This window comes from Chiloscyllium punctatum, chromosome 17, assembly GCF_047496795.1.
Source record: "Chiloscyllium punctatum isolate Juve2018m chromosome 17, sChiPun1.3, whole genome shotgun sequence".
Taxonomy (NCBI): domain Eukaryota; kingdom Metazoa; phylum Chordata; class Chondrichthyes; order Orectolobiformes; family Hemiscylliidae; genus Chiloscyllium; species Chiloscyllium punctatum.
This window is the reverse complement of record NC_092755.1, coordinates 102,006,277-102,529,249: the sequence shown is the minus strand read 5'-3', so window position 1 is coordinate 102,529,249 and position 522,973 is coordinate 102,006,277. Positions and strand designations below refer to the sequence as shown.

At 41.2% G+C, this 522,973-nt stretch overlaps 1 protein-coding gene across 2 annotated transcripts; it reads right to left on the bottom strand.

Moving 5' to 3' along the window:
- Nucleotides 1-178,579: 178,579 nt before the first annotated feature.
- On the bottom strand, nucleotides 178,580-432,743 carry LOC140488189 (E3 ubiquitin-protein ligase DTX1-like). 2 transcript variants are annotated; one of them, XM_072588075.1, is made up of 9 exons: nucleotides 431,834-432,733; nucleotides 312,396-313,074; nucleotides 215,176-215,237; nucleotides 210,124-210,285; nucleotides 202,147-202,208; nucleotides 195,161-195,319; nucleotides 186,945-187,106; nucleotides 185,607-185,696; nucleotides 178,580-184,489 (listed from the first exon to the last, which is right to left on the bottom strand). In XM_072588075.1, exons 1-9 carry the CDS (start codon nucleotides 432,105-432,107, stop codon nucleotides 184,265-184,267), a joined length of 1,875 nt encoding a protein of 624 aa, XP_072444176.1. In that variant the 5' UTR covers nucleotides 432,108-432,733; the 3' UTR covers nucleotides 178,580-184,264. The 2 variants fall into 2 exon arrangements, with proteins under 2 accessions (XP_072444176.1, XP_072444177.1); XM_072588076.1 differs by lacking the exon at nucleotides 178,580-184,489 and having other exon boundaries at nucleotides 185,621-185,696; nucleotides 186,902-187,106; nucleotides 431,834-432,743.
- Nucleotides 432,744-522,973: the final 90,230 nt, after the last annotated feature.

The window sequence follows — 522,973 nt, the reverse complement described above, 5'->3', positions numbered from 1 at the left end:
AGACAAAACTTGAAAGGGCTGTGCTTGTCACTGGCCACTCGGGTATTTTTCGGAAAAAAAAAATAGACAGAACTTGAACTCAGGCCTTCTGGCCTAGAGGTAGGGAACTTACCATTGTGTCACAAGACTCCCAAGACTTAGCTTTATATGATTTTACATCCACCAACGCATTGTGCAGTCAATTAAGTCCTTTGATACGCAATCACTATCACTATAGCAGAAATACAGGAGCCGATTTGCAAACAAGTTCCCATGATTCACGGTGTTACATTGACCAGATAATCTATTTTTGTGATGTTTATTGAGGATAAATATTGGCCAAGATAGCAGGGAGAGCTCCTCTGCTCTTCCTCAAAATATGTCCATCAGATCTAGTATAGTCACCTGCAAGAATGGACAAACATTGCTTCAGTTTAAAATCTCATCCAGAAGATGGCACCTGTAAGAATGCAGCATTCCCTCAGTACCACACTGGAATGTCAGCTTTGATTTTATGCTCAGGTTCTGGGTTAGGACTTGTACTTTAAATATTCTGATTTTAGGGTGAGAATACTGCTAACTAAGCCCTAATAGTGCACTTAGTCATGGGATGATACTGAAACAGTGGAATTGTCGAGTTATCCCAGCAATTAATCTCTACAATTATTCTACAAAAGTGCAAACTTGAGGTGATAAAAAAAAACCCAGGAACTGTAGGCAGAAAATCACCTTTGAAGATTACACTTACCACATCTCATTGAGGTCTATGGCACAGAAAAAGGCCCTTTGGCCCATCGAGTCTGCACCAGTCAGAAACAAGCACCTAACTATTCTAATCTCAGTTTCCAGTACTTGGCCCATAGCCTTGTATTCCTTGGCATTGCAAGTGCACATCATACCTCTAAATATATATATTTGTCCCAAAATGTTACTTCCTGAAAGAAATCTACAGTATTAATATGAATTGCCTAGGAGTGAATGCTTGATAACTGCTCAATGCAGTAACTGTAGTGCATAATGAATATTTCCATATCATTGGATCTAAATGTGACATATTGACCAGATTTGTTCAAAGACCTATAAAATCTTAATATTTCAAACACAATGGGCCGTATCTCGCCATATTTTGATGAAGTGTCATTACCATTGAGTTGCATTGAGGGTTTGTCTCTAAGAGATCCAGCAGTTTTCCCACACTGTTGTTCCCAAAGGTGCCTCATTGATTACCCTTTCCCTTCCCATCCTTTATGGCGTGCTGCTTATCCGAAACTGGCATGTTTCTACCCCTCACAGTAGCTGGCAGTAATCACCATTGTCGGGACCACAGTCTGGGATCCCAGCTGCTGTCACCATCTTTAAAAGGCACTTGTGTGTCTGGATTAGTGGTGCTGGAAGAGCACAGCAGTTCAGGCAGCATCCAACGAGCAGCGAAATCGACGTTTCGGGCAAAAGCCCTTCATCAGGAATAAAGGCAGTGAGCCTGAAGCATGGAGAGATAAGCTAGAGGAGGGTGGGGGTGGGGAGAGAGTAACATAGAGTACAATGGGTGAGTGGGGGAGGGGATGAAGGTGATAGGTCAGGGAGGAGAGGGTGGAGTGGATAGGTGGAAAAGAAGATTGGCAGGTCGGACAAGTCTGGACAAGTCATGGGGACAGTGCTGAGCTGGAAGTTTAGAACTAGGGTGAGGTGGGGGAAGTTGAAATGAGGAAACTGTTGAAGTCCACATTGATGCCCTGGGGTTGAAGTGTTCCGAGGCAGAAGATGAGGCGTTCTTCCTCCAGGCATCTGGTGGTGAGGGAGCAGCAGTGAAGGAGGCCCAGGACCTCCATGTCCTCAGCAGAGTGGGAGGGGGAGTTGAAATGTTGGGCCACGGGGCAGTTTGGTTGATTGGTGCGGGTGTCCTGGAGATGTTCCCTAAAGCGCTCTGCTAGGGGGCACCCAGTCTCCCCAATGTAGAGGAGACCGCATCGGGAGCGACGGATACAATAAATGATATTAGTGGATGTGCAAGTAAAACTTTGATGGATGTGGAAGGCTCCTTTAGGGCCTTGGATAGAGGTGAGGGAGGAGGTGTGGGCGCAGGTTTTACAGTTACTGCGGTGGCAGGGGAAAGTGCCAGGATGGGAGGGTGGGTTGTAGAGGGGTGTGGACGTGACCAGGTAGTCACGGAGGGAATGGTCTTTGCGGAAGGTGGAAATGGGTGGGGAGGGAAATATATTCCTGGTGGTGGAGTCTGTTTGGAGGTGGTGGAAATGTCGGCGGATGATTTGGTTTATGCAAAGGTTGGTAGGGTGGAAGGTGAGCACCAGGGCGTTCTGTCCTTGTTACGGTTGGAGGGGTGGGGTCTGAGGGCGGAGGTGCGGGATGTAGACGAGATGCATTGGAGGGCATCTTTAACCACATGGGAAGGGAAATTGCGGTCTCTAAAGAAGGAGGCCATCTGGTGTGTTCTGTGGTGGAACTGGTCCTCCTGTGAGCAGATCCGGCGGAGGCAGAGGAATTGGGAATATGGGATGGCATTTTTGCAAGAGGTAGGGTGGGAAGAGGTGTAATCCAGGTAGCTATGGGAGTCGGTGGGTTTGTAAAAAAATGTCAGTGTCAAGTCGGTCATCATTAATGGAGATGGAGAGGTCCAGGAAGGGGAGGGAGGTGTCAGAGATGGTCCAGGTAAATTTAAGGTCAGGGTGGAACGTGTTGGGGAAGTTGATGAATTGCTCAACCTCCTCGTGGGAGCACGAGGTGGCGCCAATGCAGTCATCAATGTAGCGGAGGAAGAGGTGGGGAGTGGTGCCGGTGTAATTAAGGAAGATCGACTGCTCTACATAGCCAATAAAGATTCAGGCATAGCTGGGGCCCATATGTGTGCCCATGGCTATCCCTTTGGTCTGGAGGAAGTGGGAGGATTCAAAGTAGAAATTGTTAAGGGTGAGGACCAGTTCGGCCAAACGAATAAGAGTGTCGGTGGAAGGGTACTGTTGGGGACGTCTAGAGAGGAAAAAACGGAGGGCTTGGAGGCCCTGGTCATGGCGGATGGAGGTGAAGAGGGATTGGATATCCATGGTGAAGATGAGGCATTGGGGGCCGGGGAAACGGAAGTCTTGGAGGAGGTGGAGGGCGTGGGTGGTGTCTCGAACGTATGTGGGGAGTTCCTGGACTAGGGGAGATAGGACAGTGTCGAGGTAGGTAGAGATGAGTTCAGTGGGGCAGGAGCATGCTGAGACAATGGGTCGGCCAGGGTGGTCAGGCTTGTGGATCTTGGGGAGGTAGAACCGGGCAGTGCGGGGTTCCCGGACTATGAGGTTGGAAGCTGTGGGTGGGAGATCTCCTGAGGTGATGAGGTTCTGTATGGTCTGGGAGATGATGGTTTGGTGATGGGGGGGTGGGGTTATGGTCGAGGGGGCAGTAGGAAGAGGTGTCCTCGAGTTGACGTTTGGCTTCAGCGGTGTGGAGGTCAGTGCGCCAGACCACCACTGCGCCCCCTTTATCCGCTGGCTTGATGGTGAGGTTGGGATTGGAGCAGAGGGATTGGAGGGCTGCGCGTTGTGAGGTTGAGAGGTTGGAGTGGGGGAGAGAGGTAGACAGGTTGAGGCGGTTAATGTCCCGGCGACAGTTGGAAATGAAGAGGTCGAGGGCAGGTAATAGGCCAGCGCGGAGTGTCCAATTGGATGCAGTGTGTTGGAGGTGGGCGAAGGGGTCCTCGGAAGGTGGGCGGGAGTCCTGATTGTGAAAATAAGCTCGGAGGCGGAGGCGACGGAAGAAATGTTCGACGTCACTGCGTATATTAAATTCATTAGTGCATGGACGGAGGGGGATGAAGGTGAGTCCTTTGCTGAGGACTGATCGTTCGTCCTCAGTGAGGGGGAGGTCTGGGGGGATGGTGAAAACTTGGTAGGGCTGGGAGCTGGGATCTGGTGTGGGTGTGGAGCTGGGAGTGGGGTCGGAGCCAGTACCTGGAGTGGGTGTGATGGTGGGGGGAATGGGGGTGGAGGCATGAGCAGGGGTAATGTTCCCCTCGGGGTTCTGGGGGGTGGGGATAGTGACAGTGGGGTCTATGAGGGGCATGTCAGCGGAATGCAGGTGAGTGGCACTGGTGGAGGCGGAAGTGGTGGTGACCATGGCAGTAGGGGTGGCGGAAGTCACTGAGCATGTGGCATCAGCGATGATGTGAAGGGCGGAAGTGATGTCACGTGTGATGCATGAGGAATTGTGAGAGGTGGAAGTGGTTGTGGGAGTGGCCATTTTGGGGGCGGAAGTGACATCATCAATCAGCGTGGGGGACAGCTGCATCAGCCACATGGCTAATGGCGGAATAGATTCCGAGGCCAGGGGAATCTTCTGGAATGTTTGAGGAGCGCTGGTTAGATAAAAGTTTGCTGTACTTACAGTTTTTTATGTTTGAGATGGAATTGAAATACTGTTTGTTGAGAGTATGAATTCTCCTGAGGATGTAGTACAGAGTGGGTCCTTTGCAATTCTGAGAGAGTGTGGCCCTCAGCTGAGGCAGGGCTGACTGTAGAGAGGTTAGGTGCCGGCGCATTGCTGCAAGCGTGGAGCGGAGGATCCTGAAGGAGAACTGTTGCTGGTGTTTTTGAATCTGTAGTCTGTACTGTTTGTCCTGTTCGGGTCCAAACTCTGCTGGTTTAAAGGTGGTCTGGAGTCCGTGTGGGATGAGTTGGTTACGGAGACAGGCACTGAGGAAGCAAATGTGCTGTGGTAGCGAGTTTGTTTCATGACATGGTTGAAGAGCTTCAGGGCAGAGGAAATGACCTGGGAGTTGCAGTGGGAGAGGGACTCCCTGAGATTCTTATAGAGAGAGGAGGAAAACTTCTTCGTCTGGTTCAGCACCGGCTGTCCGGAATTGTCCTGCACGGTTCATGATAATTTCCCTGCACATTGTTGACCCACTTTGCAGACAGAAACCTCAGGACTAAGAGGTGGCTGCTCCGATTTTCACATTGGGAATTCTCAGTGCCCAGCTTCGATCCAGTGTATGGTGGGATGGGAGCCTGCATATTGACGAGGTGAGATTCGGCTGTATGAGGGATATCAAGAGTGATCATCCACATTCATAGGCCTCTCACTGTTAAAATACTATAACCTCACAAATAAGAAATGTCTGGAACACCATTGGAAAGTGCAATTTGTTGCTCCCAATACCAAAAAAGGTCTTGCATGATTTCTTACGCGTTTCTCCCACATTTCACACTACAGCCCATCTCCTTCAGGGCCCCTTAGGCAAAATAATACATCATACACATTTCAAAAGTCAAGGGATTGGTCATGCAATGTGAGGATATGACAAGCATTAACCTTCACTATGGCCCGGGGAAATTCCAAATTCCTTACGAATCATTGCTTTTAGTCTGGCTAAAAAAAATGCTATAATATGTTGGTTTCATTGCTGGTTTGTTACCAGCTAATTGAAAAACATGTCACTCACAGATTTTATAACCTTCGAATGAACTCTGAATTACAACAACAAGTACAACCTGTAACCAAATCATTATTCATGGTGGCAATTGCTGGAATTTTGCAAATAATCATAACTGGTATAAATAAAACTCTTCACCTTTGACTCTGGTTACATTGTTAGATCCTCCAAAGATAAATTTGGTATAAATTAAGCATAGCATTGAGCTATTTAGTTTCAGATGCATTGCCTTAGTTTACACGAAGCAAAGAAACAGAGATTAGGAGCAGCATGAGGCTATTTGGCCCTTTGAACGTGCTCTGCTATTCAATATTATCATGATTGATTTTCCAACTCAGTACACCGTTCCCATTTTCTCTTCACATCCTTGGATCTCTTTAGCCCTAAGAACTATATCTAACTTCTTCATGAAAACATTCGGTGTTTTTGTCTCAACTGCTTTCTTTAACAGAAAATTCCACTCTCTGTATCTCCAGTAATTTCTGTTATTCAATGCTGTCAGATTAAAAGATTTTTTTGTGTAGAGGTTTTTACTCACCAATAATTTAACTATCGAATAAGAAACATTTCCCTATTTAGTCTCTGGATATATTAGCCTTTATGGGTTTTCTGAATTATGACATGGTACCACTTAGTGACATAATCAATGTTCAATATTCCCTGGATGCCATTGAATGTTTCTTTGCCAGGCCAATATCCAGACAAAGTGTTGTGAGCCTCAGGACAGACAATCTTGCTCCTGCATTCCAGTTTACTGGAATATATTGCACTGTTATATAGTCATCTTGATTTTTGAAGGCGGAACATTCATTCTTTTGAAAGAAAACTCGCATGTATACAGCAATACTCACCAGATGCCACCAAAACCTTTTACAGTCAATTAAGGAAGATCAAGACTGTCAGGAAGTTGTCAAGGCAGAGAATGGAGGATTAGATTCTTTAGGTCTATGACAGGGACATTGGAATGTGTCCAGTCGGGTGTTTGGATCATGTCAGTTTTATAGCTACACAGCAGGTAGAGAAGTTTTAATCTCTTTAACTATTCAGGTCACCCTCCAAGCTCTGCAACTCTCACTCAGAGTTGGGGACTTTCCTCGATGTTTCCAGTCACAAGGTAAATGCCTATCGAAACTTCTCGGGCGATACCTGGGTAGTCCGTGCATTAGGACATCCTTTAGGTCCAGTGGCACACCTTTCAGAATCTGTTGTTACAAAGAATATCTTTCCATCTGGACCAGTGTCATCTTGTTTGTCACACAGAGAAGACATATTGAATTAACTGTAATTAAAAAGCAAAACAACTTCATAATGGAGTCATAGAGTTGTAAAGCACGGAAAAAAAAATCTAACAACTGCACCAATGCCATCCTTGATTTACAGAGCTATCCTACAACCTTTACCCAGCTTACTTTTCTTTTTGAGTGTCATACCTCTCTCAAAACTCCATCTTTGTCATCCTGTAGCCACATAGAGTCATAGAGATGTACAGCACAGAAACAGACCCTTCTGCACAACTTGTCCATGTCAACCAGATATCCTAAATTAATCTAGTCCTACTTATCAACACTTGGTCCATATCCCTCTCAACCCTTCCTATTCAAATGCCCATCTGGATACCTTTTAGGTGTTGTAATTGTACCAGCCTCCGCCACTTCCTCTGACAGCTTGTTCCATACATACACCACACTCTGTGTGAAAGAGTTGTCCCTTAGGTCCTTTTTAAATCTTTCCCCTCTCACCTTAAACTCATGCTGTCTAGTTTTCAACTCCCCTATCTTGGGAAAAAGACCTTGTCTATTTACCCTATCCATTCCCCTCATGATTTTACGAACCTCTTTATGGTCACCCCTTAGCGTCCAATGCTCCAGGGAAAATAGCCCCAGCCCAGAGATGAGGGGTTTGTTGTATAAAGAGAGATTGAACAGTTTTGGCCTATACTCTCTGGAATTTAGAAGATAGAGGGGAGATCAAATTGAGGCATTCAAGATGATAAAAGGTGTGGATTAAATAGACATGGAGTAGATACTTCCTGTTGTGGACCATTCCAGGATGAGAGGTCATAGTCTTAGAATAAGGGATAGCAAATTTAAAACAGAGTTGAGGAGAAACTAACTCTCCAAAAAGGTGGTGGAATTTGCTATCTCAAAGTGTGGTGGATGCTGGGATGGTGAGCAAATTTAAGGAGGAGTTAGATAGATTTTTAATTAGTAATGATTTGAAGGGTCATAGGGGGAGGTCAGGAAAGAGGGTGTGAGGAGCATGTCAGCCATGATCAAATGGCAGAATAAACTCAATGGGCTGAATGGCCTAATTCTGCTCCTATATCTTATGAACTGATGAACTAAGCCTATTCAGCCCCTCTCCCTGTAGCTCAAACCATCCAACCCTGACAACATGCTTGGAAAGTTTGCTAAACCCTTTCAAGTTTAACAATATCTTTCCTATAGCATGGAGATTAGAATTGAATGCAGTGCTCTAAAAATTGCTAAACCAATGTCCTGTAGAGCCACAACATGACCTCCCAACTCCTATACTCAATGCTCTGACCAATAAAGGAAAGCATACCATACACCACCTTCACTGTCCTATCTACTTGTGACTCCTCATTCAAGGAATTTGTTCAGCAACACTCCCCGGGACCTTACCATTAAGTGTATAAGTCCTACCCTGATTTGCCTTTCCAAAATGCAGCACCTCACATTTATCTAAAACTCCTACTTTTTGGAATAATGAGAGTCTCTTCTCCATGAGACAATTTAAACCTTCATCTGTCTGCTTTAGGCAAATGGAGAAACTGCTGAAGTAAACTTTGTGAAGCTTTTCGAATACAGACCCTGGGCGCGTAGTGTCGCCCAGCATATATTTGAAATGTGTCGTTGATCAGCTTAAGCCAATGATGAATTGGCTGCCTACTGGGAAAATGTGAAACCAATATGGAGCCACAAGGTCACACAGTCTGATCTTTCAGAATTTGTTGGAATCAAGATGCCAAAAGGGATAATGAGGCATTCCATCACTAAGCTCTTGTTAAAATGCAGAGATCGGGCTTGAAGAAATTGTCCTCAACTTCATTATTGAATAACACTTTAATTCATCATTGGGAACAGTAAAAAAAAGAGCTAGAACGTAAAATATTTCATTGAATTTCAGTTTAAGATGATTGTAATATGATTTAGATTGAGTAAATTACCTAGTCTCATACGTGCAAAAGTGTCAGCAAGGAAATGTTTTCGAAGCAATACAAGATGTTAAAGGCTTTCCAACCAATCCCATTTACAGGAAGTTAAGTTGGAAAATGCAATTTTGAACAAAGTAAGAAACAATATTTTATCAAGCATCATCCTATTAGGGGATTTCTTTACTCAATGCTGAAGTCAATAGAATATGATTGCATAGTGCTTATTGTTGTATTTTGTCACATAATCAGTACATTAGTGTGCCTTTAAGAAACATGCTCATAATATCAATACAGCATCATAGTATGTGACTGAAGGTGAAAAGATCTCATATTCCATCTTACCCTGCAGACCACTTGAAGCATGACATACTGCTGGAATCATACTGTTCAGTTTCAAACAATGTTTATCAATTGTAAAACCCATATCATAATATCCATTCCTAGTATCTTATGTTAGAAGGGATAATATAAGGATTGCTACTTCAGGTGTTTACCTTGTCACACATAGGGGCATCCTTCTTCAGCAAATCTCTCAGCGTATATACCTTGTCTGTGAATTTGGAAATAAATGGCAAGAGGAAATTAAAATTTTCAAGGCAATGTTGCAGATTCTTTTCATCCTGCATGTTTGGGGTTTTCTTTAGCATCTTTGACCTTCCCAGATTGAGAAGGACTCCCGTTTGGAGTTATCAGACTTGAAGAAGAAGGAGTTTATCAGACTGACGTTAATTTGGCTCTTTTAATGTTAAACGATAATCCTCGTCACCACACCAGTAGATTCTTTGACTCTCTCAAGTATATTCAATCAGCAAAACATCATAAAATCATAGAATCCCTTATCTTAGCAAATCATACAAAATACAATCTACAATCCCAGGACAGAAATGATTCTCAAAATGAATGCATTGTAAACAGGCTTTGACATGTTCCTATTGCAGGATATTGTCCTGTCAAATACTGCACAAGCCAACTACTCCAATACACTGCACCAGATTTGCTCTGCCATTTGACTTCATGCAGTTTCACACATGCTTATTTGACAACAAGTTAGCTGTTGAAATAGATCATGCATCATTAGAAATGACGACAAACCACTGAGAGTGCACTGCCACACCTGCTGCATCTCCTTGTCAAAGGCAAGAGTATGGCTTTTAAATGAGCCAAACACCAGGATGAAAACATCGAATACACGAAGCGAGTTACCCAGCCCACACAAAGACCAAGATATTCCTCTTGATCTACATATTGATGCTCTTGACCATGAACCTGAAGACTTTCTCAAGGTCGATCTGTTCCCATCTGGTCAGCTCCAGTGTGAACAGTCACAGTTGGTACCTGCCAAAGATGGGCACTGACAAGATTTGTAGAAGGGACAATATTAAAAAAGTACATGGGATGATTTGTTCATTTTGGCCATACAAAGATGAGCTTCTGTCATGAAAAATCTGTTTTGAGGTCAAACAAGCTAGACAGTCACAGAGTCACAGAGCTGTACAGCATGGAAACTGACCCTTTGGAGTAACTCGTCCATGCTGACCAGATATCCTCAATTAATCTAGTTGCATTTATCAGCATTTGGCAAGTGCTTAAAAAATAAAATTATACTAAGGTATCATGTCCTTGTTACAGCAGGGACACAGGGGCACTGAATGCTCAAGACTGTTAGTACACGAATGAAACAAAGAAATGCAGGTTTTGGAAATCTGAAACAAAACTGTGACTCAGTATACTCGCCAGCAGCGAATTCAAGATAGTCAATGGCTTGTGAATGTATTTGAGGCTTTCCTCCTGTGTTAAATTCAACAGCAGGGGGACCCACGACATCTGAACAAAATTTCATTTATTCCTAAGATGCATGTAACAACAGACCTACTCACACCATATTGAAACGTTAACCTCCTTGTGATGCATTACTTCTCTGAATTTCCAGTTGGTTGATGACTTCACAAACAATCATCACTGACCTGATGAGCACCATTTTACTACATTCAATATCCTGGGATGGGTCGTGTCTGATAACAGAGAACAATTCACGGGCAAACCATTTCAAGACATGTTCTAATTGGGGGAATGGAATGGAATTGAATTGAATTGAATTGAATTTATTGTCACATGTACCGAGGCACAGTGAAAAGGTTTGGTTTGTGAGCAATACAAGCAGATCATATAGTTAAGTAGCATAGATAGTAAATAATAGGTAAACAGTGGCAAAAACAAAAACACAGGTACAGGCAAATGTTAAGAGTTTGTGAGTCCATTCAGTATTCTAACAACAGTAGGGTAGAAACTGTTTCGAAACCAGATGGTGTGTGTGTTCATGCTTCTGTACCTTCTCCCCGATGGTTGAAGTTGTAGAAAAACATTGCCAGGGTGGGATGGATCTTTGAGAATGCTGGCTGCATTTCCTTGACAGCGGGCCTGGTAGATGGAATCTATACATGGGAGGTTGGCTTTTATGATTGTTCAGGCCAAGTTCACCACTCTCTGTAACTGTCTCCGATCTTGAATGGTACATAGCAGGTAGTGATACATCCAGACAGAATGCTCTTGATGGCGCACCTATAAAAGTTGGCAAGGGTATTCGCCATCATGCCAAATTTCCTCAGCTGCCTGAGGAAGAAGAGATGTTGTTGGGCCTTTGTAACCAGTGCATCCACATGAAGAGTCCAAGAAAGCTTGTTGTGGATGACCCCTCCCAGGAGCTTGACACTCTCCACTTGTTCCACCTCTGTGCTGTTAGTGTGTAGGGGGGCATGAGTAACATCCCGCCAAAAGTCAATAACGAGTTCCTTGGTTTTGCCGGCATTGAGAGCTAGGTTGTTCTCAATGCACCATTTTTCCAGGTCTTCCACCTCCCATCTGTAGCCAAACCAAGTCATCACACTGTCCGTGCTCAAACAGCCTGGCAGAATGTGTGATAACGTCTATCTAATCAATGATCATCAACTGTCAAGCAAGATTTTCACATTACATTGCTGCATTTTTGTGTATCAAAAATAGAGGAGGGCTTACCATTCCCTGAACAATTCGTGCTAGGAAGACAAATGCAAATGACCTTGCACAGTAACCTTCGGAGACAGATTCTTCTTCAAAATCAGAAGAGAGTGAAAGAGATGCACATGGATTTAGCAGATCGAGAATGATCAAAAATATGTATTGGGGAGACAGATGGAATTATAAATGTAAATATAAATACTTGATCACCAGCAAAGATTACTAAAATATGTAGCTGGCCCAGGTCATTTCTGATCATGGTGCTACATCACAAAGGGACAGAAACAAGATCAGATCAAGTATAGCACACTGAGCATCAATCAACCATGCAGACAGTGACAAAGAATACACCAATAATGATGATTGTGCAGTGTGGCTGAGTGACAGCAACCAGGAACAATCAACCAAATTGTCAAAAAGTGCAACAGAGAAGAGTCTAGATTAGAGTGATGCTGGAAAAGCACAGCAGGTCAGGCAGCATCCGAGGAGTAGGAAATACCTGACCTGCTGAGCTTTTCCAGCACCACTCTAATCGAGACTCTGATTTTCAGCATCTGCAGTCCTCACTTTTGCCGCAACAGAGAACAGTACAAACCTATCCAAATGTGTACAATCACCAGATCAGAATATGTTGTCTATTTTCCAAAGGCTTATATGGAAGTTTTCTGTTTTATATCTTTTAAACTCTGTTTTATATGTCTGTGTATTTGTTTGTGTAATTACCGAATTGATAACATATGCCTATGTACAAAGATGGTCCTTTGGCATGTGTTTACCTTTGGAAAAAGTTGGATGTTAGTTCTCATTGTCAGCTTGTCAGTATAATCTAAGAAATTTGCTCAGGATATCATCACTGTATCATAGCATGTGACCCAAGGATATAAAGATCTCATACACCATCTTACCCCAGGCATCACCTGAAACATGACATGTAATTGGAAGCATGCTACTCAATTGTAATCCAATGGACTCTTGAATACCATGATAGCCAAAATCAATTGCTTATGTGAAGGGTGATAATATAAGCATTTCTGCATTTCTCCAACAGTAAAATATACTGTTGGAGGCAAAATTCATACTTATGTGAGTGGACAAAATACTCCAAAGGGAATAGTTCACAGGGAATGAGATCACCATGATTGTGTGAGAATTGGAATCCAGTTGCTTAAATATGTTTTCAGGCCCAATTCTATATTTGGGCTAATAGGTGAGTTTTGAATGAATGAAAATCCCACCCCTCCCCTTTTTGTCTGAATGTGACTCCAATCTGATACTGATGTGTTGCCAAGTAAACCAATCATCCATTTATCCCTCAAAGTACAGAGTGTTCTGCTATAACATACGTTTCGTTAATGCGAATTCGCTGTATTGCGATTGACAGATTGGGGATACTGTTTCTAAAGTGCAACCTTTTAAAGTGTGGGAATGCTAACCTCCCTGTGATGGATTACTTCTCTGAACTTCCCATTGGTTAATGACTTCACAAAGAATCATCACTGACCTGGTGAACACTATTTTACTACATTCAGCATCCTGGAATAGGTAGTGTCTGTCAACAGAGCACAATTCATGGGCAAACCATTTCAAGATTGACATAGCAAAGTGGGAAATTGATGGCCTTCTTTGACAAAGCATGAAGTTGAATTTCCTTTTACATTTGTATCTGGAGAAATGTGGTCAAAGCATTAACAAATACCCAGGATATTTCCTGACACAATATGTAGACAGGCCAACAAGAGGTGAGGCCATACTGGATTTGGTTCTGGGTAACGAACCAGGCCAGGTGTTAGAATTGGAGGTAGGTGAGCACTTTGGGGACAGTGACCACAATTCAGTGACTTTTACTCTAGTGATGGAGAGGGATAAGTGTGCACTGCAGGGCAAGAGTTATAGCTGGGGGCAGGGAAATTATGATGCAGTGAGGCACGACTTAGGATGCGTGGCTTGGAAAAGTAGGCTTCAAGGGAAGGGTGCAATTGATATGTGGAGCTTGTTCAAGGAGCAACAATTGAGTGTCCTTGATAAGTATGTACCTGTCAGGCATGGAGGAAAGGGTCATGTGAGGGAGCCCGTGGTTTAATAAGGAATCAGAATCCCTTGTTAAAGGGAAGAGGGCGGCCTATGTAAAGATGAGGCGTGAAGGTTCAATTGGAGCGATTGAGAGTTATAAGGTAGCCAGGAAGGATTTGAAGAGAGAGCTAAGAGCAGCAAGGAGGGGACATGAAAAGTCCTTAGTTGGTAGGATTAGGGAAAACCCAAAGGCTTTCTATAGGTATGTCAGGAATAAAAGAATGACTAGGGTAGGAATAGTTCCAGCGCAGCAGGTCAGGCAGCATCCGAGGAACAGGAGAATCGATGTTTCGGGCATCAGCCCTTCTTCAGGAATGAGGAAAGTGTGTCCAACAGGCTAAGATAAAAGGTAGGGAGGAGGGACCTGGGGGAGGGGCGTTGGGAATGCGATAGGTGGAGGGAGGTCAAGGTGAGGGTGATAGGCTGGAGTGGAGTGGGGGCGGAGAGGTCAGGAAGAAGATTGCAGGTTAGGAAGGCGTTGCTAAGTTCGAGGGATTTGACTGAGACAAGGTGGGGGGGGGTGGGGAAATGAGGAAACTGGAGAAATCTGAGTTCATCCCTTGTGGTTGGAGGGTTCCCAGGCGGAAGATGAGGTGCTCTTCCTCCAACCGTCATAACTTCATAGCCAACTGTTGCCGCGACAGTAAAATGACGACCCTTTCTCCCGCCTCCAACACACCCCATCCACCTGGACACCCCATGCTGGCCTCTTACCCACCCTCGATCTCTTCATAGCCAACTGTCGCCACGACATTAAGGAAACACGACGGTTGGAGGAAGAGCGCCTCATCTTCCGCCTGGGAACCTTCTAACCACAAGGGATGAACTCAGATTTCTCCAGTTTCCTCATTTCCCCTCCCCCCCCCCCCCCCCCCCCCACCCTGTCTCAGTCAAATCCCTCGAACTCAGCACTGCCTTCCTAACCTGCAATCTTCTTCCTGATCTCTCCGCCCCCACCCCACTCCAGGCTATCACCCTCACCTTGACCTCCCTCCACGTATCGCATTCCCAACTCCCCTCCTCCCTACCTTTTATCTTAGCCGCTGGACACACTTTCCTCATTCTTGAAGAAGGGCTGATGCCCGAAACGTCGATTCTCCTGTTCCTTGGATGCTGCCTGACCTGCTGCGCTTTTCCAGCAACACATTTTCAACTCTGATCTCCAGCATCTACAGTCCTCACTTTATCCCCTAGGAATAGATCCAGTCAAGGATAGTAGTGGGAAGTTGCGTGTGGAGGCTGAAGAGATTGGGGAGACACTGAATGAATACTTTTCGTCAGTATTCACTCAGGAACAGGACATTGTTGCCGATGTGAATACTGAGTCACAATTAATTAGAATGGACGGCTTTGAGGTATGTAGGGAAGAGGTGTTGGAAATTCTGGAAAGGGTGAAAATAGATAAGTCCCCTAGGCCTGATGGCATTTATCCTAGGATTCTCTGGGAAGCAAGGGAGGAGATTGCAGAGCCACTGGCCTTGATTTTTATGTCCTTGTTGTCTACAGGAATAGTGCCAGAAGACTGGAGGATAGCAAATGTGGTTCCCTTGTTCAAGAAGGGAAGTAGGGATAACCCTAGTAACTATAGGCCGGTGAGTCTCACTTCTGTTGTGGGCAAAGTCTTAGAGAGAATTGTAAGGGATAGGATTTATGAACATCTGGATAGGAATAATGTGATCAAGGATAGTCAGCATGGTTTTGTGAAGGGCAGCTCGTGCCTTACAAACCTTATTGAATTCTTTGAGGAGGTGGACGAGGGGAAAGCGGTAGATGTGGTGTATATGGATTTTAGTAAGGCATTTGATAAGGTTCCCCATGGTAGGCTACTGCAAAAAATACGGAGGTATGGCATTGAGGGTGAGTTGGAGGTTTGGATTAGGAATTGGCTGGCTGGAAGAAGACAGAGGGTAGTAGTTGATGGTAAAGGTTCATCTTGGAATGCAGTTACTAGCGGTGTTCCGCAAGGATCTGTTTTGGGACCATTGCTGTTTGTCATTTTTATAAGTGACCTGGAGGAGGGGCTAGAAGGTTGGGTGAGCAAGTTTGCGGATGATACGAAAGTCGTGGAGTTGTTGACTGTGAGGAAGGATGTGTCAGGTTACAGCGGGATATAGATAAGCTGCAGAGCTGGGCTGAAAGGTGCAAAAGGAGTTCAATGTGGGTAAGTGTGAGGTGATTCACTTTGGTATGAGTAACAAAAAGATGGGGTACTGGGCTAATGGTCGGATACTTGGTAGTGTCGATGAGCAGAGGGATCTTGGTGTCCATGTACACAGATCTCTGAAAGTTGCCACCCAGGTAAATAGTGTGGTGAAGAAGGCATATGGCGTACTGGCTTTTGTTGGTAGAGGAATTGAGTTCCGGAGTCCTGATGTCATGTTGCAGTTGTATAAGATTCTGGTGCGGCCGCATCTGGAGTATTGTGTGCAGTTTTGGTCGCCATACTATAGGAAGGATGTGGAGACACTGGAACGGGTGCAGAGGAGGTTTACCAGGATGTTGCCTGGTATGGTAGGTAGATCATATGAGGAAAGGCTGAGGCACTTGGGGCTGTTTTCATTGGAGAAAAGAAGGTTTAGGGGTGACTTGATAGAGATGTACAAGATGATTAGGGGTTTTGATAGGGGTTGACCATGAGAACCTTTTTCCACGTATGGAGTCAGCTATTACAAGGGGGCATAGCTTTAAATTAAGGGTGGTAGGTATAGGACAGATGTTAGGGGTAGATTCTTTACTCAGCGAGTCGTGAATTCATGGAATGCCCTGCCAGTAGCAGTGGTGGACTCTCCCTCTTTATGGGCATTTAAACGGGCATTGGATAGGCATATGGAGGATAGTGGGCTAGTGTAGGTTAGGTGGGCCTGGATCGGCGCAACATCGAGGGCCAAAGGGCCTGTACTGCGCTGTATTCTTCTATGTTCTATAAAAGATTGAGGAAAGTCAGGCTCAGTGTGTTATGGTCATAATTATACTACTCCTAAGTTTCATTGATCAATCTGTATTGACACAAATTTCTGTTCATCAGATTGGCTGTGCACACCCTGAAATAAAACCTATGTCCAAATTTTCTGTAATTATACTGACTCAAAATCCATGTAAACTGTAAACCACAATTTTGGGCACAGTAGGAAACAAAGTCTTTCAACTGAATCTCATTTGATTTTTTGGCAACTCTTTGTTTTAAGGGGTAGGTTTGCTCGCTGAGCTGTAGGTTTGATATCCAGACGTTTCATTACCTGGCTAGGTAACATCATCAGTGGCGACCTCCAAGTGAAGTAAAGCTGTTGTCTCCTGCTTTCTATTTATATGTTTGTCCTGGATGGGGTTCCTGGGGTTTGTGGTAATGTCATTTCCTGTTCATTTCCAGAGGGATTGATAGATGGTATCTAGATCTGTGTGTTTGTTTATGGCGTTGTGGTTGGAGTGCCAGGCCTCTAGGAATTCTCTGGCATGTCTTTGCTTAGCCTGTCCCAGGATAGATTCACAAACCTTGCATCTTTGTTTTAAATTATCTTTGCTGAGATCTGCACTGCATTTTTCTTTGAATACAGTTTTATGATGTATCAGTATAAATTGTATTAATAATTCAAAATCCTGCTGGATTTCAACTTTTCATTTATGTGTGCCTAATGTATGTGAATAATAATTAGATGGCTTGATCTAAAGTTTTAATTTTGGTATTCAGACAGGAATATATATTGTGAATTTGGTGCTTTCCTAAGGCCCCAATTTTTGATGCTAATTTCTACTTTTTCATCACCAATTTTTCATAGGATGTATGTTGATGAATTTGACAAGAAATTTGAATGTAAAGAGTTGGCAAAATAATTATAGGAAAGGGTGAAAATTGGAGTGTAACCTCCTAATTTTGATTCCTGGGATAATCCTATCCCCATGCAAGACCAACTTCCATCCATTCAACATAGGAACATGGGAATAGTGTACGCCATTCAACTATTGAGCCAGTCTCATCATGGCTGATCAAACAATTCAATGTCTTTTACCTACTCCATCCTCATGACCATGTATGCAAAAGGTGAACAGAAATCTATGAATTGATTGATTTGTTGATTTATTTTTGTCTCATGTACCAAGGTACAGTGAAAAGTGTTGTTTTTCATGCTAAAGAGGCAGATTGCATCATACAAAGTACATCAGAGTAGCAGAACAGAATGCACAGTACAGTGTTAAAGCCGCAGAGAAAGTACAAAGAGAGCAATCAGAATTAACATTTGGGAGGTCAGTTCAAAAATCCGATAACAACCAAGAAGGAGGTGTTCCTGAATCTAATCGTACATGTGTTCAAACTGTTATATCTTTCACCTAGTGGAAGAGAGTGGAAAAAGAGTATAACCAGCAGAAGAGAGTATAACCGGGGTGGGAGGGGTCATTTGATGATGTTGGTTGCTTTCCTGAGGCAGCGGGAAGTATAGATGGAGTCAATGGATGGAAGGCTGGTTTGTGTGATGGACTGGGCTCTGTGCACAAATCTCTGTCATTTCTTGTGATGTTGGGAGGACCAATTGCCATGCCATGCTGAGATGCATAAAACCTTTCCCTGAAACATACACTGGGACTGAGCTTCCTAGTCCTCTATTGGAGAGAATTTCAAAAGGTTCACAATGCTGCAAGTATAAAAACAAATTCTCCTCATCTTAGATCTAAGTGGCAACCCCTTATTTTTAAGTTGCACCCCTAATCCTAGACTCCTTAAGCCAGGGACACCTCTTCCCTGCATCTACCTTGTTTAACCCTAAAAGTAACTTGTACTTTTTTATGAGATCACCTCTCATTTTGTAAAACTTTAGGCAGTGCTGTCCCAGTTTGCGCAATATATCTTCATAGGACAGTCCTGTCATCCCACGAACAAGTCTGGTTAGTCTTTGTTGCACTCCCCCTACAGCAATAATATCCTTCCTGCGATAAGGAGAGTGAAACTGCACACAATCCTCCAAGTGCAGTCTAACCAAGTTCCTATGCAACTGAAGTAAGACTTCACTACTCTAATACTCAATCCTTTTGTAATAAAGGCTAACATTTCATTTGACTTCCTAACAGCTTGCTGCACTTGCATGTTAGCCTCCAGCTCACCAAGGATACCTTGGTCCCTTTGCACATCTGCACTTTTCAACTTCCTACTATCTAAGAAATACTATTTGCATTGGTTTCTCCTACTAAAGTGGATAACCTCACTTCTTTCCATTTGTTATGTTTTAGCCCATTCAATAAACCTGGTCAAATCTTCCTGAAGTTACTTTCCATCTTCCTCACAACATTCATTCCTTTGTATCCTTGTATTACTTGAAAGCTTAAAAATATTATATTTGGTTTCTGTCTCCAAATCATTGATACACAACTGTGATCTAAATACTGGGTCTTGTGATACTCCACTAGTCATCGCCTGCCAACGTGAGACATGACCATTTATCCCTTCCTACTCTCTGTTTTCTGTCTGTGAGCCAATCATTAACCCATGCAAGTATGTTACCTTCTAGCAGGGACTTTATTGAAAGCACTCTGAAAATCTAAACATACTCCGTCAATAGGGTTCAGAAAAGATTTACAAGGATGTTGCCAGGGTTGGAGGATTTGAGCTATAGGGAGAGGCTGAACAGACTGGGGCTGTTTTCCCTGGAGCATCGGAGGCTGAGGGGTGACTTTATGGAGGTTTACAAAATTATGAGGGGCAAGGATAGGATAAATAGATAAAGTCTTTTCCCTGGGGTGGGGGAGTCCAGAACTAAAGATATAAAAGAGACCTAAGGGACAACTTTTTCATGCAGAAGTTGGTACGTGTATGGAATGAGCTGCCAGAGGATGTGGTGGAGGCTGGTACAATTGCAACATTTAAGAGGCATTTGGATGTGTATATGAATAGGAAGGGTTTGGAGGGATATGGGCCAGGTGCTGGCAGATGGGACTAAATTGGGTTAGGTCAGCATGGACGGGTTGGACCGAAGAGTCTGTTTCCATGCTGTACATTTCTATGACTCTATGACTCTATAATTGACTGCACTTGATTAATGCTGTCAGTAACATCCTCAAAAAACTCCAACTAGGTCGTCAAACCTGAGTTAATGCATAGGGCTAGCCAGTGCCCCTGATCTACAATACCAAAAGCTGTGAATTATAGAGTGTCTTTGCCATCACAAAAACTCCCAAAGTACTTCACAGAAGCATTATAAAGCAAAATATAACAGAGTTACAAAAGAATATATCAAGGCAACTGGTCCAAAGCTTGGTCAAGCTTTACGGAGTATCTTAAAGAAAGAAAAAGAGATGGACATATTACTGGAGAGAATTTCAGCTGTTAGGTTCGATACACCAGCTAATGGTAAAGAAATTAAAATCTGCTAATTACCATAAACTAGAGTAAGATGAATGCAGATATCTCAGAGGTGCCTAGGACTGGAAAGGGTGACAATAGGAAGGGATGTGGCCACAGAGATTTGAAAACAAGCATGAGAATTTTAAAATCAAATGGCTCTTCAATGGGAGCCAATGTAAGTCAGTGAACATGGGATGATAGGGAAATGGGACTTGGTGATAACAAGAACACAGGCAACAGAGTGTGAATGATCTCAAGTTTAGGGGGTATGTACAGAGTGGGGAAGTTGGCCAGGAATCCATTGGCCAACAGGCATGAGTGATGGCTAAGGTGCATTAGGCTGGTCTGAGTGATAGTGCAAATATGATGGTCTCATCCCAGGCTCAAATGTGACATCAAACTTGCAAACTGGATCAGTCTCATGGGGAACAGACACTAGGAGGGATGGGGTTTGTAACTAAGAAACTGATTTGGACAAAATGACAGAGATAAGCATTACAATCACAGTGCTGGACATAAGCAGGTTGGGGTCATTATGAAAGCACTTTTGATTAGTTAGAATGCACTGAGCAAATGAAACTGGAATTAAACACATGCACTAATATTACCGTATATACTCATGTATAGGTTGAATTTTGAAGATGTTTTTTTAAAATTTGAAATTAGGGGTTTGACTTATACACAAGGTATTGTTTTCAAGGGGATGAATATTTGTCTACAAAATAGATAAAATGGGAAATTTAACTTCCCAGCAGCTCCCTGGTCACTGGTTTTGGAATGTTCCCTGTAATATGTTCGGGCCGCGGTAAACCGTAGGTAACTGAAACTGACTCCACAGATACAGCGGTCACCCTGTACTATCATACCATTACAGTAATTCCAAAAACCTGGTGGTGGGCTGGAAGACCCAGAACGGATCGATACAGCCAGCAGACTGGAAAGCCGAAGTGGAGCGCAACGGGCAGGCACACTGACTCATAAATGTTAATCTGTAACTGTGATAACTGTGATATACACAAGATATACAAAAAATACAAGATTTATGGCCAAAAATAAGAGGTCAACTTATACATGAGATTGACTTAGACATGAGCATATATGGTAATATTATTCAATGCCTTTACCTAAACTGAACTTCTGCAGCAATTCAATTTGCCTTCTCTTGTGAACTGTATTTCAGTATTTTCCCTATATTGTTTCGCATTAATTATCCTTCACCCGATGGGAATATTTTCCAACTCCCTGACAGACTACTGGGAGTACACATTAAAAAGGTAGTTTTGCACAATTTTCTGATCATTAATTTTAAGTATTGTGAAAATTCTGCAGAGAATGCAGCTGAATTGTTAATATGTTGTCCGAATGGAAAGGTTCCTCATTAGCAGAAAGAAGTCAGAATATTACTCATTGTATTATACCAGCCAGAATAAATTTAAATATATTTCTATCCTTTTTTAGTGTTGTAATGTAAGGGGCTGAATTTTGAGTTATTGTTATAAAATACTCATGGTGTCTGTCCACTACACCTCAGAATGATTTTCTCATATAATCGTCTGCTCTTCACCTCAATATTCATGTAACTGGGCTCTTCAGGTGTACTTGTTGTGAACATGCAGAGCCTGAGAGGAGGAAGTACTGGGAATTCCTGGTTGGACCAGGAGCTGCCCCTCACATTGTCACACATGCCCCTCGGCCATTCTCACTGGGGTCGTGTTCCAGAAAATGAAACTTGCTCACCAACAAGGACCTGAAGGTGCTGCTGGTCAGGACAGTGGAGTGCTTTGTGGTCAGATGCTGATGGCCACTAAAGGAGGCGATGCCATCAGGCTCAACCCAACCAGGATGGATGAGATAGCAGCCTCACTAAGTGATGTGCCCAAGGTCCAGCTGTGCAGGAAGAGGGTAAGTGATCTGCAGCACTACAAGCTTAAATGACACCATCTTCTCTCTGGTCCTTCACACTCATTGGGTCCCACTGACTCTTGGCCTGCCATTGAACATGCCTCATGCCAAGGCACATGAACCACAATTCTCACTGTGGTGTGCGCCAAGTCCACTCATTGGTTTGCACCTCCTACCTCAACCTCACAAACTGCTACTAACCCTCCTCCTCTCTCATTGGAGCCATGGCACCATCTCTGCTAAAGGAGAATAGGACTGCTCATGTGGGGTTGGGGAAACATCAATAGGCAGCCAAACCAGTACGATTCATTGTGCTGTGCTGTGTGCTCACCCTTTACCAACAACAGAAACACATGCTTCACTTGCGTTAGCCATTATATCTCTTCTCTTCCACAGTTACTAGCAACAACCTGTGACCCTCTGAGTCAAAGAAGCCAGTATCTGAGACCCTCAGCTCCACCTCCATCTTTAAGGATGACATTATCTCCTGCACCCTGCACCATCTCAGAAACTTTCAGCTCAATGGGCTCTTTGTCTAGACCAGACTTGGGAGCACAAGTTGGTGAGCACATCACTTGAGACATTTTCACAGCCAGTTAAGGAAGAGATATCTCAGGTCTCTAATACTCAGAGGATTGCCAGAGACCAATCCAAGAAAGAACGGTGGGCGGCACGGTGGCACACTGCCTCACAGTGCCGGAGACCCAGGTTCAATTCCCGCCTCAGGCGACTGACTGTGTGGAGTTTGCACGTTCTCCCCGTGTCTGCATGGGTTTCCTCCAGGTGCTCCGGTTTCCTCCCACAGTCCAAAGATGTGCAGGTTAGGTGAATTGCCCATGCTAAATTGCCCATAGTGTTAGGTAAGGGGTAAATGTAGGGGTATGAGTGGGTTGCGCTTTGGCGGGTCGATGTGGACTTGTTGGGCCGAAGGGCCTGTTTCCACACTGTAATGTAATCTAATCTAGAAGGAAACTACTCCACAGTCTCAATCATTAATAACTTCATGCAAATGCACAGCCAGGGTCAGGAACCCCAGGCAGGTTTGTCAGCCATCAGTAAACTGGATAGAAGGATGGAGGACTCCATCAATATTATCAATCCCACCTTGGCTCTGGCATGTGTTTAATGGACAGGTTGGTGACCACCATGGAGACGTGCATGGACCTGTGTTCCAATTTTTTTGTCAATGGCAGGGTGAGAGAGACTGAGGGACCTTGTCCTCACTCCAGGTGCCCTTTCCTCTCAGAGAGACAGGGTGGTCCCAGCAGGCAGTATAGGGGGGTGCAGTAACATGTATGATCTTCTGAGGGTTCCTCTCAGGACACTGCAGAGGTACCCGGCCTCTCCATCGCCTCCCTGCTAGTGACATCTAACTCTGTATGTTCCCATTGAAAGGGACACACCTGTATCTGGGTAGGACATTGTCATCCAGCCTGGTCCTCTGGGACCAAATGGAGATGGGTCTACCAGGCCAACAGGGCCAATGACAGAGCAGGACCCTCCATCCAAACTGCAGAAATCACTCAGTCTTACCGTGAGGGAGAGGAAGGAAAACACTGAATGAGGCTGCATATGTAGTATATGATTGTAAATAATCTTACACTTCTTGTAAAGATATGTTCACTCACATTGTTAAAATATCTGCTCCACAGTCATTGTTGTTATTGTAGTTGACTACATTGCACCCCTGTAAGAGATGAGCAACTTCTTGAAGGATGTGTTAATGACCAGCATTGCTCAGCTCACAAAAGCAACTAACTCCCCGACCGTAGATAAATTCTGACGTTGGGCATCCGTGAACCATGCGTTGATGAATGCAATCAAGGTGCTGCTCTTTCATATGGATAACACTGAAGGGAAATGCTCCCTGCCGTGATTGTGCCTGTCAGTAGGTGACACAGACAGAGCTGGATGTGGGCATGGACCAGCTGCAGATGCCATGCATCCACTCTGACTTTCACGTCAGAAACTTGTGCCATTTCGTTTCCCAGGGAGGGTGAGGAGAATTGGAAATGACATAGAAATGGTGAGCTCAGTGAATAATGAGACACAAATAAAGTACATGGAAATAAAGCAGCCATCACACATAGCAAGTGTCTGAAGTTGCTGTTTAAAGCTTAAGGAGAAAACAGGGAAATTGCTTCCACAAGAAGATTGGGATATTTCTTCTCACCATCTTTACCCAACTTCCTTACATTTTCCCCGCCTCCATGTTCCAGGTGGGAGAAGGTTTCTCTCAATGTTATCATGAACTGGTTGCAATGTTTTCTTTCTGCAATCTCATTTCCACACTAAATTCCATTTGTTGGTAGTGAACAAAGATGCAGCAAAAATGAAGTGAGCTTGTGCCAAACAGTGCAAGATTTACTGCACAGGGTTTTTTGGTCTGTACTTTATATTTTCTAGCTTAATAAACATTGTCTTCAAAATAATTTACACATTCATGTAAAGCCAGAATGTTGGTTTTAGAGCTAAGAGGATCAGTTTTGACATCAGACTTCCAACAGGAAATGTCTCCAGCTGAGAGCACACATGGAACACTAAAGCACATAAGGTCTGACCATTTATTTAAAAAGTTGGAAAATATGCAAATTGTGTACCCCATGCCCCTACATGTGCTGTCAGTGTGCAAAGTGCCCTGGTGGGATGATGAATTCAGATAATTGCACATCAACTATCAATAGAAATTGTATTGGGAGCACAGCGTCCTTAATATGCAATGACTTTGTTTGCAAACTCATTAACTTGAACGCATCACTGGAAACATTCACTAATCTAATCAGGATAGCTGCTTGCTTTCATCCAGGTCTCATCAGATTACATCAATACACCAAAACACAGATGCTGCACATTTACATTTCAATTTAAACCCCACATGTTGCCAGTGCCTGGTCATTTAATCCATCAGCAGCATGGTATTTTCTGGCCAAGGGGCATAGGAAAGAAGGTTATGATCTGTTACATTGACATGAAATAAGACCATTCCTTCTCTTGCAAAATGGTTGTTTTATTCCAAGAGCTGTAAGGAACTTTTCTGTGGAAATCATCTGATTGCTTTCACTGTTTAACCCCTAATGAACTAACTTCAAATTTCATCTTTGGAATTAATTTCAATGCTGTGCTTTCATTACATGTTGTTTAGGAAAGGCATTGAAGTGAAACGTTTGACTGCAGGTTTGGTTGCAGATAAAATATCCGTTAATAGCAAGGTATTCCCCTGTACCATAACTATCATTTCACCTTGAAATGACTAATTTTGCATTTGCATTATTTGTTTTGTGTGTGTGACCTTGACATTTGCAAGCTAATTGTCATTTGGATTCATAACAACAAAATTTCCAAAACATGATTCATCATATACAAAGCACTTTGGGATTTGCAGAGAAGATGATTCTTTGATTGGTTGATACCAAAATTGCAAATATTAGTCCCTTGTTTAAAGAAAGAAAATCCTGAAATCAGTGGTCAAGGAATCTTTTAGAAACAATGGCCTGGATTTTCCAGAAGTTAGATGGTTAGTTACTCCAGCGTAGATGAGAGTTGCACGTGGAAATTCTGTGGAAACCTCATTGTAACACAATCAGAAGGAATCACCTTCAAAACTGAATTTTTCACTGGGCAATTCCATTGCACCTGAAATCCTCCAAAAGTCTCCATTTAAATCAGAAAAATCAGAGGGTTCCAACAAAATTAAGTAATAGTTACTCAGGAAGAGTTTATTAAATACACAGTCTAACTCCTGAGTAACTGTTCAACAGATCCATGTCTTACGCACGCCCAAATTACATCTCACCTCCTTCCTCAACTTACCCCACCAGACCGGACTTGCCGCCCCACACCACCACAATGTGCTATTGCCCTGCTATTGGACCTGGCCTAACACAACTTGCCTGATGAGCTGTCTCCTTCCCTACACCAACACCCAGCCATTTCCAAACCTCACCATCTCACCCAACATCCACTCTCTTCTGACCCAATTCCTCCCATCCATCCAAAGCTACCCTAAACACTACCTCACCCATCTCATCACCATTGCCACATACACCTGACCCACTTGGCATCCTATCCCCTTCCCATTTAGTATTCTGCCCTGGCACCATCCCACCTGGTACCCGAGGCAAATGTGAGGACTGCAGATGCTGGAAACCAGAGTCTAGGTTAGTGTGGTGCTGGAAAAGCACAGCAGGTCAGACAGCATCCGAGGAGCAGGAAAATCAATGTTTCAGGCAAAAGCCCCTTCATCAGGTACCCTGCTTACCCAGCACCCTATCGATCTTCTATCCCATCCCTGGCATGCTACCCACCCCCATACCTAGGTGGGACCAAACATACCTGGTACCCTGCCAGTCTGGCACCTTATCCTCCCAGCACCATATCATGTTAAGTTCCTGTGAAGTGTTGCTGAACAAGACAGACTTTGGGGTGCAGGTTCATAGTTCCTTCAAAGTGGAGTCGCAGGTAGATAGGATAGTGAAGGCGGTGTTTAGTATGTTTTCCTTTATTGGTCAGAGCATTGACTATAGGAGTTGAGAAGTCATGTTGTGGCTGTATAGGTCATTGGTTAGGCCACTTTGGAATATTGTGTTGGATGACTTAGACCAAAAGGTCTGTTTCCATGCTGTACATCTCGATGACTCTATTTACAGCTATCAAAGTGGCTGTCAGGACCTTTAGCTTCTAGAATACAGCAGCTGACTGCGTTGAAAGGGGGTATGGCTTACCTTCCCTGACAGCTATGCACTACAAAAGAACTGTTAGAATGGAAGTACAGCTCAACAATTTCGGAGCGGTCCTCCCAGAAATGCAGCGCTCCCTTGTTTTGTACAGAGTCGGGAATCTGTGTGAGATTGTAATTCCCTGTAAAATCTGGACTCAACAGGTGAGGAGAAATTTGACAGCTGGTGTGAACAAATACAAGACAGCCAACACACAGATTTCATGTTTGGCTTGATTTGATTGAAAGGTGGCCAATGATAGTGCACTTGACATGGTGTAAGCATTTTGAATCACCCTGTTTAGACATTTTCAGACTTACCTCTGGGGCACTTGAACCAGGGCCTTCTGGCTCAGTGTGAGTTACACTATCAGTATGCCCAAGAACTCCAAACCAACTTCCATTCAGTTTTAACAACTGATAGGAGAAACGCACCTTGCCTTTCCACAGTGACATTGAGGTTTTCCAGATGTTTAGGTCTGATATTTAACAGGGGACTTTTCGCCTATTATGGCAACAAGGAAACCTCTACATTATAGAAACACACCATTAATGTGGTGTATATAGACTTCAGAAAGAGACTTAGTATGAAAAATGAGGCTTGTTAGCAAAATCAAAGCCCTTGTGATAAATGGAGCAATGGCAGAATGGATACAAAATTGGTTCAGGGTTATATACAATGAGAGGTATGGGGGTGTCTGCTTGTTAGATTACAGGATGGGATATAGTGAACTGGCCCAATCTTCAATAAGAGGGTCACTGCCATTTTTGATCTCATTGGTGAATTGGACATGGGACTTTGAAATTTATATATAACTTGAAACCTGGAAAGTCAGGAAGATAGTAACAGAGAGGCTGGTGAAATGAGTGGTAAGACAGTGGCAAAACTAACTTAGAAAAAAATATGGCAGGAAGAGTAAAGAGTAACAATACATTGCAATTGGTGCAGTTTGAAAGGGAGTTAGAGGAACCTGAGGGAGCTCTTGTACAAGTTTTTGAAAATGACAGAACAGGTTAACAACACAGTTAATAAGATGTTTTCTAGGGTTTACACATGGAGACATAGAATACAGGGAGTCCCACGGTTACAAATAGGTTCTGTTCTGGAGTCCGTTTGCAACTTGATTTATATGCAAGTTGGAATACAATGCAGGACAATGTAAAGCAGTCGGTCTCAGGTAAAAGAAAATGTTCAGTCTTTGACAATTACACCACTGTATGGATCGTGTAATCGGGAACCTCCTGTACAAACAAAAATAAGATGTTGCGCTGAAGCTGCACAAAAGAGGAGTTCAGATCCATCCGGCGTACCATATTTTAGAAGGACACAATGCCTTGTAGTTGATACAGAAACAATTTCAGATATTTCCAGGAATGAAGGATTTGGATAGATTGGAGATGTTGAGTTCATTTGCCATAGAGTGGAGAAGGTTAAGAAGAGATTTGATCGAGCTGCCTAAAATTATTAAGGGTTTAGATTTAAAAAAAGAGGAGCTGTTTCCAAGGACTGGGAGGTTGATATTCAAAGGGCACAGATTTAGGATGACTAGCAAAACAATCAGAGGCAACATGAGGTAAACCCTTCATAAGCAATTCAGATTTGGAATACACTTCCTAATTGGGTGGTGGATACACATTTACTAGTAACTTTCTAAAGGGAACTGGAAAAATACTTAAAGGCAAAAGAATGACAGGAATGCAGAGAGAGTGTGACAGACTGAGGCAATCTAGATTTCTTTTCCAAAAAGCCAAAAAGTTCCCGATTACACGATCCATACAGGGGTGTAATTGTCATTAGCTGGAACCTAATAGTAAAGTGGCTTTCTATGTTAGTTACAATATTTTTATGATATTATGCTTGAATGTAAACTTTTTCTTGGTACTGTATATTTTGATTACGGTTTAAATTGTTATCTTTGTAAATTATTTCTTCTTGCTAATTTGGGCCCTCTTAACTTTGCCTGGTTGTTCGCAGTCATTGACCACCCAAAGGGAATGTATAATAGCAGTGCAGACTGAATGACCATTTAGTTTTTGCCTTCTCTCAGAGGATTGTCTGTGCTTGGAGCAGTCCCTAGATAATTTAGCTTTCAACATTAAATGGAATAAAAAGAGAAACTGCTGATGCTGAAAGTGAGCAGCAAAAGTGCCAGATTCTGAAAGAAAAAGACAGGCTACTATTTCAGTTGAACTGTGATAAAAGACCTGATCCAAATGATAATATCTCATTTCCTCATTCAGAAAGATCTGCCTTGTATTTCCAATAGTTTCTGTTTGCACATGAGCTATGTCAATGACCATTTTTTGCTGTGTTGAACTGACGATGTAATTTGAATCTCTGTCAATTGTATAAAGCAGGCAGCTGTCACCTATTATACACATCTCCTGATGTTCCTTTCCATTGAAGTCAATGAAGTGTAGAATTGCAGCCAGTATAATATTGCTTCTCTGACATATACTTGTAGCTAAAATCCTGGTCCTGGTGAGTCTCCTCTGCTCCCTCACTTGAAGTAATAGAGTGATAGAGTTACACAGCATGGAAACAGACCCTTCAGTCCAACTCGTCCATGCCAACCAGATATCCTAAATTAATTTAGTTCCATTTGCCAGCATTGGGCCCATTTCCCTCTAAACCCTTCCTATTCATATACCCATCCAGATGCCTTTTAAATATTGTAATTGTACCAGCCTCCATCACTTCCTCTAGCAGCTCATTCTATATACGTGCCACCCTCTGCGTGAAAATGTTGCCCCTTAGGTCCCTTTTAAATCTTTCCCCTCTCACCCTAAACCTATGCCATCTAGTTTTGGACTCCCCTATACCAGGAAAAAGATATTGGCTATTCACCCTGTGCCCCTCGTAATTTTATAAACCTCTATAGGGGATGCCCCTCAGTCTCTGGTGTTGCAGGGAATAAAGTCCTAGCCTATTTGATCCTTATAGATCAAACCCTCTCTTTATAGATCAAATCCTGGTAACATCCTTGTAAATTGTTTCTGCACTGTTTTTAAATTTAACAACATCTTTCCTCCTGATTCTTGTTTCCAAAACCGTACCCACCCCTGATGTTAAAATGAACTGGTTTATAATTCTCCTTATACCCTTTCCTGAATAAAGGGGCCACATTTGTCACTGCCCACTCCTTTGGCATCTCACTCAAATCATGTTGGAAGATTAAGGCGAACTCTTGTGTAATCTTCACCTTCATTTCCTTTAGCAGTGTGGGTCAGGAGCCATCAGGAAACGATGACTTATCCACTCTAAGCAGTGGCTGTTTGTTTATTTAACTCAATGGCTACTGAAAGGATTAACCTTATTCTTTTGGACAACAGTCTTTTTTTGCAACACTGATGCTAGATTTTTGAATGAAAGTGTAATTGTATTGCTACCGTTCAATGTTTATACACCAGTATTTATGAATTCCCATTGAGTGGGAACATCCCTCTGAGTGGGAATCTAATCAGTTTGGACAGTGGATACGGCTACAAGGATCATCCCCAAGTGAGTGAGTACAACATGAAGTGACTTTCACTGAATTGGCTTCTTCTCACAAAAATAAAGAAACTGGTTCCTCTCGGGGTAGTATAGGATTCAAAATTTGCTTCTGTCTGCTTTCTGACACACATCCTGTAAATGTTATTCTCTATCTAAAAAAAAACACTCTGTGCACTTCTATTCCCCTGGCCTCTCTTACAATGTCATGGATGTCCTGATCCAGCAGAATATACAGCTCACTGAGGACAGTAGTCCGATTTACAGCTTAATATTTTTCCCTTTCCTTCTAGGTTTAAGTGGCAATATGCCATTGAACAGAACAACTGAACATAGTGTAAAATTTATTGAAGGAAGCCTCTGTTTGCTTCCAAGATTCCTGATTACCTTTCATCACCTTTTTTTCTTGATTTAACTGTAAATTGGTATAGATTAATTTTAGAATTAAAGGTATTTTTCGATTTTTCAAGCTTTGTAACTAGAAGTTATTTTTGTGGCATCAGGACAGAGAGTACTTATTAAAGCCATTGCTGCCATCAATCTAACAGCTCTATTTTACAATGTTTAGGATTATGTGACAGTTCAGCAAAAAGCCCTTCCCTTTAAAAAGTTGTTAGGCCCTGACTTCTGACATAACGTCTTCATTTGAATAGTTAACCTTTCCTTTTTCTTTCCAAATGTCAACTGTTTATTTCCAGTACTTCATTTAATTTCAAACCAGATTTCCAGCATTTTCAGTAAATTTCTCTGTTGGGTATCCCCTTTTCCATCACTTTACCATTGTCAATGGTGCCTTAAGCCACCAAGATCTCATACTTCCTTCTTAAACCCATCCATCTCCTTCTCACTCCAAGTCAACCTCATTGATCAAGTTTTTGGTCACCCCCCCCACCCAATATTTCCTTTATTGGTTTGGTGCCCATATTTAAAGATATGACTTTGGAATATTTTAGGAAAAAGTGAGGACTGCAGATGCTGGGGATCTGAGCTTAAAAATGTGTTGCTGGAAAAGCGCAGCAGGTCAGGCAGCATCCAAGGAGAAGGAGAATCCCCGAAACGTCGATTCTCCTTTGATGCTGCCTGACCTGCTGCGCTTTTCCAGCAACACATTTTTAAGCTTTGGAATATTTTGCCATGGTAAAGGTGCCGTATAAATACATTGCTATTATTTTAACTATATTTCACATTTATTTTGCCTCTACTAATACAGAAAATACCTGAATTCATCATAATTTTCAAGATTGCTCAGAGTATCAGTAAGTCATCTGCTGGAGAATTCAATTGGGTAATGTTGGAATTCAGGTACAGGAAACAAAACTAAAATGGACTTCCTTGGGTGAGATGTAAAAAAAATCACACAACACCAGGTTATAGTCCAACAGGTTTAATTGGAAGCACAGTAGCTTTCGGAGCAACGCTCCTTCATCCACCTGATAAAGGAGCAGCGCTCCAAAGGCTAGTGCTTCCAAATAAACCTGTTGGACTATAACCTGGTGTTGTGTGATCTTTAACTTTGTACACCGGCATCTCCAAATCTTAAGTGAGATGAAACTCGAAACTGCAAATATCTAGAGCTTTTGTGCGCCAACACCTTAATTTCCTCTTCTAATTATTTTAGTGATTTTTAGAAATAATTAATTTACGGAATGATTAATAACACCACAACATGAGTGCATTAGACAAACAAAGTATCCATTGAGGTCCATCTCTGACAATGACTTTAAATTGAAAAAGATGCATGGATTTATACATTAGTAGAATAATTATGTACTGAATTGCTGAAAATATTCCTTAATACACTGAAAGCATGTTGTTATGTTCTGCAGGATGAGATAGCTTGGTGGTCAGGATCTGGACTAGTGATTAGACTGAAGTAGTATGGTTTTTATTGTTCCTGGTCAGAGAGCATTTTCTGATCTTCGTTTCGATTGCCCTTATGTCTCATAAATGTATGTTGCTGTCAGCTGCTATCCTTTGAACTCTGTCCAAAGAAACATTTCATCGTCTTCTTGACCCTTTCTCCTTTAAAGCTTCTTATGAACCTAGTGTTTTTAGCCTATTCTTTGCCCCAGTGTTGGACATCTCTGCCTTCTGTGTTCTGCTGTACATCATTCAGAAATTTGATCAATGGAAGGTTATCGGAATGCTGTTGTGGTGGTGGCATCTGTAAGTACATGTTATGCAGGCCTCAAGAATGGGAATCCATACTACAACATATTGATCTAAGGAAGATGATACACTCAAGATTCTCCTCCAGTGGTGTGGAACAGCAGTGGCATCGGATGATCACCTCTCCTCATATCCATTATTGAGGTTTGAGGGTCATTGCATATCCTCAGTGGATATTCCCATTGCCAAAAGAAAGCCTCCATTGGCCAACTGCAAACTCATGGCACTACGGATGCCACGGTAGCTCAATGTTTAAAAACACAATATATTCTTAGAATAGATGGAGAAATAATCCTGCAGGTCTCAGCAGATGCCAAAATGTAGTTGCGCAAGAAATTAGGAGAATGGGGATACAAAGTTCATTCCCTGACCTGGGGTTGCTATTTCACATCTCCTGTTTCCTTCTGCCGGACAGTTACTAGGATACAATTTGACAGTACAGACTTGGTGGATCAAAGGACAACTTCTGTACTGGTGATTGCATGATTCTACATGTGGGTGTGGAGGGAGAAATTGAAGGCACGGGCAGTGAGATGGCAGTCAACCCTACTGTCTGACCTTAGTTGGTGTTTTTGCTACTAGTTCTTCCCATTTCAGTCTGGCTGTGGAGGTGAATCCTGCATGGTCTCTGCTGCTTCAGTTGCTCTCATATACTTGTACAGCTCCTTGACCGGTCTGGTCTCAGCAATCTCAATTTATTCTCTGCCAGGCAAGCACATAATGCATAAAGATACATAAACATTTCTACCAACAGTTGCTCTTTGATTGGACTCTAAAGCGGCAGTCAGCTCTTCATATAAAGGAGTATGACCTCTCTTGATTATTTTCTGCAAAAGGTTATTGGCAGCGTATGGAAATTAAACCAGAAATCAAAAAGTACATGTTCCACCTGATGGATTTCACTGTAGTATTCTTCAGAACGAAAACTCTACACCAGGCACATTCCCACTGGAAGGTCTTGAATATAAACTGAACTTTAAAGTTGATGCTGCAGGGCTTCATCACATCCTTCAGTTGCTTCCTCACTGACGTCAATAGCGAGAAGCAACATTTATAGAGAAGATTTATTAGCTTCCACATCCGCATTTGGAAAAATCTCATCACCGTTTAATAAGTCGGGATTTATGATTTCAGATGTTTGACAGCACCATCCAAATCTGAAATTTCTATTCCTAAAAAGGCAAGAGCAGCAGATGCATGGGGACAGCAATGCTTTGCAAATTCCCCTCCAAAACTCATAACCCTCTGGACTATTGTTCCTGCTGTTCCTTCACTGTCACTGGGTCAAAAAACCCTGATGTTCCCTCCACAGTGGCTATATCAGCAGCACATGGACTGCAGCAGTTTAAGGAGGTGACCCTTCACCACTTTTGAAAGGATGTAGAACAAAGGGTAATAATTACTAGCCTAGCCACATCACATGAAAGAATAATTTATCAAAAAAGTGCAACTGTAATGCTTCGAAAAAATAGATGAGGAAGAGCCATGTTCGGGTGAAAGTAGTTGGTCTCTGGTGAGGTAATAATATGGAAGTACAGTATCCCTAAGCTAGGGAAGAGGCTAGAGAGTCAGCCGGGGTTCCTGCTGTAAATGCAGCTAGTTTAATCCACCTGTCCATCCCTGTGACAGCTAAGACTTGAATCCAGAACCTCTCGTTCACTACCCCTCTAAGACTCGAATCCTGCTGTAAGTGTATCTATTTCCTAATCACCCGATGGAAGGATGTCACAACACACCACTGGAGCAGATGGGACTTAAACCTGGGTCTTTTGCTCCTGAGGTAGATCCAGTACTAGCACTGATACCACAGTGCTTCCTTTAGGCATGATCATTGCAATTTTCAATATTCCAGCCAATTGAAAACAAAGGAGCCAACACAGGTGAAAAAGGTAGACCAATGGGCAGCCTAATAGCACTCTGAGATTGGCAGCCCCAGGAGTGGGAGCTGTCTGTGTGAACACCGAGAATGTGAGGCTTCACCATCGTCCTGATGGGGTAACTTCAGCGGACAATTAGTATGACAGCTGTACTGTCTCTGCAGTTGTGCAGTGAGGTAAAGTCTAAATGGAAACAGGGCATCACTAGGTTCCTTAATTAACAAAAATTGACCTTAATTGATTGTCCATTTCTTTCCAGTTATTGTTGCCTGTTTTGAAATGAGATGACACAAAATATCATTATGTTTAATAAGAAATCAGTATTTCACATTTCCTGTAGACAGGACATTTCCTTTTATATTTGTCGTCATGGCTATTTTAAGCACTACACATGCGATTAAATTTGCAATGGATATTGGATTTGTAACAATCTTCTCTAAGGGTAGAAGACTGCATTTTTCTTTAGAATTATGACACAATATTTCTGTCTCAAATGCTTAAACATAGCCTTCATCATCCGCAAGTTGTTTTTCTCGTGTGATTCTGAGTTTCAATAGTTATTTATAGCTTTTATCCATCATCACAGGAAAGCATAAATGATAGACATCTGCTTCCACTTATCCTAGATGTTTGTTATCTACAGTGAAGTGTATCCTCTACCAACACTAACTGTCCTGATTAATTACACCATGTTTGGGAGCATACTGAAACACTGACTTAGGATCCCGTATGAGTCAAGGTAATAAAGGAAAGGTATAATGTTAGAGTTGAGATCAATGGCTGTCAAAGAGTTTAATGGGTGCTCTACGTATAATATATAATCCTGATGCTGCCAGGATAAACTTAATAGTTAGTTTGCGATTGTAACTTGACAATGATTGCTGAAGGGTGGCAAATGTTTCAAACAGAATTTTACATAAGCAGTGCAATCTTAATAATCATATAAAACTGACCATTTTGAATTGCCTCCACATTATATACCATGCATCTTTTGTTCCTCTGGAGTTTGACAGAATTTAAAATTGGCGAGATGTGTCATGGACTGAGTATCTTATATCACCCATTTCACATGATCTTCCAAAGTCAAAATTACTGCGAAGAAATGGGTACTTTAATTCCCTAGGATATGAAAATTAGTCTGCCCTGGCAACATATATCCCCTCTGAAACAGGCAAAAGTGAGTCCAATGCCCTCATTACACCATTCCTGAAGTTTATTCACACTGACATCAATGACATACTGAAAAGGAATTACATAAAAACTGTATAAGAGTGGGTATTTCAAAGTTTCTGCAAATACAACAGTTTGTATTTGACACACCAACACACAAAGGAACATACAAGTACATCTGATATTGGTGTAATCTGAAGTATGTTCCCTTTTCTTTCATTAGAGGACTCTATATCCCTGTCTGAGGAGTTTAAAGTGACATAATCATATATAAATAATTGTTACTGTTTGGAGAAACAGTTTCCTGAAGAAGGGCTTATGCCCGAAACGCCGATTCTCCTGCTCCTTGGATGCTGCCTGACCTGCTGCACTTTTCCAGCAACACATTTTCAACTCTGATCTCCAGCATCTGCAGTCCTCACTTTCTCCTCACTGTTTGGAGAAATACAAGTGTCAGGAGGGGAGATGGATATGAAGGATTAGGCATCTACAGTATTAACGCAATTTGAATTTGCAGCAGCAGAATTATCCAAGATATTAACATGAACTAAGAAATCCAAAGCCTATTCAATTAAAAAAGGGGCCCAGTAAGAAAAATTTGGCAGAGAAACTGTGAACAAAGCAAGGACAGAAAGAAAACTTTTCAGTTCAGAGTACAAGGATCTTATTAGCTATGATATTGGCCTGTCATTTTTGAACAGGGTAGGGCAACTTAAACCTTTCACATATTTTCTAACTCTGAATGTAATCACTTGGAGACAATAATTATAAATATTCATTTGATAGTACATAGCTTAAGAAGAACAAAAAAAAACACGTTTTGTCTTGCACTCATCAGGACATTTCACAAGAATACCAGGACAAGGGGAAAAAGTCAAATGGGTGACCTAATTTAAATTGGGTGAGAACAGAGTGCTGATTGGTTGGAAAGTAGGTACAGATTTTACATAACCAACCTCTGTTTGCAAAACAGTTTTGAGCATTGGTTGTGATTTTGCAATTGGACAATGTTTTCTATATAATCATGAGTGTGCAAGGAAGCTCACAGTATAGCACATTTAAATTGAGTGAAAGCTACATATATTAATACACAGGGCCCTGTTCTTTACAATCAGAAAGGACACACACACACCATTCCTGTTTCAACTCAACAAAATGGGTGACATACATTTGTTACTTAATTTATCAACTAGACTCAATCTGCCAGTTTAAAATGTAAACAAACCTTAGCAGTTAAATGTCAACCAGCATTTGAGTGTTTTCTATGGTATTGCCTTCCTTCAATAATAATTAATAAGATTGTAATCAGCAACAAAGTCTTTGGAGCTTGAGCAGTGGCACTGTTGTCAGCCTGAAGCATAGACAAGACTTAACCAACATTCAGGCTGTAGGGACTCACCATCTCCAACAAAAGAGAATGTAACCATCTCTCCTTACTATTGCTAAATTCACCACTATCAATAACTTAGGAGTTATCATTGACCAGAAACTGAAATGGACAAGTGATATGTTGCTACCAGAGGTCAGAGGCTGGGGATTCAATGGCAAGACCCCCCATATCCTGACTGCTATCTAGAAGGCAGAAGAAAGGGGAATGATGGAATACTCTTCTCTTGCCTTGATCTGTGCAGCTTCAACAACACTCAAGAAGCTCAAAGACAGCCAAGACCAAGCAACCCCGGATTAACAGGCACTCCATCTATCATTTTGAAGATTTCTTAGAAAACTCTCCAATTGCATTCCCGTGCCCAGACACTTGTGAAACTGTGGGTCAGTGCATCACTTTCAGAATTTAGAAGTGATTTTAGTTCTTCCCTTTTGAAGGAATAGCTTAAGAAACTGTTCTGCTGTAGATTGCCTCAAATCACATTCTGATAGTTCATTCGCCTCATTGGGATAATACTCATTTGATACTGGGAACTGCACTCCAGCTCCTACTCACAGCCACAATTTTCGGTTTTCATTGATATCTAGCTTCACCGAGCTGTCACTTCACGTGGATTTCTTACAGTTCGAATCTTGCTCAGCTGCACAGGAAAATAATGCTCCTCGGACTTTCCTTCACCCTCCCTCTCCAATGTACAAAATAACTAATTAATTGTTTTCAAGCTCAACAACTCCCAGGGCCTTTGCGAAGGCCTAACCCGATAATACGGTTGCACCTCCAGGTTCCTGGGTTTCATCGGAGTCTTAAAGGCTTGTAGCCTGGTGCAGCAGTATGGTTATGGGATGAGGCTTCTGTTCCCCTGCTCCTAAGTGCCTTGCTGACTATCAGCCCAAAAGTAACAATCTGCTCCAATCTAACTATTTAATGTTGACTCTTCAGTAACCCTTTAATTTTCCTGAGTGAAATACTGAAAATCTCAACGCACCCATGTTCTATGATAATATTGAACGCAACTAATATTTGGAACAGTCAAATTTCTGAACCCCTTGGAACTCTCCGTTTACTGAATGTTACAGTTCACAGATTGCTGGCTCACATTGTCTAGGTTCCGAAACCTTCTCATAGTTATAAAGTCATAGAGATGCACAGCACTGAAACTGACCCTTTGGTCCAACCCGTCCATGCTGACCAGATATCCCAACCCAATCTAGTCCCACCTGCCAACACCCGGCCTATATCCTTCCAAACCTTTCCTATTCATATACCCATCCAGATGCCTTTTAAATGTTGCAATTGTACCAGCCTCCACTACTTCCTCTGGCAGCTCATTCCATACACATAACCACACTATGTGTGAGAAAGTTGCCCCTTAGGTCTCTTTTATATCTTTCCCCTCTCACCCTAACCTTATGCCCACTAGTTCTGAATTCGCCAACCCCAGGAAAGGACTTTATCTATTTATCCCATCCTCATGATTTTATAAACCTCTATAATGTCACCCCTCAGCCTCCTACACCAGGGAAAACAGCCCTAGTCAATTCAACCTCTCCCTATAGCACAAATCCTCCAACCCTGGCAACATCCTTGTAAATCTTTCCTGAACCCTTTCAAGTTTCACAACATCTTTCCAATAGGAAGGAGACCAGAATTGCATGCAATATTCCAACAGTGGCCTAACCAATGTCCTGTACAGCCGCACCATGACCTCCCAACTCCTGTACTCAACACTCTGACCAATAAAGGAAAGCATACCAAACGCCTTCTTCACTATCTTGTCTATCTGAGACTCCATTTTCAAGGAGCTATGAACCTGCACTCCAAGGTCTCTTTATTCAGCAACACTCCATAGGACCTTACCATTAAGTGGTAAGATTTGCTTTCCCAAATGCAACACCTCACATTTATCTAAATTAAAATCTGCCACTCGCAGCCCATTGGCCCATTTGATCAAGATCCCATTATAATCTAAAGTAATCTTCTTCACTGACCATGACAACTCCAATTTTGGTTTCATCTGCAAAATTACTAACTGTACCTCTTATGCTCGCATCCAAATCATTTATGTAAATGACAAAAAGTAGAGGGCCCAGCACCGATCCTTGTGGCACTCCACTGGTCACAGGCCTCCAGTCTGAAAAACAACCCTCTACCATCACCCTCTGTCTTCTACCTTTGAGCCAGTTCTGTATCCAAATGGCTAGTTCTCCCTGTATTCCATGAGATCTAACCTTGCTAATCAGTCTCCCATGGGGAACCTTGTCAAACGCCTTACTGAAGTCCACATAGATCACATCTACTGCTCAGCCCTCATCAATCCTCTTTGTTACTTCCTCAAAAAACTCAATCAAGTTTGTGAGACATGATTTCCCATGCACAAAGCCATGTTGACTATCCCTAATCAGTCCTTGCCTTTCCAAATACATGTACATCCTGTCCCTCAGGATTCCCTCCAACAACTTGCCCACCACCGAGGTCAGGCTCACTGGTCTATAGTTCCCTGGCTTGTCTTTACCGCCCTTCTTAAACATTGGCACCACGTTAGCCAACTTCCAGCCTTCTAGCACCTCATCTGTGCCTATCGATGACACCAATATCTCAGCAAGAGGCCCAGCAATCACTTCTCTAGCTTCCCACAGAGTTCTAGTGTACATCTGATCAGGTCCTGGGATTTATCCACCTTTATACGTTTCAAGACATCCAGCATTTCCTCCTCTGTATTTTGGATATTTTGCAAGGTGTTCCATCTATTTTCCCACAGTCTATATCTTACATATCCTTTTCCACAGTAAATACTGATGCAAAATACTCGTTTAGTATCTCCCCCATTTTCTGCGGCTCCACACAAATCCACCTTGCTGATCTTTGAGAGGCCCTATTTTCTTTCCATAGTTACCCTTTTGTCCTTAATGTATTTGTATATACCCTTTGGATTCTCCTTAATTTTATTTACCAAAGCTATCTCATGTCCCCATTTTGTCCTCCTGATTTCCTCTTAAGTATACTCCTACTGCCTTTGTACTCTAAGGATTCACTCGATCTATCCTGTCTATACCTGACATATGCTTCCTTCTTTTTCTTAACCAAACCCTCAATTTCTTTAGTCATCCAGCATTCCCTATACCTACCTGCCTTCCCTTTCACCCTAAATGTCTCTGGATTCTCATTATCTCATTTCTGAAGGCTTCCCATTTTCCAGCTGTCCCTTGACCTGTGAACATCTGCCCCAAATCAGCTTTTGAAAGTTTTTGCCTAACACTGTCAAAATTGGCCTTTTTCCACTCTAGAACTTCAACTTTTAGATCCAGTCTATCCTTTTTCCATCACTATTTTAAAACGACTAGAATTATGGTTGCTGGCCCCAAAGTGCTCTCCCACTGACACTTCAGTCACCTGCCCTGCTTTATTTCCCAAGTTTTGCACCTTCTCTAGTAGGTACATCCACATACTGAATCAGAAACTTTTCTTGGACACACTTAAATTCCTCTCCATCTAAACCCTTAACACTGTCCAAGAGAAAGGCTGCAGTAGTGAGTATAGTGGATTCTTTCTTGATTATATGTTTTTGGAGATAAGTCTCTTGATTAAACTTAAAATATAAGCCATAGCTATTAATTTAACCTGGGAGAGTGTTTGTAGAGGAATAAGACAGGGTTATTTTCTGGGCCTGTAGATTGTGAAGGAGCAAAAATGGCCTTTGCAGTGATAGGTACTTCTTGTCAGATATGGGAGTTTAAAGAGAGTTTAAGGGTTACTGCAGATTATATCTGCCATAAATGCTGTTGGATGCGAATCTTATCAGATCGAGTGGATCGGTTGGAGAGACAGATAGAAGCGATGAGGAATTTGCAACAGCAACAGTATGTGATGGATGGCAGATATAGGAAGGGGGGAAAGTTTCAGATACAGTCACATAGACGGGTTAACTCCAGGAAGGGTAAGAGAGGCATAGATAGGATAAATGACAAAGTCTTTTCCCTGGGGTTGGGGAGTCCAGAATTAGGGGGCATAGGTTTAGGGTGAGAGGGGAAAGATAGAAAAGAGACCTAAGGGGCAACATTTTCAAGGAGAGGGTGATAAGTGTATGGAATGAGCTGCCAGAGGATGTGGTGGAGGCTGGTACAATTGCAACATTTAAGAGGCATTTGGATGTATATATGAATAGGAAGGGTTTGGAGGGATATGGGCTGTGTGCTGGCAGGTGGGCCTAAATTGGGTTGGGATATCTGGTCGGCATGGACAGGTTGGACCGAAAGGACTGTTCCCAGGCTGTACATCTCTATGACTCTATGACTATGGCAGTCCAAGTCTATGTTTGGAAAGTTAAAATCTCTTACCATAAGCACCCTTTTATTCTGACAGATAACTGAGATCTCCTTACAAATTTGTTTCTCGATTTCCTTCTGATTATTAGGAGGTCTATAATACAATCCAAATAAGGTGACCATCCCTTTCTTATTTCTCAGTTCCACCTGAGTAACCCCTCTTCATGTATTTCCGGGAATATCTTCCCTAAGAACAGCTGTAATGCTATCCCTTATCAAATATGTCACTCCCCCTCCTCTCTTGCCTCCCTTTCTGTCCTTCCTGTAGGATTTGTATCCTGGAACATTAAGCTGCCAGTCCTGTCCATCCCTGAGCCATGTTTCTGTAATTGCTATGATATCCCAGTCCCATGTTCCTAACCATGCCCTGGAGTTCACCTGCTTTCCCTGTTAGATCCCTTGCATTGAAATAAATGCAGTTTAATTTATCAGTCCTGCCTTGTTCTCTGCCTTGTCACTGCCTGCCCTGACTGTATGACTCGCTTCTGTTCTCAACTGTACCTGTCACAGATTGATCTCTTTCCTGACTGCCTCCCTGGGTCCCACCCTCCCACCTTACTGGTATAAATCCTCCCGAGCAGCTCTAGCAAATCTCCCTACCAGTGTGTTCATTCCCTTCCAAACTAGGTGCAATCTGTCATTCTTGTACAGGTCACTTCTACCCCAAAAGAGATTCCAATGATCCAAAAATGTGAATCCTTCTCCCATACACCAGCTCCTCAGCCATGCATTCATCTGCTCTATCCTCCTGAGATAAATGTGGTGCAGACTGTTGTCTATTTTAACACTGCTATAAATGGTATCATATTTTAACTAGATGTAAAGCAAAATGTTATATTAAAAGTGATTGTGAATATGTTTTCCATTGCAGGTGGTGTTTGCATTCTTTTGTGTTAGCTCTTGATGTGTCATCAGCTTGTCTTGGTTTGTGGTTACACATTTCAAGGACGAAGTTTTGGTTTTATTTCAGGTTTAGCATGAATGGGTGGCTGCATTGTCATCCAGCCAATTGCAGCAACTACTCAAAATCTCGGTACTTTTATTGGATGCGTCTGTTATAGAGTCATAGTCATAGCATCGCATGCACGGAAACAGATGCTTCGGTCTAACCAATCCATGCCAACCATAATCCCAAATGGAACACCTGCCTGAGCTTGGCCCATATCCCTCCAAACATTTCTTATTTATGTACTTATCTAAATATTTTTAAATGTTGTAATTATACCCTCATCTGGCACTGCCTGTGGAAGTTTCTTCCACACATGAATCACTCTCTGCGTAAAGGTTTTTTAAAATTAAACTTTCTCCTCTCACCTTAAAAGTCCCCCACCCGAGGGAAAAGACACTTGCCATTCACCTTATCAATATCCCTCATGATTTTAAAAATTTCTATAAGATCAACTCTCAACCTCCTCCCGGAAAAATGTCCCAGCCTATACAGACTCTTTCCATAATTTCCACCTTTCACTTTAGTGGTAAGTCTCTTCTGAATCCTCTCCAGTACACTGGCTGTGGCCAGCCAGCTCGGAGTCAATCCCTGAAGTGAGGATATTCCAAATCCCATTTATCTTTTTTTCAAATCCCCACATGATCACTGCAGAGCAGTAGTGCTAATATTTTCCTCTCCAGCTTAAGAATATCTTTCCTGTAACAAGTTGAACAGATCCCAACTCCTATACTTAAAGGTGTGTGTGTGTCTGTGTGTGTGGGTGGAGGGTGAGGGTGACATGCAAGAAAATTGCCTGTGGAATTAATATGCTGGACCCCTTTATTCCCAACAATACCACCCCCGCCTTTTTAAGGTGGCATTGCGGATCTGTCAACGTCAGGTGCCTCACCAGATTTTATGCTCTCACTCCCATCCATGGAACTGTGAGTAACTTAGACAGAACACAGATTTTTCTGGCCACTTCATTTAATCCAAATGATTCAGGCACCATTTTAACTCCAGAAGGCAGTCAGAAATCAAACCCTGCTCACCATTCACCTGGGCAATGAACGCTATAAAAAAAGGAGCCTCATAAAAATGGTGGCAAAATCTTTACACAAGGAAAACAACAATAATTCATATTTGTGCAGTGCCTTCAATGTATTAAAATAACCAAAGGCACTTTACAAGATTTATTATAGAGTCATAGAGATGTACAGCATGGAAACAGATCCTTTGGTCCAACCCGTCCATGCCGACCAGATATCCCAACGCAATCTAATCCCACCTGCCAGCACCCGGCCCATATCCCTCCAAACCCTTCCTATTCATTAACCCATCCAAATGCCTCTGAAATGTTGCAATTGTACCAGCCTCCACCACATCCTCTGGCAAATCATTCCATACACGTACCACCCTCTGCGTAAAAACGTTGCCCCTTAGGTCTCTTTTATATCTTTCCCCTCTCACCCTAAACCTATGCCCTCTAATTCTGGACTCCCCCACCCCAGGGAAAAGACTTTGTCTATTTATCCTATCCATGCCCCTCAATTTTGTAAACCTCTATAAGGTCACCCCTCAGCCTCCGATGCTCCAGGGAAAACAGCCCCAGCCTGTTCAGCCTCTCCCTGTAGCTCAGATCCTCCAACCCTGGCAACATCCTTGTAAATCTTTCCTGAACCCTTTCAAGTTTCACAACATCTTTCCAATAGGAAGAAGACCAGAATTGCATGCAATATTCCAACAGTGGCCTAACCAATGTCTTATACAGCCACAACATGACATCCCAACTCCTGTACTCAATACTCTGATCAATAAAGGAAAGCATACCAAACGCCGCCTTCACTATCCTATCTACCTGCGACTCCACTTTTAAGGAGCTATGAACCTGCACTCCATGATCTCTTTGTTCACCAACACTCCCTCGGACCTTACCATTAAGTGTATAAATCCTGCTAAGATTTGCTTTCCCAAAATGCAATACCTCGCATTTTACTGAATTAAACTCCATCTGCCACTTCTCAGCCCATTGGCCCATCTGGTCCAGATCCTGTTATAATCTGAGGTAACCCTCTTCGCTGTCCACTACACCTCCAATTTTGGTTTCATCTGCAAAATTACTAACTGTACCTCTTATGCTCGCATCCAAATCATTTATGTAAATGACAAAAAGTAGAGGACCCAGCACCGATCCTTGTGGCACTCCACTGGTCACAGGCCTCCAGTCTGAAAAACAACCCTCCACCACCACCCTCTGTCTTCTACCTTTGAGCCAGTTTTGTATCCAAATGGCTAGTTCTCCCTGTATTCCATGAGATCTAACCTTGCTAATCAGTCTCCCATGGGGAACCTTGTCGAACGCCTTAATGAAGTCCACATACATCACATCTACTGCTCTGCCCTCATCAATCTTCTTTGTTACTTCTTCAAAAAACTCAATCAAGTTTGTGAGACATGATTTCCCACGCACAAAGCCATGTTGACTATCCCTAATCAGTCCTTGCCTTTCCAAATACATGTATATCCTGTCCCTCAGGATTCCCTCCAAAAACTTGCCCACCACCGAGGTCAGGCTCACCGGTCTATAATTCCCTGGCTTGTCTTTACTGCCCTTCCTAAACAGTGGCACCACGTTTGCCAACCTCCAGTCTTCCTGCACCTCACCTGTGACTATTGGTGATACAAATATCTCAGCAAGAGGCCCAGCAATCACTTCTCTAGCTTCCCACAGAGTTCTCGGGTACACCTGATCAGGTCCTGGGGATTTATCCACCTTTAACCATTTCCAGACATCCAGCACTTCCTCCTCTGTAATCTGGACATTTTGCAAGATGTCACAATCTATTTCCCTACAGTCTATATCTTACATATCCTTTTCCACAGTAAATACTGATGCAAAATATTAATTTAGTATCTCCCCCATTTTCTGTGGCTCCACACAAAGGCCGCCTTGCTGATCTTTGAGGGGCCCTATTCTCTCCCTAGTTACCCTTTTGTCCTTAATATATTTGTATATACCCTTTGGATTCTCCTTAATTCTATTTGCCAAAGCTATCTCATGTCCCCATTTTGCCCTCCTGATTTCCCTCTTAAGTATACTCCTACTGCCTTTATACTCTTCTAAGGATTCACTCGATCTATCCTGTCTATACCTGATATATGCTTCCTTCCTTTTCTTGACCAAACCCTCAATTTCTTTAGTCATCCAGTATTCCCTATACCTACCAGCCTTCCCTTTCACCCTGACAGGAATATGCTTTCTCTGGATTCTTGTTATCTCATTTCTGAAGGCTTCCCATTTTCCAGCCGTCCCTTTACCTGTGAACATCTGCCTCCAATCAGCTTTCGAAAGTTTTTGCCTAATACCGTCAAAATTGGCCTTTCTCCAATTTAGAACTTCAACTCTTAGATCTGGTCTATCATTTTCCATCATTATTTTAAAACTAATAGAATTATGGTCACTGGCCCCAAAGTGCCCCCCCCCACTGACACCTCAGTCACCTGCCCTGCCTTATTTTCCAAGAGTAGGTCAAGTTTTGCACCTTCTCGAGTAGGTACATCCACATACTGAATCAGAAAATTGTCTTGTACACACTTAAGAAATTCCTCTCCATCTAAACCTTTAACACTATGGCAGTCCCAGTTGGTGTTTGGAAAGTTAAAATCCCCTACCATAACTACCCTATTATTCTTACAGATAGCTGAGATCTCCTTACAAGTTTGTTTCTCAATTTCCCTCTGACTATTAGGGGGTCTATAATACAATCCCAATAAGGTGATCATCCTTTTCTTATTTCTCAGTTCCACCCAAATAACTTCCCTGGATGTATTTCTGGGAATTTATTATTGAACAAAATTTTTCACTGTGCCACATGAGGGTCATTATGACAGATGACCAAAAGATTGGTCACATGGTTAGGGTTATAAGGAGCTCCTTAAGGAGAATGGAAAAATGAAGTGTCAGAAATGGTTAGGGAAGAAATATTAGAGCTTAGGACACAACTGATGTTGGAGCAATTAAATTTGGGGATGCATTGAAGATCAGAATTGACAGAGGCTTGTAGGGATGGAAGAGGTTATGAAGATAGTGAGGGACAACACTGTGGAATGATTGAGAAACATATGAAAATGTTAAAATGGGGGCATTGCCAGACTGGGAGCCAACATAGTTCAGACAATAAACATGTGAAAACATATGCTATGAAAAAAGTTTGTCATTTTACAAAATGCTTGAGAAAGTGAGTCAATGAAACAATCACAGGAATGGAAACTTCCAAGAGAGTTTAGCAAGTTTAGGCTTAGCTACAATTGTAGGTTTACATAAAATAATGGGTAAATAGTCCTTTAAAAGGATTTGTTTAATCATTTCTGGATTCTTCATTACATATTTTATTCACAAGGAATCTTTGGCAGTTTTGAAATTCCGGGCCAAACTATATGAAGATTTCTGCGTTGTGACAACAGTCCTCTGGTTTTGAATGCAAAGCAATTTTGGGCACCGTGCCTCAGAATGCAGCATCATTGTGTTGCAATTCAGTTAAATTGAGATTTTCACAAGGAATGCAATGCCATTCAATGATGGAGAGGCGGTCAGCAGTTTCCGATTTTACCATCAATTCCACACATTGTTATCAGTGATCCCTCTCTGTGCAAAGATTGATCTTTACCAATTGAATCATTGTGTAGGCATACAAAATATGTTTACTTTTCTGACTCCAAAGCTAAATAGAAATATTAGAGTTTACAAAAACAAGTGCAACTGAGTGAGATCTGACTGACAATGCTCATGAAGCACCACTCTGGTTCTGAAAATTTAATTGTACAAGTTTGGAGGCTCACTTCTTCAGAAAAAGATGTAATATTGCAGATTTCATTCAAAACAATTAAAGTTGTAATAAATTTATAAAGGTTATTTTTCTACCTTCTCTTAATTGTGCACCCACCAGTCTTCATTTTATTTCCAGGATGTTATGTAAGTGTAAGATATATTTCCTGCTATATATCCCTAATGCCTCAGTGAGGACTCTGCAATTTGATTATTTGAATAGTTTTATTATCTTGCTTATCACTTCTTATCCCCTTCACAGACTGGGTTCTGAATGTAAGCACATGCAGGAAAAGTAGAAATCTATGCTGACAATTCCACTGAAATTCTGAGGGTGAGTGTGCATGAGGCGAGCAGCAAAAGCTGTTATTTCACCCATTACACAAAATCCAGGCCAGCATTTCAACAATGACTAAATTCAGCAGATTCCACTGCATGAATTGAAGCCACTTTTAACACACATAGGGGTACAGTCACAAAATAAAGGCAACTAATACTACATGAGTTGTTGTCATTGTTTAGGAATCTCCGATTATTGCATTTTACCTCAAAGGACCATTCAAGTTGAATTACAATCTCGCAGAAACTGAATTTAAGATAGTATTTGGACTGAGGTAGCTGATGGTTTCAATAATTGAAAACCATTGCAACAAATTGGACAGCTAACAGCTATCCCCCAGAAAATAGATATCTAGGAACAAAGCTACAAACATCAATCAAAACTTGAAACAGTGATATAACACCAAATGTGGCTGCTCAGAGATAAAAAATCAGAATGCAGCTTTAGAAATCATAGATATAGTTACAGTTTTGCCAAAATTCTCAGAGTTCTGGTCCCTTTCACTGCTGCCCAATCCCATTTTCAAACAATTCCGTTTCACTGTCAGGTATTCAGACAGGGAGAGAAGTGCAATAGATGCCAGTGGCAATGTTCCATTGCAATCCTCAAAAATATCTGTTCTCATTAAAATTTATGACTCCTGGGAATTCGACTTCACTAATGGTACAATTACTAGAAAGTAAAAACAGTGATCACAACGCAAACAGGTGGTGTCAAATCTTTATTACTCCTTCAGCAGCTAATGAACACTCAGCCATCGAAGACACTTCAGGGCCATTTTCAGCTAACCTGTCAATTTAAAAACAAGTGACTGCTAACAAGATGACATGTAATAAGCTAATTCACAAAAAAAGCTGAAGAGATAGGGATCATTTCACATTTGTGATGGGGCCTTAATAGATGATCCATTGCAACCAAATCCTCCCACACTACACTGCATCCATTGGGCACTGTGATCCCACACACACTGTGTCCCTCTCCAACTGTGACCCCTGCTATAACCACACCCACTGTGACCCTCTCCAATTGTGACTGCCACCTGAGACTCCACCCATCAACCCACTATAACCACACCCTCTGTGAGCCTCTCCAAGTGTGACCCATACTGTAACCATACCCACTGTGACCCCACTCACTGTAATCATACCCACTGTGACCTGACCCCTTGCCTGGCTTGCTGCGACACCCCATTTTCCACCTCTTTCAGTAAGAAGGAATATTGGATACAGCTGTATATTTTTAGTATCTATTCTGCTATCACATTTACACGATTTGTGATCGTTAATATGGCCCACCCACCCTTACTGTATGAGAATATATTGATTCAAATTCTCATTATGCTCAGCTTTAAAAGCTCTTAAAACTTTGTACAAAAAGAAAGTTACAGAGAAAATCTCATTTGTAAAGTTGGCATTCATTATAATTTGATTGATCATCTCTCCACACTGCTTGAGCAGATGATGCTTCAAGTACAACAAAAAACAATCAGTATTTCATAGAATGTTCCAGACTCAAAGTGTAGAGGGAGCTGTCGTCATGCTATATTGTTGATGGTGCTGTCTGCTGAAAAGCTGAATGCTATCAGCATAGTAATTGTGAACCACAACAGTACTAGGGAAAGAAAACTGCATTCAAGAGAAAAGTATTTTGATGCTGGAACAATTACCATTGTAGTGATTCAGTGGTGACTACAGATCTTCTTCCAGACTCTGATAGATTTTGCTTGTCAGGGAGATGTTACAGTATGGGCTCCCTTGCTACATGAAGTGGTTGGGTCAAAGACCATTTTAAGTACATAAAAATGAAGAAACAGTGAAAAATAAAGGACTACGAAAAGACATAAGGATTAGCTTTGAATTGCCTTGACTAAGAAAGGACAGAGACACAAATTGGCTAAATGGGTCCCTCTGTGCTCTGATCATCAATAGTTGTGTCGTGCATTAGCTGCCAGCACCATGCTGTTAGCTGTCCATCAGAGTTGAACAACACTGGCTGGCCACAACTGAATCAGGATAAGAAATTCTAAAGGGTAACAATTTCCACTCATCCAAATGGTCCTGAGGAACAGTTGCAATTTTACTATCTTTAAAATAAGAAATTCCACCTGATCATTTGGAAGAAATTGCTTGACTTGTATTATTGTAACTTTACAAGGTTTTCCTTGCAAACCAAACTAATCAACATAAGATCAGTTTCTGCTGCTATTCACAGAAACATTTCCTGTAAATGACAATTTGTGTTTCAGAATCATCACAGCGGCTGAAACCATTTTGTGTTTGAAAATGTAGTGACTTTTTGATTGTTGTTAATTCCTCATCCTTAATGTAATTAACACCATTCTGCATTTTGTCAGAGAGTAAAACAGTTATAACATATAAGTGTGCAAGACTAAACTACTGATCGATGTATGATGTTGGCATTAAATCCTGCCTGCAATTTTAACTGACGGCCTCTGTAGGGAGATTGTTGTGATACTGTTGTGTGAACAGAGTGAGAAAAAAATCTGATGCTGGATTAACTTTACAAAACATTTTTTTACAAATTTCTTTTGTGATCAGTGGGAGCAGAAATCCTTCCAGATCACTGTTCCCATCACTTCTGTTATTGTGATCAATATTCGCACCGCTAACACACAGGTAGTGGACTGATGACATATAGATGAAAATAATGAATCATAATCACTCAGATGAAGTCAGGGGTGCTGGGACCAGGGATTATTTTTTAGATTACTTACAGTGTGGAAACAGGCCCAACAAGTTCACACCGACCCGCCGAAGCGCAACCCACCCATTCCCCTACATTTACCCCTTCACCTAACACTACAGGCAATTTAGCATGGCCAATTCACCTAACCTGCACATTTTATTTGGACTGTGGGAGGAAACCGGAGCACCCGGAGGAAACCCACGCAGACACGGGGAGAATGTGCAAACTCCACACAGTCAGTCGCCTGAGGCAGGAATAGAACCCAGGTCTCTGGCTCTGTGAGGCAGCAGTGCTAACCACTGTGCCACTGTGCTGCCCACACGCCACCGTGTCGCTCACTTTCATTCCCTCCCTATTCAATTCCTGCTTTTGATTATTGTTGGGGCTGTTGGAATTGTTGTGATTTGCAGATTAATTTTATGAATGAATCAATATATTGATTTCAGTGCAATGGTACTGTACACTTGCATAATCACTAGGTCACAGGCTGAATGAAACAATTACACAAGGAATGAGAATGTATACTTCACTGATTAGCTTTTTCTTGTGGCTGAATGGGTAGACACATTACTGCTGCGGCCCTGAGCTACATAAACCAGTGATAGGTGACCATGGTGAAGTTAATTCTGTTCTCCTGCAAGGGCAGACATGTTGGTCAGCATGGGATTAGACTTGATGCCACTTTCCGACGTCATCTTTAGCAATATTGCTACCCCATACTCCAAAATTTAACTTGTTTCAAGAGTTAATTAGAGTGGCTTATCAAATGACCTAACTTTATATTATCCAGATAAAACAAGAAAAATTACATTTCTACTTTTGCACTTCACGACCTCAGGATGAATCAAGGGCTTCACAACCAATAATGTATTACTGAAGTGTTGTAACTTGGAAATGGAAATGAAGGGTGGATCCTGGGCAAGGAGCACATTGTTCCTTTAAAACTATGGAATTCTTTCCTGGAACGTATTTTTTGTGAATCTCAATTGTTCTATTAATCAAATCATTTACATATGTGGAAAACTTGTGACTCCCTGAGCACACATTTAATATGGAAAAAATGTTTCAGGGAATTGTAGCTCTATTTTCTTCAATAATTGGTTTAATTGCTGGTTTAGCCATGACGATGAGGCATTGGATCTTTAACCAATGAGTGTGAAAACACAAATTTGTCTTAAATCACACAAGAAAAGTAATCACTGCCAATGGAGCTGACTAGTTGTTGTCAGCAGAGCGGTTTCACACTTTGACATTCACACCAATGCTGTCGCTGATCACTTCCAAAGATCGAAACTTGATGAGTTTCCAGAACAAGGAGTTGACCCTGATTGGGTGTTGCAGACTAGCACACTCCAAGGTCCAGGACTACGTGCGGAGCTTGGGGCAGCTGCCACCAAGTGCAGTGGAAAAAGACCACAGTCTGAGGTCTGAAGGTAAATGTGGCTCCACCCAGTTCAGACCCTCCCTGTGCCTCAGATAAATGTAAATATAATCCTGTACAAGTAAGAGATACCTTTGGCTTGTTTGGATAGTGTCAAACTCCAAGGTTTGTCTCTTTCCTAGTTATGCAACTGTACAGAACCAAACTGCGTTTGTGACAATGTATATATGAAAAGATTTATGAATAAAGTATATTTTTGAAATTAAAAGAAAGACTGTTTCCAAAGATCATCAAAGTTAACCAGAAGAGTGGTGCTAGATATTGGTACGTGCATCTTTTCTTCCAGCCCAAGTTTATATCTAAATGTTGCTGACTCCATATAAATCCATTAGCAGTGATCACCATTAGATATAAATGCTGGTAGAAAATACCTTTTACAGTATGTAAAAGTTAATGCTTCTATTTTCCCTTTGGGAACATAAAACAGAATGGGTTGCAAGTCCTTGCATGCTATTGCTCCTTTCACGTCAATGGGCTGTATGTTAATTATTTTTCTGTGCTTTAAATCATTGCCAATGTAGACACAGCTAGAGTCCAATATTGAGGTAAGCATATAGTGGAAAAATCAATGCAACAATGTCTGCAATACTTGCTAATACTACTGGATTTGTGTTGGTTCCCTGTCTTTTTCCAGCTGGTATAGAACATAGAACATAGAACATAGAAGAATACAGCGCAGTACAGGCCCTTCGGCCCTCGATGTTGCGCCGATCAAAGCCCACCTAACCTACACTAACCCACTATCCTCCATATACCTATCCAATGCCCGCTTAAATACCCATAAAGAGGGAGAGTCCACCACTGCTACTGGCAGGGCATTCCATGAACTTACGACTCGCTGAGTGAAGAACCTACCCCTAACATCAGTCCTATATCTACCCCCCCTTAATTTAAAGCTATGCCCCCTTGTAATAGCTGACTCCATACGTGGAAAAAGGTTCTCACTGTCAATCCTATCTAACCCCCTAATCATCTTGTACACCTCTATCAAGTCACCCCTAAACCTTCTTTTCTCCAATGAAAACAACCCCAAGTGCCTCAGCCTTTCCTCATAGGATCTTCCTACCATACCAGGCAACATCCTGGTAAACTTCCTCTTCACCCGTTCCAGTGCCTCCACATCCTTCCTATAGTATGGCGACCAAAATTGCACACAATATTCCAGATGCGGCCGCACCAGAGTCTTATACAACTGCAGCATGACCTCAGGACTCCGGAACTCAATTCCTCTACCAATAAAAGCCAGTACGCCAAATGCCTTCTTCACTGCACTATTTACCTGGGTGGCAACTTTCAGAGATCTGTGTACATGGACACCAAGATCCCTCTGCTCTTCCACACTACCAAGTATCCGACCATTAGCCCAGTACCCCATCTTTTTGTTACTCTTACCAAAGTGAATCACCTCACACTTAGCTACATTGAACTCCATTTGCCACCTTTCTGCCCAGCTCTGCAGCTTCTCTATATCCCGCTGTAACCTGCCACATCTTTCCTCACTGTCTACAACTCCTCCGACTTTCGTATCATCCGCAAACTTGCTCACCCAACCTTCTAACCCTTCCTCCAGGTCATTTATAAAAATGACAAACAGCAATGGTCCCAAAACAGATCCTTGCGGAACACCGCTAGTGACGGCACTCCAAGATGAACCTTTGCTATCAACTACTACCCTCTGTCTTCTTCCAGCCAGCCAATTCCTAATCCAAACCTCCAACTCACCCTCAATGCCATATCTCTGTATTTTCTGCAGTAGCCGACCATGGGGTCCTTATCAAACGCCTTACTAAAATCCATATATACCACATCTACTGCTTTCCCCTCATCTACCTCCTTAGTCACCTTCTCAAAGAATTCAATATGGTTTGTGAGGCACGACCTGCCCTTCACAAAACCATGCTGACTATCCTTGATCACATTATTCTTATCCAGATGTGCATAAATCCTATCCCTTACAATTCTCTCTAAGACTTTGCCCACAACAGAAGTGAGACTCACTGGCCTATAGTTACTAGGATTATCCCTACTCTCCTTCTTGAACAAGGGAACCACGTTTGCTAGCCTCCAGTCCTCTGGCACTACTCCTGTAGACAAAGAGGACACAAAAATCAAGGCCAATGGCTCTGCAATCTCCTCCCTTGCTTCCCAGAGAATCCTAGGATAAATGCCATCAGGCCCAGGGGACTTATCTATTTTCACCCTTGCCAGAATTTCCAACACCTCTTCTCTACATATCTCAAAGCCATCCATTCTACTTATTCGTGCCTCAGTATTCATATCGACAACAATGTCCTGTTCCTGAGTGAATACTGACGAAAAGTATTCATTCAGTGCCTCCCCAATCTCTTCAGCCTCCACACACAACTTCCCATTACTATCCTTGATTGGACCTATTCCTACCCTAGTCATTCTTTTATTCCTAACATACCGAAAGAAAGCCTTAGGGTTTTCCCTAATCCTACCAACTAAGGACCTTTCATGTCCCCTTCTTGCTGCTCTTAGCTCTCTCTTCAGGTCCTTCCGGGCTACCTTATAACTCTCAATCGCCCCTATTGAACCTTCACGCCTCATCTTTACAAAGGCCACCCTCTTCCATTTAACAAGGGATTCCAATTCCTTATAAAACCACGGCTCCCTCACACAACCCTTTCCCACTGCCTGATAGGTACGTACTTATCAAGGACACTCAATAGTTGCTCCTTGAACAAGTTCCACATATCAATTACGCTCTTGCCTTGGAATCTACTTTTCCAATCCACACATCCTAAGTCATGCCTCAACGCATCATAATTTCCCTGCCCCCAGCTATAACTCTTGCCCTGTAGTACACACTTATCCCTCTCCATCACTAGAGTAAAAATCACCGAATTGTGGTCACTGTCCCCAAAGTGCTCACCTACCTCTAGTTCTAATACCTGGCCTGGTTCGTTACCCAGAACCAAATCCAGTATGGCCTCACCTCTTGTTGGCTTATCTACATATTGTGTCAGGAAACTCTCCTGAACACATTGCACAAACACTGACCCATCTAACGAACTTGAGCTGTAGCTTTCCCAATCAATATCAGGAAAATTAAAGCCCCCATAACAACCACCCTATTACTGTCACTCTTCTCCTGAATCATCTTCGCAATCCTTTCTTCAACGATTCTAGGACTATTAGGAGGCCTGTAAAAGACTCCTAACAGGGTGACCTCACCTCTCCTATTCCTAACCTCAACCCAAACTACCTCAGATGGCAAATCTTCGTCCATCTTCCTTTCCACCGCTGTAATACTATCTTTGACAAGCAAAGCCACACCCCCCCCCCTCTTTTACCCCCACCTCTGACCCTACTAAAACATTTAAACCCTGGAACCTGCAACAGCCAATCCTGTCCCTGATCTAGCCATGTCTCCGTAATAGCCACAACATCGAAGTCCCAGGTACCAACCCACGCTGCGAGTTCACCTACCTTATTTCATATACTTCTGGCATTAAAGTATACACACTTCAAGCCACTCTTCTGTTTACAGGCACCCTCCTTTAAGATTGATGCCATATTCCTAACCTCCCTACACTCCAGGTCCTGCACCCTAAAGCTACAGTCTGGGTTGCCATGCCCCTGCAGAGTTAGTTTAAACCCCCCCCAAGAGCACTAGCAAACCTCCCCCCAAGGATACTGGTGCCCCTCAGGTTCAGGTGCAGACCATCCTGTTTATAGAGGTCCCACCTTCCCCAGAAAGAACCCCAGTTATCCAAGTACCGAAATCCCTCCCTCCTGCACCATCCCTGTAGCCACGCATTTAACTGTTCTCTCTCCCTATTCCTCGACTCTCTATCACGTGGCACGGGTAACAAACCAGAGACAACAACTCTGTTCGTTCTAACTCTGAGCTTCCAACCTAGCTCCCTAAAAGCCTGTCTAACATCCTCAGCCCTCCTCCTACCTATGTCATTGGTGCCAATATGGACCACGACTTCAGGCTGCTCCCCCTCCCCCTTAAGGACCCGGAAAACACGATCAGAGACATCACGTACCCTTGCACCTGGGAGGCAACATACCAAACGTGAGTCTCTCTCGTTCCCACAAAACCGCCTATCTGTGCCCCGAACTATCGAGTCCCCAATTATTATTGCTCTGCTCTTCTCCACCCTTCCCTTCTGAGTAGCGGGGACAGGCTCCGTGCCAGAGGCCTGAGCCCCGTCACTTACCCCTGGTAAGTCGTCCTCCCCACAAGTATCCAAAACGGTATACTTGTTCTTGAGGGGAACGGCCGCAGGGGGTCCCTGCACTGGCTGCTTCCTCCCAGTCCCCCTCACTGTCACCCATCTATCTGCCATCTTTGGAGTTACTACTTCCCTATAGCTCCGATCTATGACCCCCTCTGCCTCCCGAATGATCCGAAGTTCATCCAACTCCAGCTCCAGTTCCCTAACACGGTCTTGGAGGAGCTGGAGATGGGTGCACTTCCTGCAAGTGTAATCAGCAGGGATGACCATGGCATCCCTCACCTCATACATGTTGCAGGAGGAACATTGCACTGCCTTCACTGCCATCCCTCTAAAGCTAACCTTGATTTTAAAACAAAACTGGGTCTAAAGAATACAACAAGCAAAATTCAGCACTTACCTGCTTACCACAACGGATCTTATTAGCTGAAGTATAACTGAAATATACCCCAGAGACATACAAGGCTCAAAACCTGAGGATTATTCTATTTGTAGCCAGTCATCTCTTGGATTATGGCGAGCCTATACTGCAGCTTAATGATGATTATCACTTTGTATTGGTTGGTAGTAATGCCATCTCTATGCCAGAAAGTGGTGAGCTCAAATCTTCTTCCAGACTGAACACAAAAATCAAAGCCAATATTCCAGTGTATTGAATGTAAAATGAAGTACTGCATTTTCAGAAGTGATGTATTTCAGATGAGCAGATGAACCCAAATCCCAGCTGCCTTCTCATGTTGATGCAAAAAAATTCACAACTTGGTTTTGAAGAAGCATTATCCCACCTCTTGACCAATATTTATCCCTCAATCAACATGTAGAAAAACAAATACCTGGCTGTTATCACACGTTGCTGCTTCTGGGAGTATACCGAGTACAAATTAGCTGCCATACTTCCTACATTACAACAGTGACCACATTTCAAAAAAGGTTATTCCCTGCCAAAAAGCACTTTGCATTATCCTGATGGTGCAGGTGCTATATAAATGTAAGTCTTCCTTTCTTTCTCAGATCAGATTTTGGACTTAGCATGGGATAACAAACTAACAAAATAGAATTATGTCACATATAGCTTTGGCAAATATTATCAGTATTAGCTTGATATATATCCAGTGAAAGAAAGTTACAAGATTGAAGATCACAGTCAAAGTTGGTTATGCATATGCCTCACTGTGCCTTCTACATGCCTAAGGCTTTGAAATACAAACAAAATGTTTGCATAGCCTACATCAGCACAATAGCTTTGAAGGAAAACATATAGAGGTAGTCTGCTATTCCATTAGCAAAGCATCCTGAAAAACCAATTGGAGTAAATCAACTGGGTGGAGACAAACTATTAGACTCTCAGACAATGGGACTATGGTTATGAATGGAATGTGCTTAGCTACAATACTACGCTATAAGCTAGGTAACCAACATACACCCAACATGGCCATATTTGGGTCATTGAGCAGTAGGAGAGAGTAATGTGACAAACAAACCCTTTGTGTGCTTTGCATCTTTCTCTGCAGAACAGGATAATTAAGTGGGTTCCTAGTACCTCTCTCTCTTTCTCCACCCCCCCCACCCCTGACTTCATCCATCCTGTCCGTTGAACCCTGTCTGCTGATTTTGACGAACCAAGTACAGCAGACAGATTTTAATAATAATTTAACCCTGCACTGTTGTCTCCAGAGAACATATAATTCACCCATCTAAACGTTGAAAATGCCTCAATACTGAGAAGTTGCAGGATCTCTTGTGAAAGCTGCTGAACCACAGCCTGAAGCCAGCTGCCGAGTCAACAAACTTCATGTCATAGACTTCTTTAATTTTACTGGAATCTAACCCACTTAATATCTTTCCAATTCTTTAATTTATTTGCAGAAGCCAGTACTTTTTTTTAAAAACTTAGCTGGGTTAAGTATGCATTAAGTACCTATTCTCTTTTTTAAAATCTTATGAAATCTTTCACAATCACAATATGTAAACAAACAAACCTTGAATTGGCAAGTTTATCCTTTTCGAAAATCCTGTTGCGGTCAGACAAGGAGTGGGAAAAGAAATGAACCATTCAAGTCCGCTTCACCTGATTGCAACATGAGCATAACATTGAATAATGAAATGGAATGAATACTATTGCTGAAATTATTTTTCAGCAATAATGTAAAGTCATAAATAGCCAATTGGCAGCTCATGTTACATCTCACTTAATTCTTTAAAGGAAAGGGAACAAACAAATTTCAAATAAGAAATCATTTACCTCATGACAAATGCCATAGCATTGAATTTTAATGGTAAACATTTTAAATGCTGGCGGTCACCGAAGCAGTTTTTTGAGTAGACGCTGTAATATTAGAGAAGGTAAGTGTTCTTTGAGGAACAAGATCAGGTTAACTTGTACTCTTATTCAACAGCTATGAATTGCGTGCTGGTTACCCACTAAGTCTGACTTTCCTCCTGTTTGAAATGACTGGTGAGGAAAATCAGCTGAGTATGAAATAGGCAGACAACGCAGCATTTATCAGGTTTACACACCGGGAGAAAGTGACTATCAGCCCCAACACGTCCCAATATGTTGGCTATAAATCAGAACTGCTGCTTTATTTCAGTAAAATTAACCAGTTCATCAATCGCGTCTTGAGCAATGGAAGGTAAATATCTGGAGAAAGCATTAGCCCTGTGGTGTTTAAATTTCATTCGCCCATGGAGGTCTGCAAGGAAGAGGAATCAAGTTTCAGGCAGTTGCTAAGGTCTGACAGATCCACGAGTATTAGTCCTTTGGTGCGGGGTTTACTATAAATGTCCTTCTCCTGGTTATTTGCCAGATAGATGGTCCAGGCTTGTAGCATATTGATGGGCATGACCAATCAGGATATGTTCGTTGCTGACCATCCTGGCAACTTCTTTTTTTAATGTGGTGCCACTGGAAGTATGACTGTGATGGGAACGTTTCTGAAATACTCGCATGTCTCAGTAGCTATCACTGCTCCTTTTGATGACCTCAGTCTGCAGATCCGGGTGTACTGGTGCTGCAGTGACTGGGAATGTGCAACTGTTGTGCATCAGGACCCATCAGGCATTACTCCACCAGTCCCTTTGTTATTCTGAACAGCCTCATTCCAAATGAGAACTAGGATCTTTGCCTAGAAGTAGACTAACTAACAGAAAATGAACAGTAAAAAACATTTACATGAGGTGACATGAGAGCCAGTGTGTCAGACAGAATGAAACGCATGTTAGAAAATAGATTTCAAATTGTAGAGCTAACTTACCGAATATTACAATTATTTATGAGACAGGATGACAATTTTCATCTTTGCCTGTCTCTGCTGGTGCTTATGCTGCACATTAGTCTCCTTACATCCTTATCCAACTCCTTCAGCATTTCCTCCCATTTCTTTCTCTGCCATATACTTACTGCAATAAATATATATTGTGTAATCACTTGAGATTAGAATTTTAAAGCAGAAGCAAATGGATTTTAAGTTCATTTTATGAACACAATTTTTGTTTGAAAGGATCAGAAAACCTTTTGGAACACTGACCTCAATGCATCATTTCCAAAAACACCATTCAATTGCCTAGAAGGACTCCTGCAATGTTAAAGGATGCAATGTTTATTCTGCTGAATTTACAAACAGACCAGAGGTCACTAAATAAGGCTTTTGATTTAAATTTTGTTCAGAAGAATTAGGATTTCAGTTCAGAGAGCAGAACAACTTTATCATAGTAATTCAGAAAAATCAGGAGCTTAGTTTAGAAGGGTGAACTGCTTTTTGTCCTTTGGAAAATCAATTTTAGTTCAGCGAAACCAATCATTCTTGTCAAGGCGATGTGAAACTTCTAAGCAGCAGAAGTTGTATAGAAGTCTTCAAGTTGTTAGAGCTGAGAAATTTTAGGCCATCAGATTTGTGAAATGTTCATACCAGCAGACTCAAAAGAATTGTAAAATGATCACATAATTCAAATAAAATTAGAAACTGGAAGAGAAAGTGAAGTGAAATTTAAAGAGTTTAGATAGGAGTGATATTTATCTAGAATTGAATATCTCTAAAAAGGATACTGTTGGGAAATAGGTTGGAATTTTACTTACTGTAACAATTAAAATCTAGATAGATAAGATCGACAGATTAGATCAGTAGATGTTTTTTTCTTGAATTAAACTTATGTTCTGTCATTAAAGAACATCTTCCGTCTCATAAATTCAGTGACTAACAAACATGGTAACCAACTGAAAAAGTTAAACAAATGATCTGTCAAGCCAGGTTTCATTTTGGGAGTTGATTTGTCCCATAGTACTATTAATTGGGATCATAATGTTATCTAATTCATTCGTATATACATTCACATGGTGGTGAGATTTCACATTCTAAATACTCACAGACCATTCACATCAAATTCTGAATATAGCTCTTGCCTCAGAAACCCATAGCAACAATCAGAAATTGCTGGAAAAATTCAGCAACGTCTACTCTGTAGAAGCATCAGTGGACCTGAGATGTTAACTCTGATTTCTCTCCATAGATACTGCCAGACCTGCTGAGTTTCCCAAGCAATTTCTGTTTTAGTTTCTGATTTACAGCATTGGCAGTTCTTGTCTTTTTTCCTTAGAAACCCATCCCTTGGATCCAAAATCCTGCACACCAGGAGATTAATGAAGAACCTCACTCCCTTACTGCATATTTTTAAACAAGGCTTTCACTGCCAGGACTGTCTGATAATGAGTCATTGTCTGCAAGGTTAAGTGAACTAATATGGTAAGATTCAGCTCAGTTACCTGGCTTTAGTGTGTTAATTAAATGAGAAAGTGTAGGCACTCTTTCTACAGGTGATGTATTGAACTAAGCATTGCAGGGCCTTGTAACTTTTTTAAAAAGCTGACCATCATACATCAAATAATGCTATTTGAAAAACATATGTTTCATACAAAAAGTTAGAAAATGTACCCAAGTTATTAATTATTCTTCCGGAAATCTGAAAAACTCAAAGGGTTTAAAACATTCATCCAAATAAAATAATAAAGCAGGTTGATGCATGTCTTGGGACTGTTGTTTATCTATCCATTACTGATAGGAATCTTGCTCACATTTATTTGGAAGGATTGCTACTGATATTTATGAGACTCCTGCCTATTATTTTGCCTGAAACATTTTGAGTGAAATTTTAGAGAGAAGGAAAAATCTTTGAGATTTTGCTGTTACAATTTTTTTTGGTGTTGTTGTTGTTGTTGTAGTAATTCTAAACCACTATAATTGGCTAGCTGTCTCTCAATTTGTAGGTGACACCCTCTACAACTGGGATTCAACCCGCAAATCTTAGGGGTTTCTGTGGCTTTACTTCCAAGGTCAGCTTAGTGACAATGTCTAATGAGCAAATGTAGCTTTGAACCTATTGCTGTTACGCAATAAATTACATCTTGTTGTTAAGACATATGCCTCTTCAGGTTAAGATACATGAGTGATGCAACCCTGACCATGTTAATCAAATAGGCCTTATGACCCAAAATATAACAGATGAATAACGACAGCATTCTACCACAAGCTGACAGTGGTTGGTTCCATAGACAATGGAGAAACCCCAACCTGAAGTGAATTTTCTCTTCCCTCCTGTAGGGTGAGATGCAGTTAACAGTTTACCTTACCAGATTTATCTGCTATTGTTCTGTCCTCTTATAGATTTTGCCCAATGTGTTTCACAGTTCTTGGGTTGCCTCTTCGTAATCCAAAGTAGCCAAGCAGGAGGCTGGAAGAACACAGCAAGTCACGCAGCATCAAGGGGTGGAGAATGCCTTAAGGGGGAATTAGTGATAGCATTCTACTACAAGCTGTCATTGGTTGGTTCCACAGACTTAGAACAAACCCCAGCCTGAAGTGAATTTTCTCTTCCCCTCTGTAGGGTGAGATCTAGTCCTGAAGAAGGAATATACCCGAAACATTGGCTTCTCCACCTCCTGATGTTGCCTGGCTTGCTGTATTTTTCAAGCCTCCTGTTTGTCTACTTTGGATTCCAACATCTGCAGTTCTTTTATTATCTCCTCAGAACCAATTGTCATCTCTAACTGACATTATATTCAGGTTTATTCAATTTGTATTGAATTTCTGACTCAATCATATAATTTGTGATGGTGATGGGTGCTGTATGCAACAATAGCCCTGGTAATGTTCATGCTACATTGAGCTCCACCCATTCTGGGTGTATGTAGATGGAGACAGGGAATTCCAGTTTGGCCTTCATAAGGCACAGATGTTTTCTGGACAGCTCCCTAGAGTCCCAGTAATTGTACCTGACAAGTATGTAGCTGAACATTGTCTAAATGACTCTATGCTGATGTGTCCTCAGCCACTGACCATTAGGTAGGCCCTGGACAAAATTTAGAGAAAGAAGGGTTTATGGCAGTGAACTGTCTTAAACAACCCTTACTCTGAATAGAACATAGAACATAGAACATAGAACTGGATTAGTGGTGCTGGAAGAGCATAGAACTGTACAGCACAGAACAGGCCCTTTAGCCCACGATGTTGTGCCAACCATTGATCCTAATATAAGGTAAGGAACCCTCAAATTTCTGTGACCATATGCATGTCCAGCAGGCTCTTAAATATCCCCAATGACCTCGCTTCCACAACTGCTGCTGGCAATGCATTCCATGCTCTCACAACTCTCGGCATAAAGAACCTGCCTCTGACATCCCCTCTATACTTTCTGCCAAACAGCTTAAAACTATGACCCCTCGTGTTAACAATTTCTGCCCTGGGAAAAGGTCTCTGGCTATCGACTGTATCTATGCCTCTCATTATCTTGTACACCTCAATTAGGTCCCCTCTCTTCCTTTTTTTTTCCCAATGAAAGAAGTCCGAGCTCAGTCAACCTCTCTTCGTAAGATAAGCCCTACATTCCAGGCAGCATCCTGGTAAACCTCCTCTGAACCCTCTCCAAAGCATCCACATCTTTCCTATAATAGGGCGACCAGAACTGGACACAGTATTCCAAGTGCGGTCTAACCAAAGTTTTATTGAGCTGCAACAAGATCTCACGGCTCTTAAACTCAATCCCTCTGTTAATGAAAGCCAAAACACCATATGCTCTCTTAACAACCCTATGGCAATTTTAAGGGATCTATGTACCTGCACACCAAGATCTTGCTGTTCCTCCACACTGTCAAGAATCCTGTACTCTCAGCCCATCTCTGCATCCTGTCAATGTCACACTGCAATCTACAACAGCCCTCTATACGGTCAACGACACTTCCAACCTTAGTGTCATCTGCAAACTTGCTAACCCATCCTTCAATCTCCTCATCCAAGTCATTAATAAAAATTACAAAGAGTAGAGGCCCAAGAACAGAGCTCTGTAGAACACCACTCACCACTGACTTCCAGGCAGAATACTTTCTTTCCATTACTACTGTCTTCTATCGACCAGCCAATTCTGTATCCAAACAGCTAAATTTCCCTGTATCCCATTCCTCCTAACCTTCTGAACAGGCCTACCATGGGGAATCTTAGCAAATGCCTTGCTGAAGTCCACATACACCACATCCACTGCTCGACCCTCATCAACTTGTCTAGTAACATTCTCAAAGAACTCAATAAGATTTGTGAGGCATGACCTGCCCCTCACAAAGCTGTGCTGACTGCATTTAATCAAGTCATGCTCTTTCAGATGGTCATAAATCCTATCCCTCAGAATCATTTCTAATACCTTGCAGATGACAGACGTGAGACTTACTGGTCTGTAATTGCCGGGGATTTCCCTATTTTCTTTCTTGAAGAGAGGAATTACTTTTGCCTCCCTCCAGTCCTCAGGTACGACTCTGGTGGAGAGTGAGGATGCATATTGGCAGAGGTATTAGATAGATGAGATGCCAGTGAAACTATCACTGTATTCTAACAGATGAAAGGCTTAACAGACAATCAATTCTTCAATGTATAATTTCAGTTACAACACACTGCAAATTTTTGCTATAAATTCTGTGTTACGATTGAACCCTCCACTATCACCTGATGAAGGAGCATCGCTCCGAAAGCTAGTGTCTGCTTCCAATTAAACCTGTTGGACTATAACCTGGTGTTGTGTGATTTTTAACTTTGTACACCCCAGTCCAACACCGGCATCTCCAAATCATGAGATGGCAATAGTGGCAATCAGAGAAATAAATACTATGGTGTTTGCAATACCAATCACTACAGCCATTCAGCATTTCCTTGCTGCTCTGACAGCATTCAACCTGTAGAACAACTATCGCTTAAAAATAAAACTTGCATTTTATTAAGTGTGGCTCTTTTAAAATTAAATACTTTTCTTTCTTAGAAGCCAGATAATCTGGAATACTATGACTTTCATTTCTCATGTTGTGGGCCAAATGATATAAATATGAAGTTTATAAGATGCTGTGTTTTAGGACTGTCTCTCTAACCTTTAGTAAAATGAAATGGGGCTCAGGAAGACTGATGTGACCTGTTCTGAATTCTGCCCACCAGCCAACATGGATGGCCTGGTTAACAAAGTTAAAGGTTACCTAGGTTGCTCCACTGGGAAGAAGGTGTAAGATGTTCACATCTGCAGACAGCAGCAGCCCCAAGAGCACTTGTGATAGCTCAATGGTGTTCATCTCCGAGTCCCAGAGGGAGGTGTTAGGAATATTGGGTTTTGTAAGGAGTCGTGCTTTAAATTGTGTTTTTTTCAAGATGGAGTGGAGTTGAGGTTTGCAAGATAGCTAATTAGCATTTTTAGGCTGGTTGCAATGCCTATCCAATTCACATTGTCGTGGAAATGGGCTTTGAGAAGAGTAGAATCCTTTGGTGAGTATTGCTGTATCAATTTAAAGGATCTTCACATGTACTCCCAGAAACTTACACAAACAGATCAGTGACAGAGTACATGGGACAACAACTGAACACATAAGAGAGAAAGCAAGAGCAATAGAAAGAGGTTGAACATGTGTGAATGGACAAAGGCACACAAGTAAAATGAGAGAATCAGAGTGGGTGAGAGTGCCAGTACTTAATGCACACCACGTGTGTTCACACTTGGATTTAAGAGATCAGGTTCATGATGATTTATAAAGGGACTGGAAGATTCACCTAGCTTGACCCTGAATGATTCTGTCATGTATTATGTTCTTTACCTCAGACTCCAAACAACTAGTACATTCCTTAATATTATTGATCGATTGAATAGTCTCATTAATATAAATACTCTATTCCCACATATATGCCTTACAGGTTCAGAAAACAAAACATTGGTCTAATGGCCAATATAGTCTTAGCCACAACTTTAGCCTTCTCACATTAAAGAGTTCATCGCATACCTTTTGACGTCCATAGGATCAACTTTACTGAAGGCTTGGAACTACACCAGCTCTATTCCTGCCCACACTGGCTTTTCTTAACTCTCTATACAGATTTACATATCAAGTATCCATTACATCCTCTGGGATTTGGGATGTTTTGGATATTTCCATCAGATCACACTACCACCACAACTCTTTCCAATCTTCTTTCAAATGCTTTTAGCATTCGATACATTTCATTATAGATTTGCCTCCTTTCGTTGTCTCCAGGTCTGATCCTTTCTGTGTAAATTTAATGTAAGAGATGGTATAGAGAAAGTAAATTTTACATGGAAAGAAAGAAAGAATTACATTTTTAAAGCACTTCCCACAAAAACTCTATTTTATTGCCAATGAGCTATGTGAGGTGGAGATGCTATGGAATAATACACTTTTGTAGTTCATGATTGAAGCACAGACCATACTGGAATCTTCAGTTCTTCTTCTTGCAGAAGTAAGGTTTAGGTCAAGAAGATAGCTCTCAGCATCTAAGCTCTTGCCCCATATTCAGTTCCTCAATTGTGTACAACTAATGCAGTTTGGAGAACCCTTTCGCCAGCTGGGAAGTAGCCTGCACTGGTTTACCTGGTGGATAGGAAAATTCTTTGTCATCCAGCCCAGAGCTATGATAGTTGCTGCCTAGGTGGGAATAAGTCCACAACTGGCCACTAGGTGGTCACTAATTGACTAGTTATGGCCTCATTTGGCAGGAAGGAGGGTATAGGCTGGGGTATTTCTACTCAGAATATAATTCAGTAGAGGTGGGAAGGTGGCAGTGTTCTGGGATGCCACTATCCCATTTAATTACGTCTAGCTAGTACTGGGTCATTCAGCCTTTAACATTTAAGAAAGGACTAAATAAGTCAAACAGAAGACTGATAGTGAGGTATGGAAACAGAAGACTCCAGTGGGAGATAAACAATAATTCTGCATGGCTGGGGTCATATTGAATGGCAGAGCACACTCAGATTCAGATTACTTACAGTGTGGAAGTAGGCCCTTCGGTCCAACAAGTCCACACCGACCCTCCGAAGAGGTACCCACCCAGACCCATTCTTCACCGAACACTACGGGCAATTTAGCATTGCCAATTCACCAATTCATTTTTGGACCATGGGAGGAAACCGGAGCATCTAGAGGAAACCTCAAAAGGGCTGAATAGCCTGGTCCTGCTCCTATTTTCCATATTTTTATTTAAAGGGAAAGGCATAGCATGTCATTCTGATAGGATGAGTTGAAAGAGTATAGGGAGTCTGTGTGAAGTATGATTATTAACATTGATTATTGGGGCTGAATGGCCTGTTTTTGTAGACTTTACAAAATCTTAGTAACCATGACTTTGCTTCCCTTGCAGTTGAAGTTTACTCCTTTATCTATTACAGGGTCCCTTACTGTAGCCATTAATACATTTTTCCAAACTTTCCTCATTACATAACATTCTACTTTCTGGAGGGCAATTTTGTAGCACATAGGTACCTGAATAAAACCAATCCAATGACCACAATCTCTCTGTGCCTTACAGTTTAGATATTTTGTCAGAGATATTATTACACACCTCTGGAGGAGGTGGGGCTTGAACCTAGGCCTCCTGGTAGACACACTGGCCCCAGCTCAGACCTTCTGGTTTCCGAAGTGCCTCTCTGTCTGATATCTGGCCTCCTTCTTAATTAAATGCTGTTAAATATCTGTTTATTAATATAAATTTCTGACTAATTCAATTTGTCACCCTTCTTGCTACTTTTTTTCCCCATCTATTCTGGGGAAATATCCTTGGTTTCCCTGGGGACATTCTGCTTTTGCATAGTAACCCTACAGCTGCTTGCACCAGTCTCCAATCTGGTGCTAACCTGTTTATTGCAGTATTTTGATACGAGGCACTTAAACAGGGCCAATACTTAACTTGAAGCAGAACTGCTCCACATAGATCCCATAGCTAACAAGAAAACTGGACACTTCTGAAGCCCAAATGAGTTTGAGCCATTTAAAATCTACATTCCTATGATTAAAAACATTAACGAACCTCCTCTTCCCCATCCCTGTAACTCCCTTCAGTCCAAAAGCTGTTCTATCCCAAATTCCCTTGCCAACTGCTGAATTCTCTGGGCTTTTGTCTTATCTCTCCTCCCTTCATTCCCACAGAGGTCATTGTGATTTTAGCCAATCAGGTTTAACATCCTCCTGAAACCCAGGCTGGAAAAGGAGTGGCTTAGTATCTAAAGGCCTGCTTCATTGGCTAAGTTGTCAATGAACTCTGTTAGGGTTTGCTTTTAAATCAAGTGTTGTTTAAGGGTTTCAGGGTATTCTTACAATGATGCCACATATACATATCATTGAACACAAGTCGTACAATATAAGCAGCATTAGGACACCATTGAATGAGACAGACTCTTGAGAGTACATGGATATGCAGACACTAAGATAGATTAGTTTATACCTAATATATTCATAAGTCAGAGCTTAGTATATCTATGATTACCATGTACAGCAGTAGTACTATAAATTAGCATAACTTTTAGGAGGAAGAGTAGGCCATTTCTGTCCTTCAAACCTGCTTTGCTATTTGATATGATCATGGCTGATCATCCAACTTATTACCCTATTCCCACTTTAGTGTATAATAAATAGTGCTTTTTTGACATCTAAGCCTGGAGATAGTTCTTGACTTTGTCATCATTGAGACTAGTCTGTCTTAACCCAAAATCAGAGTATGACATCAAACCATATGATAAAGAAATAGCTTATCAGGCAGTGATAACAATTGATTCAGTCAATGTCAGAGGTTGGCCTTTTTGAAGTCTGGTGACTTCCTGATTAATAGGTTTGGATAGCAAGCCAAAACCAGACAGCAGTACATCATTACTGGAAACTTTTAAGGCCAAGTCCAGGTGCTATGTAAATGCTGCAGCTGTGGAAATTCCTAATTGGGGGTGATTTTGTGGAGTAATGGAGGTCCTAGGTTTCCTTATGGAGCCTGCAGGAGTATTCAGTTCCATCTGGCCTGGAAACAAAGCAAAGATGATAAAGCCTAACTTGTTAGGCCTTGTCTGGCCCTGACTACTACCTGAGTGATTTGAACAGGGGGGAGGGCTATGATCACCTGCCCAAATTTGGCATGGAATTCCGATTTCAGATCAGGTCATGATGGTATCATATGGAAGAGCTGGTTGTCTTGAGATGCATCAATTCAGGGTGGAAAAGGAATGGGTCCATTTTACCCACACACTCAGGTTTGTACCTGGTCTTCTGTTGGTTGGGGTCGGCCAAAGTTGAGCCCTATTAACTTTCTCTTTCGACCGTTGCCATTTTTTCACTTCTATCTCAGAGACCTTTTGCTGCAGCACAAAGTGATATCTAAATGTTAAATGTTATTGTTGCAGAAACTTAGTATTCTGTGGCAGTGAGGCGAAGAAAGTAATTTTCCTGATATTGGGCCAACACAGAATGCCCCACCCTCCTATCCTTACTACCGGACACAATACAAGTGAATTCCTCCAAAGTTGAAGACTGTTTTTATCTGGCTGCCGCAGTCAAGATGTGATTTGTTTTCCATTCAGTGACCTGTACAGACCTTACGCAGTCATCAAGCAGCATCCAGTAACTAGAATTGTGAGCATTGACTTTAAACCAACCATGCTTGTACAGACTTGTGGGTGCTTCTCTTATTTTTCCAGTGCAGCGGCAATCTATCTGACAATATAAACTGGATAAGTTTTATAACAGTTGGAGCTTCAGGCAATATTGAAGAGCCATTACTGAAGCAGATCTGAAACATAAATGGGACAAAATTGCAGGGCACCACACCCCTATCTGGGAACTCTGCTCACTGTAGACCAGCATTATTTAATATAATATGACAGTCGCTAGGCAAGTGTTTAGATAACAAGCAACATATGTCTAGATTTTATTTTAGACAAAGAAATTTTGCAACACATAACTAGTCTGCTTTAACTGTTGCTGTTGTATCTTTATTCTTTACTGCTGAACTGAAAAGGGTCAGTGGTTAGCACTGCTGCCTCACAAGGACCCAGCTTCGACTCCAGCCTCTGACAAGTGTCTGTGTGGCTTTCCTCTGGGTGCTCCGGTTTCCTCTCACAATCCTAAGATGTGCAGGTTAGGTGAATTGGCCATGCTAAAATTGCCCCTAGTGCTCAGGGATGTGTAGGTTATGGTCATTAGTCAGGGGTAATTGGAGAGTAATAAGGTAGGGGAATGGGTGTGTTGCTCTTCGGCGAGTCGGTGTGGACTTGCAAGGCTGAAGGGCCTGTTTCCACATTGTAGGAATTCTATTCTATGAATAAAGGTTTGCCATTGATAGAAGCAGATAGTTCCTTTATTTAGCTGCTATCTGCAAACGCTGCAGTAGCTTGGCCAATATTAATCTGGTTAAAAATCACGCAACACCAGGTTATAGTCCAACAGGTTTATTTGGAAGTATAAGTTTTCACAGCACTGCTCCTTCATCAGGTAGCTACCTGACGAAGGAACATCGCTCCAAAAGCTATACTTCCAAATAAACCTATTGGACTATAACCTGGTGTTGTGAGTTTTATCTGTGTCCAACCCAGTCCAACGCTGGCACCTCCTTATCATTACTAACCTGTGCAATTGAATGCTTCTTCAGGCAGGCTGTTGTGAAAGTGTGGGACACAACTGCACCCAAGAGCTACTGAAGCTAAGACAACTCATTCTTTTACATTTAGGCCAGAGTATTAAATGTTTGGAATAAAACCAAATATCAAGCTTTAACATAAGATCAGAAGTTGAATTTGGAATGAGAGTAGGTGTTTGAATGGCCCAGTCCTATTCCTATGTTCTTCCCACTCTCACAGTCTACTACTGTCAATCAAGGTGTTTCATCAATGATGAGAGAGGCATAGGGCAACAACTAGTCATAGAGTCCTAGAGATGTACAGCACGGAAACAGACCCTTCGGTCCAATTCGTCCATGCTGACCCAATATCCTAACCTAATCTAGTCCCATTTGTCAACACTTGGGCCATATTTCCCTAAACCCTTCCTATTCATATACCCATCCAGATGCCTTTTAATTGTACCAGTATCCATCAGTTCCTCTGGCAGTTCATTCCATACACGCACCAACTCTGTATGAAAAAGCTGCCTCATAGGTCCCTTTCTTTAACTGGTTAATAATTTTTACACAAGTTTGCTTGTGGAATTATTAACAATGATGTAAATGAGTTATAAACCTGTTTGCTGAAGAGTCATATGAAAAGGGGGATACTGTTTTAAATTATTCCCTTTCATATTTTTGATCTGTGAAGTAATTTATGGAATGCTGTATTATTAAGTATATCATTAATCTGATGGAACAGGGAAAAATAAAACCCAACATAGACTGGGAAAAGCTTGAGCAGTTCCTCCTAAATGCCTCCAATTTATGCAAGAAAGCACAAATATTTCAAATTTCAGTTGAGGCTTAAAAGAAGCTAAATACCAGCTTGATTGAACAATGGATTGAGTTAACTGGCACTAGCTCTTTATGTTTTCTGTCCCAAGGGAAACATCAAATTTCTGCATAGCCCCAGTTAAAGCATTGTTACACTGAAGAGCTTTTGTAGCAGAGGGTTTATTTTGGCCAAAGGGTGCTAACAGGTGTTAAATGTGTACTGTGTTAATAAGACCAGTGCATTTGAAAGTCTGGATTTAGCATGAAATTTTGATTCTAGTTGCTGATTACCATAATTTGCATTTGCTCTGGGGGGCTAATTCAGAAAACGCATAAGTGCTGATTACTAACAATTTTCAATGAGGTGTTACACTTTTGGGTGAAACATTTAAACAGACGTCTTGTTTGTGTATTCATGTCAGTGTAAAAGGTGCTAAGGCACATTGATGTACAGGATCAGCTCTCCCGGTGTCCTGTTTAACCACAATAAATGGATTAATTGGTCATTCCTCCATTGCTGTTAGAGGGACCTTCCTGTTTGTATTGTAGCAACCATAGCAAAAGTAACAGCTCACCAAAAGATAAAATGATTGGCGACAAAGTGCTTTGCAGCATCTTGAGGACATGAAAAGTGCTCTATAAATGCAACTTTTCCTCTTTAAAACTCACGAACACCAACTCTGATTAGCAAATAAAGACTTTTCAGGATACCATTAAATTTGTTTTGCTGCCATTGGCTTCTTGTCACACTGTGATTACTAAAAAGCCAGTAGGAAGAAAGGCAAAGCTCAAGCTCTGGAACATTGGAAACAAATTCATTAGCACCTTTACTTGTCCTCTATATATTGTGTTAAGCCTTTGAGGTTAATGTCTGGTTTAAAATATATAAATGTCACTTGAATGTGTCAGCTAAACAAAACTTATTTGAAGAAGGGTCTTTTAACATGTGCAGAGGAATTCACTCACATCCATTTCATATTGTGTTCAAGCAGCAGCAGATAATATCATGGGACAACAGCAATGTAACCTGCACAGATCTCTTCAATGATGCCAACAAGGAAATCCATGTGAGTTGGACTGATAGTGAGCCATGCTGCTGTTTGCCCCTAGGGGATCAACACAAATCAGCATTAAGCCACTTGAAGCATGGCTAGACAAACAAGCCAGTCTCCAAAGGATTTATTTTGGTCAAAGTCTGATAACTGATGTTAAATGGATGCAGTGTTAATAAAATGAACAAATTCAAATTCAACTTTAGCAAGGCTTTATCCTTAATTGCTAGCACAGTTTGAACCTGCCCAGAGGGGTTAAAGTAGAAACATTCAGCTTGAGTACCCTAGTGCTGATAGGTTACCATTAGCGTGGGACAGTGTATGTTGTCTTCTCACACCCTTTTCTGTTGAACATATGAAATAGGCAGGTTGGTGTACAGTGGTACACTACAGGATGGTTGCGGCAGAGCAGAAGATCTTCTTGCTTTGTAGCCTGGTTATCCTTGTGCAGCAGGGCCAGAGGGGGAATATCCTAGATCTGAAGGGGATGAGAGACATAGAGTCATAGAGATGTACAGCATGGAAAAAGACCCTTCGGTCCAACCCGTCCATGCCGACCAGATATCCCAACCTAATCTAGTCCCACCTGCCAGCACCCGGAACCTATCCCTCCAAACCCTTCCTATTCATATACCCATCCAAATGCCTCTTAAATGTTGCAATTGTATCCGCCTCCACCACTTCCTCTGGCAGCTCATTCCATACCCGTACCACCCTCTGTCTGAAAAAGTTGCCCCTTAAGTCTCTTTTATATCTTTCCCCTCTTACCCTAAACCTATGCCCTCTAGTTCTGGACTCCCTGACCCCAGGGAAAAGACTTTGTCTATTTATCCTATCCATGCCTCTCATAATTTTGTAAACCTCTATAAGGTCAACCCTCAGCCTTCAGCCCCAGTCTGTTTAGCCTCTTCCTATAGCTCAAATCCTCCAAGCCTGGGAACATCCTTGTAAATCTTTCCTGAACCCTTTCAAGTTTCACAACATCTTTCCCATAGGAAGGAGACCAGAATTGCATGCAATATTCCAACAGTGGCCTAACCAATGTGCTGTACAGCCACAACATAACCTCTCAACTCCTGTACTCAATACTCTGACCAATAAAGGAAAGCATACCAAACACCTTCTTCACTATCCTATCTACCTGCGACTCCACTTTCAAGGAGCTATGAACCTGCACTCCAAGGTCTCTATTCAGCAACACACCCTAGGACCTTACCATTAAGTGTATAAGTCCTGCTAAGATTTGCTTTCCCAAAATGCAACACCTCGCATTTACCTGAATTAAACTCCATCTACCACTTCTCAACCCATTGGCCCATTTGGTCAAGATTCTGTTGTAATCTGAGGTAACCCACCTTCACTCTCCTCCCTCCTGTACCTCTCTCCTGCAGCAATAGATGATGCACTCCTTGGCTTCATGTCCTCTGCCTCATGCAGATCAAAGCTGAACCCTAACAAAATGCCTATGATTAGACAGCCCCTTTTTCTTGGCGATTCTATAAGGTACAGTGATAAAGCAGTAAGGCATTTCAGGTGAAGTTCTCAAAACATTTCCAGATTAGGAATTGTGATAAAGTGTCTCAGAAATATTTTTAGAAATGCTTTCAATTGATGCCGATACAATGTTTATTCACAAACAGTTAGTTGCGGTTGGGAGAGGGCATTAGTGAAAGCACTGGCTCTTAAAATGCATTAATCCTTCTTATTGAGAATAAGCAAGCAGCTTTAACAGCAATCAGCTCTTTAACAAGCTGCCAGGCTACTATTCCAGGCACTGGCATCTCATAATAAACACAAGCTAAGCTGGACTTACAGAATGATAGCCCATTTTAGCAATCTTGGAGGCTTTCTAGTATTGACTGTATTTTTATGGAAATTGCTGCCAGTTTTGTCTCTGCATATATTCTAAGTAGGTTTGAGTGTAATTATTTTTATTATGGCTTGCATACACAGCTCTAGGCAGTGGGACTTGAACCTATACTTTCTAGCTCAGAGGTAGGGACACACCCCTGCACCACAAGACCCTTCAGTATATAAATCTCAATACTGTATATCTATGTTTGTTATCCATGCATCTTTGCATGTCAGTTTTTGATCAGTGAGTACACCTGCCTCTGACTCATGTCCTCCAGCAGATAGCTGTTCATAAAATCCAGGCCTACTGAAGGAGTGTGGTACTGTCGGAGATTACAGCAGTTCCAAAGTACTACTTTGACTGTAAAGGACAGTGGAAGATGCTGCATAAATGCAAGTTCCTTCTTTCTTTAAAGTTCTTAGGTTTACTTTTCCATCCAGACAGCAGCTTTTTAACAGCGATGGTCGACTCAGAAAGTTTACACTTAGGGAAGTATCAACAGAGGAATGAATTTGAAAGAGCCTATTGTTATTGACATTTAAAGTTAGCCTAGTAAGACTCGACACATCTGTCACCAGTAAAATGAAACCACTTCCAGCAGTGCACCAAGCTCCCTGCTCCCTTTATTGTGTATAACAGAAACAACTTCCAGAACAAACCAGCCCATTGCTGCAACTTAATGATATTTAGAAGCTGAAATAAATCACCTCAGTCTAACTCTTGGAAAAGGAAGCTCATCCAGAAGTTAAGAATTAATAGTGCGATTACAGCTCTCAAAATCTCACAAGAGTGAAAAACCAAAATTCCAAGAGTCACACTTAAGTCACAAATAAAATGCCTTCACCACGTGGATGGCAATAGTTCAAGAGGAATGTCCATAAACTTTGTCAAGGGCAATAGAGAAAAGCAACAAATATCATACATGCCAGAGAGACCCACATCCTGTCAATGAATAAATACTTGGGTGCAGCATAGAATCCAAAAATGTGGCAACTCACAATGAACGAGCACACAATCAATTTGAATTCATCATCGATCCAGCAATTATCTCATTCACTCCTGTGAGTCAAAGAAGTCTCAAGGTGTATTTAATTTATTAGTTTCTGACGTCATTTGACTAAATTGGATGTGTACGATTATAAAGACTTTGTCCCAGGAATTCAGGCACTAAATAGTCCACTAAGACATCAATATGTCAGAATGCAAACAGAAATGCCAGGACTTCCCAAAGACGGGTCATGATCCCAAATGGGGTCGTGAACTTACATTTTGAGGTTGTGAGCTCCAAGACAATGATGGCAGCTGTGGAGTTCTGGAAGAGTTATAACAGCTGTCTGTGTTCTCACTCTGACAGAGACTGTAGCACCAACCCCCACCGCCACATCCACATGAGCTCCCTCACTCTCGTGAATTTCCCCTCCCCCACCACCCTTCCACACACAGGTTTCACCAAAGGATCACGCCAATCTTCAAGCCCCTGAGAAGTCACACAGGGAAAAGGTTTGGCAAATGTAGCACTGATTTGAAATTCACCGTCCACCATATTGGTACAGGAGGTCATTTGTGCAGCAGGGGCTGCACTTTGACAGAATTTGTGATTGGAAAAAAAAGCTTTTATGGGGAGGTAGGGAGAGTATGAGGGTGCCAGTCACTGCTGAAGAAACCAATAACAAAGCAGGCAGTTGTAACCCTTGCTGAAGCTAACTGTAGAACATTTCCTATTCAGCAGCCAAAGGCAGAGTTACAGCCTGTCTATGTTCAAGGCAGGAACACCAGAAGGTAGGAGGTCCTAGCTTGGAAATTGCATTCAGCAACCAGGCTAGCATGCAACCCTGAGACTGGGGGTAGGGATGTCAGGCATTGTTAGGGCTTGTTGAGAGAGGTTTTTTGGGCTGCAGGGAAAGCGAAGGGGAGAGAGTGAGAGTGCGATTCGTGCTGTGTCTGTGGCTTCTTTGAGGTGCCGTGGTGAGTGTTTCTGCTTCCACTTGTCTACAAGGAGTAGTCTTAAAGGTGCTTATTTTAGCGAAATCGTAGCATCTGCGTCTGTTTTGTGACCTTGACAATGTGGCCCAGCGGCGGTAACATTTAAATCATGCTCCCATTTGTACTGTGGAAGCTGGATTTAAACACGTAAATGAAGAGTCCACCTCTACATGAATGGACACTTAGATGCCTTGAGACAGCCTCCTATACAATTGCCCAGTGACGAAGGACAGGGACACCTTTCCCCCTTGTTCATTGTTGAACCAAACCCTTGAGTCTCTTTCACTCTCATGGGGGTGTTACTGCCATACTCTTGTAGGGCTTATTTTCTACTTTGTATCAACTCATTGTCATAGTGGACTCTGTGGGGTTGGGATATAGTGCGGCCATCAATGATCCTTTCTAAGTTAAGTCATTGGGCTGAGCCTTCCCGTTTTTAATTGAAGTATTTTGTCGAGTGAGATTCATGATGACTAGTCCACTATTTCCTATAACAACTTTTCTCACAGACTCTTCCACACTTCACCTCTTCGAAGCCATTGGGAAAGAGATCGATCTGAGACATAGAACATAGAACATAGAAGAATACAGCGCAGTACAAGCCCTTCGGCCCTCGATGTTGCGCCGATCAAAGCCCACCTAACCTACACTAACCCACTATCCTCCATATACCTATCCAATGCCCGCTTAAATACCCATAAAGAGGGAGAGTCCACTACTGCTACTGGCAGGGCGGAGAGACGGGTACAGCTGAGAACAGAAGCGAGTCAAACAGTCAGGGCAGGCAGGAACAAGGTAGGACTAATAAATTAAACTGCATTTATTTCAATGCAAGGGGCCTAACAAGGAAGACAGATGAACTCAGGGCATGGTTAGGAACATGGGACTGGAATACCAAAGCAATTACAGAAACATGGCTCAGGGATGGGCAGGACTGGCAGCTTAATGTTCCAGGATACAAATGCCACAGGAAGGATAGAAAGGGAGGCAAGAGAGGAGGGGGAGTGGCATGTTTGATAAGGGATAGCATTACAGCTGTGCTGAGGGAGGATATTTCTGGAAATACATCCAGGGAAGTTATTTGGGTGGAACTGAGAAATAAGGAAGGGATGATCACCTTATTGGGATTGTATTATAGACCCCCTAATAGTCAGAGGGAAATTGAGAAACAAACTTGTAAGGAGATCTCAGCTATCTGTAAGAATAATAGGGTAGTTATGGTAGGGGATTTTAACTTTCCAAACATAGACTAGGACTGTCATAGTGTTAAAGGTTTAGACGGAGAGGTATTTGTTAAGTGCGTACAAGACAATTTTCTGATTCAGTATGTGGATGTACCTACTAGAGAAGGTGCAAAACTTGACCTAATCTTGGGAAATAAAGCAGGGCAGACGACTTAGGGGTCAGTGGGGGAGCACTTTGGGGCCAGTGACCACAATTCTATTAGATTTAAAATAGTGATGGAAAAGGATTGAAAAGTTGAAGTTCTAAATTGGAGAAAGGCCAATTTTGATGGTATTAGGCAAGAACTTTCAAAAGCTGATTGGGGGCAGATGTTCACAGGTAAAGGGACGGCTGGAAAATGGGAAGCCTTCAGAAATGAGATAATGAGAATCCGGAGAAAGTATATTCCTGTCAGGGTGAAAGGGAAGGCTGGTAACTATAGGGAATGCTGGATGACTAAATAAATTGAGGGTTTGGTTAAGAAAAAGAAGGAAGCATATGTAAGGGAGAGACAGGATAGATCGAGTGAATCCTTAGAGTATAAAGAAAGTAGGAGTATACTTAAGAGGGAAATCAAGAGGGCAAAACGTGGACATGAGATAGCTTTGGCAAATAGAATTAAGGAGAATCCAAAGGGTTTTTACAAATACATTAAGGACAAAAGGGTAACTAGGGAGAGAATAGGGTCTCTCAAAGATCAGCAAGGTGGCCTTTGTGTGGAGCCGCAGAAAATGGGTGAGATACTAAATGAATATTTTGCATCAATATTTACTGTGGAAAAGGATATGTAAGATATAGACTTTCGGGAAATAGATGGTGACATCTTGCAAAATGTCCAGATTACAGGGGAGGAAGCGCTGGATGTCTTGAAACGGGTAAAGGTGGATAAATCCCCAGGACTTGATCAGGTATTCCTGAGAACTCTGTGGAAAGCTAGAGAGGTGATTGCTGGGCCTCTTGCTGAGATATTTGTATCATTGATAGTCACAGGTGAGGTGCTAGAAGACTGGAGGTTGGCTAATGTGGTGCCACTGTTTAAGAAAGGTGGTAAGAAAAAGCCAGGGATCTACAGACCGGTGAGCCTGATGTTGGTAGTGGGCAAGTTGTTGGAGGGAATCCTGAGGGACAGGATGTACATGTATTTGGAGAGTGTAAATATATGGCTTACTTGTAAAATAGAAGGCTGGCTGCGAGTGTAAATATACTCGGCATTCAGAAGCCTTTGGGGATGCTCCGTTATGCGCGCGCGCAGATCAAGGTCACATGGTGCTCCGCTCCGTTGCAGAGCGAGGTCACGTAATACTCTGTTTCGCGGCCCGGAAGAGTGTGGAGAGGTCACGTGACGTTCCGTTTCGCAGGCCGAGGAGGTCACGTGATGCTCTGTTTCACGGGCAAAAGAAGGTCACGTGGAGTCAGACATTCGGGAATGCGAGGAGGCGGGGAATGGAGTCAGATCAACAGCCAATGAGAAGATAATTCTACCTCACTGTTTGTATGACGTTTTTTATTGTATGAAAGACTGGGTCAGGGACAGAACGGGGTCTTACTTTTTGAACTGGCACACTTGGTAGTTTGTCAGGAAAAAAGGTTGAGACCCAGAGCTCTGAATGCTTTGTCCACTTACTGTTTAAAATAAATTAAGAGTGTGAGACTGAATATCTTCTCCTATTGCTTCATTTAAAAGAACACGCAGGACTCGGCTCACACATAGAAGAAAATAAGTTGGTAGATTGAGCCAAAAGTCTTACAAAAGGCAAGGACTGATTAGGGATAGTCAACATGGCTTTGTGCATGGGAAATCAAGTCTTACAAACTTGATTACTACTTCTTCAAAAAACTCAAAGAAGATTGATGAGGGCAGAGCGGTAGATGTGATCTATGTGGACTTCAGTAAGGCGTTCGACAAGGTTCCCCATGGGAGACTGATTAGCAAGGTTAGATCTCATGGAATACAGGGAGAACTAGCCATTGGGATACAGACCTGGCTCAAAGGTAGAAGACAGAGGGTAGTGATGGAGGGTTGTTTTACAGACTGGAGGCCTGTGACCAGTGGAGTGCCACAAGGATTGGTGCTTTTTGTCATTTACGTAAATGATTTGGATGCGAGGTACAGTTCGTAATTTTGCAGATGACACCAAAATTGGAGGTGTAGTGGACAGCGAAGAGGGTTACCTCAGATTACAACAGGATCTGGACCAGATGGGCCAGTGGGCTGAGAAGTGGCAGATGGAGTTTAATTCTGTAAAATACGAGGTGCTGCATTTTGAGAAAGCAAATCTTAGCAGGACTTATACACTTAATGGTAAGGTTCGAGGGAGTGTTGCTGAACAAAGAGACCTTGGAGTGCAGGTTCATAGCTCCTTGAAAGTGGAGTCGTAGGTAGATAGGATAGTGAAGAAGGCATTTGTTATGCTTTCTTTTATTGGTCAGAGTATTGAGTACAGGAGTTGGGACGTCATGTTGCGGCTGTACAGGACATTGGTTAGGCCACTGTTGGAATATTGTGTGCAATTCTGGTCTCCTTCCTATGGGAAAGATGTTGTGAAACTTGAAAGGGTTCAGGAAAGATTTACAAGGATGTTGCCAGGGTTGGAGGATCTGAGCTACAGGGAGAGGCTGAACAGGCTGGGGCTTTTTTCCCTGGAGCATCGGAGGCTGAGGGGTGACCTTATAGAGGTCTACAAAATTGTGAGAGGCATGGATAGGATAAATAGACAAAGTATTTTCCCTGGGGTCAGGGAGTCCAGAACTAGAGGGCATAGGTTTAGGGTGAGAGGGGAAAGATATAAAAGAGACCTAAGGGGCAACTATTTCAGACAGAGGGTGGTACATGTATGGAATGAGCTGACAGAGGATGTGGTGGAGGCTGGTACAATTGCAACATTTAAGAGGCATTTAAATGGGTATATGAATAGGCAGGGTTTGGAGGGATATGGTCCGGGTGCTGGCAGGCGGGACTAGATTGGGTTGGGATATCTGGTCGGCATGGACGGGTTGGACCGAAGGGTCTGTTTTCATGCTGTACATCTCTTTGACTCTATGTGCCTTCGCATAAGTTCACCACCTTTTGTGTAAACTATTTACATCAAAACTCTGCTCCATCCTTCCTCATATGAGTTTGAACTTCCCTGGCTTTAAAATGCTAGCCAGGAGACACAGCAATTTGTAGCTTTTAACTTTTTCTTTAAAAGTTTTCACTTAAATCAATGTATTTCCCTGATAACCTCTGCTTCCTGTGTTCAAGGGAGTCACTTTCACAAACGCTTGAAGCTTTGAGGTTTGTAAGATCAGTAAAACCATACCAGAGAAGAAGAAACTGAGAATGTTACCAGCCTCCAATAAACTGCTAGGTTTGATGAGGTTTATTTATGCTACAAATGCCCCAGGGATTTTAAGGATCCAGAATTTTTCTCTTCAAAAAATACACTTCCTCACTTAAGGGAGGGTATAAGAGATGAGGGTTCACTTTAGTTCAAACAAGAAAAAAAACTTAAATGAGAAGATTTAATGATTTTACAATTTCATTTGCAGAAATTAAAAGTAATACACTTCAATGTATAGATGTACTGCTGTGTCAAAAATGACCAATGCCAAAACTAACGGAATCTTATTTGATGTTAAGTATAGCTGTTAAGCATGTCTGTGAAGGACATCGAGAAATATCCAAGAAAAGCTAAGAATAAAATATTGAACAATATCTAAGAACAGAATGTCCATCAATATCTAGAGTTTCACCTTAAAGCTTTGAGTATATTAAAATACCACCTCCTGGAGGGAGAAACATCTTTTGTGAAGTATATAAAGGTCCCTAATACTTCTGAAAGTTCAGTGAAAGGTTTTGTTTTTATATTGATTTAACTCCACCTGCTTTACAAGTGCAGGTGCCAGCTCTCTCAGTAGGTTCCTCCTGCTTTCATGTGAGGCTGTTTTATTCTTAATTATTCAGTGAGGATTTCTTTATAATGTTGTGAGCTTTGAAGTAGTCAGATTTTATATTTCTTTAATCTCTTCCTTCTTCTTTCAATCTTAAACAAATCCTTTGTGAAATATTGATCAGTGAAGATATTTAATTTCTCTGCCTTTATAAGTGTTTGTTTCATGCTCCTCTCTAATGTTGTGCATTACTAGTTGAATGGTTTCTGTATTTCTTCTGAAATTAACATTTTACTTGCACGCCTAAGTGTGATGTGGTTGGCTTTCCAAGCCTCTTTTTGTAATGATTAAACTATTGTTTATACATTTTTTAAATTGAATATGCTGAGTATTAATGTAATTAATTACATATGTGTACCATCTCCATGTGTCCTTTTTCTGGTAGCAATGATGGAAATATTCATGGTTAATTTCCACTTAAACCTTTTATCTTCAAATGCTTTTAATATGTATGTGTTGTGCTTATTTCTCTATCAAACCTATATTGCTGTCAAATATCCTTACAATATTACAAGGGTCAATCACATAAACCACTCAGAAGTTCAGATATTGTCACACCAGAGAAAACAATTCAGTTACTTTCATTAGAAATCGGACTTTTCCTTAAATCTTTTTGTGTCTTGTACTACACCTATTACGCTCTGCTTTGCAGTATATGGAGAATAGATTCCTTTCCTTGCTAAATGTTTCACCCGAACTGTCATCCACTGCACAAGGTGGCAGACTGGTCCACATATTAGTCACTCCAATTATGAAGCAGTTAAGTCCTTAACTTGATTTCAGCTTGTGGCCTCTTCGGTTTGTAATGAGCATTATTATGCTATGTTGCTACTTCTGCGAACACATTAATGATCTGGATTGTGCAGTGGTAAAGACAACAAGATCATCAACAATCAGTGTCACACTCTTCAAAACGAATACTAATTTCAGAAAGCCCACACATGTGGAACAAGTTGAAAATCCAAACCTAGCTGTCAATGATCCAGTGTGTGCAATGTTGGGGTCCCTTATCCCAGACAGCAATCAACAGCATGTCTACGAATTGATAAGAACTTCAATTTTTACACTCTTAGTCTTACAGACAAAATCCATTCAACAGTCACATCTCAATGAATGAGGTGTTGCAGGCTATTTAATGGTGCACAACTTCAGAATGACTATTTTTTAAAAACCCTCACTGGCCCTGGAAAATTCATTTAATTTTGAGAATGTCAAATTGCTCCATTGTAAAATAAATCTTCATAACTTTAGTATAATTATTTTTAAAGTGCATTTATCTTTATTTTGCTTCATTCCTAATTAAGTGAAATGAATTTACTTTGCGATCTGAAATTTCAAAAATATCAGTTAAGTAATTAAGTGTGTTTAATTTCCTGATTTGCAATCTGTGAGAGTACTCCAGTATGATTGGCTACTTACCGTCACTCTACTTGATTACATCACTGATACTGCACACCAAGAGATCCTCCAGATTTAAATCATGATGTGGAGATGCTGGTGTTGGACTGGGGTGTATAAAGTTAAAAATCACACAACACCAGGTTATAGTCCAACAGGTTGATTTGGAGCGTCGCTCCTTCACCAGATGGTTGACTGGGACTGCCATAGTGTTAAGGATTTAGATGGAGAGGAGTTTCTTAAGTGTGTACAAGACAATTTTCTGATTCAGTATGTGGATGTACCTACTAGAGAAGGTGCAAAACTTGACCTACTCTGGGGAATAAGGCTGGGCAGGTGACTGAGCTGTCAGTGGGGGAGCACTTTGGGGCCAGTGACCATAATGCTATTAGTTTTAAAATCGCGATGGAGAAGGATAGACCAGATCCAAAAGTTGAAGTTCTAAATTGGAGAAAGGCCAATTTTGACAGTATTGGGCAAGAACTTTCGAAAGCTGACTGGAGGCAGATGTTCGCAGCTAAAGGGACGGCTGGAAAATGGGAAGCCTTCAGAAATGAGATAATGAGAATCCAGAGAAAGTATATTCCTGTCGGGGTGAAAGGGAAAGCTGATAGGTAGAGGGAATGCTGGATGACTAAAGAAATTGAGGGTTTGGTTAAGAAAAAGAAGGAAGCATATGTCAGGTATTGACAGGATAGATCGAGTGAATCCTTAGATTATAAAGGAAGTAGAAGTATACGGGGACATGAGATAGCTTTGGCAAATAGAATTAAGCGCTCCGAAATCTCGGGCTTCCAAATAAACCTGTTGGACTATAATCTTGTTATTTTTAACTCCCAGATTTAAGCTGTCATTGGAAACGGGGAAACTGTCACAGAGATTGCCAAATCTTTGTGGATAGGTTCATACTTAGTATTGTTGCTTTGCTACTAATTCATAAAATCTGGATCACAATGAAAGTTCTTCATTCTATTTAAAAGTTGCACATTTTCCCGGCATTTCTTTTCTCCCCCAGTGAAAGTACATTTAGATGATGTGGCTTAAATCCTTCTCCAGGAGTTGAAAACTCCACCCAATGGTGGTAGTAGTCTGCTGGCAGTTGCTAAGGGAGTGCCCCAATTCGTTTGAAATAATGTGTCTCTGCTCAGTTGGATTTTAATATCCTAAGTGGTTCTGTGTCCTGATCTACATTCACTATAAAACTAAATGAGCATTCACAGATTAACTGTCTGTAACACATAGACATTAATGGGATCTTACTGTGTGAAAATTGGCTGCCAACATAAAATTAGTTATTACATTTCAGAGTAATCCAATTTACACAAAGTACTGAAGCAAGCTGCTATTATTTCATTCTGAGATCTATGATCAAATACTTCAGTTGTTTTATACAGATAAATACAAGTGACAATAAATTGTTATTCTATTCTATAAATTAGTACTATACATGTTTCTCTTGCTCTCTGTAGTGTTCTTCAAAATATATTCAAAATTTAATACTGTTTGCTTACAGTTATAGAGGGATAGAGAAAATATTGTTGTAATAATCATCCATTACAATAATCATGCAAATTCAGGATAAATTTTGAATTAATTCCTTCAATTTTGCTGAGTATCTTTGATTTGTTGCTTAATTTATGTTAATATTGTAGACCGTTTTAGTCTCATTATCTACAATTCTGTGTATGAAGATATTTTCTTCTGAGGAGAGGTTGAAGAGGTTGGGCTTGTACTCAATGGAGTTTAGAAGAATAGGAGGAGAACCTTATTGAAAAATATAAGATTCTTAGGGGCTTTACGTGCCAATGTTCTATCCCCTTGTGGGAGAGTCTTCGAGTAGAAGGTGTAACCTCAGAGTAAGGAATCCGCCATTTAAAGCAGAGATGAGAAAGAATTTCTTCACTTAGTGGGTAATGAACCTGTGGAATTCTTGATCACAGAGGCTCAATAAGACTGGTCATTAAAATGTTCAAGGTTGTGATGGAGAAATTTTTAATTAGTAAGAGAACGAAGGGTTATGGGGTAAAGTCAGGAAAATGGTGTCAAAGATTATCAGGTCAGCCATGATCTCATTGAATGGTGGAAGGATTTGATGGGCTGAATGGTCTATTATTGTTCTTATCTCTTAAGGTCTTATGATCTAAAACAATAAAAAAAATTGAAGGTAGCATTTTTACTCTAAAGGTTAGGATAGTATGGTTATAACTGATCAAGTACAGTTATATGATAACCCTTATTGCATACTTACAGTGAATAAACAACAACCTTTCTGGCATGCTGTGTATCTACATCCCCTTCCTCTCTAGTTTGGCAGTAGGGAAACCTTAAATCCTTGTGAATTCAATTGAATTGAACAGATCAATCCAGCTATAAACAAATTGATGGAAAATCAAAAATTTCACACTATGGGTCTACAGCAGAAAACCACTCCCCTTGTAGTTTCATTCAATCAGGTATTTTAAGGGGTGTTGTTGGATGAAGTTGAAAATGCCACACTGCACAATAGTGACATTGAATGGGTTTTGGAAGAGGTTAGATGGCAGCCTGTGCTCAATGATTACACTCTTACCTTTGAGTCAGATATGTTTAGTTTCTCTCACCACTCTAGACAGTTGACCACATTATTTAGTTGACACTGCAACACAGTGTTGAGAATTTACTGCATTGTTGGAAATGTCATCTTTCAGATGATATCTTAAATCGAAGTACCATCCATCCATTCTGCTGAGAATGAAAGATTCTACCACAATTTATGAAGAAAGCAGCAGACGACTTCCAGCATTGTGGCTAACATTTATCACTTGATCAACATCGGCAAGACACATTCTCTAATCTTGTAACCCTTATTTTTGGTGGAAGCTTGCCATGTGAAAATTAATTATTGTGCTTCCTTACATCACAACAGTAGCTACACTTCTGAGATACATCTTTGCCTGTGCAATGTGTTGGTGAGTATGGAGATCATGACTCTACCTTGGAACATATTGGATTCAAAACATCAATTCTGTTTTTCTCTTCACAGCTGCAGCTAGATCTGCTGAGCTTTTCCACTGCTTTCTGTTTTTATTTCTGATCTCCATCATTTGCAGTATTTCACTTCCTTTACAGAAAAGGAAGACTTTAACTTTACATGGCACCATCCACGATCTCCACGCACACCAACATATTTCACAGGCAAGGACGTACTTCCAAAGTGTTGTCACTCGCCCTGTTATAGGAAGGATATTAATTAAATGGACAGGGTTCAGAAAGGACTTACTACCATGTTGCCAGGAATGGAAGGTTTGAGATGTAAAAATAGTTTAGAAAGGTGAGGACTTTTTTCACTGGAATGTAGCAACTTGAGGGGTGACCTTGTTGAGGTTCATAAAATCATGAGGGATATAAATAAGATGAATTGCAAGGGTCTTTTCCCTCGCATGGGGGAGTTCAAAACTAGGGGCATATTTTTAAAAAGATTGCAGAAAGATTTAAAAAGGACACGAGGGGCAACTGTTTTACAGAGTGGTTTGTGTGTAGAATGAGCTGCCAGAGAAAATGGTGGATGCAGGTGCAGTTACAATGTTTAAAAGACATTTGGTTAAGATCATGAATAGGAAAGGTTTGGAGGGATATGGACCAAGTGCAGGCAGGTGGGATTGGTTGGTTTGGCAACCTGGTTGGTGTGGGCTAGTTGGACCAATGGGTCTGTTTCCGTGCTGTATGGCAGTATGACTCTATGATTCATTGACTCTTCAGAGATGTTGGGACAAAATGAGGATCGCTGCCTCCACCTCCACTCTTACTTTTTCCATCAGGATTCTCATCCACCATCTGAGGGCCCCTTCTCCTGCCTCCAACATACTCCATCCACTTGGACACCCTGTGCTGATCTGTTACCCACCCTCAACCACTTTATCTCCAACTGCCACCATAACATTAATTGCCTCAACCTGTCCAACCCCCTCACCCATCCAATCTCTCACCCTCGCACTGTGAAGCTCTCCACTCCCTCTGCTCCAACCCAAACTTCACCATTAAATCAGCAGACAAGGTTGGGGAGGAGGTGGGGGCGCACAGTGCTAGTCTGGTGCACCGGCCTCTACACTGCTGAAGCCTGACACCAACCCGCGGACATTTCTTCCTACTGCCCCCTTGACCACGACCTCATCTCCCATCACCAAACCATCAACTCCCAGACCATCCACAACCTCATCACCTCTGGGGATTTCCCATGCACAGACTACTAACTCATAGTCCCAGAAACCCACACCGCCCGGTTCTACCTCTTACCCAAAATTCACAATCCTGACTGCCATGGTCAACCTATCATCTCAGCCTGCTCCTACCCCACTGAACTTATCTCCTCATATCTTGACACTATCCAGTCCCCGTTGGTCTAAGAACACTTCACATACATTCGGGATACCACCCATGTCCTGCACCTCCTCCATGACTTTCAGTTCCCCAGCCACCAATGCCTCAACTTTACCATGGACATCCAGTCCCTATACACATCCATTCACCATGACAAAAGCCTCCAAGGCCTCTGTTTCTTCCCCTCCTGCCGACCCAACCAGTCTCCCTTCACCAACGCACTCTTTTGATTGGCAGAACTGGTCCTCACCCTCAACAACTTCTCCTTTGAATCCTCCCACTTCCTTCAGACCAAAGCGGTAGCTATGGGCACCTGCATGTGCTCCAGCTATGCCTACCTCTTTGTTGGATCTTCCATCTTCCACAGTTACAAGAACACTATTCCCTACCTTTTCCTCCTCTACGTTGATGACGGCATCGGCACCACCTCGTGCTCCCACAAGGAGATTGAACGGTTCATCAACTTCACCAACACCTTCCACTCTGATCCCAAGTTCACCTGGACCATCTAGGACACCTCCCTTCTTTTCCTGGACCTCTCCACCTCCATTTCCAGCAACCGACTCAACATGGACATCTAATTCAAACCCACCAACTCCCACAGCTACCTGGACTACACCCCTACTCACACCCCAACCGCCCCCACCCCCCACCCCTATAGAAATGCTATCCCTTACTCTCAATATAATGCAGATAATTCTTCAAGGCAGAAATTTCAAAAACGTGTTCGGACAGTAAAATGAGAAATTAAGCAATTATGAGAAAGCAATCAATAGTTTTATAAGGTAGATTGACTGATCTCTGCACTGATTAGTAGTTGGCAAGCTGTCAACTAATTAATGTGAAACAGAATTCATCAAATGATGTACTGCTAGAAAGTAATCTAATTGTAAACTGAATTATTTGTATTTGAATTGATTAATTTTGTTTATGGAAATCTGAAGATATTCACATGAATTATTTAACCTGCACATGATTTCACATGTGTAATACAGTTGTTTGTGAATAATCTGTGCTTAGTCAGAAACCTGTCATCACTAGACATCAGGAAGCATCAAATTTCCGTGATCACTCAACCTTTAATTTGTTTATTACTTACTGTACTGAGGCTACAAAGCAACCAGGTCAGGGGTAGAAAGGGGTCGGGGTAGAGAGACCAATCCACATCCATTAGGTTTCAGGTCTTTGTGGCTGCTGTCCAAAATCTCAGTTGTATGCATGAGGGATTGCAGTTTGAGTTGTGACTGGGTAAATCCTAGGAGCAACCAGGAATTCTGCTTGGCTTGCTCTTCTTTGGTCCAATGAATACCATATTGACATCAAGCCTTTCTGTACTCAAAGGATGCCCCAGGATATAAAGTGAGTAATGATTGGTGTAAACCTCGGTGATATAATTTATCACATGACATTAAAGTCAGTAAGAGAGAAGACACCAGTCTACAGAGAAGTCTTAGACACTACACTAGATAGCTGTATTTGACAATCTACTGTGTTCAGGTGGAAATAGAGGAATGTTACAGCACGGAAGGAGTTGACAAACCTTAGTTAGAGATAAGGAGTAAGCAGGCTCAGGAACAATATATGACCAGACATTCATTGCCCAGAGATGCACCAGGCTGATATCTCAAAGTGCAGCTAACCTGTTGACATTTAACACTCAATAAACATTAAGAAAACAAAATGAATGTTGCCAGGGTGATTTGAACTTAGCTTCTCTCACCAGCCTTTCCAACTATGGTTTTGTTGTCTTGAATGTCCATAAATGGGTCATTGTCTGATTGGATGTGACAATTGAGCTGCTGCAGGCAATTGCACTGGATCCTCAACTCTTTCCAACTTACATCAACATCGTAGTTGAGGGGAGTGAAGGCAGGGTCGCTAAATTGAGCACAATACCAAGACAGGTAGGAAAGTATGTTGTGAAGAAGACATGAGGAAGTTGCAGACGCATATAGATAAGTTGAGTAAGTGGGCAAACAATCTGGCAGATGGAGTAAAATATGGGAAAGTGCAAAATTGTTTACTTTGGCAGGAAGAATCAAAGAGGTGATTCCCACTTAAATGGAGAATGACCGCAGAATTCTGGGATGCAGAAGGATTTAGGTATTCTGGTGCAGCACAAGAAAGTTAATGGGACACTACCCCCTTATTGCGAGAGGAATTGAACATAAAAATAAGAATGTAATGCTTCAGTTACACAAGACATTGGTGAGACCACTGGTATGCAGTTTTGGTCTCCTTATTTGAGGAAGGGTGTAAATGCATTGAAGGTGGTACAGAAAGGGGTTTACTGAATTGATACCTGAAATTAGGGTTATTTTTTAAAATGAGGATGGGTTGGCCAGGATGGGTTTTATGTTCATTCAGGCTCAGAAGAGTGAGGAGTGATTTGATTGAAGTATATAAGATTAAGAAAGATCTTGACAAAATGGCCATGGAAAGCATGTTTTCTCTTGTGGATGAGTCCAGAACTAATGGGAATTGTGTTAAAAGTATGGGTCGCTATTTCAGATCAGAAATTAAGAGGATTTCTTTCTCAGAGTATTGTGTGACTTTGTAACTCTTGGCTTCAGAATGCAGTGGAGAGTGGGGTCATTGAACATTTTTAAGATGGGGTGGAAAGATTCTTGTTAGCGAGAAAATGAAGGGTCATAAGGAGTAAATGGGAATGTGGCTTTGAAGCAAGAATTGGTCAGCCATGATCTTATTGAAAGGTGGATTCGGCCCATAGGGCTGAATGAGCTACTTCTACTTCCATTTAGCATATTTTGTATGTAACTGCAGGAAAATAATGTTCAGTTCTCCCTCTTTGCTTTTGCCTTTTGTGAGCCTTGTGTTTCTTTCCTCAGCATAACAGAAGTGTTTTGCTTTTCAGGCCTCTCATAGGGTGGCACTCACTGGAGTGTTCACAAGTTACTGACCAGATTAAATATCCCGACCAGAATAATTGTCTAAAGTTCTGCAATTTAGGACAGATGTAGGCCTAGGCAGGGCAGTCGGATAAGGTCCTGCCATATGGTGATACCATCGCTGTCCAGAGCCATACCTCAAACGTTGCCTACAAAATAAACAAATTAACTGAAGTTGTATAACGCTTTATATTTGTCAAAGATTTTAGGATTATAGCTAAGAGCATGGACATCTTAAACGACCACCAAATGGCCTCACTTCCATGCAATAGTTCTTTTAGATATTTTCAAATCAATCTGGTCAGAGATGTTATTACAACATCAGGAGCATTTGGGACTTATTCCCAGACCTCCTGACCCAGATGTAGGGACATTACTACTGCACCCAAGAGCCTAACTATAATGACACTTTTCAATATAACACATCATAACTCAAAGCTGGAAGTTTAGGACTTTTTGTAGCTGCTCAATGAACAGTATTTTCTGTAAATGTGATTAATGCAGTTCTGTGTTTGTTGGTTGGCATAGATGTGGTTAGCCAAAGGGCCTGATTCTGTGCTGCATGATTCTATGTCTCTACCCCATGGGTGATTAGTTTCTCAGTGCCCAATATGATCAAGCCAAATAATGGGATGAGGCTTCCCATTTTCAAGATGAGAAATTGAAAATGATCCCTTGAGCTCAGAGTTATGCTTCTTTTGCTGAGTTTCGTTTCAGATTTGGATATCTATTTGGGATGAAATGCTGTTACAAATAAATTTGATTAGATTCCCTACAGTGTGGAAACAGGCCCTTCAGCACAACAAGTCCTCACCGACCCTCTGAAGAGTAACCCACCCAGACCCATTTCCATCTGACTAATGCACCTAACACTATGGGCAATTTACCAAGGCCACATCTTTGGACTGTGGGAGGAAACTGAAGCACCCGGAGGAAACCCATGCAGACACAGAGAGAATGTGCAAACTCCACACAGACAGTCGCCCGATGCCAGAATCAAACCTGGGTCCCTGGTGCTGTGAGGCTGCAGAGCTAACCACTGAGCCACAGTACCGCCCCTTTCTTTTAGGAAAGGGTATATATGTAAAGTGGGATTTCTTTTTGTAAAACTGTAAGCTTATGTTTTTACTTTGAGCCAAGTGATTCTGTCCATCTCTACCAAGCCCAAGGGTTTATAGAGATGAGCAAATTGAGATCATGACTCACAGGAAATCATTTGATTAGGATTGGTATTTTCAAAACTTGAGACAAATATGTAAATTTCCAAACCTCACTGACACCAATTGACATCTGTAATCACATTACTATCTCCTGTCATGTGGGTATATTGATCCAAGTGTAACTCTTTTAGAGGTGAAGTAAAGTCATTGGGGAAATTCACCTTTGAGGGAGATGTGCTCCAGAATAGATCACAGAGCAGCTTGCTATTAGCAGTGACAAGAATAGTGTTGTTGCTGATGGTACAGTTTGTGATGTCGGGCCAAGACAATGGATTCAGTTTTTTCAATGTTTAAAAAAGGAAACTAAGGCACCTCCACAAGTGGCTATCAAGCACATAGTCTATCAAGCACATAGTCTGACTACACAGGAAAGTGAGGGGTCTAAGGACCTGAAGTTAGCACAAGCCTGTGGATGATGGCACCAAGGGACGTTATGAGGAAGAGAACAGAGGAAAGAGCTCAGGATCGATCTTTGGGGGATATTAAAGGTGACCATGTAGGGGTTGGAATAGATCAAAGAGAAACTAGAGAAAGGCGTATGTTTAAGTTTAGGTCTCCCAGGACTTCCTCTCTTCAATTCTGTCCCAAGTTAAAATAGCCCCTTAGGCTCCAGCTGAGGTTTCACACAGTCAGTTCAGGAAGAAGAAAGCCTTTTACCACATTGACCTAAATTTACAAGTTCTTGCTGTCTGTGCATTTGTGGGTGGTATCATGCCTCATTAGGGATACTAGCTCCACTTTCCAGTCATTACTGAAGTTAGAGGTTTTATTAAAGTATGCAAAATTTCTCCAATTTACCTGTCTGTTTATACCAAGAACAGGAATTTGCAGTCAACAAGAATCACAAACTAATAGATTCTAGCTCTAGGTAAATAAAGTTAAACTGTTGACACATAACTCTGTTAATTATAACTCTAATCCTCTTCTAAAAGACTGCTTTTCACACACACACACACTCACACACACACACACTCACTCTGGATGGCCCCTGTCCACATAAAATGATCCTTTTGTTTCCTGGGACTTGCTACTCTTCAAACTTGCTTCTCTGTGAATTTTTCACTTCCTTGCATGAGGCACAGAGTAACTGTTTCACAACTTATAAAATCTCTAACCTGTTGGTTCAAAGCAACAGCTTACAGCAACTGAAGAAACATTCGATGTTCTGAAAGGATATGCTTGAGAGAAGGGTCACTGGACTTATAACATTAACTCTGCTTTCTCTTCACAGATTCTGCCAGAACTGCAGAGTTTCCTGTAGCAATTTCTGATTTTGTTTCTGCTCATAGTAACTGGCAGAGAAGATAATTGGCTTTTTTCAAACTTCAGGTATTTTCTACTGCATGAGATGAAACCATATCCCTTTCTGGGGATTCAAAGTTTTCTGGCAACATCATTCACAACCACAAGCTCTTCAACAAACCAGGAGCCAATCATAGATATTGGCAGGCATGTGGTCTTTGTCATCCACAATTGAACACCATGTCACAAACCAAGCGACAGTATGGAAACAGGCCATTTGGCCCATCAAGTCCAAACTGACTCTCTAAAGAATATCTCACCCAGCACCATGACCCTACTCTGTTACTTTACATTTTCCCTGACTAATGGGCCTAACCTACACTATGGACAGTTTAGCATGGCCATGGCCAATTCACCTAACCTGCACATCTTTGGATTGTGGGAGGAAACCGGAGCACCTAGAGGAAACCCATGCTGACACAAATGGTCGCCTGAGACTGGATTCGAAACTGGGTCTCTGGCACTGTAAGGCAGCAGTGCTAACCACTGAGCCAGCATGCCACCCACAGTTTTTGTTGTTTAAACCTCATTTTGTACATACTTCCTAGAGCCAGCCTGTCTGCAACTAGCCTTCCCCCACTGGTTGAGCAAAGCAGCAGCATAAACAACACTTACAATGTGTAATGGTAATTTGCTTTTAAAATGTGTAGCAGTCCCTTCCATACTCTTTTTGTTTTAAATAGTCAATTTTTTAATGCAGTCCATAATTAAAAATACTTAAAAATGATATGGTCTTCACAGACAACCCTCTGCTCTGTCAGTACTTGTAGGATAGCCAGGAGAGTAGAAGTATATTTATAGAGTTTCAGGAAAGTGTTGGTATTTGCAATGGTTGACCACATGAAAAAAAGGTAACCTATCACCTTAATAACTTGCATTCATATATGCCTTCACCCTAATAAATTGACACGCGCTACTTGACCAGAGGGTTTATAAATAAAACTTGACTTTAAACCACAAGTGTTATCAAATGGGAGGTATGTTTTAAGGAGCATTGAAAAACGGAAATAACAGTATTGAACTGAAGAAATCTAGGGAGGGAATTCCAGATTCCAAGGCCTTGCCAGTTGAGGACATGGTCACCAACACACACGTCACAGTGTTACAATGTGAAATGAAGCAACTGGTACATGTGGAAAATGGACAGAGATGTCACTGTCACCAAACTGAACAGTAAAACCCTCTCAAACAAAAGTGCCGGTGACACCTTCGGTGAGGAAGTTCTACAGGGAAAATAACTCCAGTGTTTGAATTTTAAATCATGAAACACTAGTTCAGATGAAAGACTGTGATACATTGATAAGAGCACAGGTTAGTTATTAACATGAAGAGATTGTCAAAGCAGTACACGCAGGTAATCTGTTATCTGAAGCATAATTGTAATGCATGAGTGCCAACTGGTTGTGAACACAACTTAATATTGAGAAAGCTGAGCTGACGGATTTTGGAAGAAAATGTTAGGCATGGGAATTCAATGGCAAGGTGCTGAAGGGTATGGATGAATAAAGATCAATGGGTTCAAATACGAAACTCCCTGAGTGGTCAGGTGGACACAGTCATTAAAAAGGTCAATGGTATTCATGGATTTTATTAATAAAGTCATAAAGTGCAGAGTACATTTGTGACAATTAAGCCCCACAGTCCTATGTATAAGGCTGTGACCCCAGATAAAATTAAGATTAAAATTGCAAAGTGCTTAATGCCAATTCACTTGAATTGAGTTTGAGTTTGCATTTGAGTTTGATTTATTACTGTCACATTTACTGAGATTTGGTGAAAAGTGTCATTTTGTGTGCTACACAGGCAGATCATACCACACAAAGTGCATTAGGGCAGCAGAACAGAGCATTAACTCTGACGATAGACTTGAGATACTGGGACAGTTTCCACTGGAAATAGAGAAGTCTAAGAGTAGATTTTCAACAGGTTTAGTCAAGGATATAATAGGATGAAGATGCAAAGGTGATCTTTCTGGTTGCAAATTCAAAGGCCATGGGGGTCATTAACTCAAAACGATCACTCATAGAGTGAGGACAGAAGTTAGAAGATGTATTTTTACATTGAGTGATGTGAGAGCATGGACTTACGTGTCTCAAGAACTGCTTGAAATAGAGGCAGTAACAATGCTTGCAGGAAAACTGAATAGATATTTGAGGAAGAAGAAATTAGAGATATGGGAAGAAAATGGAGAATTGGATTAGTTTTGGATTGTTCTAGCAAAGGGCCAAAGAGCGATGATGGGAACATGGTCTCCTGTACTAACTATTTATACTGTTTGAATGTTTGTTAAGTGGGTCTAAAGTTTTGCCTTTAATGATCTTCTTAGAACAATCTGTTTCAGCTCTCACCTCTGAGTAAAATACCTAATAATAATAATAATCACAATAATAAAGGCCTCTGTTTGAAACTGTCTTACCTTGTGTATGGGTATTTCTCAACTTGCCAATGACCTTTCAATATTAGCCAGTGACTATTTAGCCTCATTAATAACACAAAAATGGCATGAGAAATACATGGAAATGTTTTCCAAAGCCACAGGCTTTTATAATCTCTAACAAAAGAAAGATGCTGATAACATTGAATATCAAAAATATCAGTAGGTAGGCTATCTTGTGTCCCAATCTGTATGTGAAGACAATAATACACCTATCACATCAGATAAGTTACTTTCTGTCTGAGTTCCTGAAACACTGAATGAGGAGGAGGTAACATCTGAGTGCCTGCCAACTGCTAACGGTCATCGGCTTGTATTATAGACAGAATGTGGAATAATCAGGTTATTTCCATGCAAGTGGCTTCATGTCTCATTTCATCTAATCTCAGTTGAATTTGCAGCAGTCTTGTGCCTCTAGCACTGGATCATTGTTATATTCAGCTTTAGTTGGATAAGGTCAGATATGATGTGACACATGTGGGACAATCTTGTTGCTCAGCACTGTGTAGCTATTTGGTGGCTTACTTGTATCAATGTGATATAAACAGTTAAGGAAGCCTTTAAAATACAGTGTCCTCAAGTAAAATGTGTTGTCAAGAAATGGAAAAAGACAAATTATATGGGGATGCACATACAATTATCATTTTAATTCAAGGTGCGCAGAACATGTCAGGTTAAATGTTTTGTTATGCCAGTTAGGTGATACTATATTGAATTCTTAAGTTATTCTCAAGAACTCACCAAGATGTAGCAATCAGAAATTAATCTATTATTCAAACAAAAATGTGGTTCAAATAAATGTGCAGGCTGGAATACTAAAATGTATTACAATGAAAGATACAATAGGAGGTTTGTTCAGTCTATGTCATTAATGATTCCTACATTGTTAACCTAGAAGGGTTTTTACTCCTTGATTAAGGTAAGTGATCATTGGAGCTCTGGAAAATGATCAAAAATAACAAACTTTCAAACTCAATAGGCTCCCACTTGTTTATTTGTAATGCTTTCTCTTGAGTTACAAGTTCTCCCTAATAGACAAATTGAATGCAAATTTGAAAACAAAATAATTGCATTTAAATGAAAAAAAATCACAATCTTTAGAACAATCAGAAGTGCTTAATGAACTGCTTTTGAAGTGGTTTATTGATAGAAACAGAACAACCAATTTGCATTCAGCAAGTGCACAATTAAATAGAGATGAGTTTTGGGTGTTTGTTGAGGAAGAAATAATGGCCAGAACAATGAGTGTCCATGAACTTCTTCAAATAGTGCCATGTGATCATTCACAACCCAGGGAGATCAGAGTTGCCTCAGTATAAGGTCTCATCCAGAAGATAATCCATCCAACAGTGTATCACTTACTGAATACAATACTGGAATATCAGCTCAGGTTTTGTGCTCAAGCATCTAGAATGGAACTTAAACCTACAAATGTTTGGCCTAGAGATGACATTGTTACTGAGTCATGGCCTATTCAAGTATTTTACATTCATTGCTGAATAACTAGTATGGATTTGAAAAGTTATCATGTGTAATGATTCTGTTTTTTTTACATCCTGTCACACCTTTGTAATATTCAGGGAAAATTTTCCATTGCTCATGACTCATGGAATTTCACACAAGCAAACAACAAATGCATGTCAGAGAGACAAGATAGTGCCAGGAGTCAATTACTATATATTCCAGCAATTGTGTATCCACAGATAAAGTACATCTCTCACTCCAGCCCTAACTCATTTACAGGCATTGGTTCAGCAGAGAGACAGTTACCTTAATTGTCACATTACAATAGGAAGGATTAGAGGAAATCAGCAATCAGGCCAGTACTGCTAATGGCATTCTAAACTTTTGTAGCCCTCAACTTTAACATATTTTGCATCTTTTGGGGGACATTTGAAGTTTCATGTTCACTAATGTATTTTCAGGAGCTGACATATAGTTCATCAGTCTCAATGCTTGCATTTTGTATCCCATTAATCAGCAACATGGCGTGTTACCTAATTTCACAGGATTGTGTTTAGTCGGCCACTGACTGATATATTTTTGGACCAGGAATGAGGAGAGGTAATATAACTAAATGGTGCAATCTTAGAGGGAGTCCAGAAACCTAAGGACATATTCAACTGCTTAACACGTTAAGTTAGATGCTTGCTGTTGGAAATATAGGGTATAAATACGTGAAGTACTATTCAAACTTTGTAAAGTACTGTTAAATCTCAGAAATCTTATTGTATCAAATTCTGGGCAACATTTGCAATAAGGATGTCAAGACCTTTCAGAGAAAATAAACTGAATGTAAGTATTGAGCAAAATTACATGGTGTTTTGATAGAATGAATTAGGAGGAAATGTTTCAACTGGAAGTTGAGTTGGTAAACAAGGCTGCTGATTTAAGATAATTGGCAAAAGAGCCAGAGGAAGATTTTTTTAAATGAAATGAGCTGTTGTGTTTTGGAAATAATTACATTTAAATCACAAATTTCCACCTCAGAACAATTAAAAAGGCTTTAAAGTGAATGAGGCTCTTTTGATGTGTTATATTGTCGGAAACATAGCAGTCAATTTGCATACAGCAAGCAAGCAATAAAATAGGTGATCAAATAATCTGTTTTCACTGTGTTATTGAGAGATAAACACTGCCTTGAATAGTGAGAGAACTTCACTGCTCTCCTTCAAATGTCTAATACTAGAGGGCATGCGTTGAAGAAAGTAAGGGGGGAAATTTCAGAGGAGATTTGAGGGACAAGTTCTTTACTCAGAGTGGTAGGTGCCTGGAACATTTTGCCAGGGGTTGTGGTATAAAAGGTATGATAGGGATATTTAAGGGGCTTTTAGATAACCATATGAATAAACAAGGAATGGAGGGATATGAATCATTGGCAGGCATAAAGGATTAGTTTAATTTTGACATCACGTTCAGCACAACATTGTGGGCTGAAGGGCCTGTTGCTGTGCTGTCCTGTTCTATGTTCAATGTTAAATAGTGTCTTGGGACCATTTACATCCGACTGAGAGAATAGATGAGGTCTCAGTTTAATGTCTCATTCAAAAGACACTCAATCTGACAGTGTGTCACTCTGTCAGCACTGTACTGTAGTATCAGCCTAGACTTTATCAGTTAGATGCTCAAGCTTCTGGAATGGACCTTAGCTCACAGCTTCTGACTGAGAGCTAACTGTGTTGAAAAGGATAGTAGGAGAAGATTCAACAGTCATTTTCAAAAATAATAGATAAATTCTGGAAAACAGAAGAAGAATAGAGCAGGGAAGTTGGACTATTAGTGCATCTTTTTCACTAAAAAGTTTAGATATGATGGGCTGAATGGTCTTTTGTACCTTAAGGTTCTATGACTCTATGGTCAGTTCTCCTATGAAAGGAAAGCTATAATTGGTAAATAGGATTATACTATTATACAATTTGGGGAGGTGATGGCTTAGTGGTATTTTTGTTTCTTTTTAATAAGTGTGTAAATCTTTATTTATACTCTGCCACCAGGAAGAAAGGAAAAACCCAAGTGTCCAGGGACAATCAGTGCCCTTCTCGACAAAGGTCAATGGGCCTAGTGGTATTATCACTGGCCAGTTAATCCAGAGACCCAGATAATATTCTGGGGATCTGGGTTCAAATACCATCATGGCAGATGGTGGAATTTGAATCCAATAAAAGATATGGAATTAAGAATCTAATGACTGGCAATGGAATTATAGTAATCATTGGAAAAACCCAACTGATTCACTAAAACTCTTTACGGAAGGAAACTATCATTCTTATCTGGTCTGGCCTATATGTGACTCCAGACCCACAACAAAATGGTTGACTCTGAACTGCCCTCTGGGCAATTAGGGAGGGGCAAAAAATGCTGGTCTAGCCAGTGACACCCTCATCCTGTCAAAGAATAAAGCAAAACCATTTACAGTTTACATACTACAGTTGGCAATAATTTGAAATAAAAATCATTGAAAATATTTTTTCAGAATATATTGATGCTAAATAAAAATTATTGATAAATATTCATTCACTTCCTAAATTGCCAGTTGACTTGTGGCAAGCATTCACCTGATAAATCTTTAAATTAAATCCTAATATAAATTACACGATTTCATCAAACATCAGAACAGTGCACATATCTTTTCTAAACCACAGATGTGCAACAATTAGAATCACTGCACTGGCGTCCCTGGCTATAGAGGACAAAGTCTTTAAGGTGAATATGCTGATTTCTTCTTCCCCTCAATCCATCTTCCTTCAAAACAATGTGCCACAGGCTCTTCATGGCTAATATGAGTGACCAATAGAAACAAAACTTGAGAATTAATTTTTTTTAGACTAGTCATTCATAACTACTTGTACTGAATCATTGCACCAACAATTGCATTTATATAACTCCCTTAACATTATAAACATCACAAGCTGCTTCACAGGTCAGTTAGCAGACAAATCTTTAGACAGAACAGTTTATACAGTGTTCGTATTTCATTTCCACATGGAATCTTACAGCTAGAATAGATACTTTCACCGTTTTGCATCTTGGAATTCCAAAAAAATCACACTGTATAATTTATCCCTGAGCCTTATCCACTTATATAGATATCAATGCAATGCAACCTTCTTAAAGTATATCATGAAGTAAATATCTAAAGCAGGTTTGTTGTAAATTGGAGGCAGAATGTTGGTGCTGATATGCGGTGGGTACAGAAGCAGGCCAGTGTGGAATTCCTCTGCATTGGACAGTAAGTCAGTCCACTGCCATTGTCTCGACCAACATTTTCTAAGAGGCTAATCTGGGAATCAAATGACAAATTGTTGTAATACAATAGTTTGTTAAGGTAGTTGGGAGCTTTTTTAAGATCAACGATTAGAGGGTGATTGGAACTTCCCAGTCAACCTGAAAGGCCCCTGAAGGGGTTGGGGCTCGGCAGAGGAAAGGAATGAGTGGAAATCCAGTGCTCCAGAATCAGTGAGTCCCCTAACCCAGAAAGGAAAACCAGGAAAACTTGCAAATGGTAATCACCACTCCGACCAATCTTGTATATCTCAAACTGGAGCCTGTATATTCATTTCCAAACCTGAGTGCGTTTTTAAATGTTATTTTTAGATTACCTACAGTATGGACTCAGGCCCTTCAGCCCAACAGGTCCATACCGACCCTCTGAAGAGTAACCCACCCAGATCCATTCCTTACATTTACCTTGAACGCTATGGACAATTTAACACAGCCAGTTCACCTGACCTGCACATCTTTGTGATTGTGGGAGGAAACCGGAGTACCCAGAGGAAATCCCTACACACACGGGGAGAATGTGCAAACTCCACACAGACAATCACCCGAGGTGGGAATCGAACCTGGATCCCCTTGGTGTGAGGCAACAGTGCTAACCACTGAACCACCATGCCACCCCTACCATATCTGCCATATCTTCCTGGTCACTGCAGTAACTGCAGGCCACCCACCGAGAGGTTTCCCCCTCACAATGGTGGACCCAGTAGCTGCGGCCATTTCTTTTACAGAAGCTTGTATTAATCACTGAGAGGGTCCCTCAAAGTAAAGATGTCCTTTCTCTCTCTCCCTTCCCCGACAACAGCAGGCTGGGGCATCTCCAGTGCTGCAGGGCCACCCATTGGCAAGCACATCCTCTGGACATTACTTGAGCAATCCTTCCAAAATCAGTGGACTGTTACCATCACAGTCAGGATCAGGTCCCAGGTTTGACCACAATGTCGAGGTCCTTAATCAGAAGGAAAATCCTTCCTATGAAACTGATACTGCAGAAGATTTCATTGTGCATTTTATTCAGCAAGTTTAATTCTAGACTGGTTGACATTGCTTAAATATGGCTTTCCTCCAGCTCTTTCCAAAAGATGCTTGTGTTTTTGCCAAATTTGGTAAAATGTTGGTCTGCAAGAATTTATTAGTGCAGATTCTGACTCAAACCACGCTACTAAATAAAGCATGAAGAGAGTTCATGTACCTTCTCTGTACAGCAGACAAAACATCAGTATTCGGAAGCATTTGATCTGGATGAGCCCTAAGCCACTCAACTGAAGAAGGTCACCATGCTTTCTGCAGTTCCTTCTGATCTAACATTCTCTGTGCTTCTTACACATGCACTGTCAATGGATTCTGATGTTGATCAACGACAGAAATGCTGAGTATGATGGATCCAATTGATGATCCTAGCTGGCCACGAGGGTGGGTGAGGGCCAAGGCAGACTGTTTAGGACACATGCCTTGGTTCTCTGTGACATTATCCTAATTGTACTAAAAGCAGTTAGACCATCTAACCTACACTCCTTACACCCTCTCACCTCCCCACCCACTGCCCATGACCACTCCATGCCAGCTCAATGCCAATTCCATAGCATCGTGGACAGTCCTCAAAAGCCACGTGAAGATGAAACAAAATAAGCTTTGAAAACTCTTAAGAGCACCGAGACCACACATTTGTCTGTGAAAAATCACCCTGTCATAAAGTCTTTACAAACCTTTTAAATCACGTGATTAATCTCTTAGAAAAAAACATAAACTTATATTAATAGTCTGCATGTCCTTTCATGCATTTTAAGCTAACAATCCAACTGTGAACTTAGAATTGCCTATTGAGGTAATTGTGGATTTTGAAACTCAGCCAAGCATGCATAAGACATGACAATTGGAATACACAGGTGTTTGTGCAGCCACAGACATGACTCCAGCAGGGCATGTGTTTCTCCCTGATCCCACAGTTAAGGATGTCATCAAGAAGCTACAGGATATTTTTATAGGGGGGTGAACAATCAGAGGATGTGTGGTCCACATCAGTACCAACGTCCCAGGTAGAAAGAGGGATGAGTTTCTGAAAGCAGATTTTAAAATGTTAGGGAAGAGTTTTAAAAAGCAGGACTTTGACCTGGATCAGGTAATGTCTCTTAGTGCTATGTACTAGTGAGTTTAGAAACTGGAGGATAGAGCAAATGCAAGTGTAGATGAAGAGGTGGTGCAGGAGGTGGGGGCTTTTACTTCGTAAGACATTGGGACTGTTTTTGGGGCTGGCAAAACATGTACAAGGAGAATAGTGACACCTATGATCAATATTCTTGCAGTGAGATTTGCTGTGGGTGTTTTGCAGGGTTTTCATTAGTTTGGCATACAGATGTGAACCTTAGAGGGAATTCAGATAGTTGAGAATCAAAGCTGCTACTGGTAGGAAGAAAATGGTAAGGGATAGTAGCAGCAATGGAAAAAAAATGCCAGCATTGAACAGGTTCAAAATGCAGATAACTGTTAAAATAAAAGCATGTTATCTACATGCATGCAGCATTCACAACAAAGTAAATGAATTGGTATGATTTAATTGCCATTACAGAGAAGTGGCTGCTGAGTGCCAAAGGCTTGTGACTGAATATTCAAATAAATTCAACATTTAGAAAGAATGGGCGAGAAAAGGAAGGAGACAGAGTAGCACTATTGGTAAGGGACGAGATCAGGATGTTAGTGAGGCAAAATCTTACACTGGAAATTCAAGATGTATAGCCAGTATGTATGGAGATCAGAAACAGCAAGGGGCAGCAAACATTGATGGGAAATATTCATAAGTCACTGAGCAGTAGTAGGGCATGGTACAAGAAAAAATTGGCCTAATACTTTCTTAGACATTAAAGACATGAAGATATATGGAGATAATGTGTGAATATGGCATTAATGTAGAAGATCAGACATAATATAGTAGAATGGTGCAGAAAACTCATTGTTAACAATTACTGCTTAAACTGATGCTACACTGATTGGCCTGTCAATCAAAGTAACCCAGTTGAGATTTATTTCAAATTTCACTGATAGCACTGTCAGTTTTAATCTACAGTTTAAAGAGAAGGACATTGGTTAAAAAAACCTCTTCAAGCAAACACACAGTGGCCTTGATTGCACACAGTTTTGGGCACAGGAAAAGAGATGCCTTGCAGTTGTATAGAGCCCCGAAGTAATAGCATCAGGAATCATTTTGCACTACTTACCTAAGGGAGAATATACCAACCATAGTGAAAGTACAATGCATGTTCACCAGATTGACTCATGGGGTAGCAGAATTGTCCCACTTACCTCAATAATTCCCCAAATCCGCCAAAAGATCTCTGATTTTAAGAGTTGAGAAATTTAAGATAACGTCATTTTAGCTAAATATTGTAGACTATAAAATACTGATGTCATTGTAGTCATTGAATTAAACAAAGTCAAGATTGTTCTGTGAATTGACCTTGGCAATTCTATTTTGTTAATTGCCTCTTTCACTATATTAAGCAATATACACAACACATTTGAACTAACAGCTGTAGAAACAGCATGCTTATCACCAATGACTTTTGCAGTAATTCTCATGTTCCTCGTAATTATAATAAAGGGACCAGTGTTCTTGAATTACCTTCAAAAATAATTGCTATACAATAACTTGAACGACTTGAGGGATCTTGGTTATAGATTACAGAATTATTCCCCTTAGAATCCATGAACAATTTTCCCTTTGTCTGCATAAAGTGGCTTTCATTTTAATTAGAAATAACTCATGTGGAGCCTTATCAAAACTTTCTGAAAGTCCAAGTACCCCATGTCATAGAGGAATTTATCAGTCATGTCCAAAGAGAAGTCAAGCAAGTTTAATAATATATCTCTTTTACAACCACACTGGCTGTTCTTTAAAAGGTCATTTCAATACTGTTACACATAAAGCAACCTTACAATGGATTCCGTGACACTGTCAATATTGAAATTAAACTAATAAGTCTGCAGTTATGGACATGAATACTTGCAACTTTAGAGTGCGTGAAAAAGGGATAATATTGAACCAGTAATTTATTATACATCCAGGATTAAGCTCATGACTGGCAAATGATATTTAATTTGGACAATTATAATGTAATGCACATCAACCCAGGATAGGAACTCAACATTCATACAGTCTTTTAGGGAAAGAAAGAAATTTGAGCCATTGCGCAGATTTTTAAATGTACGTGAGGAACATCATGAAGCATTCAATAGAGCAAATACAGTATTGGGGATGTTCATAGGACTATTTACTATAAGACAAACCATATGAATTTGTCCTTGTACAAGTACTTTGTCAGGTTTCAGTTGTGAAACTGTGTCCAATTTGGTATCATCATATGATGAATGATATTGAGAGGTTCAAAAGGGCACAGAGAAGCCCATTTGATTTTTTTCCCCCAAATGGTCTGGGTTTTTAATCTGTTTTCCCATTTGTCCTTCCAAAAGGTTTCAGATGAGGTAGAGAATATATACATACAGACATATATATAGATATAGTGTGGAACAACTTGGACACGCCAGAGGGTTTTCACTCATTCATCATTGTTTGTATGCCTCAATTTAAATACAGTTTTCACATATTCCAGTTTCTATTCCTCTGGTAATTCACCTATTTCCTAAATCTCTTTCATGAAGATAACCAGTGCTTTTTAAGACCCCTTCATCTTCTCACATGTATGTTGTCATGTCTTGGGGCATTGTTTGATTTTGGCCTCCTTATCTTCTTCTTTAACATATTTGCCACATTGCCCTTACAAATCCCTGAGCTAGTTTATATATTACAATAGGCCACTCCATATTTGTGTTATACATTTTAATGAGTACATCTAGAAAAGAGTTAATTAGTATTTTAATTACCTTCTTCACTATTATCTTACAGAGTACTAATTTTCATTCCAATTAATCTTTTTCTTCTTACGGTATTGAAAGATGTTTACTATTGTTCTTACCTTTTTGATTATTAACTCCTCCACGGCCTATTTTCCACTTCTGATTTATTTTCTGAGTTGTTTTCACCTGTCCTTGTATTCCTCCCAAGTCCTCCTTTCTTTTTACATTCTGTGTTGCAATTTTAATTTGCTAATTCATTCTTTTTAAGTGTTTCCTGTTTTAATTAATATTTGTTTTTCTATTTATCTTTCATATTCAATAACATTGTTTTTTAATAAATATTTTTATTTTAAAAAAGAGTTTACGTTTTTTACGAAATTACAAAACCAGTACAAAATAGTGTGACAACTTTATAATATAATAACAACAATAGAAAACAAACTACTACTCTACTTCACAAACACGAGAAAAAAGCAAAACACTTCTACAAAAACTACAATTCAATAAATAACCAAGGAGAAAGAGGAAGTAAAAATAAACAAACAAAATAAAATTTAAACCAAGTCATAGCAAGATAAATTATATTCAATTAAATTACTACACTCCGCTCACTCTCACCAAAGCTCCCCACCACTGGGAGCATTAGTAAGCAAACCCGTATTTGTTTAGGATTCTTTCCCCCAGGGGCCCTTGGACTCACAAACACAACCCTCATGGCTAGACAAAGGCCTTGAACAATATAGCCAGTAAGTCTGCATCAATATAATTCAGAAAGGGTCGCCAACTTCTGAAAAACAATTCCGTTTTCTGGTGCACTATACTCGCAAGGGGGTCTGGGGGATGTGTTCCATGACTGATCTACATCAGCTTGAGAATCCCAGGGGATTCTCCGACACCCAGCTCATTAGAATGTTCTTACTCGCACAGAATGAAAGAATATTAATCAATTTCTTCCCATGCGCATCCAAAGAGGTGAGTTTTGGAAGACCCAAGAGGAGGATCACCAGATCCAACTTAATCTCAGTTCCCAAAACCTTTACCAAATCACTCGCTATGGCATCCCAACACTTGCAAAGCTTGTGGCATGACCACAACCAATGAGTAAGAGTACCAACTTCCATTTTACACTTGGGGTACTTTGGGGACTCTCTTGTCTTAAATTTTGCAAGCCGTTCCAGTGCCAAGTGAGCCCTATGGAGTACCTTCAGTTGAATAGCTTGGGTCCTATTACAAGTCAAGATCTTCCTAACATTTTCCCAGATATCCTCCCACATCTCTGACGAGATTTCCACCCCTAATTCCTGAGTCCACGTTCTACATAGCCACTCAATGTCCTTCAAGACATTGCTACCTAACAAGTGATAGAGAATGCTAACCAAGAGGGCGCCCATAGACCAGAGCACTCTCCTCTTCATGTCCGACTTGTAGGGACTAACCATCAATGTAGTCTTTTTTTTGTATGAAGTCTGTAACCTGGAAGCCACGAAAGAGATCTCTCCTAGGTAGCTCGATCTTCTGACTCAGCTGCTTGAAGGACATCATGATCTCCTTGTCAAATAGATCTCCCAAACAGGAGATTCCTCTGGACTCCCAGAACTTAAAGCCACAATCCATCAACCTCACCTAGAATCCCAACATCCCCACTATGGGAGTAAAAGGGGAAGTTTTTTCTAAATTGCTCTCTCCCTGCTGCATCATTCTCCATGCTTTAGCTGTGTTTAGGACAATTGGGTTTTACAATGGTCCATAATAGTTCTCATCTTGTCCATAAACAACAAATTAATGAGAAGACATTTTTTCTGGGAGGCTTCAATGTCCAACCAGATTGATTGTGAATCCTGACAGGCCCATTCAGCCACATAGGATAGTAAAGAACTCAATTGGTATTTCTTAAAGTCTGGAAAATCTAGAAACCCCCAACTCACCTGCGGAAGCTGCAATTTATCCAGCTTAATAAGAGGCCACCTATGATGCCAAATAGAAGATCTAAGCCAACTATAAAGCCTGCGCAGTGCTTACCTTGGGAGCATCAAAGGGAACATTCTCATGGAATATAATAAACGTGGAAGAACATTCATTTTGACCAGAGCTATTCCAACCAAGATATCAGAAGATCTTCACAGCACCGAAGGTCCTGTCTTATCTTCTCTAGCAACTGCCCATAATTGGCTTTATATAATTGATCAAAAACCAGGATAATAAAAATACTTAAATACAGTAAACCTCCCTGTGACCACCAGAAAGAGAAATGGGTTCCATCCCGAAAGTCAGATATACCAGTAAGGCCCCCCCACAGGCTTGGCCTCCAATTTGATTAAATTAATTTTATACCCTGAAAACAAACCAAATAGATTAATCACTTGTATTAAGCGAGATGTCATTGGATCAGTTAAAAAAAGAAAGGCGTCATCCATGTAGGGGGTGGTCTTATGCCTGCCTGACTCTACCTCCGGGGCATTTATATTGGGGTCCAGATGGCTTCCGCCAGTGGCTCGATCACCATTGTAAATAATAGTGGTGAGAGAGGGCACTCTTGACAGCAGCCTTTGCTGACACTAAAACTATCTGACCTTATACCATTAGTGAGAGCCGCTGCTTTCGGATCACCATACAGTACTGCCACCCATTTGGCCAAACTTCTCCAAGACTGAACCGTTCCATGACATAAAAGAGGTATCTGCGCTTAAAAATGTGTTGCTGGAAAAGCACAGCAGGTCAGGCAGCATCCAAGGAGAAGGAGAATCGACGTTTTGGGCATAAGCCCTCCTTCAGGAATGATTCTTGAAGAAGGGCTTATGCCCGAAATGTCGATTCTCCTGCTCCTTTGATGGTCCCTGACCTGCTGCGCTTTTCCAGCAACACATTTTTAAGCTCTGATCTCCAGCATCTGCAGTCCTCACTTTCTCCTCATAAAAGAGGTATGGCTACTCCACCTGATCAAATGCTTCCTTTGCATCCAAGGAGACTACCAAACCCAGGATCGATCTTCGCTGGCATATTTGGACCATATTTAATACTCTTCTAATATTGTTGGTAGACCAACGGCCCTTAATAAAACCTGTCTGGTCCTCTTTTACAATAAAAAGCAATACCCTCTCCAGCTTTAACTCTAGCATTTTCCACAGGATTTTAAAATCCATGTTCAATATCAATATGGGCCTGTGCAAAGTGCAATCCTCTGGGGCTTTTCTTTTCTTAAGAATAAGAGAAATATTTGCTTCTCTCAAAGAAGGTGGGAGGCAGCCCTGACTGAAAGAGTAGCCCAGCCAGTTCGTCTATAAACTCCTGACACAACTCACTTTAAAATCCATCTGGTCTGGGCGCTCTACCACTCTGGAGCAGCCTCACGGCCTCCTGTAAATCCTGAATTGTCAGGGGGGCATTCAGAAAGGACACCTGCTCTGAGGTTCCACCCAGAAGGTTCAGGGTCTTGAAAAAGGATTCCATCTTCAACATTCTGTCCTCACAGCCCTCTGACCGATACAGCTCAAAATAAAATTTCCTAAATATTGCATTGCAAGTATCTCTGATAGATGTTATAGGTTGAGGGGTATTCTTTTTTTTGACCAGGTATGCTAGATATCTTCTCGGTTTATCACCATACTCAAATAATCTCTGTTTCACAAAAGGGATTTCCCTCTTTGCTGTCAGGGTGAGTGCAGCATTCAAATTAGCCCTAAAGGCTGTAACCTGCTGCAATTTGGTTACAGATGGTCCTTCAAAGAATGCTACCTCAGCTGCCTTCAAGCGAGCCTCGAGCAAACGCTGCTGCACTCCCTTCTGCCGCTTCCAGGTCGCAGAGTAAGAAATAATCAAACTATGTGCATTGGCCTTGGCAGTCTCCCAGAGCACCAGTGGATTACTGGCTGTACCCAAATTAATATCCCAAAAGATTTTAAACTCCCACAAAAACTACTCTACAAACTTGCTATCTTTCAGGAGGAAAGGGTCCATGTGTCAGTGCCGGGAGTCCATCCCACCACCACCGGTCTTAACCTCCATGTACACTGCCGCATGATCAGAGAACGGCTATATTCTGTATTCTGCAGGACAGTACCGAAGTCAAAAAGGCCGATGTGACAAAAGACAGGTCAATTCTAGTATAGCAATTATGTGGATTAGAAAAAATGGTGAAATCCCTACCTTCGGGGTAAAGACATCTCCACACATCCACCAACCCCAGCTCCCTGTTCAGGTCCACAACTGCCTGGATTGTGGGAACATACCCGCAAGGCCCCTAGGCATCCTGTCCACTTCGAGATTGAAGTCTCCCCCCAGTAATTGTATGACGCGCCCCAAAGGCCATCAACCTGGAAAGCGCATCTGTTAAGAATTTAAGGGGATGTGCCAGGGGGCAATATACATTCAGAATCCTATATTCCTCTCCATGTATTAAAGCTTTAAGAATTATGAATCGCCTGCACTCATCCTTAATTTGGCCTAGCATTTGAAACGGGAGGTTCTTCCGGATGAGAATAGCAACTCCTCTACTTTTTGAATTAAAGGATGAGAAAAATTCCTGTCCAAACCCTCCCTGCTGCAACTTCAAATGCTCCTTATCGGTTAAATGTGTTTCTTGTAACAAGGCTACATTGACCGTCTCTTTTTTAAGGCTTGACAGTATCTTTTTCTCTTAATTGGTGAATGACTCCCTTAACATTCCAGGTGCACCATTTAAATGAATGGTTAGCTATTGTCTTCCGAAACAGTCCATGACCACCAGGGAGGAAGAACCCCACTCATTGCGTGCCGAATGAAAACCATAAACAGTTTGTATAAATTTAAAAATACAACTTCTAAAACTACTAAATCAAAACTGCCAACAGCTACTTCTACAACATACCAACATACAACATTTAGTGCGGCACGGTGGCTCAGTGGTTAGCACTGCTGCCTCACAACACCAGGGACCCAGGTTAGATTCCCACCTTGGGTGACTGTCTGTGTGAAGTTTGCACATTCTTCACATGTCTGTGTGGCTTTCCTCCGGGTGCTCCGGTTTCGTCCCACAATCCAAAAGATGTGCATGTCAGGTGAACTGGCCATGCTAAATTGACATGTCAGGGTAAATATTAGGTAGGGGAATGGGTCTGGATGGTTTACTCTTCGGAGGGTGGATGTGGACTTGTTGGGCCTGTTTCTATACTGTGGGAAATCTAATCTAATCTAAATTAAAGGTGACTTTCCCCCTTGTCCACAGGGGGCGCTCATAGCACCCATTAGCCCCATCATGACTCCTTCTAGCTGAAGCCATACACCCACCCCAGACAACACAAAGTAAGAAAAAAAACCAACATCTTCTAACCAGAAAGTTAAAAGTGGGCACTCAACCCATCCCCTCCATACTGTAATCCCAGGCACTCCTGGTCAAACAAAAAAAAATGACCTCTTCCTGCTTCTGCCCACTGCCCCTCCCCCCATCCCAAACCAGAAAAGAGGGACAAAAGGAAATAATAAAAAAGAAAACCCAGGAAAACAAAGGATGACGGGAAGGGAGAGAGAAGGAAGAGGAAACAAAAAAAAGGGAAATAATTATGACCCTGACATGTATTAAAAAAAACTCAAGACCATCCCCCAACAACCAGGAAAAGCAAGCAAATTACAGAGAAAAAACAAAATAAAATAATTGTCCATATAATTCAAGCCAGTCAGTCTATTTTAAAGCATCCAAGAGGTCCTTTACCTTTTCCGGTGAATCAAAGTTGAATATGGACCCTCTGTAGCTGAAACGCAGTATTGCTGGATATCTAACAGAGTACTGGATACTCAAGTCCCTCAGCCACCTTTTTACCCCATCAAAGGCCTTCCTCTTATGAATCATGACTAGAAAGAAGTCCTGAAAAAGCATAATTCATGATCCTTTATGTATCATAGCCTGAGGATCTTTTCCCAGTGTTCTAGAGGCTTCCAGCAGCATTTGCTTATCTCTGTAGTACTGGACTTGCACTACGACTGGGCAGGGCCGCTTGTTCGATCTGGGACTGCACACTGCAACCCGGTGGGCACTCACGACCTGCACCCGGCCTACCTCAACCTCCAGCTTCAAAAACTGTGGGAACCATTGCTCCAAGAAGCTGACAAACTGACCTTCTTCCTCCCATTCAGGAAGTCCCACCAGACGGATTGTTTTTCCGATGACTTCGATTTTCAAGGTCGTTGACCTGCTCCACCAAGGCAGGCATGATTGAGATCGAATCAAGCCTGGTCCAGGTCTCCTCCATCGATGAATCGATCTTCTCTCGGAGTTTCACGAACTCTGCTCCATAGGTGAGTCCCCTGGGGCGGTCACAGAGGCTGATACTGCAGCCACAGTTGTGTCCGTTGTTGCGGGGAGGGTTCCTGCCTGATGTGATCCCCGTGCTCCCTTCCCCTTAGTAATTTTCTTAACTGTTCCAAACTAGTGTGAACTTCAGTAAGGTGTTCGACAAGGTTCCCCATGGGAGACTGATTAGCAAGGTTAGATCTCATGGAATACACAGGGAGAACTAGCCATTTGGATAAAGAACTGGCTCAAAGGTAGAAGACAGAGGGTGGTGGTGGAGGGTTGTTTTTCAGACTGGAGGCCTGTGACCAGTGGAGTGCCACAAGGATCGGGGCTGGGCCCTATACTTTTTGTCATTTACATAAATGATTTGGATGCGAGCATAAGAGGTACAGTTAGTAATTTTGCAGATGGCATCAAAATTGGAGTTGTCGTGGTCAGTGAAGAAGATTGCTTTAGATTGTAACGGGATCTTGATCAGATGGGCCAATGGGCGAGAGTGGCAGATTTTAATTTAGATAAATGTGAGGTGTTGCATTTGGGAAAGCAAATCTTACCACTTAATGGTAAGGTCCTATGGAGTGTTGCTGAACAAAGTGACCTTGGAGTGCGAGTTCATAGCTCCTTGAAAGTGAAGTCGCAGGTAGATAGGATAGTGAAGAAGGCGTTTGGTATGCTTTCCTTTATTGGTCAGAGAATTGAGTACAGGAGTTGGGAGGCCATGTTGCGGATGTACAGGACATTGGTCAGGCCACTGTTGGAATATTGCGTGCAATTCTGGTCTCCTTCCTATCGGAAAGATATTGTGAAACTTGAAAGTGTTCAGGAAAGATTTACAAGGATGTTGCCAGGGTTGGAGGATCTGTGCTACAGGGAGCGGCTGAACAGGCTGGGGCTGCTTTCCCTGGAGCGTCAGAGGCTGAGGGGTGACCTTATAGATGTTTACAAAATTATGAGGGACATGAATAGGATAAATAGGCAAAGTCTTTTCCCTGGGTTTGGGGAGTCCAGAACTAGAGGGCATAAGTTTAGGGTGAGAGGGGAAAGGTATAAAAGAGACCTAAGGGGCAACCTTTTCATGCAGAGGGTGGTACGTGCATGGAATGAGCTGCCAGAGGATGTGGTGGAGGCTGGTACAATTGCAACATTTAAGAGGCATTTGGATGGGTATATGAATAGGAAGGGTTTGGAGGGATATGGGCCGGGCACTGGCAGGTGGGACTAGATTGAGCTGGGATATCTGGTCAGCCTGGACGGGTTGGACCAAAGGGTCTGTTTCCATGCTGTACATCTCTATGACACTATGACTCTATGACTCCAGTACTAAATAGTTCTAAGGATCAGGAAATGGTTATTTTCAACATATTAAGTAGTAAAGGGAGAGAGATTAGATTAGATTAGATTAGATTACTTACAGTGTGGAAACAGGCCCTTCGGCCCAACAAGTCCACACCGCCCCGCCGAAGCGTAACCCACCCATACCCCTACATCTACATTTACCCCTTACCTAACACTATGGGCAATTTAGCATGGCCAATTCACCTGGCCTGCACATCTTTGGACTGTGGGAGGAAACCGGAGCACCCGGAGGAAACCCACGCAGACACGGGGAGAACGTGCAAACTCCACACAGTCAGTCGCCTGAGGCAGGAATTGAACCCGGGTCTCAGGCGCTGTGAGGCAGCAGTGCTAACCACTGTGCCACCGTGCCGCCCACTTTGTCTGGGTTGCCCCAGACAAAGAGGTTGCCCCACTTTGTCTGGGTTCTGATGTAGAGCTCAGGAAAGCAGACTACTGGGTTGCTGCCATCTTGAATCCCCCCAATAACATAGTTTTAAACATGTTACATTATAGATTAACTGATATATCCTTCAATAGTTACTTCTCTGTAAATTTCTTTCAATTTATTCTCTCATTCGTTGTCACTTCTCCTTTTCACAATCTATCACAAATCTAACGCTACCTTGATAAATTCAATGACCCAGCCTCCACTGCTTTCTAGCGAGAATAATTCCCCTACAAACAAAAAAACTCTTCATCTCCATCTTGAAAGCAAGACTTCCTGTACTTAAACTCTATTCCCTAGTTCTATTCTCTTGTACAATGAGAAATATCCTCCCACCGTCCACCGAGTTAAATTACCTCAGAATATTAGATATTATGTGTTTCAATGAGATCAGCTCTCACTCATCTCAACTCCAATGAGCCAAAGCTCCAAACTGTTCAACCTTTCTTCATTAGGTAAGCCCTTCATCCCACGAATGATTAAATGAACCTTCTGTGAACGATTTTCAAAACAGTTGTATCTTTTTTCAATTAATACAACCAAATCTTTACAAATACTTCAATGTGGTCTCACCAACCTCCTGAACAACTTCACTAAAATGTAATATCCCAATAGTAACAGGAAATGCAGAGGTCATAGAAAGGAAGGAACTTAGAAAAATCGTCACTGTTAGGGGACAACGTACTGAGCAAACTATTCGGATTGAAGGCAGACAAGTGCCTGCGCCTGATCAGCTACATTCTAAGGTCTTAAAAGAACTGGCAGCAAAGATAGTGGATCCATTAGTTATAATATTCCAAAATTCTCTTGATTCTAGATTGGAAAAATGATCATGTTAGAAAACTATAGATCAGTTAATTTAACATCTATTGTTGGGAAATTGTTAGAATCCATTATTAATGAATTAATAACAGGATATTTGGAAAATCAAAATGCAAGCCATCCAAGTCAGCATGGTTTAATATCTTAAAATCATTGAATCATAGAAGCTCTCAGGTGTGGAAGCAGGCCATTCAGCCTATCGAGTGCACACTGACCCTCCGAACAAAATCCCACCTCGACCCACCTTCCTGACCCAATCCCTGTAGTCCTGCATTTCCCATGGCTAATCCACCTAGCCTGTAATCCCTGGACCTACAGGGCAATTTAACATGCCCAGTCTACCTAACCATCTTTGGACTGTGGGAGGAAACTGGAGCACACGAAGGGAATCCACGCAGTCACCTGTGGGTGGAATCAAACTGGGTCCCTGTATCTGTAAGGCAAACAGTATTAACCACAAAGTTGACATTTGGAATATAGTAGATATAGTATATGTAAATTTGTAGAAGACATTGGATAAAGTACTTCACAAAAGGTTAACACACAAGATAAGGCCCCATAGGATTGGGTGTAATTTATTAGAATAGAGGATTGGCTAACTAAAAGAAAGCAGGGAATCAGTAAAATTGGATTCTTTTCTATTTGGCAATTCGGTGCGATTCGGTCATTGGGCCCTCCCAATTTACAATCCAAATTATTGGTTGGGATGCAGGGGTAGAAGGTACAATCGCAAATTTGCAGATGACACTAAAATAGGTGGGAAAGTAAGTTGCAATAAAGAAAAAAGGAATTTTACAAATGAATATGGATAAGTTATGTGAATGGGCTACAGTTAGGCAGATAGCATTTAATAATGTTGAATGTGAGGTTATCGATTTTGGTTATTAGAATAGAAAGACAACTTATTTTGCAGATGAATTGTACATGAATTGCAGAAAACTAATTCATAGGTACAGCAGATAATAGGAAAGCAAATGAAATTTGTTGAAGGAAGTGTGCATCAAAGTGAGGAATTATTGCTGCAAATGTACAAGGCATTAATGAGACCACACCTGGAGCATTGCGTACAATTTTGGTCTCCTTACTTGAGGAAGGATGTAGTTGCATTGGAGGTGAGAACAGAAACTAACTAAAGAAGAAATATTTGCAGAACACAATGTTGTGATATGCTGTTCCTGGAACCAGTGATCTCTGCATGTGCTTACACAGAACACGATGGTGTGGTTTGCTGTTCCCAGAACCAGTGATCTCTGTGCGCATGTGCAGAACACAAGAAACCGTCTTTCATGGGCTTTTTGTTGTACACATTATTCAGGCCATAACAAACTGCTGTACCTTCGGAGAGAGATGGCTTGGTCAAGTCCCACGATTAGGGTCAGAATCATGCTGTCCCTCCCAAAAGCTTTTGATTTAATAAATTTGATTGACTTGCATCTAAATTTGAGTTTTATTAATTTTACTACAACAAATTAGCGCTGCGAGCAGTGCCCTGCTCACAGTCTCAGGTAGGGTGGTCACCAAAAGAAAGATAAGACTAAGAAAATAGGCATCCTTTTGGTTCATCAATTGGCTGGCTTCAGAGGTCAGACTTTGGAATCCACAAAGAAATGGACCGAGGAAAAATAAATGCTTCAATCCTGAATAAGGGAACTGGAAAAGAAAAACCAGTTCCTGGAAGATAGTCAGTGGAGATCATTGCCACCTTATAGTACTCGGGAGGGCCTGGTCACACCCCCTGACCTGTCAGATGACCCTTTTGAGGAAATTAACTCGGCCCCTGTAACTTGCAATGGGGAAGAAGCTAATGCGAATGCAAAGTACAAGTCGTTTACACCAGGTGAACTGTAGCAGATCTTACCTTCCCTGGGTCGCTTACAGCCCTGCAGTAATAATGCAAAGCTTTGGGCTGAATTAGATACCATTTGGGTGGGCCACTGACTACATTTAATGGATATCCACCAACTGGTCCAGGCTGCATGCCATCAGGACATGTGGCGTCTCATACCTGATGGGTCTGACATAGCCGATGCCACACAACAATGAAGTCAAAATTATTGGTGAGGCAGACGAGCCCAGGACACCCCTATTAAAGCAGATATTGAGGATCAGCAGGAGCCCTTCAACAGATTTAAGGTCGAAATCCAGCATGTTCTGGGGAAACCGCCCACCGATTGGGCAAAAATAACAAACACCAAACAACAGAATGGGGAGGGCACCTCCGAATATGGGGAACGACATTTTAGGGTCTACCAAGAATGCCCAGGGATTCCCTAGATAGACCGCTCTGACAGACCATACATTCAGACAAGCTGTCTCCCGCTCATCAGGCAGCCCTAAAAATGGGGGTGGTCGTTCTCCAAGACTATGACACCCTGGTAGAATGGGCAACAGGTGTTAAGGAGGACACAGGAGGAAAACCCCCCCCGCCCTCACATAAAGCAAGAAAACCTAGGTGCCGTCACAAAGACAAAATCCAGACCCACGCGTCACAATTGTGGCAAGATGGGCCACTTTGTCTGGGATTGTAGGGAGACAAAACAGAACAATGGGAAGCCCACTTGTGTCTGTCAGTACTGTGGCAAAAGGAGTCACTCTGAAGACACATTTTTGGAAAAGCACAGCAAAGCAAAAGACACCAAGAATACATTGGACTGACATCTGGCAGCCCCCCCATGGGCACGGGTGATAAGGATTTACGTGTCTGCCCTGGTAGGGGGCAGACAGTGTGAGATGCCAATGGGCACGGGAGCCTCCATATCTATTATTGACCTAGCTCTGCTCACAACTAACAAATGATTTATGGGAAGGGGATTAATGGACAATGAACCCCTGCGTACTTGAGTGACACCACTCTGGTAGAAAACAATAATCTGTAAATACTGCTGCGATTTTATGTATGTAAATATAATGAAGGAACTACAATGGGAATTGATTTAATGAAGGAGAACACAGTCCTTATAGACTGTTTGAAGGGTGAATTAATCTGGCCCCGTCCAGACGGGAGAAAGGAAAATATGGGGACTTATGCGACCCACTTGAACAATGTCCAAGTCACCGCCTCAATGGGATGGGATTGGCAGCTAGAGGATAATGGCTTTGGTGCCATTTGTGTCTCCGTCCCAGGGGTATGGGTGGAGACTAAATGAGATACAGGCTTGATTACAATTAACCCGGTAGTCGTGGAGGGTCTGGAACATATGTCGCATCACCAATACCCCATAAAACCCAAAGCCAGAAGGGTGGTTGTGGAAATTATGAATGGTTAAGTGGAGAGGGGAATTCTCCAAGACACCATGAGCACTACTAATTCCCCCATGTGGCCGGTCAGTAAACCTGATGGAAGTTACCATCTCACAATTGATTATACAGCCCTAAAACAGGGTCACTTCTAAATTACATCCTATAGTCACCAGCCATCCACAATCTTAAATGGGCTCTCCCCAACCCACAAAATCTTTACTGTATTGGATATCGTGAATGGATTGTGGTCTATCCCCCTCCATTGTGACTCCCAAGATAAGTTTGCATTTACTGTCAGGGATAAGCATTATAGTTGGACCAGACTTCCCCAGGGATTCCATAATAATCCAGCCATTTTTGACCGTGTACTGAGTGAGATACTCAGGGAGATCGACCTGCCCCACGGCAGTATGATACTCCAATATGTCAGTGACATCCTCCTGACTTCAGGAGGTGTTATATTTAGTCCTGAAGCACTTGCAGGACAGAGGGTTAAAAGCCAGCCTGAAGAAAGCTCTGATTGGGGAAACTAGAGTTCTTTACTTGGGACATTTAATTTCCCAAGGCACGAAAGAAATGCTTACAGACAGGAGGACAGCTATACAACAGATGCCACGGCCTGTGACAGTCTGTGGTATTAGAAAGGTCTTGGGCTTGTTTGATATTATGTGCAATTTTAACCCTGAGTTTGCCGGATTTGTTGAGCCCATACAGTGATTGATAAAAGGCAGTAAACCTGCAAAAGACCCAGTTGATTGGGCACCGGAGCGAGACGACTCCTTTACAAAACTGAAAGCAGTGTTAATGTCAGCACTGGGACTGGGATTACCAGATGCTAGTAAAGACTTCCACATTTACGGCAAGGAAGAAGGAGGTTTTTACTTGGCAGTAGTAACCCAGCTCCATGGCGATAAACAGCGACTATAGGGTATTACTCTACTGCTGAGGGTCCCATAGTGAACAGCTTGCCCAGATGTTTAGCTGCTTTAGACTGTGCTGTGTGGGCAACGAGGGTCAGTGAGCCTATTGTGATGACAGGGAACATAGTGTTGCATACCAAACACACCCTTGTAGAAATGTTAAATATGGGAAAATTACACACAGTCTCTAACATGAGCAGGGCAAAATGGGAGGCTGTTCTTTTGCCACCAACCAAAGCCACGACCATTGTATGAGATACCTGGGAAGACCCAGCAGAAGGAATGTTAGGTGATGGTGAACCACGTATGTGTGGAAATGTAGACAATGAAGTAGGAGAAAGTGGGATAAAGGATGGACCCATGGAGGAAACCAGATGAGACCCTGTTTGTGGATGGCTTGCAGAAATATGTAGGTGGTTTGCCATGAACAGGATGGGCAGTAGTGAATGCAGAATTATGAGTTGTCCAAGTGGGGAGAATAGAAGGAGATCTGTCAGACCAGGTGGCGGAGCTAGTGGCCCTCACCCAGGCCTTCATGGTGGTGGCGGGAAAGAGGGATAACATTTAAACTGATAGTAGATATGTGCTCGGGACTGTCCACGATTACATGATTTCTTTGAGAAAGACAGGGGTTTGTCACCACAGGAGGCACCCATGTCAAGCATGGGCAGATAACAAAGACCCTACTGGAGGCCAGCAAGCTCCCATTGGAGGCTGCAGTGCTGAAGGTCAAGGCCCACCAGAGGGAACCAGATAAACAAAATCTCGAGTGGCACATTTTTAAGGGAAACCAGGCCACTGACAAAGCTGCTCAGTCAGCCCTAGAGACAGAAGGTATCCATCCTTTGCCATCTTTGCTGAGTATGGCCCCACCATAAGCATTACCCAACTACATGCTGATACCCCTGAGGGTGAATGCACCAGGTGGAAGGCACAGGAGGCCATGCCAGATGAGAAAGGTGTCTAGAGATTGAATGAAAAGGTCCTGGCCTCTGCGTGTATCCAACATGCTCTTATACAACTACACCACGGCATTTTCCATGTGGGACATGATGCTATAATAACCAGCATTGGGAAGGAATGGGGGTGGAAGGGCATGGGCAGAGATACAGGTTGTAGTGAAGCTGGAACTAACCTTTATAGTCTTGCATGTTATAACCCGCGGTCTCCCGGTGACCGTATCATTGGCAGCATTAATGGTCTGGTTAGGACGTCGCATGAATGACTTGTGAGATTCTCTGTCAGAACTCTTCCCAGCACCTCACGCCAAGGATAATTGTGAGGATCCGTCACAGCTGTGTGACATGTACCCAGCACAACCCAGGCAAGCCCATTAAAATTAGAATAGGGCACCAGCCATGCCCAAAGGGAACCTGGGAGCATGGACAGATAGATTTTACAGGACCTCTTCCCCAATCCCATGGGAAGATGTATTGCTTTGTGATAATTGACCAATTCACCAGGTGGGTCAATCACCATTCTACCGTTTCTGGTTTACTAAATGGAACAGGTCTCAGGGGATCCCCCCACTAGAGTGTGCAGGATTTTGAATAGTAAGGTTATGGTTATTCGTTTTAAATGTAATCACATGTCAGGATGGAATGCTGGAACCAGCGAATGTTCCCATTCCCTGCTTCTTCCCCCGTCTGGTCGCCAATTGTTTCTTTCTGGAAGTATTCTGAGCCTTGAGCTTGTCAACACGACTACAGGCAAAACTTTCAAAACCATTTGGACTGCAACTCAGACCCGAGGACTTACAATGGTACTTACTTTGTCTGTGGTCACAAGGCCTAACCTTGGCACCCTCCAAACTGGTCCAGATCTTGCTACCTTGGCTATGTGGTCCCTTTTGTTTGCCATTACAGTTCCATCAGCCTTGATTCCAAAATGGATGTACTTTGATCCAAGCAGTCCATCACTGAGACTGAGCGATTCTTTATGATCACCTTCCCCATCTATCGGAGTGCTAAGGCTGCTAGGGAACTAATCAATATGGCCTGGACCTTGGAAAGGCTGGCTAATGAGACTGACGATGGCTTTGCAGCTGTTAGCATGGCCATCTCCGAGGTGTTGGCCGAGGTCATTGCCACCCGTACTGTTGCATTGCAGAACCGTTTGGCCCTTGACTATTTGCTAGTGGCATAAGGTGATACCTGTGCTGTTACTGGCCCCGAGTGTGGCACATACAGTCCGAACGCCTCAGACAATATAACTAACCTAGTAATTCACATCCGTCTGGAGGCTGATAAGATCTGGCAGGAAGGGAAACAGTTTCATGATTATAATCCCCTGAGATGGCTAGGATAGCTGCAAGGTGGATCTTGGCACTTGTACCTTTTGTATGTCTTCATCATGTTCATTGTTATTATTTGGAGATGCCAATGTTGGACTGGGATGTACAAAGTTAAAAATCACACAAAACCAGGCCTGTTGGACTATAACCTGGTGTTGTGTGATTTTTAACTTCATTGTTATTGTCATCGCTTATTGCGTTGTTATGGCTGTCCTGAACTCATGTTGTAACGTTTTGACAGTGAGAATTATGCCGGGTGCTAGTGTCCACATTGAGTCGCCTGGGAGTCACCCCCTTCTGGCCCCACTGATGATTACTGGATGCAGGTGGTCTGATCGTCATGCTCCCATATGTGTCAGACCACAGGGGGGAACTGAAAACAGAAACTAACTAAAGAAGAAATACTTGTAGAACACAACATTGTGGTATGTCATTTCCTGAAACAGCGACCTCTGCGCAATTGCGCAGAACACAAGAAACTGTCTTTCGTGGGCTTTTTGTTGTACACATCATCCAGACTATAAAAACTGCTGTACCTGTTGTTCCGATAGAGACGGCTTGGTCAAGCCCCACGGTTAGGGTCAGAATCACACTGCCCCTCCCAAAAGCTTTTTTTAATTTCATAAATTGATTGACTTGCTTCTAAATTTGACTTTTATTGATTTTACTATAACAGAAATAATTCAGAAGAGATTCAATAGATTGATTCTAGAGGTGAAGGGTTTGTCTTATGAAGAGAGGTTGATCAGTTTATGCCTATATTGTAATGTTTAGAAGAATGGGAAGCAATCTAATTGAGATGTATAAGACACTAACGGTGATTGACATATAGACATAGAAAGGATGTTTCCTCATGTTGGGCAATTTAAAACGAGATGTTATAATTTTAGGATAATAAATAACAGGTTTAAACCAGAGATGTGGAGAAATTACTTATCACCAAGGATTGTGAATCTGTTGAATTCACTACCCCAGAGTTTGGGGACATTGAGTAAATTTAAAGAGGAGATAAAACAGGTTTTTACTTAGTCATAGGTTGAAAGGATACGGAGAGCAGGCAGGAAAGTGGAGTTGAGGCCAAGGTGAGATCAGCCATGATCATATTAAATGGCAGAGTAGGTTTGAGGGGCTGAATTGCCTACTCCTGCTTTGAGTTCTTATGATCTTTATGTTTTATTCCCTGCCTTGCTAATCACTTGCTGTGCTTATAAACTAAAAATATCTGATTAATGTACCAAGGAAAAACCAATATAACATTGAGAAAAGATTGACACTGGTACAGTTCCATTTTCAGGTATAAAAGTCCAATTCAGACCAGTACCTATCATTTCCAGGTGTTATTATATTTTTTCCTCTGATCCTCTGAACAAAGTTCTACAGTCTTTCTCCATTTAAATGGTATACTGCTTTTCTAATTTACCTGCCAAAGTGGACAAATTCCCATTTTCTCATATTAAACTCCATTTGCCATGGTTTCAGCCACTCATTTGATCTATCTATATCCCTTTGCAGACTCTTTGCTTCCTCTTGACAAATTACTATCCTGCTTTTTTTTATGTATTTGGCAAATTATTGACCATACATTTGGTCCCTTGATACAAGTCATTGGTATAGGTTGTAAATAGTTGAGTCTGAAGTGCTGATCTCTATAACACTCCACTAGCTATAGCTGTCAATTGGAGAAATGACCCATTTGTTACTATTGTTTGCTTCCTGTTTGTCAATATATCCTTTCAATTCATGCCCATTCTCATGCTGGGTTTGCTGTCAAAGACATTATATAATCAGGCAGGAGGATGAAGGTAGGGAGCACACCAGCTTCTTGCCTTTGCTCCAGTTAGGTCCGTGCTAGGACAGCCTAGGTGGTACTTGATGGAGGCAACAGCAGCTTGGAGAGCATAAGCTGTTTTAGGAGAGGCTCACTGAATTAGTTGCTGCTTAGTCAAAGGGCAGGCCAGCAATAGGTCTTCCCCAGGATCATGAGCCCCAGAACCCCCACGCATTGAGAGCTCCTAGAAAAGTAAAGGCTGACAACTCAATTGAATGGCTGCATCAACAGTGAGGTGGTGGCTGTTGTCAGTATGACTCCCAGCTAAGGTCCAGGATCATGGATGGAGCCAGGCTGGAGATGGGTAATGGTGGGAGAGGGTTTGTGATGGTCATTATCTAGGGTGGGGGTAGGGGGAGGGATTTGGAAGCATGGAAAGTGGGATGGTTCTCAGTAAGCTCACCCTATCCTATTGCTCTCTCTCTCTCTCAATCAGGTACTGAAAACCTTTGAGTGAGGGTCCCTCACAGAAGCAGGGCAGCAAGCATGAATGGGCTTGCTTGCATTGTTCCTGTACAGCGAATCCTGCCCCCTGTGGTTCACTGGGTTAATACCATCAGTGATAGAATGAAGCCATTATGTTGGCATTAATTGTCAACCTAACAACAACAAGGTCTTCCTGTCACAGATTGAACTATGGTGGAGACAGGACTATAACAGGGATCCTTGCCTACCTCACTCTGCCTGATGAAGCACTCTCCCCTCAGCTCAACTCGCCCAGGAGAGGGCACAAGATTTCGCCCACAGTGTTTGGAAAACTGTTCAGGAAGATTTATTATATTACAATGCCATCTTCCACATGCATTTTGGTGTGACACTTATAACAAACAAAAGATCAGATTAATTTTTTTCTGTCTGCTGCCCTTAATAGATATCATCAGATTCATAATTTGATCACAGGAAGATTGTGGGGATTGTTTACTATTGTAGGGACAATGTTTGTCATGCACCATAGCTGCTACAGAGTCTTGCTAAGGTCGAACACAAGAAGAGAATTGCTCATGAGCTGCTGAAATTAAGAGTCATGAATTTACTCTTATGCTAATATTTCACATTATGAAAAATCTAATATTAAATAATACCAACAGTGGCACAACTATTAGCAAAAGTTTTCCTCAGAAAACAATTTTTATAGAACAGTCTTGACATAGATATCTTCACTCGGATTGCAAATGTGCTTCAGGAGATTAGCATCCCATCAACAGCGAAGGCTCCCATTTTAATGGTTCTGTTAAAAAATGCTTAGAATGCCCTTAATTGCAAGTTTATGGTGTTATATCAAAGCTTAATTGCGATTTTAAGATTCAGCCTGTCATCTGATATTTTAAATGCAATTTATTTCTCCCAAGTAATTTAGTGACAATGAAAAAGGATTTATTAAACACAGCAAATAATGTTATGTGACTTTTAAAACCCTCGCTTTGAATTTCTCCTGGCCCAGTGCCATAATTGCAGATATTGTCCATTTACAGTACTTCATTTCTCCAGGAATTCTGCCAAATTCTAAGCAACATTATGGCAGGGGTTCAGGAGATTCTCCATAGAAATTCAGGGCCCATGTGTCCAACAGTGTAGCCCAGCAATAGCGCTGGGAAGACCAAAAGAAAAGTGTGGAGAAAGACAGCAATGGTCTTCCCATGATTCAACGTCAGAATAAGACACTTCTACAATTTCAACCATGATGGATAGAGAAAACGTGTCTACCACATTCTGTTTCTTTTCAAATCTAACAAAGTAGCCAAATTTCTCTTTCTTTATACTGTAACTAAGCTCCACAGTGAAGGTTTAATTGACTTACTAGCTATAAACACCAGATTAAAAATTCTGCCTCATGGGAATGAGCTTGCTAGTGTTAATGCAGAGAGCAGGAACTGGAAAACTGCTTGGTTGGCAAGTCGTTACCCTGAGTATGTATTGGGTTATTACTTCTGGACCTGGAAGTCTGCTTTCAAATTCTCCCTGCTTCAGCAATGTGTAATAACATCTCTGAACAGGTTGATTCACAAATATCCACCCAGTGTCATTTTCCCACCTGCTTCCCTGCCCTTTTCCCATTCCTGTCTAGTTTGTCCCTCAAAAATTGCTAGAAGCTGGAAAAAATGGGGTCTTTCCCTACTGTTTCTCTCATTTCTTGTGAGTCAGTTTGTTGTCTGAGTATTGTTGACATGTTAGAATCAATATGGACATCTAGTACCCATGTGAGCATATGAGCACACATCATGCAGTTACATTAGAGTGATTTCATTAATTTATACAAAGCCCTTTTGTGATCAGCACACCTTTCCAGTCAACTTATAGGCCTGGATTTTCCTCAAGAAGACTTATGGCAGCAACGAATCAAAAGAATTGGGATACCTTTTAAAACTTTCTAGGAATTTACCAGTAACTTGGCCGTAAGTCCATACTACAGCAAGTCAATGTTGAGGGTGGGAACAGTTTCATAAACTCTATTGTTTTCCTAGTTCTGATCCTGTGCCTCTCCAAGAAAATAGTGCCATCATAGATGTGTGAAGATAATGTCCCACAGGCAGAAACACAGAGATAAAGTTTGAGAAGTACTTTCAGATTTTTTCACAGTCTAAGAAAGTATCGCAATATTGTTTGTTTTCTGTACTTCAAAGCTTGATAATGCTGGAATTTCAAATGAGTATTTGTGGAAATGATGGGTTTACTTATGGAAATAACATCCACGTGTTCTGAACAGGAGCATGTTCAGGATTTGGAAGAGGCAAGGGCAGAACATAGTTGAATGGGATTTCTACTTTTCCTCTATAGATATCCTCTCAGAGGGCTTTTTGACCATTACGTTTCATACCAACAATATATTAGTCAGCCATGCCCTCCATCTACCAGGCAGTTAATTTGGCTGGACTCTTGCAGTCCATGCCAACTAGTGACATAATCTTACTAGTGGATGTAAAACTGACCACTGCAACAAATATTTGTGCAGATCTACTCTCCCTGACTGCCTTGGGTGAACTCAGTCAATCAGCTGTCCATCACCGTATAAAGATGGTGATGTATGTTTGATCAGACAGGCTGTCGATTCATTGCATTGTCAATGAACCTTGAAAAGCAGAATGAGTGCTCAACATTTATATCCAGCAAGATTGCCTCAGGTACATAGGCAAGTTTAAGCATCTCCTGAGTTGCACAAAACAAAAGGAGTTCCATTCCATTGTAGTGAAGCTGCTGTGTGAGATGCTAGGTGCACAATCTTATGAGTCAATCTCTATGCAAGAAGCTGTTTCACTGGTTTATACTTTGTCAATCAAGGGGCTCATTGTTAAGACAAAACAATGCGTTGGGGTAGCTAGATTGAGTCAAAGAATGATAAATCCAGAGACACGGTTGGTGAAGGATACAAGTCATTGCTTCTCTATTTCTGTATGGAGTTACATCTTACAATCACAACGGCAGTTTCAACCTGTGCTTATTTCCAACTTTCAACTAAATACCAAATACTTGTGTAGAATTAAACACAATTGATATACAATTAATAAGGGTCATCCTTGCACTTTTAGCAATGGTATCTTGAGGGCATCTACATTCTCAGAACATGTTCAGTGAAACCTTAGATTAAACATGGAAAAATAGATTATCTGCAATATGGCCCATTGGGATATCTGTGTCCTGCTGCTTGCTATTGGAAGGATGTTATTAAACTGGAAAAAGTGCAGAAGAAATTTACAAGGATGTTGGCAGGACTCAAGGGTCGAATTATAGAGAGAGGTTGGACAAGCTAGGACTCTTTTACTTTAGAGAATAGGAGACTGAGAGGGGATCTTACAGAAGTGTATACAATCATGAAGAGCATAGATAGGTTGAATGCACTCAGTCTTTTCCCCAGAGTTTGGGGATCGAGGACTTGGAGGGTAAGGTTAAGGTTAGAGTGGAAAGAATAATAGGGAACCTGAGAGGCAACCTTTTTACAGAGAGGGCAGAATGCATATGGAATGAGCTGCCGACAGAAGTGGCTAAAGTGAGTATGTTAACAACATTTAAAAGGCATTTGGTCAAAGACATGGATAGGAAACGTTTAGAAGGATATGGGCCAAGTGCGGGGAAATGGGGTTAGCGGAGATGGACATTTTGGACCAGTTTGGGCCGAAGAACCTGTCTTCGTGCTGTAGGACTCTATGGCTCTATTCAATTCAAAAAGGCTAACTACTTCCAGGTGTGATTAAGGACAATAACGCAGAAGGCCCATCACAAGATAATGTAATGGTTGCCTAAATAAGAGATCAGATAGTTGGCAAAAAGAGCTTTGACTGCAGCTCAACAGAGATGCCAGGAAATGATTGCAAGTCACTTTCACTGAAGGTTATTTGTGTAATTTGGTCTGTGATGAAGGACCTTCCCCAGGGTTTCTGTCTTTTCAGAAAGAAATAATTTCACCAACTCCCACCCAGAGTACAGCCATGAGCAACTGAATAAAGAAAATTCACACACTCTTGACTTTCAAGTGTGACTGTTACTTCATCCAGAATATCACTGCTGATTAGTACTACTGCTTATCCGAGTGCCATCTCTAACCTTGTTAACTGGTATGCGCTAGCAGTTATTTTCTGGTGGTACCTTTCAAGTTACAAGAGGTTGAGAGGCAGATAGTTGAGACTGGAGATTTCAAAGATCGAGGTTTCAATATCTCAGTGAAGATTCTGATCTTGGAGAACACGTTTCTCATCACACTCCACTTGACCTCAGTAGGTCCTGGCATAACGCTCCAGTCTGAGCTGGTAAATGAAGAACCAGAAGGATAAAATATTATTGTTACCTTCCAAAATACTATTATATCTGCGACCACCCTGGAGGCATAGCCTCTTCTGTGGTAGATAGATTTTTAATGTAATTAAATGCAAACTCATCCATTTGAAAATAAAATAAGATAGGTCTGTGTAGTCTTAAATGGGAAAATGCAAAAACAATGGCCATAGAAGTATATTCAGGAGTCTGTCTATACATCACTAGAATGTTGTGGCTGAGTAAAATATTATTGGAATGTTAGCCTTCATAACCAAGGTAAGAATATAATGAGGAAGAGGTTTTGCTTAGTTATGTCACCCAGTATCTCAGTCTGCATGCCCACAACAAACTCCTATACATTGCCATTGAGATCCTCATCTGAGCAGATCCCATCACCAACCTCCCTAGTGGGTAAGCTGTTACAGAAACCATCCTTTCCCTTTAACTGATTGACTCACCATCTGCAGATCCCAACTTCCAAAGTATTCACAACCCCAGTATCTGCAGTGATTGAGAAGCAGACACAGTGATGGAGTCTCTTCATCAGCTAGCGCTATTCCTCTTTGGGCTGGTATGCCTGGCCAGGGGCAGTTCCTAGGATGTCTGAAAGTCGGGAAGCTATGGGGAAGTTTGTTGTGAGGGAAAGGTAGGTGGTGTGGGATGCATGGAGTTCATGGCTACACCATCAACCATGGAATGCTTCTGAATGAATGAGGAGGGTAATGAATTAAACAGTGGGAAAGTTTAGTGGCATTGGTGGTAGGAAATTAATGTGATATGAAATTGCAGTTATTTACTTTGACAACTCACATAAGATCATAATATTACATGTGGCACTGCAATCAGCCTCGGACCCAGACTTTCCTCACCATCTCCGTATGCCGTTGAAGTGAGACTTGAGCCCAGAACCTTGTGATTTAGAGGTACGTATGCAACAAACATTGTCATGAAAGATCAGAACTCATTGTGATGAATGTAGACTTGGCAGGTCCCAATTTTGAACCTATGATGGCCTTGTAGTGACTGAACTTCCATATGCACCAATGTAACCACTGATATGGTCACTGAACCTCCATATGACCCAAAATGGCCACTGATCTAAACAGTGGTACCAGCAGCAGGAAATCTTCACTCTGGTATTATTTCTTTTCTGACTTCAGTCAGGACTTCGGATCATAATGGTACACCTGATCTCTAAAAGCTTGGAAATCAATCCTACCTGGGATTGATCCTACCTAGGGCCAAAGGCTAACTCCTGGAGTGGGGAAAGAGCCACAAATAATGGCAGACGGGAGTTGAAGGGAGTATGAGCCATCATCTACAGCTTTCTTAAGTTGTCCTTCCTCTCAGACTGGCATGTTCTCCTGATCAAATTCAGGAATTAGGCTGGTTCTATATGGCACTTAACACATGGGAGAAGGTGGCATACTGATAATAGACTGGTAATCCCGAGGATATCAGTTCAAATTCCACCGTAGCAACTGGTCAAATTTAAATACAATTATTAGCATCTGGAATTAACAACTAGTCACTGCAAAATTGACCATGAGAACATCATTGATTGTCATGAAATAAACTCATCTGGTTCCTTATTGTCCTTTAGGGAAGAAAATTCCATGTCCATACCTAGTCTGGTCGAATGTGACTTCAGATCCACAGAAGTATGTTTGACTCGGAATTACACTCTGGAATGGCCTGGCAAGTTATTCATTTCAAGGTCAATCAGTGATGGGCACCCCAAATACTGGCCTTACCAGCAACATCCACATTTCATGAAAGAAAATGCAAGCCCAATCAAACATCATTCCAGTACCACCTCCATTAGCTTTCTGTCATTCTTGTGCCATTAATCATTCCTGTTTTCCATCCTGTAACAGACCCATCCCACTATTCTCCCTCCGTCTCATCACCACCATCTGTATCTGCTTATGTTCTGTTGAATCTGTAACATTTTCTAATTCTGACAAAAGGTCTCTTCCTCTATCCACAGAAGCCATCTGCTTGTTTCAGAATTTTCTGGATAGATGTCAGATTTCCAGGGACCACAGTCTCTTTACATTAGAAGCTTTAAATGTTTTACCACATTTTCTGGTCCCTTTTGCTCAAGTGCCAATATCAAAATTCCAGATGTTTCATGTTGGTTTGTGGCTTCATCCAACTGTTTGCTGTTTTTTCACATTGACCTTTGTGCTCTCATTTTAATCAGAGTGAACACATCTCTCTCACTTATGTGACTTTGAACTTTGAAATCTTTTTCCTAAAAAATCAACTTGCACTATCTGCAGTCAGCTTTTTATATTTCCTTAAATCATGTCCAACAGCTTTTGTGCCTGGTATTATCTCATGTCTTAGTATTTCAAATATTCCCTGAGTCTAACTGTAAATTGCAGCTCATTCCTTTAACTCCAGTCTGATATTGGTATGCTCTGATTGTTCCGACAATAACATTTTTATTGCAACAATAACATTTTTATTGCGACTGAGTTGTCATATGCGATTTTCGTACCTCTAGGGATAATCCTGATTTTGGGTAATAGTCTAAAACAAGCAACATTTACTAGCCACCCAATCTCTCGCTAGTTATACAACACTTTCAACTTGGGATCAAAAAGATGAAATCTCCTGTTTTATTTTCCCAAAGAGGATGATACTGGCCTGCTTAGTGGAGTGTGGGCACCTCCTTTTTACATCGAATCCAGACCTTGCTTCTTTCTGCAGTTTTTTTGCTAACAAGGCAAATTCAACCCCCCCCCCTTTTTGCTGACAAGGCAAATTCAACCCCCCCCCCCCGCCGCCCCCCCAGAAACGTCAAATGTATTTTCAGAAAGGAATTTGCTCCAGTTGTCAACCAACGCCATGTCAGGAGAAGCCCATCCCAGCAAGTTAACGCAGAGACACTTTAACTCTGGTTGGGATAGATTCCAAACAGGGGCCTGATCAAATGGATAGGGTTTTTGAAGGACTGTACAGGGAGGAACAGAGCTGGATGGTCTTGCTGACTGCCCCTGCCGAACACTCTTCTGGCCAAACGGCATGTTCCAACTCCCTGGATGTTTTGAAACTGGCTGGGACTGTGGAGTGGAGAGAGGCCAAAGGTTGTGTATGCCTGGAAAAAGTGAGGCCCAATGATGACAATTAAAGGGTCTACTAATGCCATATTACCCAGTCAGCAGGCAAGTGCCCCTCCTGCTGGTAGCTGGAGAGGGGGATAGAATCACAGAATTGTTACAAAATGGAAGAAGGCCATTCAGTCCATCATGTCTGCAATGGTTCTATTACCTAGCACCATTCTTCTGCCTTTTCTTAATATTTCCTGAACTTGGGATATTTTTTAATCATTTATGTATTTCACTTCCATAGAGTCATCAAGTCACACAGCACAGAAGGCAGACCTTTCAATTCAACTTGTCCATGCCAACCAGGTTTCCCAAACTAAACTACACCCATATCACTCTAAACCTTTCCAATGCACGTACCTGTCCAAATGTCTTTTAAATGTTGTAATTGTACTTACCTCTACCACTTCCTCTGGCAACTTGTTCCACATATGCACCACCCTCTGCATGAAAAAGTTATCCTTCCAGTCCCTTTTAAATCTTTCCCCTCTCACCTTAACCTGATGCTGTAATTTCAGAGAAATTCCCCGCAATTAATATTAAGCTTGAATATTCCTGATTTCACAGACAGATTTTACCATCCCAATTCTAATGCTGAGCATATTTACAACAATTTCTATCAAAATGATCTTCCAATGTCCTCTTGAATGTGTGAGTTGCACCAGTCTCCATCACATGTCCTCTTGCAATTATCACTTCCCATCGCCTTGATTGACAGAGGGACACAATTGTAACTGTTGGACATCCAATGAAGGAGCTACACTGCTATAATGTCAACTTGGATCCTTTTCAAAATTTTTAAGATGCCTTTCCAGATAATGCATCCAGCTTAAGGTGTCCTCTCTTTCTGTTGCATGCAATTAGTAGCTGCAACCTCTAACAGTGCTACTGCTGATCTTTTAGTGCTGGAATATCTTCTACTGGCTCTCCCATCTCAGCACCTTGCCTGCCCTCTTTTGTTGAATCAGAAAATTGGTATCTAATTGGCCTCCAGGATACTGCCACCAGCAGGTCTAAGTTGAACTCAGTCTAGTGTTGGAGTCAGTGTTGTACTCCAGTGCACAAAATCAGAATAGCCCCATGTCTCTTTCTAATGGGATCTTTTTCACATCAACAGATTCTGCCGCTTCTGTGCTAACTGCGCTCAGTTTTGTTCTAGCTCTGGTTTGATCATTTTGTCTTTGACTGTTTCATTTTCAAACTCACTGCCTAAATATTTAATTTGAAACTAGAGGAAGGAAATGCAACAGAATTGGAAAGGAGCAAATTATATTGCCTTGATAATTCTTCAAATATAACTGGTTGCACAAACAACCATTTCTGATCATCATTATATAGATTTTTGGAAGCACCAAATCACACTTTCAGAGAAGTCTGCTCACTTGCAAATTCAAGGCTTCCTTGAATTATATTAACGGAAAGGATAATCCAGAAACCAAAAGGTCCATTGCTCTTTCTGGAGAAAGGAAGGTCCTGTTAATGTTTCAGGTCGAGAACCTTTTGTTAGAAGTCAAGATGAACAGCTTATAAGGAGGAAGTGAGTCAGGACAGTGAAGGCTGGAGAGTGAAATTTATGGTCTGAAAATAAGTGGAGGAAACAGATTTTTAAAAAAATATTCTAAAAATTATGTACCTGCTACAAGGGCCTTGATGGATGGGCCGAATGGCCTGCTTCTGCACTGTATGGATTCGATGATTCTGTGATTCAACATTGTTTAATAGAACCGTGTCTGTTAAATATTAACCACAAATGACAATGATTTGAAGCAGAGAAAATGGGCAGTCAGAATCACAGAAATCCTTATACTTTGCATCTGAGACTTTCCCACTTCATCAGAAAAATGGAATAGGATTTATATTTGTGTTTATCATTTCAAATATAGTGGCCCAGCAAATTTGCTTTGAATAGCCCTACATTATCTAATGCAAAGAATCCTGGTTCTTGTTACATTGTATTTGCAGCACATAAATAGGTAATTCAGCCTGGCACATCCATACCGATACTTATGCTTCACATGAGCCACCTCTCACCTAACCCCTTTAATATATCCTTCTATTCATTCCTCCTTCATGTATTTATCTAGTTTCTCATTAAGTGCATCTGTGCTAATCATGGGTGGCATGGTGGCTCAGTGGTTAGCACCGCTGCCTCACAGCACTAGGGTCCCAGGTTTGATTCCAGCCCCGGGTCACTGTCTGTGTGGAGTTTGCATGTTCTCCCCATGTCTGCGTAGGTTTCCTCCCACAGTCCAAAGATGTGCAGGTCAGGTGAATTAGCCATGCTAAATTGCCCATAGTGTTAGGTGCATTAGTCAGAGGGAAATGGGTCTGGGTGGATTTCTCTTTGGAGGGTCAGTGTGGACTGTTTCCACACTGTAGGGAATCTAATCTCAACTCTTTCCTTTGGTTGCGAGTTTCACATTTGAACAGCTGTCTGAGAAAAAAGGCATTTGCTAAATTCCCTGATGAATTTATCAGTGACTTGGCTCATGTTGAGGGCCCCCAATTAACCTTGGTTCACTAATATCAGACATACAACTGAATGTAGGGCAAATGAATCCTTACCCACCTGAAAATTCTAAAACTGAGTCTTATTTGAACACCAAATGACTACGTCTGTGGTAATGCAATTATCACCATCACAACATTAGTATTGTGAAATTTCTAATTAAATACTTAATTAAATTCTTAACTTGAAACCTGTCAGTTGACACTCTCATAGATACTGCTGGAAATTGGCAGCAAAGGTTTAATTGTATCGTCAAATCTGTTTCATTTCAGTCACATAACTTCCAGGAAAAAGCAAAAAGAGAAGAAAATGTGAGACTCATTTCAGGAAAGTATTCTGGAAAAATGTTTCCCTCTTCCTTAAATAGATGTCACCAGTCTGATTTCTGTTGCTGCTCTATTGGTGACTGTACCTTGTCCCAAAGCTCTGATTTCCTCTCTACTTTCCTCTCCATCTTTAAGAAGCCTCTTAAAAGTTATGTCCTTGAACAAGCATTTGATCACCAGCCTTCACCTCCCCTGATGTGTTTGATGTCCAATCCTTTATGACGATGATCCTGTGAAGCATTGTGGGACATTAAAGGTATTATATCACTGCAAATACTTAATATTGTTAATCAACGCACCTTCTATGTCTTGATGTATGTTCACTTCCAGAACCCATTCGGTCACCTTTTGAAGACTTCTGTTTTTTTTTCCAAATAATCATGCAATGCACATTTAAAAGTCTCTCCTAGAAATTTGCTTGGAACTGAGATTAAATTAAACAAACCTATGGTTTTCAATTTCCGACTTACTGGTATTTTTGTGTATGGACAGTACAAGGGCTCTTTCCAGTATCGGGTACATTCTTAGATCACAATGAGCTAATGAATAAGTGAGGCAGTAGCTTGTGAAATGCATCATGGGAGATGTGATAAACTTAATTAAAGTGAATTAAATCTTTTCACCTAGAGGATAACAAAGACCTTGTCCAAGATTATGGCACTATGTTATCAAGGTTAGAATCAGTCTATTCAATATATCACTTGTACTCTTCAGTATAAATGTGTCCCTTGAGTGATTTGAATTCTTATAATCTCTTTCCTCAGGGAGCAGAATGTCAGCTACACTGGGTAGTTACTTTATCCCTGTAATGTTTTGACTTCATCAGTAAAATGTATCTACAGCAAGCACTCAATCCTAGCCTTGTTTTTTTTTGGTCACATGCTTCAGTTTTTAACTTCCTTTAACTTCAAATATACACTATTTTCTTTGTGGAGAGAGTTTGTTAGCTCATTTGGCTGGATAGCTGATTTGTGAGGAGATTCAATGGCCAATGGTGCTTCACAGGATCACTATTTTAAAAAACATTGACACTAAAGATACATCACAGAATGTGAGACTGTGATCAAATATCTGGTCAAGGAGGGGAAACAAAGATACGTAGAGGGACAGGTAGTGTTGAGGAAGCAGGAAGCCTGCAGAAAGACCCAGGCAGGCTAGGACAGTGGGCAATAAGTGGCAGAGGAGATACAATGCAGGAAAGTGTGAGGTTATGCATTTTGGTAGGAAGACTAGAGGCAAAGACTATTTTCTAAATGGTGAAAGGCTTTGGAAATCTGAAGCACAGAGCGATTTAGGAGTCCTAGTTCAGGATTCTATTAAGGTTAACATGCAGGTGCACTTGACATCATTTATGTAAATGATTTGGATGTAAGCATAAGTGGTATTGTTAGTAAGTTTGCAGATGACACCAAAATTGGAGGTGTAGTGGACAGCGAAGAGGGTTACCTCAGATTATAACAGGATCTGGACTAGATGGGCCAATGGGCTGAGAAGTGGCAAATGGAGTTTAATTTAGATAAATGTGAGGTGCTGCATTTTGGGAAAGCAAATCTTAGCAGGACTTATACACTTAATGGGTAAAGTCCTAGGGACTGTTGCTGAACAAAGAGACCTTGGAGTGCAGGTTCATAACTCCTTGAAAGTGGAGTCGCAGGTAGGTAGGATAGTGAAGAAGGCGTTTGGTATGCTTTCTTTTAATGGTCAGAGTACTGAGTACAGGAGTTGGGAGGTCATGTTGTGGCTGTACAGGACATTGGTTAGGCTACTGTTGGAATATTGCGTGCAATTCTGGTCTCCTTCCTATCAGAAAGATGTTGTGAAACTTGAAAGGGTTCAAAAAAGATTTACAAGGATGTTGCCAGGGTTAGAGGATTTTGAGCTATGGAGAGGGGTTGAACAGGCTGGGGCTGTTTTCCCTGGAGCATTGGAGGCTGAGGGGTGACCTTATAGAGGTTTACAAAATTATGAGGGGCATGGGTAGGATAAATAGGCAAAGTCTTTTCCCTGGGTTTGGGGAGTCCAGAACTAGAGGGCATAGGTTTAGGGTGAGAGGGGAAGGATATAGAAGAGACCTAAGGGGCAACCTTTTCACACAGAGGGTGGTACGTGTATGGGATGAGATGCCAGAGGAAGTGGTGGAGGCTGGTACAATTGCAACAATTAAAAGGCATCTGGATAGGTATATGAATAGGAAGGGTTTGGAGGGATATGGGCCGGGTGCTGGCAGGTGGGACTAGATTGGGTTGGGATATCTGGTCAGCATGAACGAGTTGGACTGAAGGATCTGTTTCCATGCTGTACATCTCTATGGCTCTATGAATCTAAGTCTATACTCGATGGAGTTTAGAAGGCTGTAGGGGCAGGATGTCACTGAAACTTAAAGAATACTGAGTGGCCTGGATAGAGTAGACATGGAGAAGATGTGTCTCGGATCTGAGGGCACAGCCTAGGGTGAAGGGATGACTCTTTAGAACTGAGAAGAGGAGGAATTTCTTCAGCTGGGAGTGGTTAATCTGTGGAACCCAATGCTGCAAACCGATGTGGAGGCCAAGTCATTGAGTGTATTTAAGACAGAGATAGATAGATTCCTTAATAGTCAGAGAATTAAGGGAGAAGGCAGGAGAATGGGGCTGAGAAACTTATAGGCCATGATCGAATGGTAGAGCTGAAATGTACGGCCGAATGGCCTAATTTTGCTCTTATATCTTATGATGTTATGGTCAATTTCCATGGTGGCGAAGGTTACGATGAAGACTGTCCTTCTCAAACTCTTTCCTTGCCTAAGGAGTGGTAACCCTCAAGTTAAACCATCTCTCACTAATGAGAGAGTAGCCCAATGGTCCTTTCGGACGATGGCAGCTTTATCTTCCTTTCTTGTAATTTTGTACTTTATTTCACTGCTTAAAAAAATTAAACGATTGAATTCAAAATCAAACAGACTTTATGATTTCTCAACTTTAATTTAAAATGAAGTATCATCTTGAACCATCTAAATTTATATTCTTAAACCTTTAATCAATTTTTGAAAAGTTCTTCATGAGCTTTCACCAACTCCTCCTCCCCCATACCTGCCACTGCCTTTAAAATCTCACAATTCATGACCATAAGACCATATGGTATAGGAGCAGAATTAAATCCTTCGGCCCATTGAGTCTACTCCACATTTCAATCATGGCTGATATGTTACTCGATGCCAATTCTCCTGCCTTCTCCCTGTAACCCTTGGTCCTCTAACCAATCAAGAACCTATCTAATTCTTTCTTCAATATTCACAATGACTTGGTCTCCACAGCCCTCTGTGGCAGTGTGTTCCACAGTTTAACCATATTCTGGTTGAAGAGTTTCCTCCTCATCTCAGTTCGAGTGGAACATCCCTTCACAAATTCTGGGTAATCCAAGATGGAGGATGGGAAAAATTTCTGGCTGTAAAAGCTGCTCCTTTTTTTGAGGTATTTTAGGTGTTGGAGGTGATTTCCTTGAATTCCAGCAGCAGCAATTACTGTTTTATATGCTGTTGCATTGTTTTGGAACTTTGGAAAAAAAAATCAAAACAACGAAGTTTAAAAGGGAGGAGAACAGACAAAGGAAGCATATGGTGAGGACAGTGCAGGAGAGAGAGAGAGAGAGAACCTGCACAGTTACTGCTTTTGCTGTTTGAATTCGTGTATCGCGGGACATCGGAGTGCATCTGGGAAAATTAACAAACAGTGGAATTCACAACTAATCTTGGAGGAACTGTTGGGTGAAGTTCACAGCACAGAATCAGATAAGTTAATTGTTGTTTTAAGTCTGTTCAAGAGAGAGGCTGCAGTAGTGGGTACAGTGGATTCTTCTTGATTATATGTTTTTGGAGATAAGTCTGTTGATAAAACTTAAAATATAAGCCATAGCTATTAATTTAACCTGGGGCAGTGTTAATAGAGCAATAAGGCGGTGTTATTTTCTGGGTCTGCAGATTGTGAAGGAGCAAAAATGGCCTCTGCAGTGATATGTACTTCTTGTCAGATGTGGGCGTTTAAAGAGAGTTTAAGGGTTACTATGGATTATATCTGCCATAAATGCTGTTGGATGCGAATCTTATCAGATCGAGTGGATTGGTTGGAGAGACAGAGAGAAGCGATGAGGAATTTGCAACAGCAACAGTATGTGATGGATGGCAGTTATAGGAAGGGGGAAAGTCTCAGATACAGTAACATAGATGGGTTAACTCCAGGAAGGGTAAGAGAGGTAGGCAGCTAGAGCAGGAGTCTTTTGTGGATATGCTCATTTCAAACAGGTATGTTGTTTTGGAAAACGTAGGGGGTGATGGATTCTCAGGGGAACGTATCACGAAAAACCAAGTTTCTGGTATTGAGACTGGCTCTAATGCAACGAGGGGTATGCCGGCTTCCAAGAGATCAATTGTGTTAGGGGATTCTGTAGTCAGAAGTACAGCAGACGTTTCTGTGGCCAGCAGAGAAAAAGCAGAATGGTGTGTTGTTTCCCTGGTGCCAGGATCAAGGATGTCTCAGAGAGGGTGCAGAATGTTCTCATGGGGGAGCGGTGCCAGCAGGAGGTCATTGTCCACATTGGAGCCAATAACATTGGAAGGGAAAAGGTTGAGACTCTGAAGGGAGATTACAGAGAGTTAGTCAGAAATTTAAAATGGAGGTCCTCAAGGGTAGTAATATCTGGATTACTCCCTGTGCTACGAGGTAGTGAGGGCAGGAATAGGAGGATAGAGCAGATGAATGCATGGTTGAGGAGCTGGTGTATGGGAGAAGGATTCACATTTTTGGATCATTGGAATCTCTTTTGGGGTAGAAGTGACCTGTACAAGAAGGACGGATTGCACCTAAATTGGAAGGGGACTAATATACTGGCAGGGAAATTTGCTAGAACTGTTTGGTAGGATTTCAACTAGTAAGGTGGGGAGGTGGGACCTAGGGAGATAGTGAGGAAAGAGTACAACATCTGAGACAGATACAGCTGAGAACAGAAGTGAGTCAAACAGTAAGGGCAGGCAGGGACAAGGTAGGGCTAATATATTAAAGTGCATTTATTTCAATGCAATGGGCCGAACAGGGAAGGCAGATGAACTCAGGGCATGGTTAGCAACATGGGACTGGGATATCATAGCAATTACGGAAACATGGCTCAGGGATGGGCAGGACTGGCAGCTTCATGTTCCAGGATACAAATGCTACAGGAAGGATAGAAAGGGAGGCAAAAGAGGAGGGGGAGTGGCATTTTTGATAAGGGATAGCATTGCAGCTGTGCTGAGGAAGTATATTCCCGGAAATACATCCAGGGATGTTATTTGGGTGGAATTGAGAAATAAGAAAGGGATGATCACCTTTTTGGAATTGTATTATCGACCCCCCAGTAGTCAGAGGGAAATTGAGAAACAAACTTGTAAGGAGATCTCAGCTATCTGTAAGAATAATAGGGTAGTTATGGCAGGGGATTTTAAATTTCCAAACATAGACTGATACTGCCATAGTGTTAAAGGTTTAGATGGAGAGGAATTTCTTAAGTGTGTACAAGACAATTTTCTGATTCAGTATGTGGATGTACCTACTCGAGAAGGTGCAAAACTTGACCTACTCTTGGGAAATAAGGCAGGGCAGGTGACTGAGGTGTCAGTGGGGGAGCACTTTGGGGCCAGTGACCATAATTCTATTAGTTTTAAAATAGTGATGGAAAAGGATAGACCAGATCTAAAAGTTGAAGTTCTAAATTGAAGAAAGGCCAATTTTGACAGTATTAGGCAAGAACTTTCCAAAGCTGATTGGAGGCAGATGTTCGCAGGTAAAGGGACGGCTGGAAAATGGGAAGCCTTCAGAAATGAGATAACGAGAGTCCAGAGAAAGTATATTCCTGTCAGGGTGAAAGGGAAGGCTGGTAGGTATAGGGAATGCTGGATGACTAAAGATATTAAGGGTTTGGTTAAGAAAAAGAAGGAAGCATATGTCAGGTACAGACAGGATAGATCGAGTGAATCCTTAGAAGAGTATAAAGAAAGTAGGAGTATACTTAAGAGGGAAATCAGGAGGGCAAAACGCGGACATGAGATAGCTTTGGCAAATAGAATTAAGGAGAATCCAAAGGGTTTTTACAAATATATTAAGGATAAAAGGGTAACTAGGGAGAGAATAGGGCCCATCAAAGATCAGCAAGACGGTCTTTGTGTGGAGCCGCTGAAAATGGGTGAGATACTAAATGAGTATTTTGCATCAGTATTTACTGTGGAAAAGGATATGGAAGATATAGACTGTAGGGAAATAGATGGAGACATGTTGCATGTCCAGATTCCAGAGGAGGAAGTGCTGGATGTCTTGAAATTGTTAAGAGTGGATAAATCCCCAGGACCTGATCACGTGTACCCGAGAACTTTGTGGGAAGCTAGAGAAGTGATTGCTGGGCCTCTTGCTGAGATATTTGTATCATCGATAGTCACAGGTGAGGTGCCGGAAGACTGGAGGTTGGCAAACGTGGTGCCACTGTTTAAGAAGGGCGGTAAGCCAACCCAGGGAACTATAGACCGGTGAGCCTGACCTCGGTGGTGGGCAAGTTGTTAGAGGGAATCCTGAGGGACAGGATGTACATATATTTGGAAAGGCAAGGACTGATTAGGGATAGTCAACATGGCTTTGTGCATGGGAAATCATGTCTCACAAACTTGATTGAGCTTTTTGAAGAAGTAACAAAGAAGATTGATGAGGGCAGAGCAGTAGATGTGATCTATTTGGACTTCAGTAAGGCGTTCGACAAGGTTCCCCATGGGAGACTGATTAGCAAGGTTAGATCTCAGGGAATACAGGGAGAACTAGCCATTTGGATACAGAACTGGCTCAAAGGTAGAAGACAGAGGGTGGTGGTGGAGGGTTGTTTTTCAGACTAGAGGCCTGTGACCAGTGGAGTGCCACAAGGATCGCTGCTGGGCCCACTACTTTTTGTCATTTACATAAATGATTTGGATGCAAGCATAAGAGGTTTCAGTTAGTAATTTTGCAGATGACACCAAAATTGGAGGTGTAGTGGACAGCAAAGAGGGTTACCTCAGATTATAACAGGATCTGGACCAGATGGGCCAATGGGCTGAGAAGTGGCAGATGGAGTTTAATTTAGATAAATGCGAGGTGCTGCATTTTGGGAAAGCAAATCTCAGCAGGACTATCAGAAAGATGTTGTGAAACTTGAAATGGTTCAGAAAAGATTTACAAGGATGTTGCCAGGGATGGAGGATCTGAGCTACAGGGAGAGGCTGAACAGGCTGGGGCTGTTTTCCCTGGAGCGTCGGAGGCTGAGGGGTGACCTTATAGAGGTTTACAAAATTATGAGGGGTCTGGATAGGATAAATAGACAAAGCCTTTTCCCTGGGGTGGGGGAGTCCAGAACTAGAGGGCATAGGTTTAGGGTGAGAGGGGAAAGATTTAAAAGAGACCTAAGGGGCAACTTTTTCATGCAGAGGGTGGTACGTGTATGGAATGAGCTGCCAGAGGATGTGGTGGAGGCTGGTACAATTGCAATATTTAAGAGGCATTTGGATGGCTATATGAATAGGAAAGATTTGAAGGGATATTGGCAGGTGGGTCTAGATTGGGTTGGGATATCTGGTTGTCATGGACAGGTTGGACCGAAGGGTCTGTTTCCATGCTGTACATCTCTATGACTCGATGACTCTGATGCTGTGCCCTCAAGTCCGAGTCTTTCCTACTAATTGAAACATCTTCTTCACATCCGTTCTATCAAGGCCTCTCTGTATTCAGTAAGATTCAACCAGATCCCGCCTTCTAAACTCACAGTACAGACCCAGAGTCCTCAATCCCTCTTCAAACGACAAGCCCTTTTTCCCAGGGTCATTCTTGTAAACTCCTCTCGACCTCCCCTACAATGCTAGGACCTCTTTCTTTCCACAGAGTCGGAAGTACATTTCTGTTCTTGTATTCTAGCTCTCTTGAAATAACTGCCAACATTGCATTTGCCTTCCTGACTGCTGACTGAACCTGCATGTTAAACTTAAAAGAATCCTGAACTCGGACTTCTAAGTCTCCCTGTGCTTCAGATTTCTGAAGCCTTTCCCCATTTAGAAAAATAATCTGTATTCTTCCAACCAAAATGCATAACTTTACACTTTTCCACATTGTAATCTTTTGCCACTTATTTGCCCCCCTCTCCTAGCCTATCCAGATCTTTCTCCAGGCTTTCTGCTTCCTCAATACTACCTGTCCCTCTACCTATTTTTGTGCCATCTGCAAACTTGGCAACAATTCCTTTCAATTCCTTCGTCCAGATCGTTACTGTAAAATGCGAAAGGTTGTAGTCCCGATACAGACCCCTGTGGAACTCCACTAGTCACTGTCTGCCTTACTCTCTGCTACCTTCTGCTTTCTGTCAGTCAGCCAAGCCTCTATCCATGCCAGTACCTTGCTCCAGTACCATACAATAATGCACTAACACTAAACAGGACTGATGTGTCTCCCAAGTAATGGTAATAAGAAGTGTGAAATGATAAGAGCTTATTATCTATTAGTGTTTATTAGCATCTCAGCTCAGAATCTTACCCAGAGATCAGATTGGAAATGTTTAACAAACAGAAAGAGAAAGACATTTGGGGTGTTGTGACAGTGCCAAGTGCACTATTAAAAGTTCCTTCAGAGTTATCCTCCACTAAATCCGGAATGTGTGTACTACAGGAGATTTGTGATGGGAGAAAACAAGAGGAAATGCATTTTGTTTGGCATTGTTAATATAAGCACTCAACAGTACACAAGCATCTTTCGAGTCTCGAGCAGTCTATTTTCCACAAACAGATTATATCAATCTCTACTGAATCTGATTAGAAAAATAAGGCATGACCTGATAAATAGAAAGAACCAATTCTATTCCAGTAACCCTTTCTGTAATAATATTCTATCAACAGACACTTAGAAATGAGTTTGTGTTTATACCTTCACAATACCATGCACTCAGTTCATTGGAAAACTCATTTGAAAAAAATGGTATTTTGATCTCAAGATATTTCTTGGTTGTAAGGTCCTGTTTATCTACATGACAGCGTGTTTATCATCAGACTCAGCAAATGAGGAAAAACATTCAAGTATTTTCTAAATTAGAATCAGGCCTTTATAGAAGTCAAAGTAAGTTTACTTTGCTCATGACATTTGATATCTATTGTACATTTATTGTTGTCAGTAATTTTCCTAATCAGCTGAATGGTAGATCTGATCAATGTCATAATAAAATGAATTAATCAACACAAAACTGTAGCAAACAAAATCAAAATTCTTTCAAGATGGCAGCCGGATAGGGGGCTGAGTCTGGGGCTTATCTGCTCCCGTCAACTTTCTTTTCCTTTTCTTCTTCTTTTTACTTTTGCTCTTTTTATTATTTTTTAATTTTCTTTTAAGCCTGGAGAGTGGTGGGTGAAGGAGGAGGCCTCTAGTGACAATGGCAGCAACGCAGGAGGAGCCAAACATTGCTCCACCCCAGCCTGGGGTCTCCTGCAGAATTCCCGGCAGGGCTGAGACCTCTGATCTGGACTTGCAAGCTAGGCTGAGGCTGCACGTTCTCAGCTAGGTCCGGCGCTTGAAGGAGCAGAAGTGTGGTCTCAGCCCGGCGTGGTGGTCTTGGCCTGGAGTGGTAATCTTGGCCCGGCATGGTGGTCTCTGCCTGGTGTGGTGATCTCGGTCTGGCGTGGTGGTCTCTGCCTGGTGTGGTGATCTCTGCCTGGTGTGGTGATCTCTGCCTGGTGTGGTGATCTCAGCCCGGTATGGTGGTCTCTGCCTGGTGTGGTGATCTCTGCCTGGTGTGGTGATCTCAGCCCGGTATGGTGGTCTCTGCCTGGTGTGGTGATCTCTGCCTGGTGTGGTGATCTCTGCCTGGTGTGGTGATCTCAGCCCGGTATGGTGGTCTCTGCCTGGTGTGGTGATCTTGGCCCTGCATGGCGGTCTCTGCCTGGTGTGGTGATCTCTGCCTGGTGTAGTGATCTCTGCCTGGTGTGGTGATCTCAGCCCGGCATGGTGGTCTCTGCCTGGTGTGGTGATCTTGGCCCTGCATGGCGGTCTCTGCCTGGTGTGGTGATCTCTGCCTGGTGTAGTGATCTCTGCCTGGTGTGGTGATCTCAGCCCGGCATGGTGGTCTCTGCCTGGTGTGGTGATCTCAGCCTGGCATAGCGGTCTCTGCCTGGTGTGGTGATCTCAGCCCAGCATGGCAGTCTCAGCCTGGTGTGGTGATCTCTGCCTGGTGTGGTGATCTCTGCCTGGTGTGGTGATCTCAGCCTGGCATGGCGGTCTTCTTCAGCAGAGGCTTCCAGGCCCAATATTCCAGTGGCCTAATGTGGCGGTCTCCTCCTGGCTGCATCTTCAGGATTTTCCATCATTCCATAACCAGCTTTCCCCAAGCTCAGGAGCCGTTAAGTGAACTGTGATGAAATTTGTTGCTGTTTTACTTTTTATTAATTATATATGACTTCCACCATTGTTGTAGCTGCCACGGTGGGGTGACTTTTAAAACTTTTCACTGTATTTTACATGTAAAAGTATGCATGACAATAAATTTCTATTCGATTCTAAAATAATGTAAAGGTAAGCATACACTGATGCTAAACTTTGAGCTTTGGGAGAAATCAGTACTATTCAGCTTGTACATAGGAGTAATCCACTCAGCCTTCTGGTTTGGGACTGTTTCAAACTGTCAGTCACTTCTGTTACCTCAGGCTACCTGAAGGCCACACAACATTTCTGAAAAGTGACACATTTAATTATCCTTCCTTCCTCCATTCCCAATGCAGTGTAGAATTGATATTTACAAATGAATTACAGTTTCTCTCAGCAGTTAAGTCACTGGATTATTTTCTTCAGCTTTTAAAAGCACTGTTTTCATTCAAATAGTGGGAAAAAAAACCCTCAGTGTTATACCTCAAACCTAAGGACAGTGTTAGGGCATTCCAAGCAGATGGGCTCAATGGAGCTTGACTCTCTTCAATCAAACTTGCATGTCCAGGAAACAGTTAAACAAAGGCACCATTTGTTTCATGCCTTTAAAATGCTGACATTTCTTTTTGTACTCTTCAATGTAAAAAACACTAATGGTTCCAAGTACCAGCATCAAGAACACCAAAGGTCCTGTATATGGCAAGTCACATATAATTTAAGATTTTCTCTGCATGACCTAATAGAGACTTTGGGTAAAAAAATTGTCTTTTTTTTAAACCCATGACCAGCGATGAAAATGTGCAACCCAACTCATAGGTCCAAGGCTCCTGGTACCTCAAACCATCACAGGCTATATTTCACTGGGATGAGTGTGAAACTATCAGCTGTCCAAAGCTAATTCCCAACAGATGTACTGGGGGGAGGATTTTTAGAGTGTCAATGACTGGGTGGAGCCAACCACAATGACTGTAGAGTCAGGAAAACATCTCTGCTCCACTCATGGCTCAGCCAGACTGTGTTTTAATTACATGTCATGCTGTTACAATGTCAATGTGAATTCACTGTAATGCGATTGATGATTTGGGGACATTGTTTCTAAAGCGCAAACTGTAACATGGCTGTAACATGATTACATCGCCAACACTTTAAGCGTGGTTTTAAAGTGCGATTTTTCTATAATGCGGGGTTGCACAAGAATACAACCATTGCTTTACAGAAGAACTGACTGTATTTTAAAATTTTGAACTGTCTGTTGGAGATCACAATTGCCTGATCTGGACTTCAGCAACTGCTGGGGAATCCTGAGTGAATCCCAAAATCCTTGGTCATTGCAAATATTTTTCTCTGAAACAAAAACAGGTAATTAGATTAGATTAGATTCTCTACAGTGTGGAAACAGGCCCTTCGGCCCAACCAGTCCACACCGATCCTCCGAACAGTAACCCATCCAGACCCATTTCCCTCTGACTAATGGACCTAACACTATGGGCAATTTAGCATAGCCAATTCACCTGACGTGCACATCTTTGGATTGTGATAGATCTTTTTCTATAACCTAAACCAGGTACATATGATAAATGTTTTAGATGGTCATCCAAGCTGCTTAAATAATGTGCATGATGATTTAGCCCATTGGTATAATCCAGTAAATTTGACACTCAAAAACAGACACAAAGCATGCCAATATCTATTCTTAGATATCTGTCCACAATAGCATGTGAGATTTCCATTTCCCACACCTATCATCTATGTAACCATACAGAGAAAAGTTGTCTATTTGTTGCTGGTTAATATCAAATTATGTGACCATTCATGTTGTGAACGTACTTAGAAACAACTCACATAAGATCGATCCTTTCCACGTGGAAACAATCTTTCTCAGTGAACAGAAAGTAGAGATATGCAAGGCAGCCACGCAGACTAAACTGACTGAATTGTACCAATAAAAAATGCACGTATCCTTTCAAAATATTCCAAGCTAAGTAGTTTACCTAGAAGTATGAGGTCAGCACTCTGACCATTCTGATAGAAGTGCAGAGGTCTTCATTAAAGATAGGCTGCGTTAACAAATCTCTTTTAGAAAAGAAATCGGAACTGTTTATATTTTTAGGTATTCCTGGTGATTTGAAGGAGTGATTGTGAATTGCTACACCATTGTTTCCTCACTGAATTTGTATTCCCATTAAGAGGTTACATGAAGCTATATGCAGGTCATGTGCCCAGTGGTCAGTCCCTGCTTGAGAACAATCCTCTGACATGGAAAAATCTGTGGTTTACCGTTAAATGAAAACCCGACTGTAAAACTGAATCAATTCTCAGGGGACCTGAATGATTCATTCCACATCCTTGATGCTTCATGCCATCATTTTGTGCCAGCTTTGCTTGTGATTTATGACTTATTTATAGCTTTCAAAGAATGAAAAAATCATTTTGTGTAGCTCAGTGTCTTGGTTCAGTTTGAGAAGATGCCACATCTCATATTGGTGATACAGACATTTCAGAAGGCACTTATTTGTTTCAGTAGACAATGACTAGAGCACAAATAAAGGTTTCTTCAGAATCAACAGATTGTCAACAATTATTTCTTTGAAAATTTCTTTCTCTGATTTACCTTAAATAACATTTGTACTTACAGCATTTCATTATCACAATATTGAGGTCATTATGTGAAACCTTTTTATTACAAGAACGAAATATCATCAAGTACTAATTGAGGAAAATAGTATACAGAAGATGAATGGACAATATATTTCTAGAGTGATTAAGGTATAAAGTGAGAAGATGAGATGTTAGGATTAAGATCAGGCTATAAAAAATCAACTTATTGGTGTGTTTATCTTCTTCTTGAAACTGACACCTTCCTCCCTTTGCTATCTCTAACCACTTATTACAGCCCAACACACACATTGTCCCAACATTTTCCAATTCCAATTCCTTTTGCAAATATACCTGTAAAAAAAATTTCCCCCAAGTCACTTTCTGCCCCAAGTGTGTGCCAGAAGCAACTCCTTAGTTACATATTGATCCAGATACTTCTGCACCTGGGGATTAGCTCACCCATAGAAGCACAGAACGTCACAGCACAGAGTTCACTAATTGAGAGCATGAACATTGAAGGTTGTTGAAGCAATTCAACGATAATCACTGTTTCTTAAAGGAAGGTGCATTTTAGCTGCAGTCCACTGGAAGTCAATGCTTTCATGTTGCAGACAAGAAGATACTTTGAGGGCTCTTAGCTTCTAGTCTGAAGTAATGGAGCAGAGCATGCCAGAACCAAGAATCCTGGGGACGAAGCCTCTGACCTGTATATCTATGGAGCATTGCCAACACCAACTATGTCTCCACAGGCACCTCATTCCATTCCAGAGGGAAATGGGGTGGGTTGGCTATCACCAGGACTGTTGAATTCGGAGAAGCAGACCTGATCTGCCTGCTCTCAGGTAAATGATATAGTCAGCACCATGGAGGCATGTGGTAAATCTGAAGCAGGCTGCCCTGGACCTCCATCTGGCCTTCCCTCCAACCCATTCCATTCATGTTGTCTGGTGCCAAACATGATGCTCTGCCATCCCTGCCATTTCATCTCACTCACCACCATTAAGACCATCTTTAAAAAATCTACCTTGCCTTTTCTCACCTCACACCCTGAATCTTCTTGCTTGACTTGGGAATTGCATTTCTTCACATCTCGGTGAAGTTTCAAGGAACGCGTTTTGACATTAAAGGCGTTATTTAAATGTAAGTAGATGTCATTTTGACAGGTGAATGCACTACCATTATCAATGGTTCATATCACTACAGCTCCTCAGTTCATTTCACTGCAGTTTCTGCTGAATCAGAGGAATCTTTCATCATAATGAAGTTCCAGTCTCCAAATTCATTAACCATTTTGACAGACCAATTAGGTTCTTTGGTGAAGTTATGCTTCAGCGATAAAGACAAATGTCGCCAACCTTCAGTAAATGTACCATGCTCAGCTTTGCTTTAATTTTTAAAGAATAAGATCTGTGCAGAAAATTATCATGCTAATACTCCAAGTCTCGTGAAATCCTATTAGATTGGGGGAAAAAATGAATTTTGCTTTCTTAGTGTTATCCTAATTTATTTGCTGTCAGTTAAATGTCTGATTTGTCAGTAAAATGACCTTGTCTCAGTGAAGCAGCCTGTGAAAAACTGCCTGGTAAATGGAGCAGTGAGCAATTCACTCTCTCTTTCTTTCCTTCATCAACACTCATCTCAGCACTCCCACTTTCAGCTGACTGAGCAGACCGCAGTCTCATACTGCAAACAGTGCCTGTAATCAGTCTTACTTTAACCCCAGCAAGGGGCAACTTATTGCACACACTGTCAGGCTTGTTGTAAAATTGCCTTCTGTTGCATCAAAGCTAGCTAAAAATGAATCAATAACTTGTTCACTCAAATAAACGCTTCAGTCTTTTCATAAAAGCAGAATAAATTTTGCTTTGATGAAACCTTGCTAAGAAGTGGGATCAGTGGTGCATCTGACTTGGAGATATTCCAAAATAGTGTACGACGATACATTTCACTCTGCACATCCTTGGACTTCTGCAGTGAGTTAGCCTACTGTTGTATTAACTATTAATCCTTTAGCTTCATGGCAGAAAAAAAATCCCTGTGGCCTTATCCATCATAGAGAAAAATGTTGCAACTCTTTCACAAGTGGGCTGTTGTCGAGTAGCCCTCCCACCCATTTATTTTATGGTCTGTGTAATAGGAAGCTTTAAGTGCACAAATTGCTTCTGACCCACATTTTGCTCACTCAGCTGTTAGATTTTATCCTTCCACCACCACCCACGTCTCCACCTCTGCAGAGCTGCTTGGCTTTTCAGTTCCTTACTGAATGCTGTATTTGAGTTTTGTGTACATCTCTTGGTCATGTGGTGATTTGTCTTAAATCCCCTTCACATGACAAATCTATTCCTACCATTCAGCTCCCCATCGACTGGGAGAGCAATGTCAAGGCTGAAGTTATTCAGCTCACTTGTCTCGATTAAAATAGAGACAAGCGTCTGCCATCTGTATATTTCCGGCAGCTTGCAAGAAAAGGGATGTCATTCCAAATCACACACAATTCTTGTAACACACGATGATTCTAAAATAACCAGAGACATAGATGTTAAGGCCAAGCCTGGTGCTATGCAGTCACTGAGAAATAGTGATGTAAGTCTGCCTCTCGCAGAGTCTTTTACATAATGCTTATGTCCTCTGCCATAACATTAAAAAAACTGATGAGGATGTTGTGGTATTGAAGAACCCAACAAACATTTATCACTCTGACTATAATACATTAGCATTATATTCCTTAGACACATAAGTACCTGAGCTAATTTTAAGCCATAGTGTTTCAGTAGTGATCAGAATGTGCTTCTGATAGAGTGTCATGCTTCAAGTGTTTTGCGAAAAGATGGAGTATGAGATCTTTATCTCCACAGTTCACATGCTATGCTACAGCGATGATATCATGAGAATGGCTCTGAAAGGCATAGCTAAAGTTGCCACTGGCTCACGAGAGAGAGACGACTGGTGGTGAGCTTAACCTGAGGATCACTACACCTCAGGTGAGGGATGAGGTTGAGAAACCAGGACCTTCATGGTGACCTCAGCCGATGTGGGAATCAAACCCATGCAATTGGCATCACTGTACTTTACAAACAGCCCATCTAGCCAATTGAATTAACCGATTCCTCTCTAAAAGGTATCCTGATGCTGAGACATAACATAACATTTGGGATTTCATGATTTTTACTCACATTTAACAAGTCTGATCCGTCTTCAGTGAAAAACAGGGATTGCTTATTAAGTAAAATACTTATACTTACAGTGAACAAAGGTTGAGTTGGTGGTCATTTCCAGTGAGTGAACTCAAAGTTAACATCATTTGTACAATAGACTGAAATCAAATGGTCTTCTTCCTGCAGACAGATCTGAAAAAATGTAAAAGTGGTTATGAATACGAAAGGTAAAAGGATCATTTCCTCGGAAATCTGAGTATATCCTTTCTAAGAAGCTTTAGGATCTTGAAATGTTTTTGTACATTGTCCAGTAATTTCTGTGTGACTTAGCCTTTGAAGTAAAAAGTAATTTACTCTGGAAAGGCTAAAAATAGGTTATATGTGAAAATGCTTCAAGTCACAATTGACTTTTGATCAAAAAATACACAGTCGGCACAAACTGCAGCCTACATGATATGTATACCAGAGTTGAATGAGTAAATTATGTCCTAGATTTTGCTGTTTTAATGATGGTAGAACTGTCAATGTTCAGTATCATTATTTTGTAAATCCAGTAGCAATACCTGGCATCTGTATGTGCACAGTTCAGTGCAGAATCCAGAGGTTACAAAGGTTACTTGGTTGCATAAGGTGAGCAATTGAATGTCCATTTCTCAGGATATTAATAGGGATATAAAAACAATTGAAAACTGGACACATTGCTGAATCAGTTTTAAATGGTGGAGTAAGTCTGAAGCATTTTTGAGCAATCTGTCTGGCCCAGAAAAGCTATCTTTTTTAGTGGAATGCCAATATTACATGGCAAAACTTCTGTCGGCGTTTAAATTATGTGTTTGATACTCTGGCTTCTTTTTAAATTGATTCATGCAATGTGGATGTTGTTGGTTGGGCCAGCATTTATTACCCATCCCTAGATGTTCTTGAGAAAGTGTTGGTTTTTTTTAAGCATGATATTGGATTTTACATGTCCCTACCAAGTGTGTCTTTAGCTGGGGTGAAACATTTAAATGGCAAGTCCAACTCCTTCCTGCCACCCCAAACTCATCTGTAGGTAGGTGGGTGCCAAAATTGGCAACCCACTTACCATAATTAAATAAATAAGTAAAGATTAATCAGGCCTGTTGAATTGGGTAATATGCTGCTTATGTATTAAAATGATTGGCATCTGGATAGTCTTTTTTTGTTTGGCAGAAATAAATTAGAAAGAATGGGACAAACTCCCAAAGTGTTATTCCCCCCATTTCATTCCACACAACCTGCCCTCCCAAATGCAACCTTCTTGTGATTTGGCTGTGGCTGTATTTGTAATTATGTCAGTTTCTGACGGACTTTCCCTCCTTTGTTATCCCTCTTAATAAAATGAAATTTTTTGTTTTGCCATCTTTAAGATGAGAACAATAAAATCTATTTGCTATTTACAAGTTTTCTGTCTGTGAGAATACTTCAATGTAATTGGTTGTTACGCCAACTTCATGACAACAGTGTTGTTGAATGACAGTGATCCATACAGCTGATATTAGAACAACATTAACATTATCAAAAGGGGAACTTTTCCCAACACACAGCTCTCCTGGATATTTTGGACTCTTGTTCCTGAAGTTAGCATCAAGCATCATCACATGATTGCAAAATCCTGGCTGATATGTAAATCAGACAGGCTGCTGATATTATTGAATTAAGAAATAATAAATAATGCAATATTTCTTACTGTACTATTCAACATTGAAATAATATAAAAACTTTTCAAACCTTCTATTCTACCAATGATATAAAAGTAGCTTGTACAATGCTCTTCATTTTTTGCTAAAACCAAGCCAAATGTAACAACTCATGAAACCAAGTCAACTCTGCAGAACTAGAGTAAAAAAAATTGAAGGAATTGATTTCCTTGAATTTCCATACACTCCTGCATTAATTTTTCTCAGGAGCTAAGAGAACATTCACACGTCTTCAAATCAAGAGTGAAATACAGATGGTGTTTCAGTTCACTTTCTAGAGTATTTGAAAGAAGTCATTTAAACTTGCTGCTAAATGCTGAACCTGTAAAAATCTTAAATTCATAGGATGAGACAATGCCAATGGAATCCACTTGGTTATCATGCGTCTATTGGCTCTTTGGTAAATTTATCCATTTATCTTCCCACCCAACATAGCCCTATAGTTTTCTTTTCTCCCAAATGCAGGTATTTATTCAGTTCTCTTCTGATTGTTACTCTTGACTCTGTTCCATCACTCTTTCAAATGGTGCATTCTAAATTAGAACAACTCAATGAGTAAAAATATGCCTCCCTATATCACACCTGGATATTTTGCAATAAATGTAATTCAGTGTTCTTCACTTGCAGATGATTCTATTACTAGAAACAGTTTCTTCTACTAAAACCGTTTGTGAATTGAAACACCTCTGTCAAATGCCCTGCTACATTTTCATCTGAGTTTCCCCAGTTATCTCCAGTACTGAGGATGGGTGGAGGTGACTTTTTTTCCCCTGACTCTACACTTAGGGCTGAATCACAATGAACATCAATGATGAACAGACTCATATGATCAAACAGTGCAAACAAACACAAAATCATCCTCTGGTACCATGTCCCATAGGAGCCTCCACAATTTCTACTCTGACTTCACTGAATAGCTTCCCTCATCCTATCCTGACCCAATGACAGTTCTAAATTGCAGACTGCTTTTTGAGCACGCCCTTTTTGTTTTTATTCTATCCAAGATGACACCTTCCCATTATTTATACATCTTTCATCAATAATCACAATCATAGGGTCATGGAATCATGGAGTTGTAAAGAAAGTCATGGAGACTACAGCTAAGGTAAGACAGTTTGTTTTAAAACTACTTACCTGGAGCGGGCAGTGGTGTTTTTTTCTCTCTCTCTTCACAGAAAGAGCGGGAGCAGCAGAGGAAGTGACGACAAACAGAGGGGCAGCCGGGAAGGAGAACAGTGAGTATAAATACTCACCCTTTAACACCAACGGTCATTTGAGTGGGAGCAGCGGCCGAGTAAAAGCGAACCCGGGAGACTTTTCACCGCAGAGAGCGGTGCGAGCTGGGCGGAAGTGAGGTTGGAGCGCAGAGCTGGGCGGGAAGGTAAGTGATTAGTATTTGAGTGGGTGTGTTCTAGACCCCAGGCCCTACTTCGTAAGGCTTGGGGTCTAGAACACACCCACTCAAATACTTCGTAGGGCCTCCCTCCCACCCTCCTCCTCTAACCTAACTTTAAAGTCCACAGGTAAGTGACTCAGTGTTATTGACTCAGGGTTCTTGTTTTGGAGACAAAGTGTACAGTCATGGCAGCGCAGGCGGTGGAATGTTCCTCCTGTAGGATGTTTGAGGTAGGGGTGACCACCGATACTCCTGCCGACTTCGTCTGCAGGAAATGCAGTCAGATCCTGATCCTCACCGAACGAGTTAGGGAACTGGAACTGGAGTTGGATGAGCTGAGGATTATTCGAGAGGCTGAGAGGGTGATTGATAGAAGCTACAGGGACATAGTTACGCCGGAGAACAGAGGTAGCTGGGTAACAGTTAGAGGTGGGAAGGGGAGGAAACAGGCAGTGCAGGGTTCCCCTGTGGTCGTTCCCCTAAATAATAAGTATACAGCTTTGGAAACTGTTGGAGGGGACAGCCTTGCAGGTGTAAGCTGCAGTGAAGGGGTCTGTGGCATGAGGTCTGGCTCTGAGACTCAGAAGGGAAAGGGGGAAGGGAGGAGAGCACTAGTTATAGGAGACTCTCTAGTTAGAGGGACAGACAGGTGGTTCTGTGGACATGGGCGAGACTCTCGGATGGTTTGTTGCCTCCCGGGTGCTAGGGTCCGAGACGTCTCGGACCGTGTCTTCAGAATCCTTAAGGGGAGGGTGTGCAGCCAGAAGTCGTGGTACACATTGGCATCAACGACATAGGTAGGAAAAGGGGTGGGGAGCTAAGGGAGTTAGGCTGGAAGCTAAAAGCTGGGACGGTCAGAGTCGTTCTCTCTGGGTTGTTGCTGGTGCCACGTGACAGTGAGGCAAGGAATAGGGAGAGAGTGCAGTTGAACACGTGGCTGCAAGGATGGTGTAGGAGGGAAGGCTTCAGGTATTTGGACAATTGGACTGCATTCTGGGGAAGGTGGGACCTGTATAAACAGGACGGGTTGCACCTGTTTACGGCGGCACGGTTGCACAGTAGTTAGCACTGCTGCCTCACAGCGCCAGAGACCCGGGTTCAATTCCTGCCTCGGGCAAGTGACTGTGTGGAGTTTGCACATTCTCCCCGTGTCTGCGTGGGTTTCCTCCAGGTGCTCCGGTTTCCTCCCACAGTCCAAAGATGTGCAGGTCAGGTGAATTGGCCATGCTAAATTGCCCGTAGTGTTAGGTAAGGGGTAGATGTAGATGTAGGAGTATGGGTGGGTTGCGCTTTGGCGGGGCGGTGCGGACTTGTTGGGCCGAAGGGCCTGTTTCCACACTGTAAGTAATCTAATCTAATCTAATCTAATCTAATGAACCAGAAGGGCACCAATATCCTGGGGGGTAGGTTTGCTAGCACTCTTCGGGGGGGTTTAAACTAATTTGGCAGGGGGATGGGATCCGGACTTGTAGTCCAGCAAGTAAGCTAGCTGTGTGTCAGGATGTCCAAGACTGTAGGGAGGCTGTGGAGAAGATAGCACTGACAGGGACTACTTGCGGACACAGAGATGGGCTCAAGTGCGTATACTTCAACGCAAGGAGTATCAGAAATAAGGTGGGTGAACTTAAGGCGTGGATCGGTACCTGGGACTACGATGTTGTGGCCATCACGGAAACATGGATAGATGACGGACAGGAATGGCTGTTGGAGGTTCCTGGTTACAGATGTTTCAGTAAGATTAGGGAGGGTGGTAAAAAAGGAGGGGGGGGGGTGGCATTGCTAATTAGAAATGGTATAACGGCTGCAGAAAGGAAGTTTGAGGGGGATCTGCCTCTGGAGGTAGTATGGGCTGAAGTCAGAAATAGGAAAGGTGCAGTCACCTTGTTGGGTGTTTACTATAGGCCCCCCAATAGCAGCAGAGATGTGGAGAAACAGATTGGGAAACAGATTTTGGAAAGGTGCAGAAGCCACAGGGTCATAGTCATGGGCGACTTCAACTTCCCAAATATTGATTGGAAGCTCTTTAGATCAGGTAGATTGGATGGGGCGGTGTTTGTGCAATGTGTCCAGGAAGCTTTTCTAACTCAGTATGTAGATTGTCCAACCAGAGGGGAGGCCATATTGGATTTGGTACTCGGTAATGAACCAGGACAAGTGGTGGGCTTGTTAGTGGGTGAACATTTTGGTGATGGTGACCACAATTCTGTGACTTTCACCTTGGTTATGGAGAGAGATAGGTGCGCACAACAAGGTAGATTTTACAATTGGGGGAAGGGAAATTACGATGCTGTAAGACAGGATTTGAGGAGCATAAGTTGGGAGCATAGGCTGTCAGGGAAGGATGTGGTGGAAATGTGGAACTTTTTCAAGGAGCAGATACGACGTGTCCTTGATATGTTACCGATCAGGCAGGAAAGAAATCGTCGTGTGAGGGAGCCTTGGTTGACAAGGGAGGTTGAATGTCTAGTAAAGAGGAAGAAGGAGGCTTACATAAGGTTGAGGAAACAGGGTTCAGACAGAGCAGTGGAGGGATACAGGATAGCCAGAAGGGACCTGAAGAAAGGGATTAGGAGAGCTAAGAGAGGGCATGAAAAATCCTTGGCGGATAGGATCAAGGATAACCCCAAGGCATTTTATGCGTATGTGAGAAACCTGAGAATGACGAGAACGAGGGTAGGTCCGATCAAGGACAGTAGTGGGAGACTGTGTATTGAGTCGGAAGAGATAGGAGAGGTCTTGAACAAGTTGTTCTCTTCAGTATTTACGAACGAGAGGGACCGTATTGTTGAAGAGGAGAGTGTGAAACGGACTGGTAAGCTAGAAGATATACTTGTTAGGAAGGAAGATGTGTTGGACATTTTGAACAACTTGAGGATAGACAAGTCCCCCGGGCCTGACGGGATATATCCCAGGATTATGTGGGAAGCAAGAGAGGAAATTGCAGTACCGTTGGCAATGATCTTCTCGTCTTCACTGTCAACGGGGGTGGTACCAGGGGACTGGAGAGTAGCGAATATTGTGCCCCTGTTCAAAAAAGGGAATAGGGATTACCCCGGGAATTACAGGCCAGTTAGTCTTACTTCTGTGGTAGGCAAAGTAATGGAAAGGGTACTGAGGGATAGGATTTATGAGTATCTGGAGAGACACTGCTTGATTAGGGACAGCCAGCACGGATTTGTGAAGGGTAGGTCTTGCCTTACAAGTCTTATTGAATTCTTCGAGGAGGTGACCAAGTATGTGGATGAGGGTAGAGCAGTGGATGTAGTGTACATGGATTTTAGTAAGGCATTTGATAAGGTTCCCCATGGTAAGCTTATGCGGAAAGTCAGGAGGGATAGAGGGAAATTTGGCCAATTGGATAGAAAACTGGCTAACCGGTCAAAGTCAGAGAGTGGTTGTAGATGGTAAATATTCAGCCTGGAGCCCAGTTACAAGTGGAGTTCCACAGGGATCAGTTCTGGGTCCTCTGCTGTTTGTAATTTTTATTAATGACTTGGATGAGGGAGTCGAAGGGTGGGTCAGTAAATTTGCAGATGATACGAAGATAGGTGGAGTTGTGGACAGTGAGGAGAGCATTTGTCATTTGCAAAGGGACTTAGATATGATGCAGAGCTGGGCTGAGGTGTGGCAGATGGAAGAACAGAGGAATCTTGGGGTCTATGTACATAGATCTTTGAAAGTTGCCACTCAGGTGGATAGAGTTTGTAAGAAGCCCTATGGTGTATTATCGTTCATTAGCAGAGGGATTGAATTCAAGAGTCGTGAAGTGATGTTGCAGCTGTACAGGACTTTGGGTAGGCCACATTTGGAGTACTGTGTGCAGTTCTGGTCGCCTCACTTTAGGAAAGATGTGGAAGCTTTGGAGAGGGTGCAGAGAAGATTTACCAGGATGTTGCCTGGAATGGAGAACAGGTCGTACGAGGATAGGTTGAGAGTTCTAGGCCTTTTCTCGTTGGAACAGCGAAGGATGAGGGGTGACTTGATAGAGGTTTATAAGATGATCAGGGGAATAGATAGAGTAGACAGTCAGAAACTTTTTCCCGGGTACAACAGAGTGTTACAAGGGGACATAAATTTAAGGTGAAGGGTGGAAGGTATAGGGGAGATGTCAGGGGTGGGTTCTTTACCCAGAGAGTGGTGGGGGCATGGAATGCGCTGCCCGTGGGAGTGATAGAGTCAGAATCATTGGCGACCTTTAAGCGGCATTTGGATAGGTATATGGATGGGTGCTTAATCTAGGATAGAAGTTCGGCACAACATCGTGGGCCGAAGGGCCTGTTCTGTGCTGTATTGTTCTATGTTCTATGTTCTATGTTCTATAATGGAAACAGATTCTTCAATCCAATTCATCCATGCTGGCCAAATATCCTAACTAATCCCGTTTTCCAGCAATAGTCCTGTATCCCTCTAAGCCCTTCCATGTACCCAGCCACATGCCTTTCCAAAGTTATAATTGTACCCGGCTCCACCACTTGATGCGCTCTTCAGAGGCTGGAGAACATTTCCCCAATTCCTATTATCTGTAACCTTTTAACTGTGTTCTTTGATTCTTGCTCTCAGTCAAGTGCTGCCGTGATGTCGAAGGCCAGACATTTGCATGTCTTTGGCAGAAACTATACAGATGTGCACACATTTCTGAACAGCTTGTGATCATTATCACCAAGAATTCTCAAACTTGTTTTTATATCCTATCATGGCCTTGTTGTATTTATCTATGTAACCACCTTCAGCCTAACAACACTCCAAGATCCCTGTGTGCATCCACACCCGGCCTTCTGAGATTTTTCACTCCACTACCAGTGACTGCTTTCAGCTGCCTGGGACTTCAGTTTGTAACTTTCTTCCCAACATCTCCCTGCCTCACTATCTCTCTCTTTTTATATGTTGCTTAGTGTACTGTGGCTCAGCTCTTGACCACTTATGCTAATATTTCCTTCACTAAAACCAAAATTGATGGAGAAACTCAGCAGATTTGGCAGCATCCATGGAGGGAAAGCAGAATTAATGTTTTGGATTTGGTGACCCTTCTTCAGAATGGCTTAAAATAGTTGAACTGCAGGATTCCATCAGTAAATACAACGTCTTCTTAGCATTAATTACTCTTATTTGATATATATACATGTGTAATCAGCATTGTCATAATATTAATTGATTTTGAAATGTATACATTGGCTCAAAGCCAGAAACATTAAATCTTTTCTTAAGGAGAGATATCTGGATTCAGTTCTGAAGAAGGGTCACTGAATCGGAAATGTTAACTCTGCTTTTTCTCCATAGATGCTGCCAGATCTGCTGAGTTTCTCCATCAATTTCTGTTTTAGTGGAGGAAATATTAGCATAAGTGATTAAGAGCTGAACCACAGTTATGTTAAGGAGCATATAAAAAGAGTGGCTTGGTGTCAAATGTGTTTAATAATCACCCTTGCCAAAAGACTTGGGCTGTTTTTCTAGATTAAATGTACTCTATGACTGCAAGTTATTGAGAATGGTAGTTGAACTGCAGGATTCCATCAGTAAATATGATGCATTGTCACCATGACTGACTGATATTTGATATGTATGCATATACTCTCAGCATCATTACAATATTAATTGATTTTGCAAAATGTATGGTGGTTGAAAACTGTAATCATGGAATTCTTTCTAAGGATAGACATCTGGATCCAGGGCAGGGGTTAATGGTGAAGGCAAAATCAGACTGGTTCATGCAATTTTTGTCACAGTATGTACAGCTGTTTTTGTATAGCTTGTGAGTTGCTTTTATTTCTAGATAAGAAGCATGATTATATCAGACCGCTGGTCTCCCCCTTAATTACTCATGATGTACACACTGTCAACACCTATTTCCATCTGCTTGCTGAAGGCTTCATGCTGCTCATGTTATTACAAGCAACTTTGAATGTGGGTATGGTCAAAATATGGGCCAGTCCACCAGTTGTCTTGACAATATCCTCAGCCATTTAATGCACTTGGAGCAAGAAACCAATTCCCAGGTCAGTGATTGTTGGAGGTAAATGGGAAAGGGGAATTGGGGCCACAATTAGAACGATCATGATGTTATTAAATGATGATGTAGAGGTACCGGTGTTGGACTGGGGTGGACAAAATTAAAAATCACACAACATCAGGTTATAGTCCAACAGGTTTAATTGGAATCACTAGTTTTTAAAGCATTATTTCTACAACCACCTGATGAAGAAGCAGCGCTTCCACAGCTAGTGCTTCCAAATAAACCTGTTGGATTATAACCTGGTGTTGTATGATTTTTAACTTTGTTAAGTGATGAAACAGACCTGTATGGCTGATTGACCTACTCCTGCTATTAAGGTAAATATTCACATATGAAGTAAACTCCAGCAGCACTGTGCAGGGTCCATACTGCTTCTCCCTTGACAGGCTGAGACATAGATCACCATTAATGTGGTATACTTGATATCCAACACTGATATGGGCAAATCGTGCTGCTGTCCCAATTGTGCCCAACATGTTGAACTGGAGCAATCCTGACAGCACAAACTCTAAAAGACTGGCATGATGTCAGGATTCAAACTTCAAACATTACAGGGCCAGCCAACACTGCAATTTACATAGCGGGGGAAAGATGTGACCGGCAGGCAATGAGCCCTGCAGTAGCTTTATTGAAATGGCCAAGCACTTTGACAATAGGTGAGTAATACTAACTGAAACTTCTTTGCTTGTGAAATATGTGAAAGCACTTTGAATTGTGTTTGAGTTGTTTGAATGCATTTTCATTGAGAGTTTCGCATCCGCATATTTATAGCAAATACCTTGGAGATTGTAAGGCTACAGCAGGTTATAGGGGGAGTTGGAGGTGGGGAAGAGTTTGCACAGTAACAGAGGCTACAGCAGAATGACAGGGAGATGGAGCACAGGCTGCAGGGAAGGCAAGCTGTACACAATGGCCTCTGCCAACCTGTAGAATGAATTCTCCATGTCCTTCACAGTGACATGAAGTTTGCCCACAATCTCGGTATGCTGCTTATTCAAACAATTTCTGACATGCTTGCCCCCTCAAGGTGCTCAGCTGCATCTTCCACGGTGGTACTTGGCTGCCACTTTACCCTCCTCTGATCTGGCAACAACAACTATCCTTTCTCCCGGTGACTCAGCAAGTGCTGATTCCAACTCCATACTAACCTCCAAGGTGCTTGCAGTGCCAACTTCTGAGCTGGTGGCTGTGGTCATGAGCTCAAATTACAGGGCTTCTTCCATTATGCTACTGCTGTGGTCTCAGTTCCTCCTTGAGCTATTGTGGCTGAACTGTACCTGCTCCTGGCTGTCTAAAAGCAGAAATTCAGGTTGTGAGGGAGCTGAGCAAGTGGGTAGGAAGCAGAGGTCTATGATCATGTCACCAGTTTGTTCCTCATTCAAGGTAGCCAGATGAAGGTGATCTGGGAGTTTTGAAAGGCCGTAAAGCAGGATGGTGCCATCATCTCCAGTTGTCACAGAAATGCCAGATGCTGTGGCTATGCTGCAGCCTCCCTGATAACATAAAGGACTATCTCCTTTATTAGGGCTCAGGAGATGCAGTAGACCCTGGTCTGCTCCTTTCTGTGCTGTGGTTCTGCAAGACAGATGCCAGAGTATCCAGTACTGTTTAGCACAATGTCTCAGCACTGCTTCTGCCACAGCTGAATAGCTGGAGGGATGTGAGGGTATTGAAGGATGGCTGTGAAGTTGGCAGTACTGAGAGATGTGTGTGGGGTGTGGTGGAGTATTTGGATGTTTGCTTTGAGTCTCTGAGTCCCAGGAATTGTTGGTGGGTGAGCGACAGGAATGTAGTCCATTGGTAAGATGGAGAGCTTGGTTATATGCTGCGGAGGAGATACCATGTGAAGATGTGCTCACTTTGAGATATACTCTGGAACATCCTGAGGATGTGACAGGTGCTATATAGGTGCAGCTTTTTTTCTTATATCATACTGGTGCAAACTTACGTTTTACAAATTTATAAGTTCCTTTTGAAACTAATGTTCTAGAATAACTTGCTTCCGCATGTGTTTACTTATCTCTTTAAATCTCCAGTTTTTCCCTCGTGTTTCAGCTCCCTGACATGAAGGGATTAGCCAGGTGCCTTTTCTTTGCATTCCCCTGAAAGTGATTTGAAGGCCTCCCTTGAGGCTTACTACGCAGTGTGTGGTCTGTTCAGGTTATCATACAGTTTGATTATGACTCGAGAGGCTATTTCCCCAGAAGTGTCAGATGCTGAAGGGTGACCTTGTAGAAGTTTATAAAATCATAAGGGGCATGGGTAGGGTGAATACTTAAGGTCTTTTCCCCAGGATAGGGGGCGGTCCAAAATAGAGGGCATAGGTTTAAGGTGAGAGGGGAAAGATTTGAAAGGAATTTAGGGGGCAACTATTTCACACAGAGGGTGGTGCATGTATGGAATGAGCTGCCAAAGGAAGTGGTGGAGGCTAGTACAATTACAGCATTTAAAAGGCATTTGGATGGGTATATGAATAGGAAAGGTTTAGAGGGATATGGGTCAAGTGCTGGCAAATGGGACTAGATTAGGTTAGGATATCTGGTTGGAATGGACAAATTGGACCGAAGGGTTTGTTTCCATGTTGTACATCTCTACAATTCTACGTTGCAGATCTGAGTTCTGCTATCCGGACCAACATTCCATTGGCTTTGTTGACTGCTCCAGTTAGTGATATTTGGGGAAATTTCCAACTTGCTGCAACGTGATGAAAGGTTTTAATTAATTCATGGATGCAATCATTGTGGCAAGGCCAGCACACATTGATTGAAACTAATGCGCCTTGAGAAGAGCTTTCTCTGGAAACGCTGCAGTCTCTCTGGTGAAGGTACAGCCACAGTGCTATTTGGAAGGTGTTGTATATTTACAAAGTATTCTGGACAGTCACTTTAAGAGTCTGATCTTGTGATATCATGATGTCAGCGGCCGTTAGGCTGAAGACAGTTTAGTCTAACTTTGTTGCCTGAAGAGTGAATACCTTATTGTTAAAGCTGCTGTCAGTTAACTCTTCTGTCTCCTGGCCCTTGGAAGGGAGTTCCAAGATTTTAACCCAATGATAGTGAAGGATCAGTGTTATGGCTCCAAGACATGTTGGAATGTGGCTTGGAGGAGGACTTGCAAATGGTGGTTATTCCCTTCTGTCTACTGCCTTTATCCTAGGTGGTAGAGTTCACATAATTTTTGGTGGGATATGGGCCGTGTGCTGGCAGGTGGGACTAGATTGGGTTTGGATATCTGGTCAGCATGGACGAATTGGTCCGAAGAGTCTGTTTCCATGTTGTACATCTCTATGACTCTAAAAGTGCACATTAGTCCATCACACCCCTGACTTGGAGATGGTGGACAATCATTGAGGAGCCAGAAGGTGAGTTACTATCTGCAGAATTGCCAGCCTCTGACCCATTAGGATCTGTTGGGGATTCACCGGACCTGAAGTGTTAACTCTGCACAGAGGCTGCCAGACCTGCTGAGTTCCAGCAACAATTTCAGACGTCCAGCATCCACCGTTCTCTATTGTATTTTTCATATGGCCGGTCCAGTTAGGTTTTCCTATCAATGGTAACTAGGACCCATCCCCCAATCACCCCAGATGTTAATGCTCCAAATTTAACAATGGTATTGTAGTTGAATGTCAAAATTAAACTAGCCTTGCAGAAATAAATAGAAATAAACATTGGGTTATTTCTAAAGCAGACATCAGATTGCTAGCACCAACATTAGATCCATGAGTGGAGTTGAAAATATACTTGCTGTACTGACTGTCCAGGTTATTTCAACTTTATTTTCAGATAATTCTGTCCGGAAATACACCATTTTTCCTCTTTTGTCTGTACTATTGTAGAGTTCAGTACGGAGAAAGGGAGGACTGCAGATGCTGGAGATCAGAGTTGAAAAATGTGGTGCTGGAAAAACACAGCAGGCCAGGCAGCATCCGAGGAGCAGGAGAATCGACGTTTCAGGCATAAGCCCTTCTTCAGGAATGAGGCTGGTGTGCCAATACACCTATGCTAACTTTTCTGACAACAATCACAGCATGTGTATTTCTTTCAAGATTTCACCTTGCCCCACTCTTCTCAGGATTTCTGAAAGCTCCTTGACTCTGCAAGTTGTTATTATAAATTGTTTGACTCTAGAAAAATTGCACAATCCACACAACGCAATCATACCTTTCCACTTCAGATATTTTAGTCAAAATAAGCGGAGTCATTTGGTTTGTGGTCGATAAATCCCAGATAACAGCACAAAGTGGGAATTGTACAGAGTAACTATTAACAACTGTAGCTAATGTAAATCTCAGCAGATGTAAGGTCGTCCAAAGAGCTAATATCACATTTCAGTTTGTTTTACACCCTGAAGCTGCTTCATTTAACTCTCCATTATATTTGTTCCTGTTTGTTCTATTCTCAAACATCACAGCGGGACTGTTTCTCTGGGAATGCAATGCTCCATTCACCAGTTCTTCTCCAGTTAAAGGCACATCCAGGTTATTTTTCAGGCTGTTTCAGCTACATGTTGAATATTGTGGTCAGACAACATACAGATTAATAATACAAAACAGACATATCCAGTGGGGTGAAATAAGAGGAGCTAGAGAAGATCAGAGTTCACATCATTTGGAAAATGTTAGAATCAGCCTAAGTATTGATATGATCTGAATGCATTGTAAGTGGGTCAAGTGAAACATTGATTTAAATTCTGCTTCAGATGGAGAAACGATTTATGCCACCTTACTTTCAGATGATTGATAGCATGCACCAGCACATATTTTCCACATGAACCTACAAAGTCATTAAGATACCAAGTTAATAAGTTGGATTTTTGTTTTGGAGGCAGGAAATAGGAGACTGCTTCTGAATTCCAAACCTGTCTTCAGGGGAAGCCACTATTCTTTGGGAACTTTGCTGGTGTGGAGGTAATGAGGGGAGTCATCTTTATCAGCACAGAGACAGTTTTTTGGGTCGAATTGAAAGTGGTCAGTGAGCTCTTAAAGCTGGAGGATCAGTCAGAGGCTGAGAGAAGCAAGGAGAAAGTTTTAAAAAGGATATGAGGGGCAATGTTTTTACACAGAGAGTGGTTCGTGTGTGGATTGAACTGCCAGAGGAAGTGGTGGATGCGTTGCAGTTACAAAGTTCAAGCCATTTGGATAAGTACATGATTAGAAAAGGTTTAGAGGGATATGGGCCAAATGCAAGCAGGTAGGAATAATTTAGTTTGGGAACATGGATGGTGTGGACAAGTTGGACCAAAGGATCTATTTCCATGCTGTATGACTCTATGGTTAAAAAAAGTAACTGTCTTTAACATGGAAGCATCCCCTCACTGCTGTTTTTAAAATCCATTTTAAAACAACAGAGAAAGCAATTGCTTCACAATTGGGTTTGAGAGAGAGTTAAGGGGAGAGGTCTTTGACAGGGTAGGCATGCCTGCTGCACAGATATCTTGGCCAGTTACTGGGTGCCAACCTCCAGGCAGTTGAATGCACCTTTATATTGGGAGACTGAAAAATCCCAGTTGGCCTTTTTATTTAATTAAATCGCCACCAGACCATCTGTGTTCCCAATGTAACAATTAACATGCTCTGCCCACGTGGGGCAGCTAGTTGGCCTTCACTAACAGTTTCCAATCAGCCTTCAAATGAGAATAATTAGCTGCCTTTGAAGTAGGAATCCAGACCAGCACCAAAACCATCTCATCGAAAACCGGCAGACTACAGGAATAGGTTGGCAAACCAACAAGTAGGCTGGCACTGACATTTCTCAGCATCATCTCCCTCTGCCTTGAATTTAGGAATGTTTAAGATGCAGTCAGAATGAGTGACCTCAGAATGCTAAAGCTTCACATAAACTCCCTTCTTATAGCTCCATAGTGAGATGTAGTTTGCATGACCCCAAAACACACCTTTAGCTACAACTGAATGAAATTCACACTGAAAACTCAATATTTTGTACAATGTCGTATCAATCTTTATAACAAAACTTAGCAATGGGCTAGTGTTCTCAGGAAAATTAAAATGAATTAAGCTCTCATTTCTGATCTATACCCAGCCATCTCTATTGGAAAGTTTAGGATATGGGCTTAACAGGCATTTATCATGCTTTCTTAGTTACCCTTGAGAAGATAGATGAACCTTCTCCTTAACTTGCTGCATGTTGTATCATGAAAGTGCACATGCCTTGTCAGCTAGGGAGTCCCAGGTGATGATGAAGGATTGGTGCTGATGTCAGATAGGTGTGTGACGCGGAAGGGAACACAAAGGTGCAAGTCTTTCATCGCACAAGTCACGTTAGGGTGGGGAGGTTATGGATTTGCAAGCGGCTGTTGAGGAAGACTGGCGATCTTGCTGAAACGCATGCTGTAGACCCTACACAATGCAACCACAATGTGCTGCTGATGGTGGAAATAGTGGGTGCTCATATTTGTGGATGGGATTTGGATCAACTGAGCTGCACTGTCTGTAATGGTGGCAAGATTCTCAAGTATATTTGCAGCCATTCACAGAAGCGGGAAATATTCCATGAATTGTGAAGTATAGGTTTTGGGTAAGCCTTAGGGCATCAAGAGATGCATCACCAGGTGTAGAATGCCCTGCCTAGGACCTGCAATGCTATAACCATGGTATTTAGGTACCTGTGCATATTTACTTATGACTGTGCCTTCATGAAACTTGAAAGGGTTCAGAGAAGATTTACAAGGATGTTGCCAGGATTGAAGGGTTTGAGCTACAGGGAGAGGCTGAATAGGCTGAGGCTGAGGGGTGACCTTAAAAGTCATGAGCAAAGATAACATGAACAGTCCTTTCTCCAGAGTAAGGGAGTCCAACACAAGAGGGCATAGGTTTAAGGTGAGAGGGGAAACGTTAAAAGGGACCTAAGGGGCAATATTTTCATGCAGAGGGTGGTACTTGTATGGAATAAAAATTGCCACAGGAAGCGGTGGAGGCAGGTACAATGACAACATTTGAAAGGCATCTGGATGGGTACATGAATAGGAAAGGTTTAGAGGGACTATGGGCCAAATACTGGCAAGTGGATCTAGGTCAGATTGGGATGTCTGGTCAGTGGGGATGAGTTATACGGAAGGGTTTGTTTATGTGCTGTATAACTCTATGACTCACTGAGTGTCTTTAAATATAAGATGCGAAAGGGAGGCCAATCAGGAGAGGTTCGCCCTCCTCCAAGGTCAAATGCAATCCAACTCCCACTGCCTGAGCACTCTCCGGAGTAATGGGAAAGATGCCAAAGGCATCAATGGCAGATGAGCTGCCCCCAACATCAGCCTGCTCACTCCAGAGAGAAAAAAAGATGAAGCATGGGGAGGGCTTGTTTCATATAACCATGAGAGAAGAATGTTGTAAAGCAGATCGCTAGGAGCAACACATGAGCAGTCTTTGATTTGCCCTCTCATCATCCCTCTGGGAAACTTTATCCATCTCTCCTTCACACTTACAAGGCATTTAACCACGTGACAGCTCTACTCTCATGAAACCTTTGAAGATTTTCAGGATAAAAATAATTTTCTGCTACTGCAGCGAACATTTTGGTAACCATGGTAACAGAGATGAAAGCTCAGCTTGTTCCAAACAAGAAAATCCAATATAAAGGCCATCACAAGGAGCAATGGATGAAAGAACTTGGTTATTAAGTGCATAGGGGGTTCAATTAGTACTCCAATTAATATATAAACGTGGCAATAATTAGTTATAGGACTTCAGATGAAGACAATATTTTGTACTTTGATCGATGTTCCATTGTATGTCAGACCAGAGAAACACAAATATGTAAGTCTGGTGGTAGGGCTTTTATGGCATATTGCTCTGAACCAGGAGATGTGAGTTCAAGTCCCACCTGCTTCAAAGGTGTGTGGTAACATCTCCGAACAAGCTGATTACAAACTATCTATAAATCTTGTCAAAGCATAAAATTCCAATACTTTTTGTAAAATCTCACTTTCCAAAATACCTACAGCGAATAGGAAATGTTCCTGATTATTCAAGTTTTAATCCTCATATGTGTAAACTAACATGCATTTGAAATATATTCTTTATGAATCAAAAAAATATTTTCTTCATAATTGTCTGAAATTGTTTAGATTGAACTGCTGGATAAATGATTAAAAACGGCATTAAGACATTAAAAATTTGCCAATTTTCTTGTTTCTGAGCTTTAGAAAGCTTGATTTGAACATTAAAATATATTCATCTTTTAAAGTGGTTCTGTCTTCCTTTAAATTTAAACAGAAAATGTTGAAAATATTCAGTATGTACTCCACATCTGCAAAGAGAGACAAAGCTAATGAGCATAAACTTCCTAGCTCCTGAACAATGCGGGCATTGTTGAGAAATTTGGGAGAATTGTATGTGTGGTTCTCAGGAAGGAGCTTCTCAATGCCAATATCAAAAAGTCCCATTTTCCAAACGAATGGTGAGACGAGATTCTCGGTAGTGAGCAGTATATAATAACACCTCACTATTAACCAATCTGGCCGTGTTTGCATGCTATTTCCTGTTTCCCAACCACCAGATTCCCAACAGAAAGTCAGAGCTAGTACCTGGTGACTCCAGCCCATTGCTTGGCTCCTTTGACCCTCCATCTTGGACACTAGGCATCAATATCTCAGGCGAAAGTGAGGACTGCAGATGCTGGAGTTTAGAATTGAGAGTGTGGTGCTGGAAAAGCACAGCCGGTCAGGCAACATCCGAGGAGCAGGGGAATCGACGTTTTGGGCTAAAGCCATCCATCAGGAATGAAGCTTGTGAGCTGAGGGGATGTTGAGATAAATGGGAGGGGGACGGGGCTGGGGGGAAGGTAGTTGGAGTGCAATAGGTGGATGGAGGTGGGGGTAAATTTAGATTAGATTACTTACAGTGTGGAAACAGGCCCTTCGGCCCAACAAGTCCACACTGACCGTCCGAAGAACAACCCACCCAGATCCATTCCCCTACACTTACCCCTTCGCCTAACACTGCGGGCAATTTAGCATGGCCAATTCACCTGACCTGCACATCTTTGGACTGTGGAAGGAAACCAGAGCACCCAAAGGAAACCCACGCAGACACGGGGAGAACGTGCAAACTTCACACAGACAGTTGCCCAAGGGGGGAATTGAACCTGGGTCTCTGGTGCTGTGAGGCAGCAGAGCTAACCACTGTGCCACTGTGCTGCCCTAAAGATGATAGGTTAGAGGGGAGGGTGCAGTGGATAGGTGGGAAGGAAGATGGACTGGTGGGACAGGTCATGAGGGCGGTGCTGAGTTGGAAGGTTGGAGCTGGGATAAGGTGGAGGGAGGAGAAATGAGGAAACTGGTGAAATCCATATTGATGCTCTGGGGTTGGAGGGTCCTGAGGTGGAAGAAGAGGTGTTCTTCCTCCAGGCGTCTGGTGGATAGGGTGGGTGGTTAGGGTTTGACAATGGAGGCAGCCCAGGAGCTGCGTGTCCTTGGTGGAGTGGGAAGGGGAGTTGAAGTGTTTGGCCGCGGGGCGTTGGGTTTGATTGGTGTGGATGTCCTGGAGATGTTCTCTGAAGCTCTGTGCATGTAGGCATCCAGTCTCCCCAGTGTAGAGTAGACTGCATCAGGAGCAACAGAAACAGCAAATGACATGTGCCGTTGCTCCCGATGCAGCCTCCTCTACTTTGGGGAGACAGGATACCTACTTGCAAAGTGCTTCAGAGAACATCTCTGGGACACCCGCACAAAGCAACCTCACTGCTCTGTGGCCAAACACTTCAACTCCCCCTCCCACTCCACCAAGGACCTGCAAGTTCTGGGCCTCCTCCACCATCACTCCCTATCCACCAGACGCCTGGAGGAAGAACACCTCATCTTCCGCATTGGGACCCTCCAACCCCACAGCATCAATGTGAATTTTACCAGTTTCCTCATTTCCCCTCCTCCCACCTTACCACTATTCCAAACTTCCAGCTTGGCACCACTGTCATGACATGTCCCACCTGTCCATCTTCCTTCCACCTATCCGCTCCGCCTTCCCCTCTGAGCTATCATCATTACCCCCCACCTCCATCCACCTATTGCACTCCAACTACCTTCCCCCCAGCCCCATTCCCCTCCCATTTATCTCACCATCCCTTTAGCTCACAATGTGGAGATGCAGGTGTTGGACTGGGGTGTACAAAGTTAAAAATCACACAACACCAGTTTATAGTCCAACAGGTTTAATTAGAAGCACTAGCTTTCAGAGCACTGCTCCTTCATCAGGTGGTTGTGGAGTACACAATTGTAAGACACAGAATTTATAGCAAAAGTTTACAGTGTAATGTAACTGAAATTATACATTGAAAAATACCTTGATTGTTTGTTAAGTCTCTCATCTGTTAGAATGACCATGATAGTTTCACTTCTTTCATATGTAAATTGCAAAACCTTTTTAAAAAGTTACATTCTCAAGTGAACTTTAACAATTGGTAAAAACAATGACTGCAGATGCTGGAAACCAGATTCTGGATTAGTGGTGCTGGAAGAGCACAGCAGTTCAGGCAGCATCCAAGTAGCTTCGTGTCAGCCCAGATAATGTATTGGGTATTAGCATCCCTCTGTGCTGCTGTCTGTGCCATAATGTTTAGACTGATTCTAATTTAAAAAATGAATTAACAGAATCTTACATGGATTCATGCAGTTTTTGAGCGAAGTACAATGTAACTCTGCATATACAAATTCACCCCACAAAACGTGTATGTGTATGTGTGTGTGTGTGTGTATGTGTGTGTGGGGAGGGGGCGGGGGGGTGGGGGGGTGGTTGTCAGTGTCTGTGTGAGAGAGAGAGAGAGAGAGAGAGTGACAGAGATTGTGTGTGTGTGTGTGATATGCAAAAAGGTCATCCCCATGTGTACTGAACTTAGTTATCAGTCTCTGCTCGGCCACGTTTTGCTGCTGCCTGCCCCAATGTCCGCCTTGGAGGACAGTCACCCGAAGGTCCGAGGTTGAATGTCCCAGACCACTGAAGTATTCCCCAACTGGGAGGGAACCCTCCTGTCTGTTGATTGTTGTGCGGTACCCATTCATCCGTTGCTGTAGCCTCTGCTCGGTTTCCCCAATGTACCATGTCTCCGGGCATCCTTGCCTGCAGTATATAAGATAGACAACGTTGGCTGAGCCGCATGAGTACCTGCCATGTACAAGGTGGGTGGTGTTCCCACGTGTAATGGTACTATCCATGTCCACACTCTGACAAGGCGGACTTCGGGACAGACAGCAGTGAAGAGTGGCCAAGCAGAGACTAATAGCTAAGTTCTGAAACCATAGGGAGGGCCTCAACTGGGACCTTTGCTCAAAAACTGCATGGATCCATGTAAGATTCTGTTAATTCATTTCTTTTTAGATTAGAATCAACCTAAACATTATGGCACAGACGGAAGCGCAGAGGGGTGCTAATACCCAATACATTGGCTGGGCTGACACCAGTTGCTAAAGTTGAGTTGAGAATGTAACTTTAAAAAAAAAGCTTTGCGATTTACATATGAAAGAAGTGAAACTAACATGGTCATCCTAACAGATGAGAGACTTAAACAATTAAGGTATTTTTCAATGTATAATTTCAGTTACATCACGCTGTAAACTTTTGCTATTAATTCTGTGTTATATAATTGTGTACTCCACAACCATCTGATGAAGGAGCAGTGCTCTGAAAGCTAGTGCTTCCAATTAAACTTGTTGGACTATAACCTGGTGTTGTGTGATTTTTAACCTTTGGCTCACAGCCACATTTCTGATGAAGTACTTTTGCCTGAAAGATCGATTCTCCTGCTCCTTAGATGCTGCCTGACCTTCTGTGCTTTTCCAGCACCACATTCTCAACATCAATACCTCAGAGCAGACTCCATGGACATTGACCACACGCACACCCATCTATCAGACATGTACCAGCCTCACAGCGCCCTCATGTCACTTCCTTCTGACCAATTTACAATGTTACTGTGAAGCAGTGGGGAAAAGATGGTGGCACTTACCCAGATGAAACAGAGAAGGTCTTTGATTTTCTTCCTACACGGCTGTACAGTTTTCTGGATGGTTGAGTCTGCACTGATCCAGGTGGCAACCTCAGACTAGGTTGATACAGTCTGGTGGAGTGGCTTACTCTGCCAGTCCTGAGGGAACAGGATGGTGCCCCCCTCTCCCAGCACCCATCCCATCCACCATCCCCACCAGCTCCCTGCCCACTCAAAGCAGCGCCATTTTTCTTTTATCTGATAATTGCACGGCAATTCACAGGAACTGTGCAGGGTGCTTCTGGACTGATTACCATTGACTACATGCACAGTGACCTTTTAAAGATGCCACTGGCACCAGGAATCCTGGGAAATCTCAGAAGTGGTGAGTTTTTCCACAAAGGACAGTTGTAGAAGTGAGCGAGTGGTTTGCCATCAAGCATTGGCGCATAGTTAATGAGGTGGATTTTGGATAATAAGTGTGAGAAAACCCGCTAGGCCTCATGGGGAGAACCCAAACACAAAACTTGCCAAAATAACACACAACCAATTTCTGTTAAGAGTCAGACCTGTTACTTTCTCCACAAACGCTGCCGGATCAGATGAGGATTTCGAGGAGAAAGTGAGGACTGCAGATGCTGGAGATCAGAGCTGAAAATGTGTTGCTGGAAAAGCGCAGCAGGTCAGGCAGCATCCAAGGAACAGGAGAATCGACATTTTCCTGAAGAAGGGCTTATGCCCGAAACGTCGATTCTCCTGTTTCTTGGATGCTGCCTGACCTGCTGCGCTTTTCCAGCAACACATTTTCAGCTCAGAAGAGGATTTCCACCATTTTCTCTTTTGATTTCAAATTTCTAACACCCGTGGTATTTTGATTTTATATTTGTGTCTTCCCTGCTCTCAGAAATTGCCAACAGTAAGATGGTGTAAAAATGCAAACAGAACTTAAGAGCAACAGAAGCAACCTGTGCTTTTTTTTAGATCTAATGCTATTGTGGAGACAATCGCTGATTTCTTTTAATAATCAGTTTAAAACCTGTTGCTTTATGGAATGAAGAATTCTTAAATAATGATGTACAATGTGAGTAGTCCCACAGTTGAACAATGCACTCCATGGTGTAATGCACAATGTGTATTTCCAGTGAAGATAATTCATATAAATTAGTCTTTTTTCTTTGTCCTCACTGGCATGAGTAAAGGATGAGTTTTAATAGAATACAATCTTCAATATTTTCCAAGTTCCCTGCTATGTGTTCCTGCTGAGTTTGTGTGAAGACTGGAATAGGTGCTGACGTTCTGATAATTTTACTTCAGATAACAATAAAAGAGATGAGATCAGCTTCTTAAAGAGAAAGCTCCATTAATCCAGCTTGTCATCCACTACAGATAATCTTGGAAATTTAATTTGTAAATAAATGATGAAAAATATACAGTTTGCAGATGAAAAGCAATCACTGCATTAAAGCCTGAGTGATGGTTGTCCTTGGCAATGGCTTAGATTATTACTTATTTTGTACTAAGCATTTAAAAATCTGAGAGTCCACATATTAGCAGTTTATAAATAGACTGATATTGTGTCACTATAGGGTGCTTCAAGTTTGCTTCAGGCTTAGGAAAAGTGGAATTCATCCAATCATTAACTAGAAAAACAATTCATGTTTACTGTAAACACAGTATAGTCATTAGCTTAGAAACTATTTCCATTAAATTCTCATAGTTTCCAGAGCTATAAACTGCAGGGTTTTTTTAAATTCTCATTTTCACTAATGCATTTTGCACCAATGTGAAATGGCTTACACCTAAAGTCTAACCTCCAATCAAGTTAAATGTTTTCTGACAGTTAAAGGTAGTGTTCAATGTGAGCCTTTAGGAACGAATAAGGTGAAGTTGGGTGTCACTGATACACAATGGTACCTTGTGTAGGACAAATCTAATTCTCACTTCCTGTAACTGTTTGTAACCGTGGTGAATTTAGTGAGCCTGACCCAACTGCTCAGTCAGTTTGTGGATGGAACCATTCCATTGTGCTTTTGTATACATTGTGCTGTGCCAATTGTCAGAGGTACCACAAAGCAAATGACTTCCAGCCTGCAACACAAAAGTGTTCACTATCAATTGCTTATCATTTAAAGATTTTTCTAAAGCTTGAGTTGCCCAAGAATGTCAGTAATAGCTGGAGTGCAGTAAACTTGCATCTCACTCTGAGCTCTGACCAGTTTTCTGAAAACACTTTATTTTGAGGATTTGGGATAAATAGTTCGTAACGTTTTTCAAATGTGACTGTTGAGTTCGCTGGGGAATGGCTGACTTTCTAGCTTCCCCTCCCGGCATCAGTATTAGAGACGATTCAAATTGAATGTCGTATTTTACCCCAAAAATGTGCCTCAGCCCTGGCCTCAAGAGGCTGGACTTGGCTTTATAGACGTCCTGATAGTTGTATGGACATAGCAGTTCACTCTATTGTACAAGTAGCTGCTTTTGATGAAGGCCCTTGGCACCATCTTCTTTAATTGTCAGAAACTAAAGGGGCTGTTTGATCCAGTGGGGTAGAGAAAAACCTGGTCTAACAAAAGAGTCTTTGAAGTTAAGATAAAGTTTGTTTGATGTTAGCAACAGGTAACCAGTTGGATGCTGTTATGGAGACTTTGAAGAGAACCAGATATTCAGTCTCTCTTGGAGTTGCAGCATGTGCTGCCCACAAGTCCATTGTGCATATTGTATAAATGTGTACAGGTCTAAAAGGCTTTCTCCTGAGGAGTGCCTTATGACAAAGATAATGACATCCAATACGATGATGACAAATGTACTTGAGGGAAAAGCAACTGGTGAGGAAGGGATTTCTTTAAAAAGCAGAAAGTGAAAATGTAAGCAAAACATAGATTGAGAACCAAAGGAGGGGAGCACTGTGGGGCATGGAAAGTGAAGATCCACAAAAATTATTTAACTCAAGGTCTTTGACATGGACATTGTTAAACCAGGAATAAAGTGACAAAGGGACAGATTAGAAGCATGAGCAGCCATTGTCTAATGGAAGAAGAACCTTAGGAGATGCAGAAAGGCTGGGATATCCTTCATACAGTCACAGAGATGTACACCACAAAAACAGAAACAGAAAATGGTCCAACTTGTCCGTGCCAACCAGATATCCTAAACTAATCTAGTCCCATTTGCCAGCACTTGGCCCATATCCCTCTATACCCATCCAGATGTATTTTAAATGTTGTAATTGTACCAGCCTCTGGCAGCTCCTTCCATACATGCACCCACCCTCTATGTGATTCGAAGTGTTAAAGGTGTGAATCGTTATTTCAAAGTGTGGGGAACAGGAATATTCCAGAAAAAAAGTAAAACAAACAGGAATCGTTACTGCAGTCACAGAGTAAGGATTATCCAGAAGAAATCATTAAACAAGTAGGACTCATTTCTTTATGTTCCAAAAAAACAAGTCATTTTGTAAAACCATGATTAAAGCAAGTATTATTTATTAAAATGGATTCATCTGGTATAGCCATTAAGAAAAGGGAATTATTTAATAACTCCAGGGATTCATCCAGTGAAACCACAAAAAAAGAAATCTTCCATTTTATCCGTGAAAAAGGATGGAACCTTCTACTTTGGCTACAAAATATAACTAAATCCTCCAATATAGCCACACAAAGTGGCAGCACTATTATTGCTGCAAAAGAAAAGCAAGGAGAATATCTGATCACATTAGGATGACATGGCATCAGACATAACATTGCCAGAAAGATTTAGTTGCAGAGATGGCCAAATAGAACATAGAATTGGACATTTAAGAGAAAGCATTTCTTAAAATACAGAATAACAAACAAATTAGAATTAAATCTGAAGCTGAACAACTAAATATACGAGAATGTAGTTGGGCGTAAATCTGATACTGTTTTCGCTCTCTAAAGTATAAAAGAGTCAACAGATATTTCTGGAGAAGTACTAAAAGTCTTTGACAATTATGTTAATCTCAGTACAGTAAAACTTTTGGAAGATTACATTTTCAAAGAAGAATTCAGCATCCGTAGACATCCATAAATTATTTCATTTCTGATCTCTACAGATAAGTGGAGAAAATCAGCCAAGGTGATTTAAAATCAAAATTCATGAAAGATAGAATTGTTATTAGAATTGCTGATGAGTTGTGGGGACTTTGGGGAGGAAATGGATGTTCGGTCTCATTGCTTTGAGATCCTGAGATGTTTTGCCCATAAGTCTATATGAATAATCAAAGTAAGTTGTGTATATAGCACTCCTCTTTCAGACCCACATAAAACATTGTATAAATGCATATTAGATCTAAAGTAGTCAGAGACTAATATCAGAGAAAATTTGTTGACACAAACATTTGAATTTATTTAACAGATATTTAGGTTAACATGAAGTCACAAGAGCATCTCTTTTGGTCACTGCATGGTCCCACAAGCCCAGACTTAAATCAAAAGCTAGTATCCATCCCTTCCTGCTTCACTCCCTGCCCATCGCATTCTCAATCTCATTGCTGCTGTTGTCACTACAACGTTATTATTTCCCAAAATGCCTTCTATTTCTTCCTCTCAGCACACAGATGTTGCTAAGCTGCCTCACTTTTCACTGTAACCTTTCAAAAAGCATATTGTAAAATAGTTTCTCAGACGTGTTAGTGTTAGGTGGATAAAGATGTGTCAGAAAATGGTGCATATGCCCATTTCATTTCAGCTTTCTCATACATCGGTGTAATGCATTATACATTTATAGTTGCTCAGACCTAGATCACGGGGTGAGACTCTCCTTCATGGCTTATCTATGAAAACCATGTTTATTTCCTGTTCCTTCCTTATTTTTCCTAAAACATTGATATCCCATGTTTACCCCATACTTTATGCAAACAAGGTCACACTCTGGTTTCCTAAATAAAATGGTGAATTCAAATCGCTCTCCAGCTCTTCTGAATTGCAGCCCTGAGCTTTTACAAATGCTTCAACATACCTGTTTTATTGTTTACATGATTTTCAATTAACCAATGTACATTTAATCACCTCATTATGAGCACCTGTTTTCCTCGGTGTGAGGAGCCCAGAGGATCCCAAGGCAAATTATGCTTTTAATTGCTATTCCTAATGAGCTTCATGGGCCTGTTCTCTTGATACAACTGACCAGTACCTTCTCTGAACACAACAGAAAGGAATGATGCAGCAATTAGAGCACATTTTATCAAGAATGCTTTGCTTTGCTTTGCTTTATTTTGCTTGAGTGCAGAGTACAGATTTAGGATATCATTTGTCAGACAAAGAACAGACTCAAAAGGCAGTTCCCATTAAATGTCTCCCTTGCTTTCATCAGAAAGACTCAATGTTATTCCATTTAAAATGCAATTTTTAGCAATCGGAATCCCAGCAGTGTTACACAATATATCGGGATAGTTCCATGGGATGCAGTTTGGGGTAGCTGCCAAATCAAGGTAAAAGGATATAAAGTAAGACTGGCATTGGGATTTTTTTCTTGGGCAGGGGAGAGAGGCTAACCATACATGCCCCAAGCAATGGAGAATGCTTCACCCCAGGTAAAAAGGCTACAGGGGCAGGTTTTTATTGCAGCCTCTTTCGTTTTTCCTGGAAAGCCAGGCTGGAGTGTCTCAACTGATGGCTCCTCAATATGGTGAGGGTACGAACTCCATCACCAATAGGCCAGGAAAATGGCCATCTAAGATCGGCCAGCAACCAAGGGACTGGGCTGGTGGCTTGATTCTTTTGTGTCCTGCTTGGGATCTTAACCTAAGGGCCTCAGTTGACAGCAGGGCAGGAAGGTCCAGCTTTAGCCTTCCCACCTACAACTTAGTTCGAGTGGAGCAGGCAAATGACAGGGTTCTGCTGTGGTACTACCTGACTGAATGAGATTCCCCTTGCCCCTCCCGGCCACACTGCCTCTACGACTGGAAGGCTCTGCCCACATTCTGATCAGTGTTGATGACAACTATTCTCAAACTGAATGTCACGATGCAACAGCAAGCCAATTTAATCTGAGGAAATGTCTAATCTGTAAATTATTGCAATATTGGGCATCTTTAAAAAGTGTTCTGAATTTCCTAAGTTGATACAAAATAAGGGAGCAAGGATTAACTTCTAATATCATAAAATGCTATACTTAACAGAAAACAAAAAATGCTGGAGATCACAGCGGGTCAGACAGCATCCATGGAGAGAAAGCAAGCTAACGTTATGAGTCAAGATGAATCTTGATGATGTTCCGGTGAGTCACCAATACTCAATGTTAGCGTGCTCTCTCTCCATGGGTGCTGTCTGACTTGCTGTGATCGTCAACATTTTTTGGTTTTGTATGGATTCCAGCATCTGCAGTACTTCCATATACTTTACAGAACTATCATTTGACCCATCTGTTCCTCCAGTATATTGCACAATAGCAGACTCCCCTCAACTTGTGTAACTTGAAGATATTTAAACAGTACATTTGTATGATCAATTTGTGTAATGTCCTTTGACATCTATTATCCTTACATAATCCTGTATCAATCTCTACAATCCGCATTAATCAACCATACATATCTCCACATCAATTTATAACCTTGAATCCAGTTCATAATATTATTAAATACTTTTGTTTAATGGAATAGTCCAAGGTAGCAGCAAATATAAAAAAAAAGCCATTATTTTCTGAAACAAATTTGTAACACCTTTTACTTTGCTTGAGGTTTGCTAATTATTTCATGGTGGTCATTTATTTTGGAAACAGATCCAAACAGTCCCATCTTTTATCATATGGTTATTAATGGAGCTCGGTCCACATGGCTCATATCAACTCCTCTCACATGATTGTCAACTCCTTATTTCATTAATTATGTGACAGGCCTTTTTGATGCCCATCTCAGGAAATTATGCAGCAGGTGAGTTTGGCAGTGCCTACTTCTGCCAGCTCTGTGATATTCACACTGTTGGCACTATATTGTTTTAAAGCCCAAGTTGCACACTGCTCTCAGATGTTGCAATGCCTTCCTTCTATTGCTCCACTATTATTTGGGGCTGGATGGCATGCTCTTTGGAAGATCAGTGCAGGCCAAATGGCCTCTATCTACATTGTTGGGAATTCGATGATTACCCAGGACAGGGCCCAGAAAATGGGAAGCTAACATCATGCCTTGCTGATCGGGGCTTGGGGGTGCTGATGGACACGGTAGTGGTTAAGAAGACCTTGAGTTTTCCCGATGATCAGCAAAAAGAGGCCAGGCCAGCAAACACACCCAGCCTGGACCAAGACAATAGCCCAGCTATTATCACGATGGACAGTAACACAGGAGAAAGGCTAGTGATTTTCTGCTCTCCACAAAGGTAACTGCAAATATTTCCTCTATGCTCTCTCACACTCATACAAGCACCACACACTCTAACTCTGCCACCGCACACCACTGTTACCAAAGCTCAGACTCTAGCTTCCATTATTGTATGCATCAGGTCCAATCTGTCTCACACCCAACTCATCCTCTGAAACTATGAGCCCTTCCTACACTCTGCATTGCCTATTCTTTTCTTATTTCTCCTGCTCATACATCATTACTTTCATCATACTCAGTCCCTCCCTTAGTTTCATTACAGTAAACATTAGCCCAACTAACTTAGCTGCAATCCCTGAATGATTACACCTGACCTGCAAGATGGACTGTAGCTAACCCTCTGGACTGGAATGGTTTGAGTCCTTTGTTAGTATCATTAACTGAAATAAAGCTCTCATTAACAGTGTGAATTTTATAGAATCCCTCGAGTATGGAAATAGGCCATTCAGCCCACACTGACCTCCGAACAACATCCCACTCAGATTCACCCCCTACCCAATCCCTGTGACCCTGTATTTTCCCATGGCTAACCCACCTAACCTGCACATTCTGAAACACTATGGGCAACTTACATAGACAACCCACCTAACCTGCACATCTTTGGACTGTGGGAGGAAACCCGTACAGACATGAGGAGAATGTGCAAACTTCACACAGTCGTCCGGGGGTGGAATTGAACCCAGGTTCCTGACATTGTGATGCAGCAGTGCTAACCCACAGCCATTGTGCTACTTTCTAGACTCTTGTATTTAATAATGGCTATCTTGTATTTTATAATAGCTAATGTTTACACTGGCAGTACCCCTTAAAAGACCACGGGGACTTGTCTCCTTTCACTTCTACACACAGCCATTTGTTTGAAGGACACACAATGTTTTTGCCAATGTAAATTGCTGGCATGGGCTGCAAGTGTGACAGTGGCATAGCAGAGTGACATACAGCAAGATGTCCACTTACTCGCCTGTACAGTGCTCTGAAACATGATAAGCTGCTACCTTTCCCCTTTGAAAAGCAATACAAGCCATGAAGGCTGGCAGCCTCCAAGTTAGCACAAGTGAATGAACTCTAAGAAAGCAAGCCAAGAGTCATAAGACACATCTGGTGGAGAGGCATGAGGTTGGCGTGTGTGCAACACGACTTTGCAGAAGTGAGCTCCAAAGTGAAGTGCTTCAGTGTTTGTGTGAATTGGTCCAAAAGCAGCTATGTTTTGAGGCTGGTGGTTTGCCAATGCTGACTTGCTTGGGTAAAGGATGGAAGAGGACACTGTGGTGAAGATGGATTTGGATGAATGCCTGGAGAAGTGATCAGCAAGCGGCTGCCAACAGCTAACCACTCTGACCTTCACCTCAAGGATTGGCACCAACTTGTTTCTCAGGAGAGGGGGAGAATTGGAAGATGTGTAGAAATGATTGTGAGCTAATAGTGAAATACAAATGCATGGTAATAAGGTAGTTTACCACTCACTAGTGAAATTTTGAACTCACCATGCAAGCCTTGAGTGGAAAATTAGACTTTTTTTTAAAGACATTGAGTGGCTAATTTTATTTCTTTTATGCTGTATTTCCCCAACTTGTTGTTGGCCACACGGCTCAAGTGAAAAGTTTCCACCTGTAATTTACATTTAATAACCTGCTTATTTCTACATTATGCTTCCCTTTCAGCTATGTCTGACATCATTATACCAATGGTTTTTTTTCTCTCCAAAAATTCATTTTGGCAACTTTTTTTTTCTAATTTAGATTCTCAACCTCTTGATAATCTATCCATGTTCTCCCACGAATACACTAGATGCATTCCTCTTTCTGAAGGTTGGAATTCTCTTAAGAATTTAAATGCAGCCTTAACAGTGACTTGTACTGATCACTAAAGCTTAACACCAAATACCTGAGGGAAACAGGTTAACAACTGATTAGCTCTGTTGAAAAAAAATCACTTGAATATTCAGTACATATTTATGAAATATACCATTTCCCTTTCTGCCTTTTTCCAGTGGACACTTATTGTTTATGTCTCATGTTCAAGTACAGAATTCATTCTTGCATTTATCATATTACAATCATATAACCTTTCTCAGTGGCATCATTTAAATAATCAATTTGACTGCTATTGATCCCTCTGTGTCACCTGACTCAAGTCATCAGCAGATGAGATACCTGCAAGTGAAAATAGAAAAGTGAACCATACCTATACAGTATATTGTGGCAAGCATCTCATCGCTGACACTAATTTGGAATGGTTGCCACTATCAGAACTAGTATAGTGCTAATTTGCTATCTTCTCTAACTTGGTTGCTTCTCAAATTGCAGAAAGACAAAATCTACACATCTGGAACTCCACTTTGAAATTAAGTTAAAAGTGACAGCAGAATCTGCTTAAATAATTTTCCATCCCATTTCAAGAAAAATACAACTTGTCAACTCTAAGAGATCCCTTGAAATTTCAAACATCAGCATCAGGTTAATGCAGCAAGAGGGACATCATTCTGATAGTTACACAGTAATTCACGCTATCATTATTCTGGCTTTTGTCTTCAGAAAATAAATTCAAATGACTCAAACACTGTGAAAAGGATCAATTCATCACAATGTTCTCCTGGGGGATCCAATTATATCATTTCTAGAATAAGAATTTCTTCAGCAAAGAAACTGTGGTGGAAAAGCCTTTTTTTAAAAAACCTGGCAACTGTAAAATCTTATCCTCCAAATAAAGTTTATTCATTATTTATAACTAACAGTTACAAGCAAATCCAATACTATCCAATAGTTTATACATATTGTATGAGTTCATTACATAAATTCAAGATGAGCTGGTGAGTAAATAACAACACAAGACATAGTCATGGAAGAAAGAATCCGTGATCCATATCGCATTTTGCAGTATCAAAATCTACATCAATATTGTGCAGATTGCATGAAATATAACACAACACATCACATTTCCCCCAAGGCAATCTCTCCTCAAAACTAGAACAGGACACAAATATTTACATGTCTCATTCTTTTCAAATGTGAAGCACTTTACATAATCTGAAGTTATATATGAATCAGATAGGGTTTATCTCCACAAAATCCGAAGTGGCTGAGTTTAAAGTTAATCTAGATGTTCGGCATTCAAATTCAGTGAAAGTTTTAATGTACCTCACAGCAATATGCTTAGGGCACCCATTATTCTTCAAGGAACACTTTCATTTTAACATAATTTAAAAATATATTGCATGGATATATTGACTAGTTATTTGAACCCACTTCAATAAACTTGTCTTTTTGTAATGGTACTCATATTTGATATCTTATTTAGGACCTAGGATGCATTGTTTCCTTAAAAGTGTGAAATATATCATTAATGTCTCAATGGCATCAAAACAAATGTGATATTTAACATTGTTGTTCACATATTGAGTAAAAAGTTCAATTTATTAAAGTAACAGTAAAAACATTTACATTTGGCTCAAGGGCTCCAACCAGATTTCTCTGGATGAATAAATCATATAAGCTGTGATTCATTGAATCCACATCGAGTGGCTTTGTAAGTTTATGTTGAATTAAAGTCTTTATTTTATGCTATTCATTCCCATTTTAAATTTTGACATACTTTTCTTCATTTCTAGAGAATATTTTTGTACTCTTGATTAAAAAGTAGCCATGTCACATAACCTATAATCATCGCAGTAATTTCTGCCTGGATCTTTAAAGTGAAGCTCCCTTTCTTATAAGGGTTGTGCAGCAAACAGATTTGTAGGAAACACTTGCCTGGTTATTGAAATAGCCTAGAACTCCCAATGCCATTTACAATAGCTATGCCAAGTAAGGCAAATATATGCAGGCAATAAATGTGACAGTATCTATGCTTAGCTACAATGGCACTATATCAGACTGTTAAGAGTCCTGTTGGTTTTCTTGTTTGCTCGCAAGAAAACAAAAAATGTGGGAGTTGTAAAGAAGGCTGAAGATCTAAGACCTTCTCCAGAAACTAGGCCCCATTTAAAAATCTGGAACTTCTGACAAAATGTGTTCCAAAGGCAAAAGCTTCCAAGTTTGTGTTTATTGTCTTTCACTTTAATGTGACAAATGTAAAGATTGAAGTGAATGGCTACATTTCAATCCTGATTTTCTGTTTCTTTTCTTCCAGCTACCTTTGATTTATCATTTTCCCTTCGACATAATTAACTTTTATTTCACAACATTTTTCCTAAAATGAAACATTTGAGACTAAAGTTGAACTCAATGTTAGATCCATGACCATTATCCTACACAGTCACATAGCGGCAATTTTAAATCCATCTATCCTTTAGTTAACTGACAATGTCCGATTCAACACATTTCACACCTTGGTTGACTTTATATTGAAGTCAACATTGATTTAGCAACAATGTTCCACCATATCCCGTGGCTTTTCTGCACAGTGCATTGGTTTAAGATTAGGCCAATGGATGCTAGTATTGGAATAGGAAGAAGCCATTGAGCTCCCCATGACATTCAATATGATCATGGCTGATTGAATACTGCAGACTGATGCTATGTCTGAAATTTTATGAATTGCTGATTGGTTGTTTATCGCAGGGTTACTTAAGTTCATTTTTCATGTTCTGAGGAAGGGTCACTGGACCTGAAACATTAACTCTAATTTCTCTCCACTGATGCTGCCTGACCTGCTGAGCTGTTGCAAGTTTTTGTTTCTGATTTCTAGCATCTGCAATTCTTTCGTTTTTTTGTTTTAGTAACTCATCTTGATTTTGAACACAAACGTATGGGGATGGTAGGGAATTAAGGAATCTACACTGCAAAGTTTCAAGGTGGCAACAAGTTGTGTCAAACAACACTGACTAAAATGGTAGAGAAAATGGCAAATAAAATGTAACACTAGAAAATTAATGAGTTTTACAAAATGCACTAATGGAAAATCAACTACAATTTCCTACCATCTTACTGCTCTGTCTGTTTTACTGCTAAGTTATTCCTGGCAAATTGTGAGCAGCTTCCAGGCAAAAGGTTCAGTGGAATATTGATGACACTATACTAATTGGGAAGGTAACAACAAGAATAATTCATCACTCAAGAGCAAATTACGTCTTTCCCCAATTTCTTAATTAGTGTTATGTGTCAACGACCAGTACAACTTGCTTTCCCAGGGAAAAACAACATTAACTAGCCAAAGACAACAAAGCAGGAATCTGCGCTTTACAAAAACCAAGAGCAAAGCACTAACGATGCTGAAAACCTAAGAAACAGAAAATGCTGAAACTACTCAGCAAATCAAGCAGTCTCTGTGCAGAGAGAAACAAATTTTACCTTCCGGACCAATGATCTTCATCAGTCTCCACAGAAACTGGCACACATTGGATGATTTCCAGCATTTTCCCTTTTTCTCTGCATTCTTACAAAGTTGCTCTTTTAATATACCAAACAGATTAATTCTCATCAGTGTCAATGTATATTTGAAGCATTTGTGAGAGAGCCATACAGTAATGTTAATATTTTAGGATGTTATTAAATCCTCTGCAAATAATGGGACCTTTATGCATGCTTTTTGTCTTGTGGAACTTATTTAGGCTTACAAAGTGCTGACAATTATAAGACCCCTCTTCACAAATGTATTACTTCTTATCATCAGAAATAAAATTCACTAAATTGCTTGGCAAATATGCAAATATACGTATAATTTGTTTGAATCTAAAAAAAGCATGGGCGACTTATATTTTTATGCTTTTTATTTTAAAGGCTAATTTTAATTAATTTAATCCTTTAATAAATATCTTCTCTATTTAGCCTAATCATTGGCTGTTTCTCACAAAAGTAGAAAGGAGAATTTAAATTCATGGCCCATTGGTCACTTGAGTAGAAGAGATATTGCCAACTTTGTAGTAGGCCTCATCACTGACTCAATTTCAACTTGTTATGTAAATATAATAACAAAATAAATCATTTGTCATACTTTCTAACTTAACATCTTCACTCTTAAGGTTCTAAAATAACTGTGATTTATATTTAACCTTCAAAATGAGAGTTAACCAAAATACCTTGTACTTTCCAATACAACTGGGATTGCTTTGATTATACATGCTCAATTTAATACCTTTTAAATTGAACCTGCCTAGGTCTATATAATGAATGGGTATTGCCCTTCTACTTTGTAAAATACACTGGATTCAATATGCTATTTACACTTGCTTTGTTAATGTCTTTGTTTCCATATAAAAGTGAATGTTTCAAAATCTGTTATATGCAATATTGCTTGTAGTTCCATTGGCACCAACCACTGCTGATTCCAATGCTGCCAGATTGATTTCTCTGGTAAATTTAGCATACGTGCAGTTAACAGTTTTTATGGTTTAAGACATGTGTGCAGAATCAAATGCAGTGAATTTGCTGGTCTTTTAGTGCATTTCTACGGCAATTCTTGGGTGTGACAAAGATTATAATGGTGTCATCAGAATAGAACATGAGGACATCATTCTCTGGCAGACAGGGGTTTGCTGGGAGAACAGATTGAGCAGCTCCACTTTTGCCTACAGATGAAAATTATTGAGCAACTATTTAAATTAATAAAAAACTCTTGTCATTTAGTTTCAAGATTAGTGTGCTTACTAGAAACTCTCCAATATCGCTTTTCACTTTAGGAATTAAATGTTTCTTTGTTTTGCTTGCACATTTTTAACAACAAAGCAATTGCCATTTTTTTTCAAAAATTGTCTTAATTCAGGAGAGATTGCCATTTTACCCAGCATCCTTCAAAACACCTAGGCTATTGAGTACATGTTACTCACCTTTGAGCTACTGTGACTCTTAACCTCAATGGAAATGTCAATAACCTCTACTAAGATCATTTACTTTCCCTTCAATTTTTTTTTGGGCAATAGATTTCATATTTGAATGTCAAACAAGCCAGCAACGAGAATGTATTTGCAGAAACAGCATTTGGTGTACATTACGTTCACCAGCAATGACTGTGAACACAATGGATTTGACAGCAGTATCAGAATAATATTGAACACTTCCATAGCTATTGCCATTTGTAAACTGTTCATAGCTCTGTAACATTCCACTCTACACTACCTCGGTCTGACAGAAGAATCCATCCCAAATGTCAGTACGTATCCATTTTCCGATCAAGTGACTGGATTTGGCACCAGTACTACCCAATGTCTGCCATTGGGCTGGATTGTATAGCTGTTGTGTCTTTTGAGATCCTTTTAAAAGCAACATCCCAGGACTCCCTGCTGCCCCCACACCACCATCACCCCTACTGTGAAGTAATCTTTTCACATAATCTGACAGCTAAGTACATACATTGAGTTGCATGTGGAACTTGAGTCATTGTTTAAAATTAAAAACAGAAAAATCCACATTAATGAAAAGGAAATGTCTCGGCCTCTCGTACATTCACTGCCAATTTCATTGACATAATAGTCTACAAAACACAGTAGACGTAATTGATGCAGTTAAGACTGTGACATACTTGGCTACGAAGTATAGCAACATCTAAAGTTACAAAAGTTAACTTTAAATAAACAACCTCGACTGAGGACATATGTATTAATTGTTACTGACATGCAACGTGGGCTACCAGGACACTAATAGTTAGCTGGACTAATGGTGTAACGAGACAGATTTTAACACAGAACAAGCCCTTATTTATTTCTGAACAACGGTTGATAAGCAGTGTCTTTAAATTTAAACCACCTTAGTCAAAATGGTTTTAAAATGCTCTATGATTTTGCTGTCCGTATGGTAAAATAAGATAAAATGGGCACTTTTTAAGCCATACAGTTTTCACGTGCAAAGCTACTTTCCGCTTTCTTCTGTCCACTGTACATTATTTACAGAGACACACTCAAGCAAAAAGACTGACATCCCTGAGAGATGTACACAGGTTATTTACGAAAATGCTGCATGTTTCACGTACGGCTTTATGATTTCTAGAAAGCGACATGTTGACTGATGCCAGCATTCCGACAACTAAACAGACGCTTTTTTTTTGCCTCTGTGCACAGTTAGCTACGTTATAGCAGAAGGTGCACTGTGTATGATTCAATCAAATGGAAAACATTTCTGTTCTTATTTAAAGGAATGACCAGTGCAATTAACTGTCGGCGCAACAGCCCTCGCTTTCTCTTGTTTTAATGTCTCTAATTATTAATATTGTGGAGGTCTTTCCATAAGGAATAACAGACACAAACTTGCACAGTATATCACTGTAATTTGCCACCAGTAAACTGAATCAGGCCAACACAGTCTGGTTTTAACTAGCCTGAACTGGCATTAACAAAGTAGTGGTCAAGGCAGTAAAGCAAAGCATATTTAAACCCTAGTAATGTACTTTGCAGGGTAAGATACACTGTGTCCAAAAATCTTATTGATTAGTTCTTCAAGTCCTCTTCTCAGTCCTTTATGCAGTCTTCCACGACTCCTTGGGCAGACAGCTCTGCAAGGACATTTTCCAAATAGTTAGGATCCGGGTAGCCATGTCCAGTTAAATTTGATCCAAACTCTGTTTTATGATGGATTTCATTCCATACTACAGTATCCGTTTCTCCAGTGGTGTTGGATGTTCCAATGGTGAAAATCAACCTGCGATCCCATGCCACAATCAAGAGCTTCAGAATCTAGTAAGTGAAAATTAAAGATTAGAAAGGAAGCAGACTTCTTCCCCTAAAGGGCACTGGTGAACCAGATAAGTATTTGTGACATTTCACATTGGTTATATGGTCACCATGAGACTTAATTTTAAATACCAAATTTTTAATGGTTTCAAATTTCACTATAGGATTTGAATCTATGTTCCCAAAACCATTGCATGCACTATTTCTGTCGCTCTGCGGTTCAAGAGAGAAATAATTTCCTTTGTTATTCAATAGACCCGAGGTGCCTTGAAAGTGCCCTTAATAGCATGCACTTCTAAAGACAAAAACAGAAATCGCTGGAAAAGCTCAGTACATCTGGCAGCATCTGTAGAGAGAAATCAGAGTTAGTGTTTCAGGTCCAGTAACCCTTTCTCAGAAGTGATGGTAGCTTGGAGAAAGTTTTTTTTGTGCAGAAGATAGGGTAAGGGAGAGGGTAAGGACGTAAATGATAGATGGAAGTGGAGCCCAAAGAGAGAGAAACACAGTTTTATGGACAGACAAAGGAGTGGATAATAACCAGCCTAGGGCAAGGGCTCTTACGGTGCAATGGTAGTGTGCCACCTCTAAGTCAGGAGAACAGGACGCAAGTCCCACTCTGCTCCAATGGTGTGTCAAAACATGCCTGAACTGACTGACTGAAATATCTGCATGTCCAGAGCAAATTTTAAGGGTGCAAAAAATATGGAACAGCCAGCAGAATTTGGATAATTCCATTTGGTATCCTCAACTAAGATTGATCTACGATCTGAACTGAGAACTAATATCTGATCTGAGGCTCTTCTTAAGGTTTTAAATGAGGTTTTTGCACATCATTGTCTTTAATTCATGTAACCTCCAGTTAGACAAATCTTCTACTCAGGGACCTATTGTACCTTTGAGGAAAAATTATCTACTTCCATTACAAACGTAAAATGTCCAAATTCAGGAGTCCAAAGGAATTTAAAACTTGCTGTCAGAACGTTTGTGAAGTGTACAGCTGGTCAAGATTTTAACTCAACCGTCTTTTCAATAATATAAATGACTAGCTCTTATACTAGATTCCAAGTTGGGGTTTTGTTTTGGGGGTGTACGTACAGATGTGTGTAAATATAAACCTTACCTTCCGGCCTTTCTCATTATCAGGCAGATAGCAGTGTCGTGGAAAGCCTCTGGCTGTGAACTTCTTTCCTTGATTGGGATGTTCAACACCCTACACACAATTTTAAACAAAAATTGAGAGAAATGTGATAGGTGGATTGACTAATGAATCATAGTTTCACACAAGTACTAAGACAGTTAAAATACGTTTAAATACCCACTGGGGAGCTTTACCCTCTAACACTGTGCATTGAAAGTTAGCTCCATGCTGCCCATTGTTTACAAAACAGGGTAGAGCAAAATGACTTGGATTGTGTTGCTTCAAATGTGAGCAGTTTGTTTCCAAACCCAAGCCATCTGCAATTATTTCTATACCACGTCTTGCCTACTTAATCTGAACTTTTGATTCTCCCTTCATCCAAAACTATCAGCTTTGTCCACCCTCATCCCTACACTGCTTCCCTCCTTCACCAAGCACATCCTGACCATTTCCCTGACCTCTGAGAATTTCCCCTACCTCCTTCAAAGCAGACATCAGACACTAACTGTAAACAAAAGCTTCCTTACAATCCTTCATCCTCCTTTTTAATGTCCCATTGTTATTCATCTCCAAAACTTTAGAACAGATTGCCTCACAATATTCTCTCTCTTTACTGTCAACTCTAAATTTACAACAGCTTAATACCTCTGAAATTTAGTTCTTTTTATAAGTACCACCTCTTTGTTGTGTTTCTCATCTTGCACAATTAAAACTACTAAACAGTAAATATATTTTCATGCAACATTTTTTCTTTTTCGTGGAACATATTCCCTATTGCGATCTGGTTTCTGCATTCCAATTTATTTGAGGGTGAAATGATGGAATTTTCCCTGTCGAATATGTCATATTCCACAGGCTGTTTTCGTTATCTGATTAACTTTGTTTGATATGCATCACATGTCTACTGAACTGCTAAAGACATTAGACTGTAAAAATGATTGTTTCTCTTCAAAGAAATACAAGTAATTTCTCCTTTGTGCATAAACAAAGTAATTGATATTCAAAATACACATGGTTTTAAAATATTATATATTAATTTCAATACCAATACATTGTCCCCATAGGCTTTTACTGGTTCTGAATTCTAGCTTTAAAAGACTAAGTGTTCTAATTTTCACCACCAGATAGGGATTATAGTTGCACAAAAGCCATTTGTGCCAGTGCTGTGGTGATAGTGTGCAATCTGTGCAAAATCCACATTTTTTTTGCTTTTTCAACAGAAATGAGTAATTTAAATTCTCTCTGAACTATATTTGCAGTAAAAAGATAATAGTTACTCAAGTGATCCTAAAAAGATATGAAATTGTTAGAAGCATTCACTTGTAGTCCTGCTGGGATGTCATAGACAATGCGAATAGTTTTGAATTCTGGGTATCCAGGCAGTGAGTGTGGGATCACATGATACTCCATCTTCCCGGGTGGCTGTGTTCCAGTTTTCTCCCCATAAATGGCCTTGCAAGTTGGGCACTGCAGGCTGCCATCCTAAAGAAGAGAAATTACAATAACTTAATGATCTTCAATATTCTTGCAACTCCAAGGTTTTATGTAAGTTAATACTATATTGTATTATAAAGGTCTGTAAGATTTTGGAATAAATTTCCTTGATATTTTCATCTAACATTCTTAACATTCAGTTTTACCACTTTCAGTCTCTTTCCCACGATGTAGGGTGGCACAGTGGCTCAGCAGTTAGCACTGCTGTCTCACAGCATCAGGGACCTGGGTTCGATCCCTGCCTTGGGTGACTCTGCCTTGTAATTCCATCTTTGGAATTACAATTGCAAAACAGCCTTCTGCCCTGAAATCTGCTTTGGTGATTACTTCAAACTCACTATTCAATGACATCCACTATTCCACTGTGCTGTGTGAAGCTCAACTCCGGGTGAAATGTGCCACAGTTTCCAGCTGTCTGCTGTGCTAATGGCAATGGTACTTGAGTTTACACTCGTAGTTCTACTTATGAGAAGCTGCAATAACAGTCTGACCATCATGAAAAGTCTCCATAGGGAGTGAGCAGTCTTTAGCCACATCATTAGGGTGTCCCTCCCACAGCTCAACACTATTAACACCACATCTGAAGAATGGATTGTGAGCACCATGTGTGACCAAATGTGACTGTTTCTCAAATCATGACTATCTAAGATGACTTAGACAAGGTGGCAAAATGTGACAAGTATACAGTGATGATTAATGCATTTTGAGGCTGCTTTAACAGTCCAATATTTTAACATGTTACAAGTAACCACAATTGAAATAACATCACAGAATATGGGAAAGAATATCTTTGTTTTGGATATTAATCTTAAAACTACCTGAAATTTATTAACCTTGTTTCAACGTCATCTTCTCAATACTTGTGCTGAAATAGCCTACAGTAATACAGAACAACCTCAATTATCCAAATGAGGCAGGTGGGGAGTATTTTGTTGGGGTAACTGATCTGATCATAAACATAGGAAGCCATACCGAACATGCAAACTGAACTTTCTGTCCACTCAGGAACATCCTGTGTTTGTGCCAAGTCCTGAGCAGCAACTGTCATCAGATTTCTTTCAACCCTCAACATTTTGGATCAGGACAAGAGCGAACTAAAGGTTCATTAATTCATTCATGCAGTTGTGTGTGTGTGTGCGTGTGTGCAGAGGTAGAGGTCAAAGCAAGTCGGTTCCACTAGCGACGATAAAGCAAATGCCTGTTCAGTTGCAACAGGCGAATTTCAGCCAAGGCTCCACATTCCCGGTGAATGTTACCAGCAGAGAGAGAGAGACACACACAGAGAGGGCGAGGAGAGCACAAGCAACTGGCGGGGGTTGGGGGGGGAGGGGCTTGGCGGGGGTTGGGGGGGAGGGGCTTGGTGGGGGTTGGGGGGGGAGGGGGTTGGGGGGGAGGGGCTTGGCGGGGGTTGGGGGGGGAGGGGCTTGGTGGGGGTTGGGGGGGGAGGGGCTTGGTGGGGGTTGGGGGGGAGGGGCTTGGCGGGGGTTGGGGGGGGAGGGGCTTGGTGGGGGTTGGGGGGGAGGGGCTTGGCGGGGGTTGGGGGGGGAGGGGCTTGGTGGGGGTTGGGGGGGAGGGGCTTGGTGGGGAGGAAACCCAACATTAGTTCCTGTGGCATTGCAGATCAGGACAGATACTTAAGATTCTGGAAGAACTGGAAATTCAGGCTGAGGCTCAGTTTTGTTGTGTGTGTTGTTTGCTGTTGTTGTTAATGTGCAATTACAAAAGAGTAGTTTTGTCCTGGTGGATGTCCTGTGTGTGATTGTGGGTAAGCATCTCTTTCATATTGTGTGCTTTTATATAGAGTTCAGAACGATTGTCGAGACCTTGTGATCTTATTCGGATAATCTGAAACTCAGATAATTGATGTTCGGATAGCCGAGGTTGTTATACTTTGCCATGTTCCAAACTACACTGAACACATGTTTATTAATTAAAATGAGCGCTTTCACAGGGGTGTAAAATACAAGTAGAAATTTACAATTATCGAACAAATATTGTTCTAACACCACATACACTGGCTCAGAAGTTACTTCCTTTTCAGTAGTTCAGGCTTCGTTACAAACCCTCCAACTCATACATCCCCTCCAGAACATTGAATCCTAGATGTGAGACAGTTTGAAAACTCTTGACTGGGCTGAAGGGAAGCTCAATGTCACTGATGCTGCATGCAGCAGGGAACCAGCTCTGCAGGGAACGTCCCAAAGAGAGCGTCAACTGGGCTTCCCATTGCCTTACAGTTTGGAACAGATAGGGGAGCAGAGTAACAGCAGTCTCTCAGTGGATACTGGTGACCAACTGTTCATCACAAAGTACCTGACTTCCTCCACTGAAGAGCCAGTAACTTCAGCACCTTGGTTTCAATGACCCTTTTTTTCAGCAACTTAACTCATCAGAAGTATCTCATTATGGCTCATTTCAGTGTTCCCAATTGTTGTTTGCTCTTCACACTCACCATTTTGAGTGGTGGCCCTCCCCAGGTTATTAAAAAGCTGTTCAATCATCAGATAACTGGAGGTGAAGCTAGTATTTTCCCAGATGACCATCCGTGCACCTGGTGGTATTTGCCACCTTGACCAGTATATGGAAAGAATTGTTGGAGGGAATTCGCTGCTACCAATTATTCTTTGTCATGGACCTGCCTGGTTAGTGATAGAGTATCTACAGAAAAGACACTGTTTATAGATAACAAGAAGATTCATTGCATGAAAGCAATAATTACAATTATGTTCGGTCAGGCACAATTAGCAGGACTTTGGGGATCTTGTACAGATTCACTCGCTCTCTCTGAAGCAACAACAGAACACCTCGTCTGCACTCAGTGTGAGAGTCATCAATAGAGTGGGCGGAGCCTATGTAAATGTGACCATTAACCTCTTTGGAACAATTACTTCATGTAACAGTGAACAAGTTGCTGGTTCTACCCCACCCAGCGTGACTATGAAAATAGCAACACATTGTGGAAACATTAGAAAGAGATACACTGTCCAAGAGTCTTATTTTCAAAATCACTCATGCCTGATGTCTACCACATCCAAGCCCTTGATGGCCAAATGAGAATATGGCCCTTTGTCTCTATCCTTCGCTCTGAAAATAGACAGCACATTGACTGGTTATTTAGTGATGGGTAGTAGGACAGGTTCGGAAGATGCTCAGTTGTCATGTATATTCATAGATTTTAGGATGTTAAGTAAATTACAGGATATGAGGAAAATGCACAAATGTTGGAGTTAAAACAAGAGATCAGCTGGTGGGGGGAGGAGGAAGCAGATTCAAAGGGGCAGATAGTTTCCCAATTCCAGTTCCTGTTTCTTATTTTCTCTGCTGCACCACTCAGAGCTTCAGTTCCCAAATCTGGTCCGTGTCTACACAAGATGGACTAGCTGTGCAAACTTCACATTTTTTTAACTTCCATTAAAAACTGGGTGAAACAGGCCTGGTTCATATAAACTTGTTAAAAATTTTATTCACTCACTGGTCATAGGCATTGCTAGTTGTGCCAGCATTTACTGCATGTCTCTCGTTATCATCAAGAAGGTGGTGGTGAGCTGTCTTCCTGAACTGCTGTAGTCCTTGTGCTAAACTTTTAACAATGAAAGTCAGCAAAGGGAGAAGTTGCCATTTGTCAGTCTGCAGGGAATTCCTGTGCAGGTCTTAGATATGTAAAGTTATAAATCACTGCCCCACTCCATTCAAAAAAAAATTCCTTTTCTTTTAATGTAACTTGGCCAAAGGTTTGAAAATAAAAACCATCGCTTGTAATTGATATAAAAATGCTCCTTCAGCCACAATCTGGCCAATTAACAAATGTGATGTTGATACTGCTGTGCTGTCAGCTCCTGGTGGGTGAAACTCCACAGCCTAAAAACAAGCTCTTTATCTGGTTCTATTTTAATATGTTCTCTCAAATAAAGTTTACCTGGGGGTAAAATCAGAAAATGCTGAAAACTTTTACAGGTTTTGCAGCATCTGGAGAGGGACAAGAAAGCTAATTCTTCAAGTTGACAACTGTATATCTTAGCAAATCTTAGCAAGACTTAATCACTTAATGTAAAGTCCGATGGAATGTTGCTGAACTGAGACCTTGGAGTGCAGGTTCATAGCTCCTTGAAAGTGGAGTTGCAGATAGATAGGATAGTGAAGAAGGCATTTGGTATGCTTTCCTTTATTGGTCAGAGTATTAAGTATAAGAGTTGGCAGGTCATGTTGCAGCTGAACAGGACATTGGTTAGGCCACTGATAGAATATTGCGTGCAATTCTGGTCTCCTTCCAGAAAAGATTTACAAGGATGTTGCCAAGCTTGGAGGACTTGAGCCAAAGGGAGAGGCTGAACAGGCTGGGGCTGTTTTGCCTGGAGCGTTGGAAGCTGAGGGGTGACCTTATAGAGGTTTATAAAATCAGAGGGGCATGGATAGGGTAAATAGACAAAGTCTCTTCCCTGGGGTGGAGTAGTCCAGAACTAGAGGGCATAGGTTTAGGATGAGAGGGGAAAGATATAAAAGAGACCTAAGGGGCAACTTTTTCACGCAGAGGGTCATACATGTATAGAATGAGCTGCCAGAGGAAATGGAGGAGGCTGGTACAATTGCAACATTTTAACAGGCATTTGGATGGGTATATGAATAGGAAGGGTTTGGAGGGATATGGGCAGGGTGCTAGCAGGTGGGACTAGATTGGGTTGGGATATCTGGTCGGCATGGACGGTTGGACCGAAGGGTCTGTTTCCATGCTGAACATCTCTATGACTCGATATCAATCATACCATTAATTTGGATAAAAGGTCTAGCTCATTCAGTTGCCTGAGGCAGGAATTGAACCCGGGTCTCTGGTACTGTGAGGCAGCAGTGGTAACCACTGAGCCACCAATACTGTCTGATCTGCTGAGTGTTTTCCAGCATCTTCCATTTCAAATCATAGAATCCCTACAGTATAGAAAGAGGCCATCCGGCCCATCAAGTCTATACCAACCCTCCTAACAGCATCCCACCTAGACTCAGCCCCCTCACCCTATCCCCATAACCCCACGTTTTACCATGGTTAACCCACCTCATGTGCACACCCCTGGACACTATGGAGCTATTCAGCATGGGCAATCTACCTAACCTGTACATTTTTGGACAATGGGAAGGAACTGGAGCACATGGAGGAAACCCACGTTGACACGGGAGAATGTGCAAACTCCCCAAGGACAATCACCCGATGCTGAATCGAATTCGGGTCCCTAACACTGTGAGGCAGCAATGCTAACCGCTGAGCCCCAGTGTCCAGTATCCACAGTGTTTTGCATTCCTTTTTCATTTGCTCTGTTGATGATGAACTTGGTTGCATGAAAATGGTTTGGGGCACCATATACCTGAGCACAAGCCCTGCATTCAAACCTGCTACCCTACCAAACTCTCTCTACCACTAACTCATCGAGCACATACTCACTGGATCCCTGAGACTCTGGTTAGCACACACAGGAATCGAGGCCTGCTCACTGCGACACAACAGCAGAAAGGCATCTGCATACTGCTATATGCTTTACAATTAGCCTTTTCCAATAATGGAAAGCTATATTCAGCTTTCAAGAAAATAATGCTTCTTCTGTGTTTGTTTTGGAGGAGTATTCCAAATCTTTGTAATGATGGAACACAAAATGGATATAGCTTAAGAAACATATTAATATACTAGTACAGAAACAAGAATAAATTAGTTAAGCTAAAATTTTATGACTAAAAGCTGAGTACACAAATACAATATCCTAGTCAGCCAACAGTATTAGCCCAGTGGTGTGATAAAGAGGAATTGCTAAAGCCAATACTAGAGTCTTATCCTCATGTTATTTCTGAATGTGCAAGTCTATTTCCCATTAGTTTAGAATCTTGAACGAGAGAACATCATCTCCTATGATCTTCAATGGGACCAACATTGCAAAGTCAGTCTCCCACCAGCATCACTGGAGGATCATCACTGTCGAGCCACTGAACTGAAGCAGTCACACCTTAAGCAGCTGGGTAGTCACTGGATACTCTGTGACACGTGGCTGATCTCAGATTCTTCTACCAGATACATGGCTCAAGTCATGGCTGTGATAGACTATTTACCACTTTCCTGAATGAACACAGACACATCTCCCTGCTCTGTCAGCAGGCTGCATTCTATAGTGTACAGAATGAACTGCAATAAATTACTTCAAGTGTATCTCTACAAAGCCAACCACCAAAACAGCAATGTCTTGTGTACTTCTCCAAACCACACATCATCCTGACTTGAATCTCTCCCAATGTTGCTTCCTGATTGCTGAATCATTATCCTAGAATTTCCCACTTGGCATCACTGTGGCACACTCTCACCAAAAGGCCTGGGGCAATTTAAGGAAAAGTTTTGTCACTGTCTTTTCAGCCAACTAGGCATCAGCAACAAATGCCAGCATCATTTACACCCTGAGAACAAATTCAAAAGCATGATATCTCATTATCTGGCTTCAGTTCCCTGCACCCTTCATGTTTGCAATTGTTGCATAATACAATGAACAGCAGAGACTCCACAAATGTCTGCAAACATTTTTAATTAACATTATTTAACAAGATCTGACCTCAGAAGATTGGAGGAGAAGTCAAATGAATCCATGCCACTCTTAGCCACCAGCTCAGGGCTAGCTCAGGAACAGCAAGCCTTGGAGCTCACAAGAGATCACTTATGAATTAACCAATAGTGTGTGACATGAGTGAACCAATACAGGAAGGATAATAACATAGGAACTAAAATTTCTGAAAAAAGACTACCTGTATATTTTGTAGTGAGAGTTGTGGTGGTTATATCACATATAGGGACTGTTCAAGGTAAAGGGCCAATTGCATGGTCACTGTGTGGGGTTTCCTGGTCATTGGTGGGACCCACTCCCCCCAGCCCACAACCATTCACACCTCCAATGAGATTCCTAATTTTCACAAAAAGAAAGGAGCTAAATACCATAGCAACTAGTTACATTTCTTCAAAATAAAAACTGCAGGTCAGCAATCCAACCACACACTGTGGTCATGTTTGTGTTTTGTTTAAATTCTGGTCTTGTAATTTATCCTACCCTCTGATTAACTTATTCCAGTTGATCATTTCCATCCATTTGTTCTTCTCTATATCATTCAGTGAATTTGTGCTAACTTGCTTTTACTCGGTGGCTCAGTAATATCTCCCACATCACATGCCACTGCTTGACTCTTAGCCAATTGGGTACCCATGATTGTAACAGAACAGTTTGAATGTGTTTACTGGCTTTTCTACATGACTATTTATTTCACATTTTTTCATCTATTAATTAATTGAAATTGATAATAGTTTAAAGAATATTATAACTGTGACATGTGATCAAACTGTCTGCTTAAATTTTATAAAAATTCCTTGAATTCACATATTTTCATTGGTAATGTTTGGTACATTATAGCAAATTAAATTTTATTTTCATCTTCAAAAGTTAGAATGCGTTTTTATATCAGTGCTTCCTGACAGACCACACCATCCTGACCTGGAACGGGATCACTGTTCTTCCACTGGGTCAAAATTATGAAACTCACTTCCTCACAACACTGTGAGTAATCCTGATTACATTCCTAAGGACTGCAACAGCTCAAGAAAAAAAGCTTATCACCTCCTTCTCCAGAGCAATGAGGGCTGGGCAATAAACGTTGCCTATGAGGTAAAAACAATGACTGCAGATGCTGGAAAGCAAATACTGGATTAGTGGTGCTGGAAGAGCACAGCAGTTCGGGTAGCATCCAAAGAGCAGCGAAATCGACGTTTCGGGCAAAAGCCCTTCATCAGGCTTTCGCTGCTCCTTGGATGCTGCCTGAACTGCTGTGCTCTTCCAGCACCACTAATCCAATAAATGTTGCCTGTCCAGCATCCACACATCCCATGATCAACTTTTTAAAAAAATTCTCGATTGAAACAAAACTAAAACAAGTTTTTTAGATATTACAACTTCAGGAAGAAAAAGAATTACAAAATTGCAATCACTATTACCAGATCTTCACAGTTATGATTTTGAGTTACTGATGGATCTCACCTTATTGCCATTGTTGTACATGGCCACAAGACACAGGAGATGGTACATGTGACTGCATTTACTGAGCTTTCCAACCAATTCCGGTTTCACTCCTTTCAGACTCATGACACCTTCGTAGCCCGACGAGCTGACCAGCCTTTCCATACAGATGGTGCAATCCTAGAAATAGGAAAACAACACAATTACAAGCAAGAAGGGTTCCGATTTGGCCAATCCAGTCTCCAAAATTCATTTACTAAGGATATTATCTATTGTAAGCAGAGGCTTCCAAGAACCTACTTCACTAATGACTCAGAATACACTGCAAGATCAGCTCTGACTGCAGCATGTCAAATGACTGATGTCTTGATTTTAACTGTGTTACCTACAGAAATAGTTAAAGTCACTGGCCATAATAGACAATGTTTAAAGCTGAAATTATTTCAATTCAAGTTGTGACAATAAATTTCACCTGACGTCAGCTACCAGGTTTCCAAAAAAGCAAATCTTGTTTATTATTCCACACTTTAGTCAAATCTTAAGTGGAATTATTGGATTATGGAACAGTGCAGATGACTATTGAATGATGTCTCCTTAAATTTCTGCATGTGAAACATCCATCCTATAGGACACAAAATCCCAAAGATGCAGAGCATTGAAGGTACCCAATTAACTTCCACATGGGGAATGCAATGTTAATGTCACTGGTCTAGCAATCCAGCATCAAGCAAATTTCTGGGAGCATTGGTTTGAATCCCACCATGGCAGATGTTTAAAATGGTAAACACTTCATTTATTGAAGGTAAAGACACAATACTGAGACATATTCTGTAGAAGCTTGCCAGCTCTGATGTCCCATTTAAACAGATATTCTTTACTAGGTATCAAAGCTAAACACTGTTCAGTTTTCACTCAATACCCATGCAAAGAAACATTTAAACAAATTCAATGGATAAATATTCTAAACTAGTTCATGAAGAATGAAAAGGTAAGAATACAAAGGATTGCTGCCAGACCAGCTGGAAGAGTAAGGAGAGGTGATGGGAAATTTGATTAATGGACGGATATTGAGAAAGTTTCAAAGATATGGAGAGTGTAACTGCAAAGTGGTTCAGGGCGGGAATTCTGGAGGTGTGATTGTAGCGATGGAAAGATCGATGGACAGTGGTGCAAAAGCCAGAACTATCAAAATAGGAGAAAGTAGTGTCAAGGCCAGAGGTACAAGACTAGAAAAGGTTTCAGAGATAGGGTGGGACAAGGCTTTGAAGGGTTTTGGAAACAAGGACAAAGATTTTAAATACAATGCCATGGGAGACAAGGTCTGGGAGAAAGCGGACAATGGATAAACAGGAATTACTGTTGGAAAGATTGCAGTTGGCTGTATCAGTGGTATCCAGACCAACAAACTGAGGCCAACTATAACATTCCTCCTGCTCCTCTGGCTAAAATTGGTGAACTCAACTCAGACTAACCCCAGACCTTGATGATCTGCATAACTTAGTGTCATATCCATCTGTATTCAGTTGTTACATCATGGAGGGAATCATTAATCACCATTTAAGGCCCCAACGAATGACAAATAAAATCAAAACACAACCACAAGTCAGTTCTAAAACAAAACTCAGCTCATCAGTTTTCTTCTAATGTCAGTAAACAAGCTTCTCAGTAGTTAAAACTTCACACATATTTAACTGCTCTAGATAAGTGATTTATTTCCACAAAATGTAACACATTTTGAATAATTCAGTGAAGGCATACATTTCTTCTGAGAATATTCTGAAAGGATTGTCAGCATTTGTTCATTTACAAAGCAGCCGCCTCTTGGCCCACTGCTGGTGTTAGATAACCGAGGGGCGACCTTGGCCATCAGAACTGTTCATTAGGCATTTAGTTCCACTTTCAGAAAGACTCCCTCAAATAATTCAGATCTACAGTAGTAAGTTGTTGCAAACACAAGATACATGTTGCCTGCAACTTGCTGGCAGCAGCTACTGAGAAACGATGTTCGTTGTTGTAAAAGCTTATCTGGTTCACTGATGTGAAAAAGAAATACGACCCACTTTTGACTTCAACCTCACTGCAATGTGGTTGATGCTTTCCCTGCCCACTGAAATGGCCTAGTAGGCCATTAAATCATTGACAGGCAAAAAATGCTGGCCTTATCAAATTTTCACATTGAGGTCAAAGAGATAACTTTGGACGTATGATCTTAGTTCTTCACCTCATTGTTAACGTAGAAGCATACCATATTGATGTAAGGAATGGGGACAAATGTTGACTGGGATACCTCAGCTGGAAAGGTTAATGTACTGAGATGTGGTCTGTGTGTCATGCCTCACTGTCTGTTGGGGACTAAAAATTCAGAAGGAAGTCCTAATGCTGGAGAGGCTATGGACTCCATGAAAACACCAGGCACAACCTTCAGAATAGAAAACCAGAACAAAAACACCAGGGATCAGGACTGATCATGTGCAGGAATGGGGCAAGAGGGTTTAGAAAGAGATCTACAAACAGTAAACATGGATTTTCTTTTCAATGTGCCTGAATGCTGTCCATGGAATGAGTAAGGTGTGGGTTTGGTGGAGGGGGGAGGGGCAATGTAGTTGCATTTAAGAGATTTTACTGTTCCAACATCACACATTGGATCATTGGCAGGACTGAAGTTTCTGTTGCATCATGCAGCATTCCCCTCTTGTTTATAGCATACTCTCAATGTTAACATTCTTAAAAAGACAAGCAATGGTCTCCTTTTTAGTTAAAAAGGTATTTACAAAGAGCTGGCTATGCCTGCTACTGGTTAAAGTGTGTTTAGAATCAAAGGTTATAACAGAATTACTGAATAATTGGGATGCTATTGGTAAAGGAGCACCAATTTAAGATAATCACAAGTCCGATTACACGACAAATGAGGAAAATTAATTGTTGTTGAAGCAGAATGACTGAATTCTTTTAAAAATAAATCTGTTGTTTGATAAAGAGTTCAACTTACAAAAAAACAAGTAGGAGTATTGCATTAGACTAAATAGTTCACAGAGAGAATACCAACCCAGATTTAATAGGCCAAATCAAATCAGTTTCTGTGCTCTATCATTTTCTGATTTCATGATCTAATCTTTCCTCTTCTGGTAAGATTAAAAGATTAAATGTTAAGCTATTTGAGGTCTAACTTGTTTCTTATTTTTGAGAGGATAAACCCAGTACCTGTTAAACAAATAATTTACCTTAATGAAGCTATTATGAATATTGATTATCCCTTGTTAACAGACAATACACTGATTTTAACTGACCAGCCTTTGTTTTAGAGTTAATTGAAATCTTTCAAAATCTGTCCACCCTGCAGAAGTCAATAGCTAATTAAACTTAAGTGCATTATCAATGCATTACTGTTTGTAGGATATCATAGGCATGCTAATTTGAAATTGACAAGTGTTTCAAATTGTTATGATTTTTGAAAAGGAAATGACAGTCAGTGTTCAGTCAAGATGAGAGTTTTCTTTAAAAAGCATTTCTTCTTGGTGTGTAGGCACCAGCAACACTACATGTGCTGCTGTCCCTTGTTGCAATGAAGAAATTTGAAGCCAATCTCCAAGTGTACTGGAGTCTCAATATGGCCAAATTAGTTATTTCAATAACCTAAATTCGTTACTGTAATAACCAAGCATTTTATACTCCATGGTCAAACAGCCAGTCATTGAATTGATCTTGCAAAGTGCTCTGCTGCAATGTGAAGTCAGTCTATCTACATGAGTAGTCCAGTACTATAAGTAGTTAGTGGCTATGGCTATTAAAATTGTTCTTCTTTAAAATGTAGAGGGATTATGTTTCCAAATGTTGCAAGAGTTCTATTTTCCTTATGACTCGATGTTAACTGTGCTCCTTATTATACTGCATTAATATAAAGATCACATCCGGTATTCATGTGAAATCAATTGAGCAGGCTAATTAAACATTACAATCAGATTGTTTTCATGAACTTTGGATTTCACCACACCCCCACCTCGGCCACATCCTGCAGGAGTCACTGTAACCTTCGCCAGTACTCAACCACTCCCTCACTGGTGACAGGAAATATATTCATGACAGAATGGGACCCATTTCCCACCTTAGTGATTTACTATTGAAGTGCAACCATTGAGCCAGTTTCTGTCACAATGGTGCCAAGGTGGCAGCACTGCGTACCCAAATCAGGCAGCCCCTTATTTGAGCAGGCGCCGGGTCTCAGGCTGGGAGGTTCTGGAACAAATTTAAGACCTCCTTCCTCACTGGCAGTGATTCCAGGTTCGAGTGGGTGGAGCAGGGAATAGGTCACATAAGTTGGTGAGGAAACCTGGGGTTTAGGGCAAAGCCCTTTCTCAGAGGACTCCTAATACATGAGCTTGACTGCTTGCACACACTAACAATGGGCGTGATTTGCTGTTTTGGAATGCTGTCCAGATGTCTGAAAATCAATGGACCTGGTATCAAGTGTCGCACTGGACAATGGTTCCTGAAATGGCACAGCATTGTACTGACTATTCACCTATAAAGCTGCCACCTATAAAGGGCTTAATTGCTATGCTGATGATGTTAATCGTCTGTGACATGCTCCTTAGATGTCTGAGGTCCCACTACAAGATCAATCTTCACCAAACCAGCTTCATTTCTTTTCAGTCCAGCTTTTCCACTGAGTGTACAGGTGTCCTTCTTTAATTGAAGAATTTTGTTGTTGTCAGCATCATTTCCATAAGAAGGCATTGAACTGGTAGAAGAGCTTCTGCCTACTGTTGTCAGCCAAGTGCTAAGTCATGAATAGATAAAACTGTAAACCTTCCAATAAAATGCCCAACTGTACTGCATCCATGGTTTAAATGATTCAATTGTACTCTTTATTGTTTCTGTGAAATTTCAAATGTTTTAGTCCTGGCTTTTCACTGCACTGCCCAAATTCCTATTTCGTACTAGCCTGGCCAATCATAACAAAGACAGTATAAAGGTTAGACAGGGATTAAGAGAAACAAAATCATAAATTCAAACAAGTGAGAAATTTGCAAATTAAATGATATTGTGCATGAGGTTTATGACAGCAATATACAGCTTTGAAGTACAGTAATTAGGTCAGTGTGTTCCAGCAGAATAAAGCTAGATCTCTGATGTGCTCAAGATATTAAATGGTTATTTTACCCACATAAATTTGAACAAATTGCGACAGACTGATGGGCTGCAACAAAGCCCAGATTAATGCACACAACAAACTACTGCGATATCAAGAGGCAGAAATTAATTGCAAGCAGTGGTATACAACGGGCAATATTAAATCAACTAACTGTTACATCCAGTGCTAGACATTCAGTTCCATTGATAGCTACAATAGTGTGATTGATGCAATAAGACCCTGAACTGACTACAAAGAGTTCCTCTCCCCAAATGAAACAAGAATTATGTTGAAGACTGCATCCTCCATAACCCAAGACCATCTGAACGTTTGCTGCCTTCTATTCTACAATCTACATGAAGAATGACCTATTAACCCTTCATCTCATTCCTGATGATTGTTCCTTCAGCCATCTAGACCCCAAGCCATGGTATTCATTTCCTAAACCTCATCACCCTCTACATTTGCAATAAAACCCTTTCTCAAAACCAACATTTTTCTCTGCTCCAAACATCTTTTATCAGGCCAGAGTTTGTCTGATATTGCACCTGTGAAGCGTATGAGGTATATTTTCATACTACACAAACGTAAGTGGTTGTTGAAAGGAGTAGGAAGCAATTCAATATTTTGGAATGGCGTGTTACTAAACTGTTTGAGATACAAAACAATAAAATCATTTGGAGCCTGACTGCATCCTGCAAGGTTCAAACAACATGACAAAAACCCTTCCAGAAGGGGGGCTAGGTATTAAAGATTGAACTAGCTTCCATGCTGTCTTGATGAGGTTGTGAAGTCAAACCGTAGTCCCCAGTGGTTTCGAACATGACAATTAATTATACAGTAGTGGGCGGCACGGTGGCACAGTGGTTAGCACTGCTGCCTCACAGCGCCAGAGACCTGGGTTCAATTCCCGCCTCAAGCGACTGACTGTGTGGAGTTTGCATGTTCTCCCCGTGTCTGCGTGGGTTTCCTCCGGGTGCTCCGGTTTCCTCCCACAGTCCAAAGATGTGCAGGTTAGGTGAATTGGCCATAGTAAATTGCCTGTAGTGTTAGGTAAGGGGTAAATGTAAATGTAGGGGTAAGGGTATGGGTGGGTTGCGCTTCGGCGGGTCGGTGTGGACTTGTTGGGCCGAAGGGCCTGTTTCCACACTGTAATGTAAAAAAAATCTAAAAATGCTGTGATCTTTATCAAGCCATCGGCTCAAAAGAAACTCTTGCCAATATGCTCCCCTAAAATAGTGGACTACACTTCAAAATGACTTAATTGCTTATAAAATATTTTAGGAAACCCTGAGGCGTGAAAGGTGCAACATAATTGCAAATCTTTCTCTCATATGGCATGAAGGTCCAGTCGGATGGCAAGGTTGGGATCATACAGTTTCATCACCAAAAAAAAGTCTTTATTATTAGTTTGTGAGAAAGCACATTTTAAAAATACAATCTATTCCAGTAATTTACAGAGACAAATTGGAGTAGGATCACAGACAAAGACAATATATAATCAGGGACAGTGACAGTTGAGAAGCTATGACACAAAGTAAGTTTCTGAATTGATAGAAAACAAGAGAAAAGCAGACATACAAAGTCACTTCTTGGCCTAAAAACACACTCTCATTTTCCTTTCTTATGTTAAAAAATAAAATCTCTCCATCCATCAGCATAAAACAGAAACACTATTTTTTAACATTGTTTGAAGTAAGGACAGAATAAATTCACAGTGGCAAGTTCAAGTATTGCAGCTGTCAGGAGAATAGTTTGTATTTCTGATGTCCAGGTGGAATAATGACATGCAGTAGGTGAACTGAATTGTCACAGCCACTTATCACCTCCTGGTCTTTCGCTGTGACTGAGGGATAGTTTGATAGGTAACCCTCACCTCATCTGGCGGATTCTTGACCTTCTGCATATACCTTCGCACCACGTCCTCTGGGGATTTTCCTGTCAGGAAGAAAGAGATCACACATTCTTTACTATCTGACACCAACAAGGGGAAAAGAAATCCTACATTCCTGCAGCTCAGCAGCTTGTATGTAGGTCAGCCTACTTTTATGAGTTGAAATCTGCAAAGGCAGCATCTCACACACAAGAATGATGATAAAAGGTTGGGGATCCTTAACTATTTTGCACAGGAGTGCCACAGCCTTGTAAACATTGCAGGAGTGTCTTTGCACACAGTGACCTGGTTTGTGGTTGGTAATGACCACAGAATCCAATAAATATAAGCTCATACTTCAAAGGGTTTGACAGCTCTTTTTTACTGTTAAAAATCCTCTAGCAGAACCTGTTCACCCAATTGTGAGAATGCATTTTACAAAATAAAGTCTTTTCTTTTGGTCTCAATTCTGTAGTTTATTCCAATCCATGGCCAATGAGGAAGTTTCAGTTCTATTGCCCTCCAGTCTTTAGACTGCAGATGGGAATTAATGAAGGAAGACTTTAACCAAAAGAAAAAAACAGCTTTCAAGGAATAAACAGAAATGCACCATTGAACATTACTTGCAGATTGTAGAAGCATCACTTTAGAGACTATTTGTTTCTGAAAGTGTGCTGCAAAGAAACGTGGGTCTTTTCTCCCCAACTCTTCTTTTTGTGCCCTCATCTATGCTACAGGGAGCATTAGGCTTTAAGTAATTGTTATAATAAAATCAAGGGGGTCCTGTGACACAGAAGTAGTGTCCCTGCCTCCAACTGGGAAGCCTGGGTTCAAGTCCCACTGCTTCAATATTGTATCAAAACAATCCTGGACAGGTTAATTTTGTCTTAGACTTAATGTCCTTGCTTTCAAAGTCCCTGGGGGAAAGAATTCCATAGAGTCTGAGTTCTTTTTATTTTCTCATGGGATGGCCAGTATTTACTGCCCCTCCCTTGCCCTTGAGAAGGCGGTGGTGAGTTGCCTTCCTGAACCACTGCAGCCCACAACGCCCTTAGGGAGGGAATTTACAGATTTTGACCCAGCAACAGTGAAGGAACAGTAATATATTTCCAAGTCAGGGTGGTGAGTCGAGTGGAGGGGAAGTTATAGGTGGTGGTACTTCCATGTATCTACTGCCCTTCTCCTTCTTGAAAGAAATGGTGGTGAGTTTGGGCGGTGCTGTCTGAGGATCTTTGGTGAATTTCTGCAGTGCATCTTGTAGTATACACTGCTGCTACTGAACGTCGGTGGTGGAGGAAGTGGATGCTTGTGGATGTGGTGCCAATCAAGCTGGCTGTTTTATTCTAAACTGTGTCAAGCTTCTTAAGTGTTGTTGGAGCTGCACTCATCCAGGCAAGTGGGCGCATTCTGACTTGTGCCTTGTAGATGATGGGTAGGCTTTGGGGAATCTGGAGGTGAGTTACTCACCACAGTATTCCTAGCCTCTGATCTGCTCTTGTAGCCATTATTGTTATGTGGCAAGTCCAGTTGTGTTCCTGGTCAATGGTAATCCCAAGAGCGTTGTTAGTGGAGGATTCAGTGATGGTAACACTGTTGACTGTCATGGGACAGTGATTAGACCATCTTTTATTGGAAATGGTCAATGTCTGGCATTGTGTGGTGTGAACGTGACTTGAGGTCGTGAAGATGTTCCTCCTCATCTGTCTGAAATGGCTTGCCTTTTATTTGTGTACCCTGGTTCTAAACTCTCAGCTTGGGAAGATATCCTTTCTCCAGCTACTCTGTCTAGCCCTTTAAACATGTTTTAAATTTTTTAAGTTGGCAGCTTTGCTCAGTACCATAATCCTTGGTTTTGCAATTAACTCACGTTCCTCCTATCCATCTATATCCTGATTTATAGCTACTTCTGGGATGTTAATTGATTCTCCAAAGAACAATGGAATACTCCCCAGTTGCCTGAATAGAACAATCGCAGCAAAATGACAGCATCCAGGATAAAGCAGATTGATGGCCCTGCCAATGAATTCAATAGCCACCCAAACAATGGGTGACTACAGCAGCTTATATTCTTTAGGGTACACTACCCTATCTCATCGAGCTTGTAGTGAAAGTAGCTCTCAGTCTGTGACCTCTATCATGGAGGAGGACAAGTGCTTCCATTATGGGATCAATCCATCACTTTCATGTTCCGCTCCACTTCACATTGCATTTTTACTTGGCCCACATCACATCATCATTGCTGGGTCAGAATCCTGGAATTCCCACTCTAATAACACATGGGAGCATGAGAGAACAGAGAGACAGCAGCAGTTAAAGGCGGCTCAGGCATCACTACAAGGCAACTGAAAATGAGCAATTAATGTGACCTGGCAGCAATGCCTGAAGCGCAAACACAAATGTGGAAAATCTTTACAATGTTACAAAGGGGAGTGTAACGTAATTTAACAAGTCGTAGCTCATAATTTGGCAGGGATTCTAGCAGATCTGCTGCAGTACCGTGTGGTGTCTGTCAGTAACTAGATATGTCCTTGCCCATTTTAGATTTTTAAACGTTTCATCTGAAAAGTTGCTGAAAGAGCAAGCTGGTACTGTTGCAGCGAGAGCTTTGTCTATCTGAGTGAGCAGGTAAATCAAATACATATCGATTTAACTAATGAGGCAGAGGAGTGATGGAAGTAAAAGGCTTAGAACAGAAAAAGAAATGCAAGTTAGAATGTGAGGTGAATTGGTGAGGGGAGACTGGGTTAACTGAATGAATGAATGATGATTTATTGTCATTTGTGCTCTACAATGAACAACTCAGTAAAATTAGTAAAAAATCTTCAACTGTCATCACAATCAGGCACCATTTTGAATAGATGAAGAATAAAAAAAGGATAAAAACTGGATCTGTCTTCACAGACTTAGAAGAACCAGAGGGAATCTTATTGAAACACACTACATTCTCCAGGGCAGGATAGAACTGGTTAAAGGGATGATGCCTTCCCTGGTCAAGGGTCCATGATCTCAGTGTACAGGATAGGTGATTGCAGATTGAGACGTGGAAATATTTCTTCACTCAGAGGGTGATAAACCTGTCGAATTCTCTCCCACAGAAGGCCAAGTCACTGAATACTTTTAAAATTTCTAGAGACTAAATGTATCAAAGGGCATGGAGAGTGCTCAGAAATATAGCACTGTGATAAAAGATTAGCTATGTTCAGATTGAATCACATAACAAACGCAATGGGCTACCACTCCTCCTCTTATTTTCTACATTTCTATCAATTTAACATTAAATCAGGTACAGGAAGAAAAATAAATGGAGGGAAGAAAGTTTGAATATGTAAAAAAAAAGGACAGAAATGAAAAGTGAAAAACATAAAAATTTGGATTTTTAAAATTCCAGCAATTAAATCCTTAATGAATGAAACTCCATCCTTATGGTAGTTAATCTTCAATGCCACAGAGATTAATTGTAAGTAATTAACATTTATCACAGTTAAAAGGGTACTTAGACCCGAATGGACAAGACTTGACTTTTAGTGGGGAGCTTAATTTGTATTTAACATGTAAATACAACTATGTCATGACATCCAATGCATTTCAATAGTGAGGCAGGCAATGAAATGTTTTCACAGAACTAATTGCAAAGCATAATGCTAAACGCAACTTTCGGATATTTGTATTCAACCTCATTTCTGCCCTTCCTATAAACTCACTGTGCCACTTAAGTGCATGTGATGGTGTGCACCATTAGCCTCATTGTTATTTTTATCATCAATTGTGGCTCACATCTCACTGCTGACATTAATAAACCGGAAACAAAAGAGGCAGCAGACAAATAGTTACACCCCTTTAGAAATAATGAATGAGGAGCTGGTGTGTAATTAACATTCATTAATAATACTGAACTGAAAGTAATTATTGTTTATTTAAAAGTCAAGGACAGAAGATTCTTGATGAGAAGCCAAATTGTCTATTAATCCCTAAAAGCTAAAGCTTTTCCATGAAGAGCACGTATGCCAGATGATTCGTCAGTTAGTAATTATCTAACACAGCAATGAAATGTGAAAACCCCAGGCTTTTACAAATTTTAGCTAAATTTTAAATACGGGAACAGAAATCGAGTATAAGAGAACCTGAGTTAGGTTCCCTATATATACTATTGCTGCTATCAAAGACTGGCTCAAGTTTGCCAGGAACATATAGTATGAAAGAGTTCCTGTTCCAAGGAAAGGTCACTGGTCCTGAAACGTTAAGTCTGATTTTTCTGTACAGATGCAGTCAGACTCGCTGGGCTTTTCCAGCAATTTCTGTTTTTATACTCTAAAAGGAGGAATGCTGCTATTTCCAAAGGAAGCAGGAAGATCTCTGATTTGGGTTTTTCCAAAGTAAGCGTCCTTACAACAAATGATGATCAATGTGTCAATGAACATTACCAGTTGCCATATTTCTGAGTAAAGCAGAGTATTCTCTACAGGTTAACAGCGTGATGTTTGCACTTCTTGAGCAAGGCGGTTTTAATCATGTTCAAGGTTATTCATTTCCTTCTTGTGCTGATGTTTGAAAATTCAAACAGGGTTTCTACGGACAATAAATTTAAAATGGGGCACAGCTCACACACAATAGAATTCCCTGCAGTGCAGAGAGAGGTCATTTGGCCCATTGAGTCTATAACAACCCTCTGAAGAGCATCCCACCCAGCTAATCCACCTGGCCTGTATATCCCTGGACACTCTGGGGAAATTTAATACGGTCAATCCACCTAACCTGCATATTTTTGGACTGTTTGAAGAAATCGGAGCAAACTCACACAGATTATGAATGTGCAAACTCAACACAGACAATTGCCTGAGACTGGAATCGAACCCAGATCGTTGGCGTTGTGAGGCAGCAGTGCTAACCACTGGGCCACCTTACCACTCCAAAGTGGTTGAAGTACTTAAAGTAGAAATAGCTAAGCAACATAAAAAGGGCAAGACAGTAATAGTACCTTTCCAGTCCAACTATACCCTGTTATGGTTAAAACAGTAAGAAGGCTAGGTCAGCAATGTGTTAATAACACACAGGTTAACAGCACAGGGAGGAAAATCATAAAACTGATCAACTGATCAATGAACAACATGAGGGGGGAGATGCAGGAGGTGAAATATCAGCTCACACATTGCTGTCCACAATGACTGTACTGCTAACTGTCGAAAATGCAAAAATAATGTATTATTGAAGGCCCAGGCATTTTCCAACACACCCTCAGGGAGCCATTACTATAATGAACAAGGCACAGATTTAATTTTACACATTGCTCAAACCCATTTGGTTCTTACTAAATGGACCTTAGATTTCTCCGATGTCAGCCTCCTGGGTACATGGCTATTGCTCACTGTTTCAAAGCATTTGCCAGTCAAACACAACACCAGTGTTATGAATGGCTGTAAAAATGGTGCAGAGGCTGCTAGCCTCTGTTTTCGTATTCATTGCCCCAGTTACTTGCCTGTTGAGGATACTTATAGAATCTGTTAGTTTATGCCAGCTGTATTTTTAAAGTAATCCTCATGTATCATGTGGCAGGAACAGATACTTTTCTACAATTCATTCACAGGATATGGGTGTCACTAGCTAGGCTAGCAATCATTGCTCATCCCTAATTGCCCAGAGGGCAGCTCAGAGTCAACCACATTGCTGTGGGTCTGGAGTCACATATAGGCCAGACCAGGTAAGGATGGCAGTTTCTTTCCCTAAAGAGACATTAGTGATAAATTTTTCAAATAATAGACAATGTTTTCATGGTTATCATTAGATTTTTAATTCCAGATTTTTATTGAATTTAAATTCCACCATCTGCCATGGTGGGATTTGAACCCAGGACCCCTGAACATAAACCAAGTCTCTGGATTAATAGTCTAGCAATATTACAACTAGGCCATCACCCTCTCTCTATGGAACCTTCCCTTAAGTTAGAGATGGTAAGTGAGGAGCGGTAGTAGCGATATGGAAGGCGCAATGGTAGGGATTTGGGGAGAGTGGTAGGAACATTGGGAGAGGTGATGGTGGTGGTATTGATATAGATGAGGTTAATGTGTAGATTTGGGGGGGGGGGGGCAGTTGAGAAATGGGAGGACCAGTGGTCAGGATATGAGAGAAGCGGCAATATGAGTTGTGCAGTGGGAATATAGGACGAGTGGTGGGGATATAGGAGCAACAGTGGTAATAGGAGTAATAAACAGTATAGGAGCAATGGAAGTAATGGTAGACAGTAGGGAAAGAGTGGCAGTCTGTCAATCTCCCATTCACAAATTATAATTGAGTGAAATAGTTAAGCTCCCACTGTTCTATATTAAAATTTCTAGTGTTCATATACAAAGTTTTTATTATTTGTACACAAGAGTCAGGTTAGGTACAACAGCATCTCTGCAGCACAACCACAATCTACATGCACAACACTGGTGGCACCCAAGACAGTGACATCTCCAGCAGGTCTAGTTCATAATGATGTTGATGTGGAAACATATTTCAAAACAGTTTACACGTAACAGCAAATGATGGACAGATTTTGAGATAAACCCAAGTGTCATTTTGCACCTTAAATTAGATCATAAAACAATCAGAAGTAGGAGCAGAGTTAGGCCAATCAGCCCATCGAGTCTGCTTCACCCCTACATAACATCATTGCTGATGTTATGATCCCCAACTCCATTTTCCTAACTTGCCCCAATAACTCTGGATTCCTTTACTCATTAGAAATCTGTCTATAACTGGATAACTAGAAGAGATGGATCATTGATTGGCACAGCTCAGCACTATGCAAATTAATGGCAATGAGCACATGGACATTGGATACATAATATTAAGCACATTGAAAAAGATTTCATGACCATTTTATTCTTTAATTTAATTAAAGACAGTTGAAGTGGTCAAGAGCAACAGATTCTGTTGCAGCAAGCTGACAAAGCAAAGCTTTTTAATTCTTTTCAGACCCCAGGGGAGGCTTTATATTCACTTTGTACTCATTAACACTAAGCTAATACATTTTCAAAATTCAGGCTTTAATAACACTAAGAGAACAGGGAATTGCACAGAGTAACTAAATAATCACTCCAGATTCCTGTAAGGCCACATCCAAGGGACAGATAATGTGTCTGTTTAAAGTGCTGCTGTGTTACTTTAAATTTGGGGAAACTAACTCAAACCAAATTTCATATGCTGATATAAGAATTTATAGCATATTGTATTTACACATAACATAGATGCCTGATTGCTAATTTCCCAAGAATGGTGCACACTTTGCAACAGGTTGAACAGTTATGCTGCAAGTCCTGAAGTTGGAAATTAAAGGCATATCAAGTGAACTTAAAAGCATGTGGTACACCAGGAGAGCTGAAAACACAAGCCAAGAGCCAAGGTGTAAATGCAGAATATCAAGGCGAGGTGAAGGTACACAGTATTGTCTAACTTCTCACCATTTACTATCACCCTATGCCCCTCAATGTATTCAATCAGTTGCACAATTTACTTTGGGAAGAATTCCATTCCTGATAAACTTAATAAAATGGAATAAAGTGAGATGCCCTCTAAGCTTCTAAAGGTAATTTTTCATTGTAAGATTACTCAAAGTATCCAGGTACAAAATATAATATTCAATTCCTTTGGAAAAATTCTTTCTATTTCAGCTAGTAGTCTCGAATAAATTGCAGAGCTGAAATTGCCAGGGGTCTGAGACTAGAGGATGTGCTAAACCTGAGTGTGTGAAGGAGTTAACAAAAGCAAAACACAGTCATTAATCAGCTGCATTGGCTGGTCATGTCTTTTCCAGCCATGTCCTTTAATTTAGTTTCCGGGCACTCTGCGAGATATAAACAGGTCCTCACAATGACATTATCAGTAATGAACCAGAAATATCCAAAATACTGATGGGAGGAGGTGAACTTTCACCTCAGAGTACGCTGCAATGAATCTCTTCTTTGTCTGCCATGGTTAAGGGGGGCAGTTTGGCATACCTACCTTTTTTCAGATGCTTCTTCTTAGTTTTTCTGCAGATACCAGATATTCCCGGCACTGGCTTTATTTCACTCTTGTTAACAGGTGGTGGATGGAGTATTGGCTTGGGAGCCCGAGTCAGACACACTGGAAGACCAGCTGCACACATTAGAATCCCAGTCATACCTGTGCAGATTGTAAATGCAGATCATCTCTAGAGTTTAAACCAGCCACATTGTAAATCATAAATATCACCATCATCTGAAACCGCTTTAATGATGAGAGGTGTTGAATTGCACAGATATTATAATCTAAGATTTTCTCCTGAGTTCTGCTAACTTATCACTCTAAAGGCAATTATTTTACCATATTGATTTTGGTCAGGCATTCCACTTGTGCCCATTTCTATTCATTCCTGGCTTCAGATCCGACAATTAAAATCCTTTCTTAATATTGAAGGTAAACCCCAGATTGTCAAATGACTTATTTTTTGTAGATGATAAATAGGTTCTGCTTAAATCTGCCTTTCAGTCAGACATACTGACTAAATCTTGATGTAGGAGAAAGTGAGGAGTGCAGATGCTTGAGATCAGAGTCAATGGGTGTGGTGCTGGAAAAACACAGCCAGTCAGGCAGCATCTGAGGAGCAGGCAAGTCAACATTTTGAGCGTAAGCTCATCAGGATTTCTTTCCTGATGAAGAGCTTATACTCGAAACATCGACCTCCTGCTCCTTGGATGTTGCCTGACCAGCTGTGCTTTTCCAGCACCACACTCTTCGACTCTAAACGTTGATGTCACTTTGTGTCAACAGATTTGAGTGGCTAGGGCAGTGCTTTCTACCTCTTCCTCAATAAGACACCCATTTTGAAAATTGTTGTTACCCCTCGTGGAAAGGGGCTGGAGGGATGGGAGGTGAGAGAGCCAGGATCTGTTAGGAAGGGAGCACGTTATAACTCAGAGGTCCAAAGCAAACAATTCTGCCTCAGAGCTCACGATTCCAAAAACGTCAGCTGGAAACCAACTACAGTTTTGGGGATCCCTGATCTAAAATAGTTTAGTAATCCTGTTCCTGTACTAACATGTGGTTGCTGTTTCCTCTCTGACTCAATGTCTTAAAAGGAGCTTGCTGTACGACACTCAGTTGTAAAGAGGGGGGAAGCTCATTTGCTCTGCAATCTGTGTTGAGTTATTTGACCTCAGCCAAGGCTGTGACAATGACGGAAATTGATTAAAGCTAGGGTGGGTAAAAAGAAAATCAGACAGCATTCCTGCTGCTAGCTAACATCTAGTGACTCTTTCTGAAAGCATGCATTTCCAGATGACAAATGGTGTCCCCTGCCCCACACTAAACATCCTGTAATAATCGCAGGGACTGCAGGAGGTTTGAGCAAAGTGACAACAGAACTGTAGTTCATAGAACATAGAACATAGAACATAGAACATGGAAGAATACAGCGCAGTACAGGCCCTTTGGCCCTTGATGTTGCGCCGATCAAAGCCCACCTAACCTACACTACCCCACTATCCTCCATATACCTATCCAATGCCCGTTTAAATGCCCATAAAGAGGGAGAGTCCACTACTGCTACTGGCAGGGCATTCCATGAACTTACGACTCGCTGAGTGAAGAACCTACCCCTAACATCAGTCCTATATCTACCCCCCCTTAATTTAAAGCTATGCCCCCTTGTAATAGCTGACTCCATACGTGGAAAAAGGTTCTCACTGTCAACCCTATCTAACCCCCTAATCATCTTGTACACCTCTATCAAGTCATCCCTAAACCTTCTTTTCTCCAATGAAAACAACCCCAAGTGCCTCAGCTTTTCCTCATAGGATCTTCCTACCATACCAGGCAACATCCTGGTAAACTTCCTCTGCACCCGTTCCAGTGCCTCCACATCCTTCCTATAGTATGGCGACCAAAACTGCACACAATATTCCAGATGCGGCCGCACCAGAGTCTTAAACAACTGCAGCATGACCTCAGGACTCCGGAACTCAATTCCTCTACCAATAAAAGCCAGTACGCCATATGCCTTCTTCACTGCACTATTTACCTGGGTGGCAACTTTCAGAGATCTGTGTACATGGACACCAAGATCCCTCTGCTCTTCCACACTACCAAGTATCCGACCATTAGCCCAGTACCCCATCTTTTTATTACTCTTACCAAAGTGAATCACCTCACACTTAGCTACATTGAACTCCATTTGCCACCTTTCTGCCCAGCTCTGCAGCTTCTCTATATCCCGCTGTAACCTGCCATATCCTTCCTCACTGTCTACAACTCCTCCGACTTTCGTATCATCTGCAAACTTGCTCACCCAACCTTCTAACCCTTCCTCCAGGTCATTTATAAAAATGACAAACAGCAATGGTCCCAAAACAGATCCTTGCGGAACACCGCTAGTGACGGCACTCCAAGATGAACCTTTGCCATCAACTACTACCCTCTGTCTTCTTCCAGCCAGCCAATTCCTAATCCAAACCTCCAACTCACCCTCAATGCCATATCTCTGTATTTTCTGCAGTAGCCTACCATGGGCTAGTTCAAAGAGTCATTGAAGTGCAGGGAGTAAATAGGAAAACTGAGACTGCCAGAGAAGAGGAGTTAGGAAACGAGCAATGGATAACTAAAGTAAGTGGAGAGATTGAGAGATAACTAGCAAAAATTCTAAAAATAGGCAGTAAAACCTCCTACAGATATATAAAGTGACATAAAAGCCAATTGCAAGAGTAATTGAAAAGCACGAGACAAAAGATTTCAATTTCTAGAGAGGAAAGCTAATAAGACTGAAAGCTGACCTGATGACCTGCATCCGAGGGCCTTAAAGAAAGTGCATCCAGAGAATACTGGATATATTGGATGTAATCTTCCAAAATTCTCCAGATTCTGGAAAGGCCTCAGCAGTTTACAAAATATACCACTATTCAAGAAAGATGAAGACAGAAATCAAGACGCTGTGCACAATGCGTCTATTGGGGAAGTATTAATGTCCATTAGTAAAGTGTTAGAAAATCATATCACAATCAAGCAAAGCCAACATGATTTTATGAAAAGGAAGTAGTGTCAAAAATATTGATTCGTTATTTGCTAACTTAGTAAGAAGGATGGATAAAGAGAACCCAGATGTAACATATTTGGATTTTCAAAAACATTCACTAAAGTGGCACATAAAAGGTTAAGGTGAGAAATCATAATCTTGGAGGTGATATGGATACTGGGGCTTGGACAGAGGATTGGCTGACTGACAGGAGATATATAACCGGGAAAGCAAAAGGGTAATTTTCAGGTAATTAGTAACTAGTGAAGGGTTACACAGATCGGTACTGGGGCCTCAACAATGTATGATCTATATGAATCACTTAGATAAAAGCACAAACTGTATTGTAGCCAAACTTGCTAATGACTCAAAGCAAAGTAGAAAAGCAAATTGTGCAAAGGATATCATCAGTCTGCAATGGGATACAGAAACATGAAACGAGTTGGTGAAAAAAATGGCAAATGTAGTAGAATATGGAAAATTAAGAGGTTGTCCACTTTGACAGTAAGTATAGTAGAGCAGGGTGTTTTTCAAATGGAGAGAGGTCATAGAATGCTGTGGTAGAAAGGGGTTCAGCTGTCCGAGTACAAGGATCATTAAATGTTAGCACACAAGTATAATCAGTAATTAGGAAGGAAGTTGAATGTTGGTCTTTATTGCAAGCAAGAGACAGCGTAAAGTAAGAAGTCTTGCTATATCAAGACATTGATGGGATTGTACTTACAGCACAGTGTACAGCTTTGGTCTCCTTACTTAAGGGGAGACGGATTTGCATTGGAAACGCAGCAGGGTATATTCATCAGGCTGAAACCTAAAAAGGTTATTTTATGAGGAGTGGTTGAGTGGGTTTGGCCTATTCGAGTGTAGAAGAATGGGTGGTGATCTTACTGAAACATTCTGAGGGAGTATGACAGGGGACACACACAAAGCATGTTTCCTCTCATTGGGGAATCAAGAACTAGGGGACTCAATTTACAGTGGAGATGAGGAGGACTTTCTTCTCTGGGGTGCTGTTAATCACAGAAAGCAGTGGAAACTAGGTCATTCCATTTAGTCAAGACAGAGTTCATGAAATTTTTGTTCAATAAGGGGATCAAGGATTATGGGAACAAACAAGCTAGTGGAGTTAAGGCCACAATCAATCAGCTCCAACCTTTTTGAGTAGCTGGAAAGGATCGAAAGGCCAAATGCTTAACTCTTGCTTCGATTTCTCAATCTCATTATCTTATGATCTCATTATAATGCAAACATCTCAACAGAACTCCACATCACAAATAAGATACTTAAACATAATATTCTAGGCCTGAAACTCTTCAGCTTTTGTTTTCTGGTAATATAGTGTCAAAATAACTACAAAAGATTAAGGAACAGAGTGAAAGAACTAAGAAAGAAACTAACATAGAAAGAACTAAGTTGCAATCCTATGGTTTTATGATCCGCTGAAATTTCTGTGATTGTGTGTAAAGTATTTTATTGGAATGCCACAGGTTATCTTCAACCATTGATGAACTGCCTACAGCCCCTTACTATGAGCAGAAATCCTGTAGTTAGGTTATCTTAACTGAATCATAGAATCCCTACAACGTGGAAGCAAGCCATTCAGCCCATCAAGTCCACACTGACCCTCTGAACTGCATCCCGCCCAGATCCACCCTCCTTACCCTATCCCTGTAACCCCGCATTTCCCATGGCTAACAGAAGGTGAACGCAATGTAAAAAGCTACATACCATAACATTTCTGTTCTGATTCATTGGAAAGGGATTGGAAAGAGTGTTGCTGCTCTTGTTTTAGTCCCGAGATTAGGAAGTGATACACATGATGCTAAGTTACAAGACTGGTATCTACAATTGAATCCCTGCACTAACAATAGGAGATTCAGTACAGTAAAAGACTGAACAGTGTGTGTACAAAAGGTGGATTGCTACCTTTATCCCCTGCTTGGATATTAGGGTCAGACATGACAATGAATTAGTTTTACAGTTCTTTAACCACCTGCTCAGTGTGAAGGCACTGCTTTGCTTCATACCTGCAAGTGCTGGGTGGACAGGACCAGATCCATTTAGATTTTTCACTGGGAGAGCAGGAACACTGGAAGAAATCAAAAGAAAAGTATTAGGTTTCTTAATGCTGAGATCACAAATCCACAGACTATAACCAAGATATTTCCATACACCCTGTGTTCATTTTGTTGCTAATCTGAATCCCAAAGATAATAACATTGCTACTGTGCATTGGATATTTGATACCTCAAAATTACCTAGTGTTTCAAAGTCTTCAAAATATTTGAAGCTCCATCATTCTGATTGGTTTAATGCAGTATATCAAAGCTTAATGACAACAGTCAGGCTCAATTTAGTGTCCATCAAAAGATATTTGCAGCAAATAAATATGAACTAGTTGCTCTCATTAATATGATTCGGCCGATGGGAAGTGATGCGCTGTTATTGGAGCCTGATGAGCAGACTTAAAAAGTTCACAAAGGGTTATAACATGAAGAGGCTGAAACTGTGGCTTATTTGTAATAATGAGCTAACTGTGAACAAGGAGGACAACAGATCAATACTAAGTCACGGCTGCAGTCTTTAGATTCCTTTAGATCACCATGACAACATAACCCATTCACATATACACTACTTGCCACTGTGCTTAAGGAATACCCTGAAATTCCACTCAAAAAAGTTACTGTCTGAGCCAATACTTCAAGGTATCAACACAAGTTTATGAAGAGGTTGCAGTTTGTAAAAGAAACTTGCAAGTTTGGACAGCATACCACTTCAAATTAGTGTCATTAAAGTAGGAGAATAAATTATTGTTACTGGAGAACACATCAACTTTTGAGAGATATGCTTTCAAAGACTGGCATATCTAAATGCTACTTGGGGAGAGATCACGAAGAACAGGATTTTCCTGATGGATTTTGCACCCAGCAATTCCCAGCTGGGAGAAATAGAAAATTTTAGTTGCCTTATGTTTTTATAAAAAGGCTTAACAATCTGATCTACAGGCCAGCAGCGCAAAATTCTGCACCCTCCTCCCTCTATTTGTGCCCTCAACAGGGCCTAAACATCCAGCACTTTCTTTCAATTCAAAGTTTGCAGAAATGTTCACTGATAAGATTACAGGAACAACTCAAATATAAAAACATCAAAAGATCCCAAGAATAAAGAGAACAGCCAAATCGCAAGCTCATCACACAACTAAATGAGAAACTATACAATAAAGATCCCATGGTTTTTTTCAAGAAGAACAGAGTTTTTAGGCTGCTCACTATACACACACTAAGATTTACAGTGAAGCTGTTAATCCCTAGCAGTTTTAAATGGGTACTTTTAGCTATTGAGCATAAAGGCATATGTCTCAAAAGTTTATGAAAAATGGTTCTGTTTTACATTGTCCAACATGGACTTTTCGCAAATGGTGTCCCTTAGGAACCCGGGGCATGGCTTCTTATATCAAGCCTCCTCTCTCACTGTGCTATTGTTCATGGCCTGATAATAATCCATAAGCTACTGATCACAAGTTATTGTATTTTGTCATTTGGTGATGCACTTTGGAATTAAATTTTTAAAACTCATGAAATAAAAGCAGTAAAGGGTTCTTTAAAGTCCAGTTGTGTCCAAATGTTAGTCTCCAAACGTTAATGCAATCAATAAATATCTGAGCCAGAAGGAGATCTGAAAAAAAATTCCAAAGATGGCTTCAAGCAAGTTCCAAGATGCCTCACTCACACTGAGTAAACATTTAATAAATGATGCATTTATAGGCCTGGGAATTGTTCCCTCCAGCCTGCTAGCTTGAACTGAATAACAATTTTTTATGAGAGAGTCTTTCTGCAGTACCTTTCAGGAGCATCAGTTTGAATCACATGATGACTATACTTTCTTGAACACAGGTTGCCTAGCAGAGTTTGCCTTCAATGCGGTCTGGTTTGCAAAATGGCCTCATAATGACCTTAGGCCTTCTCTTTGCTAACAGCCTAGCACTTGTATTAGGTGTTGCCCCAGTCATGTCTCCTTCTGTACATAACAGGACAGAAGGTGGTTCACTTCCAATCCATAATGACGGATGCTTAGGGCATGCCTTTGCACCTGAAAAATGGGCATAGCACCACTGAATTTCTAGATTATAGTCTACAAGGTCTCATTTAACAAACATCAAGTAAAAGAACCCTTAACCTGAACTTTACATTATAAAAGAGTTTTTACTATCATTTACAAATGTAGGAAAACACAGAGAGGCAATCATCAAGAAAATCTCATTTGGGAAATCTTAAGTTTCATGAGGGATATATGCCCCAACAGTTGCCATATCCATGCCACATACAAGAGTTGGACAAATGTGTTAACAATTTTTTAAATTATTCATTCACAGGATGTGGGCATCAGTGATTAGGCAAGCATTTTTGCCCATCTCAAGTAGTCATGAACAGACTTCTTGGACTGCTGCTGCCCTTTGATGTTAGAACACTCAGTCATGTAAGGGAGGGAGTTCCAGAATTTTGACCCAGTGACAGTGAAGGAACACTGATATAGTTCCACGTCAGGCAGATGGGTGTCTTAGAATGGAACTTGCAGATGATGGTGTTGTCCCATACACCTGCTGTCCTTCTCCTTCTAGATGAAAGAGGTCATTGGATTGGACAGTGCTGTTGGAGGACCTTGAGTTATTTTACTACATTTTGGCAACAGTATATACTGCTGCCACTGCATGTTGGTGATGAAGGAACAGAACATTGACTGTGGTGTATAAGAGTCCTGAGGAAGGGCTTATGCTTGAAACATCGATTCTCCTGCTCCTCAGATGCTGCTTGACTGGCTGTGCTTTTCCAGCACCACTCTCTCAACTCTGATCTCCAGCATCTGCAGTCCTCACTTTCTCCCTGTATAAGGTGCAAATCAAGCTGTCAGTTTTGTCCTGGATGGTCTCAAGATTCCTGAATGTTTTTGGAGAGTATCCTATCATCTTCCTAACTTGCAGATAGTGGACCGGCTTTGGGATGTCATGGGTGAGTTACTTACTTCAGAATTCCCAGCCTCTAACTTACTGTTGTAGCCACAGCATTTACATGGCTGGTCCAGTTCAGTTTCTGGTCAATGGTAACTCCCAGAAAGTTGATGGTGGGGCATAAGGGGCGATGGTTAGACTGTCCCTTGTTGGTGATGGCCATTGCCTGGCACTTGTGTGGCACAAATGTGACTAACTCTCGAATCAGTTGCCATTTCACACATTTATTTTTATGCATACTTTCAGTGATGCTTTCAGCAGTCATAAAGTTGTCAATTCATTTGTGTTCATCAAGGCATATGTGGCGAAATCATTAAAAATGTTTATTGAGAAGCTGCAGAATGTTCCAAATTTTTGTTTTAATGAAGAGGTGTTGATTTGCTTGTTTCTGTTGTTTGAGTGTTTTCTGTTGTTTCTGTGTGGATTAAATTGCTGAATGAAGAATTAAGTGGATGAGCTTGAGCACTTTACAAAATGCCTATTTTTATCTCCAGCGTAAAGAAATCCTGATCCACACATAATCCTGATTCATTCAGAACATTTCTCAGCAAAGGATTTACTAATGCTTAATCCACCAGCCTGACAGACCCAGGCAACATAAGCATTCTCTTAAGGATGGGAAAAACACTGCTCAGCAATCACACTCCACTGCTCCCTTGCTTGATTGCACTTCAGTGGTTTTCACTGTAACTGAGCCAGAGCAAGTTGTTCATATTTGTTCACAACGAAGATCAATAATCTATCCTGGCCATGTGCCATCCCAAAGTCTATTTAATCAAGGTCTGAAGCTCCTTATTAAATACCCACATTTCTGAATAATCAATCAGCAATCTCAAGGTTTTTGTGGCTTGAAGCAATGCCACTTATGACTATTAGAGCCTCTCCAAACGCCTGATTCACATTTTAAGACTGTCCCAGTAGTGATCGCACTTACCCAGTAGTGAGGGCACTTACCCAGTAAACAAAGAAATCTTCATTTCGCCTAATGCAAGAGTCAGGAACTCTGGTTACCTTCCCCTTTAACACTCCTCGAGTACCAAATGTGGATGCAGAGATGAACACAGTCTCACGATTTGTTTTATAAACTAGCTTAATCCTATCCGACCCTGTAACATCAATGACATCACTTGTGCGTAATGTGTCACCTGCTAGGATTAACAGGGAATCAGCAACCTGCTCCTGCAGACACGTAGACACATATTGAGCTGGGAATCAAGCAAATTCTAGGAGCACCAGCCAGTAGTGAGGGCTTTCCACTGTTTCATATGAGATTGCCATCACTCTAACAAGAACCAAGCTTCCCTATTGAAGGAGATCTAACAAATGCTAACTTGATTGGATAATGTAGCAGTTGGAAAATATAGTGCCTATTATTACCAGAAATAACTTTTTAAGAAATATATCACTGCAAGAATTGCAACATCTCCCCAACTAGCTGCTCCCTTAACATTAGGCAGGCTCCTATTCTGCCTCTAAGAGTCATGTGCACATCCCACAGTGGACTCCCTGCCCAAATACAGCTTAGCTGACTGATACTTCCAAGTACTTCCTTCTGTCCCCACCACCTCATGCAGTCCTCCACTTCAATTTTTCTGACCACTTAGTTCTTAGTCTCATACAACGTTCCAAAGAATTGATGGAGGAAGTCTTCATTCCTGCTTTGTCATGTCATATTTCAAACCAAATATTCTGGGGATGCTGGTGGGAATTGGGGTGGTTGTGACATTGTGGAGGTGAATAAAAGGTTGTGATGCTTAGAAAGGTAAAAACACTTCAAGCCTGTTATTTCATACAGAAAGTCCTCTTTAAGGGGTCAGGTTAAAAGATCTAACTTCTGTTTTCCAAATCTGCATCTTGGCCATTGAAATACATCAGCCCAATTCCAAGCAGCAAACACAAAGAAGATGATTTCCACTGCCTTGGATTCACATTCCAGCTATTCAGAGATAGTATTAAGCACCTCTGGAGCAGGTGGGACTTGAACCAGGCTTCCTGGCTCAGAGGTGGGACACTACCAATGTGCCACAGGGACCCTTGCCTTGGATTCAGAAGAAAATCCCAATCCATTGAATACAGGTGCAGCCTTTATTTGGGGCGAGGGTGTCTGAATTATCTATGCAAATTTAGAAAATGCAAGTTTATTTATGGAGTCAAGGGTTTAGAAATAAGATGAGTTCATTCTGTTTATTTATAGACATTACACACCATTTGCAAACACTGTTCCATTTACTGCCACTTACTTAAATATCAGGTTTAAGCAAAAGTTGATGACATGAGAATAACGGTTTGTCTCTTCTTTCAAAGCAGCATTTTAGATGAGAAGCGATAATGTCAGTCCAGGTTCTACAGACACATATTTTAGAAAGTTATTTGAATTGTTTGTGACAAGTAGTAAATTGAAGGTCTATAATATTGAAAGATGCCATTTGACTCTTTACTCAGCACTTGAGCAAATCATTTGAATAACATTTGTGCGTCCTTTGTCTTTATCTACATATCCAATCACACTTAAATTTCTGAAACAACTGAGACAGTTTCTGACCCAACAACAAACAACCCTAAATATGTGTTCCATATTCTCAACTCTCTGCATAATGACGTTTCTCCTGCTCCCAAGCAGGAGAGCTACATATGTGAGCGACATATGTTTCCAGGATAATCTGAGCTGGATAGGGCACTTTTCAGGATCACAATAAATGACCTGCCTGTGAGTTTGCGCAATGTACAAAACCTCCAGCACTCTAAACTTCCAGCATTGAATCTTCAACCCCTCATTCTTGACGTCTTCACGATTGAAAAGGTTTGCTACCTACATCTTTGTCATCCTTTCATAAGTTTGTAATTTTCAACACTTTCATCACATCTCTCCACATTCTTCATTTTCCTAATAATAAAATGCATTTTTAAGAAATGCTTTCCCTTAGCACCACATGCTATTGGCCTTATTAGCAAAGGTCTAACAGGGTCTGAGTCATTTGTTTGATGCTGAAATGTGGTGCATCACAGCCACCTCAGGTTAATGGCTGCCTCTGAACAAATAATTTCTCGCTGTACATTGCACAAACTCACAGGCAGGTCATTTATTGTGGTCCGGAAGAGTGCCCTATCTAGCTCAGAAAATCCTGGAAGCATATGCAGGTCACAAAACAGCTAGAACTAGCTGTTTAATGCTGCTGCTAAGCAGTACCAACACGAGTCGTATAGGCCACTAAAAGGTTGCTTCTGTCGAGCCAAAAAAGATGTTCAGCCTATCACACAAATGAGCAGTGCGGTAAGTGAACATCCTTCCTCATTATGCTGTTGTGATGCTCAGTCTGTAGTCTGTATGTCCTAAATACTTGAATTAAACAGCATGTCTCTTCAGCTGTTTACAACAGGTAAGGCACTGACTGCATCAAACGGCATATGGTTGCAAAACTCAAGATTCAGTGTCCAATATTAGCTGTGATTTAGAAGTTGGAGAAACTTGTTAAATAATCAAGTATGCTAACTCTTGGGTCACAATTTGTACAACCTCGGACTGAGGCAGGCTCTCAGTGTGGCTTATGTGTTTACTGGAAGTTATAGATATTAATACAAAGACCAGTTCTTTACTGATAGAAAACAACTTGTATACTCACTGCGCCTGATCCAATTCAACAAAACATGCGACAATCATTTTCTGGTTCATTTCTCAAGACAATGCATTGACCAGAGCCAAGCTGGCTGGCTTAAATTTAAGTATAACCGTTAACTATCAGTTATCATCTAACTGGGGCATTCTCAATGGCAATGCATCTGTCAATCAAGAGGCTACTTGCCAACCAACCACCACTGTCTTCTCATAGAGTCATAGAAATGTACACCATGGAAACAGACCCTTTGGTCCAACTGGTAAATGCCGACCAGATATCCCAACCCAATCTCGTCCCACCTGCTAGCACCCAGCCCATATCCCTCCAAACCCTTCCTATTCATAAACCCGTTCAAATGCCTTTTAAATATTGCAACTGTACCAGTCTCCACCACTTCCTATGGCAGTTCATTCCATACACACCACCCTCTGTGTGAAAAAGTTTCCCCTTAGGTCTCTTTCATATCTTTCCCCTCACACCCTAAACCTATGCCCTCTATTTCTGGACTCCGCCACCCCAGGGAAAAGACTTTGTCTATTTATCCTATCCATGCCCCTCATGATTTTATAAACTTCTATAAGGTCACCCCTCAGCCTCCGACGGTCCAGGGAAAACAGCCCAAGCCTATTCAACCTCTCCTTATAGGTAAAATCCCTCAACCCTGGCAGCATCCTTGTAAATCTTTTCTGAACCCTTTTGAGTTTCACAACATCTTTCTGATAGGAGGGAGACCAGAATTGCACGCAATATTCCAACAGTGGCCTGACCAATATCCTGTACATACAGAATAAACGCTGTTTTCCCTTTACAGTGATATTTCTTGAATCCAAGACAAAAAAAGCTTTGTGTCTTTCCCCCCACAATACGGATGCTAAAGGTGCTATACAAATGCATATTGTAGTAGTTCTTGCAGTAGTGTAATTCAACACCTTCCTCTGAATAGAACAAAGCACTGAGACAATATCTTGTTGCTGCTACGTACGATATATTCCCAAGAAATTTCACCGGATGAGGGTACAGATTGGACCCCAGTTCTATCCCATGACAGTGGAAGGCAACTTTCGGATCCTGTTACTCTGGATGAACTTCATTTACCTTTCAGTGACCAGTTTCAGACAGATCCCCTAACTGTACTTTCCCTACCCTTTGATTGTGGAGCAGGAGACAGAGTGCAACATAACAAAACAAGCAGGAGGAAGGAAAACACACTTACAAGAACAACCACCAAAGGATTTATTAAACTTACAGCCACAGTCAGGACTTGTATGTATACAAGTATAATTCCCATCAAATTTCTTTTCAGTTTCCTGGAGAAAAAACAAAGAAAATCCAAAGAAAAAAAAAGACTATAGTTGTCCTCTCAGAATTATAGAATAACGTATTGAACATGGAGTGTGAAAAAATCAGAAAGTCTTTGATAGATGTTATTTTACTTACAGTGTGGAAACAGGCCCTTCGGCCCAACAAGTCCACACCGACCCAGACCCATTCCCCTACACCTAACACTATGGGCAATTTAGCACAGCCAATTCACCTAACCTGTACATTTTTGGACAGTGGAGCACCTGGAGGAAACCCCACACAGACACAGGGAGAGTGTGCAAATTCCACACAGACAGTCGCGCGAGGCAGGAATTGAACCCGGGTCTCTGGCGCTGTGAGGCAGCAGTGCTAACCACTGTGCCGCCCATGTCTCTGTTGTAGAAACTAGTTTGGCAACTTATCAAAAATAAGAATGGAATAGAAACTTTCCCATCAAAATACAATCACAGGTTATTAGATATCTGACCTACAGACCTACTTAGGCTGTTCTCCTACTTCTAATGTTTTGAGAACACACTTCGTCTTCTCATTTTAGTCCATGTTATTATGAGGTATTCAATGCATTTTTGACAAAAACTGTCACAAAATGAGTAAAACCTGCACAACAAGCTTGATGCTCCCAACAGGAATGTAACCAACCAACAGTGTGGTGAGGATGGGAGTTATAGGAGCAATGAATGACACTGAGCAAACAAAATGTGGTCCACTCGTTCTCTCTACAAGTGCATATCAAATATGTAGCATTGTCAGTAACATTTCTGTTGATGTTCAAATATCATACTATGCTTTGAATGGACAGGAAAATATTGTACAGGCTTTGTAGGTTAATTGTGGCAATAAATCCAAAAACAGCATAAATTGAGGGATTGACAGAAATTAGATAATTGGATTGCCTGTTTTGGTTAAAGTACAAACATTGATCAGAATAGCAGGTGAAATTCCTTCTCTTTTAATATTGTGATGGGATCATTCATATTCACTTTATGCAGCAATATGGTTTATTGGTTCAATCTGAAAGGCAACATCCCTGACAACATCACAATCCCTCAGCACTGCAGTGACTTGCAAACCCAGATTACGTGGCTAAATGATGATCGATGTCAGAAACGTTTGACTCAAAAGTAACAGTACCTTCAACTGAATCTGACCAACACACAACACTGTGGACAACTTATTTTCTTCTCTGAAATTGGATTGCTGTAATATAATTTAACTATTTCATCTTTCATCTCACTGGTCATTGAAAAACGTGCCTCAGTTTTACTCCAGGCCCTGTTGGTAATGTAATTCAGTTGTAACATCTGTGCTGTCAGCTGTGGTATAGTCGGTAGCATTCTGGTCTGAGTCAGCAGGTTGTCTTTTCAAATTTCACTCTCGAACCTGAACCCAAAAATCACGGTGATCGTCTAGTCAGGGTGCAATGTTCCTTGGGCACACGAGGGTGCTGCTGCAGCGCTTCCAATCAAAAGCAAAGGAAGCTTGTCATTGTGACAGTTTGAACTTTAAAATACATTGGCACCTCAACTTTGGCACTACATCCTTCTATTCCAGTTCTATACTGCAGTGCTGCACTGTCAGAGGTACCAACTTTTGGATAAAATGTTAGCCCAAGGCCAATTTACCCTTTTGAGTGGAGTTAGAAAATCCTATGACACTTCTTCAAAGAGCGAGCACTGGAAATGGTTGGGACAATATGGCAAGCATTGCAAAAACAGATTATCTGCTCATACTGCATTGCTATGACAACGCAATTAGTATGATTTTGCAGGGTGTCAAGTGATGCACTTCCTGCATTAGAACAGTGACTCCATTTCATTGGCCACAAACTGTTTGGGATGTAAAAAGCCCTATCTAAATGCAAGTCTAGCATTCTTTCATACTATACTGGCTTGCCTCATTATTTCTCTGTAGCCAGGCTAATTTCTGTTGAAGTCTGCGAATAGATATTAATGTGCGAATCACAGTACATTTTAAATTAGCAAGGAGCTATCCGGCCTTCAGTTGGGTACCAACTGCAATGATTTAAATTCCTGTCAAGTTAAAGTCAATGTGAAGGTGAAGAATATGAGGCCATCTCCTAAAAATGGTCTCACACAATATTACTACATTCAGGATAACTCCAAATTCTAACTAATGGCTCAGTTTGCCTGAAAAACAAACAAACCAAGGTTCAAAATTTGGTATTTTACTTCATTCATTTTACTTTTACTTCATACCAGACAAGAAACAAGAGGTACAAATGTTATACAAGAGAAACTTGTATAACATTTAGAAAACTACAGTCAATATTCTCGAAGCAGTCAAGAATAATATAACAGCTGTTATTTGCCCCAAGTACAACAGAAAACAATACTTTGGGAATAAGACTGATTATTTCCAAAACTATGACAAAGTAATTCTAAATGCTCAGAGCAGCATTAAATCTGTTCTTACAAAACTGACCTTGTGTTATATGAAAAGCTTAGGAAACCTTCTAGTTCTGTGAGGTCAGCTGGAGTTGGCTGATGATTGTTGCTGTGCTTTTGCTTCATACTATTGTAGTGACAGGCATAGCAATGCTCAAAACAGGCCCATAAGCAGATATGTTCTGAGCTTATTGTGGGGATTTGTTTATACTTGATATCTTGAAGTCTACTTGACCTAAAATGTCAAATTCAGAGACCAATCTGGACATTGGAACAGATGCAAACTCTTGGCTTGTTCAAACTAATATTGATGACTGGAAAAGTACAAAGCTGCCTTTGTACGTTTTTGTTTGCAGGATGTTTTTGACCTACTTAAGATTAAAAGTCCAATTTTCTTTTTGGTGAACAATTCAATCACCAGACTGTTATATATGGCTTATCAGTTAGTGACCTACTGTGGGGAACTCTACTTGTTCTAACCCATCTTTTTATTATAACACTAAACTCACGAACCATTGCTTATATAGTAGTACTATAGTGATGGATTCAATGGCTTTCTAGGATTCTTTAACGGGGTGCCTACAGGCAAAGTCATGTGATATGAAGAGATGTTGACTAGTTATTGATTAATGACTAATTGAATGTTGGTTCTATTTCAGAACTGGATTGTGGAAAAGGTTGCAAATTCATTTGGTTGCCTATAGGCATGTTTCAACCTACAACAGTTGGAGACAACTATAGGCTCTTTCTAGATGCATAATCTGGGATGAAACAAAATGGCCTCCCTCATCTGCATGATCTTGTGAGAAGATGTAATAAATAATCAATGGTTGAATTGGTCCTCTGAGCAAAATAAGTGTTTTGTGAGGTTGAACTAACATAATAAGCAACACTGAGTGCTGCGGTGTCCACCATATTCATCCATAACTGTGCAAGCTGAGATAGCTCAGCTATTTGGGGTGGGAGAAAAACAAACATATGCTTTAAGCAACAGTGCTTAACCTGCTTGGATTACTACCTCAGGCATGACATTGAGTGATGTAGTGACACAGGTTTTAGTTAAACTTCACCTAACAAATTAGGAGACAGTTTGTAAAACTCAATGCCAACTAGGGCACAGAAGATAGACATTCTGACACAAGGTTCCCACATAATGATGATAGAATACCTTTATATGAGTGTTGCAGTTGTAACTGCATACTAGATTGCACACAGAAACACATTTGATAAATGGCATATTCCTTGATGTTCTTAAGACTTATGAGGGGCAGCTCATGTGCTATTGCTCGGTTTTTCAGTTGCATTATAAATCTAACAAATAGCAGTGATGTACTGAAGATACAGACTAATCTGGGAATTTTTAAAAAATGCATAATGCAGGACAGGAACATATTAGCCCCACATCCTCAATATGCAAGTGAAGTTGCATGAAATGTAATTATTTTCTTTATTTGAGTAAACTTGCTATACTACGTTAATCACCTCGAAGTAGCATTTACTTTGTAGCTCTTACACTCACTCATCTTTTAGAAAGTACAAGGCATAGCTAAATGGATATCTCCATGACTGATTTTTCCAGACGGGATGTGGCACAGGATACTGAGAAAATATTTGCATGTACCAATGAGCAGAAGATAAACACATTACTTATGTCATTAATCTGTGTGTGTCAACAAATTAGTAGAAAATAATTACCCTGATTTTACAAAGGGTATTTTCACCTGTCTGAGACTTGCAGCAAGGGAAAGTGGTTGGGATTCTGCATAATCTGCTCCTCAGTGTTCAGACATTCAACTACAAACAGGAAATGGCTTTCCTTCAGCTTTCTGCTCTACAAGTAGAGAAGGATTGTCTCACTCCACAACAGCAATGACATGGAAAAATTCAAATGTGTTTCCATAAGATAGAATCATTGACTCCAATGCACTCATGCTGGCATCCCATGCACTACCCGCTGGAACTTCAGCTCATCCAAAATGTGTCTTAACTAATACCAATTCCTGTTCACTTATTACCTCTTTGCTCACTGACCTCTACTGGCATGGTCATGCAACCTCTTTATTTTAATTATAAATCCCTCTAAAACTTCTCCCATCGTTATCTCTGTAATCTCTGCCAGCTCTGAGGTACCTATGCTCAACTAATTTGAGCCTCTTCAGCATCCCTGATTTCAACTGCTTCACCATTGCTTGGCCTGCATCTTCAGTTGCCTATGCCTTTAGCTCTGAAATTCCCTCCTTATACTTTTCTAACTTGAGGTATTCCTTTTGGACATTCCTTAAAACCTACCCTTTGACCACATTTTAGGTTGTCTTGACATAATATCCTTTGATGTGGCTCGGTTGTTCACATTTGATTTTAATAATGTTCTTGTGAAGTTAGCACTTTGAATATAATGAAATGACCTATACAAACCTATGCTCTCACTGTTGTGAAACAGAACATTGGCCGTTGATGCACACATTAGTTGTGTAATCATCATATTGCAAATACAAATTCAATGACAAAAGGGATTTTAAATCGACACAACCAGCTTTTGGAGCAAGAAATTCAAAACCAGTGGCAGGCAAAATAAACTGAAAATATGAAAACATTATCAGAGTCCAGTCAACCAGGTGCTTTATTTAATGAAACCTCCTTAAAAGTACTGGATTTTAGTTTGATTTAATGTTGTTTGTAATGTCATAGTCTGCCTGGCTTACTTGTAACTGAGGGACAGGAAGCATTTACAGTTCTGTTCATTGATATAAAATGGGGCTTGGGAGAAAACAGATGCAGTTTAGTCTCTGATTATGCCTGGAATTTATCAGGAATCCAAAAACAAGACTCATTGGGAGAAACGGTTATAGAATTACTGTTTCTTTTTTAAAAAATCGTCTCTGTAAAATATTAGTATCCCACAAATCTCACAGCAAGTAAAGAATTCTAAAAATGAAGCAGGGATCAATTTTGTTAAAGCACCTCCAGCCCTTGCAGCAACTGAATGTTCCAAGCTCTTGTGGTTTTACAGATTTTGTTTTCTCACATCAAACATTTGTGCACGGAAGTTGAATAAACTTGTAGTTCCAAGTACAAATCAGCAAGTTCTATTTTGTGAGCTCAATTCCAAGTGGCTCCTCTTACTGAGGAGGGAATTCTTCCATTGCGTATACTGGAGCTACAGGCAAGAATAAAGGGGAACACTTTATAGTGGTTAGTTTGGATGGATGCTTTTTATAATAGTGAGCTTTTACCATTTTCGCTTCCAATGGTTGTGGCATTTAATGGAAAATGGTGTAAATGATCCCATGATGGGACTGATCATATCCATGTATATTGAGAACACACTGAGGATTGGAAAATATCAGGCCAAGAAGATTTTTAGTGAAGATCATATTTTCTTTCTGTTTGACCACATCGATAACACTTTCAAAGCAACCATCTTTTTTCTTCCTATTGTTTGTGTTCAGGACAAAAGAGCACTGGGGATGTGTAAAAACTGAGAAATCAGTTAGAGCACTGAGATCTGTCATGGCATATCACCCCAATTCTGAAAGCTTTAAAAGATTTTTAAGAAACAAGGTAAATCAGCAAATAATGATTGCAAATAAGAGTGAACTGATGACTGTACATTGATTTTTTAAGAAAAATTGAAAATGACCTATAAACCAATGAATAAGTTGCACAAGATGTGTACAGTGTGACCCCTTTTGAAAGCAGGTCAATGAGTACCGTTTTTGTTGGTCAAATTGAAAGAACAGCTTTAAAATTAGATCAAAACCCTGCATTTCAAAGGGATTCAATCAGAGAAAACATGCCATTCACTGGACTCAACTGCGCCTGTAACAAAATGCATCATTTTAATGTTGTTGCTCATGATTTTCCACAAGGTAGTTACCACAAGTTGTTTCCAACAACCTTCTGGTTACAGCTAGAAACCACACAATGTGAGCCTGTGCCTACGGTGTTTTTGTGACACTGACTTGTTGTGTTGCCACAAGCTCAGATGATCACAGTCTATCTGCCCCTTTCACCAACAGTTCACATTTTCGCAACACTGCACACTCAATAAATAACCCAATCTTGTGCAGCACTTTCGAGTGTTCACACATATCTGATATGGTTCACCTTCTTTCTTCTCAAGACTGGAGATTTCCAACATCAGACAGACAAACTGAGCTACAGTCTCTTTATTGAGTGAGGTCTTGTCAGAGAGAGAAACAAAATTAAAGTTGTCTACTTACATGATGCTTTCCATCTGTCAGTGAGTGGGCTGCCTGGTGCACCACTAGGTCACAGTAACAACTCAAACTGCACTTGTTCAAATTCAAATGACGTGCACTTCACTTGTGGTGTAAATGTTTCCTTAGTATAAAGACGTGGAAACATATGAAATTGAACTTCCTCTAAGTGACCAAATGCCGGTTCAGTGATAGTAAATCATGTTTTCTTGATTTTTTTTTAGAAGTCCTTGCACAAAACTGCATAATGCCCTAGCAATTATTTGTTGTTTTCCCTTCAGTGGCTAGGTGTTTTGTTTTGCAATGTGTTTATGTTTATTTTTGCAAGTCATTAGTTTTGAATGATGCAGGATGACCGTTGTGGGTTGTACCATTTAAAAGGAAGTGAAAACGGGAAGAAGTTTAATACTGAGAACCAAATGCTGTGATTATTTGAAGTTTTAACTTCAACTCGAGGACGTTGCAATCATCAGATGCTGTCGAAAGTCAAATTTCGATGCAACTTTTCTCATGCTTGACCACATTTTCTGTGGGGGAGGGAAGGCTAAGTTCAAATTACTGACACCCACATTGGTTTGCTAACGTAAGGAAAGCAAAAAAAAAAGCTGGGGTAACTGGAAGGTGTGAGAGTATATGAGAAAGCGGATGTGAATTGGTTTCTGAGTTATTTACAAAATACAAGAGGAGTGAATCCAATCACGTAAATCGACTTGTGAGTGGGAACCTTGCAACCACCTGTATATATCTGAAAGCACATACTGCTGGCTGCAGCAACGGGCTGGGGGCTGCTGTTGTTCGCAATTCATTTCCAGCCAGTGGTTAAGATCTTCAGGTCACAGACCAACTTCAGGTTTCAGATGTTGCTTGCTAAGAAACCTTATCAGTAATTCTTTAGAATTCTGTACCAGCTGTGATTCTTCTCCACTCTCATTCTCAGATTAGGGCTGCCTGCAGTTTAGGCTCAGCATTAACTATACGACATTGCTGACCCAGGAAAAACATGTTCATCTCTGCAAAAGATGGCAGGAAATTTTCTGTGTGTAAACCAGTGGCAAGCACTGAAAACTGAAAATCTCCTCCAAGATCATCACTTTTATGAGTGGACCAATAGACTAGTACAATGTATTGTACCTCCAGCAGACTGTACACACAGGCTGACTTTGTGATTCAGAAGTGCTCACTGCTAGCTCAAGACCAGAACATTTGAGAAGTACAAATGCTTGCCTGCTCATTCTTTATCCTTGTACACGTAGGAACACTTTCTCCCCATCTACACTGTCCAGTCCATTCAGGATTTTGAAAACCCCTATTAAATCTCCCATCAACCCTTTTCCCTTCACGGAGAATAATCCCAATTTCCTTAATCTACTCTCCTAACTGAAGTTTCCCATTCCTGGGAATCACTTCTGTCAATCACTTTTGCACTCTCTCCAGTGAATTTACATCTTTCCTATAATGTGGTGCCCATAACTGTATGTCAAAGTCTACCAAGTACCTTCTACAAATTCAACATTATCACCTTGCTCTTGTAGTCTATACCCTTATTCATAAAGCCAAGGACACTGTGTGCTTTATTAACTGCATTCTCTACCTGTCCTGCCAGCTTCAATGATCTGTGTACACATATCCCCAGGTCCCTCTGCTCCTGAACCTGTTTTTTAAAAGGTGCAGGGATACTTTTCAATTATATGTTTTAAAGGCTTTTGATATACTGTTAGTTTGCCATAAAGCTGACTACTGTAATATAACTGAAAGTCATTCTTAATTTTTTGTGATAAGTCCACTTTTTGCTGCACGAAATAAACAACATCAAGTTACCATTCTTAAGTAAACCAGTGAAGGTATGTTAATGAAGCAGCCTTTTTAAAACGTGCTAAAATGTTGCTATATTGTACAGATGCTTGGGAAATCTTGTGTTTAGTAATATATAACTGTGACTGTGTAAGAAGTTGAGGGGTTTAAAAAAAAGAACGAGGTAGTTCAATTTGCACGTTTTATCCAAAGCAAAAACTGGTTGCCCTTTGGTTCATCTCTGCCCATACAGCCAGCCAAACCCTTTGTCATATCTCATTCATCAATCCCACCCATCCATTGTAGTGGTAACAAATATGCAGTTTTAAAATAAATAAATTAAACATTAAATCTGCAAGGGAACCAGAACATGCTGGAAAATTCTGATGAAGGGGCACCGAGCTGAAATGTTACTTCTGTTTCTTCTCATCTCAGATGCTGCTTCACGTACTGAGCATCATAGAATGTTTTGTTTATATTTCAGAATTTTATGCATTTGTGCTATATTGCTTTTGGGCTGGAGGATTCTTATCCCCTGCATAAGGGTTAAAACAAATGGTTGGATATGTAACTGATTTATCAATATTGAGTTCTCACTTGTCTGTCATGGAATCTTTTGAAAGGTTTGGTGTGAGCAAGGAACTATCTCTGAAATTTAACATGTTGCAGAAAGGCTAGACTATCATTGTACCATAATTTGTTTTCACTGGTACCCAACGTTGAAGCTGTGCACTCAATCACAGTATCTGAACTATTAGAATGCACCATTATTGGAATATTGCAGGGAACCTATTTCTGGCAGCCGTCCTGGAATGCAAAAGTTTACAATGCATCCTTAGCAAGTCAATAAAGGAGGTAATAAGAAACTTGAAATTGAGTGAATTAGACTGGAACTGATACTTCAGCTTACACTAGGTTCTATGGCTGTGATCAATGCAGGTTACAACGTGTACTTCATGAGAAAGAAATGAGATTCAGCTCAGACATCGATTCAATTAGGAAAAAGTCGCTTAGAGAGAAAGCAATTAAAAACAGAATGAAATAAACTCAAGGTGATTCGGTAGTTTGCCCATTTATTCTGATGCGGAGGATAGCTTAATTCAAACTCCCCTGTTGCTTTCATATTGGGTTCATGGACTGATTTAACTATCGGGGGAATTAATCAAATTCTTCAATGCATAAACTCTGGGTTATGAGCTACTTTTACTAGCTAAGATGTAACTGGGAGAAGCATTTATCTAATAATCTGCCTCCAGTGCAAACAGGTAGAAGCTGGCTCCAATAATGAACTGAATGTCAGTTGGGCTTCCTCTTGGTGAGTCCTATATTAATAAAGCAAGCTGTTCCCTCAGGACAAGTCATGTCATTACAAGAACAATCTCTTAGCACACAAGCAACGAGCTCCTAACACCTGGGAGAGAAATTACCTGGGTTAGCCCTTATTTACAAGAGAAAAAGAAACAAACTATATTAGATAGTTGAAGTAAATTCAGAGATTTGCCCAAAGACACAAGAATATGAATTGGTCTGTATGGAGCCTGGTTTACTTCTAACAGTGAGATGGCTAGCAAACCAACTGTATTGGGCAATGGTTTTGCTACTAATTTAGTAATCTCATTTTGCAAACTTCACAGGCAGCGACGGAACCTCTAATTACTTTGTTTGTACAATGTATATTGGTCCTCGTGTTGCTGCACGCAGGCAGTAAGATAAAAGGGCTGACCTATGCACAGCCCTGAATGGGAACTTTGGGCTGTGTTGTTAGGCAGGTATTTTAAAAGCCGTCAAACCTCGTGACCTTGTAAACATAAGGCCTAATGCTAAACAATGAAATTCCTTTACCAAAATGGTTACCAAAGCATTTTTTTTGTGGTTCCTGTACCATCAATATGTAGATGGTAACTTAACTTTAATAAAGATCCTATTGCTCTGAAATAAAGCTCCTTCTGCACTTGCTTTTGGGTAAGGAACATGAGTTCAAATCCCACCAAGAAAGCTGGAGGAATTAAACTTCTATTAGCTAATACATTTGGAATAAAAAGCTAGCATCAGTGATATAACTACTCTTGAATATGAAAAATCCACCTGAATTGCTAAATGTCCTTAGAGAAGGAAATCTGCTATCACTAGCCTATTTGCCCGATATGACTCCAGATCCAACACAATGTGGTTGACTCCTAGCTGCCTTCTGATATGCAATTGGATGAAACTGCTGCAGAAATGTCAAAATTGGGAGAAGTTTCTCACAAAGCAGTCAAACATGGCATTGCCATATTCTCCAAATCATACCACATAGCCAATATCCCAATTCTCCAACACTGTGCCTGAATATGTTTTGCCCCACCAACAGGACAGTTATAGCAGGGATGCTGGGACAGTGTTGGGCAGGCAGTAGGGAGCGGCCTTGCTTAAGGATTGGTAAGGAGTCCACAACAAACATTCCAGAGCCCATGGTGTCTCACAACAACAGGTCAAACAGGGCATGTGGAAATTTCCTTACCTTCTACAATCTTCCTTCAACTGATGAATTAGTGCTCCTCCATATTAAACACTACTTAGAAGAAGCACTAAGATTAGCAAGGGCCACAGAATGAGAGAATTCAATGTCCATCATCAAGAATGGCTTTGCATCAACACTATCAACAGAGCTGTTTGATTTCTAAAGGACATAACTGACAGACTGGGTTAGGGACAGGTGGTGAGAGAAAAAACCAGAGAGGAAAAACTGGCTTGATTTTCTCCTCACCAATCCACCGATCACAGATACGTCTGACCATGACAGTATTGTTAGGAGAGTTCACATGACACATTTTTTGGAAAAAAAAATTGATTTTCATCATGACTGCACTGTTCATTATCCTATGTGACACTGTCTCTATGCAAAATGACAAGCATGCAGAATAGATCCAGCAGCATAAACCCCTGGATCTACGAGGTGCTGTGGGACTTCGTTAGCAGCTGCAGAATTCTAATCAACCAAAATGTTTAACTTCATGGTCCAGTATATCCTTCACTCTTTCACAATCATCAAACCAGGGAACAAACTCTGGTTGAAAGAAGAGTGCAGAATGACATGCCAGAAGCAGCAGCAGGTAAATCTAAGACTATGGGTCGAACCTGGTAAAGCTACAATACAGTTCTACATGCATGCTAAAAAAAGAAGCAACATGTTATGAACAATGCTCAATGATTCCACCACCAATAGTACAGATAAAAGCTTTGCAACCTTATGGTGGTAGACAATTAAGGATGAAACTCAACAAACACTTCCCATTCTCAATGATGGAGGAGTCCAGTGTATCAGTGCAAAAGGCAAGGCTGAAATACTTGCAATCAACATCAGCCAGAATTGATGAGCACATGATCCATCTTGTTCCCAGGTAATTCAATTCATTCAGCCAATTCAGTTCATTCCATCCTGCTGTCGTACTTGGGTCTTGTGCTTCAGATCAAATTGTGCCCTTCACCAAGCTGATCAACATTTGCAAGTTATTGACAATTTTGAGATAAAACCCAGGTATGTCCCCTCCACAAGAACAACAACAAATCCACGCAAGTGGCAGGCAAAGACCATTTCCAGCAAGAAGGAATCTAACCATCCCCCCTTGATGTATAACAGTATTCCCATTGCTGAATCCTCCATCATCAATATCCTGGGAGTTATGCAGACTAGAAACTGAACTGGGCCAGCATACAAATATGGAATCCCAGATCCAACCCTTCAAGTTAGCACTGCCTTGTTGACCTGTTCATCTTCTTTCCCACTTATCTGCTCCACCCTCCACTCTGACCTATTACCATCATCCCTCACCTGCATCTGCCTATCGCCTTCCACTCTACCATCCCCCAGCAATTCCTGATGAAGGGCTTATGTCCAAAACATCAATTCTCCTACTCCTCGGATGCTTCCTGGCCTGCTGTGCTTTTTCAGTGCCACACCTTTTGACAGCATACAAATATTATGACTACAACAGTTGGTCAGGCAGAGGCTGGGAACTATGGCAAGTCAAACTTATCTCCTCATTCCCCAATGCCTGTCCAGCATCTATAACACCTCCAAGCTCTTGAGTGTGATGGAGTACTCTACACTTGCCTGGATGAGTGCAGGTTTAACAACACCATGTTTATGCAAGATGTCTTTGACAATAGAAATGTGCTTCAGTCTCTCCATTAACATGCTCATCAGAAATGATATTAGAGAAAGTCCCCATTGGGCCAGTCAAACCTGTGCTGCTGTTATTTGGAGCTATTTGCGTGAATGTGGTTTGACACCATCCAGGATGATGCAGCCCGATTGAATGGCATCTCGCTGCATGCACAACCTTCAACATTCATTCCCTCCAACACTGACATTCAATAACAAATGGGTGTACTATCCAAATGATGCACTGCAGCAAATCAGCAGGCCTCCTTAGGTAGCATCTTCCAAACCTGTAATTTCCACTGTGTAGAAGGAGCACGGCAGCAGATGATGGGAACACCTAGCGTCTTGACTTTATATTGGTATTCCTTCACTGTTGCAGTATTAAAATCCTGCATCTCCTCTCAGAGCAGTTCTGTAAGTTACCTCAGTACATGATTGCAGCATTTCAAGAATCAGTATCAGCTTCTCAAAGGCAATTAGGGTTGAGAAACAACTGACTTTATTGGGGATACTTAATTCTCAAGGACAAGAAAAATGCCCTATTGCTCACCCAAACCTTGCCCATCCTTTTCCAAGGGTCATGGTAAATGAGGAGACTGGAATTCCTGTTCCCATGGCGCTGTGAGCACAATAGAACGATGTCAAAGACAAGCCTTAGGCCATCTCAGATCTCTGTGAGCACCATGTTCTTATAGATCTGACTGCATACACAATGATGGCCCATTAAAGACACCCAACTGAGTCAGTGGACTCAAAAATGAAAGTTAAAAAGTTCTAGAAGGATGAAATAAAGTTGGATCTTGAATCTAGGAATACTAGTCTGAATTTGTGTCTGCGACAACTCTTCGAAGGAGGGCAAGTTGTCACAAATGCAAGCAGTGGTAAGAAAAAGCAAGAGAGGTGAATTTTGAGTGATCAATCCAACATTATCCCATCTGCACTTTTGCCAAAGGTTAAAATGCTCTCTATAATCTCAATCTTCGGTCAGCTGCACTGCTTAAACTAACCAAACTATGGTTGTTTAATAGCAGAACAGTTCATCAACAGCACTAAAACTTGGCAACAAGACAATTAAAGGTTTTCTTTCCTTCTTAACATTATTACATAAGTTCAGCTGACCATAGCAATGGATTTCAAAGACTTGTTGAAGCTATCATAATTATGTGTATTAAACTAGCACCAGGAGAAATAAAGGCAGAAAGAAAATGAGACTGAAGGTTTGGAAGGACTGTTAATTAGCTGAACTCATTAAAGGCCTGTTGGTTGAATATCTCTTCTCGCTCGCCAGTGATATTGAAGTGTGCCGCATTGCTGAATATCTAACCTTTTCACAAATATACCTAGATGCGGCTCCCTTACCTGTCAGAGGTAGCACAACCTAAAGGAGCCCTACAGCTGCCAGTACCAACCTGTGATACCGTTTCCTCAACTGCAGGTCTCCACAGACCTTTCAATGCCCTGGTAGTGAGTTTGTGCTGTGGAATCCATCTCCTGGTGTAAATAGTGTAGATTCCTGCACTGTGCCTAATCACTTAAGGTGGGAACAATTCTGGTGATAAATTTTACATTCATTACAAGAAATAGCTGGGGGTGATGAGAATGATTCAGCAGAAAAAGGTCTAAGAAGCAAGGACAAAATTAAGACTAAAGGCAAGTGATTTAACTGGGATTTGAGGATTTTTTTTTCAACCAGAGGGTAATGGGGATCTGGAATGCACTAACTGGGAGGACATTTGAGGCAGGAGAAAGTACATTGAAATGTCACAACATTCAAGGCTATGGACCAAGTACTGGAAAGTGAGATCAGTGTAGATAGGCAGGCACAGACTCAATGGGCGTCTTTGGAACTGTGTGACTGCATGAACTAAGATAGATTGGCTCAGAAAAATGCAATTGTTCCTCCAGTAACAAAAGTGCCTCAGTTTTGAGATGAAGGCTGTGTACATGCAGTTTCCCATTGCTGGTATTTTCCTTTTTGAATGATGTTTCAGAATGTCATTCACTGCCCAGTCACATGCGTTTTAAAATACGTTAACATTTTTACTGTCAAACTCAAACCATGTTGGACATTTCTGCAGAAACCACTGCAGCCAGTTTTGAAGATGAAGAATGTAAAACTAAATGGAGAACTAAGATGAGACAACCAGCATTATGTAAATCCAGCTCACAAGAACCAATAAAGGAGCTGAGTGAGGGAGAAACCTGGAACAGAGCTTGCACCTTTGCTCAAGTTGAGGCACAGGATTTAAGGAGGGTGCGTGTTGCTGGGCTGCTTTGTAGATACCATTTGAGTCAAGTAGTCAGCATCTCGTGGTGAGAAGTTACACAAGCAAACTTCTGAGAATTTCTAATCTTCGTACCATTCATGTATGTGCTTCACTCACTCTTTCCCATTAGGACTTGCCCATGTTTGACTGTCCTACATTAAGTCATGCAGATGATGTGATGAGCTGCATTGATCTGATTCAGACTGATTTTACCCACTTCCGTCTTTCAAATAACAGAGACACAATCAGGCTTTGTTCTCATTAAACTTTTTTTTTTAAATGGAAAGCATAGCTGTGTTTTGATAAACAAAGCAGCTTTAATAAAACTCAATTGATTTTCATGAGGTTACTTATTAAGAATTTCTCCAAAACAAAAAAGGCTGTCCCAGAAATAATGGCTTGGGGGCTCAACTTAGTTCACTTCAACTGAGCCATAATAGTAATCCCCTCAATGTAATATTGTGATGGAGTGGTATCTCTGTCAAATTGGGGTGTATGATAAGTCAACGCAAGAGAGAAAACAGAGACCCACAGAACAACTCGGATTCTGTTGTCAATCTCTGAATTTCTTCGAGAAGAGATTGTGAAGCAAGTGAGATCTTAACCTTTTTTCTCTAAACTGAGTGAAAAGGATTAATTGTCGGCACCAAGTGCCAAAATTATTATTTAACAGAAGAGCCAAAAATGAAACAGCATCTGTGTTTGTATCCAGTAACCAGTCAGCAACAAGTTTTACAGTCATGAAAAGAAGCAAGCAATGGAATCCACAGTAAATTTCCAACAAGCTTTATTACCCAGCTATCACTATAGGGAATAAACTGATTTTACAGTAAAATGAAATGATCCAGCCTGACATTTGTCAGCTCATTAAAAAAAACAACAAGTGCATTTTGGATCTGTTTACAAAGTCACTGACTGTCAGAGATGTAAACTTGTGAACAATTGAAAAAAGCAGCCAATCACAATGAAACCAAAATAATGAACATTTCATGTTTTCTGAAGCAGATAAGGAATTCCTTGAGACCCTACACATTTCCAAAAGTCTGAGAAGCTAACTGTGCAGAACTCAACTGACTCTCAGCACTGAAGTAACCTTGCACAAGAGGTCAGAGAAACACTGGCAAAAAGGCATGAAAACCCCATTCAAGCAAATAGCTCCAAATAACAGCAGCACAGGTGTGACTGGCCAAATGAGGACTTTCTCTTCTATCATTTCTGATGAACATATTAATGGAGAGACTGAAGCACATTTCTATTATCAAAGACATCTTGCATAAACATGGCACTATGTCACTGACAAGGTCCAAACAGTCTTTGTCACTCGGGAGGATGCAACGGGAATTCTAGAATACTGAACACATTTCAAAGAGAAGCAAAAATAAGGAAAATGTTGTAAGAAGTCAATTTTTAAAAATTCGCTCTATTCAAAGATGAGATTCAAGGATTGATTCTAAACTTGGATCATCCTTTGAAATGCACATCTTGAGTAAAAACATTGGACTGGATCCTTTCTAGCTAAGTCTGAGTTGACTCAGGTTTCTTTGAGGAATTTACACAGGAGGCTCATTTTCTTGTCATATTTTACCAAACTTGTATTAACCACACTCGCTCCGTCCACCACGGTGTCACATTTAACTATGGCCCCTCATTACTGGGGTGACATGGTGGTTAGCACTGCTGCCCCACAGCGCCAGAGACCCGGGTTCGATTCCAGCCTCAGGCGACTGTTTGTGTGAAGTTTGCACATTCTCCCACTGTCTACGTGGGTTTCCTCCGGATGCTCCAGCTTCCTCCCACACTCCAAAGATGTTCAGGATAGGTGGACTGTCCATGCTAGATTTCCCTATAGTGCCCACAGATGTGCAGGCTAGGTGGATCAGCCATGGAAAATGCGGGGTTATAGGGTATTGGAGTGGGTCTATGCGGATGCTCTTTGGAGGGTCAGTGTGAACTCGATGGGCCAGATGGCCTGCTTCTACATTGTTGGGATTCTTTGATTATCATGGCTCCTTCCAGAACTGGCCACCCAGCATTTATTCTGGAATTTACTGGCATCTTTTACGCCCACAATGTCTTTAAAAGCACTGTCTGTCCAGAGCTACACTACACAGTTCCTGACATTTACCCCATTGTAGCTGATAGGGGGAAAATTAGTGCCGCCATGTGGGCAGGAACAGCAATGGAGGGCACAATGCAATCAGCCTGGTCCAAGGTTGCCACCCTGGTTAAAGCTCTGGAGGAATATCCAGCACTGTAAGAAGGTGAACATTCTTTTCTCCATGGTGCCAGAGTAAGTGCTACCACCATCGATCCACTATCTCATACTCATTCTATCTCTGCTGCTGTACTCAGCTCTCACTAGGGGCTCATTGCATTACCGCTATCACCTGCAACTTGCTCTCACTCACCCTAGCCCCAGATCACTGTACTCTTGCAAGCCCTGTGCAATTCCTGGTCAGTCACTCAGGAAACTGACCCACCTGCCAGCGGTGCCACCCACTTTCATTTTCCTCAGTACCCACCTCACTCTCATCCCCTGAGGGAACCGGCCCTGTGTAGGGCAGAAGAACTGAAGCTGGATGGGTTGGCTGTCTCTCACCTGCTATGTGAACAGCATCCTTTCTCTGACTGCTCCGTGTGGCTAACTGCCTCTGTCCAAGTGCGCAGACTGCTATCAAAAGCTGCCCTCGAATTAGTGTACTGGGAACTCCAAAGGCCATCCCTAACATGACTGAGGCCCGCTAACAACCATGACAAGCTTCCTGCCTTTGTGGCTGCATGAAACTGCAAGAGAAGGTTGAAGTAACAGAAGCCTGGTATCTGTGGCTGAGGGGCCAAGGTGCAAAAGGGCAAGGGAAGGCAGGGATACTGTGAGCAGTCAGAGAAGCTCAGAGTGAGTGCCTGCTCCAACAGAGCCTGGGGATATGGGCTGGTGCAGTCTCAGCGCTGCGTGGATGTCCCTGAGCACACAGTGTCCTTGATACAGCATTACCATGAGAGTTCACCCTGAGGTCCATCACTGACATGTAGAATTGTCCAACAGGTCATTCTGCTATAACATGCCTTTTGTGAACACAACTTTGCTATAACACAATTGACGAATTGGAGAGACTGTTTCCAAAGCTCAAACTTTTAAAGCATGTATGGGTTATAGCGCGATTCCGGTGCCATTAGTTTAAATGGTGCTGCTATTACACGATTTTCTTGTAACACATGATTGAATGAGAAAGGTACTGCTGCTTTACAGCAGAACTGACTGGATAAGTTGATTGGAGATGTGCCATGGAGCCAGGCACCCTGAGATATTGGTGTATAACATTGTGGTAATTTAGGGCAGGTGGTAAACCGAATCCACCAGATACTCATGGGACTTGGATAGGGGAGGAGTGTAGGCAAAGAAATAGTAGAAGGTTTCAACATGGGAAACTGTGAGGTAATGCACTTTAATAGGAAGAATAGAGGCATTGACCTTTTTCCTAAAATCTGAAGCACAAAAGGACTTCGGAGTCTTAGTTCAGTATTCTCGCCAAAGATTAACGTGTAAGTTCAGTTGGCAGTTAGGAAGGCAAAAACAATGTTAGCATTCATTTCAAAAGGGATGGAACATAAGAGTGACGATGTACCGTTAAGGATGTTAAGGCTCTGGTCAGACCACATTTGGAACATTCTCAACAGTTGTGGGTCCCATATCTAAGAACAAATGTGCTGGTGTTGGAGGGGTGCAAAAATGATGAGGTTTACAAAAATGATTCCAGAAATGAAGGGTTTGTCATATGAAGAGCAGTTGAGATCCCTGGCTCTGTATTTGATGCAGTTGACAAGGAGAAGATGTTTCCACTAGCAGAAGAAACTAGGACCTAAGGGCACAGACTCAGAGTGAAAAGATGACTCTTTAGAACTGAGATGAGAAGGAATTTCGTCAGCCAGAGGGTGGTGAATCCATAGAACTTATTGCTGCAGAAGGCTGTGGAGGGCAAATCATTGAGTGTAATTAAGACAGGGATAGATAGGTTCTTGATTAGCATGGGGATCAAGGGTTAAAGGGAGAAGGCAGGAGAATGAGGCCTAGAAACATATCAGCGATAATTGAATGGCAGAGCAGACTTGCTGGACTGACTGGCCTAATTCCCCTTCTATATCTTAGGGACTATGGCTCCCATGTTGAGTTTTCTTGAAGTCTAGCTTATTTGACTGCTTGGTAAGATATAAAACTTGACTATTAATAAGGTGTGGTTAAGATGGCGTACAGTATGCCTTTATTAAACGAGACATTGGGTTTAAGGGCAAGGGATTTATGCTGGAACTTTATGAAATAATGGTAAGCAATAGCTACAGTCCACATTCTAATTCACATTAAAGGAGGAATGTGAAAGCACTGGACAGGGTGGGAAGGGAATCGACCAGGATGGTGCATGGGCTGGACAATTTCAGTTATGGAGAGAGGTTGGACTGCCTCGGGTTATTTTCCTTAGAGCAGAGGGGACACGATTGAGATATATAAAATTATGAGGGGCATAGATAGCGGAGAGAGGAAAAGCATTTCCTCTTGCTGGAGGGATCCATGACCAGGGGTATAGATGTAAGGATGGGGAAGATGATTTAGTGAAGATGTGGGGAAAACCTTTTTCACCCAGAGGGTGGTGGGAATCTGGAACTCTCTGTCTATAAGAGTTGTAGAAACACTCACAACTAGTACGGTGGTGATGGTGGTGGTGGGGGGTGGTGGTGGAGGGGGGGGGGGGGGGGGGGGGGGGGGGGGGTTGGGCGGGGGAGGTGAGACCCAGAGAGATGGTGAGGAAAGAGACCAATCTGAGACTGGTACAGCTGGGAAGTGAGTCAAACAATCAGGGTAGGCAGAGACAAAGCAGACAACAAGGTAGGACTGATAAATTAAACTACATTCATTTCAATGCAACAGGCCAAATAGGAAAGGCAGATGAGCTCAGGGCATGGTTAGGAACATGGGACTGGGATATCATAGCACTTACAGAAACATAGCTCAGGGATGGGTAGGACTGGCAGCTTAATGTTCCAGGATAGAAATGCTACAAGAAGGACAGAAAGGGAGACGAGAGGAGGGGGAGTGGCATTTTTAATAAAGGATAGCATTACAGCTGTACTGAGGGAGGATATTCCCAGAAATACATCCAGAGAAGTTATTTGGGTTGAACTGAGAAATAAGAAAGGGATGATCATCTTATTGGGATTATATTATAGACCCCCCCCCCCCCCCCCCTCCCCAATAGTCAGTGGGAAATTGAGAAACAAATTTGTCAGGAGATTTCAGTTATCAGTGAGATTTCAGTGATTTAGATGTGAGCGTAAGAGATATAGTTAGTAAGTTTGCAAATGACACCAAAATTGGAGGTGTAGTGAACAGCAAAGAAAGTTACCTCAGATTACAACGGGATCTTGATCAGATGGGTCAATGGGCTGAGAAGTAGTAGATGGAGTTTAATTTAGATAAATGTGAGGTACTCCATTTTAGGGAAGCAAATGTTTGCAGGACTTACACACTTAAGGTCCGAGGGACTGTTGCTAAACAAAGAATCCTTGGAGTGCAGGTTCATAGCTCCTTGAAAGTGGAGTCGCAGGTAGATAGGATAGTGAAGAAGGCATTTGGTATGCTTTCCTTTATTGGTCAGAGTATGGAGTACAGGAGCTGGGAGATCATGTTGTGACTATACAGGACATTGGTTAGGCCACTGTTGGAATACTGTGTGCAATTCTGGTCTCCTTCTATCGGAAAGATGTTGTGAAACTTGAAAGGGTTCAGAAAAGACTTACAAGGATGTCGCCAGGGTTGGAGGATTTGAGCTACAGGGAGAGGTTGAATAGGCTAGGGCTGTTTTCCCTGGAGCGTTGAAGGCTGAGGGGTGACCTTATAGAGGTTTTTAAAATCAGATGGGCATGGATAGGATAAATAGACAAAGTCTCTTCCCAGGGGTGGGGGAGTCCAGAACTAGAGGGCATAGGTTTAGGGTGAGAGGGGAAAGATATAAAAGAGACCTAAGGGGAAACTTTTCCATGCAGAGGGTGGTGCGTGTATGAAATGAGCTGCCAGAGGAAATGGTGGAGGCTGGTACAATTGCAACATTTAAAAGGCATCTGGATGGGCTGGGTGCTGGCAGGTGGGACTAGATTGGGTTGGGATATCTGATCGGCATGGATGGGTTGGACTGAAGGGTCTGTTTCCGCGCTGTACATTTCTATGACTCTAGGTAGTATTTAGATGTGCATTTACAATGTCAAGGCATATAAAGCTATGCCCAAATGCTGGAAAGTGAGATTAGAACAGTCAAGTGGGTGTTTTTGACTGGCACCACGCAATGGGCAGGTCGTTTATTTGTGCTATAAATCGCCATGACTCAGAGTAGAAACAAATGACTGCAGATGCTGGAATCTGTGCTGAAAACAATAAATGCTGGAGATCACAGCAGATCAGACAACATCTATGGAGAGAGTGAGCAAGCTAACGTTTTGAGTCTAGGTGATTCTTCATCAGAACTTCACAGATGCTATCTGACCCGCTGTGATCTCCAGCATGTGTTGCTTTCCTTCGATGACTCTGAGAGTTGGGACATTAACAAGATGTTCAAATAATAATCTCTCAGTTGTTAAATCACGCTGCTTGGTGAAACATTTGCTATGCTGCTTATGAAAAGCATCCAAAAAGGGACAGGATGTTCCTAACATTGAGATAGGGCTGGCTGAACTTCTCACCAAAGACCATGTCACTCAGACTTCTATAAGATTCCACTCATTAGTTTCAATGGACAGAAAATCACAAGTCTTCATGCTAACAATTTTCTTGAAGTAATGGGGAATTCTTTTCATCACAAGAATCCTTCCTCACAACTTTCTCCACGCCTACAATAGACCTTTCTAATGTTTATTCAGGTTTTCATATATGTCCTACCTCTCATCCCAACATTTACATGTCTCTCTTCAGGTTTCTAGTGCAAACAGTCTGGAATTCACTTCCCTAATTCCTCTGCCTCTCCAGTTCCCTTTCTCTATTAAGAACCTCTTGATAACCTAACACTTTAACCAAGCTTTACATCACTCTGACTAACTACTCCTCTTTCAGCTTTGTATTCATTTTCCTCATTCCTCTGAGAAACCTCTGGAACATGTTTCCACACTGTAGGCTATGTACAAATACAAGTGGTTTTAATTTGTGTAACACTCTGTTATGTCCAGTAAACAGATTACTGTAAATGGGGCAATTCTTAATCCATCGGCTATGCAACACTGTGAATGGAAGATTAGAGAGAGGATCTGGCTTCCAGATCAACAGTGTCAAGGTATACTTGTGCACCTTTGAAAACACAAAACACTGGACATCACTGTCTGAGGGAAGATTGTAGTTGGAAAGAAAATGCAATGCTAATCAACAGAAATGTTAGCAAGGTGTAGTGAGGAACAGAGTAAAGCTGAAAAGAGCAGACTGCACAAATTGCATTATCAAAATCATGAAGGAATTTACAAAAACCAAAACTGCCATTACTGCATTCTTAAATGTTTCATATTTCAAGCCAAACTCCTCATGCAAAAGGACATGGTTTGCAATAGATAGAGGTTTCCAGATCTCATTGTGTATGTGCTCTCTCAGTACAGAATAGTTTGTTGTTTAGAAACCAAGAGTCTGGAAGGAATGAGTCTCTGGTAGTTGCTGTAAAGCAAAGAACTCATGGCATAAACCACACAGAGAACGATATTGTACAACAGGTCACTTAGTCACGTTGATAGACGTCAATACATGTGTTAATGCATTACCCAATAGTCAAGGGCTCTGTTTGTCAGGGGAGCAGCAGCATAATGGTAATGACACTGGCTTAGTACTCCTGAACTCAAGACTAAGTTCTATTGACATGGATTCAAATCCCACCTTGCCAGATGGAGAAATATGAAAACTCATCTGGTTCACTCATATCATTTAGGGAAGGAAATCTGCCATCTTTACCTGGTCTGGTCTGGTCTACATGTGACTTCAGACTCTCAGCAATGTGGTTGACCATTAACTGTCCAAGCAAACCACTATTCAGGGCAATTAAAGATGACAATAAATGTTGGTCTCACCAGCAATGCCTACAGTCCACGAAGAAGAAATCCAACCTCTTATCAAATGGAAACAGATACCTGCAAAGATGCGTGCATGAAAACAGGTACTCTTAAGCATGAGCATAAGGAAACCAAGGTTTGGTCACTGACAATGGGGCATGAGCAGTGGTGGCCAGTAAGGGCATTAGTGGAAGGTGGCGAGAATACAAAGCATAGGCCCAGGTGCTGTATGCTTGTACTGACTAAGGTGCAGTGATCCTAACAGCCCAATTTTGAATTAGGTCTTGTCACAAGAGCACAAATATGTTGATGGACTTCATGCCTCTTTGTATATGATATTAGAAAACCATTCTGATACCCACCACCAACTTACACACAATTGATATAAAGTAATGGTTCTCTGCATTTGAGTACTTGATAGCACCTTCAGACTATGAACCTTCAGAGATTGACGATTTAGTGATCGATACAGAAAGGCAGATGTTGATAAATGCCAAGCTATCAGTTGCATCAGGCATGACAGTCCTTTGCTACAATGCTACTCCCTCAGTCACATAGGTCTGCACCTACATGACAGTCCATCAGCTCTGTTTGAAAGTGTACAGAGATAAGTATACAGGGAAGGCCAGGCAGCGTTCATTCTGTTATGTCACAGTCAAGTAATTCAGTCAAACTTTCTAAAATCACCACTTCAGGAAGGTCCCAATGCATTGGCAGCTCTCTGGAATCAAATTCCAGCAATGAGTCTCTACTTTCATATAAGATGGGAGAAAACCAGAATAAATATGTGTCCTGCCTCCAATTCTTTCAAAATGATTTAATGTACCCGACAACAAGTTATTGACCTAAAACATTTATATTGCTCCTCTGTCTGACTGACACACTGAATATTTCCAACATTCAACTCCACACAATGATTGACAAAGACGGCATCGAGTATTATCCCTGTGACGTTCCTTCAGCTTCAAAGGATTTAGATTTTAATCTCGTCACATTTGCTTCCTGAATCTAATGTGGTTATAGGACTACTTCATACAGACTCACTGTTCGTTGTAAACAGCCTAATCCCTGTAAACCTGGGTGTAATCAGACCAAAACTGGAGGGGCTCCTCTTGTGCAGTCTTAGCATTTCTATCTGTGAGCCAGGAGATCTAGGTTCAAATCCCACCTACTCCAGACATCTGTAGCAACATCCCTGGACAGGTAAATTAGAAAATATCAAGGAGTAAACCTGGGTGCCTGGCATAGGGGCCAAGGAAGGGATCCAGGATGATCCTGAGAAAACATGCTTTAACACTGAAGACAGGAAGCTCAGACTTTGAAAGCACTGACAGATGAAGGTAAGTTAGTGCAACTTGTTAATGCTGAAAAGGTGAAACAGACACAGGATCAATTAGATCTCCAGATCTGCTCAATATTGGTCCTCAGTCTCATTTTTAAGGTCTGGTGACTTGCACGTGCCAACCTCACATCACACAGAGCACTCCAGTCAAGTGAGCACAATGATGGGCAGTCCCAGCTTTGATATACCATGAGAACACACCAGCAGGCAGGCAACACACTGAAGAGAGGTAACAACTCCATATTAACAAACAACCAAGAAAAACAAACGCAGACATACTTAGATGTTTCCAGCCAGGGAAAGATAGCTTTACAGGCAGCAGGATGATTTAAGAAAGGAAAATGCAGACAAAGTGTCTCAGGTCAGCTCCTGGATGCCTTCTGCCCTCCAGGTAAATTCCCAGTTCGAGGCAGGTAAAGCTCGGCAGTCCTTGCCACACAGGACAGCAACCAATTAGGACAATGTTGGCCCCACCTCGAAGGAATGTTCCAGAGGCAGTGGCAGTTCCCACTCTCCCAGTGACTTCCCACTAAGTGCAGAGCCCAACTGCTCCTTGAATACAGTTTCCAATGGGAAATCCCATTTATTCTTCAATAGGACATGGATGTTGAGGCAGCCAAGTAGAAAGGGAATTGCACCGTCAACTATCCTGCTGATACACCTCGCTGCAGGACAACACAAAAGCACAGTGGGGATGGCACAGTGGCTCAATGGTTCACACTGCTGCTTCACAGTGCCAGGGACCCAGGTTCAATTCCACTCTCACACGATTGTGTGAAATTTGCACTTTCTCCCTGTCTGTGCGGGTGTGCTCTGGTTTCCACCCGCAATCCAAAGATGTGCAGGCCTCGAGAATTGGCCATGCTAAATTACTCATAGTGTTATGTGCATTAGTCAGAGGGAAATGGTTCTGGGTGGGTTACTCTTTGGAGGGTCAGTGTGGACTTGTGGGGCTAAATGGCCTGTTTCCACACTGTAGGGAATCTAATCTAAGCTAATCTTATCATATGAGCCCAACATTGGGTTCTGATGTCTGCCAGAAAACTCAGCACAGTAAGTCACAATGCTTATTTGTACAGTTGAATGGCCTCTTTCTGTGCTATAACCAGTCTGTGGCTCCAGGAACATGCCATTGACTTAGTAACATCTTGCAATGACATTTCCAACAATCAGAAATCCTGTGCAGTACCTTGCGAAGTAGATAGGCTGTCATTCTACGCACGCCAACACGGTAAGCCCGAAGTTATTTCCTCAAACCACCTTTCACCCTCAAACCACATTGCCAGGATGTTAAATGTCTTCAAGGCAGAGATTGATAAATTCTTAATCACGCAAAGAATTAAGGGATACAGGGACAGTGCGGATAAGTGGCGGTGAAGTGCCCATCAGCCATGATTGAATGGTGCAGTGGACTCGATGGGTCAAATGGCCTTACTTCCACTCGTATTTCTTATGGTCTTACATCCTGTTCTCGTTTAACTATTTTCATTATCCTTTGTGTTTCTACTGAACTAGATAATAAGGTTTGTTTTCTAAAACCAACACTTCATGTTTAAACTAGTCGAACCTTCAAGCCTTTGTAATTGTGTGCACCTTTTCCTCTGACTGAATGCTTTCACCAAGCAGTACATTTTTATTTATTTTACAATTTAATGTCCTCCTCAGAAAATGCTGAAACATTAATGTAAATTTAAACCTAAAAGCCATTTCTTTTCTGCAAAATATCAACAAAAAATATTTAATTCTATTTTGCAATCTCTAAACAAGAATGAAAAGGTGTAGTTTTTTTTTCAAAATATTTGGTCCCACTGATGTCACACTTGTTTAACACACTGCAGCTAAACCCAGCCAGAAGCAAGCCCTTAAATAGTCAATGGGGGCAATTTTAACCACATTTGATTGGCAGAATAGTTAAACAATTGGCAATCAATTTGGCTGCAACAGAGAAAAATATCACCAAATCAAGACTTGCCTTTATGTAGCACCTTTCACAACCAAACGCTCAAAGTGCTTTACAGCTAATAGAGTATTTTTGAAGTGTAAGAGGTAAAGTCGCTATAATTTCACCAGATCATAGGCCTGCTTTCTTATTAGAAAGAGAGAGAGAGAGAGCTATTCGTAGTTTAACCTGAGGACTGCCACACCTCAGGCAACAGGAATGGTTGACAAGGGGAATCCTTCATGGTAGCCTCAGCTGGTGCGAGAATTAACTGAGCTAAACTAACCCCCTTGGAAGTGCAATCACTAATGTAATGGAGGAAATGTAACTAAATGTAGCCCCTGAACTCAGGAAAAAAATAATGAAAGCAAACTACTGTGGATGCTGAAACTTTGAAATCCACACAGAGAAGGCTGTAGAAACTCAACAGGTCTGGCAGGAGAAACTCAACAGGTCTGGCAGGAGAAACTCAACAGGTCTGGCAGCCAGGATTCCGTGTACTCTTCTTACCAACTGCCATTTGTGGAAATTTGGAGCAGCCCCACTCTGAAGAGGCTGTGCATCTTAAGAGTGAATATTGCTGGCAGCATCCGTGGAGAGCAAATCAGAATTAATGTTTCAAGTCTGGTGTGACTCCTCTTCAGAATTTAAAAGGTCAGCTTCTTTCCATACAAAAATTTGTCAGACCTGTTGAGTTCCTCCTCTGTGCTTATTTCAGGAAAACCAGCACTGCATAGGATTTCAGAGGGTAGTGATCGACAGAGTTAGGTAAGATTTCTCTCAATATCTCACTGTGGCCAACCCACACTTACACTATTCCTTTCCCGCTGAAGCTTCTCTGAACTGCAGTGGCAGTATATCTGTGATGTGGAGGAGCTGGTGTGGACTGAGGTGGACAAAGGTAAGAGTCCAACAGGGTTATTTAGAAGTACAAGTTTTCAGAGCACTGCTCCTTTGTCAGGTAGCTGGTACTTCCAAATAAACCTGTTGGACTATAACCTGGTGTTGTGTAATTATATCTTTGGATAAGGCGGCCAAAGCGATCACAATAGTCTAGGTGTGCTTCAACTAGCGCTGTGTACGACTACAGCAAGACTTCCTCATACTTTTACGCCATTCCCTTTGAAATAAAGGCAATGTTCCATTACCACCTAAACTTGGATGTTAGCTTTTTGTGATTCATGCGAGGACTCTCAAACTCCTCTGTCTCTCAGTTTCCCATATTATATTCCATCGCCAAATTTCTGACCACTCGCTTAACCTGTCTATAATTCCTCTTTATTCCTGATGAAGGGCTTTTGCCCGAAACGTCGATTTCGCTGCTCCTTGGATGCTGCCTGAACTGCTGTGCTCTTCCAGCACCACTAATCCAGAATATAATTCCTCTTGCCTTCCCACTTATTTTTGTATCATTGACAAACTTTTCGATCCTACACTGACTTCTCTAATCCCAAATCATTAATATACATTGTAAATAACTGTGGGCTAATAATTGTGATTCCTGTAGCACTCCATTAGTTATAGGTTGCCAACATGAAAATTTTCCCCTCGTCCCAGCTCTGCTATCAGTTAGCCAATCCTTATCCATGCTAACAAACTACTCCAACACCAAGGAATCCAATCTTCCTTAAATAACCTAATGTGTGGCTCCTTATTAAACACATTCTGGAAATCCAAATATATCACTGCACTGCAATAAATGTGTGGATTAGTCAAGTTCTTTACAAGAAGCCAGTAATTTTATTTAATCCTTTTGTTAGACCCAAATTAGTAGACATATTGAATTCAATGTTGCACTTTGCTGGGGTAGGATTTGAAGTAACAAACTGAGTTAGCAGTATAGTACCAAAATAAATCCAATGGTACAAATGAGATAAAAGGACTAGAATGACTGGGACAGTGCTCCAAAAGAAAACAACATTAGTTCAGCTCAAAAAATACAAAAGGAAACAATTAGATGGGCCAATAGGCTGAGAGGCAGATGGAGTTTAATTTAGATAAATGCCAGGTGCTGCATTTTGGGAAAACAAATCTTATCAGGATTTATACACTTAACGGTAAGGTCTGAGGGAGTGTTGCTGAACAAAGAGACCTTCATAACTCCTTGGATGGGTTGGACCGAAGGGTCTGTTTCTGTGCTGTACATCTCTATGACTCTATCCTTCCGATAGGAAGGAGACCAGAATTGCACGCAGTATTCCAATAGTGGCCTAACCAATGTCCTGTACAGCCGCAACATGACCTCCCAACTCCTGTATTCAATACTCTGACCAATAAAGGAAAGCATACCAAACACCTTCTTCACTATCCTATCTACCTCAAGGATGTTGCCAGAGTTGGAGGATTTGAGCTATAGGGAGAGGTTGAACAGGGTGGGCCTGTTTTCCCTGGAGCATCAGAGGCTGAGGAGTGACCTCATAGAGGTTTATAAAATCATAAGGGGCATGCATAGGATAACTAGACAAAGTTGTTTCCCTGGGGTGGGGGAGTCCAGAACTAGAGGGCATAGGTTTAGGGTGAGAGGGGAAAGATATAAAAAGGACCTAAGGGGCAAATGTTTCACACAGAGGGTGGTACGTGTAAGGAATGAGCTGTCAGAGGATGTGGTGGAGGCTGGTACAATTGCAACATTTAATAGGCATCTGGAAGTGTTTATGAATGGGAAGAGTTTGGAGGGATATGGGGCGGATGCTGGCAGGTGGGACTAGATTGGGTTGGGATATCTGGTCGGCATGGATGAGTTGGACCGAAGGGTCTGTTTCTGTGCTATACACCTCTATGACTCTTATTAGATGTATTTAAAATACAGTTTCCTATTTGAATGCGTCCTTCATAATTTAGAGTTAAGGCAGGAGTGGATACTTCTTTCTTCCTGACAGATCTAAACATTCCAGAAATACAGTGACCTCGGTATTGCATCATTGCACTAGGAAAACCTACAAATTGGACTGGAATATTCTCTTGAGCAGGTGGAGCAAAAATGCTGATAATCTGGATTGCACAGTTGTTATCCTCTTATAACTAATGGGAGAAATTTGGATCCTAAGCAGGAATAAATGCTGACATGGAAATTACTATTGGTCATATCAGTGGATGAACAGTTAACGTATTCATTCACTTGATGTTCATAGATCCCTTGATTCAGCAGAGGTGTTGTCCTATTTAAAGTAAATGGGTTAATCCCTCGAGAGCAATGTACAGACACAATAAACATTTGTCTACTGACGTCACTCCTCGTAACTCTCCTTGCAATATAGCCTTGTTATTTTGCAAATATAGACAGAGAACATTCAAAGACCACAATGTATATTTGCTTATTTTTGTTGAAAATTTTATTCAGGTTGCAGATGTGCAGGACTGCAGTCAGTGATTACACTCCAAAATTACTTAACTGACTGCAAAGCACTTTGTAAAATCCTGAGGCACCATCTATTCTTTATTCTTTAATCTGGATAAAGCAAAAATGTTACACCTCAATATTAATAGTTAGGCAGATGATATGGAGTGTATTTGTCCAGCCTAACCAAATCCTGACGAATTTAAGGATCAAGTTTCCGTTTGATTTGAAATCTGTGATTTGTATAAAATGCCTTGCCCAAAATTGCATCCATTTTGACAAAGATTTTTTGACGAATTTCTGTTCAAACCAATTTGCATATCACCAGACTCAAAATTTGCCAGGAACAAGTGTAATGTTTTAAAAGCATTATTTTAATTGAATTTAAAGCCAATATTTTGAATAACAGTGTGATGCAATTTGATTAATACACCTGATAATGGACTGATCACAAAAAAATAAGGATTTTTAAATTTGTGTCTCTTGATACGTAATTCAATTTCACATGACAGAAACGTTAAAAATATACAGAATCAATTTCCAGTTATTGTCAACATAGTATGATCTAACTTTAGAAGCCAGTTGGTGAGGTCCAGAACTGGTGCTAAGCTTTAGGCAGTTTTATTTTTATTTACAGATTTACACATTACAAAGCGTCCACCTCCTAATTCAGAAACAAAATTTTAGTCTGTCCCTAACAATGGTGGTCTCAAGTGAATGTAAAATTAATGCCACCACTTGCATACAATTAAGCATGATTAATATACAACTAATATAGTTAGTCTGGAATTTTAAAAAAATTAATAGACATTTCGCTTGCGATCCAAAGTTGGATTTTTACAGCCTCCTGCAAACATGTGCAGTACGTGGAAACACTTGATGCAAGTCCTGGATTTGTGGCCAATTCTGTGTACGAGTCCTATATCTGATATGATTGTTTTAACTTGGTTCAAAAGATCAAAAAAGCCGATTTGTGTTGGACTGAAATAATGCTTAAAATTCTGCATACTTTTGGATGGACTCTGCCGGTTTTAAATAAATTGTACCATAACAACAATACAACTGAATAAAACTCAATCCTTCAGGTAGATAAATGCTAAAGGTTGGGGCTTATTTGGGGCTATGAACTGATGTCAGATATCATGCACAGGGCTGAGCACCAGAGTAGGAGCAGAATCAGGAGGGGCTCCAGTGCGGTCTACAATTCAGTGTTTGTTACTGGTTTGTCAAAGAATGGATAGGTGGGGGCCTATGGAGATACCCACACAGCTACAAAGCTGTCTTTAAGCACTTTAGGATATTCTACTACAATAAAGATTCAAGACAAATGTGAGTTGCTGTTTCAGAGTTAGGGGGTATTCAAAGCAGAATGCTACAGGGAAATGAAACAATGTACAAGGATTAACAATTCAATCATAGAAGCAGAATGCATTTGGTACCAAGCCGATGAATGTAACCTAAAGCTGAATTTTTACAATCTTAATTTAAGAACAAGGATTACTTCTGTTCTCTCCCGTTCTGGGAACATTTTTTTTAGAAAATAGAATTGAAGACATTACGTAGTCTATTGGGTTTTCCAAAAATACTCTTGGATTAATTTTGCTTTCTAGAAGCATAGATAATAAATAATAAATGATTGCAGCAACAGAATATATATAAACTCCACTGATTAAATCCAAATGTTAATTCACTGTTAAGATAGACTGAACTGAGGAGACTGTGTTTTCATGGGGTAATTCTGAGAACACATGAAAGAACACTCCACACACTGGAATTGTAAATTACATTCTGTATGGAAAAAAATGACAACCACAATTTTTTTTGCCTATAATCTATTGTTTAGATACTACACAGGGGTGTTCATACCAGCAATGTTTTGTAAGTAACAGCTTCGATCACATCATTTCCATCAAATCCATTTGCTAGTTATTATATTTAGATTTTATAAATGAGAAGCGTTTTTTTTCATTTTCTTTCACACAAGAAATAGTCTATATTCAGAGAGCATGTCAATCAATAAAAATCACAAAAGGGGCTAATTTTTGCAGTATTTGAGTGAAATTCAGGGCCCCACAGCCCAGGACTTTTCTCATGCAATCATCTACTCTTCATTGCATTAAGTACACAACTTGTTTCCATGGCGTCCATCTCATGGAATCATGCAGCAGAAGAGATGAAACTTTGTGACATTTATGCTGCTGGCATAGCAGAGCACTACTTCAGACAATGCACACCAGGAATCGTCCTTCACACCGTTGCCCTGGACTAAATTCTCCAAGGAAGCATCCAAGAAAGACAAGTTAGCTCTTTGGTTTGCCAACAGAGACATGGAGGTGCTGATGGATGGGCTGGTGGAGAAAGCAGCAGTACTATATCCTGCAAAAGGAGCTACAGAATCAGAGTTGTCCATTCTGAGCTTACATAATGGCTGGGTTCAGTACAGTGTCCCAGCGGGACAATACACTGTGAAACAGTAAATGATCTTCAGTGCTCCATTCGAGAAAGAGCCGCCATCTTCACTCTGCTCCCTCACACTCACTCACGTGGGCCACTGCTCACTCTAAAAGGTTGAGGAGTGACCTTCTAGAGGTTTATAAAATCATGAGGGCATGAATCAGGTGAATAGCAAATGTCTTTTCTTTAGGGTAGGGGAGTTCAAAACTGAAGGCATAAATCTAAGGTGACAGGAGAAAAATTTAAAAGGGCTGTAAGGGCAACCTTTTTTATTCAGAGGTGATTTGTATGTGGACCGAACTGCCAGAGAAACGGTGGATGCAGGTACAGTTACATGTTTAGACGTCATTTGGACATGTAAATGAATAGGAAAGGTTTAGAGGGAAATGGACCATAGAGTCATAGAGATGTACAACATGGAAACAGACCCTTCGGTCCAACCTGTCCATGCCAACCAGATATCCCAACCCAATCTAGTCCCGCCTGCCAGCACCTGGCCCATATCCCTCCAAACCCTTCCTATTCATATACCCATCCAAATGCCTCTTAAATATTGCAATTATACCAGGCTCCACCACATCTTCTGTCAGCTCATTCCATACACGTACCACCATCTGTGTGAAAAAGTTGCCCCTTAGGTCTCTTTTATATCTTTCTACCCTAAACCTATGCCCTCTAGTTCTGGACTCCCTGACCCCAAGGAAAAGACTTTGTCTATTTATCCGATCCATGCCCCTCATAATTTTGTAAACCTCTATAAGGTCACCCCCTCAGCTTCCGGCACTCCAAGGAAAACAGCCCCAGCCTGTTCAGCCTCTCCCTATAGCTCAAATCTTCCATCCCTGGCAACATCCTTGTAAATCTTTTCTGAACCATTTCAAGTTTCACAACATCTTTCTGATAGGAAGGAGACCAGAATTGCACGCAGTATTCCAACAGCAGCCTAACCAATGTCCTGTACAGCTGCAACATGACCTCCCAACTCCTGTACTCAATACTCTGACCAATAAAGGAAATCATACCAAACGCCGTCTTCACTATCCTATCTACCTGCGACTCCACTTTCAAGGAGCTATGAACCTGCACTCCGAGGTCTCTTTGCTCAGCAACACTCCTTAGGACCTGACCATTAAGTGTATAAGTCCTGCTAAGATTTGCTAAGATCTGAATTAATCTCCATCTGCCACTTCTCAGCCCATTGGCCCATCTGGTCCAGATCCTGTTGTAATCTGAGGTAACCCTCTTCGCTGTCCACTACACCTCCAATTTTGGTGTCATCTGCAAAATTACTAACTGTACTTCTTATTCTCGCATCCAAATCATTTATGTAAATGACAAAAAAGTGGAGGCCCCAGCACCGATCCTTGTGGCACTCCACTGGTCACAGGCCTCTAGTCTGAAAAACAACCCTCCACCACCACCCTCTGTCTTCTACCTTTGAGTCAGTTCTGTATCCAAATGGCTAATTCTCCCTGTATTCAGTGAGATCTAACCTTGCTAATCAGTCTCCCATGGGGAACCTTGTCAAATGCCTTACTGAAGTCCATATAGATCAAATCTACAACTCTTCCCCCATCAACCTTCTTTGTTACTTCTTCAAAAAACTCAATCAAGTTTGTGAGGCGTGATTTCCCATGCACAAAGCCACAGCAAATGAGATGATTTTAGCTTGGGAAACTTGATTGGTATGAATGAGTTGGGTGAAAGGATCTGTTTCTGTGTGTATGACTCTGACCAAGGCTCACAGACTACAGGTCTCTTTATTGCCTGTTTCTTGTTCACTCAACATTGTCCCCACCTCATTCTCCCCAACTACTTCGCATCCTTCCTAAAGGAGAGTTCTGAAAAAGGGTCAATGGACCCATATTGTTAACTCTACTTTCACTCCACAGATGCTGCCAGACCAACTGAGATTTTCCAGAATTCCAGCACCTGCAGTTTTTAAAAAATATTTTACTTCCTCTTCCTGGCCTCTGCATTTGTTACTCACTCACTGGGGACACCTCACCATCCTGCATCCACCATCCACATCCATTCTCCTCAGTCCCTCTCTTTGCCTCATTGAGAGAGAAGCTGGCCCACCCTCCTAGAGTAGAATCAGGTGATATCTTTGACTGACTGTGGTCATAACCCCGAACTGACCACAGTTTCCCTTGACCCCCACTATGGACTGCTCCCCTTTGACCTTTCGACAAAGCCATTTGGCTGAATCAGATGCAGTGTGTACTCTATGTACTGGCACAAGCTGTAGGTATGACATTGGCATAGCATGGTGCCATACAGCAACATGACCACTGCCTTGATTGCTCAGTGCTCTGAACCACAGCAAGCTGCCTGTCACTTCCTCCGTCCTAATAAGTAGCTCAAGCCACAGAGGCCAACATCAACTTGCTTGGTGGAGGAGGATGGTGGCCATGGAGCATGCAGGAACATTGTGGTGAGAACAGAGGGAAACCACTCTGAGTTACATGTTGAGAATTAGCAATGTGTAGCTTCTTACAGAAGGAAGGGAGAATTGGAAGCTGTGTAGAAATGAGGTCTGTTCACTATTTACGAGATGTGTGCATAAAATAAAGACAGTCATTGTTCGTTACCAAGATTCTGAACTTGCTGGTTAAACCTTATGGGGGAGATTTGGAATTCTCTCTTCCAACACAGAGATTCTGATTTTTTTCATTTTTGCCATTTCTTGTGGTTGCCCACATGAGTCAAGGGAGTGGAAAATTCTGCTTAATGTTTTAATATCATGATTCTTAGAATAAACTTAATTCTTCCAAGTTATAGCTGCTCAACGCCTTGGAACCATTTCGCCTGCATCCTAGTTTAAAATGAAGTGACAATCTTATCTGCCAAGTTGAAGATTAAAGAAAACAATGAGAAGTCTTCTGCAAAAAAAAAGCGAGCTTGACATTTAACACTCTCGCAACATGGCTCACAGAAAAGGTTATTGTGGTCTGAACAAAGGAAATCAGGGACAGTAAACCCCACAAACAGGTGTAACATTGCACCACCTCCATCAAGTGAATTAAACTGTTGAAGCATTACAATGAGCAGTGCTCTGTTTCCCACAATGGGTCTCGGCTGTCTGACACCTTCACCATAGTGTCACTTTGAGCAAACATCCAGATGTCATTGTATCAGATGTCTCTGCACAAAATATCAACCTTCCTATCTCCACTTTGTTCAACCCAATCTGCACAAGTCCTCAAGTCAACAGAGTAGTTTTGCAACCAAGACTCTAATCTTATAGAAGAGAAATTTGCACACCCCTACTCTGTAAAGATTAAGGCCATGTTTATTTGCATTAAGATTGACAGAATACAAAATTCTACAGTTGAACAGTAGTATGGTTCAGTCTATTTAAAACCTAGATCTACAAGTGACCAGACATTAACTTGGGTTAAATTGAGTTTCTGGAATAATTAGAAACTACATTAAATTTTGTCAACTACCACCTGGAAAATATTGCATGGTACAGCAGTTTATAAACGATGCTGTTGTTTGGTGGGAGAGAACGTGAATATTACTGGAAAAGACACATTCTGTTGAATTGTCATCATTCACTGATCAGGACAGTGCAGAAGTACGCTCAGCTAAGAGGAAAGCAACATGTATAATGTATGAGAGGAGAGTGCTAATTGATTGGCAAGTGGACTCTGATTGGAAGACGCACTGACACAGAGACTGGGCCTAGTTAGTCAACAATCTCCTCGCATACAGTATAAATGTTGGGTTTCCACATCACTTGCTATTCTTTTGAATTAAAACATAGAACATTATAGCGCAGTACAAGCCCTTCGGCCCTCAAATTAGCCTGATCAGTACAAGACGCAAAGCTTCTACAAAATGTTTTTTTTCAGCAATTCTCAAGTTTATAAATTCTTTCCTAATCCATTTGCATTTATTTCACACAAAAAGTTACAAATTACTGCAGTGGATGCATGAGATTGGTAAATCAATAGTAACCATGAATAATATATTGATAAATGCAGACTTGTGCCTAGCAATATTTCTATCCAATAGCACAATTTGTCAGTATTAATGGATACCAACAACTTATTATAAAAGCATTTCAACACTGAAAATGCTTAATAAAGAATAATCAACCTATAGAGGAGGGCAAGAGTTGTTCACACACTCTCACAATTGAAATAAACTTTAAATGGGCAGCACGGTGGCTCAATGGTTAGCACCATTGCCTCACAGCGCTAGGAATTGGAGTTCAATTCCAGCCTCAGGTGACTGTGTAGAGTTTTCACATTCTCCGTGTCTGCGTGGGTTTCCTCCCACAGTCCAAAGATGTGCAGGTCAGATGGATTGGCTATGCTAGATTGCCCATAGCGTTAGGTGCATTAGTCAGAGGGAAATGGGTCTGGGTGGGTTACTCTTTGGAGGGTCAGTGTGAACTTGTTGGGCCAAATGGCCTGTTTCCACACTGTAGGGAATCGAATCATATCACAATTCATCATGGAACCCTTAAAGATTTGGTGCCACTTTGTCAAACATCAGCTGTTGCTATTGACAATCCTGGATGTCCATCTGCAATTTGCTTCCTGTCAAAAAATGATAAATTTTATTTTTACCACAGAGATCAGACAAAGATTGGGAACGGTCTTTCAAGATCCTGCTATTAGGGTCAATCATTTGAGTTTTGACCCGTTTATTGAATCACAATTGTGTTCTATCATTACAAGCCTCCCATCTTTATATTATCACATTACATAGCCGTATAGAGTTGTATACCATTGAATTAAACTTTCAATTCAGTTTTGGTAATTTCAATCTAGTTGTGGTAATTTCAACCATTTATTCAGGATAAACAGCTGAGATTAATTTCCTTCTACCTCACTGAATCTCCCCATTGTCTCAACTACTGCTCCAAGACAATAGGTTTTATTTCTATGTTTTTTCCCTCAGGCTGATTTGTAATGTTATCCCCCATGAGTCACTGACATGAAGGATGTACAGATTCTTTCACCGTTATCTTCTGAGGCAGATCTCTATTAGTTGTGACAGTCCTCTGCTAAGTCACTGAAATGATTAATTTTTATGACAGACTCAATATCAGCAAGCTATTATCCATGAAAGGTCAAAGGTCAGCCAAATCGAATCCACGTCTAATATTCAACACAGGGCTGACTGAGTAATTATTTGAACAATAGTTGACTTTTCCCCTTCCAAGCTTGAGGATATTGATGCCAATTGCAGTACACTGACTGACTTCGGCGAATTTAGCACAGATTGAAAGTGGGATTTTGCATGGCTGTGTGTTCTTGTGGGCTACCCGCACAGCTATTATAAGACTTGGTATAAATAGATTTAAAGACATTAATCCAAGAAAAAAAAGTAGAATGGAGACCTTAAACAGCAATGGCCTCAACGTTACATGATGGCAAAATAATATTAATCATAGAATCATAGAGATGTACAGCGTAGAAACAGACCCTTCGGTCCAACCTGTCCATGCCGACCAGATATCCCAACCCAATCTAGTCCCGCCTGCCAGCACCCGGCCCATATCCCTCCAAACCCTTCCTATTCATATACCCATCCAAATGCCTCTTAAATGTTACAATTGTACCAGCCTCCACCACATACTCTGTCAGCTCATTCCATACATGCACCACCCTCTGTGTGAAAAAGTTGCCCCTTAGGTCTCTTTTATATCTTTCCCCTCTCACTCTAAACCTATGCCCTCTAGTTCTGGACTCCCTGACCCCAGGGAAAAGACTTTGTCTATTTATCCGATCCATGCCCCTCATAATTTTGTAAGCTTCTAGAAGGTCACCACTCAGCCTCCGTTGCTCAAAGGAAAACAGCCCCAGCCTGGATAGCCGCCCCGAGCTCAAATATTCCAACCCTGGCAACATCCTTGTAAATCGTTTCTGAACCATTTCAAGTCTCACAACATCTCTCCAATAGGAAGGAGACCAGAATTGTACGCAGTATTCCAACAGTGGCCTAACCAATGTCCTGTACAGCCGCAATATGACCTCCCAACTCCTGTACTCAATACTCTGACCAATAAAGGAAAGCATACCAAACGCCTTCTTCACTATCCTATCTACCTGCGACTCCACTTTCAAGGAGCTATGACCCTGCACTCCGAGGTCTCTTTGTTCAGCAACACACCCAAAGGACCTTACCATTAAATGTAGATGTCCTGCTAAGATTTGCTTTCCCAAAATGTAGCACCTCACATTTATCTGAATTAAACTCCATCTGCCACTTTTCAGCCCATTGGCCCATGTGGTCCATATCCTGTTGTAATCTGAGGTAACCCTTTTCGCTGTCCACTACACCTCCAATTTTGGTGTCATCTGCAAACTTACTAACTGTACCGCTTATGCTCGCATCCAAATCATTTATGTAAATGACAAAAAGTAGAGGGCCCAGCACCGATCCTTGTGGCACTCCACTGGTCACAGGCCTCTAGTCTGAAAAACAACCCTCCACCACCACCCTCTGTCTTCTACCTTTGAGCCAGTTCTGTATCCAAATGGCTAGTTCTCCCTGTATTCCATGAGATCTAACATTGCTAATCAGTCTCCCATGGGGAACCTTGTCGAACGCCTTACTGAAGTCCATACAGATCACATCTACTGCTCTGCCCTCATCAATCTTCTTTGTTACTTTTTCAAAAAACACAATCAAGTTTGTGAGGCGTGATTTTCCAAGCACAAAGCCATGTTGACTATCCTGAATCAGTCCTTGCCTTTCCAAATACATGTACATCTTGTCCCTCAGGATTCCCTCCAATAACCTGTCCACCACCGAGGTCAGGCTCACCGGTCTATAGTTCCCTGGCTTGTCTTTACCGCCCTTCTTAAAGGGTGGCACCACGTTTGCCAATCTCCAGACTTCTGGCACCTCACCTGTGACTATCAATGATACAAATATCTCAGCAAGAGGCCCAGCATCACTTCTCTAGCTTCCCACAGAGTTCTCGGGTACACCTGATCAGGTCCTGGGGATTTATCCACCTTTAACTGTTTCAAGACATCCAGCACTTCCTCCTCTGTATATCTGGACATTTTGCAAGATGTCACCATCTCTTTCCCTACAGTCTATATCTTCCATATCCTTTTCCACAGTAAATACTGATGCAAAATATTCATTTGACATCTCCCCCATTTTCAGTGGCTCCACACAAAGGCCGCCTTGCTGATCTTTGAGGGGCCCTATCCTCTCCCTTTTGTCCTTCATATATTTGTAAAAACACTTTGGATACTCCTTAATTCTATTTGCCAAAGCTATCTCATGTCTGCGTTTTGCTCTCCTGATTTCCCTCTTAAGAATACTCCTACCTCCTTTATACTCTTCTAAGGATTCACTCAATCTATCCTGTCTATACCTGACATATGCTTCCTTCTTTTTCTGAACCAAACCCTCAATTTCTTTAGTCAGCCAGCATTCCCTATAACTACCAGCCTTCCCTTTCATCCTGACAAGAAGTTACAGCCTGCAATCTAATCACGGGTTTCAGGGTGGTTTATACACAGAATAACAGATAGCCCGGACTGAGTTACAGCCTGGAATCTAATCGAGGGGTTTAGGGTGGTTTATATACAGAAAAACAGTTGCCCTAGAGTGAGTTACAGCCTGGAATCTAATCGAGGTGTTCAGGGTGGGTTATATATAGAATAACGGAGAGCCCAGAGTGAGTTACAGCCTGGAATCTAATCAAGTGGTTCAGGGAGGTTAGTATACAGAATAACAGATAGCCCGGGGTGTGTTACAGCCTGGAATCTAATCGAGGGGTTCAGGGTGGTTTATATACAGAATAGCAGATAGCCCAGAGTGAGTTACAGCCTGGAATCTAATCGAGGGGTTCAGGGTGGTTCAGATACAGAATAACAGTCTTTAGTCATTGAACAATTCAAGGACTAAGAATGAAGAAGTTATAGGATAGCCTATTATAGTTTTTTTGTAATGTGCTCATAGTTGAATCTACCTTAGGTTTTTATTGTAATTAATATGATGGGAATTTGAAGATGAATGACAAACTTTACGATGCAAAATGAAATTCACTTAATTTGAAGGGGCTCATACAATTATTTGAGAGACCAGTTACCCTTTGTTTCTGGCACCAGGGTTTCAAACTGGCACTGACTTAACAGGCTGAATACTGGATTAGTGGTGCTGGAAGAGCACAGCAGTTCAGGCAGCATCCAACGAGCAGCGAAATCGACGTTTCGGGCAAAAGCCCTTCATCAGGAATAAAGGCAGTGAGCCTGAAGCGTGGAGAGATAAGCTATAGGAGGGTGGGGGTGGGGAGAGAGTAGCACAGAGTACAATGGGTAAGTGGGGGAGGAGATGAAGGTGATAGGTCAAGGAGGAGAGGGTGGAGTGGATAGGTGGAAAAGGAGATAGGCAGGTTCGACAAGTCCGGACAAGTCAAGGAGACAGTGCTGAGCTAGAAGTTTGAAACTAGGATGAGGTGGGGGAAGGGGAAATGAGGAAGCTGTTGAAGTCCACATTGATGCCCTGGGGTTGAAGTGTTCCGAGGCGGAAGATGAGGCGTTCTTCCTCCAGGCGTCTGGTGGTGAGGGAGCGGCGGTGAAGGAGGCCCAGGACCTCCATGTCCTCGGCAGAGTGGGAGGGGGAGTTGAAATGTTGGGCCATGGGGTGGTTTGGTTGATTGGTGCGGGTGTCTCGGAGATGTTCCCTAAAGCGCTCTGCTAAGAGGCGCCCAGTCTCCCCAATGTAGAGGAGACCACATCGGGAGCAACGGATACAATAAATGATATTAGTGGATGTGCAGGTAAAACTTTGATGGATGTGGAAGGCTCCTTTAGGGCCTTGGATAGAGGTGAGGGAGGAGGTGTGGGCACAGGTTTTACAGTTCCTGCGGTGACAGGGGAAAGTGCCAGAATGGGAGGGTGGGTCGTAGGGGGGTGTGGACCTGACCAGGTAGTCGCAGAGGGAACGGTCTTTGCTGGCTGAATATCACCTATAATGGGTTTTTGTAAGATTAGCTCACCTAATCTTGCCTTATTCTTCATAGATATGCAAAAAAACTGCTTCTACTGTTTGGCACTAGTCCCAGTATTTGGAGCTACATGATAAGGAACTGAGAAGTCACAAGAGTGCAGGACCCAAGAGCACTCTGATGACTTTGGAAATTACACAATGTGTTACTAAAAGCACATTGTTCGACCAGAGTAAGAGGAGCTTTATCTTCATGGTGCCTAAATCATAACATAATGTGCAAGTCCTTAAATGTGAAAGGTGTGATTCTCATGCAGAAGCCCACTGACCTTGGAAATTATCAGAAGACAACAAACAAATGAATGTGGTATCCATCTCTGTAATGCCCTCTTGAATGCTTCAACTGAACCTTCAGGCACTGCAATCCATACCTTAACCACTTACTGAGTGACAAAGTTTTCCTCAATTTGCTTTTGCTTCTCTTGCAGAACTTTAAATCTATACTGTTTTGTTCATGTTGCCTTTTTGAGTGGAAATAGTTTCTCGCTAATAGGGTGTAAGTATAGCAAGTTGATTCTTAATTTTGAAGAGTTGAGAAGTGGGGATTTGGTCAGGGGAGGTGATGGTCTAGTGGTATTATCCCTGGACTGTTAATCCAGAGACCCACAATGTTCTGGGTTCAAATCTTACCACAGCAGATGGTGGAACTTGAATTCAATGTACATCTGGAATTAAGAGTCTAATGATGACCACAAATCCATTGTTGACTGTCAGAAAAACCCACCTGCCCCTTAGGGAAGGAAACTACCCAGTGTGGCCTGCATGTGACTCCAAACCCAGAGTAATGTGGTTGACTCTTAACTGGCCTCTGGGCAAATTACGGATGAGCAATAAATGATATTCTAGCCAGTGATGTCCTCATCCTGTGAATAAATAAAAAAAACTTAAGTTACTGGGAAATCTGAATCACTGCTGTTAGATGAGCCACTGTACTTCTAAGTAAGACCATTTAAGAACCTAGCTTGTTTTTTGTTGAAATAGGAGGCAACAGGAGCTCAGTTTTACTAGCAAACCTTCGCTCCTGCTTTTTCTCTTTATTCCATGGTTGAACAATAAACTTATTAAATCATTGGTACAACCAGGAAGATCAGTTTGATTTGAGTTATATGGGTGAAACATAACTTTAACGTTTCACTTCTGCTTTGATTGATCATTAGGGGATTATTACTGCATTTGACTAAACACCAACAAGTCACACATTAAATATGAGGCACTTGGATGCCTTTCTGAGAAATGTGACAAGACACAATATAAATGAATGTATTTTGTTTTACGTTGTTTATTAATCAGAGCTTTGAGTTTATTTTTTAACCCAAATGTTATTTTTCCTTACTGTATACTTAATACTTAATTAATTTCCTCATGGGAAGGCATGTCTGTGCCATAGAATGGGATCCTTCCCATTTCAGGCAATGTCCCAGTGATAGTATTAAATGACACAAGAAAATGTGCTTCGATCTGCTGAAGCAAATATCAACTAAACTGGCAGCTGCAGAGTCTAATTCCCTCTGCTGTGCATGAGTGTTGAGCCTGGATCCCATCGTGAAGGCATTCCTAAAGGTACTAGGAGGAATTCTTATGTTTCCCACCCCCCAAGCCCTTCAGGCCTCTGGATATGTTGGAGAATGTAGGACTCATTGTCTTTTAAATGATGCTTACTTCTGTGCAACAATCCAGGAACAAAACAGCAGGAGCCTGTGTTTTTAAAAAGTGAGTGTCACTGGCAAGAACACCATTTGTTGCCCATTCCTCAATGCCCTGCAATGCCATTTTAGAGTCAACCAACCGTACCGCTGTTAATTTGGAGCCACACATAGGTCAGTCTGGGAAAAGAACAGAATATGCTTCCATGAAGGACAATAGCAAGTGAAGCAGATGGGTTTTTACAACATTTGATTACAACTTCAAGGCCATGTCACTGAGCCAATCTTTCAATTCCTAATAAATTAATTAAACATAAGTTGTATCAAATGCCAGATGCTGGGATTCGAACCAATGCTTCCAGAGTAGGTTGAGCTGTGACTTAATTGAGTCATATAAGATAATCAGAGGGTTAGACAGGTTAGATAGTGAGAGCCCTTTTCCTTGGTTGGCAATGGCTAGCATGACAGGACATAGCTTTAAATTGAGGGGTAATAGATATAGGACAGATGTCAGAGGTAGTTTCTTTACTCAGAGTAGTAGGGGCGTGGAACACACTGCCTGCAACAGTAGCAGACTCGCCAACTTTAAGGGCATTTAAATGGTCATTGGGTAAGCATATGGACGAGAATGGAATAGTGTAGGTTAGACAGACTTCAGATTGGTTCCACAGGTTGGCGCAACATCAAGGACTGAAGGGCCTGTACTGCGCTGTTATGTCCTATGTTCTGGTGTTAGTATCGAGGTTATGTCCAGTGACAGTCTCACTCTGCCACAGCCTCCCCATGAGTATCAGCTGTGAGATTTTATTCATTTACTGGTCATTTTTATCAGGATGGTAAAGCTTATAATCACTAAATCCCACTATTTCCATTTGGAAATTACGATATCTCATGAATAAATGTTTTTGGAGACAAGTCCAGAAATATTAATTGCCCTTTGGAAAGCAACACCAGTTTTTGCAAATTCTCAGCTTAATGTGAAGATCTGACACAAGGGTAGGCCATGAGTCCAGGAAATGTACTCCAAAATGCAAATGTTCATACCTTAACAAAAATATGAATGATGTATTTTGTCATCAGTCTGGTCCTACAGTGACGGTACAAACTGCCAATGCTGATGCTTCTGAACTGTATTTGATATGAATTTAGTACAAATTACTGTTGACTGTATCTTCTCTCAAGATAACTCCAATTTTTTATTGGAATGGTTATTTAATACAGCATTGGAGCTTTCCAGCCTCTTAAACCAGCTCCAACATTTAATAAGATCAGCCTCAACTCCACTTCCCACCTGCCTCCAGTGACCTTTGACCTTCTTGTGGCTCCCACTCACTTGGGCAGAGAGATGCACCAAATGCTGGTGTGCTGCTGCAGGCCCAAATGGGAGAAGAATGCAGCGCTGTGATAGGCCGGCGTCCTCTGAAAAATATAGGTGGAGGGTTTAAACTTACTACAGCTGCCAAACCAAGACAGCAGTATCTTACAGAAGCCTAGAAAATTTTGCATTCTCCCCCGATAAAAATAGGTCCATGTTTATTAGCATTAAGATTGGCAAGATGCACAATTCTTCTGTAGAACAGTAGTATGGTTCAGTCTATTTAAAACCTAGATCTACAAGTGACCAGACATTATCTTGGGTTAAATTCAGTTCCTGGAATAATCAGGAACTACATTAAATTTTGTCAACCACCACCTGGAAAATATTGTGTGGTACAGCAGTTTATAAACAATGCTGTTGTTTGGCAGGAGACAATGTGAATATTGCTGGAAAAAGACACATTCTGTTGAATTGTCATCATGCACTGATCAGGACAGTGCAGAAGTACGCTCAGCTAAGAGGAAAGCAACATGTATAAACTATGAGAGGAGAGTGCTAATTGATTGGCAAGTGGACTCTGGTAGAGGCACTGGCACAAAGAATGGAACCAGTTAGTCAACACTCTCATACAGTATAAATGTTGGGTTTCCACTTCACTTGTCATTGTTCTGAATTGTCCCCATGAGCGCAAGATACAAAGCTTCAGCAAAATGTTAAAAATCACACAACACCGGGTTATAGTCCTTGGACTACAAGCTGGTGTTGTGTGATTTTTAACTTTGTACATCGCAGTCCAACACCGGCATCTCCAAATCAGCAAAATGTGTTTTTCTTTTGAACAATTCTCAAGTTTTAATTTGTTTCCGAATCCATTTGAATTTATTTCATATGAAAAGTTACAAATTACTGCAGCAGACGTAGGAGAGTGGCAGATCAATAATAACCATGAATAATAGATTGATAAAGGAGGCTCCCATCCAGGATGATGGATTATAGATGGGTGCTCCCTATGAAGGATGGCTGGTGCTTCTAGCTGCAAGAGCAGCTCTCTGCTTTGCAAAAATAGGTTCATGCGAGAACACTTTGTCGAGCCAGTTCAATATGCACATTTCAAAAAGTTCTCCCCCCTCCACCCCACCGTAACTCTCCCTTATCCCCTCCCAGAAACCACCATCACGGTCTAATAAGATTCTGCCTAAAGAAATGAATATGTATTTTGATTTTCTTGGGTGACGTGCCGTGAGAGAAAAAAAACAACTGCTGAAGAAATCCAAACACAAAATTGCACTGAATGACTCCCCCTTCTCTGGAAAGCTACAGTGAGCCTGCCTGCTCCCAGTGCATGAGCTGCTGTGAATCTCCATTTGATTGAGACAGCTTCAATCTTGAATCAGACTGTGCAGTCAGAAGGCTTTCAAAGTCGACTGGGTATCTTCAAGTTTCAACATATTGTAAATTGAATTGCTCAAAAATGAGATTTAAGAAGATAGCCCATTCCAGGCTGAATAAAATTAAGGTTTGGTAGTATTTCATTTATCCCTGAAATAAAAAGCATCATTAGAAACTTTGAAATATCTTCGACTCTATTTTATTCAGAAAGGGTCTTATTGTAGCAAAGCAAATTGCTTAAAATTAATAAAGTCCGTGTTCTCATTTTAGACTTTATCATTCCCAGCTCCTAAAGCCTGTCCACCATCCACAAGGAGATGTCAAAAGTACAAGGGAATATTTTCTGTTGCTTGGATGAGTACTGTTCCAAAGACACTCAAAAAAGTGAAAACCATCCAAGAAGAATTCTGATCTTCACCCTTCACCACCACTGGAACATTGTGACAGCAACAAATACCACCTACTAGCTGCATTGCAATAAGCCAAGGCTCCTTCGACAGTCCTTTCTAAACCCACAATTTCAACCATCTCCAAGGGCAAGGGCTGCAGATGTATGCTACCACATCATCTTCATTTTCTCCTTTAAGCCACACATCATTCTGACTGAAAAAAAATTTACAGTTCCTTCACTGTTGCTGAATGAGAAGATCAGTCTGAAATCCACACTATAAGAGTGAGGTGATTGCATCAGAGTGGATGGGACTTAGGTACAAGTAGGAGCTGCTGGTTGGCTGACTAACTTATGTTCAAACACCAACACTGATTCCCAACTTTAAGTGGGATGGGTAATTCCAAACATTCACAGCCTGTACAGCAAAGTAATCTCTTCATACCTTATGATTTGGAGATGCCAGTGTTCTAAAGACTGATCTCTTATCCTGAAATTATACCTGAACTTGAGATTTCCTCACCAGTGGAAGTATACTCTCAGCCTCTACCTTAACAAGGTAAAAACAATGACTGCAGATGCTGAAAATCAAATACTGAATTAGTGGTGCTGGAAGAGCACAGCAGTTCAGGCAGCATCCAACGAGCAGCGAAATCAACGTTTCGGGCAAAAGCCCTTCATCAGGAATAAAGGCAGTGAGCCTGAAGCATGGAGAGATGCTTCAGGCTCACTGCCTTTATTCCTGATGAAGGGCTTTTGCCCGAAACGTTGATTTCGCCACTCTACCTTAACAAGTCCCTTTCAATTATGTGTCAATGAGATTTTTTAAAATATAAAAAATTGTTGGAAGCCACACATTTTAAAACACATCACAAACAAGTTAAAAGCAGAAAGCTCAACCGAGCTCCCCTGAATAGCTATTTGTTACAGCATTTTCAAGTATTGAAATAGTCAATTCTTCTCAGTAGCAACCTGATGAATTATTTCTTTCCAAATTATTGATGGGATATGGGTATCTCCAACTGGCAAGCATTTATTACCCAAAGGGTCAGGTTAAGAGCTAATCATATAATTGAGTGTCTGGAGTCACACGTAAATCAGTCCTAGTAAAGATTGCAGATTTCCTTCTTTACAGGGGATCCAGGTGGATTTTCTTTTACAACAATCAATAATGGTTACATAGATGCCACTAGGCTTGTTGGCCTTTATTCCAGATTTTACTTGTTGGATGTGAACACATGTCTCCAGAACATGAACCTGGGATTTGATATTGTTTCACCAGGGACATTACAACAACATCACTACCTTCCCCTCGATACTGAACATAGTCACATTCACAATATTGTAGATGTTCCAAATAATGTTCATATCTCACTCGTGTGTCAACATATGATATCATCAACATTGCACCTAACTGGATATTAGAAGTGCTTAAAAGTTAGATTCTGTATGTTTGTTTTGAACCATTGAGAGATCACTATATTTGACCAATACAATTGTGAGGCAGGTAGATCAATAAACAAAGAAAGGTTTCTTGAACACCACCTTGTGTTCTGGGCCAAGGTGGTCCTGAATAGATCCTTACAAAAATGAATTGGCTTGTTATATTTGCCAATTTGGAAGTTGCTGTTCTTCAGGAACAAAATCAGCCAATCAGGTTCCCTAGGACTACATGCTTTTTCTTTGAGATGAACAGTAGATTTCAGTGATTGTAAGAGTTTCCTAACTGATGCTGGGATGGTTTGTATATGGTCTGTCTCATAAACCCTGAAAGTCAATAAACATAATGCAGAAAACTGGAGTAAAATGATGGCTAAAACATTATTATGTGCAGAAACCCTTACGGGATCCTCAGCTCCACACCCATACAGCTCATACTCATGTTTTAATATGCTTTCCAGAGTCAGTTTTGTCCTGAGCACTGAATCCCTCTCTTACTCTTTGCCCTTAGGCTAGGGGCCTATGAGTTAAGGAACGTGTCCAGGTTCGTATCCAGCTCTGAATGACAGAGTCATAGAGTTATCTCGAACAGAATAGACTCTTCAGCTCATTGGGTCTGTGCTGACCTATCTGTATTAATCCTACTTTCCAGTACCTGGTCCATAGTCTTGTACATTATGACCTTTTAAGCACTCATCCATGTACTCATTAAAGGTTTATGGTTTCCTACCTCAGCTACACTTCTCAGCATTTTATCTCTGATTTCCATCACCTTCAGGGTGAGAAAATGTTTCCTCAAGTCCTCCCTAAACCTCCTGCCTTTCACCTTAAGGTGACGTCCTTGTTGTTGACCCTTCAACTAAAGGATCAGCTACTTCTTATGTACTGGATTAGTGGTGCTGGAAGAGGACAGCAGTTCAGGCAGCATCCAACGAGCAGCGAAATCGTCGTTTCGGGCAAAAGCCTTTCATCAGGAATCCCTGATGTACCCTGTCCATGCTTCCTATAACCTTACATGTCACAATCAGGTCCCCTGTCATACTTCTGTGCTCTAAAGAAAACAACCCCAGCTTATCCAGCTCTCTTCATTGCTAAATTGCTCCAACCAGGCAACATTAAGGATAGTGGAATCAAGGGTTATGAGGATAAGGCAGGAACAGGATACTGATTGATGAAGATCAGCCATGATCATAATGAATGGTGGTGCTGACTTGAAGGGCAGAATGTCCTACTCCTGCACCTATTGTCTATTGTCTAACATTCTGGTGAATCCCCTCTGCACCCGCTTCAGTGGGAATCACAACCTGCCTAATGTATAGTAACAGGAACTACACACTGTGGCCTAACCAAAGTCTTGTACAACTTCCTGCTCTTATAATCTATACTGTGACCAATAAAGGGTCCCTTAATCTTGTTAACCACACAATAACCTATTCTCTTACCTTCAGGAATCTGTGGATAAGCACCCCAAGAACTATCTGAGCTTCCTAGTGTCCTGCCATTTATAGAGTACTCTCTGGTCTTGTTACTTCTTCCAAGGTGCACCACCTCACATTTTTTAAGGCTAAATTCCATCTGATCTGTCAATCAGAGCAAGCTACCCATATCTTCCTGTCTTACATTCTTCCTCACTGTCCACAACCCAGACAATCTTCGTGTCATCCACAAACTTACTTACCATCACCCCCATTCTTGTCTACACTATTTGGATATAATCATGAACAATAAGGAACCCAACACTGATCCCTGTGGTGTGCCACCGGACACTGGCCTCCAGGCACACAAACAGCTCTCCACCACCACCCTGTAGTCTCCTACCACTAAGCCAATTTAGATCATCTTGCCTAGTTACCCTGGATTCCATGTGCTTTTACCATCTCTGTATGTGGGACCTTGTTAAAGGCTTTACTGAAATCCACAAACTACACCAACTGTACTAACCTCATCTGCACACCACGATTACATCCTCAAAAGATTAAATCAAATTTGGTAGGCATGACCTCCCTCTATCAAAGCCATACTGACTATCCCTGATCTAACCTTGCCTCTCCAAGTGGAGATTAATTCTCTATATGGACTTCAGTAAGGCGTTCGACAAGGTTCCCCATGGGAGACTGATGAGCAAGGTTAGATCTCATGGAATACAGGGAGAACTAGCCATTTGGATACAGAACTAGCTCAAAGGTAGAAGACAGAGGGTGGTGGTGGAGGGTTGTTTTTCAGACTGGAGGCCTGTGACCAGTGGAGTGCCACAAGGATCGGTGCTGGGCCCTCTACTTTTTGTCATTTACATAAATGATTTGGATGCGAGCATAAGAGGTACAGTTAGTCAGTTTACAAATGACACCAAAATTGGAGGTGTAGTGGTCAGCGAAGAGGGTTACCTCAGATTACAACAGGATATGGACCACATGGGCCAATGGGCTGAAAAGTGGCAGATGGAGTTTAATTCAGATAAATGCGAGGTGCTACATTTTGGGAAAGCAAATCTTAGCAGGACATCTACATTTAATGGTGTGTGTTGCTGAACAAAGAGACCTCGGAATGCAGGGTCATAGCTCCTTGAAAGTGGAGTCGCAGGTAGATAGGATAGTGAAGAAGGCATTTGGTATGCTTTCCTTTATTGGTCAGAGTACTGAGTACAGGAGTTGGGACGTCATGTTGCGGCTGTACAGGACATTGGTTAGGCCACTGTTGGAATACTGCGTGCAATTCTGGTCTCCTTCCTATCAGAAAGATGAGAGATTTGAAAGGGTTTAGAAAAGATTTACAAGGATGTTGCCAGGGTTGGAGGATTTGAGCTACAGGGAGAGGCTGAACAGGCTGGGGCTGTTTTCCCTGGAGCGTTGGAGGCTGAGGGGTGACCTTCTAGAGGTTTACAAAATTATGAGTGTATGGATAGGATAAATAGGCAAAGTCTTTTCCCTGGGGTTGGGGAGTCCAGGACTAGAGGGCATAGGTTTAGGGTGAGAGGGGAAAGATATGAAAGAGACCTAAGGGGCAGTTTTTTCACACAGAGGGTGGTACGTGTATGGAATGAGCTGCCAGAGGATGTGGTGGAGGCTGGTACAATTGTGACATTTAAGAGGCATTTGGATGGGTATATGAATTGGAAGGGTTTGGAGGGATATGGGCTGGGTGCTGGCAGGTGGGACGAGATTGGGTTGGGATATCTGGTTGGCATGGACGGGTTGAACGAAAGGGTCTGTTTCCATGCTATACATCTCTATGACTCTACTGTTAATGTGAGCCTCAGTGTTCTCCAAGTTCCTAGTTTGTCCCTACCACTCCTCTAGAAAAGTAAGACCATGATAGCTGTCCTCCAGTCCTCTGGTACCTCCCCTATAGCCAGACAGGCATTAAATATTTGGGTCAGAGCCCTCGCAATTTCTTCCCTCATCTCCCACAGCAGTGTGGGATATAACTCATTCTGACCTGGAAATTTGTCCACTATCAATGCAGCAAAAACCTTCAATACCTCCTCACTCCCTTTGCCAATTTGCTCAAGAACCTCACAAACCCTCTCTCCAAAGTTTACCAACATCCTCCTCTTCCTGAGCAAAGACAGAATACACCCTACCAACATCCTCTGGTTCCACATACAGTACACCCTCCTGATCCCTAACCAATCCTGCTCTTCCTCTGGCTATCCCCTTCCGCTTAATGTACTTATGGAATTTTAGATTAGATTAGATTACTTACAGTGTGGAAACAGGCCCTTCGGCCCAACAAGTCCACACCGCACCCGCCGAAGCGCAACCCACCCATACCCCTACATCTACCCCTTACCTAACACTACGGGCAATTTAGTATGGCCAATTCACCTGACCTGCACATCTTTGGAGTGTGGGAGGAAACCGGAGCACCCGGAGGAAACCCACGCAGACACGGGGAGAACGTGCAAACTCCACACAGAGAGTCGCCTGAGGCGGGAATTGAACCCAGATCTCTGGCGCTGTGAGGCAGCAGTGCTAACCACTGTGCCACCGTGCCGCCCACGAATTTCTTGGGATTCTCCCAAAATTTACCCAGCAAATTGGTTTTTATGTCTTTTTTTTCATGGCCCTCTTTGTTCTCCTAATTGCTTGCTTACATTTCCCTGCACTTTCTGCACTTTGCTGCACTTTCTGTATTCCATGAGGACATCAGTTGGTTTGCACCCTTTTACACCTGCTGAAAGCCTCTCTTTTCCATCTTATCCAGTCCTGAATATTCCAAAACATCTGGGTTCTCTGGACTTGTTGCTCCTAGCTTTCATTGCCAAATGAGATATGTTGGGTCTGTACTCTCCACACTTCCTTTCTGAAAGCACACCCCCTCTGCCACTCTGTTCTGCTATAAATTTCCCCACAGTAGTTCTTTCCAGTCCACTTTGACTAGACCCCATCTTTCTGTAGTAAAACCTGCCTTCCTTCAATCAGGGCACATGTCCGAAGTATCTTCCCGAAGGTGAACAATTAAAAGACTGCCTCTGGCTCTTGTGCCTAAAAGAGCAGAGTGATCTGGCCCCTGGGGCTCAATCAGAGCACCCACAGAATGCCAGCAGCCGTACTGGCAGGGGGACATTCAGCCAGAGGGGGATCATAAAGGCGCACCATTCTGAGACAGCCACTAAAACGTAGGAATGTGTTTCATCTCCACTGCTCATTCTCCTATGGATTAGACCATCAGGTACAGAAGCAGAATTAGGCCATTTGGCCCATCCAGTCTACTTTGCCCATTCATTCATGGCAGAAATGTTTCTCAACTCTATTCTCCAGCCTTCACCATGTAATCAATTATCCCTTTACTAATCGAAAACCTATCCACCTCTGTGTTTAGTACACTCAATAGCTTGGCCTCCACAGATTGACCACCCTCTGGCTGAAGAAGTTCTTCCTTATTTCAATTCTAAAAGGACGTCCCTTCACTCTAAGGCTGTGCCCTTGGGTCCTAGTCTCTCCTGCTCAGGAAAACATCATCTCCGCATTCACTCTATTCAGGCGTTTCTGTGTGCTCTAAGTTTCAATTAGATACCCCCTCATACTTCTAAACTCCATTATGTACAGACCCAGAGTCCTCAACTGCTCCTCAAAACAACAAGGACCATTGCCAGGACCATTCTTGTAAAACTCCTCAGGAATCCCTCCAACAAAGCCATTTTGGCCCATCTCCAATGGATTGGATGGTCCCTCTGAAGCATGGAGTCTTATCCTATCGCTGCCTTCAGATAATGTGCATTTTCAATAAAGCTTGCAAATATTGGGTTTACAGTTATTCATTGAACTGAAGGATGAAGGCAACATCTAATGTAGCATGAAGCCACAGAGACCAGACACTGTGGGCTGCATTCCCAAGCTGTGATTAGTTGGCAGATTGATGTGTTTCACTAGCCAAACATGGGGGGGAAAAATCTGACAGGAATTTTGGTCCCATTAATCATTGTCTAGTGATTCCTTTTGGGAAGTGCCTATAATGAGATGCCAAATCAGCACTTAACTGCCACCTAGGCTGAGATCAGTCACTTACTTGGAAATTTATGAAAACTGTCCAAGTGGAGGAACTACTGAGCAACAACAGAACGTTTAAAAAAATGCTGTATGGAACTTATGTAACATGAAGAACTCACTGATGCTAGATTTCAATATAACTTGCCTATTTATCTTGATAACTCAAATTAGATGCACCAAAGATTCTCATGTCTATGGAAGTAGAGTCATTAATTTCCTTAGATATAGCTTACCCATAAAAGGAATTGATATAATTATTCTTGTTGTAGCGTCTAACTGTTTGCTTGTTATCTTTATTTAGATTAAATAGACAATGGTTCTCTGATGCAACCCATTACCTAATGCATCAACATTAAAGCGATGGGATGAAACAAGAATCAGTGAGTTTATGATGAAAAAAAAAGTGCAAGAGGCTGAATCCATCTGCTTCACAATGTTGTCAATGCTTTCTCTGCTCTGACAGGCGCCACAAATCCCTTGCACACAGACAGCTGCAGAATAATCTGTGAACATTGCCAGCATGTCACTGACATCGCTGGAATTGGTCAAATAATGACTGTTTACAGAATATTTCTGGCACAAGTCAAAAGCAGAAAAACACTTCTCCAAACAGCCGGAAAACAGCTTTCTGGAACATCACATTTTTTTTGGAAGGATACAGTTAAATGGCTGAGAGGGATTTTCAAGAGCACTGTGAAAACATGCTATTTATTTGTGGACCTTACAGAGCTTTAAGTTCCACCAGTTGCTTCACTGGAAAATATATTTAAAATAAGATAAACAACTTGCTATTAGTAAAATGATTAATGATTTGAAGCCTATTTCCTGTTCTGCCAGCAAGCTCTGGAACAGCTTATGGTGCTCAGCAAATCAGTGGGTCTTGACATGGGATTTGACTATCACCACATGACAAATAGTTAGTTGTATAATTCACTGAAGTAAAATTCAACTGTCTTGCCACTGTTTATGCTGATGGGATCTGCCTGAGCATTTTTAAAAATACTTGCCACACTCATCACTTTGGCCTTATTCTGGGCCCTGACACAATTACTGAGCTTAAATTTCCACCCATGTATCTTAACAGTGCTGCTAATATCGTTCAAAAATCTTTCCTTGAGCCTTTCTTTTCGCACATCATTTGTTGGTTAGGTCATTGTGCGGTTGAAGGAAAAATGTCATCTGGTAAATAAGTTTCCTTTCATTTTGAAAGAATAGGAATATAAAGCAACCACTGGTACCCACCCTTTGTCTTTTTTGCTGCACAAAGATAGATGAGGAATAGGTTCCAGTAATATTCAGCTTCAACCTGTTCTACTGAGGGTCGGAGTACAAAGGTCGTAATTACCACAGCATGAAGCCAGCAGTTCGCAATTGTACACAAGCTACGCTTTTCACAAACTGAATCTTTTACAAACAGCATGCAATATGTTTCAAGTTGGCATGAATCAGAGTGTTCTGAGGTACCTTGCCCTGTAATGCCGGCCACACTCTGTGCTGATTTCGTGTTCTAGGTGCCAGTGTGCACATTAATTTTCTAAACATCATACAATAAAGGTGGAGTTGATTGATTCAATTCGAAATGGAACCCTTTTATTTTCATCTTACTCTCCCAGCCTTTTCAGTGTCAGAAAGTAACCCTGACTAACTGTTCTCCTCGTTATTCGCTGGCGTTTCTCCCAAGTAGCCATTATTTCCTGAGTGAGCAAAAATAGACTGTGTCAGCTGCTTAGTCAATCACGGGATATGTGTAAGCCATTATCGATCCTATTCATGTACTGAGCACATATGTGCGCATCGGTAAAGCTCAGTATAAAATGATCATGAGGTGGGAGCTCTGGACAATCCTTCAGCACACGGTTTCAGTCTCCCTGTCTGAGAGTAGATATTCTGGAGGGAGTGCAATGAAGGTTTACCAGGCTGATTCCTGGATTGGCAGGGCTGGTATATGAAGACAGACTGAATCAGTTCGGAAGACAGTCATTGGAGTTTAGAAGGATAAGGGAGGGGATCTCGTATAAATCTGTAAAATACGAACAAGATTCGACAGGATTGACAGAGGAAGGATATTCCTGATGACTGAGGAATCCAGAATCAATGATCACAGTCCAAGGGTGAACAGTAGGATTGAGACGAGTAGAAATTTCTTCACCCAGAGAGTGGTGAGCCTTAGAATTCTCTGCTACAGAAAGAGGTTGAGATCAAAACATTGGAGGTTTTCAAGAAAGAGAGAGGCATAATTCTTAGAACTAAAGAGATCAAAGATATCAAAGGCACCAAAGGTTATGCAGGAACTGAGTACTGTATTGGGTAATCAGTCATGATCAGATTGAATGGTGGAGCAGGTTTGAATGAATGGGTGGCCTGACCTTGCTCCTAATTTCTATGTTTCTCCCAAACAAACAACACTCAAAAGTCCTATGCTATGCAACTGAGATCAGCTAATTCTGTCTAAACTGACACCCACTGTTCATACCTTTCAAAATAACATGAAATGAAGGTACATTATCTCAGTTAAGCTGTACTCAAATGTTGTTTTGACATAACCTTTTGCTGTGAACACAGGGTAGAGGTAATACAATGGACTGATGACACACAGAAATTGAAGGGGCAAGTCCATTCTGCTGCCTCATGATGCTGGTGAAAGTAAACAATCAATTTCCAACTTCTTTCATTTGATTTTAAAACCTGGATCTATCACTGACTAAAATTGTTTTAAAAAAGAAAAACACTGATTCAAGATAATGACAGTGATCATCTGACCAGAGACTCAGTAAGTTCATGAAACGATCAATAAATAAGACCCAGTCTGAATTGAAATTAACATGTCAACAAAATGAATGAAATGAGAATTCAGATTTCTACATCCTGTTGGAGTTACACACTTCTGGAAATTTCACATTTTGAGATGAATACCACCTGCAAATCACCCAACTTGGGGGAAAAAATAACAATGAAGCCAGACATGGAGATACACACACAAACTCTATTTTAGGCAACTGCTTTTGGGAACATAAAAATAAAAATTATGGATTTGGAACAGCAGAACTATCTTGGCCTGGCAAAGACAGGGGTATCCACAAGATTATGCTGCCACTATTACTGCACCAGCTCATTGCTGATATTCTTTCATCAGAACACCCACTGAGTTATGTGTAAGTGTCATCTCTGTGTGTGAGGAAGTCAGATAATTCAAAACACATGTGGCAGGAACATAGATACAGGACTAGACCATCGAGCTGCTGACGCCTGTTCACTATTCAAAAGGATCATCGCCTGTCTGAGACTCAACTCCATGTGCCGGTCTTTTCCCTCATATCTCTTCGCACATTCATAGATTTTTGTTACCCAATCTCAGATTAAAATTGACTTAATAATATTTGCTTAACAGCATTCCAAATTTGTGCCACATTGTACAGAAGCTATTCCTAATTTTATTCCTAAAATGTCTGGCTCTAACTTTTACACTAGACTCCCAGGTTCCAGACTCTCCATGACCATGTGTGGGTCTTATAACAGTTTAGAAATTTTGATCTAACCACCCCTTACCTTACCCAGAATGCATATTGGTATCTTGTACCTGTAAATCTTTGCAGTAATCCTTCAGAGATTGATACCAGACTGATTCCTGGGATGATGGAAAATCAAAAGAATTGCGGATACTGGAAATCAAGAACACAAACAGAAATGGCTGGAAAAACTCAGCATGTCTGGCAGCCTCTGTGGAGAGAAAGCCAAGTTAATGTTTTGAGTCCAGTCACCCTAAGTTCTGATAAAGGGTCACTGGGCCTGAAACGTTAACTTGGATTTCTCTCAATAGATGCTGTCAGATCTGCTGAGTTTTTCCAGCTATTTCTGTTTGTGTTCCTGGGATTACAGGACTGACATACAAGGGGAAATTGATTATACTCACTGGAATTCAGGGCAACGAGGGGGATTACATAGAAACTATAATATTCCAACAGAACTAGACAGGGTAGATGCGGGAAGGATTTTCCCAATGGCGGGAAGTCCTCAGGCAGGAGTCACCGGAGTGAAACATTTAGGACTGAGGTGAGCAGAAATTTTTTCACCACAGAATTCGTTATCACAGAAACTGATCAAGTCCTAAACATGAATAACAGAAATTGCTGGAGAAACTCTACCTGGAGAGAAAGCAGAGTCAATGAAGGATCAATGGACCTGAAATATTGAGTCTACTTTCTGTTTGCACATGCTGCCAGACCTGTTGAGTTTCTCCAGCAATCTCTGTTTTTGTTTCAGATTTCTAACATCCACAGTTCTTGGTTTTATTTTAGAGGCAAGACATTGTATGATTTTAGAAGGCTTTATATGTAGTGCTTGGTGCTAAAGGAATCAACAGATATGGGGGAGGACCAGAAACAGGGTACAGAGAAGGATGATCAGCCATTTTCATACTGAATGGCGTAGTAGACTCAAAGAGCCAATTGGCCTACTCGTGCTCCTATTTTCTATTTTCCTATGTTACTATATCCTTCCTAAGGCAAGGTACCACAAGTTGTTCCAGATGGCAGCAGGTATTGAAACATGTCTTTTATTCTCTTGTGTTTTCATAAACACAGTCCAAACTCTGTTAAAAACCATTCATACATGTCTCAGCACATTTAGTGGTAAAATTATGGTGACAACGTTTTCCATTTAAAAAAAATAAATTTCACATCCTCAGGCCATCCCAACCATGTGATAACTCCTTCCAAAGAATCCCTGTTATCATTGCTTTGCAGTCTGTCATTACTGTACACTTGACCAATGCATTCAATGAAATGCAAAACTGAATTGCCTAAGAATTAAATAATATACTGAACAGATTGGATAAAGCTGTATGCCATTAAGACGTTTTGTGGGTTCTTCTCTGTGCAACTGTCATATAAACGGGTGTTATTTAGCACTAAGATGTTCTGTTTGTTATTTTGTGAGAAGCTGTGCCTTTACTCAACAGTAAAACCTCATGATATAATTATATTAGGAAAAAATAACTAAATGGTGATAATATTCACCAAGTAATATGGAAAATAGAGCTGAAATTCTTGTCATTTACTGTAACCTATCATCTTGATATTATTTGATTCAAGTCAACAGGAAAAATAATTAGTAGAAAATCATGCAGAAATCCCAATGAGTACCAAAAATATCCAAATAATTATCTAGTTGCACAACTATGAAATCACAAATGAGCAAAGTCGATGAGTCAGAGTAATTGAACCCTCCAACACAGAGGAATCTAATTTGGCTCATCAAGAAAGCCCCTTTTTTTAAAAATAAGAACTATCCTAATTAATTGCTGTCTCATCCCAGATTTCCTCATAACTGTGTACAATAGACCTCAGAGTAAGTGAAAAATTAATCAATGTAGTAGTAAAGGAAATTGACAGGTAAGGTCTTAATGTCAACTTGCAAGGAAATGTATATCATGGTAATAACAACGGAAAAGAACAGTCCAGTATGCAACATCACAGTAAGTGGAACCAAGTTAGAAAATATCAGTCAATGCAACTATCTAGGAAGTGCAATAATAACCAACGTCAAAAGTAGTATTGAAATCTAAGATTCGACAAGCTAAACGGGTTTTTACAAAATTAAAGCCACATTCTAAGAAGCATCAGCTTGAGTCTTGAAACAAGAATACTGGATTAGTGGTGCTGGAAGAGCACAGCAGTTCAGGCAGCATCCAACGAGCAAAGCTGTGTACGATAGATCATGTCTGGTGAGTAAAGAATTTTAGATGTGAAACTTGGATCATTGGGAAACCAGAAGAAAAGCTTCAAGGATATGGTGCTTAAGAAGGATTTGGAGGGTAGGCTGATGGGGAAAAGGAGTAACAAGCAAAAACTGAATAAGGTGGAGGAATCAGAGAACTCAAACAATTGCAAAAGATGTCAAATGGAGTTCTTCAGACATGTTATCTATGCAAAAGGTTTGCAGGACCTAATCACAACTGGATGGATTAAAAGAGAAAAGCAAAACACTGACAGCGAAGAAAGCTGCGAAGCAACATTAAAGACCAACTCAACCAGAACGCCAACAAATAGGTAATCTTGTCTTGCTATATCAGAAGGTTGGAAGACCATGATTGCCATCTCGATTAAATGGTATGACATTTGAATAGCAACTAGTACATTTTCAACTGCCCTCTGATACTTATCATGGAATAAGCTTCCACGACACCTTCAGATAGTGCATTTCTGATCTTGATAGCCTTGGATTAGAGTATTTTTTCCTGTGATCCTTGTGATAATTATGTTAAATATACAAACCAAAGGAAATAGTTTCTTCGAACTTGTTGTGATGATACTACAGCTTTAAGTCATATATTTTGTCTATTTTTCTAAATGAACAAAGAATAAGACAGAGGTACTGAGTAGTTTGTTCCAAGCCAATGAAGTCAGCAGCTTGTGAGGCCTTTTTTTGATGTTGAAACAATAGAAGCATCCTGAATGGGTGGAGTCAGGCTCCCACAGGACCAGGGTTTTAGTTTAGCATTCAGCATTTGCAGCTGTCTTGAAGCTGGATGTGGAAGCTCTTATTCCTCTCTCTGTTACAGTTAAAACTAGAGTTCTCTCTGCTGCAGGAATTGCATGTGAAATATTATTTTACTGAATTTGCCTTTGCCAAGGGAGCATTTATAGGTTATTACTATATGGAAACAGCTGCTACTTAGTAGGTACATAATCTATTATTCGGTTAAGTTTTCCAATAGAGTTAAGTCATTCTAGTTCTTCTTGTTTCTATTTTAATGATAGGGTAAGAATAATATGCATGTTTGCTTAAAGCTGAGTAGTATAACCAACTGAATTATATTTGGAACACTGCACCTTACACTAGCCTTTAAATAAACGTTAAGGTGTAGGCCATTTCCTTGACATACTTGAACGGAGTTTGGTCTGGTTCATAACACTATCAAACTCTTCATTTTGAATACTTTTTTTTAATAACCTCCCCCCCACCCCCACATCTTCTCTCATCCACAGTGATACCCATGCAAACCTCCTCTCTACCTTCTGCAAGGCTTTGACATCCTCAAATCTAGTGCCCAGAATTATATGCAATGATCCACCAGAAGCCTAACTCGTGGTTTTCAGAGTTTAGTTTGCTTGGGGAGTACAGCCTTGATCAATCTGACACTATATTCAGGAGAGAAGTGGGATTGGGTTCAACATTCACAGAATCCCTACAGTGTAGACCTGCCAGAGACCCCTGTTGCCAATATTCAATGGTGTCAATCTTGTGTTAGTTATCAAGAGGTACATACTTGCACTTTGATGGCATATGGGAAACCGCCCTTAAATTTGGGCCAAAGTCAGATAGAAAAACAGTGAACATCAGCTCAATCCAGGAAGAATTGATCAACCTAGCGCCAAATTTTCTATTTATTCATGGGATGTAACATTGCTGGCAAGTTCATTGACCAGTTAAAGGTCACATTGCTGTGCGTCTGAATCAGAGAAGGATTGTCAACTTCCCTTCGAAGACAGCATTATTGAACCAGGTGGATCTTTGCAACAATTACATTGTCATTAGGTTAGTTTTTAATACGTGATTCTACTTAATTCAAATGTCAAAGGTCATGATAGGATGTGAACCCTTGTTCCAGAACATTAGCCTGGAAATGTGAATTACTAGCCCGGGATATTACCACTATGCCACCACCTGCCCCGATTACTCCCCAAGCTACATACCTTTGCAGTGTTTCTTTGCTACTTTAAGGTGTCATGCTTTTGGTCATATCTCAACATTGACATCCTATACCTCCAGATCAAAATGATAAGTTTCCAATTGCACTGGTTCAAGATGACTCTTCAAATTGAATTGATTTGCTTCAGTGAACTATACGTACCAAACTAGTGTGAAGTACTGAAACAATGTAATGGTTCAAAATCTTTTAAGTTAGTTTCAGTCAATTTAAATCATATTATTCACAAGACTGAGCACTCTCATTAAAACTGCTTATTCGTTTGCTGATAAGCCCATTTCCAGCTGCATTTATAAAACTGTCCCTGGTTACCACGCTTAAATACAGCAGTTTATTACAATAAAGAATAAATGATTATGCTCTGTTGTGCTGCCCAAACGCAGCAAATTATGGAAAATTGGGCATTTTATGATAATGCAAATGTGTTTTAGCACGAACTTGAACTGCAACACAAATAGCACAATCTGGGATGCATTTTTACCGTGACATACAGCTCAAGGAGAGACAATGATGGAACAGCCATAATAAACAGAATCAAAATCAAAACACAAAGATCTCTTTGTAACCTGGTGATATATTTGATGTGATTTATATCACCGCATTTTCAGTGTTCAAAAAACTGTTTGCTGAATACTTCTTAACAAGGACAATAAGCAGCACGGCTCACTAAAAATCACAGCTGCAGCACATTCAGTGTTGAAGACAGCATCAATTCTCCCTGTGGATCAGTGTCATTTCAAAGACGTGCAGAGATTGCTAAACTGTACTAAAACAGGGCCAAGGCCCTTTTGCTGCCTCCATTCACATAGCTGGTGCTGCAAACAATTCCTGCCTGCACAATTTGCAGCTACAGCACGTGTTCCCAAACACTGACAGCTAGACTAAACGGTTGAACTTTCCAGAAAGATTACACAGCTACTTGGTCGTGAATTTTAAATGAAAAGCAACTACATTGAGCAAAACCAGCGAAAAAAAACCAGCAGCAAGGGAAAAGCTTTGTATGACTGAAGCCCTACGTTTCCTCTCGGTGCTATGAACTGAAAAGTTGTTTCCGTGCGTATGGATTCTGGAGTCACTGCTCCAACCTGCCAGGTACAAAGCTTCAAGTAATAATACACAAGGGCCAGCTAAAAGAGAGATGGGGAGAAAAAAAATAACCCTGCACCACCAGATTTCATGACACAACCTATTTTAAAATAATAGCATTCCAGTCAGTGCTACAGCTCTGAGTGCTCTCTCCTGCAGAATGGGAATACTTCCAATTGCTCAAGAATTTCAAACCCGCTGAACAGGCAAAACAAAGTGATTCCTCTGAGACACCAGCTGAGAGAACATTTAACTGGAGTCCTTTTTTATATAAAGCTTGTTTAGTCATGAGTATAACTATATAAATCCTTCTCGAATACCATCAGGGGCAGCTATGACTGACTGACTTGCAGTTGTGCCTCGACTGTTCTGCTGTAGGTTTACAACCTGAGGGGTTCCAATGATATCGAAAGCTGTATAAGACAAAAACCAAGCACTCTTGTAAAAATAACCCACACAACTTGGAGATTAGATGACAGTTTTGAAGTCACTCCCAGGTACCCGTTATGTGGTATATAAATAGTTCATTTGTGAATGTGGCACCTTTCCACCAATTTCCAATCATGATCTTTTGACCGCTGCTCAGCCCTGTCTCCAGATTTCTACAATGTTAAGTCTTCATTAAAATACCTTTTCAAAATTAATGAGTCTGCTTATTTCAATTGCCCAGGCAGAGCTTCAAAGCACAACAACTTGCTGTGCAAACACATTCTCCTCAATTTGCCTGTGGCTCTTGTGTCAATGATATTAAATCCATGCTCTTCAGTTACAGAGCCTGAACACTACATCTCTGTTAAATCTCCCCAAGACCTTCTCCACTGGGAGAAGGATAAGGCCAATTTCTCTAATCTCTTCACATAACAATCTAGAACAACTCACATTCCTATTAAATTTTAAAAAACTTATTTCTACATTGCCTCCACATTTTGAGACAGACCAATCAGTTATTTTTGAAATACAATCAATTGGAATTACGTACGTAAACTGTGTTCCTCAGACAGAAAAGGAAATTGCAGAGCTTCAAAAGGATTTCTATGCAGTTTCATCCTTATTCTTATTTGTTAACTTATTATTACTGCTCTGTACATCAGTTGTCCTGCAGGTGCTTGATTGAGGAAACAGACAGTGACCTTTTTTAAGAATTTGGTCTCGCTAAATAGTACTGAGCATCTTCTCAACCTGGTGAAGTGATCTTCAAAACAGAGCCATAACACAGAGCCAGAACTCCCATATCACAATAGGAATTTTCTGTACATCATATTTATCATATATTCTCTGATTAACTTTCCTGTGTAAACACATAGATGAAGAAATACCATGACAAATCAAAAACAATGCAACCACTTCCACATTTCCTTATACTCATGTATACAGGAAATATTTTGCTGTGATAATCTGCTTTTGCTTCAATCTCTATTTTTCTCTTGCCTCGTTTTCTACTATCCTTGATTCTGTATTTCTGGTTTTATCTCTAGATTTTAATGTTTCTCTCACTCTTCCATTTCTGGAATTGTCCTTTCCAATTCTTAAATGTTTAGAAGGATATCGAATGACACCCAGACATGAGCAATACAGTGGAAGGCCAAGGGCAAAATTGAGGCGTTTTGGTATATTCAGTGCTCGACACACTGAAGCTTTGCATGGCAACAGTCAACAGACCAAATGCTGCATTATGCTGTTCAGCTAGCACAGTGCAATCTGGAGGATGTTGTGTTAAAATTATACAATAACCATATCACGCGACAGCTTGCATACAGCAACAATATTCATATAATGCTGGTCACATGACAATTTAAGGCACTCCACAGGAATATTATAGAAGAAAATGTGATGCCGTGTCAGAAAATAAATTTTCTCAGTAGTATTTTATGGAGGAATGAGAGTAAAGAAATTCCAGAGCTTAGAGTCCAGACAGCTGAAGGTACAGCCAGAATGATGGAACAGTTAAAATCAGGCTAGCGCCTAATTTGATCACTTTAGTAACATGTTCAAGCTTGGAAAACAATGTAGAAAGAACCTGATCTCTAATGTGGTGGGTAAATGGGTGACATGAAATAGTTTGGGTTAAAAATCTGTTGTTGTTCCATGAGTTTATATTCAAATGTTCCCCTAGCTTTCAGGCGTTCATCCCTTGTAAACTTCAGCTCATCTAAATGCCTACAGCCTATAGTGGGTGGAGCATCTGCAAGCTTGGCTGAAGGGTGCCATGGAGGGTCTTTAATGAAGTGGGAAAAAAGAAAAGTTTCACGTGGGAATTCTAGAGTGTGGGATGTAAATGTGCAAAGTTTTGGACATCCAACATGGTGCTAAACGGTGGGAAAGTGTACAATTGATCAGTGTTGGAGGAATTGGAATTTAGTTCAGAAATGGCGTGGAGCTATCGAAGGTCACAGAGATGGAGGGTGAGAAGTCTATCAAGCAAATAAATCACAAGGAAAAGAAATTAAATCTGCAGGTGTTGGAGAATCAGATGGTAACTTAGTCCAGCAGAGATAGGTGAGCGGAGCTTGATGCAGGTTGAAGTCACTGCAACTTCTTACATTTAATTTTTAAAAATCCCTATATTGTACTTCTTTGTGTTGCTTTAAAAAGGACTAACACAGGATCCTCTGCACCTCATGAGACTGCAGTTGCTGTGTGTTTTCTTTAAATCATAAACCTGCGTAACAAAGAGGAACAAAGAGAAACGAGGCTACAATATCTTTATTGGAAAAAAGCAGCCACAAAAAAGCCTGGCATTGCTTCAAGACATCTTGGACCTGGTCCCAGGACAGCCAGACTCATCACAGCTCAGAGGCTGCAGAATATTAAATTAACACATCAATTAATTTTCAGTAAATCTGAGGAAAAGAGGTCAACATAGGTACAGGGCATCATTTGGTTGGATGGGTGAGACCGTCAAGATGAAGAGTGATACTGAAGTTGTTCAATGGCAGGACACTCAGCCAAAGAAATAAAAGGCCTGATTCACAATCACTTCAGGATCCTCACCCAGCATTTCAGCCCCAGATGTCTTGGTTTTGTGGAACGTAGTCCCAAAATAAACCGAAAGTTTAAAATGCAATCTGAATACTGTTTGCTGTAAATTGCCAGCCCTCTCTTTAAGACATTCTTGTTGAGGTTATCAGTTGTTACAGTTCTTACACTTCAAGTGAATGCATCCAGGACTCGGGGTGAGCTAAGGGGTGGCAGATTTAACACTGAGACAAACAGGAATCACTTCTCTCAAAGGACTGCGGATCTGTGAAATTCACTATCCCTGCAGCGGATGCCAGGACACAGAATAAATTCAAGGACGAGATAAACCAATTTTTAATTCATAATGGGTTGAAGGGTTATTGGAAGCAGGCAGCAAAATGGAGTCGAGGCCGAGATGAGATCAGCCAGGATTGTATCAAATGGCGAGCAGGCTTGAGGGGCTGAATTGCCTATTCCTGCTCTTATGTTATCATCCAGGCAGAAACTTACTGACACTGTGTGCCCTTGGCACTGTCAGTAACATTCCCCTTGGGTACAGATGGGAGCAGAGTTCTCTCCCAAAATCTGGGGACTTTCCTACTCTTCTCCATTTAGCAAACCTGGGCTTGCAAATGACCTCAGACTATCAGTGAAGCCATTGAGCACTCTAAATCAGGTTTGACACTGTATTGGCTTACACTCAGATGTACAACACAGGAACAGACCCTTCGGTCCAACTCATCCCAGCCCACCAGGTATCCTAAATAAATCTAGTCCCATTTGCCAGCATTTGGCCCATATCACTCTAAACCCTTCGTATTTATATACCCATCCAAATGCCTATGTAATACTGTCATTGCACCAGACTCCTCCTCTTCCTCTGGCAGCTCATTCCATACACACACCAACCTCAGCATGGAAATGTTGTTTTTTAGATCCCTTTTAAATCTCTCACCTCTCATCTTAAACTTATGCCCTCTAGTTTTAGACTCCCTTACCCTGGGGAAAAGACCTTGACTATTCACCGGATCCATCCCCCTCATGATTTTATAAACTTCTACGACATCACCCCTCAGTCTCCAATGCTCCATGGGAAACAGCCCCAGCCTATTCAGCCTCTCCCTGTATCTCAAACACTCTAAACCTGGCAAAATCCTTGTAAATCTTTTCTGAACACTTTCAAGTTCACGAGGTGTTGCATGGAATTGGATTGAGATGGAGTCCCCCAGAGAAGACAGTCCACTAAATAAGCTTCCACTTTGGTGCAATCTTTGGGGCTCTTTAGTTTCCACTTTTCCCATCTTGTAATCGACTGAACAATCAAGATATTTTTATTGGTTCCCATCATTAAAAGCCAGATAGTCCTGTACAAAAGTAGGAGTGTGTGTGCGCGCGCACAATGTGTGTGTATGTGCGTGGAACACAAGGAGGTCTTGCGTTCCCTTTTAAGGGGAAAATAATCTTCCAGCCTTGCCCTGCCCTTTGGCAATATAGGAAATTGCACTTTGGAAGACTTTCTGTTGAGCTTTGGGGCATCCAGGCCCTACTTTCTCTCTTCAGCTCAGACCATGACCTTGTCAATTGTATTCCAGCCCTACTTGAGGACATATGAGAGCAGCAACTCCTATCCTAGTGAGAACTTGACCAGACAACAAGTATTGAAGTAACAAAACCACATGACAACAAAAAATATAAAGGAATTGCCACATGATTTTGGAACTGAAAAGCTGTGAATTATTATCGTGGTCATTATATTGATACTTTGGTCCCAAAGAGTTCAGGGGCATCGCTTCTCATGTCAATCTGTGATCAAGTGCCACATCAGGAGGATCCTTAGCATTCATCTTACCTATAGCTCCATCACACAATTCCAAGATTTTGATCATATCCCTAAACTCTTTACCTATCAACAAATCTTTTGAAATTTTCCTAGCTTCAACTCGCACATGTGGCATCCATACTCATCCTTGTCAATGATGGCAGAGTGCAGCTGAGTTCAAAGAAAAACCGAAAGAACTACAGATGCTGTAAATCAGAAACAAAAATAGAAGTTGCTGGAACAGCTCAGCAAGTTTGGCAGCATTTGTGGAGAGCTAACATTTCTGGTTTGGTGACCCAAAATACCTGACCCAAAGCTAACTCTGATTTCTCTTCACAAATGCTGCCAGACCTACTAAGTTTTTCGAGCAACCTCTGTTTTTGTTGCCGAGATCAAAGGAGTTGGTCTACACCTCTAGTTCTATCTCCTGGCTGCTAGTATCAAATAGAGTACTCTCATTTTAGGGACCAACTAGCCCATTTCCCTAATATCCTGACTGGTGACCACCAGACTCCTTGGGAACCACTAACATCAACATGAATGTTCATCAGCAGCTGCTTGATGACCAGGTCCTTGGCTCAGTGTGCGCTGACCTGGCTTTCCTTGGTAGGATGTGCCTCTCTCTTTTATTCACAGGGCATGGAGTGGAAGTAAGTCCTGTGTCTACCTCAGCCAGAATGGGAACTGAACCCACCCTGTTATCATTATTCTGAACCTAGCCACTGAGCTAACCAGCTCCACTTATGGACATGCTGCTGTATAACATTTATCTCAAAATCAGTTCCCTTCTTTGCCCCCTTTATGTGTAGACGCCTCTATGCTTTTTTCATTTTTTTTTTACTTTTGTTTGCAAAGTATTCCTTCTCAGACTTTCCAGATCCTCTACCTATTTGTTTGTTTGTTTGCCATTCATAGCAACGACTGATGATAAAACACTGGGATGTCTTGAAGGTTTTCCCTTTATTATTACCCATTACCAGAGCAAGAGAAAAAGACTTGAATTTCTACAGTGTTTCTCATCATCACAGGACAGCCCATTTAATTTTATAGTCAATCACTGCTGTAAGGTCAAAAATGTGGCAGCTAATTTGTGCACAGGTGCTCCCACAAGCATAGCTTTGTGATACTGACTGAACGATAATAGGATATGAGGCATAACACTCCTATTAGATTACATACAGTGTGGAAACAGGCCCTTCGGCCCAACAAGTACACACCGACCCGCCAAAGCACAACCCACCCAGACCCATTCCCCTACATTTACCCCTTCACCTAACACTACGGGCGATTTAGCATGGCCAATTCACCTAACCTGCACATTTTTGGACTGTGGGAGGAAACCTACGCAGACACTGGGAGAATGTGCAATCACCACACAGTCAGTCGCCTGAGGCAAAAATTGAACGTGGATCTCTGGCGCTGTGAGGCAGCAGTGCTAACCACTGTGCTACCCAAATGCAATTGCCAACCCTGACACAGCACTGCAAACTTGGCTGGCTGGCCAACCTCAGCCCTTCTCATGGTCAGTGCGGGGATTGAACCCATGACCTTGGCGTTATTAGCACCATGCTCTAACCAGCTGGGCTAACCAACCAACTTCTTCTTCATGCCATGGGATCTTTATTTCCCTACCGAGATCAAGGTTAAAGTCTTGCTTTAACATTTCACCCAAAAGTAGGCACCTCCAACAGCGCAACCTCTCATGCACCAGGGTTTCAAGCTTTGACTTTTGCTCTTTGTCTTCAAGAAGGATTTGAACCCACAACCAACTCAGTCAGAGTGCAGTGTGCTACAGCTCAGTTGTGGTTGACATAAATTCAGTGAGACACCCACCAAAGAGAAACACCTACCAACTTTCAGAAATATTTAATTCTTAGTTTGATTTCTTGGTGTGATCCACTGTTGACCTTTTACCACCTTTATTTTTAGTTTTTGTTGCAACGAAGGAAACAAGTCTGTCCTTCCCTTATCACTGAGGTGCAGAAGACATCATTTCTTACCACAGCGTTTTTACTGGTAGCTGATTGATCTTTCTGCTCCCTGATTAGCATTTACAAACATCAGATAATGGCTTGCAGCTGCCTGCAGCATGTGAAAGGCCAACAAAAGTAAGCAAGCAGTAAAATAATCTTACAAGCGAATAGATGCCTTTAATCACTTGTTTCTAACGCTTATCAGTCAAATACATTCAAGGTCTTCAAATCTTCTGACTCAATAGTAAAACAGGATTCTTGTGTTGATCTATAAATTTGTATTCATGGAACTTCAAAGACAATGCTACCACATTACTAATTACAGTCACTTGTATCTAAAACCTGCACAGCACCAAAAGCCATAAAGTTATTTATTAGCATTCTAAATTGCCTTCAATCCAAGTGACAGGGACTTACAGTATCGTCCTCAAGTTGATCTCTTCCTAAATACAGCAATAAAGCCCTTTGCTACCTCTCCAGCTGTCACAACATATTGGAGTCATCTGCACTGATGTGTTTTTGTGGCATTGTGGTTCCTTGAGTCTAACATGCAGTGGAACAGGAGTATTTATAAATCATATTTCTGATGAGTTCCCAATGTGTTGCTGTTAATAGCTAAAGCTCAAGAGTTAAATTGTGAAGCCATTGGGTGAAATGATGAAATATAATACACAAAATTTATTATATTAGTTAAGTTAAATCATTCTGCTTGAAGAGTGAGCTTATCATTGTGGGGCTAGACTAATCAACAATTCATTGGCAATTTGAGCTCTCATGTTGTCTGAGTGATGCAATGCAGAATTTTTGGATTAAGCTTTGGAGGAATCAATGCTTCCTGTTTCTTTTGGCAAATCACTTTTATGCAACTGTCAAACAAGCCTTGCATTAAAACTTAAGATAATTACTACTTGGCGATTTGGTTAATTGCTTTCAAATTAGTGATGACTTGGTCTGATAACTGACAAGTAACAGTCATAGTACACAAGCACCAGAGAATGGGCAGCTCTGACACAAGAGAATCTGCCCATCACTTCTTGATAGTCAATGGCATTACCATTGTTGGATCCTGACGGTCACCATGGACCAGAAACTGACCTGGACTAGCCATATACACACGGTGACTACAAAAGCAAGTCAGAGACTAGAATACTGTAGCAACTAACCCACTTTCTGAGTCTCCAATCCCTGTCCACCATCGACAAGGCACAAGCCAGGTGTGTGGTAGAATACTCCCCACTTGCCTGAACGACTGCAACTCCAATAACACTCAAGAAACTTGACACCATGCAGGACAAAAAAGCCCACTCAATTGGCACGCCATCCGTGACTTTCAATTTTTACTTTCATTACAACTGAAGCAAAAAAGAAGGTACCATATGCAACTTACAAGATTCACTGCAGTGACTCACTCTTTGACAGCACATTATAAGTTTGCGACCTTTAGCTTTACCAGGACAAGTCACAGATTGATGGGAACACCACTACCTGCAAATTTCCCTCCAAATTACTCACCACCCTGACTTTGACATATATTGCTGGTCATTTGTTGTCAACTCTGTCAAAATCTTGGAACTCCCTCCTAACAACTGTGGGTGTCCTTACATCAAAAGACTGAAGTAATTCAAAAAGACATCATCTTTTCTGGGGCAGTTAGAAATGGGCAATATATTCCAGTCTAGCCAGTTATCTCCATCCCAGGAACAAATAAAAATATGCAAATTAAGGGCAGCACTAGGCCACTTAACTTCTCAGGCCTACTGTACCATTCAAAAAGATCAAGGCTGATCTCATTGTCACCTTAACTCTGCATTCGTGCCTACCGCCAATAATCTTTCAATCTCTCACTTAACAAGACCTAATCTACTCGTGCCTTAAAAATATAGGGGAGGCAATGGCCTAGTGATATTATTGCTGGATTATTAATGCAGAGACCCAAATAATGTTTTGGGGACCCAGGTGTGAATCCTGACATGGCAGATGGTGGAATTTGGATTCAATGTATATAAAAAAACTGGAATCTGCAGTCTGATGATGACCATTGTCAATTGTCAGGAAAAACCCCTCTGGTTCACTAATGTACTTTAGGGGAAGGAAACTGTTGTCCTTACCGAGTCTGGCCTACATGTGATTCCAGGCCCACAGCAATATGGTTGACTCTTAACTGCCCTCTGGGAATTTAGGGGTGGACAAGTAAATGCTGCCTAGCTAATTCCACCCTCATCCATGAAGGCTTCTAAAAAAAATCAATGATTCTACTTCCACTGTCTTTTGTGGAACAGAGGTCTATATCACACCCTCAGAATGACACATGTTCATTTATATAGCATCTTTCACAATCTCAGGATGTCCCAAAGTGCTTTACAAACACTTAAATACTTTGGAAGGTTATTCAGGGTGACAAGGTTCCATGAATAATGAAATATAGGACCACTTTTGGACGCTGGTTGAAGGAAGCATATTGGCCTGGCAACTGAGAGAACACTGCTTGTTCTTCCTGAAATTGTGCCACAGGAGTTTTTTTTAAAAAATTCATTTTTGTGGGATGGGGGCATTGCTGTTTGGCAAACATTTTTGCCCATCCCTAGTTACCCTTGAGAAGATGGTGGTGAGCTGCCTTCTTGAACCGCTGTGTCCACCTCCTTTGGGTTGACCCACAATGCCCTAAGGGAGGAAATTCCAAGATCTTCGCCCAGCAACAGTGAAGGAAGGGTAATTTATTTCTGAGTCATGATGGTGAGTGGTTTGGAGGGAAACTTGATATTCCCATATATCTGCTGCCCTTGTTCTTTTAGTTGGAAGTGGTCATGATTTTGGAAGGTGCTTTCTGAGGTTCTTTGGTGAATTTCTGCAGTGCATCTTGTAGATAATACACACTGCTGCCAATGAGCATCAGAGGTGGAAGGGGTGAATGCTTGTGGATGCAGTGCTAATCAAGTGGGTGGTTTTGTCCTGGATGGTGTCAAGCTTCTTGAGTTTTGTTGGGGCTGCACTCATTCGGGCAAGTGGGGAATATTCCATCACATTCCTGACTTGTGCCTTGCAGATAGTGTACAGGCTTTTGGGAGTCAGGAAGTGAGTTACTCGCTGCAGTATTCGAAGCTTCTGACCTGTCTTGGAGCCACTGCATTTCTATGGTGAGTCCCATTGAGTTTCTGGTCAATGATAACTCCCATGATGTTGACAGTGGGGGATTCGGTGATGGTAACACCATTGCATGTCAAGGGGCGGTGGTTAGATTGTCTCTTGTTGGTGACAGTCATAGCCTTGTGTGGCGCGAATGTGACTTGCCACTTGTCAGCCCAAGGATCTTCTACATTCAGTTGTTCAGGCAGACTAGACTTAATCTTACTTTTCATTTGGAATACATCACAACACTCTCGGTACTGAATAAAAGTACAATAAATTATATCTTCATACCCCTGGAACGAGATTTGAACCGATAGCCTTCAGAGTCTCAAGTGACTGTGATATGTTAATCAGGACTAACACTTCTGGTTTATTGATACGACAGTGCAATTGATCTTCCACTTTTGTACAAAAGATTCCATGTCATGTTACTGGTACTGTACTCAGAGCCCAAATTTAAAATGGATTGAATTCAACATGTGACCAACACGCGTGTAAGCTCATTGCCTCAAATGTATCACTGAGAGGTACTGCGTTCACTCTGTCATTTAACAAAAGCAATTAATCAATGCCTAGACTGGACAGAAATATAGTTTGCAAGAAATTAATAACATTCCCTAAGGTTGCCTTAACAGTCGGCAGGAATACCTTTCATAAAATTCCAGTGCGTGCCTAGATTTCATACACTGCAATTGACTTTGTGATGATATAGACAGTGTTGGTGAACTATGCTTTATTTATATTTTCACGCCTATTAAATGTGTCCAGAATTTGAGCAATTTCATCAGAATGTTTGGTGAGGACTCAGATTATCTTCATGCATATAAAACACAGCAGGACTCAAAGAACTGACTGATTAAAAAAAACTCTTCACAAGCTCATGGACTTAGTCTGAATCTGATCCTTGGCATTTAATGAAAAAAATACAGTGACAAATAATATGTTCCATTACTTCTGGACATTCTTTTTCTTTAAGTGACACCTCACCTAGCTGTGACTGTAAAAACCATGAAGCACATAACATCTTGCGGCCAATACACTGGATTTACACTTGCATCTAGTAGGACATCAGACTGATTAGGGAACTCAACAGTAAAATTGTGAAAACAGTTATTGTACCTCAAGCCATATGAAAGATGATAATTCCTGGGCATTGTGTAATTCTTGCAAAATTCTGTGATCACCTACAAATTACCCCATTTTTATATTCAACCCAAACCCTGTTTAAAGTTTGAGAGAGAAACAAGCAGGTGCTAACTGACTCAAATATCATTAAAGGGCAATTCTTAGTCATTTAGTTCATGATACACGTGTAATTAACACCAAGATAAGAGTCAGAGAACTCTAGCCGTGTGCAATCTACCCCTGTAGTGATCTTCCTCTCCTTTGCACCTTGCATTTTTAGTTAAAAATCGCCAGGAGGCCAAATTGCTCACAACACAAACCAGAGTCCGATAAATTATTTTATTCTTACAAAATCCAGTTTCTCAAGCATTTTACTGAATGTCTGTCTGGCCAATAGAATCAAGAGCAATTCAGCAGCAAAGAGGGACAATATTCTCAAAATGGTGAAGTACTGTCTTACGAGAAACTGGATTTCTCCAAAGGCTCAGGGAATTCAGTGGCATCACAGCTACTGGGTCACCCACTGAAGTGTTTCCAACACAGCCCAGTGAAACTTCAGTGAAAATGCAGCAGGTCAGGGGGAATTAGAATGGGACACAAACATGCAGCATCATAATTCCTAATGAGAGTGTCCATAGGGATTTGTAATGGTTGGAATCTGCAGCCATTTGAAGCAGATGGTTTTCCTGTTAAAGACTTACTTCAAGCTCAAAAGCAGGCTGAAAGCAGTTTCCACACCCAGAAAATCATCTTACTTCATGGCTGAAACTTCATGATTTACGATGTTTTGTAAATTTATTAGAGTTTAATTTATATTTCTGAAATAACTGCAGAGAGGGTGGTATTCTGTCACCAAGTCACCCTTTATTTACATGTACGTAGTACATTAGCTCTGACCAGCCAGCTCAGAGCCAGTCCCGAGATTGTGACAACCATCTGAATCTCCTGTTTTTTTTTTCTTTTTTCTTTTTTTCTCTTTCCCTCTCCAAAAAAAAAGGTCAGAAACCAACAGTAACATACTGACTGTAGCACCAGCCAGCACAGAGTCAGTCCCCTAAACTGAAGAGACTCTGAATCTCCTGTTTATTTTTTTTTTCTCCTGGGTGTCGGTGGACACCGCGTGCTCCTTCTCCAAGGACACCCGGGAAAATCTCCTGTTTATTTTTTTTTTTTTTTAACGTAAATCTCCTGTTAATTTTTTTTTTAACAGTCCTTGCACAGTCACAGAATGATCCAGTCTCCAAAGGGAAGGAAACACTCAAGTGGCCAGTCACAACTGCAGGGTGTCGGTGGACACCGCGTGCTCCTTCTCCAAGGACACCCGGGAAAATCTCCTGTTTATTTTTTCTTTTTTTTTTAAGGGAAGGAAACACTCAAGTGGCCAGTCACAACTGCAGGGTGTCGGTGGACACCGCGTGCTCCTTCTCCAAGGACACCCGGGAAAATCTCCTGTTTATATCTGTCAGCCAGGGCTCCCTGATTGGTCCAGCTTAACAACCCCAAACAGTGATCTCCTGGTCAAAGTTTGCTCCAATCAGTACAATTTCAATCATGGGGTGGAATGCAATTATTCCCTTGGGGAGTCCACGTTGCTATAACAACAAGCACTTTGCCATTCATAGTGCAGCCTAGGCTACAAATAGTCATTGTAAACATCCCAGTTCTTTCCATCACATAGCTGACCATGTTGGTTTTCGTGTTGGTCAGCTGCATATCCAGCATGGTGTTAAGAACTCCAGCAGATGGATCTCCCTGATTGTGCTGGGACTGATGCACTGCCAGCTGCTCAGCTGATAAAGATAGATAAACAGGAGGTTGGAAAAACACAGCAAGCCAGGCAGCATCAGAAGTCAACGTTTCGGATATAACGCTTCTTCAGAACTGGCTTGCTATATTCTTCCAGCCTCTTGCTTGTCTACCTTGGATTCCAGTATCTGCAGTTTTTTTTATCTCTAACCAAACTGATAAAGATGGCACTTTCATCACTGGCTCTACGAACCTGACCTTCAGCATCCTGGAGACACAGTGAAGGCAAAATGCCAGAACAAGATGGTTTGGGAATAGCTCTCACAGCCTGCTAAGTTTGTAAGTCTTGAGGATTTCAGACTGAGGAAACAGCTTGACCTTTAGGCTCTGGATTTGTCAGGAAGAAAAATGTTGACTTGCTTTGTATCTGCCCACACAGTATTTACTGTAACTTCTGACAAATTATTTTTGAAACACTATCCAAGAGATAGTGGGGTAAAGAAATTGCTCTATTTCCTATGCATATTTTATTATGTTCACATTGAACCCATTCAGCAAATTCCCCAACCAATTTTTTTTCTCAATATTAACTGATGGAATATTGAGCAAGAGTACACTGAGAAAGCCATGCTCCAGTTCATCCCAATTAAAACTGATAAACCTCCAACTAACCCAATGCCACTGAACAACGACATGAAGCAAGTCCATAGCTCAATATCAATTAACAGCATTTATCAACTATCTTCAAGCCCTTTTCTGGCTGATTTTGATCAGGATGCCCAAGGTTAAAATTATTCGGTGGAGGAATAAACAAATGTTGCAAACACATTAAAGCAGAACATTACAAATACATTATCAGCCACACACTGACGAACTGAAGGTTCTCTGCACACTTGGCTGACTTCAATCATGAATCACCTTCAAAATTACTGCAGGATGTTGATTGTATTTTGAACAATGGCCCTGTCATTTTTCTCAAGAAGCTCACCTTGAGTTTACACCATACCTATTAGTGTACAATGTCATTGAAAATGATACCACTTCCACAATAGATTCATGGTTTAATTTTTCATGGTTTATTCAGTAGAAAGTGACCCCACTTTTCAGCAATGCCACCAGCAACATGTCCAATGTCCAATTCTGGAGAAAGGCCAGTAGTGACTCTGTTTCTCTGTCCATATTTGCTGCCAGACTTGCTGAGTGTTTCCAGCACTTTCTGTTTTTTGTTCAGATTTTGGATTGTTGCTAAACTTTCTGACAGGTGATTCAGGTCCACAACAAAAAAAAACCCAAAAGAAATGCAGATGTTGGAAATCAGAAACAAAAACAAACAGAATTTGCAGGAAAAACTCAGGAGGACCAGCAGCATCTGTGGAGAGAAATCAGAGTTAACGTACAGCGTCCAGTGACCCTTCCTCAGACCCACGACATGCAGCCGTGCTACAAAGGGGCATTTTTCATTCTGCGAGTGATGCAAATCAGGTCCCACGCTGAATCTCTCAACCAAGAAGGTGACTCCACACACAACACACATTAGAAATGATCAGAGTCCTTCTGGGCTTCTTAAAACCACAGATTCCTCTGGGGGTTCTGACGATGAAACCTGATTTAACAAGATGAAGAGTTCACAAAGAACTAACAAATACATAGACAATGATCTGGAAAAGGTATACTCGGGCAAACAACCTCTTAGTATCTGTACAGTGTGGAAATTGGCCATTCGGTTCAACAAGTCCACCAACCCTCCAAACAGCATCCACCCAGACCCATCCCTCTACCTTTACTCTGCATTTCCCATGGCTAACACACTTAGCCTACATGTTGCTAAACACTATGGATAATTTAGCACAGGCAATCCACCTGACCTGCTCATCTTTGGACTGTGGGAGGAAACCAGAGCAACTGGAGGAAACCCACGCAGACACGGGAGAACATGCAAACTCAACACAGACAGTCGCCCGAGGATGGAATTGAATCTGCCTCCCTAGCGCAGTGAGACAGCAGTGCTAACTGTTGAACCAGTATACTGCCTCGCTCTGAGCTGTACAATTTGTAGCACTTGAAACAATTGGGGTACAGTTAGGTTAGGATTATATAACTGGATGAGTGATCCAAATGCCCAGATTAATAATGCAGATTAACAGGATATAAATTCTGTTTCACGAAAATCTAGAAAGAAAAGACACTGATGTCAGTAAAAGTGACAGTGACAGTCTCCCTGGCTCAGCAGAAAAAGAAACTTGCCACCCCGCCCTGCTCTGACATTTGTGTTATTGCAATCCATTGTGATGGCCTCTCAGGTGACTTGTGAAGTAGGTTAGCAAACCACTCTGTTGCATGCAGGGAATAAATTCTGTTCCTGCCAGTGATTCCTACAGAGCAGTAAAGAAAATCCTGTGTTTAAAGACTGCTGCGTACCTATCTCAGAGAACACACACAATCAAACATTTGTTAGTCTATAGGTCCTAGAGGTTAGACCATGCAACTTGTATGTGTGCTTCTGAGAGAAATGAAGTGATCCAATGTCATGCTGCTTGAATCACTGAGAAAAGATACATGAGGGTCATAGACTTGGTTAAAGATAGGGCTGGAAATGACTACAACAATGGTTAGCAAACAAGAGACTGAGCACCACCCACTCACCACAGATTGGATAAAACCTAGACTGGACTGGGCCAGACTAGTGGGAATTGACAGAAACAAGTAGCTGGTGCCCTTTGGTAATGACGAAACATGAGGTAGGCCTCCGCAAAACTACAAAGACCAACTGTTTCCAAGATGTTGTCATCAACAAGCTTTTTTTGCAAGGACAATGCTGTGTGCAACAAACTGCCAAAGCAAATAGTCACAGCGCCATCACTTGAAATCTTCAAAATGTATCACTAGATTATTTCCATTTGATTATCAGGACAATCATATCAGGACAATCATTTTGGCCTGGTTTCTCCAGTGCTGCCCTTAAAAAAGCTAATGAATATAACTGGAACATAGGGACAGGAATAGGCCATTCAGCCCATTGAGCCTGCCCCGCCATTGGAGATTGCTGATTGTACACTTCAATGCATTTTGCCTACCCAGTCATTATAAACTTGCAAACGAATATTAGTCTCTGATGTCGAAACAACTGAACACAGATGAGAGGAAGATCTCCTACCACTTTTACACTAAATATTTTCAAGTATTTTCACTTCCCACGCTGGTGTGCCCTCACTTCCTACAGCTTGAAGAGCATCATGACACAGCGCTGCATATAATGAACCGAAAACCTTTATTTCAATTGTGGTTCATATATTGGAGTTACCCTGTAGAAAACAGTGTCTTCCTCACACATCTCCAAGCAGCAGAATTTATCTAACACAGGCCATTTGAAGCCATGAACTGCAAAATTAATTGAATGAACAACACATGAAAAGTTGAATAATTAACAGTAATAGACTACACAAATGGACTACAGCGGTTCAAGAATGCAGTTCACCACCATTTTCTCCAGGACAACAAGAGATGGGCAATAAATGCTGGCCCAGCCAATGACACCTACACCCCATGAATGAATTAGAAATGATGATTTTAGGTTATGCTAACGAGGCAAATCAGAACAATGTTTTTCGGCAAGGTTGTGATTTCAAGCCACAATCCAGGACTGTAGCAAATACTTTCAGCAGATAAATGAGTGCAACTTTGAGAAAGTGGGGCATAGTCTTAAGCATAGTGTCTATCTGATGAAACATTCAACTCAGACTCCATTGGCCACCTGATATTAACATAAAGCAGCCCTTGGCATGATTCATAAAAGGGAAGAGGACTTGCCATTAACTTCTACACATTTGCTTTCTTCTCTCTCCTGCTCTCCCTTACATTCTGCCTTGTGACAGTTTTTTGGTACAACCTCATCTTCTTTGGGCCTTCCAAACAACTCCAGCTGTGGAAGCTGAGTAAATACTCCCACTCCCCCAGCTGCTGGGAATAACCATCAACTCCAAACAACAAGGAGCTGTCAGTTATACATATAACGAGACTAATCACACCCGTATTTGCTTTTGAACTGTTTGACTTGGTCCAGTCTTCAAGTTACCTGTCTGGATACTAAACTGATTAAATGGACGTTGTGGCATTACGTTGAGTTGGATTTGATAAAAAAAGGAAAGACCAATTGTTAAATCTTTGATCAAGTGATAAATATTAGCCAGGATACCAGGAATATCTCCCCTAATCTACTTCAGAATAATATTATGGGGTCTGTTACATCCACGAGAGAGGGCAACACCTCACATACTGCACAGCCTACATTGGTGGGCTCTGGTCTCTAGTGTAGGATGAGACCCTAGGGTCTTCTGACACAGAGCTACTTCTGAGATACAGCTAAGCGGATTGAGCACAGTCTTTTAAAATTCCTCCCGGACAAAATAACTCCATTATTAGTGCAAGGCTTTGAGGATTTGCAAAATACTGATTCCACTTGACTGCAGGTTAGATGCTCTCTGAAGGAATGGCAACTGTCAACATCTAGTTCTTGTGAGTCTAGTAGGAGATTAGGCTGTACGGTACAGTTAACTCCCAAATCCCTGTGATATGAAGATGCTTCTGTCCCATTTACAAACAGGTATGAGAACTCTTGCTGACAGCATTAACTGTCTCCTTCCAAACAATTTCTAACTTGGCTTTCACAAGAAGGTACCCTCACCTCCAAATACAGTCACCTGGTTAGATGTAACGCCTAATCCACAACATCGAAAGTAGCGTAACCAACCCAAAGTCTCTGTTTTATTGTTGTTAACAAACACTTTCTCTGTTACCACAATTCTGAGCTACTCTCAGAGGGAGTTATACCAGTACCAGCATACCATTCAAATCAGTCAGAAAAACCCATATCAGACCACTGAGTAAAGCCCACCTCACCTTCTCTGACAAGAGGCAAATTTGAACTATGGTGCAACTCTTACTTGCTTTACTTTTAGAGAATTAGAATACTAGCACTGCAAAAGGAGGACTATCAATACAACCATGAAATATTGCATTCAAAAAAGGGCAGGTGGTCAGTTTTCGGGGTTTGATGCAGTAGGTATTGTTCTTGCAATATTACCATCTACATCAAACGTAGTTTTACTAGGATTGAAATAGATGTCTGCAGGAATGTGATAAGTATCATCGTTTAAGAAATTCAACATGTGCTGGTTTATGGCAGAATAAATCACTGAAAGTTGAAAGGCCATTGTCTTCTGGCCTCCAAGATAAAGATTTCCATACATCATCAAGGACTAAGTAGAGGTGAAAACCAAAGGTGCAGCCTCACCACTTACTCTAAGTAACAATGGCAGGTACAGTTTGAAGGATATGCCACTTGCATGGCCTATACATAGCAAAACATATTGAACTACTAAAATATTGAGTTACTGCAAAGAATGAAACAAGTTACAATTGATGACTGAACCAATTCTCTTGATTTTCCTCTGGTTATTCTCATGAAAACTGTTGTATAGTTGGGAAAATGCGTAGCAGAGGAAGAATCACCTCTAAGCCACACTTGTTAATGTTTTTAGGAGCTAGTTACATAATACCTTTGGCAGAGTTATCATAACAGAGTCAATGATGTAGCATTCCAGGGAGGATTGTGAGAAAATGAAATATTTGGTTCTTCTGGCTTCAGAAGCAGCCTCCCGGCTTCAGAGTTGAGCTAGGGACACAATCAGCTTTCATTTTTTGATGAGTTTCACGCATTCATAGCAATACAGTAGAGTGCTCCATCTCTGTAATTACAGGCTGTTTTGATACAGAAAATCATACTAAGGAGGTTGCTGCAAATTCCCTTGGCAACAAAACATTCCTGTTCAGTATTGGGTGGATTCCTGGGCAGACTGCTACAGCGTTGCAGCAATGAGCTTCCCAGTTCACTGAAATGTCGATTTCTTAATTAAAGCATTTAACAATAATATTAATTACAAATCTGCACTTAGGTTCTTACCTGGTAATTAACGGAGCAGCCATTTTTAGTCATTTCTTTTAATATTCATTTTAACAGTATCCTGTTGCATAAAGCTTTGAATAAATCTTCTTCCTGATGCAATAGATTTGCAACAACACTGAAGTTTTTAAAAGGTTATCAGGATCTTAATTCTCTGCAGTTTCTGCTCTTTTACTTCCACTCAGATTGAACTGGCATGCCAGTTTTGTCACTTAGTTGGCATCATTCATTACTTGGGCAACAGTTGGCACCATTATGTGTTCAGAAAGGTCACTTTCTAGGCAGCAGAGGTGTTGGCAGGGGGTGACTACAATTTACCTTAAAAATTATTATCTTGGGACAAGGGGACCTGCACATTTGGAGTGATTTTGAGAGTTTAAAATACTTACCATATCTTCCTCCCTTTCCAGACTCTGAAAATAAATGCAGTTACTTCACCTTTCGAGTATTCTGATCCATTTCAAATCTATCAGAATCAGTAGCTTCTTCCAAACAGTGATGCCAAATCACTTGTTTTTTAGTGCTTGAGTCCGAACTGCATGCATTCAGCATCAAACAGAACGGTCATGACGAGGGGTGTAACTTAATAATATTCATGTGGTTAAAAAAAGAATACAAAGTTCCCGTTCTATTATGTTAACATACACAAACATGTATGTACCTACAGTCCTCCATTCCTCCCAGCACATCCACATGGTGATTTTGGCACAGCTGGGGTGCTCAGAACCCACTCTGTCACTGACATAGAGTCATAGAGATGTACAGCATGGAAACAGACCCTTCGGTCCAACTTGTCCATGCCGACCAGATATCCCAACCCAATCTAGTCCCACCTGCCAACACCCGGCCCATATCCCTCCAAACCCTTCCTATTCATATACCCATTTAAATGCCTCTTAAATGTTGCAATTGTACCAGCCTCCACCACATCCTCTGGCAGCTCATTCCATCCTCCACGTACCACCCTCTGTGTGAAAAGGTTGCCCCTTAGGTCTCTTTTATATCTTTCCCCTCTCACCCTAAACCTATGCCCTCTAGTTCTGGACTCCCTGACCCCAGGGAAAAGACTTTGTCTATTTATCCTATCCATGCCCTCATAATTTTGTAAACCTCTATAAGGTCACCCCTCAGCCTCCGACATCCCAAGGAAAATAACCCCAGCCTGTTCAGCCTCTCCCTGTAGCTCAGATCCTCCAACCTTGGCAACATCCTTGTAAATCTTTTCTGAATCCTTTCAAGCTTCATAACATTGTGGGCGGCACGGTGGCACAGTGGTTAGCACTGCTGCCTCACAGCGCCGGAGACCTGGGTTCAATTCCCGCCTCAGGCGACTGACTGTGTGGAGTTTGCACGTTCTCCCCGTGTCTGCGTGGATTTCCTCCGGGTGCTCCGGTTTCCTCCCACAGTCCAAAGATGTGCAGGTCAGGTGAATTGGCTGTAATGTTAGGTAAGGGGTAGATGTAGATGTAGGGGTATGGGTGGGTTACGCTTCGGCGGGGCGGTGTGGACTTGTTGGGCCAAAGGGCCTGTTTCCACACTGTTAGTAATTTAATCTAATCTAATCTAATCTAATCTAATCTTTCCGATAGGAAAGAGATCAGAATTGCACGCAATATTCCAACAGTGGCCTAACCAATGTCCTGTACAGCCGCAACATGACCTCCCAACTCCTGTACTCAATACTCTGACCAATAAAGGAAAGCATACCAAACGCCTTCTTCACTATCCTATCTACCTGCAACTCCACTTTCAAGGAGCTATGAACCTGCACTCCAAGGTCTCTTTGTTCAGCAACACTGCATAGGACCTTACTATTAAAAGTCCTGCTAAGATTTGCTTTCCCAAAATGCAGCACCTCGCATTTATCTAAATTAAACTCCATCTGCCACTTCTCAGCCCATTGGCCCAGCTGGTCCAGATCCTGTTGTAATCTGAGGTAACCCTCTTCGCTGTCCACTACACCTCCAATTTTGGTGTCATCTGCAAACTTACTAACTGTACCTCTTATGCTCGACATGCTCTTGGACGATGTGTATTTGGGAACCCATGAGGGATCTGTGCGAGAGGGCCCAGCTAGCACCCTGCGTAGGGCGGAAGTGTTTACTGCATCAGTAGGGTGAATGTGACTCACCGACATGGAGCACAAACGGAGGGGAAGGTTGGACGAGCTGCAGATAGCAGGAGTGGAGTCACAGAGCTCAGCTCCCATTTCCTCTTTCACCATTACCTCCCTCACGATCTGTTTGCATGCCCTGCTAGCAGTAAGCTACTGTTCACTAGGATGATAACTGGCCGAGGTGGAGTTTTCAGAGAGAGAGAGAGAGAGAGAGCGCGAGAGAGAGAGAGAGAGAGAAGAAAGTGAGGACTGCAGATGCTGGAGATCAGAGCTGAAAATGTGTTGTTGGAAAAGCACAGCAGGTCAGGCAGCATCTAAGAAGCAGGAGAATCGACGTTTCAGGCATGATGATTCCTGAAGAAGGGCTCATGCCCAAAACGTCGATTCTCCTGCTCCTTGGATGCTGCCTGACCTGCTGCGCTTTTCCAGCAACACATTTTCAGCTCAGAGAGAGAGAGAGAGAGATCAAGATAAAAAATGTTTCAAGTGAGGGTCATGGTTACATCACCACAAATGCTGCTAGATATCGAGTGTTTCTGGTATGTTCCATTTGATTTTAAGTGTCAATCAATCCCATTCAAGATTGCATTCACGGTGTCCCGTTTATGAGAGCATGCACACATTTGTTAGATTGGTATGTTTGGAGCTTTCTTTGCTTAACTAGAGAAGTGTTCAAAGGTCTGTGCTACTTTCACCTGAGTTGTCATCTACCAACCTCTCTGTAATTGTACTCTGTGCAGCTGGAATGACAACCAGTACATCTTTCATTTTACTGGGCCACTCCAGGACTACAGTGTTTAAAGTTGAGGGTCAGTTCAGATGATGGATGGAAGAATGAAGATCTGTGGAAATGTTCAGACAGAACAGGATGGGCGTAGCAACAAGCCAAGTTGGTATGAGGAGTGATGTGCTGAAGTAGGCTCAAGAGTGATGAGGTTAGTATGATGCACACATCATGGTGAATGTGCCACTCGATTCACCTCTATTGCTCCACTTCTCCCTGGAAACTGCTTTTAGCAATTACTCCAGAAATGTGGTGCCACAAGCCTGCTGCTGACCTCCTCCATCGGCTCTATACACAAAGGCTCTTGGCTTCCCTCCTGTTGTGGGCCTTACAATCTCAACATCACATTCACTGAACTGTCACTACACTGGGGCCCAGCTGTCAAGCACGCGAACTTCACTCGGTCACTTCCTCTCCCTTCTCCTAGCTCCATAATCATTTCATTGCATATTTGCGATGACCCTTATGTAATGGAGTTGAAATCAATTCCTGTCGATCGGCAACTTGCTCACACATCCTAAGTGGTTGGGACACTCAGGAATAATATGTTAAAACATATTTGCAACACTTGGCTGAATTAACGATCACATTCCTAATTAATATGTTTTAGAATGTAATTCATAGCTTTGGCAATTAAAAGTTTTAACTGCAGAAAATAGGGGCATATGCTGACAAAACCGATAAGCAGCCTCAAAGCAAACGCAATTTAAACAAGCTTGGAGGTAATTACTTAACTACATTTTCAAAATTGAGGCCAGATTAATTTAAGAGGTTAAAATTAGCAATTTTGGGAAACAATAAAATTTGATTACAGTTAGAAATTGTTTATATGGTGTCCCAGGATTAAGGAAAACATGAGCATTTAAATTCAGCGCACCTAACTGCGAACAAGTCATGCCTGACATTATGCTGTAGAGATTGTGATCAAGGGTGAACCCTGGTTTGATTTTTTTTTAAACAAACATCTAAGTGAGTTTGCTGAAAAAAGAAGGTGGCAGTTCACTTGATGAGAAACAGAACTGATAGTTTGCTTTCTGAAAGACTGCATCTTACTGAATTCAGGGAGGCAACAGGAGTGACAGTCAAATTAAACCAGAATACTGTGAATGCTGGCCATCTGAAACAAATGCAGAGAAATGGCTGGAGAAACTCAGCAGGTCTGGCAGCATCTGTGGACATAGAAACAGAGTTAACATTTTGAATCCAGTACAATGCTTCTTCAGAACGGAAAGGTGTTGGAAAATAATTTTTATAAACTTTAGACAAGAAGCAGAGGAGGAGCAAGGGGCAGATGGTGTAGAAGCCCAGTACAAAAGGCAAAGAGGCTATTAATGGTGACAAAAGAGGTGTAAGATGGATGTGAATTAAGATGTGAAAGAGAGAGAACGAGTCCCTCCCATAGAGCACGGGATTGAGAAACTGATCAGTCAATCAGATCATGGGTAAATGCAATTCAATTGCCTTCCCAGTGTTCCAGTAGAGGATTCTCTCCCTTTCACATTTTAACTTCTGTAGTTGTTTTGGAGGCAATAGTCAATTCGGCCTGCTTTTCAAGCTGAGCAACCACTAACTTGAATGTTCAGGAAATGGAGTGTGCCTAGAACAAGGTCGCATTTCACAAGGGAAAAGCAGCTAGAAAATATGCTGCAACTTGTAACTTATGGAAGAAATCTACAGTGGTCTTTGCAGAGCTTTATAGCAGAAAGCAGTTGGCAGGGTTAGCTTGGAACGTTGTCGGAAGGCAATTGGACCTGTTGATAACCTCAAGTAGGGCCAAGGCACCCACAGCCCTTAGACCTGCTATGAAAACCTGGAGGGTCGCACTAAAAAGCAAATGGAGGTCCCGCATTGAATCCTATCTCCAAGGATAGCTGGAGAATTAAAGTAACCTCTGGAAGGCTGTAGCTTACCTTATGAGTTGATCCTAGGGAAAGAAAAATCAAGCAATTAACATTTCATAAGATGAGGGGACGGGTGAAGCAGAAAGAGTAAAACTGAGATTCTGGTGGAAATCCTTATAAGCTACACATGTTAACTTAATGATGTTTGCTTTGTTTAATTTCTGTACACAATGTATATACACAATATTGTGCTACAAAATGGGAAACCGTTGGGTGTAATACTGCAGGTTAATTGCTGGGTGCTGGGATTTCCTTAAACTCTAACCATCCCCATTAGGACCATAACACAAGGCTGCACTTGCTTCTGGTTTCCCATCCAGCTCCATAATCCGATCCACAGCACACGACAAAGTCCAAATCTAGCCCAAGATGTTGAGCATATCTCTATTAGAACAAATGCAGACACATGTATTAGGTGGATAATTAAGCACTGAGCATGGGCTGGTTCTCAGTGACTTGTGAATTGCAGAGAGAGAAATTACAAATTCTTGAGGAAGTTAAGACTAGCACTGGTGCTACTGGGGACACGGCAGAAAAACTGAAATTATTTATTTTTGTCTGAAAATATAAACAGGCAGACACTGCCTAGACTGGCTATATAAAACACTTATAACCACAACTTCAAAGTACTGCTGGCTGTGCCCTTTACTAAATAAGCAGTCACAACTCAAGGTTGTAGTTAAATCGATAATTAAATGATGGGTCATCCACAAAACAATTTAGGAATTACACTTGGGCTCGTGTAAGGTTGTTTCATCCAATAGCAGTTTGTTTTATTGTAATAATGACAAGCAAGATGTAATTAATTAAATATTTATCATAGTTTTTTTCTCTACCAGTGGTATCAAAAGAGTCCATACATGCTCTGTAGAAATAGAAGTACTATTGTTTTTAACAAATTGGTTTCCTGTCGACTTACACACATTCTTGGCGAGTAAGCAATTTTGATGACACTCACTTCCAAGATTTGTGAGAAACCTAATATCATTTATAATATTGAAGAATTTTCTTATTCAAAATTAAGACAACTGCAACAAATTACACGAAGATCACCCGGATATGAATGTTTCTTTTGAGAAAGGCTCTCACGATTTAGGCTCACAAAGCTTCAGTTTTAATTCCCCAAGAAGCCACTACCATATATTAGGATTTCTACAACTGTAAACTAAAACTTTGAAAATGAAATTACATGGAACCCACCTTTATTGCAAGTGAGGGAAATTAGCTCATCTAGAACTGTCAATGTTACTGACAATAATTTCTAGCTTTATAAGTGATTGGTTTTTCACTTCTTCACTCATTGGTCACTCTATCAAAGCAACTACTGTAGTATACAGGGCAACTAATCAATTTGCATTGCAAAGTGGAAAGGTCAATTCAGATTTGGATGAAATGTTTTTGGAGTTTCATCAAGTGAAACAAAGCTGCTATTTCTCTTTCAGGTACTGAGCATCCCCCTGTGCAGTTCCAGTCTTTTCCATTGCTGTGAATCTTTGATTCCTAGTTACATTATGCTTCGCTTTGCAAGCATTAAGCAAGAAATTATCTCCACCAAAGTGAGAGGGAGGTAAATTATTATGAGCGTGTACTTTGTTGAAGAGGTGCAAGTGGAATAGGAACTCATGCCTTTGTGACCCAATGTTAGAGCCAATAGATGATGTCAGAATCATTGGCGACCTTTAAGCGGCATTTGGATGGGTACATGGATGGGTGCTTAATCTAGGTTAGAAGTTCGGCACAACATCATGGGCCGAAGGGCCTGTTCTGTGCTGTATTGTTCTATGTTCTATGTTCTATGTTCTATGATGACGTTTCTCTTTTGGGATCTGGTTGGCCTGTCATCCCATGCAAGCATTTCTGCTTAAATTTCAAACTGGATCCACAGATTTTCCACCTCCCCATATTTTCCACTTTCCCCCAAAGTCTACCCACTATCACCAAGTTAACAGTATGCCCTCCATTCATCTCCACAAATGAAGTTCCACCAATACCCAAGGTGTTTGACACAGCTTGACTGGCAACCAACTGACACCTTGAACATGTGTTGCCACCACCAACACTGTGTACCATTAACTAGATGCACTGTCGCAACTTCCTGAAAATGTTCCAACAGCATTTTCTAAATCTGCAGCATCTATCATCCTAGAAGGGCAAGCCAAGTAGGCTGATGGCAATACCATCATCTCCTCCAACTCACTGATCATCCTGAATTGAACTATATTATCATTGTTCCCCTGTCGCTAAGTCAAAAACCTTAGATTTCCCTCCCAAACAGCACTTTGGGTGCTCCTAACCACATGGACTGCAGTACTTCAAGAATGTGATCACCTTAACCCTCTCAAGGGCAATTAAATTGGGAAATAAATCCTGGCTTTGCCAGTGGCATGCCAGTCGCAGTAAGAAATAATCCAGTTTTCCATCTCCAGCTCGTCCGACTTCTTGTGTTTCTTGAACTTCTTTCATGTTCCTTTTATCACAGAGAGATCCTTCATTGCTATCTTTCCCTCCTCTTTAATTGTCTGATCTTATTGACACTTTTCATCTCCAAAAATATCACTGATCACACAGTGTATCCATGTCATATGACACACTGTGTTTAATGTGCCAAGGATCCAAATAAGTCACAATCAGGTGACAGCAATCCTTCCTCTCCATCAACTTACATTAAGTGATGGGTTGGGGGGGGGGGGGGGGGGGGGGGGGGGGGGGGGGGAGGAGGGTTCATAAATGCATTTATGTAGCCCCTTAATGCAATAAAACACATATACAGGTAGTCACAGAAGGGAAGGGCAGAGGGGAGATGGAGCTAAGTGAAAAGGAAAATAACTTCTGGGTCTTCAGTGAAAAACAAGCCAACGGTCACAGAAGAAATCCACATGACATAAGCACGGCCAAGGTTAGAAGAGACATGCTGTTTCTAAACAGAGAATATACCCGGTAATTGCCCCTTCTTCCCCCAGCCCAGCCACCAACCCTTTGATTCCAGTTGTATTGTAGTGCCTTGCCATAATGCTTCTCATGACACAATGATACTGCACCCAAAACCTCAGCTAACGTTAAAGGAATTGCCTAAGCGAGGCTCACATCAGCAACGGAATCTTCTTGTTTTTACAAAGTGAATTCTCCTCTTCCACCTGCACTGACTGAAAAAACACAGACCCTGGTCCGTCCTGATGTCCCTCACGTTATCTCTGTAAAGGCACAGATCCCTGAGCTCTGCCAAGTTCTGATGGTTCAGGGTCCAAGTATGAGGTATACAAAGAATCTTTCATTCTTTCCTGATGTGGTTTCTTTTTGTTCAGATTCGTAATGTGAAGGACCTACAAGATTCAGGATTGGTCTTGTTCAGTTGCTAGTCCAACATCTCTCATGGAAGTGTTGCTGTGCCCTCTCTAGAGCTGGTGCACAAGTAAACAAAGCAATCAGTAAATCTGACAAACCAATCTCACAGCAGGTCTCACCGAAACACCAAAACTGGAACCCACAGGCTTAAGGTGCTATTGACATTGGCCAGAAAGCCGGAAGAACTCCAAAAATAAAACAGCAGATAGCACAACTCACACAACGATCACTCAGCTGCAAACCCTAGACTTTGGGGATTAGCACACTGAGTCACTCTGATCATTTACCACTCTATTCCACAGCTTTTAAGATCAGGACAACTCACTGAAAATAATTGAAGTTGCAGCTATGTTCAGGAAAATATTAATGTCACAACTTCTGGAGCAATTTTGAACATGAGTCAGGGATTGTTCAAGTTACAGATAGAAGAACCAGCAGAAGGTGAAAAGGATTTCTGTTTAACTGGGGGCTCTCAATAACATTGCTCTGAACCTGTAATTCACTGTTATCAATGCAGGTATTCACTGAATGGTGCCAAATAAGTTGTAGGAGCACACGTAGGCCAGTCAGCCCATCGATTCTCTTCCAACATTCAATGAGATCTTGGCTGATGTGATAATCCTCAACTTTACTTTCCTGGTTTTTCCTCTAACCCTCAATTCCTTTACTGACTGAAAATCTGTCTATGTCAGACTTGAATATACTGAATGATCCAACCTCTGTGGTGAAGAATTCCACAGAGTCACTGCCCTCACAGAAGAGATTCCTCCTCATCTGTTTTAAATGTGCAACCCCTTATTTTGAAATTATGGTCTCTGGTTCCACACTCTCCCACAAGGGGAAACAATCCAAATGTCTCTGATGTATTGTGAGCTCACTACATCACCTATCATCTACAAAGGCAGAGTGACAGGATTTTCTATTTTCATTTCAATCTAAATCAATAGCTCCATTGAGAACAAATCTTGCTGATGGATAAGTAGGGCTGCTTCAAAATGGCTGACTGAGAGTATCACGGATTGGTCTTATATTTGGACTCACCCTGGAGGAATCGAAGCCCTTGTGCTGACCACTGCTGACCTCTGGGTGCCCGGTCTATTCAGGTTGTTCTGGCCTGGTATTGGTGTCGCTGTGGTGGTGCTTTGGCTTTGGGAGATTGGGGACAGTTGAGTTGTCGTGGGAGAACGGGTCTGCTCCGACTTTGGAGGTGTGCTCCCGGTTGTGCTGGCCGTCGACCACAAGGCGGCGCCGCTGTAGGAGCTGCTCTGGCGCACAGTAAGAGTCCCGTTGTTGGCAGAATAAACTTTCCGCCGCTGGGATGCCAGGATGGCATTGGAGGCTGCCCTGGTGCTGTTCACCAGGACGCACTGCTGGCAGCTGCAAGGCTGACCTGACTGGGCACCGACGGGCCAGGATTGGGATTTAGGGATCGAACCCATCGTCAGAGGATAGGCCAGGTCCATACGCCGGCGCAGTCGGCGCTTCCTCTGGGTCTGTCTGTTCATCTGACACATACTGTTGAAGTCAATAATGTAACAGAATCCTAGAGAAGTCAGGTCTAACCAAGGATGCTGTTTCTCATACGCATTCTGAATGGTTATACAAATGTCCATGTCATACGGAGTCCAGGAGCAGCTGTCATTTTCCCATTCCCACACTATCCCTTTTCCTGGAGCAGAGGAGGGATCGTAAAAGTTTCTTCGTACTGGACGCATGGTTCCTGGAAAGTGAAAAAGAGAAGAGACTTATTCAGATTAAACAATGAAAGCTCATACCTCACTGCATTCTTACCCATCATTGTCATGACATAGATACAAGCCACACCAGTCAGCAGCAGCAAGTCACCACACACACACCATTACAGGCAATGATTACCAAGTCCAATTGAATGGAGTCGTTTGTCGCTGGAGGAGGGTGGGGGACCAAGTCTTGATGTGGCCAGGTAGTTTAGAAGTGCTGTGTGGAACACCTTTGAAGAGTGTCATTGCCCTACACAGAAGCAGGAGTAGGCCATTCAGCCCCAATCAAGCCAGTCATGATTCAATGAGATCATGGCAGATCTATGGCCTGACTTTATCTATCTGCCTTTGACCCAGACCCCTTAATACATCAATTGTCATTTGTAGAATTCCAAACCTTTCTTTGTAGAAGTGCTTCCTAACATCTCTCTTGAATAGTCTGTCCCTAATTTTTTTTACACTGTGCCCACTCGTTCAAAAAATTCCAATTAGTGGAAAGAGTTTACTTTTATCTATCCTTTCTTCTCCAATTAATATCTTTAAGACTCCCAGACTTCAACACTTCCATTAGGTCACCCATACTTTCTACATTCCATAGAAAACAAGCATAATTGTATAATCTCTGCTCATAACTTAACCCTTTAAGTCCAAGTATCATTGCACCAAACACAAATCATTTGATGGAGCAAAAATTTTGAAAACTATTTGTAAACCTGCATTTAACACACAAAGAAAAATCACAAACAAAAATGGTGTCAGAAAATAAAATTGATGTTCAGCAGATCCTTTATTTAACCTCTGCAATATCTCAGGCAAAGCTGGAAGCATTGTTAAAAATACCACCAAAGCATTAAAATGAGACCCAGACCTGCAGTTTGTGCAGTGATAGATTTCTTTGCATCTCAATGGACATCTGCAGGAATATTCATCAGGATACACTGACGGAAAATATCTCATCCAGAAACCTTTGATCATAACAAAGGCTCTATTCAAGTCTTCACTGTGACAGCTGACATCAGACATTTGGCAGCAGTAATGAAAAATATTGAGTAAATCAAAGTGAGCCAGCTACAGAACCCTTATATTAAACAACATCTATCTCCAGATATTGAGATAAAAGAACCTTTGTTTTAAGAAAAAAGAAGACTTTTAAGATGTGAATCTTGAAACCTCCACTTTTTTTGAGCAAACATGGTGGCGGGCCACATGGTGGAAAATGGGAATAAGATAGATAGATGCTTGACAAGAACTTAATGGGCCTTGAAGTTTTCTAAAGATTCTGTGCCCCTCCAAGAGTCTGTACTGCTTGTTGACATCACGGGGTGAACCTTCCTGGTGAACACCACACTTTTAAAGTGGAATGACGAATAATGCAGTGCAATCTTTGGTCTGTGTGTGTTTGGGACTATCTACAACAATGATAATATCGGCTAGGTAAAAACAATGACTGCAGATGCTGGAAACCAGAGTCTAGATTAGAATGGTGCTGGAAAAGCACAGCAGTTCAGGCAGCATCCGAGGAGCAGTAAAATTGACGTTTCAGGAATGATGAAGGGCTTTTGCCTGAAACATCGATTTTACTGCTCCTCAGATGCTGCCTGAACTGTTGCGCTTTACCAGCACCACTCTAATCTAAACAATGACAATATCAACAACTTTACATGAAACACCAAATACAGCAACGTTTCTCAAATCCAGTCACAATCCAGGGACGAAGGGGACACCGAGATTGAAGGTGGCGGGGCCCAGGCAAGAGATTCAAGAGGAACCAAAGGAAGAAATTTTTTGCATAGCAACTGCTGGGCTAGCTTATCTCTCCATGCTTCAGGCTCACTGCCTTTATTCCTGATGAAGGGCTTTTGCCAGAAACTTCGATTTCGCTGCTCGTTGGATGCTGCCTGAACTGCTGTGCTTTCCAGCATCTGCAGTCATTGTTTTTACCTCATTGATTTTAACCCGACTGCGAATCCTCTTGCAAGGATGCCTGCCTTGAAGAAGTTTTCCTCCTCTCTCTACAAGAATCTCAGGGAGTCCCTCTCCCACTGCAACTCCAGGTCATTTCCTCTGCTCTGAAGCTCTTCAACTATGTCGTGAAACAAATGTCTTAAGCTAGCTTATCTCTCCATGCTTCAGGCTCACTGCCTTTATTCCTGATGAAGGGCTTTTGCCCGAAACGTCGATTTCGCTGCTCGTTGGATGCTGCCTGAACTGCTGTGCTCTTCGAGCACCACTAATCCAGTATTTGCTTTCCAGCATCTGCAGTCATTGTTTTTACCTCAAACCCACTGCCTAGTCAGGTCATAGGAGCAGAGGAAACCATTAAAGGCAGATCTAAGGGAAACTGGATGGGCCTGGGGCACAGTTGGGATGGCTGGTAGGCCCAGAGCGAAGATGGCTCCTGGTTGGGAACTGGTGGAGCCTGGTCAGACTGCGTGGAAGCCCCTATAGAAAGACTGTAATGTCAATCTTTTTGCCTTAATATCATAATTTTCTAAATTATATTATGTATATATGTAATGGGGTGTAACTTTTTTTATTTTCTCTACTTTTTGTACCTAAGAGTCATACCTAGGTTACTTTGTACCGAAGACGGTGCTGTATGTTGGTGAAATTGTACACTTTCCACTCCTGTTCTATTGTAACTTGAGTACATGTGACAATAGACCTAAGTGTAATTCTAATGGAAATAAAGCAGGGGAATGGGACTGACTCCATTGCGTTGCACACAGCAACATGGACCCAATGGGTTGAATGGTCTCCTTTCGAGCTCTAATTACAATATAACATAACAACCAACAATCCTCTTGCTCCAGCCTGTTTATAGAAAATGTTGCTCTCCTCTATTAGCAAGATGATCTCACAGGTCATACAAATTGCACACTGACCATGTTACCAGTAAATCAGTCCTCACCTCCCAGATGTACTTTCTGAAAACATTTCCCCAAGTTTAACAGGAACTCAAATAAAAGAACTCAGTTGGAACATTTCCTCATCACGTTAAATCTGTGTGCATTGGAATGGGGGAGTTGAGGGCGGGTAGTGGGGATACCAATCTTTTAACCAAAACTAATCCGAACACACTACTGAACAAAACAACTCACTTCCCATCTTACTCTAAATGCAAATGATACTTCCTGAAAATTGCAGATGAACATTACAAATTTTCTACACCATTTTAAAACTATTTCCTCAACAGAAACAGCATAAGGTTGACAGTCTTTTCTTCAGTAATAGCAATAAAGCACTGTTTAAACACAACAACCACAGTCTTAGTGACCAACATGTTCTCGTTGGCTCTGTATTATGTCAGAGAAAACTAGAACACAAAATCAGGCCATTCAGCTCATCAAGACTGCCTTATGACTACTCTGCGAACAGGTTATCTGGTGTGATTCTATATCCATGCTCTTAAAGTTTCTTTTTCAAGCAATTATCTGATTCAATCTGCCCTGAGTTTTAAGGTTCCACTTAAAGAAAGATTTGTGACAGAGAATTCCAAGTTTTCCCTGTTTTTTTGAAGATTTTTATTTGAATAGACTGAGGTGCGAGTGGGAAACCAGTCTACAATTGCAGTTTACACTGGGGCTCATGCTCATTGGTCTGGATGTTGTTGTTGCTGATCTCAATCATGTTCCTGTACAGAAACAAGAGGAGAGATGCCACTCTCCATCCCAACACATTACTGTGACTTCTGGGTCTTGCTGTCAGGTTCAAATGGGGGTCATAAAGACCACAATATGTGACAAACATTAAGTGTCCAGAGAACAGGCTCACTGTTTGTTGAATCCCTCCAGATCCTTCCACTGCAGAAGCAGGCCCTATGGCCCATCTATTTTGCACCAACCCTCTGAACAGCAACCACCCAGACCCATCCATCTCTAATCTTATTCCCTGTAATCCTGGATTTCCCATGGCTAATCCACATAACCTACACATTACTGGACACTACGGGCAATTTAGCATAGCCAATCCACCTAACCTGCACATCTTGGGACGAGGGGAGGCAACCAGAGCATCCAGAGGAGACACACAGAGAGACACACACAGAGAGAATGTGCAAACTCCACACAGACAATTACTCGAGGGTGGAATCAAACCCAGGTCCCTGGCACTGTGAGGCAGCAATGCTAACCACTGTGTGCCCATTAAGTGGGGTCTTTGAAGCTGGAGACCCTCCAGTTCCTATGTTCTCTTACTGTCCTAATTCACTAATAACTTGTCACAAGCACAGAACAGTAGGTGTCTGGTCAGGCTTGGAATTGGATTGGAGGAACTTAAATATACACACCAATACGATATGGAAGTATCACCTGACTGCTTACATTCTTTTTCAGCTGAGGGGCTGAGATGACATAGAAAAATAGTCAATAAGCTCAGAAGAAGTTGTAATAGTCTACAGACAACAAATCATGCTTAACCACAATGAGTACAACACCCGCCATGACTTGAGTAGTGATTTTGATCAAAGCAACTAGTGGAGAGCAGACAATCTAACTGAAAAGGAAAAGAATCTGCACAAGTAAGGAACTGAAAGTAAACTGAAAAAAAAAGAACCTGATGAAGATGTGCAGCAAGCTAATTAGCATCTGCAGAAGGAAATTGGATTCATATTATAGATGGAATCATGTTTTGAATTAGTCCTAGTAAGGAGCTCTCCAGCCTGATGATCCAATTCTCACTGCTAGAGGTGGATCTGCCGTGAATATAATTTCTCAAAGGTAGTTAGAGTAAAAGCTGGCTTAATTGGTGTCACACACATCCAGGAACAAGCAAACAATCCATTCATTCACTATTGTTGCTAAAGAAAGGGAATTAGTCAAGATCTTGACAGCAAATAGGATTCAGGGGAATTAGAAACATTTAAACATTGGACTAGATAGGATAATGGTCTAGTCCTACTCCCAAACATGATCAATGGGACCTTTCCTCCTCTCAAAAGCAAGTTGCAAGGTAATTATTCCAATAAGGACCATAAAAGACTCTCCCCTTTCAGCCATGAAAGTCTCCAGGCCTCAATTGGTTTTCTTTCCCAAGCCTTGAATTTCCACTCACGGTCAAGAATCACAATTGCAAAGGATGCTAGCTCAAGCTTGAAAGATGGACAGTGAATGAGTAAGGAATGTGGATTTAATGACTGATCGCAAAGATCTCAGTGAATTTGTGCTTATGGCACACCAGTGAACTCGGATAGCACCAATGTATTCCAAAAGGAACCAAACAGTTCTTAAGCAGCAGTGAGTTAGGAGAAGAACATGGGGTAGATGATATGTAAAGTGTCTGGCTGCTTTCCATTCTCTCTGAAGGGGAAGAACACTGTGCGAGTTGCTGGTTCTAATTCGTTAACACACATTTCACACCATCAGACAAAGTCAAAATACACAACAGCTTGTAGATTTGAATTTTATTTTTGAATGTAGGCATTGGGCAGATGCAGTGTGATTGGCTTTTCTGTTGTTGTGCCTCCCCACATTCCAATTTTTACAAATTCAAGGATCAGCCTTTTCCGAAGACAATGCAGTCTAATAATTTTTCTTTACGTTTATTCAACAAGAGTAATATAACACTGGCCTGTAACAGAAAGGTGTGCACTTTGGTACTGAGTGAACTTTGACACCTGTTCTTTTTCCTTGTTTATATCTTCACTCTGTTTCTTGTTCTTCTTTTTCTAGGCCTGCTCTCTTCTGTCTGGTTTATCTCACCAATGTCATAACCTACAACATACACACACAGTCACAGATACACAGCCTGTCTGTAAACTGTCAAAACAGGATCCTTGAGCCCATTTCCCAGTGACTCTCAAGCACGAAAAGACACATCCTGTTGCCTTCAAACTGACACTAGGAACACTGCACTTTACAGCTGTACAGAATATTCTCCCTCATTGAGCAGCCAAAATAAACAAGATTTGGATGATGGCAGAAATGGAAAGTGCCGGCAACTGTGTGCTCCGGACACAAGGAAACAAACTGCTTCCTGTACAGAAACCCATGTGAAGAAGAGACTCTCATGATCTGAGAGAAACAATAAAGAGTTTAGATCATCAGCAACATAAAGCTATGGAGACAACAGGAAAAATGAGTTAGGGACAACCAGTCCTTATAACAATGTATACTATTACTTTACCCACAAGGGAGACTGTCCTCATTTTATTCCTTTAATCATTCTCACAATTTATCTGAGACTGTCTGGACAGCAGTTTTCCAATGAGTACTATGATGCCAAGCTATCAAAACAGCAGGGCAGTGGTAATGTTGGTGCAAGTTATTTATTACACAGGGACTCAGAACTCTAATAGTAATGTGCTCTGTCACGTGCACTCTGTAGGGTGGAGCTACAGATTGTGATGATCAAGGCTTCAAGTTTCCTTCCAGCACGTGACTGGCCAGGAATCTCTCCTGCTGTTACTACCTGCTGCTGGCAGGTGTTGGAAGCTGCTGGGCAAAGTTATGAGCACATCTTGCTTGGTTATCAAATCCTGGAATGGGACACAAACCCAAAGTTTCTAGCTCAGAGGCAAGGCTAACCATTGCAACCAAGACCTTCTACAGTCATAATCTTATCAGAATTGTAAGTGAGACACTAATGGTCTGGAGAGAAAAGTTTCAATTCTTCTGCCGAATTGAAATTCAATTCATTATTAAAAATTAAAGTTTAGTCCCAGTAAAGCTGATCATTAAACTACTAGACTGCTAAAACAAAAACACATCTGGGTCATAAATGTTCTTTAGGGAAAGAAATCTGCCATCCCTTCCTGGCTTGGCCTATGTATGTAGCTCCAACGTGGTTTACTCTGAACTGCCCTTTGAAATGCTGCCTGAACTGCTGTGCTCTTCCAGCACCACTAATCCTGTATTTGATTTTCAGCATCTGCAGTCATTGTTTTTACCTTTGAAATGGCATGGCAAGCCTTCTCAAGGACAATTAAGAAACAAATGCTGGTACAATGCTGGTGAACACCAATATCCCAGGGATGAATTTTTTTTTTAAAAACCCAAAATGTCTCCAACGTTGACGTCTTGAGCCCTGCTGCTGTTGGATTTTCTCCTGGTGGGTTTCTCATGAATTCCTATCCCCCCACCTTTCCTGGAAATTCCAGCCTATTATTTTAAAGGCAGCTAGAACTTGAATTTAAATACTCCCTTTCATATCCTCAGGAACCCAAAGTTTGAAATGTAGTCAAGTGTAATCTGGGCAACTTGGCAAACAACTATAAGATCATGACCAGTTATTCAACATTTCATGGATGTCGGTCTAAGGATAAAATCAACTAATGACACCAGTGGGAAGTCCCCTGCTGTGTATTGGTGGATAAATGAAGTTTGGTCAGGGCTAAATGCTGTTTAAATGTAACCATTTTCTTTGAGGTATATCAATGGTCTCATCCTTCCACTTGAGGCGGCAGACCGGGCCTCAGTTTGACCTCTTCAATCTGCACAGTCGGAGCAGTAGCCTTCAGATGAACCCGCCCAGATTGTTGGGCTAACATCTCTGTAGAAGGACTGGAACTCACAGATGGGAACTAACAGTCAGACTCAAACTTATGATCTGCCCACACTGTGAGGCTGAGTGCTGGGGCAGGATTAATAGACATACAAAGAAACTAAAACTTTAAAGATGCAGAAGCCTCAAAATGACGCACACATTTGTTTTAAGAGAGATGCGACAATTCATCGAGTACCTGAGGAGATTGCTACCTTCCGAAATTAACTGGTCAATCAAACACCCAGCTGACAGCCAGTGAAACTGGCAATGGCTTCCACTGAAAAAATAAATGTTACTCGACCCTTAGCAATGCAACAGACTGAGATTTGATCATTATTTTCAGCTTTGGAAAACAGCAATAGCAAGTAATGAGATTGCATGTCCAACATATTACTTCATTGCTTCAGAAGTAAGGTTAAGACTACACTGTGACTCTCACCACCCTGCCTTTAGTACATCTTCCCTCCCTTATCCCACAGGTGGCAATCTGCTGTCAGAATTCAGCACCATGGAATTCATTTCCAAAATTCCCTTGGCCTTTCAAATGGCTCATCAATGGGTGAACTCCTCATCCACTCTTACAGCCAGTAATTTCAGAGCTATCCAATAATCCAGGCAAAACTCTAATCTCACCTGTCATCAAAACTAGAAGTCAAAGGGCCAGATATATTGAACAATAAGAATTTCCTCAAAAGGTTCCAACACAATAGTGGGAGTACCTGTACTTTGAGGCATTAGGAGGGAAAGTACATATCAGTAATGTTTAGGGATGGAGTTGGTAATCTTTTACACCTGAAAAATTCTTTTAGAAAAACAAAATGCCTGAAGTAAAAATGACTGCATTAGAAACGACCGGAAAAATAAATATTTGATGAATTGTCGCATCTCTCTTAAAACAAATGCGTGCGTCATTTTGAGGCTTCTGCATCTTTAAAGTTTTAGTTTCTTTGTATGTCTATTAATCCTTCCAGTGTTTAGAATAGCTTTTTATCCCAGGAATAGGAACCAGAATTTTACTTTCAACAACATTTCCAATATGATTTTTTTTTAAAAAAGTGTTAATACAATCCACTTGGAGAAGACTGGGAACTACAAATGAGAGGTTAAAACTTCACTCTAAAACCACAAGTTTCCAACCCCTGGGATAGGAGGCAACTGCTAATGGACCCACTTGTTGCTCCAAATGCATGTAAATACAGTCTTGTTCAAGTAAGAGATGCCTTTGGTTTGTTTGTTCAATACAGTCAAACTCCAATGCTCGCTTGTTTTCATCAGTTAAATCCACGATAACACATCTGTGATTACATTCTTCCAACCCGGAACATACATGATTTTTAAATTAAAAACCTGTAACATAAGACTCCAATAAAATAGTCTCATATTCTTATCTTTAAAACATTCTAAGACTGTAAGCGGATTGTGGTCAGTGTACACAACCGTCTCCGACACATTGTTCATGACATACATGTTAAAATGCTGCAAAGCCAGTACCAAACTCATTAGTTCCTTTTCGATTGTGGAATATTTCCTTTGGTGGATGTTGATCTTCTTCGAAAAGTATCCAACTGGGAGTACAAAGCCATCCTCATCTTCCTGGAAGAGTACTGCTCCAACTCCAATGTCACAAGCATTGATGGCGACTTTAAAAGGTTTTGAAACGTTTGGTGTAGCTAAATCTGGTTTGGTGGTTAATATCAATCTCAAATAGTCGAATGCTTCCTGGCATGGTTCTGTCCACCAAAATGTTGTGTTCTTCTTCAGCAAATCAGTTAACGATGCTGCTACACTGCTGAAGTTTGGAACAAACCTCTGATAGAATCTGAGTCCTAAGAATCAAAGCACCTCTTTTTTAGAGGTTGGTTGTGGAAATTTCTCGATGGCCTTTGGCTTTGCATTCTGTGGGGTCAACCTTCCATGACTGATGTTATGTCCCAAGAACATCACCTTTGTTTTCGTGAATTCCATTTTATTTAAGTTTATCAGCAGTTTTGCTTCTCGTAGTCATTCAAAGAGCTCTGCTAGCTGTACCATATGATATTTCCAGGACTTACTAAAGATCACTACATTGTCCAAGTAGACTGCACAATTTGTTAACACAGCCACAACTTTGTTCATGAGTCTTTGGAATGTGGCGGGTACATTCTTCATTCCAAAGGGCATCGCTTTAAACTGATATGGTCCATTTGGGGTTACAAACACAGAAATCTCTTTCTCAGACTCTGATAAAGGTACCTGCCAGTAACTATGCATGAAAACCATCTTGGCTCGTCTGACTTTCTTGATAGAGTCCCCCAATCTAGGAATTGCATGCCAGTCCCATTTTGCAATGGCATTGACTTTCCGATAATGCACACAGTATCATTGAGACCCATCCGGTTTGGGAACTAAGACGATTTGGCGAACTCGACTCGTTCTGGCTTGGTTCAATGATATCCTCATCAAGCACGGCCTCCACCCCCTTCTGGACCTGTCTGGCTTTGAAAGGATCTCGTATCAGTGGCAACAGTACTAACTACTCATGTACTCAAATAGCTTTTGTATTTCACATCTTTCAGAACCTCAAAGCATTTCAGGAGGTGCAACCACTGTGGTCATGCAGAAAATGAGAGAGCCAGCACAGGAGGTTCCCACAAACAGCAAAGCGGAAAGGGCAAGATAATCTATTTCAGAGATGCTGGTTGAGGGATAAACACTGGTCAGAAAACTGCCTAAGGTAATGACCCTCAAAGGGTTAATGTCAAAGACTGGATTTGATCATGGCATAAAGATCGCGGGTGGAGAATTGACAAGCCTGGCTTCAGATCCTGATGAGGTCTTTTGCGTGATCCCTAGCCCTGATTGGCTTGTTTGACATAATTATTAAGAATACGTAACATGCACCTATCGCTATCATGCAATAAACTACAACTTGCACTTCAGACAAGTACCTCTTTCTTTTTAAAACTCACTAGTGGCTGATCTTCCATTTTTAACCAATAAGGTCTGCAGAAGGAGGACTGGTGGCTGCCTTTTACTTCAATCATTAGTTAGTCGTGGTTGATTCCACAAGACAATAAAACTGGGGAGAACTTGCTCAGTATTCTTTGAAATTATATCACGGAGACTTTCACACCCACTTGAGGTGTCAGCCAGGTTTAACATCTCACCTGAAAGCAGCATCTCTCTTTCCACTCCTCTGGAGTATCAGCCTAAATTTTGACTTCAAGTCTCAGGAATGAGTCTTCAATCCATTACCTACTGCCTCAGAAGCAAGAATGCTACCAACTGCACTCCACAGATCACAGAGATACCATGAGTCTGTCTGTCATTTCTCCAACTGCTCATAGGTCTTCATTGAGAGAGGATTTGGGCACAGGAGCAGGAATGCCTTGGGGCAAATGAACAGGACCTTGGTGCAACCACACCTGAAGTACTCCATGCAGATTTGGTCTCCTATCTAAGGACGATATTCTGCCTATGACAGAGTGCAACCAAGATTTACCAGGTCGATTCCTGGGTTGCAGGACTGATGTGTGAGGACAGATTGGGTTGGTTAGGACTAATTCACTAGAGTTTATAAGTTTATATGGGTTGGGTGCGGGAGGAGATATCCTAGCAATTTATAAAATTCTAACAGAACTAGACAGGATAAATGCAGGAAAGACGTTTCTGATGCCTGAGCAATCCAGATCAAGGAGTCACGTTTTAAAGATACGGGATGGGGTGGGGAGGTGCATTTAAGTCAGATGAGGAGAGAAGTGAGCCTATGGAATTCTCTGTTACAAAAAGAGGTTGAAGCCAAAATATCAAAAGTTTTCAAGAAAGAAATAGATACAGTGCTTAGTGCAAAAGGAATCAAAGGGTATGGAGCAAAAGCAGGAATGGTGTATTACGTTGGACGATCCCCCGCGATCCTATCAAATAGCAGAGAAGAATCGAAGAGTCTACACTTGCTCCTACTTTCTTTGTTTTTACGTATGAGCTTAGCCCTGGTGGGGGAAACCAGAGATTCCCACAGCCTAATTACACCCACAGTGCATTAATGCACTAATTGCTTGGGCCAACAGATAGACCTGAGCTGTTTTAACACCCCTTTGAGTGGTTAATTTGTTATATTCAGAAGTGCTCTTACACACAACAGAAGAATTAATTTTCCCCATCACCAAATCACCCATGGTGCTTCTTTCTTCTATTAACTCAGACTTATAAATCATCCATGTTTTGTTCAGGCCAATGCAGACCATCAAAGGTGAGGGAGGCACATTGAGTTTCTATTCAGAGGGCTTACTCTCATTTCAGCAGCTATCAATCACTCATCCAGCAAGTTGATAACTGACTATCCTTGCTACCAAATCACACTTGCATTCTTACACATGAGAACATATCTTTGCTTTCAATTTGAAATGAGCCAGACAAATGGAATTTGAAGAATAACTTAGTTATGGTTATAATAACCTCTCAGAACCATGTGATTTTTAAAAAAAAATCTATTGCAGATGCTAACAATGTTTTAGGAACAGGAGTAGTCACGTTAATTCTGTTTGCTGTCCAATTAGATCAGGACTGATCTGCTCCCCAATTCCACTCACTCATGCTCTATATCTCTGGATGCCTGTTCCTACTAAAATCTATCGGTCAGTCATAGTCTTGGAAGCTCCATTGCCCCAGTACCACAGTTTTGGGAAAGTCATTCAAATAAAGAGTTCAGAGGGTACCCTTAACATTTCTATGTATTTTTAATATGCACTAGGATTTTTTTAAACACTATCATGAGCACTGTGAGTGCTTGGGCGGTTTGCAGTACAAGAGTGACTGAAATTATTATTACAAACTATTCTATAAATTGGCCTGAAGCAAAACTGTTACATAACTGTACAAAATGTGTAAACATAAGCATTTACTCTTGTAATCAAGTACACATTCATTGCCCTCCTTGGTCTGCATCCCCAGACACCAATCGACTTTAGAACATGCACATTTTGTGTTTCCACAAAATGTTCCTGAGGAAGGAGCAACATATTATTGTCCTAAATTATTAAACTGCTTTATAAAGCTGAACAGGTGTCTGTGGCAGATACTCTCGCTATACAAGTGCCGTGTATGGTATTCCTTGTAAATTAGTCTTTGCTGTGCATCAGCAAAATAATCAGCTAAAAGGATTGTCAACGGACAGACTTCAGGTAGAGCACTGGCTGGCAAACAGATTAAGATACTCGTGTCAGTCCCTGAGCTTTACCTCCAGAGACAGATCTGGAAACCAGCCCAGAACAAAGAAGACAGGCTGATGACCTCGATGAGTCAGCGTCAGGGAGCATGAGCATACGCTGAGGGACCAGCAGACATTCAAATGTTGGTTTCAATTTTCTGAGGGACTGAATTCAAAAGAAAAAAAATTAATCATTCTTTTGTCAATCTAAACCAGACTGCCCTCTCGTAATTAAATTATTTCAAGGTGCCCTGAAATAAACAGCATAATGCTTTTACTCTCATGTTTTCATAAATACAGGGGCATTGCCACTGTACAGGGCAGTAACCAGGCACGTGATATTCTTAGCAAGAGATAGGTACAGTGTTCTCTGCAGCCTTTGCTACATTTCCAGGGTTTTCTTTGTCACACATTCTGCAACTGCTGCACTGAGACATTTTACAATATGCCTTTAAAGTAACTCCTAAATGAGTCCTCAACATTGGTCTGGTGTAAACAAGACATTCTAGCAGAGAAGAAAATCCTGGGATAACCCATTCATAGGACAGAATCCACTGCAGAAATTGTCTGAGGGAGAAAGGAACGCCAGGGTATACTGGTAGGGTAAAATGAAGAGTGGTTGAAACATACACTGACTTGAAGGGACTCGATAGGATGGATATCCAAAAGATGTCTCTTCTTGTGGGGGAGATTTAAACCAGGCGACATAGTTTAAGAATAAAAGAAGATTACCTTTTAAGAGTGGGATGAGATTTTGTCTCCTCGCCACGTCAGACGGTGGTTAGATAGTGGAATTCTCTTCCTCATAATGTAGTGGGACTTCAAGTCTAAAAGGTTGAGTTGGGTAAATTTTTGACCGACAAAGGAATCAATGCAGACAGAAAAATCAAGGTGAGATCACAACAAGGTCAGCCACAATTTTACCGAATTGTGCAGAAGGCTCAAAGGAACACATCTCTATCCTGCTCCCATGTTCTTATCTGAGATGTGCAGCATAAACACAGGAATGGCCAGCCTCTGTATGGATGGGTAAGCTGGAGAACCTGACATCAGAATACTGTTTCTCTTGCCACAGGCGCTGCCTGATCTGAGTACTCCCTTCTGTCTTTATTTCCGATCTCCACAATCTGCATTTCACACTTGGCCCATTTCTGATTTGTATGTTCTGTGTCATTAGATTTCCGGCAAACTTACTGCTGTAACACAAGCTAATTCAGCCACAGTGAGAACAGCAAGGGGAGCCATGACTTTTGAAATTGCTACCGATACACTTTTCTCAGTCAGTTCTGAGGTGACCAGACCTCCTCTGCAAGGATACTGACAAGCTAATGATGATGGTGATGACAAACACTACCACAGAACGCTGGGAGCTAGGCTTTGATATCCGTAATGTCTGGAGGACTGACTGCTTGGAAGGGCACTGAAGAGGAGAGCAAAAGCAAAGAACCAAGTTGGCCAAGAAGAAGCCAAAGGTTATAAAGGAAATGGACTGAGGCTGGATTAATGGAGTTGAGGTAGAGATCAACAACGATCTCAGTGAATGGCAGAACAGCTGTGAGAGTGTCTTTTTTTCCATTCGTTCACAAGATGTCGGCATTGCTGCCTGGGCCTGCATTTATTGTCCATCCCTAGTTACACTTGAGAAGGTGATGGTGAGCTTCCTTCTTGAACCGTTGCATTCCCTTGTATCTGCCATCTGTGTTCGTCTTGATGGTAGTGACCACAGGTTTGGGAGATGCTTTTTAAGGAGGTTGGTGAATTTCTGCAGGGCATCTTTGTAGTTAGAACACCGTGGCTACTGAGTGTCAGTGGTGGAGGGACTGGATGTTTGTGGATGTGGTGCCAATCAAGCAGGCTGAATGATATCAAGCTTGTTGAGTGTTGTTGGAGCTTCAGTCATCCAGTCAAGTGGAGCATTCCATCACAGGTCTGACTTATGCCTTGTAGATGATGGCCAGGCTTTGGGGAGCCAGGAGGGGAGTTCCTCGCTGCAGGATTTCTAGCATCTATCAGCAATGGTTAGACTCTCTCATGTTGCAAATGGTCATTTCCTGGCACTTTGTGATGGTGGTGTATGGGACCTTGCCTAGAAGGTGTGATTGCCTCAAAATGACTATGTCAGGCAGTTGCTTGACTGGTCAGTGAGACAGCTCTCCCAATTTTGGCACTAGGCTGTATCGGTTTGGGAAGGAGAACTTTGGAAATTAACAAGGCTGTTTTGGTTGTTGTCATTCCTGATGCCTAGGTCAATGTCAGATGGTCTTTTTGTTTCCATTCTATTTTTGAGACTTTTGAACTGGTGAAACAACTGAATGTTTTGCTCCGCCATTTTAGGGAATAGTTTAGAGTCAACCCACTGTGAGTCTACAGTCACAGGCCAGAAAGGACAACAGAAGTCTTTCATAAAACGTACCAGGGACTCCGATGGGTTTTTTCCAACAATGGTCTCCTGGTCATCATTACACATTTCATTCCAGATTTTGTAGCAGGATTCAAACCTAAATCCTCAGAATATTACCTTGATCTCAGGATTTGCAATCCACTGGGCCTCCCCTACCTACATGCCCAATACTTATTTGTATGTTGGTTCAGGGTAAGCCAAGAGCTTTTTCTTTTTAGCAAGTTACCAAAGCAAGGTAAATTAACAAATAAGAAAAGTATGTAGCAACTGCGCTGCTATGATCCTTGCCCAGAGTTTCTTTTACCTGACTTTTTAATGTGATCTCATTCCTTGGCTCGCAGAGCCTTGTCCTGTTGTGATGATCTGGAATACAGCTGATCTAAATGGACTATGAATCAGTTTTATGCCAAAAGAACCACTTGTGCTATAGATTCCAAGTATGATATCTCCAAGACTTCCCCAACAGGATATCCCATTGGGAGAGTCATTATAGAAAACGCTCTGCTTCTTTCTCATTGTGCCTAAGGGACTTAATCAAACAAATTTTGTCAAGTGCCTGTCTGCAAACAATGGTTATCGCAGGGTGGTCCGACTGTTGAAGACACTACCTGGATGATCGTGCCACTGTATTTGCTTTCTTGCCATTCTACTGACACAGAGTCTCTTTTCCAAACTTCTGCACAAGCTGGTTACACAAATCACATTTAAACTTGTCACTAACATGTCATGCCGCCAGGTGGAAATGAATATTCATTTTCCTTGTCGGTTCTCAAACTAAAAAGACAAACAATTTTCACAGAATCAGACATAATTTCCATTTTTAAAATATCAGTGTTCAGGCTTCAGGTGAAATAACTTGGAAGACAGTCAATGACTTTTTCTCTAACAGTTACTGCCCAGTCTTGCTACTTGTCATTTGTAGTGAAATATGTCAGCATCACTTGTAGTCCTGAATCATACCATAGTGTTTATACTAAAAGTTCTGAAGAAGTGTCAGTAAAACATTAAGTCTGATCTCTCTCCACAGATGCTTCCAGACCTGCTAGGTTTTCCCAACAATTTCTGTTTTGGTTTCTGACTTCATAGTTTTTTTAAAATTTTGATTATAATATGCTGCTTTCAGCCACCATCAAAACAATTCACTTAGAGTGGGGCAAGTGAAGAGAAAGAATATGAAAGTCAAGTTCCATGACTTTATCTCCAAAGTCCAATTTCTGGTTCAGCTCTTCCATTTTCATAAGCAGAGAGTTGCCATCTTGTACACTTCATAGTGCACAGTTTGAATGTTTCACTCTTGCTTCCTTTCTCGACACGAACAGGATTTAAACCTTCCTGTTCACAAAATTATATTTCTTCATGAACCAGCACAGTGAACAGAAGTATGTATTATAATCAGAACACTGATTTGTATTTCTACAGTCTGACAATCAGTTTTGTCAGTTCACTAAGCTTCATAATGTATGTTTAGGGCACCAAATAAGTAGTTTGGGAAGGTGAAAATTAATGACACTACCCATAGCGACTGCAAGGGCAGCCAGGTGGATCTTATTTACTGTGAAATGTTGGATTTGGGCTTTTACCCTGGGCCATAAGACCATAAGACATAGGAGCGGAAGTAAGGCCATTTGGCCCATCGAGTCCACTCCGCCATTCAATCATGGCTGATGGGCATTTCAACTCCACTTACCCGCATTCTCCCTGTAAGCCAATCAGGGAGCCCTGGCTTATACTGATATAAACTGAGGTCTCAGGGATTCTCCTCACTCTAGGGACTGGCTCTGAATTGGCTGGTCAGAACCCATACTGTGCACATGTAAATAAAGGGTAACTTGGTGACAGGATACTGGCTTCTGCACTGTTATTTCACTACCTATAAATTTTATTTTCTTGTCAGTGAATGTGAAGAATTAGTGACTTTCTTCGTAAATTGGATAAAAATCTCCAGCTTATAACTATGGCATTGACTCGAGCTGCAAAGCTGTCATATTTCCACGTTGGTATGAGTTTCTCTTTCTGTAGAGAAAAAAAAATGAAACTGGACAATCATCTCTATTCACCCAAGGCAGCAGTATTCAGCTCCTGTCATCCTGAATTGAACTCAATGTTATCTCCATGAATCGAGGAAGCATTGCTACAAATGAAAAGCTACAGATATGTTCAGTGATCTGAAATTCCATTTAATTGGACATCAGCTATGCACTGATTTAATAACCGAGTCTCTTTCCAGTGTTTGTAACTGTCATCTGGCCAGGCTTTGTGTTTACACACAAGTAAGGACTCCCACGTCCCCCACAACCCTCTACATACAGCCCCAACAAAAAAGTAACGTACTTGATCTCAATTGAGATTGACTGTTTCACAAGCTTGTCATATTCCATTTAAAATGCAGCAGCTGTGTGGTATGAGTAACTGAGTGACAAGTTCAGACTGTCTGTGGAAGGAAAGAATCAACTGTAGTTCAAGGTCTTGTTTACTTTCACATATTATAACTGGAAAGGCATGTTAAATCATAAAGAAAAATCAACTGGTGATTTGAATTCATATGCTTTCTTTTCACAGGATATTTTATAGTGAATCTTAGCCCTTGTTTTAAAATCAGATTAAAACTACATTTGCATGTTTTCTTAATTGGTTATTAAAATGCTTTCGTTTGCATTCTTGGCAGCCACTGTCATGAATCTCAATGTCTTCAAACTCTGAATTTTGTGGGTACTGTGTGGCAAGGGCAAAAAATAACTTCGGGAATTGGATGGAGTAACTGCTCCCAGCAATGGGAACAGTTTCACTTGTCACAAGTGAACCACATTGTAAGTATAGTGGAAAGACTGCTTACGTTTGCTATTTCTAATATAGTCAGTTCTGCTATAACATGTGTTTCTTCAATGTGAAATGGCTATAACGCGGTTAAAGAATTTAGACCATTATTTGTAGATCACAAACTTTCCTTACATTGATTGGCCTAATACGATTCTGGCCCCGCTAGTTTAAATGGTGCTGCTATTATGCAATTTTCTCACAATGTGGGATCGCACAGGAACAGAATTATTGCATTACGCCAGAACAGACTGTCAGGTGAAGCACCACATTAGTGATAGAGAGCAATGAATGGACAGCCGTCTCTATTGTGCAGCAGCAAACTGAACAATGGCAGGTACAGACATAAAAAACTCCTGAAGAATTCTTGCTTAAACTCTGTGTTTATTTAGCTTTCTCTTATCAGACCCACATCTCTTCCCATGCAGCCACTTTCTTCCTTACTGTCATTTAGCACTCACCACTTAAACAAAACATTTTTGCATTTACAGAAATAAATGGTGTCACAGCCTTAGCATCTTTCCTTATGTGTCTACATTGGATCTTTGATGATAAGTTAATAATAGTCCAGTTACTGTCAGCCTGTATTTTTAGCTATTTTTGCATATTAAATTATAATCGAAAATCTAATTTTCCAAAATGTTGTCTATTAAGCTGTTTATCAGCTTGAATATAATGGACCACATTTCATGTTGAAGAATGCAGATCTAAAGCAGGAATATGAAAATTGCAGAGAAAAGGAGTTTCACATGGAAAATATCCAGAAAGCAACAATGAATGAATTTCTAGAATCTGGAATCGTTTTTGCTTTGGAGTGCACACCATGAACTCCAGCCAAGGGTTCTCAGCGTATCTATGGGCAGCCGCTCATTAAGATTAAACAGAATGTTAAACACAGAGTGCAGAGGGCAGCTTTTAGTTCAGGCTGTCTGGAAGTTAACAAGAGTCTGGAAGTTAACAAGAGCAACTCCCATCAGGCAATAATGTGCAAAGGTTTGGTACATCGCCAATCACACAATTGTTATATCAGAATGATATGATATAATTACTCGTCTTTCCAGTAGAAAATGCCAGGGCAAGGTGGTGATTTAAAAGAACAAAAGTATTTTTCAGAGGAGTGATCAAAATGTGCAAAGAAGCAAAGAGGATGGGTTTTAAGGAGGGTGTTAAAAGGAAAATTAAAAATCACACAACACCAGGTTATAGTCCAACAGGTATAATTGGAAGCACACTAGCCTTTGGAGCGATGCTCCTTCATCAGGTGTGATTTTTAAACTTTGTACACCCCAGTCCAACACGGGCATCTCCAAATCATGTTAAAAGGAAGAGAGCTGGAGGAGCTCAGTTAGAGAGTTCTGCAGAATAGAGCCTACGAAGGTGATGACACAGCTTCCTGATGACATTTAAACAGGAGGCCCTGGCCTACACTGATGACTGAATCCTTACTCTATATTTGCTGACGCTCAAGTGGCCTTGATGTAGCTTCCTCCATTAGATCACTTCTCTGAGTCATTTGGAAAACTATACCTCGTCAATCGGAATGATAGCTTTCCATGTTGAAAGTACATTTTCATGACTATATCACAAGGTTATTGTTCTGGTCAGCGCTCTGTGCAAAACTGACAAACTTTGTTGCATCCTTGGTCCTGCATGTGTTCCTGACAAATTTGTTTGAGTCTATTCTGACCGTCTAGCATGTGCTGCAATAGGCTGGGTGTATAGAGTCATAGAGATGTACAGCATGGAAACAGACCTTTCGATCCAACTCGTCCATGCCAACCAGATATCCCAAGCTACTCTAGTCCCACTTGCCAGCACCCAGCCCATATCCCTCTAAACCCTTCCTTTTCATATACCCATCCAGATGCCTTTTAAATGTTGCAATTGTACCAGCCTCCACCACTTCCTCAGGCAGCTCATTCCATACACGCACCAGTCTCTGTGTGAAAAAGTCGCCCCTTAGGTCTCTTTCCCCTCCCACCCTAAACCAATGCCCTCTAATTCTGGACTTCCCCACCCCAGGGAAAAGACTGTATCTATTTACCCTATCCATGCCCCTCACGGTTTTATAAACCTCTATGTGGTCACTCCTCAGCTTCCAATGCTCCTGGGAAAACAGCCCCAGCCTAATCAACCTCTCCCTGTAGTTCAAATTCTCCAACCCTGGCAACATCCTTGTAAATGTTTTCTGAACCTTTTCAAGTTTCACAACATCCTTCCAATAGGAAGGAGACCAGAATTGCACACAATATTCCAAAAGTGGCCTAACAACTTTTTAAAATAAAGTTGTCTTCTGAGCATGCAAGACCATCAGCAGTTCATCTAGGGGGTGCATCTGCTGTTGTTTGCTGTTTACTTTGTGTACAAAGAGTTTCATAGGCAAACCTCATCAACTTTGAATCAAAGGCTTTATATTCTTGAGATGTTCTTGCAAGTTCATTCTCGTCAAGAATGAGGAAAATGGGCTTGTCGTCCATTTCAATAACCACTTTCAGACCAATGACATTGTTTGATAATTTCTCACATGTCCTTGTAACAGAGAGTGTTTATTTTTCCTATAACCATGTATCCCATCTCTATCTGACAGTGCTCAGGATATTTGTAAACTGATCTTGGAAAACCCATTTTAGGAAGTACGCTGCCTAATCCTACAGTTAAATTGTCTCCTGGTATTATAGTTGATAATGAAAGATTGCAATGTGTTGTCTGCGAAAATGTGCACTTTCACAACTATTTTTTCCACAGAATCCTTAGTGTGGGAGCGGGCCTACTGGTCCATCGAGTCCTCACTGGCCCAGTGAAGAACATCCCACCTGATCCCTGAAACCCTGCATATCTAACCAGTGCACACCTGGACACTGTGGGCAATTTATCACAGCCAATCCACCTAACTTGCACATCTTTAGACTGTGAGGAAACCCACGCAGACCCGTAGAGAATGTGCAAACTCCACACAGACAGTTGCCAGAGGTAGAATCAAACCCTGGTCCCTGGCACTGTGAGGCAGCAGTGCTTATTGTGCCACCATACTGCCAAATGTAACACATGAAAGCAGTTAACAGAATAAAATTTTCTGTTAAAATATGACAAGGCTAAAGGTTTCACAGTTATTTACATGTGACCAATAGAGCAAAATCAGATAAAGAAAGTGAAGAAATCCAAAATGTTGCTTCTAAAGTTGCATCGCTCAACTAAAATGGTATCTTGTTTTTTGCTGTCATTTATTTGAATGTCATAATGTTTACTCCACTGAGAGATATAAACTTTCTGCAGTCTGTTTAGATAAGTCATAGTCAAAGAGGCAGAGTATGACATGGGTGATTATTCGGCTGATCAGCCTAAATTGACTCGCTGTAGAGCGATCCAAACTAATCCTACTCCCCTAGCTCCAACCTTTTAGCCCTGCAAGTTAATTTCAAATCACCATCCAATTTTCTTTTTGAAATTATTCAGTCTTGGCTTCCACCATCCATGAACGTCATGACCATTTATAGAACATAGAATTGTACAGCGCAGGAATGGGCATGAGGGCCCCCACACTTTGTGCCAAACATGATGCTAAAATAAACTAATCCATTCTGCCTCCCCTTGGCCCATATCCTTCCATTCCTCACATATTTATGTGCTTATCTAAAGGTCCCTTAAATGCCCCTATCATACCTGCCTCCACCACGACCCCTGGCAGCACGTTCCACACTCCTCTCACTTTGTAAAAAAGACTTACCCCTCACATCTTCTTTGAACTTTACCCTTTTCATCTAAAAGCATTCCCCCACCCCCTTCCCCCTAGTTTTAGATCTTTCAACTCTGGGGAAAAGATTCGGACTTTCAACCCTATCTATGCATCTCATACTTTTATAAACTTCAATCAAGTCTCCCCTCAGCCCCTGCTGCCCAGAGAAAACATCCCCAGTTTTTCTAGATCTCCTATTAGCTCATACCATTTAATCCATGCAGCCTCCTGATATACCTCTTCTGCATCCTCTCCAAAGCCTCCATATTCTTCCTGTAAAGTAGCAACCAGAATTGAACGCAATATCAAAATGTGGCCTAACCAAAGTTTTATAAAGCCGCAACATAACATCCAGACTCTTGCACTCAATTCCCCGACCAATAAATGCAAACATACCTTAGTCCTTCTTTACCACCCTATCAACATACATGACCACTTTCAAGGGTCTATAGACTTGAACCTCAAGATCCCTCTGAACATCAATGCTGTTCAGGATCCTGCCATTAACTTTATACTTTTCCTTTAACATTTGATCTCCGAAAGTGCAGCAACTCACATTTATGCAGATTAAACTCCATCAGCCATTTCTCTGCCCATATCTGCAACTGATCTATATCCCACTGTATCCTTTGAAAATCTTCTACACTATCCATAGCATCATCAATCTATGTATTGTCTGCAAAGCCAATGGAACACCACTATTCACAGATCTTCCACCATTACCTTCTATGGGCAAGCCAATTCTGAATCCACACAGTCAAGTCACCATGGATCCCATGCATCTTAATCTACTGGATGAGCTAACCATGAGGGACTTGTCAAAACTCTTACTAAAATCCATGTAGACAACATCCACTGCTCGACCCTCATTATCACCTCTGTCACCTCATCGAAAAATTCAATCAAGTTTGTAAGGCATTACCTGCCCTGCACAGATCTTCTGAAATTGTCTGTTCTTGATGAGGAATCTAGCACCAATATATTAAGAGTTTCGATTAGATTCCCTACTGTGTGGAAACAGGCCCTTCGGCCCATCCAGTCCACACCGACCCTCTGAATAGTAACCCAACCAGACCCACTTCCCTCTGACTAATGCACCTAACACTATGGGCAATTTAGCATGGCCAATTCACCTGACCTGCATTGACTCAAAGGGTCATTGACAGTTGTGAAATTGAGTAAAAATCTTGCCAACAAATTGACCAATCTCTGAAATCACAGAAGATCCTGAATTGACTCTGGAATTGGAAATTCTGTAATTTTTTTCCTTTTGTGAATTTGGCATTGTACCCTCGTGATTGATAATGTGTCCCAAAAAATGAGTGCATGTCATGGAGTATTCAAACTTGCTTTTAAGTGTGAGGTCTTCTTCCTGTAAATGACTGAGAAAAGTTCTTATTCTGAGATTGTGGCCTTCAGCTGATTCCCCATGAATTGAAATGACATTCTTGTGGCATTCCACTAAGTCTTTTCGACATTGCCCTTTAGAAGGTTTCAGGTGATAAAATGGTCAGCAACCAGAGCTTTGAAATGGGGTTCTGAAAGTTGTCAGCAGCCTTGATTGTTGATCTAATAAACCTATTGAAAGTCACAATTTGCATTCAGTTTAGTGAATAAAGGGGTCCCCAATTTAGAAACATCTGACTTACAAATGCTCATATTTATGAATGCGGTTCCATACAGGGGTGTAATTGTAAAGATCCAACATATGAATATTTCATGCACTTATGAATGGCTTCTTTATATTGATCTGGCTTGCATGCAAATCGACCTGTGGATGGACTCAGGAACAGAACCCATTCTTAACTTGGGCACTGTCTGTACTTTGTTTTTGGCCAGTTTTGCTAAACTTTCATTTACTGTGGACATAATGTGGATTTCACCTATCCCTGCTTTATTGAGTTATATCAAACCAACGCAAATACAAATGGGACTATTGGGTTTGGGTACTGGAACCAGGCAAGAATGCCACTCTGCTGACTCCGAGACTGGGAAACAGCCCTTTTTTGGTTATTAAATCCCTTCCAGCCCAAATCTCCACTTGCTTCATTAATGAATGTGGTACTTAAAGAGATTATAAAAAGTCATATACTTTTAGTAAATTGTTTCAAGGAGACAATGTATTCAGCTTTCAATCTTCCTAGACTTTGAACAGTTTTGTATACTTCTGTTTTTAGTGACTCGTCCTTGTGTTAATTAACTTCTTTGACTTTCTGAATAAGATTCAAGTAAGTATAAGCTCTCTGATCAAAAATGAAATTCTTGGTCAAGAAAGACATATAAATTCTCTGTTCTGAGATTTCCTCTAGGTTCAGCAGTTGCTTATACCATAGTTAATTTAATTCCTCTTGGACCATGTAACTGAATTTTTTGTTGGCTAGCAGTAATGTTTTACTATCTACCAGTTCTTTGCCAACAAGACTGTTACAATCACTACAGTGTCCAACATGATGTTTCCCAGATGTTCATTGATGTCACATGCCAAAATGTCTAATCAGGATCATTGATCTCTTAAATGAAGACCTCCTGTTTTGTTCATGGTTCCATGTGTGAATACTTTATTTTTAAGAGATGTCTTACGAGTCAGTGCTCTGCCTTTACACATTGAAAGAAAACAGGTCATTTTCAAAAAAATGAAAACATTTTGTTTTTAATGGTTGGACATTCATCACGTCTGAGGGGTTTTGGGCATCACAGATTTTCCAGAGATTTCTGACCTCTTGTGGTTATCCTCCCTGCTGTCTCCTTTTCTTGGGAATCTTTTACTGTACTGTTCTTAAGATATTTGACAGACTCGGCAAACTGTGCCAAGTTTCTTTCTGTTGAGAATTGATCTGTTCTGCTTCTGGATTCCTGCTTCTCTTACCAAGTCTTGCATTTCCTCAAGTGTGGGGTCTTCTTTTGTCTATAAAAAATCTGACAAAGATGCATCAACAATACCTACAACTGTATAGTTACTGATCAATTATGTCTTCAAACCTTCACATTCTACACTAATCTCTGGGAATTATTATCTATTGCTTCACTAAGATTCCGGAATCTTTGACAGATTTCCTTTGTCTTTCCAGAATTTTATCAGTGATATGATTAAAACAATTATCAAAAGCATTTAAGGCATCACCAAAGTTGTCTGACGCTGCTTCATGGATCTCTTGTCAGAAAAGTGTATTATCTGCTATCTTTCCAGGCATCTTTCTTATAACAAAGTGTGTTAATTTGTTCTGAATCTGTCTTGCTATCCAGCTATGAAGCATGCTGATCGTAAAAACTGTCTTTTCCACAATGGCCATTTTTATACCTGCTTTGGTCCATTGCTGCAATTAATTCTTTCTAGCAATGAGATTTTGGATGCCATGTGCTTAATAGGTGCCCTTATTCTTTGTTTTAAATTATCTTGCAGAAATGAAATTTGTCCACTTCTTTTGTGGTATTGGAAGTTTCTTACCCCATTTTTCTGAAACTTCTGCTGCTGTATTTTTTTCTCCTTGGAACATCTTGCTACTAGATCATAGTTCATTAAAAATGATGAAAGTTGTTTAGAACAGCTCAAACTTCTGAACAATTAATTTTTTTTAAACCAAACCTCTTCATAGTTCTTAAATGCTGTCACTTTCCCAATTCTGCCTTGTGGCTCCTGTGTGCAATAACATTTCTTCAAACTGGAGCTGAAGAATATTTCATTTTAGAGATTTTTCCTTGTAGCCTGAGTATTTCTGCTCCATTTCCCAAGTCTGTCAGAAGGTTCTCTTCCCCCAATCTTTCACCTTTGCTGAGATAACCAGGAATGGGAACCAACACCAGCCTGCATTGTAATCTGGATGTCTTGGCTATCAATTTTCTTAGTTCAATGACTCCAGCATTTCTATGCATCTGCTCCAGAATTTACACCTTTCCAGCGTCTTTCCCTTCAGATTGAAGTTACATCCTTCAGAAAATAGATTTTCTTTCCTTTTTCGGGTCTTTGCTGTTGTTTGCAAAAGCTGCCACTGCCACCAGTTTTCCACCACTACTGCCTGCCTGCAGAGATTTGAGGTGGATCGGCATCACCCATCTCTTTGGCGCCGCTTGTTGAGAAATCAACAGGCAGGTAACGTTGACAAAAACATTTTCAATTTTTGAGTGCACTGTATGCAATTTACAAAAGAACTTCCAAGTATCATTTTTTTTTGGCTTCCCCCAACCCCCCCTCTCTCTCTCTGACTGGCCATGTCGATGTGCTTATTACAATGGCTGGTGGTTATCAACCTCTTCCAAATATTAACCTTTTCAGACCGATGTAGAACACTTGGCCATGCTAAATTGCCCATAGTATTAGGTAAGGGGTAAATGTAGGGATAATGGGTGGGTTGCGCTTCGGCGGGTCGGTGTGGACTTGTTGGGCCGAAGGGCCTGTTTCCACACTGTAATGTAATCTAATCTAACTGGGGACTTGAACAGTCCTGATTGCTGACCATTTGCAGTCTACATGCAGCAAATTTCTGCTCACACTGCCAATGCTGTAAATGATGGGCAGTATCATGGCTCAGTGGTTAGCACTGTTGCCTCATAGTGCCAGGGATCCGTGTTCAATTCCAGCCTTGGGCAATTGTTGTGTGGAGTTTGCATGTTCAGCATGGGTGTGCTCTGGTTTCCTCCCACTACCAAAGATGTGCAGTTTAGGTGGATTGGCCATCATGTCCAGGTATGTGTAGGCTAGGTGTATTAGCCATGGGAAATGCAGGGTTACAGGGATGAGGTGGTATGGCTGGGATGCTCTTTGGAGGTTTGGTGTGGGCTTGATGGGCTGAATGGCCTGATTCCAAGCAGCATGGATTCTATGACCAGGATCAAAGATATGGTGCTTTAAACTTCAATATTTGTGTGTACATGTTTCAGTTTAACACTTTCCTACAGCCAAAACAAAACCAAAATGTTGGAAGTGCACAATAAATCAAGCCAGCATCTGAATGGTGAACAGAAATTGCTTGAAACATTCAGCAGCATCTGTGCAGAGAGAAACCAAGCTCATGGTTTTCAGTGTTTGGAGGGTCATTGGACTTGAAAAGCTAACACATTTTTTCCTCAGATGCTGCCAGACCAGCTGAGTTCCTCCAGCAATTACTGCTCTTGTTTGCTTCAAATCTCCAACATCCACAGTTCTTTGCTTTATTTATTTGGAAAACATAAAAATAGCTTCAGCTTCCAAAGTGGCTGCACAACTAAGTCACCTGACATTTTGCAACAAAATGGTACCAGCCTCAAGTAAGAGGTGGGCCAGCAACTGGCTGGGGGACAGACCACCTTAGACAGAAGGTAAATATTAAGCAGGATTATAGAGGCCTGATTGATCTCTTGAACACCTGCTTTGATCACCAGGAGTGAGCAAGAGTGAAGGAGGCAAATTCCAAAGGAACTTGGGATGTCAAGCCATTTTCCACCTCTCTGTGATGAGGTAGAAAGTTTGCACCACTATATATAACAGATCACAGCTGTGTGCATGAGCCTTTTCATGGCTGTCATCAGACATACTGAATTGATAACTTGTAGTTTCAGCCCAAATCCTGCAAGACAACCAATGGTTCTAAAAGAAAGGAGATTCATAATGGATTTGTCCAAAAATCACTGTTACGCATTTGGACACATTGACCTTCGTGGCACAGATGTTAAGCAATAGCAGATGTTTATGTGCTGAGGGTATCTCATTGATTGTATAATTTGGTCCTTGCTTTAGCATCTCCAATCTTGTAAATGTTGGAAGCTGCCAGAAAGGGTGGCGGTGGGGGTGTGGGCTGCAATGGTAATTGCTAAGGGTGCTTGTTGCTACTCCATCAGGACAAAGCATAATTTTGTTTAGAAGTGTCATCGTAAAGTTGATCAGGATCATTATTTCAAGACATTTGATGGTAATCAGTAGCAGGGAAAAGATCAAGGAACTAATACAGCTGACAGACTACAGATTAGTGTCTAGATTAGAGTGGTGCTGGAAAAGCAAAGCTGGTCATGCAGCATCCGAGGAGCAAGAAAATCGACATTTCGGGCAAACGCCTTTCATTCCTGATGAAGGACTTCTGCCCGAAATGTTGATTTTCCTGCTGTTCAGATGCTGCCTGACCTGCTGTGCTTTTCCAGCACCACTCTAACCTAGACTCTGATTTCCAGCATCTGCAGTCCTCATTTTATCTAGACTATTGATTAGTGCAAGCCTCAACTAATTATCAATTGTCATACCCCACAGCTGAGATCAAACCTATGGTGAGGCAATGGGTGCTTCTATATTTGTTAACTTTGGTCATTGAAGCAAAAAAAACTATAATACTCACCTCATAACTAGCTCTATCATCTTGCTGAAATTCATGATGGCAAAGAATTTCACTCCTAATATTTTCATGGTGGTTTAAGAATGTTACAATTTTATAACCACTTAACAGTAGTACTGATTCCACATTGCCCTTTTACAGTGTGGTTTTATGTCATTCTGTTGAATTAATTTGTTCAATTTTACATTATGAAGCTATAATAGCCATGGAGGCCAGTGTAGAAAAAGGTGGTATTTCCCAAACAACTCTTGCAAATATCTGGAAAAATATTCAGTAAGTAGTTTGGAATTTATTTCCTTGTTAGTGCTAAAGGTTCTATTTTGATTAATGTTAAACCAGCCTTTGAAAAATCTCAATGTTCTTCATCATCCAGGATCAAAAGATTTGATTCCAACTGGGAAGATGTGTCTGAACCAAAACCTCAAGAAGCATTTCAGAATAAAGTTACTGTTAAACAGATCATCATTAATGTTTGGAATGAGTAATCACAGTGACAAAAGATCCACAGATGTGTTTTAAAATGTTTCCCACGAGAAACTCCAGTGAGATTATTTCCATCTTAAAATCAGTTTTATGGTCCTGTCTGCGTATGATTTTCACCAAAATTGATCCCCAAGTAAAACTTCGGGTCAGCCCTTCAGCAGAAGTGGTCAGAAGCAGACTTCAGTTTCTCGATCTTGGCTCTCTTTTCTTGTAAATGTTGTATAATGAGAAGTCGTGCATTCTATTAAATCCTGAACTTTTCTATCCAACTAACAGGCTACGTTATGCACTGAACAAGCTGGCCCGACCTCCTCCCTTTTACCCATTGATACCATAAATGACCGGTTTCTTGAGCTGAATAGTGATCTAATGTGGTGACAGTGTCACAATGTGCTATTCTGAAAGGGAACCATAGCAAGGAGATCAAGTGCTGGAGCGGGGGGAGGAATTTGCACTTGGGACTTCTAAGAAAAGATATCAAAAATTACAAATCGGTGCAAACAAATTGGTTCAACTGAAAACTTGGGCCAAAAATAATGCAAGCAGCTTTACTGCAGCTGTAATCAAAACCTCTGGAGATTCCTCACAGTCCAGGTTTGCAAAGTAATTGAAGGAAACTGTCAGCATGGTTGCCTCCAGCCAATAAACAAGAATGGATTTCTTGTTTTTCTTTGTTGAGCTTAATTATAAACCCAGCTGATCGAAAGAAGTGTAGAATATCCAGAGGTATAGTAGATTTGTAGATATGCTTGCCTACTTACCAGCAGTTACAGCTCTCCAAAATGTACTTCTAGCACAAACACTCAAGACAGCAGACCGACATGACGAGACGCTATATAATTGCAAGTATTCTTACATTGTACTGGAACCCATTTCCACAAGGTGCTGCAAAAGGCTCATCTGACCAGCAATGCTTAGCACAAAAAGCAGCTGCATTTAGCCTGATTCACTCCTTTAAGGAAACTGACCTCCTAAATGCAATTGAAAATGTAATTATTTATTCTAACTGTAAATAGCTCTGCAATTACTGAATCATGTTTTCAAGTTGGGCCAATGTTGCAGAGGTATTTGAAGAAAACTGGTTTAACCTTTTCTCATGTTTACATATTCTTGGCTGCAAACTAAGTGTTGGAGTAATCTGTCTTGGCGTATATTGCAGTACATTATGTCGTGCAGATAAATTGTGGTTGCTGCTCTTGGAGACAGATAGATTAGCTGGGTCACAATGTTCTTTTGACTGATACAAATGTGACCACTCTATCAATATATTAACAGATCGACATGGCGTCCTCACACCATGTCACAGGTGTTGTCTGTGCAGAAAGCAAGTTAGATGTACAGAGATGGATCTCAATGATTCAGAAGTTGATGTCAAAGGAATGTCAATCCAGTGTCTATAAACAGCATATGATCTACCCGATTAAATGACTGCTCCTGTGATGCTGATAAATATCTCCTGTACCATTTTTACAGTATTGTAAAGAAAGGCCAGCAATTAAACAATACAAGGTTTGCATTTGAACTCAGATGAAGAAAATTCTTTCACTAACATCTATGCCACTTGTCATCTTTCTTGAACAGATAATATTCTCTGACAGCCCTAACAAAACTTTTTTATAGATGTAGTGACAGAAAAGACCTATTACAAATGTGACTTCATGTTGTATTTACATATATAAACAAACAGTTTATAATCGCTGAAATCTTCCTTACCTTACAGGTGATTTTAAAGATGTAGACATTTTGTTGGGTAAGGCAGGAAATACACATACTGTTATTGGTATGTACATCAAATATAGATTTCCCTTGTGCACAGAAGAGGTTCCGAGGATTCAGAAAATTTGCTTTTAGTGTTGATCATTGTGACTAGTTTGGGTCAGTTAACACAACAGACCTTCATCAATTGGCACAATATGGTCCTATTTGACCATTTACTTTGGACCTTATTACATTGATTAGGGTGGAAATTGGCAGGTTCATTTGGATGTTAACATTGGACAAAAACAGAAAAGCTTTTAAATGAATTGGATACACAGGCTTGATTTCTTGGGAAATTTCCAGAAATTATCTGGAAAGAAGTGGATTTTCCTACTCAGTTACTGTTTTTAAACTGGATTTTTGGGACGCAAAAAAGACCACATATCTTTCAGACTTGTTCTATTCCTTTCAAAGCATCTCCCCTCTCATATGGTCAGAGATGTTATGATCCACCGCAGGAATAGATGGGACTTGAACCCGACTCTCCTGACTCAGACACACAGGCACAACCATTGCACTACAAGAACCTTGGGACTCACAGGTAAACAACTGCCCTGTTTCAGCCTGCTGCTTTTCATCAAGTGCTAACAACAGCTATTAATTTGAATATGTTGGATCAACAAGATGACAGGTAGTTCATAAACCATCTCCAATGTGTTCTCTAACTTGCGACAAAGGTGCTGAAAAGCTAGTTATATTGCCCTATCCAAGTTACCCCTCTCTTGGTTACTATGAGTAACCAGCTGGATGTCACTTACCCGTAATAATTTGGTCAAGGTAGGTACAAGGGTTTCACACAAAGCTACAATGTTCAAAATGAAAACAATTACTCATCAAGATGAACCATAACTCAGGTCCAAATAACTGTGGCATGCTACAAATAAATGTGATCTCCATTTAAAGTCAACAACAGACACAAATCTTTTATGGAATAATACTTCTAGAAAATTCACCCTCCAAATCAAAGTCACCGCCTCCTCCAGGACTTTAGTCACAGCGATTCTAGTCTCTCCCTGTTGAGGGGCTGGGGGGGTGGTTAGTTCAGTTGGTTGGATGCCTGGTTTGCAATGCAGAATGATGCTAATAGCATGGGTTCAATTCCAGTACTGGCTGAGGTTACCATAAAGGATTCTTCATCTCAACCTATCACCTCACCTGAGGCATGGTGAGCCTCAGGTTAAACCACCACTAGTCATCTCTCTAATGAGAGAGCAGCCCTATGATCTGGTAATACTATGGCAACTTTACTTTTACTCCCTCCCTGTCAATCACCCCATATTCACAAACTTCCCTTCTGCCCTCTCCTCATTTGAAAATGGCACAGTTCACTTTTAGTTTATAGACAAATTCCCTCCTCTGATCTCACCACTTCACAAACATAATAGTCCTGAATCAGAGACCTTCTCCACTTCTAACCAGCGCAGGTGTGAGACATGCAAGCTCATTGACAATTTGTCCTTCTTTCAGTGTTAAGTCCCTAGTTCTCACTCTCTTTCACTGCTAGTCCTCATCACCTGATGCTGCTCTTTCTCCAGGAAATGGATTGTGTGTTGTCAGGTGAAAAATACCTGATCGACAAAAATCAGCATGAGTTGCTCCTACAATGATCAGCAACATCAGGGTGTACTCTCCTGTGGGATTCAGCAGTGAGGAAACTTACAAGGAGCAGAACGCGAGTGATTTCACCCAGAGGCCCTCATAGCAGCAACTCGGAAGCCTCCTGTCACAAGCTCACTGACCTGCAGTCTCAGAGGGCAAAATCCAAAGTATGCAAACTTCATTATTTATCAAGAGCAATGAAATTACATAATAATAAATAAGGACTTACTCAAATGATATAAAACTTACTACTTTCAAAAATAACTGTCAGAAGGCAATATCGTTTTTCCCCGAATTCTACAAAGTGACATAGTTATGCAATAGAAAAGATTACAGAACAAAATTTGAGACAATACAGGTAGTTTCACATGAATCAGTTAAGGAATCACTAATACAGTGTTATTGGAATGATAGACTTTTGAATATTGAAGTGTTTACTGCATTACTAATAGATAAAGCTTTATACAGCAGTTCAACCATCCAACTGGTTAATGTTCCATCTGAACATGAGCTTGTCTAAAAATATCAGTGCTTTTTCCATCAAGTGAAACTTCTTTCCAATTGTTCATTCCGTACATGGGATGTCTCTACACTGGTCAATGTCTTCTGTTTGACAATGCTCTTCATTGTAAATAAAGAAGTTGAAAATGAAGGGAGCAGACACATACATCCCATCATCAAACACCTCTCCCCCCTCCTCCAGCAATGCGTGCACACTGATGTACTATAATGGGTCTTTAAGCGCCATGTAAGTCAATGGAATGCAATTGAAAATGGAATCAAGAATGTAAATGGAGAGGCTGAATAACCAAATACAATTCCTTCTTTCCCCACTAAGTGGTCATTTTATTCATGGAATATTAAGAACAAAGCAACACTATTTCTAAGAAAATAATATATTGTTCGATCACCCCAGAATGAAACCAATAATACAAATATTTTGTATGACAAACTGCAATTGGGTTGTTAAAATATCACTTTTTGCAATATTTATTTGTCATACCACTAGATGACACTATAACAGAAATTACAATATTAATTTTGTTGATTCACCCTGATAATTGTAATTATATTTTCCTCACAAGTTACTCATAATTATTTCACCAGGATTTTTAAAGGCCAAAATAAAACAATTCCGCAATGGACATATTTTACAACAACACAAATAGTACCATGACATGCCTAAGTGTTCCGTTAGCATTTCCCATTATTCATATTCACATGCAATGCCTTATATACTTTTGAAGCTCCTGGGAATGCCAATTAGAAGAGGTAAACAGGCCAGCCTACACTGCACTGATAGACTCATCAACTTTTCCTGAGCTAAGGGGTCTCTGTGTTTTAACTAGTTTCAGTCTCCTCAGAGGTTTCAGGTTCCCAAGTCAGTTTTCTTAGAAACTGCGAAAGTCAGTTTCATTTCTTTGTTTCCCATTTCCATTAAGTGAATTATAGTCTATCTTTAAAAAAAAGACAAGCTGTGGAATTATGGATTTCATCATATAAGCACCTCCTGCACAAAACCTTGATTTCAATCAGAGTGGCAAAGTTCAGGTTTCGAATAAGTTTAAAAATGACACAACGCCAGGTTATACACCAACAGGTTTATTTGTAAGCACTAGCTTTCGGAGCACTGCTCCTTCATCAGGTAGCTGTGGAGCAGGATCATAAGGCACAGAATTTATAGCAAGAAGATTACAATATCATGTAACTGAAATGATATATTGAAACAAACCTAGATTGCTATTAAGTCTTTCATCTTTTAGAATGGGTTGCAGGTTTTGGTTCATTAATATGTAAATCCCAGAACTTCTTTTAAGTCACATTCTCGAGATAACTTAAGATTTTATATAAAAAAAGGTGACATCTCAGCTCAGACAATGTATTAAAGGTGGGAGGTCAGAGTTTGTTTGAGTCCCAATCTTGAATCAGACTGGATCAATCAAACCCACTCTTTCATTCAATATTCACTGTACCTTCAATTTCCCCTGTTACTACTTATGTCTCTTGCCTATGTAGGCATAGTGAGGGTGGCTAATTGTTTGAGATGCCTTTTCCAGTTTTCCAATGACGAGCTGAAAAGTCTTCCCTATACTTTATCCTATTAGTCTCCTATCTATTTCATTCAACACATATTCTTTTCCTCTCCCACCATTCTTGTGCTTTGTAGACTTTTCAGGTCTTTCAATGTCAGGTGTGAACCATACAGTTATAGAGTTATACGCATGCACACACCCTTTAATCCAACTAGTCCATGCTGACCATTTTCCCAAACTAAACGAGTCTCACCTGCCTGCGCGTATCCCATATCCCTCCAAACTTTTCCTCTTTATGAATTTATCCAAGCATCTTTTAAACACTGCAACTGTACATACATCCACCACTTTCTCGGGCAGTACATTCCACACATGAACCACCCTTTGTCTTAAAAAAAAAGTTGTCCCTTGTGTCATTTGTGAATCTCTCTTCTCAACATAAAAATACACCACCTAGTTTTGAACTCCCCTCCCCTAGGGAAAAGACCCTTGCTATTCACCTTGTCCATGCCCCTCATGACTTTATAACCCTAAATAAGGTAACTCCACAACTTCCTGTACTCCAGTGAAATAAATCCCAGCCTATTCAGCCTCGCCCCATAAGCAAATACTCTAGGCCCAGCAACATCCTAGTAATTTTTTCTAAAGCCTCTCCAGTTTACTAATATCCTTCCTAGGGGCAAGTTCCTTACAGTAATGGTACTGTACAAACTTTTTCATATCATAAAAGATTTCATGCTTGAATAGCGTGAATGCAATGATAATCATCAGTGATTTCAGCAATACTGGTGATGATTAGAGTGGTGCTTTGAGTCCATTTGAATGATCACTCAAAGTCTGCTAATACTGACTTTATCATCTCAGAATCAGATTCCTCAGTGTGCACCTGGGTTGTGAGGAGTTATTCAAATGAGCTTAAATCAGGAAACTTATTGCCATTCCCCAGTGACCTTTCAGGCAGGAGTAAACTGGATTTAACAATTTGGAACAGATACTGTGGATGCAAATTGATGAGTTAGTATTCACAGGGAGATTTCTCAGGGGAACATAGCACAAACAGCCAAGTTTCTGGTATTGAGACTGGCTCTAATGCAACAAGGGGTACGTCGGCTTCCAAGAGATCAATTGTGTTAGGGGATTCTACAGTCCGAGGTACAGACAGACGTTTCTGTGGCCAGCAGAGAAAAAGCAGAATAGTGTGTTGTTTCCCTGGTGCCGGGATCAAGGATGTCTCAGAGAGGGTGCAGAATGTTCTCATGGGGGAGAGGGGCCAGCAGGAGGTCATTGTCCACATTGGAACCAACGACATTGGAAGGGAAAAGGTTGAGACTCTGAAGGGAGTCAGGTAGAGAGACTTAGGTAGAATTTTAAAAAGGAGGTCCTGAAGGGTAGTAATATCTGGATTACTCCCAGTGCTACGAGCTAGTGAGGGCAGGAATAGGAGGATAGAGCAGATGAATGCATGGCTGAGGAGCTGGTGTATGGGAGAAGGATTCACATTATTGGATCATTGGAATCTCTTTTGGGGTAGACGTGACCTGTACAAGAAGGACGGATTGCACCTAAATTGGAAGGGGACTAATATACTGGCAGGGAAATTTGCTAGAGCTGCTTGGGAGGATTTAAACTAGTAAGGGGTGGGGGGGGACCTAGGGAGATAGTGAGGAAAGAGATCAATCTGAGACAGGTACAGCTGAGAACAGAAGTGAGTCAAACAGTCAGGGCAGGCAGGGACAAGGTAGGACTAATAAATTAAACTGAATTTATTTCAATGCAAGAGGCCTAACAGGGAAGGCAGATGAACTCAGGGCATGGTTAGCAACATGGGACTGGGATATCATAGCAATTAAGGAAACATGGCTCAGGGATGGGCAGGACTGGCAGCTTAATGTTCCAGGATACAAATGCTACAGGAAGGATAGAAAGGGAGGCAAAAGAGGAGGGGGAGTGGCATTTTTGATAAGGGATAGCATTACACCTGTGCTTAGGGAGGATATTCCTGGAAATACATCCGAGGAAGTTATTTGGGTGGAACTAAGAAATAAGAAAGGGATGATCACCATATTGGGATTATATTATAGACCCCCCAGTAGTCAGAGGGAAATTGAGAAACAAACTTGTAAGGAGGTCTCAGCTACCTGTAAGAATAATAGGGTAGTTATGGCAGGGGATTTTAACTTTCCAAACATTGACTGGGACTGCCATAGTGTTAAAGGTTTAGATGGAGAGGAATTTCTTAAGTGTGTACAAGACAATTTTCTGATTCACGATGTGGATGTACCTACTAGAGAAGGTGCAAAACTTGACCCACTCTTGGGAAATAAGGCAGGGCAGGTGACTGAGGTGTCAGTGGGGGAGCACTTTGGGGCCAGCGACCATAATTCTATTCGTTTTAAAATAGTGATGGAAAAGGATAGATCAGATCTAAAGGTTGAAGTTCTAAATTGGAGAAAGGCTAATTTTGATGGTATCAGGTAAGAACTTTCCAAAGCTGATTGGAGGCAGATGTTCGCAGGTAAAGGGATGGCTGGAAAATGGGAAGCCTTCAGAAATGAGATAACAAGAATCCAGAGAAAGTATATTCCTGTCAGGGTGAAAGGGAAGGCTGGTAACTATAGGGAATGCTGGATGACTAAAGAAATTAAGGGTTTGGTTAAGAAAAAGAAGGAAGCATATGTAAGGAAGAGACAGGATAGATTGAGTGAATCCTTAGAAGAGTATAAAGGAAGTAGGAGTATACTTAAGAGGGAAATCAGGAGGGCAAAATGGGGACATGAGATAGCAAATAGAATTAAGGAGAATCCAATGGGGTTTTACAAATATATTAAGGACAAAAGGGTAACTAGGGAGAGAATAGGGCCCCTCAAAGATCAGCAAGGCGGCCTTTGTGTGGAGCCACAGAAAATGGGGGAGATATTAAATTAATATTTTGCATCAGTATTTACTGTGGAAAAGGATATGGAAGATATAGACTGTAGGGAAATAGATGGTGACATCTTGCAAAATGTCCAGATTACAGAGTAGGAAGTGCTGGATGTCTTGAAATGGTTAAGGGTGGATAAATCCCCAGGACCTGATCAGGTGTACCCGAGAACTCTGTGGGAAGCTGGAGAAGTGATTGCTGGGCCTCTTGCTGAGATATTTGTATCATTGATAGTCACAGGTGAGGTGCCGGAAGACTGGAGGTTGGCAAACGTGATGCCACTGTTTAAGAAGGGTGGTAAGGACAAGCCAGGGAACTATAGACCAGTGAGCCTGACCTCGGTGGTGGGCAAGTTGTTGGGAGGGAATCCTGAGGGACAGGATGTACATATATTTGGAAAGGTAAGGACTGATTCAGGATAGTCAACATGGCTTTGCGCATGAGAAACCATGTCTCACAAACTTGATTAAATTTTTTGATGAAGTAACAAAGATGATTGATGAGGGCAGAGCAGTAGATGTATTCTATGTGGTCTTCAGTAAGGTGTTCAACAAGGTTCCCCATGGGAGATTGATTAGCAAGGTTAGATCTCATGGAATACATGGAGAACTAGCCATTTGAATACAGAACTGGCTCAAAGGTAGAAGACAGAGGGTGGTGGTGGAGGGTTGTTTTTCAGACTGGAGGCCTGTGACCAGTGGAGTGCAACAAGGATCGGTGCTGGGCCCTCTACTTTTTGTCATTTACATAAATGATTTGGATCTGAGCATAAGAGGTACAGTTATTAAGCTTGCAGATGACACCAAAATTGGAGGTGTAGTGGACAGCGAAGAGGGTTACCTCAGATTACAACAGGATCTGGACCAGCTGGGCCAATGGGCTGAGAAGTGGCAGATGGAGTTTAATTCAGATAATTGTGAGGTGCTGCATTTTGGGAAAGCAAATCTTAGCAGGACATCTACATTTAATAGTAAGGTCCTTTGGGTGTGTTGCTGAACAAAGCGACCTTGGAGTGCAGATTCATAGCTCCTTGAAAGTGGAGTCGCAGGTAGATAGGATAGTGAAGAAGGCATTTGGTATGCTTTCCTTTATTGGTCAGAGTATTGAGTACAGGAGTTGGGAGGACATGTTGCGGCTGTACAGGACATTGGTTAGGCCACTGTTGGAATATTGCGTGCAATTCTGGTCTCCTTCCTATGGGAAGGATGTTGTGAAACTTGAAAGGGTTCAGAAAAGACTTACAAGGATGTTGCCAGGGTTGGAGGATCTGAGCTACAGGGAGAGGCTGAACAGGCTGGGGCTGTTTTCCCTGGAGTGTCGGAGGCTGAGGGGTGACCTTATAGAGGTTTACAAAATTATGAGGAGCACGAATAGGATAAATAGGAAAAGTCTTTTCCCTGGGGTCGGGGAGTCCAGAACTAGAGGGCATAGGTTTCGGGTGAGAGGGGAAAGATATAAAAGAGACCTAAGGGGCAACCTTTTCATGTAGAGAGTGGTACGTGATGGAATGATCTGCCAGAGGATGTGGTGGAGGCTGGTACAATTGCAACATTTAAGAGGCATATGAATAGGAAGGGTTTGGAGGGCTATGGGCCAGGTGCTGGCAGGTGGGACTAGATTGGGTTGGGATATCTGGTCGGCATGGACAGGTTGGACTGAAGGGTCTGTTTCCATGCTGTACATCTCTATGACTCTATGACTCTAATGCATACATTGCTTTTAAAATCAGCTGCACACATTTAAATTTCCTCTTAGCAGAAGGGGAATAGAAGCAGAAAAAAAAATTAGCAGTAGTTACTGGACTTTAGTACGACTGAACAATAATGGAAAAATGCTAAGATCTGATGGATCCATAGGATCCCCCCATTCCGCGCCCCCCAACCCCAGGAAACACTATGCTGCTTATACTTATGAGGCTACAGCAGCCATTTTAACACAATTGTTCTCCCAACAATGTAGAATACCAGAAATAATATTGATGAGACTGTAAACTAGTGGATAATGACAAGTTGTGTCCAAGTACGTTCCAATACAACCTGGCACTTAATTAACAGGTGATTAATGGCCCGAAACATGCCTTGACGCACCAACTGGAACCTGCATTGTGCACATGAACTGCCTTTCTGCTACTTAGAGGTGGAGGTTGTTTTAAACAAGCAACAGCATATTATATTATATATATATATATAAATACATACACATACACACACACACACACACGTTGCAAGAAAGAACAAAGTGGATCCTCAGTAAAATAAATTTTGTAGAGATAAACTGTTTTAAAAAAAACAATTGTGCAGCTGAACTAACTCACCTCATGTGTATGACAGTTTACAAATCAATTACAGGGGCCATTACACTGCTGACAAAACATTCCAATAGCCAATAGCCTTTCCTTTAGGAAACATGGCCTCATAAGCAGTGACTGGAATTTTCCAAACATTAATCAGTACATCTTTACGCAATTATAAAGATTTAAATTTTAGAAATAGGAATGCATCCTAACCCACAAATGTCACTGCAATCTACTGTCTCTTCCCAAGAGTTTTACTCACTTGTTTTTAAAAAAAGTAATGAATGAAATTCAAGAGGTGCTCTTTGGCATTTGTGAAGTTATTGTGAAAACATCACCCCGTCTTCTTGCTCATCATTCTACAAAGCCACACTATCTTCGTTCAGGAAAGAAGTAAGCTCAGAACAAATATCTTGGGCTTTGACAAGTATAAAAAGTACGGGAGTGATGAGAAAAAGAAAATTAGGAAAGCGAAGGGTGGATAAGAAAAAATATTGGCTGATAACCTTGTTTGGATTTTCCCTAATTTTATATGTACATTAAGGGCAAGAGGATAACTAAGGAATGAGTTGGGCCCGTCATCCATGCACAAAGTGCATGCAGAAGATGTGGGCAGGGTTCTTCATAAATACTTTCTGTTTTCACAAAGGTGAAGGACAATGCAGACATTTTAGTTAAAGAGGAAGAGTGGAAAATATTAGGTCAAATGAGCACAATTAATTAATCAACAGTGGAGGGAGTGACCTCCTTGAAGACTGATAAACCACCAGGGCTGGATGAAGTGTTTCTGAGACAGCTTCTTTTTAAGGAAACCAAGAAAGAAATAGCAGATGCTCTGAGAATTGTTCTCCAATCCTCACTAGATACCAGCAAAATATTAGAGAATTAGTGGTTGTCGAACAGTGTACTACCATCATAAAAAGGGTGCAAGGGATAAGCCAAAGAAGTATAAGCCGATCAACCTAATCTTAGCGGGCAAATTCCTGGAATCAATCCTGAGACAGTATTACCTGTTACCTGGAAGGACACAAAATGATCAAAACTAGTCAGCATGTCTTTGCTAAGGGAATGTCATTTCTAAGTTAATTCAAATTTTTCAGAAAGTAACAAGGATGACTAATAAAGGCAGAGCAGCGGATAGTGTCTGCATAGAGCTTCAGTACAACATTTGACAATGACCAACATGGCTGACTGGTCAGAAAATGCATGGCTTATGGAATACAAGGGATTGTGAATTCGATCGAATGGCTTCAACTTAAATGTGGGACAGATGATTGGGAAATTTTGCCATAACATTGATGGTGAAGCTGACAGTTAACAGGATGACGCCAGCAGGTTGAGTAGACGGAAAAGTGACAAATGGAATTCAAATTGGAAAAGTGTGTGGGTAAGTTTTTGGGGAGGGAAAACAAAGCAAGGACATACACAATCAACAGGAGGGTATTCAGAGGGGTAGAGGAAGAGAGAGAGAGACCTTGGATTGCATCTCCACTTGTCCCTGAAAATTGTAAGGTGGTAAAGGCAGCATGTGGGATGCTTTCCTTCATTGGCAAGGTATTGAATACAAAAGCAGGAATGTGCTGCTGGAACTAGATGAGACACTGGTTAGACCACAGCTGGAGTTGTGCGTACTGCTTGGGTCAGCATATTACAGAGAATAAAAAACAATTACTTTAGAGCAAGTACAAAAGACATTTTAAAAAATGTTGCCAGTGCTTAAAAATTAGAAGAACGATAAAAGATTAGATACGTACCACAATGTAACCTTGAACAAAGGATTCTCCATCGCCACACCCTAACCACCCAATGCCTGGAGGGAGAACACCTCATCTTCTACCTTGGGAACCTCCAACCACACAGCATCAATGTGAACTTCACTAGTTCCCACTCCCCCCACCTTATCCCAGTTCCAACCTTCCAAATTGGCACTGCCTTAAGGCCTGTCCATCTTCCTTCCCATCTATCCGCTCCACCCTCCTCTCCAACTTATCACCATTACCCCCATCTCCATCTACCAATTGCACTCTCAGTGACCTTCCACCCTCAGCCCAAAATCCCTCCCCCCCTCCCATTTAACTCTCCACCATGAGGCTCACAAGCTTCCCATAAGCTTCATTCCTGATGAAGGGCTCTTCCCTGAAGCATCATTTCTCCTGCTCCTCAGATGCTGCCTGACCTGTTGTGCTTTTCCAGTACCACACTCTCGACTAGGCCAAAGGATGCCTAAGAGCGATTTAATTGAGGTACATCAAATAACGAGGGGGACATGCTTTCCCTAGCAAAGAGGTCAGTTACAAGAGGACACAGCTTTATGGTGATCTGCAGAAGGGTTAGAAGGGGAGTGAGCAGAAACCGTTTTTTGCACGGAGGGTGGTAGGCATCTGGAATCCGCTGCCCAGTCGATGGTAGATGTGGAAACTCTTAACCCATTTAAAGGTTATCTGGATCAGCACCTGAAACAATGAAAAGAATCTTCCTGTTTTGCAAGTTGTCTGTGGTTCTCTGATCGCTTATGGATTAAGATATATTTCTTAATCATAAAAGACCAAGCCCAATCAGAATATATTCTACCATTCCAGTAATCACATGATATCGCTACACTGGAGTTGTTGATGCTTTGCAGAAATTCATATCTATCAATTTTTTCTCCAACAGACCCAACAATGACATGGCAGGTGCATAGTTACCTTTTCCTTGTCAAGTATATCTCACACAGAAAATGCCATGTCTCAAATTACTGACATACTATATCCCAAAATGCTACTTTCTTGAAATAAATCCATCGAATTTGGATTGGAACAAATCAAGCAGGTTCCACCGTGACCCCAGTGACTCTGCTCCACAGACTGACCAGATGATAAGTGACTCTTCAACATCCAAAAGCAAATCAACAAGCTCTGAAAGGAAATAAGGAGATGACACAATGCTGCAGTATCAGACCGATCTGCTGCACATAGGGATCTTGGTAATTTTTTTTACCATTTGCCCAGCTTCCTTCTGAATTGTTTGTTGCTGATGTCTCCATTGGCAAACTGGAAGAAAAGATTGTGAACTTGATAATCACAAGCAGTGCTTGGCTGGACCTCATCTGAAGGTATGCAACCAACGTCCCAGTCTTCCAGGTGACTTGGTCTTCATTTGTTTTGCTCCTTAAATCAAGACGACATAACTATACTATGGCCAATCAGTTCAGTTTGCAGGACAATGAGAGCAGAGACTCTTGTAATTAAGAAACCTCACTTCTTTGGCACCAACATGGTCCTCGTCATCCTAATCTTCAGGAGTAACACATATAATGAAGGATTATCACTGGGACACTCTTTCATTGGAGAATGAAAGGAATACTTCAAAATAGCCTTGTTACTGATCTCTACCTTTTTACAAGTCTTGTATGACACTTGAAGCAATATCACTGGCGAACCAGATAACTTAAGTCTTCCCGTTGTTTGTAGCAAATTCAGAAATAACATTATTTCTGCATAATTAGCAATGCAGATTGTCCAGCAATCCCAACAGCAGAAATTTCCTATTTCACAACTTCAGTTTAAATGTAGCAGCAAGTCCAGGGATGCTGCAACAGTGATTCTCGGAACCATTTAGGCCACAAAAAAACAATGAGGTATTCACACATAGCAAGCTGGTAAGTTTAAAAAAAATTTAAAAGTCCTTTATTCTAATTTATATCGTCAGATAGCAATAAAAAAGATTAACTGATTAAGTCAGAAGCTGAAATAAAGACAAATAAACAGTGATTTTTTTTGTTTTATACATGTAAAAATTAAGCTTTTTCAAGGCCAGTGAGGGTGTTCTTATGTAATTATACCTTATAAAGATTGTGGAAAACCATGTTACACCTTACTCCAATAACTTATTCCAAAGGTTTTGAGACAAAACTAAAAGCATAAGAGTGAAACTTGTTATCAGTCCAATTGATTTCCATTGATTGCAGTCTGGGGCGGGGGTGGGGGAGGTGGGGGTTGAAGGGGTGGGAACTTCAGCAACATACCTTTTGAAAAGGTACAGATATTCACAATATTCTGCTCGTATGCAGGCTTCAGAATTTGCTGTCAGCTCCAGTAGAGAAATAACAGTAATGCAGACAATTTTACCACCATTGCAACCATAATATCTGAGGTAATATTTCATTATTATGATTGCACAAACAGAATCTCCTGCCCAAGCAGCTCTGTCTGTTTGGATTTCCTGTAGCAACCTCCAAATGTGGTTAGAACCACAAATGCTTTGCTGATTATGGCTATTTGACAGGAATGTTTTACAAAATTGGACAAAATACAGGGAATGTTCTACAAATCGTACAAGCTCTGAAATAGAGGATTAATGACCGCAAGTTCCATTGAGTTTTCATTAGCTATCCTGTGTTGTGGAAAGGGAAATCTATTGTACATGCTCCCTCTCAGTGACAAGAGGACCATTTCCATATTTATATTGACAATTTCCAGTTCCCTGACCTGCCACTTCTCTGCACTCGTTGTCCAATTATTTCTACATATCCAGTCACACGTGTCCCACTGCTTCCTACATGTGGAAAACTAAAACCATTAGTTCTGGCTGTTTCTAAGAAAATCCTTTGTCTTTTCTTTCAATTCCAGCTTTCTCCTAGCCAATGTGTCTCAATTTAACAACAAGTTGATAATCCAGGCAACCTGTTCATTTTTATATCCCTTAGTTCATCCCTATCTTCTTCTCTTTTTATGTCACTTTCTGGCTCAACTATTTTAATAATATCACACCAATCTTCTACCCCTCTTAAATCACTACCGATCCTAAACTCTCTCCTTTCCTACAAAGTCCTGTTTCCCATTAGCCCATCATCACAGATTTGGATAGGTTTCTTGACCCTCATCAAATATCAAAGTAAAATTAGTCTCTCCATGTTTAACTGTATTCATGACTGAACTACTTACCTCTGTAAACTCTTCCTTCCCGATAACCCATGATGCACAATACAGTGGTTAAAGGAGTCAAGGTCTAGGGCATAAGTTCACTTCTTTCTCAGCTCATTTAAAGTGACAAAAGGTCAAGAGTGCCACTTATAAAGACTTACAACTGGATTAACCCCAACTCCCCCATGATTTCTCCTGAAACCATGTCCTTTGTGTTGACTGGAATTTTAGTCTTGTGTCAGAGATAACTGAACAATTCTGCAGTGTTTTGTGACTGAGTAAATTCTCAAATATTAACATGGTTGAATGATTTTCAAAAAGTACTCAAGGTACAGATCATTCCTGTTGAAAGTCAATGTGGCATACTGAACATTACGCAAACATAATTTTCTTAGATAAATAGACTTTCAGATGAATAACGTTTTTGCAAGGATTTCCAAGGAACAGGTTTATATTTCTGAGATTTAAGACTATTAACCTTTTCCGGTGATGAATGTTCTATTCACTTGTCCCAAATACATGCATCTCAGAATAAGTTAGATTTGATTGTTTCTGAATGCAAGTTTTCTGATTTGAAACAGAGATATTATCAAGACTAACAACTGAACCGTATTGTCTAAAATTTTTATTAACACATTTACCAACATTTTGTCCAGGAGGTATCTTGTGGCACCTACATCTAGGCCAGAAGGTCTGGAGGGGCATCATAACACATCCAAAGAGATTGTTAATAGAAATTATTTCTTAGATTCATAGATGTACAGCATGGAAACAGACCCTTTAGTCCGACTTGACCATGCCGACCAGATATCCTAACCTAATCTTGTCACATCTGCCCATATCCTTCCAAACCCTCCTTATTCATATACCCATCCAGATGCCTTTTATATGTTGTAATTGTACCAGCCTCAACCACCTCCTCTGGCAGCTCATTCCATTCACGCACCACCCTCTGCGTGAAAAAGTTGCCCCTTAGATCCACATTAAATTTTGCCCTCTCTCACCCTAAACCTATGCCCTCTAGTTCTGGATTACCTCCCCTCACCCCGTGGGAAAACACCTTGTCTATTTACCCTATCCATGACCCTCATGGACAGCGGTGGGTAAATCTTGGGTCCTGTTCTTTTCTCAACTTAAGTAAAATGAACTGATGACAAGTCACATAATTGTTGTGGTTTCTGAATTAAAATTGGAGTTTTGTTTTATTGTACTTTGATGTCAAAATTGTATTTCGCAAACACCAAACCTCCAACACTTGGAAATTGAATTAATTGATGATTATTGACTTCGGTATATTTTCACAAAAGCTCTGCTTTGGTCTCAGCAGCATGCAGACTTCAGTACTGCAATCATTCAAATATTGCCCAGATTTGTTTTGAAGGTTATGTAGATTTTTCCAGATTGGCACCATTTGTGTATTACTGGGAATGACAAACCTGCAATTCAAACAGCAATTCAAAAATGAAAGGTCCCAGCAGACAACTGAACAAATCAGATTTTATTTACTGCAGCAGAACTTTCCAGACTCTTGACACTTGTGTGCAAATAAAGAGTGCAGGGCGGCTATCATGTGAACAAAATCAATCCCAGTTAATTACAAAGGTGAAAGCTCTTTTGCTGAGTTACAAATGCATGATGTAAGTTTTCTAATGCAGATGTTTCCTAAAGACTTGCCATATCCCTATCCTCATTCGACTGCAACAAGGGAGGGTACCCCCATCTGATCTCTGTGGGTGACAAACAAAGTGCACTGCAGTGCTCCAGCTCATTAGTCTGAGCAGCAATTACTCTTTTGACACCTCCACTGAATGGTGTAGCCCTACACTAATTGGAGAGAGTACTGGCGTCTTGAGCCTATCCTTGATGTGTGAGCAACTTAAAACTTTCCAAGACAGCTTAGACTTCAAAGAATAAATTAAGCAGCAACCTTCACACGTAACAATGCAGAAGGAGTCTGTTTGGCCCATCATGCCAGTGCCAGTTTTGTGGAATGCACAATTAATGCCCAGAGGAGGCCTTGTGGAGCTGCCAAAGGCACAATGGGAGAACTGGCATCCTTTTGCGCTAGATCATTATGTGAATCTTTGATATACTCCCTCCTCTTTCCCAACAGACCTGAAATTTTGCTTTTCAAGTTTATATTCAATGCCATTCAAACAATTTTTAAAAATGTTAACTGCAACCAAATTAGAGCTGAAATTACCAGGCAGCACCAGCCCCACTGTGACTGTCTTGAATTATTCAGAGTTTGGCACATAACATTTAGGGTATGCCACCTCATTACCACAATGTGCAACGTACAGTGTGATATCCTCTGTCACTGTAACAAAAGTACCATAGTGTTAGGTGCATTAGTTGGAGGGAAATGGGTATGGGTGGGTTACTCTTCGGAGGATTGGTGCGGACTTGTTGGGCTGAAGGGCCTGTCTCCTCACTGTATGTAATCTAATCTAAAAAAGTAAACTTTCCCTCCAAGTCCCGAACAGTCTGCCTGCAGCCTTTGACGTGGTTGACTATAACATCCTCCTCCAACACTTGCCCACTGTGAGTGACTGCTCTCACCTGGTTCAGTTCTTGCAAGAGGAGAGGCAGAGTGTGCTGTCATATAATTAGACCAGAAGTCCAGCACCCCACTTGCATTGTTTGAAATCTACCACAGTACATGGTGAAATCTGAATTCAATAAAATCTGGAAGTCAAAATGTTACTCTTAAGGTGATCATACAACCATTGTTGATTGTCACAAAAACTTATCTAGTTCACTAATGGGCTTTTGGGAAAGAGATCTGCTGTCCTTATCTGGTCTGGTCTACATGCGACTTCAAATTCATTCTGAACTGCCCTCTGCCGAGAGAGCCATTAGGCTAGAGGGCAACTGGGATATGCCACATTCCACGCAAAAAGAAAATAACGGCTTTTCTTCCTGCTCAAGCACCATTACCTCTGGGTATTCCCTGAGGATCAATCACTCTCATTTCTCATCTATTCCTCAGTGATACCATGCAAAGGCAAAACATTAGTCTTCACACTATCAACTCCTAGCTCTCCCTCACCTTCAACAAGGAGTCCCATTCCCCTAGCAGTCCTACACTGGCTTCTGGTCAAGCCATGTTTTGATTTTAATGTTCTCATTTATAGTCAAGTCCCTTTAAGGTCTTGCCCCTCCCTACCATAGAGATTTCCTCCGGTCCCTCAACATTCCGAGATGTCTGTGCTCCTCTAATTTTTATCTCGTGTATCGCAATTTTAATTTCCCTGCTGTGGTTGACTTCAGTTGCCATGGATACAAGCTCTGCAATTCCACAACCCCCATCCCCCACACCTCTCTACTTTGATTTCCTTCCTTCAAATCCACCTTTTGATCAAGCTGTTAGCCACCAAGATTCCAAGGTCATGTGATGGTCTGACTAAGCACCTTTTTGTTTGAAAAAGGTAAACAATGTTTGGGATCCAAGGTACTTATTAACAACATAAAGCGACAAGATTTCACAGTTTTGAGACTAGCAAAAATACATTTTATTGTACAATGTTGGAACAATAATGCAGTATGTGTGTGTATATATATATATTATATATATATATATATATTCTACCCAAGTATCTAAAAGTAGTGAAGTAAATATGGGTAAGAAATAAACTGCAGTCAAATGCTCCACAGGGAGAGAGAGGGAGAGAGACTGGCTTCTTCCAAACCCTCACAGGACCTAGGCCTTTTTCAGAGTTGTAACTCCTACATTCATTGCACCTACCAACTCCCGGGACTTGATTACTAACTGTCCAGAGCCTGCTACCACAGTATCACTTCTTTAAGATAGCACCTCTTTGCTATTTGTTTATCACTTGACTGACTAGCAGCCCAAAGGTAGCAACCTTTTGTTTCTACTGCCTCTGACTGACTAAAACTTTCCTGATGAAGGGCTTTTGCCCGAAACGTCAATTTCGCTGCTCGTTGGATGCTGCCTGAACTGCTGTGCTCTTCCAGCACCACTAATCCAGTATAAAACTGACTGTTCATTAACCCCAAACTATTCCAAGTGATTGAGTGAAAACCTCACAACAAGCCCCACTGTATTTCCTAGGTAAGAATTAATGAAGCTATGGTTGTAATAGTATATTCACTGAAAGTTACATTCTCCAGCCAACTTCCTCTCTACAGCTGCTAGTTTTGAAGACATGCAGCTCAAGTGATCCAAAACAAAAATGGATTTTTGTCATTCCCAGAATTTCCTGATGAAGCTCGGAGTCATACTTAATTTCACAATCCCCCTGCTGAAGTGTTTTGGGATGTTACAGATGTAATAAAAACAGTTTTTGTTGCAATTGAGTTTCATAAACACATGTTTTAAATAAATGTATTTTGAAGTTTCAAAAATTTCACAAATAACCATTATTTTACCAATTTGCTTTTTTATTTAGTTTGTTCTCTGATTCTAACTTTTCTCCTGTGTTCTAATACCAATGAATCGCCAATAGGCTGAATCAAAGGGACTTGGATTGATAGTCCTGCTGATTGCAAAGATTCATACCAAAGCCTTCGGCAGAAAGTAGAAGGCATTTGCTCTGAGCAAGAGCACCATGAAAGGTCAGGGATTAAAAAATATCTTTCCAGATCGCTGTAACTGAAGACTGCTTCAAATACAAAACAATGTGCTGGTTCATTAGTTCTCTGCTTTACTCAATGCTCCTTCAGTTGCCACACAGCCCCTCTTCTCCGTAAAACCCTCTTTCAACTAGAAAGCAGATAAGCAAAGTTAAAGCCCCTGTGTAGCTTCCAGCGTCAGAGCTTCTTTTTGTGTTGACTAATAGAAAGCACATCTGGCACATCTTTCTGACAGTAACCAGGGCAACCGATGTGATTAACTATGTATTAAAGCTCACTGTGGGATACCCACCATCACTGGCACAGCGCCAAACACCACTGTCTGTGCTCAGTAAGTATCAATGACGTTTTTGACCCATCCATTTTACACTCAGCAGTGACTTGCATCCAAATTGGAGGCAGTGTTTTTCTCCATTAAATTAAGCATTTTCATTTTGGGTACAGTTCGGGCAGAAGTATAATTAGGCTTCCTGGTTGCAGCTTTTAACACTTCTAGCTAGTGAAATGTTTTCCTCCTCACTGACATATTTACAGTATGAGCTACAGAAATGACCTAAAGGCCTAATGAGTAAAAGAAGAGCAATCATTCTAAGCAATAGATTCAAAGCTCAAGCACAGCAATGAAATGAAACACTCTGCAGATACAGAAGTGGAAAGTTATGCCTGACAATCCTCCTCAACATGATATGAACTATGTAAGCAGAGGAATTCTTCATGATTTAGCTTTTAGAATTTAAGTCAACGTTTATACGATATGTTGAGATGATGATCAAGATACTGATATTGATCTTCCTTCTCCAAATGCTTTCACTCGTTTGCAGGAGGCACAGGGCAACTAGTTCTTGCTTGCAAAAATTCACTGATTTATGAATTAAAAGTCCCAGTTTACTGCAATTGAAGGAAAAATAAACAGGTCTGCTTCAGGCAGAAAATAGATCTTACTGCAGATAACAGAAACAGCTCCGGAGCCTATGCCCTATGGCTCCTCACTACCTGGTTCACAGACCTGGCTGTTCCACCAATTGAGAACTAAACTTGCTGGCAGACAGAAGGTTGTTGTTATGGATAACTGGTCATTAGTCCATAGACCTATCAGTAACCTCTTACCAACTCAATATCTACTTGTATACAGCTCTTGGCTCTAGCTCTTTTGCAAACTACACTTGTAAACAACACTTAGAATGAGTGTCAGATTACTTGCTTTCAAGAAGGTCATCAATTCCCCCAACAATCCTTGGTTTCTATAATAGTTCATATCCCATTTCAGACTAAAACCAAAAATACAAAGACATCTTTAAAAAGTATTTGCACCACTAATTTTTTCAGCCTCCTGTGCTTAGATCCATAAATCTTAGTGAGTTTTAAGAAGATTTGTAGCTCAGGTTGAGGTTTTGGATGTAGGGTTTGCTTGCTGAGCTGGAAGGTTCATTTCCAGATGGTTCATCACCCTACTAGGTAACATCTTCAGTAGGCCTCAGGCGAAACAGTGCTGATAATTCCTGCTTTCTATTTATGTGTTTGGGTTTCTTTGGGTTGGTGATGTCATTTCCTGTGCTGAAGTCATTTCCTGTTCCTACAGGCAAACAAAACCTACAGACAAATCAACGCAATATCCATGGGATCTCCGATATCAGGGTTCTCAGCAGAGGTAGGAATGCAGAGACTTGAACAAACAGCTCTGCCAACCAGCCAATCCAAACTTTGGGTCCGCTACATGGATGATACCTTTGTCACCATTAAACGAAACAAATTAGAGGAAATCTTCAAGACCATCAATAATATCCTTAGTGGCATAAAATCCACTAAAGAGGAGAAAAACAACAACAAACTACCATTCCTAGATGTTGCTGTAGAGCAAACAGCCAATGGGGAACTTCAAACCAGCATCTACAGGAAAACAACACACATGGACTAAATATTGAACTGCAGAAGCAATCATCCCAACACCCAAAAAACAAAGCTGCATCAGAACATTATTTCAATGAGCCAACACACACTGCAGCACAGAGGAACTACGCAGAGCAGAGGAAAATCACCTATACTTGTATTCAAAAACACATTCCACCGATTTCTCAGTAACAAATACAAACAAGCAGACAAAATATGTCCAGAAACCCTAGCTACTCTCCCCTACATCAAAGACATCTCGGAAATCACTGCTGGACTACTCAGACCCCTTGGCATCATGGTAGCCCACAAACCCACCAATACACTAAAACAGCAGCTAATGAACTTGAAAGCTAATGAACAGAAAACAAGCAAAACTAATGTTATTTACAGAATACCATGCAAGGACTGTAACAAACACTACATTGGACAAACAGGCAGAAAACTAGCTACCAGGATACATGAACACCAACTAGCCACAAAACGACATGATCCTCTCTCACTAGTATCCTCACATACGAATGAAGAAGGACACCACTTTGACTGGGACAACACATCCATCCTAGGATGAGCTAAATAAAGTCACGCACGAAAATTCCTAGAAGCATGGCATTCCAACCAGAACTCTGTCAACAAACACATCTAGTTAGACCCCATCTATCAGCCCCTGAGAAAAAGAATAGGAAGTGACTTCACCACAGGAAATGGCATTACCAACCCAAAGAAACCCAAATATATAAATAGAAAGCAGGAATCATCAGCAGTGCTTCGCTTGCAGCCCCTGAAGATGTTACCTAAAAGGGTGAAGAAACGTCTGGAAATGAGCCTTCCAGCTCAGCGAGCAAACCTACATCCAACAGATCCATAAATGTCTCCATTCGCCCATATTTCTTGTGAATTTTCACTATTTAGACATATCTTTCTTCAGTCCAGAGTAGATGATGTCACATATGCTCATACTGTACTCCATCTGCTACAGCTTTGCACATGTACAATCCATCACCATCTATTTGCAACGTTCAGCTGTGATCACCTCAATATACTGTGTCACCAAACACAGAAATACTGCTGATCTACTTCCTCATCAAGATAATAAGATCCTAATACCGTGTCAGACACTAGACCCAAAATGTTAACTCTTTCTCTCCACAGATGCTGCTAGACCTGTTGAGTTTTTCCCAGCAATTTCTGATTTGGTTTCCAAATTTCAGCATCCTCAGTTCTTAGGGTTCTTCCCCCTCCCCCCCCCTTTCCCCCACCCCCCATATAGATTACTGAAAAGCACCTTGTATGGCGTCCTGCAAACCTTGATCTACCACGGGTTTACTTACCTCCCCAAATAACTCAACACAATTTGCTGGACATAACTTGTCCTTTAATCACCTATCTGGCTTTCTCTGATCAGCTCATACATGTTCAGTCATTTTGTCCTAGTAACAGATTTTACAAACCTCCTCACACCTGACAATAAACAAACTGGGAAATTGTAGGCCCAATTATCCCTACTTTCCTTTTTAAATAATGGAGTGAAATTTTATTAACTTAGATGTAATCAGAATCAAAGATGGAACATGTGGCTCGATGAAAAATGAGAAAAAAAAGCAGAGTACTTATGAGAAAGGGTACTGCTGGAGACAGAGTACTTGCAATGGATCATACATGGATCAGTGACATGATTCCTGTTGGTTTTGATCTACCGAAGTGATCTAAGTGCTAAAGTTAATTTAAAGATTATTATGTTTGGAGTTGACATAATGTAACATCAAAGCATGCAGTTAACAACACACCAGGACACTGGTCAATCCATCAATTGGATAGAGAAATAACAAGTGAAGTTTAGCACTGACAGCTACAAAATACTGAAAGTTGTATACTTAGATTAAGTGTGTTATTAACCAATGATTAGAAAATGAGCTCTTGTGATGCAATGGTAGTGTCCATACCTCTGGCCCAGAAGTTTAGACTCAAGTCCGACCTGCTTGAGAGGTGTATTGTAACAATAAGAATGGGTTTTCTGAAGAATGGTATATTAGGAATTGACAGTAAATGCTGGCCAGTGAAGACCACATCCCAAGAACGAATAAAAATAAGAACCTACAAAGATCACAAAGAATTACCACGGGGAGACTTAGAATGCAAAAAAAAGTGCACATATACATTCAAGAGGATAGAGAGAAAAACTATAAGTATGATTCAACTGTAAAAGGTATAAAGCTTTTATGCAACATTAAGGTATCTAAAGTTCCATCAGCAGGGAAGCTTTATTGAGTCATCCGAGCAATGGAAAAGGCCATTCAGCCCATTGACTTCATGTGACTCTTTGTAGAGTAGTGCATGACATCTCTACAGTCGTAGAATCTTATAGTACAGATGAGGCCTTTTGGCCCATTAAGTCAGCACTACCAAAAAGTAGACTACGACTAACACTTGTTCCATTTTCCCACACTGCCCTTCAATGTTATGACATACCAAGTGTTCATCCAAGTAGTTTTTAAAGTTTGAGAGGTTTCCCACCTCAGCTACCCTCCCTGGCAGTGCATTCCAGATCCCCAACACCATCTAGGTGAAAAACCTTTTCCTTAAATCTATTCTAAACCTCCTGCCTTTCACTTTAAAAGTGTTCCCCTTATTCTTGATCTTTCAACAAGTCACTTTCAATTCACCATGTCCATGCCCCTCATAATCTGATACACCTTAATTAGGTGCATGCTCCCCCCCCCCACAAAACACCAACATTCTCTGCTCCAAGGAAAACAACTCAAGCTTATCCAGTCTTTCTTCATAGCTGTAATGCTCCAGTCTTGCAAGTTTACAACCCTCAGGCGCCTATACAATTTCCTTTCAAAAACATCGATCATATCTGCTTCTAAATCACTGGGAAAAAACAAGTTCCAAGTTAATAGTACTTGCTGCGTAAAAAAGTTCATTATCATTTTCCCCTTAGATGTTTTGTCCAAAATCATTCACCTGTGTTGCCTAGACCTTGGACCATCAGTTAATAGGAACACCTGGTACAGTTCAATCAGATTTCCCCTGAATCTTCTTAACTCCAAGAATAATCTCAACTTGGAAAAGAAATGAAGAAACTTCAATGAAGTATACAATACACTAAACAGAATAAATAAGATAAATTAGGAATAGGACTTCAAAGTGATTCTAAACCATGAGAACAGAACAGTACATAAATTTAAGTTTTGCAGTTAAATAGATTGTGACAGAGTGAATTATTTTTGTCTAATACTTAGATTTACATTGTCCTCTTTTATTTATCATTGCACATAATGTTAAAAGCTAGCTTCAGTCATAAAGCTCAACTTCATGCAATTCCTACAGAACTGAGTATTTATGTAAGATTGGTTTTGAAGGGAGAAGCGCCACATTATTCAATTCAGTTATGAACATGTAAAATTGTTAAAATGTGACATTTGTTAGCAGATTCATTTTTAGAAATAACTAGCAGTTGTTCATAGGACATATGAGAAGTATCTGAAATAGGGACACCAAAACATACTTAGAATTAAAAAAAATAAAGAAAAGACAAATTAAGACAGAAAAAATACAAAAGCCTTTTGTTTTTTAAAACCTAAGGAATGATAAACATTTAAGTTAAAATCACACAACACTAGGTTATAGTCCAACAGGTTTAATTGGAAGCACTAGCTTTCTGGGCACTGCTCCTTCATCAGGTGATTGTGGAGAATAAGATTGTAAGACACAGAATTTATAGCAAAAGTTCACAGTGTGATGCAACTGAAATTATGTGTTGAAAAAGACATGGATTGTTTGTTACGTGTCTCATCTTTTGGAATGACCATATTGGTTTCAGTTCTTTCAGATGTAAACCCTAGAACCTTTTTTAAAGTTACATTCTCAAGGGAATTTTAACAGTAGATGCCATGTCAGCTCAGATAATGCATTGAAGGTGTGAGGTGCCCTGTGTGAGGCTGTCTGTGCCCCAACGTTCAGACTGATTGTAGTTCTAAAAAAAAAGAATTTACAGAATCTTACATGGATACAATACCATTACACGTGGGGACACCACCCACCATGTACATGGTAGGTATTCACGTGATTCAGCCAACATTGTCTATCTCATACACTGCAGGCAAGGATGCTCTGAGGCATGGTACATTGGCAAGACTGAGCAGAGGCTACGCCAATGGATGAATGGACACTGCACAACAATCATCAGACAGGAGTGTTCCCTTCCAGTCAGAGAACAGTTCCACGGTCCGGGACATTTGATCTCGGACCTTCTGGTGACCATCCTCCAAGGTGGACTTAGCGACAGGCAACAACACAAAGTGGCTGAACACAGGCCGACGGCCAAGTTTGGCTCCCATGGGGATGGCCTCAACCGGGACCTTGGATTAATGTCACACTACAGGTAACCCCACTGCATATCTATCTCCCTCTCCCTCCCTCTCTCTCTCTCTCTCTCTCTCTCTCTCTCTCTCTCTCTCTCTCTCTCTCTCTCTCTCTCTCATATATACACACACACTCACACAAACCCTCTTTCATACACAAGCTCTCTGAGCTGACATGGCATCTATTGTTAAAGTTAACCTGAGAATGTAACTTTAAGATTCTATGGTTTACATCTGAAAGAACTGAAAAACACGTGGTCATTCTAAAAGATGAGACACGTAACAAACAATTCAGGTCTTTTTCAACATATAATTTCAGTTACATCACACTGTAAACTTTTGCTATAAATTCTGTGTCTTACAATCTTATTCTCCACAATCACCTGATGAAGGAGCAGCGCTCCGAAAGCTAGTGCTTCCAAATAAACCTGTTGGACTATAACTTGGTGTTGTGTGATTTTTAAACTTATATACCCCAGTCCAACATTGGCACCTCCAAATCATTTAAGCAAGTCTTGTAGGTTCAGGGGTCTCTCGTCAGAGGCTCTGGGTTTGAATCCAATGCCTGTACTTATTGGTCAGAGATGATGAGATGGTAATTTTTTCCATTCTGTCTGATAGTGAGTGGTAACAGCAGGGGAGTTTTCAGTGAGATTTCCTGCAGGTGACAATGGCAAACCACTGCAGCACTTCTCCCGCAAGAGTGGGGTCAATCTAATGGATGTCTACGGCCCAACCATTGGAAATGGGGACAAGATAAAAGACAAGCATTTGGAATAACCTGTCAAGAAATGTTGCAGAGAAAAACAGAGATATTCAGAGTGCAAGTGGTTGCTAAACTGGGGGAGTCAGAGTCAGGGAACTGTCAAATTAACATGGTGCACCAAATGGGTTTTTCTCGTCTTTAAATATCCTCTCCGTAAACTGTGGTCAGAGTGGTTTTTGCACCACTGAGAACAAGATAAGATTGCTTGAGCTCATGTAATATCCTGAAAGTGGTGGAGAGCGATCTGCAGTCAAGTGCAAACTGGAGTCTAGCCCAGGTTTGGGGGGTGAAAGAACAATGCTTTAATTGATTGCAGCGTCCCTTTCATTTTGGCACCATTCGTATAATGTCAGTGGGAGAAACTTAATTTGTTTTCAAAAGTGGTTCAATGACACTGAATCATAGTAACTAGAGTCAAACAAAGGGCAACAGATTTAGTCATGGTCCTCATTACAGTAATCAGTATCATTTACCAGCAGTGTTACGAGACTGAGCTGTAATTATGGTGAATTTTACCCTGTCTAACCCCCCACTCCCACACACCCTCCCCCTAAAATGAAATAATACAAGATGTGTAATTTTGGTAATGAGAAAGATGGAAGATGCTATCAAATATTGACTGCCAAATTTTACAATTACATCTATTAAACATAAAAAATTGAATATTTTACACATTTCCTGTACACAAAAGCTTACTTCACATTTGCACATTTTGGAGCATTTTTGCATCAACATTTCACATGATAAATTCCTGCACACATCAACAATGGAAACAGTCTGGGTGAATTTTAAGCTCAGTAATTTCATACTCCAAACAACACTAGTGCTGTGATGTTTCTGTTTTGTCCCCCTTCAGCCTATACTGCAGAGAAATCCTTAATGCTATATTGCTGCTTCCTGAACTGATATAGACTGTGCTGTTAACTAAAAGTATTATCAAGTTAATTCATAACAACCTAGCACATGACTTAAAAATGAAAACTAAATTATATCTATGCATCCTAATTATTTTCCCTCTGTTACATTTGCAATCTCCACATGGTCTTCTCAACTCCCTCACATGCACCTCTCTTAGCATCACCACAGATATTTGATCTCAGATTTAGCATCTGTCAAACACCTTCCTGTCTCCCAGAATCAGCAGCAGCTTGTGGACTTTGTTTCAGTTCCATTTAACTGCTTCATGATGAATGCTGTTGACAATGAATGGCACTCATCCAGAAAAGTGGACAGTACTCTATCACATTCTTCTAGATGGTGAAAAGGCATTGAGATGATAGAATCTACTGAGTGCAGAATACTCATACTCTAACCTGCTCTTGTAGCACAGTATTTATGTGGCTGGTGAAATTAAGTCCCAGTTTGTGTATCATAGGAAATTCAATGATGACAATCCCATTAAGTGTCAAGTAGGGTTGGTTAGATTCTTTGTTGGAGATGGTCACTTCCTGGCACTTGTGGGCATAAATATGATTTGCCATTTAATAGTACAAAGCTGAATGTTGTTCAAGTCTTGCTTAAATCGCAAACTCCTGACCTTTTATCAGGAGTCCACAGGTAGTAACCTGATATATAGTTAAGTCCCATCTTTCCCTACAATTGCAAACCTACCTACTTCAGAGTTAAACCAAGATTAAATATCAGTAACTTTCTGTACACTGTTACAGATTAAATTAGATTCTTTACAGTGTGGAAATAGGCCCTTCAGCCCAAGTCCACACCATCCCTCTGAACAGTAACCCATCCAGACTCATTTCCATCTGACTAATGCACCTAACACTTTGGGCAATTTAGCATGGCCAATTCACCTGACCTGCACATCTTTGGACTGTGGGAGGAAACCGGAGCACCCGGAGGAAACCCACGCAGGCACAGGGAGAATGTGCAAACTCCACACAGACAGTTGCCCAAGGCTGAAATCAAACCCAGGTCCCTGGTGCTGTGAGGCTGCAGTGTTAACCACTGAGCCACCGGATAGATAATGCTTCTTTCTCATGAGTGTGTCTCTATTTCAATTTCATTTCACTGCAGCACTTACGGTAATTGATCATTTTACTGATGATATCTGGATCGATTAAGTCTAAAAGATTTAATTAAAGCATGTTGCTCCAGTAAAAGTTGCTCCAGGACTTCAATGTGCATCTGTGTTTACCATCTAGCACTAGTTATAAGCAACTTGTTTCAATAAAGCATACAATTGCAGCTTAAGCGACTCAGAGTTTACTGAGCAGCCTTTGAAACATTCTTCTTGCTTCTTAATCTTGTACACTTTGAAGTCAGTCAGCACAGACATCAGACACACAATTAGTAGTCTGCACAAGATGCATGTTTACATAGTGAATGCTTATGCCACCTTAACACAGTGGCAATTCATTTTTTTAGATTGCATTGATTTCAATAGGTTTAAGAAGCTTACTGTAATCCTTCGAGCTTCTAAACTCACATCTATAATCATGCTTTGAGTGAGATTGCACATATCAATCATTGACAATGATGTGATGAGTGTGCAGCCTTTTTGCCTGTGCTGCTGCAATGATGATAATATAATTCTCTACCTGACAGTAACAAACATTCATTTTCTCCACTGCCCGAGCATTAGAGTAGAAGCCAGACTCAGTGAAGAGTATCCAGCACCCAGTTATCTTGCATTATAACCAACCCGATTCACTGTCATTCAGTTAATTAAATTCTGATAACAACTTGCATTTGAGCAGTGCTTCTGACACAGAAAACCATTCCAAACTACTTCACAGAGATATAATGAAAACAATAAGTATGCCAAAACAAAGATTAGGGTAATAAAACAGTAGGCCTAACACTTGATCAATGAGATGGGTTTTAAAGGACAGAGGAGGGGCACGGTGATTTCGGTCAGATCAGGAGCCTGGGCCTAGGCAACAGAAGGCACTAACTCCAATATTGCAATAACCACAAGGTGTTCAAGAGGCCAGAGAGCAGAACTTGAGTGTGAGTTGAATAATCAGTCAAGATAACAGATTGGGAAACTGTAAGGCCATCAGGAGGGATGTTAGAAAGGACTTCTACACATAAAGGGTGATAGGTGTTTAGAATCCTCGTTCACAAATAGCAGTGGATGCTGGATCAGTTGTTAGTTTTAAGTCTGGGATGGATTTTTTTTGTTAAGCAAAGGTATTAAGGGATATGGGTTAAAGGCAGGTATATGGAGTACGGCCACAGATCAGCCATGATCTCACTGAATTGCAGAGTAAGTTGGAGGAGCTGAATGGCCTACTCCTGTTCTGATGTTCCTAAAATATTAATGTTGGTCAGCAAATCAATGCCAGTATTTTCCAAGCCACAATGTTTTATGGACAAACTCCAAAGGATGACTGTTGATTCACCTTGGAATAAGAGCTGGACTGATATTGGTTAAAATGCAGGATTAAGAGTTATGGAGATAGTCAACTACTCTGCTTTTGTCCTTGTATTCAGGGCAGGTATAGAAGGGGTACAGTATTTCCTGCATTAAAGGATCAACAGGCAGCCTGGAGGAACATAGAACATAGAACATAGAACATAGAACATAGAAGAATACAGCGCAGTACAGGCCCTTCGGCCCTCGATGTTGCGCCGATCAAAGCCCACCTAGCCTACACTAACCCACTATCCTCCATATACCTATCCAATGCCTGCTTAAATACCCATAAAGAGGGAGAGTCCACCACTGCTACTGGCAGGGCATTCCATGAACTTATGACTCGCTGAGTGAAGAACCTACCCCTAACATCAGTCCTATATCTACCCCCCCTTAATTTAAAGCTATGCCCCCTTGTAATAGCTGACTCCATACGTGGAAAAAGGTTCTCACTGTCAACCCTATCTAACCCCCTAATCATCTTGTACATCTATTTTAGAATAATAACACACAGGCAAGCTTGAGCAGCCAGATGGCTTTTTTACTAGGAGTCACAGAGTCATTGAGATGTACAGCACAGAAGCAGACCCTTCAGTCCAACATGTCCGTGCCGACCAGATATCCTAAATTAATCTAGTCCCATTTGCCAGCATTTAGCCTATTTCCCTATAAACCTTCCCTAGTCATATACCCATCAAGATGCCTTTTAAATGTTGGGGTTTTCTTACATTTCCACTGAGAGATTGGAAATGGAACTGTAAAGCCAAGAAGAAATCTTCGGGTTTACAAGTATTTGACTGGCCAACTATTTGGAACAATTTCCAAAGATGTTGGATGAATGCTAATTCTGACCAGGTTCAGCTTCATTGTGTGACTGTTCTATATCGTAATGCAGATGGAATCCTAGCCAACGTTTCCAGCTGGGTCACTTTGCAGATGAAAGCAGGCTTCGGCAAAATGGCAAAACAGGCAGAGACAACCAGGGTGGGGGTGTAAAACAGGCAGCAAATTCTTCATCAGCCATACTGTATTACTGCCCAGGAGCACAGGCAGAACTCAATCTTCCTGATACAGGGCCCGCCCATAGGTTAGACTACTGATGGGAAACCACATGTTGGGAGGTGCAAATAAGGGCCTCAAGCACTTAAGGTGACCAGCAGTATGGCTTCCTCACAATGCAGCAGACAACCTGCCTACTCAGCACAGCTGACCAAAGACCATCAACTCCCCATTGCTACAGTGGCATTGGGAACTGGTGGCTGCTGGTGCTTCAGGGACTTTTCCCAAAGATACATCCAGTATTGTCACTGGGGCTGGAGGAGGCTGGCCAAGGGGCTTTCAGCCACCCCTTCTTCCCAATGTGCTGGGTCACTTGATCATACACAAAATGCCTGACAGCAAGTGACTCTCACCCCCATCCCCTCAGTAGGCCACTGCAACTCCCTACATAGCTTGCATTGGGGACGCACATGAAAGAGTGCAAGTTCCACACATTATCCTTGAACCCCCACTAAACACCGGTGTCTTCCACAATAGATGGCATGATATGAAGTTGACACCCCATCACAAATTGTCAGGTTCCCTGCATTGCATCTTTCCCACCTCCAACATAACCACAAGCAAAGGTTTCCCTGCCTCTGGGAGACTGGCGCATAGATCACCCTGTAGTTATAGGAACCCAGTTGCCATGTCTGTCACCACAATGGGCTGGGTGAAATTCCACCCCACAGTCCTCCCTGTGACTCCAAAATATTCTTGTCATTGGATGGTATTTACAATGGAAAATCATGCTCCAGATTAATCAAACATTACTGTAAATATATACGTTATGAAAATAACTGAGAAAACACAAGCTCCACTTTATTGTCGTTCAACGGCACCTCATTGCAGGTTTCTCAGGTTATTGTAAAGATGTTTCTGAACTGAGATTAGCCTTGGGGTGCTGGCTTACACCCTGGAAAAACAGGGGTCGGGGGTCCTTCTGATTTATTTGGTTTTTGCATGAGGCCTGGAAGCAATGTCAAGTTTAACAATCCATTCAGTGACTTGAGCCAACACAGTGTGAATGGTTGCTATATCACCAAAAGTAGATGCCCCAGGGATGAAGTCCAGTTTGTGGCTGATAGGTCTGAATGGGATGGCCACAGTAATAACTTCAGCTGTTCTTTGTGTTCCATTTGTAGAGCAGGTCACCACGTGTTCTCTGGTCCAACCTCCAGACGGTTGTTCTAGTTATCTCTGGAGTTTGAAACCTGGGAATGTGTGTGCAATGTAGGTAGTTATTACCCAGTTACCACAAATATTCTTGTGACACTGACTTTTCCTGCCACATGGCAAGATCCATCTGACCTTTTCATAGAAAATATTATTCTATTTCCTTGTTCCAACAAAGCAACCACTCCTTTGTACAAAGGCTTTCTCCTCATAGTTGGCAATTGTTTATGTAGTCAAAACATATCTTGAAACAGAAGCAAAAATGGAAATATGATATCAGTTGGTAAAGAAAATAGATCATTCATAAGTGAACACAAGGGAGATTGATCCATCCGGGAGCTTAAGACGACAATCCAAATTCAAGATTCGTAGGATGATCATTAGCCTTTCATCAGATTTACTGTTACAATTTAGGACACTGTGATTTTCAACTGAATCATTCTCTTGTAACTTATCAGAAAATGTCAAACATCATGTTTGGTACAGGAATGCTGTTCACAGTAACATGTAGTCAAGTTAAAAACTGAATATTATTGCAATACTAATCACATGCCAGAATAACATTTCAATTCTAACCACACAGTTGGATTGAGATGATCTGCCAAGCATTATGAGAGGTGCCATTAAAGCCAATATCTTCATCAAATGAAGAACTGCATTCACTGATTCATCATGTTGCTCAAATATTTGTTAAGTATATTTCAAATATTGTCTAGTCTATTATTTGATAGTTAAGGTAAAGTTGTCATCATCTTACCAGACCAATAAGGGAGAGATGATTAGCAGTGGTTAACTTAAGGGTCAACATACCTCAAGCAAAGGGAAAGGCCTTCACAGTAACCTCAGCTGGTGTGGGAATTTAACCCATACTGTTGGTATCATTCTACATCACAGACCAGCCATCCAGCCAACTAAGCTAACCATGTCACCAGCCAGCTTAAATGCACATCATGCAACTGAAGATCAATGATTGAGAATTATAGCTGTATGTATCCTGTGATTATTTTATTCACTTATTTCCATATAAAATTACATAAAATATAAAAATTTTCAAAAATAAAGATTCTTGTATTGCCACAATTACTAGTCGGAGAGAATGATTCCATCAATGTGTGACATTTAAAACATTTAAAACAACCAAGGGGCAGTTTTCCAAGTTACCGTCCAGCGAGAAGACTGACATTGTGGATTGATCACCTACTTTATAAACCGCCCGATTTGCATTTCAATTGATTTTAACATTACAAGGCTGAGGGGCCTCTATTTTTCAGGTTGAAGGATGAGGATGAGGAGAATAAACTTTCCCTACCTTTCCACCCAACATCCAACTGTCTGCTCATGTTCTGACACTGCCCCACGAATGTCCCTTCATCCCAAAATAACATTCTTCTGGAATAACGTGAATATTTCTTTCTCCAGTATCAGGCCTCCCAATGCCAGCTGATTGGGCCTGCCTAATTCCAAATCAAATTAGGGAATTTGTATTAAGCCTTCAAGAACTGGTGCATGACTCCCCAGGTTCACCTCCCTGGTAACTCTACGGTGAGCAATCATCCCATTACTCTGGACTGTTTCAGTGAGAAAGTGCTTACACTTATCAAACAGCTTCACAACCACCAGACATTGATAATACTTCACAGGCAATGAAGTAGTTTTCAAACATAGTCACCGTTGTAATGTAGGAAACGTGACAGCCAATTTGTACACAGAAAGCTCCCAGAAAACAGCAAGATCATAAAGTCCAGGTCATCTGTTTATGTGATTTTGCATAAGGGCTACATTTTGGTCAGGGCTTTAAGATCGAGTTAATTATGTTTGTTCTTTATTTAACGTTGAGAAGAAACAGGTGGTGGCTATCAACTGTCTGAGCATGGAGACAAGGAGCAGGAATTTAGCTCCTTCCTGCTCTGCCTCCACCCCCTCCTTCACTGTAGGCTTTGCTTGTCAATATTTGATTAGTTACACAGGTGGTAGTTAACTAGTGGTAGTTAAAAGGAAAAGTAACATACACATGGAGCAGGGCACTTGTGGTGCAGTGATAGTGTCCATATCTCTGAGCGTGGAGGCCTGGATTCAAGTTCCACCTATTCCAGAGGCATGTCATAATGTCTCTGAAAAGTTGACTGAAAGCAAAATATATGGAGCCTCATGTGACTCTTGTGGTGCAGGGGTAGTGCCCCTACCTCTGAGCCCAGTGACCCAGGTTCACATTTATGATGGACTAGCCCAGACCACTCAAAACATTCTTAAGCAGGCAGCCCAGACCATAACTTTGCAATTTGTTTCACTAAGTGTACAGTGAAAATTACCTGGAGTAAGTTAGCGAGGTTACCAAGTTTAAAACAGACAAAACATTTATTCACAAAATTACCCACTGAAACATAAAGAACAGAATTAACAACCCCTACAGAACTCAGCCTATCCAAACTAGACTTAAATATGCTGTTCTGAATCTAGACAGCAGTCCAAATAAGCAAACCCTTTTAAATTCCAGGACAATAAAAGGGTCAGATGCTTACAGGTTGAAGTTAGAAGGGCAGAAGAGAGAGTTTCCACACAGCTCACTGTTGAACTCCCAACCACATCTGGACTGAACTAAACTGCTCAGCTAGAGAGCTGACCACACCCCTTTCATTCTCCCGGTCACTTCTAAAACATGGTAAAAACAATGACTGCAGATGCTGAAAACCAAATACTGGATTAGTGGTGCTGGAAGAGCACAGCAGTTCAGGCAGCATCCAAGGAGCAACGAAATCGACGTTTCGGGCAAAAGCCCACTTCTAAAACATGACCACTTTGGCCTGAAATCTCATCTGTTTACATATAAACAAAAGGCCTCTCAAGATCCTTTTCACCTTTGTACCAAACCAGACTGATCGGAGCCCGGCCTGATTTTTTACCTCTGAAATAAATCAAGGACAAAGTCTCCGTCAGCCAAGGAAAGTTCTTAGGGAAAAAAAGGATTAGCTTTGTGACATGTTCCAGCTGCTCCAGAGATGTGTAATAACTTCTCTGAACAGGTTGATCAAAAAATTTCCATTTACAGGGAGCTTAATATTTCAAATGGCAGCGAGGTTGTGTCCCTAGTTGAAATTTGACCTTGTAACTGATGCATTGGGAAGTGAAGTTACAGTAAAGTGATGTGTACATAGGAAGGCCCGGGTTCAAGTACCACCTGTCCCAGAGGTGTGCAAGAAAATCTCTGAACAGGTTCATTAGAAAATATAAAAATGTCATACATAGGAGATAAGGACTCTGATAATGTAGTGATAGTGTGCCTACCTCTGAGCCATGAAGGTCTAGTTTCAAGTCCCAAATGCTCCACAGCATCAGTCTCAAATGTATCACAGCATGTTGGCACAGGCTGATGAAGAACATCCATAAATAGGGAGCACATGTAACGTTGGTGGTGAATGAGGGGGGTCAGACTGGGGAGATCAATAACCTCTCCCTACAAAAGAAAATGTCTATCTTGGTTTCAACCTCAACAGCTTTGGATTCTATTTGGAAGGGTATCAGAGGTACCATGGGATCTTGTATATACAGCAGTGCAGACTAAGCATCAGTTTAACATCTCATTCAAAAAACAGTACAGCACTGGCCTGGAAACTCAGTCTCAAGTACACTGCTCAGTGGAGCTGGAACTTGCAACTTGCTGACTTCAAGGTGACAGTGATATGGCTGATGTATGAATTTAAAAGCGAGCCACTGCATAAGAAAATAAGAAATAGGAACAAGATGAGGGCATAAATGCTCTTAACACTACTTTAATAAGGATTTAATAAGATCATGGATTTTTCCAGAAGACTCAATTCACAACCTTTTGAGTGACTAAATTTCATCCCAGTCCTAAGTAGTAACGGCTTATACTAAGACTCAAAAACACCTCATTTCAGCTTCTCAGCTCGGTCCTGTCAAGCCGTCAATGAATCTTATACATTTCAATCAGATCATCTGTCATCTTCTGAACTTCAACAGAAAATGTTTCCAGCATCTGCAGTTCTTGATTTTTCGCTTCCAATAGGAATCCTGCCTGATACCAGAATCAACCTTGCTAACCCAGCTGAATGTCTTCTGCTTCTTCAGTTGTTTCCTGAGGGACACTATTTAGCTCAGTTGGCTGGATGGTTGGCTTGCAAAGCAGTGTGATTCTCATGGCATGGGTTCAATTCATGCACTGGCTGAAGTTACCATGAAAGACTCTCCTCTCACCTGGTGTATGGTGGCCCTCAGGTTAAATCAGATTCTCAAATGTCAGAGCAGCACTATGGTCTGGTAAGCTTATGGCGACTTATCTGCCTGAAGGCAGGTCCTGAACCAAACTGGAACGGGAATCAAATCCTGTGTTGTTGGCACCAATATGATCCACACCAGCAAGCCAGCCAATGGAGCTTAGAGACTTCAGGTTACTATGGCAACACACAATTTTGCATACACGTCCAAAACTATGAATGGTGATGAAGAAGTTCCAACTTTCTTTTCATTACATGGCTGAACAGGCTCATCTCCCATTCCTACTACCTGCAATTGCCATGTGTTGGAAGGATTGACACATTAATCTTCAACTTTTTTTGACTGCATTATCACACTCATTCCTTAGCCATCATGATCTGGTATTGGATGTAACCAGAACATCTGGCTCAAACAGAAACATCACGGCTATGCCACAATATTTCTGCAGTCCTCCTTAGCAAAGTACTGTACATTCTTCTTCAGTGAAAAAGGCAACTGTCCAAGTTTCTCTAAACCTACATATAAATGCAGCAAGGGTCTCCTTCTCTTCCCAAGGTTAATATGCTATTTATGTTCCTAATGTCTTGCTGCAACTTCATGCTACATTTGCGATTCATGTGTAGCTCCCACAGAATAAAGCATTTACTAATCTCACATCTGTTAACAAGTTTTTGTTTCCTTTCCAAGTAAATTATTACATTTTGCCACAGTGTACACTGTCTGTCACCTTTTGCCCTTGCACTTAATCTATCTACACTCTTTTGCAGTGTCTAAGCACCTCCTCACAGCTTACGTTCCCACCAAAGTTTGTATTATCAAACTTGGATAAATACTGTGGTGCCTCCATCGCAGTTACTGTAAATGGATTGCTAATAACTGAGCTCCTAAGTACTAACCTTTTCGTTCCATTAGTGCATCCTACTTCCTGAAAATTTATTCTTACTTTCTGTTTAAGCCTCATGCCATGCAAATAAAATACTTGTAATCCCACAAGGTTAAAAATCTGTGGAGCAACTCTTGTGTGGCATCTCATTAAAAACATCTTGGGAACCTCAATATACCACATCCACTGTTTCCTCTCAACTACTTTGTGAGTTACGCTCTCAAAAACCTCCATAGATTTGATGAACACAATTTCCTTTCAATTAACCAATTGGCTCTGCTAAACATAACGTGATCTTTCATCGCTGGGTCACAATCCTGGAATTCCCTCCCTGAGTCTCTCATATTTTGCCACCTACCACTTGAGAATGTAACTTTTAAAAATAAGTTTGGGGATTTACATCTGAAAGAACTGAAACCAACATGGTCATTCTAAAAGATGAGACACATAACAAACAATCCAAGTCTTTTTCAATATATAATTTCAGTTGCATCACACTGTAAACTTTTGTTATAAATTCTGTGTCTTACGATCTTATACTCCACAACCACCTGATGAAGGAGCAGTCTCTGAAAACTAGTGCTTCCAAATAAACCTGTTGTACTATAACCTGGTGTTGTGTGATTTAACTTTGTACACCACAGTCCAACACCTGGACCTCCAAATCATCACATAAATAAACAAATATAACCTTTGTTTAAAACCAGTAAAAGAGTTAATAATCACCAGACCATTTTCATTTGTGATTTAACCAATCGTCAATATAAACTCCAAAAGCCAAGCATGTTTTAGAAAAGAATACAATTTAGATGCCATTATAACTAATGTCAAAAGACTTAGTAGTTAACTTGTGTCTGGATCATAAGAGGATCTGGATCAAAATCTCACTCCAGGGGTTGCAGCACCTCATTGCAGTCTTGAGAATCATAATATTTTGGTGGCACAGAACTTCAAACAAGATATGATGCTGAGGTCTGTTAAAATTCTCTAACTTCAAGACAAATGTCTTGGTCACACTTTCCTCCTTCAACTGATAATGCCAATAACGGATCAACTCATTCTAAATTTCAGTACAATGTGTGAGACTTTCATGGATCTATTTCCCTTCAAAGTAGTTAACTGCTGGTGAACTGTTCAACTATGTCAGGAATGCAGGCATTTCTTTCTTTATATCCAAGTAACTGTACAACATGTCTAAATGATGGTTTTCATCACATGTTAATGTTGAGGCTCATTGCTATCTTAAGCTAAAGTATCATAAAGGCATTTCATTATCAGCGCTGAGAGTTTAAACTGCCATTTGAATGAGGGATGTGAAATGCTGAACTTCCAACAATCCATTTCAGTTTGTGGGGTTAACGTGAGTTTACCAAAGGAACAGCACAATGTAAGTTTATGGAACAATCACTCACACAAGGATATTTGGCAAAGATGTATCTTTGCTAATCCTTCACAGTTCAGTAAATTCCCTCAATTGGGGCAGCACGGTGGCTCAGTGGTTAGCACTGCTGTCTCACAGCACAAGGGACCCAGGTTCGATTCCAGCCTTGGGTGACTGTCTGTGTGAAGTTTGCATGTTCTCTCCGTGTCTGCGTGGGTTTCCTCCCACAGTCCAAAGATGTGCAGACCAGGTGAATTGGCCATGCTAAATTGCCCATAGTGTTAGGTGCATGAGTCAGAGAGAAATGGGTCTGGGTGGGTTACTCTTCAGAGGGTCAGTGTGGACTTGTTGGGCCAAAGGGCCTGTTTCCACACTGTAGGGAACCTAATCTAAAAAGGTTCTGCAAACTATTGTGTTGACTGTTGGCCACTTTTGTATCTCACTGATTGAGAAATATTATAGCAAAGAAATACATTGTGTTAAATGATTAGATTCCCTACAGTGTGGAAACAGACCCTTCAGCCCAACCAGTCCACACTGATCCTCCGAAGAGTAACCCACCCAGACCCATTTCCCTCTGACTAATGCACCTAACACTATGGGCAAATTAACATGGCCCATTCGCCTAACCTGCACATCTTTGGACTGTGGGAGGAAACCGGAGCAAACCCACACAGACACGGGGAGAACGTGCAAGCTCCACACAGACAGTTGCCCGAGGCTGGAATCTAACCTGTGACCCTGGTGCTGTGAGACAGCAGTGCTAACCACTGAGCCACCATGATATTTGCTGTTTGCAAAGTACACAATAGGCTTAATACTTCCTGTACATTGCAGCATTTTAAAAGAACTCAGGCACAAAATTTTCTACAAAGATTGCTGTGCTTTTGCAGGTTTGAAAACCAATAATTGTTCAGTAAAGCAAATCAAAAGTGCACCCAGAAGTATCGCAGTAGTGATTCTTAATACTTTGCAAGAAAAGCCAGCAATTTAGCTTCACAGGACAGCATTGGATGTGATTAATCAAAAGACAGAGGTCACTCCACACAGCTCTTGTCATTGCTACTATATCTTCTCCAGTGATGGGAGAAGAGTTTTATCAGTTCGTGAAGGAAATTGAAATTCCACGCTGATGTATAGAGACACACTTTTAGTCCTGCTCTGAAAACCAAACTGAATGGAGATGTTTCTTTAGCACAGCTCTGTCTCTCCTTTTGTTCTATTCCATTTTCCTCTAATCTCTGGAGTTACATTTCAGGCAGATGTTGGAACCAGCAGTTATTTTTAGTTTGCAGGATTTATTTTAATCCTGATTTTCCTTTGTTCCTTGTTTGTAAAGTGTATCTGTCTGATGCTGTGAAATAACCTTTGATCTCTTTTCTCCATTATTTTTCTCATCTGGAAAGGATCTAAATTTAGACAGAGTGATTTACTGATATGGTTTCATTGGTGTTTTGCCTTGATTTGCTGCTCTAAATAACTAATACCTGTTGTGACAAGTGATTCCAAATTAATAGCAGAGGATGGGAAAACTAAAGCTGACTGCCTACCTGTCTCTCTCATGGACTGTTTCCTACCAAGGCCAGTTATAATTTGGAAAAATTCAAGTCAGAAATAGCTGGAATATGTTGGATATTTACAATGCTCATTTATTTTTGCTATAATGACAAACCTGATGCCTCAGCTATGAACAAACGGAGTGAGTTAATGCTCCATGACACATTTTACGTACACAGCAGCATGTTTTTCATGTCATTCGATGACGAAGTGTGTTAGAATTGTCACACCATTTCACTTGCCATGATGTATTCATCACTAATATCTGTGTTCAAAGCCTTAAGAGGAGACGGTGACAGGTTTAAAATAGTGTCTGACAGACACACGGCTTCATTTGTGATGAGAAGCACCCTTGGGTCACAAACAGACTATTTTGCAATTATAGTCATGTCATTTTTGTTTTATTCACTTGGGGGATGTGGGCTTTGCTAGCTGGGAAAGTGTTGAGCTGCCTCCTTGAACTGTTGCAGTCCGCATGTGGTGGGTTGACCCACAATGGCATTAGGGATGGAATTCCAGGATACTGACCCAGTGTCAGTGATATATTTCCAAGACAGGATGGTGAATGGCTTAGCGGGGAACTTGCAGGTGGTGGTGTTCCCATGAATGTACCTGCTGCCATGAAGTTTCCACTTCCCAAGGTCTCACCAACGTTCCCAACAGAAATAGGGGCATAGTTTCCCACATTCATAAATATGAGTGAGAAGGGACCAGCTGGGGCGGTGGAGAAAATCTGCCCCATATGTACATTCCTGAACAGAGGAAAATATATCCAATACATGAACAATGTACAATAACATTGTATATATAAAATATAATAATAATAGTTTAATATAATAATAATGTATAATAAAATAAGTGATCAATTTTGTAGCGTCACTGTGTCACATTCACCATGATCTTATTGATAAGTGAAGCATCCTCAAGAAACCCAATGGCTTGCTGTGACTTCTATTTCTTATGAAGCTGATAAGAAGTGTGAGAAATGTAACATATCAAAGGTTATGGCTGTGTAGGGAGGTCAGCTAAGACCTTCAGTTTAGTGCATGATAGATAGATCTCATATCGCAGGAAAATGCCTTTTTTTTCCTGTACTATTGAATTTAAATGTATGATTGATGAATAACAGGCTTAGTTTTTGTGTCCCTACCATCCCTATTATTAAACTCAAATGCATGCCTCACATAATTTTGTACATTGAGTTATAACAACGTGAACTCGCAAGTAGTCCAGTTGCTGAGAGATATGTTTAAGTGGATGGCCAGTAGGTCAATGTCACCAGAAGAGATATTGGGGTGGAGGGGGGGGGGGAAGAAGGGGGTCTTGACAAGGTTTCCTCAGCAACCCATCGTCTAGTGGGATCTTACTCTGCACAGCCCATAAGAACGCAGATGGAAATTTTAAAGATGACGTCCCTCTAGCTTCAGAAGTGCTTGTCACCAGCTCAGCCCGATGGAGAGGCTCCTGCCGCTTCCCCAGATGGGCCTCAGATCAAAGTCGTAGGCTCAGACTAAATTGAAGCCTTAGCTGCTGACAGAAAGGAGCCTCCTGCATTTCCCCATCTGCCTGCTCCAGAGACCAGGTTCAAAATCCAACCAGTTACAAAGCAGTAGGAGTGAATCCAGAGACAAACGGACTGACTGGAGGGTCCGAGGCCAGTGCACTTCGGTTTTGTTTATAGTGCTGGAGGAAAGTGGATGGAAGTGAAGAATTCCCTCATGCGGTTCTTCGCAATCCAATAGGATAAATCCTTTGCACAGAACTAAGCACCTCCCTGACGCTTGAACATTTACAAATTTTTAAGCAACAAGTGAAGATGGTACACTGGTCCAGCTCCATGCCATGGGTGACAAACACTTCCTCCTAGGTGTCAGGGTATAGTGCAACGTTTCAGGACAGACTATGAAACACCGCAGCCGTTTTAACTGCAGAGTTCAAACCGATCCCGTTGTCTCTCAAAACAAACAAACACTTTCTTTGGGACTTTCAACTTCAAGTATCAAAACACAAGAGAAACAAAAAGTGGAACGAATTTTCCTATTCCCGTCATTGCTCTCCAACCTCAAAGACTGAATACGTTTAGAAGGTCTAAAACAAATTGCTGTTTTCATTAAGCCCCATCTACCCGTCTCCAGCCATTTCTTAAGGGAAAAATTGCCTAGAGAAGCAGACTTTGCAGTGACTGAGAAAGCTAAACCCCAGCAGCACGCTTCCTCTGCTGCTTTGTCATACAAATTCACATCCTTCAGGCTATCCCACTCATTCTTCCTCACTTCTTTGATTGTAACCTCTTGTCTTGACCCATTTCTGAAAGCTCTCATTTCGAATCTAAATCATTTTTCTGCTTGTTTCCACCAGTCCCCAAGTCGCCAATGTGAGTAAACGGTTTCATTCATCTCCGTCCACAATGTTGCAGCCCTCGCTGTTTTCCCACCACACAGCCCCGCAGTAAAAGATACTCTGACAAGAGCCGTTGTTTCCTTATCTGATGCCTCATTTATAAGGTTGAGCCCCACAGAGATCTCATTCAGATGGCATAAGGAAGTCCCAACCCTCCATCTCATTCCCTCGGGCTGACACGACCACTAGCCCAGATTCTGCAGCAGTATCCGAAACTCCTTTCTGACATTCTGGTGAACTCAAACATACAATCCCAGCAGGATGTTTTCTACATTTGCACGCAAGTGTTCTGTTTAAAGTGACCAGTCCTGCGTGAGCTGAACAGCTCGGAGACTGGGTAAGGGATAAAATGCATCAACACTCGTGTACATTGGGTCTTGAGTCGAGTCTTTTCACAGTCTCTCACTCCCAATGTGCCATCATCTCAAATAACTTCACACCATTTAGGGAGGACGCCAAATGAAATATTAGAGAGAGTAGGTTTTTCTTTTAAACTTTTGATGTTCGAAATCAAAACAACAGAAAATGCCGGAAAGCAGAGTGTTGGTATCTGCAGGGGATAGAAAGACAGGTTCATATTTCAGAGAGAATCGGGAGATTCCTGTCTAATCAAGCAAGTGTGGATTTGATCTGAATGTCTGCAGTTGAATTGAATCAGCGATATGTTTCCTTACTCTTGGCACTTTATCCAGCAATATGAAACCGCGGCAAAATTTGTTTAAAGAATGACCATGAATCTGTCCAATCAAGTTGAAACACAGACACTGTCTAATCCTTCACTCACTAATTTGAATGTTATCTTTAGGATTAACCATGTTTCTCTATTTGTGAATTAGATCTTCACTAACTAGTCATTCAGGAGGCGATTCTAGCTCCACTGCATACAGTTAAAATGAACTAAGCTATAACATGCTTCAGCTAATCTCAATACTGGTAATGCAATCAATCCTAATAGAGGTATTATCTGTATGAAAATCAGTGAATTCATGCAATGTGCAGTGCCTTTAGTTTTGTTCTGGATCTATTCTGTGTGCAGGATAACAAAACACAGATCAAAGTCAAAAATACTGTACAGTAACTAGATCAATTTTTTTCACCTTTCTCAAAAAAATTGTTTAAAGAGTGAAGTTACTTGAATTCATACATCACAACTCAGATGCGCAGATTGGCTGAAAGTGGTTCACAATGATCAGTTTCTTTATAAATCACTGACTGACATAGGTAAATGCCATGTTTAACTGTTGAACAGCAGAGTCCTACTAATATAAGGATTAATGACGGTCCTCTTATGGTAGTGTACCCACCCGTGGACTGAGAGGCCTGGGTTCAAGTCCCACATGCTCCCACAAACAAAATTAATGGAGTAAAAACTCACTAGTTGCAATTTGCAAGTACATCACAAACTTAGGAGAGAAAAAGGTGAAACTTGTAATGAGCACCAAAGTGAAATCTCTGTCTGAATCACACAAAGAGAATCCACACGGGGAGTTTAGTTTCAGGGAAATGCCCAGTTGACAGACTGTCCTTTCTGTTTCCATTAATTTAGCCTACTTCACCATACTTATTTGTCCCATCAAGATTTATGGTTTTTGAAATTTGTTGCTGTTTGTTGACTGGTTATTACCATGATGTTTTGGTCATTAGTTTCACTTTGATGTCTCCTACATGAGATCTACAGAATGTGTGTGTGATGCACATGTGTCAAGTGAAATGCCTCACACCTGTTACTAAATGTTGCCAGGATACCATTTCAAAGCAACAATGTGCAAGGAAATAATATTGTCTTGGAGGATAAATCAAATGTGCACAAGTAAAAACTTTCCAGCTTATCTACTCACCTAATTGATTAAAGTTCTAACTGAGAACCACACAGAGTCCTTCACCTTTGTCTACTTATAAGCATTTTGTGTAACTGCAGTATTTATAACTAAACTTAGACTGAAGTGTACTTTCGGGCAATTTCCAAGAATACAGGCATCCTATCAAAGACACTTGACTTCCAACAATTAAGTTCTACATTCAAGTCGCAAGACTGCCCTGTAGTCAACAATTCACTTTTTACTATCTCTACTCGGTCATACCACTGGATGGAATGACACCCCATGCCCACCCAACACTCAGCAGTAAGAAGACACTTCAATAGTGACAAGAATCTACCCTTTAGTAATCACTGGTCAAGTTATTCAGAAAGTCAAACAAAAAAATTAGCTTTCTTGAACTGGGAATTCCACGTTCTCTTCTGTATAATGTGAGTCCCCATGAATATTTTCTTGGCCAGTCGACTATTCCAAAGTCAGTCAGTCACAAGCAGCTCTCAGTAACTGCACATTTTTTTTAAGAAAACAAGCTTACTTTACCCAGCTCACCCAAACCCCAAGATAAATCAAAGTATTTCCTTCACGCTATAGAATGTAACTGCAAAGATGTCGACAATGAGCACATTTCCTCCCTGATGACCCTATGGGTCGACCTCCATGTTTACCATCTCAACAGCCACTAGGGATTGGCAATAAATGCTAGCCCAGACAGAGACACTAATGTCTCACAAGTGCACATCAAATAAATTACGTAATTCACCACAAACTATTCAAAAACTTAACTGTATTTCAACAGCAACAATTGCCTGACAACAAAGTAATAAACCACACAAAAATACAGCTCCAGCCAATAATTATAACACTAACTATTTACAAGAATGTTTACAGAGTTCTCATTCTCTACCTGTCAAACGATAAACAAACCTTAATGCTACCATTTATTAACTTGTTTTGAAGTATCAGATCCCTTGGATCAAAAGCTTGTTTACCAGTCTCTGGAACAATTACCCATTACCAAACAAACCTATTGTTACCAATGGTTTCCAGTGTTTCTTTTTAGAGTTACTTGGACAATATTCCATACCTACTTGCCTCCAGCAATCTCAGTCAAATACCTAGTTGCAAAACTATCCCCGCCAATGTGACTTTGGAACATCCTATGATTAAACAGTAAATCTTACATTCTTTCAATTTACTGTTCCAGATTTTGTCTGCAAATTGTTCTCTTTGGTTAGGCCACTTTTGGAATATTGTGTGCAATTCTGGTCTCCTCCCTATTGGAAGGATGTTGTGAAACTTGAAAAGGTTCACAAAAGATTTAAAAGGATGTTGCTGGGGTTGGAAGATTTGAGCTATAGGGAGAGGCTGAATAGATTATCTTCCCTACAGTGTGGAAACAAGCCCTTCAGCCCAACAAGTCCACACTGATCCTCCGACCTTTAACCCACCCAGACCCATTTCCCTCTGACTAATGCACCTAACACTGTGGGTAATTTAGCATGGCCAATTCACCTGACCGACACATCTTTGGACTGTGGGAGAAAACCAGAGCACCCGAAGGAAACCCACGCAGACATGTGGAGAATGTGCAAACTCCAAACAGACAGACAGTCACCCAAGGCTGGAATCAAACCCAGGTCCCTAGCACTGTGAGGCAGCAGAGCTAACCACTGAGCCACCATGCCACCCAAGGTTGGGACTGTTTTCCCGGGAGCATCAGGGCTGAGGGGTGACCTTATAGAGGTTTATAAAATCATGAAGCGCATGGATAGGATAAATAGACTCTTCCCTGGGGTTGGGGAGTCCAGAACTAGAGGGCATAGGTTTAGGGTGAGATGGGAAAGATATAAAAGAGACCTAAGGGCAATGTTTTCACATCGAAGGTGGTATGTGTATGGATTGAACTGCCAGAGGAAGTGGTGGAGGCTGGTACAATTACAATATTTGAAAGGCATCTGGGTGGGTATAGGAATAAGAAGGGTTCAGAGGGATATGGGTCGAATGCTGGCAAATGGATTTAAATTAATTTAGGATATTCGGTCAGCATGGACAAGTTGAACTGAAGGGTCTCTTTCTGTACTGTGCCTCTCTATGACTCTATAATCCTCAAAGTGCAAGCGCTACATCCTATCAGTTGAATCCAATAGCAGCATAACTTCAGTTTATACAAAGTTTAGCTTCATCAATTGCTGATGCAGTTCTATCAACTGGATTTACTCCAACTACATATTATCATTCTCTCCTGCCACCTGTTAGGTATTTCTCTTAATATCACGACTAAATTCTTGTTCCGATTGTTAAAGTTGCTAATGTTACCATTTAAACCAACGCTTTGTCTTATTTCATAGTTTTTCTAAAGATTGCAATATTTGCAATACATTGGTATATCTTAAAATGAAAGTAATTCTCCTCTTTCACTTATTCTTTGTGCTTCTCGACAGCAGCTCCCTTGGGAGTGGTGGGGTAACTGAACCTGCTCTACCACTGCATGACACAACATGTAAAAACATGGGTCAGAACAAATTACTACAAATGCTGGAATCCATACAGAAAATAACAAATGCTGGAGATCACAGCAAGTCAGGCAGCATCCATGGAGAGACAGGAAGCTAATGTTTTGAATCTACATAACTCTTCATCCGAGCTGAAGTGAAGTTTAGAGGGGACAGCAGTTTGGAAGGGTTAGGCGCGGGGGTAGTGGGTGTAGGGTGCTGATGGACAAGAAATGTTGATCGTTCAGATTAAGTGGTCGGAATGTGAGTGTGACAGAATAATAGTGTCTCTCCTGCCAAACTTGAAAGTACAGTAAGTGGAAGGGGGAGAGGCGAGGACATGATAACAAGTCAAAAAGGGAAGAGCTGGGAGTTGGTTCACAATTTAAAAGGGGTTGAAGGTATAGAAATACAGGCACCACTTTTAAAAAAAAGACGTTTTGTACACGTTAGATCCATTAACCATTTGCTGACAGTCAGACTGAAGGTTCATTGTGTTTCAGCATTCAGACCACATCAAGAAAGCATTATGGTTTTGATAGTGGGTTCCAGGATGCTATATCATTACTAAGCAGTTCATTTTAACCCTCTCAATCACTGCTGCCAATTGGAAATCCCATGTATATATACTCTTTTGACAACCAATGTTAGAATAAGAATAACTATCATTGTAGATTTGATCAGTTGTAAGTGTGGCTATTTCACTGATAATGTTGAACATAATTTTTGTTGCCTTAGAATCTGGAGAAATTAATGTGCCTAAGCTTCATAATTTTTTTTAAAAAGCATTTCATCAAAAACATTCTTCTGCTTTCAGACATCAAAAATACTCCAGTAAATGGTTGCTTGTATTTATTGAAAGGTCATGTTCAGTTAAGACAATTGCGAAATAACAATATACTAATTTAGATTGTAACTTATTTCACTTCTGACCTGGTTAGCGTTGATTTATCTCTTACAATGATTCTCAGCTATTCTATTTTCAAAGGTAATACTATCTTTCCAAAATAATTGTATAGCCCAACACGAAAGGAGGCTGTTTGTCCACCCTTTCCTTTTCCCAAATCTCTGTAATTTGTTTTTCCTTCAAGTACTGATTCAATCTCATTTTGAAGGCTATTTGAAACTATATCACTTTATTGTTCAATTCATTCCAAATTTGAACTACATAGTCAATTAAAATAAGGAATAAAGACCAAAACAGCTGTAGATGTTCTAAGTCAGAAACAAAAACAGAAATTGCTGGGAAAGCTCAGCAGGTCTGGCAGCATGTGTGAAAAGAAATCAGAGTTAACGTTTCGGGTTCAGGTCAGAACTGAGGAAGCGTCACTGGACATGAAACATTAACTCTGATTTCCTTCCAGCAATTTCTGTATTTGTTTCCAATTAAAGTAGACTTTCCTTACATGTCCTCTGGTCCTTTTGCTCATCGTCATAAATATTTGTCTGCAAGCCACTTCAAAACAATGTCACTTGCTTTGTTTACCCTTAATAATAATACACTCCTCTGCCAAATCTGTTCAGTCTTTCTTGTTCTAAGAACAACAACCTCAGCTTCTCAACTGTAATCCTTCATCATGAAAATCATTTGAATAATTCGCATCTGCCCCTCTCCAAAACCTTCCTACCTTTTCCGAAACAAACCACCTAGGATTAGACACAACACTCTGCCACAAAAATACAACTTTCTGGTTCTTGTACTCAATACTTGCATTTGTGAGGCCCACAATCCTTTGTAATCTACACTGATAATATGGTTTACCACCTTCAAAGATTTGTAGGCAAAGTCCATCTCTTCCTGAACCCTTGTTAAAATTGTGCAGTTGTATTGTCTCTCTTTCTTCCTTCATCCTATTAAAATGTACCATTTCTCAGTTTTCTATGCTGAACCTCATCATCTATTTGTTTGTCCTGTCTGCCAGTGTGCTAATTCCTCTTGAAATCTGTTGCTATTTTCCTCAATTTTATGACAGTTCCAAATTATTGTGATCTGCGAGTACTGAACTGGTGCCCTTTACATGCAAATGAACGGCATCAACGTATATCAAAAACTGGAGGGGATTGAGTGCTCAACCACTATATACCTCACTCCAGTCTGAAAAACACCCATTAACAGGAATACTGTTTCCATCCCCTGGCCATGCTACTGCCCCATAGACTTCAGATCCGCTGACAAGCCTCTTACCTGATACTTAATCAAAAGCCTTTGAAAGTTCAAATGGAGAGCAATTACCTCATTAGTCCTGATTTGGAGGTGCCGGTGTTGGACTGGGGTGTACAAAGTTAAAAATCACTCAACACCAGGTTAGAGTCCAACAGGTTTAATTGGAAGCATACTAGCTTTCGGAGCATCGCTCCTTCATCAGGTGGTACCACCTGATGAAGGAGCGTCGCTCCGAAAGCTAGTGTGCTTCCAATTAAACCTGTTGGACTATAACCTGGTGTTGTGTGATTTTTAACTCATTAGTCCTGTTATCTAATCAATAAACTCCATCATGTTAGTCATGTTGCCTTAACAAGTCCATTCTGGCTTTGTGCTTATCCAAGTCAATGTTAATTTTCTTCTTGATAATTATTTTTAAAAACTTCCTCCCACCACCAATAAACTGACTGGTAATTGCCAAGTTTATACCTCACCCCTTTTTGAAAGAAGGCCCGAACATCTGCAAGCCAGCAGGCTTTTGCCATCGCCCCTGGACTAAGGAAAGTCGCAAGATGGTGATCAACTCCTCCATAATGTGTAAAATAAAAGCAAAGTACTGTGAATGCTGGAGATCTGAAACTAAAACAGAAAGTACTGGAGAAACTCAGTAAGTCTGGCAGCACAAGCGGAGATTGGAACAGAAATAACATTTGAAGTCCAATAATCTTTCTTCAGTACATATTTAACAACAGTCAAACTGGACTCAAAACTTTAATTCTTTCTCTCTGCACAAATGCAGTCAGACCTGAGATTCTCCAGCACCTTACACTCTTTTTATTATCTGCAACTTCTCGCTGATTTTCTTAATAGACATAGGATGGATTTAAATACTACTAGCATTTCCAGCACTCCTTTCTATCTACTTTTATCCCATCCATTATTACATAAACTTTTCGCTAAATATTCCTTATTTTACAATCCATTTAACATTGTTGATCATGAAGAAATCAGCAAAACTAACTTTGCTGCTTCTCTCAGCATTACTTCCATCAGCTACGAGTGACACATTTTTTCAACTATAGTATCACTGACTTCATTCATGTCATTTCTTTACTGGATAAATTGATGTATTTCAATTATTTTTACCTCATCCTTCTCAACGTCATGAAACCACTTTGATTTTGTGGTTAAATATCACCAGAACATGGCCAGTCTGTGATAAAATAAACAGTAAATTTAGAAAGGGCAGTGAAAGAGCTTAGAATAGTACTTTTATAGCACACAAGAGTTACAAATAAATTTTGCACTGACACACACGTGAACAATGACATTGTAACTTGGAAAAAGAAGATTTTCAGCAATTCAAAAGGTTCCCAACAACATTTGAGAAGCACCAAGGCTCTTAAAATTGGAATTTCTTTTTAAATCGATGTCTGAGAAAGATTTTTTCCCAAAGGACATCAAAGAACTTGCCTCAGTGCCCTCTATGTAAAAAAAACACACGAATCAAAAAAACCTAATAAAACCTTCACATGGCCTATTGAGCCATTTGTCATATTTTGAGATTGCAGGTTACCATCATTCACTAAAATCACAAATTACCCATCTCTCACAGTGCCATTCTGTCTTGTTATTACAGTCTGAATTCTCTTCGTGAGACATTCAATCATGGCTGCGTTCAGAAAGTTACTGAAAGAAACACTGAACCTTTTTGGCCTTCTGACCTTTCAATGTTTTCGTAAATGTGAGAATATTGAGTTTACACTTTCCCAGTTCCCTTTTACTCTCCGACTTATAAACTTTCCAGTCGTTGGCGCCTGGGAGGAGGGGGAGGTGATTCAAACTCCCAGAGATAGAAGGATGTGGTGAGAGTGACAAATAATATTGGGAAGCCTGACCCCTATCTTGCCCAATTCCACTTTTAAGAGGGGATAGGTTCGGGGTGGGCAGTCTGGAGACTGGGTTTTTTTTATCTTAATGAGGTCACGAGGCTACGATTTTTTTGATGGCATCCGACCATGTTTCCCAGACCTTAGGAAATGTGGCTGGAAAAGGGAGGTGGGAATGGCTGGGTGAAACAGCTAAGTGCCTCTCCATCATTGCATGTTGGCCAACTGGTATGGTAGGAAGATCGTATGAGGAAAGGCTGAGGCACTTGGGGTTGTTTTCATTGGAGAAAAGAAGGTTTAGGGGTGACTTGATAGAGGTGTACAAGATGATTAGGGGTTTTGATAGGGGTTGACCGTGAGAACCTTTTTCCACGTATGGAGTCAGCTATTACGAGGGGGCATAGCTTTAAATTAAGGGGTGGTAGGTATAGGACAGATGTTAGGGGTAGATTCTTTACTCAGCGAGTCGTGAGTTCATGGAATGCCCTGCCAGTAGCAGTGGTGGACTCTCCCTCTTTATGGGCATTTAAGCGGGCATTGGATAGGCATATGGAGGATAGTGGGCTCGTGTAGGTTAGGTGGGCTTGGATCGGCGCAACATTGAGGGCCAAAGGGCCTGTACTGCGCTGTATTCTTCTATGTTCTATGGCCAAAAGCAGCCCCTGAGTTCTTACCCTGTGATCTGACTGGTCTGTCCCTCCCACTGATGACTGACTCCCCTCACCCCCTAGCTGCAGAGACCTACCCAGCCAAAGGTGAGCTGACCTCAGCTCAGAATCAGATTCAAACAACTAAAAGGAAGATCCTGCCATTCACCTCTTCAGGTCCTCCCTGGAACCCCATCTCCTAACCATTGCTGAAGAGTGTTTCTGCTTTTTGCTTACATATTTCTGTACCTATAATCAAAATTGTTCCTTGCAATTTAGGTACTGAGGTACACACAGATGCAAAGAAGCACAAAACCAATGCAAATTCATGTGCTGTACTGAGGTACTGCATGATGATGTGGTGTGACGCAGGTAACTCCCAGCATGTGGCCAAATGATGAATAATAGCATTCCCCTTCCATGAGCTTCGGGAGTCATGTGGCTATCTATGCATCCCTGGGAATGACATCCATACAAAGAAACCAAATTGGGGGTTGACATCTGGGAGTGGGTGAGCAAGCTAAGAGAAACCTTGTGCTTACAGCAGAGCCCAATGTTCCTTCTGTAACCACCTAAAAAATATTATTTGAGTGCAGAAATCCTTCTGTGTGCTACAGTTTAAAAGTTTTTTTTGCCCCCGGGTGGTTACTCTGCTTCCATGGAAACAAAGTGGATTTTTAAATTTAATTTTCTTTCCTTATAAATGATCCTATATGAAGTAGGAGGCCTAATAGTAGGCGGGCGGAGTTGCTTTCACATCATTACTTAGTAACAAAGAGCTCTTGTGGCTCAGTACTGCTGACCCTGCCTCTGGACAAGAAAGTCCTGGTTCAAGCCACACCTGCCCCTGAGGTGTATCATAACACATCCAAACAGGTTAATTCAATATACTTTTAAACCTAGTAACAAGGACTGGTTTACATGTTTCAGCCCTCCATCTACTGCCAGTGAAATTATTCCTCATAGCTTTCCTGGGTTTGCCTCACATATTCTTCTGGAATTTTCACACTATCAGTGTTACTTTCACTTCTGTTCTTTTCACTTGTCAGCTTTGCAGCACTTCGTTTTGCTTAGACTTATTCTTGGGGTATGGGCATCGTTGGCAAAGCCAGCATTTATTGCTTATCTCTAGCTGTTCCAGGAAGGGACTCTCGAGGCAGGTTATGAGTGAGCTAAATGAATTGCTAGGGCATGGACAAGTTAATCACGATCATGTTGGGCTGGTAGATCCCAGCCACGTCAGAGATGACCGTGACTTTCCTTCACTAAAGGACACTGAGATTACCCATGGCATTTTTAGGACAATTCAACACCTTCATTGGCAATTTTGCTAATATAAAGAGAGATTTTGGCTCCCTCAAATTCCCAGTCACTTTCACAGTGTTGAAACTGGGCCAAACATTTTATGGCTGACAATCCACTGGGTGCAGTTGTTATTCTGAGTGCAAATTGTACCCATTTTCAGAAACTTCTGCACAAACATCATTTGCTTGTGGCAATCATAAATTCTGCCTTTAACCAGCAAAAGTGAGCAGCATTTTGAAACTTTACTTTGAAAAAAATCCTTTAAAATATATTCCTTAATACGTTAGTAATAACTTGATGCAATTTGATTAATACAGCTGAAAATGAGCATATCACAAAAAACTAAGCCAATCTGACCATATTATTGATCCGGTGCCTGTGTGCAATTGTACTTTAAAATACTGAAAAAAATCTTCTAAAAATCATGTCCAATTATGTGTTGAACATATTGGGTTACAGCTACCAGTTTCTTCGTAAATTAAAGAAAACAATCATACAGAGCTGTTTTAAAAGCTGCCTATTAGTATACTTTGCGTTCAAAAGAGCCAATTAATTTTTTGGCTTTTTTCAAATGATGTGTGAATGAGCACAATTAGCAGGCACTCCTTGATTTAGCAGACAACAAGGTGATGTGACCGATGCCAAGGATCTGGGTGAATGGGGACACTGTTCTGAGGAGAAGGATGAGGACAGTGAGCTGGAGGGAACTCTCCCAGAGGATAACAGAGCACAGCTGCACCTGGCATTGCAAGGCAGAGCAGGCCTGACTGACCCCCAGTTTCAGTCGATGTGACCTTTGTGCAGAAGACCATTGTGGACTGTCAAGTTCATGATGCTAGCGTTTGGTTTGCATTCTGGGTACAAACTGCAGCCTGTATTTATTGCTTTATTTTCCTTTTTGCTGGCTGACAGTAACAGCTCACATTGGACTTATCGAATTGCTTGCCTGTATGTGATGTTCCCTTGCTGAACAGTGGTTGGATGCAAGTGACCCCTGGCACTTGGAAAGTAGTACCAGGGCATCTAAGAGGGTTTTCAGCTAGAAAGTGGGGCTTTGTGGCTGCTGTGCCATTATACTGCTGAGGGGCAACACCAACTTGGCAATGCTTATCTGGGTGCACAGTAGCCTCTCAAAGGCAGCCTGGGTGGAAGGGAGGCTAGTCTTTCAACAGATATCCACTGAATGCCATGTTGCTCAGGGAACGGCACCAATAAGATTGGGCTGAAATTGGACAACACGAGGGACAATAGAGGGATGGGACAGGTAGTTAATGAGAAAAGTTTGGTACAATCAGCGAGAAATTTCACCAGGTCCCATGGTGAGAATCCCTGCAAAAAACTTGGCGCAACTCACAGTTGCAATTCACAAAGCATAACGTTCAGCCTAATATATCTTCCACCTATGGTACTTGATGGAAAACACGCAGAAGGCTGTAATGACAATTTAGGACTCAAAGCGCAAATAAGGAATCACATCTGGTCCAATGTGTAACCAGGACATAGCTCATTGCCATTTTGTTGAAACCTTTTTCTATGTTTGATAAGCTATAACCATACGCTTAAACAGTCAGCTGTCTGAACATAAATCCAATGGAAATGTTACACATTAAATCATATTTCAGCTCTACCTGAAATTGTGGGGGGTGAATCCTACTGACTAAATTCAGTGCCAATGTGAATACATTGAATTTACTTAAGGTCTGTTCCACCATTGGGGATAAATCAATGTTTAAGGCTCTATTCTTCACTTTGTCAGGTTGCAATGTAGAATAAAAAACACTGAATCCTGTTGTTTAAACCCTTCTCCCCAACCAAGAAAATCCACAATAGCCCATTTCTGTTTTCCACAAGTAGCTATTGTATATAAATATTGTTTGAATATTCTTCTCTTCAGCAGTAAACCTTTGTTTGCAAAATGAAGTCCATAGTTATGAATGGTATTGAAAGCTATTTATTTATTTATCTACCTGGTTCTAGTAATCATGCCAAAAAAACATCAAGAACGTTGCCAGGAAATCCAGTATAGGCTAGCATGGTTTTCCTTCAAACACAGGAGGTTGAGGGGTAACATTATGGAGGTGGACAAAATTATGGGGGAACCTGGATACTGCATACCGGAAAGATTGGTTTCTTCTTGTGGGGAGTTAATTACCAGAGGTCAGAGATTTAAGGTAGAAGGATGAGAGGGAACGTGTTGTCTGGAATTCAGTTGTCTGGAATTCATTGCCAGCTTGGTGGAGGAAGCAGAAACCCTCAGTTCATTGAAAAAGGTACAGTTACCTGCATCTGAACGGCTGTATACTTCAAGGCCATCAAGCATGACACTGGATGATGGGATTAAAATAGGCAGCTAGCTTTTTCTCCAGCTTGCACAGACACAATGGTTTGAATGGCCTCAATGATCACGATGTTCACTTCCTTGCTGATGGAAGGAAGATGGTCTTACAACCAGGTTAAACTTTTCTTTTCAGTAAAAAATTGCTCGTCTGAATTAACTGAAAAACTTTATTTTGCTAAGTTCCCGACAATAACAACTGACTTGACATTCATACAGCAACTTTAAAGTAGAAGGTGGTTTCAAGATTTCCTCACACAAGTGTTGTTAAAGGACATCAAAGTAAGCGAGACATTAGATGGAGCGAAGCAAGGCTTAAACCAAGGATGAGCTTCAAGGAATTTTTTTAAAAGGTAAAGAGTGTGTGAATTGAGTGGAAAGTTCCAGAATACATTGCATACATTGCCTCAAAGTTTGATGATCATATCAACTACAACTTCATAGTGAAATATGCACACCAAACAGTATTTCACTTCTCATTAGGAAAATATGAAGCAGTTAAGAAATTACAATGTCAGTTGATTTAGCTTCGCCTAGAAATATAATCTGTGGCCCTTCTCTCGCAATTATCAATTGCATATTAAAGTTCCAAACAAAATATTAAAGAGCAACCACATTTTATATGTTTCACTGCCTCATTGCTATAAAGATTGCATTTTTAAATGATCTTGAAGTTAATTTGCAGTACTATAATTTATTTCAGCTGTAAACCCCTTTTAAGACACTTAATGATACTTTTAATCAGCGACAAATGCAGAAACTCATGTTTGTAGTCTGGTACAGCAAGTGTCAGAATTACTTATTGAAGATAAAGCTAAATAGCAGCTTCAAAAAGATTTCAGTACTTATTATTTTAAAGTATATTGCAGAACACACAATATTTTTACTAAGTTAAAATGGATGAGGAAATCTGAGGAGATCCACTCAAACAAGAGAAACAGTAAAGGCAATAATTCCCGTCATAGAGACAGGCTGGACAAAATGATGAGAATTATGAAACGGGGAGGGTCCAGCTGAGTGCAGTCTCAGGAAGGGTACATGAAGAGACTGGAGACGGGGGAGGAACCATCTAAAAAAATGTGGATGCTGGAAACAAACCAGAAATTGCTTGAAGATCTCTGCAGGTCTGGCAGCAGCTTTGGAGAGAAATCAGAGTTCATGTTTCGGGTCCAATGAGCCTTATTTTACACTGAAGAAACCATGAACTCTGCTTTTTCTCCACAGATGATGCCAGCCCTGCTGAGACTTTCCAGCAATTTCTGTTTTTGTTGATCATCACTCGGAGACCCGGCAGGGTGGGGGCAAGGGGGAGCCCATAAGTGACAGGAGCTGGTGATAATCCAACAAAGATAGGGATGTGGACAGGGAAGAGTCCAACAGAGACGGGGGGGGGGGCCAGCTGCAAGTCCAATGGTAAACTGACAAACAGTGGGAGATATTCAAAGTAATACTAATCGAATGAATACAGTACACAAGTCGTCTATTTAGTCCATTGTGTCCTTGCTGGATCTTAAAAGGGAGCAATTACCTCACCTTTTTCTCCATGTCCTACAATCCTTTTCTTTTCAGATAACGTCCCAATTCCTTGGAACCATTCTCACGAATATTCTCTGCATCCTCTCTAATGCCTTTACACTTTTCCTGAAGTGAAGCTCCCAGAACTGAAAACAATACTGTGGTTGAGGCTGTACCAGCTGAACATAGCATTCTTGTTTTTGCCCTCTATGCGTTTATTGATAAAGCTCAGGATATCCTATGCTTTATTAACAGCACTTTCAATCTGTTCTACCACCCTCATCAAACATACGCATCCTGACCCCTTTGCCTCTGCAGCCTTTCGAGAACTGCATCTTTTACTTTATATTACCTTGCAAAACATCCATCAAAATGTGCAGCACCTAGGGACCAAGCACCAAGGTACCTTGTATTGTGAACTGGGGCTGTTGAATCTGAACATCATGAAAAGTGTAATAATATCCTCACATTCCATTATGTTCTTCACTGTTGCTGGACGAAGATCCTGGAATGTCCTCCCTAAGGGAATTGTGGGTATACCTACAGCATCCTAACTGTAGCGGTTCATAGCAGTAGCTCACTGCCACCTTCTGCAGAGCACTTAGGGTCGGGCACAATGCTGGCCAGCCAGCGATGCCCATGTCCCACAAGGAAGGAAAAGTAAATAATGCCACACTTTTCTGCATTCATCTGGCATCCACCAAATTCTGTGTGTTTTTTTAAAAATTCTACACCATCGCCTTCATGATTCACTGAACTACATCAATTCCCCAGATCATGGGCGGCACGGTGGCACAGTGGTTAGCACTGCTGCCTCACAGCGCCAGAGACCCAGGTTCAATTCCTGCCTCAGGCGACTCTCTGTGTGGAGTTGACACATTCTCCCTGTGTCTGCGTGGGTTTCCTCCGGGTGCTCTGGTTTCCTCCCACAATCCAAAACATTTGCAGGTTAGGTGAACTGGCCATGCTAAATTGCCCATAGTGTTAGGTGAAGGGGTAAATGTAGGAGAATGGGTCTGGGTGGGTTGCGCTTCGGCGGGTCGGTGTGGACTTGTTGGGCCGAAGGGCCTGTCTCCACACTAAGTAATCTAATCTAATCATCCACAAATTCCAAATTTCACCAAGTCTAGGTCACTGCAGGAGCAGGGAGCCTAACACCTATCCCTTGGGCACTCCACCATAAACTTCCTCTAGTCCAACAAAAAAAAACCTTGTGCAACAACTCTTGGTTTCATATCACTCAGCCAATTTTGTAACCATGGTGTTATATTATTTAGAATGATACAAGACCGATACATACCACATGAGGGAGAAAGCACTTATGTGGTTGACAGGCTGGTTACTCCAATAAAGCAATGATGTAATAATAACGAATGACTGGCACAGACCCAATGGACTGAATCGCCTCCTTCTATGCTGCATCATTCCACAAGATGAGTGCGTTTAAGAGACCATTGCACATCAAGTACGCATCCTACTCTACCTTGTTCTTAGGCAAAGATCTGAAGATCTTTCTGGTTTACCTAGTATTGATATGCATTATCAAGGATTTATAGGTAACACTATCACCAATAACTATTATCAATAACTAGTCAATGGCTCTGGAATTGCATGGTTACAAACATTCTTTGGGCCAAGAATATAAAATCTCTATTGGCTACTGTGGTGCAGCGATAATGTTCCTACCTCTGAACTATGAAGCCTTGGCTCAAGTCCAAATCACACCTGGATATGTGTGCTAAGATGCCTGAACAAGTTGATTATAATAATGCTTACATCTCTGATTTGATATTATATTGCTGTTTATTATGAAACATAAAAATGCACAAATAGAAGCAAATAGGTAGCATTTAAATTAAGCTTGTAAATATTAGCTTTGTTTGCAAATATGACATTATTTAAACAACATTCATTAAATTATTACACTGTAACAACTCAAAACCAACACTGGCTCTTATAAAAGCACTCATTACTGTGTCCATGACTTAGGGAAACAGGTACATGGTAACAGCATTGTAATTTTGCAGATACGATTACAATTAATTGCCAATCACTAAATGTGATGATTTGATAGCCATTGATTTTGTTTCACTTTTTCTTCAAATCACATATATGTTCCTGTCAGCTACCAGTTTAGCAAAAACTACAAAATTGTGTTATATTCCTTCAGGGACCACCAAAAATTCAATGTTATTGCCACCACCTAGTGAAAACAGAGGCAGAAATTTCTGTTTTGACAATTTAAAAGGAGTTGCATTATCTTGACAACCAAACAACACTCCCATTACTGCTCATTAGTCATAGAGATGAACAGCACGGAAACAGACCCTTTGGGACAACTCGTCCATGCCGACCAGGTATTCAAAATTAATCTAGCCCTATTTGCCAGTACTTGGCCCATATCTCTCTAAACCCCTCCTATTCACATACCCATCCAAATGCCCTTTAAATATTGTAATTGTACCAGCTTCCACCATTTCCTCTGGCAGCTCGTTCCAAAGACGCACCACCCTCTGCGTGAAAAAGTTGCCCCTTATGTCTCTTTTATATCTTTCCCCTCTCACCTAAACGTAAGCCCTCTAGTTCTGGACTCCCCAACCACAGGGAAAAGACCTTGTCCATTTACCCTATCCATGCCCCTTCATGATTTTGTAAACCTCTATAAGGTCACCACTCAGCCGCCAACACTCCAGGGAAAACAGCCCCAGTTTATTCAGCCTCTCCCTATAGCTCAGATCCTCCAACCCTGGCAACATCCTTGTAAATCTTTTCTGAACTCTTTCCAGTTTCACAACATCCTTCCGATAGGAAGGAGACCAGAATTGCACGCAATATTCCAAAACTGGCCTAATCAATGTTCTGTACAGCTGCAACATGACCTCCCCACTCCTATACTCTGACCAATGAAGGAAAGCATACCAAATGCCTTCTTCACTATCCTATCTACCTACGACTCCACTTTCAAGGAATTATGAACCCTGCACTTCAAGGTCTCTTTGTTCAGCAACACTTCCCAGGACCTTACCATTAAGGTCTGTAAGCCCTGCCCTGATTTGCCTTTCCATGCTAACTGTACACTGCTGCATTATGGGGTTGCCCAGAGGCAAAAAGTGCAGAGGAAGGGGCATGAGAGAAGCCCAGAATGAGCTGTGAACAGGTGTGTATCAGTAAACCCAGAGGCTCGCACTAAATCATTTTCATACTTTTACTCTCTGAGACCTTCTTGTTGCCAGGTTTCATTTTGCACATTCAGTCTGGTAGACAATTAAAATCGCGACAACCTTTTATGTATGATAGAATCTTAATTTGCAATGCCTAGTGAGGGTCCCACCAGATTCAAGTAGGTGCCTCAGTTGTCCAGCCAAAGGCTTCCACTAGAAGAGAGGCAGAATGGGAACTGGATGCAAAGTCTACTACCTTCATTATGGTGTACAAAGTTAAAAATCACACAACACCAGGTTATAGTCCAACAGGTTTAATTGGAAGCACTAGCTTTCGGAGCGCTGCTGGTGCTCCATTTATATTAAATGGAAGGAATTAATATTTTGTCCTATCCTCCTTCCTACAGTCTTACATCAAGAATAGTCATGGCTTAAAGTAACAGAATAGGACAAGATTGAATACAATGTGTTTTTTTTTTAAAAACAGTGATAAGGAATTCTTTAATTAAGGACTTTTTAAAATGTTATTCACTGATCCATGATTACACCTCACCCTTCTCTGTAAAACCTAATGAGCACCTGCATGGGTTATCATTTCCCTTGGCTTCTTCAGCTCTCAAACCATTACTTTTCCGTCGTCTACTGGCTTTTGTGAGACAGTTTCCATACTGATGCAAGTAGTAATCAGCCAGCTAGTCCCACTCTTGGCAACAGCCCCGCTGCCTAAGGATCAGATGTTTACCATAAAAATGGAAACATATGCTCTGAGGTACCAGCCTTTTCTCAGAACTTCAAAAACTATAAATTACAGGGAGATGACCCAAACACCAAGGTATCTGAAGATGCATTAAAAAACCACAATGGTAAAAACACATTTAGTCATTTAACCTTTCAAGGATGCACTGGGATTCTTTTATAACATAAAATTGCAGTCCAGACTAAAATAAATTAGAGCTGCCATGTTTATCTTACTATGATACATTTCTTTATATATCAATTCCCTTTATTTCTCAGAGTATGTTACAGTTACAGCTTTTTTCAACCTAGACAATAAAGATATCCTTAAAGGACAGGCTAAGTTTGCCTGTTGGTAGAGGAATACTTTCAGCATGGAGTTTCAGGTTCCATTTAAACAATGTTGAAAGTTGTGTTCAACTTTGTCTCTCTCATGTGTAGACTGTGATCGTTCAGAATTCCACAATCAGCAAGGAAGGGGTGCTTGTCTGATACCAAGGATGGGTCTGTTATTAAAATCGCTCCTCAAGAAATCGCATGCTTAACAACAATCCCATTCTGGCTATTCACTGGGCACCTCGCAAACCAGAACACTTCAGTCTTGGCTGAGTACATAGCAGGCACTGAATATTCTTGTTTTAACTTGTGTGTCATATTGGAAATGGTTAACAGCTTGTGATATGCCATGTACAGCCATCTACTGACATCTTCATAACAATGAAAACTCATTTGTTAACACTTAAGCATCATTATCTCTTAATGTGAAACCTCAAAAATGCAGATTTCCACAAAAAAAAATTAGAACTACAAACATCTGATTCTGGGTCAAAATATTATTTAAAGAAAAATGCCCCAGATTCAAACAAGTAAGCCAGGAATCCCTGTGTGCATAGAGACAAGTGCTTCAAATTTGAACAAGGCTCATTTCCACCGCACCCCCACCCCACCAAACTGTTCTGGGTCAGCTCTCAATGGACACAAGTGCTCCAGATCAGGGGCATTGCTTAGAAGATGGACCAGTTTTTTTCTCAATCTTAAAATAACTGAGTAATGATTAGCTTGAATACACAGCATAATTATTTACGATTTAGGTAAACGGTTTCAGTGCTCCAATTCCATATCATTTTTCGGCTGCACTTAGATTTTAATAGCACCCAGAAAAATCATGCAATTGAGTCTATTTAGGAGCATTGTAGCTAAGTGACTATTCAGAAGGCGAACAGCTCCAGCTATAAATACTCCATGTGTATCTTCATCAAGTTACTGTAACACAAGGTGATGTTACTGGGCATTCCACACGTTGCAACTATTAATCATCCTCCCCAAAATTAGCTCCCCAGAAATGCTCTACCCCTCAAGCGAAACTGTGGACTGCTCCATAGATGCAGTCAGTGCTATTGTTTAGGTGGCCTAATTAAACAATTCCCACAGCCAGTCAGCTCATGACAGCTTTCCATGGATAGCTAGCTAAATGAAAGCTTCCCCTTTGCCAGTTTGTCCAATTCTGTTGACATACTTTGAAAAGTTTTGTAAATTAAGAGTAGCTTGCACCATTTCCAGAAAGAGGAGATTTCTTCTAACAATTGACAATCTATTTTTACATTTATCAAAAGTACAAAGGACTCTTTTCGCAGCTTAGCTCATGGAAGCAGCATGCTCAGCTGTTTGGTGAAATGAGTCCATACAATAGAAGTGAGCGGCACAACTCTCTGGCATCCCCCTCAATTTTGTTTTCACAACTTCTCAGAATCTCTTTGCAATCTGCTAATTGTGCTTATTCACCCCAACCCAGGCTGTTTGTTGTATCATTGAATGTGCTATGTGACACCATACTTCCAATTCAATCATCTTTACTTCCCAAGTTTGTATTCAGTCACACAAAAACACATTTGTGATATCTGAGATTTGCAAATACCCAGCTGTGCCCTGAAAGGCCCCCTGGACAATCTGTGACCATCACACATCAAAACGGCTACAAAGCGTCAAAAGTCTCAACGCTAAATGATTGAACCTGGGTAAACCCTAGGAAGACTACCCATGTTTGGTTTTAAACTTATTTTAGTGAAAATCTAAGATATCCAACAGTGGCAGAATTAAACCGCAATTCTAAAGAGTAATTAATCATTATAAAGAACTGTTTCAATAACCTATTTTGAACTTCACACACTATCTCACTGAAACACCAATTTTCACATAAAAGTAGTGCAATTCTCAAGAGCCCACAAACATTCTTGCCATCATACATTATGTTCAAACTGACATTGCTCTATTTATTTTTCCAACCAAGTGATTAAATTTTAGAAATCATTAATATATTGCTTCTCAACGTCTGTTTACAAGCTGCGAAGCTAATAAACCGTCCGCTCTTCAGAGTTTTTTTCTGATATGTTTCAGAACGGAGTCCATTTGCACAATTTCAATTTTTAATCCACTACTCTAAGTAGCAAGTTATATCTTTCTTAGATATTTTTAACTTGTTTCATTTTAAAAGCTATTTCATCCACCATTGTAGGAATTTATTGATGTAAAATATTTCAACTTAGAAGATGCAACATTTTAACATTGTGGAAAATAACACATTTTGTTACAGCTTTATGTCTGACACGCATTAGGATGATTTGTCAGAATGCCATATAAGGACAAACTAATAATTTATATTGAATGGCAGGAGAGTGTTGAATGGTTGGTTAATGGACACAGAGTGGTAGAGACATAAGAATGAATTAATTATAATCTTATATGGTATAGTATGTTGCTTTCCCTCACACTGGTATTCTTGCAAATTGTCTTGATGAATGCAAAACAAAAATTTCTTTTTTAGCAACTCAAGTTCCATATACAAAATAACAATTACTTTCAATATTTTCTTCTGGTAAGGTAAAGAACCTAACTACAGTTTTAACACTGGTTTCCATGGGAAGCACTGCTTCACTTAAAGATCATGATTTGGAGATGACAGTGTCAGACTGGGGTGGACAAAGTTAAAAATCACACAACACCAGGTTATAGACCAACAGGTTTAATTGTAAGCCACGAGCTTTTGGAGCGACACTCCTTTATCAGGTGGTAGTGGAGGGCTCGATCACACTGTACATTTTTGCGATAAATTCTGTGTGTTAGGATTGAGCCCTCCACTACCACCTGATGAAGGATCGCACTCCGAAAGCTCGTGTGCTTCCAATTAAACCTGTTGGACTATAACCTGGTGTTATGTGATTTTTCACTTAGAGATCTTTCACTCAAAATCATAATTTCCAGGAATGCAGCAATAACGTTGTGAGGATGTACTGTAATTGAATGCACTCTTATACAATCTTTTGTTCCACAGATATACCCTAATTAATGTGCATTTTTAGTTCTTACCATGATGTAGATTCCAGTCAAGGCTTATATATAATTATGGCAGACATTTCACTGCAGTTTTGGAAACCTCAGCAAATGTCAGAGCTTAGACTTCACTGCTCATAACCATTACATGGGATTGGGGTGGGTGGGGCGCTCACTTAAGAAGACATTGCCTGTGCTTCATCTCTGGGTTGTGAGTGATAGTGAGGCCCCTTTCGGTCATGGCTGACCATGGGTTGCATCCTCGTTATTCTGGCTTTCTGCTTCCCTGAAGCAACATCGCTTGTGACTGAAGAGACCAATGCAGCAATGACAGGTCCTGGTTGCAGAGGTCTCATCTCTATGTCATCGTTCATCTGCTAGAACTGTTGTACTCCTTCCTTTGTGCCCACTTGTCTGCTGCAGCGCTCACTGGTTTCTTTTCCCCTGTTTTGAGGTGTTGGTTCAGGGTGCTTCTCTATCTCATGCAGTCAGCTGCAAGCCTTTCCCACGACTTTGTAACAATATCAAGGTGCCTTCATGTCCCTCATGCAGACGTCCTTATATCTCATCTGGGGACACCCAGTGAGTCTCTTCTCGGATGTAAGCTCTCCATTGAGGATATCCACAAGGAGTTCAGTCTTCTCTCTTGTCTGGTATTTATAGTGCACATTTCACTGCTGTACAGCAGTGTGCTGATGACGCAGGCATTGTAGACTGACATTTTTGTCTTCACCATCAGCTTGGGATTTGTCCGTACTTGAGTTCGGAAGTGAGCATGAGTTGAGGCTGCTTTCCCAAACCTCTTGTCAATCTCTCTGTCCAAGGAGAAGTTGTCAGTGATGGTAGAGCCAAGGTACGTAAACTGATGGACAACACTGCGTTCATAGTCATCGATCATGATGACTGGCGGTGCCTCTGTGTGCTGTCCCAGGATGCTAGTCTTCTTCAGACTGATTGTCAGCCCGAAATCCTTGCAAACATGAGAGAGATGGTCTATCAGTAACTGGAGTTCCTGCTGGGTGTGTGTTGCAACTGCAGCATTATCGGCAACCAGTATGTCCCTGATGAGTGCCGCACGTACTTTTGTCTTGGCTCAGAGGCGGGTCAGGTTGAAGAGCCTGCCGTCTGATCTGGTGCTTATGTAAATCTCCTCTGCTGCGGTGCCAAAGGCATGTTACAGGAGCACAGTAAAAACAAAATCCCAAAGAGTGTGAAAGCGAGGATGCTGCCTTGTGTGACACCGTTGCGGATATCAAAAGGCTCAGAAGAGCTACCGTTGAACTACACTGTCCTCTTCATGTTAATGTGGAAGGATTCGATCATGCTCAGCAGTTTTAGTGGGCAGCTGTTCTTTAGGAGAACTTTGAAAAGGCTGTTTCTGCTGACCAGGTGAATGCCTTGGTGAGGTTGATGAAGGTGACATACAGGGGCATTTTCTATTCTCTGCACTTCTCCTGCAGTTGGCTAAGGGAGAAGATCATGTCTCCTCTTGACCTTTTAGCTCAGATGCCATACTGTGACTCTGGGTATACACATTCTGCCAGTTCCTGCAGGCAAGTCAAGATGACCTGAGCAAAAGCTTTGCTGACAGTGTTAAGGAGATACATGCCTTTGTAACTGGTGCAATCACTTCTCTCACCCTTGTTCTTGTAGAGGGCAATGATCTTGGCATCCCTCATGGCCTGCAGTACAGCTCCTTCTTGCCAGCACTGACAAAGGACTTCATGCAATGGGAGCAGGAAGCTAGCCTTGCAGCACTTGATCAGATCAGGAGGAATCCCATCACTACCTGGGGCCTTACCTAAGGCCAGGCTGTCAACGGCCTTGCTGAGCTCTTCTACTAATGAATCTGCGTCTTGCTCCTCCATGGTCGGCAGCACATGATGGTATCAAGTACTGAAGCGGACATGGTATACTCTCTGGAGTAGAGATTAGAGTAGTGATCAACCCACCTTTCCATCTGCTGGCCTTTTGCTGTGATTACTTCCCCCAGTAGAGGATTTGAGGAGGGTGGTTTTGCTCAGAGCTGGTCCTAGTGCCTTTTTGATGCCTTCATACATTCCCTAATGTTTCCCGTTATCGCAGCTGTCCGAATTTCCTCGCTTAGTTGTGTCTAGTACTCATTAACACAACGCCTGGCAGTCTGCTGAACCTTGTTCCAGGCAGCCCTGAGCATCAGCAGGTTCTTCCCACTAGCTGACTGCTTGTGCTCAGCTCAGGCAACACGCTTGGCTTCAATGACGGGGGTCATCTCTGTTGTCTTAGCCTCAAACCAGTCCTGTGTCTTGCAGGTCTTCTTCCCAAAGATAGCCCGGGATGTGCGGTGCATGGTATACCGCAAGGGTTCCCACTTCTTTGTGGCGTAGTCTCCATGTCGTGAGGCACTGAATTCTCTCTCTTGAGCCTCTGAGAACTGTTACATAAGGTCTGGCTGGGACATCTTGCTGACATTGATGCGAGGGTTCCCCTGTTGCTTAACGCAATCTCTTAGGTTGCAGCCTAATCTTACAACACACTGAGGACTGGACTGTGTCACAGTCCGCACTATGGTAAGAGAATGTGCCTAACTCGGATCAGATCGAGTTGGCGCCAATGTTTTGAGCACGGATGTCTCTAGGATACCTTGTACTGAGGCTTTGTCTGGAAGTGGGAGTTGGTGATGCACAAATCATGCTAAGTGCACAATTCAAGTATTTGCTGTCCATTCTTATTTTGCCCACACCTAACTGCCCAAGGCAGGAGGGCCATGAGTCATGGTCTGCACCCACTCTGGTATTGAAGTCACCCACAAGAACAAGTTGCTCCTTCCTAGGGATGCAAGGTTGTCGTCGAACTCGTCCTTTGTGTCTGGCATGGAGGACAGTGTTGGGGCATACACGCTCTCAAGGCTGACTGGGCCTGCGGTGGTGTTGAGGTGAAAAGTCATGAGTCACTCTGAGCCATTGCTGCCTGGTTCTGCTGTATTCATCAGGCTGTTCTTTACTGTGAAGCTGACTCTGTGCAAAAAGTCAAATCAAAGCCAATTCAGAAATGAAGTAAAACTGCCTGGCTGCGTGAAACACTTCAGTATCTTAAGTCTTGGTGAAATATTGCAGCAGTCACTCATCCATTACTGCTAATGATATTATTTTTCAGATGGATAATCAGGGCGAAGATGGCCAAAATGCATTAGCATGTTTTATGCTAATATTTGTTGCCAGCAAGTGATTGGCAGCTCAGAGCTTAGTTGAACATTTTAGTTTGACATTACCAAAGTCTAGTTATGGGAACAAACAGGAGATTTGTTATATTGGGTACAAATACTCCACTGAAGGCAAACACCACACTGATGACAGCTCAGGCAGGCATTTAAGATCTTTTCGGGGACTTGCACATTCAGTTCCTAATATCTTCCTGCATGGTCCTATTTTGCACACTTGAAAGGGAACACTTATTGGGACCAGGTATTTAAAAATACAGGATAAGGATGTAGGTTTGCTCGCTGAGCTGTAAGGTTTGACTCCAGACATTCTGTCGCCCTACTAGGTAACATCTTCAGTGAGCCTCCGAATGAAACACTGCTGGTGCAGCCTGCTTTCTATTTATATGTTTGAGTTTCCTATGGTTTGGTGATGTCATTTCCAGTGGTGATGTCATTTCCTGTTCTTTTTCTCAGGGGTGACAAATGTGATCCAAGTCAACTTGTTTGTTGATAGAGTTCCAGTTGGAATGCATGCTTCTAAAAATTCTCGTGTATGTCTCTGTTTGGCTTATCCTGGGACGGATGTATTGTCCCAGTCGAAGAATATAAACAGAAAGTGGGCTACACCACCATGCTTCATTCAGAATCTCACTGAAGATGTTACCAGTATGGTGACGAAACGTCTGAAAATGAACCTTCCAGTTCAGCGAGCAAACCTACATCTGGAACCTCAACCTGAGCTACAAATCTTCTCAAAACTCTCTAATACAGGATATGCTCCAGTGATGTCAATGTGGTGATTTTTTTTTATTTGCAAACAGCTGCACATTACAGTATAAGTTAGCTGACGCACATTTCACAATTTAGAGGTGCTGGTATTGGACTGGACTGTACATAGTTAAAAAATCACACAACACCAGGTTATAGTCCAACAGATTTATCTGGAAGCATAGCTTTCAGAGCGCTGCTCCTTCATCAGGTGGTTGACGAAGGAGCACCCGATGAAGGAATAGCGCTCCGAAACTGTGCGCTTCCGAATAAACCTGTTGCACACTTCAAAAGATGTGCTGCCAAGTGGTAGAAACAATAACCTCATCCAAAATGGGGCAGGAACTCAGGTGCTCGTCAAGATCTTCACAAATAAAAAGAGGCCATTTTGCTAATTTTAAATTTTGGCTGTTGAAATTTTTCTAGGGAGCACAGAACAGTCAGAGTCACAGCCTGTAAGAGGACATGGAAGCACAGCAAGTGCACACAGGAGTGACTTCCTTTTCCCCAAGCAACCAATCACACACCCTACCCATGGCCACTCAATGAACTGAAGAATCTGTTAAACGAACCAGCTTGAGTCAACTAATTAGTCAAGTTAGTGCCAGCAACACTGTTCCAAGTTCTCTGCCACAAACATTCAATGACCTCACCAGGAGTGGCAAGTTAAATAAACTACAGTGACCGCATGACCACCCAATGAGGCAATCACTGCTACATTCACGTTTTGCACTCTTTGATCAGGCTTGTACAATTTTGAAGAAGGATTACTTCTCAGTACACACACCTCATGGTAAAGTCACCCTGTCAACTTCTTCCAGGTAAAGTAATTGCATAATACTAGTGCCCTTTTCTCAATATCCTGATACATGTGTATAAAGTGAATGGGTTCAGTTCTTGAGTCCATTCAAAGGTCATCATATACACAAGTCAGAAAACAATGCAGGACAATATAAAGCAGCCATTCGTAAATCCAGGAAACAAGCACACATGGGATCTTTAAAATTATACCCTGTATGGGATTGCAATCACAAGTACAAACGTTCATAAGTCGGACATTCATGAATCAGGGACCCTCTGCGTTCCTTGCAAACAGCATCAACTCTCTACACCTCTGCTGCTGTGAAGCAGGGAGCACTACAATTGGAGGATGACTGGAAAAACTAACCCCGTTCTCCCTTTTGTTTTAGAAGAAGCCCATGGAATAAATGATGACAGCCGTGGGAAAATGCATGGGACTACCCACTTTCCATCCTCCTACCCAATTAAATGCCCCGCCACTAAATGTGCCAAGTGGCAGGACACTGAATTCCACCCAGTATGTTCAAATAATGCCAGGTGCACCCACTACATTCATAGCAGAATGAAATGGATGGCATTGCTATTACCACATACCTATCACTTTCATATAATGTGCAATCTTCTGCTGGTAATAGAATTTTACACCTCCCTCTTGAGCTCCCAGTGTTGCATCTCATTTGCTAAGAGGCTGGAGCTCTGGTGTTCTAGCTTGCCACAATTTTTCCAGCCCATATGTTGATTGTTGCACATGAGACAATGACAGCAGGTGAATAGGCTCCAACTTCTGCTTTCAGACAAACAATACCAGTGAAAGGAATATATGTATAAAATTTTTATCATTTTAAATATGAAATTTCAATCTCAAATGAACTGTACTGCAAAACAATTTTGATGATTTCAATAATTTACACTCCAGCAAATACATCGAATACAGTTACTGTGAGAGAATGAAAATAAAAGTGATTCACAATTGAGGCAATGCTAACATAGATTTGTTCAGCCACAATGTATACTTTGGGATCACAAGCACAAGTCTACATAACAATTGATAGAAAAAATATCTCATAATGGTGCACTAATGAAATTGCTTCGGACAGTTACATATTTTTATAGTTTAACACGCCACTAGCTGCTGTAGTTTTGTGATAGAATGCTCACATTTTAAACTCTAAATCAAAGGATTTATTGCTTCAGGTCAAGTAAATTTTAAACACCGCATCAAAGTCAGTCAGCCTCAGGCTAAGATGCAGGCTGTAGGAATCCTTCAATTGGTTTGAACTTTATGAACAAAGCATAGTTATTCAAAAGGAAGAGGAGCAGTGTGTATATAGGAGCTGAGGAGATGCAAACCTATGTAACCTGACTCGCAATATATGTGGTGTAGACTAGAATTCAAAAGTGCACATTCATGTATTTTTAATCATGAATGTAAATTGATGCAATCCAATTTTCTGTAAAACCAATTATAACTGTTGTCCTTTCCAATTTGTAGAAGAGAAATAGTTCCATAAACTGAGAAACACACACTTCCAATCACTAAGCCTTTCCAAAGCTTTCACAGCTGGTGCAGTTCAGGTTACCTGCGTATTGCCAAAACATCTGAAAATGTTATCTGTTCACGCAACATGAAACTTTGCTGTCACTCTTCATGTATATATTACAGCCCATGTTAAAACAAACATGACTTCTTTGTCCACAACATTAATTTCTTCCAGTTGAATATTCTGGTTAGAGATTCACCATCTACTTATATGATTTTCCCAAGTTTTGGGTCTGAGATTTGCACTCATTGAGGCAAAAAATAGTGTATTATTTTAGAATAACTACTGTTAACTGATCTATTTTTCCAGCAATGGACATTCTAATCTTAACCATCTCTGCTAAAAGAACAGGACACAGGAAATAACAGACAGTATCAAGGTTTAGTTTTAGTATTTTCTCTTACTTACATTTATGCACATGAGGTTCAGAAAATTCCGAGATTAATAGCACATATCAATTAACTGAAACAAACTGCATAATAGAAAGCTTAAAAAGGGACATTGCACATAATACAGAAAACTAACTGGACATTTCCATGTGGAGGGCAAGAACAACAACTGTGGTCTGAAATATCCCAATCACTGCATCATCAGAATAAGTACGCAGTCACGTGTATGCAACAGATCCCAATTTATCAGCTCTGGGAGAAGATAAGCATGTTGTCTCAAATCTTGGATACAGTGGGACATCAGTAGCAACAAAGTTTAAATGAGGTTGACAATGTCTTGTATTACATACTGAGAAAATGTACCTTGGCATGAATATTTCACATGAATTCCACATTTGTACTCCATTTTCTTCTTGGCCTACCTTCATCAAAAATCCAAATGCCATGTTCCATTCCCTGTGCCATTGGTTCACTTTCACTGTATTGTTTCTTTGATTTCTTTCCTGACAATGGCACATCACTATCAAAGGATACTAACACAGTCAAAGTGAACACAAACTATAATCTGAGGCACAATGCAATAGCTTCTATTACTGATCCCAATATCAATGTGCCTGTCTTGCAGTAAGGACACCATTCAAATTTATCTATTATAAAGAAGTCTAATACAGTATGTCAAAACTAGTTCTAATATTCTTTGAAAATTAACATCCAACATAACCTCAAATCACCTGCTTGAAAACAAAAATAACTGCTCAGACACAAAGATGCAAAATATATTTCAGAAACTTATTTAATTATATTTAATTGATTTTCTAGATTTAGTTGGGCTTTACAATATATGTAAATAATCTAACCCACGCTGAATAATTTAAACTTTTCAAAGAAGAACAATTTTCAAAGTCTATTTAATTTACACAAAATGCATTTGCAAATCTATGTCAGTTATGTCTCCACTATTACAACACATTTATCATCATTATTCTTTGCCACATGTGGTGTATTTTGTCTGTAATATCAGGTTATAGTTGCTATGTTTTAGACTTGGTATTTTGAAGCATGCCTTTGAATTTTTGCTAACATGGTCACCACACTGCCCATGTATTGGTTTGAACACATCCTTTCATAATTCTGTCTTAATTAAACAGCAAATAAACGGGAGTCATTACCTTCAAATCCAGTGACAAAAAAATCCATTTACTGTTACTAATTCCATTCCATCCCCAACAACTGCCTGAGGCTAAACCAGGCAGCTCACAGTTTTTGTGTGGCATTTGACTCTCGAATAAGCTTCTGACCATTCCATGTCACCATCACTTAGATGACTATCTCCACGGCATCTCCAAATCATATCTCTGCTGCTGTATTGTCACCAATCCTGCAGCTCATCTGCTGTTGAAACATACATCTGTTCTTTTGTTACCCTCAAACTTGACTACTCCAATGTATGACTAGCTGGTCTCCAACTCTCCAAGCTCTGTCAGCTTAAGGTTATCTAAAATATCCTACCCATGTCCTCAATCACAACATGTCTCATTCACCCATCACCCCTGCACTCACTGACTTGTACCCAATTACTGTAAACAACTAAAGTTTAATATTTTCATCCTCATTTGCAGATCCCTCAGTTCTGTATTCTCTCCCAATCCCCCAAATTTCTCTAAGATACCTGCATTCCTCTACTACTGGCCTCTTGAACATTCTCTATTTTAAATTAGTTATTCCCACATTGGGCTCTCTGCCATTCCATCTCTCTATCCATCTTTAAGACATTGTTTAAAAGTTCTCCTTTGACCCAGTTTTTGGCCAACTGCCTAAGTATTGCTTAACATTGCTCAGTGTCAAATTTGGTTTTCTAACATTCTGCTATTTTATTATACTGAAGATGCGATAAAAATGCAACTTGTTGTTGTTATTCAGATTCCTTTAATAGTAGCACTGAAACGGGATGAAGCTGTTTTGCCGCTTGAGTTTGTTAAAGTCATTCAATGAGATCCTGGCTGATCTGTGACCTACTCTATATTCTATGTCCAACAAGTTGCACCAACATTCTCAAATCCAATCGAAAATTATTTCCCTGCAATCGTCAGTCATTGAAGTAACAGCACTTCTAAAGAAAACTTTTACCTGAATTCTGAAAAGAAAAGAAAACAAAATTGTTGCAGGAAATATCTGAGGATAGGTTGCTGACCTTCCTGGAAATGGGCATGAAAGAGAAACTATTCATTAAAGTGTGTCACTAATCAAATTTTATATTATAAATCTAACTATAAGTTACCTTTAACTATCCAAAGCACTTATTTCACTCCAATATGCCCTTTGGGCTTCCCATAGTTAGTTCTGGCATCTCCTATTCATTCATATGCTCACAGCACTTACATGTGTGTGTATTCCTTAGCAATTAGTTACACATTCAGACAGATGTAATTACTAGAATTCACAAATGAATTCACAAATGATGTTCTTTATTGCAATTTTAGTACTGGCCTTTGAAAGCCCAGAACAAGTATAAATTTCTAATATCAAAAAAGCACTATTCCTCTGAAGTATCCTCAGAAACTAAACTACAAGAGTATATCCATTTAATATTACAGAATTCAAACATGATAAATTATGAAATACTATATACTGGTAAGATTGGACAATACAAAACAGAATGGATAACATAGCTTTATGTAGAGTGTGCTAAAAGTGTCCAAATATGTCAAACTGGATTTTTAATGTGATAAAAGGCACAGATAACACAGATGTACACAAATGATCAATCTTGGCTTGCAAGTGCAGAACCTTGAAGGCAAGAACAAATACTAGCAAACTTGAAATAAAATCTTCAAAAGGAGCAACAATGATCCAGGGATGCAGACAAATCTTTAGAAGCATCGTACTTCCATTTGCAGTCAATATTTTTCCATTCTGTATTTCTAGTTCTTAATTCATAAGCTGAATTCAAGCTGAATTGCACCAATCCACATTAGGAGCTATTACATGGGAACTCTGAATGTAGGAGTTCATAATGGAAGCATGAATAGATGAACAAAAAGATTTTTCTTCAAATGGGAGCATGCATGCCTTGGTTCAATTATCCCCATGCCTCTAGGTCAATTCACTTGAAAACTGTGATTCACCATGTATAGCACTATTGGAGATCTAGTGGCAGATTTTTAAATGCTGGACTGCAAATACAATAGCTCACTAAGAGACAATACAAAACTGGATTTTTACATATTCTGGCAGTCAACATAAGCTTAAGGAAAAATGGCATTTGTTAGCTCAAAGTTTCAAGCATTGCTTATAGTTCACCACAAATCCAAGCATACGTTGCATGCTTGGAAAATATACAGTGAATATTTACTAGAATAGTACCAGAATGAAAAGAAGCTAAAGTATTCACTGGAATAGAGGGGATTAAGTCCATGGAAGCCTTCAAAATGTCAGAAATTTGAGGAGAATAAAGTGTGAAAAATTGCTTCCAGTGGTTTGGCCCACTGGAAGAATGAAAGGGTAAATAACAAGAATTTGCACACTGCAGTTTTGAGGCTATGAAATGCTCTTCCAAAACTGATCATTGAGCCTGAGACCAGAGGCCACAATTCCTGTTTGCGATCACACCTTAGCAGGTCAGGTTTCAACTGCCCTTAGACTCCATCATACCCCAACTCATTTTCCACAGGCAATGTCTTCAAACCCATGGAAACTGTGAAGGGCAGAAGAATAGTTTTTTTTAAAATTCCAAATAGGTTTTTCTAACCCTTGGATTAAAGAGGATTACAAGAGTAATGGTTTACTAACTAAAAGCTCCTCTGTATTTATTCTGGATCTTATGTACCTTGCCACTGCTATCCTCAGACTACACAATCCCCAGAGTCTACATATTGACATGGTCAAAGACTTGCATGCTTCTATGCCTAAGAGCTATGCACACAGGAGTAAAATACCTAACATAGGCACTAATACCAGACAAGCCAAAGGATAGAAGCTAGACCAAAAACAGAAAATGCTGGAAATACTCAGCAAGTCAAACAGCATTTGTGGACAGAGAAAAACAGAGTTAATAGGCCAGAGTTTAACTCTCCACAAGGGTGTAGTTAAACAATTCAAATCAGTTTCATGGTTCAGATTGATGCACCTTCATCAACATTCCCTTTGCTGGGCTCTTCACAAATGTTGTTTCATATTCCCACTGAAATATTTGTTTTCCTCGACCTCTGTGGCAAGCTAGGAAAGTGATTGCTGGGCCTCTTGCTGAGATATTTGTATCATCGATAGTCACAGGTGAGGTGCCAGAAGACTGGAGGTTGGCTAACGTGGTACCACTGTTTAAGAAAGGTGGTAAGGATAAGCCAGGGAACTATAGATCAGTGAGCCTGACCTCGGTGATGGGCAAGTTGTTGGAGGGAATCCTTAGGGTCAGGATGTACATGTATTTGGAAAGGTAAGGACTTATTAGGGATAGTCAACTTGGCTGTGTGCATGGGAAATCATGTCTCACAAACGTGATGGAGTTTTTTGAAGAACTAACAAAGAATATTGATGAGGGCAGAGCAGTAGATGTGATCCATATGGACTTCATGCAAGACTGGTTAGCAAGGTTGGATCTCGTGGAAAACTAGCCATTTGGATACAGAACTGGCTCAGAGGTAGAAGAGAGAGGGTGGTGGTGGAGGGTTGTTTTTCAGACTGGAGGCCTGTGACTAGTGGAGTGCCACAAGGACCGGTGCTGGATCCTCTACTTTTTGTCATTTACAGAAATGACTTGGATCTGAGCATAAGAGGTACAGTTAGTAAGTTTGTAGATGACACCAAAATTGGAGGTGTAGTGGACAGTGAAGAGGGTTACCTCAGATTACAACAGAATCTGGACCAGATGGGCCAATGGGCTGAGAAGTGGCAGATGGAGTTTAATTTAGATAAATTTGAGGTGCTGCATTTTGGGAAAGCAAACCTTAGCAGGACTTATACCCTTAATGGTAAGGTCCTCAGGAACATTGCTGAACAAAGAGACCTTGGAGTGCAAGGTTCAGAGCTCCTTGAAAGTAGAGTCACAGGTAGGATAGTGAAGGTGGCGCTTGGTCTACATTCCTTTATTGGTGGTTTAGTGGTGCTGGAAGAGCACAGCAGTTCAGGCAGCATCCAACGAGCAGCGAAATCGACGTTTCGGGCAAAAGCCCTTCATCAGGAAGGGCTTTTGCCCGAAACGTCGATTTCGCTGCTCGTTGGATGCTGCCTGAACTGCTGTGCTCTTCCAGCACCACTAATCCAGTATTTGGTTTTCAGCATCTGCAGTCATTGTTTATTCCTTTATTGGTACTGAGTACAGGGGTTGGGAGGTCATGTTGCGGCTCTACAGGACATTGGTTATGCCATGTTTGGAATATTGCATGCAGTTCTGGTCAAATGCCATGTTTGGAATATTGCATGCAGATGTTGTGAAACCTGAATGGGTTTAGAAAAGATTTACAAGGATGTTAGATTAGATTAGATTCCCTACAGTATGGAAACAGACCCTTCAGCCCAACAAGTCCACACTGACCGTCCAAAGAGTAACCCAGCCAGACCCATTCCCCTACCCTATATTCACCCCTGACACTATGGGCAATTTAGCATGGCCAATTCACCTGACCTGCACATCTTTCGATTGTGGGAGGAAACCTACGCAGACACAGGGAGAATGTGCAAACTCCACACAGACAGTCGGCCAAGGTTGGAATCGAACCTGGGTCCCTGGTGCTGTGAGGTAGCAGTGCTAACCACTGAGCCACTGTACTGCCCCAACTTGCCAGGGTTGGAGGATTTGAGCTATAGGGATAGGATGAATAGGCTGGGGATGTTTTCTCTGGAATATCGGAGGCTGAGGTGTGACCTTGTAGAGGTTTATAAAATCATGAGGGGAATGGACAGGATAAATAGACAAAGTTATTTCCCTGGGGTGGGAGAGTCCAGAACTAGAGGGCATAGGTTTAGGGTGAGAGGGAAAAGAGATGAGACCTAAGGGGCAACCTTTTTACGCAGCGGATGGTACGTGTATGGAATGAGCTGCCAGAGGAAGTGGTGGCTACTAGTAAAATTGCAACATTTAAAAGGCATCTGGATGGGTATTTAAAAGGCATCTGGATTTGGAGGGATATGGGCCAAGTGCCGGCAAGTGGGACTACATTGGGTTGAGATATCTGGTCGGCATTGACAAGGTGGACTGAAGGGTCTGTTTCCATGCTGTACATCTCTATAACACTATCTACAACACTTTATTTGAGATATAAATAGAGTTTGTTAATGACTTATAAATGTAAATTATCAAGACACTAATCATAACTTTTGATGCAAGTATGAACAGGTTGACAGCGATCAGCCACTCATTGTCTACCTTTCATTTTTACTTCCCATGGATTTCACAAAAGTGGAGGGATGATAATTTACAATCAGATTTTTTAACCTTTCCAAATCCATGATGTTATCAAATAATTAATCAGTTATTTATTATATATTGATTATATATTATACAATAATATAATATAATATGATAAACTAGTGACACAATGTTTCCAGCCACTTAATTCCTTGTGATATTCTTGCATTAATCGCTCATACTCTCTGATACAAATATAAACATAACTTTAAATGAAAGGAATTCGATGTTGTATTTTATATTTTCATAGTTGAGGTAGATAAGCTGTCCATCTGCTGCATTAGATTTGTAAGGAAAAATATACATTACAGCTTTTTGCTACAGTATGACAAATAATCCTCATGGATTGTAGAGCAGTGACCTCCTTTGTACAGTATTTAATTTTAGCTCTACAAAGTGAAAATGCTGCAACTATCAATGCATTATATTAATATTTTAAAATCTGAGTTGATGCGAGGGCTACAGAAAATTCATTATTCAGAAATATTTGAAGGAGAATTAAACATTCCCTTTAAGGTTGATTTTGGTAATGCAACTGCAGAGTGTGGTACCCATGCACAGCGTTACATTCACAGAGAGGCCTGAGGCAGCTGTTTGCATCAATATGGTGGGGAATGTAATCTCAGGTCGGAAAACAAAAGAAAAAATGTCATGTCCTTTTTTCAAGAAAAAAATTGCTGTTAAACTCAAACGGACAGTGTGCATTGTTACTGATGGAGACAGTGAGGACTCATGCTAACTGTACACTGAAAAACACAGCACAAACCACAACTAGCACCAGTTATTAGCAGTGTCAGAAACCACACAGGCAATGCATTGTAATGCAGGCTGAGTGCATATTGGACCTGTTTATGGGGTCTGTCTCATTGGTGTCAGAAGATGACTCACACTCAATTGTCCGTTGAAATGATGAAGGACACCACATTGTCCTTGATGGAAGACAGGCGATGTTCAAATGCAACAAGCTCTGGACAATAACCAGGCTTGGGATGACAACTAGCAAGTAACATTCACACCACACAAATGCCAGGCAATGACTATCACCAATAACAAACAGTCTAACCAAAGGCCCTTCACTTTCAATGGTGTTACCATTACTGAATCTCCCACTGTCAACATTCTGGAAGTTACATTGATCAGAAACTCAACTGGACTCATCATATAAACAGACAGAGCAAGTCAGAGACTAAGAACACCACAATGAGTAACTCAGCCCCTGACTCCCCAAAGCCTGTCCTCCATCTACTCTGCACATGCCAGGAGTGTGATGGAATACTACTCACATTCCTAATGGATGCATCTCCATCAACAGGACTAAGCAGCCCTCTTCATTGGCACTTAATTCACCAACATCCATTCCCTCCAGCACAGAAGCTTAGTATCAACTGTGTGCACTATCTACAAGATGCACTACAGAAATTCACTGAGGCTCCTTAGACAATACTTTCCAAACCCACAACTACTCCCATCTGGAAGGAAAAGGGCAGCAGATACATGGGAACACCACCACCTGCAACTTCCCCAAAACCATTCACTATCCTGACTTGGAATTATATTGCCATTTCTTCACTGTTGCTGGGACAAACTCCTGTAATTTGCTCCTTAATGGCATTGTAGGTCAATCCACAGTAGGTAAAAACGAAGCTCCTTGGATGCTGCCTGAACTGCTGTGCTCTTCCAGCACCACTAATCCACAATCCACAGCAGGTGGACTACAGCAGTTCAAGAAGGCAGCTCACCACCATCTTCTCAAAGGCAACAAGGGACGGACAAAAAAATACTGGCCAACCAGCATCACTCTCATCCCACAAATGAATAATACAAAACATATGGTTAGGCTGTAAACAAAGCTTTTCTAACAAAAATAAACAATAATATTTCATGATATAGCTGTGAACTGATTGTAGGAAGGCAGTTAAAAGGATCTCATTCAGACTGCTCTAGGTCACCATAGAAATAATGCAGATACATGGGTAATGCAACAGCCCACAGACCATGGAATTGGTAATAATCGTAGGTCAGGACATAAAAAGAATGACAGTCACAAGACAAAATATTGCCCTTGCATTGTAATTCTCTGACTGTAGTATGAAACATAATTTTAATACTGGTATCAAACATAATCATTGAGTGCTATTCAAAAATCAATGAGATTCAATCTTTGAAAAATCATTTGTCATGTATATATTTCAAAATACATTATGAAACAAATTTGAAATGGTAAATGCCAAAAACCACGTCGAATGCACAGCACACAAATAGGTCGTTTGACACAAGTAGTCAATGCAGTGTTTATATGCTATTTAGTTCACCTATCTCCTACCACCATTATTTGCCTAATTCGAACAGTATTCTGTAATCTTATCTTTATCTAGTTCACACTTAACTATGATAAGATATCAAGGCAGTTTTGATAGCTGATATAGCTTTGCACATGTAACTCTTCATTAACTCTTTATAATTCCTTTTTTCTAAAGCTTATAACCAGTTTTGATCTCATCACTTACTAAACTTGAAAAGGAATGGAAGAATTAAAGTGACTCCTGGGTTCTAAATCAAAAAGGATAAGTTTAAAGTCCGGTCCATTCAGCAAAAGTGAACATATTTAAACGAATGAGAAGAATGATGAAATGAAAAAGCATCTTCTTTCCATTAAAACAAATTATTTGATAACATGACCCAAGAAGCTTTGAATAAAATCATACACAGTTTCTTCTTTTAAAAAAATCATTAATAAATTGAAGAAACTTTCAACACGAAGCAGGGCAATGACAACAAAGTTTTTAAAATATAAAAATGTGAGTACAGCATATGAAAATAATTTATCGAGTTATACAGCATGGAAACAGACTCTTGGGTCCAACTAATCCATGCTGACCATGTTCCCGAACTAAACTACTCCCCTTAAAAATATGCCCCCTAGTCTTGCCATCCCAACCCATATTGTCAAAAAAGTCTGAGGAATGGTGGCAAACATGCTAAGCAGCTTCTTAACCACCCTGTCTATATGTAATGCAAATTTCAAATAAGTATGTACCTGAACGCCTAGGTCTCTCTGTTCTACAACCCTACCCAGGGTCCTACCATTAACTGCCCCACCCTTGTTTGTTTTACAAAAATGCAATACTTCGCATTTATCCAAATTAAACTCCACCTGCCACAACCCACTGACCCAATTGATCAAGACCTCTTTGTATTCTTGGATAACCTTCATCATGGTCCACTCTATTACCAATTTTAATGTCATCTACAAACTTATTAACCATGCCTCCAATACTCTCATCCAAATCATTTGTATGAATGACAAACAAAAGTAGACCCAGTACTCATCTCTATGCTGGTCATAGGCCTCCAGTCCAAAAAATAACCTTCCACCACCACCCTGTCTCCTACCATAAAGCCAATTTTGCATCCAATTAGCAAGCTCATCCTGAATCCCATGTGATATAACTTTACTCATTAGTCTAACGTACGGAACCCTATCAAAGACTTTACTAAAGGCCAAGTAAACAACATTAACCACTCTGCCCTCATCAATCTTTCTGATTACTTCCTGAAAAACTTTATCAAGTTTGAGAGACTTTACGTCCCTCGCACAAAACCATGCTGACCATCCCTAATTATTCCATGCCTCTCCATGTAAATAAATCATCTCCAACATCTTGCACACCACCAATGTCAGGCTCACAGGTCTATAGTTCCCAGAGTTCTCCTTACAGCTTTTCTTACATAAAGGCACAACATTAGCCACCCTCCAGTCCTCCAGCACCTTACCTGTGGTTATAAATGATACAAATATTTTTACCAAGGGTCCTGCAATTTCCTCCCTAACTTCCCACAACATCCAGGCATGTATTTGATCAGGTTCCACAGTTTTATCCAACTTTATATTTTCTAAGACCTCCAGCACTTCCTCTTCTGTAATGAAAAGTGTTTTCAAAACATCAATACTTATTTCCCTGAGTTCTCTCGCCTCAGTTCCTTCCTCCAGAGTAAAAACTGACACAAAATATTCATTTCTTTCCCATCTCCTGAGATTCAACACAAAGATGACCTCTTTGATCTTTAAGGGTGCTTCAATGCTCGCAATTACTTGTATAATTACTTTGGATTATCCTGAACCTTATCTGTCAAAGTTATCTCATATTCTCTCTTTGCCTTCCTGATTTCCCTTTGATGAATGCCCCTACACTCTTAACACTGTTCAAGGGATTGATTTGATCCCAGTTTGTATTCTTGACCAGAACCTTTTATTCTTGACCAGAACCTGGATATCTTTATTCGTCATTGTTCCCTAATTTTACCAGCCTTTTCTTTCACTCTAACAGAAACATAATGCCTCTAAATTCTCATTATCACACTTGTGAAAGCCTCTACTTATCAGTGGTCTCTTTACCTGCAAACAGTCTACTCCAATCAAGTTTTGAAAGTTGTTGTCTCATACCATTACAATTTGTCTTACTCCATTTAAGAACTTTAACTTTCATGGAAGGCTTATCCTTTTCCATAACTATTTTAAAATGAATAAATTATGATCACTCTTCCGAAAGTGTTCCTCTACTAATACTTCAGTCACTTGCTTTGCCTTATTATATTATGGTAGAAAATGGCAGAATGGACCAAGATATTGAATGCACAAAAATGTATCTGACAACTAGTCTGATATGCCAAATGCACTTTATTTTCCATTCAAATTTACATTAGACAATTACGCTAGTGTGATGACATTTGTCCCAGAAGCAGTTTAGTAAATAAAATTTTAAACTTTGTTTAAAATGTCTTTTCAAATTTAAATTATTTACAATGTTTGGAATTGAGTCATAAGAATTTGCATCAATTGTAAAGGGGTCAATTTTAATTCTCTTGGATAATAAGAAATTCTGGGCCTATGAAATATAGCTAACCTTGACCTGGTAGCAGTACCAATGGGAAGAAGTTAAAAAATATGTGTAGCCAGGTGAAAAGGTAAGCTATGTTACTACTTCAAATGCTGTGTCAATTTAAACACTGCTTAGGACAAATTTCCAGCTGGAAGGAACTGCTTAAAGAAGGGTAAAGTAGCCTGCATAGTATAGAGTATTCTGAATAAATTTACTTGAAAGACAGACCAACTCCTACCACCTCCTTTGTCAGATGACTGACTACCATATTAAAAGGTTATAAATTGAATAGCTGGATGAGAAAGGCAATCAGCACAGATGCAGAAACAAAGAGAGAGCAAAGAGAGGTTTTCTGCTTTAGCCACAGAAATAAAATGTAATTTCAAAAGCTCTTGAGGTGGGGATGAATATGCGAGCTAAATGGGAGTGAATCCTAAAAGGTAGCTTGAATAACTAATGCATACAAAAGTTCTAAGAGTTTGTATCAGACAACAAAATTGTGAACCAGGTTTTGTGGATAGTCAGCTGGCAAAGAGTCCTGGACAGCTGTACCATTAGAATTGCCAGGAGCACAGAGAGACAGGGGGAGCGAGAGAAAGAGAGGTAGACATGTACTGGATTGGTGCCCTTGGATGGAATACATTTGCAATTTGATCACCAAACTGATAGAGTTTGAATTACTGTGAGATTGTAAATGGTTCCCAAATTGTGCAGTGAGTAATACAAATGTTCTTGGTTTCCTCAGATATGCCTTTGAAGTAATGATGATTTAAAGTGAAACTTACATTTTCATGAAAAGTGTCATTTGCTTGTAAATGCATATTTAATTCCAAGAAGTGGGATCTTGTTTCATTACAGGGTCAGATAGGAAATGCAAAATGCCATAAACAAGTGCAGAAAATAGTCAAGGCAGCTAATGGAATGCTGGCCTTCATATCTGAAGAGCTAGAGCATAGGGATGCAAACATTATTTGCAGTCATACAAAACGCTAGTTAGACCCTGCTTGTGAGTGCTGTGGACAGATCAAGTCACCACATCCTAGCAAAGAAGCTTTGGCACTGGATGGAGTTCAATGCAGGTTTACAAGGTAATACCTAGACTTCAGGGGTTAAGTTATACAGAGAGATTAAATAAATTTAGTCTTTATTCCTTAGAATTTAGAAGGTTAAGAGGTGATCTAATCAAGGTCTTCAGGATATTAACAGGGAATGACAGTTTATCGTTACCTACCCTATCTCAAATGTTTGAAGATTCTAGAATGAGGTGACACAGTCTAAGAATTATGACCAGGCCATTCAGGAGCGATGTTAGAAAGCAATTCTACATGCAAAGCGTGGTGGAGGTTTGGAATGCTCTTCCTCAAACGGCAGTCAATGCTGAATCAATTGCTCAATTTAAATCTGAGATATGTAGTCATTTTTATTAAGCAAGGGTATCAAGGATATGGGCCCATGAAAGGGATAGGGAGTTCGGCCAAAGATCAGCCATGATATTATTGAATGGCACAACAGCTCAAGGGGCTGAATGGCCTGCTCCTGTTCCTACCATGTGAAACTTAGCTATTTTGGTTTCCAGTTTTCCTCATATTGCATCATGCTTCATGTCAAAGAATAATATTAGTTAAATTAATCCTAATTTATATAAGAATTGGATTAAAAGAACTGTTCAAAATACTGGTGGTAATACTTTATTAAACCTTTACCGATTCATATATCAGCAAAGGTGTCATTTGATTCCAAAATAATTCTCTTCAAACACCACATAAGACTGTCATGTGACAAACTCTTTTTGAGTAATACCAAGATCAATTTCAATTCTTTGAACACACTATGAATACCTGCCACTTGCCTTTAAATTAAAATCTCAATCTACTTTGTAAATTTTAAACACTGTAAATTTGGAAAACACCGACAACTGATGACTTCTTTCTACAAATTATAAATATTCAGAAGTTGTAACCATCAAACTTATACTTCATTTTTATTAGGTTTGTGTTATCCCCTGAATAATTGTACCAATGATATCATAGGTTGAATCTCAGCCATGATTTCCACACAATCTGTTCAATTTATGCCATTAGGGAAATATTTCACCAACAAATGAGGGATGCTGTTATCCTGCCAAGAAAAAGAGAAGCACGTTTTCAAGGCTGTGCATTTTTCAGTTTTGGGGTTTGGCTCATTTGGTGTCAGAATTAACGTTACATGATCAGTTTGAGAATTGCAATAAAAAAGTAAAAATGTACTTGAAATGCAATATGTTCATCTTCTGAAACAAACAAATAACTTTCGTGATACTCATTAAATGCAGCTCCAGAAGTGCAGACAGCTGTTTTGGTCAAGCTCCATCTATTCTGTTTTCATTTGACTGGACAATTCATAACTTTTATAATTAAAAAGACATAACCCTTCAAAATGTGTATCCATCAGAATTGTGTTAGAATGGAAATCATCAATTCAGGCTTTTGAGCAAAGTTTTTAATAAGTTACACTAGAACCTTTTTAATACTAATTACAATACCAGTTTATCTGTTAATTAGAATTTGGCTGAAGGACTTTAATCCACATTTCTAAAGTTGAAAACTAGCTCTCGATGTTATTATGAGATGTCTAATGATTGATCTCGAACTAAATTAAGCAATACTTTTCTAAATTCTCTGTGCAAGTAGCTCTAAATGCATCATAATACTCTATATTTCAACAGAAATATTCATACTTTCAAGACTTTTTTGAAAAAAAGTTTACATATGGCATTTAATTTGACTGTAATTCTTGATGGTCCAGGTCCCTTAAAAAATTGTTAAAATTACAAAAAATTACAATGCACCTTGATAACTTAAAATCATTCAGTGGATGAAAAAATATTCTTAACTTACAAATATGAGCACAACATGCAACCTTTCACTCGTACCCCTCCCTATCATGTGTGCTCTTGTCACATTGTTACTCAGTCAGAAATAGTAACTGTTTTCTCCTATGATTGTCCTTGATTATGTCCAACACCACACATTGCTTGACAAATTAAGAAGCATTCACATTATCCCACTTGCTTCCTCTACAATGATACAGCTTACACTGTTTAAACTCATGTCAGGAGTCACTGCAGGCTCTTAAAAATAAGGTGTGTTTCCATTTTAACATGTTCAGAAATAATTCAGGGAAGGAACAGCCAAGAAGGCATCTTTCTATTGACTTAGAATTAAAAATATCATCTACCTTAAAAATTATGTATAATATTGAATTAAATGACAATCATTTCAACTCAATTGCTAATCTAATTAGATCTTGTGCCAATTAGATCTTAGAATTAAAGTAAAACTTCTGGAGAGACATACAATTCATAGTACCCCAACCCCACCCTAATGAATATGAGCAATCTGCAACTACTGTGGAGCCAGAGAAATGTGCCTGCTCCCAGGTATTGTACAAAATTGAAATATTTTCAAAGTTTAGGCACCTCCTCTAGCAGCTATTGAACCACATGTTATGGCTCAATGCCACATTAGGATCTTACAATTTGTATAGTCCTCCAATTTGAACAACCACATCAGCCTATTTCAGGCATGTGCTCTGGGCAACTAAAAGCCTCAAACACAATTTCGCCCGAGATACACTTTGAAGGAGATTGTGACCTGTTTTTGGAAACAGAATCAAAGCACTAGATATGCTGCAAATCTGAAATAGAAACAGACACTAGTGGAAATACTCAGCAAGTTAGGCAGTAACGGCAGAGAGGGAGGGACAGAGTACACAGACCTTGCATCAACTTTGCTTTCAATTCCCATGCTTTCTCTGATTTTGGACTCTGTTTGCCTATTTTTTGCATGACAAATGGAGTCATCAATGTCTAACTGCTGTACTCCCCTTTGGTGTGTTCTACAGCGCAAACACACTGCAGCAACAATGAAGTTTCACATCTGTTTACTCTGAGCTATTCCAGGATCGAAGTTGCCCTGAAAATTCCCACACAAATGAGTAATGCTTTTTAAAAGCTAAATTTCCTATCAAAATGATAAGCATTCTAACCTCTGACATAGAATGGCCAAAACATTTAACGTTCAGTTCCAGCATTCAGTGAACATCACTACCTCAGCTCTTTTGAATATGTTCCAACTGTGTTGCCATGGGTCAAGACCTAGCCATATTCCCTCCATTGTTTGTTTCACAATATTGCTTAGTAACAGTTCATACAAACCTCATGGCCAACAGAAATCTGATTACAAAATTTGCAGTGTAGATTCAGAGTTTTGAGCACAAGATTTTAAAAAGCACCTGTTAATGACTGTGTTCTGCTATTTTAATAATTACTGCCATCAACACGATTGCCCTTAAAACAAGTTTGGATAGCTCTGTAAAACTTCCTGTTTAAATTATGCAGACTTGTAAAATCAGCTTTTTTTAAATGGAACAGTGCAGTGGTCATCACTTTTCACACGTTGTCGACAGTCAAAAGTGAAATCAGTACATAGGAACATAAAACCAGAGCAGGGATTGGCCATTCACTCCATCAAGTATACCCTATCATTGAGTAGATGGTGGCTGATCAAATTATGGCCTTAAATCCACTTATCTTTCCTGCAACCCACAACCCCCAATTCCCCTGCTAATCAAAAATCTGTCGAACTTAACCACGAATACATCGAATGTTCTTGTTTCTATTATGCACTGTGGAATAGAATATCCAAAAGCCAGCAGCCCTATGAGACAATCTACAATTCAAATCTATCTCAAATGAGACACCCATTAATTTGAAACTGTGCCCGCTTGTTCTAGATTCCCCAAAAGAGGAAACTTCCTCTCAGAGTCAACTCTGCCAAGCCCTTCAGAATCTTAGATGTTTAAATAACATCTCTTTTCATTCTTCTAAATGCTAATTAGGTATAAGCCCTACCATTCATTGAGTCAGAGTCATACAGCACAGAAACAGACCCTTTGATCCAACTAGTCCGTGCCAACCATAATCCCAAACTAAACTAGTCCAACCTGCCTAGGCCTGGCCCATATCCCTCCAAACATTCCTTCTGCATGTACATGTCTAAATGTCTTTTAAAAGTCGTAACTGTACCCACATCTACCATTCTTCTAGAAGTTTATTCGACACAATGACCACTCCGTTAAAAAAGAAAATGCCTCATGTCTTTTTTCATTCTTTCGCCTCTCATCTTAAAAATATGCCCCATAATCTTGAAATCTCCCACTCTAGGGAATAGACACCTGCCACTCACCTTATCTATACCGCTCATGATTTTATAAATTTCTATAACGTCACCCCTCAACCTCCTAAGATTACCCTCATCTCCTCCGAACATAAATCAGTCGGGTGAACCCTCTGAACTGTCTCCAGTGCAAGCATGTCCCACCAAGGGTAAAGTGAGCAAATCTGTACACACCACTCTACCTGTGGTAAGAATGAAATCACCATGCCAACTCATAATGTTTTGTTTCAGGGTCTATGACACTACGACACTGGTATCTATAAACTGACTTGAAAATTGAAAGAAAACTTAAAAGGGAAGTAACAAAGCAGGGGATACTTCATTTCCCAAATGGGGGATACTTCAATTACATCAATTCTTACACCAATGACATATATCAGGCTATGAATTTAAACAGTTTTAAATGCTTTGGTCACAAACACAGTGAATTTCACGATTTAGTATAAACTTCAGGCCAAAAGTTAAAATGAGGTTGCACCAATCACTTTCTTGGAATATCAAAAATATACCCGAGCACAGTCATGCCCAGTGTTCAAATTCAGATTTATCTCAATAAGCAAAGTCCTGAAGATGCCCATTGGAATCAGAAGTCTGCAGTCACACAACAATGCACCTTGGATCTGAAAAATCTTGTTGTTCTGGTAATGAGGTGTGAAATTAAGAAAGGTCAGTGACTGAAAACCATGCAGCCTGAATCCAAACAATTTCCACAATTTTTTGTTTTTGGTTAAGTAGCATCTTAAAAATACAGTCGTGAATGTGTATGTTACAAATGATTCCATTCCGCTCTTGCTGACAGCTCATAGTCTACAGTTTGAGCTTGTTATCCTTCTTTCCCCAAATTCAACACCTGGATGGAAACTGGGATGTTACTTTGTTACAGTTAGATCCCTTATTGTCTGACAATGAATTACAAAATCTAAAGGGAGCCCCCCCCCCTCCCCCGCCTTCTTAAGGCTGACATAAAAACATCATGCTGAGAGATGGGGCACCATCAGACCACTTACCAGTGTGACTCCCCACTACAATCTACCATTCAGTTCTAAGGAAATATAGACAGAAAGACTGTGATAGAAGCCTGAAGTGTAGATGCCTTTTAGGAACGGATCAATGTACTTTGATTTACGTTTTGATAGCATTCTGAATGAAACCTCAATTGTAAAACCAAAATGATTTCTCTCACAGGACGACTGCCAGTGGAGAGGATCTGACAGTCACATTCTATTTCAAAGGTATTTTGGAGTATTTTGTTAGCCATGTGATTTTGCATGCAAGAATCAAGCAATCATATCCAGTCAGTCTGTGACAAGCAAACTGCTGCTGAGATGTCAGCACACAACGTGTGGTTTCCATTCCTGTGTTATAACCAGCTACAACCAAGGGCTGCCAAAACATCTTTCCAGGCATAACTTTGGATGTTTTGGTTTCGAACACTGCACAATTATCCTGGGAAGTACACTGTGACTAAATCATGTCGATGATAAGATTTCAGATCTTTATATTCTCAGAGCAGAATCTAAGGTGTGCATACCAGTCAATACCACCTGCCAACCTGCTCCAAATAGACAGACAGCCACTCCAGAATGTACCTTGCCACCGCTAGCATGGCGACAAGGGATTGGAAAGGTTCATTCTGAATGGCTTCAAATTCCCCCCCCCCCCCCCCATTATCTGGCGTCTGGAAGAGATTCCTCTTCCGCAACCTTTGCTGGGTATTGCAATGCAATGCGCCAGACCGCTCCGTCAACCAGCCAGTGTCCCCGGCTGCACTCTCTCGGCTCATTTATACCCCCCACCCCAAACAAACCCCCGGAATAGATGGGGGGGGGGGGAAGAGAGAGATTCCGGCCGCTCCCAATACCCCAGCATGCCTCCGTGTAACAGGAGAGAAAATCCTCAGAGAACGATCAACGGCCAAACCTCATTCCAGTGGGAAGTGGGGACGGAGGGGGAACAAACAATTGGACCCCTGTCAGGGGCTGCTCCTTTAGGACAAACCAACGCCGAATGGGGGGCGGGAAGAGTGGGGGGTCGCCAGCATCGGGGGGGGGGGGGGGGGGGGCGCTGGGCTGGAGGCTGCAGGGACAGAGCGAACCGCACAACCACCTCGGGGCTGGGGGGGGGTGGAATTCATCTGTATTTCTGCCGCACCGGAGACATCAATCAGCCTGATCCAGATGGAGAAGGGCAGGGATGTGGGAATGCACCGGTAGGAATGGGGGGGGGGGGGGGGGAAAGGAGAGAGACACGGTCCCCACATGGGGAGCAGGCTTGGGGGCTGAGTTTGAGAAAGGAGACGGCACCTTGAGATGTTCCTGACTTCTCCCCCCCTCCCCTCTCTCATCTCCACCGTGCCCTGACAACACACTGAATCGGAACCATTTCCCTCTGATGTACACACACACACACACACACACACATCCATATCCCCCTCCCCCCCATTGTCTCTGTGAGTGGGGGGGGGTGTCGATTTTAAGACGGTGAATGGGGTTTTACAGGAGGTAGGTGTGGTTCTGTATGTGATTATTGTGGGGTTTTTTATTGTATTGTGACTGGGCTGGTGGGGAATCTATCTCCAGGTTGGTAGAGGAGGGGGGGGGGGGGGGTATAAGAAAATGTGCCACTTACCTGTGTCTTGCCGGAACTGGTGCATGGACTGCAGGTCAATGATATAAGGGGAGAGCTGTGCCTCCGCCTGGCCCAGCACCACGCTCCCTCTGGCATTGCACTTGACGATGTTCTCGATGTGGTGACACACGCCCGCGCTGTACGGTCTCCAGCGGCCGTGCTCGTTCAGCCATTCCCAGACCACCACCCGGGCGAAATTCTGCGGTGGGAAGCCGAAGCCGAAGCCGCTCGCCGGCAGCATCGCTGGGGTGGCGGCGGCGGAGGGTCGAGCCATTGGAAAGGTGGTCGGGGTCGGGGTCGGGGTCGGGGTCGGGAGGGGGCGGCTTGACTCGCTGAGCCTCCCCCCGCTCCTCCTGTCCTCTCCCTGCGGACGCTGGAGGTGTCGGCTCGCTGGGTCCACTCGGTTAGCCTTCCCTCTGTGTGTGTGTGTCTCTGTCCCTTTCTCTAATCTCGATCTCTCTGTCTCTCTCAGGTATGAACGCAGCCTTTCCCCCAGAAACAGCCAAAGGTGTGAGAGACAACCCGTCTGCCTAGTCCCGCATCTGAGTCCCACCTCCCTGCTTGCTGTCCCCTCCCCTAGTGCCCTGTGAGCAGCCAGCGACGCGCCGAGGGTGGGACCCCGGCTCCGCACTGATTGGCAACAAGCACCACCGCCACAAACCAAACACACACACACACACAATCAGAGAGAGATAAAAGACAGCGAGAGGCGGAGGAAGGCGATTTTTTTTCTCTCTCTCACACACACACACACAGTCAGCCCGGCCTGCATCCAAAAGAGCAACAAGACACACCGCGTATCAGTAACAGCCTCACGTCGCAAAGGCATTCGCTGCAGCTTGAGGGAGACAGAGACAGACAGGGACACAGAGCCCCAGGGACAGCACCCGCCTGTGCTTGCGGAAGGATGAGCTGTCAGACGAACCCGGCTCCGAGTTCGCCTCCCCCCCTCCCCATGGAAATGAGCAGTCAACCTCTGTCCTGACCATCCAACACTGCAGAAGGGTGGAAAGTTAATTCATGGGCAGAGTGCAGGGAGGGGCAAGCCAGTCAAGGGATTTTGACAAATCTTCCCCTAGGCTCCGTGATGAGCTGGCTCTCTCCCGTGCTTGTTCACACGTTAGGCAAAACCAGACAAAGTAGAATGGGAATCAAATGTTGCAGTTAACACGACGAGAGGAAAATATATCCTATTGTGTCTGAATGGCACGTATCAAGCACGAGCAGTCGCTGTGAGCCATACAATTCCCTCTGGTACTGAGTGGACATGTCAGATTACACAGAAAGAGGCTATTCAGTCCAATGGATGGAACTTATCAGAAACAAAGACAGAAATTGCTGGAAAAGCTCAACAGGTCTGACAGCATTTGAGAAACAGGGTCTGAGGAAGGGCCACTCGACCCGAATCGTTAACTCCGATTTCTCTCCATAGATGCTGTCAGACCTGCTCAGTTTTTGTTTCTGATACACACTATCCGCAGTTCTTCCGGTTTTTATTTGGTGTTTCTTATTGCGAACAAAGATTAATGTGTACAAACTTGCTAGAATTCTTTTTAGCGAATGGGGATGCAATAATTAAACTTAGTCTTAGGTAAGGATCTAAAATTGAGAATTATAGAAGTGTTTAAGTCCATAGAGTTTAACACTACAGAAAGAGGCCCTTTGGCCCATCTTGTCCACGCAGGTCATGAAGCACCTATCTCCACAACAGTTTCCAATACTTGGCCCATAACCTCCTACACTTCAAATGTTCATCAAAATACTTCTTAAATGTTGTGTCAGTGCCATCTCTGCCACCCTTTCAGCCAACAAATTTCAGATACCCACCACCCACTCTAGGTGAAAATATGCTTCTTCAAAGCCAGTCTCAATTTCCTACCCTTTCCTTTAAATCTCTGCCTCCTGGTTACTCGACTAATAGGAAAAATATCTTCTTCTCTACCTTATCAATGCCCCATATCATTGGGAAGACCTCATTTAGGCCCCACTTCAGCCTTCTCCACTCTAAGGAAAATTACCCCATCCTATCGAGTCTCTCTTCATTACTGAAAAGTTTCAGCCCAGGCAACATCCTGATGAATTTCCCGTGCATTCTCATTAGTGCAATCACATCCTTAAAGTTACAAATTGTAAAGTTATTATGGCACAGAAGAAAATTGTTCTGCCCACCATACCATTTTTTGTAAAGTAACCCAGTCAGTCCTGTTATCCCACTCTATGCCCATAAGCACATACATTTCCTTCCTTCAAGGGCTTCTTCAATTCCTTTTGAAATCATCGATCAGCGGTAAGTTTCAAGTCTTTATAACTCACGGCACAAAATGTTCTTCCTCACCTCCGCCCTGCAACTGTTGCCAAAGCCTTAAATCTGTCTTCAGTAGTTTTTGTATCATCAGCCAATGGCAGCAGCTTTTCTCTCTCTGACTTACCGAAGCCTGTCTTGCATATCTTGATCAAATCTCTCCTCAAATGGTCTAAGTACTCTTTGCTCCAAGGAGAAGCGCTCCAGTGTTTGAATGCCACTTTGTAGTTAAAATGAGGGGCAAGGACAGAAATCACAGGTTCTGGTCCAGGCCTCCAGTCCTGCTTAAGTCCCCTGACCAGAACACAGCAGGCCCAAGAGAGCACCATGCCGTGGTTATTGGGCCCTGATGTACTTCCCTTTTCCAAGCATTATCTAAAATCCCTCATCCATGTAACCATTCTGGTAAAATTCTTCTCCACTTTTTCTGTGTAAGTGACCATTTCAGACTACTCTCTTCTTTCCTTCCCATTGATCTAAAATAGGTATCCCATCAACTCTAATTTGAATCCAAGATCTTTCCATAGTTTTGAGTATATTTTCTGAGACTATTCCAGAAGTTCTGAATTGTTAAGTTTCCACTAAAAGCTGTTTTGGTCACACTCACTTGAAGTTTCCAGAATTGATAGCACAGGCAGTACTCAACATTCCAATTCTAGTTAAGAACTCAATGATTTCCATGCACTTGCTTCTCTTTATTATTTAAAAATCTCGAATAGTAATCCTCCCTTGCACTACATTTGCTAAGTCATTTCTAATTGAAGGCAACGTCATCCTGTTGACCTTGATTGAACCCTTGCTAATATCAGCCCAATTGTTTTCAATGCTGAAGAGACAGATTGCACACCTTCTTCATTTTGATAGGTTTGCGCGCTGAAACATATGGGATATCCAAAAATTGTTGAAATTGCAGTGGATGAACAGGATAACTCACAAACTTTGTGTCTGTGACTTACTAGATATATCTTTGTGGACTTCAGTTGACTTAATAGGGCATCCTGATAGCAAAGGAACTGTGCAGTAAGATTACTGTGGGGACTTGCAAAATGTTAAGAGCTGTCAGCCTTGCTGGCAGCTTTATGGTCTATTTAAGTTGTGTCCAACAGAGAACCCTTCAGTTCCATTGTTATACTCTCTACAACGTTTGAAGTATCCTTTTCATCATCTTGAATGGTTTCTGTGTGTTGCAATCTGCAGTTCAGTTTTGTTCCGCACATTTACCCACAATGAAAAGGGTTACTCACTAAAAATAAATTATTTATATTTCATTTGGAATTTCAAGTGGAAAAGCTGTTTAGTCCCATTCAACAGAATTCAGATGCTGAAAATGTAAATTTGTTTTTGATTTTAGAATCGGACTTTACGTCAAAACATTGAAAGCAATTGACACTCATTATTATGCAGTTAAAACTATGTATTGCAAGACTGTACTAGAAAACATCAAGGAAAGCAGCCAGTCTTTTTCATTAAGAGTTGAGGAAAGAATGTTGGCAGGGACACCAGAGAACCCACTGCCATTTTGACACTAATCCCTACCCGCACAGATAATTTAAATCTCTCTAGAAAAAGAAACCTCACACTTCTGACATCACATCGTCTCACCACTGCACATGTGTCACGCGGCATTATAAGATCAAAGCCCACAACCTTCTGACTGGGAATTGAAAGAGCTACCAACTGAACGAATTTAATGCGTGAGCAATCTAATTCATACTTAATAGTACTGAAGACATTGGGTCAGTAGTCCTGAAATAGTGTCGTATCATTTACATTATAAGGAATTTAGACACAGAACTCCATATGATTTTCCATTGACCTGTTAACATTGAGAGAGTCACCAGCAATTTCTTAATATGGCTTTAATCACATGGGAAAGCTATGATGTTTAGTGATGCTCTTAGCAACTATATTTGACGAGTTTAGTAAGCAAATAATGCCAGAGAAATCAAAACTGTCTCAGGTGAAATGAAAGAGTTACTTAAGTCACAAGGTAAAATACTGAGTGAGAATTTCCATCTAATATTGCATAGTTCTGTTATAGAAATGCTTCAGAAAGGGACATAGAATGTGTAGAGTTAACAAAAACACCCTTTCATCTTCCGACACCTCAGTTCAAATTTAGCCAAAGCCTAATAGGATAAAAATATATTTTCTTCCAGCTCATATCTGACTGAAATTTAAAATGAGCTTAGACTGTTACAAACTATGTCCTAATGAATAAAGACAAAATAGTGCGGCTGCTAGGAATCTGAAACAAACAGAAAACACAAGAAAAACTCAACAAGTCTGGTTGTATTTGCAAAGAGAGAAACAGAATATCCAGTAAGAATTTACAAGTTTATGAGTTACAAGTTCTGAAGAAGAGTCATACTGGACTTGAAATGTTAACTGTTTCTCTCTCCACAGAGGGTTCCAAACCTGTTGAGTTTCTCCAGCAGTTTCTGTGTTTATGTCCCAATGAATGTGCTTTCTTGACAGGTTCACATTTTCCCATAAGACACTGCCAGAGTTTTGCCCATCCGCAATCTATTTATATCCCTCTGCAGTCTCCTCATGTCTTCTTTATTTGACGTGCCACCTTTCTCAAATGCCTTTTAGAAATCCAATTACACCAATCTAAAGGTTTCCATTTGTCTATGTTTCCTGTTGCTTTCTCAGTTAGTAAAGTTTGACAAACTGATAAGATCTGAAACTCATTATAACCATGTGTTTATTTCATATTCATCTTCAAGCTGTTGAAACATAGGGCTGATATGCATTGAGGAAAATAAGCCAGGAATTAGAAATCTGAGAACAAAAGCTGGCAGGAAACCATTCAGTAGCTCAAAATATAAAGACCTGGAGCTTTGACTCCGAGGCATCATTTACACTCTCTGACTGTGATTCTGACTCAAAGCCATCTGGAATGAACTCATCGCCAGTGATTATTAGAGTCATCGATGATTAAGATGACAAGGGCATAAAAGAAGATTTTAGCAACAGATTGAAGTGTGGAGTCAGGAGACATTAAGCAAATCAAAATAGTTTTTGACATGGAAAGGGTATGCATAGGATGCATAGTTGGATTAAACAGTGCATCCATTGTTTCTTCCATGGACATGCTTAAAGTGTCCTTTGAATGTCTGACAGTTGGAAATTTGATAAAGTGGTCAATTAAGAGAAAATTGTTGTATATGGTGAATAAATTAGTTGTGATATTAGAGCAAGGAACTAACAGAACCACATGAGGATTGAGTTCTTTGTGTTGCTGTGGTTGTTGACTCTGCCACACCTTGCACATTCTCACTGTCTTCTTGATGTCATTGTGGATCTCTGGCTCATACACTATATCCCATGCTAGATGTCTTGTTTGCCCTATGCCTGTATGTTCATGTAACTGTACAGCCACTTGTTTCCCTTTAAAAATCACACTCAGTCGAGATAGTGAGTTCATCTCTGCATGGCCAAAGGAATCTGAGAGTGTCTGGCACTTCTTGTATGTGTCAGACATCCATCTGTGATCTTTCCAGACTGCCTACAAATGTGGATTCAGTTATTTCTTTCTAAAGCTAATTGCATCAGTGCTGACCAAAGTTCACGAGATCCACCTTCAGCTTTCTTCTACTTCACTGTCTGTGCTGTCTTCTTGTCTCGTGGAATGTTTGCATTTTTATTTGAGTTTGATAATCTGCTCATTCCAAGGTAACTGTTTTAGTACCAGGCTTTCAACAAGCATCACAGTTATTTTCCTGCACTTTTACCAATATTGGAATAATTAGATCGCATTTGCAATAGACTTTTGTATCCAAATGCAACTGATTTATCATCTTGCCTACTGCTGCCTCACAGCGCCAGAGACCTGGGTTCAATTCCCACCTCAGGCAACTGACTGTGTGGAGTTTGCACATTCTCCCTGTGTCTGCGTGGGTTTCCTCCGGGTGCTCCGGTTTCCTCCCACAGTCCAAAGATGTGCAGGTCAGGTGAATTGGCCATGCTAAATTGCCCGTAGTGTTAGGTAAGGGGTAGATGTAGGGGTATGGGTGGGTTGCGCTTCAGCGGGTCGGTGTGGACTTGTTGGGCCGAAGGGCCTGTTTCCACACTGTAAGTAATCTAATCTAATCTAATCTAATCTAAAAAAGTCATTGTAGTCTACATATTGAATTTGTTAATGGTTTGTTCCAAACTATTCCCATGTTTTGTGATTAGTTTCCACAGTGAACTGCTCACTGAACAGGTGAGGTACAATTACAACATTTAAAAGGCATCTGGATGGGTATATGAATAGGAAGGGTTAAGAGGGATATGGGCTAAATGCTGGCAAATAGAACTGGATTAATTTAGAATATCTGGTTGGCCTGGTCTGCTTCTGTACGTACATCTCTATTACTCTGTTATTCTGTATGAAATATTGTTAAACCAAATGCTCAAACAAGTGTTTCAAGCTCAATATTGGAATAATTAGATCGCATTTGCAATAGACTTTTGTATCCAAATGCAACTGATTTATCATCTTGCCTAATGCACACTGAATTGAAAGTGGGGTGGTGGAAAAGGCAGCATCCAGGGACCAGGAGAATCGATGTTTCGGGCATAAGCCCTTCATCATGAATGAATCTGAGCTGCATCAACTTCCAGGATTGCCATCTTTCTTGGATAATAGCATTGTAAGATATATAGTTCTGCTGAGATTGCTTGTTTGAGTTATTCAAACATGTGATAATGGTCTTCCTAGAGTATATTCAATATGTCTTCCCTGAAGAATTGTTGAAACAATGCTACCCTATTGTAAAATGTTAGTACAGATAAAACTAGGAATTTATAAAAGCTGATACATTCCAGTAAATCTTCTTTGCTCTGATGAATAGGTGTATGTCATACATGTTCGATTCTTGCGACAGATTCCATAATCTGAATAAACGGAAAAGTTGATCTGACCTACTTATACCTGGCATTTTCTCCTGTTGAAGAAAAGTCCTTCACAACAAGCTGCTGCTATCGGTGAGTGTAAAATTCAGTTGTGCCTTTCTTTGGTTTTGTGAACACCACGTATCATCATCAATATAGGCAGACTCAGGAATACTGACCATAATTCTATACATGTTCCACAGGAATAGGACTTGGCTGACAGAGAGACTGAGAAGTAATCTGCAAAAGATATGTCTTCCAAATGATGTTCTGAAAGTAGTGCTCTCCTGAGATTCTCCTACCAAGCAAACTGACCAATATCTTGTGTTTGACATCTAGATTTTAGTTCTTGTAATGATAGAAATTTTGTGGGCATTTCTTTAGAGAACTTTTTGATGTCTCGAGTCCAGACATATCCTGATCATGTCATCTTTCCCTGGCATTCACAGATTAGAATTGCAGTGATGTGCACAATGTCATTAAATTCATATCACCTAGCTCACTGTTCATCTTCTTTTGAATGTGAACACTGCACTTTAAGCCCAGAAGCTGATTAAACTTAACAACTGTAAGCTTTTATTAAACTCTAAATGCAAACAAGACTAGATTTTTCAATATACTTAACTGTGCAGGATGCAGAAGGGAGATGGTCTCTAGTCAAAGAGATTCATCCTGCAGCCTTCAACAGATTCTGAGATTTGTTCTGCTACAACCTGAGGGAAGAAGAATCACTGTAAGTCAGTGCACTAGGCCACAGAGAACTTAAGAAGCCTCTAACAATTGCAGAAAACACCTGCTGATGGTCACTCGAAGTTACTACTCAGGGTAATAGGGATACAAGAATATGTTAGAAACTGGAAACAACTGTGGACTGCTTGGTACGTGGATGATAATTCAGTAAAGATTGTGATGGGTGCTAAGTATTTAACGGGAGTGCTCTTCTCTGTAGTTTAAAATTTAAGTTGGCCATGAAAAGAAAACAGTATTTTGTCAATAATGGAATTAGTCATTTGTCACAGTAAGATGGGTAAAAGGTAAAATCTTGATGTGTCATCCTTTCAATTGTGAAAAATTACGGGTCTTTACATAGATCATAATAGTTATAAATTACTTTGTATAGTAGATTATAATAGTTATAGATAACTTTATGCTAAATTTGATTGTGACTTGATCTAGATCCTTGCTATTGGCACTTAATCTCCAGAGCAATATTTGAGTTTAAGGAACAGCCATCTATTAAAAATAAATAAAAGGCATTCCTCATCGCCAGAAACCAGATGGAATTGTCATTTAGATCTTAGCTACCAGAAATATTTCAGCAACCAGATTGAATATATAGAGGATAACAGGTGGCTGTCAGTGAGTTAGAAGGATTTAATGAAACGGACAGTTTTAAATGATGCCATAAATAGCGAGAGTAAAAGATTTGCCTGCATAATGCTCTGAAACTGGTTCCCTTTATAAAATTGCTTGAAGATGTTTCAACGTCACAAGGTACTTTTTAAGGAAAGTATTATTATAATCCATATAATTTATACATTATTGTCAGCTTGTTTCGAAGATAGCTTCCTTGCTTCTGCATCAAAAAGCTGTGCCTTCAAATCCCCTCCTGGACCTCAACGTTTGCTGTACAAGGCACTGGTGCGACTGCACCTGGAGTATTGGGTATAGTTCTGGTCACTGCATTATAGGAAGGATATGAAAACTTTGAAAAGGGTTTAGAGGAGATTTACTAGGATGTAGCCTGGTATGGAAGGAAGGTCTTATGATGAAAGTCTGAGGGAACTGAGGCTATTTTCATTCGATAGGAGAAGGTTGAGAGGTGATTTATAGAATCATAGAGATGTACAGCATGGAAACAGACCCTTCGGTCCAACTCGCCCATGCCGACCAGATATCCCAACCCAATCTAGTGTCACCTGCCAGCACCCAGCCCATATCCCTCCAAACCCTTCCTATTCATATACCCATCAGGTGCCTTTTAATGTGGCAATTGTACCAACCTCCACCACTTCCTCTGGCAGCTCATTTCATACACATGCCACCCTCTGTGTGAAAAAGTTGCCCTTAGGTCTCTTTTATATCTTTCCCCTCTCACTCTAAGCCCTAAACCTCTAGTTCTGGACTCCCCCATCCCAAGGAGAACACTTTGCCTATTTACCCTATCATGCCCCTCATAATTTTGTAAACCTCTATTAGGTCACCCCTCAGCCTCTGACGCTCCAGGGAAAACAGCCCCAGCCTGTTAAGCCTCTCCCTATAGCACACATCCTCCAACCCTGGCAACATCCTTGTAAATCTTTTCTGAACCCTTTCAAGTTTCACAACATCTTTCCGATAGGAAGGAGACCAGAATTGCACACAGTATTCCAACAGTGGCCTGACCGATGTCCTGTACAGCCGCAACATGACCTCCCAATTCCTATACTCAATACTCTGACCAATAACGGAAAGCACACCAAATGCCTTCTCCATTATCCTATCTTCCTGCGACTCTCCTTTCAAAGAGCTATGAACCTGGACTCCAAGGTCTCTTTGTTCAACAACACTCCCGAGGGCATTACCATTAAGTGTATAAGTTCTGCTAAGATTTGCTTTCCCAAATACAGCACCTCACATTTATCTGAATTAAACTCCATCTGCCACTCCTCAGCCCATTGGTCCATCTGGTCAAAATCCTGTTGTAATCTGAGGTAACCCTCTTCGCTGTCCACTACACCTCCATTTTTTGGTGTCATCTGCAAACTTACTAACAGTACCTCATATGCTCACATCCTAATCATTTATGTAAATGACAAAATGTAAAGGTAGAGGACCTAGCACCTATCCTTGTGGCACACCACTGGTCACAGGCCTCCAGTCTGAAAAACAACCCTCCTCCACCACCCTCTGAATTCTACCTTTCAACCAGTTCTGTATCCAAATGACTAGTTAAACCAAAGTGGCCAGTAGGTAAAGGTAGTTTTAAAGAGAATAAATGAATCGTGCCATAAGCATGTTCTGTCTGGCAAATTGTTCAAAGAGAAATTGAGGACTGGAGATGGAGGAGAGTCAGAGTTGAAAAGCATGGCACTCAAAAAGCACAGCAGGTCAGACAGCATCCAAGGAACAGGAGAGTCAATGTTTTGGCAAAAGGAATGCATGGGAAAGGGTGATGAAAGATAAATAGCGGGTTGGGATGGGGGTGGGGCTGGGGGGGAAGGTTATATCTGGATGCAGGTGGGGATAATTGTGACAGATCAGTGGGGAGTGGTTAGTTGGGAAGGAAGATGGACAGGTAGGACAGGTGAAGAGGCAGTGCCAAGTTGGAAGTTGACTCAGGGATGAGGTAGGGTGGGGGTGAGGGGTAGATTTGGAAACTACTGAAGCCAATATTGATGCTGTGTCGGTTGAAGGGTCACAAGGCAGAAGATGAGGCGTTTTTCCTCCAGTTGGCAGGTAGCTTAGACTTGCTGGTGACAGTAGCCCAGGATTTACATGTCCTTAGGAGAGGGGGAGGGGGAGTTAAAGTGGTTGGGCACAGGGGTGTTGGGATTGTTTGGTGCATGTGTCCCAGAGAGGTTCCCTGAAACATTCCCAATTGTTCAAGTTCACTGGAATTGTTTTCATTCATTCCCACCTGCACAACATTGCTTCCTTGCTTCAACTACATACAAGTAACCACTTTCCATCTGTAGATTCAAATTTGAACTCCACTTTCCAAACCTCCAGCTCATCTGAAATGTAATTGCTGGCACCCTATCTTGCCGTAGGACCTATGCATCAGATCACTCCAGCTCACGACAGCAAATTCCTATTCCCAGAAAATTTCCATTTCATTCGCAGCTACAAATTTCTATGTAGTCTTACCCAATCCTAATCTAAAAACAAAAACTCGTTCTCCAATTCTGCCATCAATTGTGAATTTTAGGATTGCCAGATTTCACTTAAGTCATTGCTTCTGTTTGGAATTCTTTGCCTCCTTTCTCCATGCTTTCAAATACCTTTCAAAATATATATTCAATTCTATTGAACAAAACAATTCAAAAATTAGTTAATCATACTAATGGAATCCGAAGTCCAGTTGTAAGAAGCTCAAATTCATTTGTTTTTTTCGCTACAAAGTACATTTCTGCCATCCGCAATCCATTTTCTGGCCAGTTTGCCTGGAAATGTATGTAAAAACAACAATAAAGATAATTTCAATGTTTGCAACAGCTGTCAATTTTGCATTAAAATGAAAAACAATGTTTAGTCAAGACATAAGGGCTCATAACATCAAAATTCAAAAATCAATATAGATTTTGTACGGCCCAGCAGAATAGAACATAGAACATAGAACAATACAGCACAGAACAGGCCCTTCGGTCCACGATGTTGTGCCGATCTTCTATCCTAGATTAAGCACCCATCCATGTACCTATCCAAATGCCGCTTAAAGGTCGCCAATGATTCTGACTCTACCACTCCCACGGGCAGCGCATTCCATGCCCCCACCACTCTCTGGGTAAAGAACCCACGCCTGACATCTCCCCTATACCTTCCACCCTTCACCTTAAATTTATGTCCCCTTGTAACACTCTGTCGTGCCGGGGGGAAAAGTTTCTGACTGTCTACTCTATCTATTCCTCTGATCATCTTATAAACCTCTATCAAGTCCCCCCTCATCCTTCGCCATTCCAACGAGAAAAGGCCGAGAACTCTCAACCTAGCCTCGTACGACCTATTCTCCATTCCAGGCAACATCCTGGTAAATCTTCTCTGCACCCTCTCCAAAGCTTCCACATCTTTCCTAAAGTGAGGCGACCAGAACTGCACACAGTACTCCAACTGTGGCCTAACCAAAGTCCTGTACAGCTGCAACATCACTTCACGACTTTTGAATTCAATCCCTCTGCTAATGAACGATAATACTCCATAGGCCTTCTTACAAACTCTATCCACCTGAGTGGCAACTTTCAAAGATCTATGTACATAGACCCCAAGATCCCTCTGTTCCTCCACCTGACTAAGAACCCTACCATTAACCCTGTATTCCGCATTCTTATTTGTTCTTCCAAAATGGACAACCTCACACTTGGCAGGGTTGAACTCCATCTGCCACTCCTCAGCCCAGCTCTGCATCATATCTAAGTCCCTCTGCAGCTGACAACAGCCCTCCTCACTGTCCACAACTCCACCTATCTTTGTATCATCTGCAAATTTACTGACCCACCCTTCGACTCCCTCATCTAAGTCAATAATAAAAATTACAAACAGTAGAGGACCCAGAACTGATCCCTGCGGAACTCCACTTGTATCTGGGCTCCAGGCTGAATATTTACCATCTACCACTACTCTCTGCCTTCGACCGGTTAGCCAGTTTTCTATCCAATTGGTCAAATTTCCCTCTATCCCATGCCTCCTGACTTTCCGCATAAGCCTACCATGGGGAACCTTATCAAATGCCTTACTAAAATCCATGTACACTACATCCACTGCTCTACCCTCATCCACATGCTTGGTTACCTCCTCGAAGAATTCAATAAGACTTGTAAGACAAGACCTACCCTTCACAAATCCGTGCTGGCTGTCCCTAATCAAGCAGTGTCTTTCCAGATACTCATAAATCCTATCCCTCAGTACCCTTTCCATTACTTTGCCTACCACAGAAGTAAGACTAACTGGCCTGTAATTCCCGGGGTTATCCCTATTCCCTTTTTTGAACAGGGGCACAACATTCGCTACTCTCCAGTCCCCTGGTACCACCCCCGTTGACAGTGAAGACGAGAAGATCATTGCCAATGGTACTGCAATTTCCTCTCTTGCTTCCCACATAATCCTAGGATATATCCCGTCAGGCCCGGAGGACTTGTCTATCCTCAAGTTGTTCAAAATGTCCAACACATCTTCCTTCCTAACAAGTATCTCTTCTAGCTTACCAGTCCGTTTCACACTCTCCTCTTCAACAATACGGTCCCTCTCGTTCGTAAATACTGAAGAGAAGTACTTGTTCAAGACCTCTCCTATCTCTTCTGACTCAATACACAATCTCCCACTACTGTCCTTGATCGGACCTACCCTCGTTCTCATCATTCTCAGGTTTCTCACATACGCATAAAATGCCTTGGGGTTATCCTTGATCCTATCTGCCAAGGATTTTTCATGCCCTCTCTAAGCTCTCCTAATCCCTTTCTTCAGGTCCCTTCTGGCTATCCTGTATCCCTCCACTGCTCTGTCTGAACCCTGTTTCCTCAACCTTATGTAAGCCTCCTTCTTCCTCTTTACTAGACATTCAACCTCCCTCGTCAACCAAGGCTCCCTCACACGACCATTTCTTTCCTGCCTGATAGGTACATACATATCAAGGACACGTCGTATCTGCTCCTTGAAAAAGTTCCACATTTCCACCACATCCTTCCCTGACAGCCTATGCTCCCAACTTATGCTCCTCAAATCCTGTCTTACAGCATCGTAATTTCCCTTCCCCCAATTGTAAAATCTACCTTGTTGTGCGCACCTATCTCTCTCAATAACCAAGGTGAAAGTCACAGAATTGTGGTCACCATCACCAAAATGTTCACCCACTAACAAGCCCACCACTTGTCCTGGTTCATTACCGAGTACCAAATCCAATATGGCCTCCCCTCTGGTTGGACAATCTACATACTGAGTTAGAAAAGCTTCCTGGACACACTGCACATACACCGCCCCATCCAATCTACTTGATCTAAAGAGCTTCCAATCAATATTTGGGAAGTTGAAGTCGCCCATGACTACGACCCTGTGGCTTCTGCACCTTTCCAAAATCTGTTTCCCAATCTGTTTCTCCACATCTCTGCTGCTATTGGGGGGCCTATAATAAACACCCAACAAGGTGACTGCACCTTTCCTATTTCTGACTTCAGCCCATACTACCTCCAGAGGCAGATCCCCCTCAAACTTCCTTTCTGCAGCTGTTATACCATTTCTAATTAGCAATGCCACCCCCCCTCCTTTTTTACCACCCTCCCTAATCTTACTGAAACATCTGTAACCAGGAACCTCCAACAGCCATTCCTGTCCCTCATCTATCCACGTTTCCGTGATGGCCACAACATCGTAGTCCCAGGTACCGATCCACGCCTTAAGTTCACCGACCTTATTTCTGATACTCCTTGCGTTGAAGTATACGCACTTGAGCCCATCTCTGTGTCCGCAAGTAGTCCCTGTCAGTGCTATCTTCTCCACAGCCTCCCTACAGTCTTGGACATCCTGACATACAGCTAGCTTACTTGCTGGATTACAAGTCCGGATCCCATCCCCCTGCCAAATTAGTTTAAACCCCCCCGAAGAGTGCTAGCAAACCTACCCCCCAGGATATTGGTGCCCTTCTGGTTCAGGTGCAACCTGTCCTGCTTGTACAGGTCCCACCTTCCCCAGAATATGGATTTAAATTGAAAAATACTCCCCCCAGAACACTGGGCGATATGGTGGCTCAGTGGTTAGCACTGCTGCCTCACAGCAACAGGGTCCCAGGTTTGACTGACTGTGTGGAGTTTGCACATTCTCCCCGTGTCTGCGTGGGTTTCCTCTGTGTGCTTCGGTTTCCTCCCACAGTCCAAAGGTATGCAGGAAAAGAGATGTACATTTTTGTCATACTGTCAAGAGGAACACTCCTTGTGAAGAAACAGATTTCTGAGGACAGTGTGTAAAATCTTCTAGATTTCAATGAGAATCAACAACTCAATGTGCTCTGTAAGTCATCAACACAGCACCAAATCTTGCTTACACTATTCGGAGCACACAAAAAGTTGCAATGCTCCAACTGCAGGAAGTCGTGACGATACGATGGCCTGAAAGCAGAAATGACACATATTTATTGGACATAGAGAAATGAGATGATGGCCTAAGATGGCATCTCGCATAAAAGAAGTAGAGTCATTATCCCTGAGAAAATAAGAAAACAGATTATGAAGCAAATCCATGAAAGCCATCAAGGAATCATATAAATAGAAGAAAGTAACCCCCTTGTTCAAGAAAGGATCAAGGCAAAAGATGGAAAATTATAGGCCAATTAGCCTAACCTCGGTTGTCGGTAAAATTCTAGAATCCATCATTAAGGATGAGGTTTCTAAATTCTTAGAAGAGCAGGGTCGGATTAGAACAAGTCAACATGGATTTAGTAAGGGGAGGTCATGTCTGACAAACCTGTTGGAGTTCTTTGAAGAGGTGACAAGTAGGTTAGACTGGGGAAACCCAGTAGATGTGGTCAACCTAGCCTTCCAAAAGGCCTTTCATAAGGTGCCACACGGGAGGCTGCTGAGCAAGGTGAGGGCCCATGGTGTTTGAGATTAGCTACTGCTATAGATTGAGGATTGGTGGTCTGACAGAAGGCAGAGAGTTGGGATAAAAGGTTCTTTTTCAGAATGGCAGCCGGTGACAAGCGGTGTCCCGCAGGGTTCAGTGTTGGGGTCGCAGCTGTTCACATTATATATTAATGATCTGGGTGAAGGGACTGGGGGCATTCTAGCGAAGTTTGCCGATGATACAAAGTTAGGTGGACAGGCAGGTAGTCCTGAGGAAGTGGGGAAGCTGCAGAAGGATCTCGACAGTTTAGATGAGTGGTCCAGGAAATGGCTGATGGAATTCAATGTGAGCAAATGCGAGGTCTTGCACTTTGGAAAAAAGAATACAAGCATGGACTACTTTCTAAACGGTGAGAAAATTCCTAAAGCTAAAGTACAGAGGGATCTGGGAGTGCTAGTTGAGGATTCTCTAAAGGTAAACATGCAGGTTGAGTCCATGATTAAGAAAGCGAATGCAGTGTTGTCAATTATCTCAAGAGGGTTGGAATATAAAAGCACTGTTTTGCTACTCAGACTTTATAAAGCTCTGGTTAGGCCCCATTTGGAATACTGTGTCCAGTTTTGGTCCCCACACCTCAGGAAGGACATATTGGCACTGGAGCGTGTCCAGCGGAGAATCACACGGATGATCCCTGGAATGGTAGGTCTAACATGAGGAACGGCTGAGGATCCTGGGATTGTATTCATTGGAGTTCAGAAGATTAAGGGGAGATCTAATAGAAACTTACAAGATAATACATGGCTTGGAGAGGGTGGACGCTAGGAAATTGTTTCCGTTAGGCGTGGAGACTAGGACCCGTGGACACAGACTTAGAATTAGAGGGGGTAAATTCAGAACAGAAATGCGGAGACATTTCTTCAGCCAGAGAGTGGTGGGCCTGTGGAATTCATTGCCACAGAGTGCAGTGGAGGCTGGGACACTAAATGTCTTCAAGGCAGAAATTGATAAATTCTTGATGTCACAAGGAATTAAGGGCTACGGGGAGAATGCGGGTAAGTGGAGTTGAAATGCCCATCAGCCATAATTGAATTGTGGAGTGGACTCGATGGGCCAAATGGCCTTACTTCCACTACTATGTCTTATGGTCTTATGGTCTTCAAGGCAAAAGGAGTGTCGTACTGACCAAATGTGAGCAATGGGATTAAGAGCAACAGTCATTAGTGCAGTAGTTATAAAGAATAACAAGCTAAGCAAGCCAAACAGAAGTGTGGGATGCCTGACCTCTCAGACAGACAAATGATGAAGCTTGAAGTAAAGCTCTTTGCCTACTCAGGAACGGATTATCTTTTCACCATGGACAAGTATTCTGACCACAGGAGTTGGTCTGACTGAAATAAACAAATGCCCCTGATATTGGGGAATGTCTGAAAGCACGTTTCTGTTGTTATGGAAATCTAGTCCCATTTGACAACACCTGGCCCATATCCCTCTAAACCCTTCCCATTCATATACCCATCCTCATGCCTTTTAAATATTGTTATTGTACCAGCCTCCACCATTTCTTTTGGCAACTCATTCCAAACACACACAATCCTCTGCATGAGAAACTTGCTCCTTAGGTCCCTTTTATATCTTTCATCTCTCACCCTAAACCTATGCCCCCTAATTCTGGGCTCCACCACCTCAGGGAAAAGACCTTGTCTATTTATCCTATCCGTGCTGGGCAGCACGGTGGCACAGTGGTTCGCACTGCTGCCTCACAGCGCCAGAGGCTCAGGTTCAATTCCCACCTCTGGCGACTCACTGTGTGGAGTTTGCACATTCTCCCTGTGTCTGGGTGGGTTTCCTCCGGGTGCTCTGGTTTCCTCCCACAGTCCAAAGATGTGCAGGTTAGGTGAATTGGCCATGCTAAATTGCCAATAATGTTAGGTAAAGAGATAAATATAGGGGAATGGGTCTGGATGGGTTGCGCTTTGGTGGGTCGGTGTGGACCTGTTGGGCCGAAGGGCCTGTTTCCACACTGTAAGTAATCTAATGCTCCTCATGATTTTATACACCTCTATGAGGTCACCCCTCATAGGAAACAGCCCCAGCCTATTCAGCCTCTCTCTATAGCCTGAAATCCTCCAATCCTGGCAACATCCTTGTAAGTCTTTTCTGAACCCTTTCGAGTTTCACAACATCCTTTCAATAGAAGGGGACCAGAATTGCACGCAATATTCCAAAAGTGGTCTAACCAAAGTCCTGTACAGCTGCAACATTACCTCCCAATTCCTGTACTCAATGACCAGTAAAGGAAAGCATACCAAGCACTTTCTTCACTATCCTATCTTCCTGCGACTCTACTTTCAAGGAGCTATGAACCTGCACTCCAAGGTCTCTTTGTTCAGCAACACTCTCAAGGACCTTACCATTAAGTGTATAAGTCCTGCTAAGATTTGCTTTCCCAAAATGCAGCATCTCGCAATTATGTAAATTAAACTCCATCTGCCTCTCCTCAGCCCATTGGCCCCTCTGATCAAGATCCTGTTGTAATCTGAGGTAACCTTCCTTGCTGTCCACTACACCTCCAATTTTGGTGTTATCTGCAAACTAACTATACTTCCTATGGTTGTATCTAAATCATTTATATAAATGATGAAAAGTCATGAACTCAGCACCAAACCACTGGTCCAGTCTGAAACAACCCTCCGCCATCACCCTCTGTCTTCTACCTTCAAGTGAGTTCTGTATCCAGATGGCTAGTTCTTCCTGTATTCCCTGATATCTACCTTGCTAACCAGTCTCCCATGGGGAACCTTGTCAAACTCCTTACTGATATCCGTGTAGATTACGTCCACTGCTCTGCCCTCTTTGTTACTTTTTCAAAAATTCAATCAAGTTCATGAGACACAATTTTCCACGCACAAAGCCATGTTGACTATTCCGAAGCAGTCCTTACCTTTCCAAATAGGTGTACATCCTGTCCCTCAGGATTCCCTTCAACAACTTGCCCACCACCAACGTCAGGCTCACCAGTCTATAGTTCCCTGGCTTGTCCTTACCACCTTCTTAAATAATGGTACCACGTTAGCAAACCTCCAGTCTTCTGGCTCCTCACCTGTGACTATCGATGATACAAATATCACAGAAAGGGACCCAGCAATCACTTCCCCAGCTTCCCACAGAGCTCTAGGCTACACCTGATCAGGTCATGGGGATTTATCCATCTTCATGCATTTCAAGACATCCAGCACTTTCTCCTCTGTAATATGGACATTTTTTAAGATGCCACTATCTATTTCCTCACATTCTATATCTTCTATGACCTTCTCCGCAGTAAACACTGATGCAAAATACTCATTTAGTATCTCCCCCATCTTCTGTGGCTTCACACAAAGGCTGCCTTGCTGATCTTTGAGGGGCTCTATTCTCTCCCTTGTTACGCTTTTGTCCTTAATGTATTTATAAAAACCCTTTGCGTTCTCCTTAACTCTATTTGCCAAAGCTATCTCGTGTTCCCAATTTGCCCTCCTGATTTCCCTTTTAAGTATACTCCTACTGCCTTTATACTCTTCTAAGGATTCACTCGATCTCTCTGTCTATACCTGACATAAGCTGCCTTCTTTTTCTTAGCCAAACCCTCGATTTCTTTAGTCATCCATCATTCCCTAAGCCTACCAGTCTTTTATTTCACCCCAGCTGTCTCTGGATTCTTGTTATCTAATTTCTGAAGGCTTCCCATTTTCCAGCCGTCCCTTTACCTGCGAACACCTGCCCCAAATCAGCTTTTGAAAGTTCTTGCCTAATACCGTCAAAATTGGCTGTTTTCCACTCTAGAAATTCAACTTTTAGATCCGGTCTATCCTTTTCCATCACTATTTTAAAACTAATAGAATTATGGTCACTGATCCCAAAGTGCTCCCCCACTGACACCTCCGTCATCTGCCCTGCCTTATTTTCCAAGAGTGAGTCAAGGTTTGCACCTTCTCTATTACGTACATCCACATACTGAATCAGAAACTTTTCTTGTACACTCTAAACAAATTCCTCTCCATCTAAATTTTGAACACTTTGGCTATCCATGTCTATGGTTGGAAAGTTAAAATCCCCTAGCAAAAACACGCTATTATTCTTATAGATAACTGAAATCTTCATACAAATTTGTTTCTCAATTTCTCTCTGACTATTAGGGGGTCTATAATACAATCCCAATAAGGTATCATCCCTTCCTTATTTCTCAGTTCCACCCAAATAATTTCCCTGAATGTATTCCCAGGAATATCCTCCCTTAGTACAACTGTAATGCTATCCCTTATCAAAAATGCCACTCCCCCTCCTCTCTTGTCTCCCTTTCTGTCCTTCCTGTAGTATCTGTATCCTGGAACATTAAGCTGCCAGTCCTGAGCCATGTTTCCGTAATTGCTATGATATCTCAATCCCATGTTCCTAACCATGCTGTGAGTTCATTTGCCTTCCCTGTTAGTCCTTTTGCATTGAAATAAAAGTAGTTTATCAGTCCTGCCTTGTTCTCTGCTTTGTTCCTGCCTGCCCTGACTGTTTGATTCACTTCTTTTCCTAACTGTACCAATCTCAGATTGATCTTTTTCCTCAGTATCTCCCTGGATTCCACGCCAAACCCCCCTCCCCCCACCTTACTAGTTTACATTCTGCCGAGCAGCTCTTGCGAATCTCCCTGCCCATATATTATTCCCCCTCCAATTCACGTGTAATCCATCCTTCTTGTACAGGTCACTTCTACCCCAGAAGAGATTCCAATGATTCAAAAATATGAATCCTTCTCCCATACACCAGCTCTTCAGCCATGCATTCATCTGTTCTATTCTCCTATTTCTGCCCTCACTAGCTTGTAGCACTGGGAGTAATGCAGATATTACTACCCTCGCGGACCTCCTTTTTAAATTCCTGCCTAACTTTCTATGTTTTCCCTTCAGAATCTCATCCTTTTCCATTCCTATATCGTTGTTACCAATGTGTTACCTCCTGCTGGTCCCCCTCCCCTTTGAGAACATTCTGCACCCTCTCTGAGACATCCTTGATCCTGACACCAGGAAGGCAACACACCATTCTGATTTTTCACTGCTGGCTGCAAAAACATCTGTCTGTGCCTCGGGCCAGAGAGTCCCATAACACAATCAATCGCTTGGAACCCAATGTAGCCCTCACTACATTACAGCCAATCTTGATACCAGTGCTACATTCCCCTGAAAGTCCATCACCCCCTACATTTTCCAAAACAGCATATTTGTTTGAATTGGGGATAGCCATAGAAGAGTCCCATATTACCCGCCTACCTCTCCTACCTTTCTTGGAGTTAACCCATCTGCCTGACTGTATCTGTCATCCTTCCTATAACTGCCATCCATCACAGCCCCCTCCCCGCCAGCTCTTCTAAATTCCTCATTGCCTCTAACTGTCACTTGAACCAATCCATTCAATCTGACAGGATTTGCAACCAATGACATTTATTGCAGAAATAATCCTCAATAACCCTTAAACTATCCCAAAATTCCCACATCTGACAAGAACAGCATATCACTCTGTCATTCTGCTCCTTGCAATCTACCGACCCAGAAAATTGCACCATCTTAATGCTCTGCAAAACACTGCTCAAGGCTAACGTAATAGTTATGGCTTATATTTTAAAAGTTTAATCAAGAGACAGATCCCAATAAAAACATGTAATCAAGAAAGAACCCACTCTACTCACTAATGTAGGTTTACAGCAAGGCTATACTTAAAACTATTTACTTATCTCTTTCTGTGCTGTGACCTCTCCCAATTAGGTTCCTCCAAGATCAGCTATGAATTTTGCTGTTTGTTAAGTTTTCCTGGACACACTCCGATGTCCAGCAATACATGAATTCAAACAGGAAAGGCAGTAACTGTGCAGATTCACTGCGATGTCAGTTAGCAGTATGGGTTTCTTTCTCTCTCTCTTCCTTACAGACCTCACAAATTAAAGATTATAAAGTATGTGCAGAGACTGACAAAAGTGGAACTGGCTGGAGTTGTATAACTGAATGATAATTCTCTTTGTGCCCATGCATATGGGCAACTTGCAGAACTGGTAACTGCAAATGGTAATGCATGCAAATTCTTTTTTTATTATTAAAAGGAGGGATGTTTGAAGAATTGTAATTGTGCTTAGTGTACTGCCGTGGTCCTATGACTTCAATCTCTGCTTTAAGTCCCTGTTTGTTTAATCTGTGACAATAATTAAAATTTATCAATGAAACAAATTATATACACCATTTTACAACCTGCTGGGTGCAGTAGCTATTCTGTTTTACTCAGTAGATGCTTTCACTCCAGAAGCAGAATAAAGTGATTACCTGTATAGAATCAGGAGGAGCAGGACCAGACAACAATAATGCAGGCTTCTCCACCTGGCCCTTTCTATATTCCTACATCCTTTCTGAATACTATTCCTCCCACCCCATTCTCAACAATTTACTTTACTGCTAGCCAACCAGATTCTGAGCTGCTCAATATTGTGCAAGATACCCCTGAATGCACCTCCCTGGATTTATCCAGCAGTGACTCAACCATTTTAATGGACCAGAGTTGAAATGGTGGTGCTGGAAAAGTACAGCAGGTCAGGGAGTATCAGAGGAGCAGAAAAATTGATGTTTCGGCATTTGCAGTCCTCACTTCCTCCATTGTAATGGACCAAGCTGTCAACTCTACCACCTGGGAAGCTACTCAGTGAATTCTCCCAGCCAATTGCCAAGAAGTTAAAATTTCCCTCTATAGACTTTACAGCAGACAAGAAAGAGACTGGCTGCATTATACATTGTCATTATGTGCAAAATAACAAACTGATCCATTGCTTAACCACAATGCTGTCACAGCAGGACAACCATCAGTGACAACAATGACAAGTCAGTAAGAGGGGAATTTAAAATGCGTCAAACTTGGACATCAGTGTTATTAAGGGCCTAGCCTTTCTTGGAAAATGTTTCAAACCATTTCCAAACTTAGTCATTCAATTTAAAACTTTTACTGTCAACTTCTGCAATATTTTTTAAAATATTGGGTATATGAATAGGAGGGGTTTGGAGGGACTGGGCCAAATGGGACTAGATTAATTTAAGACATCTGGTCAGCATGGACGAAATGGATCAAAGAGTCTGTTTCTATGCTGTACATCTCTATGATTCTATGGTTCCATTTTCATTCCACAAACTGGTATGCTTAAATATAATCCAACATTACAGATATTAGCTTGCTTATGCATTTAGTATAGTGTTTTTAAATGCAATATTAACTACAGATTACAATGGATAAGAACATAACAAACAATTTAAAATAAAAATGATATGTTTTAAACATTTTATTTCTGCTGACATATTATTGTCATTTTTATTACTATAGCTTTTACAGTATTTATTTCAAACAATAGAAGTATTGTAACAATGCTTGCTTTTCAAAAATACTTTTTAAAATCATTTTCTTGGCATTATTTTATTTTTCTTTTGAATTGCCACCACCTATTCTGAAAAGGAGACCAACTTTGAAAAAAAATGCTTTCACTTGATTTCAATGTTGGTATTTTCAGTTAGTTCTATGTTAAATGTGAGATTAGGGCAAGCTTTGACATGCAAGTACATCAAATCAAGAAGGATGCTGCCAGATAAATGAACTCAGTGGTGTAGCAAGGGCTCAATAATTGCATTTAGATTAAATGTGGACCATTTACATTAAGTAATTTATCGCACTAATGCACGACTTTAACCCGACTGTAGTGAGAAGGAGGCAGGAAGGCAGTTAAAATCGTAAGAGTAATGATACCATTCCCACTGGCCACCATTTTAATTACAGTTTGTTTTTAGTCAACCAAATTGAGGAGCTATGATTAAATTAGCATATTAATGCTATGATAATGCAAAATCACAAAAAATTTGCTGAGTAACCAAACCACCAGAAAAACCTACCAAAATTGATTCATTAGAAATTATACTTAATAATATTTAAAGGTACACTTGGCTATTGGTAATTGGTTCACTAACCATGATTTTAATTTCTCCTGCCTTGTGGAAATGCAGTGGTAGATCTGCAGTTAAAATAAAAAAAGTCATTATCTCCTCACCAAGCCTTTCCACATTTTACCCAAGTTCGGCTAAACTAAAAACTGTTCCTGTAACATCTGATTTATTCATAAGATCTGGCAGGGTAGGGCTGAAATAGATACTTATATGCTTGATCAATAGGGGAATTGAGGATTTTGGAAAAAACGCAGGAAAGTGGGTATGAAGAATGTTGGATCAGTCATGATCCTATTGAATGGCAAAGCAGCCTATTCCTGTTCCTATTTCTTATGGTTAGATTAGATTAGATTAGATTACTTACAGTGTGGAAACAGGCCCTTCGGCCCAACAAGTCCACACCGCCCCGCCGAAGCGTAACCCACTCATACCCATACATCTACATCTAGATCTACCCCTTACCTAACACTACGGGCAATTTAGCATTGCCAATTCAGCTGGCCTGCACATCTTTGGAGTGTGGGAGGAAACCGGAGCACCCGGAGGAAACCCACACAGACACGGGGAGAACGTGCAAACTCCACACAGTCAGTCGCCTGAGGCAGGAACTGAGCCCGGGTCTCTGGCGCTGTGAGGCAGCAGTGCTAACCACTGTGCCACCGTGCCGCCCACGGTCTTATGATCTAATGCATTCTTTTTGCTTCATTTTATAATCTTACAAAGCCTTGTTGACATAACGCATAGTAAGATAAAAGACAGTATGTTATCAGTGCCACATGTTAGGAAACTGCATGATTTTAGTTTGTTAAACCACCATTTTCCCAAGCCAACAACCTGTGCTTAAGTTCTTGAGATTTAATACGGTGAAGTGTGGTCCTCAATGGAGATTATGCACAGTCTGTAGTGAACAGATATAAATCTACCTGCGTGATTTCTTACCAGTTTGGTCAGGAACTTATCAGCACGGTATTGGGTTTGCATGCATGTCATACACCTGGCAAGCCAAAACAAAAATCCCTGGACAGATGCTTTTGAATGCTCATAAGTGAAATAACTGTAATGTTTCTTCTGCAGGATATCTCAGGCACTTCAAGAAATCAACCATCCTGCATTGCACAACAAGAAGCTGGTATCAACTTCCTGCCAAATAATGACATTTAGACTTATGAACTTTGATAAAATAGTTTTCTGCAAGGAAAACATAGTAAACATAGTAAACATGTGTACTTCCCTGACCGCCTCTGTTTGGTCTAGATTAATATATACCATTGCATTTCTTGTATTATGGACTATGTTGGCATTTTATGTGGTTAAAGTGGGTTGTGCATGAATAGAATGAGCTGCTAGAGAAAGTGGTGGAAGCTGGTACAATTACAACATTTAAAAGGTATCTGAATGGGGACATGAATAGGAAGGTTTTAGAGGGATTTGGGCCAAGTGCTGGCAAGAGGGTGTAGATTAATTTAGGATATCTGGTTGGCATAGATGATTGGACTGAAGAGTCTATTTCCATACTGTACAACTCTATGCCTCTAAACGTATCTTTAACTTAGATTGCACAATTGTCAGCTGGGATTTTCTTTTTAGAAAAAAACTTAATTTAATGGACATTAGTTGATTTGTGGATCTTAACAATGTTCCTAGATTTTCTTTTGGGCCTGTTTATTATGAAATGGCATTTTTATGATGCAGCTATATATTGATTTAAATGCTTGACTTTGACTTTATATTGAGTGGAATGTTTCACGTGTACCTCAAAAGATTTCTGATCCATGACATATGGCAGATAAATTGCTTTGTTAATGTGTGCATCTATGATAGTGTAATGGGCATTTAAGATCAGATGAGCAATTAACCTTACCAGTTAGTACTAATAAATGATGAATAGAGGTTTACCTTTTCTTCCCTTCACACTTTCCCATTTCCCTTTTTAGATCATCAAAATGCGTTTGTGATCATTATAAGTTAATTTCCCTTCTCATTGCTTTTTTGTTGAGCTCTGGCTGAAGGAAATTCAGTGTATTACACAAGGAAGTTGTTAATTCAATATTTGTCACAGAAAATCAAAAACGACTTGAGAAAACCTTTTTTGGTTTCTCAGTGAGCATATCATTGCTTTACAACTGTTACTTTCCATACTGATTTGAATCACATCAGAATAATGAGTTGAAGCAAAAGTGAGAACCTCACCAGCATAGACTTCAGTTAAGATGAAATTCAAAAGATATTAATTATTAACTTGGCAGTAACTTTTTAATGCTAAATTAATAACAGAAATTGACACAATAATAATAAATGTTTCTATATTCTTTATGAATGAGGAAGTTAAAATAAGCATAACTAATATTAAAGGAAAATAAACAATTGAATTGTGGCCTTATTGTCAGATTACTCTGAAAAGTGTTGTTAAATATAGCCTATTCTGAATTTAATTATAAGCTGTTTATTCTAAAAATAAAATCGATTTATTGTAACTATAGCGACAGATACACAGAAATGCAGTTTAAGTGCAGTTTATAAACCAGCAGTTTAATTGAAAGATGTATTTGCATATTTATCGAAGTAAAGATTAGTAAAGCTAAAATTCATCACAATTAAATAGCTTTCACGTAACTTTGATTGTATCTCTTCAGAGTTTCACTTAATGTCAATACTGAAGAAAATGTATTTATATGCTGTTTATATAACAGTATTCAGGACAACCAATGATTATCTTTGAAGAACAGTCTTTATTACATAGACAAATGTAACAGTAAGTTTACACAAGATAGTCCCACAAAAGCCCCACAATGTGATAAATGTCAAAAGAATATATTTTGATGATATTTCTGAGGGAGAATACTAAGCAAAGATCCATCATATTGATTATAATGCTGAATATCAATCATTCTTGAGGGATTCATTAACTCTGATTAAAATAGTAAAACAAATTACAAACTATGAAGCAGACATCAGAATAAACCGGTTGATTTCTGTCTATATGGCTTGCAGGTGCAAAAGCAGACCAACTGCTAGGCAGACTCAGAACAGAATAAATGGAGTCCTTAAAGATTGCACATTGTCTGAAATGCAAGGAACACATACAACATCCTACTCCTTTGCAAAAGAATATTTAACATTTACAATAACAAGTGAATAATGAGTCTCTACAAAGCATAGGTAATTTGCTGATATGTCCTGATGATATGGTGATGACATGCTCTTGAGGAGTTGTTGATCGCCACAATTATTGGTGATGTCATCACTCATTCCTGTTTATGTTTGGGATTCTATTTATGTTATCAAAGGCTGATGAAGCATTTAACATTGTCCAAATCACATAGGGTGTCATTTGTGCATTTGTTAAGACCTGTTTTGTGACTTGGGCAGGGACTGAAAAATGATGGCAGAGATTCACACATGAAATTGTAGAGGAAATGGTCAAGGAGACATAAGATGTGAGGAGCCTGGTGAGCTCTCTGTTAAAATACAGCGAAGAAGCAATTTTCCCCAGAATTGGGCACGAAAGACTCTCTAAGATGGAGCAGGATCAGGAAGGAGCAGAATGGCAATTAGATTTCCTGCTTGTAATCAATAAAGCAGCTCCTTGGTGTTTTGGTGGTCAACACTCAATCAAGGAACCTCTAACAGCAGCCAATTGAACAGGAGCAAATAAGTCAATTGTAAAATTTCGCTTTCACAGGATGTGGATGTTGATGGCTCGGCCAATATTTATTGCCCATTCTTAACTGCCCAGAGAAAGCAATGACAGTTCATCTTCTTGAATTGCTGCAATCCATGTAATGCAGGTCCATCAACCATGCTTTTAGAAAGGGAGGTCGAGCATTCTGAAATAGGTTCAAATCAAGATGGTATGTGCCTCAAAGGGGAACTAGCAGCTGGTGATGTTTCAATGCTTCTGCTGTCCTTGTCACTTAAGGTGGTAAAGATTATAGGTTTAGAAGGTGCTGTCAAAAGAACCTTGATGATTTGGTACAGTGCATCCTGCAGCTGATGTACTCTGTAGCTATTGTGTGTCACTATCAGTGGGGCTGAGGGGAATTTCAAAATTGGTGCATTGGAGGATAATTAAATGGCTGCTTTGTCTTAGATGGTGTCGGGCTTCTTGAGTGTTGTTGGAACTGCACTAATCAGCAAGTTGAGTATATTTGATCATGCCTAACCTGTGCTTTGTAATGGGGACAAGCATTGTGGAAACACAAGGTGAATTAATATCTGCAAAATTTCCAATCAATGCCTTGCTCTTGTAGCCATAGTATTTATATGGCTGTTCCAGTCCAGCAGTCAATGGTAGCCTCCAGAATGTTGATATTGATACAATAAAAGGCTAAGAAGCCTCTTTAATGACTGAGCAGGATTCAGTAATTGTAATGCCTTTGAATAGCAAGGTTAGATTCTATCGTTTAAGAGATGGCTTTTGTCTGACACAATGTGGCACAACTGTTACTTGTCACTTATCAGTTTAAGGAGAAAGTGAGGACTGCAGATGCTGGAGACCAGAGCTGAAAATGTGTTGCTGGAAAAGCGCAGCAGGTCAGGCAGCATCTAAGAAGCAGGAGAATCGACGTTTCGGGCATGATGATTCCTGAAGAAGGGCTGATGCCCGAAACGTCGATTCTCCTGTTCCTTGGATGCTGCCTGACCTGCTGCGCTTTTCCAGCAACACATTTTCAGCACTTATCAGTTTAAGCCTGAATAATGGGAAGCCATGAGACTTCACAGAGCATGGAGTCAATTTTGAGGACTCCGACTTCTTCATGTCCATATTCCACCATGTCACCGCATCTTGTTGGCCTGTCCACTTGATGGGTCATGACATACCCAGGGATGATGGTACCTTGGACATTGTAAAGTATAATTCATTGAGTTTAACTATATCTGGCACATAAGTAGTTTCTCTACCAATTCTCTTAATTTTGATACAAGGCCGCAGATGTTAGGGAGGAGAACCTTTCACAGTCAGCAGGGCTGCATGTGCCATTTCCTGTGCCTAGGTTTATGTTGGATGTTCCTTATTGATAGCTCTGTAATGAATTTATACAACAAAACGGCTTGGTTGGCCATTTCAGAGGACATTTAAGTGTCAACCACATAGCTGTGTGGGATCTGGATTTACATATAGGCCAGACCAGGTATGGCTAGCAAATTTCTTTCCCCAAAGGGTACAGGACAGATTTTTACAACAATCAATAATGGTTTCACAAACACTATTATTGTGGTTAGTCTTTAATTTAAGTTTGCTTATTGAATGCATGATAAGAGTTGAACCGCTGTTTCTACAGCATGGACCTAAATCTTTGAATTGCTATTCCATTGACATAACCACAATATCTCTGCCAATCTCAGTTGCTGAGGGTTTTATGTTAAGCTCAAGTATCACTTTTATCCTGCTGCTGGAAGTTCAGAGAGTTTTTTTTGAGAAACATCAGGACAGCAGCCCTTCATCAAAACTTCACCAACATGGTCAACATTTACTCTGGTTGATTTCTGAGGACTTTATCTGAAAAGACTAAGTGCTGTGCTACTCTATCTGATTGAACACCTTGGTAGGAGTCACCAGCAGAATGGGAGTTCCTGGTCATCAGCATCTTGCTAACATTCCCTCTTGCCCTCAGGAAAAGTGAGGAATAGCATGGGTCCAAGCAGAGGAAAAAAGCTGCTGCAGAAAACCTGGACAGGAGGGGAAAGAGGATGAAGTGATTCTTTCACCATTCAAAGTACAAGCTGAGCCCCAGACAGGAGAAAAGTAGGGACTGCAGATGCTGGAAATCAGGGTCCAGATGAGAGTGGTGCTGGAAAAGCACAGCAGGTCAGGCAGCATCCGAGGAGCAGGTAAATCCATGTTTCAGGCAAATCCCTCCTTAGATGCTGCCTGACCTGCTGTGCTTTTCCAGCACCACTCTAATCTAGGAGAATATATCAGCATCCTGACAACCAAGGTCCAGGGTCACTGTCCTTGGGTTGGAAACACAGCCACTATTTCCAGGTTGGGGTTGGCTGATGGTTTAGGACCTTGGCCAGGAGCAACACCAGGGCCTGTCGATTTCTGTACCTGCCCTGGGCAGAAAGCTTCCTTCGTCCCCTGGACCTCCTTCATCAAGACCTTAAGTGTCACATCCAAGGCCACATGCCATCTCCTTGATCCCTGAGCCACTCTGAAAGATTCCATCGTGTGTTAGCCAAACTACTTCACAATTTTAATGGAAGTGACTGTCTGATCAATAGATGTGCAGTTCCAAAAATAAATTGTTTCTAATCAACACTAAGCATGTAAGTGTTTATCTTCATGTAAGTTAGCTCCAAAATTGAAGGTTAAAACCAGACTTCCAAACAGCAATGTCTGAATTCATACAGAATCCATTCAATGCCTATTCACCCTTTCATCAAAATAACTGCCTTAGTGGTTTAGACATAGTCACTTATTTTCTAAAAATATACTTTATTCATAAATTTTGTAAAAATGCATTCCGAAACATTTTGACTTAAATACTATAGAATTTGCAAAACTATGTTTGTCTCTTCAGAGCAGGTTACACATAATTGGCCCAATATAGTTGGAATAGTCTTAATATTTATAATGTACATTCCATGTCAGGCATGTGGTCCAAGACCAAAACACTTCAAACTGAGACATCCTGGAATGTTTGCTATATGATAAATGAAGAAAAACAGAACAAAATAGTGAATTCCTACCATTTCATTACCAGGCCATATATTTACGCAGGGTGACAAGTTTTACAAATATTTACCTCAGTTGGTTAACAATAATTGAAACAAAATATTGGCTTTATTGCTTACAATTTGTAACACTATTCTAAATTAATTTTTACAATTGCTGCTTTGTATGTGGCCAATTTTTGGGGGTTAGATTGCCAAAGGGTTTATTTGGAGTTTTTAATCAGCCTGTTCAGACATGGTTCTAACTTGCCTTAGGGGCAGGTGGGACTTGGTGTATTTGAATGTTGGCTTATTTAATGGGTCTGTAACCACTGAGAACCAGGTTGTGGTGATTAAGTTCATTTCATAAGAGCACTCGTAGAGAGAAACTTTGTTTAATCTATCAACTTGATTCAAATTCCTGAGGTGGAAGCATTATATTCTAATAAGCATGTGAGCCAGTTCTGATTAAAATCCTGCAAAAGTAAATTAAAAGTGAAACTTTTATATATGCACATAATTTTTATGAGAAGAAATTATAAAATTAATTTATTCTGTTATTTCTTCTGAGATCACAAGCCCATATGTAATTAAAATATGGTATCATTGCACAGAACTTTGGAAGTAGGTGAATTCATACCTTAAAAGCTTTGATGCTTATCACTGCTATTAATTTAACAAACTTTGATGACTTTATTCTAGTTAAAATACCAGAAAGAATGGAACTATAACTGTAGATCTAATTTTGTTTGGTATTTCACTTTTTGGGTGAGTACCAAAGATTTGCAGTTGGTGTCACAGTTCATGCCATGTGCTAAAAGCTGATTCCACATGTTATTTAAATGAACAGTCTTCATCTGCTGTTGCATTTAATCCAAACTGGCTCCACATGTTCCTTTGGGCTTTTCCATTCTCTAATTATATGGAAGCTAATTATCATTGACTGTAGACATCATTACTTTTGAAATATTTGTTGACTTCAGTGTTCCTCTATTTTTGATTTTATAATGCCACATGTACAGTAATGCTTTGGGCAATTTTCAAAACAAATCAAATGTTCCCATTTTACACTCAACAGACTTTACTAATTATACTTTAAAGGGCACTTTATCAGTTTGTAGCAAATTACACAGGGGAGCTTTCTATGGGGAAAATGCCATTAGCCAGTGAAGCTTAATATGATACCTATTGTATTACAGAGAGACTCTCTCTGGGTCAATGAGTTCACAATCCTCTATTATATATTTACAGTCATGGTTTATTGGCTGCTTTCCATCATACATTCATTAAAATATTATAGAACATAGAACATAGAACATAGAACAATACAGCACAGAACAGGCCCTTCGGCCCACGATGTTGTGCCGAACTTCTATCCTAGATTAAGCACCCATCCATGTACCTATCCAAATGCCGCTTAAAGGTCGTCAATGAATCTGACTCTACCACTCCCTCGGGCAGCGCATTCCATGCCCCCACCACTCTCTGGGTAAAGAACCCACCCCTGACATCTCCCCTATACCTTCCACCCTTCACCTTAAATTTATGTCCCCTTGTAACACTCTGTTGTACCCGGGGAAAAAGTTTCTGACTGTCGACTCTATCTATTCCGCTGATCATCTTATAAACCTCTATCAAGTCACCCCTCATCCTTCGCCGTTCCAACGAGAAAAGGCCGAGAACTCTCCTATCCTCGTACGACCTACTCTCCATTCCAGGCAACATCCTGGTAAATCTTCTCTGCACCCTCTCCAAAGCTTCCACATCTTTCCTAAAGTGAGGCGACCAGAACTGCACACAGTACTCCAAATGTGGCCTAACCAAAGTCCTGTACAGCTGCAACATCACCTCACGACTCTTGAATTCAATCCCTCTGCTAATGAACGATAATACTCCATAGGCCTTCTTACAAACTCTATCCACCTGAGTGGCAACCTTCAAAGATCTATGTACATAGACCCCAAGATCCCTCTGTTCCTCCACCTGACCAAGAACCCTACCATTAACCCTGTATTCCGCATTCTTATTTGTTCTTCCAAAATGGACAACCTCACACTTGGCAGGGTTGAACTCCATCTGCCACTCCTCAGCCCAGCTCTGCATCCTATCTAAGTCCCTCTGCAGCCGACAACAGCCCTCCTCACTGTCCACAACTCCACCTATCTTTGTATCATCTGCAAATTTACTGACCCACCCTTCGACTCCCTCCTCTAAGTCATTAATAAAAATTACAAACAGCAGAGGACCCAGAACTGATCCCTGCGGAACTCCACTTGTAACTGGACTTCATGCTGAATATTTACCATCTACCACCACTCTCTGACTTCTACCGGTTAGCCAGTTTTCTATCCAATTGGCCAAATTTCCCTCTATCCCATGCCTCCTGACTTTCCGCATAAGCCTACCATGGGGAACCTTATCAAATGCCTTACTAAAATCCATGTACACTACATCCACTGCTCTAGCCTCATCCACATGCTTGGTCACCTCCTCGAAGAATTCAATAAGACTTGTAAGGCAAGACCTACCCTTCACAAATCCGTGCTGGCTGTCCCTAATCAAGCAGTGTCTTTCCAGATACTCGTAAATCCTATCCCTCAGTACCCTTTCCATTACTTTGCCTGCCACAGAAGTAAGACTAACTGGCCTGTAATTCCCGGGGTTATCCCTATTCCCTTTTTTGAACAGGGGCACAACATTCGCTACTCTCCAGTCCCCTGGTACCACCCCAGTTGCCAGTGAAGACGAGAAGATCATTGCCAACGGTACTGCAATTTCCTCTCTTGCTTCCCACATAATCCTAGGATATATCCCGTCAGGCCCGGGGGACTTGTCTATCCTCAAGTTGTTCAAAATGTCCAACACATCTTCCTTCCTAACAGGTATCTCTTCTAGCTTATCAGTCCGTTTCACACTCTCCTCTTCAACAATACGGTCCCTCTCGTTCGTAAATACTGAAGAGAAGTACTTGTTCAAGACCTCTCCTATCTCTTCCGACTCAATACACAGTCTCCCACCACTGTCCTTGATCGGACCTACCCTCGTTCTCGTCATTCTCAGGTTTCTCACATATGCATAGAATGCCTTGGGGTTATCCTTGATCCTATCCGCCAGGGATTTTTCATGCCCTCTCTTAGCTCTCCTAATCCCTTTCTTCAGGTCCCTTCTGGCTATCCTGTATCCCTCCATTGCTCTGTCTGAACCTTGTTTCCTCAACCTTATGTAAGCCTCCTTCTTCCTCTTTACTAGACATTCAACCTCCCTCGTCAACCAAGGCTCCCTCACACGACCATTTCTTTCCTGCCTGATCGGTACATACATATCAAGGACACGTCGTATCTGCTCCTTGAAAAAGTCCCACATTTCCACCACATCCTTCCCTAACAGCCTATGCTCCCAACGTATGCTCCTCAAATCCTGTTATATTTTTGTTTACTTTAATTCATTCAAACGCAGAATTGGCAAGTCAGCATTTATTGCTCACCTTTTATTATCTTGACAGAAGATGGTAGGAAGTTGAATTCTTGACAATTGAGTGGCTTGCAAGGCCATTTCAGAGGGCAGTTAAGAGCAACCAGTTGGCTGTGGGACTGGTGTCACAGATAGGTCTGACTTGGCACAAATGACAGATTTCCTTTCCTAAAGATTATTAGTGAACCAGATATTTTTGTGTGACAATCCAGTGGTTACATTATCCTCATTCCTGCTACTAGCTAGTTTATTCAGATTTATTTATTCATGCTGTTAGAGTTTGATGTTCATCTCTTCAACATAGTTATGGCAATGAAATCAATGAAGTACGACTAAAGCAATGATACTTGTTCCAAATAGTCATGCACATTAGAATGGGAATTGCACTAACAACAACACATACAACGCACACAAACAGACCAAATAGGAGCCGAAATAAGTCATTTGGCCTTGGGTCTGCTCAATCATTCAATAAAATCATCACTGATCTGTCTGAATTTTGAATTCTACAATAACCTTTGTTTCCTTTACCTAACAAGAATCCATCTGCTTCCACCTTAAAAATATTCAAAGACCCCACTTCCACTGCCTTTTAGGCTTAAGAAGTTCAAAGTCTCACAAACTTCTTGAGAGAATAAAATTCTCTGGTCCATGAATAAGAGGAACCATCCTTTCCACATCCTCCTTGTCAAGATGGGTTCAAGATCATATCCATTTCAATCAAGTCATTCCTCACTCTTCAAAAGTCCACTGCAAACATGCCTAAGCTATCTCATAATTCATTACACTTTTAACAGATATCAATCAAATAAACCTCCTCTGAACCACCTACCATTCATTTACCCTTCCTTAAATAAGGTGACTAAAACTGCACACAGTATTTGTGAAGTAGTGTCACAAATATACAGTATAACTGAAATACCATATCTTAATTTCAATTCCTCTCATAATAAAGGTTAGCCTCCTGTTAGCCTTCTTGATTGATGCTGGAACTGATTACTAATGTTGTGTAATTCGTGCACAAGAATATCCAGAAAGGGCTTAAAACCTTGTACTTCCACATTTTCCAGGTAATTGATGACCTGTTTCATTATTCTTCTTGCCAAAGTAAACAACTTCTTATTTTCTCACATTATACCAAATCTGTCAGATCTTTGTCCATTCATTCAACCAAACTATATCCTTCAGCAAACTCCTTAGGTTTTCTGAACAGCATACTTTCTGACCTATCTTCTTGTCACCTGTGAATGTAGGTACTGTGCCTTTGCTCCACTCATATAAGGGTGGAACCTTCTGGGGACGGAGTGACGTGGCCTATGCTGAGATATGTGGCTGTAACATGGCTATAACATTGTGGCAAGGCCCATCTCAATGCCAGGAACAATTCACGCCATCTTTTATGTTCTTCATAAGCAACGTGGTGAAATTCTCATTAGGCGGTGGCAAGTAGCCAACTGACAGGGATTGTTGCTTGTTAATCACCTTGTTAAAATGCCAGACTCACCAATTACTATTGAGCCTCCAATTATACCAAATCACCAAACCAGCACAGCTTCAGCTTTAAGCGAGCGCCTTGTACATTGAACATTTTCTGTGTGCTCCAAACCTCCATTCTGAAAACAGGGCACAAAAATCACACGCCTGTTCCGTGGGCACAAGACACATGCACCCAGACTCGTGAACATTAGAATATGAAGTGTGCCATCCTGCAAAGATTCTCATCGTACATCTCCAATTCACCAGGGGGACACATCTGCACTTCAATGCTGCACCTCAGGCTGCTCCAACAACTCTCATTGTGATACTGCAGCAAGGACACTGTGTGCTCAGAAACACACACTCAAATCATGGAGCAGAGCAGGCTGCAGCTCCAGGCTCTTCACTCACTGCCATAATGCTCATTCACTCTGAGCCTACCCGGATACTCAAAGCACTCCTGCCTTGTATTGTCTTGGTTTATCCCTCTGCTCTTTGCCACCTCAACCAGAGCTGCCAAATTATCACATTATTTTGACCTTGCTGTGCCATTCAGCACAGACATAAAGTCATGAGCTTGTCAATGTTCTCAACAGGCCTCAGTCCAGTCAGGGGATAGCCTTTGTTCACAGGTTCCAGGCACAGTGAGTGGAGGGAAGCCATGTGCACTAATCGTTGATATGCTCAGAATAGTCAGACTCAGTTTCCTCTCCTCATAAAGGATGAGGAGTTGAATGGTGGGCAGTCCACTTTTCTCTTGAGGTTTTCCTTTGGTGGGCTCTTTTCCTCATAAAATGAGATAGAGGCAGATACTACATGAGATGTAAGTGGATGGTACAACTGTTACTGTTGGAGCTGGTGGAGAGGTGACCTGAGCAAGTAAGTAGGCAGTGTGGAGGGCATGAAGGGTCAGTCATGTTGGGAGTTGGGGTGGGTGGGAATGAGTGGGAAAGAACCCGCAGGCGACAGTGAGACTGGTAGAGTATGGGTCTTGGTGGGAAGTGGATACAGTTGCGGAGATAGAATGAGTGTGAGATATTATAGAGAAGATGATGGCACGTAGTCTGGAAGATTGAAAGTGTACATTGACCTTCTTCCTACAGCAATGGGCATTCCTCTAGATGTCTGGCATAGCAATGTCAGATCAAGCTGGCATGGTCTGGTGCCATGGCCTCCATTGCTGGTCCTGGCTGACAAGGAAGTCCCACATTGACCCCAGCCCATCACCAGTATTTGCAATACCCTGCCTGAAAAGCAGGGCACTAATTTCTCCCTGCTTAGTCTCCAGAGCATGGTTCAGCAACTGTGCAGGGCAGCTTCAGACTGTCAGGGTGCCAAAAGACTGTGTGGGCAGAAGGGCTCCCAGTGAATTCTGGGGTATCTATTGAGTTGCAAGATGTTCCAAGAACCCCATGTTGTAAAATGGGGTGGAAATCGGAGGTGAGAGATGCCACAGGAGTGGAATAGGTAATGATACAGTGTGACAACTTGCTCGACCTTGCAGCAGTAAGCCTTCCAAAAAATCAAGACAAATCATACTTCACTCAGAAAAATTAGATTCAGCCCAAGTCATTGATGCAAATTGTAAAAAGCTGGGACCCAGCACAAACCCTTCACTTGTCACTTTCTGTCAATCAGCCAAAGATCTATTTGGGCAAGTTCTCTGTGTTTTGCCAGCCAGCCAATCCTGTAACCATGCTAGTATGTGACTCCCTACACCATGGCAGCTTATTTTCTATAATAACCTTTGATGTGACAGCTTATCAAATTTCTTCTGTAAATCCAAATACTGTATGACTAAAGGCTCCTCTTTATCCACAGTGTATGTTATTCATTCAAAGAAGTCTAACTGATTGTTTAAAGCTCACCATGTTTATTACCATATATTTATCATACACAAACAATATTTTCTCTTGTATACATTGTCGTCCATTGTGGTTACTGTTAAGGGCCATGTTGACCACTTCCACAAGTGACTTATGATCCAAACTATCCCTCATCTCCATCTAAACCAATTAACCAGCATCATCTCCATTTGTTACAAAACGCTATCCTTGATTAAGAGTGCTACCCTCCACCTACACCTAGCTTTGTATTCTTAATGAAAGTTACATATTCCTCAATATTCAGCACTCATTTCTGTCATCTTGTTGCCATGTCTCTGTTATAGCTGTCAGGTCAGATTTATTTATATCAGGATGAAGTCCATCTCAGCCCATAGTTCCAACAGTTTACTCTGCACCACTTCCCTTATGATTGTAATTTTGCGAAGTTTTTCTCTCCCTTTCACCTCATGATTCACAGCTGTTGTTGGAATGGTTTTTATATTCTCTGTAGCACAGACAGAAGCAAAATATATATATTCATTTCATCCATCATTTCCTTCTCTAACTTTATTAAACTCCCAGCTCTCATTCACTAGAGAACTCATGCTCATTTTGATTTGCAGTTTTTCCTGTCAAAATATAGTACGAGATCTTGCCATTTGTTTTTACATTCCTCTCATACTCTAATTTCTTCCTCTTGTTGAACCTTTTAGACATTCTCCACAAATTCTTCATATTCCGAGCAATTATCTGACCTGTCACTCATTTTTACCTGTCACAGTTACATGCTTTTTTGGAAAAGTTGATGTTTTCTGTAACTTCATTCCTTCATCATGGATCAGGGTCCTCTCTTTAGAGATTCCTATACAGTAGAACACACATATTCTGAGTACAGAGTCGAGAGTGTGTTGCTTACGACCAAGGCGTCAATTCTCCTGCCCCTCAGATGCTGCCTGACCTGCTGTGCTTTCCCAGTAACACACTCTCAACTCTGAGAGAGTCAAAGAGTCATAGAGATGTACAGCACAGAAACAGACCCTTCGGTCCAACCTGTCCATGCCGATCAGATATCCCAACCCAATCTAGTATCATTTGCCAGACCCGGCCCATATCCCTCCAAACCTTTCCTATTCATATACCCATCCAAATGCCTTTTAAATATTGCAATTGTACTAGTCTCCACCACTTCCTCTGGCAGCTCATTCCATACATGTACAACCCACAGCGTGAAAAAGTTGCCCCTTCGTTTTCTTTTATATCTTTCCCCTCTCACCCTAAACCTATGCCCTCTAGTTCTGGACTCCCCAATCCCAGGGAAAAGACTTTGTCTATTTATCCTATTCATGCCCCTCATAATTTTGTAAACCTCTATAAGGTCACCCCTCAGCCTCCAACTTTCCAGGGAAAACAGCCCCAGCCTGTTCAGCCTCTCCCTGTAGCTCAAATCCTCTAACCCTGGCAACATCCTTGTAAATCTTTTCTGAACCCTTTCAAGTTTCACAACATCTTTCCGATAGGAAGGAGACCAGAATTGCACATAATATTCCAAAAGTGGTCTAACCAATGTCCTGTAGAGCCGCAACATGACCTCCCAACTCCTGTAGTCAATACTCTGACCAATAAAGGAAAGCATACCAAACGCCTTCTTCACTATCCTATCTACCTGTGACTCCACTTTCAAGGAGCTATGAACCTGCACTCCAAGGTCTCTTTGTTCAGCAACACTCCCTCGGACTTCACTATTAAGTGTATAAGTCCTGCTAAGATTTGCTTTCCCAAAATACATCTCCAGCATCTGCAATCCTCACTTTCTCCTATATTCTGAGTACAATCAATTCTTCTATAACACAATGGTTGTGTTCTTGTGCAAACCCCATTATAGTAAAATCTCATTTTAGAAACAGTGCTTAAAGTGTTGGCGATGTTATCACATTACAGCCAACACACACTTTAAAAGTTCACACAATAGAAACAGCATCCCCAATTCACCAATCATGTTATAGCGAATTCACATTGATGAAACACAATGACCTGTATTCTAAACTATCACCTCAAATGTCTGGCACTACATCTCTATTGATCTGTCTCCTAGCCTAGTAGCCCAGTTTGCTCCAGATAGCTCAGCTGTTATGTCGCAAAGATGTCCATATTTAAGTTTAAAATACTAACCTTTCTCTTTCAAACTTGATATAAGATTCTATCATATTGTGGTCGCTGCTACGTAGTTGTGCTACCAAGCGTTGCCTTTACTCTGAGGTCATTAATTAATCTTGTCACATCACAAAATATCAAGTATAGCATAGCCTGTACTCTGGTTTCATTCGGAATGTTAAGCTCTAAGAAACCATCTCAAAAGCATTTTATGAACTTCTGATGGAGGCTACCAGAGCAAATCGGACTATTCCAGTTTATTTGTAGATTAAACTTACCATGCTTATTATCATCTATTTATCACAAGTACGCAATAATTCTCCATGTATACATTGTCCTACATTTTTAGGAGCCATGTTGACCATTCCCACTAGCAACATCTGATTCCACTCTTCCTCATCTCCATCCAAACCAAATAACCAACATCATCTCCATATAATTACAAAATGCCATCCTTGATTAATGGTGCTCTCCCTCCAATTTCACCTAGCTTCCTATTGTCCTTGAAAGTCACAAATCCCTCAATATTCAGCACACATTTTTTTTTGTCATTTTGCAAACATGTCTTTATTATCGCTATCAGGTCAGATTTATTCATTTCAACTCAGTTCCTTTATCATGAATACTCTGCACATTCAAACACAGAACTTACAGTTTTGTCTTTTTTGTTTTTTTCAACAAAACAGCATCTGGTCTTTATTGATGATGCATTCCTCGGTTTTTCTCTCTATATATACTTTCCTGCCAAAATCAGGCTCTCATTTCCCATGTTCCTCTTTTAGCTTGTCTCGACTCTTTGATATCCCACATCTTTGCACACTTGACTCCTTGCCATCACTATTTTATATAAAAATGTTTCAACTTCTCCAGTTATGTGATTCACAAGCACACTATCCCCAGCACAGGTTCTGGATTAGTGGTGCTGGAAGAGCACAGCAGTTCAGGCAGCATCCAAGGAGCTTCGAAATCGACGTTTCGGGCAAAAGCCCTTCATCAGGAATAAAGGCAGTGAGCCTGAAGTATGGAGAGATAAGCTAGAGGAGGGTGGGGTGGGGAGAAAGTAGCATAGAGTACAATGGGTGAGTGGGTGATAGGTCAGGGAGGAGAGGGTGGAGTGGATAGGTGGAAAAGGAGCTAGGCAGGGAGGACAAGTCCGGACAAGTCATGGGGACAGTTACTGAGCTGGAAGTTTAGAACTAGGGTGAGGTGGGGGAAGGGGAAATGAGGAAACTGTTGAAGTCCACATTGATGCCCTGGGGTTGAATTGTTCACATTGATCCCCTTCCCCCACCTCACCCTAGTTCTAAACTTCCAGCTCAGTAACTGTCCCCATGACTTGTCCGGACTTGTCCTACCTGCCTAGCTCCTTTTCCACCTATCCACTCCACCCTCTCCTCCCTGACCTATCACCCACTCACCCATTGTACTCTATGCTACTTTCTCCCCACCCCCACCCTCCTCTAGCTTATCTCTCCATGCTTCAGGCTCACTGCCTTTATTCCTGATGAAGGGCTTTTGCCCGAAACGTCGATTTCGAAGCTACTTGGATGCTGCCTGAACTGCTGTGCTCTTCCAGCACCACTAATCCAGAATCTGGTTTCCAGCATCTGCAGTCATTGTTTTTACCTCGTTGATTTTATCCCCAGCACAGGTTCACCCTATTTTCCACATACAGCTGCTTGTGCCCCATAAGCTGGAACCCACTTCTCCCAAATCAGTGTTTGAACCATGTATCCATCTGTCTAATGTTATTTATCTTATGCCAATTTCCACATGGCTCGGCCAATAATCCAGAGATTATAACCTTTGATTTAGTGCTCATTTATATTTATCTTAGCCTTAAATGTAATAAAATGTCCCAAGCAATACATATGAGCATTATAAGATGAAGTATGACATTGAGCATTGTTTCATTAAGTTGGACCTTTCCCATGATGGAATTGGTAGTCACAGCAAATAATTGTAAATTAACCTAGCAGTCTGACTGCTTTAAATGCAGAAAATGCCGGAAACACTAAATAAACCAATCAGCTGCTGTATTGTTAAAAGACACGGTAAACCTTCACCATCCCCAGACCTGACAAGATCCAGTAGTTTCATAGTCACCATTCTGATAGTAGTTTTTTTTCTCAGTTGCCAGGATGGGATTTTGAACTCATATCTCCAATCATTAAGCCTAGTCTCCAGATTACCAGGCTTGTACTGTAATCACTATGCTACCATTTCAAACAAAATTGAACTTTGTTATTTGTTATTGCAAGTCTACAAAGCTGAAACTGAATAATTATTACCTTAAAAAAAGGTCATGTAGAATCTCCTATATACTCCGTTACCCTCAAAAACATTATATTGTTTTGCAGCATTGTTTTTATTTAAAGTGCTCTTCCAATATAGGCATTTTATTCTGTCAAGTTCTTCAGAAAAGGGTATCGAAGCTGAATGTTAGAGGGAAACTACAGGGGGAGACATAGCAATTTATATTACCGACAAAGAGCAAAGAATGAACAATGATTACCTTGAGTAGTTGTATCTCTTTATCATTTTAATACGCAATACAAACAAAGGAAGACAGTTTATATAAATACATAAGAATATGGAGAACAGGAGTAGGTCATTTGGCCCCTCAAGTCTGCCATAGCATTCAATAAGATCATGTTGATCTAATTTTGGCTTCAACAACATTTTCCTGTCTACCCTGATATCCTTTGACTTCCTCACTAATCAAGAATCTAACTCAAAGCTAAAAATATCCAATGATATTTTGCCTCTACTGGTCTCTGGGAACAGAGTTCCACAGACACTAGGCTCTCTGAAGTGAAAAGAATTTCTCGTCTTCATTCTGAATCAGTGACACCTTATCTTTAAGGTGTCCTCTAATTCTCATCTGCGCCACCAAGTAAGTATCCCCTCAATATCCCCTCAGGATCTTATATGCTTCAATTAGTTCACCTTTCATTCTTCCAAATTCCAGCAGACACTGTTAAAAATTGGGGCGCTGAGCAGCGCTACGAAAGCTAGTGCTTCCAATTTAACCTGTTGGTCTATAACCTGGTGTTGTGTGATTTTTAACTTTGTCCACCCCAGTCTGACACCGGCATCTCCAAATCATGACCAGCAGACACTGATGTTAATGGTAATGATCTAACAATTAATTGTTCATCACAGACTGATTTACTCTGTGCGTTTGTGTATTTAAAACAGTAAAAGCACATTATAAGATGTAAAGAAGATATTACAGTAAAGCACCAATTTCCGTGAATGCAGCTTGTAAACTCACAGCAGACTAATTATCAGGTAAAGTCACAATATTGTATACACACAGCACGTGGAGTCCTTCAAGCCAAAACTCTTTTAAATGTAAGGTCTTAAAGTTTAACAACAAGTGAACCTGTGAGTCTGTAAAATGCACAGATAATCCAATCTCATGATGGTGACTTTGTCTGGGGATGTTGTCAATTGCCCTTGGTCATAAATTATATTGTTTCTTGACAATCCTTATACATGAGAGCTAATTTTTCTCCAGATTAGCCATTGATTTATCTAGTTCTCAATAATTCTAAACCTAATACTCAAGGTATTTCGAGTATTCAAATCTTCAAAACATGTCCTTTATTATTCATTTTGAAATTTCTAAATTTATTTGGGGTGGCATGGTGGCCTAGTGGTTAGCACTGCTGTCTCCCAACACCAGTGATCTGAGTTCACTTCCAGCCTTGGGGACTGTCTGTGTGGAGTTTGCAAATTCTCCCTGTGTCTGTATGGGTTTCCTCCCACAATCCAAAGATGTGCAGGTTAGGTGAATTGGCCATGCTAAGTTGCCCATAGCATTCAGGGGTGTGTAGGTTAGGTACTTTTGTCAGGGAAAATGTTGAGTAATAGGGTAGGGCAATGGGTTTGGGTGAGATACTCTTTGGAGGGTCGGTTTGGACCTGTTGGGCCAAATGACTTGTTTCCACACGGTAGGGATTTTATGATACCCTGCATTCTTTTACTTCTGTCAAAGTTTTCACCTTCTGTCGATCTAGTATATTCCCCAACTTCATAAGTTGCTGTAATAACTGTCCAGCCATTTCAATTTTTTTTTGTTTTGTGTGAAGCTTGGGTTCTTCCACATGTGGCTTCAGTAGTTGTTTGGTTTCTTCCATATCCTACTGGAGTTTTTTCACTAGAGCATTGTTGCTGACATTTATTCCTGAAAGGACAGTCTCCTGAGAGATTTGCAGCTCCTTGCTTTGTGCACCATGCATCTTTACTTGTCTTGGCATCTGTCATTCTCTCTTGCATTGATCTGAGGTAAGACAACGTTTCTGAAGCTGCTTCTGCTGAGGTCAATCTGTTTTACATTTGTGTTGCTTGAGATCTCCCTGTAAACCAGTAAAGCTTTCATTAGATTGATAATAGATTTTGCTTTCTTTTCATTTTCTTTCAGTTCTGAATCAATCTTTGTGAGTTCAGCACATGTGTCTTTTAATGATGGCATCATCTCGGAGATAGTATTCAAAGTCTAGATTTATCCCGAGCTAATTGTTTAGCCTCTTCTTCTTGAATTTTCAGATTTTTCTTCATGTCAGAGAGCTGTGATTTTAGCACCACTCATCCAGGGGTAAGGGCAATGTTTTGTCCTTATTCATATTCAGTCCTTCAAGTTCCTCCAAGGTGGACCTCGGGATAGGCAACAATACAAAGTGCCCAAGCAGAGACCGACGGGCAAGTTTGGAACCCATGAGAATGGCCTCAACCGGAACCTTGGGTTCATGTCACACGACAGGTGACCCCACTACATTATACAGACACACACACACTCCTACACACACACAAACTCCTAGACACACTCAATCCTACAGACACACACACCCACGTAGACCCTCTCTCATACACTCCCACACTCACACATGCTCCCTCCCACAGACTTATATCCCTGTACACTCACACTCACACACATACACTTTGTATTGTTGCCTATCCCGATGTCTGCCTTGGAGGAATGGTCACCTGTAGGTCTGAGGTCAAATATCCCGGACTCAGACTGGGAGGGAACTCTTCTGTCTGTTGATTGTTGTGCGGTGTCCATTCATCCATTGGTCTCGCCAATGTACGATGCCACAGAGCATCCTTGCCTGCAACATATGAGATAGACAATGTTGGCTGAGTCACATGGGTACCTGTCATGTATATGGTGGGAGGTATCCCCACGTGTAATGGTGGTATCCGTGTCAACATTCTGACATGTCTTGCAGCGTCAACCATATTAAGGTTGTATGGTATTGTCCTGAAAGCTGGGCAGTTTGCTACGAACAATGATTGTAGTTGCATCAGCCTTTGCCCTAATGCAACACCTCTCTCAATGATCTCTTCTGCCACATGCTTTGCAAAATTATTTGAAATCTGAGTATTTCCATGGCTCATTCACAAGAGCTCCTACAGCCTACTTACATCATCTCCACAACATACTTTCCTACATATGTTTGTGTAATTAACAAATTTGGCTGCTTTTCATTTGATCCCATCTTCCAAATCATTGGTCTGCTAATTCTGATTGGACTTGAGGCTGAACCTTTAGAATTTTGACCTGTGTTATTCTGGATTTTAAATTGGCTTTTCAAGTACTTGTTATGGATTGAAGCAGTTACTTAGGCTGATCAGTGTAGTCTGAATTTGTCCTGTGCACAAGTGTGAAATCTAAAAGTGACACTTGTACAGTTAAAGTCAATTAGTTAATAGGTTTGACACAATACATGATAATATATACTTGACAGAATGACCCATATTTATATGGGTAATCTCACACAAAGCTGTTTGACTGCAGGACTGAGGTAGCTCTGGCTCAATTAGCAGCACTCTCATCTCTGAATCAGACCATTATGGTTTCAAGACCCACTCCAGTGTCTTATTCAATATTTATCCCTTACTCAGCACCGTATAAATAGATTATCTAATTGTTATCACAATGCTATCTGTCAAAACTTGCTATGTACTAATTGGATGCTACAGTTTCTACTTTACAGCAGTGACTACAATCTCAAAAATACTTAATTGCCTGCAAAGAGATATCCAGTGGTCATAAAATTAAAGTTGTTATTTTTTAACCAAATATTTCAGAAATTATAAATTGCATTGTGAAACCAAAGGAGTATAAAACCTCCCGGCTGCATGTACATGTAAATCTTTTCACAGTTAAGAATTAATATTTGAACAATATTTTATCTATTTGATTTACTTTATTACTTCATTCGTTAATTAAAGATATAATCAGATAGTTACTCCCTTATCATATGGTTTTCCTCGGCCGGCATTTGAGGAGAAAGGTGACCTTTTACCCATCAATTTGAATAGATTATTGCTTTCAGCCATATGTCAATGTGGCTGTTAAAATATCGAGAGGTACATGGGTAAATTACATATTTTAAGCATTTTGCTTTGTAAAAAAAGACAGAGCTTTTAATGGGAATAAATGTACAATGTGATGAAATCCTGTGTATCCAATTGTCACAGTGACTGAAGTCAACATTTTATCTAAGAATGTAACATTCAAAGCACACTCATTTCCAAGTGTTGTTATGTGGCAACATTCAATTATACTCAGTAATAGGGTTTATTGAAGGTTTTCAATAAGACACACAGGACAGTTGGGGGTTCATTGAACAGGTCTTCTAAGGAGAGATACAGACACCAAAGGTCAATAAGGATATGAGTGAGGTGGAGAGTAGATCCATGTTAGAAGCATTGATTTTTAGCTGTATTACAGGAAAAGCAACTGAACTACATGGGTTCTGTGTAGGAGACAGTGAATTAAGTCCCAGTATTATCTGGTTAGCTCTGTGCCTTTTGAACTCAGGCTAAGTTATAGAAGCTGTTGAACAGCTAGGTGCTGTGACCAGGCCTTAGGAAAAGTCCTCGAATTTGTGGTGGCTCAAAGAAGCCAGGCGTCACTAAAATAGGTCAGTATAGCTGAGAATGGGGATTGAGATCTGCATGAACAGTATTTGCTTCTGGATGTAGGTTTGCTCGCTGAGCTGGGAGTTTCATTTCCAGACATTTCATCACCCTACTGGGTAACATCTTCAGTGGGCCTCAGGCGAAGCAGTGTGCATGATTCGTGCTTTCTATTTATATGTTTGGGCTTCTTTGGGTTGGTGATGTCATTTCCTGTGTTGATGTAATTTCCTGTGGTGATGTCATTTCCTATTCCTTTTCTCAGGGGGTGGTAGATGGGGTCTAACTCAATGTGTTTGTTCACATCGAGTTAGACCCCATCTACCACCCCCTGAGTAACAGAACAGGAAATGACATCACCACAGGAAATGACATCATCAACCCAAAGAAGCCTAAACATATAAATAGAAAACAGGAATCATGTACACTGCTTCACCTGAGGCCCACTGAAGATATTACCTAGTAGGGTGACAAAAGATCTGGAAATGAACCTCCTAGCTCAGCGAGCAAACCTACATCCAGCACTTCAACCTGAGTACAAATCTTCTCAAAACTCGCTAAGTATTTGCTTCATACAGATGACCAAGATTAGAGCTGTGGGAAAACCCTGCAACATACTTGTGAGACTAACTATCGACAAAAAGCTGGAGTTGTGCTGGTGAGTAATTAATGGAGTGTAATTTTTAGAGTTCAGTGGAGTAGGGACCTAGGAAAGAGCAGTGATCAACAGAAGCAGAGGCTGAGGTAGTCCATGGTGGAGTGTACTCCAATTTCAAAGCTAGATTGGGAAAAGTGAAGACGTGTGGTCATTGTGAAGTTTAACAAGATTTGATGATCCATCATGGCATTAACATCTGGGAGACTTACTGAGAAATCTGTGCACCTCTCCTGATCAAATTTGCTTTGTGTTGTGTACTGTGGGGGGTCAGTCAGAGTATATCACCCATGTTTACCTCATGTTCACCTCATGTTCATTGTGATGGTAGAACCAAGTTATACATATGTTCTAGTTCGTATTACTCTTCTAACTCATTATATATTGCTGCTTGTTTAAAACAATGGAACTTTGTGGCTTTATACTCTTCATAAATGCACTGGATTTTGCCATTTGTCACCTTAAAAGATAAAGATTACTGGACCTTATCATAATATAATTTAGTGGTCTCTTCTGGGATCTTAACATAAAGGTTTTGGACTGGTCCAGGATCATAGCACTTACAGCCTTCAAGTCTACCAAATAGATTATGCTTGTTAGGAATATTCAAAGCATATAAAAAAATTAATGCTCTGCCAATGAGTTAACATTTCTTTTTGAAAGCAGGAACACACACAACCTCTATGGGTATTATCGGATCTCTCCTTTTTATCATTCCCGAATAACAGTGTCTGCTGGTGATGCAGTCACAGCAGTGCTCAGGATTCTCAAATACCCCCATAGGTATCTTTGTTGTTTTTATTGGACCATTCCTTTTTACAATTATCTCTTGGATCATCTGATACAAAGCAAAAAGAACAGATGTTCTTTCAGAACTGGCACCCTCTTTGATCCAGCAAGTGAAAAACAGTAAGTTGAATTTGTGGTTCTAAATTTTAATATAAGAATTATCAGAGACTTTGATAATCTTGAGAAGGGTTTTAATTTATAATTAAACTGTTATCTATTTCTTAAAATCTATACAGTATTTGCACAAATGTAGCCAAGTTTGCATAAATGCATCGAAAGTACAATACACAGAGTAACAGTTCAAAAAGAGGATGCACAACCACTTCTGATGGCTGCATTTTCAATGTGTTACGATTCTAAATTTAGTATTTAATTTGATCAAATGCTTATGAAATCAAATATTCATTACAGCATGCCACTTTGTACATGTTTCTAAGTTACAAGTCTCCTCAAAATGACCATATATAACAAACTATGTAGATCTAATGATGTCTTGTTCACATATGTAATTTTGTATTTTTAAGCTACAGAGTAGTTAGTTAGTAATAGATAAGCCTGCAATCTCCCTATTGATCAGCTTTGGTGAAGATACAAATAAATTACTTTTCTCTTTCTTAAGAATATAATTAAACAGAACGTAATCGACTATGTCATATTAACATTCAATCAATAATTGGTTTCCTCACAAAAAATGATATTTTTCTGTTGAGCTAACTCTCCTATTTTATTGTCTGATCAAAATGTTGAATGTAACTGTGATTCCATCAAGTGCAACATTTAATTATAAGTGGTTTTTGATTTTGTAATTTGTCCATCCCATGGAAACCTTCAATACTTGAGTAGAACGTATGTGCCAATATGGACCTGTTCAGAGAAATTGCCTTTTCTGTGATGTTCTCATCAAGGTAAGTCTACATAAGAATGTTTAATATTTGGTCCAGGCTACCTGTTGCCCTGAAACATAAGAACCAACAAAGACAACAACTTGGATTTGTGTTGTCCCATTCATATACTAAAAATTACCAAGTTTCACAGCATTATAATCAAATAATAAATGACACTAAGCTGAAGACAGATCATTAAAGATTTGGTCAAAGAAGTAGATTTTAAAGAGCTTTTCAAATAGTTTTGGGGTGAATTGCATATCTTAGTACCAAATGGTACAGCCACAAATAGTGAGACGAAAGAAGTGGAGTGAGTGATGATTTGGAGATGCCGGTGTTGGACTGGGGTGGACAAAGTTAAAAATCACACAACACCAGGTTATAGTCCAACAGGTTTAATTGGAAGCACACACTAGCTTTCGGAGCGATGCTCCTTCATCAGGTGATAGTGGAGGGCTCAATCGTAACACAGAATTTATAACAAAACTTTACAGTGTGATGTAACTGAAATTATACATTGAAAATTTTATTGTCAGTTAAGCCTTTCATCTGTTAGAATACAGTGATAGTTTCACTTCTTTCATGTGTAAATCACAAAACCTTTTTTTTTAAAAGTTGCATTCTCAGGTTAGCTGTTAACAATGGTGGTAGCTAGACAATATGTTGAAGGTATTAGCCCCCTGTGTTCTCTGTCTATGCCATGATGTTTAGATTGATTCTAATCTAAAAAGTGAGATAACAGAGTTTTACATAAATTCATGCAGTTTTTGAGCTCAGAGTTCTACATGGATGCATGCAGTTTTTGAGCAAATTACAATGTAACCCTGCAAGTACAAATTCACCCCACAAAATATATGAGTGTATGTGGGTCTTTGTCTGTGTATGTGTGTGTGTCTGGGGTGGGGGTTGTGAGTATGAGAAAGTGTATGTGTGTGTGTATAGTGAGTGCAGAGTGTCTTAAGTATGTGAGGGAGTGCATGTATGAGTGTGGGAATGTGTGTGTCTGTAAGAGTGTGTGTGGGTGTCTGTGTACAGGTCTGTGTATGTGTGTCTGTGTGTATGTGACAGTGTGTGTGTGTAGGAGTATCTGCATGTGTGTATAGTGCAATGGTGGTCACCTGTAATGTGACATGAACCCAAGGTCCCGGTTGAGGTCCTCCCTATGGGTACCGAACTTAGCTATCAGCCTCTGCTCGGCCACTTTTCTCTGCTGCCTGTCCCGAAGTCCACCTTGGAGGATGGTCACCCGAAGGTCCGAGGCTGAATGTCCTGGACCACTGAAGTGTTCCCCAACTGGGAGGGAACCCTCCGGTCTGTTGATTGTTGTGTGGTGCCCATTCATCCGTTGTCGTAGCCTTTGCTCAGTTTCCCCAATGTACCATGCCTCCGGGCATCCTTGCCTGCAACATATAAGATAGACAACGTTGGCTGAGTCACATGAGTACCTGCCATGTACAAGATGGGAGGTGTCCCCACGCGTAATGTTGGTACACAGTGACATCAACAAGTTTCATCCCACCATCAAACTCACCATGGAATACTCTCGACTATCTGTCTCATTCTTGGACACATGCATCTCCATCAAAGATGGACACCTTAGCATCACACTCTACCGCAAACCCATAAACAACCTCACAATGCTACACTTCTCCAGCTTCCACCCAAAACATATTAAAACAGCCATTCCCTACGGACAAGCCCTACACATACACCGGATCTGCTCAGATGAGGAGGAACGTGACGGACACCTGGAAGATGCCCTCAAGGATGCCCTCACAAGAACGGGCTACGATGCTCAACTCATCGACCGCCAGCTCCGACGGGCCACAGCAAGGAACCGTAATGACCTCCTCAGGAGACAGACACGTGCTGAAACTGACAGGGTACCCTTCATTGTTCAGTACTTCCCAGGAGCTGAAAAATTACACCATGTTCTTCGTGACCTGCAACACATTATCAATGAGGATGAGCACCTCACCAAGACCTTCCCCACACCTCCACTACTTAAACAGATCGTTGTTCTTAGCAAGCTGCCTGGCTCTCAGGACAACCCTGTAACGATAGACGCTGCAAGACGTGTCAGAGTGTGGACATAGATACCACCATTACGGGCAGGGATATCTCCTACCTTGTACATGGCAGGTACTCATGTGACCCAGCCAACGTTGTCTATCTTATACGTTGCAGGCAAGGATGCCCGGAGGCATGGTACATCGGGGAAACTGAGCAAAGGCTACGACAACTGATGAATGGGCACCACACAACAATCAACAGACAGGAGGGTTCCCTCCCAGTTGGGGAACACTTCAGTGGTCCAGGACATTCAGCCTCGGACCTTCGGGTGACCATCCTCCAAGGTGGACTTCGGGACAGGGAGCAGAGAAAAGTGGCCGAGCAGAGGCTGATAGCTAAGTTCGGTACCCATAGGGAGGACCTCAACCGGGACCTTGGGTTCATGTCACATTACAGGTGACCACCATTGCACTATACACACACACAGATACTCCTACACACACACACTCTCACACACACACAGACACACATACACAGACCTGTACACAGACACCCACACACACTCTTACAGACACACACACTCCCACACTCACACATGCAACCCCTCACATACTTAAGACACTCTGCACTCACTATACACATACACATACACTTTCTCATACTCACAACCCCCACCCCAGACAGACACACACATACACAGACAAAGACCCACATACACTCATATATTTTGTGGGGTGAATTTGTACTTGCAGGGTTACATTGTAATTTGCTCAAAAACTGCATGCATCCATGTAGAACTCTGAGCTCAAAAACTGCATGAATTCATGTAAAACTGCGTTATCTCACTTTTTAGATTAGAATCAATCTAAACATCATGGCATAGACAGAGAACACAGGGGGCTAATACCTTCAACATATTGTCTAGCTATTACCATTGTTAATAGTTAACCCGAGATAGCAACTTTAAAAAAAATGTTTTGTGATTTACACATGAAAGAAGTGAAATTATCACTGTATTCTAACAGATGAAAGGCTTAACAGACAATAAAATTTTCAATGTATAATTTCAGTTACATCACACTGTAAATTTTTGTTATAAATTCTGTGTTACGATTGAGCCCTCCACTATCACCTGATGAAGGAGCGTCACTCCGAAAGCTAGTGTGCTTCCAATTAAACCTGTTGGACTATAACCTGGTGTTGTGTGATTTTTAACTGAGTGAGTGAGAACAGAATTGGAGGAACCTGGAGTTTTTCTTTGTGGGCTGTAGGTGATTTTATAATTAGGTCAATAGTCTTTTTTTCAGTAAAGCATGTGGTATCTGCTGTGGTGTAAGGTCAATTTTAGTTTGAAAGTTCAATGCCACTAGTTTCGAATGAATCATTCTTTCCTTCTTAAACAAAGACTAAAGGATAACATAATATAACAAAATATAAAGGAAAGTCTTTTACTGTATAACATTAGCAAACTTCAAGTCAATCTGATTAGATAGACTGGAGACACATAACTACCACTTGGACTTTGTACCTTTAGTGGTTTTGTCCAATATTTAGTGTTTTTCCTTTTCACTTGCACTATTTAAATTGTTAGATCAATGAAAGTATTGATGTTTCAATCTAATTTTCCCCCTCGTTACTTCATAGCTTTCTGGCCTCAGAACTGAGTCGAACAATTTCACATCATAACCAGTGCCCCCATTTTTACTCATGCTTTTTTTTGCTGGTTTGGTTTTCTTCTCTTGTTCATTTCTTAATTTCTTTACTTTAGGATAGCTACTATCCATTCCCACCTTCTCCCTATGTATCCTTTGTTTCTTTGCTTGACTTACTACTAATCCATTGGCTGTAATATGAAATCTTTTGTCATTTAATATTCCCTGCCCTCCACCTTATCACACCCTTGCCCTTTATTCTTCTTCCTAGCCTACCCCTCTTTTGCTTGTTCAAAACTGTTACATTTCAAACTTTTTCAAGTTCTGGTGAAAGGTCACAGTCTGGAAACATTACTCTGGTTCATTCACCATGGATGCTGCCAGACTTGTTGAGAGTTTCCAATATTTCAAGTTTTTTAAAAAAAAAATCAGGATTGATGCATTTGCTGTATCTTGCATTTGAAATTATGTTTCAATTTGAATATCATTGTAAAATCTCAATTTCAATAGACCTTTCAAAGTGGTTAATTTGGCAACCACATATCCAGACACCAACTCTATCAACCCTCTGCTTCATCTACTTGTGACAGGCAGAAGGTTATTCAATTATGGGCAGGCAGTGAGTTGGGAGGAGCAGGGGAGTGTAGATTAGAATTAGAATTAGAATTGGAATCCCTACAGTGTGGAAACAGGCCCTTCAGCCCAAGTCCACACTGACCCTCCAAAGAGTAACCCACCTAGACCCATTCCCCTACCATATATTTACCCCTGACTAATGCACCTAACCTACACATCCCTGAACACTATAGGCAATTTAGTGTGGCTAAATTTGTTTGATCCTCATCCATTATGAGTACATATTACTTTCGAGCAAACACCACGGCCCCACTGACAAAAAGCAAGGGCGTGACCTTCAGTTAATTTTTCTTTGCCTGCTAGCCTGAGGACACCGACTTACCCTCACACTTTTGCATTGATCTGGGATGAAAGGTGACACATTCATAATCTGTATGACACATAAACTACAAGATGGAACAGATATCCATTGAATTACTGGGAAAGAACTGAATTAGTTTTGATGATTATTTCCACCAATACCATTACTGTAATGTGACATAAATAGCTTTGTATGGAATCCAACTTCGTTCCATTCTTAGCCATTGATTCAGTAAGTTGCTGTGTCAAGCTACAGTGAAGCTGAGATTCATTGGAGTCGATTGGAATTAGTTCTTGGTCTACCCCAGAGAAAGGAGCTAATTATTTGGTGATCCTCTTGTAACTGGGTAAGGTCTCTTCTATTCCTGTAAAGTTAATAAAATATATAAAAGGCAGACAGAACAAAGTTAATAACATAATTACATAATTAATTTGAACTCAGTAAGATTGGTAGGATAAGGTTGCAGCATGTGGGAGTCCCTGGATGCCATTGTGTTCCAAGGGAAATACATCCTCAGTAAGGATTCTGTGTTTTTCCAAGATGGAGAATGGGAAAAAATGTGGCTGGAAGAGGTGCTCCTTTTTTGAGGTACTTTCAGCATTGGAGCTGATTTCCACAAATTCTAGGAGTAGTAATTACTGTTTTACAAGGTGTTGAATGAGCTGCCAGAGGAAGTGGTGGAGGCTAGTACAATTACAACATTTAAAAGGCATCTGGATGGGTGTATGAAGAGGAAATGTTTAGAGGGCTATGGGCCAAATGCTGGCACATGGGACTAGATTTATTTAGGATGTCTGTTCAGCATGGGTAATTTGGACCAAAGGGTCTGTTTCCATGCTGTATATTTCTATGACTCTAAGTGCGAGAAATTCAAGCAGCTTCAGCTCAGAGTTTTTGAAGCGAACTACAGATTCTATAGCATATCAGCAAGGGGGAATGTCACCTAGAATCATTGTACTGAGAGGCAATCAGACAATTTTGACTTGCTTGGGGGTAGGAGGGTGTGACTGTGAGTGAGTCAGGTAAGAGACCCAGAGGTTAAGAGTACAATTGCCTCTGCAATTGTCAAATAGATTTCAGCTTCACTCAATTTGTCTGGATGAGAGTGGAAGTTGCAGGGTGGATGAGTGAATTAACCCTGGCACCATGCTTTAGGCAATAAGAGGAGCAACAAGGAATATAATGTTAGGAGGTGATAATATAGTGAGGGAGATTGACAGCATTCTCGACAGCAAACTACAAGTCTGCTCAAGGCCAGGGTTTGGGGCATCTGCTTAGGGTTAGAAAAGATTTGCAGAGGAGGGGAATATCCAGTAGTTCTGGTCCATGTAGGTACCAGTGACAAAGGCAGAAATAGGGAAGAGATTCTGCATAGAGAGTGCAAGGAGCTGGATACAAAATTAAAAAGAAACAGCATCTCAAAGGTTATATTCTTTGGATTTTTATCTGAGCTGCATGAAAATTGGCATGGGGACATAAAATTAGAGAGATTAGTTTAAATCTGTGGGAAAAGTGACACTTGCTTGTGAGGTACTGACACGAGTACCAGGGAAAGTGAGACTGTATGGTTGGTACACCTACAGTCAAACAAGGCTGTAATCAGTGCTCTCGTGAACTACATGACTAGGGAAATGGAGAGATTGTGAAACTAAATACTGAGGCAAGGGGTCAAATATAGAAAGAAGTGGATTACCAAGAGTAGAGGCAAGGTAAGAGATGAAAATAATTATATGGGAAGTTAGGGTCTGAGAATGGCAGGAAGAGACAGAGGAAAACAAAACTTAGGAATACGCCAACAATTAAGGCTAGCTGCTTCAAAAATAACAAAAAAGACTAAACTATAGAGTCTATATCTGAATGTGTGTAACATTCATAACAAAATAAATTAGTTCAGGATACACATTGTAGTAAATACAAATGATCTCTGATTGCCATTATGAAGACATGGTTGCAGGTTGAAGTGTGATTGGATCCTGAAAAGTGAGATCATATAACATTTACAAAAAAATAGCAAGCTAGATAAAGGTAAAGAGGTAGCACTGTCATTCAAGAATTATGTTTGTGTAACTGTTCGAGATGACTTTGGTTCAGGAGATCCAGATCTAGAATCATTTGAGTGGAAATGAGAAAGAGGAAGAGGAAGAATTCAATACTGGAGGTGTTTAACAGGACCCTAATGGTGGGACAAAGGGATATGAGAAGAAATAATGGATGCTTCTGAAGGACAGCAATAATCATAGAAAAATGTAATTTGTAAAGAAACTGGAAAAAACCAAGTTGGTAGTAAGATGGATGGTGTGCTCATAGATAGAATGCTTCCAAAATATTTTCTTAGAAACAAAGAGGAAGTTGCAATACATTTGATATCATGCAATGAACAGGATTAATAAATGATCTTGAGGTAAAGCAACTCTGAGGTAGCAGTGACCATATTATTATTATTATTATTATTATATTCAGTTTAAATGGATGAAGACTGGGTCTAAGACTAATCTTATAAACTTAAATAAAGACAACTATGTGAGTACATAAACTGATTTGGCTGTAGTAAACTGATATACTAGGCTAGGGAATAGATCAATAGAGATGGTGTAGTAAACATTTAAGGAGATATTTCAGAATATTCAGAATAAGTTGTATTGCTATTATAAAGAAGAATTCTTAAGGGAGGACCCACCATTCATAATTAAGTAATGAAGTAAGGGAAAGCAACAAATTTGAGGAAAAGCATATCACTGTGCAGATATGAGTGGCAAGTGAGATGATTGGCCAGAATACAATGAACAGCAGGGAACAACTAAAAGGTGAATCACAAGGAAGAAATTCGAGTACAGAGGAAGCTAGCTAGCAATATAAAAACAGATAGCAAGACTTTTTGCAAGTGTATCAAGAGGAAAACAGAAAATAAAGTGTGTGAAGACCCTCTAGAGAGTGAGAATGGGCAGTTAGATCCCCCACTATCAACATCCTGGGGTTTACCATTGACGATAGTCTGATCTGGATTAGCCATATAAATTCTGGGCATCTCCTAGCAGAGCACTTTAGGGAACATCTCCGAGACACCCGCACCAATCAACCAAACCGCCCCGTGGCCCAGCATTTCAACTCCCCCTCCCACTCTGCCGAGGACATGGAGGTCCTGGGCCTCCTTCACCGCCGCTCCCTCACCACCAGACGCCTGGAGGAAGAACGCCTCATCTTCCGCCTCGGAACACTTCAACCCCAGGGCATCAATGTGGACTTCAACAGCTTCCTCATTTCCCCTTCCCCCACCTCATCCTAGTTTCAAACTTCCAGCTCAGTTACTGTCTCCTTGACTTGTCCGACCTGCCTATCTTCTTTTCCACCTATCCACTCCACCCTCTCCTCCTTGACCTATCACCTTCATCTCCTCCCCCACTCACCCATTGTACTCTATGTTACTCTCTCCCCACCCCCACCCTCCTCTAGCTTATCTCTCCATGCTTCAGGCTCACTGCCTTTATTCCTGATGAAGGGCTTTTGCCCGAAACGTCGATTTCGCTGCTCGTTGGATGCTGCCTGAACTGCTGTGCTCTTCCAGCACCACTAATCCAGTATTTGGTTTTCAGCATCTGCAGTCATTGTTTTTACCATATAAATTCTGTGGCTACAAGAGCAGACACGTTGGAGGCAGTTTGGAGGAGGTTTACTAGATTGACACCTGGAATGAGTGAGTTGTTTTGTGATAGTAGGTTGAATAGGTTGAGCTTGTTTCCACTGGAGTTTGGAAGAGCGAGGTGTGACTTGACTGAAAGTGTATGAAATCCACCTGATGAAGGAGCAGTGCTCCGAAAGCTAGTGCTTCCAAATAAACCTGTTGGACTATAACCTGGTGTTGTGTGATTTGTAACTTTGTACACCCCAGTCCAACACTGGCACCTCCATATTATAAAATCCTGAACAGTCTTGATGAGATGGATGTGTCAGGGTGTTGACTGACTTTGAAACTCAGTACCTCAGATCATGGTGAAGTTGGGATCATTAAGTACTTTTAAAGCAGAAGTGGATTGATTCTTGTTCAACCAGGGATTCTCAGGTTTTTGGGTATTGTGGAAATTTGAAACATAAATCGATCTGCAATGATTTTATTGCTTAGCAGTGAAGGCTCAAGAGACCAGAAAGTGTACTTTTGCTAATAGTTTAAATGTTCTGCATTTGTTTTATTATACTACAGAAAGACTACAGGTGTTGCTGTCTGTTTGTTGCCTCTTTAAAGGTTCTACCTGCTGCAACACTGGCTGTACCAAGAAAGATCTGTCTACTTGGATTCAAATTTCAAGCACAGTAACAATCATCTTTCAGGAAACTGCTTGACAGTGATGATAATGATAAAACTTTCTGAAAAATTCAACATCTGTTGTCTGTGCCATTGAAATGTTTTCAACCTATAGACTGCCATCTATTGAGAGTAATCCCACATCATTAGCTCAATCTTTTCAGCTACCTCTTCCTTGTCAACTGCAAGATTAAATTAAGCCACATTTTTTTCTCTCAGTTCCTCAATTCATCTGTGATTGTTATGCACTCCAGGTCCACTTTTAAATCCTTTCAAAGAATAAACAATAATTTAGAATGATCACTTTTCTTTCACGGCTGCTGACTCCATATAGAAACTGCAATCTGATAAATGGTTGGAAATTAAATTGTGTTTTCACCCCATTACTACTTGCACAGGGATGACTGCTGAAAGGAATGAAAGTGGATTATGGCTCATTCCCCGTGAAAAATAGGTAGCACATACTAACTCCATGTTAACTAATGTTTATCCAAATAATCCATAGATACTTTATAATTTGATGTGTAGATTTTGAATGGAAGCAGCCACTAATAAAGCCTCTGCCAGGATTCCAATCTTCTCATTGCAATAAGACAGCTTTCCTGGATCTGACTAAACACATATCTCACTTATATGGGCCAATGTGCAAGGTTTGCATTCATCCAAATCAAGTCTTATGTGACAAACCATGGATTGAGGTAAGGATCTAAGATAAGGAGTTCCCATAATTAAATGGAATTTTGAAAGTTGAATTTGTTTTAAAGTTCTTCAATTTTATTTCTGAGAAACTTAGTTTGTAAGACTAATAAGAGAGGTGCTGGCAGGGCACCCCATTCAGTTGAATTGGTAACCTGTCCATTGTGGGTATTCTAGGATGCTTCCCGTCTCTTAGAAAACCACACATGCAGGTGGTAATATCAGCTCTAGGAGCTAGAGCTCCCAGATCTGGAGGTCAGCAGTAGCTGGAGTCAGTGTGATATATCCAAGAGACTGAAAGTCTCATGCTTGGCACTTGCTGGAAATGGTCACTTCCCAGTTTGAGGGCATGCCAGTGAACAGGGAAGGGATAACTCAAGATAGAAACTATTTCCAAAGATCCTTTTCCTGCAAACATGATGGCATCAACAATTTACATATGACCTGTAAATTTCAAACCCATGTGCACAAAGTTATCATTTTTATTTTTGTGTGAGTGAGGGCTGTCTTTGTTCCAACATTGTCTATATTTTAAAATAGAATAGAAAGGATAATGAACAACAGGGAATGCATAAACACATCTGATTTCTTTGAGTCTTCACTTCTTCAGCTGGTGCTATCACTTGTTAAATTCTCGCTTTCTCAATGGTGATTCTTTAACTCTCAGGTCTCATCCTGATGCATCAACATGCACAATATATATGAACAGAGACAACATTAACATTGCAGGTCATCACAAAATGCCAACATGAGAATGCTTCATGTAAGCACATTCATCCATCTCCTTTCACTTAACTGGGCTTTGTTGTCCTGAGGAATCAGTAAATAGAATCCTGTCATTTTAAAATCTATACAAATGCTTTTAATAACCACCATGAAATTTCAGGCAATTCAGGTCATCTATCAGCCATCCTTGGAAGGTGAACCCTAGACTTCAATGAGTGAACCCTAGACTTCAAGCATGATTAGGAATGTAGTGCAGGAGTTCCCTGAGTGAATCTATATGTGGTATTCAGTTCTGAATAACAACATCGATGATTCTTCTCCAGGGCCAATGTGTTGCACTATGGGCTCTATTCGCTGGGTGGGGGGAGCAGGGAGAAGTTTAGGAAGGCCATTTGCAATAGGCAATTCTAAAGTTGGGGGTATATGCAGGCATTTCTGCAGTCACAAACATGTTTCCAGGATTATATTTTACTCCCCCCCACCAGTGCCAGGGTCAAGTGTGTGACCTGGGAAGATGGATTCAGTCCTAAATGTTGTGGTGCAAAGTTGATCAGTGTTAGCTTGTATCTGCTTTAGAAGAGTAAGATGTCAATTGATCAAAACATGATGTTAAGGGATCTTTATTGGGTAGATATAGAAAAGTTGATATGTCCTGTAGCAGAATCTAGAACTAGGGTTCACAGTTTAAATTAAGGTATCATCATATATGACATAAGTAGAAGAACTTTTTTTATTGTTGTGAATATTGTGAGTGTTTGGAACTCTCTTCATCAAAAGGCAATGAAAGAGGAATCTTTGAATATTTTTAAGGCAGAGGTAGATAGATTCTTGATAAGCAAGGGGATGAAAGATTATGTAGGGTAAGCAGGAATCAGATCAACCAGGATCTTATTGAATGGTAGTTGACCAACCTAAAGGGGTTGAGTAGCTTATTCCTACTTCCAATTCATATGTTCAAATGTAGATATCACCTACACAGAGCCAGGGCCGATGTTCCCATAGGTCAGTTGGCAGCTACTACTACAGAGGATTTAAACTAACCTGGCAGACAGATGAGAACCACAATGTAGCATTGGAAAAAGAAACCAGTGCATAAAGAATGATAATTAAATATAGTTCTAGATTAAGAAATACTAAACTATTTGATGGACTCAGATAATGAACTTGCACAATGTAGTATAAATTAAGTTTATGGTGTATGTATGTAGATATATAAAGCATAGTAAATACACTGTTGATTATTAAGTTACTTATGTGCAGTGCTTTATTGAATGCCTTTTGATATCCTAATATATTACATCTACTTGTTCTCCTTTATCTAAACTGCTTGTTACCTCTTCAAAAGCTTTAATAAATCTGTCAGGTATGGTTTCCCCTTCATGAAGCCATGCTGACTCTACTTTATTATATCACTTCAAATGCCCTGTGATTATATCCTTTCTAATAGGCCCTAACATTTTCCCAATAACTGATGATAAATTAGTTGACGTATAGAACATAGAACACAGAAAAGTACAGCACAGTACAGGCCCTTCGGCCCATGATGTTGTGCCGAGGATTAATCCTAACCTAAAATAAAATAACTTAACCTACACTCCCCTCAATTCACTGCTATCCATGTGCATGTCCAGCAGTCGCTTAAAAGTCCCTAATGACTCTGCTTCCACCAACACCGCTCGTAACGCATTCCATGCGTTCACAACTCTCGGCGTAAAGAACTTACCTCTGACGTCTCCTCTATACCTTCCTCCCAGAACCTTAAAACTATGATCCCTTGTCCCAGTCAATCCTGCCCTGGGGAAAGGTCTCTGGCTATCGACTCTATCCATGCCTCTCATTACCTTGTACACCTCGATCAGGTCACCTCTCTTCCTCCTTCTCTACAGAGAGAGAAGTCCGAGCTCAGTCAACCTCTCCTTGTAAGACAAGCCCTCCAGTCCAGGTAGATTGATGAGGCTGTAATTGTCTGGGTTGGATTTGTCCTTTTTTATATGCAAAACATATCAGGACAATTTTCACCATTGTCAGGAGATGTTAGTGTTGTAGCTATACAGGAACAGCTTTGTGAGGAATGGAGCAAGTTCTGAAGCTCAAGTCTTCAGTACTATTGCCAGATTGTTGTCAGAGTCCAGAAGCTTTGCAGTATCCAGCGTCTTCTGCAGTTTCTTCATATCACATAGAGTGAATAGAATTGGATGAATGCTGGTATCTGTGATGCTGGAGACCTGTAGAGGAGGATGAGGAGTACAATCAACTCAGCACTTCTGGCTGAAGATTGTTGCAAAAGCTTCAGCCTTATCTTTTGCACTAATATGCTGTGCTCTCCCTCATTGAGGATGGGGATACTTGTGGAACCTCCTATTCAAGTGAGTTGCTTGGTTGTGCCCAACCATTCATCACTGGATTGGCATGGAATTACCATAGTATGGCTTAGGGGCCATGAGAGCTGGTGGAGGGACATGAGGTGTGTGTGGTGGTATAGCAGTATGAGATGTGGGGGGCTAGAGGGCCATACATTTCTCATTATTATTGGGAAGAAGTCCCACTGACTTGAGGTGGGCCTTTTAAAACAGCTCAGCACCCAGCACTAATTTTCATGTTAGTTATAGTACTGGTCCCCTACTTTGGGGTAGGAGGACTTCAAAGTTTATCATATTACTTTTGATTTGAATGTTTTTCCACTGTTTACAAAACTGCCAAACCCATTCTTACCATCACAGAAATAAACAATCAAATCTGAATACCACAGTGACCTGATGAATTGATATGTTGATTTGTTTTTCATGAGGGATGCTCCTTGCCCATTAGTTTAAGATGAACATTTGATTTGATTGCAGCAAGCAATCAACCAAACTTGACCACAAATGGTTCCACTGGAATGGATTCAATTTTGACAATGTGCAAAGACAACCGCTTATATATAATGTACATTTGTAAATTATTAAAACTGGGTCTGCAACCAAGCATACTGAATAACTGTGGCACATTAAATATTGAGAAATTGGATAGGTTAGATAAACCATCCAGAAGAGAAGCATCCAAAGTTCCTTCATTTAAGTCAAGAAGGTAAATAAAACTTGTTTATTTGCACATGTGCTCAAAATTTCTCAATTTTTTATTTACCTTATGATCAGATGGACCAGGAACATCTTCCATTGATAGCCTTGTGTATTGTGCACACTATTACTTCTGACACATTACACATCTTCCTTTCCCAGATCTCTGTGCCATGTCAGATCTGTGCAACATGTGTAGCATGTAAAATGTATTGTTAGTTTATAGACAGAATCTTCCATTAGAGTTAGTTATCTGAGGAGCCTGCACAGCCTCTTCTAAGCAAAGTCTGCCATATCCATTGCTAATCAGGCAATTCATAGGACACCTATGTCATTCCTCTGGAAAGCAGTTCCTGGAAGTGGGGAGAAGTCCCATCCACCAGCACCTACTAGCCAATCAGAGGCTAACAGCTCCTGAGCTCAGCAGCACCACAGCGAAGGCCATGTTTGATATCAGAGGAACAAACTCTGGAGTCCTAGGACAAAGGTAAGTGCTGTGTCTTGGAGCAGGGGAAGAAGGGTGTCATGGCAAGCGTAGAGAGTGACCCTCAGTAGAGTTACCCCTGCACAATGTTTATGCCCTTGAAAGAAAGCCTTTGATCAAAGTTCCAGCTCACTCCCCCAGCTAACAAGTAGTCCACATTCTGTGCCTGTGGCATTGGCTGCATTGACAATAGGTCTACTTGCATCTAGCTTAATCCTAGTAGTGATGGGAAAAAATTCTTTAGTCATCTGAATTGCATACAGAGAACAAAGAACATAGAACATTACAGCGCAGTATAGGCCTGTCAGCCCTCGATGTTGCACCGATCTTTGAAATGAATCTGATGCCCATCTAACCTATACCTTTCCATTATGATCCATATGTATGTCTAATGCCCATTTAAATACCCTTAACTTCGGCAAGTCTACTACTGTTGCAGGCAGGCCGTTCCAGGTCCCTACTACTCTCTGAGTAAAGAAACTACCTCTGACATCTGTCCTAAATCTATCACCCTTCAATTTAAAACTATGTCCCTCATGTTAGCCTAGGTTCTCACTGTCCACCCTATCTACCCCTCTGATTATCTTATAAGTCTCGATTAAGTCACCTCTTAACCTTCTTCTCTCCAATGAAAACAGCCTCAGTTCCCTCAGTCTTTCCTCGTCAGTTCTTCCTTCCATTCCAGGCAGCATCCTAGTAAATCTCCTCTGAACCCTGTCCAAAGCTTCCACATCTTTCCAATAATGTGGTGACCAAAATGGTGTACGCAATGCTCCAGGTGCAGCCTTACCAGTGTATTGTACAACTGAAGCATGACCTCATGGCTCCAAAACTCAAACCCCCTACCAATAAACACCAACACACCACATGCTTTCTGAACAACCTATCAACTTGGTTGGCAACTTTCAGGGATTTATGCAACTGGACACCAAGATCTCCCTGTTCATCTATACTGTCAAGAATTTTACCATTAGCTCAGTACTCTGCATTCCTGTTACTTCTTTTGAAGTGAACTACCTCACATTTTTCCACATTAAAGTCCATTTGCCACTGCTCAGCCCAGCTCTGCATCTTATCTATGTCCCTCTGTAACCCAAAACATCCTTCGGCACTATCCACAACTCTGCCTACCTTAGTGTCATCCACAAATTTACTAACCCATCCTTCTACGCCCACATCCACATCATTTATAAAAATTACAAACAGCAGTGGCTCCCAAAACAGATCCTTGCAGCACACCACTGGTAACTGAGATCTAGGATGAACATTTCCCATCAACCACCACCCTCAGTTACCTTTCAGCGAGCCAATTTCTGATCCAAACCACTAGAACACCTTCAAACCCGAAACTCTGTATTTTGTGCAATATCCTACCCTGTGGAACCTTATCAAACGCCTTACTGAAGTCCATATACACCATATCAACCACTTTACCTTCATCCACCTGTTTTGCCACCTTCTCAAAGAACTCAATAAGGTTAGTTAGGCATGACCTACTCTTCACAAAACTGTGTTGACTATCCCTAATCAAATTGTTTCTTTCCAGATGATTATAAATCCTATCTCTTATAACCTTTTCTAATACCTTAACCACAACCGAAGTAAGGCTCACTGGCCTATAATTACCAGGGTTGTCCCCATTCCCCTTCTTAAACAAAGGAACATTTGCTATCCTCCAGTCTTCTGGCACTACTCCTGTCAACAATGATGACATAAAGATCAAAGCCAAAGGCTCTGCAATCTCCTCCCTGGCTTCCCAGAGAATCCGAGGATAAATCCCATCCAGCCCAGGGGTCTTATCTATTTTCAGATCTTCCAAAATTGCTAAATCCTCCTCTTTGTCAACCTCAATCCCAACTAATCTTGTAGCCTGTATCTTGGTATTCTCACTACCATTGTCCTTTTCCAATGTGAATATTGACGAAAAGTATTCATTAAGCGCTTCCCCATGTCCTCAGATTGAACACACAACTTCTCACTATTGTCTTTGATTGGCCCTAATCTTACTCTAGTCATTCTTTTATTCCTGATATACCTATAGAAGGCCTTAGGGTTTTCCTTGATCCTATCTGCCAACAACTTCTCATGTCCCCTCCTGGCTCTTCTTAGCCTTCTCTTTAGATCTTTTCTGGCTAACTTATAACCCTCAAGCTCCCTAACTGAGCCTTCACGCCTCATCCTCACATAAGCCTACTTCTTTCTCTTGACAAGAGCTTCAACTTCTTTAGTAATCCATAGCTCCCTCTCTTGACAACTCCCTCCCTGCCTGATAGGTATATACTTATCAAAGACCTGCAGTAGCTGTTTCTTGAATAAGCTCCACATTTCAAATGTGTCCAAGCCCTGCAGTTTCCTTCTCCATTTTATGTACCCTAAATCTTGCCTAATTACACCATAATTGCCTTTTCCCCAGTTATACTTCTTTCTGTGGTATATACCTATCCCTGCCCATTGCTATTGCAAACATAACCGAATTATGGTCACTATCGCCAAAGTACTCACCTACCTCCAAATCTAACACCAGGCTGGGTTAATTCCCCAGTACCAAATCCAATGTGGCCTCACCCCTTGTTGGCCTGTCTACATACTGTGTCAGAAAACTCTCCTGCACACATTGAACAAAAACGGACCCATCTGAACTACTTGAACTATAGTATTCCCTGTCAATATTAGAGAAGTTAAAGCCCCATAACAACTACTCTGTTACTCTTGCTCCTATTGAGAATCATCTTTGCTATCCTTTCCTCTACATCCCTGCAATAATTTGGAGGCCTTTGGAAAACCCCCAACAGGGTGGCCTCTCCTTTTCTGTTTCTAATCTCAGCCCAAACTACCTCAGTGGATAAGACCTCAAATGTTATCTCAGCTGCTGTGATATTACCCTTGATAAACAATTCTAATTCTCCAACCACCACCTCCCCACCCCCAACCCCTGCCACCACCACCGCCACCCCACCACCCCTACCTCCACCCCCATCCCCCTTTTATCATCATCTCTGTAGTTACTGAAACCCATGCTGCAAGTTCTCCCACCTTATTCTGGATGCTCCTGGCATTGAAATACACACATTTCAAACCAACATCCTAATTGCCAGTGCCCTCTTGCGATCTTGTAAACCTGTCCCTGACCTCACTAGCCTCAACCTCCTGTACACAGGAACTACGATTCAGTTTCCCAACCCCTTGTTGTATGAGTGTTAACCCCCCCCTCGCCACTCCTGTTTGTAGAGGTCCCAATTATCCAAGAATCCAAAACCCTCCCTCCTGTACCATCCCTGCCACCACGCATTCAGCTCCACTCTCTCCCTGTTCCTCGCTTCGCTAGCACATGGTACGGGCAACAAACCAGAGATAACAACTCTGTTTGTTGTAGCTCTAAGCTTCCAACCTAGTTCCCTGAATTTCTACCTTCGATCCCCACCTTTCTTCTTACCTATGTCATTGGTGTCTATGTAGACCACAACTTGGGGCTGCTCCCCCTCCCCCTTAAGGATCCCAAAATCTCAGAGACATCACGAACCCTGGCACCTGGGAGGCACCACACCAATCATGAGTGTCCCTCATTCCCATAAAACCTCCTATCTGTCCCCTTAATTGTGGAGTCCCTAATGACTAAAGCTCTGCTCCCCTTCCCCCTTCCCCACTGAACAACAGGGACAGACTCTGCGCCCCATCGCTTACCCCGGTAAGTTGTCCCCCTCAACAGTATCCAAAATGGTATATGGCACAAAAGATTCCTGCACTGCCTGCCAGTCCCCTTTCCTATCCCTGACAGTAACCCATCTACCTCCTTCATGTGGCTATGGAGTAACTACCTCTATGTAACTCCTCTCAATAACCCTGTCCACCTCCCGAATGATCCGAAGTCTGTCCAGCTCCAGTTCCCTAACACGGTTCTCGAGGAGCTAGAGTTGGGTGCATTTACTGCAAATGAAGTCAGCAGAGGTGACCCTTACCTCTTACATACTGCAGGACCTAACCTCCATTCCCACTATTCTAAATTCCCAGAAAGACCGCTGAGAAAATGAAACACGAAAGAAAATACTTATCACCTTACCAACCAATGCACAGAATGGTTTTTTTTGGTTAGAGGCGGAGGATGGGTGGGAGACACTGCCTGAGTGTTGTTTCGGGTAAAGCAACCGCCCAAATATGTGACCTTGTGACCTCTCCAACTGCCTCCAGGAACTGATCCAAACAACCTTAATTGGTCGGGGTTGGGAAGGTCAATGATGGGTCTTCCCGCCCAGAATGTAATTCTGGCAGAGCTGGAATGGTGGTGGGGATTGGCTAACCCTATCAAATTAAATGCCTTCCCTCCTTCTATCTCCCTACTACGAGAAACAGAAGAACCCCACCCTCCCCATCCAATCAGTTAAATTCAAACGACAATACAATATTCCAACCATAATTTCCCTTCGATATGGTCCACAGTTTTGGGTCTACAAATGTAACAAGTGAACCTTCAAAACATTAATCACTGCAGTTTATTCTAATAATTGAATGCGCATTGTTCAGTCGTGTAAATGGTAAGTTATAAAAATCAGAAAACTGTATTTATTTTGACAATAATAAGCAGTTTGCAGAATGTTACTCTCTGAAGAGGAAAATAAGAATATAACTGACATTAATCATTGTAATAACAATAATGTGTAATTCTCCCCCTTTATAGCTCAGGTCTTCAAGAGGCAAACTCTGTGTGTCAACACAAAGAGCTTATTGGAATGCAAATTTCACAATGCAGCATAAATACAGCATCATAACGGCAGTAACCTTATAACAACTCTAATACTTTATCTGAGGGTAGAATATGTAGTCCTGACGGTATTTTTCAAAATGTGGTAACTTATGTATTCACCCCATGACACTGTTTAATGAATATCATTAGATGCTCTGCTGAAAGATTGCTGGGAAGGTTAATTTTTCGCTATTGTTTTATTCTACAGTAAGCAATCGAATTTCACTGCTGGAGGCAGCTAAAGACCACGGTCAGTTACCATTGAATAGATGAACCACAGATTTTATAATAAGTGGAAGGAAAAGTTTGAAATTAAACACTTGTCTGTTGAATCACAAGTGTGATACCAACTAATAAATAAGCAGGCCAATTTCAGTGTGCAAGGAAGTACTACCAATGTTAACAGTGGCTGCAACCCATTTGAAAAGCAATTAACACCAGTTGCAATCTGACATGTATTTCCTGTGATATTTTGTTCATGAAATGTTTAAATATTTTGACGACTGGTTCATCCTGAATTAAGGTATCCTAAATTGAGGTATGCTGCAGCCAGCAAATATGTTTCTGAACCTAGTGATGGTCAATGTTATTGATACAAGCCAACAGTGCATTAAAAGAGCAGTACTGTCTTTGTCAACAGATAGATTCAGGTCAATGTGCTCTGAGTTAAGTCATATTGGTTCTGCTTGCATTGAACTATCACGCATCATTGGACTACAATGCTGAAAATCAAGTCTCATGATTCTTGGAATTGACATCAACTTGAAAATATGCAGAATTCCCTAACTTACCTGCTTTCACACCCTGATTGTCAGAAAGCATGAACCAGTGTCATAAAGCTAGTCCCTTTGTTTCTCAGGGCTGTTCCTTGACTCAAGGAAACTCTGTCCTTGATTTTTTTCAGATGGCAATAAACCAGGCCAGGCTCCGATCAGTCTGGTTTGGTACAGAGATGAAAAGGATCTTGAGAGGCTTTTTGTTTATATGTAAACAGATGAAACTTCAGGCCAAAGTGGTCATGTTTTAGAAGTGACCTGTATAATAAATGTGGAGTGGTCAGCTCTCTAGCTAGCTGAGCTGAGCTGAGCAGTTTTTAGTTCAGGCTTGAACTGGGAAGTTCAACAGGGAGCTTTGTGGAAACACTCTCTCTTTTCTGCCCTTCAACTTCAACCTGTAAGCATGTGTTCCATATATACTGGGTTTTAAAGGGAGTTTGCTTATTGGGACTATTGTGTGTATTCGTAACAGCATAATTAAGTCTAGCTGGATAGGTTGAGTTCTGAAGGGGTTGTTTATTCTATTCTTTTGTGTTCATTGTGTAATTTTGTGAATAAATTTTTTGTCTGTTTAAAATCTAGTAGTCAACCTAGCTAACTTAGTCCAGGTAATTTTCACTGTACACTTACTGAAACAAATTGCAAAGTTAGGTCTAGGGCTGCCTGCTTAAGAATGTTTTGAGTGGCCTGGCCTAGTGCATAGCACCATGTTTCTTGACTTAACAAGAATGACTATTTATTAAAAATAAATAGATTGTAACTATGGGCAACCAATTATGAAACATCAACATCTAACTGTACGAGTTAAAACTCCAGCCCCCTTACAACCTCTCCCTCGCAATCAGCAGTTTCCAACCTTTTCAATATCAAGGCATATTTCACTGAGACAACCAATTCCATCACACACCCACATTTTTAACTTAATTGCTTGTAAATGTTACATTTACTTGCATTTACTGTGGTGAACACCTGACGAGAGAGGTTTGCAACACTGTACGTACGACATGCTAAAGAAGGATTAGAAGCATTAATATTTCAAATCTGCTGGGAAAAGTACACCGTCTTCTACTGTGAGCACAGACAGACTTTCAAAATCAGTCTGCTCATGGATATCTTGTCTATAAAATGTGACTTAACAGATTTGTCATCATTACAGTGTTAGCCGACTTCAGGTTATTTGCAAGTGGCATCTCCTGCCTGTGAAAATTCAATGGCTATCATTGTACTGTGTCTGAACAGTTCCTGCTTTGTTTTCTTGAGTTTGTATGTTTTATCAAATGAACCAGTCCTGAAGAAGGGTTAAACCCGAAGAGTTGACTTCTGCACGTCCAGATGCTGCCTGGCTTTCTGGATTCTTCCAGCGTCCTGCCTGTCTACTTTGGATTCCAGCACCTGCAGTTGTTTTTATCTCTCAATCAAATGAATTCGCAGAGGAATTGCATTTTTTGACAAGAAACTCAGCTATTTCTTCTTAGAATCTACTATAAGATGAAGATCAGTGGTATTACTAAAACAAAATACTTAAAAATATTCACTTTAATATCTGAGCCAATGTGGAAGGTTGTTCCGGCAAATAGGCTGAGTCAACTGCTGTTTGAGTTTCGCGCCTCTGTATGGAACGTGTGCAGTTTCTTCTCATCCCAGAGATATGATCCTCAATCACTGCACATGCTCAGACCAAATATTTGGTACTGTATATGCACAAGCAGAATACATTACAAATAGATTTCCTTTCACCTGTGAATACACGGTGACAAATATCCACATGTGTGTTGCACCGAATCTCTGCGCATGTTCAATATTGGAAATCTTTGCAAAGCAACGCTGCCTCCAAGGACATCACAGCGCATTTTTCACCTTGTCACCGGTTAGAAACCACTGGTTTACACACACATACCGACTGATACAAAAACACCTGGGTGTTATGAGGAGAAGGAAAGACTGGCCAGGCAGCTCAGTGGTCCCTATTCACAGGGTTTTATGAGATGATAAAATTGGGCCCTTGAAGACAAAAATGGGTGAATTTATTACGGGGAACAAAGAAATGGCAGAAGAGTTGAATTGGTACTTTAGATCTGTCTCCACTGGGGAAGACACAAGCAATCTCCCAGATGTAATAGTGGCTGAAGGACCTGAACTGAAGGGAATTTATATTAGGCAGGAAATGGTGTTGGAGAGACTGTTAGGTCTGGAGGCTGATAAGTCGCCAGGACCTGATAGTCTGCATCACAGGGTACTGAAGGAGGTGGCTCTAGAAATCATGGAGGCATTGGTGATCATCTTCCAAAGTTCTATAGATTCAGGATCAATTCTTGCTGATTAGAGGGTGCCTAATGTTGTCCCACTTATTAAGAAAGGAGGGAGAGAGAAAACAGAATTATAGACCAGTTAGCCTGACCTCAGTGGTGGGAAAAATGCTGGAGTCAATTATAAAGGACGAAATTATAACACATCTGGATAGCAGTAACAGGATAGGTCAGAGTCAGCATGGATTTATGAAGGGGAGATCATGCTTGAATAATCTTCTGGAATATTTTGAGGATGTAACTCTGAAGATAGACAAGGGAGATCCAGTGGATGTGGTGTACCTGGACTTTCAGAAAGGCTTTGATAAAGTCCAACATCGAAGGTTAGTGAGCAAAATTAGGGCACATGGTATTAGGGGCAAAATACTGACATGGATTGAAAATCGGTTGGCTGACAGGAAACAAAGAGTAGTGATAAACGGCTCCCTTTCGGAATGGCAGGCGGTGACCAGTGGGGTACTGCAGGGATCAGTGCTGGGACCGCAGCTTTTTACAATGTACATTAATGATATAGATGAAGATTTTAAAAGTAATATTAGCAAATTTGCCGATGACACAAAGCTGGGTGGCAGGGTGAAATGTGAGAAGGATGTTAGGAGAATACAGGGTGACCTGGACAGGCTAGGTGAGTGGACAGATGCATGGCAGATGCAGTTTAATGGGGATAAATGTGTGGTTATCCACTTTGGTGGCAGAACAGGAAGGCAGATTACTACCTAAATGGAGTCAAGTTAGGTAAAGGGACAGTACAAAGAGATCTGGGTGTTCTTGTACACCAGTCAATGAAAGCAAGCATGCAGGTACAGCAGGTAGTGAAGAAAGCTAATAGCATGCTGGCCTTCATAGCAAGAGAGATTGAGTATAGAAGCAAAGAGGTCCTTCTGCAGCTGTACAGGGCCCTGGTGAGACCGCACCTGGAATATTGTTCGCAGTTTTGGTCTCCAATTTTGAGGAAAGACATTCTGGCTATTGAGGGAGTGCCGTGTAGGTTCACGAGATCAATTCGCGGAATGGCAGGACTATCTTACGTTGAAAGATTGGAGCAACTGGGTTTGTATATGCTTGAGTTTAGAAGGCTGAGAGGGGATCTGATTGAGACATATCAGATTATTAAAGAATTGGACACTCTGGAGGCAGGAAACATATTTCTGCTGATGAGTGAGTCCCAAACCAGAGGACACAGTTTAAAAATAAGGGGTAGGCCACTTAGAACAGAGTTGAGGAGAAACTTCTTCACCCAGAGAGTGGTGGGTGTATGGAATGCTCTGCCCCAGAAGGCTGTTAGGCCAAGTCTTTGGATACTTTCAAGAAAGAGTTGGATAGAGCTCTTAAGGATAGTGGAATCAAGGGTTATGGGGATAAGGCAGGAACAGGATACTGATTGAGGATGATCAGCCATGATCATAATGAATGGTGGTGCTGGCTCGAAGGGCAGAATGGCCTACTCCTGCACCTATTGTCTATTGTCTATTATCTATTGATCCTTCTACTGACCAGAATACTGCTTTTCCATCTTCCTTCTTCAGATTCTTTCATTTGCTTGTAGGATGCACATGGTGACTAGTCCGTATTTATAAAGGCCTCTGGACTATAAATTAGAAGTCACAGCTTACAGCAACTGATGAGCGAAAATAAATAGTCTACATTCACACTTCAAATGCTTCATACTGTAAGCAAAATCAGCTCCTTCCCTTCCAAAGGTCCAATGTCTTCTGACCAGTATATTCACACCCCAAGCTGTTCAGCCACCTAGGAGCCAATCATATTGTTGTTGGCAGGCAGAAGGTCTTTGTTGTCAATAACTGGTCGCCATGTCATAAACCAATGAGCTACTTGTTGCTGACCAAATTTCCATGCATATATGGCTGTCTGATTCGATCTTGTTTGTAACTACACTTCCTCCATTCCTTAACAAAATAGCTATGTAAATAACAAAGATTACCAGGTAACTTGTTTTTAAAAATTGCAATAATCCTTCAATAATCCTTGGCTCTTAAATCAGTTCTTTTCCCATTTCAGTTCACAATCAAAAATTTCAGAAACAAATACAGTGAATGCTGGAGAATTCAGAGGGTCAGACAACAACTGTGGACAGAGAAACAGAATGAATGTTTTGGGACTGGTATGACTTCTTCAGACCTTATGGGTGACACAGTGGCTCAGTGGTTAGCACTGCTGCCTCACAGCACCAGGGACCTGGGTTCAATTTGGAAAAAAAAAATTCCCACTTTGGGCAACTGTGTGGAGTTTACACATATCCTAGATTAGGTTGGGATATGTGATAGGTAAGGGGTAGATGTAGGGGTGTGGGTGGGTTGCGCTTCGGCGGGGCGGTGTGGACTTGTTGGGAAGGGCCTGTTTGCACACTGTAAATAATCTAATCTAATCATAAAGGGTATAGGTTTAGGGTGAGGGGGCAACTTTTCGCACAGTGGGTGGTTGTGTATGGAATGAGCTGTCAGATGAAGTGGTGGAGGCTGGTACAATTACAACATTTAAAAGGCGTCTGGATGGGTCTCTGAATCGGAAGGGTTGAGAGGGATATGTGCCAAGTGCTGGCAAATGGGACTAGATTAGGTTGGGATATGTGATCGGCATGGACGAGTTGGACCAAAGGGTCTGTTTCTGCACTGGACATTTCTGTGACTCTCTGACTCTTAGATGAAGCAGTATTGTACACGTACTTCTTTCAAGTTAGTATCCTGCATTCTGTGCTCAGAATGCAGTCTCCTTTACATTGACAAGACCCTTGGTGACTGCTCTGCAGAACACCCTGACTTCCCAGTTGCTTGTTATGTCGATGACCCACCTTGCTCTCATGCTAACATTTCTCTCCTGGCCCTGATGCAATGTTCCAACAAAGCAGAATGCAAGCTCAAGGAACAGCACCTCATTTTCCAGCTTTGGTCCTCTCCATCCTCGAGCTCTCAATTTTGAATTCCTTTAATTCAGAAACTGACTGCATTCCATTACATTCTCCATTTTTCTTACATTCTATCATCATTATTTCCCCACAGCCCTTATTTTGCTCTTAAGAAAAAGGGCCCATTCTCTCCCTTTTGTACCTTAATTTACACACATTTTTCTCTTTCTCCATTAACAACCCTTTTGTCTTTTGCACTGGACCTTTACATGATCTGCCTCATTGTTCCTCCTCTGCCTATGGCAAAAGTACATTTAGAACTTTCAATTCAGTTTTGAAGAACTGCGTCAAGAGCAATTAGGGTCAGGCACTAATGAATAAAGAAAGGATAAAAAAGATTAACTCTTTTTCTCTCTCCCCCATGCTGCCATATCTGCTGAGTTTCTCCAATGTTCTCTGTGACGCTGGCTTGCCCACATATCTCTCCCAGATTCCAGCTGGAGTGAAAATGGAGTTTGGTAGAAATATAGTTGTTCTAATCAATGTGTTCAGACATGTTGCAACATATATCGAGAGCAGGAGGCATTTGAACATTGATCTTTTAGCCTCAAAGCAGGAGTCCTCTCATTGTATCGTAACACTCTTTGGGAGAAAAATGGACAATTTCTAATCACCCTGTTCAAATACATTATCGTACACATCTGTAGCAAGTGGGACCTGATCCTGAGTCTTCTGGCTCAGAGTAGAGGCATAGCTGGCAGCTGAACCAAAATGGTATGTTTTAAATCTACAACCAAAAGTCCCCTCATTAACACCTTTTGCAACAAAGCTTTCAGTTGCTGGGATGATCTCTGAAATAGAGGATATGTCAAAATCTGAAATTGCTGGAAAATCGCAGTCGGTCTGGCAGCAACTGTGGAGACAAAGCAGAGTTAGTGTTTCAGGTTCAGAGCCTTCTGAACAAGGGTCACCAGACCTGAAACGTTAACTCTGCTTTGCCTGCACAGATGCTACCAGATGTATTGAGTTTTTCCAGCAGTTTCTGTTTTTGTTTCTGATTTCCAGCACCTGCAGTCCTTTGGATTCATTTTGTTTAGATGTCGAAATCTCCCTCATCTAATCCCCTAAATATTTCTGCCATGTTCATGTGTTGTCAAAATACATCCAATAGCAGAATTTGGAATTGTCTTCAGGAAAGCTAAAAGCATAATTCATTTTGCACGCTTGACCATTCTGCTTGAATAAATGGAGCCAGAAAATAAATTGTGGTTGAAATAAGTGATCTAGATTTTTCTGGTTGATTGTCTGCTCTAAACAAGCAATCCCCAAGCTCCTGGCAGTGATACTTTGAGTATTTTATTGAGTGTACTTAGAACTTCTATTTCCAGAATGTTATGAGCCTCCCAGTGTTAGTGGTAACTACAGATACAAATCAAATTGAGTTTTTTATGCCAAATAAATTAAAATGTGTCTGTAGAAAGATTGCAAACCAATTATAGGTGCAGCAATAGCACCATCGACTAAATTGCTGTAAAACAAAGATGTGTCAATAACCTTGTTGTTGTTCCATGAGCCTGAACACATAGTATTAAACAGGGGAAGGAGATCAAGCTTGATGATATGAAACATTGGCTTGATGGGCAGTGCTCAGCATTCAAACACCTTTATAGCTATAATGGAATGGCAGATAAAGAGAGAAGGGGATATCACACACTCATGTGCATGTGTGGGCATATGTGAGACTATGAGGGAGATAGAATTTTAAAGAATATAGAGACATGTTGCTATCCCTGTCATTAGAAAAGTCAGTCAGAAAGGTGGAATGTCAGAAATATTATGAGGTGGGTGGCCTTACCAAGCAGTGAGTGGAACTTCTGTCCATCAGTGGAAACAGGTCTTGCACATAAAGAAAATCATTGGCACCTGAACCCGGGTGGGTCCCAGGAATGTGGCTAGGACATTTTAAGGAGAAAGACAAAGGGGGTGATGATGGTTTTGGAGGCTGGTAGGAAGACGCAAAGGAAGAGTATGATTTTTGAGGCAAGGGTGCACTTAGTGTTCATATGAACTTCCCAAAGGCTGTTCAACCTCCTTCCTTCCTGCTCTTTCACCATCTGTGGTGAAAAAAGCCTTCCCCCTCTTACCTGTCTTCAAATGCCCAGGATATGATGCCAGCAGAGGTAGATTTGGCTCCTTAATTGACCTATTAAGGGTTCTCAATAAGGGTAGGGGCAGGTGGGCCAGTAGCTGGGAAGTAGATTGGTGAAAGCAGAAAGGCTGTGAGTGACCTGCCTGCCAAACTTCACATGCAACCGCTTCCTCCATGCTAATAGCCAGCTTGGTGCATGGAAGAGAGAGAGCAAAACATTCAACCCTTGCATTTCTTTCTGTTGAAAATGACATAATCTGACAAAATGTTGAGGCTTCAAATCTAAGCTCATAGCCTATCATTTAGGAATACGCTATAAATGTGGCATTACCTAGCATATATACACTTAGATGAAGAATTTATCCCATTGTTGCAGACTATGTGTGATACCATCAAGAATCTATTTTGCTGCAAATCATTCATCATCCTGAAACGCTCTCATACATAGTCAGTTATACTATTACATAAATACATAATCACCAGTGTGAGGCAATTTCAGAAGGTAAGACATGCAGAATTCACCTACAAAGAGTGATGAATACCATAGAACCTGCAAAGTTTTCTGCAGCAAACCTGATCTGTGACATTGTTTGTCTCACATTTGAAAAGCATCTATGAGAAGAAAGCAACATTTTCCACCTCCTAGTTCAATATGCATTCGGGTAGAAATTCTCAAATCAGGTGGTAATGTGTCAACCACCTTGTAACTGGTGTTGAATTTTATTGACTGCACCACCATCAGAGACTTTACTTTCCCATTTATCTTTATGTATGAAAGTTCTGAAATATTGACTAAAAGCTTTTTTTGAGTAGATTTCCTATAGTGTGGAAACAGGCCCTTCGGCCCACATGAGTCCACACTGACACTCCAAAGAGCAACCCATCCCCCCTACATTTACCCCTGACTAATGCACCTAACACTACGGGCAATTTAGCATGGCCAATTCACCTAACCTCCACATCTTTGGACTGTGGGAGGAAACCAGAGCACCCACAGGAAACCCACACAGACACGGGGAGAATGTGCAAACTCCACACAGAGTCGCCTGAGGCAGGAATTGAACCCAGGTCTCTGGCACTGTGAGGCAGCAGTGCTAACCACTGTGCCACCATGCCGCCCACAGTTCTGAACTCCACCACCGTAGGGAAAAGACCTTGTCTATTTACCCTATCCATGCTCCTCACAATTCTATAAAACTCTATAAGGTCACCCCTCAGCCTCCGCTCCAGGGAAAACAGTCCCAGCCCATTCAACCTCTCCCTGCAGCTCGAATCCTCCAACCCTGGCAACATCCTTGTAAATCTTTTTGGACCCTTTCAAGTTTCACAACATCTTTGCAAGAGGAAGGAGACCAGAATTGCACACAATATTCCAACCGTGGCCTAACCAATGTCCTGTACAGCTGCAACATGACCTCCCAACTCCTGTACTCAATACTCTGACCAATAAAGGAAAGCATACCAAACACCTTCTTCACTATCCTATCTATCTGCGACTCCACTTTCAAGGAGCTATGAACCTGCACTCCAAGGTCTCTTTGTTCAGCAACACCCCCTAGGACCTTACCATTAAGTGTATAAGTCCTGCTAAGGTTTGCTTTCCCAAAATGCAGCACCTCGCATTTATCTAAATTAAACTCCATCTGCCACTTCTCAACCCACTGGCCAATCTGATCAAGATCCCATTGTATTCTGAGGTAACCTTCTTTGCTCTCCACTATACCTCCAATATTGGTGTCATCTGCAAAGTTACTAATTATACCTCTTATGCTCACATCCAAATCATTTATATAAATGATGAAAATTAGGGGACCCAGCAGCGATCCTTGTGGCACTCCACTGGTCACAGGCCTCCAGTCTGAAAAACAACCCTTCACCACCATCCTCTGTCTTCTACCTTTGAGCCAGTTCTGTATCCCTGTACAGGTCTCCCTGTATTCCATGAGATCTAATCTTGTTAACCAGTCTCCATGGGAACCTTGTTGAATGCCTTATTGAAGTTCGTATAGATCACGTCCTCCAATCTGCCATCATCAATCCTCTTTGTTACTTCTTCAAAAAACTCAATCAGGTTCATGAGACATGATTTCTCACGAAAAAAGCCATGTTGACTATCCCTAATCAGTCCTTATCTTTCCAAATACATGAACAACCTGTCCCTCGGGATTCCCTCCAACACATTGACCACCACTGACGTCAGGCTCACTGGTCTATAGTTCCCTGGCTTGTCCTTACCACCTTTCTTAAACAGTGGCACCACGTTAGCCAACCTCCAGACTTCCAGCATCTCACCTGTGACTATTGATGATGGGCGGCACGGTGGCACAGTGGTTAGCACTGCTGCCTCACAGCGCCAGAGACCCGGGTTCAATTCCCACCTCAGGCGACTGACTGTGTGGAGTTTGCACGTTCTCCCCGTGTCTGCGTGGGTTTCCTCCGGGTGCTCCGGTTTCCTCCCACAGTCCAAAGATGTGCAGGTCAGGTGAATTGGCCATGCTAAATTGCCCGTAGTGTTAGGTAAGGGGTAGATATAGATGTAGATGTAGGGGTATGGGTGGGTTACGCTTCGGCGGGGCGGGGTGGACTTGTTGGGCCGAAGGGCCTGTTTCCACACTGTAAGTAATCTAATCTAATCTAATCTAATCTAAATATCTCAGCAAGAGGCCCAGCAATCACTTCTCTAGCTTCCCACAGAGTTCTAGGGTACACCTGATCAGGTCCTAGGATTTATCCACTTTTATGCATTTCAAGACATCCAGCACTTCATCATCCATAATGTGGGCATTTTTCAAGATGTCACCATCTATTTCCCTATATTCTATATCTTCCATCTCCTTTTCCACAATAAATACTGATGTAAAATACTTGTTTAGTATCTCCCCCATCTCCTGTGGTTCCACACAAAGGCCGCCTTGCTGATCTTTGAGGGCTCCTATTTTCTCCCTAGTTACCCTTTTGCCCTTAATATATTTGTAAAAATGCTTTTGGATTCTGCTTAACTTTATTTGCCAAAACTATCTCATGTCCCCTTTTTGCCCTCCTGATTTCCCTCTAAAGTATGCTCCTAATGCCTTTATACTCTTCTAAGCAGTCACTCGATTCTATCCTGTCTATATCTTACATATGCTTCCTTCTTTTTCTTAGCCAAACGCTCAATTTCTTTAGTCATCAGCATTCCCTATACCTACCAGCCTTTCCTTTCACCTTAACAGGAATATACTTTCTCTGGACTCTCGTTATCTTATTTCTGAAGGCTTCCCATTTTCCAGCCGTGCCTTGACCTGAGAACATCTTCCCCCAGTCAGCTTCTGAAAATTCTTGCCTAACACTGTCAAAATTAGCCTTTCTCCAATTTAGAAAAGGATAGACCAGATCTAAAAGTTGAATTTCTAAATTTTAAATCTAATAGAATTATGGTTGCTGGCCTCAAAGTGCTCCCTCACTGACACCTCAGTCACCTGCCCTGCCTTATTTCCCAAGAGTACGTCAAGTTTTGCACCTTCCCTAGTAATTACATCCACATCATCTGCTACTCCTCAGCCCATTGGCCCATCTGATAAAGAACCTGTTGTAATCTGAGGTAACTTTCTTTGCTGTCCACTACACCTCCAATTGTGGTGTCAGCTGCAAACTTGCTAACTATACCTCCTATGTTCATATCCAAAATCATTTATATAAATGCCAAAAGGTAGTGGACCCAGCACCAATCCTTGTCGCGCACCACTGGTCACAGGCCTCTAGTCTGACAAACAACTCTCCACCACCACCCTCTGTCTTCTACCTTTGAGCCAGCTCTATATCCAAATGGCTAGTTCTTCTTGTATTCCATGAGATCTAACCTTGCTAACCAGTCTCCCATGAGGAATCTTGTCAAACATCTTACTGAAGTCCATATAGATCACATCCACCACTCTGTCCTCATTGATCCTCCTTGTTACTTCTTCAAAAAAACTCAGTCAAGTTTGTGAGATATGATTTCCTACACACACCATTCTGACTATCCCTAATCAGTCCTTGCCTTTCAAAATACATGTAAATTCTGTCCCTCAGGATTCCCTCTAATAATGTGCCCACCGGTTATGTCAGACTCACTGGTCTATAGTTCCCTGGTTTTTCCTTACCATCTTTCCTCAATAGTGGCACCATGTTAGCCAACCTCTACTCGTCCATCACCATGCCTGTGAGAATCAATGATACAAATATCTCAACAAGGGGCCCAGCAATCACTTTCCTCGCTTTCCTCAGAGTTCTAGGGTAGGCCTGATCAGGTCCTGGGATTTATCCACTTTTATACATTTAAAGATCTCCAGCACCTCCTCTTCTGAAATACAGACATTTTTCAAATGTCACCATTTATTTCCCCACATTCTACATCTTCCATGTCCTTCTCCACAGAATACTGATGCAATATTCTCATTTCGTATCTCCCCCATCTCCTGTAGCTCCAAACAAAGGCTGCCTTGCTGATCTTTGAGGGGCCCTATTTTCTCCCTAGTTACCATTTTGTCCTTAATGTATTTATAAAAATGCTTTGGATTTTCCTTAATCCTATTTGCCAAAGCTATCTCATGTCCTCTTTTAACCCTTCTGATATCCTTCTTAAGTATACTCCAACTGCCTTTGTACTCTTCTAAGGATTCACTTGATCTATCCTGTCTATACCTGACATATATTTCTTTTTTTCTTCTTAACCAAACCCTCCATTTCTCCAGTCATCCAGCATTCCCTATACCTACCAGCCTTTCCTTTCACCTTAACAGGAATACTTTCTCTGGACTCTCATTATCTCATTTCTGAAGGTTTTCCATTTTCCAGCCGTCCCTTTACCTGAGAATATCAACCTCCAAATCAGCTTTTGAAAGTTCTTGCCTAATGCTGTCAAAATTAGCCTTACTCCAATTTAGAACTTTAACTTTTAGATCTGGTCTATCCTTTTCCATCACTATTTTAAATCTAATAGAATAATGATCACTGGCCCCAAAGTGCTCCCCCACTGACACCTCAGTCACCTGCCCTGCTTTATTCCCAAGAGTAGGTCAAGTTTTGCACCTTCTCTCATAGGTACATCCACGTACTGAATCAGAAAACTTTCTTGTACACACTTAACAAATTCCCCTCCATTCAAACCCTTAACACTATGGCAGTCACAGTCTATGTTTAGAAAGATAAAATCCCCTACCATACCCACCCTATTATTATTACATATAACTGAAATCTTCCTAACAAACTTGTTTCTCAATTTCCCACTGACTATTAGAGGGTCTATAATACAATCCCAATAAGGTGATCATCCCTTTCTTATTTCTCAGTTCAACCCAAATAACTTCTCTGGATGTACTCCCAGGAATATCCTCCCTAAGGACAGCTGTAATGCTCTCCCTTATCAAAAAGGCCACTCCCCCTCCTCGCTTGCCTCCCTTTCTATCCTTCCTGTAGCATTTATATCCTGGAACATCAAGCTGCCAGTCCTGCCCATCCCTGAGCCATGTTTCTGTAATTGCTATGATATCCCAGTCCCATGTTCCTCATCATGCCCTGAGTTCATCTGCCTTCCCTGTTATTCTCTTGCATTGAAGTAAATGCAGTTTAATTCATCTGTCCTACTTTGTTCTCTGCTTTGTTCCTTCCTGGCCATGACTGTTTGACTCACTCCCTTTCCCAACTGTACCAGTCTTGATGATTTGTTTGAAATTTCGGATAATGAAGAGGGAGGAAATGAATGGGCAAGTGTTGTACCTTTTGCAATTACAGTGAGCAAGTGCATTGGGACGTGAGGCAGTATTTGAGCCAGAGTGTCATGGAGGTAACAATCTCTGAGGGATGTTGACAATGAAGGGAAAGGGAAGACATGTTTCTGGTGGACTCCTGCTGGAGAAGGAGCAAATAGTGCAGAATGACCCTTTGAAAGCAGAGACGGTGGGGTGGAAAGTAAGGGCAAGGAACATTATCATTGTTCTAGCAAGGAAGGGAAAGAATGAGGGCTTGCCAGGTCAGATTCAATGGGCCAAATGGCCTACTTTGCTCTTCTATCTTATAGTCTAACAAGACAAAAAATGAAAATGGAAATCACATGGAGCAAAGAGCAAAATGCCTTTAAGGCAGGCATTATTTCATACACCAGCTGAGGTCTCCATGATAGTTGCTCCTTCTCAAACTTTCTTCCCCTGTGGTTAGTGAATTTCAAATTAAATTCACCACCAGTCATCTCTCTCCCGGGAGATGGTCTGGTAGGACTGTGGTGAATTTACCTTTACCTGGGGGAGACGTGGCAGTTTATATAATGGCAAATGCTGTGGATATAGGAAATCTGAAACAAACACAGGTGATACTGGAGAAACTCAGCAGGTCTGGCAGCATCTATGGAGAGAGAAAGAGAATTAAAATTTCAATTCTAGTATGACTTTCCTTTGTAATACTTTCCTTCGTAAAGTCTTGACAGAGGAGGAGGAACACCAAGGGGTAGATGAAGACGAGGTGTGTACTTTTAAAGTACAAACAATGGGGCCATCAATAGTGGCGAAAGAGAAAAAGATATATCAAAAGGATATAAATTAAGGTGGTGAAAGGGAGAGAAGGCGTCCCCTATACTGAGAGCAAAATAAAGAAGACACAAACAAGACAAGAAACAAAAATTGACATTGCCGGAAAAACTCAGCAGATCTGGCAGCATCTGTGAAGGGAAAGCACAGTTAATGTTCCAGGTCCAGTGACCCTTCTTTAGAACAAGACAAACAAAACAATGTTCCAATGAAAGGTGGTTCCAATGAATGACAAAGTAAGCTTGAGGAATGAGACCCCATTTTCAACTTTAGAACTTTACAGCCTGAAGGTCTCAGTATTGAATCCATAATTTCAGAACTTGACCACTTTCAGTTCCGAGGAAGAGTTATACTGGAGTCTAACATTACCTCTATTTCTCCATCTGGCTGAGTTTTTCCAGCATTCTCTCTATTCTTTTCAGATTTCCAGCATTGACAGTGTTTTTCTTTTATGTTTGCTCCAGTTCACCTATCTTAGATAGCCACCATAGCCAAGTTTGCCTCCATTATCTCTTGCCCCTTTCTCGTTGAAAATCGAAGAAGGTGACTGAATGTCAGACAATGCTTTCAGAAATGGCAGCTCACCAAGATGAGAAAAACTTACATATTGCAATCTACGCGAAAGTGTCAGACTCAATGCATGTATTGTTCCTGCTCGATCGTTTTAATTCTTGCAAACAAAATGACCAAGTTGTCACTCTGTTATGTTTTAAGGTGCATGTATATATTGCTTAACGTATATGTCCGGTGATGTAGACAATTAGCTTGAGTGAAGGTTTCCTCTGGTTGATTCTAGTGTTGGGTAATAGTTTATTGGGCTCTAGTGGATTTAGATCTGTGTTGCCTTCAACGAACCTGTGTTAGTTAACTGTATAGCATGCAATTTACATTGTTCCACTTTAATTGAAAGCTGCCAGTTATTTCCAACCTTATCCTGAATTAAGAGCGATATTGCTGAATGTTATGAGACAATTACAAACTTTATGTTATAATTTCAGATGAGATTTGGCCATTGACCGCAGACCTCTGTTTCTCTTCCTCCCAGATTCTTTCAGATCTGGTAAGGATTTTGAGAACTTTCTGGATTTCTGTTTCACAATTCTATCCTGTGCTTCCACTATGCATTTCTCAGTAACATATTATAATTTCCCAGTTTGCTAAACTTTTATTTCATATTCACATCATGACTTTGATGTTTATTTTTAAGATTCATTTTAAATTTCACTGTTAGCCCTGTGAGGAATTGGAATATTCTTCAACAAGAAAACAACATTAGTATTCACTGTGATGGTGGAATGTTAATTTCAATGAACGATGTCTGAATGATCTCACACTTCAAGATATGTAGGACTGCTGTGTGCAAACAGTAAACTATAGTGCCCAGTAATGGTTACATATATGAACTGCTGTTATTTTTACAATGTGTAAAATACATTTTGTGAACCTACACACACATTCACTGCTTACTTTATTTAGTGATCACTTAGGAGTACTTTCTATTTGTAAATGCTACAGATATCATTGTTTATCTTATATAGAGAATTAATAGTATCAATAGCAAGGTGCAAGATATAAGTGGTGGGAATTGTATTATTAATTGATGGCAACTATTGATCCGCAGAACACCATTTTTGTAATGCAAATGTTCCAAGATGTTTTATTGAAGTACTACCAAACAAAAATTGGCAGCAAGTCAAAGAAAGAGACATTACTGGACAATGACCAGGAGAGCAAGAGCATGATCAAAGTGTTTTACGGAGGAAAGAGAGATCAAATTGATGAGACTTAGGCATGGAATATTTGGAGTTTTGGGCCCAGATAGCTGTATCCATAATTAATGGTGCACAAGGTGACAAAATATAGGCAACAGATTTTGAATAAGTTTATGTTAGTGCAGAGTGAGAGGCTGACCAGGAGAGAATTAGAATGGTCAAGGTTAGATGCAACAAAATCATGGAGAGCTTTAGCAGTAGATGTACTGAGGAAATGGCAGGGATAGTTTGTGGTAATACAGAGACAAGGTTACAAATCACACCACACCAGGTTAGAGTCCAACAGGTTTAATTGGAAGCACACTAGCTTTCGGAGCGACGCTCCTTCATCAAGTGGTCCAACACCAGCATCTCCAAATCAGAGACAAAAGTGGTCTTAATGATCAGTGAAGATGTAGGGTTAGGGCTCAGCAATGGATTCAATAGACTGGTGAGATTGAAACTGCTTGCTTCAGTTTAAGTCAGTGATCAAAAAAGGAAGTTGCTATCTTTTTTTATGTGCTTATTTGCTTATTGATGATGGAAACACAGGTTGCACTGGAAATTTGCTAAAAATTCTATGAATTAAGGTTATGAATTTGACAAAAAAATTAAAGGGATTGTCACTAGACTGCATGACAATGTTACTGCATTTTTACACATGCTCACAAAATTTAAAATCCAATGTCCAAATTCAATGTGATTCCATGACTAAATATTTGCTTAAGATATTCTAATTACATGACAACATTGCCAATCAGGCTCATAACATGATAGACTTGTGTGTCCTGGAAGCTACTTATATTATGAAAACTCCCCTGATTTTGCAGACAGAAAGAACATATACATATCTGTTGTGTTTGTTTCAACCTAACAAAAAGGGTGATAGCCAATCTCTGTTTCATTTCTCAGAGTTATGGCTTCATCAAGCAGAGTCAACTTTGCCTAGTTTAATTTTAAACAAAGATTGGTAATGAATTTTCAGTTGTCATCTAACTGGTGCATTCTGCATCACAATGCCTCAACCAATCAGCACTCTCTTCTTATATAGATTAAAATATTATTTTCTCTGTACAATGGTATTTTTGAAAATTGTCCAGTTGAATGCAAGATCAAAAGATTTGAACAAAATGTGAATTTATCTAGTAATACTCATGTAATATCTATAGTCGGATGAAAATGAAAAACAAATGATTGTCGGCAACATTCTCATCTACTTTTGGTTTGAGTAAGAACATCCTCTCAGCAAAGTCCATCAATTGGTTCATATTGAACTCGGACTTAGATCAATTCAATAAAAACATTGAGATTACTGAGACATCCGCAGGCAATCAGTTTCTGTCAAGGCATTATTTTTATTCATTCATGGCATGTGGCTGTCAGTGGGCAGGTCAGAGTTTATTACCCTTCTCTTATTGCCCTTGGGAAAGTGGTAGTGAGCAGGTTCACACACACTTTTAAGGAGGGAGTTCCCAGATTTTGACCAGCAATGGTGAAAGAACAACAATATAGCTCCATGTCAGGATGATAGGTGCTTGGAACGGAACTTGCAGGAAGTGGTATTCCTATATACTTGGTTCCCTTGCCTTTTAGGTGGTCGAGGCTGAGAGTTTGATAGGTGCTGTCTATGGAGTCTTGGCAAGTTGTTGTAGATGTTGCTGATGTACACATTGCAGCCACTGTGCATCAGTGATGGAAGGAGGAAATGGTAAAGGTATAAGATTAGGTTGCTTTGTTTTGGATGGAGTTGTTCCCATCAAGGCAAATGGAAGGTACACCTTTACTAGTAACCTGTAAATAGTGGACGCAAGGGCACGAGTTATTTCAGTTGGTTGAATGATTGGTTTGCAAGACAGATTAATACTAACATTGTGGATTCAGTTCCTGCACCAGCTGAGGTTACCATGAAGGACTCTGCTTCTTCAACCTCTCCCAATGTCTGAGGTGTGGTGATCCTCAGGTTTAAGTCCTGTCAGTTGTCTCTCTCCAATGAGTGAACAGCCCTATGGTCGGTAAGACAATGGTGACTTTTCCTTTTAGATGGTGGATCCTAATTGAGGATTCAGGAGGTATGGTGCTCACCATAGAATCCCTAGCCTCTGTGCTGCACTTGGTAGTGGCAGAATGCATATGGTTTGTTCAGTTCAGTTTCTGATCAATGGTAATTGCCAGGATGTTGATAGAGGGAAACTCAGCAGCGGAAATGCCATTGAATGCTAAGTAGCAATAGTTGGATTCCTTCTTGTTGGTGACAGTCATTGCCTGGAACTGTGGTGTTGTGAATGTTATTTGTGACACATTAAATGAAATCTACATATTTGTTGAGGTCTTGCTGTACCATGACACAGACTTCTTCAGTATGTAAGGAGACACAAATGGTGCTGAATATTGTGCAATCTCCATCCAACATCCCTACATCTGACCTTATCATAGAGGAAAAATAATTGAAAAAGCACTACTTTGAGGAACTACAGCAGTGATGTCCTCAGGCTGAGATGACTCACCTCCAACAACTTTAATTTGTGCTAGGAATGAATCTTCCCTTTTATTTCCATTGACTTCAATTTGGCTGGGATTGTGTGATTACAAACTCAGTCAATTGCTGCCTTGATGTTGAGAACATTGCCTCTCAATTTCCTTCTTGAGTTCAGCTTGTTTGTCCATGACTGGACCATGTCTGAATTGTGATTAGGAGTTGAGTAGGGTTGGTGAAACCGAAATTGTGTATCAGTGAGCAGATTAGCATTGAGTATGTGCCATTTGACAATACTGACAACACCTTTGATTAAGCATAAAGAGTAGTAGTTGACCAGGTTGGATTTGTTCTACTTTTCATAGACAGGTTGCAGTGGTGGTGGTGGAAGCAGAGTCATTAGGAACATTTAAGCGACTGCTGGACATGCACATGGATAGCAGTGAGTTGAGGGGTGTGGAGGATCAAACCTCGGCACAACATCATGGGCCTAAGGGCCTGTTCTGTGCTGTACTTTTCTATGTTCTATGTTATATGTTCTCTGTTCTACCTTTTGTGAATAGGAGATACCTGTACAAATTTACATATTGCCAGGCAGAGTCCAGTGTTGTAATTGTTCTGGAATAGCTTGGCTAGGCGTGCAATTAGTTCTGAAGCACATCTTCAGCATTATTGCCAGAATGCTTTCAGGGCCCTTGCAGTATCCAGTGCATCAATCATTTCTTGGTATCATTTGGAGTGAATTACATTGGTTGAAGATTGGCAGCTGTGATTCTGGAGACCTCAGGAAGAATTCAAGATGAATTACCTTGATGGCACTTTCAGTTGAAGATGCTTGGAAGTGCGTCAGCCTTATCTTTTGCAGTGATGTGCTGGCTTCAACATTTATGAGGCCTTCCCCTCCAGTGAGTTCTTTGATGGTCCACCATCATTTATGACTGGATGTGGAGGACTGCACAGATTATAACTGATTCATTACTTGTGGGATCATTTTGCTCTGAGTAGCATTTGCTGCTTGTATTGTTTGGTGCACAAGTATGTGTGTTGAAAGGGTGTTGGAGCTTCATCAGGTTGACACCTCATTTTCAGGCTATCCTAGTGCAGCACCTAGCATGTGCTCTTGCATACTTCATTGAAGCAAAGTTGATATCCTAGCTTGATGGTATTGGTAGAGTCAGGTTGGTCATTAACCTACAGATTGTGGTTGACAACAATTCTGCTGCTACTGATGGCCATTGTGTCTATCGATGCCCAATCTTGAGTTGCTAGATATGTTGGAAATCTATCCCATTGAGCGCAGTACTTGTACCGCACAATATGTTGGAGTGTATCCTTAATATGAAGTCAGGACTTCATTTCCCGATGGACCATGTAGTGTCACTCCCACTGATACTATCATGGGCAGATAAATCTGTTACGGGTAGATTGGTGAAGATGAGGTCCAGCAGGTTTTTTCTCTTGTTACTTCTCTCACCATCTACCACAAACCCATTCTAGTAGCTATGCCATTTAGGACTCGGCCAGTACAGTGAGCAGTGGTGCTAATGAGCCATTCTTAGTGATGGATATTGTTATTCTCCACCCAGAATACATTCTGTACCACTGCTATATTCAGCCCATTCTTCAAACGATGTTCAATATGGAAGATAACACATTCATCAGGATGGGTTAGAGTTAGTAATCATCAGGAGATTTACTTGCCCATGAGATCACATGGGGTTCAAAGTCATTACTAAGGACTCCAAGGACAACTCACTCCCAACCACCTCTGTTGTATGTTTGCTGTTGGTGAGATTTGTCAGTAATACTGCGGAATAGTGACGGTATTGTCTGGAACATTTTGTTGAACGGATGATTTAATGAGTAACACTATGTCCTTGACTAAACTGTGGAACAGCTCTCTCGGTTTTGGCACAAGATGTTAGGAGGACTGAGAGTTGGCACAATTTTTTGGGTTGTGTGCCTCTGTTGCTTCGAGTGCCAAATGGACTGGATGACTTAATTCCTTTTATTAGCTAATTGAGTGGCTTGTTAGACCATTTCAGTTCAGAGTCAACCACTTGATGTGGATATGGAGTCAGACCAGGTAAGAATGGCAGATTTCCTGTTCTTAGAGACACTAGTGAATTAAATGTATTTTAAAATAAAAAACAGCTCCCGGTATTATGAACCAAACTCCTTTCAAATATGTCAAGAGCTAGCACAGACCCTAACTTTTATTTGAAGGAATGAATAAGGTGCTGTGTTCCAGATGTAGTTTGATTAGTTACACTATTCACCTTTAAGCAAAATACACTTTATTTATACATTTAAATACACTGGGGAGTGTTGCTGAACAGGAGACCTTGGAGTGCAGGTTCATTGTTTCTGGAAAGTAGAGTCACAGGTAGATAGGATAGTGAAGAAGACATTTGGTATATTTTCCTTTAATGGTCAGAGCATTGAATATAGTAGCTGGGAGGTCATGTTGTGGCTGTACAGGACATTGGTTAGGCCACCTTTGGACCCTCAATTATCCGGCATTCGATTATCCGAATTTCGGATTATACAGGCAAGATCGCAAGGTTCCAATGCTTGACGAAACTGTGTTATCCAGCATTCGATTATCCAATTACTCAATTATCAGAACAAAATACTCCCTGTCCGTGTCATTCGGATAATCAAGGTTCCCTCTGCATTACTTGCAATTCTGGTCGCCCTCCTATGAGAGGGATATTGTGAAACTTGAAAGGGTTCAGAAAAGATTTACAAGGATGTTGCCAGGTTTGGAGGGTTTGAGCTTTATGGAGAGGCTGAAAAGGCTGGGGCTGTTTTCCCTGGAGTGTCGGAGGATATGGGATGACCTTTTACAGAGGTTTATACAATCATGAGGGGCATGCATAGGGCAAATAGCCAAGGTCTTTTCCCTGGGGTAGGAGTGTCTAGAACTAGAGGGCATAGGTTTAGGGTGAGAGGGAAAAGATATAAAAGATATAAAAGCTTTATCATGCAGAGGGTGGTGCATATATGGAATGAACTGCCAGAAGATGTGGTGAAGGCTGGTACAATTACAACACATAAAAGGCATCTGGATAGGTCTATGAATAGGAATGGTTTAGAGGGATATGGGCCAAGTGCTGGCAAATGGGACTAGATTAGTTTAGGAAATCCGGTCAGCACGGATGAGTTGGTCTGAAGGGTCTGTTTCTGTGCTGTACATACCTATGACTCAGAAAGGTGGTAAGGACAAGCCAGAGAACTATAGACCAGTGAGCCTGACATCAATGGTAGGCAAGTTGTTGGAGGGAATCCTGAGGGACAGGATTTACATGAATTTGGACAGACAAGGACTGATTAGGGATAGTCAACATGGCTTTGTTCATGAGAAATCATGTCTCATGAGGTTGATTGAGTTTTTTGAAGAAGTAACAAAGAGGATTGATGATGGCAGAGTGGAGGACGTGATCTATATGAACATTTGACAAGGTTCCCCATGGGAGACAGGTTAGCAAGGTTAGATCTCAAAAAACTGGGTTGTCCTTACCACCTTTCTTAAACAGTAGCACCACGTTAGCCAACCTCCAGACTTCCAGCATCTCACCTGTGACTATTGATGATACAAGTATCTCAGCAAGAGGCCCAGCAATCACTTCTCTAGCTTCTCACAGAGTTCTAGGGTACACCTGATCAGGTCCTAGGATTTATCCACTTTTATGCATTTCAAGACATCCAGCACTTCATCATCCATAATGTGGGCATTTTTCAAGATGTCACCATCTATTTCCCTATATTCTATACCTTCCATGTCCTTTTCCACAGTAAACACTGATGCAAAACACTCGTTTAATATCTCCCCCATCTCCTGTGGTTCCACACAAAGGCCGCCTTGCTGATCTTTGAGGGGCCCTATTCTCTCCCTATTTACCCTTTTGCCCTTAATATATTTGTAAAAACTCTTTGGATTATCCTTAACTTTATTTGCCAAAACTATCTCATGTCCCCTTTTTGCCCTCCTGATTTCCCTCTAAAGTATGCTCCTAATGCCTTTATATTCTTCTAAGCAGTCACTCGATCTATCCTGTCTATATCTTACATATGCTTCCTTCTTTTTCTTAACCAAACCCTCAATTTATTTAGTCATCCAGCATTCCCTGTACCTACCAGTCTTTCTTTTCACTCTAACAGGAATACACTTTCTCTAGATTCTCGTTGTCTCATTTCTAAAGGCTTCCCATTTTCCAGCCGTCCCTTTACCTGCGAACATCTGCCCCCAATCAGCTTTTGAAAGTTCTTGCCTAATACCGTCAAAGTTGGCCTTTCTCCAATTTAGAACTTCAACTTTTAGATCTGGTCTATCCTTTTCCATCACTATTTTAAATCTAATAGAATTATGGTCACTGGCCCCAAAGTGCTCCCCCACTGACACCTCAGTCACCTGCCCTGCCTTATTTCCCAAGAGTAGGTCAAGTTTTGCACCTTCTCTCATAGGTTCATCCACATACTGAATCAGAAAATTGTCTTGTACACACTTCACAAATTTCTTTCCATCTACAGCTTTAACACTATGACAGTCCCAGTCGATGTCTGGAAAGTTAAAATCCCCTATCATAACCACCCTATTATTCTTACAGGTAACTGAGATCTCCTTACAAATTTGTTTCTCAATTTCCCTCTGATTATTAGATGGTCTATAATACAATCCCAATAAGGTGATCATCCCTTTTTTATTTCTCAGTTCCACCCAAATAACTTCCCTGGATGTATTTCCAGGAATATCCTCCCTCAGTACAGCTGTAATGCTCTCCCTTATCAAAAATGCCACTCCCCCTCCTCTCTTGCCTCCCTTTCTAACCTTCCTGTAGCATTTGTATCCTGGAACATTAAGCTGCCAGTGCTGTCCATCCCCTAGCCATGTTTCTGTAATTGCTATGATATCCCAGTGCCATGTTCTGAACCATGTCCTGATTTCATCTGCCTTCCCTTTTAGGCCCCTTACATTGAAATAAATGCAGTTTAATTTATCAGTCCTACCTTGTTCTTTGCTTTGTCTCTCTCTGCCCTGACTATTTGACTTGCTTCTTTTCTCTATTGTAACAGTCTCTAATTGATCTCTTTCCTCACTATCTCCCTGGGTCCCACCTCATCCACCTCCAACATCCCCCCCACTCCCCCAGCCTTACTCGTATAAGTCCTCCCGAGCAACTCTAGTAAATACCCCTGCCAGTATGTTAGTCCCCTTCCAATTTAGGTGCAATATGTCCTTCTTGTCCAGGTCATGTCTACCCCAAAATAGATTGCAATGATCCAAAAATGTGAATCCTTCTCCCATACCTTCAGCCATGCATTCATCTGCTCTAACCTCCTATTCTTGCCCTCACTAGCTCATAGCACCAGGAGTAATCCAGATATTACTACTCTCGAGGACCTCCTTTTCAAACTCCT

Coding starts and splice junctions, on each gene's coding strand:
- LOC140488189 (XM_072588075.1), bottom strand. CDS start 432,107: ATGGCTCGACCCTCCGCCGCCGCCACCCCAGCGATGCTGCCGGCGAGC. Junction 202,209..210,123: donor GAAGAAGCATCTGAAAAAAG/GTAGGTATGCCA, acceptor TCTTCCTGACAG/GAAAATCCCCAGAGGACGTG. Junction 184,490..185,606: donor ATAATGAGAAAGGCCGGAAG/GTAAGGTTTATA, acceptor TTCACTTACTAG/ATTCTGAAGCTCTTGATTGT.